This window comes from Phlebotomus argentipes, unplaced genomic scaffold (assembly GCF_947086385.1).
Source record: "Phlebotomus argentipes unplaced genomic scaffold, Phlebotomus argentipes genome assembly scaffold_4, whole genome shotgun sequence".
Taxonomy (NCBI): Eukaryota; Metazoa; Arthropoda; class Insecta; order Diptera; family Psychodidae; genus Phlebotomus; species Phlebotomus argentipes.
In genome coordinates, this window is record NW_026776174.1 from 2,973,800 (window position 1) to 3,464,841 (window position 491,042).

Below are 491,042 nucleotides of genomic sequence, written 5' to 3' on the forward strand. Positions count from 1 at the left end.
TCAGCAAAAAGCTAAAAGTGTAGTGACAAACATGTCGCTAAAGAACAAGATTTAAGTGTTTGAAATATGCGGTAAAGTGAAAAAAAAATTTACTACATTTACAATTTTCAAGGAGAGAAAAAAATGGAGAAAAATCGATTAGGTCACCCAAAATTTTGTTCACGCATTTCTAATATGTCGGTTATAGAGCTGTAAACATTACGTGTTAATAAAAAAAAATCTTAAATTAAAAACGTTGTTTTATTTTGAAGATTTCAACTCCTTCGAAGGAATACAAGTGTGAGTACACCAAGGGTTGTTTCACTCTTGTTCGGAAAACACATCTTTTAAGAGATTCTACAGTAAGATAAGAGATCTCTCCGAAGGGTGGGTGTCTCTGCTGAAGTGTCGTGTTTCTCCCTCCAGAGTCATAGAATGTGAGAGAGAGAGAGAGAGAGAGTGAGAGGCGAGAGAGCGAATTGGCCGAGAGAGGCGCACTGAGAGTGCGAATGCGCGCTCTCGGGCACATCTGAATTCGCATGCAATCGCAAGAGCGCTCTCAGCGCGTTCTCTGAGAGTGAAATGTGATGAGGGAAAAGAACTGGCCTCTCTCTGTGTCTCAAATTTGCGCGAACTTCACCCATCCGCGACGGTGCGCCCATCAGTCGACTCGACGACGAGAGCGCATCGCGACGTCTGTCTCTCTGCTTCACGGCACAGTTCTCCCCAGTTCTGTTTTTTACCCTCCTGCTGTGGCGCCCACAAGGTGCACCCAAGTCGACGGGGCTCTGGAGGCACACCTTGGCGCGCGTGGAGGTTCTGGCGTCGCCTCAGTCGCGAACGGTCGGGCTCGCGAGTTAGCAGTCAGTCGGGAGAGTCAGTTCAACTCGATCGCGACGGTGCGCGGTGTTCGGTTATATTCTTAGCCTGAGGCACCTCTCTTCTGGTCCTGTTCTGGTCCTCTCTTCCGCCACGCCTCCTCTCGCGGGACAATAGGAACTGCAAATCCGCCCTGGAGTTCAGGTCCCTGCCGCCCCACGGTCAGGAGGATCGAGCACGAGGCACAGTCTCTCCGCGGTCGCGGGAGCTCAGTTATAAATAGGCCGCAGGTGTGAAGCGCGGTGATCGCAGCACGTGGTGTGGAGTGATCGGCTGGAGTCTCGACGCATCCTGCCACAGAGTGAAGGACTTGGGCTGTGCCACCCGAGGGTGTGCAGTGCGAGGTTGGGCGAGGAATCCGTGTGTGAAGAGCGCGCGAGATGGGGCTAAAAATAGCCACCGAGCAAGACGGCTGTGGTAAAACGGGCCGATAATAGTTTGGTGAATGGGGAGTTGAGAATCACAGTAAAGGAGTGTGACTCGATCGGGAATACTCAAGTCGTGCGTGTGGTGACCGATTAGAGCGGCCTGATAAGACAGTCTTGCCAAAGTGTGGGACTGGAGAACACCTTGAGACCCAGTTGATGATGCACTGGGCGCAGGAGAGGATCGCTGACGGGGCGTGAGTGTGATCGATGATCGTGATCAGCTGTTGTCATTTGTCTTCACGCTGAGGAGCGCGCGCTTTCGCGAAACGGGGATTATTTTTAGTGGACAAGGTGAAAATAGCTTCGACTGTATTTATAGCATTCTCAAACATTGCACGAGAGATAACCCGTGAGGAAGCCACCCAGTATATCGGCATAGTGAATAAGGTCGCTGGATTGAAGTGTGTCAAAAAGAGCGCGTCGATCAAGCCGCTTTTCCAAACACGGTTTGTGTGCGAAGTTGATTGGAAAATTTTCACCGGAGACATTCTCCATTGAGGGATTCGCGCTCTGCGTGCTCCACGCACCAAGGCGAGATAGCGAGAAAGAGTGAGAGATTGAATTTGTACGGTGTGCGGTGCGAAATCTGTGGTGTGTGATCGGAGGGAACGCATCAGTTGCAGAGGCGCGATCGCGATCTATTTTTGTGTGTTGGTGCACCTAAATATGGAACTCTTGGCCCAGCTTCCTGGGCCCATCGCGCGTTATCAGTGAGTTAATCTCCACATCCAGCATCCGCTCTCGACTGGGCGGCCAAACAATCAATCGACCAGTGATCGCGAGGTCGTGGGAGGGCGAGAGAGAACAGTGTGTGCGTGTGTGAGGCGAAATTGGGTGTTGATCGCCGACCTCTTCTCAATCACTCTCAATCACCGCCGTCGTCACAACAAGCGCGCAGCGCTCAAGATCGCCGAGCTGACAAGAGATCGCGAGTGATCCTCGCCGCCCCTGCAGGTCTACAGGGTGTATTTGTATTGTGTGTACTGATTTTGGCGGAATAGAGCCACCATGCGGAACGCGGTAGTGCTTCTGTGCGTGGCAATCGCGGCCGTGGCGGCGGCTGACAACAATGCCACCGTGGAGAGCAGCGACAGTGAGTGCGAAGATGGACTGCTCGTGCCCGTGTGGCAGCCGACGAGCAATCTCACGTTCGGCGATCGCTTCTCACGCGGTCTCGTGTACTTCCTCGTGATGATCTACCTCTTTATCGGCGTGTCGATAGTGAGTGACCGCTTCATGGCGGCCATCGAGGTGATCACGTCCAAGGAGAAGGAGGTGAAGATCCGCAAGCCCGACGGCGAGACGCAGATCGTGGTGGTGCGCGTGTGGAACGAGACTGTGGCCAATCTCACCCTGATGGCCCTCGGCTCGAGCGCCCCGGAGATCCTGCTGTCCATCATTGAGATCATCGCGAAGAACTTCAAGGCGGGCGACCTGGGACCCGGCACCATCGTGGGCTCAGCCGCGTACAACCTCTTCGTGATCATTGCCATCTGCGTGATGGTGATCCCCAAGGGGGAAGTGCGCAAGATCAAGCACTTGCGTGTATTCTTCGTGACGGCCACGTGGTCGGTGTTCGCGTACATTTGGCTCTACCTGATCCTGGCCCAAGTCACACCGGGCCGCGTGGATGTGTGGGAGGGCTTCCTCACGTTCCTCTTCTTCCCTGCCACCGTGCTCACGGCCTATATTGCTGACAAACGTCTCCTGATCTATAAGTACATCGGGAAGCAGTATCGCATGAATAAGCGCGGTGTGATAGTCCAGGTTGAGGGTGATGCGGGCCTAGAGATGAACAATCGCGAGGATGGTCTCAAGGTGTTGGAGGAGAATGGCGACGTGTCGCAGGAGATCAATGACTTCGAGGAGGCGCGTCGCGAGTACATATCCACGCTGAAGGATCTGCGGAAGAAGTATCCGCAGCACGACCTGGAGAACCTGGAGGTGATGGCGCAGGAGCAGCTGATGAATCGCGGACCCAAGTCTCGGGCATTCTATCGCATTCAAGCTACCCGCAAGATGATGGGTAGCGGTAATATTATGCGGAAGATCTCCGAACGCGCGCAGAGCGACCTCAGCGAGGTGAAGGCCGAGCTGCAGCGCGTGGACATCGACGAGGTGGACGACGACAACATCTGCAAGGTGTTCTTCGAACCTGGCCACTACACTGTCATGGAGAACTGCGGGGAGTTTGAGGTGCGTGTCGTGCGCCGCGGAGATCTTTCGTGTCACATTACTGTCGATTTCGAGACGGAGGACGGGTCCGCCGAGGCGGGCAGCGACTACGTGGGAAAGAAGGGAACACTGACATTCGCGCCCGGAGTCGATGAGCAGCGCTTCTCCATTGAAGTAATCGACGACGAGGTGTTCGAGCAGGATGAACACTTCTATGTGCGCCTCAGTAATGTCTCCGACCCGGCCATTCTCGCAACACCCAAAGTCGCCACCGTTATGATCCTCGATGACGATCACGGTGGCATCTTCGCGTTCAGCTCCAAAGATCACGAAGTCGTTGAGTCCGTGGGCACGTACGAGATCAAAGTGCAGCGCTTCTCGGGCGCGCGCGGAAAAGTGATCGTGCCGTACTGGGCGGAGGACGGAACCGCCAAGGCGGGAAAGGACTATGAACCCCTTCAAGGAGAGCTGGAGTTTGACAACAACGAAATTGAGTGAGTCCTTCCATTACTTTTTACATTCTCTCAGCCGAAAGCTCTCGCACAGGATTTCCTAATTAGAAGCTAAGATGAAAAACACCACGTGATACACAAGAGTCACTCTTGGTAATAAGACTTCTTCACAGTTGCTTTGAACTTGACCCAAGTTAGATATCGCAAAACCTTCGGAATATACCGTGTCTTTTCTCTATATGTCCATTGAGTTGGGTAAACGATTTAATTAAATTGAGACTAACCTTGATGACTTCAGCACTGTGATTGCAAAATGTTTTCTTAATAAATTCTTCATAATTATATTTCAATAAGCATACTTGCTCTTTACATTTTCCATCTGCAAATGAGTGGTTTTTCCTGTTTTGTTTTTCAATTCGCATCGCATAGTCATTCATCAGAATTTGCAATGTTCACGACATAAAATGCCTCTTTTGAGCGCACAGAGCGCCGAAAATTATTTGCGACCTCTTCTGAAATTGAGATAACAACTTTGCCAGCATTTTGTGTGACTATTTCAACGAGGGGAAATTGCATTTCGGGAGCATTCTCCTCGGGGCTGCACTGTGTGTGGACATTTTAGGCGCATGCATGCAGTCCCTCTTGAATAGGTGATCTGTGTTATTAAATTTCTGGGTGGATAAAAGTTTGTGCCACCGAAAATCTCTCCACTAATCCACATTTTCATCTGCGCTTTATTTATGCAGACACCATCATCGTCCAACAGAATCAGATTTCCCAACTACAAGCGGACGAGAGTGAGAGAGAGAGAGCGACATTTTTTGCCGTGGGCCTCTCTCGGGTTGAATAATGTTTCAACACAACTTACATGCGAGCCCACGAGGGTCTCCCTGTCCAACCCCGCTGGCCCCCAAAAGGGTGGGAAGCTCTCGTGAATGGAATATGTTTCAATCCCTCGAAATTTCACTTGACTCCGCTTGTCGCTGCGTATTTATGGGTGAAACACAATTCAAATTCATGTAAATTAATTGACTGAATTTATACAGAATTACAACACATTGCAAGTTGCAATTTATTTGCATTCACGACCATTTTTGGATTTTTTTTTGTTCTGTATAAATTAATGTATCTGATACGGTAGAATTCAGCACACATTAAAGTTAAATATTAATGTAACGTTTGCCACGAGTCAAGTGCCTATAGTTTACCCAAAAGCTCCTCATTAGCTGTAGTTGAGTATGAGCAATTTGTGCAAATCATATTAGCATTAAGTAATTACATTGGCAAGTAATTTCATAATGATTATATTGAGATGCATATGAATTTGCACGAGACCAAAATCTCCATTGATTTGGCTAAATCCTCCTCTGTATCATGTTGAGTAAATGCCGCAAATACTTGAAGCTTCCTGAGAGTCAATGTCTGAAAATATGAAGGAAAATATTATTTTATTTTTCTTGCTTCTTCTCGTGCCGAAGCGGAGCAAGGAAAAACAATGATTGTCTCCCCCGCAACAATTGGGGGAGAAAGTTCAGAGGCAAGCTCACGTCACTTCGCAGGAAAAGAAACATGAGCCCCGAAGAAGTTGCCAGATACTGCAAAGTTTGTTGGGAGAAACGAGGGGAGTTTAGCATATAGGGGCGGCACAATAAATCACTCAAGGTTGCTGATGTTCCAGGCAGTGTGAGCGGGGGCGTGAAGACCCCTTGGATGTGTAACCCTTGCGCTGACCTCTTTAACATAAACACCGATGCGGGCCTTCAGAAATTGGGCCACGCCGGCTGCACGGGGTGGCGTGTGTTTGGCCAATTACCCGCCCCTTTGGCCCAAGCGTTCACGCGCTACCTCTAGGCCTATTACTCAATCGATTGTCGTAACAGTGACCTTGGCTGGGAGTACCGTGGCACTGCCGCTTACCTGGGAACTGCCGAAATGTCGATCTGAGGGAGGCTCTGTCGCTGCCGAATGGCTGGGTGTCGTGATTTGGGCAAATAACCCCTTGGACGGGCGGCGGACGGGGGTTTGGGGTGGGCCTGGGGTCGGGATCAGTGACCAAGCGTCGTACGAGTTTATGATATGGTGAGCGGCAATTATTGGGCAGTAAAACCCACCGAGAAGTGGTGAGAACAATGGAGAGCACGAATTTCAAAAGTGCGACTCTCGAGTGGACGGTGGATTTCTTGGCGGGCCGCCATTCGATGGGACCGCACTGTTGAACAATCTCTGTGGCCTGGGATATTTTGGGAGACTCACATATACAGAGAGGGACATATTTATAATATCGGATTCGCCTGAGCGGTCACCATTCTGGCGACCACGAGATTCTGGCCGTTCGTTTCTGGGCACCTTGTGAAATTCCTTCAGTCACTGCTTCAGCATTTCTCGCGTGGCTTCGTGAAAGCTCCCTGACCATCGAAAACGCTGACAAGTGATAAGATTGCAGGTTTCTGGCGTCACATCGGACGCGTGTCTTCGGTGACCATATTTTCCCCCGCCGATGACGTCCGTCTTGGCCGCATACAGCACATTCCTATCGCAGTGATTAATTTATCTGCAGTGGGGGAATTGATAGCACGACCTAATCGACATGTCTCCTCTGCACTGTCAATAATTCTCATTCGCCATTGAACCCGTATTGTCAGGCACATTAATTCCTTACGAGTGCCACTCAATGTCTTCGCTCCTTGCACACTCGTCATCGCTGAGATTGAATCTTTGCCATTATTGCGCACTTTATTTGGCTCTTTTGCATTTTCTCACTCTCAAATAATATATACCCTGTCACATGAAGCAATTCATTGGCACAGACCGAAAAGAGAACCATCGTCTCTACGTCTTCGCATACGTGAAATTTTGATACATATCGGCGGCACTTGCCATTTGGCTCTCTGGAAATGCTAAATAATATTGGAGAAATTATTAATGGCACTTTTTCCTAATACTATTCAGTACATTAGTTGAAAAACATATTCTATCGCACAGTGTGAACAAATGGATTGGAAAACAATGCTCAAATTATATCTGTGGATTGAATATGACTAATTTATCAATTTTTTATTTGTATCGAGCTTTGCTATGGAGGTTTTTCTCTTCATCAGAATTTAGTACATTAACATTCAATAAGCATAATGTTAGTGCTTCGACCTTTAATTTTTCTCTCAACCTCCGATAATGAGATATAGGGTAAATGCGATCAGAAAGAAGACTATTGTGTCATTTTATAGCTGCTTTACTGGAAATCCCAATAATAGAGAATAAAATAAAGACTGTTTTTTTCCTCTTAGATACAAAACCATAGAAATGCAATCGCTTAGTTTTGTTACACAATATCCGAAGTTTTTGCTACGCAGAAACCGCTTCTTTATCAGTGCTAATTGGTGTAGAACATTTTTGAGTTTTTTTTTGCATTTCCCGTGCTGCAGCGCTCATTCATGATGATAACAATTTCGTTGTGCACGGAATTATTTGAAGTTTTATCAACACTATACTATACAAAATTTTTTCTCTGCTTTGCTCCCGAATCAGGTTGTTTCTATGCGAATAGCACGATAAATTTCCCATGGTGAATTCACGTGGTTGAGAAGTTTAGGTCATTTTCGCGAGATTGAATGTCCTAAAGTTGCGAATTGTGAAAAATTTCCGCAAAATTTGTATGAAAAATTCTCTCACTTGCAATTCGCACTAAAATTGCGTGACATTTTCCTACAAGACGCCAAAAATTGGGTCACTTTATCGACTACGTCTATCTCTAGGAGAGATGGTGAAAACTCAATTACGAGAAGGTCGCGACGTGTGAAATGACGAACGAGGGATCTCGCATTTTTCGTGGTTCTCAACATTAAGTCAGTGACAATCAGTGTGTGGATTTATATGGGATTAAGACGCCCTTAGCCAATAGCAGTCCACTTGTTTTTCCCCGAATTCCCTCCGCATTTGCACGATGTTTGAGCCACATAAATCACAAAGAGAGTCAAACGGTTTTTTACGATGGTTGTGCAGGGAAAAAACTCTAAATCTAACAAGACTGATTTACGATTATTATTGTATGAGCTGAGCGTCATTATCTAAAAATCTGCTCCTATCCCGAAACAGTAGCGGGCAAAAACGACATGAAGCGCTATAAACACGGTGACACAGTCTGAGGGACCTTCGACGAAGGCAGGAATTTTTGTGCGCGACTTTCGGGAAAATAATTTCGTAACAGTTTGATCATGATTGTTAGCGTGGAGACACAAAAGTGTATCAATGAATTACTATATGGATTTTTTTTAGGGTAAAATTGTCGTCTTGGCCTTCACAGTTGAGACACATAAACCAGCGACTTTATCGTTGATTATTTCATCCACTTGGCTGCGATTTCGTGCTCTGTCGCGGTGTCTCTGAAAAGTAACGAAACTTTAATGCTTGCGGTCAAGTGTACATTTTGTAGGTAAAAATAGCTTCCTTGGAGCAACGTGAGAAAGGATATTGTGTGTATTTTTGTTTTGAAAATTATAAATGAAGGATTTACTATAATTTTAAAATTACTACTGCAATTAATATTTGCAACTGTTTGTAAATGTTCTTCGCTCGCGTATTGGAATTGAGTATCCAATTACATTGTAAAAAGACATTAATTGTACCTTTTTCTCCCGAAAATCGGTCTTAATTATATCTCTAATTAAAGTATGTAGGCTGTCTCTTGTGTTTACTAATTACAATTTATATCAAATTGAATTTTACAGATTCCCCTGCTCACTGAAAGAGTCCTAAATTTAATTTATTGCCATCAAGTTTATTATTCGGGCGGAAAATTTTCTCATTGAGCAATGATTTACCCGCTTTATTGAAGGAAAAGTCATATCAGTGTGACGAAACTCCTTTACGTCTCCCAATGTCATTATATGCGCTGTCAGCCAATATTGCCATTGTATCAATTTCTATTAAATATTGTTCTTCACCATGGAAACAAGGAAGATCCAATAAACGACATGGTCTGCGAATTGCATGAAAAGGAAGATCAATAAAATTATCCTTCTGCTTCTGCCTCTGTTCATGGCGACATTGCTGTAGAGAGGAAATTTACAATTTTCCCAATTCAATTTATTGTATCATCTTTTCATTTCGCATACAATGCAAATTGCCAAGTCCGACGAGTGGATAAAGGGCAGAGCTTTCTGCTTGTAGCTTGTGGAGTATAAACAACTTCTTCGTGTTTCTCTCTCACGAGCTTCGAGAATTCCTTGGGAGATTTCCTCGTGTCGAATTCCAGAGTGGTATCAAAGGCGCACACACACACGAGGGAGGCAAATCCACCTAACTAAATGGTTGTTCTGTTTGAATAAATAATAAGATACTTAGAGTCAATGAATAATGTGCCATTGCATGACTACATTAACTTAAAGTGAGTGGGTGGTTGGAGACATAACACCGAAAAAGGGGGTTGACATTGAAAATGCCGCATGGATTTTCCGACGTGCGAGATTAGGAGTTCTTCAAACAAATCCGTCATTATTTGCCTTTACCATATTTTCCTTTTTAGCGCCTTTTTTCTGCTCAGCAAAATTCACCGACTTCATCCAAAGATGAAAAAATTGCTCACATTTTAATGATATACACGCACACACATCAATCCACCAGTGAAAACTTTTCCAATTTCACTCCTCTCTCGCGAGTGCTGCGAAAACTTTTCGCTGGAATGCGCTTTTTTCGCTCAGGCGCTAAAAAGGAAAGGCATCGATATTATCAGCAAAGAAGCTATGCGAGGGTGTTGTTTCGGAGAAGTATCTCTTTGAGTGGTTTTACTTGGGGATTTAGGATAGGAATTAATTTTATCGTGGCACGAATGCGGAATTGAGGTACTTTAGCATGATTTCTGAATTTTCCACTCTTCACTTTTCCACACTTCTGCGAGTGGGAAAATCCTGGGTGTAAATTAAAATGAAATATGTTTTTGTAACATCATCAGGACAATGAGGACTATTAAAATGCTTCACACGTTCACAGTGAGCGTTTAAAAGGTTTTCTTTTTTATATTTCACAGCATTCTCATTTATTAAAATAGTTTTCGTGTTAATATTCATGTTTCTCGTTGGACATTTTCCTTTCTCATGAACGAAAATGTTCATAGAATTTATGTACAATTAACGAAAAGTTTCTCCAAAAACGACTTTTGAAACTTCCTAGATCAATAAATTGTTCTTAAAAAGTTTTAGTGTTTTTACTATTTGACACAATACATATACATAAAAGTCTGAGCAGACTTTAATTGCAAAAACATAAATTAGAGGAAGCAAATTCAGTTTTAACAATTGGTGTTCACCTATTCGGGGCTCTTGTGTTGATATTCTCTGTAATCTCACCTCACAGCGGCTTTAGAATTGTGTAAATTCCACAAATTTGTAGCACATTCTGCTTAATTTCCCTGGCAAATGGGTAATCATGTGAAGACAAATCGTATCACTGTGTTTCAAAGCAGCCAGATAACAGTGGAAGTTGTTTACACCTTGAGTACTCGAGGAAAAAGTGTAATCACCCTAAAAGCACAGTATTTTGCAGCACATTCCACGAGGGTGTTGTTCTGAACGGGGTGATGTCGGGTTGAAAATTGGAGGAAGACTCATAAAATGCAATAAGGCGAGAAAATATGTCAATAACAGTATAATTGAAATCTCAATTGAGTTTTCTCCAGAGATTCACGTGTGAGCAAAGGCGTCGCTCTCGACACTGACATGACTCTGCGACTGTGTGTGAAAGAAATTCACTCAAGAAGCCATAAGGAAAATTAAATTGGCGATCCTTGCCTGCAATTTTGACGCTATTTTGATGTTACGCTATAAAAATGTTGTGGCGCAGTTCTGAAGATAAAGACGGCATCGAAGGGATGCCAGAGGAAACGCAGAAGGAGTCACAAACGAACAGGCGGGTAATCGATTCCATCCACTGAAAAAGTAGGATTTATCGTCATGGTCTTCCTGCAATCTCGTGAGTTGGGAGTGGTGCCCTAATGTCGAAAGGGGTGGCAGGAATTGATACCGTGAGAGAGATAATGTGGCAGGCAATGGTAATTCAATATTGGCTGGAAAGCTTACCAGCACTTTATTGTCTTTCGCAAGTCTGTCAGTGGAAAATTTTCGCCACCGAGAGTCCATGAGGATGTGGAAATTACGCATCTCTCATTTGTTTCCTCCTTTTCGGCCACTTTTCTTGCTCTCACTCACTTCAGACGCAAGAAACGGATGGGCAAGTCAAAATCAAAATAATTGCGCGTATTTTTCATCGCATTTCTTGTCCGCCTCTTGTTCCCCCCTTCAACTTCTTGAATTTCGCTTATAAAAGGAGAAGAGTGGAAATTCTCAGGGCGTCTTTGTCTCGAATTTCCGCCGTCCGTCGAGGGGTTAACAGCGTGAAATGAATAATTGATGCACAGTGTCGAGGTTGCAATTCGTCCCTCAGCAGATTAATATGGAATCCTGTTTTGCTGTGTTGCAGATAAAAAAAAACAATAATAGTTTAAAAGCATTTGAATTTTTGAAAATATGATATATGCATGAGTATAAAATATTCATAGATTTATCTATTGCACCGAACGTGGTTTGGCATGCTCTCCATAATTTTTTTTGTATTTGGCAAATTGAACGCCTTCTTTAACATGGATTTGCATTGATTTTTCCGTAATCGTAAAAGCCAGCTAGTATTCCCCCGGAGGGATGAATGAAAAAGTGTGTCAGATGATTTTGGGTATCTTTTCCCGAGTAGAAATCGTCGATTTTTCTACCCCTACCACACCCTTCGGATGACTTCGTGGTCAGCAGAACAAGTTGAATTTCCTTCATTCTGATGTATGCGCTATTTCCACTCACTTAATGTGTGTTTCGTTTAGTCTCTCCCCGTGGGCCATTTTTCCCTCGACCTCCGGCACTGGGAAGACCGCATCCCCTCGGCAATCCGGCGGAAATCTTTCAACTCGGCCGGGTCATTTTCGTAATATAAACACGTACCACTCGGGGATTTACCTCACCAGTAGTGTGGTGGCACGCAAATAAAAAAAGGGTGGCCCACACTGCAGTGCGGCTCAGCCACCCGGCCACCCACAAATCCCCAGGCACAGGGCCAGCGGCGGAATTAGAAAAGTTGTATCATTTCCACTCTGCACATTCTCTCAATATCTCATCATGAGATGTGTAATAACTCAGCGTAATAACATTAAAGTGGAAACTTTGCTGAAATTGTCATAATCATATTCGTCACTAACTTTCCACTAACTTTTCGCCAACTTCCGACTGCATTCCTTCAGAGGATGCCTCTCCTGTCTCTGATGGTGATATGACACTAACTGTATGGAAGTCAAGCATATAAGAAATGCTCTAAGTCAAGTACATTGAAGATTGTGTGATGCATTTAATTAAAGTGGAACGGAATATAAGTGCTGATGGATTCCAGGCAATATCATGGTCTTTGAACAGAAAAAAATAATTGCCATGAAATACCGAAGCGGTTACTAATAATATTCTAACGTCATAATTCGCAATAAGACTTAATCTTTCTACCGCATGTCTGTCTTACTACAATGGATTATCATCTAGACTCCAGTTCATTATCTTTTCGCAGTATAAATAATACTCATTTGGTGTGTAATCCAATGAGATATCGCATTGCGACAACTTATTCCGTCCGGAGGATTGTTTGAAATAATTTGATCACTTTAGCAAAGCTTCAGCATTACATGAAATCATCCAATTCTGTAACATTGAGTCACAATTTCTCCGTTGTCTTGCCATATTCATTTTCTCTTGCTATGATAAAGCCAATGCGGTAATAAAAATCCGCAATTTTCCAGTATTCTGACGTGATTAACTCCCTCGCGTTCAAGTAATGATTTACAGCAGAATGATGTCATCAAAGTGAAGTCGTCATATTTCATTCGCAACAGACGTCAATCAGCTATAAAAGGATTTCTCACAATTTCTCAGCGGCATTGCGCGACAGCTGAGAGCTGTATTTATACCCACGTCTTACTTTTCCCATGCCAAAAGGGGGTACATTTCATCATCAATGCGCCCGCCAAATCACTTTCGGCGCTAATTTAGTCAATTCACACAGAATACGACTACGGCTGAGGAATTATTATCATGATTGTTATTTTCGACGTTGTTGAGATTTTTTGCGATACAAAGACCCACGTTTTCACCTTATTATCGTTATTATCAGAAACGAGGAGGAAATTATGACACAGCACTTAGGGAGGTGTGAAAATGAATAAATAAAAAAAGGAGCAGGCAGAAGTTTCCTCAAAGTTTTATCGTGTTAAAAGATATTCCAAATTGTTGGCTTTTCCCCTCTATTGTTTCGCAAAGGCGAACTTGCCAGGATGAAGAAGTATAAAGCGCGTGGCACTCCAGAGCACCGCATTTGGTAATTTAATTAGTACAGCCCGAGAGGATGCAAAATGAAAATCGCGTAATTGAATTTCCTTGCCTCAATTTGTACACCAGAGATTGATGGAAGAGGAGCAAACTGAATGCCCGGTTAATGCCAAAAAATTACCTCGCGTGCCAGCTTTCGGGCAAGTTCCCTCATCGCGAGAGCTTTGTAGCAATTTGCAGAGTTGTGAGGACATTTTGATAAATCACACACAATTATCGCGACATTCTCGAATTCTTCCGAGCGACGTCGAGAATGATGAGAATTTTGCCCTCATGCCACCTGTTTATGTGAGTCGACATTCCGCAAAAACTTTCCACCCCATCGAGCGCAACAAAGGGTATTAGTGAAGCTTTTGCCAGCAAAATGAACGGCGAAGTTGACAAGATTTGTGAAATTTTAAATAAACTCAACTTGGGGAGTTATTAATTCTGCCAACTTCTTGAGCACTTTCGCAAAATCCCCATTTGAAAAAGGGAAAGAGTGACATGGTCGTGATTGAAGGCGCACCTGAATTAATGTGGCAATAGAAGGATTTGAATTTAAATAGCTCTCTTTGCCGCAAATTAAGTGATGAGGAAGTCTTTATTAATAAATCAATAAAATATCTCTTTTCAATGATATCATATTTCTCACATAACAATAATAATGGAAAGAACTACGAATAAAGACATTTGTAAACACTGAGAACTTGATATATCGCACACAAATAATTTCTTTTACGACCAACTCCAGTGGTGGATCAGAAGATTGCGGAGCTCAATGTTTATTTTCAACACAATAAACATCGTCATATCGCAATTTCTTCTATTTCTCTTTAATTACATTGAAACCAATAAGAAAATGCTTTGTATAGTAATCAAAATTATGTGCGATTCGTGGAAAAGGAAAATGGGTGTAATTTTCACGATTGGAACGAAAATTGGAAAGCTTGTTGTGATTGGCTATTTTGTGATTTTCCGAAGGCATTTTACACTCTCGATGGTCTTTCAACTTTCAACACCACCAATTTATTGGATGTTTTCACTAATTGCCAACTTTGAATTGTGGGAAGAGCACTCAAGAGATGAAAGAACAATTACTCACTAATTTCTGTGGACATAAGGAATTATGGTCTCTTGGGGAAGATAATAAATGGCCTCTGGAGTTGGCAGAGCACTTCGGATTTTAGTGAATTAAAGGACAGTCATTAGGACTAACGCGAATCTGCTGGGATGCATTTTTATCCAAAAGCAGAAATGTTAATGTTTGCTTTAATTGATTTTCTAATTAAGAGCAGAGTAGATCGCAATTGATTAAGGAGCATTTGGATTTAAGGAAAATGTTGGAATAAACTCAATCGTATTTAATTAATGCAGCATATCATTGATTGTAGTGTAGCTTCATATATCGGAAATAAAGCTAAAATAATATGTGTTTACTTAGAAAGATCAACAGTGTCTCTCCTCAAATACCATGTCTCCCCATGGATTTATCTTACGCGCAAATATTAGGCCTTCTTATCTCTTATCTGTGCTGTCAGCAAATCTGCCTAGTGGCAGCAAAAAGCGTAGTTATCATTCCCTCTGCCATTCAATATTCGTGAGTGTTCTGTCTGGGAGAGTGCAAAAAAATCACTTGAGTGAATCGTCCAAGGATGGATCGTTCTCTATAATTGAATGGAGATGGATTAAGCTGGTGGGCTGGCGCGATGAGACGTCCACTAATAGGATAAGGAAAAAATTACAAAGTACATTAGAAGATTAAGCAACGCGTCTTGCTCGACCCTCACAATCTTGGGCGCGCAAATTAACCTCGCCGACACAGTTTGGTCGTTGCCACGTGAGGGATTAAGTATGGGGAGCGAGTGTTTCATGTGAAAGTGTGTTTGGGGCGCAAAATCGATTGCATTCACGATATCGTGTCAACATACCGCCCACTAACCCGCTGCACTTTGCCTAGTTGCACCGTCGAGGGATGAACGGACGTCGCCGGCTCAGATGCGACGACGCCACCGCTTCGTCAATTGTTCATGGTTGTGTGTTTAGCCGCCACGGCCTCTCTCGCACTTGCCTCAACTCAATCCACCCTCGCATATACACGAATGATGTTCTCTATTTATACGTGACACTCACATTAAAATTTTAACCAGTTTTTCTGCCTATTTCTCGACCTAACGTAGGTGTGCATCGTATATTCAATGAGTGCTTTTCCCAAAATTGATCTATTCATAATTTGCCTGAAAACATAAACATTGCTCATCATAAATTCCACATTTTATATCAGTCTCAGCTCACATCCACGCTAAAGCGTATTGGAGGTCACTTTTGATTGTCTCGTATGACGAATTGGCCAATCTGTGACGCCATAAAGTGGGTGGGAAATTGATTAGTGGGCAACCGTCAGCGGGGATTCTAGACATCAGCACAAAAACGAGCATCTTCCAAATTATTTGCACACCGTCTCAGTCGACAGGTGTTTAAACACAGCGCGAGAGACACACTTGAGAATCCACGAGATCAGACCGTGTATCATTCTCAAGTGGGTGATTCATCGCCCAAATGCCACCCACTGAGAGCCTTACAATGGATATATGTACTCTGGCGAAGTGTGCTGAAGTTTTATTAATGATTTAGTGTGAAGGGAAGAAGAGCAATTACAGTATTTTCAGTTGAGGCGGCACTTGGGGTGGTTTTGCCATTGAGCTACTTTCTTTTCACGCGGAAAACCTGATGGCGAGGAAGGTTGTTTTTCACGGGGAAGGAAACACCGCAATCAAAAGCACAAAAGGCAGCCACAAAAAGTATCATGAGGCTTTTTTTGAGAAAAGTTGAGTGAGCTTTCTCACAGCCACTGTGGTTCGGATTGAGTGTCTCGGCAAAAAGGTGCAGCTACTGGAATTGAGTAAACAAATAAATAGCAAAAACATACATGCAAATGGAATTCGATAAATAAGCACTGAATGTGAAATGTAGGAGAAATACTGTTTAAATAACAATTGGGGGTTTTTTTAGCTTTAAAACTCATGCTTTTTTTAATTTAACCTCATCAAAGTGTGTGAACAAACTCCAGGATTTCCAGTGTTCTATAAAGCAAATATTTTATACATATTAACTTGTCTCACAAGACAATCACAAAACCATTAAGCTGCTCAAGCTTTCCTTGGGTTTCCCTCGGAAGTTTGTCAAGGAGTATCATATTAAGCTCCTTTTTCTCCTCCTTAAAGCACACACACACACAAAAAGTGAGTTGAAAGTGAAAATGTACTTTGGAGACTGTTGTTTTATCTCTTGTTGAACATCTCTGATTCTGGGCTCGTCAAATTTGCGAATGGGAAAAAAGTCGTTTAGAGTGTGTCAACTCTTGGGGGGATGATGAGTCCACCATAAAAGCTCTCATGCCAAATTTCAGATAGACTTTTGGTCTCGTGACGCTGTCTGGGCGAAATTTTGAAATTAATTGGGAGAATTTCGAGGGATGAATTTTCATCACATCGTGGAAATAATCTGGCAAATTGATTAACCCCAGCTCCTCATCACTGTCCGCCAAGTAATAGGCCAGATAAGCGCGGGTGAGGGATAATCATCCCCGAGTGCAATTCGCTGGTATTCACGTCGTTGTCAGCAGCTGCCCCGAAATTTTCATGGAGCGACTCGTAAAAGCTCACAAGTGAAACTGAATGGGAAAGTGCCACGCCCAACGTTTCCCTTTCCAACCTATATTACTTCTCTCCTATGCTTCTGCACGGAATCAAGATAGGACCACAATATATAAACTCCATGTGCCAGGCAAAATTTTCGGGTCGTCTTTCAAAATACCTCCTTGCCTATATGCTATCATGAGTCGTAGATTGCAGGAGGCAGTTCTTGGGGCCCAAATGGAGCCATAAAGACTCTTTTACTCCGATGTACTGATTAGGGGTGGGTCTAATGTGACCCAATTACTTAATTATTTTTCAACTCTACACACTTGGGTGGACATTGAAGGAGATATTTTTCAATAACATCCTATTAGCGCGTCTGTTTACGTGCAGTGGAAAAATGGTGAGGAAAAGTTTTGTCACGAGAGCTTCCACTCTAAAGTGCTGTTATTAGAAAGAGGGGAAATTGTCACAGCAGTGTGATTAAGTGATTTATTCTAATTTATTCCTCATCTGTTCCCATGTTCACGACACAGAATGAAAGACACAGTCAGAAACTCATTGCTTGAGAAGCAATGTCTAAAAAATCCCGCACTCTTTCACAATGTCATGTTCTTCATTTCAAAAAGTTCTGAATTGTATTTTTTAGTAAAACTCAAAAGCTTTCCTATTCATTTGCATGTGAGGCAGAAAGTTTGATTTTTTCTCAACATAAAACTATACATGTTCAAATTTTATTAGACATAAAAGAAATCTAATATTGAAGATAATATTATGATTATATCTCTGCAATTTTCCTAACCGCACGCTTTTGTCCTCGTTTTCTTTCACATTCCTTTCCCTTATAAAGTTCATTGTCTTTCCTTCTCACGTTGCTCTTATCCTCCAAGCCACCACTTGAAAATCCTTCAAAATGAAATGCGGAGAGGAAGCTCCCCGAAAGTACATCGCTGATGTGTGGCTTCCACGGTGCTATCATTTCGCATTTGGTGTTTATTCTCTGCACAAATCTTCTTGTCACTGGGCTTGAATTCAGCTCAGCCTGAGGAACACCAACAAATTGGTTTAATGTCTTAACTGGGAGGCAGATGTGAATTTTCATCCATGGAGACTTTTCATATTTCCACTTCACTCACACCCTCTCGTGCGCATGAAATCCACGCACACATCGCACAGGGATAATCTCCAACTGAAGTTCGTCTTTTGGTGGGGAATTTAAAGAGGAACTTTTTATCTCGTGTGTCGAGTTTACCAATCGACAAGGGAATCCTTTTCCGAAGATAGGATCGGGCTTACAGAAATGTTAATTAATTAATTTTGAAAATAACTCTTCACCCAGATATGGAATGAACGGATGCTAGACGCCTGACTTGGGGAGAATATTCAATTACATCGAAAAGTTTTCTCCGAAGGTCATTAGTAGTCTCACAGAGTCTTGGTGCAAATTGATTGAACACGTTTCATATCCAATTTTAAATATCTCGCCTATTAATCAGCGACAGAATTCCTCCGCTCTCGATAACGTTTCGTATTTAATGCTAAACTCGTATATTTCATCTAGTAGAATCGCACAGTTATAGGGAGAAAATGAGTGAAGTTCACCCTTGATAATTATTTTCTGATAATTCCACGACATTTGACAGCTCAAGACATAAAAGAGTCCCTAAGTGGCGCCAATGGAATCGTCAAAACAAACCCCTCCCATTAATGCTATCTAATTTCAGAGCGTTTCTCCGGAAATTCCTTCAGCGCGGCCGAAAAGCGATGGAAAAGTCATTAAGTTTCATGGTTCACACATCATTGAGGAAAAAATGTGTATGTGTCCACGAGAATGATATGAATTGACTCCAATGTGTGGTGAAAGAAGAGACGCGATCATCAATAAATATTGGAAGTAGACACGAGCCATATTGGCTGAACATCTCAAGAAATTATCGGATTAATCGATCTCTTCCTCTTTTATTGTTAATTTGCTTTCGAAGGCTAATTAAAATGCTCGCAGCTTCTGAAAATAAACGTTCAATTCGCTATTTTATTTTCGGGTATTCTTCTGCTGAAAAAAAGACCCGAATCGCTTTCCCTCAATGAATTGAGCGCAATTTGGAAAATTTCTCTATAGAACAGATTTTGCTGCGTCTTTTGATGAGGAACAACATGAAAAGTTTTCCAATCAGATGGAATAGATAGTCTTTTATTTCTTATAATACCCCGTCTATCGCTTGTCTGTTTGCCCTAACATCCTGTGAAGATAAATGAATTGAAATTCCTGAAAAGACTTTCATTTTTTATTTCGCTGGAAGAACACCGTTTCCACGGTTGAATTTAATAAATTAAAATAACGTCAAATGAAAAATGCTCATGTTTATCTTGAGACTCCTAAATTACCACATCATCAATAAGATAGACGTATGAGATTGTGGGAAGATGTGGAAGAGCTTTAGCCGGTATCATTGGCAGAGAGCGTGACTTTCCACAGAAAACACGGTTGTATTTTTGCGGCAGAAGAGAGAATAGGGATGAAATATTCAGTTTGCAGCAAAACTCCTCTCTTTGCCTCACTTTTCGCTTACTTTGCATGAATAATACAGGAGAAAATGAACCTGTTTACTGGTAATGTTTCAATAAAGAATTCATTGAAAGTGGCTGACCATCATTTTGTTGAAATGCTGTGGCTAAAGTGGGCTTTGATGTGGGGCTGACATTTTCACTCCATATACTTTGTATTGAGGTGAAAAGTTTTCCCAAATGAGAGATGTCGTGATACCATTCAATCACTTGTGCATACTGTATGTGTACGCTAAATACTTTTCAATGCAGTGAGATTGAAAAAGTGACATCGGAAACATATATCTAAAAAAAAGAGGAATATTTTTAGAGAATGGTGATAAAAAATGCAGATAAATTTATCAGTTTGTGTATTTAATTCACAAATTATTGGATGCAAAAATACATGGGAAATTCATTGAATCTGATATGACTGTCGTCCAACTGCGATATGCAATCAAAAGTAATTTAATTGTATGAGATTAAAAATATATGCACAAGTTAGATTAGAATCGCATGGTTGTCATTTTGTGAAGTCACGAAGCGGAACCTTTCAACGTTATTACTTTTAGTGTTGCTCACAGAACCGATGATCAGAGTTAACGTTAATAGTGATTATTTGGAAATAAATTGGAAATATTATGATAAGTAATGTTCTTACCACGAATTTTTACCTCAATTAAAACTCTAATTTGACAGTAAAGCTTAATTGTGGAATATTTCGTTTCGATTGTGAATATAATATGAAGAAAAAAAGAATTATAATTGCACTCTCTCGCCGGTAATTACTCACTTATTATGCCAGCAGCAGTGTGCAATCTTTTCTGAAGATCAAACAATTTTGAGCAAAAAAAAATTCATTCCTCTTCACAAATTAGATATTGAACTCTTCTCTGCATTACTCACCCACACCTCATTCTTCTGGGCTAACATATAATTTGTAATTTGGATATAATTGCATTTTTCGCTGACCTCCGCCACACAAGTTGTGCGAGATGGAAAATACTGGGCTCTGCACGCAGATCAATGAGGCATGTTTTTGGTGTCAGCAATTTTTCTGTCTTTGCCGCAGAATTTGCTGGTGGCACGGAAAACTCTGTAAATAAGTCAATAAATTGAAAATAATTGAACATCCATGGCCGTTTGGTGCTGAAAATGTCACAGACAGGCTCCACGGCGGGAGGTCTTTTGAATAATTTTGGGCGAGTATCGACTGATTGGTATGGATGGGTCGCATGGAGAATGATATCGTCTGGACAGTCCACAGATGCCATCAGAGACTCTACACTCCGGCCACGTCTTTGTCATATCCGACAAACTTATGCTTCACATTCCATCGACATTCTCAGAGTATATCATGTTCGGCATACCATCCATTCTTCAATTGCAAATTCCTCCCTTGAGGATCCACATTTTTATTCCACACCCTGTTGAAATTCTCACGCTATCTGAGCCCATGACTTCTGGCAGCGACAGGTGAATTTAAATTTAATTATTTTTGTCTGCTTGCGATTTATATCCACACGAAGAAGCAATTGATTTGTCCCTTTTTCGGATGTTGCACTGCAAAAAGTGCCCGGTTAAGTGGTCAAGAGATGCAGATGAGAAATGTTATTTGCATTTTATCACTGCAGTTACACAAATTTCTCCCCAGTGTCTGATGCCACTGGTCCACACTGAACTCTCGAGAGGTTTCCATGGAAAGTTTTACCACATCTGCTGTGCAGCACAGAGTTGATATTTGCTAAATAACCATCATGATAATGCATGTATAATTTAAGACTACATTCCGATGTTTGAAACAATATAGAAAAGTGCAAAAGTTACTTTTTATTATGCTTTAGAGCATACATATATTATGCAAATAGTTTCAAAATCATGGAAATTTTCTCAAAGCTTTAGTATGCAAAACAATTTTTTTTTAATGTTTTGTGAGCTTTTTGCATTTCATACTTAAATTTATGTTGAATAACATTCACATAAATGACTTGCTAGATATTAAACATGATGAAATATTATTCGAAACGAAAATGTTCGAAATTTTTATAAATATAAATGAGATAGAAAACAGTGAAAAATGCAATAACTTTTTAAAACCCATAAAATTCATGCGCTCAGCACTCTAACTAAAGCTCGTTCGTCTATACGGAATACTCCCATTGTCTGTCGGCAAATCCAGTTGAGACACCTTCATGGTAGGAACGTGGTTTCCCGGGGAAAATATATTGACACATTGGCTTTGTCCGTCTCCCACATGCACTTGTTATGTGCTTTCACAGCCAAGGTGTGGGAGAATCTCTTGTAAATCACGACTGTGGCGTGCTCAATAGAAATTTAAACATTGAAACATTTGTTGCACCTTCACATTCAATTGGATAGTAAGCAACTGACTGGTCATTCTGAGCCGCAGAGGGAATATTTAGTGAGTGAGGCAAATCGCGTGTACACGATGCCAAATTGTGTGCTGCAGGAGAGCAATAATGATCAGAAATTGTTGCTCTATTGTCGTGTTGATTTTATATAATTTGATGCAATTGAATTCAACCCACAAAGTGTGTTGTAAATTTGCCCTTTTGCCCAGCAATGTTTGGGCCATGAGGGCTGTTTCACCACTATTAATTATATAGAGAAGTCCCCAAGAGTGAATTTCTGCCGTCTGCAGACTTTGATATTCTGACAGGTCTTCGTCAGAACTCGTGGAGAATTTATATTGCTGCCGCGTCGACCTTGAATGCCGCCCATGGAAATTATAAAGAAACATTATGTGAAACTCATTTGCCTTCCCAGAAGCACGCAACCTATCAACTTTTTCGACAATATTCGCTTCTTTCTCTCTTGCGAATTACACCCATATTTATTGGTATACTTTTGTGGTCGTCGATCAAAATAATTGAGCTATCTTCATTTCACTGAGAATGATTAATTATATTTATTTCCTCCATACCTGTATAAAGACCTATGATTATGACCTATAATTAGTGTGTTATGAGTAATTTGCCATCTTTGTAATTAATATTGAATAAAAGTCTTACCTTGTTGCATCTTCAGTGTTTGGTGATGTGGAAATGTAGGGAAAATATCAAGAGAAAAATGATAAAATTATCCCAGAGACTGTTGGACGCTAATAAAATCTATGCCCTTGCCCTCTCTGAAAGCAAATACGAACAACATATTTGGCATTACTGCCATTACAGATGCAACAGAGAGATTTGCAATACTTGGCATGTCTGTCTGATGTACAATTTTAAAAGTGACCCCAAAGGTCTGAACAATTGCAGACGGTGATTGAAAAAAGAAATACTCTTCGAGACACGTCTCTTGCTTGATTGAATGCGACTTTATGTTGAAAATCTGTGACGTGAATGCATGATTTCATTGCATAAGAGCGCGCTTGAGGAATAGTGGGTGTTTCTTAGTATAGTCACTCATATACAGACCGCCCAGACGAACAAGACATCTTTCACGGTGACACAAAGACACAAATAATTGCTGAGAAATCCAGAAGCCCCACAAAAATATATCTTGAGACGTTCTGTTGCCGATCTGTACGATGAACTTCATTAATTTTATTTAGTAACATGCTGTTCTCTATTTTATTTGACTCTTTTATGTGGTGTTTCTCTGGAAATTTTTGTCGTTTGCAGTGCAACATCGATCGATATAGCACGAGGAGTTAAAATTCAAAGCTCACATTCGCCTGGAATTGAAGTAAATATTTGAGACACTCCAGCATGTTGTGCTAAGACAGTTTGACCGTAGCGATTGCAAGAGAATGGGGAGAGATTCTGTAAATAGCATGACACTTTCAGGGACATATCAGATAGAATAAATTGGCTCAGAAAAGGAGGAAAGTGGAAAAATTTCAATTAGGGTTATTGTGTGCAATACTTGGAATATATTGACTGTAAAATGATTTGATAGTTCCATTAAATTCCACCTAAAATAGATTAATTTTTTCATCACTTCTCGATTGGGTTAAGGGCAGATTGTTCAATACATGCCATCACGTGTTTGCAATTATGTAAATGACTCGACCGCAGTGTGAGTTTCCACTGAAAACTTTTCTTAGCATTCCGTCATCGGACTTGCAGTGTGTCGAACAAATCATTCAATTTGTTTCCAACAACTGGCCGCAGTAAAATGCTTGTGTTTGGTACAATATTATTGATTTAAAGCGTGTCTGTGGCGCCTAACAATTTAATTGGCACCCACGCAATCGTGGGCATTACAGTGGAACGATAGTTGTCCAGGGTGAGGAAATACAGTTCAATCAACTGAAACAATATTCCCAGAGGGGGTGTGAGAGCGAAATGAGGCCACTGGGGATCATCCACGAGATATTTCATGGTAATTATGTCGAGAGAAGAAGCCTAAAGAGTGTCAGGAAAAGCTTCATATTGTGGCAAAATGTCGTCAGTCACACACAAACGATTTTTCTTTCTCAATCCCCACACACTTTCTTTTATCACTCTTCTGCTTTATTCAACATACTCAGGACAGAATATTAACCACGTGTCTCTGTCAATTGTGCGGCATAATATGTCATGGTGAGCCTCACTGAACAATTAATTATCCAGAACCTAAATCGTGAATGTGATGGAGTGAATCTGTTAAAGCATATGGGTAAATCCGGTCATGAAAGGCGATGCTTATTTTGCATAAAATTAATCGAGCCATCAGTCGCAAAAGATATCCTGACGCCACCGTAGGATTCAGATTGTTCATCACTTGACTGTTAAATTCCATTTTATAGTATTCGGTGATGTTGAAGATGTTAAATTTTACAATTAAAATTGACTTCTCACAAGGTTAGAGATTGAAAGGTTAAATTGTAGTGAAGTTAATTCTTCATTAAACGCCATAAATCAAATGTGAAGAACATTAGTGTGGTCATTTTCATCATTAAACCTATGCTGTTCCATTTTCCTCACAATATAAAACGACGCAACACTGGACATGAATAATTTTAATGTGTTCTGTACCCGAATTTGAATGTTTTAAGAGGTATTAGAGTAATTACACACTTGTCTGCTCTACAGTGAAGAATTATACATTACACTCGTTTCGCATTGCATTAACAATTTAATTAAAATGTCGTTTATTGCAAAAGATGACTTGGGGCAGGGCATTGTTTATGAAAGGACTCCCAAATATGATCATCTTGAAATTTCCTGTATAAATTCATTGGGTGCTTTGAAGGTGACGAAAGCTGTGAATACTTGAAGAATGTAGCTTGAAAACTACTAATTAATTGATTTAAAGCGAGCTAAAAGCTTTTAAGCACTCAAGAATGCATAGTGAATCGCTTTGTGTAAAGTGGATCAGAGGGAAAAGTTTAAATTTTGACAAAATCCACCTTTCCCGTACCAACAGAAAATATTTACACGCTCCACACCAGAGTCAGTGCGAAAATACAGGAAGTTCATTAAAGTGAATGATATTTACATTATAGTGCTTCTTGGCTTTGGCCAACGCGGGAAAAATAAGAATAAAAAAAAGCCACGAAAACACTTTTATCTACACTCTAGCGAGGGTGTAATTTGAGGAGTGAAATTGGATCTTTACGTTCGAGCTTTTGCCGGTGAAAGCAAATACATAATATATATATTTCGTACATCGCAGAGTGAAATGAAAACGAAATATACAAATATTACCCTCGTGATAAAGTGTAACCATTGTCGTGATATTTATTTGAATTTTTACGTGAATGTGTAAGCAATTTCTCTGACTATTTACTCGGCTCTCAACCCATGCGAAGGACCCGAGGCAATGTTATGAGTCGCGGCGGCGATCCGGGATGAAAAGCCTCCATAGCGAATGTGCCTTAAATTTTTCATAGCTCATTTCTGAAATGTACAACTGCCACGAAGCATGAGCCTCCAAATTCTCACCGACTGCCATCTTTGCACCCTCAAAGTCACTGTGAATGTCGAATTGTTTTGCACACAACGACCCTAAATCTCACTTGCCGAAGAAACGTAAATATTGTGGCCGGAAAGCTTTCTGAAGCTTTGGCCACGATGATGGAGTTATGGATTATGTTTCGCCCCAGCTGCAGTCCCCATTTATCGTGTACGACAGCATTAGGACCATTAGAGGGTGGACTTGGGGGCTGCCTCACTCCGCTGACGCCGTGTGTGATTCCCTCCATGAGCGATGTGAATGAAATTCAGTGGGGCCATTTAACACACACAATAGCCATCGTAGTGAAAGGAAACCCACCAGGTCAAATCGATGGGAGACATAAAAGTAATTCAGGTTAATGACTTCTTGGGGCGAAAACTAAAGGGAAGTGCTGTGTTTAAATCTGGAATCTCTTAAAGTCATGGAATTTTCGCATAATGATCATGGAATTCATGTGCCATATATATATATATATATATATATATATATATATATAGAGCGGATTATCATTCTGAACGCAACTCCACTTCCGTGCTGTTCTTCGTGAAATCTCTCTGTACAGGGCATTTCATTTAATTCTTCCGGATATAATCACACTGGGGAAGAACGTGGGAAAAGGATATTAAAGAAGAAATATTTTAGGCAAATCTTGCGAAAATATTTAATACAATAGGAAAAGTCTATTAATATCTCAGGCGATCCTTGGCGTGGAAGAAGTTTTAATTAGATGTTAATGGATTCTACTTCAATCACAAATTAATGTAGTTTTGAATTAGAATCGTGCGATATTGAGGGGCGAATTTACTCTCCATAATATTAAACAGAAAATAAATACCTAATCTGTTTGTTTTCTCTACATTCACCGTTGAACCTCTAATAATTCAATTTCCTACGCAAATCGTCGCACTGATGAGCGATAAAAAGGTGAGGCAAATGCAATTATAGGCACGGCTTCATTTCCCAACGTCCTGGAGGCACTTAAGACGAAAGTTTGTGTTGAAAATTCAATTACAATTATTCCAAACGTATTGGAGGTTAACCACTGGCTCGTCATTCAATCGCATTTCCCTGCGACCACCCCCTCGTGAGTTGTCTCATCAATTATTCCTCGTCGAAGCACCCTTCAGGCTGATGGGCTTTTACGGGAGCGCGCACGAAAAAGTTGGCAATTGATGAGTTTGCACAGCTTTTATCTCCACTGCTGCTGTGAGCCATTGACTATCTATAAGAGTGCGTAATTATTGAACTAATTGAAATATTTATGGCTGAATAATTACTGTGAATGTTCGCACTGATGCCATTGTAGAATCCATTTCCAAAAAATTGGCAGCCAACTTGCGCTGAGCTCATTAATAAGTAATTTATTTAACAATGGTAATGCGAATTAAAAATGTCTCTTTTTTGTGTGTGAAGGATTCCTTCTATGAATAGAAATGTTGAAAAGTATTGTAGTTGAATGGACAGAAATCCAATGAACTGTCAAAATTCTGGCCAGCGAACAATGTGTTCAGCAGATAGTTGAAAAGTATAGTGAGAATTAAAGTGATGAAAAGAAAGCAGAAGCAATTATACTTAAGACTATTCATTGCACCCTTTGGACTTTTCTGCCGCATTTTCCGTCGAAGCTGTGGGCAATGAATGGAGGCGATTGTGAGGGCGAGTCAATGGGTGCAATTTGTGGAAAGGCAGTGACCTCAATTTAGGAGCTTTTCAGAATATCTCACAGTTCTTCGCGAGTTTTTGCCTAGAAACTCTCCCATCGCATTCAATATTCACCACCATTGGAGAGAGAAAGAGCCAATTTAAATTTCTCACGAGGCAGTGTAAAAAATATGGCGCAGAAGAAGAATTATGAGCTTTCAAGTTGCAATCCCTCGTGAGAAATTATGCTCTTACAAGGGCACTTTTTTCTGTGAGTTTTTCTACGAGTGCTTTTGAGAATGAAATGACCGCCACGGATTATCTATGCAGAGAATTAATGGTTTTAGATTTACTAGACATGTAAGATGTTCAGTAAGTTTTAACTGCTACATCAAAACTTTCCATGTTCACATTATCTTCTAATCTTTGAGAACGAAACCTGGATGTAGTGTGGAGGTTATGCAAAATATTTTAAAACTCACGTTCGCAGTGTTTTCAAGGAACAGATTGAAATCCATCCTGATAGATTGCCTCGCATGCAGAATGGAAATGCGTTATTTTATATTATTCTATCAAAATCATTATGGGAATTATGCATTTTACCAGGAAATTGGAACGATTTGGCCTTGGGAGGATGTGGAAATGTTTTCACTATGTGTTTCTAAAAGGGGGCACTTTATATTGTGCGTGGAATCCTCACCCGTACGCTCCACTTTATTAATAAAATACCATACTCATGTCACGCATCACATAACGACTCTCCGTGTCATCAAAATCCTGTATTGAATTCCACTAAAATCAAGCCGGGAGGACGCCAAAGGATGGTAGAGACTGTGAATTATGCTGTGTTTGGGATTCTCAGTGCATGGAAATAATAATAGTGTGTCCATGTCAGTGAATGTAATACAGTGAATAATGAAGAGGAAGCGAGATCAGTGAAAGCTCTGCCCAGGCAGAGATCCAAAATTTCTGCCACTGTGTACGTTGATGATGTTTGGATGGAGGGTGCAATAAAAGATGTTCGATTTTCGATTTAGCAAACAGAAGAGAGGGAAATTACATCTGATGAGAACTGTTTAGTACGACAATAATAGATAGTTGTATATTATACAGGCAGACTACTTTATTTCACTCTTTGTTTGCACATTATTTCTTAATTCAATTAATTATTACACATGAAGGAATTTTAATTAACTACGATACGGAGAACTTTCTGTTAGAAGAGTAAGTGCATCTCTTCTGAATCTATACTTGGAACTAAATTGTGTGTATGTGTTTGAAGATATGAAAGGAATCTTCTTCGACAAAACTGCACTACCATATCAAATGAACTCGGTTGTGCAATGGCAAGTAATTAAATAGCGTGGTTGGAGTAAAAGTCTTGCGTCTCAATTTGATTTTCCCTTGTGCACATTTCGCGGAACTGCTGTGTGGTAGGGAAATTGCATTATGTGGTGCAAATAGTATGCTAGAGATGAAAAGTCTTACCCTCACGTCTCATTTCATGTCACTCCTATCAAAACAAGCATCAATCTTAATGTCAATAAGCGCACCATACATGTTTGTAATACAGAAATTTGTTGTTTGAGTGTGAAACCACAAATAGAGATGAAGGAGAGTTTGCTTCCCACCAAATTTGACTCAATGATTATTTTGCCAACTGTCATTTTGTAAATTTTATACAGTCAGTAGCAATTTTCGCTGAAGCCAAAGAAAAGCTCCGCAGGGAGAAAAAAAAAAGATTGAGTCAAGTAGAGACAGAGGATTGAAAACTCAATAGGTCTTGTCAGCAATTTTGTAACTTTTGCCGCGTTTGTTGTTTCTTCTTTTTTCATATTGACACCATTTACACTTCCTTCTCGTATTGGGGTGGCTTTTCTGCGCTGAGGGGCGAAGTTTTCACTGGGTTCTCGAAAAAAAAAATCGAAAGCTATCGGAAGCAGCTCATTCGTGAGAGACGTCAGGGTGAGAAATGTTGAGGAAGTAATCAAAATCTAGGGGATAAATCATTTGCTCGTGATGTGATTCTCGGGAAATTTCAGATCCAATTACTTCAATTTTTGCTTATCCCACGAAATCTGGGATTCAGGGTGAGCAATAAAACAAGTGGAAATCTTCTACATTTTACGTAAACAGTAATTTCAACACTTGCTAATATCTTCAGAAGTCAATAGGAATTATTCTTTTGATAACTTGGCTAAATGCTTTGCACACAGTGTAATACTTTTCACTGTATCACAGTGTGGAAAGCGGAACTAATCATATTAATGCTGCCTTACATCTCAAAGTCGGGGCATAAATTACTGTGTCATTGGCGAGGGGTTTTAATATAGTATCGCATGTGGAGGGAGAAATTCTGCAAACACTTACATGCACTTGAGGCTGTGTTTATTTTCTCAAGAGGAACCGCCGAGGAGTGCGAAGATCTGGCCAAAAAATGAGGTGTGGCAATAGTGGTGTAGATGAACATTTACCAGAGATGAGGTGGAGAATATTAAAGCGATAATTCGACAGCATCACAAATTAGCGAATTTTATTGACTTGTAATCTTAAGTAAATGTTATTAAAATGCTCTTCTAGTGTATGTTAATTTTGGCATTTTCTAATTAAATTCCACCCATTTTGGTGTGCGTGCGTGTTGTGTGCATGTGACCACCGAAATGATGGTATATTTTCGATTCTGGCTTGTCTATTTCGTGCTCAACCGCGAGAACTACAAACGAAGCGGACGAGAGAGTCCCAAACATGAAATTAATTTAATATCGCTTGTATAGGTCGTGGCGAGTGTGAAGGAATATCGGAACGATTGCAGAGATTATGTTTGAGATTAGTCGCCTTGGATGAATTTATTAGACGCGTTGGCGCACTGCCAGCCCCCCATTGGAGGTTTCTTTTGTGTGGCCGTCAGTGTCTCCTCTTCTACCATTTTATAGGCATCACTCTTGCACACCAATAAAATCCGTATCCCAGCCTTTGGGCTCCTCATCTCGCCTCTTGACTTCTCGTTCACGGAAAAAGGGGGAAGGAATGTGATTAAAAATACAACGTGCGCCTCCGTATGCCTACCGCAATGTGTGCGTAGAGTAAGAAATGACGGAAGGCGATTATAATTTTACACCCAGGAGCGACACTAACTTTTAATATACGGAAGTTGGCCGGCCGAAAGGTCGCTCTGCGGTTTGGCATCGGAATTTCTCGAACTTGTAAATTCACAAGTAAACGAGCAAAAGTCCCTACAACCCTCCATAACTACTCTGACCCATCACGTTATCAACTATACAACATCCCTCAGAATTTCATACTTAATTGACTTTCAACATGAAATCATTTAGAAAATTAAACAAACAGCACTAAGATAAATTTTCATACAAGATGTTTAACTTTGAAATGTCTGTTTGACTTTTCACACATTTGAGATTTCAGCATTCAATTAACGTTTTAATGCCACTAACTGGGAGTAATTAAATTGTGTGAAGAGTACTCTATTTGTTGGCGTATTAATTAGAATTGTCTTTGGTATAAGGAAAAATGTATTTATACATCAAGTATATGCTCGTCAGTAAATTCCATCACATATTCTTAAATGCCTCGAGAATGTTTGCCTTCGGATTTGCTTATTAGTGAGTTGGAATATATATATTTTTTCCCCAAAAACTCCGTGTGTAAAATATTCAGTCATTGCTGGGTGTGAAGTTTTGCAACTTGAACGTATCTCAATTCATATTTTATGTCAGTTGGTTGAAAAATGCAAAGGCAAACGCGCCGTGTCTGTAGAAATGGTGTGGATTGAGTGAAAAGTTTTGCGCCATAGAACAGGATGTAGTGAAGAGATTCTGGGTGGAAGGCACATTATTTTTCTTTTCAAAAACACAATTGAGAATTGTAGGAATTGAGAGCTTTTAGGGTGGTGCTTTGCCAGTGAAATGGGTGTGAAAATACAGTGAAAATGGATGTAGCGTTGTACGGAATTTTCTTCCTAGAAGCTTTTGTGTACTTCAACGAGAAGCACAGAACGGAGAATTTTATCAAAAATTCCGTACATTATATATAGTAAAAAAAAAAGAAATCGATTGAATGCAAATAATGCAGGCGTCAAGTTAAAAGCCAAGTATAGTTTGGGAAAATCGAGGAATTTGTACAAAAAAAAATGTTTTTGCATAATAAGAAAAATCCTTCGTGTGGTGAAAACGGGAACAGGAGGATTCAATGAGGATTTTGGAATATCCGTTTTCAGATTTCTCTTTCCACTCAGTCGCGTTCGCCTGATGGTGTTGGCTGTGTAAAGTTATTTTGCTAAGTTTCACAATTCAAATTCCATCGACTGGAGAGACTATGATGCGACAGGAAGAGCCAAATTTTGGCATTCGTGAGCGAAATCCCCTAAATTTCATCATCATGTCTGATTTCGGATCATACAAAAGCATCGAGTGTGAGTGGATTTGAATTAATCGTCAACTTAATGCAGACAAAAGCCTGCTGACACTTCTCGTGGCTCCCGAAACATGGCAAAATGCTGCGCCAAGCTGTGTGGATATCCTTGGAGTGAGTAGGGAGGATCCCACAATAAATTGTGTTAGCTGAATTCCCCGAAGAGACCAATTAAATTGCGTCGAGAAGACTTTTTGCTCCACTAGAGCTTTTTTTTTTATTGTTTCGCCCTTACGACCCTCCACACATGAACCTGAATTCCCAGGTGGGGGCCAATCACAATATTTCGCAAGAGACAATTAATTCCTGTCCACTTGTCTCCACTTTCATGCTTTTTCCGCGTCCTGATTTCATTTCACTCCTGTCACGACATCTTTGATTGAGAGGAAGTTCTTTCCTTTCAGCATGAATCGTAAAATTTGATTGCTAAATGGCTGTAAAATGCGAAAGAGATTTTCTTGGAGATTTTAGAGTTATTGTACTCTTCGGGAATATTTCAAAGATTTTTATAGGTATGCTCGTGTTTCTCAATCGTAATCTGAAGTGTGCATTCGAACAGTATTTACAATTTAAGGACAAAAGTATTGTGTAAAAATTTTTCCTTCCTCACTTATTTCTTGGTAACATCCTGTGTGTAATGTTCGAAATTTACCTCCTCTTTTTCCATTTCTTGTTTCTACGTGAAATTCTGATAAATGTAATTTTTTCTCTTTAATTGCACAAATGTTTTTTTAAGTGTGTATTATTTATTTACAGTTTCATAGAGTGCAAAATACGATAACGTGCACTCCTTCAAACAAATTGCCCCACGCAAATGAAGACACTTAATGGCCAATTCATCTTATCAAAATACACAGAATCACTATAGCGACAATCGTAAAACTTTAATGGTGTATGATTTATAATGTGTAGACAGATATATTTAGATAAACATACATACGTATGTATCTTTTATGGTGCTTTGCCTCAGACTAATCGCTGGAATCAGACTGAATGGGAGCTCTTTTGCGTTCAAATTGTATCTGATGCATTATTAATAAATCACCACCAAGTTTGCAACTAAATTGGTGTGTAAAATTTGCGAGAGGAGATTTTTTCCGAGCCTGATGAATTCATGAGTGAGCGGCAGTGGGTTTTGGAGCTTTTGCCGAGCGTGTTGAGCTTTTGGTGTGGGTGAAAACGTGCCCAGAGTGCTATTACCTGACCACAATGTGAGGAATGGATGGCAAATGTGACGGAAGTACAAGGGGTGGTGTGTGATATGATGTTTACTTGATGGTAATAAATGTTGGCTCATGTTCATGAGGTGGTCGGATGTGTAGAGAGTTTGGGGGTGTAAATTGCTTGCAAAATATAACACATACACTCCTGCGCCGCGCGTGAGTTAAAATATACTCACCACATAATCATTTAATTCTAGCTCTTTACCAACAAATAATTAACAGTGTCACATGCAAATTAAATTGAAGATAAATGAAAGTTTGAATTTGTCTCTCATTTCACATTTTGACGCGTGCAATTGAGCCGAACAGGGTGAAAACATATATCGAGGCATAGGTGAAAAAGCTCCCCACACCCGTGTTAAGCTCTTTAGGAGCTTATGACTTAATTGACGACTACGACAGGGCTGATAGTGTGAGAGCAGTTTCCCCCAAGTCACTTCGTGTAGTGGTCTCAGTGAGGCATCTCGAGAGGCTCAAGATTTCAATAAGCCATTCAATATCTTCCCTTTCATCGGTACTAACGCACGAAGTGTACATTGCGAGGATGTTTTCTCATGTTGTGAGTGCGTGTTCGAGAGGTGAAGCTCAACCACACTCACCCTTCAATTGAATGATAATGTGATAACTTTATTGGTAGGTCTCCCCATGTAAAATCGATAGAGATTTCCATTGAGAGATTAACATGCAAATCATTTTCTTGTTCTACATAATTTAATTTTAATAAAACAAATGTAAAGCATACAGAAACAGAGAGCCAAAGCGGCGATATGTAAAGTGAGCAAAAGAAGGGAGAGTTATAAAATTTTCGATTTTGCAAGTATAGAAAAAATTGAAATCTTCATCTCACCTTTAAGTCAAACGATGCTGAATTGTCTGTAGTATCTCTAGGAAAATATTAAATGTAAAGTTACGATATGATTAAAGTTCTCTATTTTCCGCCCAAACGACTCTCATCTCCCATAACCAATTTACTGCGCGAAATAAAAATTTCATTAAACTGTAATTAAGAGTGGTGATAAAAATAAAAAATGTGTGGCTCTTCAGATATAACCTCAACTTCCTCATTGGTGTCAAGATATAAAATTCCATTTGCTATCCTAGCACTTTCCACGGGAGTGAAAGTACGCCGAGGAAAAGATGTACGTGGAAATGGGTAATTTTTATGATCTCTCCTGTGCGGAATGTCGTAAAATTCTGTTTAATATTCGTATCTCTGGGAGAGGTGGCAGGCAAGAAACTGGATTGTGTAATTTCCATCTGAGCTACATAAGACATCAAATTACTCCCTGGAATGTTCATTAAGACGGGGAGGATGAGCAAAATCACCAAATTAATTTTTTGCGCCTTTTTTTTATTTAAGACGCACGGAAAAGCTGTAAAATGGCCGAAGAGTTCATCATAAAGTATCAACATTTTCACTCAATTTTACGAGCAGAGCATCAGTGGTGAATGCTTGATGATTGAGACGTCAATTGAGGGAGTTTCGATGATTTTCACTGGAGGGGAGATTTGGCAAAAGTGTGTCAGAATGATGCGCGAGAGTGCTAGTGAATTCTCTCAAGATGACTTTCAAAGGATAATCCAGATGTCCTCATTATGTAAATTCATCCATTTCTTCTTCACTCTAAAACACCTTCCTTCATTCCCCGCTTTCATCTGGGTATTTTGCCATTCGTTTCACGCAGTGAAATTCTGCTTTGTGAAAAATGAAGTGATTTATTCAGCAGAAAGCTGGAAGAATTAGAGCTCTACGGAACATTCGTCGTACCCATTTGCCCACAAGAGTAAAAGTGGTGGAAAATTCTCTACAAAATTAATTATGCAATATTTTGTCTTCAGCACATTTTTAATGATACAGGATAAAGTATGACGCCGGAAAAGCAAACAACTCGTGCAACTTCTAATTAGCACCGCCATTCTAGCTGTCTTTCACAGAGACTCTTCTCTTCGTTTACACCTAAACTCTTTGGGCATCATTATTTTTTGTCGCAAGGAAAATTTTTGATGAATTTTCTCGGTGACATTTTGCAATTTAATTAATCGTGAGCATGATTGGGTGTCGCATTAAGTCCGGAATTTTCACGCGAATATTATCACAATTTCTGTGGTGTTAGTGTGGAAAATTGCCACGTCAAAGTATACTTGTAATTAATCCTGGTGACGCAATGTAAACGGTTGAATTTGCGTTAAAGCATCATTGGGCCTCGGACAATCCCGCAAAGAGTGATGAGGAAAAAATTACTTGGAAGTTGGAGGTCGCAAGGACACAGAAGGAGAGAGAAAAAAGGTCTATTTGAGGATGAGAATTTGCATTAAGAGAGTGAATGGGAGTGTCTTGCAGAAGGACACGGAGTAGAAAAATGATAAAAGAGTAGGGCCGCCCCAAAGTTTTCAACTTTGCTGATGAGTCATTTGGTGTCGTTTTCGCAAGTTTTAACCACAGCTAGAAAAATCAAATATTCCTTTCGCCAAGGGTGACAGGAAAATGATGTAACCAAATATCCTTCTTGTTGTTCATTTAGAAGATTTTTTTTTAATCCGTCGTTTGGGAAAAATGAGATTGTCAAAATTTGTGCATGAACACAATAAATTGGATTATAAACTAAATTTAATCAGAATCGTGCTGAAATTCACAAAATTCTGTATGACAGTCATTATACACAATCCTAAAACACACACACAGAGTGATATGGTGAAAATTCTAACATGAAAGTGCACTAGAAATTGGAATTTCCCATCGAGTCCTTTTACAAGCTCTCACGGTCACATTATAAATCCATTAGGTTTTGTGTGAAATTTGGATAAATGGAAACGATGCTGAATGAATACTTTTCGCCCTAAATCTCACCATTTCCACGTGCTTCAGTCAGTGGAAAAAAAAGTCGAGGGAGTGCTGCTCGTGTGAGTCAGCTGTAAATAGCAAAGTTAGATGAGGTTTCGCCATCAAAACCATTTCTATAATGAACTGTCTCTTTTGCAAAATCTGACAAATCAACCTTTTACCTCGGGGTGTTTGCCGTGAAATTTCATGAAGCACTTCACCTTTATTCAGTGGCACCTTCGACATCAGCAGAACCGTAACCACAATATGAGACGTTTGGGGACACTTTTCTCATCTCTGTCCCATGAGACGAATTGTCATTTTTTGCCCTGACATTTATGACAATCCATGAGAGTTATAGAGGGGGTTGGCTGAAAATTCGACACGACAGGCCGATAGCTACAGTCATTTGCGGTGTTCTTCACTTAGGAAGTTATCTCTGAATCTTTGTCTGTGCAGTCGTTCGCGGAGTTAGCAACCCCTTGATCGACCATATTCAGTTTTCATGCTATTCCAATTTCGTCCCGCCTCATCGTCTTTTGTGGTGGCGCCTCGGCTTAAATATCGATGGGTCATCATTCGAGGGCTCGTCATCTTCACAAGAATTGCTCATAAAAGTGTCATATCGCTAAAATGAGAGTCATTCCAAAAATTTCACAATCACCCTCTTTAGGCAATTCCTCACTGAGGAGTGGTCACTCGTGTGTCGCTGATTCTCACACGCTAAAAAGTCCATCGGGACGGAAATTCGTTTAACAATTGATGAGATTTCTTCTTTTTGCCATTCGCAAATTAAATGAAATGTAAAATTGACGCAGTGTGAGCTCTTTCTCATGTCAGGAGTCTCATAAATTTTTCATTGAATATTGATTTGGAGGGGTTTTCGGTGTGAAAACTGTGCTCGTGCGGGGTGAAAAGCGTTTGCAGAAGTGGAAGAATGTGAATCTAATGGGAATGAAAAAAGGTGGCAGCGAAGGGAATGAAAAAGCAGCCATGAGTAAAAGTTTTTATTTTAGAAGAATTTCTTGGGAAATTGATTAAAGTGGTGAGGAGCTTAATTGCATCAGCACGGATAGAAAGTTTCACATGACGAGCAATAAATTCTTCCTTATATAACGCCATTGATGAAATTTCTGCTCCCGCATGAATAATAAACGGTAGACTAAGAATCACATCAATTCACCTTTAAAGCTTCTTCTGCGCTTTTTTCGGTCTATCCACTTTTCGCGGGGCCTTTTTCCACCCTCGTCTTTGTGGTGTGCTTAAAGAAATCGGCAGAGAAAATAAGAAAACTCATTGGAGAATTATTCATAATATTTTGTAATTTTATTCGAATTTCTTGTGATGATTGCGAATGAAAATGAGGAGGGCGTTGCGAGATTGTGAGACCCGTTGAAATGCGATGAGTGGAATGCGATAACAAAGAAGGGAAGAAAAATTGAAATTCAAAGGATGGCATTTTAGTCATTTCTCCAGCTTAGAATGGCAAATATTTTGTGATAATTTTCAAACGAAGAAAAGCGGAAAAGTGGATGCAATGTTGCACATATATCAGGAACTTTATGCCACGGATATGTATTCGGTGGTATAGAATGCATATAATTAGTTCCACTTCATTGCAATGTTGCCTCGCTAACGATGAATATTTATATGTGAAATTTGCCAGGAGTGAAACAATTTCACACTAAAATACATAATGTTTATCATGTCTTGCACCCAATTACTGAATGAAACATAAATCCACCATCTCTCGTCACTCTTCCCAATTTGCTAAGCCACTGACAGGGCGATTGATATTGAAATTTGAGAAATTAATAGACATATTTAACATATAAACATGGATATATGCATGTGAATATACGCATGTATAATATTGGGGAAATTTTTCTGAATCGTGAGATACTTGTTCTGCCCTTGGCTTGATGGGGAGAATATAAAAAACGGAAATTTTACAAAAAGTGTCTTCAAATGACAGAAAAACACATACCCAGGAAGATGAAGAGAAAAAATCGACTGTAAGTGATATGTGAATGTATATACATAACATGAATACTTATATCTAGTTATGGAAAATATCAGAGTTAAGGATCCTTTGTGTATCAAATTTCTCTAGATTTTGTTTTTTTTTAGAAAATGAAGAGAACAGTCTGCATGGTATAATTATAATGGTGATATTCTGTGGGAGATTATTTCAAAAATTTCAATGACTTTCATTCAATATGTGCATGTGGTGTCAATTCTCATCGCATTGTGCTCAAATCTATTTGTATAGTCAAACTTGAATTCAATTGATATGACGCGCTTTGTGGGATTTGTTCCCTATTCTATGTAGCATATAGTTTACGAGAGCTTTCGGCACATCAAGATATACATAATGATATTTATGTCATTTTTCTCTGTCTTTCTCTCACTTTCGCGCGTCTCACTCACTTATCCTTGCAGATTAGAAATCGATCAAACTCATGAATACGCAAAATCATGTGTTTGATTCTTTTATTCTTCAGTGAAAATTATTAGAAAGCAAAGAGTGAAAGCAGTGCGTGGAAAATTTTTTTATTTCAGACTCCATGCTAAATTATATTGGACAGCCTTGGATAAATGAAAAATTTTTCCTAGACACTTTAAGATATTGACGTGAAGAGTTTGCCTAGGAAAATTCGTGTTTTTGCAACATCTTCTCAAGTATCCTTTCATTCTTTATTTAAATTTGGCTCTTTTCCTCTTCTCTTTCTCGATTCTGGCTCCTGCTGCGTGGGCGACTCATAGAAAAATGATTCCTCTCGTGATCCTGGAGGAGGGCAGCTACGAAAAGGATGTGCTATTGTATGTAAATTTGGGGGAGCCTCAGATGGTCGGAGGTAAGTCATTCGTTATTAAATTTGGCTGTTATCGGTGGTGGAATAATTAAATTATTATTGCGAATATTTCAAGTGATATTTTTCACGAAATATGCAGAATAATTAACGAGATATTCTCTCTGTTTCTCTTATCAATACACTCTAAGTTTATTACGTTGTTTCCCTCTTGTCTTTTTGTTCATTTATCAGATTAAATTTTGCTGCCTGTGTAGAAATTGAGAAGAAGATGAATTCAATAATATAGAGAAAAGAACCCTCGTTTGAACAAGAAAGCACTTCTTTATGAATTGAATTTTAAATTTTACACGTCTTCCTAATTATATGTTTAATTTATATTGAAATTCTTATGCGAATCTTGCGTATCAGATTTATTATTTTGCATATTTTGTACAATGATGAAGGCAACATTTTTCTCTCTCTCAAGTTTCATCATGTATTTTCGACATTTTTCGACAAATTAATGTGTATTTAATTTATTTTATTTTCTTTTCTTTTACTGCTTCTACTTCTATCTTCGTATAAAAATCAAAACATACTACTCGCTACTACATAACTACTTCTGCTGCTGCTGCGCTACAATATATCAAATTATGTTTCTCTTTTCTGTGCTCTTTTTCACTATCTGTCTTCTTTAATGTGCCAAAATGTGTTGCGCGATATGAACGGGACATTAAAACACCACAAAAAATAATATAATTTTAATTTTTGTGTTTGTCTTTTGTGCAAATGACTAAAAACTGTCAATAATTCGGCGAAAATTTTATTACACCACGAGAAAATAATTACGTGTCATTGTTATTTTTCTGATGAATTTTCCTTTTATTTTCCGTTTTTAAAATCATCACTAAAAATTGGGTGTTAACCGCTCTTTGACTGAACACGATGCAAAAAAATGCACTTGGCAAAAATACACAATGAATGCATAATCCGAAAAATATGGATAATGAAAACAAATAAAAATGGCTGAATTTTGTAAGTAAAAATCGATATGAAGACTGTTTCTCTAACGCTCTCTGTTATATTCCCATATACTTTTGTCACGTAAAAGCTTCACCTATTCTATATTAACTCTATATTGAACTATGAACTTACATTTAACTTTGAACATTCCTCTTTGAAGTTAAGCATTCTTATCTTTAGAGAGTCATTCGTATTTCTTCACCCATAATTTCTCTATTCCGCTCTCTGTAACAATCACAAATTGAATTGTAAATGAATTTTCTCTAACGCATTTGTAACAGCTTAATCGTATGGCTTATGTTAATTAGTATTAGGCAATTGCATGTCTCGCTGAAATAATAAGTTTTCTTGCACATGTTCTGCATTTAAACACAAAAACCGGACAAATGTGTTCAAGGGGCTCAGTCTATAGTGCAAAAGGGGTGTGCGGCTGCGAAACTGATTGCACTATTTCCGAATCTACTGTGAATTTAAGCACTTTGACATGAATTAACGTAGATTGAGTTTTTTTGTCAGCTCGATCTCGAAATTAAATTGAATTCGGATCAATTTCTTATAATTCGTACACCCCTTGAAGAAAGATGCTTGCTTTCAATTATGCTCAGTAATTCACACAACAATTTGCAGTGTATAAACGAGGCATTCTTCACTGTCAAAACCGTGTGTGGAGAGCTCAGAAAAAGTGGCATGCTGAAAGCTTCGTCAACAGAAGTAGCTTTCTCTGATGAACCTCGTTTCACGAATACTAAATAATAATTAAATCTGCGGTGGAGCTATTGGGGGTGCTGACAACCATCCCTAATTCTATACTACTCGGCCCCTTTGTTCACAATTTTTGTATATCATGTGACAAAGTATTCTATTCTATTCAGCGACAGGCTTGGCAATTATAATTCATTTCGTGTTTTGTTCTTGTGACGCACCATGCCTCCCTGTCAAGTGCACAGCAATTTCTCCGTAGCTTGTTCACTTTTCACCTCATGCATCGTGTACATAAATTCGCTTAATTGAATACAACTGTGTGACAACCAGGCGTCTCCATCTGTGGGGCTTCCAATACAAAAAGACCACAGCAAAAAGGCTAAAGAGGATTTCCACTGCTTCTCAATACCACACACACACACACACACACGCTATTCTTTCCACATTTCGCACACTTTCCGCCTTCCGTCCACCCGTTCTTTCTAAATATTTGTGAGGAAATTACAAGTCTCTCTTGCCCAAAACTTTTGCACACAAATTTTCCTTATGAAATTCTCTCTGTGTGAGACATATTTATCATCGGAACAATAAATGTCTTTTGCTTTTACTTCCAGTCGCTCGTTCGTTTTGGTTATAATGCTGAATTTTTATTGCTTTATGTCTTGTTGGTGTTCTCTTCCCTTTTAATGTTACAAACACACTGGCAAAAAGTTCAACACGCTGCAATTGCTCTTTATTGTCTCGGAATACAATGTCTGGCACATACACTATTTTTAATAACATTTTATTCACAAGTATCAAACTGAAGGGGTGGTCACGAGCAGAACTATCAGCCCCACTGTGTACTTTTATGGAAATCATTCGACCAGCAGCCATTGAAATGACTGGAAATCCCTCATAATCTGGCGTCGATTTCAAACAAATACGGGGAAATTCAGACAGAATTGTCAATAAGCCTGCAAATGAGAAGACCTCGAATGAATGATGTTGTTAACAGAGAGAATTAGGATGAAATTTGTGCCCACATCAAATACTTGATTGGCATGTGGCAAACGACAAGTCTTTCAGAACTCAAACCAAAAATCAATTATAAATTTCTGTTGTAAAATTTGTGTGAATTGCGAAAATATAGAATTATATTAGTTTCGAGCGACTTTGCAGTGATTCTCCTGAGTTTTGAGAGATAATAAAAATTCAACCAGCAACGGAAAAGAAAGTTCATGAAAGATTAACAAATTTTCTTTGAAACTCACTGTGCGAATTTAAATAACTTTATGTTAACTGTCACGTTAAATGCCTAATAATTACTGAATTTTTTTCCCTGAGTATAAAATTAATCTCTTGATAGAGTCAAACTTCAGGTTCAACAACTCATCCACGATATTCAAACATTTTCTTGGAAATATATTGTTTTTAATTTTTTTTTCCTCAATCAGCACATAAACAAGTAAATAAAGCAGAAAACTGTCAGATGAAAATAAATGGGTGTGTTAATATTTTGGTTCTAAATCTGACAGTTAAAGTGACACACTGAATATGAATTAATTAATTCAGAATTTTCTGAATGGACTGCTTGTGACCAACCCCTAATTTGAATTTCGCTGCCACTCCTGAACAATATAAACAACCACTCTTCATGAAGAGCCCTTTTCTCGGCCTTGACTTTCGGTACCCTCTTATCCATTCTATGGAGTTTAACTCGTTAAAAATGTTACAGCTTCATACCGGCATCGAAATGTCTCTTCTGTGTATCTTCGCTATGGTATCTTGGAAGTATTTACATGAGTAACATAAATATGTCTTTCGTGAAACTGCCATTGAATGTTTGTCAACGTGAAAAGCGACGTGAAAATGCTTCTGCGAACCAATTGAATGTATATTTTCAGATGAAAATTAATTTTATACAGATGACTCCATTGCGTTCACTTTCAGCCGCCCGACGAGAAAGAATATCACACTAAATTTTATGTATATTTTCTAGAAAAGTCATGGGCAGGTCGAGTTGCTGAGCGCTTCTGGCCAGGATATCGTAAGATGTCGGGCGTTAACCAATGTAAGAAGACACGGAATTAGTTAATATTAATAAGGCAAAAAAAAAACATGAAAGAGATGTACCAGTCCAAGAAATAATGAATTCTTTTCGATGTGAGACATTTAGCAGAGAAAAGAATACTTGCTGTTGTGCTCTATTTATCCACATTTATATTGTTTCTCTCTCTCTACTCTCTTTAATCTGCTCCTCAAGCCCATTCTGTCCTAATTTTAGTGAATGACTAAGATATGTTAGTCACGAATTGATACTGCTTCTTAAATTTCTCCTTCAGTATTTAATAAAGCTACTCCCATGAGACCAGAAATTAAAACAAATATTAATCCCCATCGGAAACTATTCCACTTTTTGACTGTCACAAGTTCTCATCTGTAGAAAAAGTGACTTTCCCACCACAATTTGAAGGATAGGGAGATTATACTATAAAACTGTCTTCACAGTTGTCTCGACTTATTAATGTGTTACAGTCGCGAACCAATTATATTGAGGCAATTTTCATTATACACACTTCATTTGAATGGAACATTTCGGCCACAGCCTAACAAGTTGCTCTAGTGTGGTTATTTTTGGCGTTCGTCTGTTGCACCATTTGAAGAAGCTGATAGGATGAAATTCCACCGAAAATTCCTCATGTCTTGTGGCAGAATCACGTCAGTGGCGTTTGATATTCTCTGTCCACATTTCGCCGCGATGGTCAATGGTGTGGAAAATAGTATCTGCAAATTGGCGTGAGTGTTATGGTTTAGCGTGAAAAATGCCCGAATTTTCTGCTCCATGTTGGACGTTTTTATGGGTAAAAATTGTGACGGGGAAAATCTGTCGGCCCACAATTTTCTCCTGTGATGTCTCAAGCCACGGCTCAGTGTGTGAGCGAGATTTCCTGGCAAAATTTCACGGCTCTGTAAACACACCTTTGTGCAGTGGACAAAAAAGTTGGGCGAAGAAGACAATATCTGATCGTCAAGTTATTCCTTCTATATTTATCTAGACAAATTTCCAGGAAATGCTTTTATATTCCGGCCAAGTGCAATATTTTGTAAATTAATTTGTCATTTCGGGGAAATTTTCCCACAGAGAGAAAGAGGAAATGGAGGACACTTTTGTCGCCTGCTCGAGCACTCATTAAAAGTCACCAACGATATTTCCGCTAGGGAAAACTTTTACTAGCGCAACTACCCACAAAAAGTCTCCATTCTGGGCTCTTGCTCTTTCCAGAGTCCCCTTCAATGTTACCTTTTCACGCATTGGTCGAGGGAGAAATTTAAGTATAATGTTGCATTTAATTCAACTTTCCGCCAACATATTCTCGTTTTTGCGGGGAAACATAGAGTGGAGAAGCTGCACAAGCTTGGGATGCAAAAGAGCACGAGAAATGTACGGAAATTTATTCAGACAGACTTCCACAGGCCACGTCTGCAAAACCTCTTCTTTGCCATGGGAATTTAACGCTTTTGGCAATTTTCCCGTTGCTCGTCCATGACGACATTTGGGAAAAAACCTCGCGACGCATACAGAAACTTACAATCTGGACAGCATCGCGGTAAACATGGAAGAATGGCGCGATTCATAGGAAAAAAAAGTCAAGTTCCCAATCTCTTTGGCGTGGAAAATGAATTTTTCAAGGCGTGTTTACTGAATCTAAGCACTTAAAAGTGGCGGTGCTCTTGAATAGACGGGAGAAAAGCGCTAGAGAAAAGAGGAAGAAAAAGTCAAATATAAACAAAGTCCAGCAATTTACGTGATTTTCTCCAGAGAGAAGCTCTATAGGATACAATCTTACGACCTGCAGTCATTTTGCCAAGATTCTCTGTGTTTTCTCTCGGGCTTCTTCTTTTTTTGTTCGGGAAATCTCCTGAGACTCTTAAGTCTGTGTTGTGTGACAAAATTTCTGGCTGTAGGAGTTCGTAAGGAATATTGTCGTACAACAGATTATGAATTTAAAGAAAAAAGGCAAAATTAAAGAGTTTATGCGATATTTAATTAAATTGATTTTCCCATGAAGCGCTATTTTAAAATGCATGTTTTGCATTTTCGAAGTAGAGCGCCAAAGAGCAGTGCAAATAAATAAATCGACTATTGCCATTAGTCTTCACTTGCGTGGATGTGATTTAGAATGTTCGATTTGCAAATTAAAAGCCCCTCCAGCCATTTCAAATCGGGATTCGCTGCAAAGGATGCCAAAAGTTTTTCGTCGAGCTCTTCCTTGGCATAGAGCAGACAAAGATCTGGAGCAGCAGGAATTCCCATCCAGACAAGTTTCTTCTGCAAATACTCAGTTTCAGAATTGAATCGATAGACAACTTAAATAATTTGTTGGGCCGACAAACATTTCTGTAAAATTGCTCAGAGGAAACTTTAACGGGTGGGGCATTGTGGGAAATCGTGTGAATTCTTGGCGGTGTAACTCATGACAATGTTCTTGAAAGTTTCAACTACCCTATCCTCTAATTAAGTGGCGATTTAGAGTCTCCCCTTGGCTTCGTTGAAGTGATAGATTGATGTGATATATAATCTTCAGGTGCGACATTTTGCAAGATGACAATCCTCTTGGGAGAGAAACAAACACACATATCAAGAAATCAATGTAACAATTCCTTCAGGCGATACAGGGAACTTTTTCAATTCCTTCTCACAGAAAGTGGTACATTTGCTGACACTGAGTGAAGGCAAAAAGCTGAAGATGGTAATCGTTGTTTCTCATTGAGATCACAAAAAATTGCCACACCACCTTATAAATGTTTCAACATGCATATGAAACTATATGTAGCCTCAGGAATGACTATATAGTTGCCTGAATAGTCCGTGTGTGCTTCTCATGAGAAGATGATGCTTAAAGGGTCGATCTCTCTTCGCACAATATAACGCCTATTTTGATATCCTTTTTCAACCCCTGAAACACGCAAACAGTCCGTGTAAAACGATATTATTAATTTCTCATTGTATGAAACAATTTATTTGGATATGAGAAGGGTTTGAATTATTTGGATAACCCACGAATATCCCACATGTTCTTTAATACATATCATCTCCAAAGTAACGAGTTTCCTTGGCAATCAGTTAGACAAATTACTCAAAATTGCAAAAAGGGATTTTACATCAGCACAAATAAAAGATTTTCCGTAAGATCGGTGATAGACAAGAATAAATGATTGCCTTTTTGGTGAGATAAAACATTCCACTCTAAATCGTTCGAGTTTCATGCATATTAGAGCCAGAGTTATTCGTGGTCTTATCTAACCCCACATTTCAACACGTCTATGAATGAACATCGCGTCATCAAGAAATAGTGATGATTTAGCATTATATGTTGAACATCAACTGATGTATCCAAACAGAAAGAATCGCGAGTTTTATTTTGTGAATTTAACTTTTAGATAAGGTAGAATTTCGTTTATCTTTCTCAAATTTCTCTCCATCATCATTTTCTGCAGTGAATGCAAAAATTCCAGGCAAAGCATTCAATTTGGGTCCACTGTGCACTGGTGGTGAGAGAAGGAGAGCGGAATCATATGTGGAAAATGGAGAAAAATCTCTGTGATTTGCTCATGTCGGTCTTTTGAGTCACAGTGATTGAGCGAACGAGCCAAAGACATGAATGAGAGCGATAGGACGGAGAATAATGTAGATTTTATCTGTGCTGGATAACAGTAGACAAAATGGGTTGTGCCGGCAGTTCTTTGTGAGGAAATTTCATATTAGCTTATCAGTGAGGATACCGGCAATTTTCATTTTGTGACATCCTCAGACCCACCCACACGGGAAATGCTCCACAACGGGGATTGTTGCGCTGAGGCAGTTGGGTGGGCGGATGAGCAAATAGTCCGTCGTGGCCTCAATAGCTGCTTGGGAATTTGTTGGAACAACCTATTAATCACACTAGTTATCATCACGTATCATTCCCACCAGTGCAAACACCATTGATTAGTCGCTTGGGATCTGGGAAACCATATACAGTGCATTTCTATGGAGATTTCAGGTGTAATTGAGTAAAATCTTTGGTAAATTGGATAAATCCCTTTTGAGGAAATTCTCCAGAAATTCACTAAACTTGTTGGCAAATTGTAAGCTTTATGGCTGAAGAGGAAAATAATTACGAGCTTTCTGACCCACAGAGAGAGAGAGAGTGGGAAATGGTTTCCGGAGGTGCTTTATGCAAACAAACACGTTCAGAATGGACACTTTTGGTTTTACCCTCTTTTTTTCCTCCATTCACATCCATAGCTAATGGATAAAAATCGATTTGGTCTGGTGTTTCCATTCCTACAAGTTTCCCCTGTGATATCTTTTTTGCGCTGAGCAACTTTTCTACCTTCCTTGGTGGGGTTTGTAATTGAAAATTGAACTTTGACTGCCCTCGAGACTCCTGGACTGAGTGCCACTTATGGTAAAGATTTTGCAATAGAACGTAAAACAGTCAAGGAGAAAGAAATAAGAAGAGAAAATGATTTGCTCGGATTGAGAGAATTTTTCCATATCAATGGTCTTCATTGGTTCAATTGCTGTCTCGATTGCTGTCCATTTACAAAAACATATTTGAATATATCTCTGTACGTTGAGAAACATAGAAAGATATACAAGAACTGTATGTGAAGAGGTTTTCCAAAGAGAATTCCGTACATATTTTCCGACTGTGAATTGAGAATGCTCTCTTCAATTGTGCATCGAGTGTGTCGTCAAAAATGGTAAATTGGTTTTTATTTGCTCTCATCTTGTGAAAATTGTATGGAGAAGAAGTCTCAAAGTGAGTCAAAGGTAAAGTGTCATAGACAGACACTGCACATCCTGAAAGTACATATATTCAACACAGAGGAAGAGACAAAGAACTTCTGGTGGGTGACTTTGGGTGGTTACCGATGATTTATCTTTGTCCATTGGGGCGGATAAAAGCATTTATTTCGTGCCACGCGCTCCACTCAATGATTAAAAGACTTCCCATCGTGAATTTGGTGAAGGTGCACCAGCAAATTCTTACACATTTTCATGACACAGAGTACGTAATGGTACATATGTATGATATCGGGAGTGGTGTGATTAATTTTCAATGGTGTAACAATAAGAGGGACACATTTACCTGACATTTATTTACTTCCTTCTTCGGACAATTTGTTTTACCTTTAAGTTTTCTTGTGAGTAAAACGAGTCTATGGTTTTTATGTGGAATGTTTGCATTGTAGAATAGAAGAGAAGGTTTTATTTTGACATGGCTGATCTTTTAAAAGGTATCTTTTTCATATAGTGTATAGTATAAATGTAGAAAGATTTCAAGAGATTTACTGCACATTTGTCATAACTCTTGTTTCTCATATCTTGGCTGTCTTTTTGATATAAAACTCTGTAGATGATGAGATAGAGCTTGTTGATGGTTGGAATGTAACTTTTGAGAGGCATTTCTTCTATACCTTTAAGTCATTAATCTATTGCGCTGAAAAATCATGATTTGTTTATATGCCCCCCATTTTCTCCATCTCCCATCCATAATCGTGTGTAATTTGTATTAATAAAAGATTCTCACCCACAATCTGACTGAAGTGAAACATACTAAACTGATTTTCTGTGTCTGTTATTCAGATGAATTAGCGTCACTTGTTCAGGAAGCAGAAGCCAAAGCGCCCGAGGACCTCACAGAGGAGGACAAAATGGCCCTTCTGGGACGACCGAAGGCCGGCGATGTCATCCGTTCACAGATTCGGATAAAGGAGAGCAAGGAATTCAAAGTGAGTACTTTTTTGCCTTTCAATTCAGCCCAAAAATTAAAGTCTCATAAATTTCCCGGTGCGGCGCGAAAAGGGCGAAGAGAAAGAGACTATTCAGTTCGCTTTCAAAAAATATCGCACCTTAAATCCGGGTCTATTTATAATATCGACGAGAGTGTCTATTTTGGGGGTGCTTCCACCCTTGGGATACCATCATCCTTACCCACGTGAACGTAGTGATTGCTCGACTCCATTGAGACAAAAGGGCTAAAGTTTCCATAGAAACCCAGACAACGAAGAGAGCTCCGGTGCCCTGGGACAAGGTAGCGGGAGGTGTGCTGGCACTGCTTACATCTAAGCGATAAGCATTGCTGGGTGGAATTGAGAGAGATAGGATTTTCCTGAAAGTTGTCCCGAATTTGCGCCGATGATTGAGTTATTGCTCCCCGATGGCGGGAATGAACAAGGAAATTGTACTCTTCTTCGCCTTACTAAGCATTCATTAGCAAACAAAAACCGAGTGGAAAAGTTTAAAATTCACCCCTTTACAGCTCATCACACCTTTCCTCTTAATTATGCAAAATTATTCTCTCGACATTTCAACTGACTTGTCAATTTCTATTGTGAAGAAAATACAAGGGAGTTATTCAAAGTTTTTATAGCTATCATAATATTCTGTCTATAAATGCTAACACCTCGGAAATTGCTCACAATTTGATGTTCCTGCAATATATTGTAGGTGAAAAAGAGCGGTTTTCCAGGAAGTAATTTCCATTCGGAGCTGTTCTGGCGAGAAATGATTGCTCACTACAAATTTTCTGTGATTGACACCATAATATATAAGAGACGATGCTTCAAGCAAGATTGACTTGTCGTCCTGACAAGTCAGTCCCACTTGTCAGGCAGTGTAAACTGATCTTTGTGTGTGAACCGAGGTTTGATGAGGCACAAAAGGCATCGAAACGTAATGATTATGAGCTAATCAAGAGCACAATATCTAATATGTATAATAATCATGGTGAAAACGTGTGATTTAGTTAAATTCAGCTCATGTCAAAATTGTATGTGACAGAAAGAAAATCTGGGAACCTCACAAATGTGCATTTTTTTCCCAAAGCTTTATGCAGCGGAATGCTAGGAAAAGAAGAGGGTTAAAAATATTTAAATAAATTGCCATATTTTTTATCCGATTTATTGTGTAATTTATTTAAATAGTCATTATTTACTATTTTTCATACTTTTGCTTTCGCATGATATTATAATAATTGTTTTAATCAGATTTGAAAAATTAAACGCAAATAATGTGAGTGCAATCAATTTAACAAATTATATGATTTATTTTCGCTCATATTATTAATTAAATCGTTATCAGAGAAAACAGTCCACACAATTTGAAAATTATATAAATCCTACCTAATATTATTATTATTATTCCCGATTTAAAGCTCTATACTGAATCTTGAAAGCATCAAAATTTCCCTTTTTAATCTCTTTATGAAAGCTCCACTGGTGAAATTAGCATTTTTGCGTGCTCAGCATATGATGAATTTGAAGCGTTATTAAGCTGGGCTGTTGCTTCCACCAGTCGAGAAGTGATTCCTCCAAGCTATCCATCACACCCTTTATTCTTAATCATGATAAACATGACCTTGCGAGTGGGACACTTCGCAGCGCAACCCCTCAAGTTCACTCCACAGGCCTGATGAAAAAAAAAGTCTCTCCAGCTGAATGGAAGCGTCTTCGGGGTGGGAAACTAGGTTGAGACTAGAATCCAAAACATATAGCTCTGCGGGAGGAGGAAAAAAATATGGGAATAAACACAAATTAAGGTCGCTCTGTGAATTTATATAGGACGAATGAGAGACAATGAAGCTTTTTTTCAGTATAGAGCTTTTTCATGCTCCTTCGAGCCAATGAATATTGTGCTCGTGAATTTATTTATCCTTAGCGCAATTTGACTGCTTTTTTTGGGGTGGCTTTCTGGAAACCTCCCTGTCGCCTTATTTCTTCTTTTCTTTTATTGCAGCACTGAGACAGGGAGAAAAAGCGCGTATTAATTTAATTCTTTATTAGGGGATGGAAGAGAAACGTTCGCCTATCGCTCCATTCAGCGCGTATTCTTTTCGGCTGCTATTGTCGGGACTTGTGCGTGTTAATCTCTCGGCAAATATTTTGCTAAGGTTATTTGAGGGTAGAATTAATTTTTCCCTTGTCTAGGTCAAACGCAATGGGATATATGTCTCTCGTGGAAGGCAATGAGGAGGGGCGTGGAAAAACAATCAAAAAACAATTTTCTTCAGTATCCAAAGCTCAGTGATTGTATTTACTTTCAATTTTCTCACATTTTGGGCGCTACCTTAAGTGCTAATTATCAGAGCTTTACCCTTTCTTTCGCACATCAATTCACATGGCTAAAGAGGTTGAAATGTGCTTCCTCTACCGAAGGTGAGAAGCATGAACTTTCCAATACATTCCCTCAACTTGAGCGCCTCATTTCCGAACTTTGTAATTTTCATGCATCAAATTGGTTGGGAAATTACTATACGGCGTCTGGAAAATGCCTCTTCTCATATGAATAACTATTTAATTTCATGCTGAATAAAATATTCGTGCTCTGTTGAGTCCGACGCTTTGCTTTATTACTCCCGTCGTGTTGCCTTATAATTTTTCAGACGCCACAGAAGACGAGGGAAAATTATGCTTGTAATTTCCATGAGAATTGCACGATATAATTTAATTAGAACCCCATATAGGGGGAGACCCAAACAAGTGGAAGTGACAAAGACTTTTCATCACAATCACGGATCACACGAAGGGACTCTCTATATTTGATTTTCTTTTCCACGAAATTGGGTTAGATTCGGGCACAAAAGTAGTGGTTAGCGCGGCCCCTCGAACAGCTATGCCATGAGAAATGTAATAAAGAAATCCTAAAGCCACTGATGAGGGTTTAAATTCAATAGAACTCCATAATATTCGAGGAGGAGGCTTTTATCTAATATTTCGGACATTATTCTCCCACTTGGGAAATCCAGTCCCGAATTTTCAAAAGTAAAATGAAAGTAACGAAATTATGGGCACGGCAGGAGATTGAAAATCTACTCAGTGTGGTTTCACCGCTCGATAGATCATAAATTTTCATGCTGGCAAACGTGAGATGTCCCAAATTCCTGCGAGCGGGACGCATTGTGGCTACCAGGCGCCTCCATTGACTTATTTGAATAGGTATCAAATTCCTCCTCGTGATCTTTCAGCGCATATTTCCACGTGAGATAATTAATGCGACACTTGACTCAGCATATAATAGTGCCTATAGTTAATCATTGTTTGTCAATGACACTTTGTCACTGCTATTATTTATGTGGAAGCCGTGTAGTGTATTGCCTCCTTGGTGGTAATGTCTATAACTCTCGTGTTTCTCCTTTCGGCATAATAGAATCACGTACAATGGATTGTAATTGCTATAACAAAAGCTTATTGAGAAATTTCGTGTTTTGAAGTGCCTGTGATGAATTTTGCGGGAGAATTTCAGTAAATAAGATCTTGAGATGAGTGAATCAAATTTGTCAAATGATGAATATTCAAGGTGTTTGAAATGGCAGAGCAAACACTAACCCGATGAGAGTTATATAAATAAAGCTCAGCTCCAATTCAGGTTAGATTCCGTGAGTGATTTTGTGTAAATTTATAGAAAAAAATGCTCATATAGAATGATGAATTTACATTTATTGTGTAAACGGTACTTTAATAAATTGTAATAAAGTAAATAAATTCAGAATGAATATACACGTATATTGTATGTGTAACATCTGCTGCGACAATTGCTTCATGTCAGTAGGAAAGTTTCTGTCCTCAATTTATATTCAATCTACAAACTCCGACATAATGTATTTCTATACTAGCAACTTTAAGTGCTCTTGTATCGTCACACATGCAAAATATGTCTGAAATGGAGAAAAAAAATTCACTACCTCACCTCGAGCTCTCCTCCCTAAACACACTTTCTTCGGTCCTTTTGCTTTACGATTCCGCTGCGGAAACCCTTTTTCTGCGATTGTTGATGCTTTGGGTTCGGTAAGGAGTTCAGGCGAAGAAATTCGCCAGAGTTCCCCCTCCATATCAATGCTATAAACATGTAATTGCACGGTTGAATGAGTTTTACGTGATGTTGTTAAAAATGCAAGAGTTTGAAATAGCAAGTTGCGATTTAATAAACTCAATCCTTGAGTCTCAACTTGAGGGGAGAAAATACTTCTTTTACGCAAACCGCACACAGTTTGGCTCTGATTCAAGCAAATATCATTCGAAGAGAGGTTTCCATGTCAAACAATGGCAGACAATGTGATTCTTAGACAAGGAAATCTCCTAAATTTCCAAATGAAGAGCACTCTTCTTATCTCTGTCATCCGTTCTGTCACTCTGTGAGTGGGAAAAATGTCTCCTTATCTCGCTCAGAGCTCACCTCAAGTGAATGGCTCTCATCCCTTGTGTATTTAGGTCAAGGTTTATAGGGACTAAAGGGGCTCTATCTCGAATAATTACGACGTATTGGCATGCCAGTTTCGCATGCGTGAATTTTATTTCTCCCTTTGACCCTCTCGAATTGTCACAGTTGGAGGTTTTTCAACGGAAAAGAAGCCCTGAATGGAATTGTATACGAGGGTAGTGAAGTGTATGGGAAATCGATCGATAAATTGCTAAGTCCCTTGCACACATATTTTTCTTTCAATCCCTCAAACACTCCCGAGGATGTATTGTGTCCCTTTTCACCTCCTCACTTCACCAAAGGGATTACCAAATTTTCCATGAGCTTACTGCTCCAGCTTTTTTTTGGGGGTCTCCTCCAATCTGCCAATACAAAAATCAAGACAGGATGAAAAAGGTCCAAAAACAAATCCCAGAGGCGAGATGTGATAAGTGGTGTGTTGCTCTTGCGAGCACAAGTGTTTAGTTCAAATGATGAGTTATGGCAATCACATAATTGGATCTTAGGGTGCTGAATTTATGATGCAAGTATGAAATATGCCTGCGAAAATGGTGAAATATATTAGGGAGAGAGTAGTGTGAGAGTGAAAGAGTAATTGAGGTGTGTCTGATTTATTATTACTTCCACGGGACAACTTTTTTCGTGGATCACATGTGAAATGGCAAGGAAAGCTGCGTGGTGAGCGACTGAATGGGGGATGAATGCGGCGGTGAAGGAGGACACATGCTGGGTGCTCTTCCTGTCACGACAAAAGTCACTTCTGCTGAATATGATAAGATTTTTTGTGTGCGCTCTTCCCACACAGCATGACATTTTCCACAAATAATTTTTCTCCTGAGCGCTCTTCAAAGTTGAACATTTCTCTAGTTGATGATTAGCATTGCATTCAACGTGAATACACTATTTTGCTATATAAAAATCTTCACATTGTTCAAAATTCTAATGCTCATCGTATTGAAAATCGATGACATTTTCTGCATTATAAGAGCAAATACATATATTCAATCAAATCTATAATTTAAACAAGTCTGGCGTGAAGGAAATTTGTAAGCCATTTAATTTAGTTCCTTTCCGGTGAAATTGTGACATTTATTTAAAAGATTAGATTACGGTGTGGGCACGAGGACAAGTGAACGCAGCACCACAAGTGAAACATGAAATTAAACCTTAATTCCTTCATTTCTCTCCCTTCCTCTCTCGTGTACATGTTTGCGCGCAATGTACTGCACGATACAAATAAATAAATAACTCCTCGTGCGCGTATGGTCATATTTCTGCAGAATCTTGGAGTTTTTGCACATCGAGCCAAATGTGATTTTTGGGCGTGAGTGTGGGCGATCGGGGATTTATGGCGAGTGCATCCGGATGGGGTTCTCCATGCAAGAGGATGCGGAATTCCTTGAGGAGCGACACGAGCATTAGTTTGATTTGCATGAGGGCAAAGTGCATCTCAATGCAAATGGTATCGCTCTGGCCAAACGGCATGAACGTGATGCTGGCTGGTGCTTCGTCAGAATTCTCCTTCATAAAGCGGTCGGGATTGAATTGCTCGGGATGGGCGTAGTGCTGCGAATCGTGGTGGATAGCATAAATCGGCAAAACGACAGGAATTCCCTTTGCAATGATGTACGTGGAATTTGGTACGTAATATTCTTTGCTCGTTACACGCCAAGTGCTCCCAATTGGTGGATACTTTCTCAGCGTTTCTGCAAAAAGGCACAAAACTTATTTCACCTACGGCAATAAAATATACCCAACGCTGCCTGAAGAGCCGGATAAAATTCACAATCAAGGGGTGAACATCAAGTGATTTTTTCCCCCCAAAGAAATAGAGTAAGGAAATAAAGAGAAATAAACATCTGAAATTCGCGTGCAGTGAAGAAATATTAATACAAAAATGAAAACTCGAGGAAATCTGTGTGATTTTCTCCAGCAACACGGTGTTATCATTTTTCCCAAGGAAAAATCTTCTATTTCACAGAGAGAATTTATTCATGAGGGAAATCATCTTGGGAATCTTCTTGGGAGCATCAATTTTCTGTACAGCTCGTTAGTCTCTATCTCAATTGGATTTTCTTATAGATTCTGAGAACATTACGATGTCTGTCGCCCCCTGATTGCGTTCGGCGGCGGCGAAGCGAAGGGTATACAAACTTACCGAAAATTACGGCATCCATGAATTTCATATGGCTAAGCGCTTCATATGTGACTTGATGCTTCGTGAGGATGTGCCTAATTTCACGCCTCAACTTGCCCTGAATGTCTTGACTCTTGGCCAATTCGTACATGCAGAAAGCCGTGGTGGCCACTGACGCCTCAATGCCGGCGATAAACAAGCCAAATGCTCGTCTCGTAATTTTCTCCAAATCAATTTTCTCCCGTCGACTCTCCCCGTTGAGTGGCTCTGTGATCTGTAAGAGCCATTGATATCGTTTATCGCCTCGGCCGGGCTTTGTCTCCATGCTTATCAGCTGATGGAATGACTTTTCCGTGTCGTCCAGCTCTGATATGCTCAAGAGCGAACTGATTAGAGGGAAAGTGTGTCGTAAGAGGTATTTTTTGTGTCGAAGTCCAGACAACTTAAGATGTTTCTGAGCTAACTTTCGCAAATTGCGCAATTTGGCATCATTTACATTGAATCCGAGGAAGCAAGTGGCCAGAATCTGAACATTGTATGCTAGTGATATATCAAAAGCATCAATTTTCTGTTCACTCTGGTGAATACCGGTGGAAAAATCGCGGGCAATGTCCAGTGCACGGCTCCAGAGATTCCTCCAAGTGGACTCAATCGTGGCAAAATCCCTTTTCAGTGCCCCATAATCCGGGCATTCAATGGGATAGTGGGTGAAATACGACGAATCCACCGTGAGTATCCTGGCCACGAGGTGTGTGTCGAGTGGGAGGAGACAGGCGCGCTGAAGGAAGTAGAAGCCACCCAATTGTGCCTTCGCCCTGAGCTTTGTGTAGCACTCGGCGATGGTGAGGGCGATATGGCGCTTCTTTCGCAGATTACCCGTCAGCAGACGTGGTTTCACATACGCCAGCCCTCGATGAGCCCAGAATGATAGACGCCGCTTCAGCCACCAATATATTCCACCCACCGCAATCACCACAATCACCAGTAAACCGCATTCCACCATTTTTCATCCACCCATTCGTCCAAGTGCACACTGTGAGAGCCACTCCACGGGACTTTTCCACTGGGAGATCCACCGTCTGCCAAATGAAACTGATGCCCATTGAATCGGTAGACCTCCAATGGACTCAGTCAAGCGGGCAAGAGAGTTGGGGATCTTTAAGAAATTTTTGAAATGTTTCGTTAGTAGGTAAACAATAAACTTTTCACGCAATATTTCTGCAGTATTTGTTCAAATATTCCGTTTCGTCGAATCATTTCAAGTCTACTCAGAAGTTAGGGGAGTTTTCCGAAGGAAAACTTTTGCTCTTTTCTGGCGATGGCGAAGTGAAATGAAATTTTTGGATTTTTCCAATTCCTATTCTTCCCCACCACGTCAATTTTCCACTAATCAGTATATGCGATAAGATATTTGTGATTTCAATCGCACACCTACAAGTTTATTTCACCTTATTTGTATTTATTACATCACTCAACGCAATTCCGTGTAATTCCACTACAAAGCTAGCCGGCCATACCTGAGCATGGTGGGAAAGTTTTATTTACATCTAATGTATTTGTATATGCCGATGAGAGACTCCGAAGGCAAAAGTGGAAAACAACATGGTTGAGATAGTTTCTCAGTGGAAATGTTTGCAACAAACTTCCTCCTCTCGCATTTTCTCTCCCATGCCCTAATAATATGAAAACTTTTGGATGGCAAATAGTAAAAGAATACTATATACACACCGTATAGAGCGTAGAGATAGAGGGAAATGAAGTTTGTTTATTGTGATGGTGGGGGTTGTAAATGTTAAAACGAGCTTAAGCGTCCATTAAGGAGCTTTTATCTCTATCAACCACTTTCCAATTAACATCAGGCTTTTGATAAAGCACCAGGGCGAAAATTTATCTTCACATCTCTCACTAAATGCTGCCAGTGAGATCCCTAATTCCTCTGTGCAGAATGAATATACTCAGCTGACAAAAAAAAATCTGTGTGAATAGCATGATTTCATGGGTGGATTTTCTTTTATATACCCACTTAGAATGCCCCAAAGGAATCTATTCTTGGGTAAGATTTTCTAATGACCAGATCTTTCTGAGGATTGTAACTCAATTTCGAAACTCTTCTTTGAGAAGCAAATCATCCTGTGATGTAAACCAATATTTTGTTAATGACACATTTGAAAGTTTTCTCAACGAAGAAAGTTTAGTTAACAAAGTTTACAAATAAAGCGGCTCACAATTCACCACAATGTCAAAACCAGATGAATATATTTTCATTCCTGGCTGAAATGCTTAATTTCAAAACCTTCAAACAAATAGACTTTAAGAGAAAATCAAATGTATTTCTGCAATTCTCAAACATCAAAGACTGCAGGATGTATATATCTGGATGAAATTTGCAATATTATTGCGTATCTGTGTTTTCATCAAATGGAAAATCATAGATAATTTTGTGAACTGGGCTCTTGTAGAGCGTATGAAATATAAAAACATTCTCGCATTTCATATTTTCTCCTGTTCCATTTGCAAATAAATCAATAAAGATGAAGTGACTCCTGGGGATTCAATCACATCCCACATGACACTTTATATATTTCAGAACATTGAGCGAATCGAGAGAATTTATGATGGTATAGCATAATGGATGGCCATTGCATTTGTTTACGTGAATCACAGAAGGTATAAATACTGAACTGTCTCGATAAATGATATGAAATGAAAATTCACGAAATATTCTCGGCAAAGATGAATTCTACTGTGGTGATTTAAAAGCCATCTCTATTTAATTTATTTCTGAAGAAATATTTGCTCTCGGTTAGAAAAGAATTTTCACACGCTATTGCTGGAACTTTTCTCATGCTTTATCCTTGGGGACTATTTCATGCTTTCAACTCCTGCACATCAATCCACATGCCACCCTCAGGATAGATGTTAATCTCCTTGGGATCAAACTTGAATGGTGTCTGAGTTCTTGGATTGAGGGTGAGTTTGAAGTTGTTGACAATGTTTGAAATAGCCACAGCTAATTCCATCATGGCAAATCGCATTCCAATGCAATTTCTCGGTCCATCGCCAAAAGGAATGTGTGCCATCGGATGGCGGTTTTGTACGTTCTCCGCGGAAAAGCGCTCAGGATCGAAAATGTGGGGATTTGGGTAGATTTCTGGATCCATGTGGATGGCATACACAGGAATGAAGATTTGCATTCCCTTCGGAATGAGCAGAGAAGAATTGGGAACCTTGTAGTCGTTTGTTGCTGCTCTGAACAAGTTGAATCCAGGCGGGTACATTCGTAGTGTTTCTGCAAAAGCACATCACCAATTTAGATTTAATCTAGTAAAAATATTAAGCTATATTTACCATCAATACACTGCTTCAAGTATGTGAGTTCGTGAACAGCTTCATAAGTCAATTCTCCGTTGTACTTCTTCAAGACCTCTCTAACTTCCTGACGGACTCGCTCTTGCATGTCTTGATTCCTCGCCAACTCCCCACAGCAGTACTGCATGGTCATGGATGTGGTTTCGTAGCCGCCAACGAAAAAGATAAAGGCTTGAGCTGCCATCTCATTGAATGTCATCTTGTTCCCAACGGAGTTTTCCTTGTTATTCTTCACTTGAAGCAAGAGCTTTACGAAATCATTGCGATCAACCTTTCCACTTTCGCGATGTTTCACAGTATCCTTGATAATTCTCATGAAATAGTCCTCCAACTCTTGATCATTGAAGCGAAGGCGCATCTTCTTAGCCAAACCTTCGAAGGTCAGGAAGAAGAAGAACTTCAGTCGAGACATGATGGTGTTGAAGTTGAAGAAAAGGTCGCTCATCCTGAGGATTTCGGTTTTCTCGTGCTTCAGACAATTGCATTCGATCCCGAAAGCTGCGATTCCAATCACATCAGCGGCATACCTTGTACAAACAGCCTTGAAGTCCATCGGACCACTGTTCATGTGTTTCCGCAGATACTGATTAAGAGGCTCGGTTTGACCAACAACCAGAGGATACATCATCTTCATCTTTCCAGACGTGAAGGTTGGCGAGAGTTGCTGTCTGAAGGAACGCCATTTATCGCCACGGAGACTGAACAAGTGAGCCGAGAGAGGATCATCCTCTTCGTTGTAGTACACTTGTCGGTCGGAAAAGTTATTGAAGTCCTTGATTAGAATGTGTTTAATGACGTCCAAGTTCAGTGGAATGAGTCTAGGTGAGGTCAAGAAGTAGAATCCACTAAAGTCGGACTTCTTCTTGAATGCATCGTATGCATCTTTGAGAATTTGAGCGAAGTGCTTTCTTCCGAACGGATCCAAGTGTCCAAAGGGAAATGTTGGTGGTAGAACTGGAACATTTAGATTATCCCAGTAGCTATACGACTTCTTCATATAGTACCACAGAAGGCCAATAGCGCCCACCAGAAGATAGAACCACATGGCGAAAATGGCGACTTAACTCACTGACTTCACACAAATAATGATTTATGTCTTTTCCCAGCACAATTCGAAGCTCTAATGACTAGAACTTGAATGTTCAAGCTCATTTTATAAGCTTCACGAGCTTCATTTACCAACACCAGAACAAGCTAGACACCATTCTTGTTTTGAATTAAACATAGACTAGCACATGTGTGATTTTTATCTCAATTGGAAGATTTGCTTTACCAAAAAAACACAAAATCTGATTTTGTCGGAGCGCCAGGTAAAAACATACATAAGTGTGTGAAGCTGAAAGTCAAAGTCATGGTGATTGACAATATTGGTAAAGCATGTGCTCTCGCCAATGAGTTTGTTGTTTAACTCCAAAGGCCATTCACTTGCCACAACAATGGCAGAAAATTGTCAAAAATTTTTGTAGATTGCGATTTTGCGTTCCCCAAAAGTGCACGTTCATCCAGTTTTCGACGAAATCAGCATGACTGCATGATCGAGCATATTTTGTGATAAAACTGCCGCAATCTTATCGTCTACACTTTCTAAGTGGCCGCCGAGATATGGAAGCCATTGTTGCACGTGGCAACTCCTAATGTGGACAATCATCATTATTTAACATTATATGCACATTGAAAGATCAAAACAAAATTTATCTACTAATACACAGTATTTTTTATTAGGGCAATAACCAGTTTCCAGCATATTCATTTATTGTTGATCTCATGATTTAGGAAATAATCTTTTCAACGTCTAACCAACTGCTGCCGTTAGGACTGACGACAATATGTTCGGGATCAATCTCTAGTGGTACTTTGGTCTTAGGATTCAGGGTTAAGCGGAAGTTGTGAAGTATATACGCAAGTCCAACGGTCATTTGCATATATGCAAATCGTAAACCAATGCAATTTCTCGGTCCAGCACCGAAGGGAATATACGCCATTGGGTGGCGATCTTTGATGTTCTCCGGAGTGAAGCGTTCAGGATCGAAGACCTCAGGTTCGGGATAGATTTCTGGATCCATATGAATACCCATGGAGGGTACGAAAATTTGAGTGCCCTTTTCGATGATGAAATCTGAATTTGGGACTTTGTAGTCTTGCACACAAAGACGGAATAGTACAGTAGCTGGAGGATATAGTCTCAGAGTTTCTGAAAATAAAGTAATTGCAATTTTAAGACTAGTAGGTTTAAGATGTCTAAAGAAATGTGCAATAAATCTCACCATCAATGCACTGTCTGAGGTATGTTAATTCCTGGACAGCTTCATATGATAATTCCCCATTCCATTTCTCCATGACTTCTCTGATTTCGTCGCGTGCGCGATCTTGAATTTCAGGATGAAGAGCCAAGAGGCATAAGCACCACTCCATTGTATTGGACGATGTCTCGAAGCCTCCGAAAAAAATCACAAAAGCTTGAGCTGCCAATTCATTGAATGTTAAATTATTGCCTTTTCCAGAATCCCTTATTTCTAGTAAGTGCTTCATAAAATCATTCCTATCAATTAGACCAGCATCGCGTTTGTCAATGGTATCCTTAATGATCCTCATGAAAAACTCCTCCAAGTCGGGATGATTAAACCTGAGGCCGAGTTTTCTCGAGAAATTTTCACAAATCATTCCAAAGAAGAACTTGAATCTCTCGATAAAAGTGTTGAAAGCGAAAAAAAGCTTTCCGACATGGATTATTTCGGTATCTTCCTCAAACAGTGCTCGACAGTCCAGACCAAATGCAGCACTGCCAATAACGTCCGCTGTGTAGCGAACGCAGACATGCTTGAACTCCATTGGACCTCTATTCATATTCTTCTCAATGTAGTTTTGGAGATTTTTAGCTTGCGAAATCACGATTGGAAACATCATCTTCATCTTGCCTGATGTAAATGTGGGTGTCAATTGTTGTCTCCAGGCGCGCCACTTTTCTCCACGGATGGCGAACAAGTGGGCAGAAAGCGGATCATCCTTTTCATTGTAGTAAATTTTACGGTCTGGAAAGTACTGAAAGTCCTTGATGAGGATATTCTTCATGAGGTCCAAGCTCAATGGTATAATTTGGGGTGTCATTAAGTAGTAGAAGCCCGCAAAGTCGCTTTTGTCTTTCAATTTCAAATAAATGTCTTTTATGACAGTGCCCAAGTGTTTCTTGCCAACCTCCCCAAGATTCCCCAGAGGGAATGATGGCTTAATCACTGGCACATTTCTATCACTCCAATAACTCAAGATTTTCCTCACGCGGTACCAAATGTATGCAATCACGCAGAGAAGAAAAGTGAAGATGTGAAGAAAAGTCATTTTCTGTGCAAAATTCACAGTGGAAAATTTTATCACAATTTCACGGACTGCAAAACAAACCTCTCACTGATACGTCTGGAGAGCTACTGAAATATCTCCGGAAATCACATTAATCTTTGAAGTGTTCGTCTCTTTTATTTGTTGATATTTAAAAATATTTCTTATGTTCTTAAGAAACCAGTTCAATTAAATCTTTATTGTGTGAACTGGTCATATTTTATACAAATTTATCAGCAATGGCACAAATGTGAACACAGTGTGATGATAATGAAATAGCTTATATTCTCCATTGAAATATATTGCGTTCTATCCAAAACATGTATTCCAGGTGGTTATGTTGAACTGAATGATTGAAAAAACGGCAATAAAGTTTTACTAAAAAAAATAAAAGAAGTGATGTGACCAACTTAAGCTACTCAAGAGCTTTAGCTGCTCTCCATTATCAAAATCTATTATTCTGACCATCCTTTTGTCATACAAATAAGTTAGGGCCTAAATCGCTCAAAGAGCTCCCTTTCTCCCCAATAAAGTTTCCCCTTATTGTAATTCACTTTGAATAGGACACCAAATAACATTGAAAATGCTTAAGCTCAATCCTCTTGAAGGACAAAATGGTAATTTTTCACTCAATGCCAGAAGCTCTTGTGTTTTCTCACACTCATCTGCCATTCTCGCAATGGTGTTTCGGTAGGTATAATACTCAAAGCTCAGCGGGATCCCCAAAATTGTGGCTCAAGATGCTTTATGTGAGTATAAATTTATCTACAATGTTCACGTACACATAAACAATTTGCCTGAGTCATGTCTCAATTGTCCACAGAATGCGAAGGTGTTTGGTGGCAATAAAAGAAACACGAATTCTCGTATGCCTTGCGTGTGAAAGTCTTCAAAAGCACCCACAATCGAGTCTTGAGCCTCTAAAGTGACAAAGTAGATGTCAAATGGTGTAAATACCTGTGGTGTCAAAGTGAATTGTAGAAACACTTGCAAATTGGTCACCTCAGATTGCACAGCACGAATACAAACTACAGCTTTCGATGGTGTAGTGAGCAATTATATGATGTCATCGGTTCTTTTCCGACGATAAGTTATATACTATGAGTGTAAATAAAAATATTCGAACGGTGGAGTAAATAAAAACAAATGTCACGTGGAACATCGACCAATACATTAAATTCCAGACTTATGTAACCCCACCAAATTCAAATCTCCTTTTCCTATGTATAACCAGATGTGGTTGTTGTCATTAATCCGATGAAGCTTTTGGTATACATAAGTTGTCTCTGCAAAACTGAATTTTAAAGCAACACTGCAGAATATTGTCGCCATAATTAACATCACAAGCAGGAGACATTCAAATAACATTTAAATGAGCTTAAATCTGAGTTTAAATTCTCAAATACTGAACACAAAACTTTAACAATGGACCATGTGACAAAGTTCGTGTGTCTTCTAAAGTTTTATAATGTTTATGTCTGGAAGAACGTCTTGAGGACATGTGACAGTATTAAATAGACAAAGTTTCGTCATTAAAATTGTCAGGACCAGAATGATTATGTAAATTGTCGCAGCAGTTGGTTTTGCTTCATCTGTGATTAATCTGTTTCCATTATACAGGATAAAGCCTTTTATTTCCTCTGCAGGCTCAAGTCGCGTTTGCTTCAGAGTTTGTCCATTCTCAGCCAAATCCCACTCTGAACTTTCAGGACAATGCTTGTGGGCATGAACTCTAGTGGAGCTTTGGGAGTTTTATCACATACAGTCAATCGATAGTTGCTGAGCATTGTTATGATGCCAATGCGTGTCTGCAGCAATCCGAAACGCATCCCAATGCAATTTCTGGGTCCTTCGCCGAACGGCAAGTATGTGTAGGGATGACGGCTCCGCACGTTCTCCTCGCTAAACCTCTCGGGATCAAACTTGTCGGGCTCTGGATAGATATTGGAATCGTGATGGACAGTGTAGATGGGAATAAAAATGAGAGTATTTCCTGGAATAGTGACTGAAGTGCCCTCAATGGGATAATCATTTTTTGCTTTTCTCGCCAGCATCTCGACAGCTGGATACTTTCTTAGGGTTTCTGAAAGGAAAGATAAAGGAGAAAATACTCGTTGTCAATAAAGCGAATATCCCCGATTCACCCCGGGCGAAAAATGACTTGGGATGACTCACCATTTATCACTTTTTCAAGATATTTCATTCCCATGACAGCTTCATATGTTGGCATTCCATTTGTCTCCTCGAGCGACTGCATTATTTCCTTACGGAGCTTCTCCTGGATATCGGGATTGTGGGCTAGTTCGTATAGACAGAATGATATGGTGGTTGAGGATGTCTCAAAACCCGCCAGGAAGAAAACAAGACATTGTGCTGCGAGTTCATTTAGGGTGATTAATCCAGTCTTTTCCTCTTTGCCGTCAACTTCAATTGTTCCACTGTTCTTTAGCTTCAGCAGCAAATCCATGAAATCCGGCCGAACAACCTTATTCTGCTCTCTGTATTTCACAGTCTCGGTAATCACTCGCATAAAGAATGAGGACACAGTTTCATCAATTGCCGGCACGCCGAGTTTCCTGGCGAGATCCGGGAACAATGAGAAGAACGTCTGTCTCATCATCTGCTTTCGGCTGGGTATGAAGAATTTCTTGCCAAACACCATCAACTCCTCGTCGGGATTCTTCAAAGCATTGCACTCAATACCAAATGCACAATTCCCAATGATGTCCATCGTGAAACGGGCCATGATGTCACTGATGTTAAACTCATTGGTACTCTTTATCTGCTCATCCACAATTTTTTGCAACTCCTTTGTCACTTCAACCATGATGTGAAACATCATTTTGATTTTTCCAGATGTAAAAGTTGGACTCATTTTGGCCCTCAAAACTCTCCAAGGTTCACCCTCGAGTGTGAAAAGATGTCCCGATAGTGGATCATCCTTAATGTTGTGGTATAAACCTCGATCGTGGAAGTTATTGAAATCCTTAACTAGGATTTGCTTTACCAAATCCGGATCTGTAGTCGTTCCAATTGGTCTCATGAACAGATATAGTCCAACAAACTTCTCCTTTCCCTTGAACTTGTTATAAAGGTTTGTAAGGAGGACACTGAAGCGAATCTTCTTGAATATACCTTTAGTATTTCCAAATGGAAAAGACGGTTCGATGTACGCGATGCCTCTGTCTTTCCAGAAGCGAAATTTTCTCATGGACCACAAGTAGAAAAGCCAAAAACTTCCCGCGATCACAGCAAGAAACGTGAAAATCCAGTAGAGAAATCTCTCAAAGCCTTCCATTTCGAATTTCGGCAGCACAATCTTTCCCAAACAACACTCAAGTCGCGACTAAAATAGCATTGTGGAACACTCATAAGAGTATGGCGAGAAAAAATACACCTTCTAATCAAATCACAACCACACAGAAGTACTGTTTTTACGCAGCAGATAATTCAAAAGGCCCCTCAGATATGATTCAGCAATGTGGCATTCGAAAGTATACACTAAAGAGACTGCGATAAAGGGAAAGAACAAAGTGAGAATTTTGTAATATCCACCCACTGGGCACATAAAAACCATTCAAACCACGAGAAGAGGTCAAATTAATTGCGTCAATTGCAATTCGCCCAAAATAAATTTCACAGAACAGAACAATGAACGGAGAAACATCAAATGGTGGCGACTTTTAATTGCAGCAATTAAAAAGGGTAGTACATTCAGCAGGAAATTATGCTATAAAATGCATTTAATTCATTTGCCACACACTGAATTTGAACTGTATTTCCATGATAAAACGAGAAAAACTAACAAGTACATTAAAGAATGGGGGTCACTTAAGTGACATAAAAATATATGAAATTTGGTTTGAAAATCTGATAATTTGCATGATTAACAAATAAATCTGAAGCCTCAAATGTGTACTGGACATAAGGTATTTACTTCTGCGGACTTTTGCTGTGCCCAAAGCTATATTTTGATACATGTAAGCAGACGTACATATGGATGTATGCTGTTAATGATTACACACACGCACAAAATATATGTACCAATTTTTTTTCACTCTTTTATTACTCGTTCTCCGAAATTTGATGTTTCTCACACACAAATGAAACTAAATTACTCACTAGCACATATAATGCATGAATATTTGGTGGAGTGAGAATATTTTGGCGCCAGCTGTGTCTCAGTTTCTGTACTCTTCCTAAAAAGACCAGCAAAAAGTTTAGCCAAATATGAAGGCCAAAAGCAGAGATTGAAGTTCACCATAAAATTCGGATTTTGCATGATCATAAAGAATCTTAAATTGAGTATCTTTCATGAAACTCTGAGACGCAGAAGAAGAAAAAATCTTACAATTCGAGAGGAAATTTCAGCAAATTATTCTATTTTACTCATTCTTCAATGTTCTCTAGTTACTCTTTACTATATGTATGTACATATATCTAACACTGATCCACGAAACTGCTTAGTCAGTCTGTGGATACGCTCAAATTATGCCTTCTCGATCTTCAGCCACATTCCGTCCCTTGGCGAAAGTACGCCCGCAGATGAAGGCAAATAGTCCATGGGAATAGGAGTCCTTGATGTGAGTTTGATCCTGTATTTGCTGAGAAGAGTGGCCAATCCAACGCGTGTTTGCATCATTCCGAATCTCATTCCGATGCAATTTCGTGGGCCTTCTCCGAATGGAATCCAAGCAAAGGGATGGCGATTCTTGATGTTCTCTTCGGTGAAACGGTCTGGGTCGAATTTTGCAGGATCAGGATAGATGTCGGGATCATTATGAATGCCAATGACGGGAACTGTGAAGAACGTTCCTTCCTTGAACACGTAATCCCTGTTCGGAATTTTGTAGTCCTTATTCAAAGTTCTAACCAAATTCGGAACAATCGGATGAATTCTTAAAGTTTCTGAAAGTCAATGAAAAAGAATAAGTATTTGGTTAAAAGGATATGTGATTTAAAGACTTACCCTTAATAACTTGATCCAGATACTTCATCTCCATGCAAGCGTCGTATGAATATTCTCCATTATGTTCACCGAGAACACGGTTTATTTCTTCTCTAACTCGATCCTGAATTTCCTGCTCCTTGGCCAATTCGTAAAGAGCGAAAGTCATTGTAGATGAAGATGTCTCAAATCCAGCAGCAAAGAAGAGGAACGTTTGAGCAGCCAATTCCTCAAATGTAATCTTGCCGAAATCTGTATCTTCACCTTCTATTTTCCCGGTATTTTTAAGTTGTATCAAAAGTGAGAGAAAGTCATTTCTTTTGACATCGTTCTTTTCTCTATATTCAATTGTTTCTCTGAGGACATTCATGAAAAAGTCTGTTACATCATCTTTATTCATTTTCATGCGCAAAGCTCTTCCGATATTTGGAAACATTGTAATGAAAAGTATACGTATGAAATCAAAACCTTTGAGTTCAAAGGTCTTCTTTCCCATTTCACGGAATTGTGTGTTTGGATCCTTCAGACTGTTACACTCAATTCCGAAGGCACAACTTCCAATGACGTCCGTTGTGAATCTTGCGAGAACGTCTTTCAGTTCGACTTCCTCTTCGTTATCAGCACACTCGCCCAGGTATTTTTGGAATTCGTGCGCTACGGCGATTAGAGTGCTGTGCATCATTTTCATTTTTCCAGAAGTAAAGGTCGGACTGAGCTTATTCCTCAAATGTTTCCACTTTTGACCGGCAATTGAGAATAGATGTGCAGAAAGAGGATCATCCTTTTCATTCACGTACATTCCACGATCATGAAAATACTGGAAATCCTTCACGAAAACGTGTTTCAGAAAATCCAAATCCAATGGCATAACGGAAGGACTCGTGAAGAAGAAAATACCACCAACGACATCTTTTCCTTTTAGTTCTTTGTATGCTTCATTGATAAATACGCCCATGTGTCTGTCTTTGCCGACGCCGGAAAGGTTTCCGAAGGGAAACGTGGGCTTCACAAATGGAATGCCTTTGTCCTCGAAGAACCTAAACTGTTTTTTCACCCACAAGTATCCAAGTATCACTAAGGTGATTAAACTCAGAGGCACTATTGAACAATCCAAGCAAACCATTTTATTTGAATTGAATATTTGACTGCGATCACGTGCAAAATCTCTTCACTTCTTTTACTCAGCTCAACTGATGCGATACTGACAGTGTGAATCGATATAAATAGTGGATTTTGGCTGAAATCTCAACATACCTATACTCACATTAGCCATGACGTGTGCGAAAGACAGAGGCATGAGTATGGAATCATCACGGTCACCAATATAAACAAAAAGCCGGTATTAACAAACACCAAAGCAATGATAAAATGCTGCGTTGTTTCATGATTGACATGAAGTAAAGCGATCTTCCAGTGTTTTCATTGGATTTCATCAGCAGGCAACACATGAGTAAGCGCACAATAATACCTGCTTTACTCTTGGCTTAACTGACGAAGGCAAATTTTGTTAACTTATTTCGAGATATTTTACAAGATTTCATTATGCTCTACAAATCACAATAATTTTATTGAATAGGAAAATAAAAGACTCGAATCAATTACATGATAATAATGAAATGGTTTTCCTACTTCTAAAAGAATTTTCAGACTTTCTCAAGCCTAAGCCATATTCCACTTTTAGCAGAGAGTACTGATGAACTTGGAGAAAGAACTAATGGAATTGGTGTCCTTGAACAAGTCTTGACGCGATACTTCTGAAGTAGATTTGCCAAACCAACTCGAGTTTGCATCATTCCGAATCTCATGCCAATACAAATCCTGGGTCCTTCGCCGAATGGAAGCCAAGCATAAGGATGACGACTCTTAATATTCTCATCCGTGAATCGATCAGGATCGAATTTCTCCGGGTCTGGATAAATCTCAGGATCATGATGGATGGCATTTACCGATATCAGGACCACAGAGTCTTTTTTCATCACAAAATCATGATCAGGAAGTTTGTAGTCTTTTGTTACTTGTCTCATGATTGTTGGGGCGACTGGATATTTTCGTAATGTTTCTGAAAAAGGTGAATAACAACGTCAGTGGAATCCTAGATTATTTTCTTCATTACAACATTACCATTTATCACTCGATCCAAATATTTCATCTCCATGCAAGCCTCGTACGTGAATTCCTCGTTGTGTTTTTTCAACACTTGATGAATTTCCTCCCTTGCACGGTCCTGAATATCCTGCTGTTGAGCCAATTCGTAGAGAGCAAAAGACATGGTTGAGGAAGAAGTTTCAAATCCAGCAATGAAGAACAAGAATGTTTGAGCCGCAAGTTCTTCAAAGGTCATTTTTCCAAATTGAGTGTCTTCGCCATCGAGTTGTCCAGTATTCTTGAGTTGAAGTAGTAGTTGGAGAAAATCATTCCTTTTTATATTGTTTTTCTCACGGTATTCAGTAGTCACTCGGAGCAATCTCATGAAGAAGTCAGAAACTTCAGGCTTTATAGCTTTAGCCCCCAATTTTCTTGCCAAATTTGGCAGTACGCCGATGAAGAGTTGTCGCAGCATTTCAAGACCTTTGAAGTCGAAAACCTTGTCCGCAATCCTTCGGAACTCAGTATCGGGGTCCTTGAGACTGTTGCATTCGATTCCAAAGGCAGTATTTCCGATGACATCAGTAGTGAATCGAGCTAGAATATCTTTGATTTCTATCTCTCCATTCTTCTCTGCTACTTGTCCCAGGTAATTCTGGAATTCCTTTGCGACCGCGATTATCGTAAGATGCATCATCTTCATCTTTCCCGAAGTGAAGGTTGGACTTAGTTTATTCCTCAGAGTCTTCCATCTCTGACCAGATAAGGCAAACAGATGTCCAGACAGAGGATCATCTTTCTCATTAACATATACGCCTCTGTCGTGGAAGTATTGGAAATCCTTCACTAAGATGTGCTTGAGAAGATCAAGATCCAATGCAATATATCCGGGAAAAACGAAGAAATACATTCCACCAATGACGTGCTTTCCCTTCATTTCCCTATAGTAGTCCAGCATGAGCTCAGAAAAGTGCCTTTCGGTTCCAACACCCCAAAAGTTGCCAAGAGGGAATGTCGGCTTGACAGATGGTATTCCATTTTCCTCGAAGAATTTGTATTTCTTTCTCACCCACCAAATCGCAAAGGTCACAGAAGCAATTACACCCAATAGAATTAGGTTCCAATCCATTCTGACACCCACAGAATTATGAAAGTTAAATTAAGAGTCCGCTTCGTCCGCTCTAAGCAAAAGGAACACTGCGACTAAGAATGATTTTTATGCGTGATGAATTTTATACACAGACTTTGGCATCACACATCTACATTTTGTATCAGCAATACATGAAGTTCTTCTCGTGCGCATGTTTTATAAATGAAAGCTCTATGATACGAAAGTCGAGCGATTAATAGATAAAATTTTGGCGAACGGGTTGTATATTCGCCACGAATACAATCACAATTTGCTATTATCGCGCAATATACAAAACGAACGATAGTACAGATTTTATATATTTGGAAGGTATAAGATTACTCAACAAAATTTGTGATGTCTAAGACATTCAAAAGCTTTCTGATATGGTCCAAACTTTGTAAGCATATCTCTTGATAAGAGTGTATTTTCCGATAAGATACAATTAACCCTGGACTTGATGTGCCTATATTTTTGACACTCTCAACCATATTTTACTATCGCTGGCTAGAATATGTTGGTTTGGAGCATAAATCATTGGCGTAGGTGTTTTTGAGCATGGCAAAATTCTGTACTTGTTGAGTAAAGTTGCCAATCCTACTCGAACTTGAAGCATTGCAAGACTTTGACCGGCACAATTCAAAGATCCTTCTCCGAAAGGCAGCCAAGCACAAGGATGTCGTTTCTTAATGTTTCCCTCTGTGAAACGGTCTGGATCGAATTTTTCCGGATTTGGATAAATATCAGGATCACGGTGAATGGCATAAATTGGTATCAGCAGCCAAAGTCCTTTTTTCATCATATGCCGACAGTCACGAACTGGATAATCGTGACTAAGTTGCCTTTGCAAGAAGCTTACAACAGGATATTTCCTTAGAGTTTCTGCAACAGAGTATGAATAAGATCCCTGAGTTTATAATGCATGGTTAGTTTATTCATTACCTTTAAGAATTCGATCCAAATACGGAATCTCTTCACATTGTTCGTAATTGAATTCTTTCTGATCTCTCAAAATCTTTCTTATTTCTCTCCTAACTTTGTCTTGAATGTCCTGATTGAAGGCCAATTCGTAGAGAGCAAAGGTCATAATAGAAAGAGTGATTTGGAAACTCACATTAAAAAGTACCACAGCTTGTTCGATCACATTTTGATTTGTCACATTTTTTCGTGCATTTTTCGATTGCAGCAATAGAGAGAGGAAGTCATTTTTACTTGTCCTATTCTTCTGCTTAGATTTGATGACATTAGATAAATATTCCACTAGTGGTTTAGAAGTCACATCAGTTTTCAATTTTATTCTGAGCTTGCGAGCTAACTTCGGAAACATCTGAATAAACCAACAACGAAGAACACTTTCTTGTGAATTCAAAGTTTTTTCAGCTATGTGAAAAACTTCTGTTGTTGCATCTTTCAGACTATTAAGTTGCATTCCAAAGGTAGAAAAAGCAACGACATCCATTGCGAATCGTGAGACAATGCTAGTCATATCGATTTGATCTTTTCTAGATAGTGTTCCAAGATATTTGCTCAGATTTTGTGATGTCATAGATATCGTGGGAAACATCATTTTCAGACTGTCTGAAGTCATCATATAATTCAATTTATTTCTAAATTCATTCTTGTATTGTTCATTTAGGGAAAGCGAGTGTCCACAAAGAGTATTTTCGTTGTTTTGAAAATATCGAACATCCTTGATTAAAATGTTGCTGATCAAATTCAAGTCAATTGGAACAATGACGGGTTTCGTAAAGCAAAACACTCCTCCAAATATGTCCTTTCCCTTCAAGTCATTGTATGACTCCTCCAGAAATGTGGCCATGTGTTTTGTTGATCCGATCTCTTGAAGATTGCCCAGCGGAAACGCCGGTCTTATGTAAGGAACACCCCTCTTTAGCCAGTAATCGTACTTCTTCCTAATCAACAAATATCCAATAAGGGCCAGCACAAGAAAACACACAACAAACAAATTCAACTCCATTTTCACATTAGTTATCAGTCAAGGAAGGAGTTGAATGTGAAACTTTCAAGTACGCGATCACTCTTCAAGTACCATAAAACCTACAGTGAGTTTGATTTTATAGGAGAAACATTTCAAACACAGTTCAAAAATCTTGCAAGTATTTGTCAGGTTTGGGAACTCCGTAAGTGATTGGGTTGTGATAAAAACATTTAATCAAAAGACATGAAAAATAGTCACGACGATGTATTATATATTCCAAAATGAAAACATAGCAATTTCAAAGGCCAAACACTTTTGATAAGAAGATTAGGTGTACAATGGAAGGAGTAAATTGAGAATGAAATTGCAGTTTTTCAATGCGACTTATCTAAAGTCTCTGATAATTACTTTATCGTGACAAAAGTTACATGTCATTTTACAGTTTTTCAATTCTCAACCACATTCCACCTTCGGGCGATAGAAAAGCCGCCGTTGGTGACAGAGTCATTGGAATGGGAGTCTTTTGTGTCACATTGATCCTGTATTTGTTGAGAATCGTAGCCAATCCAACGCGTGTCTGCATCATACCGAATCTCATTCCGACACAAATTCGAGGACCTTCTCCAAATGGAAGCCAGGAAAACTGATTTCGGTCTTTCATGTTCTCCTCGCTGAAACGATCTGGATCGAATCTCTCAGGGTTTGGATAGATTTCTGGATCTCGCTGTAAGGCGTAGACTGGTATAATAACGGACATTCCCTTCTTAATAACGTGATTAGTCTCGGGAACAGGGTAATCATTGGTCGCAATCCTAATGAGATTGTCAACAATTGGATACTTCCTCAACGTTTCTGCAAAGACAAGAAGCATTAGTCCAGTAAACTAAAAGTGAAAACTTGAACTTGGAAACGTACCATGTATGATAGTTTCAAGGTACTTAAGCTCCATACAAGCTTCATAAGTGAACTTTCCACCGTGTTTCTCTAACACTGTCTTGATTTCCTCTCTTGCTCGATCCTGCAACTCCTGATGAAGGGCTAGCTCGTATAGAGCAAAAGTCATTGTAGACGATGATGTCTCAAATCCAGCAACGAAGAATACAAATGTTTGTGCTGCCAATTCCTCAAAAGTCAGCTTTCCCAGATCCACGTTGTCTCCTTCGAGTCTACCAGTGTTCTTTAGTTGAATCATCAATGAAAGAAAATCATTTCTTTTCACATTCGAACTCTCACGATAATCGATTGTATCTTTCAACAGTTTTAGGAAAAACTTCGTTACATCCTTATCCGTGATTTCCATCCTCAGTGCCAGTGCTATTTTTGGGAATAAGTGAACAAAAAACTGCTTGACTAAGCCAAGTCCCGAAAAATCAAAAACCTTCCTTCCAACTCGACGAAACTCTGAGTTTGGGTCCTTGAAACTGTTGCATTCAATTCCAAAAGCACAATTTCCAATCACATCAGTGCTGAAGCGAGCTAAGATCTCCTTGAACTCGATCTCTTCGTTTTTGCTTGCCGAGGGTTCCAAAAACTTTTCAAACTCTTCCGCCACAGCGATAATCGTATTGTGCATCATCTTCATCTTTCCCGAAGTGAACGTTGGGCTCAGTTTGGTCCTCATGACTTTCCATTTTTGACCCGAAAGGGAAAAGAGATGTCCTGACAAAGGATCATCACGCTCATTGACATAAACACCCCGATCGTGGAAGTATTGAAAGTCCTTCACGAGTATGTTCTTCAAGAAGTCCAGATCCAAGGCAATTGCGGTGGGATTGGCCATAAAGTACATTCCGCCGAAAACATCTTTGCCCTTCAACTCTCTGTATTGGTCTTGGAGCAATTGGCTGATGTGCTTTGAAGTGCCAACACCCCAAAGATTCCCAAGCGGAAATGTGGGTTTCACATAGGGAACACCACGTTTTCCCCAATATTGATACTGATACTTCACGTAAAAATATCCAACAAGAATAAGAGTCACAAAACCAAGAAGGAGTGTCGTTAGATCCATTTTGTTCGCGAGCTTTCGACTGATTGCGACCGCGGCAGCTCTGTGAATACTACAGGCATATTTGGAGATCTCTTTTATATACACACTCGCTTGTGGAAGTAGATAAAATCCGTACGCTGTGAAATCAAAAGTGTGTCTGACGAGAGCGTATAGATACATACGAATTGGTGTGTATTTCCATGTACATTGTACAACATTACAGACATTAGTCAGAATGGTGAGAATACAAACATAATGATATTTTTAGCCGCATAACTTCTCATCAACTCTAATAGATCCATTTTTTGGCGAGTTATGTTAATAAAATTTCCACTCAACGCGTTGTTCTATTGTTAGATAGAAAAACATTTTAATCGAAATTTACCACTCTACAAATTATATGATAAATCCTGTTAAACTTTTTCCAACTTTAAGCACATCCCTTCTATTGGAGATAATACAGTTGATCGTGGATCGAAAATAATAGGATTTGGTGTATTAGGAGAAGTTTTAATTCTGTACTTCTGCAGAAGATGCGCCAATCCAACTCGAGTCTGCATCATTCCGAATCTCATTCCAACACAATTTCGTGGTCCTTCACCGAATGGCATCCAGGCATAAGGATGACGATTCTTAACATTCTCATGTGTAAAGCGATCGGGATCGAATTTCTCTGGCTCCGGATAGATGTCAGGATCGCGATGGAAAGCAAACACTGGAATCAATACTAAAGTGTCTTTTTCAATCACGTGCGCAGTGCCAGGAACTTGGTAATCTTGTCCACAAACTCTGATTAGACCGTCGACTATGGGGTACTTCCTCAATGTCTCTGTGTAATAATATTCCACAAATCAGACAGATTATTTACTTATATTTATACTGATTGATGTATTTATTTATCTTACCATTAATAACTTGATCGAGATATTTCATGTCCATACAAGCTTCATAAGAATATTCTCCGTTGTATTTTGCAAGAACTCGATTCACCTCCTCCCTAACATTGTCCTGAATATCCTGATTTTGAGCCAATTCATAGAGAGCAAATGTCATTGTGGATGATGAGGTTTCATAACCCGCAGCAAAGAAAATGAATGTTTGCGCTGCCAATTCTTCGAAAGTTATTTTCCCCAAAGACGTATCATTTCCTTCAAGTTTTCCAGAATTTTTCAGCTGCATGAGGAGTGATAAAAAGTCATTCCTGTTAACATTATTTTGCTCTCTGTACTCAATTGTTTCACGAAGGATTCTCATAAAAAACTCCGAAACATCGGGTTTATTTACTTTCAGTTTAAGAATTCTACCCAAACCTTGGAAGAAAGATAGGATGAAGATACGAAGCATTTCGAAGTTTGTAAATTGGAAAACTTTTACTCCTATTCTCCTGAATTCAGTATCAGGATCTTTGATGCTGTTGCATTCTATTCCAAAAGCACAATTACCAATTACGTCAGTCGTAAATCTGGCTAAAATATCCTTGAACTCAATTTCTTCATTTGCTTGAGCAATTGGTTCAAGATAGTTCTGGAATTCCTTGGCAACGGCAATAATTGTGCTGTGCATCATCTTCATCTTTCCAGAAGTGAAGGTGGGAGTCAACTTATTTCTCATGGTTTTCCACTTTTGGCCAGATAATGCGAAAAGGTGTCCAGACAGTGGATCGTCTTTTTCGTTGGCGTAGAGTCCTCTGTCATGAAAGTACTGGAAGTCTTTCACGAGAATATTCTTCAAGATATCAAGATTAGTGATTAGAACAGTGGGCTTTAGGAAGAAATAAATGCCTCCAAACTCGTCTTTGCCTTTTAATTCAGTGTAGGCGGCCGTCAGTGCCTTACTAATGTGTTGAGTGGCCATATCACTGAGTATTCCAAATGGAAATTTGGGTTTCACGAACGGCACATCCTTTTCTTCCCAATATCTCAACTTTTTCTTCACGTAAAAATATCCAGCAAACAAGAGGGTCACGAATGTTACCACAAAAAGAATTAAATCCATCTTGAAATTTTGATTGAAACACGAATTTTCAACGTCTGAACACACCCGCTTGAAATTAGCTATTGAAATGTATTTTCAAGTTGACGGAACGAGAATAAATAGACGAAAGCTTTTGCTGTTGCGTATTATGTACGTTGTAGATAGAAGGTAAATAATTAATTCATAGTGTGATGATATTCGATACAAGCTAAGATTTCTGTGTGTATTTTTTCTATACATCTCACAGACAGACAACAGAAAGAATTACCAAAACTATTCCACTGTGTCGCCAAATTCAAACGCAATTATCTTAAATTTGTGTTTCAAAAATGCTAGATCACGAAATGTTGATAAAAGAGAAATGAATTGAAACTCTGCTTTACCGGACATATCAGTTGCCATGCATTTCATAAAAAAACTTCACTGCAATCAGTTGATTACTGATAAGATTCAGTTGGGCTTCTGACTATTTATTTTCGCTTAAGAAACGCATTGAAAATAAGCACAATCATTCCCAGATAACATTATTTCTGGACACAGTAGATAACTACAAATATTTCATTGTACTTTTCACACGAGTGATAATTCCAGGAATATCGCTTGGTTAGTCATGACGAATGGCGTTTGCTAATTGCATCATATTGCATCTAATTTCAACCACATTCCTTCTTTGGGAGACATCACAGTATAAGTTGGATCCAGCACAAGAGGAATTGATGTCCTTGAACAAGTCTTAACGCGATACTTCTGAAGTAGATTTGCCAATCCAACTCGAGTCTGCATCATTCCGAATCTCATTCCAACGCAAATCCTGGGTCCTTCGCCGAACGGAAGCCAAGCATAAGGATGGCGACTCTTAATATTTTCATCCGTGAATCGATCGGGATCGAATTTCTCTGGATCTGGGTAGATTTCGGGATCACGATGAATGCCATAGACGGGAATAATTACGGGAGTTCCTTTCTCAATGACATGTTTTGTTCCGGGAACAGCATAATCCTGACCGCAAATTCTGAAGAGGTTATCCACAATTGGATGCTTTCTGAGCGTTTCTGTAATTTAACACCACATCAAAATTTAAAACAAAATTCATACAACGCTAAAACAGTCTTACCGTTAATGACTTGATCGAGATATTTCATTTCCATGCAAGCTTCGTACGAATATTCTCCGTTATGCTTTTCGAGCACCCTGTGAACTTCTTCTCTAGCCTTGTCCTGAATATCCTGATGTTGGGCAAGTTCGTACAGAGCGAAAGTCATCGTGGATGATGAGGTTTCATATCCAGCAATGAAGAACAAGAATATTTGAGCCGCGAGTTCTTCGAAAGTCATCTTTCCTAGATCAATATCATCGCCCTCGAGCTTTCCGGTATTCTTGATTTGCAGTAGGAGATCCAGGAAATCATTTCGTTTGATTTTGTTTTGTTCCCGGTATTCGGTGGTTTCCTTGAGGAGTCTCATGAAGAATTCTGAAACTTCTGGCTTAGTTATTTTCATCTTAAGTGCTCTTCCTAAATCTTGGAACATTAGTATAAAGAAGAATCGAATAAACTCAAATGGAGTTATATCGAACACTTTTTTTCCAATTCGTCTGAATTCCGTATCGGGTTCTTTCAGGCTGCTGCACTCAATTCCAAAAGCACAATTTCCAATAACGTCAGTCGTGAATCGTGACAAAACATCCTTAATCTCGAGTTCCTGGTTCTTCTGAGCAATCGGCTCTAGATAATTTTGGAATTCCTTGGCAACGGCGATAATTGTGCTGTGCATCATCTTCATCTTTCCGGAAGTGAATGTTGGGCTGAGTTTGTTCCTCAAATTTCTCCAACGCTGTCCAGACAGTGAAAACAAATGTCCAGATAAGGGATCATCTTTCTCGTTAACATATGCTCCACGGTCTTGGAAGTATTGAAAATCTTTCACGAATATATTCTTCAGTAGATCCAAATCTGTCGGAAACATGACGGGTTTAGTGAAGAAAAAAATTCCGGCGAATGGGCCTTTTCCCTTCACTTGTTTGTACGCTTCTGTGAAAATTTCAGTTGTATGCCTAGTTTTCCCCATTCCTTTGAGAGTGCCGAACGGAAATTCGGGTTTGACGAATGGAACTCCTCTTTCGTCCCAGTATTGGAACTTCTTCTTCACGTATAAATATCCTGCCACCAGCAATGTGACCACAGTCACGAGAACTAAATTCCAATCCATCTTGGATTATTAGTTTTGAAATCACTTTACGACACCTTTTTGAACACAAGCACTGTTTAGATATGACAAATTTCGACGGGATGGCCGTTTTATAACTGAGAAGAGCAGTACCTACATACACGAATGAACATTATTTACATGAGTAGCTTATGAAGTAGCATTAACTGATAAAAGTTGTGTGAGTACTTATAAATGTGATGGCATTTTGTTATATTTGGTCGATTTTGTAAAGTCACTGCCATGGTCTTACACTCAGCCATGTGTAGAGATTAGGTACGGAAACTATGAGCTCTTTATGTAATAGATAACATTTGTACACTGTGGTATGTATTTCATCACAAACACATTGAATATTCCAGACAAGTGTGTGTTACATTACTCAGTAATTTAGTTTTGCACTTAGTTTAGTAAAAAAACAATGCTCTCGATAAGGTAAACAACGATGAACATGCAAGTCTATTTCTCTTTTAATCTCATACTTGTGATAGTGAGAAATGATTCATTTGTAGTCTATGGGACCGAAAAAGCCAATGAATATAATGAGTGCTCAAGAAAAAACCAAGGGAGAACAAATGTCAGTACTAAAGTCTCGGCTTTTTATTTTCTTAGATCACTGAAAAAATAGTAATACAAATTTTCTTTTATTCTAAGAAGAGTTATATATTATTTGCACCACGAATATCATATGACTGTTCTTAAAATATCGGCATTACTGAATTTCATTACAATGCCTCCAATTTCAACCACATTCCTCCTTTGGGTGACATTACAGTAGCAATTGGATCCAGCACAAGAGGAATTGGTGTCCTTGAACAGGTCTTGACACGATACTTCTGAAGTAGATTTGCCAAACCAACTCGAGTCTGCATCACTCCGAACCTCATTCCAACGCAAATCCTAGGTCCTTCGCCGAACGGAAGCCAAGCATAGGGATGACGATTCTTGACATTCTCTTCGGTGAATCGATCGGGGTCGAATTTCTCCGGATCTGGGTAGATTTCGGGATCACGATGAATGCCATAGACGGGAATAATTACGGGAGTTCCTTTCTCAATGACATGTTTTGTTCCAGGAACAGCATAATCTTGACCGCACATTCTGAAGAGGTTATCCACAATTGGATGCTTTCTGAGCGATTCTGCAATTAGACGCCAAAACACGATAATCACCAAGAAATCTCAAACTATTAGAAGCAATCTTACCGTTAATGACTTGATCGAGATATTTCATTTCCATGCAAGCTTCGTACGAATATTCTCCGTTGTGCTTCTCAAGCACTCTGTGAACTTCTTCTCTGACCTTGTCCTGAATGTCCTGATGTTGTGCAAGCTCATACAGAGCGAAGGTCATCGTGGATGATGAGGTCTCAAATCCAGCGATGAAGAACAAGAATGTTTGTGCAGAAAGTTCTTCAAATGTCATCTTTCCTAGATCCGTATCATCACCTTCGAGCTTTCCGGTATTCTTGATTTGTAGGAGAAGATCCAGGAAATCATTTCGTTTGATTTTGTTTTGTTCCCGATATTCTGTGGTTTCCTTGAGGAGTCTCATGAAGAAATCTGATACTTCTGGCTTAGTTGCTCTAATTCGGAGTGTTCTTCCCAAATCTTGGAACATCAGAGCAAAAAAGAACTTGATGAATTCAAAGGGTGTTAATTCAAATACCCTCTTTCCGATTCTCCTGAATTCCGTGTCAGGTTCTTTCAAGCTGTTGCACTCAATTCCAAAAGCACAATTCCCAATAACGTCAGTTGTGAATCGTGACAAAACATCCTTAATCTCGAGTTCCTGGTTCTTCTGAGCAATCGGCTCTAGATAATTTTGGAATTCCTTGGCAACGGCGATAATTGTGCTGTGCATCATCTTCATCTTTCCCGAAGTGAATGTTGGGCTGAGTTTGTTCCTCAAATTCTTCCAACGCTGTCCATTAAGCGCAAATAAATGGCCAGACAAAGGGTCGTCTCTCTCATTGACGTAAAATCCACGATCATGGAAGTATTGGAAATCTTTCACGAATATATTCTTCAGTAGATCCAAATCAGTCGGAAACATGACGGGTTTAGTGAAGAAAAAAATTCCGGCGAATGGGCCTTTTCCCTTCACTTGTTTGTACGCTTCTGTGAAAATCTGAGTTGAATGCTTCGTTCTTCCCATTCCTTTGAGAATTCCGAACGGAAATTCAGGCTTCACATAAGCGACGCCCTTCTCTTCCCAGTATTGGAACTTCTTCTTCACGTATAAATATCCTGCCACCAGCAATGTGACCACAGTCACGAGAACTAAATTCCAATCCATATTGGATTATTAGTTTTCAAGACACTTTTCGACACCTTTTTGAACACAAGCACTGTTTAGATATGGCAAATTTCGACGGGATGGCCGTTTTATAACAGAGAGGAAACATACCTACACACGCTTATGAGCATTATATACAGTAGCTCAAAGGTAGCATTATCTGCAAAATTTAATGGTGTTGTGTAAAATATATGTATATGTATAATGATCACGGTTTGTCTTATTTCTTCGATTTTGCAAATTCATGGTCATGCTTCTACACTCTTATTCTCGTGGCGTTTGGTTTTTACGAATGATATATTTTTTATGAGACGTGGTAATATCATGAGAACTAATCGTCTTTGACATGAGCTTGTGATGACCAGTGTTGATTCGTTTTGATGGAAAATAAACTGAGTGCACGAAAAGCTTCACGTGAAAGTTCTTTCTTATTTTTACCCGATAAGGATAAGATTCCTATATGCGCAATCATTGTTGACTTCGCATTGATGACTTTGCCAAAAAAATCACAAAGTAACACCTATTGATTTTTTTTATCAGACATCATTATGATATGCTTATCATAAGACAGCAGATGCAATCAAACGAGTAATCTAACCTTGGTTTTTATTAAATCTTCTCCAATTTCAACCACATTCCTCCTTTGGGAGACATTACAGTAGTAGATGGATCCAGTTGAAGAGGTATTGGTGTCTTTGGGCAGGTCTTCACGCGATACTTTTGGAGAAGATGCGCCAATCCAACTCGAGTCTGCATCACTCCGAACCTCATCCCAACGCAAATCCTGGGTCCTTCACCAAACGGAATCCAGGCATAAGGATGGCGATTCTTGACATTCTCTTCGGTGAACCGATCAGGGTCGAATTTCTCCGGATCAGGATAGATTTCGGGATCATGTTGAATGCCATAGACAGGAATCATCACCATTGTTCCTTTCTCAATGATATGTTTTGTTCCAGGAACAGCATAATCTTGTCCGCATACTCTAATCAGACTGTCGACAATTGGATGTTTCCTTAAAGTCTCTGGAAAGTTGAAAAAATTAATTATTATCAAATGTATTATGCTTGAAATGGAATACGTTACCGTTAATGACTTGATCGACATATTTCATTTCCATGCAAGCTTCGTATGAATATTCTCCGTTGTGCTTTTCGAGCACCCTGTGAATTTCTTCTCTGGCCTTGTCCTGAATGTCCTGATGTTGTGCAAGTTCGTACAGAGCGAAGGTCATCGTGGATGATGAGGTCTCAAATCCAGCGATGAAGAACAGGAAAGTTTGAGCCGCAAGTTCTTCGAAAGACATCTTTCCTAGATCCGTATCATCACCCTCGAGCTTTCCGGTATTCTTGATTTGTAGGAGAAGATCCAGGAAATCATTTCGTTTGATTTTGTTTTGTTCCCGATATTCGGTGGTTTCCTTGAGGAGTCTCATGAAGAATTCTGATACTTGAGGTTTGTTAATTTTCATCTTTAAATTTCTTCCCAAATCTTGGAACACAGCCAAAAAGAAAACTCTCAAAAATTCCAATGGCGTAAATTGAAATACTAGCTTTCCGATTTGTCTGAACTCAGTGTCGGGTTCTTTCAAGCTGTTGCACTCAATTCCAAAAGCACAATTCCCAATAACGTCAGTTGTGAATCGTGACAAAACATCCTTAATCTCGAGTTCCTGGTTCTTCTGAGCAATCGGCTCTAGATAATTTTGGAATTCCTTGGCAACTGCGATAATTGTGCTGTGCATCATCTTCATTTTACCAGAAGTGAAGGTTGGGCTGAGTTTGTTCCTCAAATTCCTCCAACGCTGTCCAGATAAAGCAAATAAGTGGCCAGATAGCGGATCATCCTTTTCATTGACGTAGATTCCACGATCATGAAAGTATTGGAAGTCTTTCACGAATATATTTTTCAGTAATTCCACATCAGTGGGCAGAACAACTGGCTTAGTGAAGAAATATATTCCACCAAAACTGTTTTTTCCCTTCAATTCATTATATGCCGCAGTAAAGACTTGACTAGTATGCTTGGTTTTTCCCATGTCTTTGAGAATCCCAAATGGAAACTCGGGTTTCACATAAGGAATTCCTCTTTCTTCCCAGTACTGGAACTTCTTCTTCACGTACAAGTATCCTGCAACCATGAGGGTCACCACAGACACGAGGATCACATTCCAATCCATCTTGGGAAAATGATCAAAAATTCACCTTATTTATTCAACACTTTCTGCTTCACTGTCTATTAGAATATGTCGATGTCACTTCAATTTCGATTTATAAAGGCTGAGATCGGTTTATGTAGTAGTGAAAATCTACCTCATATCTAATCAAAAACGATAACATTGTGTGGTCATATTTCTAGGTGTTGAGGTGCTTGTGATTTTGTAACTTACTTATATCACATAAACTAAAGTCATTTATTGAGGTTTTTTTACGATTCATAACAAATAATTATTTTAATGATATTTGCAAGATGAAATAGCATAATTTGCATTTTAAACAACGTCATTTCTATGACATCGTGGTAACACGTGCCATGATGATAGGCAAGTTTAACTCAAATCAGAAAATGATAAAGTTTTAGCCGTTTGAGCTCAGATATCAGATACGAACATCTGACCTCTAAGACTATGAATTACTAAATCTATTGTAAATTTTTAACTTTTTATTAAATTCATTCAGTTTACACTTTCCAATCTTAACCACATGCCATCCTTGGTAGTCATTACATTATTAGTTGAATCAAGAGAAAGTGGAATTGGTGTTCTAGAAGTCACTTCTTCAATGTTACTGAGAATCAAGTGAATTGGTCATTTATAGATAGCAAGTGCTTTGATTGTGTGGGTAAATTTAAACGCAGAACATACATAATATGTCAGACATCGTGTATTTATTTATCTCTTAAAATATATTTACATATTTTAAAATCCGCTGGAGTATATAATATTTCATCTCTTTGTATTGACCTCTGTATGCTTTGATAATATAGTGGTCGGTCACTTGGTCATAATGAATAGAAATTTAAATTCCGCAGATGATCAATCTTTCAATATATTAGCACAGTGAAGCATTGAAGATGTTAAAACACAAAATGCATTTCCTTTCCTTATTTTTGAAACAACTTGATCCACTACATGATTTATATTTCTTCAATCCTTAACCACATTCCACCTTTAGGAGACAGAAATGCACTAGCTGCAACGAAAGCCATTGGAATTGGAGTTTTTTGTGTCACATTTATACGATATTTGCTGAGTATTGTTGCCAATCCTACTCGCGTTTGCATCAAGCCGAATCTCATTCCAATGCACATTCGAGGACCTTCTCCGAAGGGGAGATAAGCAAAAGGATGTCGATTCTTGACGTTCTCTTCTGTGAATCGATCCGGGTCGAATCTTTCAGGATTCGGCCAAATCTCTGGATCGTGGTGGATCGCATAAACTGGAACAGCCATTTGTGTACCCTTTTCGATAATACGATTATCACCAGGAATCTGATAGTCATTGGATGTGATTCTCAAAAGATTGTCGACAACTGGATACTTTCTGAGTGTTTCTGCAAAAAAAGATTTTAGGTTTAGATAAACAATCAATTCTCTAATGTTTCAAATACTTACCACTTATAATCCTCTCGAGATATTGGAGCTCTCCACAGGCTTCGTAAGTGAATTCTCCCCCATGTTTCTCCAGTACTGCTTTGACTTCTTTCCTAGCTCTTTCTTGCATTTCCTGATCCAGAGCGAGCTCGTAAAGAGCGAAAGCCATTGTGGCGGAAGATGTTTCGAAGCCGGCGAAGAAAAATACAAATGTTTGAGCTGCCAATTCCTCAAAAGTCAGCTTTCCCAGATCAACATTGTCTCCTTCGAGTTTGCCAGTATTTTTCAATTGTATTAAAAGAGATAGGAAATCATTTCTTTTCACATTGTTCTTCTCACGATAGTCAATTGTGTCTCTGAGCAGCTTCATGAAGAAATCTGTAACTTCATCATCTGTCATCTTTAATCTCAAAGTTCTCGCCAAATTGGGAAAAGCTTGTGCGCAAATTGCTTTTAACATTAATAGAGGTGTGAAACTGAACGCTTTCTTTCCCACACGACGGAACTCGGCATTTGGATCCTTCAAACTGTTGCACTCCACACCAAAAGCACAATTTCCGATCACGTCTGTAGTGAAGCGAGCCAGAATTTCTTTCATTTCAATTTCCTCACTCTTCTTGGCATAAGGCTCTAAGAAATCCCCAAATTCCTTGGCCACTCCTATAATGGTGCTGTGCATCATCTTCATTTTACCAGAAGTGAATGTTGGACTCAATTTGGCTCTCAGTACTTTCCATTTTTGTCCTGGCAAACCAAAGAGATGTCCCGTCAACGGATCATCACGCTCATTGATGTAAACTCCGCGATCATGGAAATACTGGAAATCCTTAATGAGAACATTTCTGAGAAAATCCAAATCCAACGCCAAAAAAGAATGATCTGTCATAAAATACAATCCGCCAATGATGTCTTTTCCTTTCATTTCCTTGTAAGCGTCTTGTAAACCTAAGCTGACGTGCTTAGTTAAGCCGAGTCCCGGAAGACTTCCCAAGGGGAAAGTTCCTTTCATGTGGAAAAATCCTTTTTCCTCCCAGTAACGGTATTTTTTCTTTACGTAAAAATATCCGAGTATTACGAAAGCCACAAGACTTAGGCCAATACTTGTGCACAACTCCATTATCGATTTTCAAAAATTCAGCGTGATACGATTCGACTAGCACCGCACCCTTGACTCGACTATTTGAGCAGGCCCGAAAAATTCACTTTTATATCTGTTTCAACACAACTCAAGAATCCTATTTATAGAAATGTGAGTATCAGCATAAATACACACATGTGTAATACGCAATATTGTCGAAATCTCACACTACAGAGTATATAAGAATTGTACACAACTGGATGTTTTTGTGTGACTTTGTAAAAATGATATCTGAATTTTCACGAAGAAGCTTATTGGAAATCTCTTATCGTTTAATATCCTAGATTAATTATAGGTACAAAGTTGAAACACAAAATATGTCAAATCATCTGTAATGGTTGTGAAATTTCCAATAAAATTAAAGTCTAACATAATAAAGCGTTATAGAGCATCAGAATATTTAAGCAACATGGGAAGCTTGATACCATATTTCATTACGATTGCCAAGAGACTTTTTCTTAGTGTGCAATTTCGAGAGTATACACACCATGCTTTTGTTTTGATAGAGTTATATATACAACGTTGTATGAGTTTAATTTCTTTTATTATCGAATAATATAAGCGAAGAGTGTTTATTATGCATACGTATATAAAAAATTCTCCAACTTTCTTAATTCACACTTCATGTAAACTTATTGTAATCAGTGCAAAAATTGTAGTTCACGCTGGATTCCTTGGATTAAATGATAAAAGCTTAATCTTTATTTTCCACTCATCTAACACTCAAGAATCTGAAAAATCATTGAATGACACATTACTTTTTATTGTTGTCCAACAAAATGAGCGGTTAGTACCCGCAGTATCTACGATATCTCCTCAATCTTCAGCCACATTCCGCCAGGCGTAGACAGAAAAGGACTGGCGGCAGAGAAAACCATTGGAATGGGAGTTTTCTGTGTCACATCTATGCGGTATTTGCTGAGTATTGTCGCCAGGCCTACTCGCGTTTGCATTAGGGCGAATCTCATTCCGATGCACATTCGAGGACCTTCTCCGAATGGCATCCAAGCCATGGAATGGCGATTTCTGATGTTCTCCTCTGTGAATCGATCTGGATCGAATCTTTCAGGATTCGGCCAAATCTCCGGATCATGGTGAATTGCATAAACGGGAACGGCAAGTGCAATGCCTTTCTGGATAACACGATTGTCGCCAGGAATCTGATAATCATTCGTGGCAGTTCTCAGGACGTTGTCAACAACAGGATATTTTCTCAATGTTTCTGTAAGAAAAACAATAAGTTTACTTTCCGTTCAATTATGATAAGTATTTCACTAACCTTGAATAATCCTTTCGAGGTATTTGAGCTCCATGCAAGCGTCGTATGTGAAATTTCCTTCATGCTTCTCCAATATTGATTTGATTTCCTCTCTGGCTCGATCTTGAATCTCTTGATTCAAAGCCAACTCATAAAGTGCAAATGACATTGCAGCAGAAGATGTTTCAAAACCAGCACCAAAAAATACAAATGTTTGTGCTGCCAATTCTTCAAAAGTCAGTTTTCCCAAATCCACACTGTCTCCTTCGAGTTTTCCTGTGTTTTTCAACTGAATTAAAAGTGAGAGAAAATCGTTTCTCTTCACGTTATTCTTTTCTCTATATTCTATCGTATCTTTAAGGAGTTTCATGAAGAAATTTGCAATTTCGTCACTATTCGTTTTCATTCTCAAGGCTTTAGCTGCATTAGGAAAAACCTGAATGAACAATATTTTGATAAAGCCAACTGCGCCAAATTGGAAAATCTTCTTTCCTACTTGTCGGAATTCTGTATTTGGATCTTTCAGACTGTTGCAATCAACTCCAAAGGCACAATTTCCGATCACGTCTGTGGTGAAGCGAGCCAGGATGTCTTTCCATTCAACTTCCTCGCCTTTTTTAGCATACGGTTGCAAGAATTTTCCAAATTCTTCAGCCACAGCAATGATGGTGGTGTGCATCATCTTCATCTTTCCAGACGTGAAGGTGGGGCTGAGTTTTCCTCTAAGAACCCTCCATTTCTGACCGGAGAGTCCGAAAAGATTAGCCGTGAGTGGATCATCGCGTTCATTCACATAAACTCCACGATCATGAAAATACTGGAAATCCTTTATAAGGATGGTTTTTGTGAAGTCCAGATCCATCACGAGCAAGGTTGGCTCTATCATAAAATACATTCCGCCCACAACATCTTTCCCCTTCATTTCTCTGTAGGCATCTTGGAAGAACAAACTAACGTGCTTCTTGTAGCCAACTCCCCATACACTGCCCATGGGAAATGTTGCTTTCAAGTGTGGAAAGCCTCTTTCCTCCCAGTAGCTGTATTTTTTCTTTACAAAAAAGTACCCAATTGCTACAAGTGTCACAAAACCGATTAACAATATTATGCAACCCATTTTACTATCTCAATTGAATTCAACACTGTGCTCACGACTCGTCTGAGATGACGACTGACACTCAAATAACTGAGCACCGGGAAAAATTTTAATTTTTATATCATCAATACACACAGAGCAATGCGTATTATTTTGTAGTTGTGAATACAATCTAATAAATGCGCGGTTGTATGATTTTTCTCTACATTGGAAAACTTTTTACGCACACTGTTGTTAATTGTGATTTATCAGTGATGCTTATATACAGATTCCCCGATGAAAATATCTGTTTTCTACGTACGTACAAGCATATATGAATGAATGCAAATTACTTTCTGTTATTTAATTAAATGGCTCTTACCTCAGGTGCTAAAGTCCTTACCAAATCAAAATATTTTACCAGTTTTCCAATCAGTTTAATTGAGTCTGAAAGCTATTGTAGAATCGTATAAGATTAGAAATTTCATTTGAAACTACTCATGAGTTCCACAATGGCTTTGCCAATGGGAAAGGTGGATGCTATTTCAGAATTACTTTACCCCACTGAATTGTGTGTATAAATTGATTTCATATAAAATCCATTTCAAAATTAAATGGTAATGCACTTCGAGTCTCTAAAAATATTGCTACAATACAACGTTTCAATGGGAAGCCATAAAGTTGGCGATAAATTGATCATGTTCGACTTTTTCATTCATTAATATTGATTGATAAAGAGTTTCGAATGGGTTGTCCCCAATAAATCATGATGATTAGGTGAAATCTTTGAACATAGTATTTTTGAACAGAGGATTTTCTTCGTTAGTTTTACAAGTGAAAAGTAATAGAATTATTCATTAGAGCATCTTTGCATTTGCAATTCAGAACGCAACATTGTACCCTGTGTTTATTACTATGTGTGAAACTTAAGTTGTTTTTCAATTCACTTTTAACTCATCAAGTGAATGATCTCAAGGTTGCAACTTCAATTGCGTTAAGCTGCGCTAAAACAGCTTAAGTATTGGCATTTGAGGAGAAATCAATCAGTTTATCTCAAAATGTTGTGCGGAATTGTTCTTTGTGTTGTGTTCATACTCTTCTGTTGGATCTTTGTTCATCGAAAATACTCATTCTGGAAGAAATTGCGTATTATAGGACCGACGCCCACTTTTCCTTTCGGGAATCTTAGTGGAGTTGGAACAAAGTTTCACTCGTCACAAGTGATAGATAAGTTATACTATCGCTTCAAGCATCAGACTCCCCTGGTTGGGATCTACTTCTTTCTCAAACCAGTGGCTCTGATCCTGGATCTCGATGTAGCTCACGATATTCTAGTGCAAAACTTCAAGACCTTCCCAGATCATGGACTGTTCTACTACAACGAACGAGATGACCCACTTACGGCTCATCTTTTCGCCCTGGAGGGCGATAAGTGGCGACAGATAAGAAAGAAGGTTGGCCCTGCTTTCACCAGTGCTAAAATTAGCATGATGTTTCCACTGATGGCACAAGTGGCGAAGCAGCTGGAGAAGGCTGTACTAAGACCAGCTACAGAAGGCAGAGAAATCGATATGGTGGAGTTCGCCTCGAGATTCACAACAGATCTTATTGGAAGCTGCGCCTTCGGGATTGATTGCAATAGTCTCAATGAGAAGGAAAATGTATTCTTTCGCATGGCGCGTCGCATCCTCACAGAGATGCGCACTCTGGAATTGATTAGATTTCTCATATGTAGCACTTATGTTAACCTGGGGAGGCTGCTTCGAGTGAAAATTGTGGTGCCCGAAGCGTCGGAATTCTACATGGGAATTCTGCGAGAGACAATGAAGCATCGCGAAGAGTCTGGAATTGTGAGGAAGGATCTCATTGACACGATGATGCAAGTGGGAAGACAAGGCAGAGTTGAGGGTGCAGAAGAGTTGGACAAGATGACATTTAATGAAATTGCGGCTCAAGTTTTTGGCTTCTTCATTGCCAACTTTGAGACGTCAGCACTCACAATCACTGCGTGTCTATTTGAGTTATCTCTGCAGCCGCAACTTCAACAGCGCGCTCACGAGGAAATTGTTGAGAAGGAGCTCACGTATGAATCTCTGCTGGAGATGAAGTATCTTTCGCAAATTCTTAATGGTATTCCCTAAAAGTTCCTCGAGATACTGTGGTGAAAAGTGTTCTAAGACTATTTTTCATTCAATAGAAACGGTCCGGAAATATCCAGTAGTTCATCTTCTGCAGCGTCAATCCGTTGCTGATTATGCAGTTCCAGGAACGGATGTTACCATTCCGTCTGGCACTCTGGTCTACATTCCACTGTACAGCATCCAGAATGATGCCGAGTACTTTCCCCAACCATCCATCTTCGACCCGGATCGCTTCTCTCCGGAAAATGTCTCTGATATTCCCAGCAGAGCTTACATGCCCTTCGGCGAAGGTCCTCGATATTGCATCGGCCGCAAGCTTGGTCAAGTGCAGACACTCTTGGCCATTGCGACTCTTCTGCGAAAGTATAAATTCTCCGTATGCTCGCGAACGCCCAAAGTCATCCGGCCAAATCCCAAATCGGTGTTCATAAACACCACAGGAGTGTGGCTTAAAGTGGAGATGCGCTGAATTGCTGGGAATTACATTCCAGCGATAGCATCTATAGCACTTTGGCGAGAACTCATGTGCAAATTCTCATTCACCACCCCCTTTTATGGTAATTTACGTACACAGAGTTTCGAAAAAGTTTTCCTCTATTGAACCCGGTGAAAATGGTGAAGATTATATATCATGGTTTGAATTTTTATAAACGCAATAACTTACTATCTACAACCCTTGCTCACAATGTCTTCAGGCTTCGCAGCACTGAAGGAAGCGTGTGGGAATATTGAGGTGAGACAAACACCTGCCACGGAAGCTCTCCCAAGGAAAATAAACAAGACACTATATAGCTAAAGTCAATTTCTCAAACTCACCACATCAAATGAGGTCTTTTTTGTCATTTCTCATCACCACTTTCGCTGTGCTTTAATGTAGCAATTCCTCATGTTCAAGCAGCGCGACGAGAGGCTGCATAAAGCTCATTCATATTGAGCTTCCTTCGCTCCGCATTCACTTCACGTTGAGCGAGCAAATGAATATCTCAATTCTCTGCTGTTCAATATTGCGGAAAAATTGAGCAATTTTTCTCCATCACTATCAAAAGTTTTATTTTCATTCTCTCTGAGCTTGCAGCGTTTTTTTTTTATTCCGCAAAATATGAAAGTGTATAGACGAGAAAGTACATTAATCTAAGTGTATTTCATATGCATATTTGAAAGTAAGCTGTATCCAAAAATATAATAAAGCTATTTCTTAAATTTTTTGGAGTCTAATGTGAGTTTATTGTGTCGATTTTGTCGGAAGAACAGATCGTTTCAAACAAATATATAGCTTTAAAGACAGGTAATTTTCCAAAACCCACAAATTGTGCGTTCAATTTGGTAATGCTTCCATTTGTCCTTCTCACATCCAATTTCGAGCGAAGGTGCTTTTTTCTCGTTATCCATCGACGATGGTTTCGCATGTGACGCCGAATTATATTGTGTTCAATTCACTGAAATTGTCAGCATCGTGACATGTTGATTGATTACTTCTTTTCCATTGGTCAAACAATGATTTTGGCCAAAAAGCTCTTACAAGGCCGAAGCTTTTGCGGCGGCAAGCGAATAGAGAAAGTGGAAACAATGGGATTTATTTAATCAATCAGGAGATTGAATAGAGATCAGTGTTTGGATATAAAGTCACATCTGTGTTAAATTGAGTTTATTGCCATTTCTTCTATTCGCCACAGCTCCACTTGAGCTTCAATCATACGTTGCGGCAGAGAGGGTTGAATGGGGTATAATTACATTTTCGACACATAAGCTTGAATCTAAGTGGTCGGATGTATATAGTGAGAAAAAATCTCCGCTGATTGGGATTGAGGGGAAAGTGATTTTTCATCTCTTCGCCACTTGTCTCACCATGACGTCCTCTTTCTCCTTCCAGAACACTGTGGATAAACTGGTCCAGAGAGCAAATGCATCCCTCCTCATTGGCACTTCGTCGTGGAAGGAGCAGTTCACGGAGGCGCTAACAGTCAGTGCAGGTACTGTAAGACACTCCCGAAAACACACATACATATTTTATGAGGCGAAAAGTCCTGTGCGAAAGACTCTCCGATAACCCATCCCGAAAAGCATACATATTTGCCCTCCCGAAAGCTCCCTGGATCCTCACAAACTCCCTCCAGAATGCCGAGAACTTGCCACCCGTTCAAACACTTCGATATAACCAAGGAGGGTCACGCAGAAGTAATCACATGTGGTTGGGCATAAATTATATTTCGTGAAAGAGGCGACAAAGGAGAAAAGTCCCAGCAAAAAGCTCTCTGTCGCCTCTCCCTGTATTTAAATGTGCAAAGCTCACGGAACTATCGGAGCGTGACAAAGTTCGCTCGCCTCAGAAATTGCTGCGGAAAAAGAGAGATGGAGAGAGTGGGAAGAAACATCACGAGTGCAGTGGTGCGAAAATTACGGAACCCTGCGGGGCGTTCGAGATATTGGATGAAAGGGCGATAATTTTATCAATTTCCTCCAGAAATGTGACAATGCGAGGATTTTTTGTGGGATTTTGTGAAAGCAATAAATTGTGGGCAATAGAAAATTTCATATCTTCACATATTTTCCATATCTTCCCTTATATTATATTTCCTTTATCAGAGTTTGAAAATGATAGAAGAGATAAAATTTTTACTGCGTTGTGAATGCAAATTATCTGACAATTTTGTTGAAATTAGTTTTTCATATAAATTTTGGGATTTCCAATTAAAAATGTATTGCACACCAATCTGGATTGTTAAACTGATAAACATTCAATTTTCTCTTTTATTTACATTTTACCATACATTTTACACCGAAATGGTGTAAATTATGCATTTATATAATACCTTTCATAATTAATATATACGATAATCTGAATACCAATAATTCGTTTATGGACTTTTCAGAAAAAAAATACTCATACATTTTATTTATGTACGAAATTGCTTGAAAAATGTTCAATCAGGGCGGAATGAATAAATTTTATTGTATGCTTTTTGGTATTGCCAATAAAGCTTGTGGTTGTTCCGAAAACCACTTTGGATAGTTGAAATATTGACATTTTTGGAGTTAAGCAAATAAACGTCGTCGTCCTCTGAGCCTCATGTGTTTTTTTTCCCCAAATGGAGAAAAACTTAAATGGGATTTTTTATCCCTTCAAGCCAATATTCAAATATCACTGTGATGGTGTTTAGAACAAATATTTTTCTTATGGCGTGTGAAAATATTTTCCCTCAAGGGCTGAAAGTGTTGGAAAAAGAGATTTAAGTGACAGAAACAGAAGACAAGAAAAGACGACAGTTGTCCAATTATTGAATTATGAATGTTTTGTTTATCTTTCCACTGAGCTTTCTTTTCCATTTCTTTATACTGTGTCGCGCTGATGTGAAGTATAATTTTTACCAATGATTTCAGGTGACGACGGCGGATCGGACGAGGGCGACGGCGAGGAGCCGACTCCGAGTTGCTCCGACTACATAATGCATTTCTTGACTCTATTCTGGAAGATTATATTTGCCTTTATTCCACCTACAGGTAAGCACTTCCGCACTATACTTTAATGGGAACTTTAAGAAATGAGGTGTACAAAAATGCAGTGGAAAAGCTTCAAAGATTCTATTCATTGAATGTCTGCAAAGACTTCCTCTGGAAGCTGGAAAGCTTTTGAAATGTAGTCATGTGGAAAGACAAAGTATTTGATTAGGGGAGAAAAATAGAGATTCTCCTTCAACTATTTGCTCATTACCATATCGTTGAATTTCATCTGGGAAATCCTTTCCATACGAAGAAGGAGTCTCTCAGTCCCATTTTATTCTCCTTTATTCTCGAAACTGTCTCTATTACAAAAAGGAGCTTTTCAAATCAAATCTCTGAAAAAGTTTTGTGAGCCCTTCAGATATAGCTGTGCTTTGTTGGTATTTGCTGGAAAAGTTATATTCTCGCTCACTCGAAAGTCAATTTACGTGTTGGTGGATTAGTATGAATTATGATTTAAAATTTATATTTTCAATTACCATAACGAGTTTCCAAGCAGGAGAATTATACTACTGAATATCATGGCTAAAACGCCACACAATTATGTACTGGTGTATTATTGCTTAATTTTGCACATTCCCATAAAGCTTAGATTAAAGCAGTCACTTTAAAATTTTGGAAATACTCACAATTGGCTTTTGGATAAATTGACAAAAAGCTCATCACGATGCGCAATTGTTCGCGAATCTTTTCACAGATATTCAATGTTGAAGAAGTAGAGCAAAACGAGTTGGTTTCACTATGTATTATTCAAATATCACTCATATGACAATCCATTGAAAACCTAAGGATTTTGCGTGAATTCATCGGAAGTTTTATTTCTGAACCTTCTTGTTCACAATACAGAGTTTTTTCAGCTTCTCATGGTGAAGCCGCCATTAAAATTCATTGGTGGCAAAACGGTTGCCTGCAAATGCTGTGGCAAACGAAAAAATGGTCGAAAAAGTCATAAAATGTCAGCAAGGAAAATCCAAGGCATTTCCTCCTATTTCGAATGGTGTTATCAAAATAAAAGGATGAAGTGACAAGAAGTGGGACGATGAGTTTCGGGTGAGAAAAGGCCCATTGTGTGCCATTCAAATTTATTTTTCATGAATTTCTACATATGGCAAGAATGATGATGGCCTTTAACGCAAGATGAAGACATTTACAAAGGGATGAACTGAAAAGAAATACTTGGAAACATGCGGCATTATACTATCAATTCTACTAAATACTGGGAGTTTTTAAGGGTAGAACCAAAGTTTTTTTTTTGCCATATTTGTCTTCTACGGAAAAACCATAGAATGGCTGAATAGGACGAAATTAATATTTATTCTTGTGCTGTAAACTTTTCTCGTGTCTTCCTTCTCATATGAATGTTTCCATTCACAGATATGTCTGGCGGGTATTTGTGCTTTGTCATATCAATCTTCTGCATTGGGGTCGTAACTGCAATCATTGGCGACGTGGCATCCCACTTTGGTTGTACACTGGGCATCAAAGACTCCGTGACAGCCATCGTCTTTGTTGCTCTTGGCACAAGTATACCAGGTAAGCATCCGCAGGGAGATTCACATTTCACACAGGATTGCCTCAACGCCTTAACCCACACCCCACCTTTTCCGCCCAACAGACACATTTGCCAGCAAAGTGGCCGCCATTCAGGACAAGTATGCAGACGCGAGTGTGGGAAATGTTACCGGCAGCAATGCAGTTAATGTCTTCTTGGGCATCGGCGTGGCGTGGACAATAGCGGCCGTCTATCATGCCGCCAGAGGTCAAGTTTTCGAGGTGGAGCCAGGAAAGTGAGTATGAGAAAACACACCCACCCTTGGCAAGTTCACTTTCCCCACCCTGAGATGGTGAATGTGCAAGTCAATGCGGAACTTTTAATGCGACTTCCTCGCGAGTTCAGCCACTCAATTCGATGGTTAGGGATAAATTTTCTCCAAGAGTAGTTTCTATAGATCTTTTTTTATTACAATGGGAAATTAAAGCTTTCAAGAAAGGAATGATTTTTAGAGGGTAAAGGAAGGGAAACAACCAAAGTTGGACTTTGCGGAGTTTCGCTTGACAATAGAACCTATTCCGAGCCACTCCAGGAAGCAAGAATGGCTATTGAGGATTGTTTGCTTTTGCAGCCTGGCCTTTTCGGTGACTCTCTTCTGCACTGAAGCAGTCGTTGCCATCATCGTTCTCGTGATGCGGCGCTCCAAGTCAATCGGCGGAGAATTGGGCGGACCCACCACGCCAAAGTATATCACCGCAACGTTCTTCGTGGGACTCTGGGTATTCTACCTGGTCATGAGCAGTTTAGAAGCGTATGGCGTCATAAAGGGTTTCTAAATGACACACATAAGTCAAGTGTAGAATATTTAATTAAAATCCCCCGATTTTTTGTAAAAACGCCCCAAACGTGGATCAAAAACAATTTTTTTTTTGTAATCGAGTGCAACGAAAATTTGCTAAGTTCTTTTCTCTTTATCCAGAAAGAAGTGACATAGATAGAAAGAAAAAGAAAATGGAAGATTGTTTATAAGAGCAATATGTAAAAAGTGAGAGAAATATCCAACTAAAATCATACTTTTAGGTTAGTTAAATAGAATGAGAATGAGATGGTAAATCAATAGCAACAGGAAACAGAAAATGGGAAGATGTTACGGATGAATTGAAAATAGTCAATTTTATACGAATAAAACATAGCTGATGAAGTAGAGAATGATCGCGATAGATATTGAAATAATTTTTCCAATATATTTCGACCTACTTTCATCCTCAAAAGCTATCTTAAACTTCACTTTCTACTCTTTTTTTTCGCCAAATATGTATTTAAAACATCCCCAATTTAGCGTAAATCGCTGAAATTGTGTTCTACCGAAGAGAAATTGTACGCAAACCAACAAACAGTATGAAGATATTCTTAAGTAATCATATTTGAATAGATTATGAAGAGCAAAGCTGGAATGGAGAACATTTTGTACATGTCTTATTTAGTAACATGATTAATATACCACGATTTTGTACATACATACTATTGTACATATTGCAACATATATTTGAGTTGTATAGACAATTAATTGCCATCTTTTTCGACACCGTTAGAAAGCGTTGTCTTCAAACCGAATTAGCGTTTGGTTTCAATTTTTTGGAGATTTCTTTTGGATGAGAGAGAAGATCGGCTAAATTGCTCGAGAAGGCGTAACTTATTAGTTGTTTCTTGCCAGAACAACACAGCGAATTATGTAAACATGTCGGGAACAAAGACAACAACATTCATCCCTGCTGAAAATGATTTATTTGAGATAAAAAAAAATTAATATGCGACTAAAAGTGTTTTATCTGTGTGAATTGAACTTCTTGCCAATGAGTTCACGCACTGGATGTCATTGTGAATGGCTTTTTTGAAATCGCAAATGCAAATTGTCAGCAATTGCAGAGCGAGATCTTCAAATTGTTTTTAGTGTAACTTTATAAGAATGAGAAAAGATTAGCCTATGTCGTTCGCTTAGAACGTTTCTTTTCTGTTCTCAAGACATTACTTCCTTCGCAACAATAAATATTTACACATTTTTATTAATTAAGTTATTCGACTTACAAATCATTATAACTTTCGATCATTAAGCGGCGATTACACTCTAACTTCTTTTTCACGTGTAAGATTGTACACCAAATTCAATCTGTATCACAACTACATTATTGAGAGTATTATTGTTGAAATGCTGCCATCATCATTAACGAAGTGATGAGTATTAGCGTTAATCACATTAATTCATCTACTCCACCCATTAATAAATGTCATATGACTTCTTCTTCATTAACTATTATTATTTCCGAACTACTTGAACTGTTTCTTTCTCACGTACGGCTTTCACCGGACTTACTGTAGGAAGAAATGTAACACCCTCGCTAGATAAATACTTCCGGACGTAGTTGGAAAAGGTGAAGCATGGATGAGCTCTTATTTGTGTGGAAGCGGCTATAAAGTCCTGGTTCGTTGAAAACTCTCCATGAAGTCGTAAATCTAGTCAATAAATATCCTTCAATAACTTAAGTCATTTTTTTTTAAATACAACTATAACAGTAAGTGTTGAATGGTGGTGAAAAAAAAACTACTATACAATTGACAGTAAGAATTCCACCAAAATCCGTGAAAATGTCAAAGAGGAAGGAAATAACTCGTAGAATAAATTTATGTGATACATTAAAGTGAAACAAAATAATACTATGTAATATCGAATCAAAGTCCAACTTATTGAATGTAAAGAGAGATGAAGAAGCTATTGATTGTTGAATTTTTAAATTTGTGTAATAGTTGTATAGAAAATTGACTATCTTTCGGGTGTGAATAATGGACCTTCCTGACATTTACTTTGCATCTCGTGATCGTTTGTGAACCAGAACCTTAAGGCAAAATAGACGGAAATTCTCAGCCAATGGGTAATAATCAATAAAGAAAGAAAAAATGTAAGTCAAATCGTTGAATAACGTAAAAATGTACCACCTAAATGAAAATTTTAGTGACCTCTCAATCATTTTTTCAATTTTTCTCCAAATAACATTTCTTACGTGTTTAAGAATAAGTCTTCCGTTCCATTTTTCAAAACAAACAAATGTGTCTTTTCTTTCTCTTTTGAGCCTAACATTTGTCTACTTTTCTCCACATCCTCTCTAACTCAAAACTGTCTCTAAACGTAACATATTTGCAAGATATTACTCAAAATAGAATTAAATTCTACTCTATGTATATTTCTAACCTCTCTATCAACTTTCCACATGAATATTACTACTGGCAAGAGTAATTAAAAAAAATAAATCAGAGGAAAACCAAATTAAATCCCACACTCACTTACCCTCAAAGTAAAAGAACAAAAAAAAACAGATACATGAAGAAGAAATGAACTAAGGAAAGAAGTTAAAAATAATGTAAATGTTTACAAAGTTTCCGTTACTTAATGTTTCTTATATAGAGAATAAAAAGTATATTTATAAAGAGAAATCGAAAAAGGAAATACTATGAAAGACATTCTACTAATCACTTCTAATGTATTTGTAATATGTATTAAAAAAAAATATAAAAATAAATAAATTCAAAATCTGCTTAAAATTTGAAATTTATCCAAAGTTCAGTTCAACTGGTTAAATTCTAATGAAGAAAACCGAGTATCGTGCAATCCCTTGTGCATCAAAAGTAGCCATAATAGTACAAAGAGAAACATTAAAAAAAAATTACATCTTTTTCAAAATGTGGCATGTAAAACTCTTTTTTCTGTTACTTCATTGAGTCAACTCGACAAATAAACATTGAAGAACGCTTCCAAAATTTCTTCTATTAAAAAAAAATCTATATTAGGCTAGAAAGCAAAAATGTTAAGCAAAATAGACATACATATAAAGGTAATTTTCCTTTAAGGAAAGTTGAGAAAAAATAGCTTGAAATTATTTATTTATTTTTAGGTATGAAATAATTATATTTTGTATAAGAAGAGCAAACAAGATATTTTGAAAAAAAAGAGAGGAACCTTTTTTCTAGAACAACAACAAAGAGGACAACTTAAGGAATAGGAAAAAAAACATTAATGCCCCAAACATGAAGTTGTATAACAAGAGGCATTAATCGCAAAATGAGCCTTAAAATGTAGAAAGGTCATAAAATTTAGTACGTATGATATTAAAGCGGAAATTATATTACTAAGGTAAAAAAGGAGTAAATTTGTAGATGAAAAGTATCATTGCATTGAAAATGTTTCTTTTTTTTATTACAAGTACGAAATTGTCTTATTTACTTTTTCTCGTTACCAATTTCATTTAACATCTCAAAAGACCTTCTTATACTAATCGATTCATTGAAATCTTTTTTGTTCCTAAATCATTGTTTTTATGAGCATTTCCAGTGGCACATAAAGAACCAAAAAAAACCTATCTTTGAAATTGAAAATCCTTGACGAATAATAAAGTTTATACACTATGATAGTAAAGAAAAAAAAACCGATAAACACGCTGAAACATCACTAATGGACTGATTTTTAAAAGAATTAATAAAAATAAATCTTTTACTAATTTGTGTAGTAGAAACATGCGTCATTTGACAATGAAACAGAGAACTTTGGAGAGATATTCGCGCAAATTTTGTTATAATGTTTGAAATGAAATAGTCGAGAAAGGAAAAAAAAATCATAAATATCAATGACAATTTTCAACGGAACCAATTTATTTCTATGATTATTTCTATCTTCTAATGAATATTTGGAAATTAACATAAAGAAATTGATGGGAAAAATTTCAATTTATCATTGCTGGCGACCAATTTAAATACAAAAAGAATATTAGTAGTTTATATACTTAACATGAAATGATTTTATACATACAAAAAAAAATTTGGAACATCAATAGAGATAAATTTTTGGACAATTCAAATTCGTTCTGAACTGCCACAAAACCAATCGTATGTTTTTAGGTAAAAAAAGAGCGATTTACAAGACATGAATGCGATTTGAGGCATCATCTTCGCAGAAAATATGCGTAATTGCTGGGTTTAGGCCTCGTAAAGAAAACGTAAACCAAGGAAATCATAGGACCCTACATTATCAGTAAAGTGAAAAATTGTTACCTATTGTAATTACTTTATAATGAATTGTTATTATTATAAATGTAATTGATAAATAGCTGTATAATCTATCATTGAATTTAAAATGAACGAAAATGAGAATGAGCGCTGAAAGCTGAGAATTCAACAGTGTATAGGAACTTTAAAAAAGTGAAGAGGAAGTTTTTCAAATTTACGTTAATTTTAATATACTTTTAAAATTACATTAATTTAACATGAAAAAAGAATTTCTATCAATACTTTTACCGTTTAAAATGCAAATCAATGGTAGAATGAAAATAATCTGTGGATTATCCTAAGGAAAATAAAAAAAAACTATGATGGAAATATTTAATATCCTAATAATAAAAGATAAATCTTAATTGTTGATGTTTTCCCATAAAAGAATAAATAAAATAATTAAATACTACAAGCCTGACTTTCAACTGTTTTGCTCTAAATGTTTCCTTCCGCAAAGTTCTTTCTTCAACCCGCATTCTATAATTTTCATTGATATTGAAAATGATTGACAATGTGATTTTGACTAATTGTCATATTGTTTTGAATACACTCAAATTAAAAAAAAAATTATTATGCAAATTAGTGAGCATTATAAAACTTGAATTCATACAGAGTAATTCTGCAGTCGCTTTTCAACTCTGGTAGAAATTAGACACGATGAATCGAAGCGCGAGAGGAATTTTTATCAATTCTCTGCTGTCCGGAATAATCATCGGTTCAGTATCTGCGGTTCCGCTGAATTTCTCAAGTGTTATCAAGTAAGTCATGCTTTCTAAATGATACACTAAGCTCATACTCATTCTTTTCTCGCTTTACCCAGAGATGCACCAATTATTAGCGGTCTTCTAACTCCAGTTCTCTCACTTCCTGGCTTGTCATTAAACGATAAGGATAATCTGCAAGCAGTTGAAAAAAATGGCGAATCGAATAATGCAGAATCTGTAAGAGATCCAGAAAAAAACGAAACATCCGTAGACAATTTGGTTTTAGACAAATCCATTGAATTGGTTTCAATAGAGGTGTTCCATAATATGACGAACTATTCAAACACTACAGATAAATCATTTTATGCAGAATCAAACGCGACAGAAACTTCCACAATAACAATCGCTACAATGCAGACAATAATCTTAGAAATGGAAAGTGCAAGTGAATCTACAATCAATGACATTTATTTACAAAGTCACGAAGATTCAAGTATATTTTTTATTCTTGACTCAAACTTTTCACAATCCACAACAGAAATCCTGACAATTCAGGAAACAAATAAATCGTCCACACTTCTTCCCCTCTTCACACTATCTCTAATTGCAATTGTTCTTCAAAACAGTATCAGATCATTCGCATTTGCATAAAAATTGTTATGATTCATTTGGTGATAATATATATTGTGTCTTTCGAATCTAAAGCTTCTATTCATAACCGATAATAGCATAAAAATAATTTTTAATTACCAATTAATAAGTTTATCAGATAAGGCTCACAGATAATGCCAAATATATAATGTTAAATTGTGTGTCGTACTCAGAAGAGGTTTCCAATTCTGCAAAATTGAAGTACGCAATAAAGAAATTCTAATTGAGTACCGATATCGTTTCTGCCCAAAAACTATAAAAATGACGAAGGTGCGATGTTTGAGTCAGTTCTTGCTACGATTTCTTTCAGGTTGCTTTCAGAGAACAGAATTGGTGTAAATATTATTGCCAAAATGAAGATCTATTTCACTTTGGCATTAGTGACTTTAATCAGTGCAAATCCCATAATTGTGCAGGAAAAGTGAGTATGCATGATCAACATTTAAGCTCAATGTGTGAAATTGAATATTATTTTCAGTGATACATTAAGTGTTTGGAGAGAAAATTTATCTATGGAAAACTACATTATGGTGAATAACAGTGAAAAAGGTGAAGTAGTAGTTTAACAATAAAAAAAAGGTTTAACGATTTGTAACGTGACATATATATAATTCTCAGTGTTCAATGATGAAGATCTGGCAACAGATTCAACGTTAGAACCAATCGAATTAGCAACTGATGAATCGCCTTCCATTGACCCAGAGACATCGACAGCATTTGGTGAATCAACAGAAGAGTTCACTTCGACGACAATCGAACCAGAGACGTCAACAGAAGAATTCACTTCGACGACAATCGAACCAGAGACGTCAACAGAATTTAGTGAATCAACAGAAGAGTTCACTTCGATGACAATCGAACCAGAGACGTCAACAGAAGAATTCACTTCGACAACAATCGAACCAGAGACGTCAACAGAATTTAGTGAATCAACAGAAGAGTTCACTTCGACGACAATCGAACCAGAGACGTCAACAGAAGAATTCACTTCGACAACAATCGAACCAGAGACGTCAACAGAATTTAGTGAATCAACAGAAGAGTTCACTTCGACGACAATCGAACCAGAGACGTCAACAGAAGAATTCACTTCGACGACAACTGAGCCAGAAACATCAACAGAATTTAGTGAATCAACAGAAGAGTTCACATCGACGACAATCGAACCAGAGACGTCAACAGAAGAATTCACTTCGACAACAATCGAACCAGAAACATCAACAGAATTTAGTGAATCAACAGAAGAATTCACTTCGACGACAACTGAGCCAGAAACATCAACAGAATTTAGTGAATCAACAGAAGAGTTCACTTCGACGACAATCGAACCAGAAACATCAACAGAATTTAGTGAATCAACAGAAGAGTTCACTTCGACGACAATCGAACCAGAGACGTCAACAGAAGAATTCACTTCGACGACAACCGAGCCAGAAACATCAACAGAATTTAGTGAATCAACAGAAGAATTCACTTCGACGACAACCGAGCCGGAAACATCAACAGAATTTAGTGAATCAACAGAAGAATTCACTTCGACGACAACTGAGCCAGAAACATCAACAGAATTTAGTGAATCAACAGAAGAGTTCACTTCGACAACAATCGAACCAGAGACGTCAACAGAAGAATTCACTTCGACAACAATCGAACCAGAGACGTCAACAGAATTTAGTGAATCAACAGAAGAATTCACTTCGACAACAATCGAACCAGAGACGTCAACAGAATTTAGTGAATCAACAGAAGAATTCACTTCGACAACAATCGAACCAGAGACGTCAACAGAATTTAGTGATCAAAGAAGAGTTCACTTCGACAACAATCGAACCAGAGACGTCAACAGAAGAATTCACTTCGACAACAATCGAACCAGAGACGTCAACAGAATTTAGTGAATCAACAGAAGAATTCACTTCGACAACAATCGAACCAGAGACGTCAACAGAATTTAGTGAATCAACAGAAGAGTTCACTTCGACAACAATCGAACCAGAGACGTCAACAGAAGAATTCACTTCGACAACAATCGAACCAGAGACGTCAACAGAATTTAGTGAATCAACAGAAGATTCACTTCGACAACAATCGAACCAGAGACGTCAACAGAATTTAGTGAATCAACAGAAGAGTTCACTTCGACGACAATCGAACCAGGGACGTCAACAGAATTTAGTGAATCAACAGAAGAATTCACTTCGACAACAATCGAACCAGAGACGTCAACAGAATTTAGTGAATCAACAGAAGAGTTCACTTCGACAACAATCGAACCAGAGACGTCAACAGAAGAATTCACTTCGACAACAATCGAACCAGAGACGTCAACAGAATTTAGTGAATCAACAGAAGAATTCACTTCGACAACAATCGAACCAGAGACGTCAACAGAATTTAGTGAATCAACAGAAGAGTTCACTTCGACGACAATCGAACCAGGGACGTCAACAGAATTTAGTGAATCAACAGAAGAATTCACTTCGACAACAATCGAACCAGAGACGTCAACAGAATTTAGTGAATCAACAGAAGAGTTCACTTCGACAACAATCGAACCAGAGACGTCAACAGAAGAATTCACTTCGACAACAATCGAACCAGAGACGTCAACAGAATTTAGTGAATCAACAGAAGAATTCACTTCGACAACAATCGAACCAGAGACGTCAACAGAATTTAGTGAATCAACAGAAGAATTCACTTCGACAACAATCGAACCAGAGACGTCAACAGAATTTAGTGAATCAACAGAAGAATTCACTTCGACAACAATCGAACCAGAGACGTCAACAGAATTTAGTGAATCAACAGAAGAGTTCACTTCGACGACAATCGAACCAGAAACATCAACAGAATTTAGTGAATCAACAGAAGAGTTCACTTCGACGACAATCGAACCAGAGACGTCAACAGAAGAATTCACTTCGACGACAACCGAGCCAGAAACATCAACAGAATTTAGTGAATCAACAGAAGAATTCACTTCGACGACAACCGAGCCGGAAACATCAACAGAATTTAGTGAATCAACAGAACAATTCACTTCGACAACAATCGAACCAGGGACGTCAACAGAATTTAGTGAATCAACGGATGTTTCTGAATCAACAACCGATCAAACAACTCATTCTGAGACAAGTTCAGAATCAATCGAAACAACGAGTAGCGCAGAAGCAGAGCCCACAACACCGTCTCCAGGCGGCTGTTCTAATTTTTCACTAAGTTTGATTCTTTTTATTGTTTCCTTATTTACATTAATCGCATAATTCAAGATATTAGAATTAAAATTATATGTTGGGTTTTATTAATAAATAAATTTATGAAATTTCTCCTTGCAAGCAGATATTTAAATAAAATGAGATTATGCGTCAATGCCAAGTACAATATCACTTAACGTGTGAACGTATTGTCATTCACCTACTTTTATGGCTTCGCTGTCATGAAATCTTTTTGCAACATACTTTGCTAATTCTCATACGTGTAAGTAGAGTAAATATCTTTTGGAATTGCCGGAAATAATTTATAAAGCCACATTTGGACTCTCACTGCTTGATAACTAATCCCCCGACATTATCTCCAGCAGCTCCAGAAAGTAAACATTGTGGATGCCATGGTGCTTTAGTCTCAGTCAGCAGAAGTGAAGCAACCGCCGAAGCATCTGCATTCAGTTTGTCTGTGAGTTTGTGTCAGAGTGCCAGGAAAAGTGTCAATTTGCCAGGATGTCAGTGGATAGAGAGCGAATTCCTCTTCTGAATGGATATATCATCGAAGTAGTGGAAAATGGACGTATAGACAGCTTCTCGAGTGAAGAGGAAGAGTAAGAGAATGCGCCGAAAATGTAATGAGATGTGGAAAAATTTTCCATAACGCTTATCTCCACTTGAGAATTCGGCAGGTCTTAACGGTGGACGAAGTGACAATTTACAGCCTTCATCCTGGATGGACAATCTTCCGGAGGCTCCTCTTCATTTCCGTGTGGATAATCTTCGGCACACTGCTGATACTGTCGTGGTCTTCAGCGATTCTCCACTACCGCCAGAATTGCCCGTATCGCCAGCTCAATAACAGTGATAATTTTCACAAGTGATTAACTGGGTATTAAATAATAACTTAATTTGGAAATATACCGCGTATTGATAACTTACTCGAACTTGTGCACAAATTGTAAATGAAGCGAAATGAAGCTTAATGCACTCCAGTGAGTAATACACAGGGTAAGTCCCCCATCAATAACACACACGGCCAATTCACTATTATGGCTTCAATTGTAGGTGTGACGGTGTGACGATAATGCGATATTGAAGTCGATTGGGGGAAAATAAAGTTTAGAAAACGATAGTTCGAGAGAACGCTTTTAAGATATTGGATGGAAATTTACTGCTAATGTTGCAATTTTGAGACAATATAAGCAAACGACTTAAAATGAGTCACGCGAAACACAAACATTTGAATGATAAGAAACTTATAACATAACATAGCAAAGAGAGCGAAAGTGAAAGCAAGATGTTTCACAATTTCATGAAATAATGTATGAGAGAGAATTGTAAATTATTCTTGGACGAGACCTAAAATTTCTTACCTTTTAGTGAGTTTTTATGGCGGTGAATGATCTTATTTATATACGCAAAACACCTCCGAAGATTCTTTCATTTATTTTGGCCTAAAATTCAATATTTTCAAGACCCAGCTTTTAGCCTTAACCAACTTATATGTAAACATATTTTGTATTAAAAATTTCGAATGAAACAATAAGCGAATTCTGATATATTCTTATGAATTTTTGCACTTTTTCCATGACTTTAGGTTGAATTGGGAACATATTCCCACAACTAATCTAATGGTTTAGTTACATTTCTGTTCTTCGAATGATGCGCTGACACTTTAGCCTGTCCTGAATTTACCTTAATTCCATGGAATGTATTTTCTTTCCATGGAGTAAAATCAAAAGAATCCAGAGAATCACAATCTTCAATTTGATTATCATCGTCGACACTTCGCATTACTTGCTTTTGGGCTTGATCCACTGCATCTGCATTGGCACAAATAATTCCAGCCAGTGTGGTCTTACGAATCTCATTCCTTTGAGCTGGTGTGAAACGTTGAGGTCCTTGGGTTCGTTCATACCTGAGAAAGATAAGAATAAGAGATGCTCTACGCTCTATTTTGAGTTGAGATCATACCAAAAAGAGTCTCCCTCCTTGAGACGCACGAACTGATCGCCCAGCATGCAGAGGAGCACAGGACCCACGAGAGAGTCGTTTGTTGGCTTCTCCAGAAGAGCTCCAGTATAGACATCGACATCTTCAGGACGCTGGTAAAGTGTTTGCAAGCGTTGCACACTCTCAGGGCCCATAATTCCACGCATTTTCTGCCATGAGTCCGCTCGTGAGAGGCCGCACTTCCTTCTCCATTCAGGATACCCAGGAAGTCCATGATCCCTTCCCCGCTGAATATTCAGAGACACGAGATCGAGTCCACACGGCTTTTGTGGTCTGCTTTCCATTGGCGATTCAAAGAGTCGCTCGGTAAGTTCTGTCGTAAATCGAGCATTCGGTCGAGATAAGCTCGTATCCACAGCGCTTGCAACAGCTTCGTCCACACCTCGAGGATGCCACAAGGAGAAGGGATTGAACAGCATCATGTGCAAATGGATAGATTCAGTGGTATTGCCATCGCGAGTGGAATTCATTAGTCCTGGGAGTAAATTGTGAGAGAATCTAAAAGCAGCTGCAGCGAAGCTATTTGCAACTGTTGGATCAACGTCATCGCGATAAGTATCTTCACTTTTCTAAAATAAAATAAGATAAACACATGTTAAAAGAGAACTGATATAGGGATAGAACTTACATTGCTTGGCAGGAGGTTGAGGTGCTCACATAACTCCCATCCGAGCAGAATTGGAAGGAATTCTGAGTATGTGATGTGCTGAATCTGGGCGCCAAGAATCTTTCTGCCCTCTTGAAAGAGCTTCTCGTCCGTCCAATTAGGATTCACACTGCTCAGTCCTTCCACCAGATTGTTGTGATGTCGTGCCCAAAGTAGGTGCATAGATGTGAGCAGGAGATTCTCATTGGCCCTAGGATCTCCGGTATCGAAGCAATACCTTCCAGCAGCATTCTGCTCAGCATCATTGCATCCATCAGCGGGATCTGTGGAGATTGGCAAGAGAGTGCGATTGTCTGGTGTGTGGAACATCCTCAAACGGCCTCCTCTTCTCTCCCTGAGCATCCACGTCCGACTGTTGGTGGATCCGTACACAGCAGATCCGTCTATGAACGCAGTGGCTTGATTGAGCTGCTGCCTGGGGCCGAATCTGCCAGTTGGTGCAGGAGCAGATCTTACGAATCCCATGCAAGTGACGTTATATTCATCGAAATAGGGATCATCTTTGCCGATCGGAACTGGAAAGCACTCCGGATGCTGCTGCGCTTCTTGCGAACAACAGTCTATCGGTTGACCATTCTGACCCTGGTTGAGAGCAGTTGCAGTTATGTCGTGATCCAGAAACTGACCCCAAACCGCCATCATGACTGTGAATTTGGGATCGGACTCAAAAGAAGGCCTGTGCATCTCCAAGGACACCCTCCTGGCAGACGGCAGGTTTGTTCCATCGTCAGACATTCGGGGTTCTTCAACGCCATCCGCATAGTCAGGATTCAGGATGCGTCTGAAGGGTGTCAGTGATTCTCCAAAGTGGGGATTATCCTTGTTGTTGCAGCTTCCATTGGCTGTGCGATAAATGTGGGATATGCGAGAGCAATTCAGTTGGATTGGAGGTTGACCCAAATCAATGGGAATGCCCCGGCCAACAGAGTGTCTCCTTGCAGAGTTGCGTCTTGAGCGAGTGGCATTGTTATGTCGCGAAAGAAAGTCTTTTGTCGCCTGATTCTCTACGAATCCACGCTTCGTGATGACCCTAGCTTCAGGAGTTGATACTATCGATTTCTGGTGGCGAAAAGATGGTGTCCCGGAATCTGGACTGGGAATTCCCTCTTCAAGAATCTCCTTGTCTCCTAGAGCTTTCTTCCCAGCACTCACGGACTCCTTAATTTCCTTCTCCGTGGGCTCAGGCAGCGTCCAATTGTCTGGACTTTCATCTAAAATCAAATATCAAATGATCAATTCCTAATGGAATGAGTCAAGGAATGAATAAATAGAAATGTGTTACCTGCAATTGGCCAACTGAGTTGCAATAGAACTTGGAAGGCTTCAAGCGTTGTCGCGTCCAAAGCTCCGTCTGTGATGTTAGATTGAGTGTCTGTGTCATTCTCCAAAGCAAATGACGCCGGGGTGCTGGTGGAATTGTCCACAGGACCGCCTCCTCCGGCAGTCAAAGTGTAGGAAACAGTTATAACCAGAGCCACAATGAAAATCACCCTGAAATCAGAAGTGAATGAATCGCACTACATTCTCATTGATTAACCCTTTGCAACTCACATAAATGTAGCACAAATGCAGCACTGAAACTGCCGGATTTGTCGCTGTCGAGCTCGAGTGTTGAATCCTCGGGGAAATACGTAGGAGGGACCCGGAGGAATATCCGTAGTGAGCGGTGTTCTCTCGCTCGCCATCGTGAAGAAATTCTTCATTCAAAGCACAGCAAAATGTCGTTCCTGATTCACACTTTTCACACGACACTCACCTTATTTTCACCTTAAAGATCGCAGTATATATGTTTCTATTAATCATGCAAATTCAAGTGACTTGTTCAACGCTCAAGAAGTAACTGATTGGAAAGAGAGGACGAAGTGGCGAGTGTAACTCGAGAAGTCCCAACCATTTCTCGCCTACAGCCCGAGATAAAGGTGAGTTGGAGAAAAAGTGTAATTTCTTCTGGAGATTTATGGCAATGCAAATATTTAGTGGGTCTGAAATGAGAAATGTTGCATAAATTGATAAGATGATATCACCGAATGTGGATGATTAGGCGCAGTTGCTGTGAGACACCCTGTGGCACTTTTAGGTCTTCATTGTAATAAGCCAGTCTCATTACACGAGCTCCGCTTGTGTTCATACACACACAAATTTCATATAAAATGAAGAATGTGTGTTTCATCATATTGGATTACGAGAGACATATTTATTTAGTTCACTATTCTAAACAATATGAAGTTAAAACAAACTGCTTTATTTCAAATATCTAGTCAATGCATTTGAAGGGTTTCCGGGTTGTGTGTTTCATCGGGTTGGTGAAACCACAATGAAACATATGTAATTTAAATGCAAACGGTTAAAATAAAATTGAGAGAATTTTAACATAAAAATTACAATCTTCCAGACAATCTTACAGTTTTTCTTTTCAGGAAGAGTCCGTTTATAAAATTGTTGGATTTTCAAGCGCATAAAAACTCTATTTCGCTCTTACGCGCGAATGCGCACGAATATGTACATCATGTTACCTAATTTTTAGCCGATTTCGTACAGAAGAGGTGACAAAAAAAACTTTAATCATATCATATTTCAATAATAATATCACAATTTTGCATCTGCTTAGCATAAACTATCAGAATTTGAGGAAAAAGCCAAATTGGACATCATGAAGTCGAAACAACTAATCCGATACTATCTGAATTGATAAATACCGAATTTAACATATTTTTTAAATATTCAACGTATGTTTTTTCGCACTTTCCCAATCCTCAATCACACCTCTGCATGTCAACAGTGTTCGCCGCGGAAGAAGTGAAACATCATCCAATTTGTATGCAAAAATTTATTAATATGACTTCACATTTGTTCTTAGACACTATTAAAAAAAAAACTCGACAAACTAGCAGATATCAATTGACTTGTTTTAATTTGAGTCAGCACGTCGCTTTCTCCGTGAGCTTCTCTTGCCAGAAAGTGATTTTTTTTTCCAGAAAGAAGGTCGCACTGCTAAGAGTATAAAATCTACTATTTACAGAATATACGTCACTACATCCCTAAGTTGTAACACTAGTGAAATTCAGCATTTCGATTGTGGTAGCGCAAAGTAGAACTAAATAGCAACAATGCAATTTGAGACACGATCTTGAGATGACCTCCAGAGTGTGACGGTCACACGACTAGCCTGTGGATGTGGCTGGGATTGTGGTTGAGACGAATCTCCGCGCTGGACTCGCTCTTCGTCTTGCGAGCCTGCCGCTTGGTCAGCCTAGGCTTGTTCATCGATCGCGCCTCGTCCAGCAGCCGCTGCGGCACCATCCACAGGGACTCCTCCTGGCTAATGAGGATGTCCGTCAGGTGACAACACTGCGCCGCCATTCGCACCTGCGCGCCAATGTCGTTCTTGTCTCCCGGATGGACGAACCTGGAAGAGGAAGAGAAGAAGCCATCAGCGATGATCAGAAGCAAGTCGTGCGAAAATTTATGGACAATCAAGCAGGTGCTCCAACAAAGAAGTGCTTTTTCAATATTCACAAAACTATTATAAAGAAAGAGACTTGATTTATAGACGTTTTTTTTATCTTTCGTGGCAAGAGACTCACAGTGATCAGTCATTAATAGCACACTTGCCAAATTATGCTCATTGTAATCATTTTATTGTCTTTTTTGTTGTGATTCTCTCTAAGCTAATGTTTATTAGGTTTTATCTTACAATAGAATGAAGCTCTCATGATCGGGAAAAAAACACTTAAAAGCAATGAGAGATAAACATTTATTGTTCAATTTCCTACTATAGATTCTCTTTTCCGATGCGTAAATGTTCGATTAAGTATTTTAGGAAAGACGTCTTAAGTTTTTCAATGCACTCAAATTGTTTCATTTAGAAACTTGTTCATGGGAATGAAAAGAATTTTCAGGAAACTTGATCAAAACATAATAGCAATTTTTAATTAAATTAAATATAATAGATTTCCTTTGCTATCGCGTCAATATATGTAAATAAATAGAATCACAATCTAAACTTCCATTAAAGCTCAAGGCAAAATAAAGAGCAATCCATCAAGTTCCTGAATTATATTATTATTATTTTATTTAAAGAAGAGGAAGCACGGTTTCTTCTTCAGTCCAATGGCAATTCTTATGAAGTCAGCACCACTTTTGCCAATACAGCTCACAAACTCACCTTGGCGGGAAGAGCGATGGCGCAATGATTGTGGCCACGTTGTGATTGGACATCTTGTTGATACTCTGCAGCGCCACCACGGTTCGCAGGAAATCCAGCAGAGCCCGGAGGGTGTTGCGATTCTCATGCGGCAGCAGTAGACAAAGTACTGACAGAGCCTTGCCCTGATCCTCAGGCGGAATGGCTGCGAAGAAGGTGGAAAGTGAGCTTCTGCTCGCGTGAGTGGCATGTTTAACTCACCTTGTGTTTGGTAGAATAGATGGATCAAGTCATTGGCCAGAAGTGGCTGCGGCAGCTCACGGAGCCACCTCTTGAGAATAGCACTGAGATCGTGGACCCCACAGCGTCGAAGAAGCGGTTCAACTTTCTCCGGCTTGGAGTAAAAGTTTTGCTCCAGATCAGCATAAACAAGTTCAATCTGCAAGGAAGTCGCCAGTGTGAGATAAGGAGAGAAATGGACAGAAGACGCTTTTAGTTGAGTACCTTTTGCTTATTGCCAGCAACACGGAGAATTCCCTCCTCTTTGGCACCGCGACTCACGAGCTCCTTCAGGATTCCCTGAAGCAGGAGCGGCACGAGAGACGTATCCTCGCCCGTGGTTTGCTGATCTCTGCGCACGAGGGCGTTCAGAGACACGCCGAACACGTTGCCTTCCTCCTTCTTTTTCCGCTTGAAGGGCTTCCTCTTGTCCAGGACAATGTGATGCCGGTCGAAGAGCGCCGCCAACTCCAACCACAGCAGCGGCTGGATCTTCTTCAAGTCACTCTCGCAGAGATCATCAACGTCGCAGCACGGCTCTCGGCGAATCCAGATGCTGCTTCCGGTGCTTGCGCTCTGCCGACAGAGTCCCTCGAAGCTCACGGGTTCAGGGGATCGTCTGGATGACGGAGAGTCCTCCTCGGCCGCTGACTCGAGAGGGCTGCTGCGAGGTGGGGAATTGGTGGGACTCTCCAGAGGCGACGAGGATTGCGAGGAGTCCTCATTGCGCTCACCATAGAGCCTGCCGGTGAGAATGTTGCTGCCGTTGCGTCGTCCCACGGAGCACGAGGGATCAGAGCCGGAACGTACGCGCGGGATGTGAATTGTGCCCAGGCGCTGGAAGCCTACTAGCTCGATGCCCTCTGTGAAGAAGGGAATGTCGCAGCGCACGTGGGAGCCTCTGAAGAGCTCAGCGGAGCCCCTGAGAGGAGCACTGGGGGTTCGTCTGAGGTGCTGCTTGCTGCGAGGAAGAGTGGGCAGCGTGGCTCCGCCATCGAAGATCGACACGAAGCTCGGCCTGCAAGAACATCCCAACATTATACAACAACTCTACGAATTTTGCAGCCAAATCTCGCGAAACTAGATCTTCTTGCGGGGATTTTCTATCATGACACGCAGAATTTTTCTTACCGGAAAAACATTAGCCGTGAAGGACGAACTACTCTGATTTCACACACAATCTACCCTATATTTTCTAAATCACATGAAGAAATACTTAGAGAGGCTGATTTCTCAAAAAATATTGGGCAGCCGAAAGTAATCGCTAATTTCTCTCTTGCACACCTTCCCAAGAAAAATTTCAACAGGTCAATTAGCAGTTTCCACACTCACTTTTGCCTCTTCTTGCTCCTTAATTGACTTTTTCGCTCCACTCATCGTGACTGTCAGCAAACACTGTGTAAGTGATAATGCAATCCGTATCAATTCAACCCCGGTAACAATTACGTATTGACACGTTTGGAATTAATAGCACAGCGATTGCAAGATGCGGTCATGTAGGAAAAATGCAAATTAAAGAATATGTTCTGTGTGAGTGTGGCTCGTATGTAAAATTAATCATCTCCATTTCGCGGACAACAAAGGTGATTCTTCAGCCACACCTGTAATCTCTGCTCACATCACAAAAGAGTCCCCTCCAGTAATTAATTAGCCGCGCTGTGTTTGCGAGATGCCATTGAAGAGGTATTTGCTCTTGAAAAGACTCTTCAATGAAACAAATTGTGCAATTTACACGCGGGCTTCACTTGATATGTCGTCCCAAGCCCGTGGGATGCTCAAGAATTTTTATCTCTCCCAGCAAACGAGAAGGTGGACGCATGAGGTGAAAAGGTGGGCAAGAGATGGTAATCATTGTTCTTAGTTTACGCGCGCAATTACAATGGGGTCTATGTTAAGGTCTTGCAGAAACAATTGCTCTCAGTATTTTTAGATTTTTGTGGGTTTTTGAAGGCTCACAAAAAGAGTAGATGGAATTTTAAAAGAAAACAAAGATTGCAAACTATTGCACAGAAATCTTCTAAAGTAGTCTCGTTAATGAATTTTCTTGAGACTCCGCCAATAAATAATTGCATTTAACACCCAAGTAAAGTACTTCCCCAAGACTTAACTAGATAAACTGCTAAAAGCAAGCACGTAGAGTGAAGATAAAAACTACTTACACTTGCTGATTAGTATTCCAATGTTCATCTCCTGGAATTGAATCAAGTGAATCTGGTGTTGCACTTCTTGAGCGGGTTCCCGTGCTCGATGTCTGCCGAGAGGTAAGAAATGCAACAGATATTTTAATTATTCATACACATAAAACGGCCACTATCATCGAAACGTGTCATCAGACTCTCTTTTAAGCCACATTAAAGTCGGCAGGAGAAAATATAACACGCGATCGCGAGAGTGAGGTTGAGGTTTGGGCTGGCAAGAGAGGTAAGATGCAAATATGATGGTGTAGAGACTTACATCGACATCGCGAAAGACATCTCTGATATCCGGTTTTCTTTGATGGCGCGACCTTGTGCGGCCGCGAACCGTCCTATTTAAGGCTTTTACTCTCTGTTTGACCGCTTCTGCATGCGACTGTGAAAGTCCAGAGAGGGCGGCCGTCAGCGCGGAAGTGGGAAGTTCACGACCCTGCAGTGGAAGAAAGGAAAGGCAATAAATCTCGAGCTCCTATCCTCTCGCCCTGGTGAAAATTCCCCGGCCAGGTGAAATCACGCCGCAGGAATGGTTTCAGGTGAAAAATGAGTGATGCAGTGAATTCCGCGAATGCGAGTGAATCAATATGGGGAGACGCTTCAGGTTTAATTCAATAGATTTATCAAATAAACACCGCATTGGCATGAAGGAGACCAAAATACCATTGCGGATACTTTCTCTTGTTCAACCGCAGCGATATTTTATCCTCCGGCTTGGATGTTTGTCGTGTTGCGAGACACACAAAAGAAAGTATTAAATAAATACAAATTGCCTCCTTAAGTAAAATTAAAATCTTCCACTTGGGCGGCAATTTTTTAATATCTGGTGCGTCAAAAATTGACAAAACAAGCTTCGAGATTAGGAGACACACATTTTATGCGAAGCGTCGGAAAAAAAGATAAACAAGCCGTATAGAGAAAATGATGAGACTTCATTGCAAGAAAATAACCGTGAAATTCACTTAATCTTCGCTGCGAAGATTTGCCTATTTGCATGATGAAATTTCCAAGTGTTGGTATGAATACAATGAGCAAACTGAAACATACCTCTTCGAAAGCACGTGTCAAATGTGGGAATCCAGCTGCCATGAGCCACTGAGCCTCCAGTTCACCATCTGCAAGATCACAACAAGATGAAAAAAGTGCCTCATAAGTCTCGAGTAATTAAATAAAATTCATCATTAATTATGTCATGACGGTTTCGTGCTCAAAAACTAGAGTAATACGCGAGGCTGAGCCACTTTTTCACTTTTTTTCGCCTACCAACTCTTTTTCCTCATCCACCACAATCATAATCTCCTACAAGAAATTGTTAATTATAGCAAACAACCTGGCAGAACAAATCACAAGACATTTCTCAGAGTGTGTGAAAAAATATCTCGGACGTCGCCGTCGCTTTCTCATGGTCGTCGTCGCGTATTAGAGCACTTTGCTCTTGATTCCACTTTTCTCCGCATCAACAATTGGCAAAAAGTGTACGTAGAATTAGGCAAATCCTAATCTCAAAATATTCAAGAGATAAATTGAGAGAAAATTGAGGATGAAAAATGAATAAAAAAATGAATGTCGTTCACTAATGTGTACTATTTGAAACAATTCTTTACTTAAATTATCAAATTCAAAATTTACACGCTCAATAAATAAAGCAATAAGATATGACGCAAAAGCGGCACACAAACATATTGCGAAAAATAGTTCCAATGTCTAATTTTCTGCATCACGATATATTACACTCAATTTAATGATATTTCCATGTACATATATAATTTTCGAACACGTGAAAACGCATCATTACAGCACTAATATCGCATCCATTAAGACTCCCGAGTAAATATTGTGATTCATTTGGGTTATTATGCGGAGTGTTTTTTGCCCTCTTGCAATTTTTTACCCCAATTCTGCCGCCTTGGCCGGCAACACAGGTGCTCTTCGTGCTTAGATTGGTTTCCTCCATTGTAATACATAATTTATGTACGGTGGAATTATGGCATATGATGGTGTTTCTTTTTACTCGCCACTTCATCATCATCATGTCAATTTTGGTGTTGATACATGAAAATCAACAACACACATCAGTGGGAAACTTCTCGGGATATTTTTCCACTCGAATGTACATGCTTATTGTTTCATTTGCAACATATTCTTCACTCTTGAAATATTGCTCGATGCTCTCAGAGATTTTACACACAAAATATAATAAAAATGACAGGGAAATGAAAGTTTTTTTTTATATACACATACATTTCTTTCACTTCAAAACATTGAGACACACAAAACATGTGAAATTCTATTGTGAATATATAATTATTAAGTAATTGATAATTGTGATATTGATGTAACAGCTCGAAACAAAGTGGTTTGCGAGGATTTTCTCAGATCATAATGTATGTATGGAAGCTGGTCTGCAACGCCAAAAGGGAAATAGCATTGATGTTGTGCAAAAGAGGAAGAATTTTTCACCTCCTCTGGATCTCTTTCAGAGCTAACAGTCGCAGATTTCATAATCCCAGCAATTTCCTGGGTTATTTTGTGTCTCTCTCACACATTTTTCTTGCGTCTTATCGCTTCTGGTACAACCGTTAAATTACAAGCTACATATTTTCCCCTATTTAACAATAAATGGAATCTTAGGGGTGAACAACTGTGAGAAGAATATAAACAATCAATACATTGAATTGTTTGATTAATTAGATTAATGGATGAATAGTCATTCTTCACAGTTTATTGATAAAAGGCTAAATTCATGTACTTCCATCTGACAAAATGTTTTTTTCCTTACAAAATATGCCCTAATTGTGTGACTTGTTTGCCCTCTGCAAGTGATTAGCAGCAATATTGATATACTTGAGTCAAGACAAGGCCTTCGAGTTTTTCTGCTGCACGCTTTTCTTTAATTGAGTCCCTCAATCGCACTGCTTTTTGCCATTTCCTTTCTGAGAATCTCATTACTCGTGTGTGTTCTTCAGGAAAGTAAAGTCAGTGCGCGGAGCATTGTTCTGTATCGCATAGAAACAAAGGTTTTGCCTTCGTTTTTAACCTGCCCCATTGACTACCATGGCCATGGGGTAATCCACGGAAGTCTGTGTTTAAATAATATATAAAATTTTGCCTCACCAGCAGAGAAGCCAATCTGGCAATCACGAGGTTGGTAATAATCATCAAAATTGTGCAGACTCGCATTTATTTACTACGATGCTGATGGGCATCGAGTGAAAATGAGAGGAAGGGAAAATATGCACGAAACTTCCGTCGGATGAAAATTGATTTCCGATCATTGGCGCAGTAAAAACTCACCTGCATAGTGACTGATAGGCTCAACTGGCGTCTGAAGGCGATATTCTGAGAGATATTCATCCAAATCCGGATCCAGCATTTTCACTTTGAGTATCTTCGAGTCGTGTATGATGCTATTACTGCTGAAGATATTGCCTATTAAATCTTCTTGAAGCACACATCAAAGACTGTGTAATTTTCACTCGGAGGTAATTTCTTCTTCTCTCCAGTATCTCTTCCCCAAACGATAGTGTGCGAGGTATTAACAATCAGTTGCTGGTGAAAATCACTTCGAGATGCTCCCTGGAAAGTAAAGAGAAAAGATCCTAATCAATAGGGAGTCACACTGATGATTTCATCATCATCTTCTTCAAATTATATGCCATGGAAACTAATGAAAAACTTCCTAATTAAACTGAAAAATATATCCAACTTTCACACTTTTGTCGCACAATATGTGCGAAAATTGTGAGAATTTCATTATAAATTATTATACAAAAAGCTCCCGCCCAATTTATCCTCTCACTCTCGCGTCTTCATTGTAACAATTCCCTCTCCTCAGCCAGCATTAGGTAAACAAACTTTTCTTTTCCACATCGTCTCAATCTTGCATGAAGAACAGACGAATTATCACTCAAGGAATTGTTGGAGAAAAATATCACTTGCAAATTTGCATACAGACACAAAAATATTTTCATGGGAACGTCACAGCAAAGCATGTTATCTCAATTCATCTTAAATTATACAAGTACCGCGAAAGTATTTTATCTACGTTCTCAAATTAGAAAATTTAAATATTCTTTGTTTAAGGAAGCATAATTCTTAGAAAAGAATCGCTTCTCGCGTAGAAAAAGAACCTCAAACAAAGCTCTGAACTTTTTTGTTTCTAATTTTATAACTAAAAACATATTCTTGCAATAAGGAAAATTAGCTAAAATTACTGTCTGTTATGTTTTTTTTTATATGTTGCAGAGAAATCTATTTTTATTTCCACCCACTTTCTTTCACCAGCGTTCCAATTCAATTATGTGATCTCTTTTTATCACATCGTTCTCGTAATACATGTTGGAAGAGTTTTTCATTGGATTACAATAAATGTTATTGAAGACAATTGAAGCACGCACATTTATTATTTAACTGCCTTTTCAATAAGCAACAATTCAATTACACTCGTTCGGTTTCTGGAAAAATAGAAACAACCTGAGACTGAGGAGAAACAGCGAGGGAATAATAGCATTGATATAATTTTATCAGTTGAGCATATAATTGGCACTAAACATTGTCAATCCGATCTTATCACGCAGTTTGTACTGCTCGCGAGCAAGTCAGAGTGGAAGCAATGGAGTTGATTGTGTCTGCTATCACATGTTTATTTTACTTTATAATTAATTCTTTTGTTGACAGTATGAAGCAGTGACGCTGATGAGGACATGTTAATTCATTTTCGCTCGGAACACCTCTATTTAGGAGCGAGATTTCCTCTATATTATCTCAAAACGCGCGCGCCTCAACAATAAATTTTCCAGCCCAATCACTAAAAGCGAGCACGCGGAAATTGGTCTAAAAATATTCATGAGACAATTTATGGCTGGATCTTATGTTTCGCATTCGAAGCAGCTCCAAATGCTATTCCGTTAAATAAGTGATAGTTTTGTGAGCAAAAAAAAAAACGCAGAGATCGTTTTCATTTGGTTGTAATTTCCAGCGATGGTGAATGTCTGTGAGAGTGAGAGAAAGAGCAGAGCTAACATGAAATCAAGGAAGACACTTTTGATAAGAGCTTTGGTCAATGACATCTATTGACGACGTGCCGCCATAAATAAGCCAAAGCAATTTCTTTTCTTCATATGCCAACAATCCGCACACTACTTGGTGAATAATAAACTTTCAGAATGTATTATTTGCAAATAGAACGAGTGACTTCACCGTCATTCCTAGTCTTATTTAACAATCCCCACAGCTAACAGTAATTTAATGGCATATTTATGAAATGTACGGCAAAAACTATCTTCAATCTCGAACAACCCACAAATAAGTGTTCTGACCGAAAGATTACCGCGATGAAGGGTAAAAAACCTCAGAGAGATACTGTGAAAAGAACTTTCTGACAACTAGTGAGAGCCCACAATTGAGCACAATTTCATATTCCAAGATGAAGTCATACCAAATGAAGGTAAAAGACTTTGCCTCAGAGAAACCATCGCCAAAAAAATCATCACCATTTTCGACACGACACACTACTTTTGCCAGCCTCCAGAAACGCGAACAGTGACTTCGCTGGAGCGGGTGAAGTTCTCAATAAAGAAGCCAAAAAAAATAATTAAGGAGACTCCAGCGACGCTCTCTGAGAACAGCTCTCAAGACAACCTGCGAGCAAAAAAAAGTGGCAAGAACACCGAAAATCTGTCTGATTCAGCGCTCTTTTATTCTTTTCCATCCACTTTTGGTCTCTCCCAGAAAAATGATGACTCCAACGCCAAGTCATGGAGAGGCGTTAGGCAAAAAAACCAGCTTACAAGCCGGTCACAGTGTTTCTAATTAATCTGAGGAAGCCGCCACTTCTCGCACGAGAGACTTCACGGGTTTGTATTTTAAGAAATGCGCCTTTCTCTCTCCTCTTTGGGGAAAAATCCCGCCAGAAGTGCGCCCGGAAAGCGCCACGACTTTTCCGAATGTCTAAGATGCTTCTGCTATATTTGCCTTTCCAAGTCATTGACTCCGTCTGACAGCGGTTTTTTGGATCACTGCACCATCTGCTCGATGGAACGTTCGCCAAAATTCGCTAAATCTATCTGCTAAACTGTTTATATTCACCCAAGAACTATAATGATGACTGTCTGAGTTGGTTTAATTTTAGCACATTCAGAACTGTTATAATTCAATTCATCAAATTTTATTTGGATGAAGTCAAGATTTTGCAAGAGTGCAGAATGGAAAGAAAAAAAGCTTAGACCGCTTTCTTCTCCTTATAATGAAATGTGAGAAAATCTGGTAATGCTAGTCACTAACCACATCTTAATAAATTGCAAAATAATCTGCATATTTAGGTGATAAACAATGATTCCAGCAGATCCACAGTGCTATTCATTAAGGCAAAACGATCCAATTGGCGAGAATGAGGCAAAAGTTGAACTTAACGATCTCGATAAGCGGCCAGAGACCATCTCGTGCAATCATCATCATTAATAACAAGTACTTCTCATTTCTTGGCGAAAAAAGCTTCCGCGAAAAAGGTAAAAGGCATCGCGATCAAGTTATCAATTTTTTCTTTTACATTATATATCCAATATTGAGAGAGACTTTCTGCAAAAACACACCATCAATGATCCCATTTCCACATTCTCAATCGCCAGCGATGGCACAGCATGTGGCATGGTTGTGAAGTGACCAAAAATGGGGAAGTATTGATTAGAAATTGCACTTTTTCAATCGAGTGCAGAAAAAAAGGCCGTGAATCAACGCACTGGAAGTTGCAATTTCACTCGCTTCGAGATATGAATGAAAATTTCTCGGAACTCGCACACACTTTGTTGTGTCTACTCAGCAATGAAATACATATGTTGCAATTTCTACAATTTTCTACCATTAACTGTTTCATTAGTGGCCGTCACCAAATGACGAATGGACAAATGTCGCCAGCGAGTTTTCCACTGAATTACCACCATTGGACGTGAGACTGTCCTGTCCGGCGAAGACACATTGAGATGTGATATTTTAGCGATTGATCAAGTCGAGTAGCATCTCAATTTTCACTCGGCAGAGAAATTCAGCCAGACAGAAATTAAAATGCATGATTTCGTGATCGTCACCCAACTGACCGCAGCTTCTTTTCAAGACCAAGAAGACCGTCGCGCGGCATGATCGTGGGCTATTCATCGCGAAACATGAAAGCTGCATTTAATTAAAGGCATTCATTTCACGATGGCATTTTTCATCTCTCTCTCGTGTCCACTTATGGGAAAATTGACTTTTTTCTCCTCTCTTCAGCATCATAAGTCCCAGTGTGTGATAAAAATGCAGAAAAACGAGAGATAAAAGGGAAAGATATGGGCGCATCATTTGAATAGCACAGCGTGCTTCACATTGGGTGTCCCACAGATTTACCCACACTCAATTAATTGCTTATGCAGAGGGCTGAGTCTTGAAAATGGTCAAAATCAGAATCAACAGAACCTCATCGATTTTTAACTTGTTGACATGATCACAATTTTGAAAGTTTCGTGAGTCTTGAGTCAGAATCAGTCTTCGGAATTTTTCGGGAGGGGAAATGCTTTCGGAACGCAGGCAGAAACGTCATTTTGTTGTTTTGATTTGAGCCAAGTTGAGGTGTTTGAGGCAGAAAATGATAAAAATGCTCCTCAAACTTAACTTTTACCCCCCAAAGAATCATCATAGGGTGTCTTCAGCGCCTTAAGAAGGCTAAAAATTAACCCTCGGGCGACAAATATGTGAATAATGTGCATTATTAACGTACAGATGTTCTCCTGCGGTTATACGAGAAGTCCCAGGAGCAGAATGAGACTTCTGCGAGTGATCTTGAGTTGCCCCACGAGATGGAGATCGACTTCCTCCCCTTTGCAAAAATTTCTCCATCCATTTTTTTTGTTGAACCAATTGTTCATCTTCTGATTACACTTGGATTTGTCTTATATGTTCACATGTTCAGTTCATTGATTCATAATTCATGAGACTTAAGCACTAAGCAAAGGACGAAGAATTTGGGAATTCCATTCAATTAAAGATACCTTCAAAACGGAAAATGTTTATGGCAAGGATTATGTATGACATAATAAAATTTGGATTATCGTTGCCTCGACACTGCAAAGAGGGACTCTCAGGGACTCGGTAGCGCGCATGGAAAGAAATTATTTTCCATCTCTGAGCCTCTTACGCGAGCGCAAGAAAAGAGATGCTTATATCTCGGCTGTAATAAGGAAAATTATCAATATAAAATTAAAAACAATTAGAATAATTATTCTATTATCCATTTCCGATGCCATCGATGGCCATTTGATACTCTAATTGAAGTAAAATCTTAAAATTGAGACATTGAGCAATCGTGTTGACTCGATGTTCTCATGTCAACACGAGTTGATTGATTTTGAGCCAATTTTGACTCGGTTTCTGACTGATTTTTACTCAAGACTCGCAAATTTCTCAAAATCAGTCAATTTCCACTGATTCTGATTTTGACGAATTTCAAGACTCAGCCCTCAGTCCTTTCACTTTCAAAACTTGTAGCTCAACAAAGCGCAGATACTTAAAAAAAATAGACGGCTCGGAGAATACACATTGTATGCAGGCACATCGATCGACCCACTCTATGTTTATTCAGAGGAAGATTTACCAGAAAATGCAAATAAGACAAGATCTCGTGCCCAAAGGAACCCCGCACTGCAGAGCCTCAGTTGCGATGATGCCTATTTTGAAATTCAACGACATTACTTTTGTTGATGTTTTACAATGAAATTTGAAAATCCAACTTTATGCACTGCGGAGAGAGAAACCAACTAATTGCTGAATCTAATAAACCACAAATATTACCGTCTTTCTTCTCACCCAGTTTTATTATTTCTCTTCCATCCGTATAGGCAACAAGTAAACCTACCCGGCAATAACACACCATTAAAGACAGTTTAAACAATGTATAGCTATGGAGGCTCAGAGTGAAAGTCAATTTTAATAATGTACCAAGAGTTGAGCATTAATCTCAATTTAATTTATTATGTGAGTTAAACAACTGGATTCAATTCTTTCATCATACACATCTCCCATACTAGACAATCATTCTTTTGACTTGCCACAATTACTCTCTTATGTAGGGCTTTAAATTCCATCAACTGTATCATGGAAAATGGGAAGCTATGCATTAACTTCATACACGAAGAATTAGGCTAGTATGCTTGAGACTCGACATCTCTGATAGCGAGGCACTCAGAATTACTATTTCAAAAATATCAGATTAACTCGCAATTAGTGTGAGCACTTAGGAATTTTTCCGCAATTTGTGCTCTTCGTGAAAGTCAAAACAATTTAAGGCATTCCAACAGCAGACATGTCAAAATTCTCGAGAAATAATTCAGAAAATGTGAAATTTCTCAGAAATGTCAAAGATGTTGTATAACAATATTTTCATTAGGGAATTCACTTGAAATGCTGCTAAACAATTTCGGCCAGGAAATGACGAAGGTGCGCTTTGGGAAATAAATCAAATATCAATCACACATGATTAACAACTTCTCTGCAATATCTATTGGCATGTGTGCTCAACAACGTGCAATTGTTTATTGAAACCTCATCATTAGCAAATCTATGCGCAACGTGATCAGCACGTGTTGCAAAATAATGCGTTTAACATAGTTTTTTTTATCTGTAACATTTCGGAGTATTTGCCAAAAAAACGTTGCTGATCCAATTAATTCGCCAAAAAACTAGTTTTCACTGCCTCAATCAAAATTTCAACCACGTGTTGTTATCTGAGAAATCTCGAGTCTAAATTTGCTTGAGTAAGACATGTCTCAAAATTTATTCTCTTAGAATATCTTAAGTAAAACCACCACGTTTCCGAGAACACTTTTCACCACAATTTCATGTGGTTTGTGTATCTAAACCAAGTCAAGCAATAAATTTACGCAGAGTTTGTGACGTTAATTGAAATCTTATCTCGCCCAGAATCGCACACAGAACAATACAGAAGAAATCAACCCACCAATTGAGCAAGAAACCTGTGATAAAAAAGAGAATCGAGAGAACAATTTTATAGGCACGTGAGAGAGAAATATTTTTCTTTGATGGATCGTGCGATAGTGAGAGACTCAGCATTAAGGGAGGAATGGCAAATTGACATGACAGAGAGTTACAAAATTATATAATCAATATTTAAGGTGCTTTTTACATGCCCATCCAGCGATAAATCCAGCAAATAGTGCGATCGTATAAGGTGTTAATTTATTTATTGTCCAAACATCTTTCAGTGTCGCGTATTTGCCATACATAATAATGTGTCTCTTAGAACGTATCAGAGCTGCGCTTTGAGGCGTCACGCCGTATTGATATTAGGAGCCTCACCCACCCATTTAGCTTTATTGAATCACAATAAAACGAAAAGGCATTAAGACTTCACTTCCACCTGAGAATTATGGTTCCTTTTCCAATGTTTCGAAAAGTATACAAATAAATATTTGGTCAATAATAAAAAGGAACACAAATTCCACCTTTTATTTTTGGTAATAACTCTTGTGCGAGCCAATGGTGAGCGAAACACTCCGTTTGTCATCTCACTCTCCCACTTACTCAATGGTCGTAAAAATATCGTATGTAAATTTTTATAAAAATTTTTCATTTCTATTTTTATATACTGGTTATTTGTGTCTCAACTCTATATCAACTTCTGCCACCTTTGCCTTGTCCCGTGCGGTGTCCTAAGCTCGATTGGGCAAGAAGTAATATAAATTGAGTGAGAAATATCAACTCGAAGATATGCTTTTTACTTTTGCTGCTTTACCGTTACTCTTCGATCACGCTGATCAAATACGAAATATATATATATATCTTGTGGTTCGCCTTTTCTAACCTCTCTTCTAAACTCTCTCTCCACAAACAACACACGGGAAATTATTCGATTATCAAATTAATTCTTCATCTTTTATTTATCATTCCTCTTTCTCATGCCGTTTTGCGATGTTTGCACAGTGGCTGATGTGATGAAGTTTTCATTCTACATCGTGTTTGCCGTCTCTGCGAGCGTCATTTCCAATCGAAAAGAAAACCCTCGCACGCCCAAATAGCACAAGTTTCTCTTTCCGCATCTCAAAGGCCGTTTGTACTTGATCATTTCAGTTTCAATTTACAGACGAAATAACCCACGAAAACGGCGAAATGCCACTACGTTGAAAATTAATGACCAAGATTTATCATTACCCACAAAATTTCTTGCTAATTTCCAACTCATATAAATGAGATTCCGTTGCATGTTTTTTGCCACATTTCTTCGATTATCTCATTTTTGGTCAAAAATAAGCATTATTAATGAGCTCCTCCTTTGGCCATCTTTCTCTCTCTTTTCTGCACACTTTTTCCCCGTCACCTTTTGTGCCAAAAGTGCAAGACGCCCCAAGAAAACTCACACCCAGACGCCAATTTAATAATCAATAAACAAATTGACTTATGCAAATTCTTTGCTTGACGGCGAAAAAAATCTTTCTCATTCCTGTGAAACAGAAATTCATAAGAAATGTGTGTGGTATTCAACTGAGACATGAGAGCCACGGCGGCCCACGAAGAGGCGCCACAGTCTCATAAAGAACTCCATAAGCTGACCGGCGATTTCGCAAAAATTACACGCATATTTCTAGCTTATGCCAAGTCCACAATCCCAGAGCCAATGTGGCTCACAACTCCACTTCTGCACCTCGATCGCCCATAAACACCTCTGAGAATTATGGATGAGTGTCAATATTTTTGGGAGGGTGTGTAAACGGCGCAAATATAAATACAATCACTGGAGAGATTATGTAGCATGGCTGTTATATGATTGGTCCGTAGAAAAGAGTCTCGAGGTCAGAGGTGTTTGCTTATGAGATTGTCACCTGAAAATGTCAACAAATTGCCGGATGGACGCGGAACGCAACTCATTGGAATTCGCACCATTTGCCCACTACCTGTGGCGACTACTGATCATCAACGTGTGCGGTGGCGTCCAAATCCCTCATCGAAGATGATCACATGGCCCGAGGTCTCGGCTGGTATCCACCAGAGAGAGAGCAAATATTTAGTGGAGCCTCACTGCGCACATAAAATCAAATGAAGCCAATAACATGTTTGTGAATGACTCGGATTGCGCTGAAGGTTCTCCACACACTGGACAGCGATCTCCGACTCTATTGCACAGGTGGTAAATATTTGTGAAGTGATTAAAATCACTTTACTCAATCGCCACGCAAGATGAACATTATAGGAAACTGGACAGATCACGACACTTGTGTCGTGGCATCGAGACGAAGGAGAGATAATTCATGCTTGAGCACAGTGATTACTGGGCATAAAATGATGATATTCTCGTTAAGAAACGAAAATCTCCTTCAACCCTTGTGCAAATATCTGCAGAATAATTACATTTCCACACCTTAATGTCTTCTGTGTGAGAAAGAAATTTTTCTCATCAGGGGATTGTTTCATCTTCAGCAAATAACAATTATTAAATTGACATTAGAACCAAAAGATCTTTAGACTGTTGGGGAATTCTGATGCCTTCAAGCGTAGTTCTATTTGCAGAAAAAACTAAGAATCACGAGAGAGAGGAGCTAAAATTAACGCCTACGTTCATGTGGGTTTTACTATCTACCAGAACAGTTAATTCTAAATACTGTTGCTTCACACAAACTCAATCGGTAGCAACGATTTTGATTATTTCAACTGATAAGTTTTTTTCACGCTACCTTCTTCAAATCGTAAATACATATTCAAGACCTTCAGCAAGTAAACTATCTTCTCTTTATACTAATTTATAACTTTTTCATGCAAAACACAATGTTTATACTTGCGAAACGTGCGATGTTCTCTAAATACTGCAAAATATTTTAAGTGACACTTTTGTCCATAAAATAATCCATCTTTCATGAGAGACTAGACAAAACTTATTCAAATATTGTCCCTGTTCCGGCAAACAGCACACAAAATCATAAAGCAAAGATGCATCGAGATATTCACCATTTATTGTGTTGTCACACGATTCTAAAGAGACATTATTGATCGGCAAATGCGGATTGGAAATATAATGGAAAATATCGTGACATTGTATTTTTCCACAATTTCTTTGACGTCACGGAGACTTCTTGGGAAAAACATGTTTCCCCCTAAAATTTATGATGCTTATTGAATTTTGTAAATGCAAGAATATTTAATCGCTGATTGAAGATGGGTGTACTCACGAAGGAATTTTCCCTCAAATGAGTCATCTTGGAAAGACCACTTAAGCGACAATTCAATGCTAATTCACTGAAGAGCAACCTCTCAAACAGTGGGTGGAACTGGGAGACGAATTCGAATTGAGTGTAAATTTGCCTGTTCATCCACTCTCTGCAGTGATTCTTTCAGCATGGGAGGGAAAATGACTTTGAGTGATGTTTCTAGTGCAGGAATGTGAATTTGAAGAATCTCTCCACATCGGCACAATCCAGAGATGGGTTCTCGCCCCATTCAATTCTCCGAAGACAGAAGAGTCCCCGCGTGAAAGAAGTGCAGAGGGAAAAAAACCGTCGATCGGATCTCTGGATGAGAAAGAAAATGTGACAACATTCACATGACAAAAAGAGAATTTATTTTCTCCTCGCTCAGAGCAATTTTCTGATACCAATCGCGAGACCCCTCTTTCCTAATTCTCCTTCTCATTAGAATTGTGAGGTCGAGGCAGAGGTAAAAAAGGCATATTTATGTAGATTGAAGTACATACAGTGTAGAGATTTTAAATAGCGCCCCCCGTGGCTCTGAGACATATCGGTGTGTCGCGAATTTTCACGTGAAGCTAGAAGTCTGAAATTTTCCACCAATCTTCCTTCATTCATAAGTAATGACCATGCCAAGTTTGAAGACAATCGGCCTAATCCTTAATCCCTTTATGATATCAAAACCGAGCCCAAGCAGAAAAGCACTCGAGATTTTAAATAGCGCCGTCTCAGCAATCTTTGATTATTGGTCCGGCACATTTATTTTGGGTTCTTAAAGTGGTTCAAATCAATCTGAGGTGTCTTCAGGATAATTATCCTGTACATTTTTAATTTTTATCTGGACTTTATACGTGTTCGATATCAAATTTTGATTAAGTGAAAATCAAATTATGGGGTGTGAACAATAAACGACTCCAAAGGATCGTACGGAGATTTTCCGACTGCGCAAGAAAGAACATTTAATCAGGGAGATAACCGGAAAGACCTCTTATCCTAGAAAAAGCATTTAGAGTACAATTGACCGCGTAAAAAGGTCGATTTCGTGGAAAAAAATGTCGCGGATTGGACCGCGAATAACTTTTTAGGCCAATTGTTCAGCATTTTTTGGTGAATTCTGTCATGTCTGCTTCTAAGTTCCATTAGGAATTGTTTCCCAAGATCCATCCAATTCTTTTAATACCGCGAAGAACAAATTTCATGAGTCTGGGACTAAAAGCAAGAGTGATAAAGATGAAACCTATTGATTTTCAAAACCAACCGTTTCCAGCAATTCGCGTTCTATAGGAAATACAAATCTCGGGCATCAGAAAAATGGCAAAACGTTCTCTATTTTGATGAACCGAAGTTCACCCGTCATGGGTCTGATGATAAGTGATTTGTTTGACGCCCCAAAGCCAAGAATTCAGCCCCAAGTGCACTACAACAACATTTAAGCAAGGCGGGGGTAGTATAATACTTCGGGCATTGTTGTTCCACGCTCTTGCTTTTAGTCCCAGACTCATGAAATTTGTTCTTCGCGGTATTAAAAGAATTGGATGGATCTTGGGAAACAATTCCTAATGGAACTTAGAAGCAGACATGACAGAATTCACCAAAAAATGCTGAACAATTGGCCTAAAAAGTTATTCGCGGTCCAATCCGCGACATTTTTTTCCACGAAATCGACCTTTTTACGCGGTCAATTGTACTCTAAATGCTTTTTCTAGGATAAGAGGTCTTTCCGGTTATCTCCCTGATTAAATGTTCTTTTTTGCGCAGTCGGAAAATCTCCGTACGATCCTTTGGAGTCGTTTATTGTTCACACCCCATAATTTGATTTTCACTTAATCAAAATTTGATATCGAACACGTATAAAGTCCAGATAAAAATTAAAAATGTACAGGATAATTATCCTGAAGACACCTCAGATTGATTTGAACCACTTTAAGAACCCAAAATAAATGTGCCGGACCAATAATCAAAGATTGCTGAGACGGCGCTATTTAAAATCTCGAGTGCTTTTCTGCTTGGGCTCGGTTTTGATATCATAAAGGGATTAAGGATTAGGCCGATTGTCTTCAAACTTGGCATGGTCATTACTTATGAATGAAGGAAGATTGGTGGAAAATTTCAGACTTCTAGCTTCACGTGAAAATTCGCGACACACCGATATGTCTCAGAGCCACGGGGGGCGCTATTTAAAATCTCTGCACTGTACTAGCGTTCAATCCACCCATGAGAACCCGTAAAAAGCACCAGAGCGCAACACTTTGTCTTACACACTCATTACTTGCGATGGCAGAGGCAAAGATGGATGGAGTTGAACAGGTGGAGGCGCAGAGATGCGAAGGCTGGAAGCTGGTGTGTTGGAGGCGCTCCACATGATGCCAAGATCTCGTTTCTCTGCCCAAGAACAATCATTCTAATTCTCTTTCTACTCCCGTGTTCGGGCCTTTTTTATCTCTCTCGACAAAACTTGGCAAACACCATACATACCATACACTTAACTCCTCCACTTGAACTCCCATTGCTCTTTCTTGCACACCGTTTGCATTAATGATCGCGATACAGACGGCGAATTGACGAAGATAGGGCAAAAGGAGAGGATAGGAAAAACCGTAATTAATCTATTAATTTCAACCTCAATTAATTTATACGGAAAGTACATAAATTCAGAGAAAATTCCCGCAAATGAGAGGGCAATCCGTTAAATACTGGCGATGAGCTTGAAAGTAAAACTTTTTCCAACATATTTGCACTATAATGCTGAAATATTTGTTGGTGATGCTAATCGAGTCAGAATGTCTTTGCCATTTCACACAGCAATCAATTAACATCTCTCGATCTGTCACACACACTGGGTATCAAATGCGCCCGGTGAGACCGTCCGCGTACGCTCATGAATCTCATCCTACCATGGGGGGCAGACAAGTGGCCAACTTTTGGGCTCACTCACTTGGAACACACGATGTTACAAGACTAATGTTTCATGGTCTTGATTATGAGGTGTTGCCAAAATAATAAAAACAAATTTCTTCAATTGAGCACATTTACCAGACGCTATATAGCGAAAAGCGGCGATACATTGGAGAAAAGTGTAAGCTTTAAGTGCGTCTCTATTTTCTCAAATATAAACCTCAATCATGACAACCACTCCAGTCTAGCGTCTCTTTGCTCTACTTTTATTTTCAGATTTCATAGGTATACGAAATACAAAAATAACGATGGTTCTCACATGGAATTAGAACCAGAACGGAAGAGATTAAGGAACGCAAAGAGCGTGGCATATTACAACTTGCTTGATTACTTTCTGCACAGACAATCGTGCGATGAAAATAGAATCTTAAAACACAAGTTCGGCGGGAGTTTAATCAAAGCAAAAGCCGCTGCAGACAAGCCAGAAACTTGCTCCATGGCTTTAATCCTATGGTCAAAATAAAATCCATAAATAAAGAAAATAAATGATAACCGGTGCATCGAGCTTTCAAGCTACCAAGACAGTTTTATTGATCTTTCTTCTTCAATTTGTCGCGCGACACCGCGTTATCAAGCCAAAAAACTTTCACCGGAAGATGAGTGGTATAATCACAGGAAAAAGGTAGTTGCCCTCCCCTTGGCGTTTTTCTCTTTCACTTCCATTCGGCGTGGCAGTGGAAAAGCCAAGATAAAATAGTTTTATTTCAATCTCCAATAAAATATGCTGAGCTGATCGCCTCACCTCAAAACTCCCTCATAGGTGGTATAATATTGAAATATGTATCTAATTTTTCCAGTGACACTTTCAATCCCTCTGCGATGGAATAGTGAGAAAAAAGTGGTGAAAACGGGTTTTGCAAATATGATCATGCATCCCATACGGCCTAGCTGAGATAATCTCCAACCGTGTGTTGATGTTAATTCAGAGAAAGAGCGAGATAAAAGGTGGATTAAAATGCGTTGGCTGTTTCGCAATCGCGGAGGAACAAAATGCGCAAGGCACGAGGCAAAAAAGTCCCTCAAACTTGTCGCGCGTTGTGATAAAATTGCCGAAAAGACCAGTGAGACAGGTTCAGTGGATGAGATTCGCACTTGAGCCCAGCCTGGAGATAAGTAAGATGAAATAATATGCACGATTGAATGAATGGGCAAAAGAAGTTGAGAGATGAGGTAATGCACACCGAATCTCTCTTGCATAACATCCAATTGAATCCATTGAGCGGCACCGACGTTTTTGCCGTTTCGATGTGCCCTCATCATCTGGCAAATGACTGAGAAAATTGACTTCTCTGCACACTCCTGTACATCGCGGCCAATTACTGGGTCTCTGGACGAAGGCACACGATCGGAGATGCGCCCCAGCTTTGCATTAGCTTTTTGCCAGCCACGCCATCGCGTCAATGCGAATCCTCCACGGATGATTGAGACGTTGACGTGTGAAGGTTTCCCCGCGCGAACCTTCTTGCCCTCCCATCGTGCCTCGGGCTCATCTTTCGCGAGAGCTGCCCTCCTCGCGCGGACACTTTCCCTTTGCACAATCACCAGCGGATTTCCAACATCTTCCTAATTAGACGTGTGCCGTCAATTTTGTGCAATACACACCTCAAAATGCCTAACAATTAAGACAGAGGATCTGCGCGCAAAAAAGCTAGGCGTTCGAGATGAACAAATCATCGGTAAAAATTAAGAAAACTCTCTTGACCTCAAACCACCTTTATGAAGTGAATGCAGACACTTTTATCAATATATGTACGACTGTTTTTCGGTGGAATTGTCAGACCGAAAAAAAAAGGCCCAAAGTGATCTTTCACCTTCGCGAAGACCTGCAACACTACCTTCATTGCGCTCTGACGCCCAATTAAATTACAATCACCGTATCAACCATTGGGAAATTGCTCTTTAGCCGCATTTTTCGACAATTACATTTTTTCACGTATGCTCATCTCGCAACAATACACAAATTAAATAGTGGCGAGGCCTAATCCTCCCTCTCGTGCAATATTTATGATATGTCTTTAGCAATTTTCTGCAATTTCAGCAAAGACCTTCCCTCTTCATTATCCACTTCTCACTAACATATTTCCCAGTATATCTTCTCTTTCTCCTCATTGACTCTCATGGCGCATCTTCGTCGTGTTATTGGATAGTCTTTTCTTTCATTTTTGCACACAACATAGCTTTGCATATTTTCCCGTATGTCGTGGAAACGCATCGTGTAACGCTCCACTTAAACAATTCTCAGTATGTAAGCAATATAATGTGGCATTACAGGCTCATGTTATTAATAATGGCGGTGAGACTTCGCCGTGTTGTTAAATCTACTGTGCATGGATGGACTCGTAAGAATATAGGTTTCACGCGAGTTTAGAAACTTGACAAAAGAAAGACCCTTTCGAGAGTGGACATAAACCCAAGATACCTGTAATGCATAGCCGTTCGCTAGCTGAAACATTCACTGAAAAGCAACAATAACTACAACTGTATTATTACATAAATTGTGTGCGCCATTATTCCGTGCGCGACGCTGTACGTGAGTGAGAGAATGAGAGAAAGATAAGAAGCTACAAAAAATAAGTCATAATTCAGCAAGTTGCATGAAAAAGCGCATAATATAAACTTGAGAGGTAAGTAAATAATAAAGTGTAAAGCATAGAAAATGATTAGTTTGTCAAAGTGGAAGTAACTCCTTCATTTGCGCGAAACATTATATGACATGGTCTTCAAGCTGCCAACCCACTGATCAACCTGTTCATCACTTCAGCAGAAAGTGAGGAACATCGAGTGTCCTAAATAGCGCTTAGGAATTTGTCCGTTTGACGGTGAGATAAAGTCGAACAGCATCAGCAATATAATTTCCATGATATACAAACACTTGGCCTGAGATAAAATCCCTGTCCTATTCATTTCCTCATCTCTTGTGCCACTGCGCTTGTTGTCTCACGAGGGGGACGAGAAAGGGAAGAAAAGAACTACTGAACAACTATAAAAGCACCCGGAGTGACAAATGCAGAGGGTCGAAGAAGCCAGAGCCGAGGTGAATTCCACGGAATTTCTCAGTCAATAAACACAATGCATCTAATACAGGAAACATCAGCGTATATTCATATAAGAAATTATGTGAGCACCGGCCATAAGAGAAGAAGAACGAGACTTTTAAAAGGGCTGCTCGCTAAGCATTTCGATATAATGAACCTTGCCTGCCACCTGCTTTGCACTCTCTTCTAAACAATTATTGAGAAAGAAGAAATTTATTACCATTAATGTTCAGCAATGCATTCATAAATATAGATTATTCTATCATCGAAATTACAAGGTACTTTTCAACTGGTTCAGTGTGTTGCTCTTACTGGCATTCCACTATAGTGTCCTCCTGCATGGGAGAAAGAACCGCCAAGGCCAAGAATGTGAACTAGAAAGAACACTCTTTTGATTTGTTGTCTTGGGAGAATCACTTAAGAGAACTTCCACGGAATGGACTTCTGACAATAAATCCAATAACCGCTTGTAATGCTGTCGATCAGCGGGAAATAAGCCTTTTGCACCCTGTCAACCCAGAGACCAGTAACGGTAACCATTAGACAGGGACTATTCTTCTGATTGGGATTCAAACAAGAAAACTGCCAGCTGTTAATAGGCCGCCAAGGAAAAATCCACTAAGATCTTAAAATATTAAAATATATTCTCGAGAACGCAGCAAATCTTGTTATGCCAGTGCCTTAGATTTTATTAATAAACAAAAACTGAAAATACGCATATTAAGAAAATAGTTGCATGTATGCCCAATAAACGAGTATTTCAAGGTGATAAAGTTTATATAATTTTTGTTCGTCGTATCAATTATTCCACTTTTTCTCGTCATTGAAGTATAACTTCTATTCAGAGCGCTATTATGTCAGAGTAAATATTTATTCAATATTATTCTAACAGACAATTTAAACTTCGCAATTGTTCAGTGAAAAATACACCCTGTTTACAAGAGATTATCGAGAAAGAGGAAGCGTGAAGATAAAAGCAGTGCTTGTGCTAAGATTTTCAGTCGCTGCATGAGATTTTAACACAATTTTGGAAATCGCCAATAGTCACGTTCATTCTTAGGACTATTCACCCTTTCGGAGTAATTACGTGAGACTTTCAGCGCTCCGACTGGAAGAACCAACTGAGTAACTTATCACTTTCTTGTGTAGAGAATAAATAGTGCTTGAGTGAAAAAATATTGAACATGTACAAATGGTGCAGATGTTGAATTTCGTAAAATGCCACCACCTTTATCAACAATAAATATGCTTCAACTTGCTCCAGAGTCCAGAGCGTTGCAATAAAATGACGCCGTACCGTTACAGCACTTAATAGGGATAAATCTCTCTTACAAATGGGAAAGAGGAGCGTCACCCAGAGAAGGAAGAAGAAACTCACAAAGACAATAATTTATGTTATCGTACAATTCATGGTACATTGAAATTTCTTTACACCCCATCCAAAAGCCACTTTAGTAAACACTTAAAACAAAATTGACATCCGAACCTCACTCTCTCTCAATATACCTTTACCTTTCCTCCGTGGAAACCTATGCTCTTTTCAGATACTATTGAGCAAAGAAAATTATGTAATTGAGCGTTTTGTAACAGCAAATTGAATTTGAATTAATGCCCAGTGTCACAGACCGGAAATTTAACCAAAGAGTGTGTTGTAATTGATAAAAGAAACGCTCGTTCTACTCCACGTTTAAGCACTTGCGAGCCATATTTGACTTCGGATTAATTCAGAAGCTCTCTTTGCAAGCCCAATTGTTCTTCCAATTGAACTTGCGGCAGATAACAATGGATAAGCCGTGCGATAGATCTTTAAGGAAAGCTGGTGGCTCTCGGTTGTCGGCTAAGCCAAGGTAGAATGACGTGAACAAACTATGTTTACAGTGCTCATCTTAATCCGAATTTCTGTACATTAAGACAGAGTGCACAAATTACCAGCAATTTTAGTGGAATTTTCAGAGCAAAGATTGATCGTAAACAACAATAAATTGACGAGAACCTTGCTGTCGAAGCACCTTGGAATTAACCTGGCGGGAGCCTTATAGTGAATTCAAACCTAGATGAGGTAACATTTCCGCTTATTTTTCTCCTCGAGCTCTCTTTCCCCCGGCAGATGACGACTTGTGATTATTGCGTGAAGGAAGAACCGCCATAATTGGAGGTTTAGGGCAAAAAAGGGGTGGATGTTAAAATAGCATTTCAATGACTTTTGCCCGAGTCAGAGGAAGAAATACATTCTCAACAAAAGGCGGGCAGAAAAACTGCGTGCCAGGTGTATCTTATCGCTACAATAGACTCTCTTGTCTAACATTGGAATTTTACGTGTTTAGGCACACCGCAGTGAGAATAAGAAAAAACGTCAGCAGAATGATGAAAATGAACTTACCTGATGATTTTCTTATCTGTCCCAACCGGTGGTCTCGTCTTGGAGTCGGTGTTGCTGGTCGATGTTGGTGAAATTGAAGGGAAATCGAGGCCCGCTTGGCCAAATGTGTGTCCCACAGTGAAATTCCAGTGAAATTTCAATGGCAAAGCATGTGCAGTTGTGCAGTTTAATTGCACATAAGGTCAGTACACAAGTTAATTTGTCTTCGCCTATGGATTGTGCACTAGTTTAGCCCACAAAAAGGTTTCTGGCAACCAGTGATTGATGATGGAGTCAGATGTGTGCGATTTATATGGTTTAATCTTCCTCGTTTAATTCCTTCCACTTTTTCACTCGTTTCTCTCGGACTATGTCTTCTCACAAATCTCCGTATCTCTTCATGCAATTATAATGTTGTTCAATTGGACGATTTACAAGAAAACATCGCACTTCACTTCGCCTCCAATTTATAACGCTTCGTTGCTAATTTATTTATTTGTATTTTTTTCTCTCACTTCTCCCTCGATGCAACTCAGAGATCCTCTTTCATCTCGATTGTGAGGCTCTTCAGCAAATATTGCACCTTCTCACATCGGTCTCAGGGATGAGTCAAAGCCGGGGACAAAGCCGCCTTCAGTGAAATGTATATTTCTCAGCCAAATAAATCACGTCCTTCACCGCGAGATCTCAGTTCTGATTCATGCAATTTCTTCGGAGAGGCTTTTGTTAACACCTGTGACGTCACGGATCTGCGACATTTGATCGGTGCGCCTCTCGATTTCGCAGCACGCGTTCTCAACTGGTTGGAGGGTGTCTCGAGTTGTTATCGGAAGAGACAACAGCACTTGCAGACGACAGTGGGCCAAAAGTGCTAACGTGTCTACACAGAAGGCTGACGGTTGGGAAATTATACTTTGAGGCTCTTTCGCGGGGATCCGAAGCTCGCGGCCAGCAATCGAGAGTCCAAAAAGTGCGCGATTTCTGTGACACACACACCGCAGAAAGTGACAGACGCGTTTTCAAAAAGCAACACTCTTGAGCTATTTAGTAAGCGGCTCCGTCAACTTTCACAACACACCACTCTTGTGCCAAAGACTGTGTGTGCAATTAAAGTCTACGAAAAATTTCTCATTGACCAATTACACTCGTATTGGCTGATGTGTCTCTCACCATTATTAATGTGTTTATTATTCAAGTTCCATTTTCAATCACATTCACACTTCTTTTCCTCTATTTTTATCTCCATTCATTGAGAAAAACACTCTCGTGATATTATAAAAGACCTTATTACTTTTTATCTTCCTCCTCGAGTCTTTTTTTGCGCCAGCAGGCCTCAAGACAGTCACTTAAGGTTTAAGAAAGGGAAGATAATTGGAAATATAGCTATATTTGTGGAAAATCAGTCAATTCACACCGAATATAAACCAACAGATTAGCAATACAGTGTCTATAGATAAACACATACACGACAATTAGATTAGTGAGTCTTAATTTTATTTTACTAAACCAGAGAAATTGCACAAAACGTCCAACCTGCACCGAAGTATTCTCTCAACTAAACTGAACAACTTTTCATCGGCGCAAATCGTTTCACTTGTTTCTCTGCCGCACGCACACACTCGCGCCGCATTATACCTTCTCTCTTTTTCGAAAACGAGTCTCAACGACATCATCACAGACGCTGTCCCACCACACTCAAGTGGCAAAATCAACAAACACAAGCATCAACTTCAATATCAATTTTGAATAAAATGTTCAAGGCATTCCACTCCAACTCTCAATATCTCCAATTCACCTAACAAGCTCACTCGGATTGGAGAACTTACCTGTTCGATTTGCGCCCAGAGTCGCTCAGAAAGTGCACGAGCTCTCTCATGATCCGGGATACTTGCTCAAGTCTAATTGCCGCGATTTCTGTATGGCAAAAAGTAAATATTAAGTAGCTATTATTATTTACAATATCCACTTAATTGATCAGATATCACAATTATAGACAGGCAAATTGATCCTCCTTTTTGCAATCACTTCATTTTCTCAACTGCTTAACTCCCAGTCAGATTGTGATTTTCCGAGACTTTCTTGCAGAAGTCTCACTATCTTTTCAAATGACCCACACACAACACCTCAAAAGACCCACCGATTTACCACATGTACAACAAAAACAGAAGGTGGGAGAGCTAATCTCGTCACTGGCCAGGCATCAATTGTGTTCCAAAACCAAAATGGATTGCGTCGCGATCGGAAGTTATCAGTGTGTTTTCTCAAATATCACACAAATAAGAGAAGGTGACAAAATCGTCTCTCAGGTGCGACGCGACCTTCTCGCGTCCTTCCATGTGTCACACATCGCCATCGAGATTCTGTGCCCAATTGCCGAGCACGCGGTGGCTGAAAAATTCCACGGGGCGGACGCCCAAAAATAGGCCTGTAAAGCCATCAGATGCGATTAGGGATTATCTTGGGCGAAACTGGAGCATTCGCGAAAAACAAAAAGAGATGACAGACAGCTAAACCTTTTCTCCTTAATTACATTACATTCGATAACAGAGCGGTCATAAATTTTGCACACACAAGAATCGCCACAATTAGTAATTAATTGGTGCAAAATGATAAATGATCCACGTGCTGAGTTAGTAAATTAACCTCTTTTTGCCACAGTGTATTGGATGTGTGATTCACATTCATTCATAAAATTGTTTTAGGTGTTCTATTGCGAATCACCTGAACGGTGAGTGGTTGGCAAAAGATTTCCATAAATTGCCATCATATTTTTCACATCTACTCTGCGACGTTCTAGTTCGCAATCAACGCCATTTCAATCAATGACAATCGATTCAAACATCAGAGATTTTTTTTCTAATACGAATAATAGAGCTGCGCCGCCAGGAAAAAATCTCACAATCATGTAACTTAGGTATGTAGTACGTCTTTGAATAATTATATCGCGGCGAAACATTTCCACGATAAGGATTAGTCACGTTGATGATATCACCAAGAGAACGTCTGAACACGACGAAATCAGAAGTATTGAGATTTATAGAACCCATTATCTGGCCATTGGATTCATTGCGAATGCCAAAGTCTTTTGAGAGAATTAGTATTTCTCAAGGATATTTCAAAAGAGGCTGATACACCTAAGCCCGCAGAGCAATGAACGTCAATGAAGACGAGTGTTGTAATCTGTAGGATTGGTCACCCACTTAATGCTTTGATAAACTATGAGGAAATGGAACACGTAGATAATGCTTGAGGAATTTCTACGACCACCTCTGAAGTCTTGATTACAATGCACTTCCTGCGACCTTAAGTCCTGGTAATTACGTGACTTCTTAAAGGTAATGCATTTGGGTGAAAAGAGAAGTGTCTTCCCTGAAAACAATTTGTGAAGTAAAAAATGCTCACTTAGATATGCCACAACTTGAGCATAAATTCTGTGGTAAACGAAATATGTAATCGGAAATTTGAAGTATGCCACAAATTCGATTCGCGGAATGATAGATTGAAAAAATATTCCTCATCGGGAAATCCATTTAGCACAAAATGCTCAAGTATTGAAGTCATCCACGAAAAAAACAACCACGCAGCTCGATGAGATGCTCCAAAAATGAATGGTATTCAGAAATGAGAAGAAAATGGAACGGCTATTAATTAGCTGTTTAATTGTGGATTAAATAATTGAGTGAAATTAACACGGTAACAATAATAAAGTGTTTTCCTGACAAAATGCTGCGCTATGGAAAATATGCGTGTTTCTTTTTTCCAATCTTATGAAATATCGTGTTTTTCGCAGTGTTTCACAATTGCACCTTATTCAATTGCTAATAAAAGTTTATCATCTCTGCGTAATTACTTATGGACTAGAAAGTTATCAGTACAGGATTTATTGCTCGCGAAGATTTTCCTCTGATAGTGCCAATTGACGTAGTTTTGTGATTTTTCCACTGAAAGGAAATCAATAAAGATTTTTTTCAGATTGTAATTGCTGAATTAACCATAGACCGGCGCGTAAAATCCACCAGATTGAGGCAAACAAAGAAGTGCTCGGGTCGATATTTCGACTCCAAATTGATTCTATAATTTATTTTCTCAGCATTCTGACACTCACAGAACATTCTAACTTCCCAGCGAGCTGCCAATGAAAGGAACTCCCACTGGAGGCACACGCGGTGGTGTCCGACTGGGCCAAACTCCCTCAATCCAATTCTCGTTCTTTTCTCCGCGTCGGCTAATGAAGCCAAAAGTCTTATTCAATTGTCTATATTGCTATTTTCGTGTAGCTCCATATGATATAACTCAGCTGGAATTTCAATTTTCAGTTAATTGGCTTAAAATTTCGTACGAGACTCTTTCAATTCTCTAAGAATGCACACATGCCACATATCTCCTGCTGTAACTCTGGAGTTACAGAAGTGTGCTTGTGAATTTGGAGTATCTCTACGCGCCTTTCTAAATATTTCTCAATTGTGAAACACTCTTGTAGAATGCTGCTGAAAATATGTGATATTTCTTGGAATATATGAAAAAGTATTCTACTTCTATTGAGTGATTGGACTGCCAAAGGTCGATATTGATCTTGGATTTATTATAATCTTGTCATAAATTGCTCTGCTAATTGCTCTGTTACCTCAAGTTGTTTGGCGTTTTGCTACACTTGTTGGCTTCACGATAAGATGCTGAGGGGAAAAAAATGAACCAAATAACACTGATATTTGATCTTGTATTTGGTACAAGAGAGCGCGTGTTCTTAAATTGTGTCCCCGGAAAGACATGTAAGTTGCGTGACCGATTTTAGGCAAATTTAAATGCTAAAGAGAATCACTTGAAAGTTCACTAATCTCAATTTTGTCTTTGCACACTCGCCCTGAATATTTATTTATACATCCAAGTTCTTGCAGGTTACTTGTTATACCTTGACTTTATGAATTATCCATCACACCTGAGTCATGGTCTTTGTCTAAATGTTTTTTTTTCTTCCTTTAACATTTTGTCGGTGTGACATAAGAGAACAATGTAATGAACATTGCTATTCCTTTGAAAATAATTACACTATAGAATTAATAGTAATAATTTAATATTTACTGCCTTCATTGTCCTACACGATGGAATTATATGCTAATGTGGGCGTTTGGTTAAATGCTTCGTCTTCTCTTTCTTTTTATCTCTCTCACTCGGGAAAAAAGTACGACAAACAAACAAGATAATTTCTCCAAAGTGTCCATTTTCACAAATTAACATTCCGCTAATCATCTCTCGCGAGATGAATATTAATCCCTTTTAAGTGAATCTCCACAAAATGAATGCTCACACAAGCCATCTTCCTCTTCTCGTAACACAATTCACTATCGCTTCGTAAAATCGCTCTAAGGGAAAAGTCTTGTGTGTCTGCGATGATGGTCTAAGATTGGAATAGAGTTGTGCGTATGTGGAAGATTATACACCTTGTCGGCATCGGGTTTTTAATGTAGAGTGAGTGAAATCGAATGAATGACGATGGAATTCTTCCACTTTGTTGCTGTTACCTGGGTGCACTCCGTGGATTTGAAACAGGTATTTTGTGGACAGTGACGCCGCTTTTATTCACCTTTCTACCAAATGCATGGCTACGCGAAGAAATGGCCATCGAAAATGAAATTTTGCCCTATGAACTGAGGCTACAGGTCGTCCGAATAGCCCTGTGCGCTGAGGCTAGCTGGTGAGGAATTGCCCCTGGGATCAAAGATCGAAGGGAGATGATGGAAAAAACCCCCCTCCTTGACCGCCACCTGTTTGGAAAATCTAAATAATAATCAACTTTTCTGAGAATCAGACACCTTATTTTGTTCGTCGCGCACGTCTTTGGTGGTGTTTTTTTGCTCAATCACAACTTGTCGATATCAAATGAGAATTCCTTGAATTAATAATTGTTAACGTGATGAAGGAATGACGCAGTTAATCTTACTACTCCCGAGTAAGAGAGAGACACTCTACAATACCACCGTGACTTTTTTCCTCTACAAGCCACTCAGCGATAAGTGCAAGAAGATGAATAACATAATCTCTTTATGCATCATTGGACGTTGATAATGCATCGCGCGGACAAGAAGAAGAGAATGCAATTCACCTGCCACACTCAATACACCCATGGCAAGATTGAAGGCAATTTTCATTTAAAATCGTCATAAATGTACACAATAATTGTCCATGGAATTTTCTCATAAGCTTCATTTGATCATTTGAGACACCTGCACGCTGTATTGATTTGAGATCTCTGTCGCATTAAAAGATATTAATCAACATGAATGGGAAGAATTTAACGAATGAGTTGAGGAAAAAACTACGATATTCTGCAATAGTAGAGATCAAATGTAAAATATCATTCTTTCCATTCATCGTATTTCTCTCACACACACGCCGTTCTCCACGTTTTCTGCAATCTAACACCACAAAATTAACGCTAGATGAGTGCTTATTAAGACAAGTGATGAGTGGAAAATGTGGCGTTTTGAGACGCGATATCGTTGAGCTTTTTATGTTCCTGTATCGCCGCTGAAAAGGTCACCATCGATGCTATCAACACTTAATAACTTGTTCAAGAGCGCGATTTTCTCATTACAATTCGTGATTTGTAATATGGAGTGATTTCCAGCAAATACCAAACTATAGCCGAAAATTAATAATGCGAATATTTTTATCGAAATCTTTTACAGCGCCTGACTAATGATTTTAGGAAATACAAATTGCTGAAACAATTTCTTGGAATTCCACTTGAAGTGTTTCAACAATCGAGATTGGAACAGCTTTTGGGGATTCTGCAAGAAGTCGCGCACAAGTCAAGAAAACTTTGCATAAATTTTCGAATAAATTACAAGTCAAATCAAGAATAACAATATAATTTCCATTTTTGAATTTAAACATCTTATAATGTGTTTTATTAATTGAATTTGAAATCACTTTTCCCAAAAGTCTCGTAAATTTTATTTTTAGGGAAATTATTGCAGGAAACCTGAAATTTCAGCACAAAAATGTCTGCAACGTGAAATCTCATTATTGCAGAAACTTCTGTCTTCGCCCAATTTCCTTCCACATTTCCTTATGTGGTGAAACAAGCCGAAATAACTTCCTTAATTTATTTCCTTGCCTAATATAGCAATGAGACCCTGTGCAATGTTTAATTGATGACAAAGAGAGAAAGAATTTGAGTGGCTTTCGAGGATTTTTAGAGGCAAAACCATGACCGTGTCGATCTGTTGCGCTTGCGAGTCGTAAGAGCCAATATTTCATCATTACTTGCGTTACATACTCGTGCCGATAAGAACTTCTTGAGATGTTAGGAAATACAAAATTACCTGTGATATACGACACATGACATTATCGCGGTAATTGTGTAAAAAAGCGCATATTGCATTTCGAAGTGAAATTTTCGATTTTCCCTCTTGTGCTTTCCGATCATCAAACACGGGCTCGTAAATGTAGGTGATTATATATCTTCCATTTCTATTGCAACATTTTTCCGTCGTTGCTTTTCGTCTCACCCTCAATTTCTTCTACTAAATATCGTGCCTCATGAGATTATCATCCGCGCTGCGCAAGTTTAATTACCTTTACACGGACAAATTGCTGTCACTCTGTATTTCCTTCTGACAAATTTACAAAATTATCAGCCGCGCCACAGCATTTAATTGCCCCACAGTAATTATGGTCTCTTGCTGCCATATCTTGTGTGTATTTTTCTCTCATCCATAACTTGAAACTATCATATTATACGTAACGTTTTCGGGCGATTTATCCACCTTGAAATTTGAGAAGATATTGTGGGAAAGTGTAATAAAAACCATTGACAATATCGTAAAAATGCTGCAAAATATTCCTCATCGCCAGTCATTTCTCCTCGTAATATTTATTGTCTCTTCTAATAAAATAATTGTGGCGAGAAACCATAAAGAATCCAACCAAGATGCGATATTCAATGTTGCTTTTTTTCGCTTCTTCAAAATCACACAAACAATGCGATGTAACACGCGCGATACTTAATGCCAAAAAAGGCAAAATGACAATTTCAGTCAATAAAATTCCTCTAAAGCCACTGCATTACTTTATTCAATCAATTACATTTAATGAGCAGAATCATGAAATAGACAATTTATTGATTGTTCTGCGTCACAAATTCAAGTGAAATTGACACATTGGCATTGAAAAAAAAATGTCATCAAGGAAAAACATAAATAATTGCATATCTCGCTAAGACAATTACAAAACCACTTTATCTCATTCAATTATCGTTTAAAACTCCCTGAGTGGAATATATTGTGATGAAAAGATGAAAATTACCTTCTCTAGACCTGTATCAAATGGCTTCTTGCTGCAGCAGGTCAGGAATGTTCTCTCAATGACAAAGAAGAAGATGAGAAAAAAAAAAAACAGTTTTAAGTAAAATGTGAGAAGAAAGACGTTTGTTACGCAGCGATAATTCCTTTTTGATGGAACTCCTTCGCTATCAGAGAACACAGAATATAAATTATTATAATTCCCCCCGCTATGAAGGTAAATTGGGGAGCGAATATAAGCTTCTTAACCTGGAAACATAGAAATATCATTTTTCTAAGCTCCTTCCTTCTTACAATTGTTCAGTGGGGATTAATAATTGAAGCTAAATTATCCCTTTACACACTCTTTTCATCTTAAGGTCTCTCACCATTATTCGTCTCTCTGCTCTTTACCTCGCATCTATCTTTGAATCCAAGGCAGGACCACTTCTTGAATTCACTTGTGCACGATGTTTGTATAAAATCCAGAGTTGCTGAATGATAGTTAAATACAGACATGGAATCATTCAACATATTTATCTGTCATCTGCAGAATGTCTAAGTCTGTGCGTAATGTTTATTTATTTTTATTTCACTTGAAATAAATTTGTTACATTCTTCCATCAATGAGGAAAGTCATTTACAAATTAACTTTCCTGGAGTGTAATTACTATTGGAATTGCTGTGAGATTGTATTGGGAATGATATATGTATGTCAAGATAGAGAAGTGTATTTATTTTGCAGAAGTCCAAGAATGCAAAGTCATAATCATTAGCTAGACACCTTGTACATCACCTAAATTTCACAAGTGTTCAGCCTTGCTTTACGACAATCATCATCCCAACCATTCATTCTCGTGAATATTCTCCACACAATTCATTCTGACCAGGCTAAATGCTTGGACAATCCGCATGGAGAGATGGAACCCTCTCTGTCCATTAATTGTTGGATTAAAATTATGCGTGAATGAAGGAGATTTGAATCCCACATTCTTCCCGCAGACGCTTTGTGTGGCAAAGGCTTGGAAAAAATGGAATCGGTGCAGGTCGTATTATGCTTTTTCTCCCTCGTGTCTTTTTTTTTTACTCCTCAATAAAAATTCTAACATGATTTGTGCTTAATAACCTACGAGAAATTCTGAAGGAGTTGATGGATCAGCTCTTTACGCTTTAATAAATCATCATGGAATAATTCCATTGTCGGGTGGGTTTCAGACATTTTTTCCTCCTTGGCACTGTAATCGTTTTAGAAGTTAGAACATCATGATATGCGCCTGTATATTGGACACTGTGTGTGAGAGAGAGATTCGTTTTCCAGTGGGTATTTTTCGTTTGATCAATTTCTAACAGTGTTTAGGCGCAATTAATAGCGTATAGAGGAAAATAGTTGGAGGGAAAGAAAAAACTGTATAGAGCCAAGAAGATGGAAAGGTATGGCAAAAAGAATAACTGGGCATATGATATGGAACTAAAGTTTGGTCGCATGTTTGTTTTTTTTACTCATTCTCCATCCCATTCTTCGTCAATACACCAAAGTCGGCATTTACCTCTTTTCGGTCCGAAATGCACGCCTCGCAGTTGAAAGAAAAGTCGCGGCGTAAAATCAGAGAAATGGATCACTATGGGTCCAAATGGTGTCACGAAACCGACTCTTTTGGCGGAGGAAGATGGCACTGTTTGAGAATTTTGAGAGGTGCTGCGCAATGTGAATAACAAGTGAAACATAGGAAATGCAATTAAGATAGTCTTGGTGAATTGCCACCTTTGGAAAGAAGAACCCCATTGTAATTTGTATGTCTTCCATACGAGAGGAAAATGATAATGAGTGGCCAAGTATTAAAATATGTCGAAGAGAACACTTCACGCCACTAAAATGAGTAAACCTCAATTCTGCATGGGCGATTCGAATGTGGCGAGCATCTCATTACTGTTTGTGAGTATCCACATTTGGACGGTAAAAATGACATGATTCATTGGGCGAAAAGGCACTTAAGAGCAAAATGACACACAAAAAATCTATATCACATCCATTTAGGATTGATGCCTGAGAATGGCAAAACCTGCCAAAAACGTCTCTATTTGCGACTCGAATTCGCCAGAGAGACATGAATGAAATTAATTGGTATTTAAATCATTTCGAAGCCTTGAACCTAATGGAGAATTTAATCACTGGACATAATCTTTCTGATTTGCGTAGAGGTTGTCAGAATGTGAAATAAGGAGTGAGCTTAAGAGATTCTGCAAAATGTTTGACTAATTTTTTGGATATTGTGCAGATTGCAAGAGCAAAACACACAAAACTTAATCCCTAAAAAGAAAGAAGAACTTTTGAGGATGCAAAAAGAAACAACTTGTAAAATAAAACTAGATCGCAGCATGTTGAATTAAACGTATTCAGTTCACGTCTTCGTTTTCATTTGAGAAACAAATCAATCAATTGATGTCTAAAGCATGCACACTTCTCATAATGTATTCGCAAGTATATTCGCATTTGGTCAATTTCCAGCCAGATAGTCGTCACATTGAGAATAAAACTTCTAGTCGAGTTTGCAGAGCTTTGAAAAAAATCTACGCCAAGCCATTTGTATTCTCAAACCATTTAATTTTATTCACACACAAACTCCAGTGATTGGATTCACTTGATATGTCGTTTTATTGTGCGCTCTTTTTTGCCGGCCCCACCATCGACACTCTTATTTTACTTGTTTTTCGCGCTATGGAGACTTTCCAGCTCCTTTTTAAAATTTATTTCGCGTGAAAAAGCTGCCGGCGAAGTTTATTCTCATTCTTAGCGTCACATACATAGTGAGACTCCTCAAAGAATTCGATTGACCTTCGCGAGATAACGCACAAGAACACTGAGGCCAAATGGGTACAATACCCCCACCCATCAGTCTCTTATTGAGAGAAAAATATCTATTGGGCTTTTATATCGACTCCCTTGTACACCATACGCTATTTGTCATAATCTTCGCCGCGCTTATTTGCTCACTCTCCACGATCGTCTTGGCGCGATGAACAGTGGAGGAAAACTGCACCCATTTTGCCTGTGAGACGCATTAAAATGAATCAATTAGCCTCTTTGATTGATTGCCATTGAGGCCCACGCTGAATTGTAATATCAAAACACACTATTAGCGTTAAATTGGATGATACGTCGTCCGAGAGATGAAAAGAAATCAAGGTGAAGAGAGAAAAAAACTTTCGCTAAAGGGCTCCACTTTTTTTCTCTATAAGCACACACCTTTTGTCGTTACTTTTCACACCTCAATCAACAATCGATATTTGCATAAGACATCGATTTCTATGCAGCGAAAGGGCCACAGAGAATAGATGAAATTTCTCAAAGACAATATTCATACGTGTAGAATTACAGGTACAAGTCAATGAAGCAATTATTCGTCTGTCATGCTGAAATTCTGCAATCAGTGCCTGGATATGAAATCATCATAAATCAATATATGAATAAGCTTACAATAAGTAAAAACAACTTGTGCGATACTAATAGGGAGGGTTATTTGATAAATGATGAAGAGAATCATCAAGGTAAGATAGAACTTAGCGCACAAAATACCTCTAAAATGGCACTAACCTCATGGAAGGACCAATAAAGGTAATAAACCCGTAAAATGTTTGTATCATAAATAAGTATGTAATATATATATTCGAAACGTGGTGTTTACTTTCAAAATGTGAATTTTAAGACACAACTCCTTATCATAAAATGATAAACCGCAATTTTATGAACTCATAAAGAGTTCATACACTTTTTCGCCACATATCAAATATATAATAAAAATATGATTAAGACAAACTCACGAAACTTTAAAAATTGCAAAACATGACAAAGGTATCAGTAATAAAATAGTTGGTATTGTGTGTGTGTGACAATTCGGGGAAAATCACCTTAAAAACAGTCATGTTGACATCATTGATAATTCGAATATTACAAAAAATAATACCTTAAGAAAAAATTCACCTGTGGGCATATTTTATATCACTGAAATCATGTTTTAATCAATGAAATATTTCGCCCACGTTTTCACTTATTTCATTGACACTCCATTTTCAGTCAGAGAACTTAAAAACAAATGAATGTAAATTTGACGATGAAAATCCAGAAGGACAAAGAAAGGTCGGAATTCACTCATCGACATTCATTCGGCGCTGCATGAGCTTTATTTTCACAGTCAGGACAGTAAATCTTGACTTCTTATCAGTGGTCTAAGCATCTCGAATTTCAAAAAAAAAAGAATAAATCTCACGATAGGTTGTGGAAAATCAATATTTAGTGCGTAAATCAGGGAACAAGTTGAAAATTACCAATTACAGAAATTCCTCCAAGACAGTCACGGTGAATAATAAATTTGTTTAGAATAAATCCCACTGAAAAAGTTCTCGAGCAGAAACACCATAAAGAAACCCTGTAAAATCACTCCTAATTCTCTTTCTATTCACGATGGTTTAGCCATGTTCAGTGAGATGGAGAGATTGAGATAATGAAATGCACGGCAAATGACAATGTTGTCGCCCATCTAAAGCGTCGATGGAATTTTGTGCAGAAGACGCGAGGGAAAAGAAGCATTTCTTTATAGTGCTTTACCAGAAAATGTTTTGAAAATCAAATAAATCTCATTGTAAATGAGGTTTTGCATAAAATTCATGCCATGTCAATGTCGCTTTCAATTTCTCTGATAAAAACTCACCGCATGGAGGCTTTTCTTTGACGGCTCTCTGGCATTTTTCATTTTCTTCTGTTCCACGGATTAAATTAAAATTTCAAATTCACACCGTGGAGTTGACTTTGAATTAATATTTATTGAGAGTTTCAGTTTCTAGGCATTTCGCCATTTTTTGCCTCACTCACAGTCTCTCAACTCATTTTACTTCATTACTGTTATTATTAAATTTGCCCAATTAAGTGCAACCCAGGAATGTTTTTTTTTTCGTATAAGACGCGCTTTTTCAGCAAATTATTTTCACGGTGTTCGCGTATAATTGGAGGTTGAGGTGCTTTTGAAATTGATTTGGTCAAAAATTTTACAACACTTCAGTTCAGAGATTTTTTTTTCCTCTGACTTAGAGAATGAATAAATTAAATTTAATTTTGAAATTGGACTTTTGCTCTTTTTCTCCCTTGCAGTGACATTTAAATCGCGCGTTGCAGCAATTGATTGAGGAATAATTTCGGATATTTATGATGTCTTTTTTCCCCTCTAAACATTACTAAATTCCTTACTTTTCTGTTGTTGGGCACGATCCATAAATTAATTTTTTCAGAGCAATCAATTTTCACACAAATTTCCCCACAAAACACTACAAAATATGGGACACGAAAGCATTGAGAGGATCTCATTGAGATTTTCGGACGGGGAAAAAGGCAAAATATTTGGCTGGGAAAAAATCTAACCAAATAATTGCTCAGATACTTCAATGATATTGCATTGTGAGGCGAATTTTTTTTCCATATCACGAAAAGTAAATTATGAAGGAGGAAAAAATTAGGTGGATGTCATATTTAAGTGATTAAAATGATTATCGTGTTAAGTTTTTTTTTTCCTTCTGCTCCTCCTCATTTCTCAGACACAAAAGGTGAAGTGAAAAAAATTGCCTTCAAGTTTAATCTCTTCTGTGGCGGGGAAAAAATGTCGAGTTCGTGTGCACAAATATTTAAAGAAGCTCTGGGAATTATCACGAGACACCTTTTTGCCTCCACTGATAGCGCTGACAATTTAACGTGCAATAAATTCAGTTGGAAGAGACCCAAATTACTTTATCACTAAGTCTAAAAAGCCAAAATACCAGAGCAAAAATACTTAAGTTAATAGTGAGTACTTTCCTTACAAGGTTGCGTGTTGCAGAGTTGTTGACAATACAGATAAGACATTCTATAAAGTTCTCTAATTAAACATTAGTGTATTTCTATCTCAAGTCTAGAAGAAACTCAGCTCTGTCGAGAGGGCAATTTCCTTCGACAAATGGCTCACAAACGAAAAATTCCCCCAAAATGTGTAAAAAAAGGAACACGACAAACAAGGCAAAGAGGCGACAAAAGATCCAAAATTGTCAAACAACATTAAATATTCTGATTGTGTTTGCGTGAAGACACAACAAAAAGTAGCATAATAATCATAATTTTATTGTTCTTCTTCGACATACCTCAAGGATTTGTTTGTCATTCGGCGATGGCACCTTAACGATCTTCTCTCTCTGTTTTGGCATTAAATGCAAATTTTCCGTCCACAACATTTTTCTTATCCTCACTATATGCGTTCTTTTTGGCGCGTATGTGAGATATTCCTCAAGACACGCGGCGGCAGAGACGCGTGTTTTACACCTAATTTACCAACTTGCGCTCCACAACAGACGGTGTCATTAAAATAAATGGAGGAGAATAACTACAAGCGTTTTCAACTATTGTAGATGAACACTATTGAGGCGACAAAATATTTATGCAAAGCATGCATGCTGTATAACTATAGGCATAACGACACCCATACGTGCCAGAATTTCGATTTTTACCACAGAATCGTGTGTGATTGAAATGAAAATATTCATTATTATTTCATATCTCGCGAATGCAATATTCCACTGCGCAATGATAGTCAATTTTATTGGGCGCGCTTGAGAAACAGAAAAAGTCGAAATTCGATACTTAAAGTCTTAATTAAAGCCCCAGTAAAATTTATTGCTGGTAAAATCAATTATTCAGCCAATCTATCATGTAGAGGCAGGTTTTTGGCGTGACATGCCCATTCGTGGAGCAATTGTAGATGACCGGGCAGATGCCGCAGGGCATCTGAACGAGTCCTGGCGGTGGCAAGGCGGGAACAATAGATCTGTAGAGAGTGAATCCGTCCATCTGCACGCTCTCCGCCTTGCCATCGTACACGATAGTCTTGAGAATTGTCTTGAGATCCTCTTCGTCCAGATTGACTTTGCTGATGCCCAGATCGGAGATGAACTTGTGCACATCCCCGACGGAGCAGAGGGATTTTTGCTTCGCCAGCAGAGGTCCCTCATTGTCCTTCCCCGCAGTCTCACTGCGCATCTGCAGGAATCTCAGACATTGTTGATTCAGCACATCCACGAACTCTGATTCAAAGTCCTGATCCTGATACCATGCGCCTCCCGTCACTGATCTGTCCGGATCGACGTTGTACAGCATGTAGACTTTCTTCCTGTTCGCATTCACCGACTTCACCGCCTTGATGAGCTTCTTGTTCTCGAGACTTTTGAGGATCTTGTTAAGTTGCGCCATGATCAGATTGCTCTTCTGCCGAATGTCTCGGATCCAGATGCCCTGATTGCCACCCTCCTCGATGATGCTGTACACGATCTTCTCCTCATTGTCAGCTCCCTTCGGGGCGGATGCCTTCTTCGCTGGATCCTTGAGGCGATAAACCAGCTGGTCGCCCTTCTTGAGCACCTCCATCTGTCCCTGCTGCAGCATTCGGTTGATTGCAGCCAATTGCAGGGTGCGCGACATGTCCGGGAAGGATTCCGTGAGATCATTGTTGGACAGTGTGCCAGACTTCTCCTGTGCCAAGTCCACAATCTGCTGCACAGCAGCCTCCACATCCGCCTCCGGAACCGTTGGCGAATTCGTCGAACTCGATGCCATTGCAATTGCCAACTGTTGACACACTGAAAGACAAGTGAAAAGTGCTCACAGTATTTCTCCCAAAATCTTCCATATATACGTAAGATTACTAGATGATAATGACTCACAGTGGTGCCGAAGAGGATGAGTTCAAGGTGTCAGTGCAGAATTACAATAAACTAACTGATATTCATCACAAAGTAAGTGTAAAACCATCGAAGAACGCGTGCAAAACAATGCATTGACAATACCAATGCTGCCAACTGATGCCTTTCAGAGCGGATTCAAAGACGGGATCTCGGCCGGCCGGGAACAGAAGTACCAGGAGGGTTTCGACGCGGGATTCAGAGATGGATTTCATCATGCCTTCCTGGTGGGGAAGTGCATGGGCATGCAAAAAGACACCAGCAATGCGGATCTGCTGCTGAAAAATCCTCAGCTTGGACATTGTCAGATTTGCCTGGATCAGACGCTCCTCAACAAGGATTTGGACGAGCTGGTGAAGCTCAACTGTGCCCACACGAGGAGGATTCACGAGAAGATAGAGGAGAGATACAAGAATCCTGCGCCAGATCCTAGCAAGGAGTGAAATTTATTGGATTATTTAAAAAAAACCAAGCTGAATAAATGATTTTGCGCGATGATTAGAGATAGAGTCCTTCAGGCGTGCCTTCCTTCTTCCTGTACAGCACGCTCTCCTTGGACTTCTTGAAATCCTCGTTGGTCACCTTCATTCGCCGCTCCCGCAGCGCCATGAGACCCGCCTCGGTGCAGATCGCCTTGATGTCAGCTCCAGAGAGATCATCCTTGGCCATGATCAGCTCGTTGAGATTGACATCCTCAGCCAGAGTCATTCGGGAGGTGTGAATGTTGAAGATGCGCCTCTTCGTCTTCTCATCGGGCAGCGGGAATTCAATCTTCCTATCAATGCGACCAGGACGAATGAGGGCAGGATCCAGAGTCTCAATCCTATTCGTGGCCATGATGACTTTCACATCGCCACGCGAATCGAAGCCGTCCAGCTGATTGAGGAGCTCCAGCATGGTTCTCTGGATTTCTCTCTCGCCACCGGAATTGCTGTCATATCGCTTCGTGCCCACAGCGTCGATCTCATCGATGAAGACAATCGACGGCGCGTGCTCCTCAGCCACACGGAAGAGCTCCCTGACCAGCTTCGGACCATCGCCGAGGTACTTCTGAATGAGCTCCGATCCCACGACGCGCAAGAACGTGGCGGACGTCTGGTTGGCCACCGCCTTCGCCAGCAGAGTCTTGCCTGTGCCCGGAGGGCCGTACAGGATCACTCCTTTCGGCGGCTTAATGCCCATCTCTTCGTAGTACTCAGGATGAGTGAGGGGAAGCTCGACAGACTCCTTGATCTCCTGGATCTGCGTGTCCAGACCACCGATGTCCGCGTACGTCTCCTGTGGCGCCTTCTCCAGCTTCATTACCGTCACCATGGGATCCGTATCGTCGCTCAGCACGCCCACGACAGCGTGAACTTTGTGGTTCAGCAGCACCGAACAGCCCGGCTCCAGCTGATCCTTGTCCACGAACGACAGAATGCTCACATAGTGTTCGCTGCCCACCGAGGTGGACACAATAGCGTGGTTATCATCGATGATCTCCTCCAGTGTGCCCACAGACATTGGTGTGCCTCTCAGATCATCCACTTTCGAGCGCTCCTCCTCATTCTTCTCATCCTGCGGCTTCAGGCGCTCCTGGTTGCGAATGAACTCCTCCTCCATTAGCAGGTAGTCCTTTATCCGCTCCAGCTTCAGCAGTTTCAGGCGACAGCGCGTGTGGGGAGTCACTTGAGGCAGCTTCATGGCCGCATCCGGACCCTTTGCCTTGCGCTTCTTCTTGCCCACGCGCGTGGGAATTGGGGGCTCGTACTTCTTCTTCTTATCCTTGTCATCCTTCTTATCACCTCCTCCACCAGATCCAGATTGATTTTGTCCCTAGAGAGACAGGAAACAAAGGAGTTCATCATTGAATTGCCCTGTCATCTTTGAGGTTATCCCCAACTACACTGCAATATCTCGCTCAAATTGTGAGATATTCGGAAATATTCACTCCCAAATGAATACCCAAGATGTCCCAAAGGAATTCCAATTGTGAAATTTGTCGGAAAATATGGAAAAACTAGTGAAAATTACCATTTTTGTGGGAGACTAAAATTCTGCTTATTCACTTCACCAGACCAAAACAGCAGCACTGCTGCCAACCTTTGCGTATTAAAGTAAAGTGAGGTTGTGGTGACAAAGAGGACATGTCCCAGGCTTTCCGGAAAGCATTCCCTCTGATCCGCCGGGAGACACTGCAATGGTTTCCTGGACACATGGGCAAGGGTCTCCGTCAGATGCAGCAGAAGCTGAAGTCAGTGGACTGTGTCATTGAGATTCACGACGCCAGGATTCCATTCTCTGGCCGCAATGAAGACTTCCGGCACACAATCCGCGGCATAAAACCCCACATCCTGGTGATGAACAAGAAGGACCTCATCCCGCCGGGAAGTGGTGCAAAGATAGTGGAGAGAGTGCAGAGTTCCGGCGAGTGCGAGCATGTTTTATTTACCAATTGCAAGGATCAAAAGTGTGAAGGCATCAGAAGACTCCTGCCGCTGGCCAAGAAGCTCATCGTCAACTCCAACCGATACAACCGATCGGAACTGAGCGAGTACTGCATCATGATCATTGGGGTGCCGAATGTGGGTAAATCCTCACTCGTGAACATCCTGAGAAATAAGCATCTGCACAAGAGATCCTCATCGCCAGTGGGAGCCGTTCCGGGTATCACACGATCCGTGATGAATCGCATCAGAATATCAGCGAATCCGCCCATCTTCGTTCTGGACACACCAGGAATCCTCACGCCAAAAGTCTCAGACAATGAAACGGGTCTGAAATTGGCGTTATGCGCCTGTCTTCAGGATCATCTCGTGGGTCCTCTAGTTGTTGCTGATTATCTGCTCTTCCGGCTGAACATGGAAGAGAATTACCGGTACGTGGAGTTTATGGGATTAGAGAAGCCAAATGATAACATCATCGAGGTTCTCGCTGCCGGAGCCAAAGTGATCGACAAGTACCAGGTAGTGCGCACTGTGATGGCAGAGCGCGTGACCAGGCCAGACTTTGAATCATCCGCTGCTCACTTCCTGAAGGCCTTTAGGAAGGGCGAATTTGGATATGTAATGCTGGACAAGCTATGAAAAATTGTAGAATAAATATAATTTTGTAGTTCATTTCTGGTTGTTTCCCGCCTTAGTTTTTCACACTGAAATTCCAGATGGCACTGTTGTAGCTGGAATTTATTTACATCCCGAGCGCTGCCCAGATTTCTTCAATTCTCCTCAAAAACACACTGAAAATGGTGCTTATCCTTATAATTACTAGTGTCTCCTTTATTCTGGCCTTTGCCCACATTCTGACCAGACCAGTAAGTACTTGTAATGCTTTATTCCTGCGACACATGACTGGAAAAGCGTCTTTCTTTCCAGCTAGTCAACTGTCTCAACACAGACACGAAGATGGAAGCTGAGCTGAAGGCCACAATCGTCGACCACCGGCGGGAATTGCGGGGAATCTCGATGAGGGATGAGTACCCGAGGTACGTGCGCATTGAGCGGAAGATCGTGGTGGCAGAGAAGAAGCTCAACGAGCTGGCAGTTCTCAACAGCACCTCGAAGATGGTGATAAAGTACGGTGTTCCATATGGCACAAAGGCTTTCCTGTACATCCTCCTCATCGGCATCTCTATCTACCACCGGAAGACTCCTGTGGTGGTGTTCGACGACAGATTCGACTTCATGCCTCTCGGGACGATAATGAGTGCACCAACCGGCATTCCCGGAGCCATTTCAGCCCCCTTCTGGAGCCTCGTGAGCAGCTTCGTGTGGCGGACTGTCGCGGGTCTGGTCAAGAACACTTGAAGCTAATAAACTCTGTGCTGGAAGTCGACTGTGTGCTCTATCCATCTGGCCACGGTGAGCAGGAGACTCTCTGACAATCTGGGGCCGATGAGCTGGAGCGACAGAGGCAGATTGTTCTCTGAGAGTCGGATGGGCAGAGAAATTGCAGGGATTCCGGCCATGTTCACAGGTTGAGTGCAGAAATCCTGGACAGCACATTGATCCCTATTCGAGTGGCCAACGAATTCTTGATGTGCCGGAGCCTCTGAGAGAGTTGTTGGGGTCAGGAGAAGATGACACTCTCCGTGAAAGACTTTCTGGAAATCCTGGGCAATTAAGCGACGCACTTTCAGCGCCTGCATGAAGTAGTTTTCATAGTTTCGCCGAAGCAGGAAGAAGTTCCCAGATAAAATCCTTGTTTTCACAACATGATTGAATCCCACTGCCCGGGATTCAGCGTACAGTTTCTCCGTGCTGGACGCATCTTCGGCTCTGTGCCCGAACTCAATTCCATCGTATCGAGCCATGTTACTGGCCACTTCGCAGGTGTTCAGGACAGAGTAGACTGCTATTGAGGAGGAAGTGTGAGGCAGGGACACATCAGTTACTGTCGCTCCTGCTTCCTCCAACAGCCTGGCCACAAACTTCCACGTCTCTGAGACGTTTTCCGCCATTTCAGGGCTGTGATATTCCGCTGGGATTCCAACTTTGAGGCCACGGAGAGAAATCTTCTCGACTGGAGGTAATTCGATAGGTTTGTGAGGGCTCTTCAGTGTAGTGGAGTCTCTGTCATCTGGTCCAGCGATGGCATTCAGCACCACAGTGCAATCTTCCACAGATCGTGTGAGTATTCCAGGGACATCCAGTGAATTGACCAGAGGAATCAATCCGTGGCGGGAAAGCAATCCGTAAGTCGGTTTCAGACCCACCACGCCACAGTAGGAGGCAGGATTTCTCGTCGATCCTCCCGTGTCTGATCCTAGAGCGGCATAGCAACTTCCTGTGGCCACTGCCACGGCGGATCCTCCAGAACTTCCTCCTGAAATGCGCCAGTTCTCTTCTCCGTCACTCCATGGATTCTTAACTGGTCCAAAAATAGAATCTGTCGCTCCAGATCCCATGGCGAACTCATCCATATTTGTCTTCCCGACTAGAACAGCTCCACGTTGAGCCAGTCTCTCATAAACCGTGGCATTGTAGGTGGGAGTAAAAAATCGCAACATCCGAGAGGCGCAAGTTGTCCGGATGTTTTTTGTGCAAAAATTGTCTTTCACGGCAATTGGCACTCCGTCCAAATCCCCCAGAGACTTGCCAAGTTTGTGCCTCTCCTTGGAATCTGACCATTGCTTCTCGGCGCATTCTTCCGTGACTGTTATGAAGGCGTTCAAGTTCTTCGTCTTCTGGACAGTGCTGGAGATCACAGTGGAAATCTCCTCACAATTCACGGATTTCTCACGGAGCTGAGCCGCCAGCTGCAGAAAAAGAGTATATAGCTACTGTAGATGCAAATAGTGTAATTTTCTGGGTGTATTCTCACCAATTTTATGCTCCTGGGCAGAACTTTCATCGCACGGTCAGGAGGCTGCAACACATAACCTTAGAATTCCGGGCGAGTTCATTCACATTTCCCTTGTGAGTGCGAAAGAGACGACTAGTGTTGCAGCAAGTGGAGTTTTTGACGGATTCCGTGAAAATTTTTCCAGCTTCGAGAAAAATTCACCCATTTCCCCAATCAGTGGCCAGAGTGGTGTGATGGATAGTGAGAAAATCAGGCAGTACATCGGGGAGCTCGCGTTGGAGGGGGACAAGAGGGCAATTTATAGGATTCTCATCAAAATTCGGGCGGACGTGAAGACGCGAGAAGGAATTGAGGTGTTCCACGCTGAGGGAGGGCTTCAGCCGCTGGTGAATCTGATCAAGAAGCCCAATGAGAAGATCATAGACCTGTCGCTCAGCATTCTGGGGAATTGCTGCACGGTGGAGAAGTGTGCCAAAAAGGTATGCAGACTCCAGCAAAGGGTGTTCCAAAAGTATTGATACCATCTGTGTTATCTTTCAGGCTGGCGAGCTGGGAATCGTGGCTCCACTGATTCTGCTCCTGAGAACCGTCACAAATGATAGTATTCAGTGTCGCACATGTCGCATCCTGGGAAATATTGCAGCCATCGAGGAAATTGCTAAGCAAATCTCCAGTCGAGGCATTTCCAGCATCATTTTGCCGATCCTGGACGAGGCGAAGCCAATAGCAACTCTCGTGATGGCTGTTCGTCTCTTGAGCAAGATCTGGAAGATCACGTCGTTCCAGTTGGAGGCTAGTCACTGTGCAATAATCAAGCGAATGATGATGATCGTTATAAAATACTCACGGAATGAGAAAATCTCAGAAGCTTCCTCATCCACAACTGCCATCGAGGAGGACGCCCTGGCGCGCATGTATCCCAACAGGGTGTTTCGCGAGAGCACCAGGAAGTCAATTAACTCAATGGTGTCGCGACTAGAGAACGTTAGAAGTGACATATTTGACTTTGCCATGCTGGGCAAGGATCAGCCAGGAAGTGCGGAAAAGGATGAATTTATTGCCCCAACGGAAGCTGACAAGTGTGATCTGATCAGTGGCATACTGCGATGCCTACAAATGGTGGTGAAGGACAACGGAGGCGTCTCAGAGTGCATTCTGGCGGATGGAAGTGGCTACAAATGCCTGGTGGCACTGGGCAGGAGTGGCAACCAATTCCGGGGAATTGTCCTCTCCATACTGTCTACCATGGTGTTCAATCGCACAAATCGCGATCACATCGGATGTGCCAATGCCGTTACGATGGCCAGTGAACTTCTTCAGCGAAATGATTCTGAAGATGCGGAAAATTGCCTCACTGCCGCAGAGATTCGATACTGTGTCAACTTGATCTGCCTCCTCGCCCAGGACTCCTGCAATCGCGCTAAGATCCGCCACAGTGGCGCCCTGAAGAAGCTCCTGCAGCGCTTCCGGGAGACGGAGTGTCGCCAGGAGCGTGATATGATAATGTATGGCTTCACGCTGTTCTGCTACGATCAGATGAGCATGTGTCTGCTGGTGCGCGAGGGACTCATCGGAGCGCTGATAAAGAGGCTGGCGGAGGAACTGGCTGAGGCTGAGGTGGATCATGTGCCAATTGAGAAGGCGCCGGAGAGCAAGGAGATCAAGAGGAAGACCTTCGAGGAGTCCGAGATTGCGCATCCAATGAAGCGATTCAAGATCAAGAGTCCGAAGCCGTCGCACTTCTCAGAGCCAGGATCTCCGGGCAGTTCCAGTGGATACGGCAGTTTGTACACGAATCAAGGCAGTCCGAGCAGCTTCTGCAGCTTATCGCCGAAGAATAGTTCGCCCAGAAGTACGGTGTTTGACTCTGACGACGAATCAATGACTTATTCGCCCGTGTGCAGTGACAATGAGGAGGAAATCAGGGCGCCAGAGGAAAAGAGAGATCCTGAACATGATGGACTGTCGAACTTGTGCGATGAAGATTCGCAAAACAGTCTGGCAGCGGTTGTTCTCACGGAGGGCATTAATGAGAACTCGCAAGACGCCGCGTCGCACGATGCAGTGGCAATGCCGTCTGAGGGTGTGGAGAAGAGCACAATCAAGAGGATCCTGCTGTTGCTGAGAGACATGCCTCTGATACTCAATCATGCGCCTGAGCTAGCAAAGCTGGAGAGTTTGACGGCACTCCTGAAGACCTGTCGCTTCATCTCATATCCTCACACTTACTGCAATAAGATTCTCCACTTTGTGGTCCATGACACTAATAACTTCGTGCCGCTGCTGCAGAACGACTTTGTGATTGACATCTACAAACTCCGACACACGGGATACGATCACACCGACTGCCAATCGTGCGAGGAGATGAAGATTGTCAGCACTTCCATCCTGGGTGGCTTGTCTGCCATCGCAGAGTCTGGCTACGGACGTGGGGAATTGGCGCATTATCTGCTCACTGGCGAGAGAGGCATGAGGAAGCACGTGGCGATTCTGATCACGTTCATCCTGCGCGAGCCCAAGTTTCTCTACACCTTCCTCGTGGATCACAGTGCACTGTACACCGTGATGGAGATCATCCTCACGGACGACAAGGAGCTGGGCGAGAAGGCGTGCCTGGGCATTACGGCTCTGGCGGGGAATCTCAACATCTGTGATGGTCAGAGTGGTGGGAAGAAGACTGACAATCCCGACTACGACGAGGAGAACTACTTATCAGCCTGCAGTGATGACTTGATCTCATTCGTGGTGAAGGACAGCGAACGAGTGAACTTCAGCGAGAGCATCCTCAAGGAGTGCAGTGATGTGTTCAACACAATGCTCACGAGCCAGTTTCGCGAGTCCATCAACAAGGAGATTCACATCTCAGACGTCAGCGTGGCGGGCATCAAATACTTCCTCAACCTAATCATCCTCAATCGCTCAGATTCGCTCGATAGCGTGCCTTTGGCGACCGAAATGACGCCCGCGCTTCAGGCCTACGAGCTCTCGATGAGGTACATGCTGACGGACATCGAGATGGCCCTGCTCACTGTCATTCGCAGGATCATAAGTGAGGTGAACGTCCTCAGTGTCTTCGAGTGGGCCATGAACAACAACAATCGACAATTGCTGGAAATAGCCGTCTATTATTATCTCAGATCAGACATTTGTGGCAAGAAGAAGCTTAGTATGTTCCGTGAGGCGGATCTTTCGGAGTATGGGAACCAGTGGAATCAACTCATGTTGGACACCATTGTGGACAAGTGTGTGGCATCGATGGAGCTGTCATAAGCGCTCTCAAGGGATTTGCTGGCCATTCTTCATGCGCCCCACCGCGAATTCGATCACCATCTCGCCATGATTGCTGCGCGGCAGAGTGTCGGCGGTCCACTTGATTGTGAAGCAGTGACTGCTGCTCATCCTGATGAACGTCTTGTACTCTGTCGGCTTCACGGGACACCACTTTCCATCATTTCCATTGTGATTGACCTCAAGATGCTGACGCAAGTCCTGCTCACTCATTGGCACATACTTATTGGACGACAGCTTGAAGTATCTCTCGATCTCGAACTTCACCTAAAATTTCAGAACAAAACAGGACTCAGAGTAGTAAACTTAAAGTATTGTAAATTGTAAAATTGCATATGCTTTTTTTCTATACAAACTCACAGTTTCATTGGAGAATATCCTCACGATCTCGGATTTGCTGGAGAAGTGAAAGACATTGGTCACCAAGCCAGCATGAGGGCCGCTGTTGATCACTTCGCACTTGTTGGGGAGTTTTCTCTTTGAGGCATCCTTTGAGAATCTCATGTGCAGGCAATTGAAGAAGTTGCTGTGCGCGCTGAACGTCAGCCTCACTAGGTGAGACACATCGTTATAGTCTGGAGAGAAATTTATTCGCTCCACAACGGAAGCCAGCCACTGTTCGAAGGCCACATGGCGATCCATCTCCTGAACATCGTACGTGAGCTTGGCTCTCTGGAAGATCTTCCGCATGCGCCTCTTTGCTTGTGACTCTCTCACTTGACTAGGTTCGGGATTCTTCATTCTCAGCTCAATTGTCTGGAAGTGGATCTGATCATTGGGAGGCACAATGGTGTCCAGAAGGCCAGTGGAAGTGGGCGCGTTCAGAGGATCAATCAAATCATCAGCGCAGAGATCGAGTTGGTCAGTCAGTTGGAAATCATCCATCAATTCGATCTGACAGTCTTGTAGCTCCATATTGTTGATCACAAAGTTGTCCAGGGAGTTTTGCCAGTTCCCTCCACTGTCACCCGTGCAGAACTCATCTCTCGTGGGGTCAGAGATGAACTCAATCTCTGTGCTCAGATCCGCGATGTCCGTGTCCATGGAAGCACTGGGAATTTGATAGATTGCGCGATCGAAGGTTGAGTAGATGTGCTTCCACAAGTCCAGGTGTTGCTTGTACAGATTCTGTAGGCGAGAATCACTGTTGAGGGCAGCCGACAGCAGCATCATGTGCCGGCAAACTTCCTTCTCCATGACAATCGTGTTGAGATCGAGGAGAATCTTTATGACTTTGCAGCTGCACGAGTACATTGGAGCACCCGCGTCATCCCTCGATAGCTCACAGTGCACATATCCCGTCGCTGTGCCTTCACATCTCACCACGAAGATCTTCTTGTTGATCCTCTGAACAGCTGGAGAGGCTGCGCAGGCGACAACTTCTTGCCACTGCGAATGCTTCTCAGCGTCAGAAATTACAGTGATAGAGTAGAAAGTCTCCCTCTTAATGCTCAGCCCAATCGCCTCCACGGCCGTTTCGCTGGCCTCCTTCACGTGTTTGCACGTCACATCGTGATCCTTGGAGTCGTACTTGCAAGTGTCCACGAAGCAAATTGCATTCCTGTGGATGATGGATGCTGTCGCATCAGATTCCACTACTTTATCCGTGATCTTCACGAAGCTACGAGTGTCCACACTTTCAGAACACTTCTCTCGTGTCTTTACGCTGAACAGACGAGAGTCTCCTTGTCCCAGGAGCGCCACGGCATCCAGCATCGTGGAACTCTGTGTTTTGTTCTTCAAATTGAGGGCACAATCTCGATTTCTGCACCCTTTCGCGCGAAGGCCATTATATTTGAAGCAAGACGGACACTTCTTAAGGCCTCTCATATTGCCTCGCACATCCTTAAGATCCATTTTCATGGAAAATTGCGACTTTTCGGTAAGTGGAAAAAACACTTCTTTTTGTTTACCTTTTCTGACGTTTGGCAATGCGCGCGCGCCATCTAGATTTATCGTTCAATACCGAGATGTTGGCGGCCTTGATGCAGGGTGTCAGTTTTGTCTACATTCCCAGAATCCGTGTAATTTTGGTGTAAATGGCTCGTTCTGAGTGAGAAAGAGTGAATATTATTGAATATACCAGTGCAATTTCGCGTGTAGAGTACAAAAACATATCAGTATCGCAATATCTTGCATTTCCGACCAACGAAATCCCTGTAATTTTAGTTTGATTGTAGTAAATATCACAGTCCCCTATAAATTTCCATCACCCTTCCCTGTTTTTCCCCCATTCATTGAGCAATTGTGATCTATTTGTTGCATTTCCCATCTATCCTGTTTGCCGAGAGTGAGTGTAGTGTGAAATAAGTGAGTGAGAAGCGAGAAAACGCAATGGATCAACAGAGTTTGATATGGGATGAGCATCGGAACTTCCTTAAGATGTTCGCTGCCTCGGTGAATCCCAACGATCCACTGCCTGTGCGAGTGTCCAGCTACAATTTGACTGAGGACGAGATTGACGGTGAAATAATTCACTGGTCGCTGCAATATTTATCCACCAGGTGAGAAGAGATGCCTGACGAGGAGAGAAACATGAAAAGATGCGCGTCACCGCGACCATCAACCGTTTAGGCAATTTGCGCGGGGCGGAGTCGTGGGGCGAGCGCAATTGGGAGTCACAGGAGTGACTAATCAGTCACTCGAGGCTAATTAATGCGCTATTCGCGATAAAAGGCACCCAAACAAGTGGAGAAATGTTTGCGAGTAGCTCAGAATTGGCTGTTTTTATCTAATCTCGGGTGTCATTCGCGGCCGCGAGGGTGCCCTTGCCGCGAAACCGCTCAATGACGACACCTGCAATCCTGACAAATGTCTCCGCACTGATGTGTGACAATTGAAGGGGTTGCGCGCGCGCTCCGGCAAAAAAAGGCGCGGTTTATTCTGCAAAAATTCAATAACGAATTTCTCCGGCAGCAATTTCACTGGCAATTATTCACAGTTTTCTTCACTGGGCAAGTACAATCTGCCGAACACACTCTCTCCAGTGAATGATTCTCTCTATATTAATTAATTATGATAATAATTGCAGCTGGTTTTACGCCTGCCCATCGCCCCGCAAAGTCTCAATTATTATTCAGAACACAGAATAATCTCTTGCCATCTTCTTGCTGTATATACAGATAAATTCCATTCCGTACGCTCCAGACTGAAAATATTCACTTGTATAAATGGTGGAAAACTGGATGTGCTGCTGCTGGAGGGGTGGGGGAGAGAGATTTGAGAAAATTGACAAGGGATTCCGAAGGTTCATTGATTTGTTTAGAGTCTTGAAGGAGAAACAAGCGGCAGTGAGATAATATTTTCCAGCACAGTTGAGAAAATACACACCTACGAAGAAGTACATTTGTACCTTTTTCTCAAAGGGGGAGTGATCTATATTTAACGATTTTTACTCCTTGGGGGCCTTTTATGGCTGAGGGAAGAGCATGTTTTGCTGGAGAGATGAAAGCGTCACGAGATGGAGAAAGACTTCAGTATATGTACACTCAAAATTGAAGATGACACGAAGAACCACACCTCTGATTCACTCATTCTTATTTCAGCTTTTTCTTGAATCATCAAAATACATTTCCCGAGAATTGCTAATATTGAGAGAATGGTTATTCTTCCCATGAGATCAGAGTTGCAGTATTTCTAGATTGTATGATAAAGGTTAATGTTAAATTCTGGAATAAGAATTTTACAAGAAGTAGGAAGAGATTCACTGCTTGTATTTTCTGTTAAAAAGTCCCTAAAATTGAACATGAAATTTTAAAAATATTGAAATCTTAGATGGTGATATTCAAATCGTGCTTTCAACTCTGATCACTGTGAATTCAGAAAGCACTCTATGAGATGATTAAATATTAAATGCATGGTTGTGTTCATTTGCAGAAATTGTCCATCGACTCTGCTCAATCCAATAGTCCGAGCCGTTATTGAGAGAATTAAGCAGCAATGCCAGAAATCGCCAGATGTCTGTGGCTACAATCCCGAGAAGAAATGTATGTATATTTGGCTGTCCAATTAATCCTGCGGCAATATTAATTTGGTCCAATTTCAGACTATCAGCCAATTAAATTGATGAGATCAGTCACGGCAATGGTGGACGAGGTGTGTCTGAAGGCGCTGGACAATGCGGAATTGGACCTGATGATGCCACGGATATGCCTATCGAAATTGCCGCCAAAGTATGAATCGTACGCCGTGAAGAATGGGCGAAGAATCATGGAGGATCGCCATGTGGTGGTGGACGATTTCAATGGGTTGTTTGCGGTGAAGGCGAAAGATAGCCAGCGGACGGGCTTCTATGCGATCTTCGACGGACACGGTGGTCTCGATGCTGCTGTCTACAGCGTCTCCCACCTTCACTACCACTTGTCCGAGAGTGTCTACTATCCAGATTCGCCGGCTGAGGCAATCAAGGATGCCTTCATTCGTACTGATGAGGCTTTTATCCAGAAGAATGAGTTCAGAGTGAGTTTTCTGCACTTCTATAATCTATTTTCCACCCAAATGCTAAGGTTGTGGGCAGTGATTGCAAATTGAAGTGCTCTGGGCATAATTGCAGACGCTGAAAGGTGGCACAACGGCTCTATGTGTGCTGCACAGACCGGAGGAGAAGTGGCTCTACGTGGGCTGGGTTGGTGATACTCAGGCGCTTTTAGTTAAAAATCGAAAAGTTTTCCAAACTGTTAAGCCACACAAGGCAGACGATGAGGTACATTTAGCAATTTCACTTCAATTTCCCATTCATATATATTTATACAATTTCATATTTATAATTGAATTAGGCTGAGCAGAAGAGAATCGCCAGACAAGGTGGTGCTTGTATAATGTATAATGGCGTTTGGCGTGTTAATGGACAATTAGCAATCACACGAGCCATCGGTGATGTTGACTACAAACCCTACGTGACGAGTGAACCGGAAATAATGTCGATTCCACTGGACGGCGATGAGGACTTTCTAATAATGGCCAGTGATGGCCTGTGGGATCACGTGAAGGAGGATGATGCTGCTATAGCTGTGTACAATATGGCAGCGCAGAAGGCCACAGGTAGGATAATCCGATTGTACGACAAATTTCATACACTAATTCTTTTGGAGATGGACAGCTTGAGCGCTTAATCGGTAATCTCGCGAATATGTGGACACCCAATAATTAGTAACTTGTTACACGCTCTATTAATCATTTAAACTGATTGCACAGTATATTCATAATTCTCTGGGCTGAAAATATTTTCTCCCCATATTCAATAATCTTTTAAATGGATCGAAATTGAGACTCAATCGAATTGACGCTTCTTCCCTCTCAGAACAATACACCATTATTGTGGGCAAAATTGCATATTAAATGCAAAATTGTGGGAGATCTGCAAGACAAAACATGTTGTGATAATGAAGAGTCACACTCTTGAGGTCATCTTGTTTACAGAATCGCGAGCAAATGCTTTTGAATTATTAATGCTATTTGCGGAGTAATTTGATGGAAGACTTAATTAGTGAAATTGTAGTAATAATTTCGACGAAAAAAATATATATTTTTATTTGTTTACGCTATTATGCTTTGATGCATTAATTAATGCGGACTTTATTGCAAGTGTGAGGTTGCAAGTGGAAATTTTAAGACGCGTTACTTCCTGAGAGGTTTATTCGTGGAGACATTTTTTAGGTGTTTATAAAATTTTTTTTTATAGTTGCATTGGAAAGTGTGAATTAATATTTATTGAAAACAATAATCACGAACAATTGAGCACGATTTATATATAATTAATTCTAATACAATGTTTTAAATGGAAGTTTGGTAAAATTTGAGTTTCCAACACATTTCTTGGCACACAATCTTTTTGATAGTGAGCAGGTCGCTTAAGAGGAATTGTTCAAAAATACAATAAAATTTTAGAGCTTCGCGAGTGAGACTTATAAATTAATTAGAATTATAATAATAAAAACACACTCATATCCTGACGGTCAAATATAATTGAATGTTACCTCAAGTGCGATGAGGTTAGATACATTAAATCCCAATAAATTGTAGTTGAATTATCATGTTGCTGCTCTTCATTCATCATGAGAGCGATGGAATGATAACATTCCCAATATTGCGCGGTGTATAACAATGTTTTCGCTCCTAAATCATGAGGACAAGTGATTGATATCTCCATGACTACTCTTGTGGCTCTATAAATCTCGAGATATAAGTGGTATTTAAACAGATTAATAATTGTGAAAGTAAAAAAAAAGACTACACACATGTCCAGAAGAGTTTGAAATTGGAAAAGAGAAAAATTTTTGTAATAAGTGACCATGCACAATTGAGAGCTATTTTTACTTTATAACTACACCTATTAACAAGACGTTTTGTCTTATGGGCGAATATTCGCCAATTGGAACGTAAAATCAGGTAACTTCACTGATACATAACGAGGAATAAATGAGAGCTGTGAGAGTAGCCAGTATACGGTCAGAATATCGGCAGAGGCGAAGTGAGTGTGAGGTGAAAGAAAGACGGAAGAGGCGAGAGTCTCGCATATAAGAAGAGAAGCAATCATTAGAAGAATCGCAATTAAGATTAGAAATTTTTTCTCACCAACTCGATTGACGCGGTAGATGGTTGTTCCTGCCACATTTTATGCCTTGTGCTCTATGATGGATTTATTCTGTGTAGAGTGTCCATGGTGTTGGCAATTTGTATCCCTCAATCTACCGCGAAGTGAGCGTATAAAAAAGTACAGTTGCAAAATTCGCGAATAGGAAATTTGCTGTGTTGGTCACATCATCATCAGTGTGACTCTCAAGGGAAAATATCACGGAGTGTGGTTTCCAACACAAATTATTGTATTGTTCTATACACTATCGTTTGCTTGGTGTGTTTCTTTCTTTTTTTTCTGAAAAAAATAACTCTTTCTCTTTTTTGCTATTTTACGATTTTACTTTTGGCAGCGGAAAAAATGACGCGCTCCCTCTCGCCTAGTTCAATGATCGATGCGCGCAACACAGTATCATTTTTGCTATTCCTCCGCCAGCAACAATATGATTGTTGTGTGTTTTTTTAAAGACAATGTGCTGGCGCTTAGATGGATGCAAAGTGAAAAATATTCACATTAAACACTGCTGAATATTGGTCATGTATAATTGTTTGTAAAAAGAGCGTTCAACATATGTTCTGGGAGTGAGGAAAGCGCGCCTCCACTTCACTCTCATCCATGCTTTATTAGTTTACTTGTTATGCAAGTGGGATGTTGCAACATTCTGCAGATGGAGATAACACAACGCAGTTTAATAAGAATCTGCAAAGAGAAAATCAGAGTGGTGCCAAGAAGAACTGCGGTGTCACATTAAATTAACTCACTATATATCTCAGACGAAGGGGCGGAAAAATGTGGATCAATATATATAGTTGTATATTCCATTCTCATCTTCTAGTGTACCAGAATATTTGCTGCATTCATGCCTTTTTTGGCCTTCACTCCCTTTTCGCCATCCTTAGCACACATCACAATTCCCAAGATGACTATTCCACCAAGGCATTACATTGGAAAATTATGGTGGGGTTCTTGGTAAAACGATGCTATTCTTTTATTTATTTATCTCCTATGACTATTTGCTTGCACTCCAACACGATCCAATTCTCTTATCCGAGGGTGGATGTGTGTTTGCCGAAGGTATGTCACAAAGCTGGTGAAACGATAGGGCTTCGCCTCCTTGTATAGAAGATGGTGTTGAAAATGCGGGGGGATTCATTGAGACGTGGCTTGGCAGGAGAATTAAGGTTGCATGGTGTGTAGAAGGAAAAATATGATGACGACAGAATAATCCCAATTACTCCCCATTATACTGCGACATTATTATTGTTTGAGGATTACATCTAAGACATGTGAAATATCATGTAGACTCAGAGAGCTCGTCAAATATTGGGGGAAAAATCGTGAATAGGACAAATCATTCCTGATTTTCTTTCAAACGAAGGATATGCTTTTGAGAATATAACATCAGATTCTATCGGGTTACTCTTCATCCTTTTGTCGTAATGCTTGAAATTGAATATTGACACCTGTATTGGTGATGAGTTTGCACAGTGTCTCCTCGATGACTGAGACGAAAAAATATCTCAATCATAAAGCAATATAGACTCAATTGACACGCCTTGTAATAATTTTTAAGGAGTAATCATATTTATCTAATCATCAACACGATAAAAACACACATGACTACATGTATGAATTCTTCACATTGAATTTGATGTAATTTTTCATTGTGCATTAGCAATAATGCTGTGGCAGAAAAATTACCATATTTTGATTATGATGAAGATGATGGGTGACGAGATGAATATTGTGCCGAAAAGTGATTTTTTGTGACACTCTCTCGCTACAGAATGAAGCCGCGCCGCGAGCATTCTGGATTTTCACACTAGAAGTGAAGCGTTAAATGTACAACGACTAAGAACAACAAAATGCTATAGCCATTGTTGATGATTCATGAAACTTTTGCTAAAAACCTCACTCACCGACATTCGTTTCTCTTTCGCTCGTTCATGCTCATATGCCTTTCCGAGAGGAAAAAATTACTGTCTATATATAGAATAGTGTTAATAATTGTATATATTTTACACTACATTTGAAGATTGGAGAGATTGAGTGGGTCCCATTTTCTCTGTGAGGCATTCTTGGCGGCTGTGTGTGGTGAATTTCATGTACTTTCGGGTACATATGCAGTGGTGGAGTGAGAGCTCCATTAGCCACGTCTGGAGGGGCCCCCTGGTGCAGAAAGAGATCTCACAAGATTTGTACGGCCAGAGTGGAGAGAATCCAGCAATGGGCACCATGAATAATCCTCCATGTATTGTACTGTTGGTTCGTACTGAGAGCTGGGTGCCTTGGTGGTGTACTTGGGGAAAAAGTAAGAGGAGAAAAAAAGAAGTATCTTGCTGACTGATTGCAATATACGGCATATATGTATGTATGGTATATTTGAGAGCTGAGTTGCGCGATATTTGCGCCGATGGAGAAGTAGGGAGTCGCGAGCGGCTGGGGAGGGCGAAGGCGAGGCAAGAGCCGGCATTCATCAGCCACCAGAGTTTTCACTGGTGCGGAGTGAAGTCAGTCTGTTAAGAAGCCGAAAGGCGCTCACAAGAACCTCACCTTGTTATATCGATACGGCTTTTGGTGGTGGTTGGGTGTTGAAGTAAATGTGAAAATTCACCAGTTCACCATTCGTTAGTTCACTCTGAATCACTGAACGGTGAGCATTGTCCCTCGAAAATTGTGGAAATTTTTTGCAAAGGAATAAATTGATACAATTTTGCGCGACAGTCGGGCTTGTAAAATTTTCTTAATTCCAAATAAAAAGCGAAAATATTCTCTCAATATCTGTGTGAGTTTCCTGTGAAATTATAATCAAATCAAATAAATATTTTCTCATCTAAAATCTTTGTGCTATTTTTGATCATATTTTGCCTAATAACCGTGCGATTATTTTTTCTTTCTTGTAAAAGTTTTTATCGAGAAATTGTTGGTTTTTTTTCTGGTGCAAAAAAGAGAATCATTAGGAAAGAATTCGAGGCAGTCGAGTTAGAAAATTAGTCATTCTCTTGATTTATATAAACTTTTTTTGTGCATTGCTCTTTTTGAACAATTGAAAGCATCGTATTTTGAGTGATTTTTTTTTCTTTCATCAACATAAAATATTTGTGTGAACAAAGCAGTGGTAACTCTTTTTTGTCGCTGCCACCACAGAGGGACATTCACAGGCAATTTACCTTATAACACCTGAAAAGGTTAGCAAAGAGAATAATAATTATTCCTTCCCTCATATTCGCTTTTGTATTTCACATGTGTGTAAATCCATAAGGGGATATGAAATGGAAGTAATTGAGTTTTCTAAAATACGCTTCCAAATTATCTCCAGCATATGTCTTCTTTTTCTCATTCCTCTCCACTAAAATGTCTGGGAAAACAATTTTTGTTCCATTATTCATTGTGTGGTGATGGTCTCTCTGGATGCATGTATAGTAACGATTTTTCGGATGCCGGCAAGATGCGCGAACTCTACACCTCTTTATCGCAATTTTGATATTAAAGTGGTGAGCAAATTTGCTCTTCCTTCATAAATGTTGCTGACATGTCGTGAGAGAGCGGAGAGGAATTGGAAATTTTCGCGAAATGGAAAGAGATAAAAAAAGAAGTGAAATATTTCTTTTTTTTTGCACACAAGAAACACATAAACATTTCCTCTCTCACTGCTTCCATACCCTTTCCTCTCTGCACAGCAGTATGTGAGGAGTAAGTGTTGCCTATAGCGATGAGGGGGACTTAGTCATGCTTTGGGGGATTCTATAATTATAAAATTCAGTCAGTGTGAGATGATTTTGTGTGTACATTGCTTTTATAAAATTCGATTTAATGAGGAAATGATGTCAGTTACTCTATAAACGCTTACAGACATCTTTTAATTTCTCTCCTCTTTGGCCATACTTTTTCTCCCGTGAAATATCTGTCCCTGGAAGTGGCGCACTCGCGTTTAATGTGGCGCTGTGCATATGGAACAGTCTTGATCTCCTTGACTGGGCGCATTCGCTGTCGCCTCTCTGAAATTCTCCAAAGTGAAGAATTCTCCAGCTTGAGACGCACCAAAATAGTTTTATATGTATGAAATGAATATGTCAAAAAAGAGTGTGCTATCGAGGTGGAATTTCAATACAATGGATTAAGACAAAAAGAGTGGCAAAGAAGTAAAATTCCACCTCCAACACATTCGCAAGAGAGCACAAACCACCTCATGCTATATAGCGGTCATTGTACGTGACTTCCTATGCAAAATGATGATATTATTCCGTTTATAATATCGCGAGTGGTGCTCTTCCACTCCATTTTACACACCACATACAATATGTATAAAATGGAATAAAAAGAAAATGTACAAATATATCTCTTCTGATGCCTCTCTTCTTTTTACGATGTGTAGTGTGTGTTATTATGATTTTCTAACAGTCTTTTTTCCTCCAAGATCTCTATTTTTCGTACAATAATAACTCCCATTAAAAATTGTTATACACATTATTTTAGTGGGACTGAATGGAAAAAGAATTCAGTAGTTTTCTGTGTGCTTTTACTAACACCACTGCCGAGGCTGAAGAATCATTTTGCGGTGTGACCAAAGGCACAATAATTGAGATATTCACGAATGATGTTTATTGATAGTTGCTAAAATTTGCCTGAAGTAAACTCTTTGTGGAATAAATATTTAGCGCTTGACAGGCAGAAAAAAACTGTAATGGACATGATGACAAATTCACATGATTCTAATTTACATTTTCATTTAAAAAAAAATCAAAATAAGTTTAAAATAATATTTTATAAAATGGAATTTATTTTGAATTTAAACCAGAGGAAAATTGAATTGTTTATTTCATCAAGTTTAACTTGCTTTTTGCATAAATAGAAAACTCGAGTATATTTTAATTAGGAAAAGTCAAGAAATGAAGTCTCCAGTGTAGTTATGCTGTCATAACAAATGAAGAAGTTTCTCCGGGAGATTAAATTGGAAGAATGAAGAAATTTGAATGGTGGTGTTGCTCTTCAAACTTTTGTTTCATTTGCATTTGTGCCTGAACATATTTGGCTATATTTGATGGCTGAAAAAAGAGCGTATGGTAGACAATACAGTGAAAACAATCATCCATATTCGCGTAACGCACAAAGCCAAAGGCAACAATGTAAGCGAGAATTATGTATAATTTTCTCCATTTTCGGCATACAAGCACAATCAATAAGATAATTCAGTGTGTATTGCTGAATAAAATATTTATCATTATGCCATACAATGTGTCATACTTCAAAAATAGATGTGAAATTATATGGGTGAGGCGCGCAGAGGGTGAATATTTGGATAATGCCATCCACACCAAGGTTAATTGTTGAGCCAAACGCAAAAGATCTCATCGCCGATGTAACACACATGCAAATTTTTTGCGGCGACATTTTTTCACCTCATAATCTCCAGAGGAGAGCAATTTCGTAGTGCTCCACATTTGGGTACAGTCGCTTAATTAAGGGCAGATTGTCAGTGGTGGAGACATGTGACATTTTTTTTTTCAAGTACGCCTCAGTTTCGTATTCTCTGCCCCTTTTTAATTAGGTAAAGTAATATGTCTTCTGCTGTATGAAATTTAATATATAAAATCATCATCTGACACTTAATGGGATCACCTTGTTGAAAATGGGCGTGAGACAATATAATTACTCGACAAATATCACAGTATATGACAATTAAACTTTATATTGTGGTGTATAAAAGGCAAAAATAATCAATGGGATTTCTTAAGAGATAATAATTTCCGGTGGTGTATCGTTTCTTCTTCAAATGCATGCACTTGAACTGCGGAAGAGTGATGAGGTATCATATTTCCGAAAGGAATATCATTAAAATTGGAAAGACGAAGTCATTGAAGAGTGGGTAAATATCCGGTTTCGCAGGGTTGAAGACAGTGAATTTAATAAATTGGGTAGGAAAGGTGCATGTGAGGGGTTCGGTAAATAATTCAGACTCCCTCTAATGTGACATGCAAAAGCGAGAGGACAATACTCTTGTGTTCCCCACGGAAAGTGCACAGAAAACTCACCTGTCCATTATTGGGTGTGAATATTTCTCATTAACTACAGGTTTATACGAAAGTAATTAAGTAGCCAAACTATGTATTATGTGAGGTTAATTACTGAATTTTCTATTTTTACTCTTTCACACAATAATTGATTTACTTCTTTGCGTCTCTGTTGATGAATAAAAGCAGTGCAATTCCTGAATTCTTGGAATTTATCAGTGAAGTCTCGTTTCACTTTTGAATGCCAAGACCAGTTAAGGTATGGTAAGGGTCTTTTGTGTATAATACATCAAAGAATTACGGAAGAATTGCATTCTTGATAGTATTATGAATTTTTCTTATTCAACTTTGTGTGCATTTTCACATTGACCCGTATAGAATTAGAACATGAGCATAACTTTATTAACTGTCTCTCAACTGTTGTATTATTGTCCATTGCACGGTAGGATTTATGATTAGATTTCCTCATAATTAAGTTGAGTAGCAAACTGAGCATCAATTAGTAAATTGCTTGAATTTCGCCTTGAACCATGTTTATCCATCTTGGGTAGAATCATGTGAGTATGCAGAGTTGAGCTCATAAAGTAATTACATTTGTCGGGAGAATGAGGATTTCATGAAATTTGTTGGCTTTTGCAAAATGTATCTTTCTGTGTCAGTGATGAAAGCTTTCCTGTCGCCATTTCATTGGAAAGTTACAAGTAAACAATTTTGTAAAATCATGAAAATAATGTTTGCTTTGCCCGCATTCATTCATCACTGTACATACATGACTTAAAGATGGGTAATCATATAAAAAGTAGGAGCATTGAAGTTGAATTATGGCTTTTTTCCAAAATTATTCTGTGCAAAATAACAAGATTAAAGACAAGAAGGTGCTTTTTCTGCTTGGGAGATGTAATAATAAAAGAGGGGATTTTTAGTAATCTTGTGATGCAAATTGGCCAATCGCCGAACAACCCTCTTGACAATGTTCAACCCATAAAACTACATCAGTGCAGACAGAAAGAGGGTGAATGATTTCATGATCTCTGTAATCTGATCACGTCATCCCTCACACAGAATCCACTTTACAATTAAGACGAATTATAATTCATTCATACTGAAAACACAATATTACACACCATCGCCTTCCTCTCTGTATTCATTTTGATGCGATGAAAGCGAAACAAATTAACGAAGAAAATTTATGCGAATGCAAATTAGGGAGAGAGAGAAAAAATTGCTGTGATGAGTCATACTCTTAGTGTGAATATAATTTTCTCCCACTATTGGTTTTCTGTATGGTTGCAGAAGTGCTCAGTCCGAACCTATATATTGAATCACGCAACTTGAGCACGACGTCAGGCCCCTAACGAGATGGCAATCGACAGTTTCGCCGGCTGGCGAAAAGGGTTGAAAAACAATGTCCTGAGATGATATTGCGAAAGGGAGAGTGAAAAAAAGTGAAAATCCCCGCGTAGAACCAATTATATGTTCTGTCTGAAAAGCCAATGCACTCAGGAAGTGAGGAAAAATTCAGTGTTTTTTTTTGCTTTTCATACTTCATACCAATTAAAGTTTCTCCCACAAAAATATTCACAAGGTCTAGAAAACACATGCAGGGAAAAGACTGTAAAAAAACATTCATGATATAAATAAATAAAATATTTATTTTATATCTCTCTGAAGAACTCTGAATGCTCCGTTGCATTATAAGTAACTTGAAGCATAGTTGTGTATCTATTCAGAATAGGAAAAAAAAATTGTCAATTCTAGATGGAAGAAAATGGAAAGAAAACGATTTGGAATGTTGCTTTCTTTCAGGATGTTCACCGCAAATAGACCATTATTACATTGTTGCGAAATGGTGAAAAAAAAGAGTTAAAACAAAAGAAAATGAAAAGAAAAAATCACTAATACAGCAGAAAGAGGAGAAAAAGACGAATTAAATTAAAACTTTATAGTATAGCCGCGCGACATGATTTCATGATTTGCTTGAGCGCGTTCTATGGTCTGTCTTTTTCTCTTTTCTCCCTTTGACTGTACACTATATAAATTCAATTGAAGGCAACTTTGTTGCTAAATTCTATTTCTTCTTCGCCATCTATGACTCGCGAGTGTGCTGTTTTTTTCCCTTGTGCGCGCGTTTCATTTTGGAGCTATAATCACACGAATGGCGATGAAGAACATAATAATAAAGTGAAGAAAAAAATGGCTAATTTTTGCGCGATGCAATCATGTGAATAAAAATTCAAGTTTAAAAATGCCCTAATGAAGCGAAACGAGTGAGCTTCCATTTCGTTTTGCATGTAATTGCATGAAAACCATTGTGGTTTTTTCTTCGTGTTTGTCTTTCGCTAGAAAAGAAGTGTCGATGATCGCATTTGAAATTATGTATGCCCAAAAGTGATATGCTTACTTTTCATGTATTGCTTCTTTCGGTAGATCCGGAAGTGCGACATGTGTTGTTTATCTGGCATTTTTTTGCGACCCATTGAATGTGTGCGGAAGAGTCCTTTGCTGTGGGGGGAAAGGTGATCCCTTGAGGGTGAAGCTGAATAAGTGTCTTCATTAGAAACACCTGACATTGCAATGTTTTAGGTCACTGTTTTATCTCTGGCACAGATTGTTGGTATTTTGCCGGAATTTCCATTAAAAAATTTATTTATTCAGCTTCAACTGGATGTGTGACGGGCATGTGTGTGCTTGAGAAGATATAGAGAGGGAAAGAATGATGTGTATTATTTTATGCATAAAATCCCATACTGAGAGGCTTATCATTGACTTTCATCGGACCCATTTATATAGTTTCCCAGTAACTAAAAACAACACAAGCAACTGTTGTACGAGAAGTCAATGGATACATTGAAATCGTTGATCTGCTTCAAAATAAAATTAAGACAAAAAAGGAGAAAAAAAAGAGACTGGCTAATAGCATTCAGAAATGCACATGTGGTTCTGTGTGAGTCGGCATTTCTTTCTTAATTCATGTTTTATAGCCAAAGTGCAATTGTGTTTGCAAATATTCATCATTGAATGCTCTCAATTAATTAAAATAATTAATAATTATTTGTATGGTTGGCGCGCGTTTATTATAAAACTACTCAATGGAATTTATAGACATTGAAAGATTTAAGAAAGCGCAATGCTGTTGATTCTCATGTGGATACATATGGTGGGATGTAAAATGCAGACGCCTCCTCAAATTTTATACTCTACATAATGTTTTCCATTCCGGGCTCATAAATTTATTACTTGGACTTTTTGTGCCGTCCCAGCATTCGCTTTATATTACTCTCAGTTTGTATTTCCGAATGAAACCCAAAAAAAAACAGGGAGGAATAAAGTGGCAATTGAAAGTGCTTCGAGTCTCGCTATAATTCTAATTCATGATCATAACGAGTATGGATAAATATGGTAGCATTAAATACGGAGTTTTATTTAATAAAAATATATAGAGAAACTCCTCTTTTACCTTTTCTTCTGCTCGGCGTGCTCTGGATATTTTCAAATTCTCGCTTAAGATTCAACTTTAGCATTTATGCCATAGTCGAGATATTAAGCTTTTGCACAGAGTTTACCCCAAAACGTGAGTTACTGACTAATAAAGTGTTGAACTTTTTGTAGTTGCTGAAGTTGAGTGAATTTTTTGAGGCGTGATTGACGTTCAAAAATTTCTAACTTCTTCTATTTAATGGTTGAGTGAATATATCTTGAATAGCAAAGTAACTTTTATTTTCGTTTCTCACCCTAAAATATTCGCTTACTCATATCCGTAATGAGGAAAGTAATAAATTTCTTCTAGGAAATTTCGCCTATAACTTCGTGCAAAAGAAATATCAGCGTGACGTTTGTGCATTTATAATATTTTCTTGGGTGTACCATCCCTAAAACGTGATGTAACTATTGATTAGACTTTTTCTTCGATGAAATTGAATTTTTGCAATCATGACTGTTTTTCTTGCACGTACTTTCAAGAAGTGCAATATATTTCAGGCGCAGGCAAAAGGGTGAACGCCAGAGAGAGAGAAGATGTGGTGGAATAAATGAAAAATGTACTTTCAGTTCTCGTGAAGAAAGTAATAAATTTTAAAAGACTACAACATCTTCTCGCTGCAAATTGTTAAATTGTGCGCGGGCTTGTGTCTGTTTTGTGCCATCCCAACTGGGATGGTTTTTCGTCATATGTTATGTTTTTAAGTAGTTTTGAATGATATATTGAAAAATCGTTTTTGTCTCTGTTGCAAACGCTCGCGTGAATGTCGAAAAAAAGGTCTGAGCGAATAAATTAGAGGATTGAAAAAAGTCTATGAGCCGAATGAGTCATCCATCGCAACATGTATACGCTGTGGTTATAGCCACAGCTTGATTCATGCTTGTATACATAGAGATTCACGTGCATTTTTTGGCGTGCTGCTTGAATGAGTGATCAGTCTGGTACAGTGAAACACAATGTTTCTATGTACATCACTTCTTGAGGAATGGTGGAAGAAATTTCTTCCTGATTGATATACTATGGCTATAGTTTGATTTAATCTTCCACTACGATGGCGTTATTACAGTGTGAAGCTCCAGATACTGGGGCATTACATAATCAAAGTCATAGTGAGAGACTATAATAGCCTCCAGCTATTTGTCTTTCATGATGTCTAATATAAATTGAAATTTTCTCTTTGCCATTCTTCACTGTTTTTCCTCCACCGTGCGATAGATGTTTAATGACCTTATGGAGAGTGATTCGATGAGTCATACCCACGTGGGGTTTACACTTTGATTTGCGCCTTTGGTGTATTTTCTCCTCTGGGTGTGCAATAATTAATCATTAGCTAGAAGAGTGGTGCTGTGAGGCCTAATAATTCGTTCTTCTTCAGAATCGCTCCCTTTTTCACTGATCATTATTATAATATTCAAGCACAATGTGGAAGGCACCAAGAGATCTCCCTTAAAAATTCACGGTGGATTTCAATAAAGCATGAACAAGTGGATGTTGAAGGCGCTGATGCCGAGAGGAATGGAATATGTATTAGCAATTACACGAGAAGAGGTAGCATTATGAGTTATTGTATTGTATAGGCAATGTGCAGAACTGCACAATTTCTGGGCAGAGAAAAGCCCCTCGGGCTTTCGTGATAATCTGTCCTAAAAGCAGAATTCCGACTTTTTAATTGCCGACAAATCCATACTGCGTGAAAGCTTAAGCCGGCGGTTCTAGTGTCCGGTTTTCGCGCAATTAACCTCCCTAAAGTCAAATTATCCCAAATTGTCTCTTCACATCTCGCTTTCTATTGTCATCCCCCATTGAGATTTGCAGCTTTTGTCTGGCTCTATCGGGCAGACTCATCAGGAAATGCATTAGTGGGAATGCACAGAGTGCACTTCGGAAACCACAAAATGCACCAAAACGACTAACAGCAATTTATCTCTTCGACAGTGTTATATTTCAACCTATGAATTTATCGTTTCGGTAATATGAGAATATTGCAACATTTAAATTTATGTGTTATTAAGTGTATAAATGATACTTTAAAAAAGTTTATTGAACAGATGTAAAGTGTTTTTTTGCTGTTAGAAAATGATTGAACTGCTTAAATTAGGATTATTCTTAGCAAACCTGCAGAAAATCATTTCCTCATTTTCGGATCATTATAAATACTTGTGTAGAGAACATATTCTTGTAACTCATGTACAATTTCTGAGCTTTGTTGTTGTACACAAAAATTTCTATTGAAAATCAAATCCTCATTCGATTCAGTGTGTGTTTTTTTTCCATGTATTAAAGTCTAAATTTCACCGAGTTCAGGGTCAATTTGGCTGACCTTCTTGCCTTTTTTGTGTTCGACACACAGTGGATTACACAATAATTACAGAATAATTACATTACACAGAAGAACTGCAGGGAGGAAGATTTCGCTTGCTCATGCAATATCTGTATATGGCATCATCTGTGAAAGTCACTGGTTAGAATCTACATGAAGGTTGTGACCTTTTCCTCAGCTGGAGCAAAGATGTTATGGCTAATTTTAGAGAATGAGATCTCCCCGAAAGAAGTGGTATTTTTATAGAGAAATCTCTCAACTCACGATGAATTGTCGGGATTTCGCTTCTTCTCATATATTTTTTTTTCCTTCGTTCTGACGATGGAAAAGAATGTTGTGCATGTAACGGCATAAATCACTTCTCTTGGTACCCAACGTCCAATCATTTTCATGTTGTAAAACAGCAGTGCGCGCAGAGCGAATATTTGAGAAATGGTGGAAGGAAATGGGAGAAAAAGTGAAATAATTAAAACAAGTAACTGTCAATTGCCTAGTTACTCACTTTAGTGAAACTTGGCTTGTGTGAATTCTTGTGGGCTCTTTTTATAGGCACCACAAGAAATCTCATTAGATGGATTTTTGGGTGAAAGAGCGTTGGAAGAGAGAAGAGTGAAAGATGAAATTTTTCTGATAGGAACGCACATGTGGTATATATTTTGCTGAAAAATAGATGATCTTTCTCTCAGTGCTCTTTCCCTGCTTTTGTTGCAATCTCTCATGAGAGAAGAAGAAAAAAAAAACAGTATAGTAAAAGTCACTCTGCAATGTCTTTTCTATATAAATTTTGTATTACTTTTCACTCGGTGTAGCAGAAAACAGCACTAAAAATCCATCGGTCAACGCCATTCAATTATTAATGGACATGTGTGTGATCTTATAGGGAGAGAAAGAGAGAAAGAAGGTGAATTAGAGAGTGGAAATATATTGAGTCTATTTATTTCAGACTATTAATTCTCTGGACACCACTAATTAGAGCACTGTGAAGAATATGTGAAAGAATTCTGTGAGAATCTAATGCTGAATTACCATATTTCATTGCAGACACTTCGTCGTGCATCTCGCAATACTTGGTGGACAGGGCGAAGGCGGACGGTTCCACTGACAACATCACCATCATCATCGTTTTCCTGAAGGATCCGGCGATTATCGGGAAATCCGTGGCTGATTGGGCGCAGCAGCAAGTGGCCATGGAAACGGAGTATGCAACCAACAATGATCCACTGTACGCTTCTGATCAAATCATCGGCACGGCCGGTGGGACTCTGGGGTCCGAGGAGGAGGAGGACAGTTTGAACAACCTGGTGAAGTCTGCACCGTCGCCGCTGGGGAGTGCTGTGACTGGGGATTTGCTTGTGGATGAGAATAACTTCTATTGTGATACGAATCTGAATGGATCTGGCGTGAACATTGTGCCGGAGGTGCTTCAGTCGTCGACAGGGAAGCGTCCAGCTGCGGACAACAATGACGAGGAGGGTGATTTGGGACCAGAGACAGATGTGGATGCTGGTGATGAGATTATGCTGAGTCCGGAGGAGGAGGAGGAGTCCAGTGCGGCGGCGAAGGAGGAGAAGCAGTTTGAGCCAAAAGAAACGGATGCCAGTGAGGAGTCGCCAGAAGACTACAATCCCTTCATCACACACTCCAATGAGGAGCAATTTGAAGTGCGCCAGGAGAATATTCTCAACTTTGCCAGTGACTTCAGTGCACCAATCTCAGGAGATTTACCGCCAATGCAGCACAATCCCTTCGACATTCCAGTGAATGAGAGTGAGGAGGATGCCTTCCATGTGACGGCGCACAATGCTGAGATTCCTCATGAGTTCAGTCAGGCTGACGATGTGCAAACGCCCAACACTGTGGAGTCCATGGAGAGTGATTATCTGAACCAAAATGTGGACGTAACGGATGATTGCGAGACAATCAGAAATGTTCCAGAATTGGTGGAACAATTGCCGGAAGTGGCCAATGATGAGATTTCTCTCTTTGGCAAGAACCTCGACGCCCTGCAGGCATTTAATGAGGCAACACCTCAAGATGAGAATTTCGACGAGAGCCATGAAATGCCGGCCGGCATGGACGTGGTGATGGGAGAGCAGCAACAGGAAGTCAGTGAGGAAGTGTCGGATGTTCTCGCGGAAACGCAGCAGAGTGCTCCTGATCAGCCTCAGCAGGAACACCTGGAAGATGTCAGTTGTGAGATCACCTCAGCACAGAGTAAGTGTTAATGGCTATATTTTAACCATTTCAAAATAAATTGCGTGGGGAATGAGGATAAACAGACGGGGCGAGAACGCGAGTGGGTTAAAAATACAATCTTGAACACTTTCTCTCTGCTTAAAAGCAGTTTGAAGTTCAGATTGAGGATTTTAATTGAAAACCTTGATATACATTTGTATGTAGATTTAAATGAACTCAGAGAATTCAGTAAATATCCCAATTTCGACCAAAAAGAGTGTAGATTAAGAGCACTGTTGAGTTTGAAGGTGAAAGAGCAAAGAACAGGTAGTCTAATTTTGATGTAGTGAGAAAGATCCTTAAACCATTGGTTCTTATTGGCGGAAAATCACATTTATTATTCGTATTTGCATATGCGAGAGTGTTATTTTTTGTACGAGACTGTAATTTTGAATTTGGAGAAACCCTTCAGAGGGTGGGATTTGGGTGGTTTCTCACTCACCACTTGCGCCGCCATGGTGTTGAGCGGAAAATCAAAATGACAATGGAGACGGTAGCGCCTCGCACCGGCAGTCTCAGTAAGATAAGCGAATTTCACAGGAATCCCTCGAATTTGTAATCGTCTGTTTGATAGTTTTATTGTGAAAAATCAATCAATAATTGTTCGTCTCAGTATTGTACGGTCCTTCTGCTGCACGTAAACGTAGAAATTAGTGCGAGGTGTGGTATACTTCGTGAGATATTGGGGAGTGAAAAAGTAGCAGCAGGCGGCGGCAGACATTTGCGCGACGAAAATAGAGGAGAAATGGTATGTCTGTGCGAAAATCTCTTTATTTATAAGCTCCCTTTTCGTTTGTTTTATTTTTAAACCTCCCTCCGGTGTGCAATACGATGAGTTGAGGATGTATTGACAATGCAAAGGGCAGAAGTTGTGGGATTTCGCGGAGAAATTGGTGAGTTAATTCGGGGCGAAGTGTACATGGCTGCTGAATGTTGGGTTAAGTGAAGTGCGGAGATGCGAAAAAGGGAGCAAAAAAAGTGCCCCCAGGGATGATCAGTCGCTCAATTATATCAATAATGTGGAGAGGTATTTACTTAGTTGGGTTGAATAGCATTTGGTTGGGTCGCCATGGAGTTTGTTGGCAAACTTTGGGTGTGAAACGCCGCCCAGAGAGAGAGAGAGAGTCTCGCTCGGAATTAAAAGGTGGAGGACGTCTTCCTCTGTAACACTCCGCTTGTTGCTTTGCATTCCAACTGTGGGTGATCTCTCTTTATGGCGAGACGCAGTTCTTTTTTGTCCGCCTCTCCGGACGCGCTGCAATGAAAGCCATACTTTGGGACTTTAGTGAGATAGTGCGATGGGAACAACTTCCGGATGATAAATATTTATGAATTTCAAACGCAATGCTTGCCGAAAGAGAGCAATTTGATGCCGCTGAAATGGCAAATATACGTGAGAGTGCTTCTCATGGTCAAATATCGGCAGAGATTTCGTAATTTGACACTCTTTTTTCTCCGCTCTCTCATGAGATCGATTTGTGGTACAAAATTATGTAAAATTTCACAACACCCACAGTGGCGCCCAAAATTGTTTGTACGTCTCTGAATAATATATTCTCAATGTTTTGCGTGTTGAATGAACTTGAGAGCAGCGAAATTACAATTGTGTCTCGTTTGCTAGAACAAGAATTGAGATAAATCGTAGGGATTTTCCCCACTGGGATGAATCATTGAAATTCAGTGGTAGTTTGTATCATTTTGGCTGCAACTGTTGACGATTGATATGGAATATAAAATTATTGCAAATGTTAAATATGTAACATTTATTCACTCTTTCTCTCTCGATGACTATTACAGAATCTGACAGTGTGGTGGCGGAATTAGCAAGTGACACACCAGCGACTGAAAGTGGAGCAATTGTTGAGAGCGAAGAGGAGTCCGACGAGGAGTGGAATTACATTAAGGGGGAGCACCAGAAGGAGCTGAAAGTGAAGGAATCTCACGCAATTTCGCAAGCAATTGCTGAGTCTCAAGAGGCCTGTTCAGATGTAAGTCATTCAACCCACTAAAGAGATTTGCAACTAGTCTATATTTCTCTCTTATCCTACATGAAAATTTTTCATCCTACTCGAACTAGTTTTTTTTTTCTTTTTCTTCTTCTGTTTTGTCTCACATGTTCTCATTTCTCACCTCAAATCGCTGGTCAAATGCAAATTTTTCCCAGTGGTTTGAATATATGTAGTTTATGCTTGTGGACACATTTATTATTCCTCATAATTTCCCAACAACTTCACCTTTTTTTTCATTATCTATACATATATATTTATGGTGTGTTTTCGCCTCTGTGAAAGCAATTGTATGGCTTTCTGCATTAATGCAATCTCATAAATTTTCACAGCTTATTAACGAGGACGCCTTGTCTGAGAGGGAACAAGAACAAGAACTGGTGGATTTGGAGAAGAAGGAGGACAGTGACGACGCAATGGCATCTAAATTGAATCCCGACGCCCAGGAGTTTGTTCCATCATCGCCAGTTAACAACTCTGTGGGTGGAATGAAGGAGAACAATCATCACTTCAATATTCTGGGGTCGGATGAGATTCTGGCGCAGAGTCCGAGGAAGGGCAATGGTCAGCCTGACAATGCACTGTTTGATCTGCCCGATGCGGATCAGTTCAATGCAGACATTTTAAAGTGTCCCAATGAAATGGATGGAGTGTTCTTGCCACAGTCGCCGACAAACTACCAGGAGATCAACCTGAAGGAGGCGATGCATGGCGATGAGAAGAAGGACGAGAGTGTGGAGGACACGTCAGAGAAGTCACCTCAGTCGACAGATGACCAAATCAATGATATTATCAAAAATATTCCCTCTGCACTGACCATCGGTGATACGGTGCCTGATGAAAAGGACCCCATGAACATGTCCTATCACCAGGACATAAACGATGGATCCTTCTCGACTGATCCGCACGATATGAACTCAGTGCACTTGCTTCCGTCGAAGGAGGAGCTCGAGGATGCATCTGAGGAGGACAACAAGGACAATGCTGATGTGGGCGATGAAGCGCTGAAGGCCGAAGAGGATATGTTCCAGAGTGAGCCTGAGCGCGAATTTGTGGCTGAGTCAGAGAAGCCAGAGTCGGAATTGGAAGCGGCATCAGTGTTGTTGGACTTCGCGCAGCAGAAGCCAGTGATGGCGGACTTATTGGTTGATACAGTGCCTCAGGGTCACGTTGATGTGACAGACTTAGATTCGGACTTTACAGGAATGGTGGATCAGGCGAAGTTATCACCGGATGCTGAGGAGTTTGTGCCCAATAACAGGGTGGAATCACAGGGTGTAGATTTGAGTTCATTGCCAGAGTCTGAGTTCACGGGCAAGAGTCAATTGGAGGAGAAGGAGATGACTGTTGAGGACTCACCGGAGTCGGATCACTGTTTCCTCAAGGATTCGGCGACTGATTTGCTGGTGACACAGGAGGCTGTGGTGCAGAGCAAAGTGGAGACTCCGCCACCAACACCTGCCGCCACGAATAATGGAATGATTGAGATTTCTCAGCGTCTGACTAGTCCTGAACCCCAGAAGCTCATGGAGGCGATGGAGAAATTGGCAGAGCCATTGGCTGAGGAGACCAAACCGGAGGAGAAGATTATCGAGGAAGTGAGTAAGACTGAGAAGGAGGAGGAATCTGTGCTTCCGGCTGTGGCTGCTGTTGCTGGATTGGCTGTTGCGGGTGCTGCAGTGGTTGCTGTAACGGCGACCAAAGAGGAGGTGAAGAAGAAGACAGCAAAGGCGGTAGAAAGTTCCAAAAAGGAAGAGCCAAAGGCTAAGCCTCGCACAACTAAGCCGGCGAGTGCTGGTGCAAAGCCGGCAGCAACTGCAGCGCCCAGGACGTCCGTTGGGACAAAGGCTGCTCCAGCTGCGGGAAAAGTGTCTCCAGTGAAGCCGCCATCCACACTCACAGCGCGTCCAAGATCAAGTCCAGCGACCACAGCCACGAAGTCTCCAGTCACAGCGACAGCCAAGTCGCCCCTGACAACAGCCAGGAAGCCTCTGACATCACCCTCAGCCGCCGCGAAATCGCCATTGGCCACATCTGCTGCTCCCAAGACGACATTGGCCTCTCGCACGTCAACCACAAGATCACCCCTGACCAAACCAAATTCTGCCACGGCCACGAGGACAGCGACTGGCGTGACTGCACCCAAGACGAGCAGCAGCACTGGAGCGACGAGTGGAGTGAGGAAGACAACTTCCACGACTTCGACAGTGTCAACCACAAAGTGAGTTTCCTGCATGACGTACAGAAAGTTTTATAGTCTTATATCAACACTTTTCCAATTAACTTTTTCCAGAAGTTTTCAGAAAAGTTTCTGATGGAGTTTGCAAAGAGATTGTTGTTGGAAATTCATTTTATGCTCAACTGCTTGGTGTCATTGAGAAACTTATTGCAAGGTTTCATTGTGCAATATTGCATTATTGTTTCCTTTTTGTCCTCATTTATTCAAATTTATGAAGATATATACATTTGGAATTTGAAACGCAAGATGGTGAAGTTTCTCAATGAGTGAGCAGAGAATTAATTTGTTTTCTCGGAACGAAAGCGCTTTTTTATGAAGCATTAAATTACTATTTTACAATGCATTTAATAATATAAAAATATGCGCTGTAAAAGTATAGTTCGAAAGATTGTTGAGGGTTGATAAGTGACATTTTTCATGTTCTCTCTGTGGCTTTTCAGGAATCTGTCGACAAAACCAACAGTGCTGTCGGCACGGCCCAAAGTGTCTTCGACAGGTGCTACGACGGGAACGAGCTCTACCACGACAACAGTGGCGAAAACAACACGCACGACACTCTCGACAGCCAAGCCGAGAGTTCCGAGTGCAACGACAACAACTACGACTCGAACAGTGTCTGCAGTGAAGGATAGCAAGGATGTGGCGAGCAAATTGGCGCCCAAAACAACATCACGACCACTATCGGCAACCACGAAATCTCTTGCGCCCAAGCCCACAATCACATCGACTTTGAGGAAGACAGCTGAAGCCACATCCAAGGTGAGTTCATTGTTGCTTAATCCTGGATTAACTAGAGAAAATACTAGACATTGAGTGAGGGAGAGAAGATTAAAGCCACTGTGAATGACTCACTTTTTTCATGTCAAGTGCTCAATGGTTTTTTTTTTATGTGTGTAATATTATAATTCTTTGGGGTATTTGGAGCAGATGTTGTATAATCAATATTAATTGTTTCGTTTCCTTTCACTCTCTTCTCTCTTTCTCGCTTATTCAATTAGGTTTCAGCCACCACAACTTCGAAGAATGGCGTGAAGACGACCACGACAACCACCACCTCGACTGCTAAGAGGCCGGGATCTCTGACGTCGCGCACGACAACAACAACAACCAAAAAGACAACAACCACGAAAGTGGGTGCAGCGGCGACGGAGAAGAAGCCAGTGGCAGCTGTGACGGAAATTAAGACGATTGAGGTGATGGAGAAGCTGTCGAATGGTGATTTGCTGCACTTGGAGGAGAAGGTGGACGGTGTCGATGTGAAGAAGGAGGTGGAATCTCAGAAAATTCTGGACAATGCAGCACAATTGATAATTGACCTCAAGAACGACTAAGTAGCTTTGAGTCTCTCTGAAAAGATTTTGTCACTTGAACTTCATCATCACTACTTTATGAAACTAGGGAAACACAGAAAATGGGAGGGAAGAGAGAGAGAGAGAGAGAGAAAAGAAGGGAGATTGGATGGATTGTGGGTGTGAAGATAGATGAGAATATTGAACTTATAAACTATTAAATACTGTCCCTTCGTGTGACGTTGTAATATGATTTATATGTGGGGAGATGAGGAGTTGTGAACAAATGAAGAAAAAAAATATTTTAATTGATATTCTGGGCACAACGAGGGATTTTGTATCCTATAAGTTTTAGCTGCAGTTGAAATAATAACTTGTGTTTATCGTTTTCTCAATATGAAGAGAGCGATTGTTTTAAGTTTGTTTCATTTAGGGATCGAAGATAAATCAAAAAAAAAATGTTCGCTTTGCACATTTCATTAAATGTATTTTATTCTACCATTTTGTTTGTCAAAAAGGGACGAAATATTACCTTAGCCTTTATCCAAAAAAAACACGTAATCTGATATGCATACATTGAAATATAAAATTATCGCAATACTAATAATTCAATATTGAATAAATAATGGTCAATGGACGGAGGACTTAGGGAAGAGAGAGTGTACTGAAGAAGTGTATTATTGAAATGATGAATGAGAAATACAGATGTGGAAGTAGTGATTAAATCTATGTGCTTATCCTACAGACGAGGAAATAGATTTCTGAGAAGGATTTTGCGTGAGAAAATACTAGAAAAAATATGCACGTAAAATTGTAATTCTTCAAAACAAATCCTTATTAATCACATACAATTTTAACACATAAACTATAAAGACGACAAGAGCGATGATAAAGTAAGTGGAAGAATGTTGTCTGACGCGCTGCTTGGTATTGAATTTCATTTATAAAATGAATTTGACGGCTTCAATAGACTTTTTGATGCGATAAGAGACACGCACGGAAGGACGAATTCGGTGGCAAAGAATTGAGTCAGATCAAATTAATGTTTCGAGTTGCCTGTTGAATGTTGCTTTGCCTTATTACAGTTTTTACTATGTATTTTAAAAATAACAGTGAGTAAATAACAATTTTGAAAGATAATATTAACAAGTATAATATCATAATGCAAGAAATGGAAAGTGCGAGCAATTTAAACTTATAGTTTTTTTTTTCCTTCTACGATGTCGTTTGACTTACGAAAATTATGAAGTATTAATAGGAATTTCAATATCTTTATTTGACTTTCTCTTGTAATGATTCTGTTTAGACTGGCAAAGACTTTTCTGTTAATTATGTTTCATCCAAAAAAAAAAAATTATGTTTGTCCTTTGAAAATGAATGTGTTGACAATGACAAAAATTGGCTAAAATATGTACTCAGTTTCTCGTGCAGGACAAAAAGGAAGGGAGTTTGAGAGGAAAAAAATCACAGATTTACATAAATTTACTAAATTAGTGAAATTGCACGAAGAAAATTATTGTGGCTTTGTTTTTATCAAATGCTTTTGGATTTTATTTTTAATTGAGAAATGAAAAAAAAAACTTCATCATTTTAGAAAGCTTATCCTTTTCCTTGATGATTTTACTAGAGATATTACTACAACAAAATTTAACTCAATTGAAGAAATTCAGCACGTTTTATTTTTTATTTTTTTTGGGAAATGCGACACAGCAAAAAATGAAGTTTATATTTGAAAGAGAAAAAAAATTACAAGAACAAAACGTATAACATAAGATTTTTCTAGATTGTAAAGCATTTCTTACATATATTATTTTGATATAAAATATATTTATAAATTTTATGGAGGACATCATCTTGTCTTTTACACCACGAAGCGATTTCCGTACTCCAGCAGGCAATCGCGGATGTTCTGCTGGCACAGCACGTAGTCCCGAAACGGAGGCACCAGAACGTCGCTCATGAGCTTGAGGATCTCAATGTACTTGCGAACGGCCTCGTCCACACTTCCGCCGCGATGGAGTCTCTCAGCTGTGCGGTTCATCACGTCGATGTCCTGCATCGCCTTGAGGCCCTTCAGTAGGTTCGTGAACTCTCCGCAGTCCACGCAGCGGATCATGAAGTCGTTGGTCTCCACAGGCACGCAAATCACCTTTCCGCAGTCGTTCTTGCTGTCGCAGCGGAAGCGCAGGAAGTCGTTCTTCATGTCCTGAAAGACAAGTGATACAATTAACTGATGGTTATTTGATAATCAGCTGCTTTACCTCAAAAAGAGGCCAATTCTCCTGACACGCCGTGCACATGCAGTCGAAGTAGTAGATTTGCTTCAGCGTTTCATGTCTCTGCTCGCGATCTTCCTGCGTGTACAGTGGTCCGTAGTTCTCAGCCACGATTTCGCCAGCCTTGATGTTCTTAATGGCGTGCACGAAGACCCGATTTCCGCGGAAGTAGCGCACAATACCTGGATCGCAGGAGTGATTAAAGAGTGCCACGGTGGGATACAGAGCTCCGCCGATGAAGATCGTCTTGCGATCGGGACTCAGCGGTGTCTTGCCGGTGCGCAGTTCAAAGACTTCATGAGTGTTGAACTGAAGAACTTGCAGGGTTCTCAAGATGAAGCCAGACATCTCATTGAACACATCCTCACTCGGATGATCGGCGAAAAAGTCGCCAGCCGCCAGACATTTCGCGAGAAAATAAGCCATGACGGCGTGCTGAAAGACATCATTCACCGATCGCTGTTTCACATCCACCTTAAAGAGGTTGCAGACTTTGCGGAAGTCGCTGTTGGGGAACTTTAGTCGCTGCTCGAAGGGATAATCTCCGCCGTTTGCCACGAGTTCGTCGCGTATCTTCAGGAAGTAGTCAACATTCTTCTGTGCCAGAGTTCGGAGGCTCAAGTGGCAGATGATCGACGTGCCCGATCGCCAGAGAATCGGCAAGATGCCACACTCGTGCCGATGGTAAGTCTTCACAGCGATCTCACGACACTCGGCCGAGCAGAAGAGCGCATCTGAGCACGTGGCGCAGCAAAGTGGCGCCAAGAACCTCATAAAGCAGTGATGGCAGTGCGACTTCGCGCTCCTCTCCAGGAGAGCTGAACAGTGAGGCAGTTCAGCCACGATTGTCTCACCAACGTTTATGTCTGCAGAAGCCTTGGCGAATCTTCCCTCGCTCTCACTGAAGTCATACGCGAGGGAAGGATGAGTCTGAGAGACATCTTCCTTCTTCACTTTCTGCTTGCTCTTCTTCTGGCCACACTTTTCGATGGTCTTTGTCAGCATCTTCACCATGATCTGAGCATCGCGCTCCATCTTTGCATGTTTATCCTCCGGAAGTTTCGCATCGTCCAAGGCAGTGATTGTTTTCCTGCAAAATGGTCAAGAGATCAATTTGAGAAATACTTCAAATTCCACTCAGAGAAATTGTGAAAAAGAAGTTACTTAAAAGCCTGGAGAGCTTCTTCGTGTTTCTCCTGAGCCAGGTAACATCTCGCCTCACGTTCTATCAGCTTATATCGCATCTCCCTGGGATAGTTCGCCTCGATGGCCCTTGCAATGTCCTTCAGTGCCAAATCGTGCTTCTCCATGTGATAAAGAGCCGCTGATCTGTTGGCGAAAATCACCGCCAAATTGCCTTCTTCATCGCTCGGTGTTGTGAAGTAGCTTTGATTGTAGAGATCAAGGGATTTCCGCCACTCCTTCTTCTGGAAGGCATTATTTCCCTCTTTCTTCAGTGCCAAAGCCTTTTCCAAGCACTTCACTGTCTTTTCACGCGGCACAGTGAGACTTTTCACTGCCGAGAGGCGCGACACAAATTCACATCTCTCCCGATCAGTGGTGGCTTTGGAAAATCCTTCAAATTCCGCAGAAGACACAGAATTGACCACATTATTGCAGAAGGTCTTGAAGAAATCTTGCGTCTGTACTATATTTTCCATATTATTGCTCCAAATTGAAGAAATTCAGCAGAGTTTTCGGCACAGAGAGAAAAACGTGAAAAATGTGAAAGATCTATTTATAACTGACACGATCACGTGTAGTTACGAAGATCCCATCGATTTTCTATGTGTGCAGTACTAGATCGTATTTGAATTGAAATAAACGATCTTCTCTTCACAGCCAGCAAACGATCGCAAAGTGATCATTGTTTCAAAAAATGACAATTTACCTAAATTATCATGTGAACTTTTCATAAAGGCATGTGAATTGCCCAGGTCAGCTATAAACTAGTCTTGGCGTTCGCTTATCACGTCCTTTATTCTTCTTGCTAAATAGTATTGCCAATGTTGCAATGCACATATTTGTCTGACCTTAAGTCTCTAATGGGTTAATAGGAAATCGATGTGATCGAGCAATGGCGATGAAGTTGGTCGAAGTACCAGATTTTTCGCGGGCGAACGATCGTCGGCATTCAGTCGTTTGTTTTGCCTCCATGCGTGCTGACGTGCCGGAGTTCATCGCTCAGTGAATATTATCATAATTGCACTTTACACGGAGATCATCTGCCTTTTCCACAGTTCCTTTGTGATATTGACACTGGATGGGCGCTTGGAGTGATTTACAGCCAATTTTGAAGTGAATCAGCCATGCATCGGCACTTTTATACATCAGCAGTGCTTCAAGTATCTCTCCTGGTCTTGATCTTCTGTGCTCCAGCGAAAGGTCAATACGGTAAGTTTGTCAAAAACAAGATCAAGAAGCAATCTTGACTTTGGGATCATTTATTGGGTTGATCAGTTATATAAGATTGTTTTCTCCAATTTCCCGCTATTGAAACATCACAAGTCTGATTGATAAGCTGGGGATCTTTTCTCGCTCCTCATCAAGTGGATTTGCAAAAATGAAACGCGGGTATTTCCCACAGCGATTGATGTTTGGAATTTACATTAGCATGACAAAATAGGCACAATAATAGTTTAGAGTGTTTCCCAAATGTCTTTTCTCTCTCTCACCTTACTATCACCAAACTGTACACTGCAACACATCTCAGCGACACGAATAGTCATTCTGTGTGCCCAAATTTAAAGCCAAGGTCTCTCAGGGTCTTTCTCAACGACATTTTTGATGGGAAGTTGTCTCTTTCCAGAGGGTGACTCATGCACACTGGACAGCGACGGCTCGGCAGGAATATGTACATCGATTAGAAACTGCCCTCAGGTTCTGAACAGTCAAAATGCCACTCCGCAGCGATGTGCCTTCATTGGATTCGATGAAATTGTGTGTTGTCCAGCACAATCTGGCCCATCATTCAGCCAGACTCCGTCCATCTCCACAAACTTCGCCCCTGCATCTCAGTCAAACACCCCCAACAATCCCAACAATCCATCTTTTGGCAGCAGTGAAGAGTCTGGATTCGTCAATATACGCGGCGACGACGGAACGGACAGGATAAGCAAGAGAAGTATGTGTGTTTAATTGAGTTTCTTATCAAGCAAGTCACTTTGAGATGTTTTGCGCAATTCCAAGAATTCAGTTTTGACCAAAAAAAAAGCTCGTCATTAGCAGTAACAATGTGTTAATTTGGATCGTGATCATGTAAATTATGTACATTCATTTCCCCTCAGTGTCTAGTTAAATCACTGTGTGATACCATGGTTGACAAGCATCACAAGCATGTTGAGAATTCTTTATTAATTCTGGGAATTGTAATACCTATTTTGCTGCAGAGTAATCACATTCACACCGTAAACAGTTTAGATTAGAATAAATTAAAGCAAGGGAGTTAATCACAATGAAGATTTGAATTTCTTGCTTTATAACCGGAATTAATTGAACAAGAATGATCTTAGATTTCACAGCTGGTGTATAAATTTTCACTTTTTCAAAACATTTCCATTGAATAAGTAGATGAATGAAAAATGGGTAATTAATTCACTTTGAACTGATTATATCTTCTCAAAGTTCTACTAAAGCAATTCATTCAGGTAATTTTTTAACCGCATTTTCAGATAAGATCATGTAAATCTACATAAAGAATAATGTATTATAAATTGATTTATTGTTAGCTTTAAAATAATAATGAATGAAAGAAACTGCGTATCTTCTCGCTTAGTGGCATGTGTCTTACATTATATTATCATGTCATATAATGTTCTGTCAATAGCAATTAAGAATCAAGAAAAACGTGATTTCATAGAAGCTTCAGAAGGAAAAAAGTACCCCCAAAAATTGCGTTTGGCCAAAACACAAGAAGAAAAAATACAGAAAACCTTGTGAAGGAGAAATTAAAATTGTTATTAAACATAACAATCTCTACAAATATTTTTAAAATAGTTATTGTATATTCTTGCCGTGCGAAGACTAATTGTGTGAATTTGCAAAGCTACTTTTTACTGCCTCTGTCGCAGAAGAATTAGCAAATTCTCATGTATAAATGATGATGGTGTGAACAGGCCAGTAATCTTTATGCATTGATTTTTGTAAACCAACATTCACCGTTACTTTAGGAATATTTTAAGCTTCACAGGATTTATAAGACATTCGTCTTCTTCACAGAATGCGACGAGTATTCCAAATTGACCACCAGCAAGTTCGCCTTTGTGCCACTCGTGATTGATCCTCCTGTTTATGAGGTGGAAGTTCCTCAGTGTGATTACAGCGTGCCGCTAATTGTGGGCGGAGAAGAAGCTAAATTGGCGGAATTTCCCCACATGGCGGTTCTTGGGTGGGACAGCGAGAGCGTAAGTCAGGTCATCGAATGGAACTGTGGCGGTGTCCTGATCTCTGAAGACATGATTCTCACCGCGGGTCATTGCGCACATTTCCGAGGGTGAGTGTGGAGCGTCAATCTCTCTAAGTTAAGACAGTGTTGAACAAAGAACCTGAATGATTTCAGAGTCCCACCAAAGTACGTCCGTCTCGGAGATCACAACTTGGCAGAGGCTGACGATGGTGCTGATCCTCAGCAGTTCACCGTGCGAGAAGTGATCAAGCATCCAGAATATCGACCACCGGCGACGTACAATGATATCGCCCTGATTCGGATAGAAGGACGACCGAGATTGAATAAGTTCGTGAGACCGGCGTGCTTGTGGCAAACCGCCAATATCAACTACACTCAGTGTGTGGCCACTGGATGGGGGCAGATTGACTTCTCGGGTCCCAAGTCCGACACCTTGCTCAAAGTCACGCTGGACATCATCTCCAATGATAATTGCTCGCCTCTCTTCGACATCAATCGAAGGCTACGCCTGGGCATTGTCGAGACACAAATGTGCGCAGGCTACTTGGACGGCGGCAAGGACACATGCCAGGGTGACTCAGGTGGACCGATCCAGGTGGTGACGCCGGGCAATATCTGCATCTTCCACGTTGTCGGCATCACGTCGTTCGGCAAGTCCTGCGGCGGAGCGAACACGCCAGGAGTGTACACGAGGGTGTCAGCATACTTAGACTGGATAGAGTCCGTGGTGTGGCCGGGGCAGTAGTCTGAGAACTACCGTGCCCCCGTGTGTGAGATATAACAATTTAATATGCAATATATAATGTTTTATACACTGTACTTCCCGACCTTGGTGTAGAAATCTTTCGCTGTATCGCTTGATCATTATAGTCGATGCGCAACAGGTTGTTTGTGTCTGATTAAAGGCATGTGTTTCTCGTGGGGGGGAACACTTCCCGAAAAACCGCTTCAGCCGAGCAACATTAGTGGTCGAGTGATCGTCATGGCGACAGTTGCCTGGTTAGTGCTCGCGAGTTGCTTGCTCAATGCAGTGCAATCGAAGCCCGAGCGCGGCTCGATTATATATCCCAAGGATGAATTTCCACCGGAGAGCAATTGTATTCGTCATTCCGCGGATAAATTCCAGTTCTGCGCCAACAGTCCCACAACCGATTGCCCATCGCTGGATTTGGGACATGGCAGTGCCTTTGGACACGCTCTCCTGGGAGAGGTCTTCGAGAACAAGAGGATTGTGTGGAGATGCGCAGGATCACTCTTGGCGCCTCAATTCGTGATCACTTCTGCCCACTGCATCACCAGCTTGGACAACATCAAACACGTTCGCATCACTTCGAGCGCCACGGAGACAAATGAAGTCAAATCAACTGATGTCTCAATCAATCACACAATTCTCCACCCGGCTTATCACGCCAAGAAGCTCTACTTTGACGTGGCCATTGTCCGTCTCAACAGATCAGTGACGAACTTTCAACCGATGTTCCTGCCCACGTCTGACCTGATGAATCAGACATTTTACTTGACAGGATGGGCAAAAGCCCAGCGCAATGAATACAATGTCGCTCTTGATCCAATGGAGATGATCACAAATGACAAGTGTTCAACTTTTTTCCATCTTCCTGAGCTGAGAAATGGCATTCTGGCCAATCAAGTGTGCGGAAAAATTCCTGAAAAGAGCTACATAAAGCCCTGCACAGGTTCAATCTTGAGATCACTCGAAACCACCACACACATTTTGGTGGGCATTCCATCATTCACCTTCGGTTGCACCAATGAGCGGCCCCTCGTCTTCACCAACATCGTCTTCTTCTCACCCTGGATCAGGACAATGGTGGAGAACTTCTGGCAAGGAGACTGCGGATTTCCAGAGAAGAGATAATTGCAAACGGACAGTGACAAACAACCATATATCAATAATATAATAACTAAGTTTCTGACAGATTCGGAGAATCCCAAGAATAAATTTATCTTGCCCAGGAATGCAAATATGACATGGGACAAACGAGTGTGGGCACTTGTTAAATGACTGGTCAACTGGCAAGATTGCCCACAAGTGATAATAAATAAATAAGCACCTGACGAAGAATGAAATTCACAAAAACAGGTTTATGTCGTTTTTATGTGATTTCCTCCTAGGTCGCATTGTGAGGTGGCCGAAGCATCCACAGCGATCTCGTCGCTTATTCAGTGCAAAACTCTCTCAGCACTTAGTGGAAAAATGATTATCGTGACGCTGTTGCTAGTTCTACTACAAATATCTCTCAGTTCTTTGACTGTTGGCCAAGGTAACGTCCAGTTATACATGTAATTGTGCTTCTTCCTTTGCTCACAGTCGCCTTTTCTCCCCTTAAAGCTGACATTCTGTTTCGGGATGACTCCCCAGAGGTGGGCAGTGAATGTCAGAAATCCGCAGGAAGTGGCATATGTGTATTCCCCGACAAATGTCGCGTCACCGCCGAAATGATCAATATGGGACAGCCAGAAATTTGCTTTTTCCATCTCCAACGAATACCAGTGGTGTGCTGTCCCAATGCGAACTTAATTAGTGATACGCCCGAACCTGTGCCACCTTCGCCTGCTGCACCTGTGTCTGTTGCACCAGTGCCTGTTACACCAGTGGCGACGCCCGTTTCATCTTTCCTGGATGATCTTCCTGCTTCCACAACTTCCAGTTCTTCAACCACAACATCTTCTACAACCACCACCCCTTCAACTACCACGACTCCACCTCCCGAAACGAGTACCAGCAGGGTCACTCAACCAGCGAGAAGAACCACTGCTTCTACCAAACCCTCCCAATCGTCTGAGAGTCCAACAGAACATCTCTCAATGAGACTGAGTGATAAGAAATGCATAGAGTACTCTCAGAACTACACAGGGAAGGAAAAGCTCTACTATGGTATCGTCCAGGGAGACTTTGCGGGTATTAGAGAGTTTCCTCACATGGCAGCAATTGGAGCGCAAGATCCAGGAGGAAGTGACATCATTTATTACTGCGGAGGAAGTCTTATTAGTGAAAAATACATTCTAACAGCCGCTCATTGTCTCACGAGAGGCAGTCCATCGACTGTCCGTCTGGGAGATCGCGATCTCTCAGCAACTGAAGACGATGCTGATGTCAAGGAGTATGAAATTGATAGAGTATTTGTTCATCCTCGCTATCGCAGTGCCTCTGTGTACAACGATCTGGCACTACTGAAACTCACTGAGGCAGTCAAATTCACACCCTACATCCGCCCAACTTGCCTTAACACCTTAATGAACCCCAATCAAACGGTTCTAATAGCCTCGGGTTGGGGACACACTGCATTTGGTGGAAATGAGTCGGCAGTGCTGCAAAAAGTCCCCCTGGATGTCTTCACAACTGAGCAGTGTGCCACTCATTACACACCACAAAGAAGACTCGCTGATGGACTGCAAGAGACGCAGCTTTGTGCAGGATCAAGCAGTGACGGGAGAGATACTTGCCAAGGGGATTCAGGTAAGGATGCGCAATTTTATTGAAATAGTCTGAATTCAGAATTGTGACTTGTTTCTTTTCCAGGTGGACCCCTTGCATACTCCAAATATATTCCTGAGATCAAAACTAGCATGCACTATTTAGTGGGAATTACATCCTTCGGCAAGAGTTGCGGTGCCATGATCCCGGCTATTTACACCCGCGTTTATTCCTACCTCGATTGGATCGAGAGCATTGCCTGGTCATAACTGGATAAAGCATAATTATTCTCAAGTGTTGTGATTGAAGATTGTCTTGTCTACAGTTACAGATAATAAAAAGTATATAGACTTTGTGGGCACTGAAACAGGTTTACATAAAACACGATTTGTTGTGTTTTCTTTTGAACTAGAAGGCATCGTCTCGGAGCAGCAAAAGTTTTACATTCACTGAGTTTTACAGTACCAAATGAATCCTTGTCCAATTCACTTCTGTTCACCGCTGTTTTAGTTTTTGAAATGATTGGACTGTTTAGAATTTTGACAAGTGAGATTAATTGTATTTTGCTGCTTTTTGTGTTGCTATTTTTGTTTTCGCCTTCAAAAAGTCAATCAGGTAAATAAATTTTTAGAAAATATTCACTGACGTTGATCATATTTTCTGAAAACTGACCAATTTATTCAAGATGACCTCAATGAGAAGAGAATCAGCGAGAAGAGTAAGCATGAATGCCTTCCACATCCACGAGATGTCTATTTGCATTTTATTAACTCTGGTATTTCTGAAATTTAAAGAATGCGAGGAATATGCGAAATATGCGATCGTAGAGAGCTTCTTCACCCCACTATTGCTGGATGGGCCCACATTTTCCGTCGGTGTGGCTGAATGCAAATATGATAGTCCATTAATTGTGGGCGGGGAAGAGGCTCAATTGGCTGAATTTCCTCACATGGCTGTGGTCGGATGGAACAGCAGCAGGGATAGTGATATTGAGTGGGGCTGCGGAGGTGTTTTGATCTCTGAGGACGTCATCTTAACAGCCGCTCACTGTAGTCTTAAGTATCACTGACTCAAATTTAGTGATATTGCATGGAATCTAATTGCATGATCTTTCAGGCAAAAACCAGAGTATGTGCGACTTGGTGATCACAATCTTGTCAAGGATGATGAAGGAGCTGAGCCTCAGCAATTCACAATCAAAGAGATTATGAGACATCCAGAATTTCACGTGCCGCAGAAATACAACGACATCGCTCTTATACGCATTAGAGAAGCAGCAAAATTGGGAAAATTCGTGAGACCAGCTTGTCTTTGGCAGTCTGAAACTATCAATTATACACACGCGATAGCCACTGGTTGGGGTCAAATAGAATATTCTGGGCCTAAATCTGACGTTCTTCTGAAAGTAGCACTCAATATCACGTCCAATGAGAAGTGCAATGCTCAGTTTGATATCACTCGAACACTCCCCAAGGGAATTATCGAGTCTCAGCTGTGTGCGGGCTTCGAGGGCAGTGCAAAAGACACTTGCCAGGGTGATTCAGGTGGGCCAATTCAGGTGGTAGCGCCTGGGAACAATTGTATTTTCCACATTTTGGGGATTGTGTCGACGGGAAAGTTCTGCGGCAGCGGCAATACCCCGGGAATTTACACAAGGGTGTCATCCTACCTAAATTGGATAGAATCTGTGGTGTGGCCCCAATGAAGACCGCTATATAACACCATAAAAAAAATTACGAAATTAAACCGTTGACAGAGGATTGTAAACTCATGTATTAAAACTTCCCGGCATCATTGGTATTCCTCGAGTAAAATACCCAGTGATGCTAAAGAATTCCCCATTAAAAGCTCTGCCTTTACACCACTCTATGAAATAATTACACCTTCGGTTTTGGCACGATCGTGGGGATGATAAAGGTATAATATCATTTATAAAAAGGCTGTCATCAAACGATGAGGATCAGTGTTCGTCACGCAGCTGATACACTTCGATGGCGTCTACCATGGCGAAAATCATCATCTTGCTCGTGTTTGCGAGTGTCTTAATCAGTGCCGGGCAGTTTGTGTTCGATCCTGATTTGATCGTCTTCCCAGACGACACCAATCAACTGGGCAGCAAGTGTCTTCGTCAATCCGACGGGAAGTTGGGCATTTGCTCCAAAATTAAGGATTGCCCTGGCTTTCCCAAGGGCACGGTCGCCAATATTTGCGATCTAACCGCTCAAACTGTGTGCTGTGCTCTGGAGAACCTCAACATCACCGGAGATCGCACGCAACCTGGGAACCAGATCAAGGTGTAATCGCATGGAACCACAGCAAATTGTTCTGTACGAAGATGAAGACACAATAAAGTGACGATAAGAAAGGTCACATCATCCAGCAGCAATAACAATCATTTTCATTTTACACTTTAAGAGCCTAATTTATGAAAATAAAATTCATTTAACAATGTCAGTGGGTGAAATAAACTATAAAAAAGAAACTCTTTTTTTCGATAAAGCCTGCTAAATTTTTTTAACTTAATAAAATCTGATTATCTTTTATGGTGATTCAAGTGTGATATTTACAAAAAAAATGTCAAGGAATTTATCATCAAAAGAAATTGTTATGACTCGAATGCTGATTAGTATTCACCACATGTCGATATGTATGCATATACTTAACACGTTTCCTATTTTATTTTAGTATTTAACTTGTCATTAAATTTCCTAAGAATCAATCTTTACAAGACATGTGCCAATGAATTAAGCACAATACTGTAACATTGTATGTCTTTCAATAAATATTATCCAGCTAAATACAGGTTTCTCGTGGTGCTGACTGCATAGTCATTATCTCTCAAGTATTTTGTACATCTCCTGCCAAAAATTTCATAAGACATTTTGTAATACCTTTAATTACACAAGCGCAGATAAATTTATGATAGGATTAATTCATCTTTCACATGACATTAAAGAGATTTTAACACAAAAACCGTGGGCTTTTGGAATCAAACAGGTTCCATTAGAAATATGCACACAGGAAATATTCGTACCGAATTGATCTTGAAAATCGTTCAATCTCAAGATTGAACATATCATTATGTTCACGTTTTTCCTACTCGTAAAATCTGGGCCATAGAGGATCGATTATGGTTTTTCGGCATGTGATGTTTTTGCTATTTGTCACTGGTGGTGATTAATTATTTGCTCGCGCAGCTTTTCGATGGCTGGATTCTCCCAGTGGAGGCAATGACTCAATCTAATGATGGAATCTTGAACGAACTTTTTGGTTGATTTTCATTGTGCAACTCCTGGACAATCCCCTCCAACGTTGCTCACTTTCCAAGGCATTGGGTTCATCTTTTTCTGATACGCGATAAATGGCTAAACGTGATAGAGAAGAGGTGAATGGTGGTGGGCATTTCAGGGCTACCAGGTAAAAGATGACAGAAGATTTTCTACAAAACGCAAAAAAGCATGCGCCAGTTTAATTGAATTCACAAACAGGTTTACGCGCCATGACGTTATTTCCCTGGTCAATTCAGAGGTGTCCGAGGCATCCACACTAGTCGGCTCTCTTATTTTGTCAAGAACGCTCATGAGACATACATGAGAATGTATCAAGTTGTGTGGTGGCTGTTTATTTTTCCATTTCCTCCCAGTGCCGCGCAAGGTAAGTGTACGCGATAAGTGTGGTAATTATGTGACATCTTCACGAGATTCCGTGCCTTTCAGACGGCATTGTCTTCAGGGATGACTCGCTCGATGTGGGAAGTCCCTGCACTAATCCCTCGGGCAGAGGCACTTGCATGTTTCTCGAAAACTGCGGCATTTCCATCCGTGAAATGTATAATCGTCAGCCATCGATTTGCTACTTCCATCAGCAACGCATACCCGTGATTTGCTGTCCCACCGACAACGTTATCAATCTCAACATCAACATAAATGTACAGCAAACTCCACAGACGATACAGCAAATACCAATTATGAGTGATTATCCTAATATTCCAACTAATCCTCCATCTGCCTTTCCTGCATTTGCAACTCCAGCAACTTCTACTCCTCCAGCCACTTCTGCCCCTCCAGCAACAACCACCGATCTCCCCAGACCACAAAGTGTAGTTCCAGTTATTTCCAATAACTTCGCTGACAAATCTCCAGATTCTCCCACTGATTCACCGAGTGTTTCGAGTGGAGTTTCTGACCTTTCGGGCAGTTCAACAGCTCCCACGCTTCCCCAATTCCCTATTGTCTCCAATGAAATTCCATCTCAAGTTCCCGCTACTTCAAGTGAAAGTTCAAACATTTCAGGCGGTTCGGCTGATGATCAAGTGCCACCTGAAAATAGTGTTCCCAAACCAGCGGATAAAATACCTCAACCATCAATTGATTCGCCACCAGTGCCAAGTGATTTCCCGGGTCTGTTGAACGATCTCGCCACTACCACGCCTTTCCACGTAGATCTGCCAACTGATTTTGAGAATGATAGTCCCGATAGCGCGAATCTCTTGCCATCATCATCGGAAACGAGTGTTCCCAAGCCAGCGACTACAACACCTGAACCAGCAATTGATTCACCACCGGTGCCAAGTAATTTCCCGGGTTTGTTGAACGATCTTGCCACTCCGGATGGCGTGGATAATCTCTTAGGCAATGCCCCAACCAAAGAACACACAACTTCAAGTCCCTCTGAAATTCCACCAATCGACAATGTTTCCAACTCCTTGGGTTCAGCAAGTGTTCCGAGTGTCGCCAACAATTTCGGTGATCTCTCAACGGACAGAGATTCGGCAAGTGTTACTCCCACTTCTGACCTTGACTTCCTTACACCCATAAACAATATCACGCATAATATCACATTTGACCCACCGGACAGTACTCAAGTATCAGTCGAAGCGACAACCACGGTGGAAACTCCTCGCGTGATAAGAGTGAGCACGCTAAAATGCAGAGACTATTCACAAAATTACACAGAAGACAGCAATAAAGCCACCACAAAGCCAGTCTCCGACATTGACACTGTTGACGGAGGTTTTTCCGTGCTCGGGGAATTTCCCCACACGGCATCAATTGCGGCCGACGATCCAGAAGACGAGAATGGACTGATCTTCTACTGTGGTGGTACTCTTATAAGTGAAAGGTATGTGTTGACTGCTGCACATTGCTTCGTGCGAGACAGTCCAACAACCGTTCGACTTGGCGGCTTGGATTTGGACACCGATCATGAGAAAAACAATATTGTGGATCTTGGCATAGAAAGTGTGTCCATTCATCCTAATTTCCGCGCCAAAGCAGTGTATGACGATCTCGCACTGATCAGGCTCAGTGATGATGTGATATTCAATGACATTATTCGACCGGCTTGCCTCAATGATCGCGAGAGTTCCAATGGTCCAGTATTGACGACGATTGGATGGGGAAATGCAGCGTATTCAGGAAGAACATCGAGAGTTCTACAGAAAGCGCGCGTCAAAACTGTCCCATTGGAGCAATGCTCAGTATTTTATCCATCAACACGAGGATTTACTGATAGCATAGTAAATACACAAATATGCGTAACCGCAAAATCAAGCGCAAGCGTAGCAAATCCTTGCATTAGTGATTCTGGTGAGAAACTCCAATGCAAACTACTGCAATAAATTTAGCTGACCGTGAATTTACATTTTTCAGGCGCAACACTTTCAACTGCCATGTGGGACGCAAACATCTCCGCCAATATATACCACGTTATTGGACTAATGTCCTATGGAAGGGGTTGCGAAAATACTGCCCCATACGTTTTCACTCGAGTCTACTCATATTTGGACTGGATCGAGAAGATTGTGTGGAATACGACGGACATTTCGCAGTTAAATAATAATTAAAAATATTGTGCTATAAGTAATATTAAGGAATATAGTCTGGCGAAGTCATGAGAGAATAAAACAAAGAATGGTCAGTTATTACCCATGCAAACGAGTTTGATGACTGGCAAAATTATTGAGAAGGTAGCATTTTGCTCTGGGCAAAGAAATCTTCATTCGATTCTCTTTAAAAGAACAGTTTGGAATAATTGAACGGTTTTTCGGCAGAACTGTAGTTCAAAGCAAGGTGAATTTTGGCGAAAACCCGATGTGATCATTTATATATATATATATATATCATCTGTGTATGCTTATGGTTATTCTAAAGAATTTTGAGTCAAATAAAACACACAGTTTGGTTAAACTTCCCTTTGTATCGTTTGATTGATGTGCGAATGTTTAATGAATATAATATGATTCTGTATAATACATGTGGCTTTCCTATTTCCATATCTCTTTGAGATATTTTACGCCTCCTGGCCTAGGTCTATAGTAAGTGATGGTGCGCGTGTATTCATATATATATTTCGTTCTTTGTCTGTAAGTTTACTTTGAATTGGTGATTGTGGGGTAATCTTCACGGCGCACTTCCGAGGTAGCCGCCTCAGAAAGTGGTTGCCAGTGATTGAGAGACAGTGCTGGAGACGGGACTTGACTCACAGCACGATGGCAGCTTGGGTCTGTCTAGTGATCGTGACTTGTTTTATCGGTATCGCTCAATCGCAATTCGATCCGGACGCGATCATCTTCCCTGACGATGACAATGAATTGGGCAGCAGCTGCATTCGTGACTCAGACGGCAAACTCGGAATTTGCTCCAAACTCCAGGATTGTCGCGGCATTCACAAATTCGGCATAGCAATATCAATTGATTTTTGCAATCGCAAAGATCAAACAGTGTGCTGTTCCCTGGAGCACCTCTACAATTCTGTCGACTCGAGATTCGGTGAGGAGGAGAACGAACACAAAGAGGATGATAAGATGAAAGATGACAAAGTGGAGAAAAAGGACAAGGATGATAAAGAAGATACTGAGGAAGAGAAATCAAGAGCTCGCGAAATTCACGCCACTCAGGCACTAATTGGAGAGCTTTTGGGTGACAAGCGGAGGATCAGGTGGAGATGTGGAGGATCATTGATTTCACCTCGACTCGTTCTCACCTCTGCTCACTGTATCTTCTCTGTTGACATTCCAACATACATTCGGATCACAACAAAAGACGTAGAGCGGCAGATAATTGAGCACACCGATGCGTCAATCGACAAAATATTCATCCACCCCGAATATCATCCGCTAAAGCTGTACTATGATATCGCCATTGTGCGTCTCAACAAGGCCATTCGGGGGTTCCAACCGGTCTCACTTCCAACCACAAACGACACTCTATTGCGAGACGATCTGCATGTGACAGGATGGCTAAATACTCCGAGAGATTCTGAGGAACACAAATTTGTCGATGACACCGTGAAACTTCTCCCGAGTGATAATTGTACATCTTTCTTCGACTTGGCAGAACTCGCTGATGGAATAGTTGATAATCAGTTTTGCGGTGTGATAGCAGACAATAGCTCACTAGTTCCTTGCTCCGGGGCTTTCCTCGGCCTCCTTGAGGCAGAATCTCATGTCGTCGTGGCCATTCCGTCATTTACAATCGGATGCAGCAATGATCGACCTTACGTTTTCACCAATATCGCCCACTTCATCCCATGGATCAAAGCATTGATTGATGATGACCTGTGAATTACTTTTTTTTTTAATCTATCTATATAATAAATTTTATAACCAGTGACTCATACTTTTGCGGGAACTCCTGCCATCATTGCGTGATGCTGTGAATAAAAATCCCGCGAATAAAAATTTCTCCATCGTGTTTAACATTCATTAGTCTGTGTGTGTGATGTCTCTATATGACAGGAATTTTCATTAGCACAGATAACAGAATGTTGGACTCGTGGGTATTTCTTAATTGTCCAGTCAGACAAGACAAATGCGCATTTATGTAAATACATGGGATTTTCTACAAAGCATTTTAAACTGGTTTGCGCGCGATCAGTCTCTGGCGAGGTATCGGCTTCTCTGGTGCACTGAGGGAAGTTCAGAAGCACTGCGGCTTTGCAAGTGTTCAGATCGCTCCTTAATAGACAGAGAGATAGAGAATGTTTCAGCGGTTGTTATTCCTCCTTCTGTGTCCCCTCACTTTCCAACAACAAGGTTATTTATTGTCTTAGTAACTTTCCACTGTGCTATTTTCCTACTTTCTCATAGCTCTACGTATATCGTGTCATTAATCATCTTCTTGGCGTTCCAGATAATATCTTCTTTCGCGATGAAGTCCAAGACATTGGAAGTCCCTGTAGAGCCCAATCGGGCCTCGGAACATGTGTCTTAAATCGCAATTGCCGTGATCCCTTCGGTGGATACTTCAGTACCAACAAGAAGTCCGCAATTTGCTTCTTCAAGGATCGCACAACTCCCATCGTGTGTTGTCCCAATAATCAAGTGGTGCAAGACGATGAACAGGGACTTCCATCGAGTACCTCTTGGGAAGACCTCTTCCCGCAAATTCCCAGCCTGAAGCCCACGAAAAGGCCTCCGTCCAGACCAGACAGAGTACCAGTAAGCATGCTTAACCCCAAGCCAATGTCCGATAAAGTTCCAAGACCACAAACCATGAGAATTTCTAATGCGCGAGTTCCAGCGCGACCGAGCTTTATTCCAGTCTCCAATATAAAACCATTCCCTCCAATCTCCCTACAGTCACCATCAAACAACCCATTTCCCGTAGTTTCGGAAGTTTCTGATGTTGTTCCTGCACCAGCGTCTTCGCAACAGTTGACGAGAATGAGTTCAATCAAGTGCCAGGAATACACTCATAATTACACTTCGGACAATTCTAGAACTCCTGAAGCATCTTTCTTCACTGCCGTCGTGGGAGGAATTCCTGCCTATGCCGGTGAATTTCCCCACATGGCAGCAATAGGAATGGAGGAAGGCAGTGCCATCAAATACTTCTGCGGAGGAAGTTTGATAAGTGACAGATATATCCTAACTGCTGCTCACTGTTTCACACGAAACCTGCCTAAGGAGATTTTATCCGTTCGCCTTGGTGAATTGGATCTCACCAAGGATGACGACGGTGCATCGCCACGTGATTACAAAGTTGAACAAGTGATAACTCACCCAGAGTACAAGGGATCTTCAGTCTACAACGATCTTACGTTGTTAAGATTAAGCGAAAAGGTGGAATTTAATCCCTTCATTCGACCAGCTTGCCTAGCTAAAGACCCAGGAAGTGCCGACGAGGGTGTCACGGCATACGGATGGGGTCACACTTCATTTGGCGGAGTGGAGTCACCTTTCCTCCAAAAGATCTCACTGTCTATTTACGAAACTTCTACGTGCGAGAAAACATATCTTCCCTCGCGAAGACTTGCAAAGGGACTGGACAGGACCCAAATTTGTGCCGGTGATCCTGCTGGATTCAGAGATACTTGCCAAGGAGATTCTGGTAAATATTTCCCATATATTGCTATAAATCAATATCATAATATCTCGCGGTATTCACAGGAGGACCGCTATCAACAATGGAGTATGTCGAAGACATCGATACCAACATGTTCCACATTCTCGGTATCACTTCCTTTGGACAAGGATGCGGAGGAGAAATTCCTGCTATATACACACGAGTGTTTTCCTATTTGGATTGGATTGAGGGGATCGTATGGAAATCTTAATTATGCTGAGAAAAAGAGACGATCTTCTATCCTGTCATCCAGTGATCATATGTTGATGAACCGAATGCAACTGATATTATTTATAAATATTGATTAATCCCATTAGATTGTAGCAATTTTAAGAGATAAAGGACTACTAATTGTAAAAATATATACCAGAAATTGATATTCAATATAATTACCTCATGAAATGCACCCAATGTTATTATTATGATGTAAATGCAAAGCTTTCCATTTGCATTCTTTACATGCGTACCTTCAGCATACCAGAAACACTTATCGGAAGCTTTCCAGACACATTTCCACTTATCACCTCTCTTTTTCATCTGGTTTCTGTACATTATGACTTTTAAATTACATGCTTTATATCATATCAAAAAACCACCAAATTTTATTAGCGTCCATATTATATAAAGTTTAACGATTCCTAGAATCATCACAACAGATCAATAGTTTAAAAACAAGATTGCCTACATATATGCTTGAGAAATAAATTATAAACGTGCTCGCATACACAGAGAAGTATTAGCAAATGATCGAGTCTTACTTTGTCGTCAGCTTAGTTGGAAATGATGTCTCACACAATCCTGATCATCTTACTGCAATTGGCGCTACTAACCGCAGAAGGTAATTATATTTTTTTTCCTATTCTATGATAATGAGAAAACTCATTGTTCTGTGTCCAATACTTTATTACAGATAAAATTATCTTTCGCGATGATTCACCCGACTTTGGCACTGCCTGTGAAACATCTCATGGCTCCGGTGTGTGCGCAAGGCTGCAGGATTGTCTCAATCCAATCAGAGCCATTATTGTCAATCAGAAGCCCTCGACATGCTTTTTCCACAAGCGCAACGTGCCCGTTTTTTGCTGCACTGGCGTAACGCGAAAATTACCAAATTTCAACAATCAATTTGAATACTCGTTCATTGACAATGTAAAAGCTAATCAATAAAAGATTTTATGCAAGATCAATGCGAATGCCATGTTGTGATTGTTATAGCGACAACTTTCTGCGCGCTAGTGTGAAACATCCAATTAAAATGCCATAAACTTTATACTGAAAAGATAAACGCGTCCCGCTCGAAAAGCACAACGCGTAGAAAAATGTATTTCAATACACTTTCCAGACACCGTGGCAAGCACCAATCAAGAAGTGAATGAAGAAAAGCTATTTACAGCTTTGGCATGCACATTATATACATGGAATGAAATGAGACCAATTTACGTCATAGCCAAAAGCGAAATCCAAAGAACTTGAAATTCAAAAGACCTTCTATTTGGCTGTTTTAACTTTTATTCTCGCTCTCGCACTTCATATCGAAGACCAAAAAGAAAAAAAAAATGCTGCAACAAGTCCACTAAAAGTCAAAAGCAAAAAATGTCGTCACGGTATTTTTTTGGAACGGAACAGCTTAACTAATAAAAAAAAAATAACCACTAAATTATCACGAGTAGAATGACTTAGGTTTCAGCGAATGTTCTTAGATGCCTACGGCCAATCGTCTTCAGGACTGAGCAATTGACTCTCACTGGACACGGTGTGCCAGGTAAGACCAGTGCCTTGAGGCCTGTGCGTGGATGGCAGGAGAACGTGTCGCCACCAAGATCTGCCACGCACGAGCCCCAGAAAGAGCCTCCAGTTCTTCTTCTTACCGAAATTATACGGATTTATGTACGTCTTGCCGAGAGCCGCGAGTCTCTTCGTCTCCGCTCTATTGATGTACGCCTCAATGCTCGTCTCACCACGACCGATGAGCTTTGAGTGCCAAATACTGAGTGATCCTAGTGCAAAGAAAGCCGCAACATTGATCATTGCCATGAAAATTATTGCCCGATGTTTGGCAGCATTGTTGGCCAACTCATGAGGAACAGGAAGATCGTGGTGCACTGGCATTACTCCGTCTTCGCCATACTCATTCATCTCCGTCTACCAAAGACACATACATATGACCGGGCATTAAGTGCCGAGCCTCTTTTTTTCCACAATATCAAGTAACTCAAAAAGTGGTACTCACAATTGGTAGAGCATGTCCGGAAATGTTAAAGCGAACTGGATGCCCTTCGAGCGGCTCCGTCTCCAGCCAGCCCTCACCGTCGCCCAGTATCAGCGAATTGTAGCCAATGCCCATGCCGAAGACGATTATGAAGAGTGATCCCACCGCCGTGAACACCATGTAGAGGAAGAAGTATCGATGATTGCCGAATCCCACACAATTGTTCAGCCACGCTGCAATTTGAGAGAAGGTGAGTGTCTTGTGAGATTTTTGAAAGTCATCAGCTGATGTTCAGCCACAAGCCACTGGAAACTGGTCAACACTTTATTCACCAAGGTGGTTTACAATTTACACGCCTAACATCCCGTCACCCTCTTTGTGGCGTGAACTAGAATCGCGTCACAAGAGCCGGGAAGATACTGTGTGTCCCCACCCAATTGCCCCAGAAAAAGTACACCGCCCGGGTGATATAAAAGACATGCTCAGCACGGTGAAAATTATCATTCCTCCGTTGCACTTCAGCTGAACACTCAGTACAACCCCAAACCAACCCTCCAACATGAAGGTCTTCGCTCTGATTGCTGCCCTCTTCGTGGCTACCGTGGCTGGATCTGGTCTCATCGAGAACAGGCTCATCCACAGTGAGAGATTCGGACACGCTCTCTTCAGGGAGGGTGGAGCTCTGGCCGCCCCCATCTACCGCAACGACGTAAGTTTCACCCAACATCCCTCTCTGGGATCGTTTCTCACAACTCTCCCTCTTTCCGCAGCTCATCCACCCCATCACCTACAACAACTACGACGGCATCTACCACCCATACGCCTACGATGGCACCTACCACCACGCCCCTCTGGACGCCTACAACTACCGCACCTACACGGGCCCCTATGACTTCCGCAGCGAGGCCATCACCGCCGATCTGCGCTACAACCTCCCATACGGATACGCCCGCCACTTCTAATTTATCGCATTCCGATCCATTTCCGTGCGCTGAGTGCCATTTTGGGTGAATAAATGTTGTAAATTAATAACTTAAAAAGCCTGTTTTTCAACATCCGCATTCAATTGGGCCGGTGGAATTGTACTCACGACAGTGGTGATCCATGGCGAGAATGCATCGATTGCAGACGGAACAGTGATGGGTTCTCGGTGGTTTTGGCGCTATGCACTTCTTGCAGATGCTCACCGCCTCCACAATCAGTTCACCCTCCGGCGGGTAGCCCGGAGGGGTGACCACAGCCATGTAGTAGTGAAAGACCACATTCAAGAGCAGCCAATTGCCGACAATCACCAGAATCACAGTCATCTCCTGGCTCTTGGCCCACCAGTAAGGCAGACCGATCCAGTAAGATATAAAGACTACGGCGGATGTTAGGCAAGCGACAGCAATAACAAAGAACTGCAAGGAAAAGAGAGGCTTCAGCTTAAGAGAGCAAATCAGCAAGAGAACAGGTGTCTTACCGGTCCGAGGAGATGAGTGAAATTGTCGACGAACCAGAAGATTGGCTCCATACACACATCGGACACATAACTCTGATTCAGGTGATGATTGTACATGAGCGACTTAATACACATAATCGTGTAGTCATATTTAAAACGAATATTTTCGCTGTAGTGAGAGAATAAGTGATGAAAAGATCAAATGTAAACAATAGGGGCCAATGGCCTCCGGATACTCACTACAGTCTTCCTGGAATTTCACGTAATCGCCACCTTATTCGTCCCATTTCTCACACTTTGGGGTTTATTTGTACCGTGGCATTGGTGGAGAGAAGAAATGAGTGAGGATTTATAGGAGAAAAGGTGATTTTTGGGGAAGAAATCCTCCCAAGAAAACACGACAAAAACGTGATAAATGGGGTTATGTTTACCACATTTCCCCTCCATGTCATTGGATTCGATGTTTTCCTTCCCCTCCAAATGAATCTCGCTTGCATGCCAGTCACGTCATGACGTGCGGTTTTACTGTTTTGGAAAGGTCGTGTCCAACCTCACATTTTTAGAGAAAGACCCTCACAAATTGAGTGAAAAATCCCCTAAAACAGTGATCTCCTTGAGTAATAGTTGTCTGTATCGTGAGTCAAGATGCCCGCGGAAAACTTGGAAGAGCAGGGATTGGAGAAGAATCCCAATTTGGAGCTGGCGCAGTTCAAGTTTCTGTTGAGCCTTCCGGAGCATCGGAGCGACAAGGAGCTGCAGGGGAAGCTGATGAGCGCCATCCGTACAGACAACATGGCCCCATTCTATGAGGAGGTGTGCAAGGATCTGAGCTGGCCCATCGATCAGGCCCTCCTGGCGAAGATGAAGGAGACGAATGAGAAAAAGCTGGAGGAGCTGAATGCAGTGATTGAGGACGCCGAGAAGAATCTGGGCGAGATGGAGGTGCGCGAGGCGAATCTGAAGAAGTCAGAGTTCCTCTGTCGCATCGGTGACAAAGAGGGTGCCGTGAGTGCCTTCAGGAAGACGTACGATAAGACCGTTTCTCTGGGGCATCGGCTGGACATTGTGTTCCATAACATCCGCCTGGGGCTCTTCTACTTGGATCACGATCTCATCACGCGCAACATTGAGAAGGCCAAGACATTGATTGAGGAGGGAGGCGATTGGGATCGTCGCAATCGCCTGAAGGTTTATCAGGGCGTCTATTGCATCGCCGTGAGGGACTTCAAATCCGCGGCCACGTTCTTCCTGGACACCGTGAGCACCTTCACATCGTACGAGCTGATGGACTATCCCACATTTGTCCGCTACACCGTCTACGTGGCGATGATCAGTCTCCCGCGCAACGAGCTGAGGGACAAGGTGGTGAAGGGATCTGAGATCCAGGAAGTCCTGCACTCGCTCTCCGACGTGAAAGCCTACCTCACGTCGCTCTACAACTGCCAGTACGCGGAGTTCTTCCTCAACCTGGCCAAAGTGGAGGCATTCCTCCGCAATGATTATCTCGTGAATCCTCACTATCGCTTCTACGTGCGCGAGATGAGGATCCTGGCGTACACGCAGCTCCTGGAGTCCTATCGCTCCCTCACGCTGCAGTACATGGCCCAGGCCTTCGGCGTCTCCATTGAGTACATCGACACCGAGCTGTCGCGCTTCATCGCGGCGGGGCGACTGCATTGCAAGGTGGATCGCGTGGGTGGCATTGTGGAGACCAATCGGCCGGACAGCAAGAACTGGCAGTATCAGGCCACGATCAAGCAGGGGGATCTCCTCCTGAACAGAGTGCAGAAGCTGAGCAGGGTCATCAATATTTAATTGCTTGTCTGTCGCTGAATATCTAATAAATTTTCTAATCTACGCAAGAGTTTTTATTTCAATACTTCAAGGACTTCATTTGTTTTCCAAAATCATTTACGAGTTAATCATGAGAATAGCAAAAACTACTGGATTTCATATCCAAGGAATTATACAAATTAATTGTCGCGAACTTCGAAAGACCTCAGGTCAAAGGAGAAGACGCGAGAGATGAGACAATCACCGGCATCTGGGCAAATTCCAATCAGGATGTCGGCGTGCGAATAGAATTCTTCCTTCAGCGAAATGACGATTGTCTGGAGATTCTGCGTTTTGTCACGAATATAAGACGCCACCTTGCTGATGTTGGTGTTGTCAAGCGCCGCGTCGATCTCGTCGAGCACGAAGAAGGGCGCCGGCTGGTAGCTGTGGATCGCGAAGAGGAGCGCCAGAGCGGCGACTGTCTTCTCACCACCACTCAAGTTCGCCATGGGCTGGAATCTCTTGCCCGGCGCCACGCAGTTGTAGTTAATGCCGCCCAGGAAGGGCTCCTCGGGATTGTCCGGACCCAAGTACGCCTGGGCAGCCTCATTGCGCGCCAGCGACTTGTAAATCCCATCAATGGCCTCGGAGATGTGATTGAAGCAGTTCGTGAATCTGTTGCAGCGCTCATTCTTCACCTTCTCAAAGTTCGTTTTGGCCTTCTTTGTCTTCTTCCTGGCATTCTCGAACTCCTCATTGGTCGACGCCACCTTCTCAGACACCAGATCCAGTTTCTGCATGGCCTTCAAGTTGGGCGTCTGGATGCTCTCTAGGATATCCTGCTTCGTCTGCAACTCCTTCAGCAACTCATCGTGCTTCTTCTTCACTCCGTCCGCATTTCTGGCATCCCTTAAATCTCGCCTCAGCTTCCCATAGTCAATCTGCAGGGCATTCTCACGAGCATAAATGGCTGTGGTGTTGGTCCCGGACGCCGACGCACTATCCCCATCCTGGCCCGGCTGCACGATGTCATTCATGTTCCCATTCAACATGGGAATGACAATATCATCCATCTTGCACTGAATCAGCGTGCTATGTCGCTCGTTCTTCTTCGTCTCAATCTTCGCCTCAATGCCACTCAACTGGGTGCCGAGAGTGTGCAACTCCTTGGCCAGTTGAGCTACATCACGACGCGCCTTGGCCGTCTCCGACTCCATCTGATCCACTTGGCTCTTCTTCGCCTGCTTCTCCTGCTTCAGCTGCTCAATGTGCTGCTTGTCTGTCTCAATCTCCGATCTGTACCGCAACTCCGCCTGCTGGAACGTCTCCAGTGCATCCTCCTCATCCTGTACCGTCCTCTCCCAGCGCTGCACATTCTTCTTCGTGTCCTTGCTGCGCTCAAAGTCCAGATGTGTCATTATCTTGTCGATTTGCTGCTCGAAATCCGCCATCTTCTTCGCCCTCTCCTGCTGCATCACCAGCTCGCGCTCCTCATACTGCCGGATATTGGCCACACCGATACGTCGGCAGAAGTTCGCGTACACCCTGTCCTCCACCGAGTTCATGTTCATCTTGATGTCCTGAATGCGCTCCTCACGAGTCTGCATCCGATGATCAATGGCCGCAATCTTGGGCCCAATCGCCGCCAATTCAGCCTCTAGACTCCCCAACTGTTTGTCATACTCCTCCATGGACTTGTTGCTGGCCTCAAGATCATTCTTGCTGTACTTCAGACGATTCTCCAAGCCCTTGATTTGACTCTCAACTGTCGTCAATTCGCCCTGTTTGCGAGACTTCTTCAGCAACTCCTTCATCTCTTCGTTCAGCTTCTCCTTCTGCGCTTTCAGCTGCGCCATGTGCTTGTCATCCCATCTCTTCGCCTTCCTCGCCAGATCGTGACTGCCACCGGAGATGATGCCACTCTTCTGATAGAACGTGCCATCGAGAGCAAGGGCGTCATAGCGACTCCTGTCCATCTCATACGCCACCTTCATGGCATCCTCCGGAGTTTCACACACCAAAGCATTGTTTGTGGCAAACAGAACGGCTCTTTCAATCTGTGGAGGCTCAAACTTCAGAACATCATACACTAACTTCACATTGCGTGGCTCAGCAATGTTCCTGAGACGCTCCTTCAGTGGCTTCGCCTGCAGATAATCCAGTGGCAGGAAGGTTTCCACCTCAAGCATCTGCTCCTTCAGAATCTGAATGCATCGTCGAGCCGTCTTCTCGGTGTCCACAATAATCGCCTCCATATACTTTCCCAGCACCTTTGTGATCGCCACATTGTAGCGCTTGTGGATCGGCTGACACATGTTGATCATGCGATCGTATACACCAGGGACTTCCTTCTTGAACAGCTCCACCACCTCCTCCTTCTTCCTTCGGCGCGCATCCTCGTGCTTATCCACCTTGGCATCGCCCAGTTGATCACGCACATCCTCCAACTCACGATGAAGCTCCGTGATGCGATCCTTGGACGAGCCAACATCCGACTTCAGCTCCTGCTTGATGCGATTCTGCTCCTGCAGAGCCATCTCGCTCGACTGTATGTGATCCAGCAGCTTCATCTTGCGCTTTATCACTTCCTCCTTCTCCAGTGTGAACTTGTTGATCTGCTCCTCTATGTTGCTCCTCTTGTTTATCTCGCTATCCTTCAAATCCTGATCCGACTTTTGCTCACGATTCACCGAATCCAGCTTGGACAGGAATTTTGCCGCTGTGGCGTCTGCTTCTTGCTTCAGCCTGTCATATTCCTGCACCTGATTTGACTCCAAGCTCGTGTTGATTCCTCGCCGACGAGATTCACCCGCCATCTCGTCCTCATAGTGGCCCTTCTTCTTCTCAATAGCCGCCAACTCAGATTCCAGCTTCTCAATGTCAGCCTGGTGAGCCTGATCGGCTTTGTTCGCCTGATCGAGTGTCTTCTTGGCGGAATCCAATTTGTTCTGCGTGTGCGCCACCTTTTCCTTCGCCTTGATGAACACGGGGTGCTTCTTGGACATATTCGTCTCCACATCTCGAATGTCCTGATCCAACTTGGCCAGCTCTCGACTAATCCTGCCAGCCTCCTTCTTCTTGTCCTTCAGTACATCGTCCGCCTGCTCCTTTCGCTGCTCCGCACCCTGAATCTCCTGTTGCTTCGCCTCCATCTCCACATTCAGCGAGTCAATGTCCTTCTCACAGTGATGCAACTTGAACAGATTGTACACCACCTGCAAGTCAGCGTATTCATCCTTGATCCTGGCATATCTGTCCGCTTCGAGCTTCTCCAGTTTCGCCTCCTTCCGCTCAGCCGCAATGCCCTTCTTCTTCTGGTACGTGTACTGCGTCTCCTCCTCGGCCATCTGCATCTCACGCTTCAAGCGATTGTAGTCCTCCTTCAGGGCGCCAGAAGAGCTGATCTCTTCGAACAACGTCGTTCGCTCTTTTGCATTCTTCATAGCAATGCTTTCCACGGCGCCCTGGAAGACTAGGAAGTTGCGCGCCTTCACATTTATCCCTAGTTTCTCCAGTTCATTGGTGTATTTTCCCGAATTAACGCTCTGAAATGCAAGAAACCCGTAAAAAATACTGACAATTCATCAAATAGACTTTCTTACCGTTCCATTGAGTTTGTACTCTGAAGATGAGCCCACCACAGATCTCTGGAAGTCGATTTTAGACCTGTCCGGAAGGATGAATTTCGCCGTCACTGAGCAAGTGTTCGCCACGGGCCTTCCAATGGCGGCGCCGTGAATCAAGTCGCTGAGACGCTTCACCCGGAGAACGCTGGTCTTCTCACCCATCACGAAACTGATGGCATCCATGAAGTTGGATTTGCCTGGGAGATCAAATATCACCGGTTAATCACAGCATTCCTGTATTCATGGGTGGAATTTTGCGCGGAAAACATACCCGAACCATTTGGACCGATGACAGCTGTGAATTCCTTCAGAGGCCCAATACACACGTTCCCCTTGTAGGACTTGAAATTGTCCATCTCAATGAACTCCAGGAACGCACTCATTTTGTCAATTTTCAATTTCCTCCCAGTTTAGATGAGTTTTGCGCGGTTTTTCACAAACTTTTCTTCAGACGCGTTTCCAAAACAGACGCCATCACGGATTTTTCGTTAATCTGTCGGCCAAGTCGATCAGTTTGACATTCTATGTTTTTTCCCCGCCAATTTTGACGTGCACTTTCACAACACAGGGTGGCTCATTTTAATGGTTGATGAGAAATAGGAATTCGGCTGATAAGAAGGATTCTGATAAGAGACCTATAAACTATTCTAATTACAGAATAGAAATAATACAAATATTTATAATCGTAAACGTCGTTAATAATACATCTACACTCAAAGAATGGTTGTTCTGTACTATTTTGCTAAAGTTGAACACTCCGAATCAGTTTGATAGAAGCACGCTTGATATTTGGTACAAGAGATAAGTCTATTGAGAGTTTCAATGACGTGCAGTATTTCCAGGAGTGCGTGACAAAATTCAAGACGATGAATGACGAAGATAAGAAACCTGTAAGTTGAATTCTAACATACAGGATTATCCGCTAAGCAAAAACTTCTTGCAGGATTTCACAGAGGTGAAAATTAAAGTTCCGTGGGGGCATGTTGCTGGAAAATGGTGGGGCCCATCTGATGTGCGCCCCATTCTTCTCATTCATGGATGGCTGGACAATGCTGGAACTTTTGACACTCTGATTCCGCTTCTGCCAAAGGATCACGTGAGCTACTTGGCGATTGATCTGCCCGGACATGGACTGTCTTCGCACATTCCGGAGGGAATGACGTACAGTCACTACGACTACGTTTGGCTCATTCATCGCATCCGGAAGATTTATGAATGGGACAAGATCTCCCTGATTGGCCATTCCCTTGGTGGTGTGGTTACCTTCTTATACACTGGAATATTTTCTAAATACGTTGACATGCTCATCACATTGGACGGCATGAAGCCTTACACTTCTGCGGAATTGATCACCAATGTGCTGAAAAATGGAATTGCCCGGAATACAACTGAGGTTATCAATCATCTCTCGCCAAAATCCCAGCCGGCGTACAGCAAACACGAGCTCACGGAGAGGATGCAGGCGAGCTCATATAATTCCCTGGAGCCCAAGGACTGCGAGTATTTGTTTATTCGCGGAATCAAGAAGAGTCCTGTTCATCCTGACAAATACTTCCTGAGGAGCGACGCTAGAGTCAAAGTAATCCACATGATATCGTTTTCTGAGGAAAATAGCCTTGATATTGCGCGGGAAGTTAGATGTCCTGTCTTGCGGATCACTGCAGATATCAAGAGGAAAAATTCACAGAGTTCAGCGGACGAATTGATAGAGGCACTGAAGAAGAACAACAAGCAAGTTGAACATTGCGTAGTTTCTGGAAAGCATCATGTTCATTTATCGCAACCAGACAAAATTTCAGGCATAATTACTGACTTTATCCTGAAATATCGCTCACCAAAGAGCAAAATTTAATTTTTCATCGGTTCTAGAGAATTTGGAAACAGTTCTCTTATTTTTAAAAGTTTTTGTTGTTGAATGTTTTTTTGGTGGCTGAAATTCTGGTGATGATGATAAAAGTATTCTTAGAAGATTGCAGAGTGCAAAAATGTTGTAGAAAAATTGTACAGTTTTTATAATAAAGAAAATGAACTTGTGTTTTGCTCATTATATTTCATTCTTGTTCTTCTACAAATGACATATTTTAGGAGACTATTTAATTTACGTTCGCGTAAAATGTTTTTCTGCATTTTATAGTGACGTAGAATGAGACTTGATATAAATTACGAGAAAGTTTGCCTCGCGACTCAGTCTCAACCAAGATTTCAAATCATTTCAATGGTGAATATTTCAATATGGTTTACAATTTTTTAGTTTACTGAAGTGTTTTTTGCTTACAGGACTTCACAGAAGTGAAAATCTCATTTCCTTGGGGACATGTTGCTGGAAAATGGTGGGGCCCAGCTGATGTGCGCCCCATTCTTCTCATTCACGGATGGCTGGACAATGCTGGAAGTTTTGACACGCTGATTCCACTCCTGCCAAAGGATCACGTGAGCTACTTGGCGATTGATCTGCCCGGACATGGATTGTCTTCACACATTCCGGAGGGAATGGTGTACAAGTGCATTGATTACGTGCAGTTAATCCATCGCATCCAGAAAATTTATGAATGGGACAAGGTCTCCCTTATTTGTCACTCTCTTGGTGGTGAAATCGGATTCTTGTATTCTGGAATTTTTCCCGATTGCGTGGATATGCTTGTGGCTTTTGATGTGCTTAAACCTATGACATCTCCGGATCTGATAAATTTCATGCTCGAAGCTAGCATTCAAAGACTCACATCTGAGACAACTCGTCATCTCTTCCCGGAGTCTCAGGCAACATACGAAAGAGAAGAAATTATTAAGAAAATGCAAGCTAGCACATTTGGTTCTCTGACACCTGATGATTGTGAGCATATTTTAGTTCGAGGAGTTCGGAGGAGTTCTGTCCATCCTGATCGATACTACTTTTTAGCCGATAACAGGCTCAAACTCTATCATCCGATATCATTTACAACGGAGAACGCTCACCAAGTTGCGAGACATATCAAGTCTCCTGTCTTGCTCATAGGTGTGGAACCGAAATCAGAAAAAATCTTCGCCAGCATGAGAGATGATGATAATGACGTGGAGATGATGATAAAGGAAAATCCGAAAATAGTGCTTAAAGTTGTGCCAGGAAAGCATCATGTTCACTTATCTCATCCTGAGAGGGTTTCTGAGATGGTTTCTGAATTCATAATGACACATCGTGCATCAAAATGTAAAATGTAGTGAAAATAAACTTCTCAAGGCGAATTTTCAAGTCTGCACTTAAGCAATTTAGACATTAATAAAACTGAAAGCGTTATTAGCAAAAACGTATTTTTATTTCTCCAATGTATCCGTTACATGATATTTCAAACGATTAATTTGACGAAGATTTCCGCGCCCAAATATCTTGACGATACATTGTCGATCAGTGTCGAAAACTTTCTCTTGTTTTGAGAATACTCCGGGTGCCACACGCACAAATTTTCACTGCCGCATTTTTCACTCAAATCAAGTGAAAACAGGAGTGATTTGTGAATTAGTACGTGCAAAATGTCTCTGAAATTGGTTTGCAACAAGAATAATCCGCCCATTGGTAAGGATGAGCTGTATTTTTGTCATTTTCTTCAGCCTCCATTTTGGGGGTTAGGAAATCGGCAAATCCTTCTATGGAATTTTGCGAAATTAAATGGAAAATTATGAAATTCAACAATTTCACAACTCCCCTGTACTTATTTCATCACCTTGCCAGGCGCCCTTGCTGCCGGAGAGTACGCGAAGAATGTGCAGAAGATCGAGGTGGAGTGGAAGTCGGACTCTCAGGATGGTGGAAATGCTGGAAAGAATGAGTTGCTGAGGAAAGTGGCTCGAAGCTCCCCAGCCGTGGGTCTCTATGATGAGAATGACCCGCTCACGGCAACCCAGATTGATCACTGGCTGTCCTTCAGCTTGACTTTTGGCATGAATCCATCCGTGAAGATGGATTATCTGAACAAATGCCTGGCTCCTCTCACGTACCTGGTCAGCAATCGCCTGACAATTGCAGATTTGGCGGTGTTCAACGCCATTTACGATCAGCAGGACAGAGTGAAGGCGACCGGCATGCCTCAGAACGTCCAGCGATGGTATGACTTGATACACTCTCAGGAGTGTGTTCAGTCTGTTGTGGCGACACTGCCCCAGAAGGAGAGCAGTACTGCTGTGAGTCAGGAGAAGTTTGGCGACCGCAAACAGGAGGGAAGGTTTGTTGAGCTGCCAGGAGCTGAGATGGGAAAGGTGGTAGTGCGATTCCCGCCGGAAGCTTCAGGATATCTGCACATTGGCCACGCCAAGGCGGCACTGCTCAATCAGTACTATCAGGAGGCGTTCCAGGGGAAGCTCATAATGCGATTTGATGACACGAATCCCGCCAAGGAGAACGTTCACTTCGAGCAGGTCATCTTGGAAGATCTGAAGATGCTGCAAATCAAGCCCGACATGTTCACTCACACCTCGCAATACTTTGATCTGATGCTGGAATACTGTGAGAAACTGCTGAAGGATGAGAAAGCTTATGTGGATGACACTGATCCTGAACAGATGAAGAAGGAGCGCGAGCAGAGGACAAAGTCGGCGAACTGGAGCAATTCAGTGGAGAAGAACTTGTCGCTGTGGCAAGAGATGATCAATGGAAGTGCTCTTGGGCAGAAGTGTTGCGTTCGGGCGAAGATTGACATGAACTCTCCGAATGGGTGCTTGCGAGATCCCACAATATACCGCTGCAAGAATGAACCACATCCTCGAACAGGGACTCAATACAAAGTCTACCCGACGTATGACTTTGCCTGCCCAATCGTCGATGCCATCGAAGGTGTTACTCACACACTCAGGTAAATATGATAATTAGAATGGAGCGAATAGAAGCTAATCATCCTTTTCTGCAGGACAACGGAGTATCATGACCGTGACGATCAGTTCTACTGGTTTATTGAGGCTCTTGGGCTGCGCCGGCCGGTCATCTGGGAGTATAGTAGGCTAAACATGACCAGCACAGTGCTGTCTAAGCGCAAATTGACGTGGTTCGTGGACGAGGGAATCGTAGATGGATGGGATGATCCTCGATTCCCAACTGTGAGAGGCATTCTTCGCCGAGGAATGACCGTTGAGGGTCTCAAGCAATTCATCATCGCCCAGGGTTCGAGTAAATCCGTTGTGTTCATGGAGTGGGACAAGATCTGGGCGTTCAACAAGAAGGTCATCGAGCCCATTGCTCCGCGGTACACAGCTCTGGAGAAGGGCAAATCCGTGGTGGTGAATGTTGAGGGTGCTAAGAAGGATGTAGTGGAAGTGCCAGCACATCCCAAGAATGAAAGTGTGGGAATGAAGAAGGTGGACTTGGGTCCAAAGATTCTCATTGACTATGACGATGCTGAGACCCTGAAAGAGGGTGAAAATGCCACGTTCATCAACTGGGGAAATCTCCTCATCAACAAGATCAACAGGACAAATGGGAAGGTGACATCAATCGATGCGACTCTCAATTTGGACAATAAGGACTATAAGAAGACCATCAAGTTGACGTGGTTGGCGCAACTCCCAGACTCTGACTATCCGCCAACGTTTTGTGTCTTCTTTGAGCATATCATCAGCAAGCCGAATCTGGGCAAAGATGAGGACTTCAAGACGTACGTGAATAGAAAGACACGAACGGAGATGGAGATGCTTGGCGATCCGGAGCTGAAGAAGCTGAAGAAGGGTGATATTATACAGCTGCAGAGGAGAGGATTCTTCCGTGTCGACGTGGCGTATCAGCCCAAGAGTGAGTACACGAATGTGGAGACGCCGGTGATTCTCTTTGCCATTCCCGATGGTCACACGAAGGAGATGCCAACAAGTGGTGTGTCCAAGAAGCCAGAAGAGTCATCGAAGAAGCAGACTGCGAGCGTCGACAATGTAAGTGTGATGATCAATCTCTGTCAATGAATGTGGTGAAAGTGAATTGTTCGCGAACTACAAATGCCACATGTTCAGTTTCACGTCAGTTCAGATCATGTGTACTTTTATTGAGAGTGTTATTTGCTTTATAGGTCAAAGTGGATGCTTCTGAGCTCAATGGTAAGATCACTGAGCAGGGCAACAAAGTGCGCGAACTGAAGGCGTCGAAGGCACCAAAAGCGGACATCGATGCGGCAGTGACACTCTTACTGGATCTCAAGAAACAGTACAAGAGTGCAACTGGACAGGAGTGGAAGCCTGGTAGTGCTCCTGTGGCTCCTCAGCAATCTTCAGGCGGTGCTTCAGGAGCTGAGTTGAATGAGAAGATTATCCAGCAAGGCGACAGTGTGAGAAATCTGAAAGCCAATAAGGCTAGTAAGGCAGATGTTGAGGCTGCAGTGAAGATTCTGCTGGATCTCAAGACACAATACAAGAGTGCGACTGGTCAGGAGTGGAAACCGGGTTGTGTGCCACCAGCAACAACATCCAGTGCTACTCCATCGGGAAGTGATCTCAATGAGAAGATTGTCTCGCAGGGAAATATTGTGAGGAATCTGAAAAGTCAGAAGGCTCCGAAGGCCGAAGTGGAAGAAGCTGTTAAGCTTTTGCTGAGTCTGAAAGCTGATTACAAGACAGCAACTGGAAGTGAGTGGAAGCCTCAGACAACTCAAACGGCGGAGAAAGTTGTGACGGAGGCTCCAAAGAGTGAGAAGAAGATGTTGAATCCCAGTGAGATTAACCAGGAGATCGTTAAGCAGGGTGATCTGGTGAGGAAGCTGAAGGGTGACAAAGCCAGCAAGGCTCAGATTGAGGCTGAAGTGAAGACTCTATTGTCACTGAAGGCGGATTACAAGAGTGCCACGGGTCAGGAGTGGAAGCCAGGCTGTGTGGCTCCTGAGACACCTGCGCAGGAGAAGAGCGACTCAGGAGACAGCGCCAAGGATGAATTGACTGCCAAAATAACTGCTCAAGGAGATGTTGTGAGGAATCTTAAGTCTTCAAAGGCAGCGAAAAATGAGATTGACGATGCCGTGAAGACTCTTCTTGACCTCAAAGCGGAGTACAAGAAAGTCACTGGGACGGACTTTCCAACAGCACAGCGCGGTGGAGCAGGAGGAGGAGGAGGTGGAGGAAGAGCTGGTACTCCGGACAAGAAAAAGCCTCAGGAGAAGCCTCAAGAGAAGCCTAAGAAGCAGTCAAAGGAGTCAACTCCTACGCCTGAAGACTCATCGTCGGGCATGAAGAAAGTCACTCGTTTGGGTCTGGAGGCGAAGAAGGAGGAAAATCTAGCAGATTGGTATTCTCAGGTGATCACGAAGGGTGAATTGATTGAGTACTATGATGTGTCTGGATGCTACATCCTCAGGCACTGGTCATTTGCCGTGTGGAAGGTCATAAAGACGTGGTTTGACGCGGAAATCACGAAAATGGGAGTGAAGGAGTGCTACTTTCCCATCTTCGTGTCACGCTCTGTGTTGGAGAAGGAGAAGACACACATTGCGGACTTTGCCCCCGAGGTGGCTTGGGTCACGAAGTCAGGAGACTCGGATTTGGCAGAGCCCATTGCCGTTCGTCCCACATCGGAGACGGTGATGTATCCGGCGTACGCCAAGTGGATTCAATCTCATCGGGATTTGCCGTTGCGACTCAATCAGTGGAATAATGTGGTGAGATGGGAGTTTAAGCATCCGCAGCCCTTCCTGCGCACCCGTGAATTCCTGTGGCAAGAGGGACACACGGCATTTATGCTGGCCGAGGAGGCGCACGCTGAAGTTTACCAGATTCTCGATTTGTACGCTCAAGTGTACACAGATTTGCTGGCAATCCCTGTGGTGAAGGGCAGGAAGACGGAGAAGGAAAAGTTTGCCGGTGGAGACTTCACGACCACCGTTGAGGCTTTCATCTCGGCCAGTGGCAGAGCCATTCAGGGCGCCACGAGTCATCATCTGGGTCAGAACTTCTCCAAGATGTTTGACATTGTCTATGAGGATCCTGAGACGAAGGAGAAGCGATTTGTCTACCAGAACTCATGGGGAATCACCACGAGGACGATTGGAGTGATGATTATGGTGCACGCGGACAACCAGGGATTGGTTCTTCCTCCTCGAGTTGCCTGCATTCAGGTCATTATCGTGCCGTGCGGCGTGACGGCCAGCATGAAGGAGCAGGAGAGGAATCAACTGCTAGACAGCTGTAAAGTCATGGAGGAGGAGCTGAAGAATGCCGGCGTGAGAGTTGAGGGTGACTACCGTGACAACTACTCGCCAGGATGGAAGTTCAACCACTGGGAGTTGAAGGGAGTGCCGATAAGGCTTGAGTTGGGTCCCAAGGATTTCAAGATGAAACAAGTGGTGTTCGTGCGCCGAGACACTGGCCAGAAGATCCAAGCGAACAGAGCCAATCTGGTCAACAATGTCAAGACATTACTAGAGACGATTCACGAGTCGATGCTTGCCAAGGCGACTAAGGATCTCAATGATCACAAGAAGCTGACGAGAGATTGGGCGGAGTTTGTCAAGCTGCTGGACGCCAAGAACATCATCCTCTCACCGTTCTGTGGCATTACTGAGTGCGAGGATAAAATCAAGGCGGACAGTCAGAGGTGAGTGTGTGTGTGTGTGTATATTTCAAGGATAAAATTAGCACTTTGTTAATTAATCTATTTTGTCTGGTTTATAGGGAGAACGCTGAATTTGTTGAACCCGGTGCCCCGTCCATGGGTGCCAAGACGCTTTGCATCCCATTTGAGCAGCCCGAGAAGCTGAATGACTCGGACAAGTGCATTCATCCCGAGTGCACAAGAAAGCCAGTGGCTTTCACGCTCTTCGGCAGAAGCTACTAAATTCTGATTTCTCGATGTCACTAGACTCTGAGGCTACGAAATAAAGCCGAGTGAATTAAATCTTGCTCTTCTCAACTTCTCCGTCAATCCGTTCGTGCTCCTTCTTCACCAGGGCGCGCAATTCATCGCCGAAGCCCAGCTTGTCGGCGATCAGCTGCACTCCCTCATCACAGTCACCCAGCCAGGCCACGTCCCGACGACTCTCCGGCATGCCGAACTCCATTCGACCGGCGCCACGCGAAAACAGACTCCAGATGGAGTCTTTATTCCCCACGAGCTCCCGATTGACCAGCAAGCGGACGCAGCTGTCGCTGGCGCGGTCTGGAAGAGAGGCGAAGGGCTGCACTTCCAGCGATGTTCCCATGATTATAAGAAGATCGCAGTCCTTGAAGTCTTTAGCGGGAAGCTGGTGGAAAGACTCTGGGAGGTTCTCGCCAAAGAACACAATGTCTGGCTTCACCACACCATTGCACTCCGTGCAGGTGGGAACTCTATCGGCGAAGATCTCCTCCTTCATCCACTCCATCGAGAAGGCCTTGTGGCAGCCCAGACAGTGGTTCGTGTAGAACGTCCCGTGAGCTTCCACCATCTTCTCGCCGGGAACGCCAGCAATCCTCTCCAGGGTGTCAATGTTCTGCGTGTAGTGTCGCTTGAGCCAGCCCTTGTCGTGCAGCAGCTTCACGAAGTAGTGACAGGGAGTGGGCTTGAAGGTGCCCGGATAGAGCTCCTTGGCGAGCGTGAAGAAGGGCTGCGGATTGTCAATGAAGTAGTCCAGTTCGAAAATTGCCGTGGGATACGGCAAATTGTACTTCTGGAGGTTGCTATAGAGTCCAGTGTCTGGGGATCGGAAGTCGGGTATTCCTGCAGAGGTGGAAATTCCAGCTCCCACCATTGTTACGATGTTCTTGAAGCCCTTCTCCTTCCAATGGTCCATGAGTCCGTCGAAATCCACCTTGTCCAGCACCTTTGGCGGCCTCCTGGCATCTGTATCGTCATCATCCTTCAGATTTCCAGAGAAGAGATTCAACTTCTCTGCCAAGTAGTTCCGGATAGCCTCCACATCGTTCATCAGCTCTGATGATCTGGAAGTTGATGGTTTTTCTTCTGCTTTCTCTTCCTTCGAGACTTTTTCATTATCGGGGTTTTCTGATAAAGGGATTACATTTTGAAGTGTTACAGATGTGAAAAATACTCCGCAAACTCACCTTTTCGCTCAGACATGGCTGAATATGTAAATATATTCACAAATTGACGACTTTTAAGTGCATTTAGAATGCTTTCTGAATGCAATCGATTCACTCTGCAAAACAACACTGACATTTGCGTTCACGGGACAATTCGACTGAGATGTCTAACTGTCCGCAGACAAGTCTGATGAGAATAAATAATTTTCATTTACAAACTCTTTTTACTCCTTTATTTCAAGTCAACTGGGAGCAGCAATATAATTAAAATTAAGAAAAAAAAATGTTGAATAGGAATTTCACTCTTTTGGATCGCCAATTCCATCCGGATTAATGGCAAACACCGCCTCAGATTCCGGCAAATTGGGCGAATCGTAAATCTTGCAAATTCTTGTCTCGCCACGACCCTTGCGAAGGTACAGACGAGTCGTCGAGGCATGGGCAATGATGTTCCCACCGACGGGCTTCTTGGGATCGGGATTGAACATCTGGGCGCCATCCACAGTCGCCACCACTTGATTTGTGATCACAATGGCCACACCGAATTCGGCGGCAATCCTGAACAAAGTCCTCATGAACTGAGCCAGGTGGGTTTGGCGATTGCAGAGTTCTCCGCGTCCCTGGTAATCCGTACGGTAGAGCGCAGTGGCGCTGTCCACAATCAGCAAGGCGTATCTGTGAATTAATAGGAGGGAAATTAAATAAAATCACGCTTTTTCAGCAATCAAAGTAATGCTACCTAGATTCTATCATCATAGCAGCTGCCTGGGTTAGCAGACTCATCTGGTGATCTGAGTTGTATGCTCTCGCAAAGGCCACATTATCCAGCACTTCATTCCCGTTCAGCTTGTAGCGTTCAGCCACGGAGAGAAGCCGATCCGGCCGGAAAGTGCCTTCTGTGTCAATATAGAGGCACTTGCCCTCTCCTCCGCCCTGGCTCACTGGCAGCTGGCAAGTCACGGCCAGGGTGTGGCAGATCTGAGATTTACCCGTTCTAAATTCCCCGAAGATCTCCGTTATGGAGCCAGTCTCAACACCGCCGCCCAGGAGTTTATCCAACTCCCGCGATCCCGTGCACAGCTGAATGATGTCAGCACGCTTCTGATGATACTCTGTGGCCGTAGTGAAGCCCATGGGCACAAGCTTAGCGGCTTCCGTTAGGATTTTTTCTGCTTTCGCCTCTGAGATTCCCTTGACAGCCAGTAAATTCTTCTTCAGAGCAAAGGCCACAGCTTCAACAGTGTAATATCCAGCTTCCTGCAACTTCTTGATGTCCCCAGATGAAATGCCCGTGGAATTGTTCTGAGAAATAAGCAAATATTGTGATTTTTCACCGTGAAGAGTCGGAAAAACAAAAGGAAAGGAGGTTAGAATGGGGCACTTACAATCAGCTTAGATATCATCTGTGGCCCATTGAGCTCGCAATCTTCCTCCTCCACAGTCTCCGCGGGCTTCTCCACCGGTTTCTCAACCACCTTCTGCTTTTTGTGCACTTGCTGTGCCATTTTCAACTATTTATCAGGCTACAGTACCGTGAAAACGCCTGTTTTCCACAAGAAATTTCCCTCCCGTTTTCACACCGTGACAGCTGATCGAATTTTCGAAAAGTGTGTGACGTCACTTTCGAACTTGTCCAAAACTTGTCCCATAACCTCAAAGTTTGTGTGCTTTGCGTGTGTTTAGCTTGTGAAACTCCTGCAAAAATGCCCATTTTTCACGATTTCCAAGCATGAGCGCCTTCGTCTACTTAGACGTATCGCTGTAAGTACGTTCTCTGGTGGTTGGCTGGTGTGTAAAAAGATTCCAGCAATGGTATTTTCCAGGCATTTGAAGACAATTCCAAGAGAGCCAATTCTTCCGGTGTTTCTCAAGGGAGGCATTATCACATCGTTGGAGGAGGTTTTCGGTGAAATTGGAGGCTGTACGACTGTGGACGTGCTGAAATTCAATCCAGAAACGCTGAAAGTTATTCTGCGTGTGCCAAAAGAGGACTACGTGAAGGTCCGGACAGCACTGACTCTGATAGCAACGTTCCAGGGCATTCCTTGTCGCTTTCACGTGAATTGTGCCTCACCACTTCTGCTCTCTTTGGTGCGCTGTGAGGACTTTTAGCGTGCACGATGTCTTACTGTAAGCAGTTCAACGGGGGCAAGGATAAGGTGATCTTCGCGTCGAAGGAAGACCTCGCGGGACCTAGCAAAATCACACTTCCCGAGTCGGATCCGGCGCCTGGACTAATTCTTCCCAACGGTGACATCAATTGGAACTGTCCTTGTCTAGGAGGCATGGCCACAGGACCCTGTGGAGTAGAGTTCAGAGAGGCATTCACTTGCTTCCACTACAGGTAATTTTTAAACGTTTAAATTGCCTTGTCACGGTGATATCTCAAAGTGTGCTTTCTTCTCACCAGCGAAGTGGAACCCAAGGGGTCTGATTGCTACGAAGTCTTCTCCCAGATGCAGTCCTGCTTCTCCAAGTATCCCACAGTGTACAACAAGAGTGGCGATATGGATGATGATGATGATGGAGACGTTGAACGAGAGGCTCAAATGAAGGTGGGCGAGTTACTTGACGGCGCCAAGGAGGAGAGAGAATCCGCGGGAGACTCTCCGGACGGCGCAGCCTCCCAGGTGGAGCGGAAAAAGTGATTTTGTGCAAAAGACTCCGACTTAGTTTGATTGGGCATCCCAAATTCTCTTCTGTCGGGATATCCACATAAGAATTCGTGTCAGATTTCTTAATAAAATATAGTAGAGATAACATGAAGAAAATGGGCGGAAAATTGAGAAATTCAGTGTCGGCATGGCAGATTTGGTCCGTTTTGTCAATTTGAATTGTCGAAGTTGGGGAAAAAATCACGATTTCGATGATAGAAAATGTGAAGAAGAAGAAGAAATGTCACGTTTTTTTGGTGTTGATCAGAAATTTTATGTGAAGGAGAGGAAAGTGGAAGAAAAGTGCAGAGAATCGCGGTGAAAAGCGATTGAAAAGTGTGAAAAATATACAATTGGGGTGCGTGTGTGTGTAATTGAGTTGATAGAGTTCACATTTCCTTGGCAGTGTTCTGAGAAGTGTGAATATTTGGGGGTGAGTGTGGAACATCGTCTAGTGAGAATTCATTGCATTGATTGTGGCTGAAAGGAGGTCAGAAGATGTTGACTCAGCAAGGAAGCGGTGCTAAGCCAGTCAAGGAGAAGCGCAGGTATGCCCAATGAATGGAATGCACGCCATGAGGGGTGGAAAAATGCAATTGGAAAGTTGTGAGCGAGTCTGTCGATAAATGGCGTCTCCGGACGGCGAATGGTCCGATGGCCCGAACTCGGTGAAACTCAATGACGCAGAGGTTATCTCAAATATTCAATTTAACATTGAATTCGTGGGGTATTTGGGACAGGGCTCTTGTGCCAGTGCCCCCAGGAATTTCCACTGGGCTCGCGGCCGCCGATCGGGGCGCAACAGGGCGCCCATGTTCTCTGGATTGGAAGGGTCCAAAGTCCACGTCTTGGCTGTTTTCTCTGCACTTTTTCTCTCCACTCCATCTCTGGTGGCAATTTAGACGGGCATCACGAGACCTTTGCCACCATCTCGAGTGGCCCCATTCGCACTGGCGCTTCCCAATCCATGTCTGTGGCTCGTGGCATTGATATGATGTCTTTCCCGTGCATTTTTGAGTGTTTGGCTGAGGATAAAGACAAACTGGCTGGCCGAGCTGGCGCACCAAACAGGTTCTCACATTCCCATCCAAAACACTTGCACAATCTTTTGCATGGAATAATAATATTTTGTACAGATTTTGGGGCGAGAAGAGACGATTGTTGATAAGTGTTATCTGACTAGTGGCATTTCCAGAAAGTATCTTCGATTGCAGTTACAGTGAGGGAATGGGGAAGTCTTCCTCTTTTCTATTGTACTTGCTTTCTTGGAAGTTACATTTGTTGAACAACTTTTCGAGAAATTTGGCGATAAAGAGCGAAAGACCTGCAAAGAAATTCCAAGTACTAGATTTTCTACAAGGAGTGCTGAGGGATGAGGTCAACAATCTCTAATCTCATGTCATTAAAGGAAAACACTTGAAATTCCTCGAAACAAGTTTCCTGAAGAAGCGATCTTACATATCTCTGACCTACACAATAATTTTTTTGGATCATACGAAGGGATCAGACAAAGAACAATTGTCTTTTTTTTAATATTTTCATTCGTCAGGCTTTAGAAAAACGCAAATACAAGAATTGTAGAATAATTTCTGATTATTTGACACAAATCAGCTGATCTCAAGTCATATCAGCTGATTCTGTTTTCTTTTGGGACATTTCAATTTGTTTTGTTGAATTACATATTCCTTTGTATGATTCGAGCTTATTTAATAACTTTCTCAACTTTCTGAATTGCATAACTTTATGAACTCATAAACTTTGTCATGATTTTTGACATATCTCTGCATTCATTGAAATTTTCCGAGTCTTTCAGCTCAAGTATTCACTTTTTCGGAATCTTCACTCATATTTAGATTTCATTTTGTAAAATTGAAATCACAAAGCTTTGCAATTTTTAGCCGTTTTTAGCATTTAAAATTTTGAGTGAAATTCACTTCAAAATTTTCAATCGATTCTGAGATAATTTAGCGTTCGGAATTTGTTTTCATGGTTGACAATGACCTTACGTAAATAGAAGAATCATCTGACGTTGATATTTTTTTCCTGATAAGCCCCAAAGCTTTCTTCGTATATTTTCAACATTGATGGTGTTTTGTGTTTGATAAGGAGTTAAGGTTATTTTGGTATATCGTTAGACTCAAATGTGTTTTGTAAATTGCAGTTCCGATTGGTTGTTTGATATTGTATGCCTTTTTTTGCAAATCTGCATTTTTCCCAAGGCAATGTTGCAGTCATGGTCGGACGGAAGACAGAAGTCCTTCAATTCGTCTCTAAAATCGAGATACTTCCATTCAAATTCTCTCTAGCATTTTGTCGAATTGAAAAGCGTTGTCAAGTGGCAGAGCAATTTAATTTATAAACTCTAAAGCACTGTATTTGGAATAAATATTGAAAAATATCATGTCGCTTTGACCTTAAGGTGGATCATCAGAATATTTTTGTCAGCAAACTGAGATATTTTTCATAGGCTTCGTAATAGCGAAAAACATTACATTTTGAATGACATTAAATGTGTATTGCAATGTGTTTTGAGCGTTTTTACTTTACACCAAAATACGACAAATCAATGGTTTAGAAGGATTTTCTTTTCATTGAATTTTTTGTAAATTTTTTCATGTTTATCCAAGTGTTTGTCACAGCATGAAGCGTTAAAATTTCAGTAAGAGAGAGAGAGAAATGCGAAAGCGTTGATGAGATCGTGGGAGAGATTGAGGATAGAGGTCATGCAATGCATCGCATAAAATTGCGTTTAAATATCAAGGGAATGTGTGTAATATGGTAATTAGCGAGGCGAAATATTCATACACATACATGCACTATTTACAGTGATGTTTTGCTCTAATCATTCATGGTGTGCGCGTGGAAAAATAAAACCAGTTTCATCAAGAGTTGCTTGTTTCTCCATGAATTCACCATATCTCAGCTGTTGGTTAATTTGACGATTTTTTCCAATGCGAATTTCTGATGATTCCTCAGTTTATTGTATTTGATACACGTGCTAAAATATGACGCAGTGGTTTTTTTTAATTAACCGCGTGCGATCAAATTTCTCATAAATATTTTTTATTCTTTCTGTCATTTTCCTAGAACCACCAACGCACGTTATTTCTTTGATCACCAATGTGAAGAAGTGCGTAGTTGATTGATTTATCCAATGGTCAATTAGTGACGCCTAATGGTCACTACAGAGATGCTCATGAGAATGGTTTACAAGCTATAAAGAATCATTTCTTCATTTGCAATATAAAAAGGCGACTTGAGAATTCAATGGGCAGAATGGAGAAGTGATATGGGAACAAAATTTGCTGAAACTTTCTGTGTGTCGCGCTTACAAATTGCTATTAAATTGCTGTCTGGCGTTTAGGGCATGAGAAGAAGTGTAGAGACAAAGATTGTTTCCTCAATAGCTAATAATTAATTAAATATACATTGAAATATGAGATTAATGGATGGTTTTTAGGAAAAGGTAGTTGTGTTCCAAACTTGATATTCTTTGAAGGTATTTTTGCTATTCCTCACTTGATTATGAATTCAGTAGATAAATTTCCTCATTTGATACGCTTTATTTATATTACTTTTCCAAGAAATATCAGAATTTATTTGTGAAATAAGCTTGAGAATAAAATGTCAACAATACAATTAATCTTAACGATTTTGGTTAACTGTGACATTTGGCTTATTCCGGCTGGTAAGCAGACATGCTTTATGTTCTAACTGAAATTATCTTTGAGTATCACAAAGTCGTTTTTTGGCAGATTTGTTTATTTCATTAGCAGACTCTCTTCAAATACACACAAGTTCATTTTGCAGTATGTCATATTTCATAGTAGAGCTTTAAAGATAAATGCATAAAAGTGGATTAAAAAGCACCAGAAAGATTTTTCTACGGTAGGATCGGAAAAATAATGTGAAAACTGATCTGAAACAATACTTGAAAGTATATTCTTTCTTTCGTGACTCTGTGTAGATGGAGTTGAGTAAATATTCAATAGCAAATATTTATGCTTCTTATCTGTATAGGCAGTGGAATATAGTTAAAATAATACATAAGTACGACACACCGCCGCCACTGGAGTCCGAAATTTACAATCACAGATAATCCATCGGTGGTAAGCAGCGAAAGAGGCCTTAGAAGGTGTGATCAGGAGTTTTAGGGTGGGAGCTCCAAATGAATTATGTACTTCCAATGTGCGATTGATTTGGCCAATTTCCCCTTTGATCGTTATGTGAAATACTGTTAGTGGCCTGCGATTGGCCAGTGATTGGAAACGCGGTGACGATCCTTATCAGATAGGGACTTTTTTCTGCGCCTTGCAAGATATTGGGTGGATTTTTCTTGGTGGCAATATTGAATTTGCAGACAATTTCTCGATTTAGTTTGAAACGTGCGGTCGTTCGGTTCTTTCACGGCTTCTTCGCCTGCGGGAGGAAAATGAATTCCAGTCAAAGTGCGTGGTTTAATCCCATGCATACAGAGTACAATTCGTATGACTTCAATTCGTCTGAATTGGAGTCTAATTGCTACTACGGTGACAAAGGGAGTCTGCAGGCTGTGCAAAATGTTCCTGGTTATGAAATTGATGGATTCGGAGTGCCGCGATATGTGAGTGTTGAGCAGCAGCGTGATTACTTTCCGGGGAATGTCTATCAAGATGATTCTGTTGCCTCTTATGCACCCTGCCAAGGACCAAGGCCATGGAATTTTGCATACTGTTACGGATTCTATGGCGACGCACCATGTCCGTTTGCCAATGTGATCGATATGGAAGATTTTATGTGAGTAAAATAACTAATTAGTCCATTTACGTGGATGGACACGGTCGATGAATACAAATTGTGTCTGCTTTGCGGAAATATGGAGAGATGACATGCACAAAGTAACTTGGCATGTGTCTCGTGTAGGACAATTTTTTGTGCTGTACTTTTAGTCTACTTATGAATATTCGTTCTGGTGTCATAAATTATGTTGAGAGTAAATTGACCAACATTTCCAATACATGGTATCATATCTCTACGTGCTGCGCCAATTCTGATAAGCTCTAGTTTGCCACCCAGCGTGAGAGTCTTTCCGATGACAATGAACTTTCACAGAGTGATCGCCAGACAACTTGGTCATGATGGTAGATTTCTTTTGTCAATTTATCAGTATTTCGCCAATAATTTTATCTGGGATGTGAAGAGAGAAAGTATAGGATTGTCACGAGTGAAAGGTGGCTTATGGAGAAATTACAAATTCCCCCTTATCTCGCCTGAAGTCACAACATTCAATGCCATTATCACAAGACGAAGTGTTTATGTAACTCACGCTGATAACCATTACGTGTTGTGCATTAGATGCAGTTGTCCTGCATGAGTTTGAGTGTGATATCTCAGGCGGGATCAATTAATTTGATTGTCACCAAATATACACACTTGAAAAAGTGGTAGGGAATTTCTGGGTGTCTGGATAGATTTGGTTGCCGATTGCAAAATTGTTGCAAAGACGATTTTTTTTGTCCGCCTGTGACTGATAGCAGAAAAATATTCTACCACAAATGATATATGAATGTATCATACTTGTAAATCCATAATGACACACATTTGACGTGCTTCTACTGCGGCTTGGGAATATGAATTGACTTTTCTGATAAGTTAATGTTACTCATTTCTCCTGACGACATTACTTTTCAGTATCAACATGGATAATCCTTCAATTAAAAAGCAATACATAACTTTCAGTGACAGTAATCGATTGAAAATTGACATGCTGAAATATAGAATACAAGAGTTTGTGGTTCAAGTTTAGAGTAAACATGTATTTGAAGTCATTTAAATGTAAATTCATTCGTCTTGGCAATACTTCACATTTGTATGAAACATGTCCACTTTGCCTTTCTCAATATACTGAGTGATGATTTATCAGTTTTCAGGTAGCCGAACGATGTGAATCTCACCACCAATAATCTCTTAAAGCAATTCTAAAGTTAACAAGTGGCTGGGCTATAAAATAGGTAGCAATTAGATATTGCGATTTGTATAACACTCTCGTGATTAAGATTTTAATAGCTCGCCTCTGTCGAAATACAGATGTATCTTATCAAAGCGAGACATGAGAAAGTACAGAACGTAGCGTGTTACGCTTATTGGAAATATACTACATATTTTATGTATGATGGCTCCATTTTGTCTATGAATTATTGTTACCATGGGCGTTTGTTAGGATTTGATCGCGATGTTTTACTAACTTTCAATGAGTAAACTATTTAGCAGGAGCTAGAAAAGATGTTTTTTTTTTCAAATACAAGCTTAAAGTAGTTCTGGAAGAAATGCAGAAAAAATCCTGTTTCCCTCGAAACTGGTTCTGGTAGCTTTGCAACTTTGTAAGTGTTTCTATGCGCTCTCAAATACGTGTGATCATTCAAAATTGGTGACAGAAGTGTTGTTCGAAGGAAGTCACACACTATCGGATTACTGAAACTAGGTCTGCCTGATAAATATTTTCAATGTGCATTCTTTCAGACGTCAAAATTGTGTGATAACTTTGGCAAAAAGTATGGAAATTTATGGTTTTCCCCTTATCTTTCTAACATAAATCAGAAAGTCGATTAAATAAATCCAATTGTATTGATTCTATACTCAGTCATATATCTGAATATCACTGATTGCCAAAGACCTCTTAAAACTTGACGACGAACAATGAGGTGGTAGAATGTGCGTGAAATTGGTGGAAAAAAGTCAACAATTATTGTCGCGACATATTTTATTGCTTTGGTTTATCTTTCAGAAAAAAAGTATTGGAGTTTCATAATCTGATTTAATAGGAGATATTTGATGTGATTTAAGCGTACTCATGCTGTGTTATTAATCTTTTGCAGGAACAATGAGAAACGAAAGGAAAAGTCACGGGATGCAGCTCGTACTCGTCGCTCGAGGGAGACAGAAATATTCACTGAATTGGCACAGTCTCTTCCGCTGCGCCGAGAAGAGGTTGACCAATTGGACAAGGCGTCAATTATGCGACTCTCAATTGCATTTCTCAAAGTGAGAAATATGCTAGAGCTCTGTGAGTGTTCATTGTCTCTAGATTTCCATCAATTTGGTTGGGGTTTAACGAATTTGTAATAATGCTTCAAAAATGTCCAATGATTAGTTTATTTCGAAACAAATTTTTGCACACTTTGGAAAGCGGTGTGAAGTGTTTGTTTTGGAAATTTCATGAGAAGAATGATGCAAACATTGGCCAAATCTTGGAAGTTCATAAATTAATTATCGTTACTTTCTAATGTCGTTCAAGTGGAATCCAATAGGGGGCGCACAACTTTACGATTGTGTGTCTTGGGTAAAATCACTCTCTTATCATTTACTGTGGATTTTTATAACATTTCAGTTCCAAAGGCAAACAATGTGCTGAAGGAAGATTCCGTGGATGATAATGAGAATGACGTGAAAGACCTGGTGGCAATGCCAAAGTACTTTGAGACGGAAAAGATGATCCTTGGTGCTCTGGATGGATTCCTTCTCGTGTTGTCGACTGAAGGAGACATTACATACATCTCGCAAAATGCCGCTGAAATCCTGGGTATTCAACAGGTGAGTTTGGTGGTGCAATGTATTTTTTCTGATTCTAATTTCCTTCGCGAAACCCTTTCAGATTGACCTACTTGGTCAGCCAATTTGGGATTACAGCCACCAGTGTGATCACGAGGAGTTGCGCGAGGCACTGAATGTGAAGAAGAGTGTTGCTGATGATGGAAATGGAAGTTGCGTGCAGAGGAGCATCTTCATTCGTCTCAAATGTACATTGACGAGCCGCGGAAGAAGTGTCAACATCAAAAGTGCTTCTTACAAAGTAATTCACATCTCCGGGCATATTGCCACGAATGTCTCATGTGATGGAAAACGTGAATTTATTGGTATTGGGAGACCAATGCCACATCCGTCTAATATTGAAATTCCACTCGGCTCGAGGACATTCTTGACCAAGCATTCACTGGACTTGAAATTCAGCTATGTTGATGAGAAGTATGTCAGAGATATTGATGGGCGATGAGAATTCAATGAATTTTTTTTTCTCATCTGTATTTCCCACTTTCAGAATGCACTCACTTCTTGGCTATCAGTCGCAGCATTTACTGGGAAAATCACTGTATGAACTTCATCATGGTGCAGATTCGGATAATCTCATGGGAATGTTCAAGAGCTGTAAGTATAGAAAATGACTTTTTTTCCTCTCTCTGTGACATTGTAATTATGTCGGTGGGGAAAATGGGCAGAAAGAAATGAAAATTGGTTTTCTTAAGTACATTGACGAATATTATAGCAATTATTGGCTATAAATCAACATTTTGCTCTATTTAATTTGCATATAAATGTATGGTTGTTTGGTAATTTTTCAATTTAACTAATGCATATTATTTCTAGAGAAAAGATAGATAAATTATGCGTGGGGAAATATTGTGTAGACTTGTTGTGTAGATACAAAGTGTGGTTGTTTCTCTTTTGAGGTCTCCTGAATTCGAAGAAATAACATCAATATATCGTGTAGTTTGAATGCTGAAAGCCATTGAGATTAATCTAATTGATCATTTTCACTGATCAAGTTAAGAATTAATTGCAATTTAAATTGAAATTTATCTTATCTCGAGGAGGTGATTGAGTGTAAAGGTGTTTCTCTCCAATGATTTTTTTTCCATAATGCCACACAATTCATGCTCTGGCGCTGAGAGTGGTTGAGAGGGAGAAAAAGTTTCTGTCTGACAATGAATATAGAATAGACTTGAGTCAATTATTAATTAAACTCAAAGACACATGATGTACTGAAACGCTGTGATGACATAAGTTGTATATCGAATGCTATTCTTAGATTGTGCGGCGTAATTTTTCTTACAACTCTTACTTTCAATTGGCACAGATTAGGCATCATTTTGCATCAGTTTCTAGAGTGCGAACTCTCTAGATTTATGGCACACAATGTGCGTGCTTTTGTATTGTGTGTAGCATTTATTGTGGAGGTGAATGGTATTGCATGGAGAGAGAGACAGATGTTGGACTCTGTTGACTAGTATCATGGCTGTTGAATGGTTAAATTTACTCGATATCAGCACAACATAGAGAATTGGTAAAATAGTGTCATGTGTAGAATGGAATATAATTTGATGGAGACAGCTTTGTCAGTCCGTTAAACCGATGAAGGCGATAAATTTATAGTTTAATATTGCACTCAATGTCTGATAGAATTACATATGTTTTCTCTAATTGAATATATAAAGTCAAATGATTCTAGTGTTCTCTTTTAAATGGCTCACTAGTGAGATGGAAAGGAGAATGGATTGAGAGAACACTGACTTAAAGTTCTACTTTAGTGTGATTTTTTTTTCCTTCTATTTCACTCAAAGCTGTGCAGTATAAAGTTGATTAGAAAGGTCTTTGTTCTTAAATGGTGTGCACACCAATGTCCTCAATTGCATTTGAGAGAATATAAAAAATATAGAGAGATACATATTGCAAAAGGGGGAGTAATGGAGAAAAAAAAAACTAATCTCCCACTATAAAAAGTGTAGTTACATTTGAGCATGATAGTGTATCTGTATGACATGTTGATGGTATAAATTCGTAATTCATCTAAATCATCAGTTGACATGTGATTTTGGAGCGCTGCACCCTTACTTTCATAGTAGAATATTTCATATTTTCATTCTTTTTGCGTGACGACAAGAACAATACACCTTATGTTTAATGCATATATAAATTTCATTTAATTTGTCTTATGCTCGTACAGCTTTTGCAAATACACGACTTCTTGTGGGTCAAAGTTTTTATGGTCACAATGTATTTTTGCTTGTAATTCAGGGCACTGTTGCACTTCATATTTTTCTATCATGGAATATTATTTATTGCACGAAAGGGTATCTTAAATGAAATGTGAAATAAAGATGAGTGAGTAATGTAGTCTGAGATGCTTAACAGAAATGGTGAATATTGTTTTATGAATTTTGTGTAAGTCAGAATTATTGCTCTGTGAGTAAAAATTTCTGCACTTTTGTCAAGTAATGAAATGATAATTGTTTGTGTTTTCACCAAGGCCACTGAAAATTTATGCTAATCCATCGTGAAATTGATTAAATGGCGAGGAGGATTTATAAAATACATTGTCTTCACCACAAAGTAATAGATTGAAGTGACAGAGAGAAAGGCGTGGAGAGAGAGAAAAAACTCTCTGTGATACTTTCCTGCTTGTTGGAGGAGAGGAAGAAGAAATAGAATAAGAGTGACAAAAATAAAAGTCTACGATCAACAAATTAACAATTAGACGGTTTCTATCTATAAAACTGTAGCAGTGTGTCTCGGTGATAAGCTTCAATCTCTTCTCTTCCTCCCAATATGAGTTTTATATAGGAGACAATTTGGAGTGGGAGAGTGTATATGTAAAAATAGAAATGCATGTGAGGATATCTGCTCAATTTGCTACACTAAACCGTATTATATCTGTCGGGAGAGTAGAGAGGAAAGCAGAAAAGTGATACTATGGCTGAGCATAATACACATTGATGGCTTTTATTTTATATTCGAAAATAAACTGAATTGACCTTGTGGCGATATATGAAATTTTTTGAGCTGCAGATATACTCCTCAGTGATGCGTGAGTGTACGAAAATAAATCAAAGAATTCACAATGTCCACCTTAAATGAAAAGAATGTGCAGTAATATTTGGCATCTGCGTAAAATTGTGAATATGCAATAATCTTTTATCGTGACTTTTTTATTAACTTTGTCGATTTACGACATGGTGTGTTTCTTCATTACTCGTTTTTTTTTTCTTAGGAAAATGTAACATTTCATATTTGCAAATTGAAATAATAAAATTGAATGATACATTTGTTGAGCAGTGAAAGAGAAATTTTGAGCATAGACAGGAATCTGAAAATGCAAAGGCAGTGGAATTTATCGCAGAGAGTAAGAATACGTCGTGATATCATGAAAAATAGTTGAATGAATAGGATTAGAAAGTGTTCTTGGCGACAGTGTGAAGAATTACGCGAGACAGAAACTTTCTTTATTATATTCTGCTTTCTCTCTAAAAAAAAAATCATCTTACATGTGTAGAGATATTTGATATATTTATCTATACAATACTGCAAATTACATCTTTTTTTCTTGTCGCTTGGAAGAAGATAAACAAACATTTTCAACTTCAACTCGTGTTGGTGGTATTTTTAGAGATTCATTTAGAAAATTTATTACGGAGGAGGCAACACAAAGTCAAGGTTTGATTTCTTGGCACAGTTCTTTGACCCAATCCGATTTTGTGATGTGCCATCGGAATGGCATGAAGTCGATAGTAATGCTTATTTAACTTGAAGAATTGCCGAACATTTGAAATTCACAGGGAATTATATAATTTATCTGATGATAATTCTCAAAACAATTCTTCTTCGACGTTTATTATGTTGGTTTGAATTTTAGGGAATTCTTAATTGTTTCGTTGATGATAATTACCAGTATTCACAATAGTATTTGTCGAATTTTATTGGCAAACATCTGTACAATTCGCAACAGTTTGTCAAGTTGTCTGATAGTGTTATGTAATTTTGTTTAAACGAGGTCAAGTCACATGTGGTAATTAGAAGTAAACACGCCAATAGGGCCACTTAGCGAATCTCAGAGCAAATCAATTGTTTGTAAATGGTTCATTTTATTATTTAATACACCAGAAGTGTCTTCATTGAAAGAATGGGAATTGTAGGTGAACAACCCCAGAAGAAATTGTCATGTTTCATAGCGAAATTCAACTTGACAATTTTCCATCTGACTTCCTCTAGTTTTGAGAGCGTCAACCATTGGTACTCATTTGCCAGTTGGTATGTCTTGTGATTGTCTGTTGTCATTTTGTCCATTCAGTGCTCAATGGCGTCGTCATGATGACAATTTTCATTTGATGAAAAGCTTCATTACCGCTTTACATAAAAGCAAATTACTCGTGTAGGTGTCGTCTCTCTAGTTATCTTTGTGTCTCATTAGCAATTTCTCTCTTTCTCTCTCTCGTCTTCACCTATAACTTACTTTTATACATATACAACCAATGAGATGTCCGATGATTGTGGAAAGTTATGCCAATCAAGAATTAAATTGACTCTATTCGTATGTATTTTTGCACAAGCTTCAACCGCATCTGTGTGCGGCGTAGCTTTGAAGTTTGGAATGGCAAGGACTCTTCGAAGTGTTGTGGGTGGCATGAAAAATTGCATGACTCTCATCAACAAGTTGGCGGAAAGTTTTGTGTGCTTAATATAATATAACTATATACTGTTGGAGGGATATTTTGTGGCGTGTTGTAACATTATGAGAAACTTTTCAATTGAAAAAGTCGGTTTGTGACTAAATTTATTGCTGTTGAAGTGCAATAACTCATCGTATTGGTTTGTCAAGTGCATTAAATGATGATTGGCGATATTTTTTCTTAAAGTCTCACTGAAAATCAATGATCATCTGTACCTAGCTACTATTTTACTTGAGATACACTTCTAATTGCAATTATTCAGTGGAATGTACAACAAAGTACATATCAGTTCCTCTGAGGATTTCGTTGAACTGTTAAAATGGTTAAAAAGTTCTGCGGAATTTTTATACAGAAGTTGTAAGAACAATAGATTATTTCCGAAACGATAAAAATCCTCTCGAATGACACCAAAAGTTGCTCCGGATACAAATTTATATGCGATTGGATGCAGTTTCATGCAATTTGCTTTACTATAAATTTATTTTTCTTCTTTCTCATACCATTATTATGTCTTACACTGGGGACGAAGTTTCTTATTTTAGGAAAAATTTTAAAGATATTTTTCCCGTTGCTGTCGCGACAATTGTCTTCAATGGAGTTCAAAGTGGCACTTTTATGGCTCACTATCTGTTGAAATGGCCAATAGAATAGACAAATAATGTATGGATTGTTTTGAAACTGAAACTAAAAAGGAACTGACTATGAAATATTGAAATTCTATCAATGCAATTTGTCCATTACGCAATTCTCTGAAGATAATTTGAAGTGAATTTTGCTTAGAGACTTACAAGATTTAATTTGAATTATTTAAATTCGAGTCCTTTTATTACTTTATAAAGAATTTCTGCAGTTTCATTTGAGATGTCTTTTCTCGTGCTATGTCAACTCCCTGTGCAGCAATGCAGTGCTGTGCAGGAGAAAATCCTTTCTATCGTAAAATATCTCAAGGAGAAATATGGACTTGTATAAATTTCATTTAACTACTCCCTCACAACCAGGTGATTATTGTATTACGCTAAAATAGATTTATACACGAGGTATCTTCTGTACGCTTAAATAATATAAAATGCTCGGGGTGTTTGAGATGGAAAAGAGTAGTTTTTACTGCTGACAGAATGTGCAGAATGGAAGTGCATAAGCCAACACATAGCATCAATATGTAAGGCGGAGTGGGGTTGAGAGCGCGCGAAAGGAAGCCGGGCAGATACAATTGGCGGGAGGGTGGGTGAGATTGGAGATGTGCTTGAATGAATATACCACGTCGCGCTGGCGGTGGTGCTGAGGGAGAGTCAGAAATGTAGTGTACTACGAGTGGCAGTCAGCTGCAAGTCGATGCACTTGAATGAGGGTGGCCAAGTCGGTCGACAACCCCTCAATTGTTGTTATGGGTGGTGGTTGGATGATGGCGTGCCGTGGTAGATTGGAGCTCAGGGTTGTGTAAATACACATTGCATGTGCATGGGTAGAACTTTGCAGTATACTGCACATTTCTTTGCTGTACAGTTGCAATCGAGGACGATGAGGAGGCGCTGGGGAGGGATGGAGGGACGAAAAATGTAAAAGTCATTCTGTGGTTGCAACCCGAGGAGCATTTCGTTGTTGAAAATGTTCACCCAAAATTATTGTGAGTTTGTCACGGCGTGGTTGGGAGTAAGTTGAAAGTTGAATGGCTGAAAACTGCCGGAAAATATATGATGCTTTTAGATGCGGTATGAAAGATGTATATCGCTGCCTTGAATTGAATATAAGTTTAGCATTGTCGTGCTAGTGCCACACTAAAATACTTATTCCCCTTAATGGTCTTATCTGATTACAGCAAAGGGAAAGATGCTGGGGTGGACAAATTGTTTGTGGAGTTGAAACTCTTGCCCGTGCATTTGTAGCTGAGGAATATTATAATAAATTTACGAGTTTCTGGACGATAAACTTTTTAGATAGTGGAGTATTATTCAGTTCCTCCCCTAAATTTAATCTCATGGCGAACGAGGAGGAGCAAAATGGGTGAAATTCAAGCTCTGATGCATTTTTGAGTACAAACCCTATTTTAATTATTCGCAATGGAAACAAAACTGCATTTATTGGGTTAATTGGAATTTTTAATAGTTTAATTTGCTGTAATGACACCACAAGCGCGAGAGGGAATTTAATTTCATCGCTTTCAGCGAGACATTATCACAATTGGCAGGGTGGTGAAGACAGAGAAAGACTTTTTCTTAAAAGCTTTTGCTCATTAACAGGTGGATTATTTCACCTATTTCACATGGTTTAAGTGTGTGAAGTTGGGAATCAGCAATTGAAGGCTTTATCACAAAGATAGCATTTTATCGAGGAGAGAAGTCTTCTGTGGATAGTGCGATACCTTACTTGGTTGAGTTTAATAGATTAAAGGAGTTCAATAAACTTCTAATCTAATATGTATTGATATGTCGTCGGATTGGCACTAAAACAAATTATTCGGTAACTTGTATGTAATGTACACATACAGTTCAGTACTTTATGGGCTTTTTCGGTTCTGCACTTATGTTCTTCAGAGCATAGTTGATAATAATTCCGTAACGCTGTGCAGTCGCACATTATGTATGGTGGCGGATGATAAAGCATGCCCATGTAAATTTACATAGCGAGATTCATTGTCCAAAATTGATGTGTTGAGCATATTTTAGGTGGCTGAGGAATGATAATCCTCCTGTATAGTGAATGAGGTGTTTAACAGACTCTCATGCATGTGCAGTATAAGATGATGTCGGAATTTGTAGGGTGTGGAACAATAGACAAATAAAGGGGTGAATGTTCTTATGTATTCATTTCTGTACGGTTCAGAGGGATGAGGGAGACTCTCTGTGAATTTCAACTGCATCTCTGGCACGTCACAATAGTAAAAGTTGCTTTAATGGTGAAAAGTAGTGGAGAGGGAGTTGATATTATCCTTGCAAGTGAAACTGCACAGAGCATTGTTGGAGTCACCTTTTAGAATGTGTACACCACACTTAAGTATTTTCTATTTAAATAATTAACTTTTTCAACGACTAGAGTGTAAGGGTGAGTGCAGCAAATGAAAACGAGTTGTGACCAGTAAAATTTCTCCTTGATGTAGTGCAACAAGTTGAAATTCAGCGCAAGTAGATTGTTTGGGTTCTATTATACCTTTTTCTCTAACTCAAAATTAAAATTTGCATTGCTAATTTATTTGAAGCTGAAAGGTATTTGCCTCCAGTTTGTTTATAACTTCATATACCTTTGTGCACAGTCTCATTTTGTGATATTTCTTTTCTCCTCTCGCGTATAATGCATGTAGAATTGCAGTTGAAAGGTAGTATTTTGATAAAAGACACCCTATTAAAATTCTGTCCCGCAGCAGATATGGTTGTTTTCGGTACGTTGATTCCGCGACTGTGTGCTCAATATGTTTTGCCGAGCGCAGAACAAAAAAAAACAACATGCACTATTGATAATGGAGAATGATGAATTTTTTTTTTCACAATTTTTACCCTGAGCGATGCACTCGGTGCTTGCGTTCAATGTACCTGACAAATCGTTGGGAAAAAGGTATCATCCTCATCACATCATTCCATCACATGATACCCATCCACCGCACATTGGCAATGAGAAATCCCGATACTGTAGGAAAACTCACTTACCTTTCACAACCTGGAATGTGCAGTACATGTGCCAGCGTCGCAGAAGCTGTGCAAATGAATGCACACCGATGATGAGTTTGAGAAAATGTAGGTGTGATAAGAATTTCATTAAGTTCTAAGCGAGGGGGAGATTATGAAAACATACGAAAAACCCTAATTTCATCACTGTATCTCCCTGGTGAAGAGATCTTTGTGTGGGTGGATCAACTGCATAATCGTAAATTTGAGGTGGAAGTTTATAGATTGGAAAAGAAGTTGAGGTATTTTAGAAATCCTTATCATTTTGAAGAGTGAAGAGTGCAAACAATATGAAAGGTGGATGTCATACAAGTGCAATTCTAATTTGTTGGAATTGTTTATACGAATGTACACATAATATTGCTGTCTTTCTCTTATATTTGTGATAAGAAAAGAGTATAAAATGTGGGAGGGCATTAGCTACACAATTTGGTATAAAAATATGAGTAATATTGGTGAGAGAGGAGGTGCAGCGGGAAAGTTATAATTCCATTAATATTGCAACACACGGAAAAGAGTCCTTGGGGGAAGTGAGCAGAGGACAAATGTGGGTGGCTTAGAATGATGGTGCAACGAACTTGCAATCCCTGTTTTATAGTATATTTGGCTTTTGGGTGAAATGTATAAATATAGTGCTGCTCACACACCAAATGTTTGTGTACTTTTAGTGTTTTGTATATTACATAACATACATATTAATGTGAACTGAGTATGGAAAGTGCAGCAAAATATAAAACACATTTGTTTGTTTGACATTTGTTGTGCCACTCTTGGATGGCAAGAGAATGGTGGTGATATTAAGCGGAGGGAGAACAACGACAAGTAGGGACAAAATTATTTCTGCACTTTCTACATTTATGGTACTTTTGCATTGATTGGAGTTGTGATTTTTTATGAATTTTACGGCTACCTTGATTCATCAAATTACTGAGTTGGAAACTTGTATGGTTGCAGAACAATTTGAGCAAGAGTATTTTTAAATGGTCAAATTGTGCTGTAAATTGAATGTCATTTTCTGTTCTTTTCTTAACTGGCGAAAATACAAAGAGGCAAAGTTCCTCTCACAGTCTACACACTGCATAAGCTTTTTCATCATCATGATTAATGTTATGTGTGTGTTTTATTTTTCTGCAAAACTTTTGACTTCTGCTCTGAATTGTGGTGTATCAAAAGCAGTACATGTGTGTGGTGTGATTATGAAATTTATACAAAGTACCATGAGTTGTGCTACAAGGTGCAGCTTTCACACTTCTTCTGGTCTGAAGGGAAGTTGGAAAGTTGTGTGCGTGTGTGTGTGTGTGTGAGGGAGAAGAGGATGGGTTAGATTAGTTGTGAAGGAAATTGGTGAAATGTTTTGTATAATTTGCTACTCACGAAAGGATTAAATTTATGGATTGGTTAGTTAGCAAAATCTCTCATTCTTGGAAACTGCGCGGTTGGTTGGGTGAGCAAATGAAGGAAAAGTTGCAACTCTGTTTTTGTTTGCTTAATAAGTTTAATACACGGATGATGACCTCGACTGTTTTTGGGGAACAGAAACATGGGGTTTGATGAACTTTCTTAAGGGTTTCACTTGACTCTCACATGCCATTTGTTTATTGTTCAGCATTTTCCAGTCACTCGATGCAATATTTGCTTTAATATATTTTAATATGCAAGTATCAATTCAATCAAGGGAAAATACTGGTTGTGCTGCATGTGATTGTCCTTGCAGTTTTTTGACATGGAGTTTAAATGGCGATGAATTGGGTTAAACAAACATTTTATCGAAGAAGTGTATTTTTTTATTTGCATTTTGTCTGTGTATTGGGATCAGGTGCATTGTCCGCCTTTGAATTTTCTATGTGACTTTAGTAGAGCAAAATGTTTAGGCGATATGTGGGTATGTTTTTATCAAACACCGTTCATCTCTATTAATTCTCGAAACTTTTTCTCTTTCATATCGATATCACTTGTGCAGTGCTTAGCAAGGGCCAAATGGAAACAAGTGGATATCGCTTTCTGGCTCGCTCTGGAGGATACGCCTGGGTGGTGACTCAAGCAACGATTGTCTATGATAAGCAGAAGCCACAGAGTGTCGTCTGTGTAAACTATGTGATCAGGTGAGTCTGAAAATAAACTTATGGATTAAAGTGGCTTCAAGTTGCAAGACACTCATTTCAATTCTCATGCAATGCAAGCGTGGGTTAAGATGAACTAAGCAGAGGGTGGATGTAGGGATTTCATCTCTGTGAATGATTATTTCAATGATGATATAAAATTTCGACTGAATCTGGGGATGTCTTACGGTGTGCAATAAATTTCGTCTGTTTCAATCCTCAATCGTTGGGTGGGTCTCGGTGAAGTGCACAAATAAATACAAACATATTGTGAGACATTCGGAATATGCACACATATCCTTTTGTGTCAATTGAAATAGAGAGAGAGAGAGAGAAGGCAGGATTGTTGAGGGAATATTAGAGGATTAATCTATGAACTATTTTCCACAGCAGCAATGCAAAGGATTGCCTTTTTGTGCTTTACAAAGAAATGTGTCTTTTGGGGAAGATGTGAGCAATCGTATGTGAAGCGTGTGAAAAGCAATTTCGATTAAATTCGTCCCAAGCGTAATCCATATAGAGGAGTATCGACATTTTTCCGTTCTCCCCTTTTTTAAGAAATAAAATGCACTCCTTTCGTGTCAATGAAGTCATAAAGAATTCCACTTTATGGTTTTCCTTATCATTGAGACTGTCACTAGTGGCATGACTATTTTAACAAGAGTGAGAAAGTATTTTTATGAGTGCAAATACCCTCGGCGCACATTTCAAATTACGTTCCATCACTTCAAATTCTGTGTGTTCAATTTCGTCCATTTTAATATAAATTTCATCAGAGAAATTTGGGATGATGAGGAGAGTGGGAGTGTCTCTATGAAGTGTCTCTTCTCCTCTTCATTTGATTTTATTACTTAATCAACACTTGAATGAATATTCCTTTTAAGACGTCTACTGTATATGCATGCGTCAATTTCTTTTCTTCTCCACATAACATATATACATACATATAGTTTTATTCGACGTATCAAATGTCAGTGGATTTTACTAAGAGGAAACGACTCACTGGGATTATCGTACAATGGGTACATTGCGAGAGGGTGAAATATATGAGCGGCAATGTGGAAAGAGAAAAGAGATTTCCACATAAAGAGAGGGAGTGAAAATTTTTCAGATTTTCCTTTTCTTATTTACTCCCCGACAAAAATCAAATCCAATTCATTCCACAATACTTTCTCACGCTCAATCCTCTCCCTTCTAAGAGATATGGTACATAGATTTTACAATTTATATCAATGAGTGGGTGTCCCATAGTCGTGGGCAACATATCTTTTCCTATAGTTTGGGGAATGCTCCGAGACATTTCCATTACACTTTAATCAAAATTTAGTTTCTATGCTCGACTTGAGGTGCTTTTTAACGCCCCTAATCAAGATGAATGGAAAGTTTCTCCCTTTTCAAGATTAGGAAAATGTTTGAAATTGTTTATAAGACAATACTGATTCCTAGCATTAAGCATGAGAATATGAAATGATAATTTGTGCAACTTAACATCTCGCTTTCAGGCTCGTAAAAGGCTCAATCAACTTCCATTTGCAATCTCAATAGATGATAGATTATATTTGTAAAACATTAGACGAGGAGATAAACATTTTTTTGATGAGTATGACGTGTTATGGTGAGAAAATTTTTATTGCAAATTCTTCCTATTTGTGTGGTGGAATGAATAACAATGCGGCGTACATTATAAGTGTGGAAAATTATACAGAGAGGCTCTTCTTCGCTATGGTGCCACACATACCTAATAGTTTGAGAATGGGTTTGTGGTGTGGCGTCACGCAAAGTAGCATGTTTTCGCATTTCTATAGGAAAGGAAAAGGTGTTATTTTTCGGTGAGAATGAAAAATCAAGATAAGGTCAAGTTCAAGGTGTTGACAAACTCGATAATCTCTATATGGTCACAATCACAAATAAGTTTATGTGAAGGTATATTTCCATGGGTTTTATTCTCATATTAATTGCATAATTGTGCTCTACTTGAGTACTTGAGAGCGCAAATATACTGTCATGTATCACATGAAACTATACACTAAAAGTGTGATCATGAATGAAAAGGCAGAAACGTGCATGCGACGTATTTAATTTTCAACACTTAACATTTTCTTCCAACTTGTTTAATTATAGTGTATGAGGGATTTTATAGTGTTGATCTGTTTTTCACGACAATGAACATTTTAATTGTTTCGAATGCAAATTCATCTCTATAGGCTGTATATATGTGACTATAGTTTATTTATCATTCTGTGCTATAGCGAAGTGAGACTTGAGCTTTAAAAATACCTCTCATTCTTCAGTATGAATAGTGCCAAACTATCAGAGTCCGTCAACTGCACAGGGAATGAATGAACTGAATTTGTGAGGATGAGATATTGGGAAAATGTGTGTCGTATTCTTTCGTTGGTCTCGAAGTCTCTTTTTGTAATAGTTGATATGGGTTGCAACGTGAAGTCCGGATGTGAATATAGGACTGAATTGATGGACTTAAGGTCAAGGCTTCCTATTTATTTATGAGATAGTAAACAGTCTATTTTTCTCTCCTTTTCTCAATTGATCCCAGATAATGCTATCAGTGATGCTCAATTTTCACGATGTTAGAAAATATAATTGTTTACTTTAAGTTTACTCTCGATTTTTCCACTTTTTTCTACATCAATCTGTCCAGTGTGAGTTTTTTTTTGTTGCTTTTCATTGTCCGGGAATTGTTATTAGTGTGATGAAATTTTCATGCCAAATTGATGGATTACGCCAAAGTGGAGAAGTGTATATTGCAGTATAATTTACATAATGTGCGAGTCTATATAAAATCAAATGACTTATGAAAATTCATATAATGAGTAAATTTTGTATTTTGGCACCCGAAATGACTTCCATCTCTTGAGAAATTATCGTGCAAGATGGGATATATAAAGGTGTATAATGGCGTAATATAGAGGATGCCTTTCTTCAAAGTCTTCTGCATTTCCATATTATTCTTATTTTCCTTTTGGCTAAGGGCCTCTCGACGAAATTTACCCAGTATAGTTTCTCGTAGAATGAGAAGATCCAGATACGGGAATCGTAAGAGGTGAACATAGTGCAAAAAATACTTTTTGTATATAATGTAAGGCAATTGAGTTTTATTATATGGTTAGAGAAGCGTCTCGGCATACGCAGTCGCTTTGGGGGATATGTGTGTATTAAGTAAATGAGAAGGACCCCAATAGAATACTGCGAAAACCTTCTAATTTTGACTCTCTGTGGAATTTTCACAAGCTTTTCTCGGCACACGTGTCACACAGACAATGAAAATTGTGTGTGCGTGAGGAGCTTTGCCATCCCATAAGGATATATGTATCTGCACAGCTGATTATGTGCTTCTGTATGTGTATTTCGGAGAGGCGTTGTGTATTTATCGTCCTTTTTTTCTCATGTTCTCTCTATACGCAAGTAAATGGTACATAATGTACGACATACATCCATGTGGAGGAAAGCTCCTTATTGGGAGAACTGAGGGAGGAACTTTTGATTACACTTTTCGACACCAGTCAGTCTAGCAGTTTGAAATTGTGCGACAACGAAGGCACATTGTCGGAGTGAATATCCGATTTTGGGTCCTTTTCTGGGAGGAGTCTCTTGGCTTATGCAACAAAGGCACATTATTTTACTGTGATTTTGCTTTTCTCGCATCCTTTCCTCCATATAAACGCCCTCATTTTATGCTGTTTAAGTGTGTTTAGGGGAGTTTTTTTTTCTTTGGTTGAGAAGTTAATGTGTCTTGTGGCATTATGTAACGAAGGTTGTTTCGATTTAGGAAGCGGGTTACCAGAACGCTGGAATTTATAATAGCCGTGCGTTTTGTGATTAATTCCATTAATTAAAAATACATTAGGTAATGTTTGCTCAAAATACGTATTTATTTATACATGAAGTTGGCTAGAACTATGATTTATCAACACCCAATCAGAGTAAAGATAATAAATCTATAAGAGAGGCTTTAAGGTGCGAAATGCGAGTATAGAATTTACCTTAATCTCAAGATCACCTCAACGATAAGTCCAAGTGCTTCTGCGGCTTTTCGCTTGTCAAGTAAGAAAATGTAATTTGCGTTTTATTAAATCAATTTTAATAAAATTTGCATGGGTGGTGAAAGTTGTTGGTGTCCTTCGAGTGACAAAATATTCTACGGCTTTCATCAAAATAATCTGTATAACGTAGGACAGAGGTCTTCATAAATAATTCATGTAAGTGGTGGAAAATCCACTTGAATTTTCATGCGTCTTCCTAAATAAATTGAATTTCGCTTTAAAGGACGGAGAGAATTTGGTGAAAAAGCACCTATTCACCACTATCAATAGATTGTTTTTCTGCTTATCAGCCCCTCTGACATGGTGGAAATTCAATAAAATGGCCATGGGGAGCGATGCTGTGGAAATACATAGTGATAGTCGTGTGCTTGCAATTTTCTGTCTGTGTTGGGAGCTTCTCACTCTACAGTCATTAATCACTTTGATGGACAGTGAAGCATCAATTGTGGTGTTTCGTCTCTAGTCGCCCCGAACCTACCTCAAAATTATACTCAATATAACCATGGATAAGTTCAGGGTGGAGGATTTTTTCGTGCGGCAATGTGTTTAATTTATTCAGTATGTAGTACTGGTCACATGTAGAGAAATTCCTTTACCTTTTCGCCATGTCTCTCAAATTTTTTTCCGTCACGCTCACAGAGGGTGGAAAATACAGTGCGAAGTTATAAAGTGGCGAAGCCAGATGAATTTGACGATGAACTTGGATGAGAAGAGATAATTAATAAATAAAGGCACGCTCCGGAAAAAAGGCGAAGATGAAATTCGTGAACAGTTGCTTCTTTCATATCGTCGTCTCTTGTATACAGAATAGCATCATAGTATGGTGGCACTTTTTCCCTTCTGGCCTATTCTTGGCACTGGGCAAGAACGTGGGTGGGGCTCTGGCGGAGAAAATAGGAAGAGAGCTCCAGCACGTGTAAAACAAATATTTATATTTATGTAATGTACAGGATTTAAGACTCTTTGTGCCGCAGCGAAGAGTCAAGTTCGTGAGTCTGATTTGCTGTAGAGCCCGGGGTGGTGCGATGGATGGGCCAAGGCTTGATAAGGGTGCGTGCGTTTGAGAGAGACACCGCGATTGGGTGTCCGGAAAGCCTCAACAGAAAGCTCTTTCTCTCCCTCCATATTAAAATTTGATTGTAGTTGACTCCTATATACACGCTCATACATTTCCTTGTATGTTTGAATATGAATAGCGAAAGTATATAGTGTGGATCGTTGTGTAGTTCAAGGTCTCGTGAAGGCCGCATGCCCAGAGTGAAAACATCCCTCAACGATTCCAGCCTTGCCTTTGGATATGGTGGAAAAAACAGCACAGAGAGGCACATTTCTCCATTGTGTACATGATGGCTGTGCATGAGTGGTGGGAGTTTGAGGGGGAACCGGATCTTGGGGCTTATATCTTCTGTCTGGCTGGGGTTGGAAAATGGGAAAATCGATTTCAGCCGACTTTCGCTACTTTCACATAAGCCGAATATATTTTCGCTCCTGTGTGTGCTCTCTCCGAGAGGGAGAGAGTGAAAGAGAGAGAGAGAAAGGAGGAATGGTTGCGAGGCGGTGGATGGTGCTTGCAAAAGAAACAGCCTGAATACAAAGAGTCCTCTAAGACCATAGCTATTTATCTGTTTTTCGGTCTCCTTTATATTGCGGATAGATTCCATGTATAGATTTACGCTTTATGGAATTTGGTGTATGTGCCAGAAATATCGTTCTTTTTCTTCAATCCATATCACCAGAAAAAAAAGAGTGAGTAAATTGCGGAGAGAAATTGTGAAAACGTGTCAATCTAATTTGGATGAGAAAATTGGGGAATCCAGCAAAAGATGCTCAATCAATCATGCGACAGCTGAGTAGGACAGAAGCTTCTTGAAATTATTTTCTCTGTGTGAGAGAGTCTATTAAACCAATTCACATAATGGACTAAGATAATTTTAGTATGATACTAAATCCGAGGGATTTCTATTTAAAGTGTAAAGAGAAATCTCTAGACATTAGCTTTATACACTCTAAGTCTAAAGTTAACTTTGTTCTGTAATATACTGTAATTTGTCTGGGGGCGATATTTACGGTCTAAGGGCGGTTGAAGTAGTGAAAGTCGGGTCATTTTCTCAAGTTTAACGTGAAAATGAAATATTGAGCGGGGCAAAGGAGATGTGACGAAAAATGTGTGTTGCAATAAAAAGCTGAAAATGGTGTCCTTTTTCGTTCCCTCACTTCACTAAAATAGAGGTATACATAGAGAAGAGTGTTCTGTACATAATTTTCTGGGGAAACATTTTCAGGGCTTTGGCTAAAATTTCCTTCCATGAATTGTTTTTGTGGCTTGTGTGCGAAAAATACGTCGACTTCTCGCATGAAACCATTGAAGTATTTTTACTTGAGGGCGAAATATGGATGACAATACAACACTCAATGTTGTATGAAATGTAAGACTTGAGAAACTACTAGAGTTGTTTATTATTTTCATGAAACATGTAGCCATAAAATTCCTTCTAATATTTTTTTTCTCCATGTCGTCTATATTGTGGAGAAAAGATACTTTGCCCGCAGCTCATGTTTGTCTTTCGCTGAGAAATCAATAGATTGCATGGAAACTTTAATTCTCGTTGAAAGCAACAAAACCAATAAAAATCATTCGTCATGATAAGACTTCTCACAAAATATTTGACGTATTATGCGGCGGCTTATGGTTTTATGGTTATAGCTTCTACTTTCGTCTATGAATATTTATAATTTTTCAGCGCTCAGTAAATTATTCCTGTATACAAGTCAGTCTGTGATAAGGCTAGCTTAATTTATTTGGCTATGTCTTAATCTTCGCATTGTGTTTCTGCACTTTACTTCATTCACTTGATTTGGACTAATCTAAGATTTTCCTATGACAGCGCATGGGAATCCGCATTCAAGATACTCTAAACTGGTTATCATAAGATTGTTTCACGACTATACTCTCTTTGCACAACCTGACAGAGATGCCGCAGTCAATAAAAAGTGACCCAATCTTATCAAAAATGACTTATCACTCCAATTTGTTGGCTAATCACGTCTAAATAGAGTGTATTTCACGCCACGAAGAGTGATTTTTTATGCAAGCTCTTGAGCCATACTTGAGTGTTTCATCGTTTGCATAAATTGTATCGAGGTTGTAAAGACTTTTGGAAAAACTAAAAATATATCTCGAGATAAAAATAACATTACCCTCATATTCATATTTGCAATTTATTGCTTTTATTATCACTCTCTGTATATGCTTCTTTGGAGCGCATGTATAAAAATATTTTTCATCTCGCGACACGTTCTGCTCAAATAATATGCGAAGAACATGGGATTTAATGCCATATGAGAATGGCTTGAATGAGATTTATTTTATGCATCATTTGACTATACACTGAGTGAAAAGTTAGAAGTTCGGGGGTGCCGTGATAATAAAATTGCACGAAAATAGCATTGAATGTCGCAATATCAAATATCGGAGAGCGAGAGAAGAAGAAGAGATTTATGTATCTACCGTGCATGTTTATGCGACACAATGTTTATATGACTAATTGTGCCCCCATTGTAATATTGAATGTAATTGATCTGAATTAATTAATACGCAAATCGTGAATGAAGCTTTGTACATAGTGCGTCAGTGCATTTCAATGATCTGGCTCTTCTGACGGGATGTGGCGATTTGTGTGAAAAATTACGTGTTCTTTTGATCACTCGTCAGAGTGCTTGCATAATTGCAATCGGAAAATTCTTGACAGGCCATTGGTATGGTTGTTCTTTTCAATTTGAGTTACAAAAATGCTTTGCCCACACTGTTTCTTTATCATGAGAGTGAGAGAGGGAAAGAGAGGGAGAAATGGATGATTTTGCTGCTGAAATGCATTCGCGAATAAGTTCCATATTCATAGTACGAAATTCATGTCAGGCAAGGCTAAGTGAAAAACCATGTTACTCACGCTTTTTTCTCACACTCTATGTAGAAAGATATCACGATATACCACTTTTAAATGTTATAATAGGAGTGAGTCAATGATACTCTTGTCAAATAGGGTTTTTCTCGCATTTTCTTCATTGATGTCAATCAACAATTTCCACTTTTTTAATAGAGCGCTGTCTGTGTAGAGCTAATATCTAAATCACAAACGGATAAACGGAGAAGAACGGGCAGTCGAGAATTACTGTTCATGAAAGTGTGTATAGAAATAGCCACTGTTAGATTATTGCTCATATCACTTCTTCTCGAGATAACATGACAATTGATCTGCAAATCAATTCCACAGGAGAGGGTCGAATGTTGTGCGCACCAAATGGTATGGGTTTAGCAAAGCAGTTTTTATAACACACCTTTTGCCACACTTTCCGCGACTGAGGATAAAAATAGTGTGATAATGTGTGCGGCAGCAAAAATGCAAATGAAGTACCAAATATAAATATCTCTTTTGATCTTGTCTGGCTTCAACGAAGAAGTCAGATGGGCAAATGAATGTGCATGAATCAAAATTTGAGACGATGTACGGGTTGATCTTTTGGTGGTATGTATATATTCTTTTTATCTTTCTTCGGTGCGTCTGTGAAAGAAAACAAATACTCTCTGCATTGACAAATTATTGATGAAAAGCAAGTGGTTTAACCGGTTCTTTGGAAGTGTTTTCGCGACGAATATAGACTTTGGTGAATTCAAGTTTTGTGTTAATGCCAGAAATTCTATATATGAGTGTATATTGCGACGGTGTGGTTATGTAACATACATATCTCAGAGTAAGAAATGGAATATCACAGTTGAATGTTGATTGAACTCTTCGTTTGTGATAACATATTGTTAATATTGGCTCGTTATCAATGCATTGTGAAATATATATAAACTGCGATGCATTTTGCAAAGTGGGCAAACGTTTTTACTCATACAATTGACGTGCAAAATAGTTTTTCACACTCTCAGGGTTAAGAATGTTTATAGTTAAAGTCTTGATAAATCCTCTTTGGTGAAACTGACGTTAATTCACTGTACGAACGTTATTTATTTTGTGCAATTGATAACGTGATTTCACGATGGATGCCACTCAATTGGATGGAAATACTTATGTTATGAATTAGTATGACAGGTTGATTATTATGGTATTCTTATTGCAATATAAGTATTGTTTCGTTAGGAATTAATGAAGCAGTCGTATTTGCGATGACACACAATGTCCGTTTAATGAAGGTGAAGACACGCAGTAGGTGAGCTCTGGGCTGCTTTAACATCAAGTCCATTTCCAATAAACACATTCGAAAGACTGTGTACACTTCTTATGCGCGTTGTTCATCAAATAAAAGCCTCTCCATTGAATGCTTGAACATAAATATACATATGAGGGTTTTTTTATGTGAATTCATCTCTTTTGGTTAAAGTGCATTTATGAAGAAGTTAATGTGTGGAGAGACAGAAATATGAATGAGAAAATAAATTAAGAAGAATAACTGAAGAAATATGGGTGGGCAAAAAATACGATAAGTTTGGCAAATGGAGTTTGCTCTCTTGCTGCTTACACAATGCACTTTTGCAGCAGTTGAGGAGATTAAAAAAATTGCAATCAGAGGAATGATGAAACATTCGCCATATTAACAGTTCACAATTGTTATTTGTTCCTTCATTCGGAGTGCTGCTGAGCATTTTTGTGAAATGTATTATGGCATTGTGTGAAAGTATACATAATTTTGGTGAAATTCCATTCTAAGGCGAAGAATTTCAGGAATACGCACGAAATTTCAAGAGTATATGATTCATGCGTACAATTATTTCGTGAAACTTGCATCAGTTCCACCAGCATTGAGCGTTACCATTGCGTTGTAATCCCAATTTTTGTTGCGCAAACCTTCAGTTCCTTTATGTGTGTCTTGTCTATGGTGATGTTCAGAAATTGTTCCATAAAGCTCTCTGGTAGTGATGAATTTTCATCTGTGACTTAATTTTCCATTACATTAGCTCTGAACGTTGCCTGTGGGGTAATTTTGATGGTCCTCTCCTGTGGGATCATTTAATTATTTTGGCTTCCACATGCAACCAGCAATGTCCTGTGGTTTTTAGCTCTGGCTTTTAATCTTTTCTCCAGGTTTATACCTTCGTATACTTTGAATCGATTTCTCACACACTCTTGAATTTAATGTTAAAGTGTAAGAAACAGTATTTTTTCTCACATGTCGTTCCTGAAGATCACATGTTTTTTTTCTGTATTTAATCTGTGCCAGGATATATTGTTGATTTTTCAGAAACACTCTACGTTTCTCATTTTCTATGATTGTTTTAGCTTATGGCATAAACTCAAAATGTACATTTGCGCTATTTGCGACCTTCAATGTTCAATCTTTGAACGATGCTAGTGGTCAAATATTGTCACTTTCGTCAGCGAATAAAGAAGGTTTTGGTGAAGAAATTTGTGTAGAAATGTCGAACATTATATTGCTGCATTGTGAAATGTTTGATTCGTTTCTGTGGATGAGTCAAGGAAGAGGTATTGCCGTGTAATTGATCCACCGCACCTCAATCGATGGAGTGTATGTTATTTCGAGTTTACATGATGGAATGATGATGTATAGTCGTGTAATAATCTTAGAGTGTAATGTATGAAATTTGCAGAAGTGAAGGCAAAATGAGGGATGTCTCCGAGTCAGGGTGATTTGCTTATGTGTGATATGATAGACTGAGCCCTTATATAATGTACACTGGGATGATATATTCAGCGTAACAATGTGAGGTGATAGTGTTTGCCAAAAAGCACTGCACAAAGTTATTCAATAAATATTTCAGACACACCGTAATTCTTGACGCAATGGCTCATGAGAGCTGATGAGGGAGAATTCATCTTTCCAATTATTAACTATGGTGCCTGGTGCACAGTGAAGGTTCCTGGGATGATGATGGGTGTAGAGAGACTCTCTTTGGCTCTTGCAAAAAGGCAGGGTGCGCGTGAATTGAAAATTCGCGGGAATATTGTGTGTGGGGAGCGAGACATCTCGTTTGCGATTCTCAACTTCTCTTTTCCCGAGTGTGTCGGCTTCCCCGAGAGCCATTGCCAACTCACTCAGAATTTCAGTGTGTGGTGCCGTACAGTTCTCGTCAGTCTCAATTGTGGCTTTGCCGGAGTCAGTTGCGCTTTTGCCTTTGCTGGGTGACAAAACTCAGTGGGGAGAGTGAGAGAGTTTGGCCTGTGGAAGGAAAGTTTCGAGTCAGACTGTGATTTTGGGATTTTTCTTGTGTACATGCAAGACTTCTTGGAGGAGTGTCTGGTTTGACCAGTGATGAGGAGAGACTCGCGAGTTGCAGACTCACATTCTGGAGCTCGTGCAATTTTCGTCAGCAATAATAGTGTGGCATATATATTGGGGAAGAGAAGAAAAATTCACGTTGAATCAATGGTGTGGTACATTCAATTGCATAATTGACTGAGAGACAGACGAGGAGAGGCAGCAATTGAATAATTGCACTTGGGTGTTTTATATGGACCATACTATTTTCAAATGAGTGTTTGTGCGACTTGGTGAATTTGTGTGGTTGGCGATGGAGGAAGAGTGTAAAATAAAATAAAACTCAACATCCACATTTAAATAGTATCGCCGTACCTCTGTATATGCTGCATTTATCTTGTGACTCAATTATTTTTATGCTACTGACTGTTAAATGCATTAGGCCCGCAGAGATAATGTGCTATCAATTATTTACGATGAAGCCTCTTGTGCATAAAAAACATTTACAATGAAATCAAAGTCACTGTACAATAATAAATATGAACAGGGTGTATCTTAGTGTGAGGTGCAAAAAGTATTCATCAGTGAAGAGGAAATAATAGCGACGTTGAGGACGAGAAGGGAATAAGAGGAGAAAAGAGAACTTTTTCATATCCTCGCAACTCTCAATGTCGGAAAGGAAAGGAAAAAAAAAATCATGAAAAATTGTTGATGCAGAAAAAACGTATTGAGATAATTTTGGAAGTTGATGAGCCTCTTATCAAATTTGTGCATGTATTGTGTTGAGATACGAAAATCAATTATATAATCGCGACGCGATCATCAGACACTCTCTTGCATCGAATCGAACGATACTGAAATCGTTTCGCGAGTTTTTGATTTTTATTATTCTTATGTATCTGTAATATAAATTACTTGGCTGAAGAACAGTGTCTGACAAGCGAAAAAAAAAGAAAGAGAAACAGTACAAGTATATAATAAAAGTTACGAGAACGCCTATTGATAAGTGTGTTTGGAGAGAGATTGAACATTCTCCAACAATTATCTCTCAGTTTGTCGTGCGAAGTCGACTTGAAACTCAGACAGTGTGAATATTGTGGTAGTCTTAAGAGAGGAAAAGGCACGAGGAGGAGAAAATTTTTCACTTGTGCCTATCCTGTGGAGAAAATAAAAGCTGGAGGAACACTTGGGAAGACGTTGAGGTGAAGAAGAGTGTGACCCAGAGACGAATTTTCATCGAATAAACATTTATTCCAAAACGGAAGGAGAAAGCCAGTGTGTGAGAAGGTCTTAAAATAGATCAACGAAGACGGCGACCAAGTGATTTTTCTGTGGATCTCATTCTGGACTAAAAAAATTGGAGTTTTTCCTCGACGTGGTGTGAGGAGGAAAAATTTCTATATTTAAACCGCGTGCACTTATTGCATTGGTGCATTAATATTGTACATCCACAGTGGAGCATCTTCGCACACTGACAACGCCTAAAAGTCGTCGGTGGTCGAGAGACGTGAAGAGAGAAAGAGAGAGAGAGAGAGACAGAGATCGTAGATGTGCATCAAAATATAAAGATGAAGAAGCTAGTCAGATGAGACGTAATTTACATGGGTGTTGTATAATCACTTGTTTTATTCGAACATAACAATAATATACAGTGCCATTATTGGCAAAATTGTGATCGACTTGCAAATTTGCACGTGAACAGAGAGCGACAGGAAGATTTTCAGACGAGAGTACAAAGAGAAAAAAAATTCATTTAAAAGAATTGTGTGAAATTTAACCACCACAGTAATGCAAAAAGAAGACAGCAACGTATAAAGAAGGAATATTTGTACATAAATTTGCAGTGGAATCGAACATGAAGATGAGATATTCTCCTGTGCGCAACTTGAGGCAAAACAGTCCACGGGTGTCGATCAGCAGCAGCAGCATCCGGAGAATCGGTGTCGCGGTGGTGAAGGTGTAAAGAAATTGGATGTACTCAAGAATTGTCGGCGAGAACGTGTCGAAGAGAAATCAGTTGAGAGCTGTAAATCAGTGCCGTTGTCGCAATTACGTAAAGAAGTGACTACATATCGCTCGTGTTCGGCAACGAAATTTGCCGGTGGTGAGCATCAGGAGAAGAATTTGCCCAAGGAAGTGGTGCAGGAGAGACAACAGAGGGCATACTCTGTGACTGAGAAACTGTTTATACCGATCAGTGCCATTTCACCGCGTCCAGAGTCTGCAACGCAGAAGATCTTCGTACCACGCACTGAAGACATGAATAAAGGATTCTTGATGTTCTCTGAGGAGGAACCTGGACTCACAAGTAAGTCTATTTTGTCAATGTACATTGTCGATTGTAGCCAAATCGCCGGTGTTTTGTGTGTATTTACACAAAATGGGGAATAAGGAAAAGTGCATTTTACATTCGACTACTTCTAAGTTGTTGAATTATTATTACATATTTTTGTGGGCCGCCACAAAAGGTATTCGTCATACGGAAAATATTGATTCAAGTTGACAAGTCTCCGAGACTGAACATGAGTCTGTTGCATAGGCATTATAAATGTTATCGGGAACTAAACAGGGCGATATCGGTGGAAATTAATGTTTTCACGAGATATGGGTAATGTACTTAATAACAGCACATATGTGTGTTTATTATTTTGTCGTGGAATTTTTTTTTCTTTGCCAGATTATCACGCTCTGACTTCATTTCCACTGACCGCCTTTTTTTCACTTCTTTGAAATGCTTTTCCCGACGCCATCATCATAGAGGAAAAGCCATATATTATTCACGAAGTGTATTTGTTTGAGATATAGCTCTTGAGGGAAGGAAGCAATTGCCGCTGAGAGAATTCGAAAGTGAAATTGTGTGGCCTGAGAAAAGTTGCTTGAGAACTGAAGGAAGGCATTTCGAGAAATATTTATGGGTATTTTTCATGATAGAGAAAGTATTGTTGACCACGTGATCGGGGATGGTATTTTCGGAGGCAGACACAATCGTGTTCACAATCAGATGATTTAATTTATGCGAATTCTACAGGGTGATGTTGAGGCAGTGGAATTTGATGTGGCATTTTTGGGGTTTAATCTGATTTGAGTAACTTAATTTGAGGTTCATTTTCGTTGGAAGATTTTACCCTTAACTTATAAAAGCACAACTTTTACTTTTCTTTTCTTTCCGGAAAACCCTGTCGTCGTATATTTTGAAATATATAAACGTTGTTTAAACATCCGACTCGAAATGACTGTGATTTGGACGGAACAATAAAGATCAATCTAATTAGTATTATGCAAATTGTTTACTCGCTGACTGTAAGATTGTCCATTTGGATTTTTCCTGTTTTGTCTTGTGGTCTCAGTTTTGTCCCAGTCGTCGGGAAATGCGCATTAAATGATATCCAATGAGATGCTCAGTGTTACATGATGGGTGGAATTATTCAATAGAGTCGAGATGCTATTCAATGGAATTTGCACGTGCTTTGCGGGCATATTCTTCATGGGCCGCCGTCGTAGTTGTGCAAATTGAGGGACGTTGAAACACCAACGCAATTGTATATTTGAGCTTACAATTAACATACGTGGTATTGTCACTGGAAATTGTGTGTAGTTGCTCTTCTCTGACGAGATTGTTGTTTTTTTTTTTCTTGTTGTTGGTTATGTCTGACGCCGGCTGAAGAGAGGCTACAATCGAATGAAAAGGCGATTTTTTCTTTTATGTTTCTGCTGTTCAAATATATGATAACAAACGTATACATTTCTCTGTGTTTTACAGTGTTGAAGGAAGAACCTGATGATTTGACGCATTTGGCCCCAACGGCCGGAGATGCATGTATTCCACTGGAGGAATCGACACCATTTTTCAGCTCATGTGACGTATTTGACGACCTAATCGACTATTGTTCACTCCTTCCGGACGACATAAACTCCCCACTGGATTCGCAATGTAGTGGGCAGAGCAAGCCCAATACAGATCCCTTCATTAACTATCGCGATGAGTCCAGTGAAACGAGTGGATCTCCGCATTTACTGTCACCTGGAGGGGTGTCCAAGGTGAGAGAGAAAGATTTCCAACACCTCAATAATTGTGCGCGATTAATTGAAAATTAATTTGTCTACAATTGCAAATGCGAATGAATTGATGAAATTACATTTGTTTGGGTGATTTACTGGCGAGGGTTAGTAGTTATTGGATTGAGGCTAATAATCTATTTTCGATGCTTTAGAAGAAATTATGAGCAATTGACATGAATTCTGTGAATGAGATAATATACACGGAAAATTGTCGTGGCAGTGATACTTTGCATACAAACTGCCAGGCCACTATCATCATGTGTAAATGCTGATTACTATTTCTACGATTATTTCCATTCTTCAAGTATCAACACCGCGAGCAATGAGAAAATTGAAAATATATAGTTCAAGCGAATGGAGAGTAAAACAGTCATGCTGATATTACGTTTCCACAGTTCTTACGACACACATGATGGGCGGGTGGGACAAAAAAAATGGGGGGAGAATCTTGAAAATCTTATCAATTCATTCAATGTAGACAAATCGATTTCAACATGTGCATTCACACTGAGAGTTGTGAAGAATACAAGGGGGAGAAAAATGTCTCTCGAGTGCTTTTTCCATACTTTTGAAATCTAATCCAAGGGAGTCCTCATCATTATCTGTCTTTTTTTTCTCTCTCTCTCTCCTTGCCTTGATTTAGAGTCCTGAAGCGAGTAGTTTGCCGTCGTTGTGCAGTCCAAATGGATCACTTCAAGATGACGAATTGGCATTTATGACCATGAGCATGGAGGATGATATTGATCTGTCCATGAGGGCGCCATACATCTCGATGAGTGAGGCTGATGACTTGCCTCTGTTGATATCTGAGGACCTCATGTGGGGTGCATTTCCAGAGGGCCTGAGTTTGCACAAGGACATGAAGGAGGGCATGTCCAAGGAGGCGAGCAATTATACACAACAGCCATCACAGATGAGCATGTCGCAGCAACAGCAGCAGCAGCAGAAGATGAGGTGTCGCGAGACACAATCAATATCGCAAGATCACCACTTGATTGAGAATTGCACAAATGTCAGGGGATCAGATCAAACGGACAGAGGCGGAGGAGGTGATGGATGCAACTTGAGTGCATCTGATATCATCAACTCATGCCCAGACGTTTTCACCAAGAACAGTGAGTATTGATAACACATGTATTTTTCACAGCGGCGCGAGAAAAAGAGTGATTATTATGACATACATAATTCACATGATATATTGAAGTCTGAAGCGATAAGACAATGAATTCCAGCATAATATGTCTTCGCGGAACATTTTTATTCTTAGATCACTTGGCGTCGTGGCTTTTTTTTTCTGCAATTATATAATCGTCCGATCTTGTTGACATTAAAATAATGAACTTATTTATAAATGTGGCTATGCCATCGGGTAAGAGAAGTATGCGCGATGTAAGGGGACAGAGGCGAGGAGGTGTAGAAAAAAATGGGGTAATAATGAGAGATTTTTTCTGAGAAAAGTATCACGTTTATCACCAAATATATTTTTTGCATGACTACAAGAGAGAGAGAGTGAGAAGTGAAAGAGGGAATTTCGTTGCTATTTCTTCTTCCACATCAGATGCGAATGGTCGTAGAAAATAATCCCCCCACGAGAGGAATTGGGTGAAATATTGTCATTATATTTCTCTTGGGATGAACTTTAGCAAGTTGTGGTCATTGAGAAAATTCTCGCATCCTTATGGAAAATGCTGTACTAATTTTTGTCAATTAATCAAACTTATTCTAGCGCCTTAGTCAAGATATAATGCGAAGTGTGTTGAAATTGCTGACACTAATTGTGCGACTCATGATCCACTTTCAGGTTCAGATCTTCAATCATGGCCACTCAGTGACTTCCTCCAATACGCCACCGCTTCTAATACAATTTCCCCCAAGTCTATAAATACACTGGATGCGGCTGGAGTGAGAGCTCTGCATCAGCAGCAGCAGGAGCAGTTTAAGATAAAGCTCGAACGTACAATGAGCAGTACGCACAAGCGCCCGTCGACGAATGTCCTTCCGCCAGTGGAGTTTAGCACGGCGAAGCGTGTCAAAAATGAATCAATTGCCGCAACGCCACAGTTGCTGCAGCAACTCATGGCACCGGCGGCTGTTCAGCCAAGATCGCGACCTACAAAGAGTATCGCGAGCGAGGATGGCAATTCTGCGCTGAATTGCAGGATTAGGGAAGCGAGTGGAGCGTGTGAGGAGAGTCGCGAGAGGAACAGCAGCTCGTGGAAGGGCAGCTCGAGTCAACAAGCGTCTCCGTCATCTTCCAATTCAGTCCTCATGAATCTTCTGGTCAGCGGATGTGATGTAAGTGCAGGGTACATTTGCCTGGTGCCAATGCGCCTGAAGAAGGCAGCGAAAGCTTAAGGACGATCCGTCAAGTCAAGTCAAATGTCTGTCGCTAGTGTTAAGATTCTGTAGTTTTAGGCGATCCGATTAGTGCATTGTGAGCACATAGTATATATCGTGTAGAAATGATAACAAATGATAGGTAGTCTTTTTTTATTGCAACTCTATCCCAGTTTAGATGTTAAGAGCAATAATATAGTTTCTACTGAGAAATTGTAAATGCATGAAGAGGTGCTCTGCAAGTGGGAAGCAATTCTGTGCAAGCATTGACTCACTGTTTCACCACTGGAGATTGTGAATCTTTTGGGGTGTGAAATGGCAATGTGTCTGCTGCGATTGCACTTTGCAGAGTGCGCCTTTGCGTCAAAGGTACAGCAAGAAGAATGTAAAAGACGGTCTGAATCTACTTCGTAAGTCATGAGACATACTTTAAAATATTCAAAGAGGAATGTAATGATACTTAGCGCATAGAGAGAATGTATTTTGAATATATATATATATAGAATTCACATAATGTGTTTATTTATGATAATACAATCGCATGAGAGATGGGATGTGTGGAGGCAAAAATGGGAAAAATATAACAGCGGTGTCGAGACAAAAATTGCATAATTAGCAACTGGTATAAAAAAAAACTTAACATGAAATTATGGAACCGCTTTAATATTTACTGTGATAGTGGTCCTAATTTTCTCATTAAAAAATTTTCTTTCAACGTTTTTGTGTCTCTGTAGAGGTGGCGTAATACGAGCGCCGATGGTACAAAAAAAAAAACAAATTATAAAGAAACAAGTAAAATTTAACTCTTTGAACATTGATACAGAAGTGAGGGAGATGGAGAAAAAAAATTGATGAAAAATACAATTAGAGAACTAGTGATATGTGAAGTCACATTTATAAAACTAGTAATGATTATAATAATACTAACTGAGTGCGGGAGGGAAGAAAGTTAAGAATACTGTATCAATTTAAATTCGATGTAATAATGTCGTCTAAAGAAAGAAATTTGTGTCACTTTCTGATGAGCTAAATTACCATAATTGAAGTGTTAGTGGTTGAATTGCATTGAAAGCTCTAATTCCGGAGGAGAGAGAGAGAGAGAATGGGAAGAGCAGATAAATGGAGCTTCAAAAGCGTGGAAATCTGCTTTGCTAACAAGTCTCGTTGAAGTGAATTCAAATGAGAGTCTTGTTAGAGCGCCGTCGAGGGAGAGTGCAAGGAAATATTGCCTCGAGGAGCACTTAGTACGATTCAAATTTCTTATCTACTTATCGGTGTTCTCTTTATATTTAAATTGATAACATAATTACAAACTAAATAGACGGAAAAGGGGTGGAGAAGAGTCTAATCTTAATTGTATGTTTAGTGAGTATAGTGATCAAACTTGTAAATAGCGGAGTAATGTAATTTCGTTTTTTGAAAGTATAATTAAAAAAAAACAACTGGAATAGTAATAGACTTATCTGTAAAACGACACAGAGAGACAAGATAATTGTGGAAAAATTTATTTGTACATAGTGTTTTTTGAAGCGTCATTATATTTATTGAAAGTGAAGAAAATTCGTTGATATTATTGTTTCTCTTTAAAGGAATGATGATGAACAAAAAAAAATGTAGATGCGCAATGAAACGAAATCGAGGCGTGAATTTTTTGTATAGCAAAAGTCCGATGTAGGATAAGGAGATTTACTAAACTGACATATAATTTTTATTACGAGAAAAAAAAGTGAGAGAGATTTCATTGTAGAGAGAAGAACGGCTAGTAAAACATATCTAATTTCATTCGCTGTTTCCACGAGAACATGGAACAAACAAACAAGATTTTACGGTCCATAGAAACAATAAGAGAATGTACAAAAAGATTTTTGTAAAATGTACAAGTTTTAGGGGAATTTGCATTACATCTCAGCAGGTTTTTTTTATTCACAGGTCATCAAAATAAGAGAGTATTGGAAATCGGACAAGACGGTATAACTTTTTCAATTTGGCTCTCTCAATTTACTTGGATTCTTTATGGGAAATCAATTTTCTTGACGATGCAACAGATACAGAAGAAAAAGAATGAAATATTGGAGTAAAGACTTGAAGGAAAGAACTGATTGTGAATAAAATTAAGGTTTTATAAGGCAAAAAAAAATGGAACAAATATTTAAATTTTAACTTTGTCAGAAAAGGAAATAATTAAAACATGTGAAATGATTCATTATATCTTTTGATAGAACAGGCACGAAAAAAACACACTTTACGTAACGAAATATCAGAATTTCTCAAACTTTTTTTGCCAATAGATGGAAGAAAAGAAAAAATAAAACATAGGTGAGAAACGATGGAGAATAAACAAATTCATACACTTCTAGCATTTAAATGTGAAGATATAAAAAGCAGAAAAAAAGATTAACGAAGTAACGAAATTTTAGACACTACATAAATATAAAAATATGATTCATTAATGGACAAAACACATGCAATAAAATAAATGATGAAACATTTACTGACTGTGTGTCTTATTTGATTGAATCTCTTTCGTCGTCCATGAGAAGGCGCACTTTCCAGCCCAGGCCCAAATGCTCATGAAACACGGAAAAGTTGTTGAAGACGATTTCTCCCCCACTCCCGCAGTTTGCCGTGGAGAGAGAAAAAGCCTCCGCGAGTCCAAACATCCTTCGTGCGCAAGTGAAAGCTGCGGTGCTTTCCCTTTCGAAATTTCCCCTAACTTCCTGAGAGCCAAACCGCTCGCAAGAGATCGAGAGTTGCACTTCTCCCGTCAATGGAAGCTTCGGAGAATTTTCTCCTTCCTTTCCAATCGACTGTGGACTTTCCCTCAAATGGTGAAAGTCGTGTGCAGAAAGAGAAAGCCGCCCAGTTGCTAATAATTCTGAAGAATTTCCCATTTTCTCAGTCCCTCAATTCTCCAGCTTCCGCGAAATCAATTTAAACCATTTGCATGATTTCCCTTTCCTAGCACGCGCGAGAGCAAATTTCGTCGCAAAATATCGTTCATCGACCTTTATAACTTCTCTATAAATACCCAGAGCGGACTTTTGATGATCTAATCAATGTAAAAACTCTGATAAGAGCCTGATACAGAGAGCTGTCTCAAGTTCAAGTTCTCTCTTTTTGCTGGCTCTCTTCCTACCGCAACCATTGCTAAACTCGCGATTTTGTCGGTTAATTGTTCAAGGAGTTTTACGGAAAATTTCTTTAATTATTCACCAAATCGCCATACAATCGAGAGGCGGAGGGAAAAACTCAATTTTCCTCGCTGAATCTACTTCGCGTCTTCGCAACTTTTCCGTGGAAATCATCTTCAAACAGTGCGATGGAGAGAGATTCAATTAAACAGGACGCTGATTTTCGTGGGAATTTTAATTCCCTCCCTAATATATTTCTCAAAGGAGTGCCGAAGAAGCACTCTTATGGTTGTTCTGCATAATTTGTGTAAAATTTGTTTGGAAGCATTTTGTAAGAGTTTAATTTTCAGACGTCAAACCATTATTTGTTAATTAATTTGCATTATTACCCTTGAATTTTGTATTTTGTGCTATATTGTAATCATAAAGATAGACGTGGTTGTATTGTTGTACAAATTTTTAGGCAGTTTATGAGGTTTTTAAGTCAAATGTATAAAGAAAGAAGTCATTTTTACAGTGCCAATAGAAGAACAGAGAAATGAAATTTTAAATTGTTTTGACGAGAATCTCAGGGTTGATTCAGAAAGAGATTTAATGTTATTGAAAAAGATATTTTTTTAAATTATATACATAGGCTCATATTACATTTACATGTATGAAGAATTTGTGATGATATGCAAAAGGAAAAGGAAAATTCCTACTCACATGAAAGCTCTTTGAATCGCGTTTGAGTGCTTTCACACGGTAAAATGGTTTTGATGGAATTTTCACGAGTATTTTCGCAAAAATTTACGCCTCAAATGAGTATTTATAAATTATTCTGTTGAAAAGATTTCCTTTCGCACATCTTCATCGACATTTGACTTGACTCGGGCGCGGAAAAGATTTTCTAATGAAAGTATCTCACGAAGCGCAATTAAAGGTTTCTTCTTCTCTCTCTGCACAGTCATCCGTGTCATCGGGCGGACGGAGAGAGATGGACATGGACGTGGAGATGAGCTCCAAGGAATCCGCGGGCTCAGCGACGTCAGGCTCTGGCGTGAGAGTGTCAAATCTGCGCGAGATGAGGCACGTGATGACGAATGTGTCGAATCCAATGATCGGCGGAGGATCCTTCGGCGCTTCGCATTCCTGTAGGGCTTCTTCTGGCCAGCGGTATAAGCCGAGCGATGAGGACGTCGTGGCGCTGGAGAGTCTGATGACACCGGCAGACATGGAGATCTGGCGCACTCTTCAGGCCAGCGTGCACGAGAAGAGGGCCGCCATGGTGCGCAAGAACTCCTTCTCGACTCTCATCGACTCGGACAACGTGGCGATTCCGTCGCTTCTGCTGGAGCTCAGCGACCAGGACTACGAGATGAACGCTCCCATCAGTGAGTTCATGCTGCAGGGCGCTGACCTCATCAAGGCGCTGGATGATCCCAACAGTCAGATGACCTAAAGGAGGCCGTGACGCAGTCCAGGAGACGCACTCCACGGCCGACGCCGGGCGGATGGCGAGCGCGCAGCGATCTGCACACTGTACAAAGGATCATTATTGCATTTAGACGACACAGACGAGGGATCATCAGCACTTCACCTATTTCCACGGTGCGAAAGTACACACGAAACTCTTCTATGATGAACTACTATTTAATTGATCATGAAAATTAGTTGATAGATTTTTTGGTGTTGGATATTCTAGAGATCGACCATAACTTTTTGTTTCTTTTATTAATCATTCTGTGTAGACTTTTGCTAGACATCTTTTATACACCGTACATTTGTAATATTTTTACTTGACTACAAAAAATATATGCAACATTTCTCTGTATATGTACGTTAGCTATTAGATGCAACTGGTAGATTTTTAGAAATAGGAGGAAAACGACGATTTTTATTAATATAAAATACAAAAAAGTGTAAACATATACATATATTGGCTAATATAATAAAATTGTGTATTGGTTTAGTGATTAATTCGGCTGTGAGTTTATTTTGGCAGCGCTGACTTTTGAGGTATTTCGCTCGCACGACCATCAAGTGATCAGAGTCAAAACATTGAGAAGTCGCTGGGGAATTCGGTTCCTTGCCTAAATGTGCCGCTGTGTTGCCCATGAGCGATTGATAATTACGTATAATTAACTCGTGCACCCATTAAGAGACAGTCCAATTGATTGATCTCTTCTATGGTGAACAATAATTTACTCATCAGTCGAATTGAAATTTTTTCCACCGAGCAAAATGGACACGGACTTTGAGAAGAAGCTCTACGCCTATGGACTGAACACGGCCACAGTGGATTACCTGAAAGGTGGGTGAGAAATTGATTTTATTCGTGGTGAAATCGTGAAAATCTCTCATGAATATTCGATGGCCGGAAAGGTGAGGGAATAGATCGATTTGTGTTCTTCGAGATTGAGCCGCTTCATCTGCAGAGAACCCCCATTAGACTTCGGGATCAGCTCTTGATTTGTCGCATGATTAGACTGGCCAAGGAAAAGGTGAGTGTTGAAAAACCCTTCAAAAAGTTTCCCGAACATTTTTGTTTTTCTTGCAAATTATGGTGGATTTTAACTTCGCAGGCTCATCGTGATGATTATCATCAGACGCCGAGTTTGTTCAAGGATTTGTAAATCATATTATGGCTAATTTAATGCAAAAATATTGATATTCACATTGATTTTTGCTTTAATTGGAAGTTTTTTCTTTCCAAATCCAGTGCAGTGAAGACACATTTAGTTGAGACACCGTTCCTTTTAATTTAAAAGAAATTCTACCTTGTATAACAGTCTGCGCCTCAATCTTATTCGCTTCACAGTGTATTTTTATGATTAGGGTTTTAAAAATTTGTGAAATATATGTACAAATCAATTGAATAATTTATGAAGTAACATTCTTTTAAAGTAATCTTTGATTTTGTGGATCTCTTTTAGAATATTCCAAGATTTTTGAAATAATTAAAATTTTGTTGATTGAAAATTTGTGAAATATTTTGTTGAAATTTCACTGAACAAACACCTTTATCAAAGTGACAGACGAGACGAAGTGTTGTGTTTTTGGTGGATCAAAACAAATGGCATAAATGTGTTATTTCTCATCAATAAATGGAGGAGAAATTAGAGGCTTATCGGAGAAAGAAGCGTCGTGAGGAAGCAGTTAAGGGTTTCAAGGAAAAGCTGGTGAAAATGGTGTCTTTCCAGCAAATTCGAGTGGATTCGCCGAGCGATGAAACCACAGAGAAAGCAGCTGTTCATGTGTCCGTTGAAGCGGTGAGATAAAATATTTTCCACTATGATAACAACATAAATGAACTACTTTGCTGATCCCTTTAGCCAGAAGACGGAATCGGCGGCGGAAGTGACATTGAAAGCAATGCTGACGCGTCTTCCTTGACGTCAGAGACATCTGACTTGGCACTGGGAGCCCCCAAAAGAACAGCCTTCACGTACTTCGTCTACGTGATCTACTTCCTCCTCTGGGCCACCTGCTATGCAATTGCCATCGAGCTGCAATTCGGCGTGGTCTTCTTCCTCTTCTCGGCCCTCGCAGCAGTGTACTTCAACACCCGGACGAGGCCCAAGAAGCCAGGAGAGATCAGCGCCTACAGTGTCTTCAATAAGGACTGCCACGCCATCGACGGCACGCTCAAGGCGGAACAGTTCGAGGCTGAGTTGCGCTACGCCGCGGTCAAGTAGAGATTTGGCTGTGATAATGCATAACGAAGATAAGATAGGGTGCCCAGAAATTTCAGCTGATCAGGGAAACCCTTATCTTTAATTGTGAAATATTCATAAATTTGTGTGGGAAGTGTTGGGAAAGATTTGTATTTCCTGAAATTTCCATACTTTTGGAAATAAAATAAAAATCAATATTTTAATAAGAAAAGCCGGTTTTTGCTCATATTTTGCATGGGAAAATTGAGGATTGCTAAAACTAGAAGTTCTTGCTTGAAATAATTTTTATTAAATCTCTGAGAAACTTACTTGAAACAAAACAGTTAATGGACCAAATGAAATCTTCATTTTTGTGAGCTTTCAACTTTCACGAATCTCACTTCCCTGTTCTCATCATCAATGTGCATACATAATGTAATTTAAAGTTATAAAAAAGTTCACCTAACAAAAAATATACAGACTTTTTTGTATCTATCTACAGGACTTTATAATTGAGTGTTTTTTTCATTAATCCGAGAGAATCAATCAGTATAGACACAATGAGCCGGAATCTTTGTTCCACGGCAATTCATTTTTTTTTTCTTTTACAGACAACCTATGAAGCGATCACCTAAAATTTCCACAAATTCACATTTAAAATTGCATGTGCCCTTCCAGTGACATTCTCTGTGGACTAGTGTATATTCCTCCTGTTTTCTGTCTTTACAAAGACTAAACACACTCTTCCGATTCATCGCTAAATTACAATATTTATTTACACCTATCTGTCACTTCTTTCACGTTATATCTAATAGAGTATATAACTCATTTTGGTATTTCTTTCTTTACTTTTCGACACTCCATGTGATAATAAATTATCAGTCGAGACTAGTTTAAGGCTTTGTGAAATTTTGTGTCTTCAGTTTTTGGTTATCATCTTCACCTAAATTACATATTCTACAGTAATTCGCAAAAGTAGTAACATCTTTTTTTGTGATTTTGCAGTGCAATAACAGTTTCGCGCGCAAAATGAATCTACCAAACATTGAGTAAAGAGATAAAGGAATGTTTTCAGAGGATTAGAGTTGTAAAACATAGTTATTTTCTGCTGAAGAGTCTTGAGAGAAAAGTGCTTTTTTTGTCTTAAAAACTATCTGTTTGTTCACTTTGGGAACAAATACATGTTGATGTGCATAAACCCTTTATAAAAGATATATTTTTTGTCAAATTTTTCAAATTGTTAACATCTTAAGATTCACGCGAAAAATCTGCATTTCACTGCTGAATTGGAGTGCTCTTATACATTGACATTTTACAAATTAGTTATACAACAATCTCAAAGATACATCCACTTGTCTTGGATTCCTCCGGCAAAATATACTCTGTTGGGGTAGCATCGGGTGTGGATCCTCCGCCACGCGGTCCGTCGCTCAGATGTAAAAGTCCGACTCGATGAGCTGCTGGTGGGGCGTGAGGAGAGCGGGGGCCGGATGCTAGCACTTTGGCAGGAAGGTCTTCCGGTTGGGCAAGAGGCAGAGAATGCTCAGGGCCATGACCATGTGCCACACGGAGTGCACGATGTGGTAGTTCTGGCGCGTCTGCAGGAAGGCGTAGCACACCAGACCCACCATCACCAGCACTGCCCCCAGAGGCATGCAGATGACTAGGTAGTTGCGCGCCGGGAACCACTTCCTCGTCTTGCGGCATCGCAGTCCCCAGCTGGCGCTGATGAGGCAGATGCCCGTGAGCGCCGGAGCCAGGAAGACCCACAGTGACTGCTTGTTGAGTTCCGTGCCGAAGGCGAGCAGGATGGCGCCCAGCATGTGCAGCAGTGACACGAAGGTCTGCCGCACGTGAGCCATGGCGATGAGGGTGACCCAGATCGCCAGGAGGCCGCAGTAGAAGTCGCAGAACTGTAGCACACCAATCTTCACCAGGCAGAAGCTGTACTCATCCTCGCCCGAGTCGCAGGCGTGATAGAATGTGGAGAAGAACATGGCGAAGAAGTAGATGACCGCTTCTGTGTAGTACTTCCTGCGCACAGCGAAGTAGATGCTGGGAATGAAGAGGAGATTGCTCAGGGTGAGCAGCAGCGAAGCCAGCAGAATGGACATGGATGAGGGCACTTGGCTGTCCTCGGTGCAGTCCCAGCCGCGGTAGCCCTTGATGCAGAGGCAGGTTGAGAAGACGAACCCGCCCGACATGTAGTGATAGCAGCGTCCGTAGCGTCCACAACGACCGGCGACGCACGGACTGGATGAGATGGTGAAGAGAACGCTGGCATTGCAGGAAGCATTGTCAATCACGATCTGTTCAGTGGCATACTTGTGGTGAAGCTCAAACTGTCGTGACATTTCCTGAGAAATACAAATTTGTTTTAGTCGAAGGCAAATTTGATTCACGGAATCCTTACCTGATATTTCGGTGTGCACTTGGCGTCCATTAAGCACTCCTTGATCTTCAGTGTCTCAGTTTCATTTAGCTCTGCTGAACATGTTTCGCTAATGAGGCAATTGTGATAGAAGTCCTTTCTCTGAGCACAAGCACAGGGCGCTTGCATCTGGCCAAGTAAGTCTCTATGGGTCCTGACGAAGTCTTTCACACTGTCGATGATGGTTGTGCGAGCGGCCGTCTCAGCACCATGACAAAATAGCCCTAAAGTCACGTGCCAGTTCCCTGACTCAGGGAAGGGCACATGAACGAGTCCAGTACTCGTGTCTGCATCTGTATTATTGACTATGATGGCTGCTGGGAAGACGCTGCGACCGTAGATGCACTTGTCTGGCCACGTGGGCACCCCAGGAACTCCCAAATGCATGCACACAATAATGGTCTGATTGCTGCGCACGCCATTCGTCATTTTTGCGGCATCTTCCGCCGAGGTGTCCACGAGTTTCTGGGCAAAGAGAGGCGCACTTTCAGTGACAGAAAGCGCGGCGCTCTGATCCACGGCATTTCCTCGAATGTCCTGCTTCATGGATATGGCGAAGCTGAGTGTGCCTCCAATATCATACACATCGCCCACGTCAAATTTGAAGAGCACCGGAGTTCCGGCGGTCAGATTGAGGCTGGCGGGCACTGTGCCATTGATGTCAGGCAGGAGATCATAGTCAAACATGAAGAACTCCCTGGAAACATCAACTCAGTTAATTTTTGATAAAGTTGAGGCAAAGAGGATTTGAACTTTACTGCAAGTTTTGCGCTGATTCGCTTTCATTCCTCTTTCTCTTGCTTGTGCCAAGTTCATTAATGTTTAATTCAGACGTGGCGAAAATGTGAATTTCAAATGTGAATAAGGGTAAAAAAAATGAATTGAACGGACTTAAATACGAGTTTTGCTCTATAATTTCACTCAAATTCGATTTGCTTTTCATGTTTCCGAATTCATGTCTACTTAAAAATTTAATTGCCAAGTCAAATAATTGCATTGATATTTTGTGCAGAATTTCATATTAAAACTTCTCGAATTTCATTGACTTTTTGACTACAATTGTGAATGTTTTGTCAACTCGTTTAATTCACAATTAAAATTTTATTATGCTAATTTCGTTTTTTTTTTCAAACAATGTAGTTTTATCAGCAAAATGTTATGTTTTGTGCAACATTCTTCGTCATATAATAATGTGAACAAAGTGTTGGGCTATTGAGTGATTTCTTAGGTTCAATCCTCACCTGTAGGTCTGCCTAAGTAGTGGATAGGAGTCATAGGAGACTACTTTGTGATCTGGAGGCAGAGAAACTTCTGTGGTGTGAAATACTGGCATTATTGTGAATTCCACATCATAGACAGCAGCCTCAGCGTTGTCTTGAGATGAGTTTGCACTGTCTGAGAAGCTGATGTCTACGTAGTGCCATTCGTTCTCCTGCGCATGGAACTGCACAAGTTGAGCACTTGTTTCATTCACCAGGATAATGTCCGAGTGCAGATAGCTGTGAGCACTGGGCAGAGCCTGGGAATTGACGCTCACAATCACTTCCGGACATTCTGAGCATGGCTTCACTATGACAATCTGGAGTGTGATGGACACGACTTCACGCGGCACAAAGAACCTGTACGTGAGTGGTGAACTGAAGTTCGTCAGCAAAACGTCCTGCTGAACCACATTTTCACTCAATGACTGCGGATTGGTTTCAATCACTGACATCTCGGACAGAAGCTGCGTTTCGCACGATGGCGAGAGTCCTGCAGAGGACAAAAATGGTCATTAAGAGCGCATGAAGAGGGATATTAGGGGCTCACCTTGCTGCTCAATGCGATCATTGTTGGGATCTGTCCAACTGATGAAAGCCACCGCAAACCAATTTCCCGGCTGCGGACCCTCCACGTTGAGCCGTTTCGTGGTACTGTCGGATTTGAATTGCAAATCGTATATCTGGAATCTGCAATAGATAGAGAAGCCACTGAATAATTAAATGCTCACACATTTGCCACATTAATGGCTAAGTTGAGTTAGCGAGGACTCCCGTAGCTCCTTCAGACTACACATTTATTAACTTCCACGGAGAAATTCATTTCCACACCCTTGGCATCATTGTGAAAGTTTCCGGGTGTGCTGAGCGAGGCAACAGTTTTTCCTGAGCGCAAGACACCAGCGATGGAGTGTTTGAGCAAACATTTGAGAAATTAGCATTCATTAAAAAGCGTCTGTCCTGCCTGGTGGGTATTGTCTCATCGCAAACACCCATTCTGGGTGTAATGAAAAATATTCCAACTTAAGACATGGTAAACTTCCACTACTTCGCATCAAAGTATTTCTTTTTACTAAATTGCAACAAAACGGACGACTGAGAGACGAAGTTCGTATACTATAATTCTAATTTGAAATGTGAATTATCAATTAACACCCTCTTATTCCGAAGTATCAAAAATGTTATTACAAAACCGAGCTGATTCGTATGCGATTGTCGAAAGCGTCAGAATCAAAGAGCGACGCGTCTTGGGTGAAATACAATTATTGTTTGCTAAAGTTACTCTTCTATTTTTCCCGCTGTTTCATTTCCACTAATTGGACTTTAGAATTCCCTCTTATCTGCACAAGTTGGAGGGCAATAAAAGGCAATGGATGGAAAGGGAATGAAATTTTTGGTAAGCAACTCTCATATTCATTGAGAAGTTTCCACAAGTGCTTCAATTGTGCCGAAATTCTTTATAGGAATACTTAAAGAGTTACCCGTGGTGGCAGAGGGCAGAAATGCTTCCTCAAGATGCCGGATCTATGTCAGTTGCCCAACAACTTGTACATGATTTTCCACAGAGACTCCATATTGTGGCTCTGTGATATGGAGCATATGTGAAGTGCTGGGTGAAACCCCATGAGAGTACTGAAACCTCAAACACACCAAATAATAATTTTAAGCAGGCATCGCAACAACTGCTCACGTGAGCTCTGCATGCTAAAAATTCTGCATCTTATGAATATGTGCGATGCTCAAGTTTCTTGTCTGCATTGAATTATTTCTTATCTCCGCAACTTGTTTGCGGGTATTTTAGAAAGAAAGAATTATTTTCACAACTTGATAAATTAATTAAATAAAACGCACACACTCTCTCTATCCTTTCTAAAAACTTAAGTCGTTTCCTATTACAGGATTTTTAAATCAATGCACAATTTAATCTTGTTTTTTTCATATAAGAAGATAACATAACGTCAATAAAGTGGGTTTTAAAGTGTAAGGCAAACAAGAAAATTTTATACACAGATGTGACATAAGTAGAAGAAAAGCTTTTCACCTTTGGTCAGCGCTTAGGAAGTGTCGAGGAAATGTGATATTTTCCGGACTTATAACAGGATAGCTTCCAGCCTTTAGATGTAGCGTCACATCTCTCTCAGGACACACTCTTTCTGCAAAAAGTTAATCAATATTAATCTTCTCAACTGACTCACAGAGAGGATGTGGGGAAGCTCGGGAGTCTTATACACTCACGGAAGGCACTTTTGGATTCCTCGAACGCCTTAAAACTAAACATCGCCGTGCGTGTGTCCTGCGGCACTCGGAAGTGTAGGATGGAGACATCCTTGTACGCCGTGTACTTGAGCAGAGTGTTGGAGGGCAGGCGAACGAGGGGAGTTTGACCGGGGCCGGCCATTGTTGCGGGTCCATCGACAATATTTGCCACCACAGATGCCTGGTACGTGTTGATGAGAGTGAGCAGTCCCATAATCCCCAGGACTCGCATTTTATTTCCCCACTCAATTGGCGACATTGGTTTTTCAGCACTTCTGGTCACCTCTGTTGCCATTTTTCGCCTTCGCCACCCGCACACCCTCGTTCATGAACTTCCGGTTGCTCTTTTGTTAACTCGTCTCGTTTCGAGAACTCTTATGCACTGCACCGAAACTCACTCAAATGCATACCATTTACAGCCACGCCGTCGTCTGCTGATACTCCATACAAAGAGTCCAGCCGAGTCCGAGAAAATGAAAATCCGTGTGAGCGAGAGTGTGAAAAATTGTATGAATCATGTGTCACACTAGAGCGCAGCCAGGATTGACGAGAGAGCCAGAGATTGTTGTTGAAGTCGTAAATGGTGTGCGGAAAATTGTGCAGATTATTGCAAACTGAAAAGAGAGGAAAACAATGTGAGGCAATTAATAAGAGATCATTGAAAAAATTCACACTATTTCAGTATCAAAGGCTTAGAAGGGAATTTTAATTGAATCTTCTGCCAATGCTTCGACACACACACAAATACACAGCGAGATGAGGGAAAACCAAAAGGAGGAGCAACTCAAGAAAGTTTCTTTTCAGGCCGACTGTGGCTGAGAAACTTTTCACCCGCACCATCAAGAACTCTTGTCTGTTCGCAGTGATAAAATTTAATTAACCACCTTTCTTTAGGCGAACCTCCCTATAAATGTATAGTGTCGAACCACACGCTCCATTTTCGCTAAAATTCTTCTTCAATAGTTCCATGACTTGAAAATTCTTGGAATGTTTGGCTCACTCGCGAGATGAGCAAAAAGTTTTTCGCGACTCACCCGCACATTCCCATCCAGCTTAAGTGAGTTGAGTTACTTTGGCCACAACCATTGAGGAGGAATTCCCAAAATTTCTATCTATAATTCTACAAGTTCTGCCACAAGACTATGAATTTTTATGGAAGCAATCAACAAATGGAAATTTTATAACTGCACTGCTGCTTATGGGGGAGAATTTTTATTATTTTTTCCAAGGAAAAAGCAGTAGATAAAGTTCTGAGAAATGTTTCTGATACTCTAATGCCCAATACGGGATACAATTATGATAAACATCGAATATTCATTAGATAAGGAGACTGTTTTAATTTAAATTTCAGTGTTCTGATGGAGAAGGATTTATACGATAAAATTTTCATTTTCAATTTCTCGCCAAACAACAAAGTCCAAAATCCTTTCAGGTAAATTGAACTTTTGCTCATCCTCTCTTCAATTACGCTGTTGCAGAATTTACGATCTCTACATCGATTCCTCGTGTGAATACATTTTACGATGTTGTTGAAAAATGCAACTAAACGCTAGCATAAATCGATAGGGCCTACAAAATATTACAAAGTGCTAGATTATTCTATTCTTTTTGTAAATTTTTAAGTGTTCATTCTAGTTTTAGAAATAGTTAACACAAAATCCCGATTGTTCAGCTCACAGTTAAAGCGAAAGCTCTTCTTGTAGTCTATAAAAGCGTCAATATTGATTGAAACATAAAAAAGTACTGAATGAAAAACACTATCATGAAAAATATATCTGCTAATGTATTTTCACTGTCGCGTCATTGGCATTGTTTTTGCAAAAGTTCTTTTTTTCATTCACATATGTTACGACTTTCGTTGAAATGGAATAATTGGACAAAAACAGGCTATTTTCATCCAATGCTCAATTAGCAGTTAAATTTATGCCACAGGGAAAATTCCATATCAGCTTTTATTGTATTTATTATTCACATTTATACATTTATCTGGATTTTATTTTTGGTCTCAACTTTTATGCTTTTTATTATAAGTTTTAATTACGCGAACGGATATTAAGTAATCCTACAAAAATCGCATTCTATTCATTATTTGCCGTATTTTATTTTAAAATTGTCATTTAAAGCCCAGTTATGTGAAATAGTTATTCGATTCTGTGGCTTTGTGGGTGAATTTTCACACCAGAAAGAAGCACTTGTCGTGTTTGTGCAAAAACATATGCAGTGAAATCGAAATAAAATACCATTTATCATCGGCTGGACTTTTGTATTCTGGAAGAGTTCGATTTTTGATGTTATCAAATGAAAAGTAACTGTGCAAGAAGCGAAGAAACTTTCTGTACAACATAAGAAAACTTGTAGCAATCCCTTTCTTTTCAGCTCCCGTTCCTGACTTATTGGGCAGAAAACTTTTATTCGTTAACCAATTTTTGATCCAAAAGACGAAGTGAAAGATTTGCCGGACGGAAAGTTTGCGAAAAAACATCTTGTTGATGAAATTACGCAATAGATGACAAATTATTCATCTCACAGAAAAGTAGTCATCCCGTTTGCTCAATTGTCGAATATTTGATAAGAGAATATATTCCACTGATAAAACGAGGTATTATTCACTTACTTTTCGTGCGTGTTGGTAAGTAAATTCTTGTGGTTGATAAGATAAAGTGAATGAATTGAATAGGATGATTTGGGAATGAAAGTGGCAGCTTTCATTGTTGATATTTAATCCCCAAATGCGGTATTGTTCTCACTGAGTAGCACAGCAATAAATGAATCTTTAGTCCCCCTTAATACCCCATCAAATGATTAAATCACATTAAATAGTCACTGTTTGTGCATTAAAACATTCCTGTCGTATGACAAAATTAATCACTTCCACCACTTGACCAAATCACTGTGAGTTCAAGAGGAGAGCACATTTAAATTGCATTTGAAATCGCTCGATAAGTCTTATGAAGTGAACTTTTGAGAATCACAGACAAGAGGCTACTGTGCAAATAAACTTATTAAATAACAGCTGTACAATCGATTCTATCACATCGAAAGCCAAACGTCGACTAATTCGATGGAGCATGAAGGCAGTCGGAGTGTAGTAGTTTGTGAGATATCAGAGCAATGTATTTTGGTTCAGTTCCAACTTGATAAGAGAGGTTCAGATAATTCTGAAAGAGTTTTTCTGGCCTAAAGTGGCCATTAAACAGCAATCAGCTTGTTTGAGTTGTTTGAAGAGGATTTCTGAGGAGAGTCTGAGATTTTCTGAGAAATGCTCCCTTTTTTGTATTCAGTGAATTAGTTCTGTGAATGAGCAAATGCTATTAACCCTTCTCGAGATATAACGAGAAAGGAAAACTGTGTCGGTAGTGCGAGGGGGTGATCCGGCCGGGAAGTCAAAAGATGACCCAGAGTGGTGATAAAGCTATCGCTGTGTAGTGGGATGCGCTGTAGAAGTGCTAAACGCCACATGTGATGATTACGACGTTAATTTGTTGAACACTCCACACTGAATTTATTGATAAATTGCCCGAATGACGTCACAGTATCTCACAGCGAACGCCACAATTCTTGTCACCACGCTAGTTAAGAATAACCCATGTTACTCACACTTTAAGTGCTCTAATCTAGCGAGTGCAATGAGATTTCTGACCGCCGTAACATCTCACTGTAGCACTAATTAATTGGCCAATGACCTGCATTGTGCCTCATATTTTTCTAGCACTTCTTATGCAAGTCACAAAACGTACGGCAATTTCAACACACTGACGGCGGTGGATGGAAATTAACATGATTTCTTTCCGCCAATTCTCATACAAAATCGCACGGAAGTTTTGTCGAATACACCTTGAACGATTTATAATGGTAATGCCTTAGGCTTGGCACTCCATTCGGCAAATTGTAAGCTCAATTGCGCACTGAGGTGAGAATTTAAGTGCACGTCAAGTCTTTTCTGCTCACCTCTTCAAACACAGAACAATATACACTTCTTGTAAAGCGAGTATTTGTACATCAGGGATTCTTAAGAAGAAATCAGCATGTTTTCTGAAGTGAAAGTGATTTTATTGTTGTGCAAAATATGAAGCACATGAGAGAAATGAGCAATAAGTGAAAATCCATATCATCAACTTGGAAAATTCAGTAATCACCTTCGGGAACCTCTTAACGCTGTGCTAAATGTCCTTATATCTCATTAATTTTTTGGCTCTCTTTTCCTCCTTTTCATCCTCCTCCTGGTTTTTATAGAACTGAACTTCAAAAGAATTTGAACACTTTAATGTAACTTGACAAGATAATGTATGATTAATTATACTGAATAGATTCGAATGCAATCACAAATTTGTGCAGTAATAAATGCTGCATGGCATACAGTGAATATGCAGTCAGGTTTTCATGAATAATAAGTTTCTGGCGTTTCTTTTAAAAAATCATGATGTTGGTATGAATATGCATGCTTCGAAGCATGTCTGGGGAGATGAATAATTGAAAGTGTTAAAAGCAAATGAACTTTGGGGAAGAAGATTTTTATTGGGTTTATCTTGGGCTCATTAATATGCAAAATTTGAAGAAGGAAAATATGAATTGACGTTCCACGAATTTTACGTTTCGTTTAAATTAATTATAAAGTGATGTTTATACGGGTTCAATTGTATTCAAACCTTTCAAATCAGAATACAGAATCAGATAACATTGAAAGAAAATTTAATTCTGTAGACTCACTTGTAGAAGTGAACAAGCTTTAAAGCTCCCTGAGTTTTACTAAAAATTTAATACCTAGCAGAAACATGTTTTCATTTAAGTTTTGCTTTCCTTTCCGTTCAAAGGTTGTGATGAACAGTAAAGCAATTATATAAAATCAATAAATAAGAGTTTGTTTGGTCTTCAGAATTGTTCATCATATACTCAAAGAAGCATCTTTGACATTTTGTGTATTACGATTTCAAAGTGGAGTTTGAGACTTACAAACTGATATCAGTGTGTATGTTCTTACACTTAGATAGATCAACAAACGGTGTGTAGTGTACTTTAAAGCATCTACTATTCTCGCCTTTCTCTCACAACACTCTGGCTTTGTTGTTCACGTTTGACTTCAGGAAAAGTCCCCATAAATACACAGTCGAGAAATTGCTCAAGACATGAATTCAGCGGGGTGAAAAAATTATGAGAGAAGGCGCCAAATGCAGAAGGAAGTTTAGAGAGATGAACCAAATTCAAGAGGATACTGCCGGGATACACAATGGCTTGGAAAATATGTCAAAATCATACACCATTTGAGATTCCACTAGTTATAAATCTTTTTGCCGCCATTCAAAGGAATCATCACACGATTGCTCATTTATCAGCCAAGGCATTTTTTTCCTGCTTTTGCCATCATGTGCACTATCTTGGGGAAAATTTGTGGGAAAATAATGCTTATTGTGTATTCGTTGGAATGCTGAGAAAGGAGGCGTTTTCGTGAAGTTAACATCACCATCAACCATAAAGGATATCGATTTCTGAGGCGTGAATTGCTTAAAGGATTTCAACACATGGATTTATCACTTTAAGTGGGGATTTCTTATGGATTTACTCACGACAGCAAATCCCTTCTGAAGGAGAAATCCTTTCTATTTACCACTTTTTCAGCTACTTCGCATGTTCGCACTATATGAAATTTGTACATGATACAGAAAGGGGTAAGTTTTAATTTTGATTAAAGGATGTAAAGACACATATTAGGAAAGCAATTTACGGTATATTCATGGGAAATATACGGTATGTAGTATGAAAACTTTGGAATGCGAGACAAGTCAGTGACAAGAGCAAACTGTGACGCCCGTTTTCGTGTAGTTATGGATGCAGTCGTCGAGAGCAAGCAAAGTGGCATCAAGAGGATTTATTGATGTGGACGTGGGTGTGATTTCTGGGCAAATTGCTGGAAAGCGGAATGCTGTGGAGGAATGTCTGCAATGACTGAGTGCCATGGAAGGAAGGCGCTTTGGCAGAGCAATGAAATGTAAGTTAAACAAAAGTGCTTCCCACCCGGAGCTTCTGTTGCCATGTGGGGTGAGCAATTAAATTTATTTAATTAAATAGAATAATTTTTGCCGAAGGAATTTCATCTATTCACCCCCTTCGGTTGCTCGTGGACTGGCGAAAGAATTAATACCGGGCGGTCGACCGGGGAAAATAGACGAAACTCCCCATAATTGCTTATTCCTCAGGTGCTTGGTGTGGCTTCTGTGCCGGATCTCGGCAGCAAATCCACTTCACTGGACCATAAAGCAGATTAAAATGATTGTGTGTACCATTTAAATAATTTCAATTTAACTTTCACTGTCCAATTTATACCGCCACTATGAAATAGTTATTGTACTCCGGCGAGGCGCAAGTGCTTCGAGTTAAAATTTTATTTGCACTGTGTGTATTAAGGCTTCCACAGAATCCCATCGTCTCCTCCTTGCCGTAATCGCCCCGTGGATTTATCATACTTGGAAATGAAGGCAGAATTAAAGTCATAAATCTGTGATACATGGGTGAGAGAGCGGGAAAAAATTGGACCACATGTGCGCTCTCATCTCAGCATAAAATATTATATGGCAGCATGTACACTCGGACGAGAAAGAGACAGGGAGAGAGAGCGAAACATGGTCTTCAAAGGAAAAGCATCGGGTGAATGAGAGACTTTCATTTCATCAAAATCATCGATCTTTTCACTTTGACTCGGGCTGAGCTTTTTTACCTCTTCGAGTTCTCTTCCTTCACAGAATATATTTTCGTCTTATACCCACTTCCTCAGTGGTGGTATCATTTGAGCCACTCTTTGCCAGTGTATTGCACTTTCATTTTGACACTGAAAGGCCATTTGTACAAAGAGAAAATTAACGCCAAATGGGAGAATGAGCCGCGTGTGTGTGCCGAGTACAAATTACAGTCCATTCGTTTGCAATGAACTCTGTTGACTCTCCGGGTGATAAAAATGTATACACAATGATGTGCTTCAGTTCGGAATATCAAATGCTGAATTGCCAATGGGGTTTGGCTAATGCTCCTACCGGAGGTCCATAATTTCGCTTAAATTTCATTTCAATTCATAAATTTGCTAGAGACACGTTTTCAATTTCAATCAGCAGCCACTCAACTCGAGTATAACACCTCAATTGGAGTGTCGACCCGTGGATGATACAAATAAATTACCAAATTCAATTTGAACCCATTTTTTGTGCAAGTGATTTTGAAATTAATTGAATTTCTCCTATTAACATAACCACTATGATTTCTTTTTCAGCATTCGACCCCTACAAGAGCGAGAGAGAGGAAATCAAAGTGTTTTTCATCAACCTAATATCACAATGATCAACAGTATCGTTTTACGCCACGCTGTCATGTCATAGATTTCTCTTTTCACTGAAATTATCTGGATAAAAAATCAATAAAGAAATACAAAGTAAGAATACAACGTTCAAAGCTGAAAAGAAATGATGAGAAGAAGAAGAGTTCAAGACATGGCGTATTGTTCAATGAGTTGAAATAACACAAGAGAACTTTTCAGCGAATAAGAGTTTCTGAGTTATAGTTATTGAATTAATAAGTTTGCCAAAGAACATATTGAGAATTGTAGTATGCATATCTAATGGTATATTTTGGTTTTGTTTTATGGGAATTTTTGAATATTCAACTTAAACATGAACTAGTAAATGAAATGTCCTTCTCTGGAAGCTTATCGTTCTTCGGGAAGTGATAAAATTGACTATTGACCTCTCTTGTAGACACTCGGAGATGAAGCAATAAAAGAATTGAGGTTCCAAATAAAAAGAAACATGATCAACTTGATCATGATCTTTTCCCAATCTCTCACCACACTATTGCGCACAAAGACAACAAAGAGCATGTTTTTCTCAATGGAGCAGATTTTTCCTGGTGGAACACCACCATCGTCTGAGCACTTAAAATCACGTTTAGATGCCTCTTTAAGAGTAAATGGTGGTAAATGTGTGTGCCTCGTACGTGAAGGTTATACGGTGATCTAGCGAGCTGAGAGTTGCCATGTATTTACCTGTTCAGTGGAATTCTCATACATTCACCCAGGCAAATACCTCGCAGTACAGAGGAGGTGATTTAAATTTCTCAATTTTCATTTGCACCTGCATAAATACTCTCCACATCCTGCAAAGGATGTCTGAAGTGGGGCGTTGCAGTCTTATTTAGTGGGTGTGATGGGCAGAAAAAGTAAAGTGGGTTAAAGATTGTGTACGGGAATTCTGCGATTCCATGAAAGTTTTCTTCATCCACCACTTCTTCACGTGAGATCACACATCAACGAATATAGGTGTGAGACGAAGACATACACTGGCAGATCGAGTGCTGCCTCAAGACATCCCATCGAGAGACCATTTAGTGTTGGTTCGACGATTGCTGGGTGACTTTGTGGCCAAGAGTTGTGTCAATTGCGGGAAGATTCCACTACAAATTGCTCACAATTTGTATTCAAAATGTGATCAAAGTGTTGGAAAATCCCAGGAAAAAATACATTGATGAGTTGATAGCAAGTGAAATTCTATGGAAAAGCGGAAAACGTGAAAATTTCGCAGTGCACTTCTCTGTCTATAGTGAGATATTGCTGGAAAAATACGTCTGGTGTTGATTAGTCAGTGAGAAAAATTCATTAAGTGTGGATCTGGTATGGTGGCTCAGCGCTGAAACCGGAAAAAACGAACACTTCAGCATTTCACGGATTCAGTGACGGAGTTATAGGGACTCTCGGTGATTACACCTGTGAAAAATTGTTTATTCTGACGGGATGAGAATTGAATGAATGTGCAGTAGCTCATCTCTGCAGAACAGCCTTGCAGCTCTGTGTCTCTCTGTCCACCACGGAGAGTGTATTTTAACAATAAGAACACAACAAAAGGTGAAAAAGAGAAATCGACTAACGGTGAACGGAAAGCCAGACATCATTATATGAATAACAAACCCGTGGTACTTATGTTCACGCCAATGTCACCTGACTGTCTCCAGCTTCCCTGAGTCTCTCCCCGGTGAGGATGGGAGGAAAGTAAGGATAAGGTGGAGTGTTGTCTCAATTCATGTGTTCCAGTGTGCCTCGAGAGTTTGGTGAAGTGTGCGATTTTGCCTCCCGCAGTTGGAGCATGAAAGAGTGGCAATTTATGTGACTCTGGAGGATTAATTGTGCCGGGCAGCAGCAGAATGTGCGCAAGAGGTCATGCAAATAGTGCAAACGATGAGACAAGTGCAACAGCCGCCTCTTGGATCTCAATTGGATAGTCAAGTCAGGCTTCCGCAGTGGCCACGGAGGCTCAAGTCAGTCATGGTCACTGGATCTCTAGCGAGCCGAGGACAGCGGATGGCCATCGCCATCCTCCTCCTGGTACTGTGCATCAAAGCAGGCAAGTGGAATCTGAGTCTCTCGGGCCTGACTGGCAATTTAATTAAGAATTTGACACGGTTTTTAATTAAACCACCTCAGCAATATTCGAGATTTATACCGCTCTCTCAACTCAATGACCGCAAATGTGTAGCGGAGCTTTTTTATTCTTCTTTCATCTCTCTCGCCGTACGTCTCGATACAAGTCTCTCTCTCTTACGCAGAAGACATTTCAACGTCGCCACACACAAGATAATCCTATAGATTGACTTTTCTTCACCAATTGCCAAAGAGATTGCTTCCATGCAATTTTCTCTTTTAGCAAAGTCAATGAGCACGAGACACAACGCAATAGCACGAAATACTGAACAGTTGTGAACAGAAGTTTAGACACATCGCGGTGTATTCTCGCAAAATATTCTAGATGAAAAGATTACATTGTTATTCTATGTTAAATCCCGTCTAATGCTGCGATAATCTGGGAAATAATGTTATTTCTTTAACGTGTCGCGAAATCTTTGATTTTTGCATAAATGTGTATGAATATTACTTTCGTTTTCTGTATATTTGAATTGATATTTCATTCAATATATGACAGCTTTGATTCTATAATGGTAAAATGGATATACAGAGCTTCTTCTGGAATACAGGAATTTATAGCAAAAGCTCAATAAGTCTCTATGACATGTTCATAAAAATAACATGACGGTTCTGGAAAATGTTGCAAAACCAGAATTGGATAAATAGAGAGAATGCTGTTTAATTTATTTAGCGAATAGATCTTGTCACATAGTGATGCTTTCTTGTCATTGTCATCAACATACAAATCACATAATGTCACGAACACTCCCCAAAGGAAGACCCTGAAGCTTCTTATAGCTGTTATAGCTTAATCCACTCTAGCGATGGTGTTAAAAAATGCAAAATGCCTCGCGCAGATCCGGGAACTTTAACCGGATAATTATGTAAGGTTGTGAAATGCCCCTGCAACACTCTCCGCCAGCGACAAAAATACCACGCTTCCACAACAATTTTTCAGTCTGAACAAAGACATGCTTAGAGGCAACCGGAAATTCTCGCTGAGCGCACAAAATTGCAAGGAGAAATTGTTCAATTTTAATTTGAAAGCGAATTAATTAATCTACACTGAACTCCGCCAGTGTGAACTTGCGTCTTCGTGAACCGCCCAAGTAATTGATGCACACAGCTCGAGAGGCGGTGAAATGGCAGGAAAACGAAAGTTGCCATGTCGCAATTTTGCCAATACAGAGATATTTCACAAAAGCACACCTCAAAATCTCATCTTTTTGCCTTCTTTTTCCCACCTTCGAGCGCACCAAAATTTCCAGGCAATTTATTGAAATCGAGTTCCAAGCCAGTGACGACATACGCGACCACACAAAAAGTCAACAACTGAAAATTATGAGACGCTGCGAGTGCTGATTAGTACGTGGAGAAGTGGAAGAATAAACTTCGGTATAAGCAACTTAATACTTTGGACTCTCCATGGGTGTGTTTGCTCGGCGCGAATATTTGCGAGAAAACGAAATCAATAATAGGAAAAAATTTCAGCACTCAATCAGTGTGATCTGTCTGGTTCGGCACTCAAGGATAAATGGCTGCAGACGGATCTATAAAATTCAATATTTTACTACCTCTTAAAATGTTATGTTGCAGTGCTCAATAGTCAATTATTCGTGACGTGGGGAGTCAGATACAATCGCCGGGGCGAAAATTCCCACATGTAATCTATGTGGCATTTACGCCAATTTAATATGCTGTATTTTAATGGCAAAACAGCAGATAGGAAAGAAAAATTGCAGCATGTCTGTGCAGTGCAAATAATCAGTAATCTCGCCGCAGTGATGGGAAAAAGCATTACAACCCGTACTCTGACTTGATTAATGCCGCATTTCAGTGTAACATGAATTTTCACACAGAGTTCCAGCTCGATAATACGTTTTTTTCACTGGTTTGTTATCTCACAGTCATCTTCTGTGTCAATGTCATAATCATGGTCTATTGAAAAATAGTTTTTTGTTTTACAAAATAATTATTTCAGTGCGCTTTTGATGCACTTTGACTCATTCCTCTATTAAATCGTGCACTCAGAGAAGATGTTTTTATCAAAATAAATGGCTGCTGAACGGATTTAATTTGTGTGTACAGAATAAGACATTGCCACATTTCCTGGGAAAAACACATTTATCAAAAGAGTACCAAAAAGTTCATTATTTTCTTGCGTTCTCAGAAATTAAGTGTGAAAAAGTCAAGAGAAGCCAAGAGAGAAGCTTAAATTAATCATTTCCTTGATGTTGGAGTTGTTTTTTTTATCTGTAGATACATACTTTATAAGATCTTTTTTACCACTTGAATTGCTAAATATAATTTTAAATAGTGACGTCAAATGGAAGTTTCTTGCTCACGTTTAGTTTTTTTTTTAATCTTCTTTGTAAATCTCCCTTGAAATGCAATGTAGAACATTACTAATTACTCAAAACCCACTGAAAAGAATGCATTCATAATTTGGTGTCACATGAAATTTGGAGCATTTAATGAATTTGGCACGGATCTTTGCTTCTTGTTAGTCAAAATACACGGAATATAAAATTTTGCGTTACAAATTAAACTGCTTTATTCATGAATCACGGCATTTGGTTTTCAACATATTCTCTTTATGTATACATAGATTTTATGATTGATTTCGTAATGCGGGGAATTTCTGGCCTTTGATGTAAAATCCAGTTTAGCTTTAGCTGAAACATCTCTAATCCACCACAGACACACGAGAAATTTCAGAGAGAGAGAGGCTCGCGGTATTCCAAATGTACATGTCCGTGTATAGTTAATTAAAATAGCTGTAGTACAGATTGGTCACCGAAAAATGTAGTGTGAGAGAACATTTGACCATCATTCAATCAATGTTCGTTTTTGCATTTCAGGACAATGTCAGCTCAATTCACCCCCAATTATGACGGTGGACCGGAATTGGCGGATTTTCGACACCCACGAGGTGGGCTCGTTTGTCACCCAAGTACATGCTGTGGACGACGAAAATGACCCTCTCGAGTTCGGCCTAGAGCCGTGGAATGGCAATTTCGGTACGTCCGCGGTCGCTGAGGGGCGAATGCCGTTCCGCATTGACTCCCAAACGGGCATTGTGTACTTGAACGAGTCCCTGGAAGGCTGGGCAGGGCAGAACTTCTTCATCTACGTCACCGTGTCCGACGGACAGTTGACAGCCAAGAACGAGGTGTACGTGAATGTACTGAGCAAGAATGCGTCCAAGGGGAGCGATCTGTACAACCCCAGGCCGCCTGGCTTTACACCCAGCGCCAAGAACATCTCCAGCCTCTTCCCACCGTTTCACTCCCTACCCGGCGTGCCCAGTGCAGCCGGGAAGCTGCCCCAGCCACCCAATGGGTATGCCTACGTCAATGAGCCCCACTTCAGTCCGCCCACAGGCTCTCCCGCGGACGGGAAGGCGCCGACAGGAGGAAGTTCGGGTCACAAGACCGTGTTGAGGCCCATTGAGGGCACAACGAAGAATCTCACTCAATACCATGTGATATCTGAGAATGGGGACGCCGCGGCGAAGGGCGAGGATGCAACAGGTACTGCAGACAGTGTCCCTATTGGAACAGTGGTGCCCATCGTCCTCACAATAGGCGGCATTTTCCTCGTGGCGGCCATTGTGGCGCTGCTGATTTTCCGGAAACACGTGTGTGCTTTTGGGAAGTCGCTGAAGAAGAAGAGCAAGGAGGAGATGGCAAAGAAGTCAAACCAAAGCAACGTTAGCAGCACTCTCACCGAGGACAGTCGCAACTCGATGGTGCTGCATCACTGGAACGGGCCGATGGCGTTCAACAATCGCTACGTGCCGTGGGAGCGGGACAATCAGCACTCGCAGGCCACGTCGCAGCTGAGCAATCTCTCCCAGGAGTCTCAGATCACCAAAGATCCTTGGGACTTCCCGCGACACCGTCTCAAGTTCTTCAATATCATCGGCGAGGGAGCGTTTGGGCAAGTGTGGCGATGCGAAGCGGCCCACATTGATGGCAAGGATGGCCTCACAACAGTCGCCGTGAAGACCCTCAAGGAGAATGCCACAGAAGTGGAGAAGCACGATCTTCTCTCAGAATTGACGGTGAGTTATTATGGAGATATTATTCTTGACGAGGGATTACCTTATTTGCGCGTACGTCGTTTGGCACAAATATAATTTGTCCACCAAATTTATAATTTACAAATTATAAAATATTACTTGCTTAGCGGTGCAGATAAATCCCTTTTCCTCAAATCCACCTTCACATTAGCTGGGAAAGTATCTATGTGGGCCACATTATGTGAGATACCTTTTCATTAAGTCCTACATTACTGGGTCTCCTGAGTGAAATGAGAATGCCAAATGACCAGAAATGTCCCTCGGGTTGGGGTGGAAGCACTCAATGTGGAAGAGCAGGAATTTTGAAATAGGCCCATTGATGGCGGAGGGTTGGGTGCTTTTTGTGAAATCCACTCAGCAAATGTTCTTTTCTCACCAGGTAATGAAGAGTCTGGAGCCCCACATAAATGTTGTAAGACTGCTGGGTTGCTGCACGGAGAAAGAGCCAATCTTTGTGATCTTAGAATATGTGAACAAAGGAAAATTACAGACGTACCTGAGAAATTCTCGAGCAGAAAAGTGAGTGGCAATTTAACAAATTCATTTCAGCCATTTAATTGGTCTCATGGTCTTTCTCGCATTCTTTCCCGTAGACACTATGGCAATACACATGGCAAATCCAACATTCTCACGTCGGGAGATTTGACGTCGTTCATGTATCAAGTGGCCAGAGGAATGGACTTTTTGTCCTCACGCGGGGTAAAAGCCATCAACACCAGCGCGCGCCCAATGCAGAATTTTCATTGCAATTTCCTCTATCTTTCCCTCCTCCCAGATTATCCATCGTGACTTGGCTGCCCGGAATATTCTCATAACTGACGAGCACACCTGTAAAGTGGCAGACTTTGGCTTCGCCAGGGACGTGGTGACGTCAAAGATCTACGAACGAAAGAGCGAAGGCAAATTGCCCATTAGGTAAAATGACTTTCCTGTTGGACCACTTTTACGCTTTAATGAGTTTTGCGAACGCGCTCTCGGAGCAATAATTTCACATGATACTGAGGGAATTTTGATGAGTTTTGCGTGTATATGTGTCCACTTGTCGACGCAAAATCTACAATATTTGTATTAAATTAATTACAATTTTGGGATAAAATTGCAGTGAACATTTGTGGGCTGTCAATGTGATGCCAATATAGAATGGGTTGGGAGAAATTTAATTTAATTAAAACTTGTTCTGTAATGTCGGACATTTAATGGCAAATTCGAAAACAAAACATTGTGGAAACCGTGGATGCAGTGGAAAAAAATGTTATGTTTACTATTTGATTTGCTCAACGAATTTCGTATCACAATGTTTGAAGTACTAAAGCTTCCGGCATTAAGCATTACTCTGAAATTCGACATCACGAAGTAGATTACTTTCCCACGTGCAACTTTATGCAAACAGAGTAAATAAATAGTTGTATCCTTATTCGTTTATATTTGACGATGGTTTAGGTTTTCGTGGTGAAGTCACAAAATCTCCCCCTGAAATGGCATCCCTGGGAAAATTGAAACTCCCGGAATGAGGGTGACTTTGGACTTATCTTATTATTCCCGCCTCGGATTTCAAGCACAAAACTCAGAGAAAGTGTAGGAGAAAAGGGGAGATAGTACGGGAATGAAATGTAAAAGTAATACTTGAGTGCTGGAGTGTGAGGTTGTATGTTCGGTAAATCTTTGGTTTTTTATTGTTTGACTCACATTTTTTGCTCCTCGAATGACGATGGACAAAAGGTGAAGTGGCAGAGAAGAGTGAAAAACTCAATTTAAGTTGAGAGCTGAAGACATGAGGGTGTGGGGTGAAAAGTGACGAGGAAGGAAAAACACGTATAAACATAAGTGGAGAAATGAAATCATTTAGAAAGAATGAGCAAACAGTTTACGATAACAGATTTCATTGGAGACTAGAAGAGAGTGAGATTCAATTTGAGTTCTCATGTGAATGCGATTGGGATGATGAGACTTTGGGGGTTTCGCTATACAATCAGGATGTTTATGGATGGATGGAAGGGTCTGCTTTTTCATGCTGTAATTTCATTTTCAAGAAAAATCCCTGGTATTCCTATTCTCTTCCTGCAGATGGATGGCCATCGAGTCACTGTACGACAATATCTTCTCTGTTAAATCCGATATTTGGAGCTTTGGGATACTCATGTGGGAGATTGTGACCCTGGGATCGACCCCATACCCAGGCATTGCAGCAGCCGAAGTTATGCGTCAGGTAGACGTGAATCGTGAGCTCAGCACGTAACATAGTAACTGACAAATGCAATATTTTCCCTCCAGGTACGTGACGGCTATCGCCTGGAGAAGCCAGAGCATTGTCGTCGAGAGCTGTACAACATTATGTACTACTGCTGGGCCAAGGATCCCAACGAACGACCAACTTTCTCCGAACTGGTCGTTCTCCTCGATAAGCTGCTCCTCACCGAGACAGACTATATCGAATTAGAGCGATTTCCCGATCACAATTACTACAATATGCTGAGTCTGAGTGGTGAAAAGCTATAATTGTCCTCTTTATGGCCCTCCGAAAAACATCTCCCAACTGTTTTTGTGTACATTAAGCAAGCAAGAAGGGAACATAAACACCAAATTAATTGGGATCATGTTTCTCATTATACTCAAAGAAGACTCGGCAGAGTGTGTTTGGAGACGAAGAGGATAAGAAGTTTTTCAATTTGATAACATAGCATTCTCGAATTAGCAATACTTTTGCTGCATTGTAATTTATTCAGTGTAAAAACTATATTGTAAATTGCTGTATATTAGTTTGAACATTGATTTGTGAAGAAACTTTAGTTGTTTCATTTTCTGGCTGATTTATTGAGTCAATTTTTAACTCATTAGAGACCAATTTCCGGAAAATTAGATTGAAATTGCACACGCATATTTTATGTGAATATATTGTCATCGATACGATTCAAATGGATTCATTTGTGCAGAAAAATTAACACTGTTTGGTAAAGTATTATGTGGCATTTCTCTAAATTATTTGATTACTTCATAGTTAAAAATTGGTAAGTAGAGCGAATCGATAAATCCATGAAATAGTACAATTGAAATAGGCTAACGTGTCTGATTCTATATACAAATGCTTGTATAAATGTCAATATTGAAGTGCGAAAGGCCAAAGTCTTTACGGTTTCCTCACGTGTGGAACAAAGCCAACAGTGGCTGTAAAATGATGAATAGGTGTCAAGGGAGGATTTTGTATGGTGTTTCCTGATGGGAAATATCATTTATCTTGTGTCTATTTTCACACTGAGGGAGAAGAAATTCCGTCATCAAATATTTCATTAAATACTCCTGTCCAGTTCCAATGGCGACAACGTCTCATGGGGCGTAAATGATTTTCTTTTTCCCGATTTGAGAAATTATTTGCGGATAGACAGAGCCGAAAAGACTCGATTGCGATCAACATGAATTTAATATGATTGAGCAGATTTGTGGAGGAAATTGAGTGTATTGACCAAGTCATGCGGTAAAAATGTGCCAGAAGAGAGAAAGCCAAGCGAGGCGAGCGTTGAGGGCAAGTGGGATCCTGTTGCCTCAGGGACTTTGGCGGTAGTTGTACGGGAGTAAACCATATGTGCATATAAAACTTATTTATTCACGCCACTTTTCCTTCCTCCGACATCCATCCCCCAGTGTTGCCATTCATCTAGCGTCTCAGACAGCAAAGCACCCTGCATCTAGTGTATTATTCATTGTAAGATGACGTGGACGGAGATCGGTAGATGAGGGCGAAATTCAAGCTAATTAGTTGTCTTTTCTGTTTTATGGCCAGGGGGGACAAAGAAGGCAAAATTGTGCAAAACTTTCAAGACACACAGAGGGTAACGAGCTTTTCCTCCTAAAGAGCCACATCCAACTTCAATATTTCACATTGTTGAGTGGCTTGCAATTTTTCGCTCAACAACCAGAAGAATGGTTTTCGTCTGACTTTTTTCCATTCTCCACTCGGGCCTCGCTCCTTCTCTACAGCCTGAGAAAACAGACAGAAGATGGTGAATAAGAGGAAAAAAGATGTAATGTGAAATATTCCCAGAAGTAATTAAGATTGTTACACAAGGCAACAATTTTTTCTCCTTGCCATATTCCACCCTTGTCCTTTCACGAGCTTCACATTTCTCTCTTCAAAACCGTTATATTATTGAGGAGAAGACATCGTGTTCTGTAAACTTTTGTACTATGTCCTTAATTTTCTCGTTGATGTTATATGAAGAGAGACGTTTTTCTTCTCCTGCTGCTTGTTTTAGAAATGCTCCATTATGCATGACGATGTTAATAATTTCAGTTCACTTTCTTCCTAATATCTAGTCCTACAATCCTTATTCTCCACGGCTTGAAGTGCATTGTCTGTAAGTTAAATCCATTCAAACGACCCGGAGTCTGGCATACCGAAAAATCTGGGTGGGTGGAATAAATGGCGCCATGTACACTTGTTTGTTCGTCGTTTTTCATTGTCTTGTATCCCTCCGTTCCGTCCCACCCTGTGTTGGCACTCAGCATCATAAACACTGCATGTGGGTCATTCTGGAACATAAACAGCCTCCGAGAGACGTGCATCCTTGATAATGATTGTATAGTGACGACGACACTCTGGAAAGGACGAGGTGAGCATGAATTGTGCTCTAAATTGGAGAACATCTGCAGCTAGGCCAATTGTGTCCTAGAACAATTCTTTTTCTCAATGCCTCGGTCTTGCACATATTACACAATTAAATGGTTCATGGCAGAAAAGGAGGGGAAATGTAGAAAGTATTAAGTTGTGGGACATTCTTTGTTCATATTTATCCAGAGAAGTGCTTTGTGACTCTCCTTGCTAGTCAGCATCCTATTTCTTAACAAATATGTATGTTCATATGTATGTAGAGTTGGTTGTGTTTTACACGTTTACTTTCTGAGTCAATGGAAATAAACTACTGAATAGAAAATATATTCCAGGTTTGTTTGTAATCCCGCAAAGTAGTCTTGTATTATTGATAAATTCTGTATATTCGAGGAAAATCTCTAAAAGTGGGTCATTGTTGCTGTTCATCGTAATATTTCAATGCGAAATATTTGCAAAATCGCTCAATATTTATTTAAGGTAATGCAATTTCATATGCGTTATATATTTACCTACATATATATATATATGCATTTTGATCCAAAAATAAATTTATCTCAGCACCAAAAATGTGGTTATACAATATTCCAGAGCGATAGTATAAACTTTATTTCCCAACTTTCTTCCAGAGTCTTAAACAATTTCAATGATACATCTTATGAGTTCTGACAATTTCGCAATGGGATTCAAGATGTTTGAATAACGCATAATAACATAATATTTGCGGTTGAAAGAAGTAGCTAAAAATGTACATGGGAGAAAAATTATGTGAGAACACGAATGCCCTACATATCTTACCAGTATTTACTATGTTTGGAGAGTCTTAGCTGGGGCTTTTCCCATGGATTTTCTCCGCAAATGCGTTAGAAAAACACCACGCTGGGTTTATTTACCAATAACACACAGTGCCACTGTATATATAGTGTTTCTTTGCGTTCACGCTTTTTGTTCTTTTTATTTTAATTTACTCCGTATGTTTGTATGCTCAAATATACAAAAGCACATAAAATGCTGTGATATCATATTAAATGTACATAAACATGGAATTCGTCAAGGGTGAAAAGGTATCTACAAATTATTTGCGTATATGTACACACATTCGTGTCGAAATAGGTGTGAAATTGTGTGACCTGATCCACGAATTTCGATGAAATAAATTGAGGATGAAAGGTAACATGGAGCAATTTTATCTCTTTCGACGCATACGAAATTTTGAATCTCTGCTTTTATTACACACTCACTTGATCTATTTTATATTCTTTTTGGGCACACTCTAAAGCGATTGCATTGGAATCAGAACCTTGATGTGGCTAAAATAAAATCAATTTCGCATTGAAAGTTTTACGACGATTGCCAGAAAATCGATACAGAATATATGATAGAAACGTTTGGTCCTAAGTAAGAATTCATCTCGAATTGTCGTTGGAAAAGCTTCGAAATTCAACTGAGATATGAGCATTTTATTTCTATACCAAATGATTTTCATATACTGCACAATACTGATGAATTTCGGTATTGTCCATTGCTTTATCATTGAGTTGTATAAGCAAATGTATAGTTGTCGATTTACATACATCAACTACCAGTTTACTATGCAAATTCATTTTCGAATTCGACAATACATAACACCATTTAAAATTGTACGAGGTTTACGGAAAATTTAGTGGCTGAATATTAATTGGCATCTGAAATTCCCTCTAATAAATGGGACGCACATCGTCGTGGTTTGATTAAGGAGGGATGATGAGGATCATAAATGAGTCGAAACTGCCCCCAAATGCCAACACCGTTCACCCATGAACTATGAAGCGATGCTATAGAATCTGATTGTGTGCGGTGAAGTGGAGTGAGACAACTTTTCGCATATGACCCACAAGGACCAAACTAAATATTCGGGCTTGCTTTGTGCACAAGACAGGGTAAGTCAGAAGGGTTCCCCTCTTAGTATTCCAGAGTGATATAAATTCAGTGTGGATTACACAATGTGTGAAGTGTTAACACACTGGTGCAGACATTAATTAGAGTGTTGTGAAGTTGGTCCGGCACTTTTTCCTTGCTCCAAACAATTTTACTCGCTTTTCTGGACAAGCACCCTTCGACATGATCACATTGGATGGGTGAATGAGTTGAAATAAAAGCAGTGTAGTGGAAAATGGAAATTACTATATAGTCTCGATAAATTTCCCTACACTGCCGTACATACGTATATATATGTACCCACCGACTCCTTATTTCTCGGAAAGCGAACCCCAGGAAACACCCCTTTTGGTCGTTCCAATTCCACTTGTGCAAAACATTTGGCGTTGGACATTGATGCTTGAGCATCATTTAACATTATGGGATTAAATTGTATCATATCTTGGCTCATGTGAAATGGGTTTTTCAATATGGATCACAGATGAAGAGATGATAGTGTCGAAGCAGCCAGGATTTCTGCCAAATATGTGTTTCTTGATCTGATTTTGCTCCATCCATAAACAGAGGGAATTCCTCTTTGCCATCTCTTCTGCACTCTCCTCTTCCCTCCGGCCATCATGATGTTGATACTCCACTATTTTGCTAGTCACTTTCGCAGCAAGAACATGCAGGGCGGGGATTCTGGGGAGAACGAATTACTCCAATCACTAGATGAACACATGCACCAGACGCGTCTATGCATAGTTATTGGTGATATTGACACACGTGGGAGAGAAAATTATTCTGCAATTTCACAGTTCCAAGCTTGAAAACACATTGATTGTACTCAGAGCCGAAAATAAATTAATAACCTACAACACAATATTCCGAAGCGTAAACATCCTTGCTAAACACTTTCCCATTAAGGGTTTGGCAGGTTATTACCTCCAAAGTATTTCTTTCACCAAAATTAAAATGCATTGTGTCCCCTGAATAGAATATATTCGATGCTCTTCCTGGAAAAGTTCATTCCAACTCTAAAAATGAAAATGGCTAGGGATAAATCCGCGCTGAAATATGAAGTGCCCTCCATATTTCACTTCTCTCTCTCTCTCCATGTTGAAAATATAAATTTTCAGTTATTGTCTTATTGCTCATGAGCACAATCGATGAGAGCAAAAAAAGGCTGCAGATGCATTATTCATTTTTATGAACTAAGAGCAATTTTTACTTTGAGCATCTCTATGAATTACCACATTGGAATGTATGAAGTATATATCACTAAAAGTGAGGTCGAAAAGTTTCTGCAATTCACTCTTGAGCTTCCAACATCCCCATTCAGTATGTTACATAAATTTCACGATAAGTTTTTGGTAAAAAGTTCATGAACACGTATGAACTATTTTGTCCCATTTAATATTTCCCGTTTAGTATTCCTGCAATGGAGCAATTTTCATTTGGCTGTAACTCAATATGATTGTTGTCCAATGTTCTATAGAAATGATTTATTCGGGGATTCCCTCGGCGTTGAAATGGATGAAAGTTGGTTTTTCGTCCTTTTGCATATCCCACGGGACAAACTACTGGGGCGTGTAGAGTGGCAAAAAAAAAATCTCCAACATGGAAGCAGAGAATGGGCAAATATTAGTTGAATGCCATGAGAACAAATGACCACAAGGACATTGAACATGTAGTTTTTGGTAGTATATAAAACAACATAAAATACCACGATGACAATCAGCATACAAACAACCCTAATTTGCATACAACACTCTCAAATTGTGCGAGCGAGAGGTATTGAGCGCGCATAGTGGCGAATGAGAGACAATTTAGATAAATTACATCAATTTCGCAGCTAGCAATTATGGTAAAACCTCCAACCAATTACCCCCTAATACACATTCATATCAGACCTAATGGAAGGGATTCATTTTCAAAGGGGAGCCTGTGTGCTTTTCATTAGACACGGGGGCGAAATGATGAGAAACAACAAATTATGCACCATTAGATCCTCTGCTTGTTCATCCAAAATGTCCATTAATTCCAATAGTTGAATTGTGATATTGCCTCGTGTACCCCAGAGTGAATCAGATTCCGAAAATAGCCTCGACAGCCTCTGACTACCTATGCATCCGCATTTATTAGCGCAATATGTCAATTATTCCCTGATTTTGCGAGTAATCGCATAAATGGAAAGAGATTGGGGGAGATCAATAGTCAGAATTGTGAGTTTTCAGAACTCAGATGCATGCTTTTCGTCGGAAGAGATTAAAAAGGATGTGAGATAAAAGGCAACATTTGGATTAGAGTGAATTGTTGCTTCTTTGCGCTCCTTGTTTTTCTATCGTCGCCACATTCAAGTTGATGCCGCAAAAATTGAGATAGTGAATTCGATACATTTCAACAATTTCCGCAACATATTTACTGACATGAGGCGACGAGTGTGTGTGTGGTTGGAGGACGAAAAGCTCTTTTTCGATGGTATGGAGAACAATTTGCCAGACGATTTAGCTCGATGACGATATACTTTTGTTGGGGCCACGAGATTCCGACATTCCTCCATATATTCCCACACTCTGCGGCCCATCTTTTTCCGCCATCGGGAAAGCCACTCGCAATGCTCGAGAGAAATAATCTAGATGAGAGAGGGGGACAAATGAGGAAATTTTTGACCGAAATATCAAGCTCTTTCGCAGTGATTTATGAAATTCACTCCTGTATTGAAATTCCATGCCTCCAAGAAGCACACTTCTTATTCACGCGAAATCACGCGAAATTCTTTCCTCTCCAACACTATAATTTTCATGCACAAACGGCTTAAATTTAAATACATTATGTATATAAATCTCCAGAAGCTCACTCATAATTTATAACAAATAGGGGGAAGACATGAATGTGTTAAACGATTTTTAAAATCATACATTACGCGACGTCGTGCAATAAAAAAGACATTACGCCATTATGTAAATTAATACAAGAATAGTATTACGGGTGATTGTCATTCCCAGCTCGGAAGGTCTATGAAGGAAAATCGATGAGTTTTTGATTCTTGCGGGCGAGAGCGTGCCGTAATAAATTTTCTCCCGGCATATTTTTCACCCTTATCACACGAGGTGTGAGTATGTGACTGCGACAGCGAATATCAGTAATTCATGTCACGCAGTTTTTTGTGCGATCGGCCTTTTTTCCTAGTCCTGATAAAGGGATTTGATGAATAGAAAAATTGCTTAACTAGCACGAACGGTGACACTCGTTTTGCTCCTCTTTTTGTGTCCCCCTATTTATTTGCCCTTAATACGATTGTTTGGGAAAACACCCAGGAAAAGAGGGCTGGGGTGAAAGCTTATGGAAGAGAGCATTCCCGAAGATATTTTCCAGAGTCGACAAAACTATACGAAGGGAGACAAGAAAATATAAAAGTTTAATTATTTGTTCTTGCACGTCTCTGCCAACCAGATTCCAATTTTCAGAAACTCAGACTTGTTCAGATTTTATGACTTTTCTTCTCAATCGCATGTTAGGGACATTTTTTTTAACGTTTCACTTCTTGATACCACAAGTCACCATCGCCTTTTCTTCACAATTTCCATCATGGATATCATTTCCGTGGCTCTCTACACGTGCAATTAATTTTCCCCATTCCATCTTTCTCTCGCACACAGCAATCTTACCATTTTGTACATAAGAACAGCTAGGAAATGATTCGCGTATGAATGTAATTTCCTTCTGTATCATAAAATAAATTGCTGCTGCTTAAGAAGGATTCGTGTTACGTATTTTCACACTTTCCCTCAAACTGCGCGTCGGTGAAATTTATTGTCTTTTCTTAAAAAAATAATATGTCTTGCAGAAAATCCAAATATGAATCCGATTGACCTTATGCGACTGAATTACTTCTACTTGGTGTATAACTTGAGAATGCAGACAGTGCAGCTTAAAGTTGTGTAGAAAACTCTCTTCATGCTTTGTTGTTTTTATCTATTTAACCACTATGTCATGCTCAACATATTTATTCCATTTGCTTTGAAATGCACTCAAATTTCTTCAGTGTGAAATTGTGTTCTCCTTAAAGCAACTCCTTTATCTTCTCCTTTTCACCCACATTGAGTAAGAAGTTGCTTTGTGAATCTCCTCATAAAGCAAGATGATGATAAAAGTCACTGAGAGAATGAATAAATGAAATGATAATCTCACAACACCCTTGGTGGAATAAATTTTAATTAGTGTGTGGTATATTGTTGAGAGTATTAAATTTTATGTCTTGTAGGCGAATACTCGGTTAATGGTTAATTCATTAATCTACCCATTCCATTAGGACAATGGCTGCAAGAGTGTATATCATGGCAATTATCAGCGTGAAAATATTCATGTGACTCTGGCGTGACTCTTTAATCTCAGCCCATCACCTCCTCACCATCCCAGCTTTACCACTAAAAATAATACCACCCTCTATTGCCTTCTTCCGGCACACTTTCACGGCTCAACACTCTCGTGGAGCAACCAGTGTGTGCTCCACTTTGAGGAGAAAACTAAAATGTGTGAGACTCATCTTCCATGGGATCTATCCTCCTATGAGTTTAATCACCAGACACAAATACGTTCTCCTCGTGCGCTGGAAAATATGCTGAAGCGAAGAGCATCTTCACTGTTTTTGTATATTCATTAGCGTAAATATTTACATTTTCATCAAAGTAAATTGTTTCAAGCGGCAAACGTTGATGAATTATGTATAAATCTACTATTTTCACAGAGTTTCCCTTAGGAATTTCCTCAACAAGAAATGTTCCATTGCCTTTGATTGGATATTGCAAAAGGCAATGGAAAGACAAAGTTGGATGGAAAGTAGAAAGGAAATTTTCACGCCAATAAAAGGAAGCAATTTGCACGTGAATGAAACAAGTCCCAAAAACCAAGTTTTCTTCTTGTACTCCTGGAGAAAAAGCTTAATCGAATTTGGGGAATTTCACACAAGCTAATCGCATTCATGAAATATTTCGGATACCTCACTCCAGTCGGAATGACAATTTTCAAAGTATTCGCACTGAAATGTATAGCGTGCTTCGCCACGTCGCAAGGAAGCTAGGAAAAACATTTGACCTGTTCGGTAAAAGGGAGAACAAGTCGAAAATCTGTTTTCGTAATTTCATGCACATCACCTCAGATTATCGTCTGCTGGAAAACTTTCCTCATGGACTTTTCCTGAATTTTTCATTTTGCCCATCACCCTCTGAGCAGGAATGTCTCTGGCTTCATCGCAAATGCTAGAGTAAGACTTTTCTCGTCCTCACGCATATTTTATGATACACATAATGTAATATTTATACAATCTCACGATGTTAACACCCCCACTCGAAGCACTTTCCATTCTGGCGCTGTTAAATTTTATCACAAAAATTAAAAGTTTTCTCTGTAACATGATGGCGTGACAAAGTGGTGTGGATTATTCTTGAAAAATTATAACACCGAGTCACACGATCACACCACTTTTCTCACACAAAAGCCCCGCCACTGCGAGTGATATTTTGATAAGTGAGCGAGGAGAAAAACGAATGGTACTTTTTGAACAAACAGAGAAAAAATGCCTACTGTAGCATGCAAATGTATTAAATATAGTTTCGTGCAACTTTTTTTTTATCTCCACCGAGCAATTAAAATGCCATACACCACTTTTCTCATGAAACTCTAATAAAATTAACGACGTTTTAATGAATTTTTAACCCATAATGTCCGTATATAGCAAAACTGTAAAATATTTATTGCTCTCTACCTTACGCAAATTTTTCCATGAGGTACAGTTGGAATTAATTTAAACTTTTGCTTTCACGAGTTTCTCGGTTGGGAAAAAAGTGCCTCAAAAAACTTTTATTGGAGCGAAATTTCCCGAGAGTCTTTTGCGGTAAACAATTTTTCCAATCTAGCAATTTCACTACATTTAATCACATCTGAAGAGTTGCGGCGCTTGCGAAAAATTTAATATCCGAATCAAATAATTTGAACTTAAAGAGTCTCAGAATAATATCAACGCTAATTTGTGTCCTATTAATATTAACTTCCTTAGACAATTACTTACTTCTTTAACATTTCAATTATAATCAATTAGGTATACCTGAGGAAATACTTTCCAGTATTTTCCGAGTTGTATTTCAGCACGCAATAAAATTTTTAATAATTATCGCTTATGCTTCGATAATTGAAAAGTCTTCGAATATAAAGAGCATGAAATACATAATTATCGAGTTAAAAGTTCTCAATTTATACTATTAAAATGTACTGTTTAATCTAGATTCTGGAGTGTTTTACAATTGAGTTTAATAATTGTTTTGTTGCGGAACAAAACGAATTATCGGAAATTATAGTGCAATAGTTGGTCTGACTGTGTATGATACAGGATACAGAATTAATGGGTTTATTTGGAGTTTTGTTGGTTAGTTTTCGGAAATTAAATATGATATATCTGTACGTGACAAATTTCTGTCGACAATTTGTTGCGATATCTCTTAATTTCTTCTCGTTCACGGACGTAATCCAGTGTAATCGTATATAAACAATGTGGTGAATTTATTGGTATCGATATATGGTGTTTGCCACAGGGTGGCTTTTAATTAAATAAAATAAAAGTTGCGAAGAATACATTGACCTGTCGACATTTATTTTCCTGAGTGACTTATTGAAGGCTTCCCATAAATTCATTTAATAGACGCAGTCACTCAAAGTTTGGGTTCATTTCTTTTCGATTGCCATTAAGTGGGCGCCAACGCGACGCTATTTGTATGATTGCGGATACGTGCAGGGTGTATTGTGGGGCTTTTGGCGAGAAGAGCTTTCATAGAATATCTCAGTCATCCTGCAAATTGTATTTCTATTGACGATGCGATAGCATTGCAGAGCTGAAAGTTAACGAACTTTTATCGGCAAGAACACACATTTCAATTCCCAGGTGAGTACACACCATCCCTTCTCCCCTGTTTACTATATTGCATGCGACCCCAACCCAAGCAAGTGAACCTGAGAAGCCAGTGCCATTTCATATTCCTTCCTTGGCAGCGCTATTGTGGAGAAATCTTCATTACGCTTTTATGAATGTGACACGATATGGCGCAAAAGGCAGGGTCGTTTTTGGGGGCGATGCCATCCTGACTCTGTCTCCCTTCACCCCACGCACGAGGGTGATTTATCAGCCCAACCTCGCATTCGATGGAAGTCAAAGTGCCTTTCATGGTGGCGAGGAGTCGCGAGATAAGGCGCTTTAAATGTTTTGGAATAATGGCAAAATGAGAATTCGTCCCTGACACTATAAGTACATTAGAGGTGCTTGATATTGTTGCCGTGTTTGCCACCAAAATGCTTTTTGACTCTCTCTATAAAAGATTTCTCCACGTAGCTTGCATGAATCTATGCTATACAGGAACATGGTGACGGCACAGTGCATATAACTGAGGAATATTCCTTCTCTGCACGCCTCGTCGAGGTGTTGGTGCTCCACAATGCTTCCCATTTCAATTGCATGTGATTCATGGAAGTGAATCCAATATGGGACGGGTATTTAGTCACTCTAAGTACCCTACCCTTACTTTCAATTTGATGTGTTTCATAAGTTCAACTGGATAAGTTTGAATTCTGTAAGATGCGATACATGTGCTATGGTATTTTGAACTTACAAACAAAAGCATCAGTACTTCTTGTTTGTTAAAATGCTGAGATGGAATCTTGTGCATTTCCCATTTTCTCACATATTGCACTGTTGAGCTTTCCTCGTACATATTATCTCGGTGTATATCAAAGGGAATGTTTCAATATGAAGAATTCCATGCATTTATATTGCAAAACATGATCAGGAATCATTTTCTTGCTGCAAGAATCATTCTGCACACGTTGATAAAAATATGTAAAATAGGATTTTACCTGTATAATTTCTCAGAGTCAGCTATTTCGGTGTGTAACGATTATTCACTTTCATTATTTCCTGGTGTTTGCGGTGTTTGCCCATTTTGATAAAGGTAGAAGCCGTGAAAGTCATAGGAAATTGAATAAGCGGTGTGTGCCACATTGATTTAAGGAGCATGTCTAAATGAAGAGTGGCATTGGTAGATCAAAAGATATCTTTTCTTCTACCACCCAATAATCGCTTCGCGTAAAATCAATATGTGACCCACATTTGTGCAATTCTAAATCGCACTGCTGGAATTTCTCTCCTCACTTCGCGACAATAATTGCACGGAGTTATTTAGCTTCAGGCAGAAGGGAAAAAGTAAGTTTTGAAGCTGTAAATCATGCTCGCGTGTACTTTAAAGCTGCACACCCTCGACGAGCTTCTTTTTCTCTAGATCTCCACTCATGTTGGCACTATTCTTTCTATATAGAGAGTTAGCCAGTTCAGTGTTCAGACTAAAAGATTCTGACCTTGTTGCTAAATTGCGGAACATGAGGAAAATAGCGGAAAATGTATGGATGAGACAAATTTATTAAAAAGGTACAACAATGGAGCAGAAAATTCCAATTTTCCATGACATTGGAATGTACAAATGAAAAGCTTCTAATTTTTTTTAATGTTCATATCTTACAGACTTCAGTGTTCAATCATGTCATGATATTTCTATCTAGAAATAGGATAATAATTTAACTCAAATCCACTACTAATCTTTTATATGATCTCATGTGTACATTATCCTGTGGGATGTACACAGTGTGGGAAAAAAAATCCTATTAAATCCTTCACATTCGCTCCTTTATCACCCAATCTTCTTCTATCGCCCCTTCCATCACAGCATGTTGGCGAGTGAATGAAATTATTCACAGTGTAAAACCAACAAAGCACTACACTCTCAGCTTGCAAATTGTGTAAGGATATATGTATATGCTAGTGTACACAGGAGCTGAGAAATTCCTTTTAGGATGCTCTCTCTCTCTTGTGAATTTTTTATCATAAAACCACCCACACAGCACAGGATTACGTCTTAGCCTAACAGGATACGGAATAATAGTGTTGAATTTACTTTTGCATTTTGACCTCTTTGTCCACTGTGTTCTCTGGGTATCCCTTTGAGACGTGAAATCGGTCCTTGACACATTTGGGGCAATAACATCTAAGATAAATGATTGGGCTGTGGAGGAACTTGCGTTTGTGTGCTTTTTCTTGGGACCAAAATTAAATTTTCCTTTATACAAAATTGGTAAAGTCTTGATTACAACAGAATATAAAATATCAATCACACATTATGAAAACTATTGGTTACAATCGAAGATCTCGCATAACTTTAATTCAATAACACTGTGCTCGAACACAATGTTTGATATGCAAATGCTCAATGGTTTGTGTTCTCCGGGCAAATTCAGACCACGTAGCACATTTGTCTTACAGATATAATTGTTATTTCTTGGAAACGAAGTTGTGGTATTGACAGAAACACTCTCTATATTATTGATAAAATATGCCATCTGCAATATTGAGGGGATTCAATGCATTAATAGAACATAACGAGGTTGACTGAGTTGATATTATTATTCTAAGTTTTGGCATGTTGAGATTTATGTTTATTAAAATTAAGTTCTTGATAGACCTATCATGTAACATGAAATGTGTATGTATTATACTTTTGTCAATATTTAAATCAGGCGATCAATGCTAATGAATGCATTCGGTGGGAATAAGTTGTTCGTAGTCTTACTCGTGTGCTTGATACGTATGTCTTATCTTATGTGCCAAAATTCATATTGATTATACATATAAGTATGTAATAAATCCTTTTAAAAGTTTAACATGCTTTACATATTGAATCAAATTGAAATGGAGTTGATAGGCTTACTACTAACTTCGCCTTGAAGACTTCCGGAAGGGTTTCAAAATTGACTAAAGCTTGTCGTAGTGCTTCCGTAACTTTGTGGCAACTAATAACAGGCCCATTACAGGAGCACAGCTGTGATTTTTCCTTAGTCGTTTTGGGAAATGGATCGAACAGGAGTGAAACCACAGTAGTTTGCCTTCATTTTCCAAAGAATCGTACGGACTACTTTTTCTGGGGAAAACTTTGTGTCTCAGCACTGCTTAGCGCAAATTTCACCAACTTGCGCTCCTGGCAGAGCAATTTTGTGTGTGTCGGAAAGAAATGAGCGCGTAACCGTAATAAAATAGTGGAGGCGCCTGGTGATCTGTTGAATATGTTGGTGGATTTGCCTTCCCTAAAATACTTTGCACTTCATCCTTTCTCAATCTCTGCCTCAATTCACACCCCATTCCACCTTATTCATGTGATGTGTACTGTACGTGGAAAACGTGGGTCTAAGTCAGAGATTTGGTGTGGAATTTAAGTGGAGAAAACAAAAGCTATTGTCTCCTCCTTCGGTCTCAACTTTTACTACCAATTTATTCTAATTACCTCAATAATTGCGCGATGATTGCTTTTCCTGTGCCTTTTTTCCCAGTTTCCTTTTTCCTCCTGCTTTTGTCACATTATTTACAACGGTGACACGTCATTTTGTTATTAAATTGCAATTTAAAAGCACAATTTTTCCGCAATGTTGAAAATGAGATGAGGCTCGCAAAAAAGCCCGTGACAACCGCAATGTTGTATTATCGAACAAGATATACAAAAACGTATACTTTACATGCGTTGTTTTTATCGCGAGAGCTTTAAATTAATTCAGAAAACAGGACGATCGATGAGGGTCACAATGTACGTTTTAATTTCATGACTCGCGCTAGGAGGGATATTTCTCATCCAATACACTCAGCTAATACACGTTCATTTCTATCGATTGACGACATAAATTATTTACATCATCACGGGTTTTCATTATACCAGCACTGAAAAAGCTCTCCACTATGTTGATGTATTTAAAGTCCGCATTTCTCGTGTGTCCTTCGAGCCTCGACAATTGCAGATGACTCCGCAGTGCCACTGACGTTATAACTATTTCCGATGCAAAGTTCCAGTGAAAAAGATCAGGCAAAAGCCAATCACGCCGTGTTCCGTGCTACCGAGGTGAATCGTGACTATTTCCGTGTGTTCTGTCACTCACTGAATGATGTTGTTGGACGGATTGTGAATATAGGGGGGCAACAGCAACGGATAATGCGATTTTTCAGCCCCAATGTTTGGGCTTCGGTCGCGAGACTGACTCGTTACGACTCGCGAGAAGTGTTTCCCACCAGTTCGGCTGCCTCCCGGCACACGTCACCCCTCACCTTTGACACCGAGCTCCATGAAGTGGCCAGAGATCATGCGCAGAGCATGGCTAGAGCTTTCCACTGAGCCAGCATGCTCTCACTTCCCCAGCATCGAAAGGCAGTGGCGGGCACGGGAATGCTGTCTGTATGTATAGATTTGGGATTTTCAAGCATACATTGTGACTGAATCCATGGTCATGTGAAAATGCAAAGAGCGAGAGAGAATCAAGCCACCAAAATAGTGCCTTGCACACGTCCATCCATTTCCAACTGCTTCATTTGTATCATTAACCTATTTCACTGGATGGCACTCTCAGCAGCTTCCGACCTTTCACCCATCATCAACGCACTGGCAAAAAATCCCTCTGCATCATAGTTATTTCCACAGCAAAACACCTTTCCACAAATCATGCAGATCTGACATCAAATCAACTCCATGGCTTTCCTCACCAAGTAAACTGGAACACCCAGAATGTCCAAACAGCTCCTCTGCAGAGCAATGAAAATGACCTGAAAAGCAATTTTCACGTAAAGCTTTTATTAGAAAAGTTATTAGTTATTTCCAAAGTTGACAACAGAGAAAAGTTTCATTACTTACACACTTCTCATGCGGTAATTGACAGGGTTATAAAGAAACATTTTGCAGATAAAGGCGCACTGCAAAACAACGAGACATGAGAAATATTGCACTTTTATCTAGTTTATTTACACACACTTCAAAATGCCAAAATTTTAGATAAACTGAGTGTGAGTGTAAAACGGTGGCACTGCTTGAACAAATAAATAGAAGTTTGGAGAAATAATAAACCACAAATTTCATATATTAAAGTTGTTTTGTGCATTTTCTACATCACATTTAATGCTATACATGTGATTAAAGGGATAAATTTGGCTGAAAGTGTGCTGAAATGAGTGAAAAGTTGTTTTATAAAGTGAAAATTCAATTTGTCTGAATGCATTTTCGTAAATTCATGTTGAAACACATTTATCTCGAAAAGTGACCACGTTGTCGCAATACTTTCTTGATTTGCGCGGATTGTGCACTATTTCAGTGCTTGACTGAACTCTGGAGATAAGTCAATTGAATGTGTGACAATTACGAGTGGACTCTGTGTCAACCAACTCTCGCGCATTTCGTGGATTTCGCCGGGTGAAAGGGAGTCACTTTTGGATAGAGGTTCGCCGGCACTCGATTTCTCTGCCACCGGAAGCTGGACAATATGTTTAAATTGCATCAATTCGCATAAATCAGACGACTCGCAGAGCATCAGAGACAATTTATGAAATTTATCACATAACGCTCGTGTGTGCTGCCATTCGCTTGTTATTCGCAGTCTGAGGAATTTGAATCATTCTGCAAGATTATTCAGCTTGGAAGCACTTTAAATATTTTTTCCCAATTTTTTTTTTTAGGATTATCCACCTCATTTTCGATGGACCATTTAATTTTATTCCCCATGAATCTCTGGAGACCCATCGTCGATTTAGGGGACAATAATAATAATAACACAGAAACCCTCGAGAGGCAGCTAAAGGGAGGGCAAAAAAATATCACTGGAATATGTAAAGCAACCAGTCTCAGGTGAGGCAGAAGTTTTAAGGGGTTGAGTAAGCCGAGGAGAAGTAATTTGGTTCAACTCCGTAGGCAATTGTGGAAAAGTAAATCGGATAAAAACATGTGAATAAGATTGAATTCTTTGGAATTTTAACTTAAATGGCTTTTGCAATGAATGCCCCTAAGAATACCTATCGAAAAATTTCAATTGAAGCAGCCAGTCAACTGAATAGATTGGACATTAATGGCATTTTTTTATTCCTATTGAATCACAAAGAAAAATCCGCAGTACAAGTAATGAGATTTTCTTACTTGAAAATCACTGCAACTGACAAACAGTGGGAGAGCGAATTGTAACTTTTACTTAAGATGGCAACAAGGATGGCAATTTTCAGTTTTAATGAGATTTCTTTTCGTGAAGTCTGAGAGGCGTTTTTGATAAAGTCAAATGGAGATTCTTGGCATAAATAATTTAGGTCAAAGCGTACATTAAATAATTTTGAAAAGCTTCCGCTATTCGTTACTTCATTATATACTCACATCATATTGTCCTTCATTATAATTTTTGCAATTTTGTAATGGGGACACAATATATATCTGGGAGAGTCCATTTCGCTGGGACATTTCAGGCCAACAGAGACAATAACGAAAAAAATGTATTTGGGCACAATTGCCATTAAATGCAAGAGCGTCTATTCAATTTCCGTATGGATATGACAATAGAGAGATAAATATACATATGTTGGGCGTAGTTATATGGACGAAGAGGACATAATATAGAGGGTATGGTCACATAGAGGGTCGTTAAAAAGCTCTTTTCCAGACGCAGAGATTTTCCTCTCCATTGTATGAGAATATAAAATTCTCTGTGGGGATTTGTCTCCATAGCAGTTAGTGTAGTTTTCATGAAATAAACATACACATAGTGTCACATCCATAAGACATGGCCTCTGGTGACCACAATGTTCCGCTTATAGGACGGCTGTAACGCCATTTCCGCAGCATCCATCCTAAAGCACCCGAAACTCCCATTCAAAACAGCCAGCGACAAACGCGGAAACTTCCTCTCCATGTCAAATCTGATTTTGAATCACGAAAACACACCATATCACAAGAAATATGGTAGAACACTTGAGACTATTATACTTATTCACATTTCAACTGGCTGAATGGTGTTATCTCAACTTTGATGGGAGGCCACAGATAAAGTGCCAAAACTGTGGTTGTCACCATTTGTTTGACAATGGCTTTTGTATAATTTATTGGAAGTTGCGCGGAGTATGGCAAATGTATATATTTGCATTATTCCTAATGATACAGATAGACATGGAAATATCACATCGTGCATACTTGGTTGCCACTCACAGCGGATTTACAAGTTCAATTGATCCCAAAATGCATTCATTTGCCATGGGAAATGGTGCATATGACAGGCACTAGAGCTCAAACAACAACGATGAGGGCAAGAATAAGTTGAAAAGATCATCACAGAAGTTATCGCAATACATAAAGTTCTACCTGAAAGCTTACGTGAAATCCTGCGTTAGGTAATGGCTTTAAATATATCTCATATATTTAATCATCATGATCTTTACATGAGTTTTTCGGATCTTCACATGATTTAAATTAACAATATAAAAGGCTAAAATTGAAAATGACAATAAGTACATATATTCCAATCCTGAGTTGATAATAATAATTTCCACGTGAAGGATTTGAAGCGTCGATTTTCATGAATTTTGCATTAGCAATATTTCACTAGAGAGCTAATAAGTTTTACTGTTTGTAACTAATTGAAATTAGTTTGTAAATCAATAATGCGATTATTAAGTCCGCACTGAAATGGTATTAATCAGGCAATATGGAATGTGTGACGCCTAAAAACAAGGCGTGAAATTGAACAGGAATTGGGAGGAAGCGTGATGGGATTTTTCTGCCTGGCTGAGGATATTGTTTTGCATTAAATTAGGAAATGTAGCATATAATCAGAAATTGTGGTGCTGCTCATTTAAGTGTGGTTGCAAGCGATGCAAGATGAGAATAAAGCGGAAAACTTGGCAAATTCATCGTAACAGTTGTACATCAAAAATTTAATTCACCGCGTAATTACTTTGCAAATCATTTACTCACTTATGCACAACTCCATCTTTCTGCACATGATACAGGATGTGAGCAACTACGAGGGATTATGAGTCCCAAATAAATTGAATTCAACCACTACAAACAGGATAAATTTATTGAAAAATTATTTCATGCACATTTAAGCTCATTACGCGATAGCATGCAATTTCGCACTCGTAGTGAATAATTTATCAAGCAGTGAAAATGTTAAATGAGAATTGAAATGCATTATGCATTGTTATCCTTGGTAGATTGGATTTTTCTTCGCCAAAATTATCATTCCAATTCTGCCAAGAGGAATCCAGTTGGATGTGCAAAATTTCAAATGAACTTTATATATCAATTTAGTTAGTGATGCACTATAAGAGCATAATTAAATCCCCACTATGGTAGCTTCTGAGTCATTAATAATCTCATGCATATTTCCGCATTAATTTTAGAATACCCCAAAGGCACCACAGAACAAGCGAACGGACAAAAATGATGGGACAACGTGCAATATAATTCAACATCGCACCGGCATTAAGGGGAAATGATGAAGTGGAAATTAATAGTTCTCCTGCAGGAATAAGCGAGGAAAGTCTCTGCACTTTAAGAGCGATGGGATTTTTTCCCGTGCGGTGTCGAAAAAAAAACTTTTCCACTCCACCATCTTCTGTACACCATTTAATTATTCTTCGTTGTTCAGCCAAGTTGTTTGGCGGTGGAGAATCTCATAAATCAGAAGCTGACCACCATATGGACAAGAGCTCTCCACATCGAGTTTCGTCACATTATTGCTTCTATTTTTGCACCGACACGCCAAGAATTGTTATACGGAATTATCGGCAACAATGTCCGGAGAGATTAAAAAAGTTTCCATAATGATGAAAGATTAGAAAAAAAGAGATTGCTGCAATCAAGATGAATTGAGGGAACGCGTGGATTAATTGTTGTACACAGAAGCAATTAATTACAAAATATATTCCACTTTATTGAGACAATAAATTAAAGATAGTAAAAAAAAATTATATATCTCTAAATAAATTATAATGATTAATCAACAGGATGGAAGATGTAAAAGAAATAACAAATTTATGTTACTTATGGCAATTTTATCCATATATTGTTGAGATATTTCTTTTGCATTTTCTGGGGAAAATACATGTGTCACATAGAAGTCTCTTTTCTCAGCTCTTCTCCAAATTATAACTATTGATTGTGACAGTTTAGGTTCAGATCTTTATCTTCCACTGTGGAGGGTGATGTATTGTCGGTCGAACGGGAAGTTAATCTCAAAACTCCCATGACTCCATCCATTTCAGGCCATTCATAGTGGAATTGGCTTCACCGGCTGATGGACCCTCCATTCCATAGGCGAGCGGTGCAAATTTCAGGAAGCTCCACCCCAGGACGCCCAGAGAAGCCCCGAGCAGTGTCTGTCTGAGCCAGATGGGGAGACGATGTGTCAAATAATTGAATACAACACCTGCAAAAACACGGTAATATCATCAAATTCAATTTCTTCCTGGGTGTTCATGTCGGGACATGAATGGTGTGGGATTTGCGAGGGTGCACGTGGAGTTGGAGGCTGCCGAAAATATGATAGAGGAAATGTGTGAGTTTCCGGAGAGCGCATCGCAAGAATATGTATGTGTGTATCTTTGCCTCCTCCTCGAGCTATGAATTGCCAAGGCATAAATTATATTTAAATATATTTTACCACCGAAATTCGCCCCAATTTCACACTGTATTGATTTTATATGAGTAAATCCCCAGGAGGCGGATGATTTTCCGCCACTTTGGCAAACAGCAGCGAGGTATCTTGGCGGAAGAGCGTCGTGTGCAGAAGCCGCCAAGTGTTGCTAGTCAGCGCAACTGTTTTCAATTAGTATTTCCAATACCATGACCTTAATTAGACGCTCTCAAGAGTATGACAAGTGGGAGGCTCGGTGGCACGCTGGCAAAGTCGTGCCATAATTGCATTCTGCATTGTACAATTCATCCAATTATACACCTATGCGCCATCACATCATAAGCGGCATTTACCCTCATCTTCCGCATGAAAGGGTTGCGCAACATCAGACGAAGATGACAACAAAGGCTGACCATCGCCTCAGCGGTGATTAAGCAATCTAGACGTTATTATCAAAGATTTTTGCGCAACACTCTCTCCATTTCGCCCCATATAACTCAATTGTAATTAACCGAAACTTGTTGTTGACTTCCTTTCGCCCCGTCAACAAGCGATGCCACTTCACCCCTTTCGCTGGCAGCTTCCAAAAGCGTCACACATCGCAGTTTTCCGGTTGAATTACCACCCACCGGATCCCACATAAAATACGCATCGCGTATAATATTTGTAATGATAATTAAATTTGGCCCCTGCTAATATAGCAAACGTGTTCAGTGCGCGGAATAATAATAATACTACGTACGTTTCGTTGAACACATATATTAATTTTATAGCTCAAGATATTCATGTTGTTTCAGCACCCACTTTTATCCCACCAGCATCTACGCTTCATCTCCCGCATATAGCAGTTCTGTGCGCCACAATGGAGCATAAGGGACGTGAGATGGGTAAGTGGGTGTCTGAAGGGATTCCCTGAGACGGTGGAAAAGAGCTTCAACGCCACCTTTATGCTTTGCCACGTCGCACGTGAAAACTTTGCAGCTTATTGTTCACCATCACGCCCACCCATTCGCAATGGAATGTGACAAACTTTGAGGAGTACGAAAGAATGTTGAGAATAATCACGCAATTTCATCGATTTGCTCTGCACAATTAGCACTTTATCTGCTCTGCAAACGGTCAAGATTTATGGAGGGTTGCATCCAGACAATGGGGAAGTGGGAGATGATAAATGGGTGAAAATGAGGAAAATCTCATTTGATCTCTGACCCAGCATGAGGGCGGTGAGGAATGAATAAACAAAATTTACTGTGAGAACATCCTTATTACATTTTAAAAACATTTACCTGCAGCTGATACTCTGTTAATCATCGTAAATTAATCAGACTTGAAATTAATTTAAGGCAAACATTAACGTTTTTATTACGTTACACACACAAGAGGGATCGGGAAAAAGCTCCCTTGCATTGAGTGAGTTAGAACGAAGGTTCAAGTTATTGTTAGTTAAATTACAAAATAAGAAAATGCAAGGTTTTTGAAAATACTTCAGTTTCCTGGAAAGACGAGTTGTTTTACAACAATATTTGTAGATTTATAGAGAGCAAAAGTTTAATTAAAGTGATTCTCATGAGCATTGAATGTTATCTTCGGTATCGGGAATTTTTTCTTCTTCTTGCAAGCTTTGTGCTATAGAGAAAACGATCTTATTTGCAATACAGCCCACGTTAAATTGAATACAGTGTTTGGAAGGAATTTAAATAAATTCTCGAGTTTTATTGTTGAGTTGAGAATTTATCGCCTCCTGGCGATGGAATGTATTTTTGGCGAAACAATTGATGAAATAAATTTTCCATCAATTCACTGCGCTCACGGTGAGTGATACACAAAGGAGAGCGAACACATTCAATGGAGGGATAATATAAATTGGCGCCCTTGGCGGAAAAGTTCAATGCGCGAGTGGGAAGATTCTCAAGCCAAATAAGCTGGAGGGAGAGATGAATTCAGCTCCTTTTTCACCTGCATTGCTTTCAAATTGATTTCCTTCGCTATTTTACAATTCTTTACTGCTTCCCCCAAAAACAACCCGCATAAATTATACGAGAGGTTTTTATTTCCTCTATTCCATTCGTAGTTCTTCTTCTCTTTCTCCAGCCTCAACCCCAAAGTGCTCAAATAATTCATGAAGTGCTCCACATGAATTAACAGTGGTGCACTCTCTTTGGGGGAAGTCTTGTGTCTCCACAACTTGAGTCCACTCCAATTTGACCTGGGAACTAATTTAACATTAACAAACACAAGAGACGCTCCCTTTGGGATACAGTGCAGCAGGAAAAACTCTGCTGCATTGAGACACTCCAGCGAGGTATGGTTGAAAAATATTTGCAGAACCCAACTGAGGCTGTTACATTTTTCTCACTCTGATGCTTGCATTCACTGTGAATTATTTCTCTTGTTTACCCCAACAAACTTCCGTCCCGTGGAAATATTTTCACATGCCTGGAGAACGCAGCAACAGGAGCACTTATATTTTGGCTCCATCTCATGTTCCGAGACGTTGAATATTTTAATTAAATTCTGCCTGCTTCTGGGCATTATGGAATAGTGGGCAGTTAAGAGTACTGCACAGCATGTGTTTTCTTTTGCGCGCAAGGAAGGAAAGTCTCGAGGAAAAGAGATACAGCCAAATACAACATGTATTTTATGTTTTCCACATGGGCACATTTATGTGATCGTCTCTTCAATTTATTCATCCCATTCGCATGTGGCAAACAAAGGTCATTTCAGCCATAAAATGCTCCCCAGACGATTCTTCCACGGAAAACTTCCCTCCATACGTCAGACAGTTTAGAAACACAGCAAATGCGCTTATTCAATATCGAGCCTGGCAAAATGTACACTTAACTCCTAAGGGGTAATCATGCGGAAAAACATGTTTATACATATGTACGTTGTTGTTTGAAATTCGATATAAACTGGAGAAGATCAAACCATGTTTGACCTCACGTAATGATTTGATACTATAATAAACAATTCAATCAAACTTCTCTTGATCCAATATTATATCATCTCAAGATACATAATTAACATTGCAATCCATGTCAATTGCAGAATGAAGAGAGAGTCATTAAAGAGTATTGTTGGTTAATTTAAGGAGAAAAAAAATCTACTGTCTTTTTGTAAATGTAAAGTTTTATGTATAAATATGAGGAAATGAAAAGCCCTGCGAGCTTTTCGCGCACAGTGTGTTACTTTAGAGACAGAGGAGAAGAAAGCAAAAGCAATCTCGGTGCGAGTTAATGTCTCTGGAGGAGAATGGTTTTGTCGGTGAGAGTCGATAAATAAAATTTTATTACCTGTTAGCATTGAATTGAAAATGAGCGCGGGAAAGTAGTGGTGGAAGTAGAGAACTCGTCCCATCGCCCAGAATGGCAAGTAGTGGAGCAGCCAACCGCCGAACAGCCAGGCGCCCGCTCTCAGAGATCTCCATTTAGATGCTGTGGAGAAAATCAAGCAAGGATATTGCAAATATCTGTGGTGAGAATGCGAATAATGAATTTAGAAATTGAAATTCACCCACAGAAGATTATCCTGCCAAAGCAAAAGAGTGCACCGCATGCCGAAAAAGGTGCGGAATTCAGGAGAATATAAGGAGAATATAATTGTAATAAATATTTATGATCTTGTTGAGAGGGATGAAAAATCCGTATTGATTTTCACAACTCGCCATGGGTGAAAATTGATACAGCTATGTGACTTTCAATGGAGTCTGCAGTATTTCATAAATGTTTTATGCTCCTTCTGTAGAATGTGAAATTTCGAGAATATGTATGTACAATGCATGTATGCTAAAGAAATTGAACGGATCTATCCATCATTTTCTATCTGCACAAGGAAATTCAATTACTCTGACTGTCACAGAGAAGAAAAAAAATAAACATTATGCATGATAAATGCATTTTTCAACAGTTAAAAGCACACTGAAATCAAATTTAAGAATGCAAATGCTGTCTAAGCTTGTTGCCTCTGAGCCGTAATTATCATTTGTAAATTAGGTGATAATTGCACTTTTACACTCACCACTGTCAGGATTAGTGGAATCCTCGTATCCTCGCTCGAGGCGAATGGTTGAGATGACGAAGAGAACGAGGAAAATAGCGATGAACACCAAATTGCTCCACCAGATTATAGGATTTCCCAGTAAGTACACTCGATAAGCAGTCCCTGAGAAAAATTGGCCCTGTTGTGTGGAGAAAGTCACAGAGAACAACAATAGACCCGTTGAGAATCATATTAGGAAAATCCCAGTTGGGAGACACAGAGCAAAGGCTGAACTAACCCTGTAATTTATTGGCCACTGCCACGGCTGGCTGGTGACTTCGCCCTCCTTGGGCTTCAGGCCGGCATTTCCCTGGATCATGACCGCATGGGACTCGAAAAATCTGGACAGGAATCCCGGTGCATAAACCTCAAAGTTCACTTTGGGCACTGGAAGCAATTTCATTGGTATTCAATTAGCAATTACATTTGGGAAGCCACATCCTGTTTTCCGTTTGTCACAGCATTCCACACACACACACAGACACACTAACACACTCTCATTGGGTTGGGAAATAAGGAACAATTGACTTCCATCCATTGTGCGTACATTCATCCCCTTTATAGCAATTCCCAATCCTACACAATAGCTCCACTCGTAGTCTCATCGAAGCCACAAATGACTTCACACTCAGTTAGAAGTTATGGATCATCATCACATATCGGAATCATATAGCCATTGTTTTTCATTCTATTGGGACATCAGGATTAATTAATGGAATAATGAGGATTTCAGGCTTTTCGCATGCTGAAATTAGTCTTTTAGCTACATATATTCATTATTTGGAGCGAAAACGCATGAATCGTTGGAAAGCTTTTCAACTCAATTCACCGTTTCTTGATAATCTCCAGACATTTATCTCGAGCCTTTTTATTGGAGCCTTCAATGCACAATATTTGCCTCAAGAGATTTCTCTACCCTCATGTGTTATTCGCATCAATGTCAACTGTGAGAGATGAAACACGCAGTCATGATGAGAATCTATATGGGAATTAAAATGGCTCAGACTCGCTTTCCCATCTCATTCAATTTTCCATTTGTACCTTTCCTTATCTTATGTTTATTTGCAATTCGCCAGCTCCCCTCCAGGCCACACAGATAAGCACGGGCGATAAAGGTGATGCGAGTGGCGCCCCTTCTTTGTTTCTTGTCTATTGATACACCTGTCGCGGTGGGTTACATTTGAAATTGAAAAATAAATGTTGAATCACCCAAGTTTACAAGCTTTCTAAACACCACCGCACATCTTCCTCTACCCGTCGTTTTCCCGGCGCCCCGGGAAGTGTAATCCCCGCGAGGATTGTTGAATTTTCCGATTGTGTGTGTGTGTGTGTCTCACGTGGCTGACAATGAGTCGGATGATTCAGGTGGTATTTCAGGTGACTGAGCGTGTAGTGGGATCAATAATGGAAATATCCCTTTATCACCGTCATCTTAACAAGGGCCACCCTGGCATGGCTCTTTGTAATGCTAATGGGAAAGACCACTGAATACTCACGTCTCTCGAATTCATTATCCTCCACATTCCACCGGGCGCTGCCGTCCCGAAGATTGGGATTACATGTGACTTCCTGCTGCTCAAATCCCCATTTCGGCAATTGCTTACCACTGGTGGTGAGGGCGCAATTTTGCAGGTAGTGGATAAACAACAGGCTCGACGTTACAGTTTCGACGCGCTCATTTTCATGTCCGCCCACAATGATCACTTTCCACACGTCGTTTGCATCGCCCGTTCCATTCTGTCGGCATAACATTGGATAGAGCATTAGAGAAATTCAGAGATAATTCACTGCACAAAACACAGTTTTGCATACAACAACAGAACAGTGTTTCGCAGCGATTAGTTTTATGCAAAAAGAAGATTAATCTTCTAAGCTTCAACTATCATAAATAAAGCCATGCAATATTTGAGTGAAATATTTCAGGAGTTTTCATGAAATCCAACAATCCTTATCACCACAATTCACCACCAAATAATGCGCAGAGACACGAACCTCGCCATATCCTGTGACTTGGTAGTGCTTTTTGGTGAGCGGTGCTTGCTCAGGATGTGAGTGGAGATTTCGCACAGTTTGGACGTGTTCCAGCCTCACCAATTGACCATTCTTCAGGATATCCACCTCACCCTTCGGCTTCAGCTCCTTGTTGTAATATTTCACCCGCCATTTGTTGTTTTCGTCCTTGTGGGTGTACGTTGTGATCTGCAAGGAAGCAAATGATATTTCTCATGTCGCAAACAAGTCCTTCGCCCATCCATATCCTCACTTGCTGTTGTCGCGCTCCAGCGCCTTTCGGATAGAGATGCAGATGCGAATGTAAATAGCCGCCGCCTGTCTTGTGGTTCTTTATGCTCACCACAGCACCGTAAGCCACATGTCTGGGCATGCTGGCGTTGTGGAGGGAATTCCCAATCAATCTGGACTGGAAGGCAGAACTGTAGAATCCATCGCCATTGCCACTCCTATTGAGAATCTCAAGGTGGATGTAGAAGATGAACATGTACAGAAATGCCGGCCAGATGATTAAAGTGATGGCTCTCGCTATCAACTGCTTCACTGTGAACATCTGCAAGAAGAAATCTCTTAGTTGGACTGAATTTCGAGGAATGTCTGCAATTCTAACCACAGGTTTTGCGAGATTGCCGAGAACATTCCACAGGTCACTGATGGTGTGCAATCCTACAAGGAGCACCACGAATAGTCCTACGAATTTCACACTTATCGTGCAAGCGAGCATGAATCCTGTGAAGATAAGCCAAAACCACCAAATCCCGGTAAATGACTTCTCCTCTTCCGTGGCCTTTGTTATCTTCACCATGCCCAGAACCGAGGCGGTCATGAAGAACATCAGGATGGGATCCAGCAGGATGTATTGGTTGAGAGTTATCATGCCGACGTCCAAAACAATATAGGCGGCTGCCATGAAAGATGCCTGAACGGATTTAGTTAAATCGTGGACAATGTCGAAGGACATGGGAGCAATCAGAGCCCCGAGAGTGGTGCAAAATATCCTCATTCCCTCATATCTGGTGCCGTTGTACTTGTCTCCGGGCTTCTCAAATGGATACGTGCCGTTGTAGCCGGTCAATTTGCCGGAGAGCGCAATCAGCATCTTCCCAAGGGGTGGATGAACATCGAAGAAGAATGTTCGATTGATGTACCAACTTCCCATTTTCCCAAAGTGAGTTTCATCCCAACTGCAAAGAGTGGGAATTAGAATATAGGCCAAACATGCTTGCTGCCAAAAATACTCACCAAATATGATCGGGTTCTGTGACTTTGTAGAACCTCGTCAGGACTGTGCAGAGCACAACAATTGCGAAGACGGTCCATTGGTGCCTGGAACTAATACATCACATTTAGAGACTCTCCAAATCACGAGAATCCCAAAAACCCGGATATTGTTGACAAAGGTAAGAAGAGAAAGTTTCGGGTTCGTCGTTCACTAAATGGCAATCTTTCGTTTTTTATCCACTCCAACTACAAATTATCCTTACCTAGACTCTGGTTTCACTCTCTTTGGTGATTCAGATGATTTTTCCGTCATATTTTAGTCTCTTTTACACAACACTTGCCCTAAAATACTTCCTCTTTGAGACACTTTCTTCACCACCTTTCTCACCACACGTCATCAATGCCAATCAGCTGTTGGGAACAGTTTCTCTTACTGGAATTTCTGTCTCGCTATCCAATTCGAACTTGTTTTCAGTGCTTCACTAGCCGAATATAGAGGACGCTGCGAATCTCTTATTTGAACATTGAGAGATTATGCCGATTATGCGTTTCTACAACAACCACCGTTTGTTATTTTTTTAGTTGGTGGTTTCTATAAACAATTCTATATTTCTGAAATTTTCTAGAATCAAAGCTAGAAATGTCAAGTAATAGTGTGAAAATGGATAAATCTGATCAGACTAATCTGTCCATTGACACAATGGACGTGAGAGCTTCACTGCTGACTCCAGGCTTGAGCCTCTCTCGGCGAGCATCTCTGCGCCCTCGCAGCGTCTCTCCCACTCCTTCCGCAGCAGCAGACGCTGAGGAGGTCCAGGAGGTGATTGTGGCGAAGAGAAGCGCTCCAGAGTGGACTTACGGAAGCATGACTACCGATGAACTGAGGGAAGTGAAGAAGCAAATCGGCATCATTGACGTGAGTTTTCCCGAAGTGAAGAACCCCAAGTTTGAGGATTTCTCAGACTTCCCACAATCTTACTGGACACTCACGCCCAAGGAGAAGCTCATTCTGATGTTTGCCGAGAACTTTCGTCAGCAACACAATGAGAAGCACATTGACCGGATGCCACTGGTTTTGGCGCCAAAAAACGAGTGCGGCATCCAGAAGTTCGTGTCCACCACAATTCGACCAACATCTCTCCACTATCCGGACTTAATTGGATCCTGGGAGAAAATCTCATCCTTCGTGGCGGACCACATTGAGTACGAGCCACTGACCAACCCCACAACGATTGTGAGTAGCGACTGTGTTTAGTAGATTTTCGGGGTGAGTGAGAGATGAGGAAGTGTTTGAAAGGAAATATTTTATTCAGTAATTTACCATCTTTTGTAACATTTTTTTTTAATTAAGATAATCACATGAAGATATAAGATAATGGTAAATTCAATTTCTGCGTAATATAATACATAGTTGTCATCTGTGGTGTAATTCACTTTTGCCACTCTATTATAGATCCAAATTCTTAACTATTTAACCTTATATATACCATTTAATCTCATTTCATTTCATTTATTAATAAGTATATTCAAGGAGGGTGGCTCTCTGGTGAGACACTCACTCGAAAGCAAGTATTTTGGCATTTTATGAGCATATCTTTTACATCATCTCATCTCAATTCAACGATATTCACATATTCAATAATATTGTACAATGTATCCTTAGAGAACAGAATATTTCCACCTCTCTCGCTGCTCTCTGTAAAATCACAACAAAAATATTCTTGTAAAAAATTTCCTTTAAAAATAATATTGGTCAGTCTGAAAAGTAGATTTCATAATATATATTTTGGGAATGGTAGAGTAAAAAAAAATCAAACTAAATACATCGATCGGCAGCGATAAAAAAAATCAGTCTAAATTGCAAATGAATCAATTGAGCTAAAATGTCACATTGTCGAGGAAAGACTTGTCCACATAGCGCAACTTCCTCTATTACATGTGGTATTCATGATACAATAGTGATATTTTATTAATGATTTTCAGTGATGCTTCAACGATTATTTTCTGAAATGACTATTTACATGATATTTTAAATTACGCTATTCCTTTTCTTCTGTTCACCTCCTCTGATATCTTTTCTCTCTCTGGTTAATCTTACAAACATTCTACGCTATATCGTAAAATTACACATTAATTGAATACTTTGAATTTCATCATTATTTATCTTTGGAATATTCTATGGAGTTTCAGTGTCATATTTTTGGGGATTTCTCTTTGAATTCTGTTTCTCTTTTCTCAATATATTTTTTTTTATTCAACTTCAATTGTGGTAAATTCGTATTATTTTGTACGATTCACTAATTTCTAAACATCTTCTTTTTTTTCATGATATTTGGGGTACAGTTCATGAGTGATACAGGAGGAAATTATGTTTAGTTGAAAGAGCGCACTAAAACTTGAGTTACAGCATTGAGATTCGCGTAAAATACCGCTGTGGGCTGTAGATAATGGAATATTTTGTTAGTTTAGTGAATACTTTACACAATATGCACAAAGTGTGATCATTTTGGGGATGTTATGCTTCCTGTAATATGTACAAAGTATAGGAGCTAATAGTTAGGAACGAAAGCAGCACTGAATGTGCTTTCTTATAGGGGCGATGGCGGATAGAATAGTTCAGGGTGGATGTCTTCGTTGTCCTGATCGAAGTCCTCATCCTCTACCGCTTCCGCCATGTCATCTTCCTCCTCCTCCTCCTCCTCGTTGAAGTCATCATACCAGCTATCTGTGTCCCCATCGTCGTCGTCCACGTCGGACCCCGGAGACTCATCGGTCGATCGTTTGGGTAGATCCTATTTGCGCCGGCGGATCTTCACGCGTCTCTCGTCCCGTGTGGACCGATTGAGACTCAGCCTGATGCTCTGCAGCAGATAGCGGAACTGCATCACCTGCATGGCCGTGATGTTGGGATCACTGCACGATTCCAGCCACTGCAAGAACTTCTCGCCGTGCTCCACCGCCTCCAGCGAGCTGCTCACGCTGCTCTCTGGGCTGGATGATTCTGGCGTGGATTCGCCCTTGATCTCGTTGTTGTTGTTGTGGAAGAGGAGATCATCCAGCACGGCGCGCACTTTGGTCAGAGACTTGTCACTGTCGTCAGCGGCGGTCTCGGGAGCGCCATTTGTGGGCGTGGTGTCAGCGTCACCAGGCAGTGAAGGTGACTCACTGGCCTTGGCGATGTCTTCCTGCTCATCCTTCATCGTGGACGAGTTGTCCGACGGCAGGGGCAATTCAGTGGTGTGCGCTTCATCGGCATTGCCATGTTCCTCCGACGTGACGGTGTTCGTGGCGGACTGAGAGGCCGGAGGATGATGCGACAAATCCTCGGGCTCCGACTTGCCGCCGGAAGTGGTGTCATTCTTGGTCAGCTGCGAGAAGAGGATGTTGTTGTAGAGATTCTGCGACTTCACACTGCTCCCATTGAGCATCCCATTAGTGGAGTGGGGCAGCTGACCGAGGCTCGGACTCGAGCCTCCCATCGAGGCCTGCTGCTGCAGGAATTGCTTGTCACTGCCCATGAGACTGGCGCCCATGGTCTTGTACCAGTTCCACAGCCACATCTGGTTCTTCGTGTCATCCGAGGCGCCGGAGGGCGTGGACGAGGGTGGCGTGATCTGGGGAGAGGACACCACTGCCGGCGGGGTCGGAGTGTGGGACGCTGCCAGACTCTGCGTGGGCGGCGTGGTACGATGCAGAGGACTAGATGTCTGTGGTAGGCTGGAGTACAGGCTGCTGATGCCCAGCATTGACTGCTGCGATTTGAGCCAGTACCAGAGCGAGTCATCCATGGGAGCGTCTCGAGCCATGCCAGACGAGCTGGACATCTTGTACTTGCCGCCCTTATCGAGGCTCATGCCCAGCAAATCGTTGGCCGCCGACACGGCGTTCTTGTGCTGCAGCTTGGCCAGATTCTTCACCGTCAATCCCTGGCTCTTCTCCATGTCGCTTCGGCTGCTCTGCGCCGAGGAGCCCTTCGGCCTGGCTGAGCGCAGTGATTGCGAGGATGAACTGAGCGATCCCAGTCCCGGCATGGCCGACAATGCAGGATTTTGGAGCTGTGCCAAGATGTTGAGATTCGTGGCGATGTCGTTGAAGCTCAGCGCCAGAGGACTGGTCCCCAGACCGCCCACCGACGAGAATTGCGTCAAGTTGGACAGAGGACTAATGGCCGCCATTGAGAGATCTGCCTTGGACGGGTCGCTGGGCTTCGAGAGATCAGCTCCGTAGCCCTTGAGACTGATGTCCTTCGCCTTGGACTGCATCGCGGACAGATCGGCCGCGGTCTTTGCGAATGAGCTGTAATCCGAACCGAGTCCATTCAGGTGCAAGTCCCCGCCATTCAGGCCCTTGTGATCGCTCAAGTCCAGTCCATTGAGCGAGGAGCGCTTGTAGTGATCTTCGTACTTAATCTTGCCGTTGGCTGAGAAGTTCAAGGGCAGAGATGTATCCAGCTTCTGTCGCTTCTCTGGCGGACAGTTGAGCAGTTCCGATGCTGCAGCAGCAGCCACCAGTGCCGCATCGATCTTGTCCATCATCTTGTCCGCGGTGGGCTTGTCTGGTGTAGACTGACGAGACATGTAGCGCAGCTTCTCCTCATTCTTGCACCACCCGCGCAGCGTCGACTCCGGGACACCGATGTCTCGTGCCACGGACGCCTTGCTCTCACCATCATGGATCCTCTGGATAGCGTCGATCTTATCGCTGGCGGTTAAGTGTCGCAGGGGGCGCTTCCCCTTTGACGTCGCCGGAACCGTGGACATCATGTTCCACGCGAAGTATCTGTAAAAATATAAGACAAGGAGTCAGGGTGAGAAATCGCACATAAAAGTGTCGTATTCTTCTTAAGGTACATTTTCTTGTTGATCTTGTGTCTCTAGGCAGGGAAATACAGTCAGAAATTTTTTGTTCAAAAGTGGGATCTAAGATTGACCTAAACAAGTTCGCCACATTCCCAATTTGTCCCCAAGAATCACAATTCACACATGAGCTGAACTATGCGCGTGCATATCCACATTTTTACGACTGTGTCACCCTGACAGTGTGCTCAACATAAAAATGAGTGAGAGTTATGGCTGGGCGAGGATTACCACGGCCCCTTTAAAAAAGCACGTGGCAAGAGAGTTCTATACAGCAGCTATTCGTGCCTATGTAGAATCTCTGTTCCACATTTTCCCCATTATATTTCACACGATACTTTACCCCTCTTTTATTTCTCCAACTTTTCTATGTACTCCCTTTCATTCTACACCCAAACCTTATTTATTTGCACACCGTAACAATACGATGAATGAAAGCATGTTATGGCTTTTCAACCAATAAAAACTTAATATAGGGCAGAGACACCAGCTGAAAGTTATCAACTTTTGCTCTCTCCCGACATTCTACTCTCGGACCAATTTGCCGGCGGACGGTGATGCAGAGGGTGGGCTTTTTTGTTTGCATTTTGCCACAGAGCGTGAGCCATAGGGATGGCCCAAATTTTCCACTGCCAAAATTGGGTGGCGAGAGCTAGAAGAGTGTGTGTGTGTACCTTTGGCGTTGCCATGTATTGGAAAAAAAACATATGATATTTGACCCACAACTTCCGTTCAACCCCATCATCAATCACCCAAGACTCATTCGGCAATTCTTGGGGCGAAGGAGTGCAGTGCACTCCCTCAAGAGAGCAAGCACACAAACTTTCTCCGGCTGCACATGGTCTGTGTGCCCTTCGGATGGCACCCTTCTCTGCACTCTCTGTCTGTGTAATACTAAAAATTTATTGCATTTGAAAAAGTTCGTCTGACTTTTCTACTTTTCCTATGTACTTCATCGCCCACCCCCGAGCTTTCGGTGAGCCACTGCTGGGTGAGGACTTTTACTTTCGGTTTTGTGTGTCTCGTACATAAAATATTTTATAATACATAAAATGGGTGAGAGTATCAAGTTTATGTGTGTGACTCCTAAATGTGGAAAATGACTGGCGCAGTCGCAGTCAATATATTTACAATGTACAATTACATGCGAGGAGCAGAGCTTGAAGGGAAAAAAAAGTCGAAGCGAAAAAAAGCTCTCTCTCTCTCTCTCGCTCTCTCTCACACCCCTGTTCGCTATGTATCCACCCCACACTCTCTGTTTTGACACCGTCTCACACCCTGACAGCCGTAAAGTACAATAATCGTGAACTTGTCTCAATTCTGGGCGGCATGATGGAAACTTCCCATTTCGGCCGAGCGCGACAGTGCCGAGGAGGGGCGGCCGAAAAACGTGCGTTGCTCGCTCGTGGGGCCTTTCGCAGATTTTCCACAAAATTTTCCCTCCAAAACCACCCAGCCAGCCAGCCGGTCCCCAAACCCCCGCCGCACGCAAGCAATTTATCAGTGATAAACAATCTAATGCTACAGAGGGTGATTCCCATCGATTAAATTCATTGACAGACGCTTTTGATTTGTGGAATTGATCAACAAGTTGCCATCGCATTTCAATGAAACCTCCCGTGGGCTCGTTCTTCTTTTTTTTCCACCGCCCCGCGACAGCCAAATTGTCAGTGATTTCTGGACGGTCGGAGCGTAATTGGGGAAAAATTGGTGAGAAATTTGGGGCGAAAACACCGCGAGCGACCGCTCTCGTGTGTGGCGTTTTTGCTTATGGGGAGGCCACCGTGTGCGCGCTCCACTGCACAATCCGCCGGCAGCCAAGCGTTCGCCAAAAGACCCCCATTTTTCTGCACACTCAGGGAAAGTGTGTGGCCGGGCAAAAAACTCGGCTCACTGAATCGTCACTCCGTCCATCCGCCAGGTCGGAGGTTGTGAGAAGGGAGAGGCCACCAGCAAATAGGGACTGAATTATCGCGACTTCAAGTCACGTAGTCGGATTCGCGCATTACACTCACACATTCTTTCGCCTTTTTTTCATGGGTCCGTGCTCGCCTCCGCGGCAAAAAAAACGCTGGCAGAAGCCAGAACACCTTAAGGTTACTGGGATTCTTTGCAGTGCAAAATTAAGGTGCTCCAGAAAGAAAAGACAAGAAACCCAAGAAGCAATCTTATCTTGGGAATTTTTCAAAATCTCAGAATTTGTTAACTACATTTTGAGCACCGACAAATGTATTAGTTATAGAAAAAAAAGTGATAATCCCAGCTGTGATACTTTGAAACTTTTCACGCTCCGGTCAGGATTTGCCTAACTATCGCCGGTAATCACCTAATGACTTCAGTTTAGCTGCGGGAGTTCAGGTAGAAATTCGTCGGCGTGTGCAACATCTCAAATAAACTATTAATAATTGCTTCTTGAACACCATCTCCAAAGGCATTGCCCAAATTCAGTGGAATTTTTCCACAAATCCTCTATCAGTGAACTGGCAAAAGTGAAGCCCAACCGAAGCGGCCACAGAAAATTATGCTGGCGAATTGGACGTCGACTTCTTGCCGGCGAGCATGAGGGTGGCCCATGACATAAATAGTGGGCAACATAGCTTCTTGTACGGTTATACAGTACCCGCGCCAAACAATATTGGGGTGTGAGTGGCTTTGTATAAAAATATAGTTATGTAAGAGCCGCTGAGGGAGGGCGAAAAAATCCACCCCCGGGGTTAGGGGTGATTTTCATTTCAACGCTCGCGCTCTCCTCTCGCCCACTTGGCGCTCCATCTCGCCAGAATTTAAGGAAAATTATATCCTGGCGCACAGGACGTGTGTTTTCTTGGCAGAGAATTGCGCCCGACCTCGGGGGGTCGCGCTGGGGCTGCAATTTCGCGAGGCGGGAGGGCGGGTGAGAAAAAAAGGAGGAAAACCCGGGGATAAAAAGCAAAAGTTATGCTGCGTGGGACTGGCTGCCACCCCCACAATGTGGCAATGCGATTATCTTGGGGGTTGAGTTGGCGCCCGATGATTTCTCGCGCGTCTCGCGGGACGAGTGATGGAGAAAAAAGACCTCTTCCGCCACGAGCGCGTCCGGAAATAATTTAGAATGAATCACGCGCGCCTTAAATTATCCATACTTGTCGCGCCCTCCCGCCTTGTGTGCCCCAACTTCGCCGTGGCGAGAGTGTGTTGTGATAAATATTCAATTTGCACAAAGTTTCGCCGAAAAACTCCGTTCCCGCTTTTATCACAGCAGACATTGCAAAGTATGGATTTTCTCAAACCGGCAGCCAAATGAAAGTCAAAGCGTGTCTGCATTGGATTAGCGGCCACTCCAAATCTCCCCACAATCGAACACCAAAAATTTCTATAGAGACATGCAACGACAAAACTCACTTGCGATTGTCGTACGTTGCTCCAAATTCACCGCTACTCGTGCAAATTGGATGAGTCGTTTTTTCTCCGATATATTTCTCACACAATCATTTAATTAGGCTGTTCCCGGAATTTTCGGGGTCAGCAGGTTCCACCGGATCGCTTTTGTGCACAAAACTCTCTTTTTTCGCACCACTGCTCCAGCGACGCGATATCCTCAACACTTTATCTCACAGAGTCACCACCAGTTCTTCTGTCTCCCTCTGAATCTCGAATGGAGGAGGAAAAAAAAAATCCTCTGACCTCTTGGCACTTGTCCACGAATTTTCACAGGGTGTCCTTAGAGAGAGGTGAAAATCGCGAGATGTGGGTGGGCGAAGACTTCACTCTTGGCTCTCATGTGAGCTGCAGGTAATCAAGTACTTTGGCTAGACGAAGCACTGTCCACACGACCAACTCGGACGACCGCCAATGTTCAACTAAACACTGTGGAAATTTGTATTGTATCCTTCCAAGATTATATTTGCAGTCCTTACTCTTCCAAGTTTGGCGGGTCTCTGACTGCTAGGAGGGAAACTAAACTGATGTGTGCTATATATTCTCACACACAGCAGTCTTCCACCGCCTTATACATATACACTCTTCGCACTCTCCGTCTCTCTCACTGTGTGCTTTCCCCCGTGGCCTCGTGGCTGTGTGTGTGCTGGCCAGCCAATGCCTTCGCCTTCGTCGTTCTCGCGACCCGCGTATCCGTTGGGACGGCAATACAGCACCCGGGCTGGAGTGTGAGTCGGGTCGAATGGAGAGTGACAGGGTTGAATTCAGGGGTCCCCAACTTTTGCTCTTCGCTTTCTCCTTCACCCGCGGAGTGCGGCCGCTGCAGAGCTTCCCGCCAGTCGATCTCACCTCATGAACTCACCGCCAGGCTAATGAGTCTCTCGGCAATTATCAAAGATCATTACCGATGAGTCTTCTTGGGTGATTAGCCGGACTTCTGCTGAACTGATTATTTTTGCGACATGAAATACGGGGAGAAATATGTCTGCGAATGTCAAATGAAGACCTACTTGTTCTTCTCGCGAACGCCAACGCTTTGCTGAAAAGTTCAAGAAATAATACTACAGAACGTAAGCAATTGATAGCTTTTCTTCGTAAAAATAACTTCATTCTAAAATTAAAGTCACCGGTTTTCTTGAGCGTGGAAATGCTTTAAAAGTACCGTGTGCATTTCTGCAGAGGAAATGCTCTCTTGCTTGCTCCGGTTTTCACAAACAATTACTGCAAAACTCACGGCAAGCGCTCAAAGGAAGCCACAAAGCAAAAGTCTCTCCTTCTGCAAACTGCGAGATTTCACTCCCAGTCCGCGTCTGGCTTGGACGGTCCGCGAAACGCGATTTGTCTATGCCAGCGGTGGGGGATGAGGGTAAGGCTATGGCTGCGCCGAGGGGAGACGACGTGCGGAGGTGCTGCTATTTTCTCATGTTCTCTCTCACTCACCCACTCGCCATCCCCTATCCTTGGCCCCTGGTACAGATATATAGTGGCGAGCAGTGCACGGGGTGGTTGTGTACATGTTGGAAGTTTGAGTCGCGGCTACGAGGCAAGAAGTGTGCGGCAGGGGTTGACGGAGGGTGGGACACGAGCGACAAGAGCGAGCGAAGGTTCTGCAGAGCAGCGGGGGGTGCGGGAGGGTATGTGCGGCACCATCGTGGGGCGCACATGTACATGCGAGCCTGAGATGGGGGGCGGAGGTTGAGCCGGAGGACCGTCATATATCTACCGTTCTGTAGGAGATTCGTGTCATGTGGAATGGGGTGGCGCTATCCCTTGTGTGAGCATCGCCGTAGGGGTTGATCGCGGGTGTGGGTGGCGGAAGGTGGCGTGACGAGGGGCCAGGGGGTGGACCATGTGAGACGAGCATTTTGCCTGCTGTTCGCTGCTTGAGGGTAGAGAAATGAACTTTCCTGGCGCGAATGGCTGAAATCTCCTATTTGTAGCTGGGGCGGTCGGCGCAAAAACACTCTTACGGACTTGTGTCGTCAGTGTGTGCACAAAAGCTCAACGCCTGGTCGGTGGCGTCATCGTCGCCCCAACTCCGGGGCTTGGCATTTGAGAAAGCCGCGTCAGCCCCAACCCCGTGTCGCCTCTACGACGACAACCCTCGCTCTCCGTCCCTCGTACGCGACACGTATGGGTCTCTCCTCATGCACGGAGAGCGTCCACTCTGGGAGACCACCCGCTTCCACATTCAATCCAGCGCTTATTTGGTGGGAAAGCGTGAAACTGACTGAATACATTAGGAAGAGGTCTGTGGGTGGGCAAGACGGCGCGCGGGGTCAGGGCGCGGGCTTATTTGTATTAGTCACACCACGCAAGCATTCACGATGCGAAATGGCGAGGAGGCCTCACCCTCTCGGCCATGGACCGCCGTTCTGGTCAGAAAGGACGCCAAAGTGCTCACCATTCGTCTCACCGAGGGCTGAATAAGGCCACACTCGGGCCATGGGTCGGGGAGGGACACAGGACATACAACAAAAGGAAGAAATCGATAAACTCAAACCGCGGCTATGGATTTTCTCCGGAGGCAGCAGCGGCAGAAAAAATTGTCTTCTCTCGTTTCCACCAACTCGGGTTGAATTTATGCTCTCAGACATGTACAATGTAGGGGTAGTGAGGATTGTGAAAGGAAGGAAATTTCGTTAGACTTTGGCTCTTTGTGTCCTTCGTGAATAACCAAATACCAGCGCGATGCAGGGAAATGGAGAAAGATGGAATTTTTTGCACTTAGCAAGGCTGGGGGGCGGGAAAAGAGTCAATCATGTGAAAACCATACCAATCGCATTGGATTCATTGTTATCTGGGCCCCAGAAATGATGACTACACTCGAGAGAGGAGTCACAATCTTTCGTGTGGGCCTCTGGCGAAAAACCGACAGCGAGAGAGAGAGAGAGAGGGAGAAGGAGGACGGGAGAGAGAAGACGGGCGATATGAAGAGCATTTTGAAAGGCCAACAATTCGCATCTGTGCATTCTATTTGTCCGATTTGTGCCACTAATTTTTCTGGCAACGCCGCACACAACTACACACAGAGCGAAAAGGGCCACCGCTAAAATTCATGGAATTGCAACAGTTCAATGGTGAAATATTAACGCATCCGCCAGGTAAAATGCGTCCCGTGGTGCGGTGGCATAGCTGAAGAAATTCGGTGCAGTCTGTAGAAAGTTTGTCACCGCAGAGGATTTTTTCACGCGAACTCTGCCACGAATGAACATTTTTCAGTCACACTCTTTCGAATAGTTCGCATATTGATACTCTTTCAAGGCTTCCCGGCTTTTGTGGCGCTGCCGAGGAGGGAGAGCCTCAATTGTCCCCTTCCCAGCCGATCGGCAACGGCGATTTTATCTCTGTGCGAACAATTTGTCCCGTTGAATTGTCTCGGAATCGCGAGAAAGAGATATTTAGATTGAATAGAGCTGTCAAACTCTAGATCTTACACTGAAGGATAAAGATGATGCTTAGAATCGGATTTTGCACTATAAAATAGCACAAATAGCAATACTTTTAGAATTCTCCTGCAAACTCTTGCCTGTGAGATTCACATTTATTTGACTCTATATTAATCCCTCTAAATTTCCTTTCAACTCTGTGGCATCAGACTGTGCGATGTTGCAAAAAATGCTCCGTAAATTTCTCAATTTGGCACAAATTAAGCCAACTGACATTGCGAATAGGATATTGGAAGCTGTTTGTGAGTTGTGCTTATGATTTGCGTTATTTAATTAGTCACCAGACCACGTAGCAATTATTGATCAAACTCTGTTGAGGGGAGCATGAAATCCCTCGAGAATATCTCGCATTTCTCGCGAATATTGATTGTGCTGAGTTGTGCTTCCTTCATCTGACACTTCACTCGCAGACCCCGCGTGAATTTATGCAAATGTCTCTATATGCGCTCCTTCACCCATTGATTCGCGAAATTGCGTGCTCGATTCCTCGTCTCTGCCTCGTCGGCTCGTATCGGTGCACAATGCCAATAAAATTTCCTGGCCCTCGCAGTATTCCCGGCACAGACACATGGACACTGTTTTCACTTTAATGCCAATTTCCCCTCGATTTCTTCGTGTCCGCGCGCATAATGCACATTATTGCCGCGGCAAAAATATGCGCCGAGTGCTTGGGTGCGCTGAAAGTACTATAATTACGCGAATCCGTTCCTCCCGTGGTGAAGTCCCCGTGTTTTTTTTTCCTGCCCTGCTTCTTCAAACACAGGCAAACTCCCTCCCCAAATGCACCGACAGACGTAGAAATGCATCGCGAATTTGCAATTTATGTCTATACAATGCGAACCCCAATAATAACGATATGGGAAAAAAGAAACGTTCAAAATGTTGGGGGAAACGCGATGTATTTTGCCACTCTTCTGCTGCACGAACTCGCGCGCTATTCTATGTTGAGCGAGATGCAAAACGAGGAGTGATGCGTTTTTTTCTCTCACAAATATAGAGCAATGTTTATTAATTCGGAGTTGACAATAAATAGAAAGACAATTCTGTTCGCCAAATAAAAGTGGATTTTATACTGTCCGGTCTTTTTCGCAATTGCACAAGAATTGTATGTCTTATATTGATGAGTATTATCTAACTCTAAATAAGCTGACTGAATTGTGAGATGAAAATGTATTTTTTTTCTTCATGCTTGTTTTAAAACATTTTACATTCTCTCTTTGCGCGCTTTTAAGTTATTTGACCTATATTTTTCTAAAATCAAAAAATGAAAAATGTTTCACAAGTAAACTCTTAGGTTTACTATAATCTTTGCTCGTCCTGCAGATGTGTGCATATGTAGATTATAAATCTTTCTACTCAGCATCTGTCTGACCAAGAAGTGCTTTTGGCAGATTTGCGGATTGAGCACTCTGCGAGGTATTTCACCTTTGATTGCATTTATTCCCAGTCTTCCTTATAGCATTTGTGTACACACACACACACAGACGTACCTAATCCGGTGCAAACCTTTAACACACGATGCTTTGGTAGTGTTTGTTTACTTATTACAATAAAACCCAGAGATGTACATTTTATAAGGAGGATTCAACGTTATTCTGTATAGTTTATTCAGCGAGCGGAGGGTGGGCAAATCTATGTGAAAGTCATGTTCCCTGATGGCTGCGAGGATGGCGAGAGCGCCAAAGAGATACCGACCGCCACCCCAAGTGCAGGAGGATACTCTGGTATTCCGCTTGTGCATTTGTATGCACCTCTCTGGGGGTGGCTTCTGCGTCCCCCCGGGATGGGTGACACTCGCAGAGTGAAGCGGGGAGCCTGGATGAGTGGGTGGCTGCCGGATGGACTTTCCATGCATTGTCTCTCCGGCGACGAGGCCAGAACGCCGTGTGTAGGGTTGGGGGCGGGAATAGCGGGGATGACGGCGCTCCAGTGGCCGGAGGAGCGTCGAGGAGCGACGTGCAAAGTACAAGTCCTCGTCACGGGTTATTGGGCATAATGTACATTCGCTCGCCAGTCATCTGAGTTTCGTTGCCCATCCCCGTCTTCCAGCGCCAAATGACACAAACGCCATCTCCTACTTATCACCGCTGGGGCCGACACGCTGAGGAGGAATTATGTACAATGACTGCGGCTCCAGCAGCGCTCCCAGCTCTCCATTATATACATCCACGTTCACGGGTTTCCTCCGCTGGCGGCGATATTGGATTTTTTTCCTCTCCTCGGCCACTGGGAAGGCAAAGGGGATTATTGTCCCCTCATGAGCACCATCTTCTCCCCCAAAGTCTAATTACAACAACTCCGTGGAATTTTCTGTTTAATTCAACATTTTCCCAACGACCTCCACTCGCTCTATTGGCATCCGAGCACGGGATCACTTACAGTGAGCGATTGATGCAGGGGATGGAATTTTTGTCCGTTGCGCAGAAATAGGGTGGCATTTGCCAACAATAAATCTCTGATTATATATAGAATTCTGCAAAAGCAATAAGAGGTAAAACTACCTGCGTCGCTGGAAGGGTGACCGAGCCATTTGCACAACGCACGGCGAGACACAAGAAATCCATCACAAGAGAGTCACTCTTTAGGCCACTTAAGCCATCCTCACTGGGTTTATCTTCGCGCACCGTGATTTGAAGGCTTGCAAAGGCAATAATGCTGTAAAACTCGACCTGAGTTTTCTAGGAAATTCCCAATAGATCTCTGGCATCGCTCTGTATTTGCCCTTCACACAAACGCAACCATAAAACCCATTTGAAGGCAACAAAGATGCGATTGGAATTGTCGTGGAGTGATTCACGCAACTCTTGCTGGGCATGCGGAGTTTTCTCCAAATTGACGGCCTCATAGGAAAATTCCTATCTCGCTAATATCATCTCTTCCACTGATGCCTCGACTCGAGAAAGTGATTAGGAAAGTCCAAAGCCATCGCGCATGAGTTTCAGCAATCGGAGGCTCAGTCTCGTTAAAAATCCGTTCGGCTATTAAGTAACGATTTGGTGCACACTGAGCCAGAGTCACAAAACTTGCATATGCCAATGGATTATCAGTTGGTTTGCTGTCTTTCTTTTGTCTCTTTTTGCCCAAGATTTTGGTGTTACTCCAAATTAGATGGGCTTCATCGGACACACTTGCAATCGCATTTGGGTTGAGGATTCGCAAACTGAAACAATGGAAAGAGGTCTCTGAAAAAAGGGCTCTGCAGGGTAATTTAGTGGATTAGCCAACCGTCACTGCTGAAGTCAATTGTTGGCGGTGCGAACATTCTTCAGAAAATTCACAAAGTGTTTTACAAGCGATGCATTTTTATGATAGTGGAACATTGTCAAAATTATAAATATCTGTATGTTTTACAAAGGGTAGAAATATCTTTTCAGAAATTGATTTCCGAAGAATATTACTTGCCAACTAAGACAAATAAATAAAACATACCCAAGCTACCGAAGTTGACTTGAATTTTTGTTCAGTTGCTTTAAGACATAATCGAGTCAAACTTTAACCCCAAAACTTACTTCCGCAGCATTTGTATTTCCAATCATTTTCTGATTGCAATCCTAATCGCTTTACGAAAGAGGCGTGTTATTTAGTGTGCAAATTAGAAGAAGGAACCTTCGTGAGTCTGCGGAAATATGTTAAATTCTTTTGGACTTTCACTTCCTGAGGGTAAACACTGTCGCCAATGTTTCCCCTCGATTTCAGCTGCATTGGCAAATTCTTACTCCAATGGCGTGCTTGGGAGAAGGGTTCTTCGGATTTCTACGAATTCTGCCGTGGTGGATCAATTTTCAGGGTGAGCGCAAAATGTCCCGGCAGGTGGTCAGAAATCCTCATGCAGCGCTCGCTAATTCAATTCCATGCAAGGGGTGGGATGATGGCGAAATAAAAATCTAACCCTCGACTGTGGCTCATCTTGCGAGCCCCCCGTTCACTTCCACTCCGCCACCCCTTGGCGCACACATCGAACGGATATTTGGACCGTCATGTCACAGTAATTTTGCAATTAAATTTATTTATTCATTCAGCGCACAGTGCCGCTGGGGAGGATGTTCGCAACACTCCCCCAACGCAATCCGCTCGATGCATGTGCAGGCGCGTGCAGTGCAGCTCTTGCGGAATTGATTTCGTCCATTCTGAAACTGAGGGTTTCCGTTCGCGAAAAATGGCACGGAGGGCTGTCAGAGGGTCCCCTTGCAATTTCCCACCATCCTGTAATCATCCCTGCAAAATCCCGTCAGCTCACGCACCTATTTTTGTGCGTGAATGCACCAAGAGCGGCAATGCGATGGTGCGGGAAGGAAATGGGTTGAATCCGCACGCATTGTGTGGCAGGGGAGTGATTGATGAGAAACGACTTTTCCATATTTCCAAGCAGCCCACCATTTCAGCGTAGCGCAGCTCATCCGATATATCGCACATTGGCGACGCTTTTGTCACAATTCGGAAAAGGGAATGGACAATAATCGCACATTTTCATTAGCTTAATTGCAAGTTCTGTTCCTTAACTCAAATATTCACCCTCAGTTTATGAAACTGTTGGAGGGATTTTCCTCTATTTACTATATTACTTCCGAGATCAACCGACCAAATGTCCAACTCTAAATAGAGACAAGAGAGTGAATTGCTTGCTAGTTAAACTAAAAAGCCCAGCTATTTGTTTTCGTAAAATATAATTATAAAAATATGATTTGCAAGGTTGAATATATCGTAAATGTCGAACAGAAAAAAGAACAATAATCAAAAGTTTTTGCAATATCCAGAAATCAGTACAGCCCAAATATTAAATGGCAATACACAAAAAGAAGCATGTGCTCTGTAATCGCACAAAAAGAGATTAAAAAAAAAGTGTATATTCTGCGTCAACGTAAATTACGTCGGATTTTAATGAGATAATATCAACTTCAAGGATGTATATATGTATTACATTGTAAAAACTATATATTTATCGTGACTTTAGAGCACCAAAAAAGTTGCAACCCTCTGCGGTTTGTACTGAAAATCCAGCCAAAATCGAGAACAATCTTATCGCACAGCAGAAGGCAAATTGAGCGGTGCCCGCTGTACAGTGAATGAGCGATTTGTATCTGGTTTGCGTGTATTTGGGTATTGGCGCCAAAGCGAGTGTCGCTGATGGGGAATTTCTGTAGCATTAGATGAGAAATTTTTCACACAGAACTCTCCTAAATTATTCAGTCGTCCCCCAGTTTGACCCTTGTAATTTTACAACCCTCCACCACTTTGTCGCGCAAATACATTTCCAGTAGACGCTTTTTTTGCACATCGTCCCTCTACCTAGAGAGCCACATCCTTCAGGGTTTTTTCTTGTATTTCTGCCCCCGTGCAGAGCTATATCTATGGGCCATTCTTGTGTGTATGTTGGATGAGGCAAAAGTGGAGGGTATGTTTTATGTGTGCGCTTAAATAGAGAGATGAGGAGGGCTATGGTGGACAGAAATATCCTGGAAATTCTGCACCCGCTGATATTTTCGTGTTTCACCGTCCCTCGCCCAAAACACCCATATCTTACGATGGTGAGAGCTCCGGGAAGTGGAGTTGTGTTCGCATCCCTTACTTATTTACGATTTTTTTCTCTCGCCTAGCCCGTGTTGGGTTCATCGTCGTCGGGGATAAATTCAGCGAAGGGCGGACTACCCGGGGGTGTGGTGAATGTGTGTGTGGGAGCTTATGGCGATTGTATATGCGTCAGCAGCATCAGGACCACGGTTCTTGTCAGTGACAAATGCCAGCGTCCTTTTTTTCCTGCGAACGTCGTTGCCACTATCACGAGATCAGCACAAGGCCTGGTGGCCGTATGTGATATACAGAGATGATATAGAGCGGAGAAAATAGGGGGTGGTTTTAGCTCGGCTCGATTCTTCTTACAGCACGGTCCAACCATAATCTTCTTTCTCTCTGGGCCCAAAGTGACACTTTCACACATGTGTGCGTGGCTCTAGTCTCTCGCATTTTTGCCATTCGACGGAACGGAGGAAGATATGGTGAAATTGCCAACACGCGGCCCAAAGCAAATATATATTCACAAACACGAGTCATTTTAATGAAATGTGCCCAAGTTATTTCTCGCCAAAAATATCTCGACCGAAAAGAAGATTTGACCATGCACTCAGAGCAAACGCAGCGCAAATGTTAGCTGACATTCTCATTTCGGCACAAAAAAATTTAATTTCATCGCATTTAGGTAGAATTCCGCGCATGAAGTCACGTTTGTGCATTCGTTTAATTTTTTTTATTCCTATCAGATTTTTCATCACATTTAAACACTAAGTAAATTTGAGATTTTATTCACTGTGTTCTGGGGTGTTAATCAATACCATTCGATGGTAATCCAGGTAATAAATGCATTAATGAGTGAAATAGTTGTTATGTGAACTAAGCATTGTAAATGAACCTCGCGCTGTCTCTAATAACCTCTTGGAAGTTTGCCTGAGTGTACTGGAGCCAAATAGCGTCGAGACTAGAGCGATTCGTTTTATTGCGGCGAGTCGCATATGACGAAATTTTCCTTCAAAGTCACAGTGTAAAATGAGTAATACTTTTACGATGCATCCAGATAACATAATTACCCGCTCTTGGGCTGCATAAATCCAACAGTGTTTTATCTATGTTTGCCCTCTCACACTTTCCGTCCCTTGCTCGCCAACTTTGGCGGATATTTGGCATTTTCTCTGAAACACTGGTGCACTCAATGGCATTGGGTGGGGGGTATTCAATGGAGGATTTATGTGTTTCTTAGCCGTTAGGGATGAATCACGGTGCGAGTGGACTTTCGTACCCATGTGCACATAAATGAGCAGCGACAGCTTTGGAGAGAGACCCCTAAAACACGGCTAAAATAATTATAGTGGACAATGGAGGTTGCTCGGTTAGTTTGAGAAGCGAATCCAAACTAACAATGCCAATTTCGTGTCAAATTAGCGATAAGGTTTCCAGATAAATATACACAAACAAGCACAGTGGACACAGTCTTCCCTCTTCGCTAACCCCTTCCCCAGCGCCGGTCAGTCATTTAAGGCACTAAATAGTCTGGGCTGAGGTGAGCCCACCCCTGGAAAGTCGCACATATCGCTTCCGTGAGCGGGAGCGTATATTTGGAATATTGATGAATTTTCAGCAAGGGTGCTGATTATTTCCTACGTGAATTCGTAATGGACTTGAGTCTTGCGTCAACTTTCGTGATTGTGAGTAATTGTTCACGAGAGCTGTGGAGGGACGGTGGCGACTGGGAGAATGAATCTCAGTTTGTATTTGGCATCCGTGGGGAGAGAGAGAGAGAGAGAGAGAGAAAGGAGGATCTCACCGTCATATTGTGTTCGTTTTTGAAGTCCAAACTCCTTCTTCCTTTCAATTCAGCGCTTTTCTGTCCGTTTGTCCACCCACTATGTGTGCTCCGTGCTCGTCCATCTACATTTTCCTGGGTGGAAGACTCCGCCGCCGCCCCTCGCCCACCTTCTGACCACCCCATCATGCGCGTTTATTCACAACTTCGTCACATCTCAGCAATAGCCAACATACAGTATTCCTCGCATTTATATGGCAACGGTCGTATGTAGATACCTTTAGGATCCTACATGCCCTCACCTTATACATATATCTGCTCCTTGTATGGTCCACCATATGCAGGAGTGGGGGATGTTGAGCGTTCAATTTCCAGAGTGAGAGAGAAACATCAGAATCCGTCCCCAATTCAAGCTGGCCGGCAGCTGGGGGTGGGCGCTGCTCCGCCATGGCCACCTTAGGGGCTCCGCTAGAGAGACGGTGGGTGGCCGAGCACTAACACACATCGCAGTGGAAGTCCTTCCCATTATACTTATGTACAAATATACTTGAGGCGCACAGTGGATCGCATATAAGACCACATAGAGGCTATGTATTATGTATATGAGAGGCCCCCACATCGCTTTTAAGCTACCCAGCCGGCCCGCGCGGCGGCCATCTTGTTAGAACCGTGTCTATCGGCTAGTCCAGTACATTAGTGCACTCAAGTGACCGTCAGAGACGTGGCAAATGTTAGACGTGGAACACTATGAACTCAACCGAGGCAGAGAACGCTTGCTTGGCGTCGTCGTCGCCGTAGGTGTTGGGGTGGGAGAGGAGGAAGCACATACATATATGGGGCTCTGTGTACATGAACAGGGTGGAGATGGTGGCGGTCCAAACTGGCGAGTTGAACTAACTATTCTATGTCTATTCGGCAGAGACGTAGTGAGCACAGAATCATGGCAAATTCCACAAATTCAATGAAAAGTTATTTTATAACAACTATAGCTGTAGCAAGTCATCAATTATTATATTTTCATGTGGTTTATTCAAATTTAATTTCTACCTTGTTAAATGTTACAATATAGTATCCGGTGTACAATTTAGTCATACATTTAGAATATGATTAAAATATCAGTAATTTCCTGGGTATTTGATCTTCAAACAAAATGGCTTATTAACTGAACACATTCCTTCTGAGACTCCTCTTAAAGAAAACAAAGAACGCACGCACACAGAATCAGAAGTGTGTCCTGCGAAATCAGCACAGAACTACGACTCTGGATGCTTTGGTTCCAGAGAAATGTTTCGGAGGCATTTGGATGAGTGGACAACGAAGGCGGGACGTGAGGAGAACAAGGGCTTCTCATTTGAAGGCTCCACAACTCTCTTAGTCACATTCAATATATATGTGCATATACACGAATATCGAGGCGGAGGAATGGGGTGGACTATGAGGCATCTAAGAGTGAGAATTTCAAGACGAGGGCCGCACAGCCGAGGTGGCGGGCGGGTGGTGACCACAAAATATGGTGACCAAGAGCCAAGCTGAGGATGTAGGATGCTGTATATGTATATAAGTTTAGCAATCAGCTTGTTTATTAAATATCCCGACGTACATGGCGCAACGTATGCGGACGTTGCATAGAATCTTGTGAAAATTATTCACATTCAAGATTTATCACTTTCGACATTTCCAATTCTTAATGTATTCCACTTATTATCCTGGCTTCTTGTGTGCACACAAGCCCAAAGACGGATGGGCGAGGTACATACATAGCTTGGGCGATACTTCCTATCTGGGAGCCCCGACCATCTCTTCGACTGCCATGCTGTACTAATAGAATTTCCGTCTTACGATCACCATACACAGCAGAAAAGCCCCCACCCGTCAGAATTCCGCCTCGGTGACCACCCGAGGCCTACGCTGGGGTTCCAGACCCCGGGGAGGGGGCGTCGAAACCTCAATTTTAGGCGGAAGACCATCACATACAGTGCCAAATGTGTATAATATCAAACGAATGGCATGTGAGCATAATATTGAGGAGAGCGAGAGGACCTCATGGTGGACGCCACACTACGATTCTCAGTTCCATTTGACTCCATTCCACCTCCCGGCACCACTGCACATCTCTACATGATTGAAATAATAATGGGCCAGGGGCTGGGGCAAGAGATGCGGTAAGGACAGTTGGGATACCCGAGCTCTTTGGTCGGTCAACTCCAAAGGGTGATGACGACGATGGTAACGACATCGCTGGTTGCTTCACGATGTGGAGGAAAACTGGTCCCTTGCTGACGGTGTTGTCCACCATATATATTTTCCTCTATGTCTAACTTCACTCATCATCTATATTGTACCAAATGGACAGAAGAGCACATATTCCTGCTCGCCCTCGAGCGCCTCACAATCCACCCCCGCCAGACCCCACCGCTCACCCATTATTGAAGATAGTTCCCTGCTATGTGGAGTATTGTGTGGAAGTGGAACTTTCACATAAGCTTTCCGATGGACGCTGGATATTTTCAAAGACGACCAAGTGGAATTGGATGGAAACTCCTACATTTTCCATCCCCATCCTCCATGGCCGAGCACTCCATTTGTATATAGACGTACACGAAGTATATCGCAGACGGAGGAAACAAAATCATCAGCCACCATCGCATATGTACATGTATATTAAGAGGAAGAAGCAGGTCTATAGCACTGTGCATGTCGAGTCAGAATAGCAATTTCCCTTCGCTCTGCACCGCCGCGCCGAAGGAGGAATCGAGCAGATGAAGACGAAAAAAGTACTGAAAATAACTTGACACTCGATACCGGCGATACCGGAGGAATGGGTCTGACGATCGGATGGCAGGAGTTCATAGAGCAACGGGGAAAATTGGCGAATCAGCGACATTGAGCCACAGAGTGTCTCGAATTGTCATCTGGATTGCACCACACATTGCCAGAGTTACCCAAAGACGGCTGCCGAATCTACAGATCATTAGTGATACACCCCTACCCTGACCCAGCTCAACCGCCCGTAGGTTTGAAAGACCATCACAGCATGGGAGACGACATAAAAAAGCTCCCGAAGTTTGACTAACAAATTTTCCCATTGACTTGCCGTTATCTCATCTACTAATTCTGAAGCAATTTGTTTCGGTCGTTTATATCTGAGGGGGGACGGAGAGCGATAAAAATACATCCTTCTTCCTCTCAATGAGCCTGTATCTCTGCCTCCCCCACATCGGCCGGCATCATTGAATTGAATTGAGGGACTGCCAGTGAGAAGCAGCTCCTGTGCCCCACACCTACCTCAGGCCATAGCCTCCAATTCACCCCATCCGCCAATAAATATAGTACCAAACACTAAACACACTATACGCTCCTGTGCAAATAAAACGAAGAGAGAGAGCTCGTATAAGTAACTAGTACATAAATGGTTGATAAAAAATAAATAAATGAAAAGATTTATGTAGTCCACAAAAGTGGTATTATGTATAAAAGGTTAGCACATATAAAAGACTAAAAGTGTGTATTAAGTAAATAGATTTTTATGTATATATATGTAATTGACTTTCATAACAACAAAATTATTAACGTAGGTCAGCACCATAATCTTGTTTAATGGAAACGAAAGTCGTACACACAATAGAATGAGAGTTTGTTAAATTCCTGACATCATTTTATACACACTTTGCTATTTAATGCTTTATATAATCGGAATAGCTTCATCTCCTATGCAATGCTATATTCGTGCGTATACTGTGGGAATATGTATGTTAAATATTGTATGGATGGAGGAGAGAAAATGAATGGAAATGTGAATTTCAGCACCCCATTTTTCTTCCACTCCTGCTATATAATGACTCCGATGCTTATACAGAATTCTGATTATTTATGAACACCCTAAGTCTTAAGCAAACCAGGGCTTTCTTTCATTCACAAACAGTCTGACTTCTTGTTCCCCATTCCGAAAAATTAAATACCCCTCATTTTTATGTGGAGTACAGTAGTTATTGGGAACAGGTTGTTTATCCATTGCGCCTCTATGTATGGACTGGAAAATGTCGGGATTAAATAGTACATAACACCAATTAGGACAATTGGATTATGAGGCGAATAAATCACATTTTCACCATGAATTTTATATCGAGTCAGATTCCCGGACTCAACCCCAAGCACTCCTGGTTCACCGAGCATGAGAAATTTATACTTACACACCCTGAAATTTTATCACTTTTTAAGTGAGATAATTTTCATAAACCCAACAAGCACTTTATTCGGTCGTAATACATCCCAATAAAATATGCTGTAAACTTGCCATTAAACTACCGTATTACAAGTGAATTCTTTACGGCTGTGCTGACATAAATACACTTTTCCACTCAACCTTCCAGCCAATCTCTGATGACTTTTCTCCTCTCTCTCACTGTGATTCTCGTGTGCTCAAGTTTTAATGAAAGAACCATGATTTATTGCGAAACAACCCTTTCGCTTTTCCTTCTCTAATTCAATAAGCCATTAGATCAGAGTCATCGAACTATTGTTTCTGGCATATTTATGTTTTGAAAAATGATTTGGGGTATCTGACAAGGAATATTTTACGATTTATTTATTTTTCGAATAATCTATCTCGTAATTGGTCGAATTGTGCAAGAAATTAACTCAAATATTTACTGAAAAAAAACATTGTTTCTTCTTTTAAAACCACATACAGTATTTATTCGGTTTGCTTAGTAATGATTGATGATTAAGATTAGCGAGGAACTCTCAAAAGCCCCATTCAACCCACTTGGATGTTTGCCCATTCTTAAGTTATTTCCAACTTTAAACTCTTCTTCTTCCGTCTTATGAACATATTGAATCAATTGAAGAAATCACTTCAGTGCTTCAATCCGTATAATTTGCGGACAAATTAAAAGTTGTTTTTATATGGGAATATATATAGTTTTAGTGAGATTCATTTTTCCTTATTAGTGTGAATAATTTGCAATATTTGTCACGATCCGTATGTTAATGGTGGAAAAAGGAAATATTTGTTGACATTCGCAAACCAGTAAAAAAAATAGATTGAGAAGATAAAAAGAATAAGGATGGACTTTCATTTTCCATAATCGGCATCATGCCATCATTATCATCATCATCATCATTGTGTGACTGTAATAGTCAAGTTCATGTAATAAATGTGAATACGAGTGTTCCACCTGTTGCAAGTATAAATTCAGAACTTTTATACATTCCGCTCATATAATAGAACACTCTTGTAGAGTATGAAAAATGAAATACGGCAGTGGGATGGGCGACAGAGGAAGAAAAAGTTATGTAATGGAACAAAAAGGACTTAAGTTCAATGTGATATAACATCATGGGGTGAAATCTGTTGACTGATTGTCGTGGTTGTACAGCACTACTTAACCCAGTGAGGATGGTTATATTCTTTTTTTTCTCTTTAGCCAGCAATTAGGGTGGGGATTGTTTTGATATCTCACTTAATTGCTACGAACTTTCATGCTCTCTTCTCAATTAATTTCATTATACGGACGGTGCGCATTTTTCAGATATTGTGTCGCTTGTATTGTTTGTTGCTGAAAATTGCCATCAATGTAAGCATGAATTTTCCATATATCGACCACATTTGCCCCCCTTTGTGAGTGCACAGTGAAATATGGTTTAATTGAAAAGATTGATTAGGAAGTAAACTAGTGAATAACTAATTTGATTATGCCTTCACTTTGGCGCAGAACACCCGCCCATCCAATTTGCTTGCTCTCTCACAAGTTCGGTGTGTGGGGGGTTGAAAGCTTCACCGCATCGCTGGTCATTTTGCATTTCAGTGACAGTCTTCGTCTCCTGTGCATAAGATATGAAGGACATAAAATGGTAATTGTATATGCTTCATGCGGAATGTATAATATTCAAAGTTTGCTGACCAGTTTGCGACACTCGCCTCACCTCTCGGCAACCCCGTCCGAAAACTTCCCTCTTGGCTCCACATAAGCAAATACGATGTGGGGTTGTGCAGAGTTGGTGGTCCAACAAACGCCAATTCGGACAACGTCGACGATGCCGAGAAAACGGAGAGCTTTTGGCCGAGATAGCCAATGCTGATGTCCTTTCTCTGAGTTTCTCCCCACCCCCGGCGAGATTTTCTCCAATATACGTACGCTATACCGCTCTGGTGCTGTACATATACGGAGATATAAGACCATGTTTACCACTCCAATCTTGAATCTAGAACTCAAAGCCACCCACCCCTCGGCATTTCTCACTTCCCACACTCGCCCGCCCCACCGGAATCCCCACTGGTGCTCTCCACTATTTTCATAGGGTGGAACAGATGAGAAATTCTCTAGAATTGCTGTCACGGTAACCGCGGACCGTTGGACCTTCGAACGCGATTTGCCATCCACTCTTCGTCCCAGCATCCCCCGGTGCCCACTTTCCTATGTACATATCCTCCGCTTTCTCGACAATTTTCTCCCACATTCAGGGGGAGTGTTCACATAAACCCCTGTGTGTGTGTGCTCTGCACGGCCACCCGGAATACGCCGCTGTCCTGCGCTCGAGAAAAGCAAATGCTCGCCTAAAATATGGCACGTGCAAGTCAAATAGAGTTCTCGCTACAAACTCCCGATATTCCGCAGAATTCACTCGAGATGGACACTACATATATTTCCTATACGCTTCCTTTGCTTTGCTATGGTATTTTATTTAATATGAAATACAGTACACAGAGATGCTCAAATTGCAGAAAACTTTAATTAAAATTATTCAGGGAAAATATACCTATTCCTCTGCGCTCCGAGCACATTTCTCGGAATAACCAGTACAAACGTATACCTTCAAACCCTCAAAACTGACAAAAAATCGCCTACAAAAAGAACAGACAACACTCCATTGAACCTTATAGTCAATTTGAGAATCTGTCTGTATGTGCCTTTCCAGTCCCCAATACCCTATGTACGTATATATATATTTAAATATGGAGGTGGTTTTTGGCTATGTAAATGCTCATACTTATTTACACTTCTCCCTTCTTTTTGCACTGTCCACGGTCCAAAAGTAAATTCTCATGCTTGGAATATAGAATTTGAGAAGATACATATACAATCGTCATTTGGTTTGTGAACCTGAACCTGGACACCACTCGGGATGTTGCTTTTCGCCACAAACGTGCAGATGCAGCTCGAAAGTGGGATAGGTGGATCGTGAATTCTAGAGAAGCGCATCAAGCAACTACCACGAAACTATATTTGCATTCTAGAGACAATCCCATTCCTCTCGACTCTGACCACATCGACATACTTCCATATATTCCATATTAGTCGGGTGGACGACAGCGAATGCTGCAGATACAAGTGCACAAGGGGTGACGGAGTTGCGCTATTAATAATGGTACCGAGACCGCCCCATCCCAGCAGCACACGATGCTGCCTCTGCAGACTCTAATTAGAATAAGATTATTGTGAGTTGAGGCTTCTAAAAGTTCCCTGCAAATGACCACCCCTACTAAGCTTGTGCAAATTATCTTACGTAACCCTGGAATATATTTGTTAGCGGATACAGGGCATTCTGTGACTTAGATTTACTCTAATAACCTGGACATTTTCTCCTATGTTAACGAAAATTGATTATTATTACTCTAAATAGCTACACATGCATAAAATAATTGTCATTTCAAGGTAGAACGTGATATTGCATCACAAAATGTCCATTGAAAGTATTGGAATCTGTTTTTAACTTCATTATTAGAAGTTAAATGATAAAACAGTAACAATGTAAAAAGCTGCTGAATGAAATATTTTCAAATTATTTCTTCTATCAAGTATGTATGAAAAGGTTCGACTTGTTAATAATGTACCCAGTTTAGATGTACGGTTGAAATCTCGTGTGTTGGCTGCATTTAATATTTGTGGTTATCCCTCATAAATTTGTCACTCAATTTCTCTGAATGGCCCAGTCTTTCGTCATGAAATAGAAAGTAAGAAAAGTGAGTGCTCCCCCACACAGCCACTCGCATCTTCTATAACTGTGTACGGCAATGGTGGGTGGAAAGGAAGAAATAAAATCACCACGTAAAAAACTGTCTTCATCAGCGTAACGGACCTAATCGAAAAAAGGGCGAGTGTAGCAAAAAGTGGGGTGCACAAGAACCTATCTTGTAACATTCAATTCCTGCCCCATCTCCTGAGACTAACTTCTCCGTATCTCGGAGTTCTGGCGTGAATATATACATGTATAGAGAACAATTCGTATAGGGTGTATGTGGAAAAGTGGGTGGCAGTTGAAATTGTGGCGCAAAGCAGAAATTCGGTTCGCAACTAACGACCCATATAGCTTAGCTCGAAATGTAGCACTTATGTCACAGAAACTGTCCAAAGTCCAACGTCGTTTTAACCACCATTCCGCCGCCACCAATTCCCTGGGCACCACTCCTCGCCGCTCCGCATCTACCTTTGAATATCCCCACACCCCATCATCTTGTACAGCATTTACCTATCGCACGTCCCTTCTTCCCTGATGACTCCACACGACACTCCTCGCCACTCTCCTATGTATCTGGCCATCTTCATCTCGCTCTCGCTCTCGCCGCCCAAACGGTCAGTGTGTCCGTCCTGTTCGGCCGCCTCGGCGCTGCCGATGCCGTATAGTTGTCCCTCGTGCTCTTCCTTCGCCAGCTCTCAGGGAGTCGCCATATATATGCGAGGAGGTTCGCTACACACAATTCACCTATAGATGTGCTCGAGATCTCCGTGTTTTGTTCGAGGACATCTCATGCTGCTTTGCCATCATGTCGATGTCCACCCTACGCTGAAACTTGCTCATCCATATATATTCGCCCCTCCGGCTCCCGTCCTGCCCCGCATCCTCGTGGGCGCTCCACCACGGGATCTGGAGAATCGTGTACCGGGGAATCGGGCAGCGCTATAGAGCGGCGAGCATAGGTATAGGAGATTTAGTTCACCATCCACCCAGTTCGGTCGTCCACCCACAATCTAACGATTACGGTGGGTGGACCGGTCACTTGTGCCCTCCATCCACTATGCTCACCACGTCCGGCGCCCTCGCCACTTCACGGAATCGTGAATATTATACGTTTTCTCTGTCCTCCACGACGCGCTGATGTGAAACTCATGGAGGAGCGCAAAAAGTCCGGTGCCTCCCCAGTGGCGAAAGATGTGCAAATATACACATACTCCACATAAACACATATAGTCATCTCCTCTGCTCTCTCTCTAGACACCCACATGCCCGGCACATCCTCTCGCCCTGGACACGAGGGTCGGCGAGGGGCGCCCAATGATGGCGGACGATATATGCAGGAAACTGTATGAAGATTATTCGAGCGTTCACAAATTTTTTCATGCCACCACCGGAGATTCAAGATTACGAGGGTGTTGTGCTATGTGTAGACATTCGCATTATACTGTTCGCCGCACATTCCGTGGAAAAAAGGGGTTTTCATCACAAGAGGCCCAATGATATGGGTAAGGATGAAAAAGACTCTTACTTAAATATCAATCAATCAAAACTTACAAATTTTCCTCAACAACCACTCTAGGGTATTTCTGAGATCATCCTGCTACATATAGATATATGCAGTGTGCTTGGATGTGTGTACTGGGGGACCAAATTGATCTGTTCTTGTGCAAATCGCTTGCATATTCATACTATCTCCCATTATCCTGTACAAATAGATCGTGTTATTTGCAGTAGAAAATGAGTACATGTTATCAGAAATGACACAATAATTGAAGTTAATCATTGCAGTTCACTTGTCTCACTCTGTGTGAGAGGATTTATTTAAGGGATGCGTCAATAGTGAATTATAATTTAATCTGGCAACCGAAAAATTTTCACTACACTCATCAGGCTCGCTTTGGAGTCGCTTAAGCATGCGAGCGCAAACACTGGGTCGAGGACCACAATTTCCGCCCTCTAAAAACAGGAGCAAACAAACTTGCTAATTAAATTTTCCTTAGAGGAGAAGCGCCAGAGGATCGAATAAATCGGTGCCTTTATATTACGGTCTTAACGACACTTTCATTTTAATGGGCCAGCCACCGTGTGTGGGACCGTTGGCGTCCACCGCCCCCGAAGAATTGGTTCTCGGTCACATGGGTCGCAGTTGGGTTGGTGGCTCGATTTTGGTATATATTTGCAATTTCACGGGGGAATAAGATAAGTTTGTTTTATTCACATAATCACCATCATGAGGGTTTTCGTTGTGCGATTCTCCCAGGGCGAAGGTGGTCGGGGCAATGGAAGGGTTCATGTTTGTGTCGAATGGAGGACTGATAAATAAGTTGACGGAGTTTCGCGATGAACTACCCTCGGTGTCATGAGTTTGAGGAGCTCAACATTGCTTTTGATAGTCACCATCCTCTCCGAAATTCGTCACTTCTGGCAAATTCCATCTCTTCACCCTTCTCATCTGACATCCCTCGGCTAAAATCGTCCAGACCCTCTTTGTCGTTATTATAGTCATCCCCCTGAATATACATATGAGACGGGGCCTCGGAGCCCCCGTCCCACTGCACGCGAAATAAAACCCCTTTTAAAGCGTCTCTCGTCCCGGGTCGCCCACACTAGTGCGGCTCACGTATGAATCTGGGTGTGCGAAGGAGGGTCGCTCTGGGCGGCGGGAGCGAGGATGTGAAAGACGTGGTAGCATTTGACGACGAGAAGATATTCTGTGGCGGATCGGCGCGATTGGGCATAGAATACACGCGATGACCCGTTCGGCGTGCGTGGTGTGAGGCTCACACCCTTGGATTAACGACTCTGGCACAATTGAGCAGCGCTGGGGGACGGAATAGTGGGTGGTTGGTCGCTCGACTCAAAGTGGCTTCTGATGTACATACATGTACGCGTACGGATTATTGATTTATTCACCCATTTCGCAAGGGGTTTGCTGTATACATACAGCTCCTCAGATCTCGGGCAGAAGCAATCGAGAGCTTCCGTCAGACAAAGGCAAAATACGTCCTCCTAGAGAGCAGTCCCCAAGCCGCCCGGCTATACCCACCCTCTTTGCATGCCCGAAAGCATCTTCCAGAGAGTGTTCAGATGTGGAATGGGAAATTGAACACAATACGCATATAGATTTTCTCTATAATAATTAAAACTAAGTCCTCCCGAGCAATTAGTATTATTAAGATGGTGATGCATCCTTGGTCTCTGTTTTGTATGCCTAAGTAGTCAAAAGTGTTTGTGTATTCTCCTTCTCGGTTCAATTTGCACCTAATACATATATTATTTGGACAGAATTGGCAAAACAGAGTGCGAACAGAGCAATAAACGCTGTATTGAAGGGAAATTTATTGAATTTTTGAGCTATGCGAAATGAACATTTAACATGTCTTAATGCATCACTAAATAATTTATTCGTGGAATTAATATGCAGTTAAAGCTGTGATTGCTATTATTATGTTCTGCTATCTATGTTTTCTGCAATTTAAATCAGGCTAGATTTAAAGTCGGGAAGGATACATTTTGTTTTATTGACTCACAGTATTAGAAAGTTTCTGAATATTTTCCTGTGCTATTTTTAACCCCATCTTTTCACATTGCGTTCTGAATTCTACATCATTCAAATAGTTTCTCAGTTGTTTTTCCTCCGTTCCCGTTTTTTTTCCACTGGTGTGAACAATTTTTGTTCTCAAAGGAGTTCCAACTTTCTTTGTGTGAGCGACCAAACGACACTATGTCAAATGATCTCAATTTAGCATTGCGCAGAGCATGAGTGTGCCAAAAAAGCTATGTGCTTATCGCGGGAAGGGAGGCCGCGCTGTTGTTTTTCACCCCAGCATCCAATCGACGTGGCCAATCCTCGCACATTGTTGGCAATTCCACACGCGCCATCCGTGGCCAGCGAAGAGTGGCAGCGGCGGAAAAAAGAGCGCCGAAACCGAGGGGGGAGAATGAAAAAGTGGATGGACGGAAAAACAAGAGCTGGGCGGAAGAAAATAGGCAGCAGAAAAAAGTTTGACGCTTCAGAGAGTTATGTAAGACCTGTCATGGAGCACCTCCTGCTCCATGTGTGAGCTATGTTTGTGTGCGGACCCCGAAGAAAACGTGGCCACCCGTCCGGCCCCGCTGCCAATTTCACCCCCTCGCCGTGGAAACCCTCTCTCGGCCTTTCATTATGTCAAAGTGAGGGCGTGCATCTGTGGTGGTGGCGGGATGAAAGTGCTCGAAGGATGACTATCCACCACCTCGAGGGCCCTGAGTCACGTATATACGCTCATCGGGCAGAGTGGATGAAGCGGGGTGGATGGGGATGTTCAGCATCAGCAATGCTATTAGGAGATGGCTCGAGAACGCCTCAGATCGCAGCTATACAGCTTCCTTCCCACTGCACGGACTCACACGTGTTGGCCGTTGCTTCCGCCACCGCCTCTCCATCGTCTCGAAATTCAAATGTCGGACACATCCCCGGCCCCACCCCCACCCGCAGGATTGTTTCAACTTGTGCGCTCATGCCAGTGACGTTGGTGCTCTCTCCGAAAATTCACCACTTGCACGCAAAGACGCCCCACGAGAAGTTGGCGCCTGCTTCTAGCATGTTCCTCCTGTGCGGCCCTCACCGCCCGGCACATGGGAAAGGATATAGGAGAGCTATAGGGGATAGGAGGCTGAAACGGGCTCAATGAATATGCAAGTCCACAGAAGCGATGCTTGATAACATTCAATGCAGGCTCATGGGTGAAGCGAATTCCGAAGAAATTCAGCAACCAAATGGAGTTGAGGCAAATTTTGCGATTTATAATGAAAATTTGACTTAAAAAAAACCCTAAATCATTTTGACTGATATGCAAAAAGAGAGATAAAGATATATTTATGGTGGAAACGAAAATTATCTTGTGTACTTAAATCCGAATTGAGTTGAAGTGAGCGCTTTGCTTAATAAGTTTGTTTCTCTTTCGCATGTTAATGATAGTAAATCATGCATACAACCACTCAACTCCTCGTAAAAGAATTTTTAATACAATTTCACTTGAAGTAGACCACACGGATATTTCCTCTTGGCCCTCTTTTCACTGCCTCTGGAAATATATTGCAATAAATTTATAATTGTATCATATTTGCCTAGTTTTAAACCAATCAATCTGCATGCATGGCCATTAGTGCCCTTTTAAAAACGATGACCAAATTACCCCATCTCGCGCTATGTGCCATGGGGCTTGTGTTCTTAGACGAGCGGTGGCGGCGGCGGAACTCTGGCCACTCTGCGACAGAGTTGAGCATCGTATGTATGTGGTGTGTAGGTTTTGCCAGAGCGACCAAGAGTGACGGCGAAGGCGAGAGGTGGACGGATGACGAGGGTGAAGATAAGAGCGGAATAGCCAAAGGAGGTGGTGGCAACGAACGGTCAGAGCACAGCGGACTCTCCAGTGAGCATGGCCATACACAAAACACACTGAGTGGGTGGCTCTCGGGCGGGCTTTGGGGTGGCCGGGCGGTCAGTCCGGGAATGGGGTGTAGCGAGTTTCGGTTCAAATAATATCAAGAGAGTTTGTGCTCGAGACATGGGGCGACCGAGAGGCCGGCGGAGGCGAAGGAGACGCAAATGCCGGACGGGGGCGCAGAGATGAAGGGGAGCGAAATCCTCGGGCGCGGTTGAGTGTGTGTGCATATATCGAGCTGAGGGGTGGCTGGGTGAAAATTAGTCGGGGTGTGGGTTTGCGCAGCTTGCCATAGGCGACGACGACAGCGATGGCGACACTTGAAATCCATTTGATGCTGCTGAGCTTTAAGATATTTTTTTTCTCCTTCACTTCAAGCGTCTCTAAACTACCGAATTTCGTCCCTTGGCTGCTTAAAAATTTCCGTTCGACCATCGCTATGACGAGCGAAAGGGAGAGAAAAAAAAGTCGAATGCGACGTCTTGAGAGAAAGTGAAAATTTAAAAGTTTCAGAGTAATAAAATAGAGAAATCTGCCATCGATTTCCCTTTTCACCAGTGTCACACTTGCACAATATTACAAATTCTCCCAACCCTGTTTGAGGTCGAGAAGCCTTTTCTGTCGCAATTCCGACAGTATTTGCGAGGCAAAAGTGCAGCAGGGCGAAGGCATGAATGAGATGGTGAATTAGCCTCTGAAGATGTGCAAAAGTTGAAGGTTGAGAAGAAGGAAGTGAAAAGAAAATGAACATAAACAACATTTAAAAGCACAGACACAAGTTTCTAAAGTGTGTCAAAAGATAGAACGTGACTATAAAATAATCTTGATCCACTTTTGTATCTGTACATAGGGGATATCTTTGAATGTACAAGGCGTACTTCTATAACCACTTTTATATAAGTAATGTGTACATAAAAATATCAAGTCATTCAGCAAACACAACCCAAGGCCCCAATGTATCCATGAATGAATTTTACCCCACACCAAAAATTCCTTTTTACTATATTTCTACGATGTTGTAATGGGAACAAAGTGTTTTATATATAGCTTCTGTATAATGTATGTATTATCCATGTGCATGATAGTATTAGATAGTATATAAAAGTTGGTAGTAGAAAAACGATATATTGCTCCTCCATTTCTCCCTTTCCCACTGTCAGATGAAGTGAACAACTTCACAAGGACGTCTATATTGCTATATTTTCTGTATAACATTAACTAGAAAAGAGATTATTGGGACGACTTCCACATATTTGATTTCTTCTCATTTTACAGACTTCTCTTCATTACATCTCTCAATTGCCTATCAGAGGGTTTGCTCACTTTGTTAGAGACTCTTTGTGATATCAGAACAAGTGTAATAAATCCGGATTGTGTGACAATATAATGTCCAGATCAATTGCCATGTATCGAACAATTGTCTGTCCGTTTGAAATATAAATATTTAAGTATAAGGTATTGATTCTTCATAAACATTTTTTTCTTCGACTGACTCTTTCTTATGACTTGGAATTTATAATTCGTAGACTTCAAGAGCTGAACATTAGATTCAGAAGGCAGATTGCAATACTTGAGGCCAAAGATAGGAGATTTATTGGGTGGTTAAGTACAGTTAACTTCACCAGGGTGAATAGTATAACTCCCAAGAGAAGCACTAAGAATTCGGAATAAAAGTCTTATGTATTTGGCTAGCAAAGTGGTGGTGACGAAGACAGTACTTTGGCTAAACCCTTTTATGGTACAATAAATCACAATCGAATACTCTTGATGGCGAATTAAGTGGCTTCAATAAAAACTGTCTCTTCGCACACCATCAAAAGTCGTCGTATCGCAACGGTGCTGCCAAAGGTCGCGACTCACCGGATATCCAACAATAATTCTCTCATGTGTCGCAAATCACCTTAAAATGACGAGGTTTATTGCACTTTTCGACGTCTTGAGATTCCACTGAGCTGAGATAGGCCGGACGGATGACTAAGGAGGGACACTCGGACATTTGTCGCATACATTTTTGATAGAAATAAACGTTTTACGAGCGATTCATACTTTATGGTGGTGGGATATAATTTCCTACAGTGACTGGGAAAGAAAAGGGAGGCCCGAATGGGTGGCAGACCAATTTAACCGCCACCCACTTTTCTTGACATTCGCCGAGCACACTCGCAAAGCAAACATCCTTCATACACTTAGAGAGTTCATGGCGTACGAAAATGCCTGACGAAATTGGTATATGGAAGAAGTATATGTATTATAAATAAGTAGCAGAGAGAATCGTTTAGTCGAGATTTTAATGGTTCATTTTTAAAAACAACTTGTTGAATATTGTTTTATTCTTTCTCTCACTCGCTCTGCCGGGCCATAGTACTTCAATGTGGATGATGATGTACTATAATGGAAGTTTACTTTATGTACAAAAAGTGAGTGTAATACATAGAATTTTATATACTCTTTTTAGTATGCTTGTCTGTTTATATGATGGTGTATAAACATAAAGTCTCTTTTTAGCTTTTCATCCACCCAACCACCCTTCAACTTTCACTTTTCATAACGAGTATATGAATGCATCGCCGTTTATATCTCTGTTGTATCCAAGGGCGGGGTGGCACGACTCATATGAAGGGCAGCTGTGCGGTGGTGTGAGCCGGGGGTGGCTGAATTTATGGACGGTGTGGGAAAGTTCTAATATTGGTAAGAGGATAAAATATTTTATTTATACGCCACTTTCACCATTGGAAATAGAGATAAAAGAAGTGAGAAAATTCACAGTACAAGAACACTGAGTGGCAAAATATTGTTAACACTTGCAGATTATCTGACATGCAATTTGAAAAGAGAATTACACGAAATAATAAGACTTGATGTCTCACATTCACATGCAATTATTCAAGCCCTTGAATGTTGAAGAATCATCGATGTGTTTTGATATTCTTGTCATCTACTGTGTACTAGCAAATACGGAAACGCATGCTGAAAATTGCGAAACATTTTACCGTCTCTTCATCTTCAAGACATGGTCTTACGTTCACATGTCCTAACATAATTGCAGAGGGAAGGGAAAGAAGGGGTTGATCTGAAACCCACTTGGAAACCCCATTTCAAAATCGATTTGTAACTCTGCGATGCGTTCATAATGCAGTTAGACGTTTTCGTGCTGTACGCGAAAGGATGAGGACCCGTTTGTCCGAGCATAGAAATGGGAGAGTGACGAAGGCACTGGCAAGGAACGTGCATTATTTCAGTTTGGCAGAAAGGATGTTTCGTCTAAAAGGAGTACAATGGTCTCAGGGAAGTGTTTCATTCTCACTGATGGCAGCGAATGTTAACACAACAGCAAACTATCGCGGAGTGAAGTGATTAAAAATTCAATTTGCCGTGAGAATGATTCAGTGTTCGCTGAATACACGAGAGAAATGGGTTTTTAATGGGACAACTCCGACTCCGGAGATGTTTACGTTCAATTCCAGGAGAGAGAAAGGACTCGCGTACCTGCGAGGAAACGAGAAGGAGAGCGAACGAAAAAAAGGGTGAACTCAACGCGATTTTAATATTTGTTTGATTTCGTAAGAAAGATGTTTTAATAGTCAAAGTCGTGTTTGTAAATGGGATTATGATTAATTTGAATATAATAAATCATGTGGTAGCAAGAGGTGTCCTTTTGTGACATTTTATGACTCGCTCTCTCTTGCAAGGATGTCTCGGCGGACAAAAAATTAGAATGGAAAATTAAACACGCAGAAGATTATGGTTGAGCAAAAACACTGCGGAGTAGCTTATAAATTATTCTGTACCACATAAAAATACCTTAAGTGGTTTATTTTGCGTGATTTATTCGGGGAAAATCATCATAAATTTCCAGCCAGGAAATTAATGATTGACTCTTGTTTGTTTGAAAAAAAAAGGCTAATTTCTTTCGCGTCCTAATGCAAACTGTGTTACAAAATTGCAATAATTCAATAAGGAAATAAATTCAGAAAGAGGATGAATATCTCTTGAAGTTATAAGGAAGTTGTACTTCATATTAATGAGACGTTTTACTATAATTCTGTATGGTTTAAAAAGAAAATGAAATTTTCTGCAATGTAAATAAATAAATGTAACTTACAGTAAAATCACCATAATAGCGGTTTGTTCAGGAAATTTCCATCTCATAAGCATGTGTACACAATCCAATTCGTTAGCACTGCCCCGATGATTAATCTCAGGACGATTTCTCAAGGTGAAAGTTGTTTCTCAGGACTGCCAAATGGTTGCATCCGAGTGTCTGGGCATGGCATTTTGATTTGGGATAGGTTGAGGTTCATGCGATCGTATCTACCCTCCGTCAACCCCACGGAATCGCTGGCAGAGGAGACAATCCTCTTTCACAGGACTTTAATTTGATTCGCGGTCATATATCATGTCGGCTATGGTTTGTTTCTCGCCGAGGTGCGAGACGAGCTCCGTGGACGGAGACAAAAAGGTGATCCTCAAATAAAATTGCCCTAAAATATGACGGGACACGTTTAAAGGGACAAAATGTCAAACCTCGAAATTGTGTATTGTCCCAGCGAAACCGTGAATTGATGAAATGCTAGTTACATTTCCCCGCGAAGACATTGTCGCCCAATTGCCCGGAGGCAACCGAGGAGCAAACAGAAAACCGGGGTCGTGGCTCACCTTCCAGATATCGCAACTGTCGCTGACGTGGGCACAAAAAATGGCTGGGAAGGGACCCTTGTGAGAGACAAGACATTCCTCAACTTCATTTCACGACGAGAGGTAGATGAAATGAATGCGCAACCCTTCGATTTGTGTTAAAACTTAATTGCAGGGCCACTTTAATGCACAAGAAATCGTGAATGATTTACAATCGTGAACTCTTTAAGGGTATGAACTGACACTAAAGGGCTAAATATTTTCATTACAGGTTTTAATTCTCTGCCTACCCCACGGATCTTCCACGGGCTTTTTTCCGTCTCGCCGTGCAACATATCAAATTCTAAATGTTCTCCTTATTATTATGGCATTCAGAGACTTACCAGGATCAAGATGTGCGACGTCAAACGCGACAGAGATAGCGGCAAAGGGTTGGAAAAACCCCGCGACTAGCCGAGTGGAAGAGGAACTTAATTTGTTTTTGTTACCTTCACTTTTGGTGTTTACTTTTGTTTTGAATACAATTTACAAACCATTTATCGCGACGATTTTTCATGTACGCCGAGAGAAAGGGTCGAGTGAAATGCGATTAGGTTGCAGCGAATGATATGGGAAATAGGGTGCGAAAATCCAGCAGACGCTGTTTAAAAACCGTGAACAATGCCCGATGCATTCATCGGGAAGATTCTGAATATTTCCTCACGTAGTAATGTATCCAGTTCAGGATGATGAAATGCTTCCTATCAAGCTTCCTATGAAAATTCTCACTTCACAGTGAGTTAATTGTTTCCTCTTGCATATTGTTTCAGGTGAAAGCAATACTATTCCAAGTAATCGATACGTGTAATGTTTACGTCTAATATGCACTTCAGGGAAGACTGGCAATATTCGTAACTTTGAGTTTGGTGAATTTATATAAACTTTAGAAATTCATTCAATTAAGAATGAAGAATTTGGCTATTTCAAGATAACATATTTAGTTCAATCAATATGAAATATGTGTGTTCATATTGCAAAAATAGGCCAAAACACATTCAAAAAGCCTTGTTTAAAACTGAAAACAGCAATTTTTTATGCGTCCACAGCTGAGTTGCAATTAGAAAGTTCTGATGTGAAATTCGTTTTTCTTCCGCAAAAAAAAGAGAGACTCTCTGAGCTCTGAGAATACTGAGAACTGTGAATATTTGCCTCTGTCCATCAGCGCACATTCCTCACACGGATTTCCTGCGAGACACGGCAAGCGCCGAAAGAGGACAACAGAGTGTACATAAATATTTGAAAATAATTCTCTGATACATTTCCGAGAAGCGGGCATGTTGTGAGTGGCGAAAAGAATGGAATTCGTCCGTAAAATCTCATCTGAGTCCGTCCAGTGCGAGGACTCAGCCATGTCAAACAGCACGACTCCCGACTACAAATATTAATCGGCCAGCTTACTCATATTGCTCTCCGTGTCTTGAAGAGGGTGAGTGTCAATTGCGAGGCCAAAAAAGAAGAGGAGATATGGCACACCACCAAGTGGTTGTGACGAAGATGGTTATCAATAGTTTTTGGGTTAAAATGTGAACACATGAAAAATCGAGTGTGAGACGAGGGTTCCAACTACGTTACATTTGCATAGTCAGGCAACTGTGATACTCCTCGGTCCAGTGTGGCTGGGAGATATCTGCAAATATTTGCAGTGTTGCTAAATTATGTAGATTCAATTAAGAAAAGAAACTCCCTTTCTCCCCGCATGGCGACATTAAATTAATTTTGCTGCGAAATAATAATTTAAATCACTTGAGATAGGTAAAAGAGCAAAGTACTATTTCACTAACTTTTCGTGAGCTATCTTGAGCACTTTGGCTGTGAATGTGCTTCTCTGCTCGAAACACATAGTGACTTTTATGGCCTGAAGGGGCCAGTTGGAACAATAATGTCCAGAGAAATCCTGAAATTATGTTACAGCTTAACTCGTAAAACTTCCTACCCAGGCCCCCAAACTACTTCGCCCCCATCGCCCGGTCCCCAAAAGTAGTTTGGATGAGTTTAAGACTTGTACGAGGCGGAAGAAGAGTCCAGTGGCCCATTTATGCTGAGAACAGGGAAAAGCGTAAAATCACGGTGTGGTCAGTTAAATGAAATTCATTATGCATTTGACAAGGGTTTTGTACCTTAGATCTCTCCTCTACATACAAGGAACTTCCTCCCACTTCCTCCGCTGTTCACATTGTGTGTAATACGGATTCTGGGCTACCATGGAAGGGTTTTATGTTTTGTCTAACTATAACTTACCCATTATATATACATGGTTAAATGGTGAAGTTACCAAATATTTAAGTGGGTTCTAAGCGAAAATTTTCTAGTTTAAATATGCAGAGAAGAGATTGCGAGTGTATGTATTGGACGGAGGGGCATATTAAGTGTTTAGTTTGGTGATGAAAATCCAGCAACTTTCACTTCCACGGATATTTCTCTCTAGTCGACGCTTTAGATAAATTCTGCTTTTTGTGCTCCTTTTCATGTCCTCGCACCCGAAAAACACCAAATTACTTGCAAAGCTCAAACTCCACGAGAAAGTGCTGAAGGGTTTCACACAAAGTTGTAATAACCCTTGTGGAAAGGGCGCATGGGCATTATCTAAACTGTCTTTTTTTGCAACTTTCTGAAAGAATCAGTCTTCGAACAGTATATAAATGAAAAGAGGAAAGTGACACGGATATTAGAGATGACACAATTCGTTAATTTTCTCGAAAGTTTGGAAATTGTTGTAAAATATGATATAAAAAGTAGTTTTTAACGTTCAATTTCAATAACCAGCAAGAAAATAATTCACCAACTAAAGCTTTCTGAAGCTTTCCAAATCCAATGGCATCAGAGTGTTGTGGAAATATTGCCAGCTCTCTTTGTTTCTGAATAAATATGATAAAAGGACAGCGAATCAAAAGAATATATTCTGGTTACAGTGCAAATATTTTGGTTTTGATGCAGATGCCTCAGGAGTATTACAACACTATCCTGAGTGCTCTGCTTTTCCCCAGTAAATTTCCTTTCTCTGTCGGATTGTTCTTGCACTTTGAACTTGTGTGAAAGTCCCTTTGTTGCCGAGTACATAAACAAAATACCACTCGTTCAGGCGTGGTATATAGAGAAACTATTGGGATATCGGGGGGCATTCCTTCGGCTTTGGCATTGTTATTTTTGAACCATGAGAAATTGCCTTCGTTTGTGCACAGCCGAAGCGAGATCACTGTGCAATGCCAGCGAGGATGATTGTTAATGGGACTGGGTCGTGGTTGATATGGGATGGTCAACTAGATGGGACATGTCCCGCTCCAGAGGCACCCTTCTCACGCAATCCACATTTCAATACTCACTCTTTTTCCGAGGCCGCCGCATAACTTGTTCCGCAGAAAAAATACATTCCCTCAAGTTTACTTTCTCCATCACCTTTCAATTGTGTCGTCCCACTGGAGGATATATTCTTTGCTTTCTCGTTAGGACATAACGGTTGATGGGGTAATTTATGCGTACCCAGAGGTTTAAGGATTGGGCCATCGTGTGTCCGGTCGGCGATGATAAATTCATGATGCATTCATAAAAGGCGTCTTACAATGTGTTTTTCATTACTATTGCCTTGTATGACTCAATGGGACGACATTCTCTCCTGCTCCCGAGTGGACCAAGATGAGTTTTGACAATAAAATCAAATAATCATAAATGGAAACAGGAATTTTCCCACTCTCGATGGGCTTCTTTCAGTCATGAGTGAAATGGCATGACTTCACATTCGAGAGGTTCGTCATTTTTTCCACCTTTGATAATATGATGTCCCAGTTCGGGAACAGGATCTAAATTAAAACACGGAGAATCAGTTGAGAGTTGAAGTCAATGGCCCAAAGATGATGGTGCACATTCGAGGAGGAAATTTTCTCAGCACATTTCCGATGGAACAATGGCAATATCCCCTGATGGGATGCTCAAAACAGGGGCGCGATTGGGTTGTTTGTTTTCTTGTTCCTCTCGGAGCATCCTCGAGCGGGACACTATTTCGTCAAAATTTATTAACAGTCGTATAAATCAGGATTAAGGAGGACGCCTCGGGAGGTTGCGGGACATGGGCCGAGGCAGTTTTTAATCCCATTGTTCGGCAAAATATGGTTATCATTTTGGGTGAAAGTCCATCCAGAACTGGATCACGATGACCGTTAAAGTGTCAAGTCGCCCAGCGTCTCAGAGGATTCTGGAGACGAGGCCGGAGGCTCCATCTGAAAACTAGTGGCTTTCTGGGTGCTGTCCTCCTTTGTGGCTTTGTCGCTCTGCTTTTCATTATTGCTGAAACTGGTGGTGTTTCCATCTCATGATCCCCAACACCAGAGGGTAAATCTAAATGTGTGATGCGTTGCGATGATACTCCGCAGAGCTTCCGTCTATTTTGTCTTGTGTGTGGATGTTGGTATATACATATGTATGTAGGAGAGAGGAGTTTGCCAGTGGTGTGCTTATGTCAAAGACTCTTCATATAATACACGAGATATATGAGTTGCTCCCAGAGTGGCTTGGGATTGGCACAATATCTACTCTTGCTGTGGCTGATGGTAGCGCCGTGATCTCATATCTACTCCCATCCATTTGGTGAGATATCCACAGCGCATTTCCTCATGCCACTCTCCGCCAAGGGGTCGAGATGGTGTGGGTGGTGGGAGGCCGAGCTCCTCTGCGTAGGAACACTATGGGATTCCTCCTATATTGGTCATAATACCGCGCTTCTATCTAAAGCATCTCGGACCGAGTGTTTGTGCACACTCACGCCTGTGCACGAAGATGATGGGCTCCGTGTCTTAAAATATGATTCCCAAGAGGAGAGGACAATAGTTGGAGGCTAATCAAACTCTCTCCCACGCACGCTTTAGTAATTGGTGCACGAGGCAGAGATTCGCGCTGAAAATCTCCATTTGTATGTGAAAAGAAAGAATTCTATTTCCTCAATTTTTCAAATACATTCTGAAGCTTCTCGTGTTGCCATGAAATTCTCAAAAATGCATTTCACCCGCACTTCGAGGACCTGCGAATATGCGAAATAATTTTCGGATCAGAAGAGAGAAAGGATGAAGCAATTTTAAATATTTGTGATACAGAAGCAATTAATTATTCTAATATAATCTTTTCGTATATCCGAAGACTTCACTGCATGTGTACAAGGAGACGGTTCCATTTAGAAATTGTGTGGGAGAGAAGACCGTACGACTGGCATAAGCTAACACAGAGAGGAAAACGAAGAGTACGGGATTGTACACCCCCAGAGGATCTCCTCGTCATTCCATTAATTTGGATTTCTAGAGTCGCCCGTTTTAGTGGAGCACAACAAATGAACAACAGGGTGTTTCACAGATTTTCATTTCCAGCACTCACTAGATTTTGTGGTGATTTTTTCACCGGAATGCTATCTCGCAGCAAAATCTGGGGGTTTTTCTATGGAAATGTTGAGAAATTGTGTATTTATGCCACAGTTTCGGATAAAGCAACAAACTCTTTGCACATTTATTTCTTGCCACTGTGTGAGGTTATTTTGAGAACCGGGGGAAAGAGGAAGTGTAATAAAATTCTGTACAAGTTTACTTACGGAGTCATCTCAATAGAATTGTGCTGTGTGAGGGAGAGTACAAGAAGTGACTGTATGTCTTTGATATACTGTGTGCACTGTGAAAAATATAAATGCACTTGTTGATTTCTTATACAACTTTTAGATAAATTGTTGTATGTCACAGTCTGAGCATCTTGAGCCACATACCAACTGCTAAATCTCACTTTATTGTTCACTCACAGTCGTTAAGTGGCACTTTAAATCAAATAAACTTTTTATATCGCATTTTATGGTCCCACATTTCGGCATGATAGGACACACAGCTTGCATAAAAATGGTCAGTTTCTTAGATGTTTCTCGACAGGGAGTGTTTCATCCAGGGAAAAGTTCCGCTCGCCACGATGGGTGGAAAATAGCGTGTTAAATAGAAAGGTGAGCTTTGTCAATCACCCTATAATTCGAATTTCTGCTTTTGAGTACCTTGAGTACAAAGGAGTTTGGAAGAGGGTGGAAAGAGAGAGGAGCTTTGGTGCTCCCTGTATGACTATATAGAGTTCCTTGTGCTTGTCCCAACTATACCCCACCCCCGCTCAACTGTATCCACACTCTTGGCAGAAATACCCTCACTTCTGGGTATCGTCCCCACACATCAGAAACAGAGAATACGGAACATTCCTTTGTGAGGAAGCCTTGGTCATGCTTGGCGCTGTCCGTGCGATGCAAACACCATTATAGTCCGGGTCTTCGCTTGATATTCAACTATTCTGCTGATGCCGCTATCCCACCGTCCACCCCCCACCCCCTCCAATCTCCGGCATAATACCCTGTGCAGATGGTACCCACATATAACAAGAAGCACCAGTTCTCCTCGCCGCAGAATGTGCTTGCTCCTCCGCTCCCGAGTGGGCTACACAGTCTGTAGTTGCCGTGTCAGAAATTCACCATCGCGCTGGGGACGCCAGGCAGCTCTGGGGGCGGACAGGATGGGGTGGGGACTGTGCCGAGGGACGTTGGAACTCTCAGAACTATGGCTCCTTCGTCGTTGCTTTGTGTGGCGAAATGGGGAGAAAGGTACACAAACGTCCAGCTTCTATTCCTCGTACCGAGCATGTGGAGCATACATATCCTTGATCACTTGCTAGTGTATGCATATTCTAGCGACGCTACTCAGCTCCTCTGCGGTGGAGTGGGCGGCCCAGTGGGTGGGTCAGTATGCCCCATATACCTATAGCTATATGTTTACGTAAGTGTTCAAGTATATACATACATATGAGCCATTTGCGCGCGGACATTCTCTGCACATGAGAATGAGATGTGGTTTCAGGGGAAGTGGGGTGGTCAGGATGGAGGATACCTTATATAGATTCCGAGAAACACCAGTGATTGTCAAAATATTTTCCTAGAGCTTTCAACCTTCGGGATATTTCTTCCGAGAATGCTCCTATAAGGCGAATAGAATGGGTTGATACATCAAATATTTATGCTCTGTGAGTTTGGAAACCTCAAAATAGCAAATATGTATATTTTTATAATGCAAAATACTAATTAGATGTACGATTAGGGGATTATTATTCATTGCGGTCACTTAGTAATGTGAAGAATATTGAATCACATTTTTCATAATCACATTTTCTGTTAATTCTTTTTCAGGAATCTGTGTGAAAATTCTTCATTTATATATTGGATTTTCGTTTTTGCCATTCAGATATATTTTCTCTGATATTTCATATGGTTTTGCAATAATTCGTACTGAATTGTTTTGTCAATGGAAACACGATTTGGAAATTGACTTGAACTAAGACATTTGTATGTAGATTCTTTGTCCAATAATTTTGTCTGATACAAATGAACAGCAATCGATTCTGACAAAATGTACTTCTATTGCAGAGTGTCAAGCAAGAAATTTGGTATTGAAGAACTGATCACACAAGAAGAAATCACTTTATCAACGCCAGACGATATTATAAAAACACAACAGAATTTGTATTGAATAATTTATGTTTATAATTTTTTATGTCATCATTATATGTATTTCGTTACGCCCTAATTGCTGACGTTATAATTCTGTCGAAAGGGTTTATATTAATTTGTAGTAGGGTCAGCTCAGAGATTCATTTCTGTATTTTTTCCCTCTCTCGGTTAATAACTGAGCTCATGAGCTTTTCGCCACATGAGTGAACGTGAGGATGATTGGGAAGCTTTCCGATGGTATTTCCTCTCTCGTGTGTTTCACCGTCCCTTTCCGTCCACTTCAGCAGTGGTGCGGTCTCAGCTTCTAAAGTCTAATGCCTGTATATTGAGAAACCTTCGCATATGTACATGGTCTCCATCTAGGAGGAATAGAAACTTTCATGTCCCTCACAACCGTGCATTACACACATTTGCGATGCGGCCTGTGGCCATCTCTGGTAGCCAAGCTACCGCCGCCCCTCGCGCCCACCCTTTCATCCCACATGCCCGTGCGGCATCTTGTACGGATGCTGGATGTACGTATAGAGAGGATCCAACTTAGAATTTCTCTCTAGGATACACTCCTGCCGAGCACTTATGTATGGGATGTACATATTGGTGTACATATACGCTCCTATCCAATTCCTTCAGCATTCATCGCCTGTACCTTCTGCTGCCTCCATCATCCATCCCATCCATCCGTCCGTTTTGCCTGTCCGTTCATCTTGGTGCTGCTCTCTGTGAGTGTACATATGTATGCGATGGAGAGGCGGCGGAGGTGGAATGGGGAATGGCAACTGTGCCACCCGGCCTTAGAGTTTGACCCCCTGCTATTCCCGCTAGACCATCCCCTGACGCTGCTCAGTTTGAGGAGGTGGTCCGGCGCTGGAATGGACGAGTGGACGGATGGATGGATGGTTGTTCGGGTTGAAGTTCTACGTGAATAATAAGGTGGTGGTTTGAGTGACCGCTTCTTGCCAAGGCCCAGCAGCCACCCTCCGCCAATATGGCACACAATATATGTACGCGTCCGCGTTGCAGGGATCTCGCACACGGACCGCTGGAGCTCCGAGCACATATTTTGCGACCCAAGAGTCACGGAGGAGGGAGGAAAAGGAGAGAACCCGGGAAAAAAGTCAAACCCTTCTTTCGTCCCCTCGTATTACACATTTCTCTGCCCTATCGCTATTTTTTCCACTCGCTCTTCCGCTTTGCTGTTTATTTCCACTTATTTCCCACATAGACATCCTCCCCTCGTTCATCCCTCTCCACACTTCGCACCGCCGGGAATTCAACCTTTCAAATTTTGCTCTTTAATATTTTTTTTACACATCAGAAAGTGACCACGTCGTGAAAATTCACATTCGCCAGAGACAGCGAATGGGAAATATATTCTCCCATCGTCTGCTTAACCTGACTGATCAATAATTGATGAAGATTGTTAGCACTCAATGCTCTCGCCACCCTCGGTATGGATTGATTGCAGGGGACCATCATAAGTATCTGAAATCTCTTCCACTATTCAATCTCCTTGGTCGGGTGGGGGTCGCACAAGACACCGGCATCAGAGATGAGAACTTCATTAGCAATTGTACTTGGGCATGTGTACTTCCATTTAGTCCTCAACCCACCTCGGCCCAAATGAATGAAGGTACGTGGATAACATAACCACCCTCGACACGCATCTATCTCCACTCCTAATCAACTATGCGTGTTTCGTGTAGACGATGGACACAGAAAATTAACCGTATTCACTCAAACAACCGTCCAATTGACCATCCTCATATCATATGCATAGCTAATGTTGCTTCAGGAAGAACCTAATTGACCGACCAAGGAGGTGGCATTAAAATTCTTGCCTTCTTCTTCTGCCAATGGAACATCAAGACCGCAAGATGCCATAGTGGTTCATTGATTTACTTTAATTAGAAATTGGGAAAGTAGAAATTATTGGTTAGTTTAAAATGCTTCCTCTCTCTCTCTCTCACTCTTCACATAGCCAATGTTCACTGATGGAAGGACAGTAAATAAATTTATATTCTACATTATATTACTCGCATTGTTGCAGTATTAAAAGTTTATTATACATTCAGAAACTGTTAATCATGGTATTCTGCATTGGCTTTTCTTCATTTTCAATTGGACTACTCAATAATTCAATGAGAAACTATGAAACAATTTGTCCTCGCATGATGTTGGCAATTGTTACATAACAGGGAATTCCAGAGACAATTTGGCAGCAGAATTTTCATGTCAAAGAGAATGTAAAATGTCTGGAAATCCTTTTGCAATTAGAAACGGTGGCAATTGTGAATATTGCTGTTTGTGTGTCTGATTCGGTGAGGGTGGAAAAGGTATATCGCAAACCACATGTACATATGTATGATCGGCAGGATTTCATCGAGATGACACCTTTCACTCCGCATCTTTGCCGCCATCCACCTCTGCCGAGTCAAGCGGCAATGGATGGTTTTGAGGCAAGGAAGATGGTTTTGCGTGAAAATGGTCCTAATCATGTGAACGCATGAATTTATATAACAAACCGTCGCACTATGTTCGTGTGCTGTGGAGCACGTTGCAAATGAGTTCTCACACCACCCTCCGCATGTTCAATCTTCTCCTTTCCCCACTTTCATAATGGTAGTGCGACGTTCTCGTCGCATATGTAAGCGGCTTTAATTATTAACCAAGTTGGATCTCTCACACACTTCAATTACATTCACCCGCCAACTTGGAATATCTTCATCTCAATCACGTGTCCTTTTGGTCATGACACAGTATATGTACATGTTGGGGCAACATAATATTAGGTTTGGGATACCATCCCCTGTCATCCCCTTCAATCTCGTGTTGCCTCACAATCGCCACATCTTGTGCTCGGGCTCTTGGCCCACCCACATGGAAAACGGTGAGAACACCCCCTCAAATGTACCCTGGCCCGAACCGCACAATATCCATCTCGGGCGCTGTAGAGTCCACAGCCACTCCAGCATCTCATGTCCGCCTCGTTCCGGCGAAATGGGCGGCAGTGGACCCGATGGGTAGTGAAACATTAGAGTTTCCACCCGCGCTCCTCCCCACCCGCCCGCTTCGCCTTCAGATCCACTCCCCGGCCGCCCACCCACCCGAGCCATATATGTATTCAGGGTGGACGAAACACGCACTAGGTATATTCGGTCAAGTTTCAAAATATTGATCCGAGGCGTCTCAATATATACATACATACAAGTTTGCCAGCAGCACAGCCACCCTCTGCAGAGCTCCGAGTACCTATATGAGGGTGGTATTGCGAGATTCGCCAAACACCCTCAATTTCCACCCAGTTACACATTCTCGGTGCCAACGGCGAATCTCCTCGGTGTTCTCGCCTATGCGATGCTCGCGAGAAATTGGCTGGGACGAGGGTGACCGGGACGCAGAGGGTGGACGTGAAGGATGTAAGACCACCGCTGGTGGTGCGCCCGGAGGGTGAGTTTCGATTAATCCTGACACACACGGACTGCTTATGTGCCATACACATCCCACCCTCGGCCCGGCGAAAGCCCATTTGGACACCCGTCGCTTGTGTCGCGCTCTATAGATGCCACTATATGAGGAGCTCCCATCTGCGAGGATGTAAGACAGACAAGGGTCAAAACGACGGGATGTGAGCACATAGAGAATCGAGTTGTATATCTCCAGCGGCTTACAGTCTTATACATCGCCGGCTGTAGGTATACAGGATAGCCGGTGGAGATGGAGGTCGGTGGTGGTTTTCGGCTGCTGAAATGGGTTCAACACACACCCATATAAGATATGCACTGCTATATAGTACAGCAACCCAGGCTCTTATAAGGGTTGCTTTTGATATTCTCCCCGTGACCCCTTTCCACCCCGCAGCCCGAGCTCGGCGTGTCGATGGGTGGGCCAGGCGGGGTTTTCGCAGAAATTGGTACATATAGCCTCTGCGTATACCCACTGAGTAATTTACGAAACACGCATGGCGCGAAAGGAAGTCTCCCAGAAGATTTCGCCCTTTGTTTTCTGCCAGATTTGATTTGCGCCCTTCAGTGTCAACCGCTCTTGGGGAAACTTTTCAACTTTCGCAGGCCACCCACTGGGACTTCCACACCCTCTCAGCCTCTCGTCAACTTCTGGCGACAGTGAAAAAAAAATCATTGGAACTTCTCTTAAGCACCTTTCCGCTCAATATGGCATTAGAAACACGGTAGTTGGCGATAGTTAAATATCTCATAGTTGTGTTTTCACTCTTCTTCTTGTCTTTCGCACTTTTCTCGACTCTGAGAAAACTTTTGACATTTGAACTACAGGAAACCAAATTCTCAGAATATAACGAGGTCAGCCTTTAAAAGTTTATCCATACTTGGCACAATTGATTTTAAGCGGTTATATGACAAAAATTCAATTTGATTTTATCATATCTTTATTGCGTGTTAAAACTTCCGTTGATCAGTGATGGAATAAAAGTTTCTGTTTCAAAGGAATCGAGAATGATATGACGTGCAGTTTGTTAAGTGAATTATAAAGTAGGAGAACATTTTACTCTTCTTATTCCCTTCATTTAATCTCATTTACTGTTTGCGCAAAAAAATCTGAGGCATTTTTACGTAGTGTAATTAGAAAGACATTTCGCTGTCAGATATGATCACTTTATAGACGCTGCTTCAATGCAATTGAAAAAAATGCAAGGGAATTGCGCTGAAAAATTGTTGAGAATGTATGAAACGAATGAGTGTAAAATTATGAAATGCGCACATTAAATATTTTGCGCGAGGATTACGAGATATTTGTGCAGTTTTTGGTGCAAAGGGCTACATATGCTTGAGTTGACTTTGTGATTCGGTTGAGGGATTTCTCTTGCGCCACGTAATAAAGTTTGTGAGCTCCGCTTGTGCATCATTAGCATGGTGGGACGCTAAAATATTAATTGCACGAAACTGGCCAACAGGTTTTCTTTCATTCGCATTATTATAATGCCCTTCATTGTGTGCCACAGTCAAATTTGGCGAGTGCAAAGGTTTGCTCCTCGCATTCACCGTCTGTTGCCCACCATCGCCACCGTCTATCCGCGGCCTGCGTGCCTGTCCGTGGTCTCACCACCAATTACCCCGTGGATCGCCGAGATAGGTCGCTTGATGGAAGTTCACATGAAGTGTCACGATTATCCACTTTTCTCTTCTCTGGCTGCCATTGTTCCGCCAACTTGCAAAAACGATCCACTTTTTGTCCTCGGCGGTCAATTGGGTTTCCTCTTTCTCGTAGCTTCCGATCATGAAACAGAATATTCATACTCCAATATCTCTTTGCTCGCCGACCCAACCACTCGGAGGTATTTTTTCAGCTGCTGATGCACTTAATGGGCGTCCCAGGTTGAAATGTATGCAAGTGTTATCCGTCAAACTGTGACCAGCGGCGCTTCCCCGCGAGATATTTCGGCGGATGTCGTGGAGTGTTGATTCAACTTAAGCGCTTTGCCTGGCTTTAAGCTCTCATATTGCATGCTAGACATCTTAGTGCATCTTATGCCATCACTTTATCAATTAAATTGCTAGTGGTGATTAGAACATTATGTACGTCGGACCACAAAATTAAGCCTCCACTAATTTCCATTCCAAATTATCCTATAATTTGCAAAACACAGGCGGTCATTTCGTGACAAATTCCCCGCCTTAGATGTTCAATTTCGGCAATATATTCAGACTTGTGGATACGACATGAAATTTAAAATCATCCTTTTATGATATAAATGAAGATGACGATAGTTGAAAGCTTGTCTCGCAATTTAATAAAAAAAAATGAAGGAAAATTGGTCGAATTGAGAAATTTCTCGAGATAAATTCTCGCCTCATGTTTGAAAGTGTCCATCCCACGTTTGTGTTTGCAACCCCCCGAAAAGCCACACTATAAACGGGAAAACTCAATTTTCGTTATATGACCAAAAGGAGATGATGACGTCGCATACGTTTTCATGTTGTTCTTGTTCTTCATCTTATATAACTAATACAATTCATACATGGTGGCGTGTTTTGATGGAAGGGGTAGCCTCGGGGGGAGGGATATATATTTCACAAGTCCTGTGAAATGAACGCGAAACCTGAACAAATACACAAATCGAAATTGGAGAAGGAGCCCGGTCTCTGTACATCAAACGAAATTCCAATTTAGATTGGAAAATGGCATTCGGTCCTCCTTCTATCTCATTTCTCTTACTTATATGGTGAAGCCACTGTTGGTGACTGAATGTGTTCCGTCAAGCATTGAGAACCAGGGAATAAGATATGAAGACGCCGGAGAAAGATTGCGAAATGGACACGATTTCTAAAGCTGCCTCAATTTATTTTTATACAAACATTCGAATTTTTTTCCTTCCTCTCCACTCAGAATATTCTTTTCGATTTCATGATCTTGTCTCCGTTCTATTGCTTATTTCGTGCCCTTGCCGTTATAGCCATCGACATGAGGGGGCCTGAAAAAGGGACACGACGCGAAAGGAAAGGATGCGAGGGTGGAAAACTCCGAGAGGCTATTTCTCATCGTCAAATGGAAATTTACAAACTTATACTCTTTCTGCCGTTCGGCTGTAAGCCATCACAAAATTGGCGAAAATTTTCGGTTCCTCTCTCTCTCCACACATAAGATAGAGGGTGAATTTCAAATGCGTCCTGAACCTTGGGGGTTTTACTGATTCTGGGATTTTCTTAGAGTTTCCAACTGGTAATTTAAAACTCAGTTCATTTCTGCTACTATTGTTAATGTTTGTCTAATTTTTGTGTCTTCAGTACGCTATGAATTTTAGTTTAAAAAATCCCCATGCGAACCTTTCCTCGAAATGATGTATTCTTTCGTTTACAGAAGCTGTGACTTCTCCATTGGCATTATCACAGTCAAAATGCCATACCTGCAGTGAAGACAGGGTGAACAAGCGAGGATTAGCAATGTTTCAGTGGCCCAGCGATATGTGGGCAGGAAAGTAGTGAGGGGATGGTTAGACAATTTAGTGGAGATTTAAGAAACTGATTGATCGGAACTAATTGACACGGCCAAATGAGGGGTGAATAGCATTTTCGTCGATTTTTGGACAGTGAACTCCCTTCTGAGTCGTCCTTATCACTCACTTTTTCATTCACTTTCGCCCCCAATCTTTCGTCACTTTCCGCCTCCCCATCTTATTAAATTGGATCAGGGAAATATAGTTTGTGGTATTTTGTGTATCCTTTCTCTCTCTGCGGTCCTCCCGAGTTGGCATGGTGAAAGTGCCTAGGAAAAAATTGAACGTGCGACGATCGTATCATAATTTATTCAGAAACATCGGAGAGAATGGCGGAAAGTGCGGATGACGAGGGAGAAATTGTTCCTTTCCATATTTTTCGGGTGAGCCTCTCATATCAAGTACCATAACTTACAGCTACATTCCCATCCACCACGTAGGTTTGCTTGGGATATTTTTGGGATGGCAAAGTGGAGCGGCTTTAGGCATCGCATATTCCTCTTGATGGCCTTTCTGGTACCGCTGGTGTGTTCATGGTTACGATGCGGAATCTTCCGCCACCGGAGAGTGTCCCAGCGGAATAGGAAACGCGGTAAATGCCTCATATGGTGGTGTACTTCTCGGATGGTCTCCCGCCCATCGTCTCTCGTGTTCTTGCATATAACTCACCTCGGCTACGTGTTATTATAGTAGTTTTTGGGGTGTGCTCAGCGCAGTACCGCAGAGTAAGCTCCAATGGGGCTTACCCTGGGCCCCGGCTGAGGAATAGAACATAGGACAGTGTGGTGGTGATCATTTGCTCCCGGAGTGTGAGAACTGATATTGATTCACGTACGCGAGTCCAATGAATTTAAAATTTATACCCCTCCATCCGGAAGACTTTCTCATCTGTGTGAATACGCTATGGCACGCAGACATCGCCATATCTCAGTGTTTGCGGCACTTTGCTGAATTTTGCAGAATCCAATCCGCGCTACTCCACTTCAACAAGAGCATTCATTAACCACCGGGGGAAACTGCAGTGCTCATGAATGGATCGTGAACAGTATGGATTGGTATTCAGACAATTTCTTTATACTTTTTGCTCTAGATGAGTTTATTAGCCAGTAAATAACTCAATGCGCTACTCTGTAGCGCTATATGGTATTTCATCATTTCAGGCATTTTTGGTGCGAATGATGACCAATTGAATTTCTCAGGCATCTCGTTGTATTCGATGAGAGCGATAGTTGAACAACCCCTGCTGTTGGTATGCCTCTGCCCTTTTGCCGAGATATGTGAATCACCCTCCAGTCACCATTATTATCTTGAGGAGAAGGAAGACTGACGCGAAAATCTCATTCTGTAGCCCTCACCGTCATCAAACCCATCGCCATTTCGTATCTCGACAACACACATCCGCACCCAAACCACCCGTTCGCCCACTTCGCGCGCCAAGGATGGGTCATGTGGGTGCGCGTTGTGTTTCAATATCCATCAGCTCAATCCTCTCGGTCCGCTCTTCGTCCTCCTTGCCATTTCGGCTTTATTGTGTGCGGCAATGGCAAAAACCCCTCCTGGTCACCGCGCTCGAACCCCTCCAAGTCGCCTTCGTCTTTCCACGGACCGCCGTCACCATTTGCCATGAATTCCCTCCTGCACGGCATCGGCACATGACTACATATATGGGCACAAACACAGCATCTAAAACCGCTGCGCTATTCACAATGGCCCAGCCGCCCACCCCCGCAAACACACACACAAACACCATAAAGCCCAAAAGAGTGAAGACCCTACACACGCCACCCGCCCGACCCGCCAAGGAAGACGCCCCATCCCCTCGGCGCTGCGTCAGTAATTTCCTTTGTGGGGCATCTCACACTGAGTGAACAGCCAGCGTCGTGTAGGAAAGCAGCGAGGGTTTCCACACCATTTTCCGACTCGCTCGCATTCGCTCTCTCCCCAACTTGCGCCCTCTTTCTCTGTCTTTCACTCCGCTCTGCGGTGGACTTGTACAATGATGGCGACTCTGGGCGAAATTTATATCAACATACCATATGATACACATAGTCTGCGATATATGTATGCACATCTCATTCCGCATTTGCTAGCCAGAATGCCGTACAATAGATTCGCGAGAATTTGTCACTGACCCAAAGGCACAGGGTGCCTCAGTGACACTCGACATTTCTTAGATGCGAAGTGCTATGCTTTATAATGCACATATTGGGGAAGTTTCTCGGGGAAAACTTGAGAATGTGGATCTTGAGCTTTATGAAAAAAGTTACTATTTTCACAACAGGTAGCTTTGGGGGTTTCGAAATTTATTTCAGCAAATTTCCAGAGTTTGGGTGAAGGTTGACAGTGACCTGAAAGGCCTACGTGAGGGAGAACAAAGAGTGTGATAGTGTAGAGGCAAATATGAATTCTCAGAACCACCTTCTGCTCTATTTGCAAGGATAATGTGCGAGAATGTGGAGACATGAATGTGGTAAGATTTAGCTATGATGGGTCTGTTTGTGACGAGATGAGATGAGATGAGCCATTGTCATGCTTGGGTGTATATAGAATCAAAATGAAAATTCTCAATACACTATGTACAGTGTACCTCTCTCTCCCTCTCTCTCTCTCTGTCTCTCTGGGTGCGTATCCGGAGAAGGGTTGAGAAGAAGAATGACCAAACAAACGGAACAAAATGAGTTTGACCCGGGTTGACTTTTGATCAATTCCTCCCTTATTCACACTGTTATCACCGAACTTGGCTTTTCTTTGCCGCAGTACGAAAGCGGTTATCGTGAGCAAGATTATGAGGTAAAGCTGCGATTCGCTATTTTCACACGCAGAAACTGATAACGTTTGAGCTCGTGCAAATCATACAGTGAATTTCACTTTGCCGAGAGGCGGATAATGGGCCAAGAGGGAAAAGGCCGAGGAGCCTTGAAACACTGCGGCACATCTGTCGCATATTTCAGTGTAAATGGGGCCTCTTTCTTTCACACCCCGCCATTCGCGATTCACCACCAACTCCCGCAGCATTTGACCGTGGCGAGATTGTATGCAGCCAAAGTGAAGGGACCCCAACGTCTTTGTCCGGTGTTTTATGCCTGACAAACGGCACACAATGATGGAATCTTCCTTTATTGCTACACTTTGCCCGGCACATTGTTAAAGGCCCATCAAGTCTCTTTTCTTGCGCTTCACAGAGAGAGAGAGAGCAGGTACATACATTCTTGGCCTCAATTCACTCCCCGACCGCCTAATTGCGGGCCATATGAGCAATGCTGTAACAAGAAGGGAAATTGAGACGCTCCGATGACGGAAGGCATGAATGGACACAATATCACGCGAAAGACGCGTACCGCAATGTAAATCAAAAGTCACTTGAGGTTCACTTCCCCTTCTTGTGGCACACTAATAAGCCGGATAATATGGTAAACAATATATCGCGACTTTCGTCACAATGGGCACCGAACTACTACGATCACCCTCTTTGTTGTCGTCGGTAATTTAGAAGACACAGTGAAAAAATCACGCGTTCCCAACATCTGAATGACAGGGAGACTTAAATTGCCAGAGGCTTGAGATGCTGTGTATTTAGTTTCATCATCTTATTCCACTTGAATGGCACGGCGGAAAAATTGCGGTGGCTGGACGTGGGTAAAGGTGGATGAGGTTGAAACACGAGGTCCTTCGCTGTGTGTAAAAAATGCAAATTTCCAACCGGATTTCATTTACAAACCCGCCTCACACCACAACCCCTGCGACGGAGGGAAAAGCGGCCGAGAGGAGCCTGGCTAAGGGCGATGGCAACAAAGAAATTCTGTTGTCGCCATTCCGCGCTATGCTATTATTCTCACCGGGACGCGAGGCGGCAAAAAAGTTGCTTCTAGTGAGAACAACTTCCATTTTTCGAGGGGAATATATCGCGTGCACGCGTCTCCGTTAGAATATTATTTTCATCCGAGAGGCAGCAAAAAATGCGATTCGCGATATCTGGCCCTCGCGCTTCTATTTCACGAGGTGACTACGGAGGTGAGAAACTTCGCGGTGTGCTTGAGATTTGGTCCACATTTCTCCCTGACACGCGGAAGTCTTTCGGGGCAATTATGGTCGTATTCCTGAATGATGTGTAAATAAGATCCTTTGGCGAAGGCTGAAGGCGAGCTGATGTGTTCACACAAAAACCTCTGACGCCACTTTGACGGCAGGGAGAGGGAATGGAGGAAAGCGGACAAATTTCTTTCAAAACATACATAATCAATGCAGTGATGCTCAAATGTGATAACTTTCAATACTTCTCCGCATGCGACTGTCCAATTGTGAGTTCGTGCAATAATAGTGTGCTGCTCATGACCTTAGGCCATGCATAGCTCCTGTGTATTTGCGCCTCGTCCCCGGCGTCGCGCCTCCGGTCCAACCGTCGTCTGAAGGGTCTTTTCGCACAAAGAGTCCGTGTAGGGCGGCTCTGGAGGCGCATAATGGCAACGCGCGGTGGAAAATTATGCTCAATAAATGCAGAACGGAGGGTCGCGTTTTGTGAGATGCGTGTGCCAGTCACAATCAGGTTCGCTCGCGTTCAGCAATCACACACGCGGTTTTCTTGCTCGGATGGAAATGGGCTCTCCACGAATGGGCAATAAATCAATTTCCCAACTGCCACCATTTCGAGCTGGCCTGCAGATTTTGCGGGTCGCTTTCACGAGAAGTGCCATGGGCATCAAAAGAACCTTACACCGCCTTCGTGGCGCAGGAGAAAGAGCTGAGCCGCTGGGGTGAATGGAGAGGAGGAAGGATGATTTGGGCAAAAAAGACCATGGCATTTTTCTTTCCTTTTAGCAATCGCGCTGCGGTCCTCCAATTCCTACCCTCGTTTGTGCAGCCAGTTCACGAAAACAAGCCACCCCGAAAATGTGGTGAGAGTGAGATGAGAAATCAGCAGTGCACCCGAATTCCAGGAATTGATCCCACAAACACATACTCGCCATATTAATGCCAGGCACGGGGTAGATGCCTGCCCTCGGCGTCCATCACAAGTGAAGAGCTGCGTAAAAATCCGACGAAGAGGCCCACATATGGTCGCCTTCGTGACTACACAAATAAATGTCTCTGGGTGCATCGCATGGAAAAGTATTGGCAATTGAAATGGCAGCTATTCAATACGCGCCATCAACAATAAACCCTCCACGGCATGGGACGGATGTTGAGTGTTCATCACTCAAAATTTCACGTTTCGCACATTTCCTCGCTTGCACATTTTTTTTTGCCACGAAACTCGAATCCTTTCGTTACCAAATGCAACTGTCTCTATTAACATGAATTTGCGAGTGTAAATAAATAGTGACTTTAAGTCCGATGCTCATTTTAAGTGCAGATATTAAAGATATGATGGAAAAATCTCATCTCTCGCTGATTGCGAAAAAATGACCGCTGTTGCATGAATACTTTAAAAACACCTTGAAAGTCGTAGAGAATGCGATGCATATCAATTTAGGGGTTGGTGCGCACATTTGGATCGTAAAATGGCAAGCGAGGCCACTGTCAATCTTGCCATTCAGCCCGATAGCATTCCATGGCAATTAGATGAGCATAATGCACAGCATGTGCTCTCGCCCAAAAATCCGAAGGCACGGCATGAAGAGGAATATTCCACTGAAATTGATTCTTAAGGCATTCGTGGCGGAAGATGTCCCTTGCGATGCCGAAGCTAACTCGTGGACCTTCATCTGTCCTGTCGCCCTCGCCGAGGCCAAGAAGACGATCCCGTGCCCATCGCTCGAGGTGTCTCGTTACACATCTTCTACCCTCGAGGGCTCATGTAAATTGCTGCAACAGGAAATGACGACCCAGAATCGAACTTCTCACCGCCAAATCAATATCGGCACTTCGCGTGGAGTGATTTAGGGGCTCAATTGAATGGAGTACATCTCTGGCAAACCTCCATGGCTCTAAATAAAACTTTGGCAGCGACTAATCCGACAACTCTGGGAGATGTATTTCATCATTGCAACACATAGAGGACTTGGACGTGCCTTTCCTTTTTCGCAACATCACCACCAACCCTCATCCTCTCTCTCTTTCGCTGCGGAGAACAAAAAAAAAAGAAGCGAAGAGAGTGGTAAATAGATAAATCGATGGTGGATGTATTGAGAAGTGGTGCATTGGTGAGGAGGAAAAAGACACGAAAACCCAGTTTAAGCCCAGAATCGCTCATTTTTAATCAACTGCTCGGTGTGTGCATTCAAGGATTTTGGCTGTCAGTGTAAATGTGGAGTCATGAATACACCATGGGATGCTTTGTGTACATGCACGGTGCAGATTGAAAAGATTGCACGGACGCTGGCGAATGACAAATTACATTAGGAGAGAATCTCCATTACTAGGATTTCGAGGAACTGATTTAGGTGTAGCAATTTTCACAAATTTCCCACCGATAGTTCGCGAATAGTCCTTGCACGGAATATCTGGGGGATGAAATCATAAGTAAGGTACAGCATTGCTAATAACAGAGGGATTTTCTTGGTTGATTCAGGGAGGGTTGAAAATTTCTCGGAACTCCCCTAGTCGGCCATATAATGCCAAACGCAATCTCATTATCTCATTTAATCTCGATGGTGATCAGCAATTTGGAGTCGAGACAGGCGATAAAGAAATTAAGAAGAAAATAAAGCCATTATCACGCTTTGTGTGAAAATTAACGCACGAATTGTTATGAAATAATTCAAATTATTATTACTTTCATCGCAGATTAAACTTACTTCAGCAATACTTGCAAAACAATTTTGTCGAGCACAAATACTCCAAGCGACGTATTTGCAATTCGTGGAAAAACCATTATTCCGTAAGAAGCTGTTTGGGTTGCTGAGAAGATTGAGTGGACGTTATGAGGTCCAGTTTCGTGGCGACGACCAATATTCGGAGATGATTGGTTCTTCGTGAGCTCCGAGGAAATCCTCTTCATTTCGCTTACCTGGGAATTGTCCTGTCTTGGCATCGTCACGCATTTTGGTGGTGCACACAAACACAAGGCAGCAATTCGTCAGTCCATGAACGTAATTATTCATCCATGACGTGGTGCGCCCCGGGGATTTTTTCCAGGTCGCCTTCCCGGGACCTCTTTCTCCGTCACTCCTCGGGCCAAATTGGCTGTCACTAAATCGCATGTGTCATCCTGCGAGAAAGGAAATTAATAAAGATTTAGAATGCATTATCTTCGGACCAGTTTTGCTGTGTTTTCTCAGCAGAAAACAAGAGATTTTCCGGGGACGTCCCAAACGATGTGGATGAGATAAATAGTTTTCGCATAACATTACCCTCTCGGTCGCTATTCTACGGGTGTTTGCTGTATAGACCAGTTTTCTCAGAAGATCTCACTGTCCTTCTGCGGGACGCCATGGAGGTCCTATTCGGCTGAAGATCGTATTCCCGGCAGAAGATTTTGTGAGAATGTGTTTCACATGCAACTTTCTCTCTCCTAGGCGGAGTGGATATGAGAAAAACAGTGAATTAGTGCCCCGTCACTGTTTACTGATGCTATCCATGAATAGATTTAACCATGCTCTGCCACTGCGGCTGGTCCGTGGCTGATGAGAGGTCGCAATCTGCCCTCGGGTGCACAATATGTGTATTTATGCATGCTAAACCGGGGAACTCATTTCGCACCCATAAAGCCACTCAACAAACTCCCAGCGCCCAGAGATGAGAGATTCAGCTGAAGATTGGATAGGTCATGGTGAGGCAAATGTAACGGAAAATTAAGTGCAAATGACTGCTAAATAGACTTTATTCTATTAAATACCCACTCAATGTTGCCATCCACAATATTTATTTCATATACCACTGCAATCCACCCAAAATTGCACGAATATTATTTCAATATCCTAGAAATTGTCGGGATTGTTACTGTTTTGCTTTCATCAGAATCAATTTTATCTCTAATTTCAACTTGATTTCCAATTGTTTTCTCATGTGATTTGCAATATTCTCTTGCTCACCTAAAAAACTTTCAAATACATCATTTGAAATCGTCAGAAATGCAAGTTTTTCCAGAATTCTCTTATTCATTTTCCAGGACAGTCTAAGAAAATTATATTAAAGTTGTTAGAATGCAAGAAAATCTCTGCTTAAGTGCCGAAGAAACATCGATTCTACGAGTATATTATGATGAAAAGGAGGCACGAAGAAGTGGTGAAGAAAAGTAAAAGAAACACTGCTGAAAATGTGCGGCAATGATGTTTGTGTATTGGATCCGGTGAGGTGATGCCGCAAAATACCACTCATGCCTCTTCAGCGGAGGGTGAAATGCAGAGTGAGAGTTGAAAGTGAACGAAGATGTAACTAACGAGTTAGACAAGGGTTTGACAAGAGCGCGTTTGTGGGCTTCGCTTTTTTTCCTCTCACTCTGTATGCCGAAGAATTTTCCCCACAGAAGATAATCTCTTTTCACTGTTGAACGCGCTAAATGCGTCGAGTGAATCAATTGGTGAAAATTATCACATTGAATGGCTTCATCAATCCACTTCCTGGGCTCGTCGGGTCGCGCTTTGGCTCATTTTTCACCGTCATCCGGTCCTGCGAGAGCAGCGGATGGCGATATAGAGTAGCGGATTCGATCAATTTACCGTGTGTGTGAACCCTCATCGGCGGGAAAAAAAAACTCCTCTGTGTGTAGCTCAGGAGATGGAGGACGCTAATGCGGCGAGCGAGTGCAACGGGATAAATTCCCACGATCGCGAAACACGCCGCTGTCGTGAGATTCGCATATATCGGGGATTCTCTTCGTTCCACATAACCCAATAAACATGGGGTGAAAAACTCAATGTACGGAAATAGATATTGACACGCATTCGCTTTCACTCCTCTACCTAATATCGCCGCTGCACGCAAATGAAGCAACAGAAATTTCACGATATCTCACAAGAATCTTTTTTAAATGTCATCATCGTCCATGGCGAGGCTTCATAAATTCTGTGAAATGTAGAATGGCCAATTTTATGTGTTGTTCACGAAAGGGGGAGTCGCAGTATTATGCTCTTATTGAAAACACGCGTTATGTTGTTCTAATTTTGTGAAATAATACTTCTGGATTGCACGTTTATGTAGGCTTTGACTATCTACAAATCCATATAGATCAAACACATATGGTTAGCGCGACTTGCTTGGCAGAAAAGTGCTCGGACCAGGGATGAAATTAACCACACGATCTGTGACAAAATGTTTAATAAAGTTACCAAGGCGAAAAATTAACTTATTCCTTCGGCCCCAAATTTAATACACAAAACAGACAAAAGCTTTACACAATTAATTCCGGTTAACTGGCAGCCAAACAGTGGCGCTTGCAGATATGCGGTGTGGGATCTCGTGTACGCGCGCCATTTACCGCCCCGGCCCCACACCCCAGCCGTCCACCCCAGCGCTTTTCCGCCGACACGGTCTCTCCCACACCCCCAAAAGCACATCACGCGCTTTCGGGGCGCCAAAAGCTCGGCTGCCACATGGTGGCGTCGTGGGAAGCTCGGCAGCCGCCGAATTGGCTCCCCTCCGAGCGGACGTGTGTTGGTGCGGCATGGAGCTTTTCTGCCAGCACTCATGCGTGGTGTGCTATGTAAAAGAGCAGTGTAACCCTCGTGGTGTAAGTTGACTGTGTACCGCCGCTTGTATTCCTTTTATACATATTTACAATGGAGGGAGAGAGAGAGATTTGTTGTTTATTTTTATGCAAATGAAATAGAGACACCAGTTGATTCTGCCTCGGATGATGTGTGGCAGTGCTATATTCATTTTGACGACTTAGCACGTGTGCTATGTTGTACATCACACCCATGCACACGGCCCCGAAACTGTGCTACACTGCATGAATGTGGAGCAGTATTTCATTCACGAAAATGGGAATAACTTGTACAAATCCCATCGACTTGCCAGCCGATGTTATGTGTCCCCCACAAAGTCGGGGATGAGTGGCCCCGAACATTACAATAGACACCGACAAGAGGAAAGTCACAAAGAATCTCCCAAGAAGGACTTTCTACATTCACTCCATTGCCTCAACTTCTCCGTGGAATGAGTCCATTTCCGAAACTATACACTAAGGAGGGTAGATTTAGAAGAATAACAAGGGTGAAATTGAGATTGATTTGCATCTATGTATGTATATAAAATTGACATCTTTATTATGTCGTTATTTTGTGCTTTTAATGATGATGTTAATCACTTTGCAAACCATGCAATTTGCTGTTTATGTGATTATCAAGAATTCTTTAAAAGCAATGGAAAATGCTTAGAAGTCTCATGCAACTCTATCGATCGCCACGAATGTGTTAAACTATATATGATAAAAGAAAAATTTACTCACGCTTTAAAGTCTATTGAGCCACTCTTGTTTACTATCCACGAAGAAGTTCATTGTATCTCACAAGACTGATCCAATTTGCTGAATAGAAGCATTTTAAGTGGCATATGGTAATTTTTATCAATAGCGTATCAATTTCATCACAAAGCCATCACTTTCCTTAGCATCCCCTATCCAATTTTTCCTGGTTAAAGATGCTTCCACGGGAATAGAGAGGGTTTCACTGCGGAATGAGAGATGAAGTCAGCGGTGTTATCGTGAAAAGAAAACATCTCACCGTGATATTTTGCACTCAGCCAAGGTGAAAGTTAACAGTTTCGTTGAACACTGCGTGTTGGAAGGATGTATATTTGAATCATAATCAAATTTGTACAAAATGTTTAACAATTGCGCCAATAAATTATTAATTTCCAACGGTTTCCGTCATTGTGGCGTGAAGAATAGAGTGCAATATTAGTGGAAAGGGGAGTGATGAGGACGAGAAATGGAATTCATTGGAAGAAAATCACGGCATTCGGTTCAATTTTAATGCTAATCGCAGATCCCGGCGGCTTAAGTTTCCTCCGCCTTAATGGCAATTCGCTCCCGGGAGAAATTCACATTTTCAAGCATTCGAGTCTCCCTCTCCGGGACTCCTTGCTGTCCGCCTCGTCCGGAAGTGGTGTGACTGGTGCAGTCAACTGTGAACGAATGGTAGAGATCGTATGATTCTAATTCAGGCATCTAATTGAATAGAGATTGAAGAGTTATCCGAGATAGGAATTACATGATGTGCCCGCGGGAGCACATTATTCATTAAATATCAATTGTCCGATGTTGTCTCTTCAGCCTGAGCGTCTCATCTCACCGGATACCCTGTTGAGACGTCGTCAGGGGAATTCCTTTGAGATGGCCACTCTGCTGTGCAGCCTTCTCCTCGGCTCTGGATTTGGGTCATTCGTGGTTTCGGGCTACGCTTCTCGGGAGGTGACTACTAATGACCAGACCCGAGTCTCCTGTCCATGGTGAGTACGCTCGACTATCAACAGCAATCGCATTGAAATTGAATTTGTTGTTCTGGAATCCGTCACAGAATTATGCGCTACGCTGTAATAGCATGTGCAGGACATCAATACTCATATATTGTATTGTATAGCCGCTTGACCAATCTCGTTTGCCCATACAGAAATAGCTGCAATACCTGCATTATCTATACAAATAGTATGTTTTCTTAGAGACAATTTATAAGAGGGATGAGAGGTGTTAGTGTTTCAATTATTTCAATTTTCAAACTCTTCAATAATTGCATTTTGGACGTATTTCTGCAGTGCAATTCCAGATGATAATCCCGACTGCTCAGCCAATAACACCGATCCTAAGAAGAAGTACAGCCTCAGACCGCCTGTGGATCTTCGGAGTCAGTTTCTCGTGCACATGGACGAGATGGAGGCCAACAGGAAGAGATCTGAGGAGGAGAAGCGTCGCGAGGAGGAGCGGCGTCGCGTCGCGGAATTGGAGCAGCTGCCCGAGGACGAGTTTGCCGGGAGGCGTGTGCACGCATGGGTGGCGATTCGCGAGCGTGACAGTGGCCAAATGTTCTTCGTGGAGCCTTCCACGGGTATCCAAGTGACTGAGGTGGTGGCGAGCTATTTCGGGATCGAGTCAGTGTGGAATCAACACAATTACTATGTCAATCGCCAACGGCGGGAGGCAATTGCAGACGAAACAATGAGATGGGATTTGGTTGATAGAAATGACTGGGAGCACTTTTTGATGGATGGCCACGATGAGGACCATTTGCGGGCGGCCGGAGGTTCGGGTGGCGGCATCGTAATGGCTGAGAGGAACTTGGACATGCCAATATCGTGGGTGAATCAATTGAAAATTGAGTTAGGGGCCTTTGAGCGGCGCTTCCCGGCAGCTGAGAAGAGTATTAAGTACAAAAGGGTCATTTACGAGAGATTTTCGCCATACAGGCAAGAGAGTGGACTCGTGAAGAGACTCACGACGTACGAAACGCTCGAGTATGAGCACGAGAAGGAGCAATGGCAGTGGTTTTCCAACAGGAAGGACTTTCTCGAAATGATTAAGATTCTCCGTGGAGATAATTCGTCAAAGGAGTACTTTATTAGAGGTCGACCAGACTACCTCAAGTTCATCGCGAAGCCATTAGATGAAAAGTCCACTCAACGAATCTACGAATTCTACCACGCATTTCGAATGGACTCTCTCAGCCGCCTGGAAATGGATTCCACTCACATCAGAGAATATTACACGGATCGTGATGATTTTCTTCAATTTCGCGAATTTACAGTCGCCCCAAATTGCAATTTCAAACAAATTGAAGCATCTCAGATTAAGGTATGCAGCGCCATCTAGATGGCAGTAATATAAATTCGATAGTGATGACATGAACCTAGAGTTCGAAAATCTCATGTGCACAAACTGTTCCCAGAGCATTGAGGAGAGATTCAGACGAAACGACAAGAAGGCAGCTCTGGATGATGTGGCCACGAGAAAATTTCTTATCTCAGAAAATCGCATCACTCTTCGCTTTCACTATGAGAAAAACAGCATCACGGCCTCGACGAGGGAGTTCCTGAAGCCTGTGAAGCCCAACTATCAGGAAGAAGTGACTTTTGATGTGAACAGCACGAAAGGATATCAAGTAGGTCAATATTTAATTATTTATAATACTATAAAAAGTATTTTACAGATTCAGCTGAAATAAATATTAAATCGACGAATAATCTATTTATGATGCTTTATTGGATTTGAACCTACATTCCTCGGAATGATGCTTATTTCCGGCATTTGTGTATCGATTTCGAGCATGCTTGACTTAAATGCTAAACAGATGGGAAACTGACTCAATCTATAATGCATAGAGAGACTTGCATTCAGACCTCTCAAATATCCTGATGTGATCTTTCAGTCAAACATCACGAGTCCCGCGCCAACTGCAGTGGAGCTCTATCTTATGCTGCTGGAGCAACTTGAGGCGGAGGAGGGGGCCATCAAATCCTTCCTATCGCGATGCGGTGAATTGAGGACTCTGGAGGAGCTCCGTCGACGGGAGATGCTGAAGCCGTCTCTGAAAATCAGCATCTTTGATCCGCTGAGGAACGACGAGGCTAGACGTCTGAGAATCGAGAGGGTGAGCTGCATCATGTGCCAAAAATCACAATTTTTCCTTTCACTCATGGTGAAAATCGACTTTTGCTCTCATGGCCCGAATTCACGTCATGCCACGCAGTATGAGATGATGAGGCGGAGAGAGGAAATGGCACAGAAGGACTGTCCCGATTTCTTGGCACCTTACCTCGTGGGTATTCAATCGACTGAGGCGAACGCCGAGCCACCGTCTTATGACACTTCCTTATCGGCCTTCAACTCATGTCTCTCCGATAAGAGACAGCACTTCGAGGAACTGCTGCAAGAGTTGCAGCGTCAGTATCAAGAGGTAAGAAGAACAATTTACTGACGACGATTCGCATTCCTTATGAGTGATTGACAAACAAGTGGAGAGTCACTCCAAAGTTGAGACCATTAACTTTATGAGGATTCAATCATTTTTTTTTTAAATTAAATTTCTGATTGAGACCACTAAGTTTCCTCAAAAATCGCCTTGTGACAAACTATGACGAGTTGTGGTTTGGAAATATTCCAGTTGGACAACGAAACAAAGTCTCTGCGGAGTTTCGTACTGCGTTTTCAGGATCGCTTCGATGATTCTGATTTTGAGAACATCGTCAAGGAGGGTGAAAGTATTAAGCGGCACAGAAATGTGATTCAGAACCGAATGACATGCCTGCGGCAGGAGTCCCAGGAGAAGTACCAAAAAGTCAAAAATGCTCTTCTACGCGATAAACGACTGAGTGCGGATTTTCGGATGGAGCTCTTGAAAAATCAAAAGAAGCAAGAGTGATTTTTATGGAAAATTTATTTTGTCTTTTTAAAATATCTTGATTTCTCAATTACATAATATTGTATATGCATTAGTTTTTCTTCTCCTTCATTATGTATAAGTTTTTTTTTATCCATAAGTGTATTAATCATCGGAAATGATACAATGCAGTAATTTATATATCATTACTTTACTTTTTGTGTTTCTTGAATTTATTCTTACCACTTTCTTGTTCAATACATCAAAATTACCCATGTTTTACGAATTTTGTAGTTCACCTATAATATTACTTGCTAAACTCATTTCACTTTTTTTTTAGTAAATAATTTTCACTATGGTTGTTGAAATGCAAAAAGTGTGATTGTGTTGAGAGTGTGATTTGGTGTCACTGGAAATGGGGTTGATTGAGCTACACGTTCGACATGTTGCTGCAATTGTTGGGTTTTTCTATCTGAATTCTTCTCACAGAAATGCTTGCTTGATAAAATGGTGAACACTCTTTTTTTTCTTTTAGTAATACGCCCCCACTCAATAATTTAAAGATAAGTTTAGAAGACATTGATTATTATCTTGATGCTCGTTTTCGTTTCATGAAATCCTTCATTTCAAGCATATTTCTGCTTTTGTAGTCGAAAATAATTATCATAATTCAATACCCTCTTCTAAGTATACAAATCTTGTTGCTTATTTCATCTTTGCGTTTAATTACAAATTTTTAATTATATCAACAACATTCAATTTGTTTTTGCCAAAAATTATTACATAACAAATTCTGATAATCAATAATTAAAACCATTTGCAAAAGAATGAAATTTAAATTGGTTCTTGCATTTTTTTTTTTATAAATTACGTTTATGGAATTACAAATTTTTCAATTTATATAACAATATACATTACCAATAATTCCTGACCTAATTTAAGTAGGGTTAAATGGGTTTTGGGCAATGAAATTTGATTTCTCCGCTGTACTATATTTTAAATTGTTTCACAAATCAAGTAAAAGTTCAATTAAATATCCGGTAAATCGGTATTGCATGTTAATCAAATATTCACCATGTATATCTCTTGAAATTGCATTTTATACATTACTTGATATATGTTTAATATCCTTATTACACAGTTGTTTTCTTTTCATACATGAAACTATAATTTTTATTTATCCTTCAATTTTTTTTTGGTTAGAGACTCATGATCAAATGGTATAAAAGTGTATTTATTCTCATATCTATTTTTTTTTTGTATTCAGGGATTTTATGTGATTCTTAGGGATTTGACTTTTTACACACTTTCAGTTATTTTCTTTTCTCCAAAAATTATTTACTTCACGATTCATTAAATATATTTATTAATGTACGTCTTCACACGTTTTATTAATCAATTACAATTTTATTATCAAGTCGACTAAAACAAAACATTTGATAATTTATTGTATATTTAAGGTTGATTATAGATTATTTACAAATTTTTGTAAGTTTATGTAATAACTCCCATTTTTCTCATGTATTTCCGCTCATCCAATAGGTAATGAATAATAATTTAGTTTGAAGGGTCGCATCGTGTCTTTAATTCCACTCCTAATAAATTTCACATTCGAAATCTCTTTTAAACCTATCAATGTGTCTGTCTTTAATTGTGTCCTTCATTCCTTTTTCAAGTATATATTTTCCTCTCCATCTTTATGTAATTTATTTAGTAATTAGTAAAGATTTCTTCATATATATATACTTTGGAATATCATGTAATCCATGTTAAATGTTAGTAGCTTATAGATAGGGATCCCATTTGTCCAATGCAGCGCCCTTCGTCGTCAAAAGTGGCGAGCGTTAATCGAGATAATTTGTTGCTAAGTACTCCATTGCCGCTATTCTGAATTGGATTTGGTTCTGTAGGAGGCAAGAAAAAGAAATGGTATAAATTAAATGGAGAATGGCTATGATTTGTGAGTTTCTAATGAAATAAAGCTCAAATGCTTGCACACAAAGTCCTTCAATTGAGGTACTTAGCATTATAACAATACATATAGGGTATTTCTGCTACACTTCTCTCCCTCTCACTCACTTGTAAGTTTGTGAAAAACAACATCAAATAGCTTCGAAAGTTCTATACAAATTGCCACAAGCGGAAAATTTCATGTAATTGTAAAGTACTTACCATCGTGAACACCATTATCGGGTGGTTGTCCATCACCACCATCTCTTCGGCGTCTCATTTGTTCAGCAAAATGAGCAATTAAGGCATCCATCATACCGGCTTGTTTCGAGAAAATTTGCATCAGCTTTGTCACAGGAATACCATTTTCCACAGCTTCAAACTGGTGACAAAAAAGTGAGAGAGTGAAAACAATGAGGTATTATGGTTTATTGAATTAGAAATTTGCCGTTGCTGGAGAGGAAGTATATGTGTTACAAAGAGTAGTGAGAAGCAATGGAGAGAACACAAAAAGAGAATTAATTCAACGTATAAATTATCCCTCTTATTGCATTCCACCCTCAACTTATGAACACTTTCATCTGGAAAAATGCATCAGTGAACTTTTATTAGCAATTTTCCTCGTATGCACACCACAAGGCAATTATCGCAAATATATCGGGCAGTGAAACAGAACGCTTTGTGTGCTTTCGTGGCGGAAATATAACTTTAGTGAAATGGAATTATTGGCGACACATTGCAGAATTTCTGTCGATTCTGCTCTATAACTTTTAGAGAATCTGAGCACTCTTTAAATATCCAATCTAGTGATGTTCCCTTGTCACGTGTGCTTGGCGAACAAACATGATCAGCCGTTCCAGGTGCCATGGAGTGAACGAGGTCAAATATTGTGTTTCAAATATTTGAATGTTGCTCAATTCTTCTACTATTTTGTGAAATGCACACTTTTTCAGAGCATCGGGAACAGCGTGTCCTGTTGGAACTCAATCCCACAGAAAAACGAACCACGGAGACTATGATAACTCACTGAGCAAATAAGGCGAAAAGGGTTATAATAGAGTAGGTACCTGAATAAAAATGCAAGGCATGCACTCTGGATCATCAGCAGAACTCGGCTTCGCAAAGTCCCATGACAATTCTTCGTATCTCAGTCCCAGTATCAAAGTCTATATGGGAGAAAAAGGATAAAAGTGGTGAGTAAATTAAATTTCTTACAGAAGTAATCAATTCAGTGAAACTCACGCTTTCAACGTGATCGATGACAAAAACACCTTTCTCGTTAATTGCTATCAATACGGAGATATCTTTGTGATGAACTAAACTCATAAGACCTCGAACTGGTTGTTCCACTTGGCCGTGGAAAAAGGCAGCACTGCAAGAGAGAGAAAAAAGCACTTCAATAGTGACAAATGAAGCGGAAGAAATAACCCAATAAGAATTAGAAATTTTATGAGCGGAAAATCAATTCCATGTGAATTTCCCACTCATTTATTCCTCCACATTATACAGAATATCTCTATTTTGCAGAGACTGCGGGTGAAAAATATTTTGACATACCCATAGAATGGAAGTGCCCAGCAGAACTCTAGATACTTCCTCATTAATTTTCTAGTTGTGGCGGTTGTTGGTACACGTTTAAATTGCTCCAAAAGTCTAACTTCGGCGGATGTTTTTCTACTGACCGGAAGCCACGACCAACTCGAACTCTTTGCAACGTGTGGTGGCAGAAAGCGTGATTGATTTTCTCTGTAAAATTGAGAGGAAACTTTAGTGAAACAGTCTGGGAATGCGTTACTGGAAATATATGTAGTTAAAGTCTTGGTGGAAGGCGAGGTAATTGAAATATTTTTCAAAGGATTGAAGTGGAAGAGGAGAAATCTTTGAAAGGAAACACTGCATTTGGAAATAATAACGGGATGTTTTTTCTATGATAGAAGAATTTTGTCATTCTTCTTCTGTACAGAAATTGTTCAATTCTGCAAATTTCAAAAAGTTACATTTTAAAAAATGTGAGTAATTTGCTGATACTTGGGAAAATTGTGAGTGGAATTGCATGTTTCTATTTTCAAGGGCGCGCTTTGAATCCAATAATGTATCCTCTTTGATCCACTCTAGGGATAATTGGGATTTTCTGTCACTCTTCTCATCAGGCAAAAGTGGAAAGGTGTTTTTTCAGATGAGTGTTCCCATGTGAAAACTGTGTCAATCGTATTCAATTCCGCCACCCACAATTCCTCATGTGCCAATACGCTGAAGGGTGGCATTTTTGCTATTGTGTCCCTCCTCGCTCCTCCGTCGCTTTGGCACCGACTCACAGGATTTCAATGATGATGGAAATATTTGTCATCGTCTCACCTGAATGTATACGAAGTATGCCGGTGAGATTTTAACAGTGGCAGTATGATGCGCTCATCTATCATAATTCGAAGTGAGCGGATGTGGTGTAATTGGGTGTGGGGGCAGAGCTTGCATTCGGGGTGGGACTGTCATCTATCTAGCCTGGCGCTGCACACGAGCAGCTTATCATTCTTCTCTCATTTGGTACCTGTCACACATTCTCGTCGCCTAAGCCACGTGAGACAAACTTGGAATATGTGTCACCATGAACTTTTGATGAAGATCTCACTCATATATTGTACGTAACTTCATCAGAGAATCATGTACGCGTGCAGACATTGGGTGAATATTGGGGTAATTGAGTGAAATGGGAGAAGGCCAAAAAATTGTAAACAGCTTTTAGCCTCTCAGATGAGCGTCTACTCCGCCAATTTAGGGTGAAAAAGTTTTAAGTGGTGGATGCCAAAATTTAATATACATTTCGTATACGATATTGTGCACGCAGGGCGAAGTTACCTTTAAAGTGATTCCAAAGTTTCACTCCAGCGTGTACAACTCAATTCTTCCTGGGAGTCGTCTTTGTGACGTGAGAAATTGCATTTCTTTCCTCCCAGTGTGTTTCCCTTATTCATTTCTACCCACCTTTCTGCATACTTTTCTTTCTCACATCTGTTCAAAAGTAAACTTTTACGGTGAAAATGCGCCCAAAGCTTCTTTCTCACCCAAACCAAAATCAGAAAGCTTTCTACCGTGCGACTTTTATTTATTGGTCTTTCGCCTCAATTGATGCAAAGGGATTTCAAACAAGCATCTCTTGCTTCCTCAGGTAATTGTCAGCTGAGTTAATCTCCTCACTCAGGATAACTCATGACAGATTTGCAAATACATATGCCAGAAAACTTGACTGCATTTCCCCATAACTTTTGTGAACGTGCATAATTCTGCTTTTGATTAATGTCAACCGACTTTCTTTCCTATGCATTCCACAGTTGACTTCCTTAAGGCTCACATGTGCGGCAAGACTTTCACGTCAAGCACATACGTCAACAATCGTGGATGCAGTTCTCTATATCCTATCATCCTCTGCAATCATGGCATCCAAGTGGTGGAAAGAATGTTTGCGAAAGTTTAACTTTCGGTAAACATTATTCTCTGAATAGAAAGCTTTGGGTCATTGCACACACATGCTTCTCCTGCTAAAGTTGATGCCCTCTGACCAGGAGTTATCTCAATCTATCTCTATGGAATTCCTAGAATGGTATCCGATACTCTCTTTTGTCTAGCTTTGCGGTTGTCATGAAATGGTATTCCAGATATTACATATATATCACACTGTACGCAATATACAATCAAATATTTCAATTTCGTGAGAGTTTCATCGTAGCAATGCACCATGAATGCTTCCATTCCAATTCCGTGCACGTGACATTTCTATTTCCCACCGAATTCCGCTTGTTATCACAGCTGATTCTGAGAATTCAGATAGCGAAGAAATTTCTAATATAATATTTTTCAATTTTGCGTCAAAGAGCAACAAGTTGCAATTTCTAAACACCACACTAATATGACTCATCAAGAAACATTTAAGATCTTGCGACCCACGCCACAAAGTTCAAATAAGTATCTCACTCAATTGTTCAGCAATAGCGAACCGGAAACTTCTCCGACAAATCATTGACATTAAAAGTTTATTAAAGTTCCTTAAACACATAAAGGTCTAAGTTTGACGCGAGGAAATTGGCGGTTTTGCTACGTAAGTGTTTTCAAAACTATTCTCAACGATGTATAAGGAGAAAATTTAAGAAACCATATATCGTCGATTTGATGATTCCTTTCAAAAAGACGACGTCGTCACGCCGCTCAAGTTTTATAGCTAATCATTTGCGATTATTAATTTTTAATATCCACTCTTTTATTAGACCTCCGTGCACTTCAACCTATCTTCCCTTTATGGGACTTTGAAAGCTTTTGCAGTAAAATAGATGGATTGGCACTATATAACTTTTGAAAGTTCACCAACAAATGGGAGATGGAGGACAAGGGAAAGGACGAAAATATGAATTTCTATGCGAGTAAAAATTTCTCGCAGGGAAATATGTATTAGTGAAATGCGGCTTGGGAGAAAGTAGATTATATATTTACCGATGTGAGTTAAAGCGAATTGCAATGTGTAAAACATGGATTTATTATACGAGTCTGTGGAAAACAAGAGGATTAAGTATGACGCTTTTCGTGCTTTTGGACAATGCGTACGAAATTCGCCGCAATCCTCGACTTTTCGTGGGGCATCAAACTAATCTGGAGACAAGGAGGGACGGCACGTGGGTCAAGGTGAGATAGATCAAGAACTTGCCTAAAATATCCGATTGTGTGAGTGTGAGAATTGTAGGGACCCAGTTCCACTCGTGCCTGGATCCCGCCCAGCATGATGGAGTGAGCCGGCTCCATAATGTAGCGCCCCATCAGCACGTTGTGTCTCGCCTCCTCGTACAGCAGCTCGAGAATCCTGGGATCTCTGCGATGATAAATAAATCGACCAAGTGAATATTTATCTGGCGTGTCATTTGCTACGGATGTGTTTTATTTATCCGAATGCGTGCAATTTTTCAGGCGCTCTTCTATTTATCAACAACCATCACTCGCCCGAAGCTTCTCCACGTAGAATGATTATATTTTGTCTCTCCACTTTTATTCTAGTTCAAGCAACTGGAAAGCTCTCACACAATTCTGCGTTACACAGAGAGATTCAATTAAGCTGCTGTACTGCAGATTTATGATTTCTTGCTCTGTCTTTTACGTAACATACAACTAAAGTATTCTGATTTCTAATCTCGCCCTGGCTCTTAGTTTTAAATACTATACATGAGACGTACTGCAGTTCAATTGGGTCTCCGTCTGCATTCAAAGCGAGCACTTACTTAATTTTCTCCTCGTCCTTTTTCGAGAAAAACACATTCCTCCTCAGGGTGATCATTGGCTCATCGTATTTGCGTTCAATTTCATTCCCATGACTATGTCTTTCCAGCAACTTGGACCACGCTACCCTCACGGCATACGGACGATGATGGGGTTTCAATTGGATTTCTGCGATTAAAGAGAAAAAGGTTACATATGGAATTAACATTTTACTCTTGGACGCTGCAAATTCTCCATTCGCAAGCAGCGAGAGAGCTCGAGTGAGATGAATTGGGGCCCGAAATTGATGGCAAGTACCTAGAAGTGAGCTCGTCATCCATAGTCCGAAAATGCTCTGCGCCAGCAATTTGTTGGCAATGCCCAACTCTTCACAGCCAAGCGCCGCTGCCAGCATCACTTGCGATGGACACTGAGCCGTTCCCTCAATCTCCATGTGGACAGCAATGCGGGACATCAAATATACACAGGTCGGTATAACCTGCCAATCAATGTAAATGATACAAATTAATTAATATTCATAGCTTCGGTCGGCATTTGTTTATTATCTGCCCACCCACACTGTTCCGTGTTTAATTAAATGTCCAATTGCGCCTGGATATTGGATTAAATGTTGTCGAATTGACGCGAGTAGTGGAGTGACTCAAAAAACTTAATTTCTCGCAATTAAACAAACAGCGCGAATTCATTTTGAGTGAGTTTGAGTGAGATAAACCGATTATCTCAGGAAGTGCTTCGTGGCGGATAAAAACTCATTTTGCGTATTCATGTTGGCATTACGGAACATAAAACTTTTCAAAATAGAATTGTTCAACCATGTGTGGAACTCGAGTAATCCTTTACTTAAATCATTTCGCGATTGCATTAGCATAGGATAGTTTGTAGCCTTGTTTGTAACACAAATAAGGGGAAATATCGCAGCCAAAAGTTATTCTTTTATGCCATATTAATTGCGAATTTTATTTTAATAGAGAATAGAGAATGTTTTAGAATAAATACGAAGCAAATGAATGTTTGAAATTGCCTCTGTTTCCGAAAATTCAATTAATTTCTTGGCAATACTTCTATTTCTGTGCTAGCATCATAAATTATATAGAGCTTGTTGTTCAAAGAGCAACTTTTTTCAGTTATACTATTATTAATTTCAAAAATAATATCGCAAAATACATAGTTTCCGAGAATTATCCATCCAATTACCAACATTTCTGAACAATTTTGCTTGCATTTAATATCATGAAACCAACACTGACTATATAACGTTCATTTTCAACCAACAATAACTCGAGAGCTACTCAAAATTCCTCTATTGTAATGTGTATTTATGAGGTTGGCAGAATGTATTTAGAAATTTAGTTTCTAGTACTCGAGACGAAGCTGCACCATCACGATGCAATAAGTTATTGCTGTAGACATTTTAGTTGATATTCTGGCCAAAAGTGTGCATAAACTTCTCAAGAGGAATTCTCACAACAATATTTGGCTACAGAGAAACTGCAATTAAGATTACTCTAAACTTTTGTTGGGGTTCCTCGCACAGTCAAAGTAAAGCTTTCCGGTTGGGATTAAACTTACGTGCTGCAGAGGTCTGGGAATTGATGCTGATGACGATACACCTGTTGATGTGTAGTTCATCGATGCTGTGCCTGCACTCCCATAGTTATTCGCTAAACACGCTGATTGTTGCATTTCTGAACTATTATTGGCGGCTTGAGACTGATAATTTGTACTTGTACTTGGCCCTGCAATGAAAAAAAAAAATGCCAAAGGTTAGTCTTATCAGGACGTTGGGGTTATATCTTCAGGCAGGATTCGCGCAATTGCCATTCGTGACATTCCGCTATCGTTACAATATATCGCTGGAGTTTACAGTTCAACTCGGGAAAACTTACAACTCCATGCAATTTCGCCTCATATATTCCTCTTACGGAATGCTAAGGAACGCAGTCACAGCAGGAAGTGAGTGGCCAATTTGCAGATCGAAATTGTCTCATAAATCTACAAAGTTTCCATGTACTCCACGTACAAGAGTGGCGGAATCCATAAATGCGAATTTATTTTACTCTATCTGGAATTTACTCATCTTTGCCAATCTCCTAAAATTCCATTTGCAATTGAGATTCATTTCCCAGTGACTCCCAACAAGCGATTTCGCGTTTATGCTCACTTCACACATGGAATTATGTGTTCACAATAAACGGTAAAGTCGATTGAATTGCAGGTCAATTTAGCATGTTCCGAAATAGGGAATTCCCCTGAACGTGACCCACTTTACTTTCGGGAAAAAATTGTGGGTATTTTCCGGTGGTGTTTTGGACTATTTGTGGTTCTTGGCATGAACAATCAATTTGCTTGGATTTCTTACTCGTTTGCAAATAATTGACAATTTATTCATTATTTATATCGTCGCACGCAAATGGTTTCCCCCCCAAGTCTGAAAATACTGCATAATGGGAAACACGTGTGAGGCCATAATGGTGAATTTGTCGAGACATAAAAAGGATCTTTTAATGAAATGAAGAAAGAAGCAGCGTGATAAATATAGAGCAAATTTTCCACCAGGATTTTCGCTTATTTATCCTGAAAAAGAATTCTGCTCATCGACGTGGAATTTCTCAACTCATTCATGCATAATGTGCTATTGATTTATCACATCATTTCAATTGAATTCTAGCTCATGTGAATTATTTCCTTTTACTTAAAGATTCATTGTCAATGTAAAATTTTGTGCATTTTCCCCTTTAGGAGGATTAAATTTTTTATCCGCTCACTATCACTGCTCCTTTTATAGAACAATTAACCTACTTTTGAGTTTAGATAGTCCATGGCTTTTACATGAACATGAAGTGTCCAAGCATTTCAGTTCGATTTCTAATTCAAATTTAATTTTAGTTTGCAAATTTTCTGCTCAACTTTGCGAAGTGATGAGTCAAATGGGTCAAGCCGATGGTACACGGCATATTTGCACTGTCTGTCAGTTAATTTTAAGGGAGCTTTCAATGGAAAATTCATACATTTATCCATTTGCATTCAATATGCAAATGGATGAAATAATCTGTCAAAATCAATATCAATATAAACAAACTTTGGTTAAACATAGTGAAAAGTTTACGTAGAATATTTCGGTGAATATTGGTCTGAAAGTTGATGTGACGGAAGTGGAAACAATTTAACTTTTGCACAAATTTATACAAAACAGCATCAAAATATTGTTAGCCCCTTCAAACTTTACCCCGAACTTTCATAAAGTCTCAAAAATATTTTGATCGATTTTAGCACGTCAGAGACATTCAATATTAGCTTCTAAATCATCCGAAAATCGCTCGTCGTAAAAACACATGAATATCGAGGCAAGAGAAAACTTTTCAAGCATTCCTACACACTTTTGCCATGGATATTTCCCTTCTGCTTTCCATTGGATGTGACTTACATTTCACCCTGGAGGATATCATGGCCGAGCAAGAGCACAACTTGAGATTTGGTATAATTTTTGATTGTGCGAAAATGATAATAAAATTGCGTGGGAGATAGAGATAAACAATCTTTTATTCTGATCGAAGCAATCAAATTAATATATCAAGGATGTATTGAATTGCAGAGGAAACGCCTCCTTCTCCCCTAAATAAAAATGTATTTACTGTAGCAGTTTCATCTCCATTTTCTGCACTTCCTTCATTTTCCAGAGAGTATATACCATGAAATATTCATAATTCAGTTTGGTATATTGAGTTGTGAATTTCATAGCTAAGAGGAACAATTCCAGTATAAAGAAAGGACGAAGAATTTGAAATCTAGAAAAGCTTTTACTCCTTCTCTCATCATCATTCATTCGACAGTCAAGAAGAATTCAAAGTCACTGTGCTTTGTAAATTCCAACTCAGTGGGTGGTTCACAATGAATTCACTGCCAGAGAGGTTAAATACATGAAGAGAGCACTTCCAGTGCATTGCATTTTACTGTATATCTTGTAGTTTATAGTGAATTGGTTCTCACAAAACACTTCTATTCAAAACAATCATTAAACATATAGTTTTACCATCAATAACTATTTTGCAGGAAGCACACTCAAATACTGTCTGTTTCGATTTATGTTCTCCCCGTGTTTTCATCCTCGCATTAATTTGCTTGCCGACCCCAAAAGTAGATAGTGCAAATTTGCAGAAAAGGAATTCTGTATTTTTTCCTCACGACCTTTTTCCAGATAAAACACACAAAAAGTCACTGAAAATATTCCACCGTTGCCATAAGTTCTTCACGGAGTTGGTGGGGGAGGGAGGGAGGGAGGGATGGGGTGGGGGTAGAGTAAAAAGTTTTATCATGATAAAAGCTCATCTATCTTATAGCGAGCCGTGGGGGTGTTCAAACATTTAGGAATCCTTGTAAAATAATTTATGTGTCAATTTGATATTTATTGCTGAATATGGCGAAAGGAAGTATGTGGGTGGGAGGGATGGAATGCGGTAAAAATCATTGGCTGCTCACTCAACATGCCAATGGTAGTTTTGGGGGGATAGTTGAGAAATTTTTTACTCTATCTCGCAACCCACATGCTTACGCGACGAAAAAATCCACAGTCTGCCACCCACACTCACCATCCTGCACTCTATAAATCTCCACTTCCCTCCATGATCCTTCGGCGTGTATCTTACCATTGAGGCACAATATAACCATTAAAAGGACGTTTCGGGAATGTTGATTTGGTATGTATTTGAATATGCCCAGAATCGGAGCCACAGAAGGGCTGAAGGGCAAAAAAGGCAGAAACCACGGATGGAAATGGCGAAGAAATTGAGCCAATAATGTGGAAAAGAATCTCTTTCTCTGGGGTTTTTAATTTGGATTCCTCTCACACTAGCTAAAGGAATTCCTTGTACTCCAAACATGCCCCATCCATGCTCAATTCACTACTAATTTGAGTTTATTTTCCCCAACACCACGCATCATCTTGTGAGGACGATGGCGTGAGTGAAGAGGTATCCCGACACGACGTAAAAGCTCCTCCTATGTAATTCACATAATATTATGTACCAGTGAATGCGAAAGGTACACAATGTACCAGAGCTTCCGACCACAAAATCACTTTGCGTGAAACTTTCGCCCAAAATAGAAATAAGCATGTAAATGACTTTCATCATCAGCAGGTGCTTATTTAAAAGGATTCCTTCTTTTTTCCCTCAGCACCACCTTCTCATTCGCCGCATATTAGCATCCAATGTCCCTCATGTTGAATACCCAGAACACACTGAACGCCCTGAGAGCATAGCCTCACCCCGGGAGGAAGAAAAGTTATTGCCTTGAGTCAACATAGGGTTAATTTGCATATCTCATTCTGTCTCTGTTCACTCTGTTACTATTTCTGTGCTCAGTGTTTCACAGTTTTTCCCCCACAATCCACTTGTGCCATAAAGCAATATTGGTCGAGCGGAAAGTTCTTGTTTACACTAACAACGAATGTGTGCCTCTTTCGGAAGTGAAATTTCAGAAATAGTATAGACGGTTTAGACAATGTAAACATACCTATTTAGTTTATGCATTTAGAGTGGAAATTTCAAGATAAGTATACATTCAAAATATGCCTAAGTTAAAAATCATAACATAAATTTTTTTTTTTTTTTTTTTATATCTCCACTGTTTATTACTCTGTGATTAACACATCTTAACAATATTTGGCATCGATTTTAAAAATGGCATGTGGATAGGAACCAGTGTTCCTATCCTTTCACAAAAACATAAAATGTTTAACATCTTGGTTTGACAAAGAAACATAAATTTAAAGGATAAAGCTCATTCAAATAATACAGTGGTTAAACTTGGTGATAAGTTAACGTTGAAGTTCACCAGAACATTTCCACGGACCTCTGCCTTATGGATAGCAAACAGTTCGTGCGGGTGTACCTCAATTTTCGCCTCCTCGACTGTTTCCAATATTCAACAACCATGTATGGCCATAGAGAAAACCAAAAAAAAAATCTTCCACAAGGGTCAAGGAAATGGAGAGGAAAATAAGTGAAATTTGTAACACAAACATGTCCCTAGCACGCAGTAAAAATCCCGTTTCCATATTATACTAATGAAAACGAAATGGAACGATACTTTGGCCAACATCCATGTGCAGCCCCCTTATTTGTCCATCAAGCAAAGATGACGAGAATCAGGCGTCACCAATCCAATTTGTAAATGTAGAAATTTCATTTTAGCTAAGAAAACTTGTTCTATTTCATCCCAATACACAATGTTCGACTTGGCTCTGCCCCATTTGCTCACTTCACCAAAGAATTTTTTCGCATTATATTTATACAGAACTGGTAAGATGTATGTAATGGGAATCAATTTTTACTGCTCAACTTTGTTTCGCTTTCCACTCCTTTTTCCTAGTATCGGGCACTCATGCTATCGATACATCACAGTGCGAGTGTGGTGCGAAAGAAAGGGAGGAAGAAAGTGTGGCAAGAATGAGAAAGAATAATAAACGAAAAGCTCTTGGAAGAGAGATATGTATATAGTACAAATGTTTGATTCTGGAATAAGCAGAAAATAACTGTTTACCCAATCGTTGTGTCATCAAGAGAAAAGCTCAAGTGAAAATAGAAAATGAAAGAAGTTGAATCGGAAAAATTTCCTGATTCTATAAAGTTCACATAATGGCATTTCAGCACTGCTGAATTGATTGCGAAAGAGAGAATTTTGACTCTTTTTTCTTCTAAATATAAATACACTAAATTCATGATCAAATATACAGTTGAATCTTTGTTTATTTTAGTATTTGAAAAACAAAAAATGCTAGGAAAATTCTACGCTTGTTTTTTTTCTAAAATCAATGCAATCTCATTTCAGCTGAGAGTTAGAAAATTTGCTGTGTTCTTTCCATATTTCTTTCCAATTATCTTGAGTGATGTTTCGGAAAAACTTCTTGGAATTCAAAATCAGAATCATCCTAAGAGTTATAAACAGTATTCTAAGTGATTTATTTCCCTAGTTTGCTGAAATATTCCAATTTGGCAATTTCATTTCATTAGCATTTCACATCATAGATTTGTGGTGTAAAATGTGTCTGTGTGAATCCCGCCATCAATCAACATTCTCACCCACAAGTGCTACTGAATATTACACCCATGCTGACGTGCCCATCGTCTTTAATACTATTACATCAGCCGAGTCGTATGATTGTTTACATGATGGAACACCTGAAACCATTGTATATCTCTCAGACTTCGGCTAACTGTCTCTGTGGAGGTAATCGCAAAAATGCTGATTATTACTAATGTTTTGCCGGCTCGAAATTCCCCGACATTGTGGGTGATATGGAGTTGTGATTCAGTCAGTGTGCAAAGTGCGGCGAATGTACAAGTCAATCCGAGGAACCACCGCGGAGTAAATTTCTAGGCATCATTCTCAACTTTCCGCGATATGATTTATGAAGTAATTACAAGCGAAATTGTTACCATTATTTCTCGCCTAATCGCTCAAGTTCAAGTGTGCTGTTACTCCGCTTAAATCGGCCAACTCTCCAAAATTTGTGTATTTTGTGCCAACAATCTTTGGAAATTACAAGTGTGAGGAAGAGTGAGGCCCATATTTCGCAAGGATAACGATCCTCTCCATCAGATATCATTTATATTTATATCCTCTTGATGGTTCTATTCGGAACGCTCTAGCCGATTTTGCTGGCCTGAGATAGCGATGCCGAGAGGGAGTGGTGCCCATCAACTCATAAATTAGACGACACATTAAGAATTTGCGGAAAAAATACACGCGAACAGTGTGAAAATTCCACCTCATTCACCTACTTTGCGCCTTCCCAATTCTTCGACTCATACACACGCAAAATCGAATTTCATTATCAGAAGTGCGGAGTGTTGTGTAATTTTTCAATAAATACCGAATGAAGGAGAAAAAAACCGAAAGATAAGGCGAATGGAAGGTGTGGAAGTTTGGATTTTACGCACGTTTTGAATTATGCTATTCATTCATGGTTGAAGAACATCCCAAGAAGTTCACACTCACGCTCCTTCTCTCGAGGAGTCTATTGATATTGAGGCGGAAGCTTTTTATCGCTCTTTACTTTTAGCCAGTATTAAAGTTGCGCTCCGACATTCTGTGGTGATTTAATACTTTCCAGAACACTCGCTTGTTGTGTGAAATAAAAAAGAACTTAAGCTGAAATATTAACTAAAACCTGGAAAAAAAATAATAAGCAGCAAATCTTTATAAAATAGTTTTACAATAACTTTATATTAGAATACACAAGCACTCATCGCTAGTAATAAATTTGGATGCTGCACACGGAAAATCAGTATATGATTTTGGATGAATAGGCAAAAAAAAAACTTTGAGATGAAAATAAATTAAATATTTTATGATGACTCAAGCCGTATAATTTCCATATTGCCTGGTATGATAATAAATTATTTTTTCCCCATATTTTCACTTTTACTGAGGGAAAAATTCGGTGGTTGAAAGCTCTTATGGTATATTCAAACAGTTCGGCCTAAGCCATATACCTTTGCATCTTATTGTATAAAAAGGCTAACTCACATGCTGTTCCCAAATGCTTATCATTGGGGAGATTTATATTTATTGCCCCATTAAATGCATCCACAGACTCTCAAAGCTAATTCATGCTGATCACATTGAGAAATATGTACATACGAGGTTGAGAGAAGGATTAGAAACTTGCTTCAATTCTTATTTAGAGATTAACTATGACATGTCCTGCCATAGTTATAACTCTAATAGCAGAACGAGAGGGAGTACAGCAACATTGATTCATTAGCAAACACATTTGAGCACAAAAGGATTTAATTAGTGGCAATAAGAGCGTGGGTGGAGGATTTAATTTCGTGAGGATCTGAGGCAGAGAGAGAACGATAATGATCCTTGAAGGTGAATCAGTTTTCATGGCTTAATAGTCCTTTATTGGTCCCAAAAGAGTGCTCCTAAAAATACATGTACAACAGATGAGTTTGTAGATGGCAGAAAAATATCCGAAACGAGAATGGAATGAAGTGAAAATAATTTGATTTGATAAGGAATAATATTACTCTGTTTGTGATACTTCACATTGAGATAAAGTTGAGGGAAAAAGAAATGGATGGAATGGACCAATTAATTTTTATAGTCTTACAATTGGATAGGACAATTAGGGAAAATTGTTCCTTTTAATTTAGATGAAGTGGAACCATTATGATTATTTGTGAATGTTTCTTTTTTTCTGCTCTTCTCACATCTAACTTTCCTCCTTTTCTCCTTGAGAAATCTTCCTGCCCAGAAGCAATGTAGCATTTCCACGGTCTCTCTCTCTCCCCAGGATTTCTCATTGTCAGAACTTTTAATGTAATTTTCTTACACAAATCTCGAGGATGTCTTAAATCTCAATTATAGCACTCTTGCTCTGTGTCGTCTCACACCTCCAGAGCGGCCACATTAAATAATGAGAGCATATTGATGTAGACTTTTACGTGACACTTACTTGCAAATGAGGAGTCTATTACGCCAAAGTGGGAGAAAATTAATTAATGTTGTATGTTTCATGTAGCAAAAGTCTAGCAAAAAGGTGTAACTTCTTGTTCAAGCCCTTACTCACACACCATAGAGAAGGTCGTATTCACGAGTGGGTGTGCCGGAAAGGTACAAATTTAGCGCGAAAAAGAGGTGAAAAGACAAAAATACAGCCTAGGAAATTTGTGACTGTTAACAATGTCACATTAGAGCTGTACGTAAATAGCTAGGATTTAATGAAAATCACCCAGAGTTCCAGAATTCAGTAAAAGTTCTCAGACTTCTAATTAAGCCCTACTTTACATAAAATGAGTAGCTAAAGCATGCTGAAATTATGTCACGCGTTTTCCAATTCTCACTGTGCTTCAAAACACCTTACTGACTCCAACTATGTATCTACGTAATGATGTTGTGAAGATACTTGTTTTGTGTAATAAAGAATCCCCATTCAATGCTTCATTGCCTCTTAATGAAAAGGAAACATTGGAGATAAATTCACCTTCTGTATTCAAACACGAGTCAAAATATTTTTGATTTTATGCTCCAATTTTGGAAATCAATATCACTCCTCAATCATTTCGCAATCTCATCCAGTGTGATTAATGCTGTGTGTTAGCTTGAGCACTAGAAATGAAAGTAAACACCAAAGCATGCAACACATTAGCAAACGAACGTACACAAACAGACTCTCATAGTCATTTCTTCTCTTGTGTCGTGGAGTTAATTACTTATTACTACATAAGATACATAGCACAGTGAGAAGTGAGATATTGTGAAGATAATGCCACTTCCTTGATGTAAAGACACTGCTGTGGCATTCACTTCACGTGCTGCTCTTCTTGGAACCACCCACCCATGTTGAATTGCACGACGATGTGCGGTGCGATAACGAGTCATTTGCAATGTTTGATTTAACAAGTTGTCTCCCCAAACGAAACACCCACTCTCTGTCAATCTCACACAGGCGGGAAGCCTCCTGTTCCTCATTAGGCAACCTGAAAGCAATGGAACTGGGCTATAAGGCACAGAGAGCTTTTGGCTGAATTGGAATTTCGGCACCAGAATGCAGATAATAATAATGAGTTCAGGAATGATTTTGAGCTTCACGTGCATTGTTCGTGTTTCTGCATTCAAAATACTTAACTGACTGAATTTTTAGACGCTTTTCTGCGCCACTGATTTTAATAATAATCGACAAGGTTGAAGGTGAAATGCGACCAAATGCAAGTTGTCATCGCGTTTGGCATATATTCAGAAATTTGCACAATGCCAAGACGCTCTTCCATGTCACATTCCGCCATCCTGTGGGAGTGCTGAGTCGGGAAATGGGAAACTTTTTTCCGCCGTCCTACTTTATGGGGAAATACACAAGCTCGTCTTCCACGGGGAGCAACTTTGCGCGCTCTCTGTGATAATAGAAAATGTCTCCCCTCAACTTTTGGGATGATATTTGATTTAAGTGAAAACTTGAAGTGAACCATTTGTTGAACTTTACTCGCAGCCAAAGTACTTTTTTTTCCTGACATCTTCACCCTCCTGATTTGAAATCGCGATTGTGGGGAATTCTTTAATGTCTACAGTACTTTCTTTTAAGAAATAGTGGGAATTCCAGGAAAAAGTTGATAAAATCATTATTGTGAAACGTATGAAAGTAGTGAGATTAAAGATTTTCTCCAGAATATCTCAGGTAGAAAGGTAAATGGGAATTATAATTTTCTTTTCAGATACCACATAGACTATAATTAAATTCTCGAAAGATAGTGGCAGAAGATGAAATGAATAAAGAAAAAAATGCTGACGCCAGGCACTTTCTGTAAACGTTCAATCAAAGTATAGCAGAAGAGTGCAAAGTGTATATAGTGAGAGTGATACAAAATGGGTGAATCCATCATGCCAATCTTTGCTGATCGCCTCCGTAGTGCAGACACACTCATTTACGAAATTGAAACCACTCTTGGGCTGGATACAGACAACTCAACAGCTGCTACATCAGTGTCAGCAACATTGCGTCTCTACGACATCTTCATTCCCCTCCTTGGCGTCTTCATAATTCTCCTCAACTTGGCTGTGGTTATTTCCAGCGGATTGATCCTCAAAAGAGGTGAGTCTTCTCTAATTACACAATACATTCCCCCCAAAATCCCTTCGAGATACACTTTCGCACCATTTGTCGACGCCGCGGCGGTTTTCCGTGGCGGAGAATGAGAAATGCTCGCCTCACCGCTAAGTTCACAAGTTCATGGCACGTAATTTATTTCTTGTTGATGACGCCAAACAAGACCACAGATTCGCGAATATATTATTGTCTCCCGAATTACATCTTACCCATGAACCGTCAACATAAGTCAATTTACTCTAATTTCTAACGACGTGATGCTCATAGTCTCACGATGGCATTGCTCGCATCTTGATGATAATCACACTCAGCATACGGCCAAAATTATTCAAATCGCATAAAATTTATGAAAAAACCACCATTATTCATGCCCTAGCCCAAGACAATGTGCTCGTTAGTATTCCACTGTGAAGGATATATTCCAGGGAAATTGTGAGTTTGTTGAGGAAGACAAAACCTTGTTGCGAACTAAAAACAAAATTTGCATTTCAGTGAAAGTTCGAGGTATTTTTAGCAGTAAGAGCTAATGGCTCTTTCCTGAATTTCACAACATATACGTATGAAAACACGACAAACATTAAAGAATAACATCCCAGGCAAAGATGTGGTGAAAGTGCGGAGTTCTCTAAAGATACATGAAGAGCAATGCTTACCTGCATAACTTATTTAAATTGAATTTACATAATTGAATTAATTTTAAGAAATGTAAAAATGTGCAAAAAAAACCGCTCGTGGAAATACATGTAAATGCAAAAATTGTATTTCGTTGTACGATGAGAAAAATTCACATGCAAATTCACAAAATTCTTTACCTCAAAGAAACTGAAAAGTTCTTTCAATAAAATATAATTAACTATTAATTCAATTTAACAATTAAATTTATTTTCAAATTCTCTATCACTATTAATAAATAATCTAGCAAAGAGAAATGGATTAATGTTATTGGTCTTGACGCTTACAGCAAGTGTATGAATTATGGTACATATGTATGGCACTTATGAAAATTAGTGGTCAACTCGATGGTCAATGGATTTCTGGCTACAATAGAGTCGTCTTGCATGTGAATTGGGTCACTTGACGAGAGAGTTGAAGCATTTTGGTGGGTTCTGAGCTCGAAGGAGATTCGAGTCGATCGTGACTACAATATTTCATTCACAATGTTTCATTAGTGACTTCAAGTAGGAACAATCAGACCATTGTGATTATAAATATTTGCCAAACTATATTTCTTACACAATAAAATGCAATCAAATCCTAACGCGCTGCAAGTGGGAATTTGCAGGCATTCATGCACTCTCTGTACATATTGGTTCGCTCGGCGTGCACAATTTCGTGATGTATAGAATAACGCTTATGCATACGAGTATGAGGACAGGAGATAGGAAGGGTGAACGTGTAGCGGAAATTTCATACAATTTTCCCTCATTGGTATTTGTGCTGAATATGAGTCTGTGTGTATTCTGATAAGCGGAAATTTCATGGGTTTGGGTACATTTTATTGACTCCACACGACTATTCACATTTCCTTCATTCATCACGAGCTGTGGTGGGGAAATTTTATTTTCACCACAGCTTCTTCGGCGGCAAAAGGGTCATGTTTGGCGATGATGGGTGGGAAAGAGAGTCGCATCACTTCAGTATGCATGACAGCATTGAGCGACATTTTAAATGGAGACATAAATTCGAAGGGAAAATCTTGTATCTTTCTCTGTCCTCCCACACTTGAGATTGCAATAAAATAGTTGTGTGTACGAGTTCTCATGTACACAGTATTGCTATTTTGGACACATTGCGTAAAAACTCGCCACAATATCAACTCAGCCAATACTGTTCAATCAATAGTGAATAGAGAATTGTGGGCCATTTCATTTTATCCTCGATGGCATATTTCGCTCTGTTGCATTTTCACACAGAAATACTCTTTCTGGCCACTATTTTTGACGCAATTTGAGTTTGTATGGGCCAGGAAAAGAGGGTGTTTGGGTGGAAAAAGCAAATGACTTGGTAAATTTGCAAGCGACCATTGTCGTATGGCTGTGGGTGTAAAAAGTTGACGATGCTTTATGATGATATTCCACCCGAAAGAATGGTTTTCTTGGGAGACGGATTGGCAGAGAAAGTGGGTGTCACGAAATTTACAAATATGAAAATGGAGAAAATGGGCCATTTCCCAAGTCCTCCTTCTTCTCATTTTCACAAGCAATTGTCTACTCTTTTGTTGTCAAATGAGAGTGGCCAAGGAAATTTAAAGGGCTTCTCCGCACCTACATCGCGATCCTCGCAATTACTATAAAAATAAATATGTAATTTAACAATATTCTTATTTCCCTTTACTATGTAAAATTAAATCTCTATATTGTTATCGGATTGTATTCATCAAATGTTATCGATTGTGTTCAAGAGGGTCCTTTAAGAGCTCCTAATAGTCCTGAACAACATGGCACCATATGGCGAACCTGTACTTTTATACAATATTCAAAGATTATGTTTAGCTCCCTTCTTTTCTCTATAAATTGTCCGGGTAATAAAATATAGAAAGGGGTCAAGTCAATTGTTACCCCCTCAGTGTTCGCTCAATACAAATACAATCCATTAACTTCTAAAGTGGGATCGAAAGTGGGAGCCTTTTCTAGGTCGTCCCCGGAAAATCCGAACTGCCACATTCATGCCACGTGTAAACTCCTAAGATGACACTTTTCCATTCTCCCGCCTCGGCGTCGAGTAGCATAGAATAAAAAAAGTTGTGCGAGGACTTTAAGTAGCTTTTATTGAGATTCAATAAATTTGAGAAGAGGCGACAGCATGAAAAAGGTGGGCACGCAGTTGAGTTGGGGCCAAATCTCAATTCTTTATTCAATGCCCTTCACCTGTCACCTTCATTTACTCAATTACGCATGAATTTTCTATGAATTTGACATCATTTTGACTATCTCAGCGGCAAGTCTGATGAATATTGTACGAAATGATTGGCCACACTGAGACAGAGTGCACAAATTACTTCCGAAAATGCACTGCACCGACTGCAAGCTATTGTGAAATTCATTTGGGAAGTAATTGAATTTTGTGTGGGGAAAATGGTGCTGATTTCCACTAAACATTGGAGTATTTTCGTACAGAATGCCATTTCACTGGCAAATTAATTAATTTACAATAACGACCCCCCAATGAATATAATTCACGGTGCATTGTTGTGTCAGGCTGTACAGGCAGGAACCTTCCAGTGGGAAAACTAATTTTAATGCGCGTTCTTCCCGCGCTTCACATTATCATTTCCCATTTCTGCTCTGGCTCATACATTTGACGGAAGTAAAAACAATTTAAAAAACAGGAATAGATTTATTGCTGTGCGTTTCACAACTTCCTTATTTTTTGCAATTCATTAAATGATTATAGCCATTCAAATGTTCCTCCTATTCCTCAATAAATCGAGATTACAGTCTGCCTTCAATGTGTTGTGCGGAAAATGTGACTTTACAATGCAGGATTTTACAATTTGTACCAGAGATTTTGGAGATTTAAAGCTTTAGGGCTGAAGTCGTAAAGTTTAGTACAACACAAGTATCTAAGATCAGTATGTAAATACTATGGTCTTCGCCTTCTAATTACTTTGCTTAAGGTTAACTCATGAGCTCACCTCCTTTCCATCCGAGCGTTAAACTAATAAATTATATTTAACTGTGTAATTGGTGAGCAGTCATTTGATGTGAATAAATATCATAATTCGCTAAAAGTACATTCATCAAGCAAAGTGGCGGTAAATACTGTACGATTCTTCCGAAAAAAAAACTTTTCCGAAAGCGCTCTTCCCCAGAGAGATACAAAAAATGCGTAACGCCGAGGGAATCTCCTCGAGAGAACAGACATCTCATCGACATATAATTTTATGTGGTATATAAAATCTGGTAGTATAATCTCGTATCTAATTGAATTTTTACAGGTCAGCAGCCAAGAAGCACTTATATGTTCCTGGGAAATGTAGCTCTCTCCGATTTAGTGACTGGTATTGCTGTGCTCTTTGGCCAATTCTATCCACGAGAGTATCGAGATGAGCATTCATGTGCTATTCAAATTGGTATGTTATGTTACGTTGTACTGTGTTTGCTGACAAATTCGCAATCCAACTTTGGGAAAATGTGCGACTGTCGTTCCATTTCATTCATTTATTTTCATCATTATTTGTCGCTTGTCCAACCAGGATATGTCCCACTTAATTTTCATGAGTGTAAAATATTCATACATCAGTCGATTGTACTGAGAGCGACAGCATGTGTGACAGGGTCGGTTGTCGTGCTAATTTTATTGGCGAGGGACAAAGAAGATTGTCAACATAAATTGCTGCTCTTGTCTTTCATCGCCAAATTTGTTGGCACTTTTTTCTTTGCTATCTGTGTGACGCAAGGGAAAAAATCACCCACGCGCCGTGAGATGAAATCAATACTTGGATACATTATCACTTTTGGGGGATGTCTCTCGGAAGCGCCGTAATTGCCTCTCTTTAATTCCCACTCTCAGGCATGATTGTCTCCTCCACGGTAACATCTGTGTACAGCGTAGGGCTTATTGCCATCGACAGATTCCTCTATATACTCTACGGACTGCAGTATCAAAGGTGGATCTACCCCAACAGGACGCGAATTCTCATACTATTCACATGGATCCTCGGTAAGTGAAATCGCAATTCAGGGAATTTCTCTTTTTTCGGCAATTAATCAATCAGAATTTCCCTGGAAACACGCTCCCTTTCATCTGCACGTTCATGCTGAATCCATTAAATTTGTTGCCAGCAGCAAGGAGATTTCGCTCCCTCAGACGATGAATACCGTCCACCCACGCGATGCTCTGCGTCCCCCTGAATGGGTAATTCCATCCGCCGATGTGGGGCACGCTTGACCCTCCCTCACCACTCACAGCAATCTGATAACACAACTCAAAAATCAGTGAATACCTTTTGTGTAATCCACTTTTTTTTCCAAAGCTAATTTCCCATCTTCTTAAACTGTAATACCATCACAAGGTATTTCCACACACAACATCGCTGGGGCGATTCAGTCTGATGAATGCTGCGACGTGACCTTTTTCAATCCTATAAAAAGAATTAACTTTGGATATTGACTTTTTCCGAAATGCTTCACAATTCACATAAGAATGTATTCAAATATAACCTTTAGAAACACGATATATTCAATGCTAAATTAAGTCTACCATTTGACCCATTCGGCTTCCCGTATTCCTCACGGTATTCTGTTAAAGCACTTAAAGAGCCCTTTGAGTATCAATTGGAATGGAATTTAAGCTACCTCATGTCAATTATATTAAAATGTTTACTCAATATAATATAAGTGCATTATAATTTGTTCGGAAAATATTTTCCATGTTTTTCCATTCGAAAATGCTGCACTCAGAATCCCATTTTATAAACTCATTAACACTAACTACAAAAACACTTGTTTTTCCCTTAGCGTGTATATATAATTTATGTACAATGTGTAAATATGTGATATATTACTTGTTTGGTTTTTACGCATATTTGCTATTATAATCAATTTTATATCATTCTCGAATGAATGATTTAACAAACAAACACGGATTAAACCTACTATATTACAATTATTGCCATGTTTTAGACAGATCCTTTATATTTCCACAAAAAATAAACAAATTTCTTGAGCAACGAAAACATTGAACTTTAAAAAATTCAAATTTTTGTTTTTATTTCTTCATTGTTACTGTTGATCGTTGATAAGGAGATTTAAAAGCGATAGAATATTTTTATATAGCCTAGAACTCCCAATAAAAAAAACACCAAATGCGATTCACCTCACAAAAGTGCAGAGAGAAAAAAAATATAAAAATGAAACATCCCCTTTTTCCGCCCATCGCACGAATTGCTCAGTGACATAAAAATGCGCTGGAACCATTTTGTTTCATTTTTTCCTGGCGAATGCAAATAAATGTGAAACATAACATTTTTCGAGTTGGAGAAAGGTATTCTGCGGGGAGAAGCGCGCCATGTAGCTAAGCAGGAAGTATTTACTGAATGCATGTATATATTGCAGATGATATAATAAAAATGAGAGATTCACTTAGGGAGTTCTGCACTGTATCCAAAATTTATATCCCCATGGCGTTTTCTTCATTCCGCTGCGACTGAAAAGTTCACGAAGAGAGAGATTTTCAAGTACATTCTCTCTTATATCTCCCCGAATATTAACGTAATAGAGAATCATAAGAAAAAAATTTTTGAATTAATTGAAAAATCTCATTGTTTCTTCAAATCTCAAGTGTCCCCTTCTTGATTCACTTGAGCCAGCCGTGTGAGATGAAATGAAAATAATAATGAACCTCATTTTATTGTCTTTCAACCCATGGAAAAAAGAATATTTTTGGCCTAGAATACCTCATTATTTTTGTATCATCGGTATTACAAGACATTTCCTAGAATTTCCAATCAGTTTCGTTTCATTTCAAGTGTTATACGCAATTCCGTAGCCTTTCCTCATCCCTCATAATTGCACAACTCCGTTTGAGTGCCGAAATAACGAATTCGCCATGCAACTCAAATGTATCCTTGTCCATAACATGGGACACAGGAATAATATTCGCATCTCTACACCATTGCCTGTCCATAGGGATTTTCTCTAGCCAAGTGAAAGAGGCACTTAAATACAAATCCAAGTAATAATAAAGCATTTTCTCCGCACACAGGTTTGATAATCGGATTCCTGCCGGCCATGGGGTGGCGCGGCGACACGGACAATGGCCGTGTGTGTTGGTTTATCGTGCTAGCGCCACCGGAATTGGTGCTGCTGACCACCATCCTGGGCCTCCTGCCCATCCTCCTCGTGGTCGTGCTGTACAGCATAATCCTCTACCACGCTCTCCGCCGGGTGATCGCACTGAACAAGGCCACACAGCAGCACACTGGCGTGCAGAGTGGCACACTTCGGATGCACGTAGGCGCCTCCACCCAGACCCTCAACGAGGAGACGCTTGCAGCGGCGACCACATCCGATACGGAAGAGCCCTTGCAGCCACGGAGGAGATTTCTTCGATTTCTATCGCGGTATGTATGGCCCCCATTCACAGGAAAAGCCATTTCAGATAGGGCACTCTCGATGGAGGGAATTCAATTGAATGCGCTCTGATTTATGATTCCTAATTAGCCTTCTGTACATAGATATGTACACAGCTATGTGGTTCAATATTCCATTTACCGAGGAAGTTGTTTAAAGCTCTGGGCATTTCAGTCATCTCACTTTGTAAAATCATATCGTTTTGTAGCGTGAAAGAGAACTCAGATGTTTATTGTAATATTGAACACTTTATTTCCGCACGTATATCAACCCATAAGTCAAACCATAAAAATTTCAAGAATACCTTTCTCATTTGTTACGCCCAAAGCACCCAAATATTTCGACTATTTCCCTTTCGCTGCGTGCTCTAGCACCTCTTTGAGATGCTTGGCACTCTCCTGAAGCGCCTCCACAAACTCAGACCCGTTCCTCTTGGCGTGATACGTGCTCACGATGCTACCCAAGCGATCCTTGTCAATTTGATAGCCAATGCCATAGCCATCGGCCACCACAGGCCCAAAGCCGCCCACCTCGAGCGCTGGCGAGGAAAGAGTGCTGGTAGAGAGAATGTTGTGGTTGATGAGCTTGTAAGCGGTGTCCTTGTATAGGGCAGACTCCTCTTCAGCTATTCTCCTCAGGGCGAATAAGTGCCTGTCGAATCCCTGTCCCATGGCAGCTTCACGGGTCAATTGATTGTGACGATCTGAGCACTCTCGCAGCAAAGCCACCTTTTCAGCCGACGCCGCTCCGCCTTGGCAGAAGCGCTTTGTGGCGTCTGTTGCCGGCCGGACAGTCTCTGTGCGTCCGCACCTGAAAGCGGAAGTGCTGCAAGACTCGTAAGTGGCGGCAGTGCCGCCGCCAGACACTTGAGCGTAAGCCAATTGGATGGCAAGTTGCGCCACTGCGTCGGGACTGACTTTCGCCGCCTTGCAGAGAGATCGTCCCACGCCCGAAGCCATCATGTAATTCACCGCCAAGCTCTTCTCCACCTCCTGGTGACGCTGCGTGGCTTTCTCCACCGCATCCGTGATCCGGGTGTCCAAGTCGAAGTTGAGATGCTGCAGGAAGTTCTCACCCGGCTGACTGTCCATCTCTGCCGACACGAGAGGACTTCGAGACAGTTCACTGTACAGCTCATTGAAGTATCTGAGGACAGCCACTCCATCACCCCAAGAGTGCTCGAATGTCACGGCACACCGGGAATCCTTGCTCAGGATCACGCTTAAGGATTTGTCGAACCACCTATTCCCAGCATTCGAAAACAGATAATCAGTCACGCGTTTGGAGACATCATCTGGCGCATAATCGATGTCATCCAGGCACACGCAAATGATGGCAGAGTCCACAACTCTCAGCAATTGTTTGTTATTCTCCGAGAGCGTCTCCAAGTGACTTCGCAGCTCCGCCCACGTGTCTCTGTTCTGTGTAGTGAAAATGCCCAATGGAGCTCTCGCCTCAGACTGCGTCTGTGACGTGGCCAAGAGATGCTTCACACGCGACAGAATCACTCCCGGTGCCTCGATGTTCCCATCTTTGTCCATGATATCCAGACGATACAAGTTGCCTCGGCGCAGCACCAACACATGACGTGGGTCTTTGTCAGCACGCCAAATGGCATCCTTGCCCAGCTGAGGAATTCTCGTGGCTGAGAAGAGTCCTTGGTACTGCGACATGTCGAGCGGAAAGGATTTGAAGGCGTACGAGGCGTACGTGGTGAAGCGCTGAGGCGTCATTCGCACAACAGTGTTGTACAGGGCAGAATTCGCCGTCTCCGGACGCATGTGAAACACCTCCGGAGACAGCATTTGCGCCCTCAGTGCTCTCATAAAGCGCGCCGTGGTGACGAGGATGTTGGCCAGCTGGATGTCCACCGGAGCAGGCGGAGAGCTAGTGTGTTTCATGCCCAACAGCGGTGTGTAGTTCACCGGCAGCGGAGCTCTATCGCTGAGATACATATCGAACCTGCCAGAGAGGTGGACAATGAGATCTCCGCCAGGTGCCAAGGCAGGTGCAAGGAGTGGAGATTTCTTACCATGGCTCCGATATGTAGCTGGTGTGCTGATTTGCTGCATCCTGGGCTTTCAGGCGCTCTTGGAGCGTCCTTCCCTCGGCCGCTTGGAACTCCTGGGCCAGCTTAGCTGTCCGGGAGTGCTGGTCGGCCGTGAGCAGCGGCCTCAGGGCCGCCAGGTAGCGCTCGCACGTGGCCCCCAGCTCCGGAATGGGCAGGCGCGGCAGGGAGCGCTGGAAGTGGAGCATGGGAAGGGAGCTGCGGTGCAGGAATTGATAGTCGTGCGTGGAGAAGAAACGCACGGAGGCGCCGGTGGGCCATCGGCGCAGCATCGTTGCACACTGGACTGCGATCAGTGGACTTTGGGTCACATTTGAAGGATCACCAGGAGATTAGGCGGCTCAGATAAGCCCTAAACTCGATATTGATATGAATTCACTCCACTGAATTGATAAACACGGGGACGGTCGACTGACAACTGGCACAGCTGCGACTGCGCACTGCAAACCACTGCTGAGTCACACATCCCAGCTGTGAATGTTTCCATGTCTGTCCACTTTCTTTCGTTTCATTCGGTGTTTCAGCGGTTTCAGCGCGCGGCCAGTGACCAAGGGGCGTTTATTGTGAAGACACTTCAGCCACATTATGGTTTGGTATTTAGAATGAAGTGACCATCAATTATATGTTTATCGAAACACACATTTCACTGAATCTCTATTATTCCATTTATTCCCTATTTATGTCCTCAGATTTAGGCAATCAATATAAACTCGTGCACACATTTAATCATCAGTTTCTTGCCCCTAAACCACGATTAGTAGGTTTGAATTTTGTATCCGAAAACTGGGATGAATATTTCAGCAAAAGTTGAAGATGATTTGCATTCACTTCATTGTCTTTAATTCATGACACTGCTAATCCCTATTAAATCCCGTCATATCCTTACCACGGGACTGACTCAATTGTAGCCAAATTACTGATATGAGTACTTATTGTCGCTTAGCAGAAGGTTAATTCATGCATAATAAGAACTATATAATAGGAAAACTTTCATGCACCTGGACCAGCCGCTGCTGTGTGGCTGATAATAGACTCATAAGACCTCCTCCCGCCATTCTTATCCTGCTTTTAATCTCACACGAGCCTCCAACGATAGTGCCATGTAATTTTACCTCGCACACACTCACAGGTGGGTGGACACTAACGAGACTAAAATCCCCGCTTCTTCCACCCCCGCATGCACAGGCGAAGAGCGAAGAGCAGGACGAATGTACGCCAGACAACCGGAAAATCGCCCAGCAAATGGAAAGCAATTAAAGTGGTGCTATTTACCACGGGGAGTTTCGTCTTTACCTGGGTGCCATACTTTATCGCCTCCACAATGTACGTGAATTGCGATCCGCAGGCAACGCCAGAGTTCTGCACGAGCCTCCGAATTGCCATTGCCAGTCCGCTGGCAATTCTCGGTTTCGCCAACAGCCTTCTCAATCCCATTATCTATGCGTGGTGGCACAATGGCTTCCGGGAGACGATGAAGAAAATCTGCTGCGGTCGATGCCGCAAGACGTCGGAGGAGCACGGCAGCTCCAGTTCGCAGCGGAGCAGAAGCACGCCCGCCACAAGCCCCGCCACCGCAGCCCCATCAGCCACGAGCCACTCCGGACGGGCGAACAGTGGGAGTGACACGGATCTGGCTCAGCACTCGCCCGACGACTCCGACATTGAGAGCACTCCAAGTACACGTGCCAAGACCTACGTCAACCCCTTGCCTGACATATCACCCAGCGCAAGATCTTCATCCCCCGCAACATTTATGACAAAAGTCTCAGAAGGCGGAATGAGCAACAGAGGCAGAAATTCAGTTCCTAATTCGCTTTCATATCACTAGATAGCTGACTTTGCAGGAAATTGTGGAATCACAGCACGAAAAGGACGCTTAGAATAACCGTGTGTGTGTGAAATAGTCTTCAAAAGAGTAGTAATACTATGTTATTTTTATGATTTCGATTATGAAATGCATGTGTAAAATAGAATTAGTTCATTCCGTTCATTCAGTTATAAGTTAGCTTTAAAATATTTCACAAAAATGAACATTTATGAATAGGAAACAAATAAAATGGCACTAAATCATAATTTAATTTTCATGACTTGCATGAATAAATATAAAAAGTTTTAATATTCCCGTACTGTAAAGAATCCCAATTAAATAAAGTTATTAAAAACAATATTAATTTAAATTGGAGCTTTGACTGGTCATTCGGAAAAAGTGTTGCGAAGAAGTGATTACCAAATATTGCCAAAGCGTTGATAGGTATTTAACAAGGTAGTTAAGGACTATAATGGAAATTGATTTAAAAAAAAAGTCAATTATAAACATATATAAACTTATGTAATCGAAATTTGTCAGTATAGAAAAATAACATGCAATTTTAGTCTCTCATTTAAACGTAACTCTGGCCTTTGAAAGCAAAGTGCTTTTTGTGCTAGATATATGCAAATCTACTTTCAGATGGAAAATTCATCTATATATTAATATTTAAAAACCTCTATTCAATTGGAAATCCAACTAATTTCCGGAATGGTTAGAGTGTCACGTCTGCCCAAAGCCTACCACGATTCTCCATTTCGCTTCATTTAGCTGTGATTTCCATTCCCTCTCATGCAGTTGGACATTATAAATTATTTCGCAAAATTTGATATGTTTGCCAGATAATAAATGTATCCAAATATGCTATGCAAATTGCAAACCTATTTTAAAATAATTATTTACGAGGACGGTTGAAAGTCGATCAAAATTACGAAATATTTTATTTGCAAATAAATATCAAAGTTGGAAGCTATATTTTGATACAGATACATTGGATTTAATTGTATTATTTTTGTTTGATGTTGAAAAAAAATCAAAACAAACCATTATATTATATTTACTCTGCTGATAACTGAAAGTTTCAATTGCTAGATAAATTCTTGCTTGAATCAATAAAATGATACAAAATGCATACGTATGTCAGTAAAGCGGTATGCAAGAAGGGTTTGCAATTAAAAACTCTAATTAAAATATTTCAATAATATTTAGTTTAATCCACACGAAAACATTGAAAGGTGAATTTCATTACCACAAATCCTTCTCTAATTAAGAGATGATTAATATAATTTGAATCGTAAAGTAGTTTCAATTATATTAAACTGACTGAATATAAGCTCAAAGTTTGTAAGAAACTATTATGACACTTGGCATTAATTAGAGTATTTTACTCTGACAAGAGTAAAAAGTTACAATTAAAAAGAGTATCTTGAAAAATCTGTGTCTAATTCTGTACGATAAAAGCGAAAAATCACGACTGTTTCTTGTAAAACGTGCCCCAGAAAAGTGATTTTTTTTAATCCAATTACTCTGACCTCTCTTTTAGTTAAACTTTCTCTGCCCTTCTTGCTTTAGTCACTCTTTTCTGTGCCAGAATAGTTGAAACAAAGTTCATAAAAACTTTGATTACATACTTTTTCTCAAGTAATCTTTCACTGTGATGCAATATTACTGTATTCGGAAACTTTTATCGGATTATTGGATCTGGCTTCGTGTAAATATACAGGATATTGTGCCCTATTGTAGCTGCAATTTTAATAAAGCTCCAACACTGAGACGAACGGAATATGGATGCCGGATCGGAAATATTGAAAATGCATTCAGCAGGAAGAAAGTACAGTGGATGGAATAATTTAAAAAGACAAAGAGAGCACTTTTCAATTTTCTCTCAATTTTAATACAGGCTCGCAGTGCTTACAATATATTATTTATAGAATATGACGAAACAAATTGCACTGAGCTGAACAAAGCCGGAGTGAAGAGAGTCTGACGAAAAAATAATGTTGTGAACAATTTTCGTATTCCATCGAAATAAAAGTCTGCCGCCGGAGAGAAAAATCGCATTGACGATGGGGAGCAATCAGTGACTTCTATTCGATTTTCCTCGCTCTTATTTACTTTATATGTAGGAATTCAATTTGCATATAAAATCCACATACAGCGTGTACCTATGTCTTAATTTGAATCGTGAACAGCATTAATTTGGCTGGGATTTTCGTGGAACGTTGACTTTCCCGCCATTTTCTTCCTTTATTCCAATTCACCCCTCTCTATATAATGTGTGTTTACTCAAAATGGTGACTTGATTGGATTTGCAACTTCCGCTCTGTTCGCCGAGGTCACAGTTTAAAGGGGAATTTTATATAAACTCTAGAAAAAAAAACCTAATGGAAGCTCATACTGATTGAATTTTTCCAGCGAGTAACTATTTGTTCAATCCCATGTTTTATCTTTTTAATCTGCGTTTATTTATAGGCAGACAAGCAGATGATAAGAATTTCCAACAGAAACAGATATTGATTCGATTATTCCAACTAATTAAAAATTCAAAGATCACAAAGAAATGACAATTGCAAATGATGTTTTTAAACTTTCATTCGCTAGATTCATTTAGCGTCTCACGTTATTCTATATACCAAATTTGATATAAGTTTTCCTATAGGTTTGATGAATATTTTCTCTAATATCTACATTAAGATGCCCTATTATATGGCCGAAAAACTTTACACCCCCAGTATTAATTGCAATTTGTGTATCTCTGAAAGTTGAAAATTTTTAATGGAGCGTTGAGCAGAAGTGTAAAAGTTTTAATTGACTTTTTCTCAGATTTTCTCAGATCTCCCCAGAGAGAGCTTTCTCTCAAGTTCATCTTCTGCACTTCATCCCTAAAACACCCGCCGCTCATCTCTCCATAATTATTCATCCAATGGAAATTGCATGTTAATCTTGCAACAGACATTCTGATTATATTCCACCACCTTAGCGGTTGTTCGGGCTATTTGATTCGGAATTGTGGTCTCTCAGCTGCACTCTTTCGGAGCATCAGCAGGAGATAATTCTTCGGCACACAAGCGATGGTGCAGACAGATTTCAGCTCAATCGAAATGCAATTGGCACTTTCCTCTGCTGCACTCTAATTGCCAGTGTCTGCGTGTACAGGGTTAATGAAGTGGGGCAACATTGGGGCGGAAGTCGGTGTGCACAAAAGGTGGGGTTCGCTCACCTGGAGAATTCTGCATTCCGCAATCGACATCACTTCGTGGCAAGTTGGATGCATTCGACATAGTCGAGTTAACTGCATAATTCGCTCCTGCTGCTTGTTGAATTTGCGACGTGGTGGTGACCACCCTCTGGACCGTGTACAGCACAGAGGGCACATTCTGCGGTGCCGCCTGCTGCTGCGGAGCCTGGGAGGGTGGCGTGGGCGACACAACGGACGTGTGATCCAGTTCCGTTGACGCTGGCACAGGCGTTGTTGGTATTGCGTAGAATTCGTCGCGACATCGCTCCCTCATGTACTCCCCGAAGAAGATCCTGGATCTGCGGGGGATCAGCAAAAATACGGCCATGAGAATGAGGAGAAAGTGACACATACACACTGTCTGTATACATGAATTATATGGCGGAAAGTGATTGTATCTCATGTCACAAGAAATACTTTCAGCATGAAATGGGATTATGTTAACCACCCACGCCCACCCATGTGCAACACAATCTAATCATTTCACTTGTAAATCATCAATTGCTCCCGCTCAGTGTCACACCGCCCGTGTGTGTCTTCTGTTTGACCTGTCAATGCCAATGATTTATACATTCCAGAGGAAGCTGTTGGAGAGCTTTACATTTTCGCCCATAGAACGGAAATGCAGAGGCCACAGCCAGAGCAACAACATCGAAAGACATCCACACAAAAAGTCACTTGTACATGCTTCCATTAAGCAGATGAGATGTAATTCATGTTCGACATTATGCCCGTGTTGTACTATCTACTTTAAAGCCGAATAACAGGGAATTTCAAGAAGAAAAAAATTACTGCTTGGCATTAAGAGTGATTTCCAGGAAGAGAGTAATGTGCGTACATAGGAATTCCATATATAGTCAAGCGAATTAATTTACATTATGAAAATTTTAAAGCTTCTTACGTAAATACACCGCTTTGGTCCTGTTTTCCCTTTCAAATTTTTCCACACAGTATTCCAGGAAAGGTCAAATTGCTACGCAAGATATGCGAAAGTACACAGAAATAAAATAAAAAATAATTTTTCAAATACGACTTCCTAAAAACTTTTCATGACAACATAATTAGGGCGGCTTATGTGAATAATAAAAGAAAATTATAAGCCTTAATGAAGAACCAAAGTAACTATTGAATATTTCGATAAGTAAATCTTATTCAAGTATGTATAGATAATTAATATTTGTGTTTCAACTAATATCAATTTCCCAATTTGTAGCAGAGAAATTAGATTATAAATGATTATGTATGCATATTTAATTAAGAGATTTCCGCAGGGAATCCTCAGTAATTCCTTTGGAATTTCGCCTTATTTCACTTAAGTCCCCAGCTAAAAAGCGGCTGATGGTGCCAGACAGAGGAAATCTCATCTAGCAAGAGCAGCCATACGTTAATGGCTTTCGAATTGATTTATACCCTCACCCAGGGTTGAAAGACGAAGAGCGCCGAGACAAAAGTCATAAAGTTTTCTAAAAGCATCCTTGCATTTTAACGTACACTTTATATCATTCCACTCACTATACTCTTATTCTTCCCTCTGTCATCCCAACTCTCAATGCAATAAGCAGTCGCACTACAACTTTTCAACTGTAGCACGTCTCCTTTTTCCTCCTTCTCGAGGCCAATGTTAAGGGATGGAATATGTTTTTCCTTATTTTGCTCCTCATATTTTCCTTTTATGTTGCAGCACGACAGCGTTGAAGTCTCACCACCCCAAAATCATAATCCTACAAATGGTGTATATATTTCTCGTGAAGAGAATCTCCAGGAATCCCCTACTATTGAGATGGACTGTTATGCTCTGCAGTCCTACCCGAGAATGTTTCTCTGAAAGCTCCACATAAATTGCATGGATCCCGAGAAATATTCCCTAAAATATAATTCTCAATTTCACCGTATAATTCTAATTTCATGTAATCTAAAGATTTATACCAATTCATATCGATACAACATCATTTCATCATTTTAGCAGGAAATGTGAAGATCAATTTAAATAAAGGAATCATTGGGATTTCCGACTACATAAATTTGCACCTTGTTTCCGACCGACAGATCTAATTATTTATGTCCATATATCTTGTAATGACATTATATTAACGACTCTCGTGTGAGGACCTATGGCCCTCCATATATAGCAATGGAGAGCTATTGAATCTCGTACGGCAGCCGAAATATTTTAAATGTGGCCATGTACACATATTCCGTTGATTAGGATAATATATTAGAAGTTAATTGGAAGATGGGGATGACCAAATTGGGTTACTTGTTCATGTGATTAGCTAGTAACGAGGGCACACTTACTTGGTGTGGTTTTGTCATCATGAGCACCACAATTCACAGTCCCATTTGGTGCGCGTGAAAGTGGCACTAAATTCATTAACTCGACTCTAGAGAATGTGGCCGCTCGATTTCCTGGAGACACCCATTCGCCCCGAAATCCACCCAATGCCTCCTCATCAACTCATGGGGCCACACACATTTGGGGACGAGGCTCAACGCTCAGTAACCCTGAAATCCTCAAGAGTATCGTGGTAGTCGGTGTGGCAGTGTGGGGCGTCTTTTCGGAATTCAATGCAGTAACTTTGGGGACACATCGCCCGTCGTCCCAATTGGTATTCTGCAGGGACAAAAGGAGGCGCACCTTTTCTGCTTATAACCGTGTGCATTTACGCCAATGCCGTGGATGCCTTTCGTCCCAGCACTTTGGCGAACTTTCCTCGTGACATCACTTCCAGCTTTTAATATGTGTGCGACAGTGAAATTTATGAGCGTGTCCCATCCAGTGCACATACGTCCATAAAAACGAAATTAAATTTTTTTCGTCTCACAGAATCCTATATCCAGGATGAATTTCACTGAGCACCCGTCGCGACAGTATATTTCTATATTTTTGCCAGAACAGAGATTGTCTTGTGCCACCTCTGGACCTGTGTGTCCTTTCAACCACGATGCCAAAACTAGGGGAAAAGTCTGTGTTTCGCGGTGAACCACAAAAGGCAGTTCACCACATCATTGTCGCTGTCGTTGTCATCGGACAACAGCAGCAGAAATGCCACAATGTTTTGTGGTTTGCTGTTAGTTTCAACTACTTTCTCATAGCTCTCTGGAAAACACCCTGAATAACTCGCCCGCACACCGGGTCTTTTTCATTTTACAAAGGCCATTCGACTGTCTGCAGCAGAGGTATCATCAATGTCGAAAGCTCTAGCTTGAGATTGAGGCCATTCACGAGACACAATTGCTATAGTGTGCAACAAACAGAGACAAATAATGGTTTTGATCACCAACATCCGCTCTGACAAGCAATATTGCATGCTTCTCAGCCTTGACAGAAAGGATTCCTCGTCACACTCAACTCCCCTATCAATATTGAGAGTGGATTAGACACCATGTAATTCTGGAATTATTCCAATTAAGCACGAGATATAATGGCAGTCTTTGATAGAGAGAAATTAATTATCTATTCACCAAATATGGTTTTAAGCGATTTTCTAAGAAACAAATGCAAATCAAATGAGAATTCAGGGATCAAAGATACATTTCAGTCATCCTTTAATTCCAGTTAAGGGAAAATTACTGGAATTATAATCAACATATAATTATTTTTTAAGAGCTCTGGGTATTTAATTCCATATCAACGATGAATAACTCTGACTTATTATAATACAAATATAGCAAAATACATTTTATAATTCTGTATTGAATACGCAAATTCATCGCCATAGATATGTACATATATGTATGTATATAAGACGAAGAAGAGCTGTGTATTGAGGATTAGTGAGGCATTATTAAATACAAATTGGATGTTTTAATAAACTTTTCTGCTCGCCTCTCGCGCATTCTGCCAGCATAAACATCACTAATTAATGTTGAAGTTATTTTTCCATGAGGATTATCGTCCTTTGTGTTTTGCATATAAATTTTCATGGTGGTTTCCTGCCTCCACCCACCAGGGAAACCGCACAAATTTGAATATAACCTCCTTTTTCCCCGAGTTACACTGGAAATTACAAATACACGCTCACCTTTAACCATCAGCGCCACTGTATTTTACAATAAAGTGTTCACATTTCGTTCCAACATTTAATATTTCTCAGACACACGCAAAAGTATCGATTTTCTGTTGAAACTTTAATTATGATTTAATTTAGCTGAAAGATATTTCATTTATCTTGTGCTCAACTCGCAATATCCTTCACCAATTCACTCCAGAGAGAATGATGCTTTCTTCCATATCCCGCTCTGTGTGTTTCCATCCCTTTATACCCACTACTCTTCTATACACCTTTTCCACGGCGCAACCCAAACAATTTTGCCATCTCATACCATCACATATTCCCACTCCAGAGTCTGCAGAAGCGCTCACGTAAAATCATAAATTAACCCATACCGAAAAGGTGAAACACTGCGAGTGGAGCGAACATAGCAGGATTTACCGGAAGAAAAGGAAGAACTTTACATGAGCTCCTTTAAATTTTAATCATTTTTGGTTTCATGCAATTTATATAACCAATGCATTCTGAATTCACGTTTCTATGGTGAACTCAATTCATCTTCCACAGATTGAAAAATATCCTCAATCTCATTTCACCTGCGGGCATCCAGAGAGTACAAGAATGGAAATTAACTTCGAATGAGACCCACTCCTTTTCACTCACTCTCCCATTCCACACTCGTTTTCCCGCCCTCAATTCCATAAAGCACATTAAATTGAAGAATATCATTTCAAATATCATGCATCCTAACTTTATGAACGCGCGGTATATTAAAGTAATTTCCTACTTTTTCTCAATTCCGGAAAACCATTCTAGCGAAGTGAATAATGGGATGTAAAAGGAAATTATCCAAATTAATGTAACTCCACCGAATATTCAACATGCTATATGCTTTTCCCAAAGGTTGCTGCTTGCTATCTGTGCCAGCAATTGGTCTGGATGTTGGGTTGTATTTCTAAAACAAATCTCACAAATATACACGATCAATACTGCAAAATATCACTGTGCAGATTGCTTGTTGTTTTCCTCGGCAAAATTTGAATAATTGCCAAGAAGAGTGAAGCAGCACGAGATAATCTGTATTGGTGTTGATTCGATTTTTACGACATCCTAAGCAATTTGTCGTATTTGGGTGATCCAATCTTGATAGCACAAAACACCCCTTGACTTATCCATTTTGCCTGACCTACTTTCATAGCTCATATTATCATCATATTTTATCTCACAAGTGGGGTTCTTTTTTCGACTCATCGCTAAATTTCTGTCCTAACATCGTCCATATTATTACTCCAATGTGAAACCCTTGTTTGATTTTGCAACGCACAACCAAATAACGAACAATAATAATTCTGCTCAGCAAAACATTGACTAAAAAGCAATCTAAATCCTCTTTATTACATTTGTAAATAATCCCCTACTTTCGCGACTGTCAACTTGCCCTTGGTAATAGAATTTCCCAAATTGTATTCCAATTGTGCCGGAGAGATGGTTGGGAAAAAAGACAACCAAAGATGAATTGGAAACTTTTCACCACCACAATTTGCCGTCTCACTCCATTTTCAACCCCACAGAGCGACATTTTCACCCATCGAAGGAAGGATATATCACTGGTGGGATATCGAAAACACTTGAAACTTCTTGTTTATCACTTCTCGTCAGTTGCTTTTGTCATAAATTCACTTTTAGCCGTGCTCTTGGCTGAGAAAACCCCCAGAAAATCATGTCACCCCACCTCATCGCCCTAATACAATATTCTAATTTCATCACAATTCCTCAAGCGAGTGTAAGAAAGTTTTACCCTTCATTTTACACTTTTACGCATGATAGAAGTGGAAGATGTTTTGTCATTACTTTGCCATCGCACGGTAAATATCTTTTAAAAACAGATGAGAGAGAATTAAGGGATTCAATTTGACCTTCAGATCAATGGTGCCATGAATCACTTTGCCATCTTCGTCCTTCCTAAACACACAGTGACTCAAAAAGATTGTTTACAAGTATGACGAATTTTACAAAAGACTCGAAAATCCTTCATTCTACAGATATTACTCATTTTCTTCCATAATAATAATCTTTTATTTTATTGTTTTTAAAGATTGTATATTGACGACTTTTTGTCATGCAATTTAATACTTTATTATATAATGTAATTCCCAAAATTGGAACAAAAGTCAAAAACATTGTACATTAATATCAAAGCGATCCACCGCAAACATTCATGGTTTACCCCACATTACATTTCAATGGCGGTATTGGAGGAATATTCAATCCCAAGATTGCCAAAAGGTTAAAGAGATACACGAATATTTTTTGGTGAACCCATAAATCATTCGGTGTGGAGCGGTGTGTGACTTAAAAATTGATTCTCCCCGAAAATCGGCCAAAGTACAATTTGTTCTGAGTTCCACATGGAAAAGATAGGGGAGTGCGTTTTCCGGGGGTGGTGTTTTGTGTGTGTGGTTGGGTATGAATAATCGATTTGAGGGCACTCTACCATCCCCAAAATTATTTGGATGAGTGGGTGGTACACAAATGTATTCCACACAGATTCCCCCGAATCACTATTTTGAGAGTGCGGAACCTCCATTATGTACACGAGGTTTAGCATTCACGCACGTTCTGGATATTCGAGCAGGGAGAGATAGAGGATGAAAGCTGATGTGGTCGGAATCAAAAGCCCGAATGCTCACAGTATGAAACAACACACAACATAGGAGAAAGAGCTTTTTGTGCCCTTTATCCATCACAACTATTGTAAATCTGTTATTCATTAAAGTTGCAATTAAATCCGTAACAACTAGGCTGGAAGCTAATACACATATATTATTTGAAAGCTGAGGTTTTGCGGTATTAACCATCACCAATATCCTCATGAGATATAAAGATAATACTTCATTGAGAGGCGTAAAACACTTAAATTAATAATTGGTTCTTGAATCTAGTTTCTTCGGATGGTATTAATTTTTCAAACGACTCTTGCTTCTATTTTATGCAGTATATTCGTGAAGTGATATAAAGAGATTAATTTACTGTTTATGATCTCCTTTTCAGTCACTACACACAGAGGACACAATTGAGGACAGGGAGAGAGTATACCCTTTTCAATTAGGGTTTCCTTTTGAGTTGTGGGAAAAAGACGTGAAAGACCTAAAGTTCCACTCATGCTTCAGATGTCTCTTTAAAAATTGCAATGAAATGGAAAAATGGCACAAATCAAAAGAACCCCTTTTCCTCTGGTGATTCTTTATGCAAAGCTCCCTCATTTGTGCTATCGTCGGGTCTCACTTTCAGTCAATTCACTGGGGATGAATTTCATCCCTTTCATGATTCCACTACTTTTCTATAGCTCTCCTCCATTCTCTCACTTTGTGTCTCCCCAGCTGAGGCCATTAAGAAAGTTGTAGGCAGAGAAATGTAGCTCATTCCCAACCCATCTAAGTAGCGAAAAGAACGGGATGGCTTCAATATATACAATATTGATAAGTTGCCAAAGGGTTTCATCGTTCCGTGTGGTTTACAAAAGAGCTTTTCGGTGTGCGCCCAGCCAGATGAAGATTGCATAGCATCCATAAAAGATTAACATCTCCGTTTCCTATTCGACGCGGATATCCTCCACCACTTTTGGTCACCCATCTCGCCTCACCCATTGTATTCACCCTCCGTTTTACACTTTTCGACAATCCATTTTGCTCACACCGACCAGACTAGTTGTACCATGGTATTTGGAGAGAGAGTTTTTAAGCTCAATAGCTCCTCTACAAGGGATTCCGAGAAGAGTACTAATTTAACAACTGTACGGAACTTTTCTTAAAGCATGCAATTGTATTATATCACTTAATATACACTACATTGATTCCATTGAGTCCGCGATAAATTGCCAACGTATGTTGACTTTTCCCTTTTCAATAATGATTTATAAATATGATGAAAAAATGCAGTTGACTGTACGAAAAAATTGATTTACGCTTGGTGTAAAGGAACAGTAATTGCTCGACATGAATAAAGCCCTTCGCATTTGACAATGAAACTTTAACATAACTCTCTCCTTCTCTGTATTTGTGTGTCGCAATGAATCGAATAATGGAACTTTGTCACTTTTGAGCTGTGACAGAAGTATATATATGGTTCATGTACAACTTTCTTTTTCCACCATCGTGTCACCCCCAGCACCTTACACAGCATTGTAACGACACCGTTCGCTCATTTATTATACACATTTTCCAACCCCATTATCCCCAACTCCACGTCACCCGTATCAATGTGAACACCCACGGCATGTGTAATAATTTCGCATATGAATTCCACTCTCCATCTCTCAACATCGAGAGAGAGAGAAAGACGAGCGGCCTGTGAATAGGAGCGTTTTTGAAGAATTTCACGAGCCGAGGCAGAGAAAATACTTTGAAAAAGAAAGAAATGCAGAAAATTTGCATTATTCTTTCTCGTCATATTTGTGTGACATATTCTAGGGGTGGGGAGAAAAACGTTCATACCTTCATGTCATATTATGCGTGCCAGTTTGAAGGAAAATTCTTTGCCTTCTTATGCATAAAATATAATCTAAGCATTCCACACATCAAACCTTATATGTATACCATGATGTGAAAAACAATGTTCTCTAATTATTCTTTACTACGAATTTGGACTGATTTTTTTTTTTATAAAACTATTATTTCCCGAACAATCTGTTACTTGAACTAAATAATTTCCAAATATTCACTAATGTAGTGATGAGTTAATTGCCTAACAAACTGGAAGCAGTTACATTATATGTAGGTCACACAGGTTAAGTTGAATAGACTGTTCCGAATAGCATGACGCAGAGGAGAAACCCAGTCACAAGGGTGTTGAGTTCTGCAAGAAAATATTACACTCACTCCCCCGAAGATGGGATAAAAGACAGCCAGAGAGGAACTATATAGATAAACAGCAAGGGTTGACTAGGTCACATATAATCATGAATTGGGATCGATTGTTCACGATATAGTGAGGAAAATTTAATAAATTAATATATACATATATGCGATGTGCTCAAGGGTTTATACAGCTACTCCACTATAAGTATGTACATATGTATATAATCCAAGTGAAGAGCAAAAGACAAAAGATGACAGACTACCCGCCATTTCAGTTCCTTATGTAACCAAACTTTCCTCATATATATATGTATAAAATGTTATGTTACAAAATTCGCATGTAGTGTATGTATCACATAGTTCTATGTTGCCATTTGATCCATCTTACGTAGTTCATCCACTTGTTCGCAATTTTATTTTATCGAAATGCCAGCATAACAAGAGGGAGACGGAGAAGGGAGAGTATAAAGAATAAGATCGTTGAATAACACTATCCCGCCACTTTATCAAATATGTAACACCCCGCAGAAATTTATCCCAGAAAAGTATCCTCTTTGTGCTGAATTATTAACAGGCATTGCCACAATCAAGCAAAATTGTATACATACATAGACACCGTCTTACACACAATTTCTCTTGGAAGGTGTTTTATCACATCGTCACATACATTGAGGACCCCTTTTCTTCACCCACCCCATCGCTCTCGCGTCTCTCACCTCATGCTAACGCGTAAGGTGCGCGTTTGTAGCTGCAAAGTACATATCAAAGCACTACTTCGCGTGCCAATCAAAGCTGTTTAGCGCAAAATTACATACTAGTTAACCCACAACCATTATATCGAGAGATGCTTCATCACACTTTGATATATAGTTACACACATAGTCATGAATCTCCCCTATTTGCCAACACTCTTTTTCACTGAGAAGTCGAAACTTGTCACGCCATTTCTCACTGCCAGCATAACTCAGCGAATGACAACTTTTCAGTCTGAATATTTCAAATGCAAAGGTGAATCAGAAAGTTATTATAAATTAAATACATTCTCCTGTGAATTTTCAGAATCATTTATACTCCATTCAAATGGATGCTAAGAGTGTAATTGTGAGAAATTCATTTTGAAACTTCATGAACCATATAAAATTCAATTTTGCGTCCATCACAGATAAAGTTCATTCACAAAGCAAATCAGTTGCTTAATACAAGAAATATATTTTCAGTTGCAATCTTGTGCACATTTTGAATGAAAATCCGAATGCATTTTTATTTAAAATATCCAAGCGATACATACAAACGGAAGGCTTTGTCAAGTGGTTTGTGAAGGAAAACACTATGGAGAAATGTTGAATTTATTCTCTGGCACTGACAACTGGCAGAGTAAACGTTAATCCCCAACTTAGGCCTATATATGATCTTATCCTGACTGCACTTGTATACAGAAAGTTCATCTCAATTTCCATGTGAAAATATTGATTTATGCAAGTGCATGGCGAAGAAATGAATAATAACAGCGAATTTAATAATATCGCCCAACTTTTTTGACTAAACAGTGAAAAAATACAGCCTAAAGGGGATTTTTCGATGAAACTTCCTTTCATTCACTCCACTTTTTAGCGCCAATTACAGTTGCCAGTCAAAGTTTGGGAGTAAAGAGTAAACTTCGTCAGTAAACTTATGAATCTGTGTGCTTTCGTGAGTATATAAACATTTCCTATATATACAATCTCACATGACAATATATGAGAATCTGGGGTTATTACATTTGCTTTCATATCAATTCAAACTCTAAACTTGTTAGTCTTCTATCTCAATAAAAACTAATTGTGCTTCCTTTCCGGAGAGATGCTTGATGATTTTACATGGCTGCCGGCAAAATTAATCAAGGAAGTCCCGAACATGAAATTCTGCAGATTCCCTTCGGATGTGTTTAAAGTTTGCCCTATGTGATTTTTTCCCCAACGTGACATCTTGGACGAAAGGGAAGAATGAAAGTGATAATGACACGGGTTTGAATATCTGACATGCAAATTATTCTGATTGATATTGAGACTTTTGAATCTCCAGAGGAACATTTCAACTCTGATAAGCAAATTTGCCTTTGTATGCTCATAAAATTGTAACTCGTGATGAGATGCTGTTTATTTAATTAACGATAGACGAGATATCTAAATCCTTTTACAAACGTTTGCATAATACTTAGCAGTGTATTATATATGTACATATACACATACAAGAGAGAATGAAATATTCCATCTTTTGAAGATTTTTCATGCAGATGGATTCTTAAGAAATCCCCAGCATTCCTGACGAGTTTTTGCAAAGGAACTTGTGAATATGAGCATTCTTTCAACTTAGGAATATTTTAAATAATTATACTACAAAACTGCGGATGAATATTCACACAAAAAGCCAGAAAGCAACGAATTCTTCGACGCTTTTAAATCATATTTTGAGAATTTCCATACATTTTCGGACAAAGGGAAAATATCTCGTGTCATTTATTAAGTCTATTTTTGTTCTATGTTTTATGTATCCTGTTTTCGTGATAGAAAATGCTATCGATTAGTCGATCAGTGTAATGCTTCTCAATTTTTCCCCCTCAGTTGGGAAATTGAGAGACACGTGTTATGTATAAATATATGTGTATAAAACAACGCACGAGTTTTAATTAGTTCAAAATACATCGGAAAATTGAAAAGCATCGACATGAGTATACTTATCACATTTCGCAAATGTGATTAGATCCCAATTGAAATCGGCATATCAGCATGAATTAGTTCGCTTTGTGCTCTTTGATGTTGTGATATTAATTCATTTATCAAAATGGGATATCTGTGTTGAGTGTTGCGCAAATTTAATCGAGAGGTTATTAGCTTAGTGAGAGTTTTTTTTTCAGGGGCACAGAATCGAGAGACACTCACTGATATTCGGATGTGACCTGCGGAGAGTACTTGCGGTTGTGCGTCTGCACCACGTTGATGTAGTTTCCTGAGTTGATCGGCTGCTGCTGCTGTTGCGTCTTCGTCTTGGCCACCACCATCTCCCCGCCGGACGGCTGTGGCGTCGGCGGTCCATGACAGTAGCTTTTGGCGGTGATGCTGGTGGGATCCATAGAATCCATTGTGGCTCATAAATCCACTCCAAGGGCGAATGCCATATTCACCCTCTCACTGTGACTGACCTTTTTTCCTTCTTCTCATGCACGTAACTCTATGAACTTGACTTTAGCTGTGATCACTATCTCTAAACTCTCAGATTGTAGCACTTCAGGGAGATTACATACAATTGGATACTTTTACAAGATTACACTACAAATGACTAAGGACTTATGCGCTAGGTTGCCTAACCGCCTCTATTCTTGCCTCTACGCGGATCTCAACTGAAACTCTCTTCGTCGCTTAACCTAGGGCCGAATGTCTCTTTGCGCCTCAGCACAGGGAAGCGTCGTGAGGCATCACACTCTTCACAGGATCATCGATATTCCACGAGAACGCTCCACCAGGCACCTCCACGGCAGCGCCCACAGAGCTTTTTTGACTCCGGCGCAACTGACACCGAGATATTCCACATAATAATTAATAATTCTCGCCTCTCCTATTCATGGGTCACACTGAGAGGCGAGGATGGATGAGGCGGAGGCTGAAAAACCTCACCTTGGCTTAATTCTGCCTCACCTCCTATGTACTTGGACACAATTCTGCCCCACTTTGACACTCTCTCGCCTATGTGCTTTTTTCTGCCAAACTTCCTCCTCGGCCTATGTACACTGACACAGAATTAAGCTCTTCTCGGCACACCGGAAATAGGACAACGACGACGCAATTTTCACAAGTAGCTGGCCATATGGGCGCTTTAGAGCTTTGCAGCCATAATCAGGGTAATATTTGTGGTGCTTTCATTTTCTCATCGATTTTCCACGGCCCAACTCTCGAGCCTCTGACGACACAGGCCTCTCCGCCCAAAGCACTCCACTCACGCACTTTCGCCCCAAACACGCACGAACACACCGCAAAATTCACTCAGCTAATCACGATTCTCCCACGGAGAGACTCACATAGCATTTCACGGCTTTTCCATCCCAATGCAGTGCACGAAAACCGAGAAGAGCCCTCAAAAGCCAGAGCTTCGATGAGCGGAAATGGAAATTGGCCCACAGTTCACAGAGTCACACCGAAAGTCGAGCTTTCTCCGCCCGAGAAAAGCTCCTCAGCAGTGGCCAAGAGGAGAAAAAAAACCGTGTAAATATGGGTCTTCAGTCTCTGTTTTTCTCAACACTGGAAATTTTCACATCCGCCTTTCCACCATTTCTCTCTTCAGCACTTTTCTCCCGTTTACCACCAACTAAAGTGTCTCTGTGCCCCACTTCACGCACGTCACGCACTGTTCTCTCGGTGAAAGGCGAAGAAAATGGTGCCTCCTGTTCGACGGTGAGGCAGCAAAAGTGGATGTGAAATTTTTCACTGGAAAACTCTACCCTTAACAGTTGTCAAAACAGGCAGCCATTTCCCACTTTTCACTCAACACCCCCACACATACACTTGCGACTGACTTTTCCCCGTGTTTTTGGACGAATAATTGCGGAAAATTGGGGAGAAAGAGGAAATTTATGGCACAACTGGCAACTTTGCCCGAAAAATATCCTTTCTAGAAGTCTCATACTGTCAGGAATGTTCGAAAGTTCTGCGCATGGTTGTCTCTTTTACTCATATGAGTTTTCCCAATGAGCTCAAGTCGCTCCTCAACGTGCGGAGGAAATCTTTTGGTTAAAATAGGCTTTTTCAAGAATAAATTGTGGTCCTTAATTTCATGAATAATTTTTTTTACACAATATGCTAGAAATTGAGAGAGAATAAAATAACGGCCGTGCTTTTTTATTTCTGCTCTTATCCAAGACACACTGACTGCAAAACTGCTAGAAATGTGGAAATAAAAAGTCACGCGCGTACCAAGAAAAATTAGTGTTGTTACTGCAAATAGTAATCGTATTAGGAAATATTCAGAGCTTTACCTGTATGAACACTCTGCGGATTAAAATTATCTAAATCAAGTAGATTCTTTGGTAGATTAATTTTACGGAAATATGAAATAGCTATCAAACAGTGAACTCTCCCACTGGGTTGTGGAACGATTTGTGGACCTGGAACATGTCAAAAAGCATCAGGGAAAAATACTAAAATTTCACGTGTAAATACTTTGCGAAAAAAGACGTGAATCCCGTGAAATTGTGCAAAAATGAAGACCAGATTCAATACATATGATATTGTGTGCATTGTCACGGAGCTGCAGAAGTGAGTATAGCGGAAATGGGGCGAACAGTTGAGGGAGTATTTCACAACTAATGGCAATTGCCATTGCAGGCTCATCGGGATGAGGGTGAATCAAATCTACGACATTGACAACAGGACTTACCTCATCCGACTGCAGCGGACGGAGGAGAAGGTGGTGCTTCTGCTGGAGTCCGGCAACAGACTCCACACGACAGCCTTCGAGTGGCCCAAGAATGTGGCTCCGTCCGGATTCACCATGAAGCTGAGGAAACATCTGAAGAACAAACGCCTCGAGAGCCTGACTCAAGTGGGCTGCGACCGAATTGTGAATCTGCAGTTCGGGACAGGAGAGGCAGCTTACCACGTAATCCTCGAGCTCTACGACCGCGGTAATGTGCTGCTTTGCGACTACGAAATGACCATCCTCAATGTGCTGCGGCCTCACGCCGAAGGCGAGGAGGTGCGATTTGTTGTCCGGGAAAAGTACCCTCTCCAGAGAGCCAAACAGAACACAGGGCCAATCAGTGAGGCGGCTATCCGGGAGGGAATAGAGAACGCCCAGGCGGGCACTGCGCTCAGGAATGTTCTAAATCCCCTTCTCAACTGTGGCCCGTCCGTGATCGACCACGTGCTGCTCAAGAGGGATCTTCTGGCGTGCAAGGTTCGCGGAAAGAAGGCCGAGGAAGGCGAACAACCGGCAGAGACGGGAAAGAAGCGGAAGCAGAAGCAGAAAGATACTGCGAAGTACGGAAGCAAGGAATTTTCACTAGATAGCGATATGACGAATTTAATGGAGGCTGTCGTGGAGGCTCAGGAGATGATGGAGAAGGCCTCCAGTGCGCCCTCGAAGGGCTTTGTCATCCAGAAAGAAGAAAAGCGACCCACGCAGAGTGGAGAGGAAGAATCCTTCTTCGTCAACGTCGAGTATCATCCTTTTCCGTTCCAGCAATTCAATGATCGTCCATGCAAAGAGTTTGAGTCTTTCGATGCGTCTGTGGATGAGTTTCACTCCACGCTCGAGGGCCAGAAGATTGATCTGAAGGCCATGCAACAGGAGCGAGACGCCATGAAGAAGCTCACCAACGTGCGCACAGATCACGCGAAGAGACTAGAAGAGCTCACAAAGAATCAATTGGTAGACAGGGACAGGGCGGAGCTCATCACTCGCAATCAGGAGCTCGTGGACAAGGCCATCTATGTCATCCAGTCAGCACTGGCGAATCAATTAGCCTGGCCGGAGATCCAGGAAATGGTTAAGACTGCTCAAGCCGAACAAAATCCAGTGGCGCTTATAATTAAACAGCTGAAATTGGAGGTGAACAGCATCTCACTGCAACTCTCGGATCCGTATTCCAATCTCGAGGAGGACTCTGATGAGGAAGGTAAATTGGCTAATTAACAATTGACAATGAAGACTTTCCACAATCTTATCAATTTATGCTTTCAGATAACGACGATGAAGACAGAGAAAGGCTGGAACCAATGGTCGTGGATGTCGATTTGTGTCTCTCAGCCTTCGCCAATGCCCGGAAATACTACGATCAGAAGAGGATCGCCGCTCGGAAGGAGCAAAAGACTATCGAGTCATCGGGAAAAGCCTTGAAATCCGCCGAGAGACGCACACATCAGACTCTGAAGGAGGTGAAGACAATGACCAACATTTCTAAGGCGCGCAAAGTTTACTGGTTCGAGAAGTTCTACTGGTTTATCAGCTCGGAGAACTATCTGGTCATCGGTGGACGTGATCAGCAGCAGAACGAGATGATTGTGAAGCGATACATGCGGCCAACGGACATTTACGTTCACGCTGAGATTCAGGGTGCTTCGAGTGTGGTGATCAGGAATCCCAGTGGCAATGAAGTTCCTCCCAAGACACTCCTGGAAGCGGGCACAATGGCGATCTCGTACAGCGTCGCGTGGGATGCCAAAGTGGTGACGAGCGCTTACTGGGTGAAGAGCGATCAGGTGAGCAAGACAGCACCGACGGGAGAATATCTGGGCACGGGAAGCTTCATGATACGCGGCAAGAAGAACTTCCTGCCGCCTTGCCAACTGGTGCTGGGCATGAGTTTCATGTTCCGCTTGGAGGATAGCTCAGTGGAGAGGCACAGAGGGGAGCGCAGAGTGCGTCAATTTGGCGAGGATGACGATGGATCGCTGAGTCGTCAAACGTCCGTGGACACGGAGAAGTTGTCAACTGTGTCGGAGGAAGTGGAGATTGATCTGGAGAAGGATGACGATGAAAATGGGAAGTCTTCTTCGGATTCCGATGATGAGTCTGGTGTGAAATATCCTGATACTCATGTAAAGATTGACCACGACACCGGCAGAGTGACTCTCAAGTCGGACGCGCTGATGGAGCGTCTCACGTCGATTGAGGAGAAGCCGGAGAACACTATCTATCTCGGTGATGACAAGCCCTACATCATTCCGGCCGATCCGAGGCCGTCGAAGAAGAAGCAGCAGAAGAAGAAAGGCAAAGAGCCAATAATTGAGGAGCAGCCGGAGAGCAAGACGCAGTCTGATGAGGAGGACAGCAGAGGCGATGGCAAACTGGGTCAAATGAAGCGTGGCCAGAAGGGGAAACTGAAGAAGATGAAGAAGTACAAGGATCAGGATGAGGACGAGCGCAAGCAGCGGATGGAAATTCTCAAGTCTGACGGTCGCGGAGCCAAGGAGAAGAAGAAGAAGGCACAAGAGGAGGAACTGAAGAAGTTCAACAGACGCAACGTGGCGGCGAGGAAGCCTCGAGAGCCAGTGGAAGGTGAAGAATTGGATGAAACTCCAGCAGCAGCCGATGTGGACATGCTGGACTTCCTCACAGGTGCTCCAGTGGAGGAGGATGAGCTCTTGTTCGCCGTTCCGGTGATTGCACCGTATCAAACTCTGCACAATTACAAGTGAGTACATGAGTATGTCGATGATGTGCCTCTTTAAGTGCTCAATTGACGATAATTCTCTCTCTCCAGATTCAAGGTGAAATTGACTCCAGGAACCGGAAGACGCGGCAAAGCGTCAAAGATGGCTGTAATGATCTTCCAGAAGGACAAGAACTGCACCAATAGAGAAAAGGACTTGCTCAGGAGTGTGAAGGAAGAGATGATAGCCCGGAATATTCCTGGAAAAGTGAAACTCTCGGCGCCGCAGCTGCAGAAGTTTAAGAAATAAGCCTCACTGTCGGTCACGCAAGTTAATTTTGCCCTCAAATGATGTACTTTGGTTGAATTATATTTCTTCATTATTTGCCTATCATGCGCTTTTTTCCCTTCTCCAGTCCAGCATGCTGATGTAATCAAGAATTTAGGCATGGAAATTGATTGTTTTGAATCGCAACGGACACATAGGAAAGGATATAGATAGAAACCGCAATTCGACTACTTTCAGGCAAATTTCGCGTGAACACGCATAGAATCTATCACGACATCGCTCGCATGGCCTTCCAATTGTGCCTCAAGTGCGAAATATCAAATTAATGTGAATTACGATTTTTTGCCATCGATTCGTCGTTGGGAGGGGAAGACGTTCAAATGGACAAGGTCGTTTTGTGCTTCGTAATCATCGTTACCCCTCCGCGGCGAACAGTAAGCGACTGATTCTCTGAGCGGTGACACGTGCATAGGAGATTCTCCGGCTCTTCGGGACTCTTCTGGGCAGTAAAATAGGCCACAGTGTGAAACAATGCACAGGTGGGAGGGACAATGAGCGACCGAGTGCAGGTGAAAGTGCTGTTTTTCGCAAAGTGCCGCGAAATCGCTGGAGTGTCGAGTGTTTTGTATTGCGTACCGCCCAGAGTTGATCGTCATCTTCTTGTAGATGAGATTTGCGATAAGTTCGGATTTGGAAACATCCGAGAGAATCTGATTGTGGCAATCAACGAGCAGTACTGCTCAGCTGAGGCAGGAGGAGTTCTGGAGATAAAAGAGGGAGACGAGATCGCCCTGATCCCACCAATTTCCGGAGGATAAATTGTAAAGTGAAGCAACGGCTGCAGCTCATCGGGATGGACTTCCTGAAGTTGACAAAGGAGAGGCTGAATGTGGGTGACGTGAGTGATCTCGTGGCGAATGAGGGCTGTGGAGCGATTTCCCTCTTTGTCGGCACCACTCGAGACAACTTTGAAGATAAGAAGGTGCACTTGGAGAGGTTTTACGCCGATCTTGGAAGATAATTGATAACTTACGCATTTCTCTCGCAGGTCGTCTCGTTGGAGTACGAAGCCTACGAACCGATGGCCCTGAAGACAATGAAGAAGATTTGCCAGGATATTCGCTCGCGCTGGCCTCAAGCCAGGAATATCGCAATTCACCACCGCCTTGGCGAGGTGGCGGTCAAGGAGGCGAGCGTGGTGATCGCCATCAGTTCGCCACATCGCAAGGATGGCATCGAGGCCACGGCGTTCGCCATTGAGGAGCTGAAGAAGCAGGTGCCGATCTGGAAGAAGGAGCAGTACGACCAGGCTCAAGGTATATGGAAGGAGAACAGGGAGTGCGGCTGGTCGAGTGATGTCGCGAAGTGCAATGGCAATAGCTTGCCTTACCAAGTGGGGCATGAATCTTAGGAATTCCCGTGCAATTTGTCTGTGAAGAGGTCATTAAATGATACTTTCCTCACACAATGTCTCTCTCTCCGCTTCCAGTCAAGCCTAGAAAGCGCCCGGCGGGAAAGCTCGATTTCCGCGAGTGTCCTGTTGTCGGTGTCGATGTGCCCAAGCATTTGGTGCAGATTAACACAGATCACGAAGAGATTCAGCGTCGCATCGGCATGTTTATCGAGCGAAAGCGAGAAGAGATCAATACGAGCAATGTGGAGGATTTTATCGAAGGAGACGTTTCGGAATCATCGGCTCGCGTGAAGTGTGCACTCTTTCGGGTTAAGGACTCCAAAGGACACTTGCAAGGTATCTAAATCGCTATAGTTTACTAATGATGGTAAATTGTATGTGATTGTCTTTTAGTTCGTCGCGTGAAGAATGAACACGGACCGCAAACTTTACGCGAGAACTATAAAAATGTCTTCAACAAGCTTCAAGAGCGCGCCTCTGATGGAGGCTCACCTTCTAAAAGTGATAATCTGCGCAGAGATTTCGGGATTAGCGAGCGCTTGACAAGCATGGAAAGTCACTTGAAGGTCTCTTCATCTTCTGAGAGTTCTGAGAGCAAGAAAATGTCTGAGTGTGTTTTTGAGCGCATCAAGGCACTGGAGAACAGAATACTATACCTGGAGTCCATTTCACCTGAGTACATACACTTCCTGGAGAGGCCGGCCAAGAAGTCAGGAACAGTTCGCGAAGGAGTGAGAAAGAGAAAATACTCAATTCAATGTATTGACGATTTTATCAATGAACTCGAGGAAACATGAATGTTTCGTGAAACACTGATGAAGCATATGATTTTTAGCGCCAAGATTTTGTTTCCACGTGAATCTGGCAGATGGAGTTTGGCGCGCTCGATGGTGGCGAACTGTCTTCCCCTCTTCGCGTTCGCCGCGAGCCCGCTGTCATCGGAGTGGTGCATTTTTTGAAAAAGAGTGAATTCCGATAAAAATTTCGAGTAATTACGCGCAGTGTCGAGTGATTTGGCATGATAAAGTGAGGCTCGTGGAGCCCAGCATGAGCATCGCGGATGGTGTGAGTAGATTTGTGTCTCGTGTGGTGATAAGACGCGAAAAGGTGTCACAAAGTAGGGTAAGGGCAAGTCTGCAAAAAAAAATGAAATCGATAACCGCATGCAATTTTTATCGTATCTCTGTCCTGCTTTGCTTCCGCCCTCAATTGCGAGCTGACATTATCTCGGCAGACTTGTTTGGCTAATAAACAGGCCTCGTGGTGATGCGAAGAAGTGCACCTCATGCGTGGGTGGGGGAAGTCTTCGCCTCTCCCCAGCGCCCCCATGGCAGATGGGAGGGCATTTCGTGCCTCGTCGGATTCCAGGCAGACGTGATTGATTTTTGATAAAATCGAAAGAGATCCGCACGCGACCATCACCTGCCAGCGGACTTCTCCGGCATGATGGTCTCACTTGTTCTCCATTCCGTCTGATCCGCGGCTAAATTTAGCTGACGAGAATGCAACAGGATTCCATCAATTTTTGCTATTTACAACTTTTCACGGCCCCAACTCTTTCGTGCCTCTATATTGAGTCTCGTGGTCATGGAGACTTTCGCCCCCCGCGCGCGAGGCTCCCTAAACCCCGAAAAAACACCAATCCCTGGGAGTGCGTGTTGGCAAACTTCGCGCAAGGCAGCAGAAATTTGTGAGACTTGAGATTCTTCTGAAGTCTCTCAAAGTCCTTAATGGTGTTTCAGGAATTTTTGCTCATAAGCAAAAGAGCAATCAAAGCAGCACAAATCATCTGGGCTTAACTTTGTTGTCTAGGGTCAGGTCAAGAGCGAGGTCAAGATTAAAAGTCACATGATTCATGATATCCAGACTCTTCAGAGTCTTCACAATATAAGGGCATAATGGGGGAGGCTAAAGCGAGTTTCAATAAGAGCAAACAATGCATAATTCACTCCCTCTCTTCGTGGCACAACAGCTTTGCATATTGTAACAATAGCTGTTAGCGCTTCAAAGGACACGCGCGCAAGGAGTCGCTCCTAATTTTTTCCTATTAGTGCGTGCAGGAGGAAAGGGCCTGCGGATTTTGTCGCAGTGCCCGCAGCGACGTTCGTGACCTTCGTGGTCTGTGCTCCCAAATCAGCATCTCTCGTCCTCGTCGCAACGGCACAAATTGCGGTGGTTCGTGTGCAGCGTAATTTACCTCCTCGAACATGTCATGTGGTCGTCCTTGATGAACGACTGAACTTTCCAGCGTGACGACAGAGAGTTATGGCAGGAGAAGTCACCGGAGACATGGGCACATTTTTCACTAAGGGCTTTCGCGAGATTCCCCATTATTTCGGGAAGCACGCGAAATTTAATTTGCCCTTAGTCCGTAAATGCACAGCGATTTAATTAAAAATTTTTCACCTCACTTTTGAGCTTTCTGTGGCTTAAGGAGTGGTGTGTGCATTCATGGCACGAGAGACAAAAATAGCTCCTTACTTCAACATAATGAAATCGATCCAGCGATAATTATTTAATGCAACCATAACTGTTTCTCAATTAATGCTTATCTTTACACAGTTTTCGCTTTTTTTTTCAAACTTTCAAACGAAAGATCTTATTTGGTGGTAAATTTTATTCAGAGAAAGTGACTTTATTTTTCAATCTCAAATATTATATTCCATTTTCCAAGCGAATAAGAATGAAAGTACAAAGTTTAATGGTCTCTAGTTAAGTACTTTTATGATATTCCGTCTGATACATACAAACATACTTCGAGGTTTATTCGATTAACTTTAATCGACACTTCAAGGCACACTTGAGGTAACTCAACATCAGGAATATTTTCACGATGAGACATAAAAATGGTTTTAACGGTTTTAACATTGTGACGAATAACACATATTCAAATGACTAAGCCACGACATATTACAATCAACCCCTATTAATTAGTCATATTTCAGCGAGAGGCCGAATTGAGGTTTAACGGGCAAAAGAGGCTCAAGGACGTGTCCCACAAGGATTGTGTAATAATTCATCCTATTTCACTGGCGTTTTATTGGTTGTCACAAGGCTGGAGATCGATTTTTGCCACGAATTACGAGGAATGCTTCTTATTATTGAGTTTAGAGATTGTTAGCCTGCAATTTGTGGAATTAAACTCGAATACCAGATTTATGAAGTATATTCGCGTGTGCATCAGATTAACAAGTTTGTTGTTGGGTTGATTCGAAAAAGTGCGACGGAGTGATTTACAGGAGTTGAAGAAGTTTCCACGTGTATTTGATGCTTTAAAATTAGACTCAACCGCAAGTTGGAAAGCTGAAAAGTCAGTAAAAATATGGTAATGATTTGAAAAGTTTCTCATGACATCGTGTGCGAAAATAGAATTTTCATGCTACACACAATTGAATCCTCATATTTTGTCATAGGAATACCTAATGAGTGAGTCTATCTAGTCAATAATTATTTAGATGGGCTTCTATTTTTGTCACATCGCCACGAAATATATGTGCTATTCAGTCGAGAGCCCTTATGTCTCAGGGGTGATTCCCCTTAACCATCCAATGTCTAATCACTGTGCAAATAACTCTTGGCTGTTATTAGCTTATATGGCGAAATGACATAAATTCTGAAATAAATTATACTTATATTGCAAACATCGTGATGTATTGTCGCTTTAGTCATACACATGTTTCAATCATAAAGAGCAAAACAAAGTGAGAAGAAGGGTTCAATATTCGCAAAAATTTATTTTCGTTTTGCTGCTGCACGAAACCTCTTCCGGATTCCATTTATGAAACTTTCCATTTTTAATAGAAATACTATTCATCACGAATCCATTGTCTATATCGTCTGCACAGACAATTGAAATTGCAATGTTGAGAAGAGGTGTTCCTCCACTCAATATACCACCGTACATTTAAATCAATATATACTTCTTCGTCATATATTCACAATGGCATTTTTTTGCTGCTGGAAACATAAAAATCATGATGGATATGTGATCATGCATTGAGTTTCTTTTTATTGAATTTGTCTTTCTACCTCATGTTTCGCAGTCATGTGTCATGTAAATCTGTCCTTAGAGGAGTTCAAAATCACCCAGTCAAAGCAACAAGCACTGGGTTAAATAGCGGTTAGATAAGAAGTTGAAGAAACTCACAGGGTAGCGAATCAGCGCAATTGCATAAACATAAAACAGCGAATATTCTGAGGTAATTTTTCCTCGAGAAAAAATACATAATACATTGTTGTTTACCTTCTTGTGTTTTATTTTGTTTTATTTTTAGAATAGTGCCAAGTTTAAAAACTCTAAATCATCGTTATAGAGAGAAATTAGAAATGTTATCTTTTGAAGTTCGATTTCAACCGCAGTTCCGGCGAGCGTGGGTAATTAAATGGGATAGTAAATATTGCGGATATATCAACAATTGTAAAATTTACACTAAATTTCAAGAAGAATTGACAGGAGATAATGAACGGTAATTACTCAAGTTACGCTCTATTACGCTGCAAATGAATGTAGATTTAATTCATTTTCTACGCTTCGCTGTGACTGAACAGTCATGGCCACTCTGGAAAATATATCCCCATATCATCCAATTTAGTGAAAGTGCTCGAGAGAGAACAAAAAGTGCGAGACATGAACAAGAGTGGAAGAGCAAATAAGCAGGCGAAAAAAAAGGTGGATTTCAAGTGTACAATTTATAAATAGCACAAGTAGAAAAGACAGTATAAATATGTGAAATAAATAACATGCAATTTAGCTCTCGAATCCCTGATCCCATCCGGAAAAGTCCTCTGGCGGCAGTTCGTATTTGGGATCGGTGTCTTCCAAGAGATCAGCGAGATTTTTCACCTTTGGCACGTGCGGTGGTTTCATTGTCATGGCTGTGAGGGTTTTCCAGTTGAACTTGCGGAAAAATTCGTGCTCTGTGAGGCCAGAGATGCCCTCCTTCTGGCACCCGAGTCTCGTGATGGGATTCACACGGCAGAGTCCCGAGACAAGACTCGTGGCCTCCTTGGAGAGATGAGATGGGTATTGATTTGTGGGGATGCCCTTGAGAATCCTGCTGAAGATGGCCAGATTCGTTTGTCCGACGAAGGCGGACTTTCCCGTGAGCAACTCATAGGCGAGCACACCGACTGACCAGCAGTCAATTGATCGGCAATAGCCTCTGTTCATGATCATCTCCGGCGCCATGTACTCGGGCGTCCCGACGAATGTGTACGTCTTCTCACCTGGAACTGTCATTTTAGAGCATCCAAAGTCAATCAATTTGAGATATCCTGTGGAATCTAGCATGAGATTTTCGGGCTTGAGATCTCGATAGATGATATTGTGCGAGTGAAGGTACTCAATGGCCCTTATCACGCACGCCAGATAGAATCTGGCGTCTGGCTCGCGGAATTTCTTCTTCTTCTGACGCAGTGTCCAGAGATCACCGCCGAGACAGGGCTCCATTAGGAAGTAGACAAAGCGGGTGTCTCTGAAAGTGGCACGCAGCTTAACTATAAAACTGTGATCACACATTTTCAGCAATTTTTTCTCACTGTAAACCTCCTCTTGCAGTTGTTGCTGAACAACATCCACTTTCTTAAGACACTTGAGAGCGTATGTTTCGTTGTTTGGTCCGGTCACCAAGTCAACACGGCCAAAGCCACCGACACCGAGCGTGCCAATCACAGTTAAATCCTTCATCGACAGTTTTGTGTCCATCTGATCCAAGACCTTGTAGTCCACGTATCTTATGAAGTCCCTCTTGTCGAGGATGAGACACTCCGTTCCCGGACTATTAGCGATCACTGAGCAATCGCGCGTTTCTTCGGTGATCAGAGCTCGATCACCGAAGTAGTCTCCACGCTTGAGCACGTCCACTTCCAGGACTCTCCCGTTCTCGTATGTTTGCGTCACCGTCGCTGTTCCGCCCCGAATTATGTAGAACTTGTCAGCTTTGTCGCCTTGCTTTATGATCTCCCAGCCGGATGGATAAAATTCCCGTCTGAGCAGATCGGCCATTCGATTGATGACAAATGATCGATTCGAGAAGCGCTGGAACGACAGTACGCTATTCAGGAAACGCAGGTTGTGCTCTCTCTCCTCTCGTCCTGTGTTCACCATGATCTTCTGGAAGACTTGTCGCGGGAGTTTGTAGAATCGCACATTTGTGCGTGCTTGAATTGAGGCGAATCGCTTAGCCATGTAGAGAATCGCGAGCTCTCCAAATAAGGTTCCCGGTCCAAAATCTCCCATGAACTTATTGTCAATCAGCACTGCGAACTTTCCCTCAAAGGACACATACATGGCGTCTCCTTCGTCTCCCTCGCGAATAATCATGGTGTTCTCCTCCGCGAATCCCGGACTCATTGCATCCACGAGCAGCTGCAATCTCGTGTCGTCCATGATGTTCTTAAGGTAGTCATTCTTGAGGATGGCAACCTTCAGGAACTCGACGGTCTCCCTATCCTTGGGAATGGTTTGAGTCTCTGCAACATTCAAACTTGGCGGTTCGGCACGTATGCCAAGACGTCGCTGAAGTGGGGGCTGATTAGAGAGGAGAAAAAAATGCCAATTCATAATCACGCCTTCGATAAAGAGGTGAAATTCAAACAGATTTTGTTTTATAGATTCTTACACTTGAGAACGGTTTATCTTGCTTTATGGTCCCACATGGAAGGGGTGATACGATCTGCAATGTGGAGGAAGTTAAGACGTATTGTTTAAGAGATAATTTTTTTCTTCCACAATTCACCTCAAATACATCGTTGTCTCTGTCAAATTGTTGGGAATTTATATTCCAAGACTTTGAACAGCACAGCAGCTTCATGCCGCGAAGAGTGATACTTGCTGAAGACACTCAACTAAAACACTTTCTCAGCGCTTCTAAAGATCACCGGAGAAACACGTCTGATTGAAGGATTTTCCTGGGGAGCATTTGCTCTGGTCGGTGGTGCGTTGCAGACTGGCTTTCCAACTGAAGACGTATAATCGAATAAAGGGGCTTAAATTCAAGTACACGCTCTCACATCCATTGGCAGACTCCTTATCAGTTGCGATTCTCGTGAAAAAAAGAGACTTTTATTTCTTGTCTCAATTATCCGCTCTCGATGTGTGCGATATGAGTGGTGGGAGTTCCTCTCGTTCAATTCAATTTGCTCTTTTATTGGAGGTGTCATCATATGGGGAAGAATTGCTTTCATGATAAAAATTTCGAATATTAACTTATCCTAATCTACTACCCAATAATTAAAAAGTTGCCAATTATCCACTTTTATTATCAATATTTACTGCCAATATTACTGAATGTATTTATTTTTAGGTAAAAATTGTTTGCGGAAACTCTTGAAGATTATAAAATATTGTATAAATATAGATATCGCGATTATTGCTGATTGTTTGAAGAAAATGTTTCAAAATACAAAGGAATTGGAATACTTTGTAAGGTTTTCACTAAGCCTTTCTGTGGTCTAATTTCCTGAACAACAGACCCTAAATTGATAAGAATACAATACACAGAGAAACTCTTAGCGCCGATGAAGTCACTGATGAAACCAGCGTTGATGAATTTAGAGACGGAACCATTTTTTATCTTCTCCATAAAAAGTCTAAGTGGATTCCTATGAAAAGCTATTTCCGTGCCCTAAATCAATTTCTTGAGATTGGGTTAATTTAATCTGCGTAATTTGCGACATTTTTCAGAATGCTCGGAATTTTATTCGAGTTTTTCTTCTAAGCAAAAGCATAACACTCAAATCACGCCTTTAAATATGCCGAGACTTGTCTGAAAGTGATTTAAGGCGTGTAAAAAACATCCTGTAATGGAGTGGCGAAGTGATGATATTGCTAGAATCGCTTTGGTTCTATCGTGAAATTTATTAAATCGATTTGCTTACAAAAGGGATCATCAGACACTATTTCCTATTACACTCCTGACATCATATTTTAACTCCCCCGTATTTGTATTCAATTGTGTTGTATTCCTTCTCCTCCGCTTCTTGTTGTGCCAATGCTGAGGAGGCCAGAAGGTGGAGGAGAGTTATGACAAGAACTTTTCTTCTTTTTTTCTCTCCACTCCGCGCCCACAACTGTGTGGAAAAAGGTAACTGGAAAAGTGCAGTGAAGAAAAATGTGGTCGTGGGCGCTGTTTGGGATAATGTTGTATGTTAGTTAACAACGACAGTTTCTATAGCATTGCTAAGTTGAAAAAATATACATAGAACGAAATTTGCCGCATTTACCGTGGCAAATTACATGAAAGTTTTAGCTAGATTATTTGTTAGAAGTTCGGTTGCTTCTGGTAACTCTGAGAGACTTCAGACGATGTTAATCCTGTGCATTAGGCACTTGTGTCATTACATTCTCTGGACTGTGTGTGTGATAAAGTGTTTGTTTTTTTTCTAATACTGTTTTCCTGTGGCTCATTGAAATCAAATTCTCTATAAACCACGCTATAAATCCATTAATATTGAATCAGCGATGATTCAACTGGATTAAGGTCAAAATGATGGGTTTTCTTGACGTGACAACTGTTATTAGTTTCACAGAGATCAAACCTCTTAAGATATTTGTGCTGCTCTTCGATTAAAGTACAATTCTTGACGTGGAGATTCTCAAGTGGGTGCATTTTGTGAAAATTGCTTCTCAATTGATTCCGTGTGTATTAGATAAATTGTTCACGCTTCAGGATCAAGTGATGATCGACCGTCTTTCATCCGCAACAATTGAATATATTGAAAGAGTGTTTCTATCTTGCGATAAATTGTGATCATCTTGACGATATATAGTTGTCTAATAAATTTATTGCTTCGGCAATTTTAATGTTTGCATTGTTCTCTCGTGGAGGAATTGCAGATATGTCGTAAAATGCTATTAATATACATTTTCACTCAATGAATATAATACATGATTCATCGTATAAGATTGGCGTTGAGACACCGAGAAAGAGGATGTTTTTTAGACATTTTCGAGGGGAATTTTAATTTTTTTTTTTCTCTACCATTGAGGGTGAATAGACGAATATTTTGCGTGTCTGACTGAAAGTCAATTTGCATTTTTGTTAGAAATGTTATATGTGACTTTTTATTCGATGTATTTCATGCAAACAGATTATTTTTAGGCATAGTTTGTAAAACCTCAACTTGTATTATATCTATTGTATAAAATATAACCAATTTGAGTAATTTGTGATATCGCTCGACTGTAATTTTCTCAGCAAATTCACTCTCTTAGCAAAATTGTTGCCATAAATAAGGTCTTTTCCCTCTTCATTCATACATTTTCTAGTAAATTTGATATTGCATAGATTGTTGTAGGTGGTATTCACTGTTCTAATAATAAAATGAGTGTTTGAGTACACGATTAGAAATTGTATCTCACATCTTCTTTGAAATCCCAACACCGCCCTTTGCGTTTCTCGTGTGTTTGTCATTCTTGAAAATTGGGATTACAAGAAAATGTTTTCAACATACTTAAGTGTGAAATTAATCTTTAAATGCTTGAGATGTCTGTGGCTTTAAATACCTCGTCTTTTAATATGATTTTGACATTAATCTGTTGTTCTCAACGGCATATAATTTGTAACCGTGTAACTTTTTGTATTAGTTCTCTTGTGGTTCACTGAATCTCAGCGGGACAATAGAATCGGCCCAATTATCTTCAATTGTGTGCGACACAGACGGAAATTTGTTTTTCAAATAATTGAGTGCAAAGAAAAAGCGTGCAATTTTCCTCCCAATTCAGTCAATTCTGCACCTTTGGCTGATCCGCGTTGTTCTCCCTCATCAACCTTGGCCCATTTGAGTGGACTCTAATAGACATGAAAGTATGTTTTTTTTTTTAGTGTAAATACACCATGTCTCAATTGGTATGAATAGTAGAAGAAACTACACCTGCTGAAGAGTGTCTATAAATGGGAATGTTTGGACAAATCTTGCACAACTTTCAGCGTCTGAGTTTATACAAGTAAATTGATAAAACATTCCATCAAGTCACCAGTAAATAGCATTTTCTGTATATCAATAATATTTTATATGCTGGCAACACACACGCATGCACTGCCTTTCGCCACAGCACGTATTAGTTTTTTGTGTATATCGGCAATAACCTTACAAATAGTTATTATTACACATTTTCTTGCGGGTGCGCTTCTGCTGTGCTGGGTCTTGTGTGAAATGCTGGCTGTAACGATGCTCGCGGTGGTGGCAAAGCCCGCGCCGAGCCATGCCTAAACAATACTGAATTGCTAACACATCCACCGGTACATAGTATACAGACTGTTATATAGCAATTCCACCGTTTGGTTGTGACGACGGCGAAAGTTTCATATCGCTTTAGTTGCTATTCAAATATTGACGGATAAAGTCATGCCTCAGATTTAAGCGCAAAGTGTGTGGCTCTTTCGTATATGGAAGATATCTCAATCATCTCCGTAATCGGCATATTTCCTGCCCTGATAGCACCCAGCGAGCCTTGCTAATCAGATTAGGAAAACGTCATCGCATTTTTCCGTGTTGTGACACTCATATTTCTCAAGCGTGTGCTATTGTTTTCACTTCTTGTTCTGTGATAACCTGATAGGAAAATATAAACTTAAGCTGGATGGTGAGCTGGAAGAGAGCAAAAAGAGGGAGACATTCAACAGCATGCGATAGTGAATGATATATTTGGAACGCTGATGTATTTATAATACTTGTGTCCGACAGTGATTATGATGGAATCATTGATACAATCGATGACGTAGTGTCACACGAATTCAAGGGAACTTTATCGCAAGACACTCGCATAACAGAAATAAAGGTGTTTCGCAGTGACTCCCGATAGCAAAAGTGTGAAAGTGATTTCAGAGGCAATTTTATACCGTTCTTCCGTTTCATTGCGTGCGAATACCTCACTTTATCGATATAAAAATTTGAGTCTTTTGCATGGGTTTACTCACACTTTGCCTAACGAGAAAGTCTGAGTTGATGAGAAGTGGGCAGCAATCAACCCATTAACCCTGTTCCTCGAGTATTTGATGCCGTTCTTAATGTGGTTCTTTCGATCACATTACCTATACTCAATAAACTCCACTTTGCCTATTTAATCGCCGCGCCACTTGCTGTTAATCCCATTTCTCGCTAATCAAATGATTAACTTTAATGCCTCCAGAAGGTGGATTTATGCTCTGATTTTATCACACAATCAGCTCACCCATCATCAGTATTCAAATTCTCGCATGCATGAAGTCGTGACTGATATAATGCCAATAAGAGTCGATAACCATAGTCACTTAATGTCAATTTATTGCCTTTTAATATTCGCTATTTCACTATAAATACTTATTGAAATTGGATATGAGGAGTGGTTATTTATCGTGTAAGAAGCACTCATTCTATTTCAATTTATTGCAATCAGAAAAGTTTAATATCAAAATCAGTTTTTGCCCAACTCTTGATGTGCACACGCCAATCTCTTCAATCCCATTTTGTGTGTGTGTGTATGTTTGTCTAGTTTAGAGACTGAAAGCATAATTTATTTTATGCAAATCAATCCCAATGCTAATGCCGCATGTTTGCCCCGCTTTATGCTCAAAACTAACAGTCAGAAGATTTCATTTTTATTCAAACTTGCCCTAACTAAAATCATATGATAATTCATTCCATTCATATATGAAGTGTAATGCAAAAATTTGATAGGGAGAAATCGACTTTTCTGTCAACTCTGTAATGTATTGGGCAAAAATTCCGACATTTTTTTCCAACATCTCCCACTCTGTGTTGTTGTTGTTGTTGTTGCAAACGATAAAAATGTTGTGTGATGAGTTGTGTGACATTGAAATAAATAGGTTTTCTATTAACTCTTCCTTTCCATGTGCTGATCAGAGATAATCGCAGCGCAGAGACCAATTTGGAAATGCCAACATCGGACAAAGTTGTAAGATTGCCAGATCCAACAGTCAGGTATATATTTCGCTGTACAAATGTCTGATTTAAGTGCTATATTTTTAGTGAGAATTGAGTCCATAAGTTTACGTGATCCATTCAATGTTACATGTGCTGCAATTTAACAGTTTGAAACATTTATATTGATGATTTGTAGAACATATCGATATCGAACGTCGGATGAACGTCCACCTGTGTATTCAAGAAAACTGTATAAAGATTTTTTACCGAAATCACTCATCACGCAAAACCAGAAAACCCGTGTTCAATTGAAAACATTAAAAACTAATTACATCGGGTAATTAATATTTTACAAGATATTCATCTTATACATCACTGTGTGTTCTGTGTAGACATTAGTTGAAATTGAAAGTATTATACTGTAGAATTTGGTATTTGTACATTTGAGGAAAGAGTATTTACTGAGGCTATAAAGAAATCCATTGAGTGTGTGTAATTGAATTTCCAGTGACCGTAAAATGATTTGCTCAACTTCACTTTCCCATGCTGTACTTCTTGCATTATTATGGTCACTCTATGTAGGATTGCTCTAAATTGGTCGAGTATGATAATTTATTATATGAAATCAGGGACAGTGAAGTTGTGCATATCAATATGTATTTCAGATTGGAAAATGCTGAACACTGCCACGCATAATTATCGGTTCACGGTGAAATACAGAAATATATGTGTTTACAAAAGACAAAGTAAACTCACCAAATTCACCCAATTAACTATTTGAATTACATTGATTGATCATTATTTCCTGTGAGCATGTCTTTCTGCGAGACAGTGTATTTTATTTATACTCCACATCAAGTGGATTTTATGTAGCTTTCATTTCAATCTAAAATTTCAATCAATATTAATTTCTTGAGCAGATTTTATTGAGTTTTCACTTGACTTGGTGTTGGGTGAAGAGAGAGAGATGTGCAGAAATAGTGAAACAACCAGAATTAATTGATTTCTTGTTTCTCCCCTCTCTGCTCTCGTGGCTCTTTGCAGTGCAAAGGAGGCAGAGAAGAAGGAGGCTGACGATCCATGGATAACAGGTGGTGCCCACGGCTCAAGAGATGCCGTTCTTGTATTCAGAACATGTGTCCTGTCGCAGAGCAGCACATCGACGTCGGAGGTGGACTTGGTGGATCGCTGTAGTCCCTCCACGTCCAGTGAGTGTGTGGTGGAATCTCTGCCGCTGCTTGAGCCCCCGAAGCCTGTCAAGGGTCCAGGAAAGCAGCTGGTGAACAAATTGAGGGTGCAGCTCGTGTCCTCAATCAGTGAACCGTCGATCTCGCATCGCAATGGCAGCGACTCGAGTGGAACGGGCAGTGATATGGAGAAGGAGGTGGAGTTCAAGTCAATCTCTGACTCCGAAACCCACGCCAACGAGCATAGTGGTAGTGATTCGACGGAGAAGTCTCCGCGAAAGAAGGAAAAGATCTCGGCCACAGATGTAATTGTGCCCAAAGATAAGTCCGAAATGCCTGGAGCTGTTCTCAACATCCGATATCGCTTCATGAACACAGAGACGCGCTTGTTGAGAAAGATCCTCGGTGGACATGGGCTCAAAGAGGCCGAGGAGGATGAGACATTCAACATCCTGTGGACGGGAATTCATCTGAAGCCTGATATTCTGCGAAATCTACTGCCCTATCAGCGAGTTAATCACTTCCCAAGGTGAGTTGTACACCATCTATTACCCTCGCCCCCGCCTGTGAATGTTTATGAGGCACTTCCGGAGCTATTCTTCATACCTTTGTCTCACGTCAGTGGAAATCTGCATATTATTGGCATTTTCATTCAAAACACTAAATCACCGTTGCTCCCCAAACCAAAATCAATAACATGCGTGTATTTGTACTTGATGGCAAAAATTTACCTCTATCCATTAGTGCCGCAAACGGAGAATAATTGCGGGAGTCTATAGCGCTACGAGTTGCCTTCTTCGTCACACCAAGTGCCTCAGGTCTTGCGTGTGCTCAGACTTTGATGAATATTCCATAAAAGCTCGCACAAGTGAATTTTGATATGGCAATAAGGAGGAGTGAAAATGAATGAGAAGATTTTACTCCACTCAGCCAATTTTGGGGCGATTTTATTCCCTTTTTATGGTGTATTTATGCCCTTTTCTGCCTATTTTTCATCATACCACTGGTATAATTCTCTTTTAATTTGTATATGAACATTCTTTGTTTCTTATCATGAATAGAACCATCAATTATTGTGAAAAATATGAGCCATGCGAGTAATAAACTATAATTTTGCAATCACAATTCACAGTGCAATGATATGCAATATTTTCGAGACTTCCGGCTCAAGTCAAAGACAATTAACCCTATTAGTCACGCGTAAAAAACGTTCTATTCTATACGAATTTACAAATACGCTCGCTGAGTTAATTAAGAAATTTTTTATCTCCAGAATGAGAGATACTCGTGTATTTCGAGGAATGAGATAAGAATTGATTGTAGGGTGCATTGTAAAATGATAAGCCGTCGATTAGCGTAAACAAAGTGCTCTTATTAATACAAATTCCGAGGGGTTCATTCTTCTTTAAGTCAAACGTAAGTAATTGCCTAATTCAATTCCTATCTTGCAGATCATCCGAGTTAACACGCAAGGATCGACTGTATAAGAACATCGAGAAGATGCAACATCTGCGAGGTGGCTCGAAGAACTTCGATATTGTGCCAGAATCTTATCTACTGCCCACTGAGTATCGTGACCTCGTGAGCGCCCACAACAAGTACCGTGGCCCGTGGATCGTGAAGCCGGCTGCTTCAAGTCGTGGTCGCGGCATTTACATTGTCAACACCGTGAGTATTCTTCGCTCTGCACATTGCCAAATCTGATGTCTGACTGTATCTTCTCCCTTTTACCAGTTGGACAAGATTCCCTCGGATGAGCAGCTAGTGGTGGCCAAGTACATCAGTGATCCGCTCTGTATTGATGGTCACAAGTGCGACGTGCGTCTCTACGTGGCTGTGACATCGTTCGATCCACTGCTTATTTACGTTTACGAAGAAGGACTTGTTCGTTTGGCCACGGTGAAGTACAACCGCAGCTCTGAATTCCTGTGGAACTCATGCATGCATCTGTGCAACTATAGCATTAACAAGTACCACTCGGACTACATCAAGAGTCGGGATGCCGGAGATGAGGATGTGGGACACAAGTGGACACTCAGCGCTCTGCTGCGACACCTCAAGAGTCAGGGATGCGACACTGAGCAGCTGATGTTGAACATCGAAGATGTGATCATCAAGGCGATCTTTTCCTGTGCACAGTCAATCGTGGCGGCGTGTCGCATGTTTGTGCCAAACAATAACAACTGCTTCGAGCTGTATGGCTTCGATATTCTCATTGACGATACGCTGAAGCCGTGGCTGCTAGAGGTGAATCTCTCCCCGTCGCTGGGCATCGACACGCCACTGGACGCGAAGGTGAAAGCTTCACTGCTCACGGATCTGCTGAATATGGTGGGCGTTCCGGCGATTAGTCCTCTCCTGAAGGCGGCCTACGATAGCAAGTACGTCAGGCATCGCAGTTTGCACGGCAGACGCGCCAACTCGGCGGATTTTATCCAGGGCAGTCACACATTGCCCAAGAAACATCAGCATCACACCCTCACGAGTCTCACCACGGAGGAATTGAGGATCGTGCGATCTGCAAAGGCTCAGTTTGCTCGGCGAAGCGGCTTCATTCGTATCTTCCCCACGGAGGATAGTCTCAGTAAGTATGGAATGTACCTGGATCCCATCACAGGCATTCCCACGTCCACGCCGCCGCCTTCTGGCACATCCGTGTGTGCCATGATCATTCCTCACAACTTCAACGTGATGCTTCACGGGCAGCTTTATCCGCCAAACGCCACGGAAGTGGAGAGTGGCATCGCCGAGCGCATGCAACAGTACGAAAGAGCGCTGGAGACCAGTCAGCCTCTAAATCTGGGCAATAAGATGTACCAGCCCAAGAGCACAGATGAGGCGAGGCGACTTCGCAAGCAGATCCGGAAGCTGATCGAGAACGGCAGCGAGATGTCTCAGATGCAGGCGAGGAAAGCATTTCAAATGTACCTGGAGTGTATTCTGCGACGTGTGTCGACTGAATCGAAGCAGTGCCACGAGAAGTTGGTGCTCAAGTTCATCCAGCGATCTGGGGTGAACTTCAAGACACCCTTTTTCATACGTAATCCCTTCAGCCATAAGATTCTCAGCAAGGATCGCAGCGCCCTGGTGGCGAAGCAGCTTGGCGACTACTTGGAGGTCTACAACAAGGAAACCGAAGCGCTGAGTGACTCCTTCGATCCGTATGGCTCAATTCCTAATCGCCTGTTCAGTGACTTCCTCTGCCAGGCGCAAGAGTCCGATCTCGAGGCTATCCTCACCATTCACACCAATGCCACTCAACAGATGCCATTCCTCTACAATCGCTGCGCTCCCGGAGCTCCTCAGGCTCCGCCAATCCCAGTCGGAGCTCATGGCTTCCTCAAAGCCCTGCCCAACATGGCGCCAATTGGCGTCAGCAAGGAATCCCTCAAGATTGATCTGTACTACAAGTCCATCGAGTCCCGATCGCCCGAGAAGGAGATCCAGAACGGCAAGAGACTCCCCGAGAAGACCTTCTCCTTTAACACGATGAAGCGCAAGACTCACACAATAACCAAATAACTCTCCCAAATCTGCCCTCACCTAACCGTCGATTAAATCTCCTTTAGAAATCTTCAGGCATGAATCTAGTAATAATGAGCTAAAGAGGATAACCAGAACGATAGTCAAAGTATTGTGATAAAACCAAGCATTTTTGTTCTACTCGAATTTTTTTCATGGAGATCTGTGAGATTAAGTATAAATAGCTTTTTGTATAAGGCAAATATTCTACTTTTGTAGGTGATTTTTCTATGTAATTTATTATAATCATTCGATATACGCATGTGCTACAATTATGTATGTTTTAGAAGAAGATTTTTAGTTTTTAGGAAAAATCATTTTATTTGTGGTATTTAATTCAACTATAAAAGCAGCTCCACACTGTTGTCTAGTCAGTCAATTAAGCCACGATATTCGTTTAGCAATTAGAAAGGAACGCAAGCACAATAAGCAAGATAGCAATATATGAAGAATATTAGGAGGAATTCTACTTCAGTGGCGTAGTGAATGTTCGTGAAGCGACAATTGCCTGAACTTCACGTTGAAAGATTCGGCCTAAAGCAAATACCTTTATAACTAATAACTGTGCATAGCGTATAACTTCTCCTCCCTCACTCTTCTAGTATTTGAAGTTAACAACTAAATTGGAACTCTTATTCTGTATCCCAGTGTTGGATTGAAAACGGCTTTGCTGTTCTATATTTTTGATATTGCGAAGAATCCTTAACACTTAACGAAGTCTAGACTTAGTAAAGAAATATTTCAATAGATAGTGCAAAAGTTTTTCCTCTCGCCCCAGATTAACTACGCCACTGTTTTGCATCGCATGTTAGAAGCGACCAAAGAAATTTTATCAAAGGTTTTTATTTGATAATGGATCGAAGTGCAAACAAAAACTTACACGTAACGTTCATACATTGTCTTTGGCATCAGACTTAAAAACTTTTCTGTTGAAAATGGGACGATATTTATTGTTATTTATTTGTTTATTTTGTACTTTGTAGAGAATTTGGAAGAAAATTGCTAATAAAATTGAGTGAGTTGTTCAAAGTTCCTGCAGAAATAAATTCACACATTGTGTTTAAGAAAGTTATTTGCAATCATTTAACACTAAACTATTGTTTAATTGAGGTATTTAATATAATTCTTATATCGTTTGTGTTCAAATTTATACATATGTTCATAATCACAAATACTTAAGTATTTAGTACTAGAAATATAACTGACAAAATTTTGTTTTAAAAGTAAGAAACCAAATACTGGGTAACAATAAAATAATATCACTTCAAAGTTTAGTAGGTGAAATTTGCCAATATCATTTTGAAAAAAAAAAATTGAATGAGATCTTAGTTATTTTACAAAAATATTTGCACATTTTACATTAGTGGAAAAATAAGAAAATTTTGCAGTTGTGATATGCGATGGAGTGAAGAAAATATTAACTGCACACGTGAAAGAATGAAAATACAATGAATGTGAAACGAATATGATGAGTAGATAGCAAGTAAATGAAGAAAACATACAAAGATATTTTTCTAAAATATTATCGCAGCAGCGACGGAGAAAAGCATGAGATATTAAAACAGAGAACTTAAGAGCCTATAATGTTCATTACTTAATCAATATCAATAATGTGACTTAGAATGAATGGACTTTCTTCGGGATTGTAATGATTTTTCTGCGCAATGAAATACGATTTTGAATAGGAAAAAATTCCCTCTTACAGCTTAAATAGAAGGAAAGACGAATCTGTGAAGGAGTATTTAAAGTGGATGACAAATTTAGGAAAAAGCAAGAATTATGTAGCACAGTACATTTCGTGAGGCGGCTGTTTAACTGTTCAAACTTTTCTGGTAAAAGCTCCACAAGTCTCTCAATAAAAACTAATCTTGTGAAAATCGTCTGCCAATTGTTTTGCCTGCGCTTTCAGGGTTGTCCATGTGAATTTGCTAGAATCGAACTTCAGAGGTTCTGACCTCAGCTCCAGTGCTTTTCGAGTAATTTTCCCAATTCAGTGGCAACGTGGGTTCAAGGGAGGGAAAACTGTGTGTCGGGAAGTCTACACTCACAGAGGCATTTTCCACGGCGGCGCACTCGCTGTAATATCATAAGTTTTCTGCGAGGAAAACATCACACCACGCGTAAATGTCATTTTTCCGTGGTTTTTCCGTCTCTCCAGTTTATGTTTGGTGTGTTGTCGGAGTTAAATGTCTCTTTACTTCCGCAATTTATTAAATATTCACCCATTGTCTCGCTGTTGAGTGTGTTTTCAGTTCTGTGCTGTGATAAAAGAGTCAATGGACTGTGTTATGTGATCGTGTGGGCGAAGGAGAATTCGGAACTTCAGGAGAATAGCAAAAAGAGGAATCACCCAATGTCAATTTTACATAACAACACTTGAGCGCTTTTTCGCCTAGAACGGAGAGAAAACAAAATTTTTCCCACTCAACCGAGCGCCGGGAAATCGCCGAGACAGAGTTGAGAGAGAGAGAGAGAGGAAAAGCGATGATTTTGTGAGTCTGATCCAGTGAATTTTCCTGGCCACAGAGACAGACACTGAAATGACGGCAGAATCGGCGTCTCGCAGGGCCAGCAAAGAGGACGGCGGAGACGGTGCGGCCGCCAAGACGGAGGATGGGAGTGCCCAGCAGGCCACCAAGAAGCTCCTGTCGAAATTGGCTCAGAGCAAGAGCGACGAGAACGAGATTCAGGTGTTGGAGAGGCTAGATCATGGCGTTAATGAGACAGCGCAAGAAAATAAACAGGTAAGCTCCTTTTCTCTTAAGAGTGAGAGAGTGTGTGTCTGCAGAGCATAATTATGGACTTATAAATTTAGCAGTCGTTTAGGAGCAATTTTTTGGCTTTTGGGGAACAACTCGTAATTACACTTCACTGATATCAACGTCCAACTAGGAAGGTTTGCCCTAAAGATAATCCATGGTTGGACTGTGATGAATGCCTTGAATACACCACAAAGCCATAATTTTCTCTGACACTAACGAATCATAGACATTGCTTGATATTCACTCTGTATACTTCCCCAAATAATGTACATATACAACGAGATTTCTCTCCCTTAACACCCCGAACAGACTGGGCTTTTTACATTGATTACACAGACCCGGGACTTTTTTACGCCCTTACGGGACCTTTTTTCCCAAAATGCCTATTTCGGCCAATTTTTGCTCGGGAAGATCGCGGAAAACGATCAGATCACCTTCGCTCTGCAATTATTTAACGTTTCATAGGAATTTTTACCGTGAAAATTCTCATTTTCGTGAAAAACATGTTAATATACTCAGTTGTGTGGCAGAGTGAAAAAGAGAATCGACACTGTAGGGTGCCTTTTTCAAGTGTCGTCACAGCTCGGGTGATTAGCACAGCCGCTCGGCACTCGTCGGACTGTTCTACTATTGTGCCAATTCGTTTGAACGTCACTCCGAGGCCAATATTTTGGAAATTGGCAAGAAATATTTAGTTTTTCGTGAAATGTGTGAGCAAGACGTGAAGAATATTGCAGAGAAGTGAGAGTGGAAGATGTTTCCGGATAAAAAGCTGCATCTTCTGCGAAGGATTAGTGATAAAGGCCGGTCAACTGCAAGGCGAGTTGCAGAAGATGAGCTCAGAGAGAAATTGCCGAAGAACGTCTTCCGTGCGCATATTCTTCAGCATCACGCCAATGAATTGCTGACAAACTGAAATAGGACGATTTCTGGAGGAAAAGAATCACTGTGAACTGATTCAGAAACAACACGAGAACACGCGGTAGACGCTGAGCGAGCCATCAGATATTGAGAGCGAGCCTAATCATCAGTTTTTATCAGGAAATCCTTCGTCCCGAATTAAAATTTACGGTGAGTAATTAAAATCAAATTAAATCATGATTAAAAGTTAATGATTATGATATTTTCAGGGGAATTCTTCCAAGATCTATCCAGAATATTGCAGTACCAGTTCACCTTCTGTACTTTCCTGGACCAAAAAACGCCGCGAATAAAGATCAACGCTTTTTGATGGAGTGTGATTCAACCTGATTCCCGGCTCTAGATCTCGCTGACGCTCTCGCTAGCGTTTACTCGGAATATTCACCATTCGTGGTATTAAATACGGAACTATCAATGCAATGAGTCGCGACCTTTATATATTTTTAGCCAAATTATCTCAAAAATTCTGTAAGAATTGACACCAAAAACTTCCATATAAAATAATGCTTATGATTTTGAATAATTTTAATTTTGTGGGAAAAGAGAGAAATAAAAACCTTACATAAAATGCACTTTAAATTTGTGTTTTTGGCTATGACGGAGAATTAAATAGTTAATTTGAGATATTTTATGTCGATTTCCGCGATACTTTGCTGTCTGCAAAGTATAACTGAGTAATTGCCGATAGCGCCGCGTTTAGCATTAAAATCGGCGCTGTCTGCTTAACTGTAGCACAGAAGCACGAAAGCTCCAAAGCGCTAGAGCAAAAAAGGGTCTTAGAGCGAGTGCCCTAGAGAGAAGTCCCCGCTCGAAAAAAGTCCCTCAACTGTTATAAAGGTTGAGTCTGTTCGGCGTGTAAAAGTGTACCGAAATGCCAAAAATGTAATTCTTGTTTTTAATGAGTGTAAAGTTTTTGACTTACAAACGAGCTTTTCAATTATATCATCGTATGAAGTAATAGAGGTCAATTTGCCCGAAATCTCACGTAATGCTGACTTGATATATGAACATGTGTATTACGTGAATATATCACTAATTGAAGTATGTTTTTCACATTTTGTAAAATTCACACATTCTTCTTCATTAAACGCTACAATTCCCCGCAGAATTTGGGTGTACATTTTCATTCTCACACAGTCGCTTTTCCTCCAACTTTTTTCGCCTGTCCAGTGCTTGAGAGAGTATTTCCGACCACCCGTGAAAAACCATAAATTTCGAAAGTCTCTGTCTGCCTTTTATGTTTACCTTAATTAATCACTCTTCAGTTCGGCGAGGCATGTATAAACAATTTATCTCTCGCTCGGCATCATCTCAGCGCGAAGCCTCACACCTTGTCGCTGGGGTGGCTGACGGAAGTGGGTGTTCAGGTGGGGTGGATTTCCGGGTAAGAGCTTCCAGGGTTGCGAGGTGCAACAAAAAGGCAAAAAAAAACGCACCAAAGATAGCGTTGCTGTGTGAGATGAGACGCTTGATGGCTGCTGATCCAATCGGGTGGAAGACAATAGGAAAATAGAACGGGCAGCTCAATTGCCAGAGCAAAACTCTTCTTTATGGTGAGCGAGAGAAAAAAAGGAGCATAGAAAAATCACGTCAAAAGCAGCTGTTCATTTGAGAACCCTCGACGGTTGAGGCGTCATGAATGAAACTGGATCGATATTGCGAGCAGACGCTGAATGAATTGTTAATCCTTTGCATTGTTTGCGGACGTGTGTGTGTGTGTGTGTGTATTTTGTTCGACCTGATTTAGGGGAGTCAGCGGGGGGATGCAGAGTAAATTAATTATCCACCAATTATTGTGGAGACTTTTCCTCGGGGAGTGGTAATTCAAATTGCTGGGCAACACTTTGGGAAAAGGGCTCAAGCTTTTCCCCACACGGAATCGGTTTATGGTTCTCGGTTGAATTGACCAATTGTTATATTCAGCGGCTTGGTATTTACACTTTATTCCATATTAGGCCACGTTACGTAATGAATAGGTGAACTATGAGGAGCTAATAGATGGAAAAGTATTAGCTTTTTCCGGTGCCACACAGCTTTGAAGGAAACCAATTGTGAATATTTTCTCGGAAAACCATCAATAATACCACGTTTGATTGATGTGGTGACCTTGTTCTCTAGGACACAACCACAAACTCTGTAATAAATGTCTTACTTTGTATGCTTTTCGTTGTGACTGACTTTAATTTAGGGGATTTAAGCGTTTACAACGAATTCAAAGAAATTTTCCAGTCAAAGACAGCACGAGCGTAAACACTGCAATGAGAGAAAGGATGGAGAATAAGAATTGATTTGACTTTCTGCTGAAAGATGTATATAGATAAATCCTTTACTCAACATTATTCCACCCTTGTAACTCCAATAAAAATACACAATTGCCCCAACATAATTGCCAATTGGGCGGAAATAGTGAAAGGCAGAGTGAATCGGCTCATCATTGGATGATTATCGGTGCTTGACTCGGCAGCTTTCCCATCATTTCCTCATCGTTTTCCCTCTTCTTCACAGGCTGCGTCCGCCGTGGGGTGGGTGTGCTGCGCCCCCTGTATTTGGCTCCGCACTTCCACCACCGTTCACAAGATCGCCCTGACGGCCGCCACTCTCCTCGTGACCTCGCTGCTCGTCGTCTCGCCCATCCTCTTCCTCATCAGCACGGCTCCCTCCCAGGCGCCTCGCGATTGTCTCACCCACAAGCTCGAGGACTGCTTCGCGACGCCCCAGCCGCCGCCCGAGTGCACAGATGAGGATTGCCGGGTGGCGGCAATGACCATCTTCGCCCGCATGAATGCCAATCTGGACCCATGCCGGAACTTCAAGTCCTACAGCTGCAGCCCCATCATCAACAACAGCGTGTCGGTGGTGAAAAGCTCGCAGGAGGGCGTCGACCTGCAAATGCAGAGTGAGTATAGGAATGCTTCATAATTTCACTGATGACTTTATTTAACACGTTTCTCCTTGCGGATTATCATTGATATTCTTGTTGATATCCAGGTTGATATCAAATGCAATTCAAATGGAATTAACTTGATGCATTTGAAGCCTTTGAAACTATCTCATCAATTACATCCTCGATTAAATCTGATTGTGGGCACTGTCATTGTTAATTCGGTTTATATTTGTGTATATGCTCATCACGAGATTCAGTAGAGCTTTGGTCAAATTGCGCAATTTTAACATCACTTTATCGTAGTACATAATTTCCCTTCATTCTTCCTAAGCGCTTGCATGACACATAATATGTGTTCCATGGGGAAATTGAGCAGAAATTCCCATAATAATTTTTAGTGTATTTTTGAAATTCGTGACAAAAGTATTAAAATAGGTCGCGAAGCAACTTTTACGGTGAAATAGACTTCACAGCCATACTGAAAATTCTTTTTCCATATCCATATTTCGCCTCTCACACCATCAATTTAATGGTAAATTACCCCAATTGCGTGTCTAGATCTCCTGGTGACCAACACGAGCTCTGGCGTTTTCCGAAAATTGGGCCGCCTGTACGAGAGTTGCCTCCGCCAGACGCTCAACTCCTCGAGCATTCGCCTGCTGCTGGAGAGCCTCGGCGGATACCTGCCCAGCGGGAGCTTGGGGCCCTCTAGCATTGCGCCGCTCATGTCAAAAATCGCTGCATTCGGGCCGACGCCACTTATTGGTGTCTACTTCGATTTGAGTTACGGCCGTAAGCCACAAATTGTGTTAATTATAGATGGACCAACGACGTCAGCATCAGTTCTGGAGGTAATTCATATATTCCACCACTCCATGACCTTTCCACCCACACGGCCATCGATCATTGTTGTCCTGCGAGTTGCCCAATTTGATTTTGGCATGCATTGTATGCTCCTGAACAGAATACAATACGATGGATGGGACCAAAAGCACCGCCTTACAAAATTCGAAACGATGTACCGGAACTTCTGGACGATCTCATGAATGTCTTTCTGCCGTCCAGTCTGAGCCCGAAGCAACGACAATCTGAGATGGATTTGATTCGCAAGTTTGTGTCAGAAGTGAACAGGGTGAGTAACTTCCGCTGCGGAAGTGAAGCTTTCTGTACTTTTCCGCCCCTCTTGTCGTTCACATTTCCTCCTTCATCTCTTCCAGCTCCGGCAAAATTATCTTGATCGGGACTTCTCGAACAGCTACTTGGTTGACAATGTGACAACACTCTCATCGGCTTACTCTTACGTGAGTTCTAATCAATTATTATGTATTTATACCCTTTGCCATTTAGTGTAAACTCTCTCACATGAATGGTGGTTGATGGCGCGGTTTTGCAATCAACATTAGACTGAGAGAGTCAGAATTTTAAATTTTGTTATATCATCTTTAGTGCATTTTATATGCTTGTGTCCTATTTTCACCACTGAACATACACAAAACTCTAAGAATGCAGGAAAGAATGAAACGACTTTAGTACTCTTTGTTAAACTTTTGAGCACGCCATAGAACAGATGTTTCTTTAGAGAAAGTCAAACATCCAGAAGGTTAAAGAATACTTGTGTACAAATGTGAAATAAATATTAGGAAAACAAACATTACACTATAAGGAAAGAAAGTCTGGCAAATTCACAATATAAAATGCATTTATCTCAGAACAAGTTTGCATGTATCACGTCAAATTATTTTATCAAACTGACACGTGCGAACAATGTGTTTTCATAGTGATTTATACACTTGCTGTCATACATTATAATGTGATTTCTCACTTTCTTTCCTCACCACTGCAACAGCTCAAGTGGAGTGACATGATTCCGATGAACTGGTCAGGACCGATTGTCGTGCGGAGCAGGAATTATGTGCATCATCTGCGCGATCTGCTGAAAAACCATCAGACTCGAATAATCCACAATTCCTTGCTCCTTCTCTTTGCTCTCGGCATTCTACCGCCCACCCACCCATCGCCTTTGGTCTGCACGAAAGCCACAATGTGGGCCCTGCCGCAAGCCTCATCAGCACTCTATTTGACCCAACATTCAATGGACACCGTCCGACAGTCAATTAATCGCGTAAGTTTTCCGCACCTTGACTTATTGTCTGGCCAAAAGATATTTTAGTAAATGTGTGTCGCGTCTGTTGCAGGCGGAAATCCTCTTTGAGACCTTGAAAGCACACCTGAAACGAGCGCCTTCGCTCCGGGGAGCGGCCCTAGTGAAGCTGTCATCCTTGAAGATTCAGGCCAATCCGTGGCCAGTGTGGTACAACCACACGAAAATTGAACAGATGCTGGAGAAGGTGGAGATCAGCACGGACAATTGGTTCGAGAACATCCTGAAGCTGTACAAATTACAGCAGGAGCAGAGTCCCAACGATAATATCACTATGGACTCCCATGTTGCGTGAGTTTCCGCATTCACTCAACATTGAATTCATTTACGTGACCCCAACAGCTTCAGTTCCTCGCAATTCTTCATAACTCCATCCTGATAATTCACATATTTCTTGAGTTTTTGTAACACATTTTCTCCCACAGTTATTTTTAGCCACTTGAAATCTCTCAAGTATATTGAGCCACTTGGAATTCATATTCTATTTCATTGAAGAAAAAAATAATAATACTATTGGAGCAAACGCAAATCTCCCATCAATGACTTCACTTAATACCCCTTTATAAATATTTCATCATGAGCATAAATTAATTTTACGTTTACATTGAGCCATTTTAACTCATTAGTTCACCTTATGTGCTGAGAATTAGTTTTTGCGATACTTTCCTTGAGGAAAAAATTCTTCATTTAATTCCCAACGGCTTAAGAATGCATGCACAAAATGTGATTGGGCTTGATGAACATTCTAAAGGGCAGTACAATGTATAGCAAAATCATTATGGCTTCTGCAAACCTTTACAAGGATTATTCTCTTGTTCTTCCAGCTGGGCGTATCCCATCATTGCTCAGTCATTCTACGATTCTCTGAGTCACTCCATTGGTGAGCCATTGAAATGATTAATATAGTGAATGCCGATTCCGGTCACGGAATCCGCTTGGCCGGGCTATTAATTGCTAAAATGCATGGTGTTTTGCAGTTGTTCCGATGTCTGTGGTGCTGGTGCCATACTTCAAGCCAAAGCTACCGCCGTATCTGCACTACGCGTCGGTCGGTGTACAAATAGCAAAAGAGATTCTGCGCTCGATTACGCGTGCATTCGAGGATAAAGCCCTAAAATGTGTCCCGGGCAGCGTGAATATATTTTCCAATTCGAGCCGCATGGACATACTCATACACTCGGGCGGCATGCAAATAGCTTATCATTCCCTCCTGTCACTCACAGGCCCCATTAAGGGCATGGAGCGCCTGGGTGGTCTGAATTTATCGCCAACGCAAATTTTCTATCTCGTCTCCGCCCAGGAATTGTGCGCCGATTCCCTGTACAGTGGCATCGACACGGACTCCGATGACTTCACGGATATGTAAGTGACGCGTTGTTGGGGGTGCATCAATAAATTGAAATGTGCTAATTGTTGTGGGGGGTGAAATGTTCGCTTTGCAGACTGGGCTGGCTCATAGCGCAGGGCGGCAGTGCCAATGACGTGTTCCATTGTCCACACGGAAGTGTCATCAACACTAAGAAGACGTGCAACATCCTGTGAAGTGGCCACAAAAGGGCAATTTGCCCACCGAATCTTACTGATTCCAATGGACGAACACCGGGAGGAATATGTGAACTGAAACCTCTCCTGAATTTACTAGAAAGGATATTCATTAGATATACTTACAAGTGTTGCTGAACATCCTTCTCACACAAATTACTCAAAGCTCGACAGAGTTACATAAGTGTAATAGAACAGTCGGGTGACTTTACATGCAAAAGCCATAGAGAAGAAAAAGAAACCACTCTCTTCAGACAAACTACACTTTATAGGCAAGAGATAAAGGTAGACTCTGCTTTGAAACCCTCTCAATTTAGGAGGAAGAGATACTAGAAGCAAGGAATTGCTGTTATTTAAGAAGTGCTCCTTACTCTGAAATCTGGATTTTTGAAAATGAGAAATATATTTCTTGTAGATAATGTTGAAGAGATAAAGAATGACGTTACATTTTATTATATGATATCTTGATAAGCAATACCTACCTATTCCTAATTGTACATTTTTGAATGATTACATTTTCAAAAAATTACCGATTTTCTTATTATTCTAATTGAAGAAATTGGACTTTCATAAATTCGTAACTGTTGAAATTGTCCAGGACGCTTACAAATTGTAAGAAAAACTTGAAGAAAAATCTAATGAACACGAACTAAGTGTATAATAACATTTTCAACAGTTACAAATCTCTTTTATCAATATTAAATTAATGCGAGATGCATATTTATTGTTCTGGCACAAATTTCTATCACTCATCTTCCTTCTAAAATATTTTTACTCATTATTCTGAATTACTAAGAACTTTATAAATAGAAAGTAGTCAAAAAGTGCCAAATTTATTTTATTCCTTTCTCCTCTTGTAAGCCAGCTAAAAAGATACACGATTATACTAAATATTAATACAATGAAAACAACATTTTGAAGAAAATCTATAACACTTTCTTGGGACGAAAATACTAAAAAACAATAATTGTACTTTAATGTAGATTAAATGGTTAGATTTTAGAGGAAAATGTCAAGAAACACATATATACTCTACATCTAATCCCCTTTGTAGTGCCCTTAAAACAGATGAGATATGAAATATATTACGAACCACTTTCACTGAGGCAATGATGAACATTGTGGAGAAGAATATTACATAGTTGCAGATATAAAAGTGAAATATTAGTCATATTATAGCGTCTCTCACATACCGAAATGCACTATAATAAAAATATTTTATCTAGCAATAAAAAATTAAGTCGAAATATGAGAAATCTATTGTAGGACATGTAGGAAAATGTGATAAAATGTTACGATGAAATACTAAATTGTTAGACGAATCAAAATTACAGAAAGATGCAAAGTAGTAATCAAAAGCAGAAGGTTTAGGTAGAAAATGGAATACGAATTAGGAGGAAGGAACCTGACGGAAACGGTGCAAGAGTGCAAAGTTTGTAATTGAAAAGGGTAAGAGAAAAAAAAAACGATAGAAATTCAAGTATTTAGAGAAATTAACTAACCACTTCCACCAATGAAAGCTTACAAGAATCTCTCTAAAAAAAAATATTGTATTCTGTCCTGTGATAAGAGTCGATTGAAATAAAGGTGATTAAGAATAGTGCACAAATTCATCAAAGACTCTCCATTCTACCATTCATTTTCCAGCGAAATATCTCCCTTGAGTGACCCATGAATTATTCATGAAGCACAAAATGGCTCTTGAAGATGATTTTTCCAGTTAGTGAAAAGTGAATTTACATTTTGCTGACGGAAATTCAATGCGAGATCGTGTATGAGTTAATAAGTGAAGATGGTGGAGCACAAAAATGACTTCCACTGCTTACCATATTTTTCACCTCCATTCAGAAAACCTCATTATGCAGAGTACTACTCGCCATTTTCATTTCAGATGCATTCAATGTCGCCCAGAATGCATATCGAACTGGGGAAGAGTATCGAAAAATTCCACAACACCTTTCCTGTGGCATGAAGAAAAGTTGCACATTAAATAATCTTCCTAATTTCCGGAGATATTAAACGCACGTGCTTGAAAATAGAAAACATTCTATGCATATTTTCATTGAAAAACTTTTTAGAAAAACACTGGACGTCCAAGATAACCTCACTTTGGTATCTAATAAAATAAATTTATATAATAAATAAATAAGAACCCTGGAAGATTGTATCAAAGAATTTTCCAAATTATATACTAAATTCGCTCAAAAGAATACATTGAATGAATGCAAAATGTTACATGAATATAGCCTGATTTTCTTCTTTGTAATGTAATTGGCAAAAAGGTTGCAAAATAATCTTCATACCTATAAAAAAAAGCTATGAAAAAAGCTCTTTATTGAAACGTATGCAAAGCACTCCTTATACCTGTAATTTACTTTTCCAATACTGAGAAAACTTTGAAAAATTCACAATACAAAAGCATGAATTTGCAATAGAAGCCCCTCAAGCTGACGACATAGTGCAAGTTGCGAAAAATTGGCTGCATTTGAAATGATTTTCCGCTTCAAGGTATGTTCGGAGCTTTGTTTCCCACATCACACACATTGCATACATTTTTACCTGGTAATGAAAAATTCAACGCAAACGCTGAGTGCATTTTATTAAAAATCATAGTTTGCCATATATTGGATTTCATGAAAGTAATTTGTTTGCACTTTCGTAGAAAAAAAAGTTCAAAGTGTTGAATTTTTTCTCCCTTTCTGCGGTTAGTTTTGCTGTGAACTTTGTGAAAATGGTTTTGAGTGTGAAACAGGAAATATCTGTGATCGAGAGGAAGGTCGAATCAAGTGGAAGGGGAAAAACAGATGGCAGTAATTGGCTTTTCATGATAGTTGCTCTTACGTTTCTTCTTTTCATCCTTCTCTTGATACGAGCCATTCTGCGATACTTCAATAAATCCTTTCACCCATTGAGTACTGGTACAGCTTACAATTTCACCTGCATTGAATCCACAAGGACCAATATTACTTAAAAATTCTCACAACACTTGTACTTCTTGCAGTTGTAGATTGCGGAAGGAGATTTTACAATTTCTGCTGTGACTTTGTAACGAAAAGTTGTGCACGACTACGGAATCGCATTGATTCAGACGTCTGCAAAGAGGCAGAATATTTATTGCAAGAAAATGCTACAACTTCCAACTGTCTTCAAATGGTGAGCTTCGATTGGGATTCCTCTCTTGCAATGTATGGCAAATACTTTAAAAGAAGTGGTTTTTTTTCTTTCTTTATGATTATCCAAACATTCACGAAAACACCCTTCTTCGATGTATGTATGTAAATGCCTTGAATTCCTCTGCATAAATTTCTAGAATGAATCCGCATGCTGCCCTGAGTCGTTCCGTGGCTTGACATCTTCATCAAGTTCAGCCACTCCATTTGGGGGTGATAGTGAAATGCCTGTGGCTGAGGAAGCTATAGAGGAACTTCTTTCAGCCAAGATTGTGTACAGGACATTCTCTCGGGCCGTGGGAGGGGTGATTATACAGCCCGGAGTGAATTACTCTATTCGAGGCTACTTCCTGCCTCAGATGCCAAATTCAGGATTTCACTTTGCCACCATCAGTCCTCTTCGGCAGCATTGGCACATAAACTTCGAGGTATTTCACACCCTTTCCCCCGGAGCAATGAAACACAAGTGCACTCAGAGATTTCGCACGGCATAGCAGTTTCAGATTGGCTATTTTTCGTGAAATTCGCGCCATTTTTACTTGGGAACGGAACGATATTTAAACACAAGATTGAACTACTTCACTTTTTTCCGAGTCTGTATAAATCAGCTCGGAAATATCTGTAAATGACTGATAAATTGACATAATGTCAAATGTTTCGAACCGGTTAATATGTGTATTGGCGCAGGAAATATATTGCACTCAATAAATTACGCAGGAATGAATCTAATAGCATGATTAACGCGGCACATTCAAATTTATTGATCTATCATTTCTCGAAATTTGACTATGAATCGCAACAGTACAGATCAGAATGAGTTATTTTTTAAATTCAGTACTCGATATTAAAATAATATGCTAATATAGCATTAAAAGAAATTATTTTTAGTCGGAAAATCTGTTATTTGACATTCTCAAACAGATTTATATTTGAAAATTTAGCAATATTCGACATCAAAAGACTAATTCAAACATTTGATAACAATTACACAACCTTTGATGTGCTCTGATTTTCATGTTCAAATAATGATAATTACATGAAATTCATACTCAATCCAAAATGCAAATTATATCATTGATGTAAATTTAATTAATTCCAAATGTAATTGAATTTCCTATAATGTCAAAGATATTAAATTGCCTCTCCTGATGCAATTCTTGCTGAAATCCATATGCATGATTTCTCTGAGTGTGAGCAAAAAACGGGAGCAGATATTAAATGGACTTTTATATCCACTTTTATGAAGCTCCTCTTTCTCTCTTCTCTTCAGATTCATTTTGCGACGTCCACACAATGTACAGTGTCTCTTTCTTGTTCTGGTCTTTGCAGGATAATCTCACGGTGATGGAGTTAATAGAGCCACTAGTGCTGGATCCCAGACCCTTCGGCCGAGTGTACAGGGATGCCAGGGACGTGGCCGAGGCGGCCGATCTGTCCACCACTCCTCGTCATCCATGTCTCAATTCACTCCTGTGAGGGATGACACGAGAAGGGGTTGATTGATTGTGGAGGGTGGCCGCTTAGGAGGTGAATTAGAGGGGCATCGCATGCAAATTGATTGTCTGGGTGCAATGGAGGGCGCGAGTGTGGGGTGGCCAGACAACGCCTGAAGAGGGGCAGCCACCCCACCGTCACGTCCAAGGGCGTGCGAGGATGCGTCGGAATGGCGGAAAAGCTCCACAAGTCTCGCGTGGAAAATTGGGGAAGTGCATACCATGGAGGGGGAAGCTCGAACCGAAGTGTCACGATGAGCTGAAGAAGAGGAGAAAGTTCAAAATTTCCATTTTCCGCTCCTTGAATCCACTACAGTCTGTGTAGTCATTGAATTGCTGCCATACCTTGTCATATTCAGAATCACCGCATCATCCGGAGGTGATTCCTTTTATCTTCCACCCACCGCCACCCACTCGAGGTGACAGTAAGACCTCTGCAAGAGCATCTTCCATGACATTCAGACACTGCGATGCCAGTGCAAAATCACGGTCCGCAATTTGCATCTCACGACCGTTCAGGAGAATCACTTTGCTAGCATTTTCACAAGAGAGCGCAAGATGAGTTGCTGAAGCACTGAAATCCTCTCAAATAGCCCGAACACGAAAAATTAAAGTTCGCTCCATGCACCATAAAAATGTATTGATTCTGGATTACGACGGGAAATATTCATTGGGGAATTTCCATTGAGGTACTTCTGAAAATTTCGCAATCATCTCCATTTCCACTATATGTATTTATATATGTATTTATATATGTATATATATCAATAAATCCGTGGAAATGGAAAAAATTGCTTTTCTGACTTTCCATTCTACTCCTCACTTTGCCTGGCCGAGGATTTTAATTTAGTCACTTGAATTTTACGATTTTCTGCTCCAGCAGAGTTATTCATCCGTGAAAAGCGAGCTTTGCAAAGAATGTTTGACTTCTATTGAATTTCAACAATAAAGCTTCAGAAGTAGAAGTTTGAAAATTATGACGTTGAATCTCAAGAGTTATGCAAAATAACAAAAGAGATAAGAGTATTTTGCAGTAATTTATTCTGAAATTGTCCTTATCAGTATTAAATTTTTATGATTGCTTTATATAACATGAAATTAGGAGAGAGATTTCAACCTTCACCAAATCATGTTTCACATATTTTAGCTATTAAATCAAATTATTCTCACTTCATTGGTTAATTTTTGATAAATTATATGGAATTTTCCTCCATATATTGATGAAATATTGGAGTTTTTGCATAATTTTATTCAAAAAATGATTTCTCATCTCGTCCTATTAATGGAAAAGGGATGAATTTAAACCTTTTGCCAGAAGGCATTTTTGCTCTCAAGAAACTCCCTTGTCGAACGTGAGATGTGGCTGCAATTTTATCCTCTTCCTGACTTTGCTAGAAAGTTTCTTTTCTCGGAAACATTGGCCACACAGTGCCTTCTCTTGTATGTGCAAAGCTTTCACACGAGAATCTTTATCTAGAAAAAGGGGAAAATCCGAGGGAAAATCGCATCTTCTCGTAAATTTGCCTGAGATTCAGTTTGCCAGCGGAAGAATATGGTGTGAACGGTGTGAATATAAAATTCAATATTTAATCAAACTTCAATCCCTACTTCTGCTGTAGGTAAATCAAATCTCTCGGAAAAAGACGCTTTGGCAACTTTCAAACGCCTGAAATTGGAACTTAATCTGCATTCAGAATTTATTGAATTTCCAATACATGGAAATGATGGCGGCACGTGAAAATGCTTGAAAATAAAATAATGTTTCTTCCTGTGATGTTTATAGAGCAAGACAGTTGAGCTGAACTGCAATGAAATGCTTTTTTTTTCTTTTCCAACTTTTTTTTTGCTGTAATGAATGACCTTAAAAAACAAAATTTTATCTTTCATATGCACTAAAGTCGATACATATATTACGATTATTTACTTTTACATGAAAGATAAGACAATATAATGAATTATTATCATAATCATTGGAATTTTCACTTCATTCTGCGCTTCCTGTACTTGGGAAAATCCATAAGATATCATGAGGCGCTGAGGATTATATTCGTAACGTAATAAATTTCTCATGCATACAGGAGGTGGCTTCAGCGTAAAGCTTTTTTATAAGCTCCTCTCACATGCCAAGACGAAAAAATATTTTCCCTTTTATCGCGCGACATATTCGCGTGTATCTCTTGGAGGGATGTGAGACTGATGTGAGGCTGTACATCTCTTTGTGGGTGCTGTCCTGAGGAAGAGAGCAGCGATATACGGATACATTTCGCAATGTGATAGACTGAAGAATTGTGCGAGAAAGATGATATGCGAAGTCACGCCACTTTTCACCCCCGCCCCGAGAGCATTTGTTTTATGTTATGGATGACACTCGGTTGAGGTCAGGGAGTGGGGTCTGCCGGGGACCCCATGCGAGTAGGCCCAATTTCGAGCACACAACACACAAGGGGAGCGTCAAAGTGTAATCGAATAGAAGTCAACGATTTGCCGTTTTTCTTCTTCATTACCCCATATTTGGCATACAAATGCAAACATGCCAGGAGGGGTCCCTGAGAAAATACATTTACTTTTCCTTATCGGTAAATTATGCATGGAATGTGTGTGGGAATTTATTTACTCTCCGGAAACTTTTATTGCCATTTTCGCACTCACTTTTGGGCCCATCATGAAGATATAGCGTCTCAGTGATTACTATCTTAACTTTGTGCGATATTTTTGCTTGATAAATGGTTTTCCGTGCTGAGTGTTTTACTGCTTAGTTGGTAGCTTAATATCATTTCTTCCCATTGTCTGTCCGCCACAAGAATCTCATGTATTGCCCTTGGGGTGGAAAGACAGAAGTAGTGAGACGGGCTCTCAGAATGTAACGAGATTAATGCTGGACAGTGAATCAAATAGTGGAAAACAGCGCAACCCAGTGCGCGTGGATGTTCATGACGTCGCACCATAAATTCATAAATTCAATTCGATCTACATCCCAGTTCAGAAACCACAAATTGCAATTTCAGATGTTAATAAACACCAGTTCCATGCACCAAACTCACCGATTCGATATTCCGCATGAGGAAGTTTATCCATGTCACATAAACATGAACGCATACAGAAGTCCTAACATTTGCAGTGATGATAGTCCTATTCTCTGAATCTGGGTTGGGTATCTCAACTGTAGCATAAGATATTCGTCAACAACGTCCCTGCCGTTTGGTCAAAATATTTGTGTTAGACTAGATGCATTTTTATAAAGAAATATTTGTCGCCAACTAAAAACAACCAGCAATATTACTACACCCCATTCATATATATTTTTTAATTAGCAATTCTACATCTCTTATATAGGTAAATGGTGTACAAAGAGCTTCTTTGAATCCAGAATAGAGTGAAGAATCCATTGTTTGAATCCACTGCATTTCCCCACTGATGATGTGTTGTGCTCACGATCCGAAAAATGTTAAGCTAGAAACCGTGCCAGAAGACTTTTCTGAAGTTGTTTGCAATAAAATTTACTCCACTTAAACTTCAAAGATTATTCTGATGTCCGTGCAGAATTCACATGAGAAGCATGAGAATAAAACTATTGTGCTGATACATAATCGTAAAAGTTTTCGCAGACTGAGAATGAGTGTTTGATATTGGCCAAAATGCACATTCCTTCCAAAAGCTGGAATTGATTAAATTTTATGTATACACTCGTCTGCATTTTCGAGACCAGCAGTGGAACATAACCTCCGTAATATCCCATGGCAAAGGTGCGCAATTTGAATAAAGCACATATCAGATAGATGAATAATTGGGTTAAACTAAGAGGGCGAAAGGCAATTTATACATACATTGTGTGGCTTTTCGCACTACAGCTTCACTTTTATATCTCCTCGTAATTTACTTGTGATGCTCCTGGCCGAGACGCAGAGGCCGAAAAGAAAACAATTCAATGCTGAGCAAAAATTATCATTTTTGCGCCACACCCAGTTCTCGTCATTGTTATTCAAATTTGCCGGATTCCCATCGTGGCAGCTGAGCAGCGAATTTGAATATGTAAGAAGCGGGTTCAGGACGGAGCTCCTGAGGGAACACGAAGCTTCAGCATGGGTTTCATCTTGAGTCTGGCTGAGTGACTGCGATTCGCCTCGGGGTCAAGGCGTTGGGATTTAGGCAAGGAATTGGCTTCGTTATTTCGTCTCGACATTTTCACACAAAATAAATCCTCAGCGCTTCGTAAATACAACCGTTTTGCCTCAAAAGAAGTGGCATTCAGTGGTAGTGGAGTGATAAAAGCCACCTTTTCTTCATTCTCAATTCTACACACAGAGAAGTCTTTTATTATCCAGAACAATTGCAGCAAAAATCTCGCATTTAACTCACATGAGAAGACAGTTGAATAGACTGCAACTTTTCCCAGAAAACTTTATGTAGATTCATTGGCATGCAATCTTCGAAAGAATCTATTTTTTCCCATTATACTAAGCATAAATCTTGTGCGGGCTCTCAAGGATTTAGTGAGATAAATCAAGCTTTTGAGGTTAATTTCGTGAATCTCGCCCCGAGTGATGTGTTATGCGTATTTAGTCAATCTCTTTGATCGAGTGATTTTCGTGATGACGCCTCGTCAAGCACACATTTTGTCAGACATTTTCTAATTAAGAGCTTCTGTTACACTGTCTCCTGGGGACAATTTTATCTAATTAATGAAAGATTAACGTTATAATTTACCATGTAAGTGGTGTAAATGGCAAAGTTCTTTAAAATTGAAACCTTCAAGTACAAAATGCCATGGCATACGGTTGTGTCTGTTCTCTGGAGCGCAATGACAAATGCGGAGCAATTTCTCATATGAAACCCGCGAGGGAAATTATGTAGACATTTTAAAGCTTTTGAGCTATAAATAGGATGAATGCCTGAGACACTGAACCACCTATCTTTCAGTCAAGCATCACCATTGCACGAGACACACGATTAATCAATACAACCTAATCAGGATATTAAATTGTCAAGTGTATACGCAAAACAGTCTCGCACGCTTCAATTCGCAGACAGAATTTTGACATGAATTTATTCTGCCATTGTCTGGTAAGGAAAATTATGAATATAAACAAGGATTTTTGCATTTTGCCGGTGCAATTATACAAAATATATCGTCTGGGTAAGAATTACAAGTTGGGAAAAGTTTTGTCGGGTAATGCTGGGAGGGAGAAAAGTTGCTCAAGTACCTAATTTGCATTTGCACCACCGAAGAAGATGCTCATGGAAACACAAGGTGAATACTTACATTGTACTTAAATATTTCTCCTACAATTAATTCCATGTCATTTTCCTCGCTGTCGCTGTGAAGAATTTTCCACACACAAAAAAAAAATGCAAATTCATGAAAGACAACGACAGTCTGTGTGGAAACCCCAAATGTTACAATTCAGTGCTCATTTATGGACGTCTGCACTTTGTGGTGCACCAAATATTCCGAAAATTGCAAAAACAACTCTTTAGCGGAGCCAATTTTTTTTCTACTTGCATTCGTGAAGAGGGAAAATAATTTCGATTTCAAAGCGAGATTCTGAGACGATCAATTGATTGCTATAACCAACACAGTCAACACTTTATTTAATATCATGTAGTTTGTTTTTGCATTTTAAATGAACGTATATTGGATTTGTTTACCTTAAATCCCATCACTTAATTCTATTTGCATTTTAACTATAATCCTTTTTGCTCACACGTGTGCATTGCTCATACGTCTCCCCCGTTTATTTGCATATAGTGTTAGAAAAGTCCTTCACGTTCCGTGAAAGCGACTTTTTTTTGCTAACGAATAGTTGATACCTATGGCCATTCTACCTTCCTTCACTTTATCCGACAGATAAAAATCTATTAAGCATTTTTCTTGCCACTGTCCCGCATACGTGAAACAAGCTCTTGGTTTCATCCCAGCTCACACAGACTGTGTACACAGGAATCGTGCAAACATTTGCGTTGAATCTCACCGGAAGAAAGGAAAAAGCTCAGGGAGCTTTCAGCAGAAGTTTCACCCAGTCCACACATATTTTCCATACCAGGGGAAAGAGGAAGAAAAGCATGTAAGAAAGATGGAGGGAACTTATAAGTGTGCCAGGTAGTTTACCAAATATTTGAATAGCTATTTTTCTCATCAAAAACGCATGGGAAATTGTGCGGCGGGCTTACAGAAACATATCAGTCACATAATCCTATTTCATTGTCACTTTCTACTTGAAAACATTTATCCCATAGTCATCTGTTTTCCAATAGATTTTAATACACCTACGCTATGCATATAAGAATGTTCAGACAGGGACTCATAACAACGTGAACATGAGAGTAGGTAAATAGCTTTATGCTTCAACCCATCTCACGCCTCCCTCAATATTATTTGTTGGGTTAAAGCTGATTTTCTCCAGTTCATGCCACATGCCTTGGGAGTCAGATTAAAATGGTTATAATGTGTTATAAAATATAATTTTACCCTGTATTGCATGTAATTTCCAGAAAATTTTGGCATTAACATTAGACATTCAATCCTGTTGCTTGTGGCGAATGGAATTTCTCTTTCTCAGATTTATGATTTACTCAACATTATTTTCCATGGGAAAATTCCACCCCAGAAATTAGATACCCAAGATACTTCTTTTAGCGTCACACGAATAATAAATTTTTCGGAAAGATTCCACTCTCAGAATGGCTATGCTTGGCGGAAGAAAGGAAACACCTCCAGCAGTTCATTTTACGATTTTCAACTCCTTCCGCACGACGAATATTCTACCCTTTCGTCGAAAGATTTTCCATGGGAAAAAAGGGAAGAAAAAAAATATGGTTAACCTAAGAAGTAGGTCGTATGCGAATATATGATATGTTGTAGTTTTCTCTACCGAAGGAACGCAAATTTGATCTCACTCTACTTTCTTCATATTATCATGCACCGTGAACAGTTGAAGGCAATTCATTCTGCTATTATGTGAAACATCGTCTCTTGCTTATAAAAAGGAAACAAAAACTCGTGCGTTTTCTCCATATTTTCCCAATATTCATTTCGACAATACTGTTTTGTGCTTTTTTCCTGTGCCTCTTTTGTCCATGAATTCTGATTTGTATGCACATTTAGCAATCGTCTTAGATGTTTACCTTATCTGGTCATTTTACAATATTTGCGAAAGAAAGCATTTTCTCCGTGAGACTCAAAACTACCCCTTTCTTTGTTTATGCGCGTCGGAAGTGAAGCAAAAAGATTGTTATCACGCCAAATGGCTATCATCGTCATAAAAGACATGGAGCTGTGGTAGCAGCAGCCTTATAAGACTTAATTACACACTTTCCTGCCACTCCGACCCACTGAAATTCATATGAATTTCATGCTCAAGACAGTCCTTTCTCCGGGTTCGTGAAAGGGAAAAATTTATGGTGGGTTCTTGCCACTTCTCAACAGGTTAACATTTTGAGAATAGCACTAGGAATATGGTGTAAGAGAATGAGGGACATTTAATTAAAATAAATTTACGGTTTTGCACATTGAGACAATAGAGAAAACGGACATATCTCGCTCAATCAGTTCCAACGTGCAAAGGTGTGGTGGAAAAATTATTTTCCATTGTAATTTCCCCCCAATGGCACCGTGTTAAAACTTGCGAGTGTGTGAGCGCTTCGAGACTGATTTGTGACATCGTAAAAGTCATCCTTTATCACGCACTAAATTTTAATGGGTGTCAGGGATGTTGGAAGAATTTCCCTTTTCGCCCATTTTATTGAGATTTATCTCATGACAGAGTCCCGCAACACTAGCTTTTCTTCTAGCATTTCAGGGACAAAAGAAAATTTATTGTGAGAAATTGACCATTTTCACCCCTCAGAGGAGGTGCTTGGATGGAAAACAAGTGTCGAGAACAGCATGGGAGATTTTTGAGACGGCAAAACTCACAATCTTAAGCAATAGCAAGGATTGCTCGTCATACTTTTATCAATTTGAAAGGAATTTTCCATCAGTTGTGAAGATGGAACTTCTTGAAATGAGTCTCATCAGGAGAATTATTCCCCTTTATGACGCAATTTGGGTGAAATCACAAGAAATAGCATCTTTGAGTATTTCCGCGACTCATTAGTGCTTAATTTCCCTCAGGAATAAATTAGATGCTATCTCTCAATCACGCCCACCCTCGAAACATCTCGTGTCTTCAGTTTTCAGGATAGTATCGATTTCATTGATACATGTTGTCTACAACTGCCTCACATCGCGCTCTTGCGTCTGCCAATGTCCCGCAGCACATTGTGTATATGATTGAAGTGGAAAAAACGGAATTGTTTATTTTTACACTCGTATATTTGCACAAGAATATTTACAAATGCTCCCGATACTCCTATTACGGACTTTTTCGATTAGCTAGAGCTTGTGTAAACGGAAAGTTTGCATTTGTGATTGCTCATTTGATCGTACAACATCATCGATGCGAGTGCAATGTAAGCTTAAATGCCATTACGAATAGTGTAAAGCTCGCAATATTAAATTTTGCAGGGAGTTTTAATTAAAATTTTCCATGATTTACACATCGAAACCTCCAATAGCTTTTCCCAGAAATTCTCTAAGAACTCAATTAAACATGATATTCCTTTAAAAATTAAAGCACTTTTTGATTTTGTGAGAAGTGACAAGTGATAATAAATCTTTGTAGCAAACTGAATGTACTGGAGATGCATTGAATTAGTGTGTAACGAAATTTTCATAAATGAATAGCATGTTTCAGGCACGGACTGATTATTCCCAATTCTCCATAATTTATTTCGCATTCGTATTCACTCTTACCAATTCAATATCAATTCGAGATGGGCAGCAAGAGAGATATTTAATATGATTGACACGGAAGAGTTCATGCGATGTCCAACACAGTTTCCCATCCATATTTGCAAATCCCATGCAAGTGAATTCGCAGTCAATTTTCCGCTTGCAATTGAAATTTGAATATTTCAATTTATATTTAGGCATATAAAACGTCTGTTACTCTGTGAAATTAATGCATATCAATGCAAATTGTAGCTGATTGATCAATTCAACGACACGACAGCCTTTGAGGTCGTTGATTATTTGGTTCCCATTTGTCGTTATTGACTACAAAGGTTCCTCGCTTTTCGTGTTCATGTGCCTGTAATTGACTTTAGCCAAGAAAGTCATTTGCTCAATCTGCCAAACGGACATTTATGGACATGAGTTCCCTGGCATAGAGTTTGTGTTCGGACGCCGTAATGGATGGCTAATGGATGAAATTAGTTTCATGTGTACAACTTCTAGTGGAGCCACATAAAAATGTTTAACTATTGCACAAGGAGTGAAGAAGAAGACCAAGAAGACACATAACCTGCCACTCTGCGCGGAATAATTTGATGAGAGGCACAAAAAGGAACAGTCAGAGTGCGTCTAAAATTTACGACACTTCGTAAATCTCCAAATTACTTTGAATTAATTGCCAATACCTATCGAATTGTCTCTGAATGTTGCACAGATGCGCATAATTTGAGGGGAAAATGAGATAAAATAAATCTTCGTGGACGAGTAATTTATTTTCAATTATAGTTTTATGAGAATTGGTCTGTTTTTTACAGTCTTGACTTGATTTCACATCAATGTTACGGTCAAATTAAAATATATTTATCCACACTTTTCGAGCATTTACCATCTATTTTTATGTGGCATATTCAGCATTGTGCAGAACTGAATAATTTCGTCCGAGAATCCTATTTCCATGATACTTATCATGGAATGCTCATTTAAATTGAAATATTATACAGAATTTCTGCAGAGAGGGATGTAAATTGTGTATGATTAATTGTAAGAAATGTGCTGAGAGAAATGATAAAAATTTCCATTCGAATCACTTATGTAATTAGAAACTCCTGCATTCGTACCAGATCCTTAATTGGCCATTGTTTGTGTGCCGAAAATGAGCAGTAAGCAGGAAATATGGTGTGTCTCTCCATCTGATCCTCGGACCGTCGTCAAAAGGGATGAATGGAATAATGGGACTCGGGGCTACCCATTAAAGCTCCTCTCACTGACATTGCAAAAGTTTTGTCGACCGGACACATTTTTTGTGCCTCTGCCTCTGAGCGCCTCAAGATGTAATGGAATTTATATTGTCCATCAGCCGAATTGAAACCATGGGGAGTCAGTAAACACTTAATTTCTGCCAATAAAAATGATTTAGGTATGGTTTGAAAGGGCGTTTGCAAAGAAAAAAATGTTGAAGAAGACACATAGTCACACGGATGTTGTGGGGAAAAGTTTTATATTTGCCAAGTAAACTTTTTCCCGAGTGCGTCACATATAGTAAAATCATCCACGACACAATCAGGACTTTGTATGGCGGAGGCTGTTTCCTCCGTCAATAGAAGGAGCCGTCGTATTTGTATTGTTTCTCATCAACTATATTTTTATGACATATACAAATAAATACAAAAGAAAAAATATGAGAGGCAAACCTTTCTGGTGGGGAAATGGAGACATAATGGGAGACAATCCAATTTTTCTCGCTGGAGAGAAGAAATTGAGAGAGACAGTTTATCCTTCTCAAACCAATTTGCTGACTCTACGCTTTTCACATGACTGTTATTACAGACACATAAAATATTGCGTATGTTGATTGAAATTGCTTATTTAACCAAATACACGATTTGGTCCACAATAACTGCAATCATCAAGCGGAGCAATTCATTTTGCAAAGCTTCTATATATGCGGAAATTCTACGGATTCCCACAAGAAGCTCGTTCATGCGAGATGATGAATGATTTAATTGGTGTTGAGAGAGACATTTCTCTGCTTTTTAGTCAGCGTCAGATTTGCTGCAATGAAATCCCATCTTCTTGTGCTGTAATCCACGAAAACCACATCATATCACTGCTCAATGCTCACGATAATGGAAATCGTCTCGAGTGCTTCTGCTTTTATCTCAATTCTATTCAAAGTACTATTTGTCTGAACCACACATTTTATATGATGATAACAAGATTCTCTGATGCTCTCTTGTATTAAAATAGTTTTCAGAATTAGATTAATTTTTTTTCACCACTCATAAACACAGATTAAACCAGAAGTGAAGAATGATGTGAGAAAACTGATGGCGACTCTTGTAGCACTGCATCTGCAATTTTGAAACATTTGGCAAGTCTCATAAAGGGCTTTTCCACACATTCTGCTAATTAAATAGAGTACAGAGTCATGGGATGACTGTGAATTTAGAAAGCCGAGTCATTGCGCTGAATGAAATTAGCATTTACTATAATTCCATTTAATGTTTACAGTCTGTCTCATTGAGTCAATATTTGTCGACTTAAGATATTTGCGAGCACAGAGAGATCAGGCCCGAGTAGTAAAATTCTACTCATCGTGTAATGTTTGCGAATGAAAATCAATTGGAAGCTTCAACATCAAAAGCTGAATGTACTGAAACTTTTTAGCAATTTCAATACGTTGGAGAATGTAGCAAATGGCAAGGATAAAAGTAATTGGAAAAGTATTATGTTTATTTTATCCATTTATTCTCGTGACCTTTGTGACTTCGCTAGGAGGTGGATCCTCTTTGACTTTGGCTCGTTCAAATGAATGTTAATGCCAATGGAGAATTTTCTCCGATATGCGCGGAGAAAGGCAATTAATTTGTCTTTTTAATTACAACGAAGAGGAAAATATTTTAATTGGGTCAATCACTAAATTCTGCTTCTTTCTCTACTTGTCCATTTTCTCCAACTTGTTGGCTTAATTGCTTTCTGCAGAGGTACAATAATTTATGGTGATTGGATCAAGCAATTTGGGAGCTCTTCCTCTTCGCTCTCACATCGACAAGGCGGAAATTGTTACTTCATTCGATTATTGTGTCTATTTGTCTTGTGGTATGGACAATTTTCGTCCGTCACTCCGCAGGGAGTCAAAGAAATGTGCTAAAGAACAGAAGAAGTTCTCGTGTTGACAGTTTGATAGGGAAAATGTCTGGAATTTTGCCCAATCAGTAATTCATAATAAGGTATTACTTTTCAGCTATCGGATCATTGAAAACGTTGGCAGACTGGCGAAGGAACTTCTTTTCGGATCTCTTATAAGACATTTCTTCAATGTGATGCGCATCTGATATGAACTTCATTGAGCACTCTCTCAAGTCAATGAACGATGGCGAAGAGTTATTTGCAAAATGGGAGATACGCTAGAAGACAGCGAGATCCCAAGCACCATAGTCTCCATTTCTCCTATCGCAGCAGACTCTGGAGATGAAAAGAAAAGATAATAATCGTGAGTGAGCGGTTGTGTAAGTTGGGATACGGAGAGAAAAAGTTCATGGAAAAAGAAATTAATGAAACAGGTTCCCTTATTTCACTGTATGCAGAATCTATGTACATACAAATCATTAATTTTATTGTCAGTCAAACCCGAACTAATTACAGTCGCTATAAATTGGCTGAAGACAGTGAAACTCGAGCATCATGATGGAATTTATCCGGTATTACAACTGAGAAGTAAGACGAAATGTTCTGGCGCAATTTCGGCCATGGATGGGTTTAAAAGTAATATTTTACAACTCAAGTATTTATACTATTAAATCTAACCAGGTAGAAAATGTAGCGAAATTGAGCAATGATGAAAATCACAAGATTTTCTACATCATATTATTCCAGTGAAGAAACTTTCCACACTCCCATAATTAATGAATGTTTCTGGATTGGATATAAAGCGCATAGGAAAGTGCAATGTGCATGGATAAAATACTCTACAAAATGCAATTAAAGAAGCAATAAAGTGTGATTACTCATCTAACCTCCGTGACATGTGGGGCAAAGGGTCGTCTTTGGATCTCATTCCGCTTTTCTCGACACAATTTCACCAGCATAGATTGCGGCGACGGCATGACAAAGAATATCATGAAAGTAATTGATAATTACTGGTTTCCCATCAATTCTCTTCCCACTTATACAATTTTGGCGACTGGAAAACTGAACGAAAAGTTCGCCTCTGATCGCCCGATTTCTCAAGACAGAAGAGTGTTGATTAAAAGAGACGAAATGCTACACACAATTGCCTAAGTTGCAGCAAATTCTTCCACCTTATTGACACTGAAGACAATCCCATTAATTTTCCCCTGCTCCTCGACTTGTTTAATTTTAGGCGGCTCTGAGACACTATATAATTTTCCCCTCTTTAATTCAGTACCAAATGAGAGACGCAGATTCATGAAAACTCGTACTATGTACAAGATGTGCACCAGACCGAAATGTAACTTTCATTGAGTCGTGTTTTTATGGAATTACTCCTCTCCATGACGTCGTTGGCATCATTGATAAGATTTTTGATTGTAAGTGAAATAAATTCATAATGATTACATTCATCAGGGTTTCAGAAGTTCACACAAGAGATATTGATTTGACGACTTCAAAAGATTAATAAAACTTTCATTTGAAACAATAATTTATTTAAGAATTATAGTGACGGTAGAATTCTCTAGGTTAATTGAACCGAAATACAGAGAATTATTTGTGGAGTTGTATTTTCATTCTTTCATTGTGTTTGAAAATTCGGTTCACCAGCTTCAGTACGCGACGAGAATTTAAAGTGGAAAATAGGAAAATGTTGAGAAATACATAAATATTATTGTTCTCAATTGAGTTGTTCGTTCAGCCATTTCTGTGGTTATTCTTTAAGGCGCGTTCTCCCACCGATGAATGAAAGGGCTTTTGGTACTTTCGTCCTTTTTTGAAATCATAAGAAATCGATTCACTTAGCCAAGATTGAAAATCCATGAGACAAAGACTTAACCTTTTTCCCATCCACTGCCGTCTCTCCGTGGAAAAGTAATCTATTGGAAAGTGCTTTCCTCCTTGTCCTTTTCCTATCCACCCTTGTGTTGTGATAAAAGTAAAATGGTCTGTGTATTACACAATTTGTCGAAATGATATTTGTCACTCTGTTAAATTTGCTTTTTGTGCCTTTTGAGGATACTTTTGTTGGGAGAACCACATTTTATGTTCCACTTTTCTTTCCATTTTGACACTTTTCCGTCCTCAACTCAGGCACAGATACAAAATATTGACATGGTGATGATGAGGGAAGCTCCCCACTGGCCCACAGACTCATAAAATTGGGGAGTGAGATGTCCTTTAATCTTTGGCTCTTTTCTCTCGGTTGAGCTTTTCCAATTTCCTGACGCCAATCCCGCCGCAGAGACGAAGAGCGTGAGTGAACAACAATTTTCCCACCGAGTGTTTTGCGAGGAAACCTCCATGAAAATCTTGGCTCCTCTTCCTTCTCGGCTCTACATATACAATCATAAATTTCCCCATGGAAAACGTGTCTCCTGCGCAAATTGAAACACACACATCAGTGAGATTTGAAGTGGAGAAAAAAGATACAAGACTTCGGCAGCACCCGCAGTATTTTCATTAAGCATAACACAAAGAATACACACGCACCCCATGCCAATTTATGTAATTCAAACACAAAACACATCAGCAGCTTCGAATTTTGTGGGCGACGGGTCAACCGTCTCTTTGCCTTGGCCCACTCTCCTCGGCGGCACCACAACTTAATTGTCCGTGAACGGAAATCCGAATTGACAGACGAACGTGTCTTTCCCTTCGCTGTGGAATTTTGCGGGGATGATTCTCTCATACATGGAACGTGCCTAATTCTACAGATTTCACCAAGATTTTCCCGTCCAATCCGAAGCTCTCTGCAGCCGTACTATCGATGCATTGATTATTGCGGACGTTATTTTTGGCTATGGCTTTAAACTGGACACTCACAAATCGATGTTTCCACAAGGCCACAGCTCGCTCTAGTCAACATCATACTACCACCGAATATCTGCATGCGTGCGTTGTGTACTCTTAGCAAGAAAAGCACAATTACAACTATTAATTAGATTGTCAAACATTCGGGCTAGCCTGGCTGGCCGATTCTCTGTAAATATGTTGCAGTAACATCAAAATGGTTCCAATCAAGTGCCATTAACAAACTCGGTGGCTGTTATTGCATCCTCAAATTCATTAAAATTAAACAAATATACTCTTTGAGTCCACTCTATAATTAGATATCTCATTAATTCCATAAATCTATAATCTATCAGCAAAACACACACGCAAAGCCGTTACACGTCACATAATATTGATTTCAACCATTTTCTGGGACATCAATTATATTTCTGGCAAAATATAATCCTATTTGGATTTTCTAATCCACAGCAAGATCTACATGGAAATTATGTATTCCATTCGCGATTTATTATTTGGCCACTGTCATAGGAAAGCACTTTGCCAGGGAAAATCTACCGAAAAACGCTGTTTGGGTTGTCCCAGCTTTAGCAATTTAAAACATACAATGGACAAACGCCAAAATTTAATTGAAATAGAAATTATGGTAGAAAAACTTTAAATTTCAGAGCAATTTGTAGATAAAAGCAGATATTTTTTCAAATTTCTTTTGGACAATTAACACATATTGAGGCAGATAATAAAATTCTTTCTTTTTCTCATTATGTGAGCAACTAATTTCAACAAAGCTTGCAATTTATTTATTTATTTTCGTATAAAGTTCTCTTTATCTTTCTTTCAGCTTAATTAAGTATTAAAAAACACATTACAAACTTTTCAAATATCACGAATAATACTTATTTGTACACCACGCAAAGGGAGACGAAGGGACAAACTTAGTCATAAAGTTGTTTTATAACATTTCATTGTTATAATATTCACGTAAAATCCACTCAAAATCTGTTCTGCTTTTAAATGGACTTATTAAAATGTATACCCCATTTCGGATATTGCTACATCAATCGCTTCGTACGGTCTTTAATGCACTTTAAAAGTTCGTGCTAAATAAAAACATCACTCTCGCCCCGGGAAATTGTTTAGCTGTTGTGCAATTTCCATCCCCGTAAATTCTCAAGAACACCCCGTCGTGAGAGATCATTGAAATTGAGTGATGTTGGAGTATATTTTTAAAAGAACATAATAGTTTAATTAAATTTTAATGCTAAGATGGAGAATGTGGTCTGACGTTAAGTTTGTGTGCATCTTACAAGGATACTTTTTGAAGCACGGATTTAATATAAAAGTATATATATGCGTAAATATATAACAAAAGCTTACGCTGCAGACATCACACTACTCGTGAACTATTCATGCTTAATATTATCCGTCTTTGTTTACCCTGAAAGCTTGCGCTCTTGTACTCAACGTTTTACTTGGCGCTTTACATACTTTTAATTAAAATTAGATTATATTTTTGTGTACCGCAATTTTTTTTCTTTTGTGCAATGTTGAATTTAGTATCTCAGTGAAGTTAAAATTTTTTTCTGTATAAAAAAAAGGCTTTTAAGGCTTCGGAGACACAGGAGAATTCATGTGAAACTATGTAGCTCACATTTTTTGAGTATTATAGTTATCTATAGCATTATAGTGAAGTTATTTAGGACGTCGTCTTATAGCTTGCTCCTTTTAACAGAAGAGAGGATATTAACTGGGTAGAGAGATGCCTCGTTGCTCTATCTCACATCAAAAGAAAATTTGCAAAGCTTCATAAGCTTTATTGTAATTTTCCGCTAAGCTCACCACATCGTAAAAGTGAGTCTTCCAGGTTTCATCCTCCCAATTCTCATCTGCACTTTGCTACACTTTCCTCCCATTCACTCCTATATACATTCACATAAAATTGTATATTTCATATTGTACCTTATGTGAGTTCTGTGTGTGCCTAATGTGATGATACTACGAGAAAATTGACTTCTTATTGGCCTGTAATAACATTCTCCAGAGGAAAATCCATATTCCTCCATCTAATGTATATTTTTCATGGAGGTTTACTCAAAGCTGGTGGAAAATTTGAGAATTCAATATCTTCAGACGAAAGAGAGGAAAAAGAGGGATGAACGAGACCGAAATTATGTTAGGATGAGATTCAATCTCATTCCCATTGTCTCATCATATTCGCTCTTCACATATAATTTCACTGAATTCCCAACCATTGGAATATCATGAGCATTGAAGGCAGAGCATCGGAGTAATAGTCATACGGGAGTGTAATTAAATTAAAAGCTACAATTTCATTTCAACCCGTCTCCGTGCCGTCCGGATGATATTTCAGGAATCCCACGAGATGGGAAAAAATTCCACTGTATTGCAAATTTCCGTCGTTCGGAAAAAAAATCAATTATTCACCATATCATCCTTCCATTTCACTGTCTTTTAAGTTGCCAGAAGGCAGAAAGGAGCGAAGTGGAATCCGGGGATTAGTGAATTAGTCTGCTGGGACGTAGTCACCATGCTAAATGATTGATTTTAACAAAGTGACAGACCATTAAAGTACCCCTAAATTCATCCGACACAACACGCCGCTCAACTTTGTAATGATTGAGAGAATTATTCACTTGCCAGAGACAATCTCTGCTATGTTGCAGGTACATAATTCAGACCACAATAGGAAATGATGAATGCGAAACACATAAATTCCGAGACACTTCAATGTACAATACATATCCCTGTTCGTATCTCATTTTCCTGAGAGAGTATTCACTCACTATGGGAGTTCTAACAATATATCGCTCGCCTGCGTTTGGCACAATTCCAATATCGTCTCCAGGGAATTGTGTAGAAATAATTGCCATAGTTTTTTTGCGTGCTAATAATCAATATTTCGTTTCTCCAGATAAGCATCTTATTGGCGTTGAAATTACCTGTAACGCTGTAACATGACGATTTCCCAATGATTTCTGCGAAAGCATAATTAAAGTGTGGATATAAAAACGACTGAAAAAGCATTTAATTTGCCAAAAATATTTGCGGAGGATGTAAAATCAAACTCAAGGCTCAGACAGAGTCATATCTCGTTATACTAAATAAATGCACTTTAATTAATATTTGAAATTTCATGTGAGCAGTATTGGGAACGTATGCATAAATTAATAATAATACATTTCACACAATTCACCCTATTCTATTGCAGCTCCAGGGAAATATGTGCTGCCTTTATACAAGTAAATGTACATACAGGTTGAGAATGAAATATTCCATCAGATATTTCGCTCTAGGTTGGTATTTTTCTGCAAATGAAAAATACAGGTATCAAAATATGAGGACAGTTGGCGCGATAGTGACGTTTTTTTTTGTTGTATTTGCTTGCATATCGATATGCGACTGGCTTTTTATTCCATTCTCGTCCTTGTTTTTGGCCATTTCCTTCCTGCCTCGTAGTCAGAGCAAGAATGAGCACTTGTGGTACATTGTAAATTTTGCAAAATGTCGCTATTTGTGATGCAACAAAATGCTTCATGTCGACATTTCCTCCGATTCCTCACTGGCCAATATTGATGGCGCGAAAAGTAAGTTGTACACGGACTTTTTGCGCCATCATTGCTGCCAGCATTCTACAGATACAGGGACTCTCACCACTTCCTCTCGCTGTGGATGGATGCTTCGGATGCTGGAGGAAGGTGAGGGCACATAAATACATGCACAGGATATGCCAGGATGGAGAGCAATAAAAACGGAGAAAAGAAGAGCCAGCAAACGTGTAATTTGACGCTGAAAATTCCCATCCAATGTTGGCCAGTCGACCACATGGCTTTTCCCAAGACCGCCCATCATTCCTCCTTGATCTTACTCACTTCATCCACTTCCACTTTGCACATTGCAGTGGTGATGGAGTGTGAATTGAGGTGTTTTTGCCGGAATTTGCTTTCCTATGCAAATTCATGTTTAGAAAATAGTTCTGCAGGATAGAGTGTCCATTAGGTGAACTCAGGCACTCGCAAATGCCCCTCAGAGACGGCTTTGAGGTGGAATTGAGTGAACTTTTCCCATGTCGATTGTGAATGTGGAATGTGATGTAATGTACGTAAGAATATGGGAAAGGTTGAAAGTTGACGTGACTACATCTAATGGAGCATGTTTCCATTGGTGTGTTTTGTAATTGCTGGCAGATGAGAGACAGTTTTCCCCTAGTTGAAGTGCCAGCAATATTATCAGTTATTGAGAGCCTGACATTGTATTTACGATGGTGATAGGAGAGCATCGACAATGTAACAATAGATTATTCTGAACATATTTTCTGTATTAAATTTCCACCAACCACATTTTAATTTACACATCAAAGAGCGAATTTTCCTGGAACTCAGTCCATATGCCATTTACAGCCAGGTAAAAATACATATTTCTCTGAATATTCCGAAATGTTCTTATTGTACGAATATTATTTTATGAATATCCCATGCGATTTCTGTTGATTTTGAAACACTTTCTGCGCAATGGATGTTATTTTAGAAGCTCCCTCATATTCACTTGCTTTTTCATTCCCTCCAATATTTGTGGTCCTTAGAAAATTTATGGTTGTTATTAACGTGAAGTGAAGTAATGAGTTGAGTGGAAGTTGAAAATTTCCCCATTTGCCTCTGTATAATACTGCTCAAGTACATTGAATCAACTATTTGCATTCCATGGCAACGGGCTGAATCTTCTCTATGCTGCACAGGGCACCCTCATCCACTGGCAACAATGTATCCTGAGCGCACCAAGACCATCCCTAATGAAGTAGTAATAGTGAAAAGTTTAGAAAGTGAATACCAAAGTCTAAATTGAATTTCCTGAATGTGGATCTCATCAACTTTCGAAAGCAATTTGTCCCCCAAGCTCTGCACTAAATAGTATTATAACATGTACATAAGAAATTTGTATATAAAGTGCAACTTTAAATATAAGAGTAAATAATTTTCCCCCCAATATCGTGACTTCAAAGTTGCTGCAAATTCAATTGACTTTTCCAACGTTTATCATGTGCTGGTGGAGTTTGTTCCCATAAATTTATCACATTATCTCCATTGGCTTGAATAGTTTTACTAGAATGAATCATGCTTTAAAATTAACTAACATTTTCCCCTCTCAAATATATTATAAAAGGGAATATTTCACAAAGTTATAGGAGAAAGTAATTAAAATCACTGTAGTTTCAAATAGAATTTTGATTCCATGAACAATCTGAACGTGGGAAATCTATAAGCGTGTTCTAATATGAGTTTGCTAGTTTTGTACAGTGAAATACTTTCATATAGTTTTGAAAAACTCCTGTAACGATGCTATTTTGCATTCTGGTGCAAATGCACTTGACAATGTAAAGGGAAATTTTAATACAATAATTATGCATTTCCATTGCAAGGAAACTGTCGAATTCCATATGATGCATTACTTCATCACAAAAGTTTCGTACTTTGAAATACACATTTACTTGCAATCCATAATGTTTTGAAATAATGTGGAATTTATCTAGGATTGAGAAGAAATGTAACTATATTTTTATCTATATTATTTACCGTCTCTATCCTAATATGTAAATCTCCCTAAATTATTTAAGTGTCTCAACTTATGAGATAATTGGACATGACTTGGAAATTACTGACTGCTACAAAGTAAACTTGAGCAAGTCAGGATAAGTTGATAGTTGATTTTGGGGGTGAAGGAATTAAAGTTCCTCAACCACACTGGGTCGTATATGGGAACATATATATCAAAGACACTCCATTTCATGGCCCATTATTAAACACCAAATTTTGGGGTTCTCATTAATAATAGTTTATCTTCACGAATCTCCTACCAGAGATGGTGTATTAAAGTGACGCTACATTAAGTTAGATAATGGAAATTGTGGATATAAAATGTGTGTCTTTAAGCCCCTGAATTACAATATTTATCAACAGCATAGCAATGCAGAAATAATCTAGTAGTAAACCATATAGTGAAATAGAGAATTATCAGGAAATCTTTCACTGAATTTTATGAGTATAAAACTATTATTTCAACTCCTTTAATGATCTTCATTTCATTGCAATGCCGAAAATTCTTTGGTTAACCACTCAAACCCCTTAACCTAATTCTAACTAATTGCATTGCTTTAGAAACCAATTGTTGTGCATTTCTCCGTTCATTCTCGTGAAATATTATGTGCATTTGATAAAAGTGGTTAAATTGTTTTGCATGCAATACAAATGCCATTGTATGATGGTCGAAGATATCCAGGAGTTCCATCCCCGGGGGAGCTTTCCTATTATACCACGCTATAAGTGAATAAGCTCGCCTCGAACATTCCTCGTGTTGAGCTCCATGTGCAGAGCCATATACAAAACATTTTGATATTCCTCCGAGAGATTTTCTGCATGATGCGGAAAAGTGAAGTTGTATCATGACAAACATTTCTCGAGTTTCATCAAAATGAAAGTCCCTCCAATACGATATGGGGCGAAAGAGCAGTATGGAAAGAACTTAAGCCACTCTTCGTGCATCCAAGTTTATATGACTCCCATGTGAGTTTGAGTTTTGCGGGATGCACACTGTGCATTCAAAGTATAGATGGTCAATAGCGGGTGGGTTTTGGGAGTCTTGCAAAGTGAATGGTTTTCAATATTTCATCTTAAACAACCACTCTGCTCAAAAGGTTCATCCCAATCGACTGACAGCGCTTCCAGTGAAAATCCCATCCCATGAAATATACAGCAAAGTTCGCTTTAATTTCAATTCTCCAGTTGAACTCATTATTAAGCTCAAAGTAAATTATGTCCAAATACCAAACACACTCCTGGAAAAGTTTATCCCGTGCTTTCCATTACTGACACTCGCACAACAAGTTAAATTGGCGCTAATCCAAGAGTTTTAGTGCTGGACATAATTTATGACATGTTCCACTGATTTCCCGAAGAAGTAGATAGCGAAATTGTGGGAAAATAAGCTGTAGTGATTATTTTGAATGAGACTCGCCAAAAACATTCCATAATTTATTCACAAATTAGCACCGCATACATGGTAGATGAGGTCGCATTTAGTTGAGGTTTGTGCCATTTGCCGGAAAGCTAATTTCCCTTGTTCATTTCGTATAGAAAAGTAAATAATTTTGCTTTTCAATTATCATGAGATATCCCAATGTGACATTTAGTAACAAATGCAATAGGATATTCAATTCCCATTGAGAAGTAATCAGTGTTACATTTCGCAAATTGAATGAGAAAAGCGCCGAAGATAAATTTATCTCCAGTTCGAAGTCATTACTTTCGGCTATGACTAATTAGTCTTACTATTCACACGACATGCATTCTGATATTGTTAATTGAACACATGCTCTGCCTCTATGCATGTGTGTATAAACGGAAATAGAAACACACAGTGAGGAAAGGAAGAGATTTCTGAGGTTTTGCCGGTTGTGTACATCCGACCATTAATATCATTTGGCACTGCATCAATTGTCCGGACGAGGGATGTGGGCAGCTGAAGGCACAGCAGATTCACAAGATCATTTCCGAGGGATGCTTAAGGGTCAGAAACGGAAGGTTAAATCCCACTTTCTGTACACATAGGCATCTTCAATTCTGTATTCATGCGACCTACCAGCGCTTAAACAGAAGCCAGAGATGAAATGGGGCGTGAAAAAAACTCCTTTATTGATTGCTTTCACGAGTTTCTCTCGTGTATATAAGTTCCTTCTCCTCTAATATGAAATCCCTGGCAAATTTATGTGTGATTCTCCAGCATGGAAATAAATTATAGCGGAGATTTTCCAACCAGTCACCCGCACTCAGGCTGACGGAAGAACTAAAAAGAAATCCATCTGATTTTAGAGAATTGAGCCGGAAAATTCACTTAGAATCATAAATCAGGGCGGAAGAAACAAATTTGGTGTCAGTCAAAGCTTTTATGCACAGCTTCTCACCCACATTTTCCCCTTCCGCCCCACTTCAATAAATTCACTTTGTCAACACTTTTATTACAGCGAAATGTGTAAATAAATCAGACAGTCCACCAGGAAGAACGTTGAAAGAGATGAAATCCTATGAAAGTGTCATCAAGGGGTAAATATGTGGCGCAATTATGATTCACAGAGAATGCAATCATCGCAATCTCAAGAGTAATCCACAATCCCTAGTAAAAAAATCTGAGGATGATTGTAGAAAAGTTTGCTAAAACCTATCACATCACTAAGGTATAAAAATTTATCCACCATTCTCTAAAATTTTAGCATTCGGATTACTAAAAATCTTTTAAACCTTCGCTGAAATTTTAGCATACGTTTACTAACAAACTATCATTTTTATATAATAACTTGAAATAATTTCTTAAAGTACTTCAGATAATTTTCAGAAATATTGACGTAATTACGCAATCTTCGCAATTCGGGTTCACTCAGAGTGACACATGTTTACCCCTTGAGTGTTATAAATTTTTGAGATGCAGACAAGGCAATTTATGAGGCAAGTAAACAAAATTAGGGTGCTCCTGCGCTAGAAGAGTCACTCACGTCCATTCTGCCCACCCAGACCACTCAAAGAAATTCATAATCTCAGATATAAAGGAGGCATGTTAATAATGTATGAAGAGGAAACACCTTCTGGGCTCTGCAGCATCGCTTCTCGACACTTGACCTTACTGAAACAATAATATTGCTAGTTGTGTCTATTCCCTGCTGTGTGATTTTGACAAATTGCTCACTGAATCTTGTATGACACCAGAATCATGTTAAATTAATAAATTGGAGCAAAACGTAGGACAACTCACTAATGTCTGACTTTCGTACTTCTTCCTCCTGAGACCTGAAACTACTCCAGCACACTTCGTCTTACACAATAATAGCAGGAGGCACATGTAAGAAATATTGCCTAAGAACTTTCATCATGTACAGAAAAGTTGATAATATATGTTGGATAAATCGTTCTTTTCAGCGCTAAAAGCAACTG

At 40.6% G+C, this 491,042-nt stretch overlaps 56 protein-coding genes across 70 annotated transcripts; 28 read left to right on the forward strand and 28 right to left on the reverse strand.

The window, feature by feature from the left end:
• The first annotated feature begins 1,154 nt into the window (after nt 1–1,154).
• Nucleotides 1,155–97,137, forward strand: LOC132257581 (sodium/calcium exchanger 1). The gene is made up of 9 exons (XM_059754550.1): nt 1,155–3,104; nt 3,135–3,955; nt 38,262–38,353; nt 47,634–47,779; nt 90,715–90,814; nt 92,223–92,342; nt 93,717–93,875; nt 93,958–94,129; nt 94,466–97,137. The coding sequence occupies exons 1-9, from the start codon at nt 2,295–2,297 to the stop codon at nt 94,668–94,670; spliced, it is 2,625 nt and encodes an 874-aa protein (XP_059610533.1). The 5' UTR covers nt 1,155–2,294; the 3' UTR covers nt 94,671–97,137.
• On the reverse strand, nt 56,870–58,891 carry LOC132257557 (cytochrome P450 6a2-like). The gene is made up of 2 exons (XM_059754522.1): nt 57,730–58,891; nt 56,870–57,670 (listed from the first exon to the last, which is right to left on the reverse strand). Exons 1-2 carry the CDS (start codon nt 58,793–58,795, stop codon nt 57,249–57,251), a joined length of 1,488 nt encoding a protein of 495 aa, XP_059610505.1. The 5' UTR covers nt 58,796–58,891; the 3' UTR covers nt 56,870–57,248.
• Nucleotides 59,441–61,181, reverse strand: LOC132257555 (probable cytochrome P450 6a17). The gene is made up of 2 exons (XM_059754521.1): nt 60,015–61,181; nt 59,441–59,941 (listed from the first exon to the last, which is right to left on the reverse strand). The coding sequence occupies exons 1-2, from the start codon at nt 61,081–61,083 to the stop codon at nt 59,520–59,522; spliced, it is 1,491 nt and encodes a 496-aa protein (XP_059610504.1). The 5' UTR covers nt 61,084–61,181; the 3' UTR covers nt 59,441–59,519.
• On the reverse strand, nt 62,043–64,454 carry LOC132257547 (cytochrome P450 6a2-like). The gene is made up of 2 exons (XM_059754511.1): nt 63,256–64,454; nt 62,043–63,163 (listed from the first exon to the last, which is right to left on the reverse strand). Exons 1-2 carry the CDS (start codon nt 64,376–64,378, stop codon nt 62,745–62,747), a joined length of 1,542 nt encoding a protein of 513 aa, XP_059610494.1. The 5' UTR covers nt 64,379–64,454; the 3' UTR covers nt 62,043–62,744.
• Nucleotides 65,473–67,356, reverse strand: LOC132257548 (probable cytochrome P450 6a14). The gene is made up of 2 exons (XM_059754512.1): nt 66,050–67,356; nt 65,473–65,988 (listed from the first exon to the last, which is right to left on the reverse strand). The coding sequence occupies exons 1-2, from the start codon at nt 67,149–67,151 to the stop codon at nt 65,570–65,572; spliced, it is 1,521 nt and encodes a 506-aa protein (XP_059610495.1). The 5' UTR covers nt 67,152–67,356; the 3' UTR covers nt 65,473–65,569.
• On the reverse strand, nt 67,592–69,526 carry LOC132257554 (cytochrome P450 6a9-like). The gene is made up of 2 exons (XM_059754520.1): nt 68,150–69,526; nt 67,592–68,087 (listed from the first exon to the last, which is right to left on the reverse strand). Exons 1-2 carry the CDS (start codon nt 69,240–69,242, stop codon nt 67,672–67,674), a joined length of 1,509 nt encoding a protein of 502 aa, XP_059610503.1. The 5' UTR covers nt 69,243–69,526; the 3' UTR covers nt 67,592–67,671.
• On the reverse strand, nt 71,583–75,550 carry LOC132257759 (uncharacterized). The gene is made up of 4 exons (XM_059754789.1): nt 74,074–75,550; nt 73,598–73,997; nt 72,097–73,415; nt 71,583–72,033 (listed from the first exon to the last, which is right to left on the reverse strand). Exons 1-4 carry the CDS (start codon nt 75,161–75,163, stop codon nt 71,618–71,620), a joined length of 3,225 nt encoding a protein of 1,074 aa, XP_059610772.1. The 5' UTR covers nt 75,164–75,550; the 3' UTR covers nt 71,583–71,617.
• Nucleotides 75,583–77,423, reverse strand: LOC132257551 (probable cytochrome P450 6a21). The gene is made up of 2 exons (XM_059754517.1): nt 76,257–77,423; nt 75,583–76,194 (listed from the first exon to the last, which is right to left on the reverse strand). The coding sequence occupies exons 1-2, from the start codon at nt 77,347–77,349 to the stop codon at nt 75,779–75,781; spliced, it is 1,509 nt and encodes a 502-aa protein (XP_059610500.1). The 5' UTR covers nt 77,350–77,423; the 3' UTR covers nt 75,583–75,778.
• LOC132257552 (cytochrome P450 6a9-like) lies at nt 77,905–79,705 on the reverse strand. The gene is made up of 2 exons (XM_059754518.1): nt 78,552–79,705; nt 77,905–78,487 (listed from the first exon to the last, which is right to left on the reverse strand). The coding sequence occupies exons 1-2, from the start codon at nt 79,642–79,644 to the stop codon at nt 78,072–78,074; spliced, it is 1,509 nt and encodes a 502-aa protein (XP_059610501.1). The 5' UTR covers nt 79,645–79,705; the 3' UTR covers nt 77,905–78,071.
• LOC132257553 (cytochrome P450 6a8-like) lies at nt 80,170–81,885 on the reverse strand. The gene is made up of 2 exons (XM_059754519.1): nt 80,731–81,885; nt 80,170–80,669 (listed from the first exon to the last, which is right to left on the reverse strand). The coding sequence occupies exons 1-2, from the start codon at nt 81,821–81,823 to the stop codon at nt 80,254–80,256; spliced, it is 1,509 nt and encodes a 502-aa protein (XP_059610502.1). The 5' UTR covers nt 81,824–81,885; the 3' UTR covers nt 80,170–80,253.
• On the reverse strand, nt 82,487–84,378 carry LOC132257550 (probable cytochrome P450 6a14). Its single transcript, XM_059754516.1, has 2 exons — nt 83,257–84,378; nt 82,487–83,195 (listed from the first exon to the last, which is right to left on the reverse strand). Exons 1-2 carry the CDS (start codon nt 84,350–84,352, stop codon nt 82,780–82,782), a joined length of 1,512 nt encoding a protein of 503 aa, XP_059610499.1. The 5' UTR covers nt 84,353–84,378; the 3' UTR covers nt 82,487–82,779.
• On the reverse strand, nt 84,979–86,903 carry LOC132257549 (probable cytochrome P450 6a14). Of its 2 annotated transcripts, XM_059754515.1 has the most exons (3): nt 85,653–86,903; nt 85,168–85,595; nt 84,979–85,104 (listed from the first exon to the last, which is right to left on the reverse strand). In XM_059754515.1, exons 1-2 carry the CDS (start codon nt 86,743–86,745, stop codon nt 85,177–85,179), a joined length of 1,512 nt encoding a protein of 503 aa, XP_059610498.1. In that variant the 5' UTR covers nt 86,746–86,903; the 3' UTR covers nt 84,979–85,104; nt 85,168–85,176. The 2 variants fall into 2 exon arrangements, with proteins under 2 accessions (XP_059610498.1, XP_059610496.1); XM_059754513.1 differs by having other exon boundaries at nt 84,979–85,595.
• A 7,044-nt stretch (nt 97,138–104,181) lies between the features above and the next one.
• LOC132258322 (peroxidase) lies at nt 104,182–107,981 on the reverse strand. 2 transcript variants are annotated; one of them, XR_009468273.1, is made up of 6 exons: nt 107,721–107,981; nt 107,452–107,660; nt 106,131–107,380; nt 105,464–106,071; nt 104,429–105,407; nt 104,182–104,340 (listed from the first exon to the last, which is right to left on the reverse strand). XR_009468273.1 is itself a non-coding variant. In XM_059755585.1 (5 exons), exons 1-5 carry the CDS (start codon nt 107,870–107,872, stop codon nt 105,113–105,115), a joined length of 2,514 nt encoding a protein of 837 aa, XP_059611568.1. In that variant the 5' UTR covers nt 107,873–107,981; the 3' UTR covers nt 104,182–105,112. The 2 variants fall into 2 exon arrangements, 1 of the variants encoding a protein (XP_059611568.1); XM_059755585.1 differs by having other exon boundaries at nt 104,182–105,407.
• Nucleotides 107,982–108,981: 1,000 nt separating this feature from the next.
• On the reverse strand, nt 108,982–135,905 carry LOC132257543 (rho GTPase-activating protein conundrum). The gene is made up of 9 exons (XM_059754506.1): nt 134,369–135,905; nt 116,076–116,357; nt 113,829–113,896; nt 113,047–113,217; nt 112,752–112,843; nt 110,818–111,610; nt 110,575–110,752; nt 110,335–110,518; nt 108,982–109,575 (listed from the first exon to the last, which is right to left on the reverse strand). Exons 2-9 carry the CDS (start codon nt 116,152–116,154, stop codon nt 109,323–109,325), a joined length of 1,818 nt encoding a protein of 605 aa, XP_059610489.1. The 5' UTR covers nt 116,155–116,357; nt 134,369–135,905; the 3' UTR covers nt 108,982–109,322.
• A 12,802-nt stretch (nt 135,906–148,707) lies between these two features.
• Nucleotides 148,708–150,475, reverse strand: LOC132257574 (probable DNA-directed RNA polymerase III subunit RPC6). Its single transcript, XM_059754543.1, has 2 exons — nt 150,361–150,475; nt 148,708–150,276 (listed from the first exon to the last, which is right to left on the reverse strand). Exon 2 carries the CDS (start codon nt 150,251–150,253, stop codon nt 149,330–149,332), a length of 924 nt encoding a protein of 307 aa, XP_059610526.1. The 5' UTR covers nt 150,254–150,276; nt 150,361–150,475; the 3' UTR covers nt 148,708–149,329.
• On the forward strand, nt 150,251–150,821 carry LOC132257578 (uncharacterized). The gene is made up of 2 exons (XM_059754546.1): nt 150,251–150,432; nt 150,510–150,821. Exons 1-2 carry the CDS (start codon nt 150,346–150,348, stop codon nt 150,819–150,821), a joined length of 399 nt encoding a protein of 132 aa, XP_059610529.1. The 5' UTR covers nt 150,251–150,345.
• Nucleotides 150,822–150,876: 55 nt separating this feature from the next.
• Nucleotides 150,877–152,471, reverse strand: LOC132257563 (26S proteasome regulatory subunit 4). The gene is made up of 2 exons (XM_059754531.1): nt 152,392–152,471; nt 150,877–152,193 (listed from the first exon to the last, which is right to left on the reverse strand). Exons 1-2 carry the CDS (start codon nt 152,392–152,394, stop codon nt 150,877–150,879), a joined length of 1,320 nt encoding a protein of 439 aa, XP_059610514.1. The 5' UTR covers nt 152,395–152,471.
• Nucleotides 152,446–153,474, forward strand: LOC132257572 (mitochondrial GTPase 1). The gene has a single exon (XM_059754541.1). The coding sequence runs from the start codon at nt 152,505–152,507 to the stop codon at nt 153,441–153,443; it is 939 nt and encodes a 312-aa protein (XP_059610524.1). The 5' UTR covers nt 152,446–152,504; the 3' UTR covers nt 153,444–153,474.
• Nucleotides 153,475–153,540: 66 nt separating this feature from the next.
• Nucleotides 153,541–154,266, forward strand: LOC132257575 (guided entry of tail-anchored proteins factor 1). The gene is made up of 2 exons (XM_059754544.1): nt 153,541–153,670; nt 153,732–154,266. The coding sequence occupies exons 1-2, from the start codon at nt 153,602–153,604 to the stop codon at nt 154,161–154,163; spliced, it is 501 nt and encodes a 166-aa protein (XP_059610527.1). The 5' UTR covers nt 153,541–153,601; the 3' UTR covers nt 154,164–154,266.
• On the reverse strand, nt 154,166–156,069 carry LOC132257558 (glutamyl-tRNA(Gln) amidotransferase subunit A, mitochondrial). The gene is made up of 2 exons (XM_059754523.1): nt 155,680–156,069; nt 154,166–155,614 (listed from the first exon to the last, which is right to left on the reverse strand). The coding sequence occupies exons 1-2, from the start codon at nt 155,707–155,709 to the stop codon at nt 154,166–154,168; spliced, it is 1,479 nt and encodes a 492-aa protein (XP_059610506.1). The 5' UTR covers nt 155,710–156,069.
• Nucleotides 155,895–158,931, forward strand: LOC132257920 (uncharacterized). The gene is made up of 2 exons (XM_059754981.1): nt 155,895–156,140; nt 156,202–158,931. Exons 1-2 carry the CDS (start codon nt 155,895–155,897, stop codon nt 158,929–158,931), a joined length of 2,976 nt encoding a protein of 991 aa, XP_059610964.1.
• Nucleotides 158,932–158,937: 6 nt separating this feature from the next.
• LOC132257545 (uncharacterized protein C2orf42) lies at nt 158,938–160,874 on the reverse strand. Its single transcript, XM_059754510.1, has 2 exons — nt 159,310–160,874; nt 158,938–159,216 (listed from the first exon to the last, which is right to left on the reverse strand). Exons 1-2 carry the CDS (start codon nt 160,810–160,812, stop codon nt 158,938–158,940), a joined length of 1,782 nt encoding a protein of 593 aa, XP_059610493.1. The 5' UTR covers nt 160,813–160,874.
• An 88-nt stretch (nt 160,875–160,962) lies between these two features.
• Nucleotides 160,963–186,948, forward strand: LOC132257537 (serine-rich adhesin for platelets-like). Its single transcript, XM_059754491.1, has 10 exons — nt 160,963–161,453; nt 162,826–162,935; nt 162,995–163,407; nt 163,502–163,651; nt 163,725–163,989; nt 178,374–179,546; nt 181,365–181,555; nt 181,906–183,794; nt 184,253–184,571; nt 184,811–186,948. The coding sequence occupies exons 1-10, from the start codon at nt 161,284–161,286 to the stop codon at nt 185,141–185,143; spliced, it is 5,013 nt and encodes a 1,670-aa protein (XP_059610474.1). The 5' UTR covers nt 160,963–161,283; the 3' UTR covers nt 185,144–186,948.
• LOC132257921 (SET and MYND domain-containing protein 4) lies at nt 186,945–189,038 on the reverse strand. The gene is made up of 3 exons (XM_059754982.1): nt 188,542–189,038; nt 187,363–188,467; nt 186,945–187,307 (listed from the first exon to the last, which is right to left on the reverse strand). Exons 1-3 carry the CDS (start codon nt 189,036–189,038, stop codon nt 186,963–186,965), a joined length of 1,947 nt encoding a protein of 648 aa, XP_059610965.1. The 3' UTR covers nt 186,945–186,962.
• Nucleotides 189,039–189,494: 456 nt separating this feature from the next.
• LOC132257922 (uncharacterized) lies at nt 189,495–201,144 on the forward strand. The gene is made up of 14 exons (XM_059754983.1): nt 189,495–189,771; nt 190,187–190,501; nt 191,596–191,869; nt 191,936–192,523; nt 192,653–193,624; nt 193,916–194,064; nt 194,112–195,260; nt 195,324–195,413; nt 196,013–196,277; nt 196,335–196,762; nt 197,313–197,514; nt 198,745–198,872; nt 198,935–200,806; nt 200,870–201,144. The coding sequence occupies exons 1-14, from the start codon at nt 189,687–189,689 to the stop codon at nt 201,061–201,063; spliced, it is 6,711 nt and encodes a 2,236-aa protein (XP_059610966.1). The 5' UTR covers nt 189,495–189,686; the 3' UTR covers nt 201,064–201,144.
• Nucleotides 192,675–193,674, forward strand: LOC132257571 (serine protease 33-like). Its single transcript, XM_059754540.1, has one exon. The coding sequence runs from the start codon at nt 192,690–192,692 to the stop codon at nt 193,656–193,658; it is 969 nt and encodes a 322-aa protein (XP_059610523.1). The 5' UTR covers nt 192,675–192,689; the 3' UTR covers nt 193,659–193,674.
• LOC132257562 (serine protease snake-like) lies at nt 193,983–195,605 on the forward strand. The gene is made up of 3 exons (XM_059754530.1): nt 193,983–194,064; nt 194,133–195,260; nt 195,324–195,605. The coding sequence occupies exons 1-3, from the start codon at nt 193,998–194,000 to the stop codon at nt 195,485–195,487; spliced, it is 1,359 nt and encodes a 452-aa protein (XP_059610513.1). The 5' UTR covers nt 193,983–193,997; the 3' UTR covers nt 195,488–195,605.
• A 448-nt stretch (nt 201,145–201,592) lies between the features above and the next one.
• Nucleotides 201,593–202,877, forward strand: LOC132257569 (serine protease Hayan-like). The gene has a single exon (XM_059754538.1). It carries the CDS (start codon nt 201,709–201,711, stop codon nt 202,780–202,782), a length of 1,074 nt encoding a protein of 357 aa, XP_059610521.1. The 5' UTR covers nt 201,593–201,708; the 3' UTR covers nt 202,783–202,877.
• Nucleotides 202,878–203,059: 182 nt separating this feature from the next.
• LOC132257560 (serine protease snake-like) lies at nt 203,060–205,586 on the forward strand. 2 transcript variants are annotated; one of them, XM_059754528.1, is made up of 5 exons: nt 203,060–203,253; nt 203,351–203,658; nt 203,800–204,550; nt 204,610–205,403; nt 205,476–205,586. In XM_059754528.1, exons 1-4 carry the CDS (start codon nt 203,199–203,201, stop codon nt 204,774–204,776), a joined length of 1,281 nt encoding a protein of 426 aa, XP_059610511.1. In that variant the 5' UTR covers nt 203,060–203,198; the 3' UTR covers nt 204,777–205,403; nt 205,476–205,586. The 2 variants fall into 2 exon arrangements, with proteins under 2 accessions (XP_059610511.1, XP_059610510.1); XM_059754527.1 differs by having other exon boundaries at nt 203,063–203,253; nt 203,351–204,550.
• A 683-nt stretch (nt 205,587–206,269) lies between these two features.
• Nucleotides 206,270–208,653, reverse strand: LOC132257568 (palmitoyltransferase ZDHHC16). The gene is made up of 5 exons (XM_059754536.1): nt 208,456–208,653; nt 208,237–208,384; nt 207,865–208,174; nt 206,796–207,007; nt 206,270–206,707 (listed from the first exon to the last, which is right to left on the reverse strand). The coding sequence occupies exons 1-5, from the start codon at nt 208,500–208,502 to the stop codon at nt 206,270–206,272; spliced, it is 1,155 nt and encodes a 384-aa protein (XP_059610519.1). The 5' UTR covers nt 208,503–208,653.
• Nucleotides 207,209–207,838, forward strand: LOC132257579 (uncharacterized). The gene is made up of 2 exons (XM_059754547.1): nt 207,209–207,483; nt 207,545–207,838. The coding sequence occupies exons 1-2, from the start codon at nt 207,334–207,336 to the stop codon at nt 207,734–207,736; spliced, it is 342 nt and encodes a 113-aa protein (XP_059610530.1). The 5' UTR covers nt 207,209–207,333; the 3' UTR covers nt 207,737–207,838.
• Nucleotides 208,654–208,715: 62 nt separating the features above from the next.
• Nucleotides 208,716–210,072, forward strand: LOC132257567 (26S proteasome non-ATPase regulatory subunit 6). Its single transcript, XM_059754535.1, has one exon. It carries the CDS (start codon nt 208,861–208,863, stop codon nt 210,028–210,030), a length of 1,170 nt encoding a protein of 389 aa, XP_059610518.1. The 5' UTR covers nt 208,716–208,860; the 3' UTR covers nt 210,031–210,072.
• LOC132257540 (structural maintenance of chromosomes protein 1A) lies at nt 210,053–214,048 on the reverse strand. Its single transcript, XM_059754495.1, has 3 exons — nt 213,889–214,048; nt 213,594–213,814; nt 210,053–213,536 (listed from the first exon to the last, which is right to left on the reverse strand). The coding sequence occupies exons 1-3, from the start codon at nt 213,998–214,000 to the stop codon at nt 210,189–210,191; spliced, it is 3,681 nt and encodes a 1,226-aa protein (XP_059610478.1). The 5' UTR covers nt 214,001–214,048; the 3' UTR covers nt 210,053–210,188.
• A 330-nt stretch (nt 214,049–214,378) lies between these two features.
• On the forward strand, nt 214,379–215,666 carry LOC132257573 (probable serine hydrolase). Its single transcript, XM_059754542.1, has 2 exons — nt 214,379–214,507; nt 214,561–215,666. The coding sequence occupies exons 1-2, from the start codon at nt 214,484–214,486 to the stop codon at nt 215,467–215,469; spliced, it is 933 nt and encodes a 310-aa protein (XP_059610525.1). The 5' UTR covers nt 214,379–214,483; the 3' UTR covers nt 215,470–215,666.
• Nucleotides 215,667–215,760: 94 nt separating this feature from the next.
• On the forward strand, nt 215,761–216,812 carry LOC132257925 (serine hydrolase-like protein). The gene is made up of 2 exons (XM_059754993.1): nt 215,761–215,835; nt 215,895–216,812. The coding sequence occupies exons 1-2, from the start codon at nt 215,761–215,763 to the stop codon at nt 216,810–216,812; spliced, it is 993 nt and encodes a 330-aa protein (XP_059610976.1).
• A 207-nt stretch (nt 216,813–217,019) lies between these two features.
• On the forward strand, nt 217,020–222,444 carry LOC132257538 (bifunctional glutamate/proline--tRNA ligase). The gene is made up of 5 exons (XM_059754493.1): nt 217,020–217,164; nt 217,321–218,437; nt 218,492–219,500; nt 219,635–222,144; nt 222,222–222,444. Exons 1-5 carry the CDS (start codon nt 217,122–217,124, stop codon nt 222,382–222,384), a joined length of 4,842 nt encoding a protein of 1,613 aa, XP_059610476.1. The 5' UTR covers nt 217,020–217,121; the 3' UTR covers nt 222,385–222,444.
• LOC132257564 (NAD-dependent protein deacetylase Sirt2) lies at nt 222,440–223,721 on the reverse strand. Its single transcript, XM_059754532.1, has 2 exons — nt 223,590–223,721; nt 222,440–223,530 (listed from the first exon to the last, which is right to left on the reverse strand). Exons 1-2 carry the CDS (start codon nt 223,702–223,704, stop codon nt 222,440–222,442), a joined length of 1,206 nt encoding a protein of 401 aa, XP_059610515.1. The 5' UTR covers nt 223,705–223,721.
• A 71-nt stretch (nt 223,722–223,792) lies between these two features.
• Nucleotides 223,793–225,096, reverse strand: LOC132257570 (DNA repair protein RAD51 homolog A). Its single transcript, XM_059754539.1, has 3 exons — nt 224,954–225,096; nt 224,308–224,870; nt 223,793–224,243 (listed from the first exon to the last, which is right to left on the reverse strand). The coding sequence occupies exons 1-3, from the start codon at nt 225,071–225,073 to the stop codon at nt 223,868–223,870; spliced, it is 1,059 nt and encodes a 352-aa protein (XP_059610522.1). The 5' UTR covers nt 225,074–225,096; the 3' UTR covers nt 223,793–223,867.
• Nucleotides 225,097–225,195: 99 nt separating this feature from the next.
• On the forward strand, nt 225,196–225,680 carry LOC132257580 (uncharacterized). Its single transcript, XM_059754549.1, has 2 exons — nt 225,196–225,329; nt 225,392–225,680. The coding sequence occupies exons 1-2, from the start codon at nt 225,298–225,300 to the stop codon at nt 225,678–225,680; spliced, it is 321 nt and encodes a 106-aa protein (XP_059610532.1). The 5' UTR covers nt 225,196–225,297.
• LOC132257577 (mitochondrial intermembrane space import and assembly protein 40) lies at nt 225,582–226,771 on the forward strand. Its single transcript, XM_059754545.1, has 2 exons — nt 225,582–225,912; nt 225,979–226,771. The coding sequence occupies exons 1-2, from the start codon at nt 225,689–225,691 to the stop codon at nt 226,214–226,216; spliced, it is 462 nt and encodes a 153-aa protein (XP_059610528.1). The 5' UTR covers nt 225,582–225,688; the 3' UTR covers nt 226,217–226,771.
• LOC132257541 (protein similar) lies at nt 226,656–266,996 on the forward strand. The gene is made up of 11 exons (XM_059754496.1): nt 226,656–226,770; nt 233,077–233,264; nt 233,589–233,791; nt 233,853–234,223; nt 234,297–234,403; nt 244,096–244,237; nt 257,355–257,818; nt 259,271–259,548; nt 260,213–260,684; nt 261,371–261,864; nt 265,984–266,996. Exons 1-11 carry the CDS (start codon nt 226,721–226,723, stop codon nt 266,476–266,478), a joined length of 3,264 nt encoding a protein of 1,087 aa, XP_059610479.1. The 5' UTR covers nt 226,656–226,720; the 3' UTR covers nt 266,479–266,996.
• Nucleotides 266,997–267,200: 204 nt separating this feature from the next.
• Nucleotides 267,201–268,865, forward strand: LOC132258065 (SAYSvFN domain-containing protein 1). The gene is made up of 4 exons (XM_059755168.1): nt 267,201–267,330; nt 267,402–267,520; nt 267,602–268,288; nt 268,352–268,865. The coding sequence occupies exons 3-4, from the start codon at nt 268,124–268,126 to the stop codon at nt 268,712–268,714; spliced, it is 528 nt and encodes a 175-aa protein (XP_059611151.1). The 5' UTR covers nt 267,201–267,330; nt 267,402–267,520; nt 267,602–268,123; the 3' UTR covers nt 268,715–268,865.
• A 94-nt stretch (nt 268,866–268,959) lies between these two features.
• On the reverse strand, nt 268,960–305,681 carry LOC132258064 (uncharacterized). Of its 2 annotated transcripts, none has more exons than XM_059755165.1 (7): nt 305,005–305,681; nt 274,598–275,232; nt 274,404–274,515; nt 272,913–273,052; nt 272,345–272,855; nt 271,086–271,800; nt 268,960–271,029 (listed from the first exon to the last, which is right to left on the reverse strand). In XM_059755165.1, the coding sequence occupies exons 2-7, from the start codon at nt 274,911–274,913 to the stop codon at nt 270,166–270,168; spliced, it is 2,658 nt and encodes an 885-aa protein (XP_059611148.1). In that variant the 5' UTR covers nt 274,914–275,232; nt 305,005–305,681; the 3' UTR covers nt 268,960–270,165. The 2 variants fall into 2 exon arrangements, with proteins under 2 accessions (XP_059611148.1, XP_059611150.1); XM_059755167.1 differs by lacking the exon at nt 305,005–305,681 and adding an exon at nt 277,233–277,654.
• LOC132258300 (tyrosine kinase receptor Cad96Ca) lies at nt 282,608–291,029 on the forward strand. The gene is made up of 8 exons (XM_059755560.1): nt 282,608–283,651; nt 283,728–283,992; nt 286,913–288,117; nt 288,515–288,654; nt 288,729–288,834; nt 288,911–289,050; nt 290,200–290,341; nt 290,407–291,029. Exons 2-8 carry the CDS (start codon nt 283,809–283,811, stop codon nt 290,629–290,631), a joined length of 2,142 nt encoding a protein of 713 aa, XP_059611543.1. The 5' UTR covers nt 282,608–283,651; nt 283,728–283,808; the 3' UTR covers nt 290,632–291,029.
• Nucleotides 305,682–309,926: 4,245 nt separating the features above from the next.
• On the reverse strand, nt 309,927–318,728 carry LOC132257926 (protein O-mannosyl-transferase 2). The gene is made up of 10 exons (XM_059754994.1): nt 318,679–318,728; nt 318,437–318,526; nt 317,805–318,378; nt 317,448–317,747; nt 317,177–317,383; nt 316,681–316,921; nt 315,423–315,571; nt 315,158–315,323; nt 314,440–314,580; nt 309,927–310,939 (listed from the first exon to the last, which is right to left on the reverse strand). Exons 1-10 carry the CDS (start codon nt 318,726–318,728, stop codon nt 310,746–310,748), a joined length of 2,112 nt encoding a protein of 703 aa, XP_059610977.1. The 3' UTR covers nt 309,927–310,745.
• Nucleotides 318,729–319,280: 552 nt separating this feature from the next.
• On the forward strand, nt 319,281–384,641 carry LOC132257927 (coiled-coil domain-containing protein lobo). Its single transcript, XM_059754995.1, has 7 exons — nt 319,281–319,649; nt 381,102–381,277; nt 381,581–382,613; nt 382,708–382,920; nt 383,188–383,715; nt 383,923–384,130; nt 384,628–384,641. The coding sequence occupies exons 1-7, from the start codon at nt 319,281–319,283 to the stop codon at nt 384,639–384,641; spliced, it is 2,541 nt and encodes an 846-aa protein (XP_059610978.1).
• On the reverse strand, nt 319,708–327,576 carry LOC132257779 (protein distal antenna). Its single transcript, XM_059754810.1, has 2 exons — nt 326,653–327,576; nt 319,708–323,194 (listed from the first exon to the last, which is right to left on the reverse strand). The coding sequence occupies exon 2, from the start codon at nt 323,176–323,178 to the stop codon at nt 321,208–321,210; it is 1,971 nt and encodes a 656-aa protein (XP_059610793.1). The 5' UTR covers nt 323,179–323,194; nt 326,653–327,576; the 3' UTR covers nt 319,708–321,207.
• LOC132258275 (FERM domain-containing protein 8) lies at nt 384,190–430,312 on the reverse strand. The gene is made up of 11 exons (XM_059755500.1): nt 428,902–430,312; nt 417,118–417,434; nt 392,911–393,077; nt 391,639–391,819; nt 391,344–391,509; nt 390,779–390,940; nt 387,646–387,834; nt 387,331–387,460; nt 387,156–387,254; nt 386,311–386,470; nt 384,190–386,042 (listed from the first exon to the last, which is right to left on the reverse strand). The coding sequence occupies exons 1-11, from the start codon at nt 429,099–429,101 to the stop codon at nt 385,915–385,917; spliced, it is 1,899 nt and encodes a 632-aa protein (XP_059611483.1). The 5' UTR covers nt 429,102–430,312; the 3' UTR covers nt 384,190–385,914.
• On the forward strand, nt 398,658–415,388 carry LOC132258250 (5-hydroxytryptamine receptor 1A-like). 4 transcript variants are annotated; one of them, XM_059755467.1, is made up of 6 exons: nt 398,658–398,754; nt 402,558–402,934; nt 406,887–407,021; nt 407,462–407,611; nt 409,655–410,012; nt 413,276–415,388. In XM_059755467.1, the coding sequence occupies exons 2-6, from the start codon at nt 402,709–402,711 to the stop codon at nt 413,916–413,918; spliced, it is 1,512 nt and encodes a 503-aa protein (XP_059611450.1). In that variant the 5' UTR covers nt 398,658–398,754; nt 402,558–402,708; the 3' UTR covers nt 413,919–415,388. The 4 variants fall into 4 exon arrangements, with proteins under 4 accessions (XP_059611450.1, XP_059611451.1, XP_059611449.1 ...); XM_059755468.1 differs by lacking the exon at nt 398,658–398,754 and adding an exon at nt 398,875–398,888; XM_059755466.1 differs by lacking the exon at nt 398,658–398,754 and adding an exon at nt 399,153–399,256.
• LOC132258249 (carnitine O-palmitoyltransferase 2, mitochondrial) lies at nt 410,103–412,487 on the reverse strand. The gene is made up of 2 exons (XM_059755465.1): nt 412,055–412,487; nt 410,103–411,984 (listed from the first exon to the last, which is right to left on the reverse strand). Exons 1-2 carry the CDS (start codon nt 412,360–412,362, stop codon nt 410,367–410,369), a joined length of 1,926 nt encoding a protein of 641 aa, XP_059611448.1. The 5' UTR covers nt 412,363–412,487; the 3' UTR covers nt 410,103–410,366.
• A 785-nt stretch (nt 430,313–431,097) lies between the features above and the next one.
• LOC132257641 (ribosome quality control complex subunit NEMF homolog) lies at nt 431,098–434,499 on the forward strand. Its single transcript, XM_059754629.1, has 4 exons — nt 431,098–431,268; nt 431,338–432,629; nt 432,695–434,147; nt 434,217–434,499. The coding sequence occupies exons 1-4, from the start codon at nt 431,213–431,215 to the stop codon at nt 434,413–434,415; spliced, it is 3,000 nt and encodes a 999-aa protein (XP_059610612.1). The 5' UTR covers nt 431,098–431,212; the 3' UTR covers nt 434,416–434,499.
• Nucleotides 434,500–434,659: 160 nt separating this feature from the next.
• LOC132257644 (molybdopterin synthase sulfur carrier subunit) lies at nt 434,660–435,212 on the forward strand. The gene has a single exon (XM_059754631.1). It carries the CDS (start codon nt 434,946–434,948, stop codon nt 435,210–435,212), a length of 267 nt encoding a protein of 88 aa, XP_059610614.1. The 5' UTR covers nt 434,660–434,945.
• A 35-nt stretch (nt 435,213–435,247) lies between these two features.
• On the forward strand, nt 435,248–436,617 carry LOC132257643 (molybdopterin synthase catalytic subunit). Its single transcript, XM_059754630.1, has 4 exons — nt 435,248–435,376; nt 435,443–435,710; nt 435,884–436,144; nt 436,202–436,617. The coding sequence occupies exons 1-4, from the start codon at nt 435,248–435,250 to the stop codon at nt 436,603–436,605; spliced, it is 1,062 nt and encodes a 353-aa protein (XP_059610613.1). The 3' UTR covers nt 436,606–436,617.
• A 109-nt stretch (nt 436,618–436,726) lies between these two features.
• On the forward strand, nt 436,727–454,258 carry LOC132257924 (tubulin polyglutamylase TTLL5). Of its 8 annotated transcripts, none has more exons than XM_059754986.1 (5): nt 436,727–436,930; nt 447,653–447,730; nt 448,718–449,389; nt 450,312–450,528; nt 450,595–454,258. In XM_059754986.1, the coding sequence occupies exons 2-5, from the start codon at nt 447,684–447,686 to the stop codon at nt 452,380–452,382; spliced, it is 2,724 nt and encodes a 907-aa protein (XP_059610969.1). In that variant the 5' UTR covers nt 436,727–436,930; nt 447,653–447,683; the 3' UTR covers nt 452,383–454,258. The 8 variants fall into 8 exon arrangements, with proteins under 8 accessions (XP_059610969.1, XP_059610973.1, XP_059610968.1 ...); XM_059754990.1 differs by having other exon boundaries at nt 436,727–436,915; XM_059754985.1 differs by having other exon boundaries at nt 436,727–436,873.
• On the reverse strand, nt 440,303–442,620 carry LOC132257760 (cGMP-dependent protein kinase egl-4-like). The gene is made up of 3 exons (XM_059754790.1): nt 442,546–442,620; nt 442,429–442,482; nt 440,303–442,337 (listed from the first exon to the last, which is right to left on the reverse strand). The coding sequence occupies exons 1-3, from the start codon at nt 442,618–442,620 to the stop codon at nt 440,556–440,558; spliced, it is 1,911 nt and encodes a 636-aa protein (XP_059610773.1). The 3' UTR covers nt 440,303–440,555.
• Nucleotides 454,259–454,538: 280 nt separating the features above from the next.
• LOC132257423 (neprilysin-1) lies at nt 454,539–464,253 on the forward strand. Its single transcript, XM_059754311.1, has 10 exons — nt 454,539–455,126; nt 458,571–458,961; nt 459,508–459,800; nt 459,914–460,081; nt 460,167–460,250; nt 460,796–461,071; nt 461,145–461,401; nt 461,935–461,990; nt 462,088–462,472; nt 462,553–464,253. The coding sequence occupies exons 1-10, from the start codon at nt 454,923–454,925 to the stop codon at nt 462,650–462,652; spliced, it is 2,214 nt and encodes a 737-aa protein (XP_059610294.1). The 5' UTR covers nt 454,539–454,922; the 3' UTR covers nt 462,653–464,253.
• The last annotated feature ends 26,789 nt before the right edge of the window (nt 464,254–491,042 follow it).

What these genes read in the sequence shown, in the direction of transcription:
- LOC132257924 (XM_059754984.1), top strand. Translation starts at nt 445,702, where the DNA reads ATGGGAATGTTTGGACAAATCTTGCACAACTTTCAGCGTCTGAGTTTA. An exon ending in CAGCGTCTGAGTTTATACAA is followed by an intron (nt 445,755 to 447,652) that starts GTAAATTGATAA and finishes TGTGCTGATCAG; the next exon opens with AGATAATCGCAGCGCAGAGA. An exon ending in CGAGTTAATCACTTCCCAAG is followed by an intron (nt 449,390 to 450,311) that starts GTGAGTTGTACA and finishes CCTATCTTGCAG; the next exon opens with ATCATCCGAGTTAACACGCA.
- LOC132257568 (XM_059754536.1), bottom strand. Translation starts at nt 208,502, where the DNA reads ATGGGACGAATAAGGTGGCGATTACGTGAAATTCCAGGAAGACTGTA. An exon ending in TCACTCATCTCCTCGGACCG is followed by an intron (nt 208,175 to 208,236) that starts GTAAGACACCTG and finishes TTTTCCTTGCAG; the next exon opens with TTCTTTGTTATTGCTGTCGC. An exon ending in CGCCATGGATCACCACTGTC is followed by an intron (nt 207,008 to 207,864) that starts GTGAGTACAATT and finishes CTCAAATTGCAG; the next exon opens with CGTGGCTGAACAATTGTGTG.
- LOC132257553 (XM_059754519.1), bottom strand. Translation starts at nt 81,823, where the DNA reads ATGGATTGGAATGTGATCCTCGTGTCTGTGGTGACCCTCATGGTTGCA. An exon ending in TGTCGATCAAGTCATTAACG is followed by an intron (nt 80,670 to 80,730) that starts GTAACGTATTCC and finishes TCAACTTTCCAG; the next exon opens with AGACTTTAAGGAAACATCCA.
- LOC132257548 (XM_059754512.1), bottom strand. Translation starts at nt 67,151, where the DNA reads ATGGTTTGCTTGGATTGTTCAATAGTGCCTCTGAGTTTAATCACCTTA. An exon ending in TCTGGATCAAGTTATTAAGG is followed by an intron (nt 65,989 to 66,049) that starts GTAAGTCTTTAA and finishes ATTGACTTTCAG; the next exon opens with AAACTTTAAGAATTCATCCG.
- LOC132257570 (XM_059754539.1), bottom strand. Translation starts at nt 225,073, where the DNA reads ATGGCACAGCAAGTGCACAAAAAGCAGAAGGTGGTTGAGAAACCGGTG. An exon ending in AGATGATATCTAAGCTGATT is followed by an intron (nt 224,871 to 224,953) that starts GTAAGTGCCCCA and finishes CTTATTTCTCAG; the next exon opens with AACAATTCCACGGGCATTTC. An exon ending in GCTATGATGATAGAATCTAG is followed by an intron (nt 224,244 to 224,307) that starts GTAGCATTACTT and finishes ATTAATTCACAG; the next exon opens with ATACGCCTTGCTGATTGTGG.
- LOC132257572 (XM_059754541.1), top strand. Translation starts at nt 152,505, where the DNA reads ATGTCCCAGGCTTTCCGGAAAGCATTCCCTCTGATCCGCCGGGAGACA.
- LOC132257644 (XM_059754631.1), top strand. Translation starts at nt 434,946, where the DNA reads ATGAGCGACCGAGTGCAGGTGAAAGTGCTGTTTTTCGCAAAGTGCCGC.
- LOC132257552 (XM_059754518.1), bottom strand. Translation starts at nt 79,644, where the DNA reads ATGGATTGGAATTTAGTTCTCGTGACTGTGGTCACATTGCTGGTGGCA. An exon ending in TCTCGATCAAGTCATTAACG is followed by an intron (nt 78,488 to 78,551) that starts GTAAGATTGCTT and finishes GTCTAATTGCAG; the next exon opens with AATCGCTCAGAAAGCATCCA.
- LOC132258249 (XM_059755465.1), bottom strand. Translation starts at nt 412,362, where the DNA reads ATGCTGCGCCGATGGCCCACCGGCGCCTCCGTGCGTTTCTTCTCCACG. An exon ending in AGCTACATATCGGAGCCATG is followed by an intron (nt 411,985 to 412,054) that starts GTAAGAAATCTC and finishes CCTCTCTGGCAG; the next exon opens with GTTCGATATGTATCTCAGCG.
- LOC132257557 (XM_059754522.1), bottom strand. Translation starts at nt 58,795, where the DNA reads ATGTGGTTCTATCTTCTGGTGGGCGCTATTGGCCTTCTGTGGTACTAT. An exon ending in CTTGAAGCAGTGTATTGATG is followed by an intron (nt 57,671 to 57,729) that starts GTAAATATAGCT and finishes GTGCTTTTGCAG; the next exon opens with AAACACTACGAATGTACCCG.
- LOC132257920 (XM_059754981.1), top strand. Translation starts at nt 155,895, where the DNA reads ATGGATAGTGAGAAAATCAGGCAGTACATCGGGGAGCTCGCGTTGGAG. An exon ending in TGGAGAAGTGTGCCAAAAAG is followed by an intron (nt 156,141 to 156,201) that starts GTATGCAGACTC and finishes GTTATCTTTCAG; the next exon opens with GCTGGCGAGCTGGGAATCGT.
- LOC132257926 (XM_059754994.1), bottom strand. Translation starts at nt 318,728, where the DNA reads ATGACGGAAAAATCATCTGAATCACCAAAGAGAGTGAAACCAGAGTCT. An exon ending in GCAATCTCGCAAAACCTGTG is followed by an intron (nt 317,748 to 317,804) that starts GTTAGAATTGCA and finishes TTCTTCTTGCAG; the next exon opens with ATGTTCACAGTGAAGCAGTT. An exon ending in AGTGGCCAATAAATTACAGG is followed by an intron (nt 315,324 to 315,422) that starts GTTAGTTCAGCC and finishes TCCACACAACAG; the next exon opens with GGCCAATTTTTCTCAGGGAC.
- LOC132258065 (XM_059755168.1), top strand. Translation starts at nt 268,124, where the DNA reads ATGGAGGAGAAATTAGAGGCTTATCGGAGAAAGAAGCGTCGTGAGGAA. An exon ending in TTCATGTGTCCGTTGAAGCG is followed by an intron (nt 268,289 to 268,351) that starts GTGAGATAAAAT and finishes TGATCCCTTTAG; the next exon opens with CCAGAAGACGGAATCGGCGG.
- LOC132258275 (XM_059755500.1), bottom strand. Translation starts at nt 429,101, where the DNA reads ATGGATTCTATGGATCCCACCAGCATCACCGCCAAAAGCTACTGTCAT. An exon ending in CAGGTCACATCCGAATATCA is followed by an intron (nt 417,435 to 428,901) that starts GTGAGTGTCTCT and finishes GATCCCCCGCAG; the next exon opens with ATCCAGGATCTTCTTCGGGG. An exon ending in TGCCTTGCATTTTTATTCAG is followed by an intron (nt 386,471 to 387,155) that starts GTACCTACTCTA and finishes TTTTGTCACCAG; the next exon opens with TTTGAAGCTGTGGAAAATGG.
- LOC132257921 (XM_059754982.1), bottom strand. Translation starts at nt 189,038, where the DNA reads ATGGAAAATATAGTACAGACGCAAGATTTCTTCAAGACCTTCTGCAAT. An exon ending in GAAGCTCTCCAGGCTTTTAA is followed by an intron (nt 188,468 to 188,541) that starts GTAACTTCTTTT and finishes ACCATTTTGCAG; the next exon opens with GAAAACAATCACTGCCTTGG. An exon ending in AGAATTGGCCTCTTTTTGAG is followed by an intron (nt 187,308 to 187,362) that starts GTAAAGCAGCTG and finishes CTTGTCTTTCAG; the next exon opens with GACATGAAGAACGACTTCCT.
- LOC132257577 (XM_059754545.1), top strand. Translation starts at nt 225,689, where the DNA reads ATGTCTTACTGTAAGCAGTTCAACGGGGGCAAGGATAAGGTGATCTTC. An exon ending in TTCACTTGCTTCCACTACAG is followed by an intron (nt 225,913 to 225,978) that starts GTAATTTTTAAA and finishes TCTTCTCACCAG; the next exon opens with CGAAGTGGAACCCAAGGGGT.
- LOC132257545 (XM_059754510.1), bottom strand. Translation starts at nt 160,812, where the DNA reads ATGAAAATGGATCTTAAGGATGTGCGAGGCAATATGAGAGGCCTTAAG. An exon ending in GGATATTCTCCAATGAAACT is followed by an intron (nt 159,217 to 159,309) that starts GTGAGTTTGTAT and finishes CTGAAATTTTAG; the next exon opens with GTGAAGTTCGAGATCGAGAG.
- LOC132257925 (XM_059754993.1), top strand. Translation starts at nt 215,761, where the DNA reads ATGAGACTTGATATAAATTACGAGAAAGTTTGCCTCGCGACTCAGTCT. An exon ending in GATTTCAAATCATTTCAATG is followed by an intron (nt 215,836 to 215,894) that starts GTGAATATTTCA and finishes TTTTGCTTACAG; the next exon opens with GACTTCACAGAAGTGAAAAT.
- LOC132257558 (XM_059754523.1), bottom strand. Translation starts at nt 155,709, where the DNA reads ATGAAAGTTCTGCCCAGGAGCATAAAATTG. An exon ending in TGCCCAGGAGCATAAAATTG is followed by an intron (nt 155,615 to 155,679) that starts GTGAGAATACAC and finishes CTTTTTCTGCAG; the next exon opens with CTGGCGGCTCAGCTCCGTGA.
- LOC132257569 (XM_059754538.1), top strand. Translation starts at nt 201,709, where the DNA reads ATGGCAGCTTGGGTCTGTCTAGTGATCGTGACTTGTTTTATCGGTATC.
- LOC132257575 (XM_059754544.1), top strand. Translation starts at nt 153,602, where the DNA reads ATGGTGCTTATCCTTATAATTACTAGTGTCTCCTTTATTCTGGCCTTT. An exon ending in CCCACATTCTGACCAGACCA is followed by an intron (nt 153,671 to 153,731) that starts GTAAGTACTTGT and finishes CTTTCTTTCCAG; the next exon opens with CTAGTCAACTGTCTCAACAC.
- LOC132257643 (XM_059754630.1), top strand. Translation starts at nt 435,248, where the DNA reads ATGGACTTCCTGAAGTTGACAAAGGAGAGGCTGAATGTGGGTGACGTG. An exon ending in ACAACTTTGAAGATAAGAAG is followed by an intron (nt 435,377 to 435,442) that starts GTGCACTTGGAG and finishes TTTCTCTCGCAG; the next exon opens with GTCGTCTCGTTGGAGTACGA. An exon ending in CTCCAAAGGACACTTGCAAG is followed by an intron (nt 436,145 to 436,201) that starts GTATCTAAATCG and finishes ATTGTCTTTTAG; the next exon opens with TTCGTCGCGTGAAGAATGAA.
- LOC132258064 (XM_059755165.1), bottom strand. Translation starts at nt 274,913, where the DNA reads ATGGCAACAGAGGTGACCAGAAGTGCTGAAAAACCAATGTCGCCAATT. An exon ending in GGAATCCAAAAGTGCCTTCC is followed by an intron (nt 274,516 to 274,597) that starts GTGAGTGTATAA and finishes AACTTTTTGCAG; the next exon opens with AAAGAGTGTGTCCTGAGAGA. An exon ending in TTCCTAAGCGCTGACCAAAG is followed by an intron (nt 273,053 to 274,403) that starts GTGAAAAGCTTT and finishes TATCTATTGCAG; the next exon opens with ATTCCAGATATACGATTTGC.
- LOC132257550 (XM_059754516.1), bottom strand. Translation starts at nt 84,352, where the DNA reads ATGGAGTTGTGCACAAGTATTGGCCTAAGTCTTGTGGCTTTCGTAATA. An exon ending in TCTCGAGAGGATTATAAGTG is followed by an intron (nt 83,196 to 83,256) that starts GTAAGTATTTGA and finishes CTTTTTTTGCAG; the next exon opens with AAACACTCAGAAAGTATCCA.
- LOC132257562 (XM_059754530.1), top strand. Translation starts at nt 193,998, where the DNA reads ATGATTATCGTGACGCTGTTGCTAGTTCTACTACAAATATCTCTCAGT. An exon ending in TTCTTTGACTGTTGGCCAAG is followed by an intron (nt 194,065 to 194,132) that starts GTAACGTCCAGT and finishes CTCCCCTTAAAG; the next exon opens with CTGACATTCTGTTTCGGGAT. An exon ending in TACTTGCCAAGGGGATTCAG is followed by an intron (nt 195,261 to 195,323) that starts GTAAGGATGCGC and finishes TTTCTTTTCCAG; the next exon opens with GTGGACCCCTTGCATACTCC.
- LOC132257571 (XM_059754540.1), top strand. Translation starts at nt 192,690, where the DNA reads ATGTGTTTCTCGTGGGGGGGAACACTTCCCGAAAAACCGCTTCAGCCG.
- LOC132257567 (XM_059754535.1), top strand. Translation starts at nt 208,861, where the DNA reads ATGCCCGCGGAAAACTTGGAAGAGCAGGGATTGGAGAAGAATCCCAAT.
- LOC132257927 (XM_059754995.1), top strand. Translation starts at nt 319,281, where the DNA reads ATGACTACCGATGAACTGAGGGAAGTGAAGAAGCAAATCGGCATCATT. An exon ending in ACCCGAGTCTCCTGTCCATG is followed by an intron (nt 381,278 to 381,580) that starts GTGAGTACGCTC and finishes GTATTTCTGCAG; the next exon opens with TGCAATTCCAGATGATAATC. An exon ending in TGCAGCGTCAGTATCAAGAG is followed by an intron (nt 383,716 to 383,922) that starts GTAAGAAGAACA and finishes GAAATATTCCAG; the next exon opens with TTGGACAACGAAACAAAGTC.
- LOC132257641 (XM_059754629.1), top strand. Translation starts at nt 431,213, where the DNA reads ATGAAGACCAGATTCAATACATATGATATTGTGTGCATTGTCACGGAG. An exon ending in ATTGTCACGGAGCTGCAGAA is followed by an intron (nt 431,269 to 431,337) that starts GTGAGTATAGCG and finishes TTGCCATTGCAG; the next exon opens with GCTCATCGGGATGAGGGTGA. An exon ending in GGAGGACTCTGATGAGGAAG is followed by an intron (nt 432,630 to 432,694) that starts GTAAATTGGCTA and finishes TTATGCTTTCAG; the next exon opens with ATAACGACGATGAAGACAGA.
- LOC132257573 (XM_059754542.1), top strand. Translation starts at nt 214,484, where the DNA reads ATGAATGACGAAGATAAGAAACCT. An exon ending in ATGACGAAGATAAGAAACCT is followed by an intron (nt 214,508 to 214,560) that starts GTAAGTTGAATT and finishes AACTTCTTGCAG; the next exon opens with GATTTCACAGAGGTGAAAAT.
- LOC132257537 (XM_059754491.1), top strand. Translation starts at nt 161,284, where the DNA reads ATGGATCAACAGAGTTTGATATGGGATGAGCATCGGAACTTCCTTAAG. An exon ending in TCCAGAAGAATGAGTTCAGA is followed by an intron (nt 163,408 to 163,501) that starts GTGAGTTTTCTG and finishes GCATAATTGCAG; the next exon opens with ACGCTGAAAGGTGGCACAAC. An exon ending in GGCAGCGCAGAAGGCCACAG is followed by an intron (nt 163,990 to 178,373) that starts GTAGGATAATCC and finishes ATTTCATTGCAG; the next exon opens with ACACTTCGTCGTGCATCTCG.
- LOC132257779 (XM_059754810.1), bottom strand. Translation starts at nt 323,178, where the DNA reads ATGATGTCCACGGTTCCGGCGACGTCAAAGGGGAAGCGCCCCCTGCGA.
- LOC132257574 (XM_059754543.1), bottom strand. Translation starts at nt 150,253, where the DNA reads ATGGCATCGAGTTCGACGAATTCGCCAACGGTTCCGGAGGCGGATGTG.
- LOC132257547 (XM_059754511.1), bottom strand. Translation starts at nt 64,378, where the DNA reads ATGGAAGGCTTTGAGAGATTTCTCTACTGGATTTTCACGTTTCTTGCT. An exon ending in TCTTGAAAAAGTGATAAATG is followed by an intron (nt 63,164 to 63,255) that starts GTGAGTCATCCC and finishes CTTTCCTTTCAG; the next exon opens with AAACCCTAAGAAAGTATCCA.
- LOC132258300 (XM_059755560.1), top strand. Translation starts at nt 283,809, where the DNA reads ATGCAAATAGTGCAAACGATGAGACAAGTGCAACAGCCGCCTCTTGGA. An exon ending in AGAAATTCTCGAGCAGAAAA is followed by an intron (nt 288,655 to 288,728) that starts GTGAGTGGCAAT and finishes TCTTTCCCGTAG; the next exon opens with ACACTATGGCAATACACATG. An exon ending in ACTTTTTGTCCTCACGCGGG is followed by an intron (nt 288,835 to 288,910) that starts GTAAAAGCCATC and finishes CCCTCCTCCCAG; the next exon opens with ATTATCCATCGTGACTTGGC.
- LOC132257580 (XM_059754549.1), top strand. Translation starts at nt 225,298, where the DNA reads ATGAGCGCCTTCGTCTACTTAGACGTATCGCT. An exon ending in GTCTACTTAGACGTATCGCT is followed by an intron (nt 225,330 to 225,391) that starts GTAAGTACGTTC and finishes GGTATTTTCCAG; the next exon opens with GCATTTGAAGACAATTCCAA.
- LOC132257554 (XM_059754520.1), bottom strand. Translation starts at nt 69,242, where the DNA reads ATGGATTGGAACCTAATTCTATTGGGTGTAATTGCTTCTGTGACCTTT. An exon ending in TTTGGATCGAGTGATAAATG is followed by an intron (nt 68,088 to 68,149) that starts GTAATGTTGTAA and finishes CACCTTTTTCAG; the next exon opens with AAACATTACGAAAATATCCA.
- LOC132257540 (XM_059754495.1), bottom strand. Translation starts at nt 214,000, where the DNA reads ATGAGTGCGTTCCTGGAGTTCATTGAGATGGACAATTTCAAGTCCTAC. An exon ending in CATCGGTCCAAATGGTTCGG is followed by an intron (nt 213,815 to 213,888) that starts GTATGTTTTCCG and finishes TTGATCTCCCAG; the next exon opens with GCAAATCCAACTTCATGGAT. An exon ending in AGTACAAACTCAATGGAACG is followed by an intron (nt 213,537 to 213,593) that starts GTAAGAAAGTCT and finishes CTTGCATTTCAG; the next exon opens with AGCGTTAATTCGGGAAAATA.
- LOC132258322 (XM_059755585.1), bottom strand. Translation starts at nt 107,872, where the DNA reads ATGAAGAATTTCTTCACGATGGCGAGCGAGAGAACACCGCTCACTACG. An exon ending in ACTCAGTTGGCCAATTGCAG is followed by an intron (nt 107,381 to 107,451) that starts GTAACACATTTC and finishes ATTTGATTTTAG; the next exon opens with ATGAAAGTCCAGACAATTGG. An exon ending in TCAACCTCCTGCCAAGCAAT is followed by an intron (nt 106,072 to 106,130) that starts GTAAGTTCTATC and finishes ATTTTATTTTAG; the next exon opens with AAAAGTGAAGATACTTATCG.
- LOC132257538 (XM_059754493.1), top strand. Translation starts at nt 217,122, where the DNA reads ATGTCTCTGAAATTGGTTTGCAACAAGAATAATCCGCCCATTG. An exon ending in CAAGAATAATCCGCCCATTG is followed by an intron (nt 217,165 to 217,320) that starts GTAAGGATGAGC and finishes TCACCTTGCCAG; the next exon opens with GCGCCCTTGCTGCCGGAGAG. An exon ending in ATCAAGGCGGACAGTCAGAG is followed by an intron (nt 222,145 to 222,221) that starts GTGAGTGTGTGT and finishes TCTGGTTTATAG; the next exon opens with GGAGAACGCTGAATTTGTTG.
- LOC132257555 (XM_059754521.1), bottom strand. Translation starts at nt 61,083, where the DNA reads ATGACTTTTCTTCACATCTTCACTTTTCTTCTCTGCGTGATTGCATAC. An exon ending in CCTCAGACAGTGCATTGATG is followed by an intron (nt 59,942 to 60,014) that starts GTGAGATTTATT and finishes CTTTATTTTCAG; the next exon opens with AAACTCTGAGACTATATCCT.
- LOC132257541 (XM_059754496.1), top strand. Translation starts at nt 226,721, where the DNA reads ATGTTGACTCAGCAAGGAAGCGGTGCTAAGCCAGTCAAGGAGAAGCGC. An exon ending in CCAGTCAAGGAGAAGCGCAG is followed by an intron (nt 226,771 to 233,076) that starts GTATGCCCAATG and finishes AATCTTTTGCAG; the next exon opens with GAACAATGAGAAACGAAAGG. An exon ending in TTCAGCTATGTTGATGAGAA is followed by an intron (nt 234,224 to 234,296) that starts GTATGTCAGAGA and finishes TCCCACTTTCAG; the next exon opens with AATGCACTCACTTCTTGGCT.
- LOC132257549 (XM_059754515.1), bottom strand. Translation starts at nt 86,745, where the DNA reads ATGGGTTGCATAATATTGTTAATCGGTTTTGTGACACTTGTAGCAATT. An exon ending in CCTCGAAAGGATTATTCAAG is followed by an intron (nt 85,596 to 85,652) that starts GTTAGTGAAATA and finishes TTTTTCTTACAG; the next exon opens with AAACATTGAGAAAATATCCT.
- LOC132257551 (XM_059754517.1), bottom strand. Translation starts at nt 77,349, where the DNA reads ATGGATTGGAATTTAGTTCTCGTGACTGTGGTCACATTGCTGGTGGCA. An exon ending in TCTCGATCAAGTCATTAACG is followed by an intron (nt 76,195 to 76,256) that starts GTAAGACTGTTT and finishes GTTAAATTACAG; the next exon opens with AAACGCTCAGAAAGCATCCA.
- LOC132257423 (XM_059754311.1), top strand. Translation starts at nt 454,923, where the DNA reads ATGACGGCAGAATCGGCGTCTCGCAGGGCCAGCAAAGAGGACGGCGGA. An exon ending in TTGTGTCAGAAGTGAACAGG is followed by an intron (nt 460,082 to 460,166) that starts GTGAGTAACTTC and finishes CATCTCTTCCAG; the next exon opens with CTCCGGCAAAATTATCTTGA. An exon ending in TCTCATCGGCTTACTCTTAC is followed by an intron (nt 460,251 to 460,795) that starts GTGAGTTCTAAT and finishes CCACTGCAACAG; the next exon opens with CTCAAGTGGAGTGACATGAT.
- LOC132257759 (XM_059754789.1), bottom strand. Translation starts at nt 75,163, where the DNA reads ATGGATTTAATTCTTTTTGTGGTAACATTCGTGACCCTCTTGTTTGCT. An exon ending in ATAGAAGGGATGTGCTTAAA is followed by an intron (nt 73,416 to 73,597) that starts GTTGGAAAAAGT and finishes TCATTATGTTTG; the next exon opens with TATTCTCACCATTCTGACTA. An exon ending in CCTTGAAACTATCATACATG is followed by an intron (nt 72,034 to 72,096) that starts GTACGTTTCCAA and finishes TTGTCTTTGCAG; the next exon opens with AAACGTTGAGGAAGTATCCA.
- LOC132257760 (XM_059754790.1), bottom strand. Translation starts at nt 442,620, where the DNA reads ATGAAGCTGCTGTGCTGTTCAAAGTCTTGGAATATAAATTCCCAACAA. An exon ending in GAGACAACGATGTATTTGAG is followed by an intron (nt 442,483 to 442,545) that starts GTGAATTGTGGA and finishes TCCACATTGCAG; the next exon opens with ATCGTATCACCCCTTCCATG. An exon ending in AAGATAAACCGTTCTCAAGT is followed by an intron (nt 442,338 to 442,428) that starts GTAAGAATCTAT and finishes CTCTCTAATCAG; the next exon opens with CCCCCACTTCAGCGACGTCT.
- LOC132257581 (XM_059754550.1), top strand. Translation starts at nt 2,295, where the DNA reads ATGCGGAACGCGGTAGTGCTTCTGTGCGTGGCAATCGCGGCCGTGGCG. An exon ending in ATCGCGAGGATGGTCTCAAG is followed by an intron (nt 3,105 to 3,134) that starts GTGTTGGAGGAG and finishes GACGTGTCGCAG; the next exon opens with GAGATCAATGACTTCGAGGA. An exon ending in TCTTGGCACAAGTATACCAG is followed by an intron (nt 93,876 to 93,957) that starts GTAAGCATCCGC and finishes TCCGCCCAACAG; the next exon opens with ACACATTTGCCAGCAAAGTG.
- LOC132257543 (XM_059754506.1), bottom strand. Translation starts at nt 116,154, where the DNA reads ATGCTGGATCCGGATTTGGATGAATATCTCTCAGAATATCGCCTTCAG. An exon ending in TGGAATACTAATCAGCAAGT is followed by an intron (nt 111,611 to 112,751) that starts GTAAGTAGTTTT and finishes ATGTTCTTGCAG; the next exon opens with GCCGAGCTTCGTGTCGATCT. An exon ending in TCTATTCTACCAAACACAAG is followed by an intron (nt 110,519 to 110,574) that starts GTGAGTTAAACA and finishes CCTTCTTCGCAG; the next exon opens with CCATTCCGCCTGAGGATCAG.
- LOC132257578 (XM_059754546.1), top strand. Translation starts at nt 150,346, where the DNA reads ATGATAATGACTCACAGTGGTGCCGAAGAGGATGAGTTCAAGGTGTCA. An exon ending in TAACTGATATTCATCACAAA is followed by an intron (nt 150,433 to 150,509) that starts GTAAGTGTAAAA and finishes GATGCCTTTCAG; the next exon opens with AGCGGATTCAAAGACGGGAT.
- LOC132257579 (XM_059754547.1), top strand. Translation starts at nt 207,334, where the DNA reads ATGAAGGTCTTCGCTCTGATTGCTGCCCTCTTCGTGGCTACCGTGGCT. An exon ending in CCCCCATCTACCGCAACGAC is followed by an intron (nt 207,484 to 207,544) that starts GTAAGTTTCACC and finishes CTCTTTCCGCAG; the next exon opens with CTCATCCACCCCATCACCTA.
- LOC132257560 (XM_059754527.1), top strand. Translation starts at nt 203,199, where the DNA reads ATGTTTCAGCGGTTGTTATTCCTCCTTCTGTGTCCCCTCACTTTCCAA. An exon ending in CCTCACTTTCCAACAACAAG is followed by an intron (nt 203,254 to 203,350) that starts GTTATTTATTGT and finishes TTGGCGTTCCAG; the next exon opens with ATAATATCTTCTTTCGCGAT. An exon ending in TACTTGCCAAGGAGATTCTG is followed by an intron (nt 204,551 to 204,609) that starts GTAAATATTTCC and finishes CGGTATTCACAG; the next exon opens with GAGGACCGCTATCAACAATG.
- LOC132258250 (XM_059755467.1), top strand. Translation starts at nt 402,709, where the DNA reads ATGGGTGAATCCATCATGCCAATCTTTGCTGATCGCCTCCGTAGTGCA. An exon ending in TTCATGTGCTATTCAAATTG is followed by an intron (nt 407,022 to 407,461) that starts GTATGTTATGTT and finishes TCCCACTCTCAG; the next exon opens with GCATGATTGTCTCCTCCACG. An exon ending in TTTCTTCGATTTCTATCGCG is followed by an intron (nt 410,013 to 413,275) that starts GTATGTATGGCC and finishes CCGCATGCACAG; the next exon opens with GCGAAGAGCGAAGAGCAGGA.
- LOC132257564 (XM_059754532.1), bottom strand. Translation starts at nt 223,704, where the DNA reads ATGTCAGTGTTGTTTTGCAGAGTGAATCGATTGCATTCAGAAAGCATT. An exon ending in AGCCATGTCTGAGCGAAAAG is followed by an intron (nt 223,531 to 223,589) that starts GTGAGTTTGCGG and finishes TCCCTTTATCAG; the next exon opens with AAAACCCCGATAATGAAAAA.
- LOC132257922 (XM_059754983.1), top strand. Translation starts at nt 189,687, where the DNA reads ATGCATCGGCACTTTTATACATCAGCAGTGCTTCAAGTATCTCTCCTG. An exon ending in ACAATGGTGGAGAACTTCTG is followed by an intron (nt 193,625 to 193,915) that starts GCAAGGAGACTG and finishes ATTTCCTCCTAG; the next exon opens with GTCGCATTGTGAGGTGGCCG. An exon ending in GCCGCTCACTGTAGTCTTAA is followed by an intron (nt 196,278 to 196,334) that starts GTATCACTGACT and finishes ATGATCTTTCAG; the next exon opens with GCAAAAACCAGAGTATGTGC.